Genomic DNA, 576,716 nt, shown 5'->3' with positions numbered 1-576,716 from the left:
GCTTGGCAGATGATTCATCCAACAACCTTCAAAATATTTCTCTATCGTTCCAGTCTCTAACAGCGTGCGGGAGAAATAAGCACTTAAACTTCCCGTGCGAGTTCTGATTTCTCTTATTTTATTATGACGATAATTTCTCCATATGTAGTCACACCAAAAAAATATTATCACACTCTAAGGAGAAAGTTGGCTATTGAAATTTCACAAAATTAGAATTATGTACTAATACCTTCTGCTGCTGACTGGCGTTGATATATATCAACGGCGACAGGTGAAATTGTGTGCCCCAACTGGGACCCGAACACGGGATCTCCTGCTTACATGGCAGACGCTCTATCCATTTGAGCCACCGAGGGCTTATATGGATATGACGTCTGTTCTGTATATAGTTCTGGCAATACCGGCGATGACCTTCTTCTTCTGTGCAGAAGCACACATATTACCCGAACTCGTACGGGACTTGGTGAGAATGTCTTCCACGAGTAATGAGTGTGTTGGGCAGGGACACAACGAATGTAGTGTGTGGACAGATAAGGTGAGATGTGGATCTCGTGGGAGGCGTGCGCGAGATAGTCCCTGCAGTCACACTATCCTCTGTGCCATGTAAGCAGGAGGTCCCGGTCGGGGCACACATTTTCACCTGTCTCCGTTGATATATATATCAACGCCCGTCAGCAGCTGAAGGTAATAATATACACTCCTGGAAATTGAAATAAGAACACCGTGAATTCATTGTCCCAGGAAGGGGAAACTTTATTGACACATTCCTGGGGTCAGATACATCACATGATCACACTGACAGAACCACAGGCACATAGACACAGGCAACAGAGCATGCACAATGTCGGCACTAGTACAGTGTATATCCACCTTTCGCAACAATGCAGGCTGCTATTCTCCCATGGAGACGATCGTAGAGATGCTGGATGTAGTCCTGTGGAACGGCTTGCCATGCTATTTCCACCTGGCGCCTCAGTTGGACCAGCGTTCGTGCTGGACGTGCAGACCGCGTGAGACGACGCTTCATCCAGTCCCAAACATGCTCAATGGGGGACAGATCCGGAGATCTTGCTGGCCAGGGTATTTGACTTACACCTTCTAGAGCACGTTGGGTGGCACGGGATACATGCGGACGTGCATCGTCCTGTTGGAACAGCAAGTTCCCTTGCCGGTCTAGGAATGGTAGAACGATGGGTTCGATGACGGTTTGGATGTACCGTGCACTATTCAGTGTCCCCTCGACGATCACCAGTGGTGTACGGCCAGTGTAGGAGATCGCTCCCCACACCATGATGCCGGGTGTTGGCCCTGTGTGCCTCGGTCGTATGCAGTCCTGATTGTGGCGCTCACCTGCACGGCGCCAAACACGCATACGACCATCATTGGCACCAAGGCAGAAGCGACTCTCATCGCTGAAGACGACACGCCTCCATTCGTCCCTCCATTCACGCCTGTCGCGACACCACTGGAGGCGGGCTGCACGATGTTGGGGCGTGAGCGGAAGACGGCCTAACGGTGTGCGGGACCGTAGCCCAGCTTCATGGAGACGGTTGCGAATGGTCCTCGCCGATACCCCATGAGCAACAGTGTCCCTAATTTGCTGGGAAGTGGCGGTGCGGTCCCCTAGGGCGTAGGATCCTACGGTCTTGGCGTGCATCCGTGCGTCGCTGCGGTCCGGTCCCAGGTCGACGGGCACGTGCACCTTCCGCCGACCACTGGCGACAACATCGATGTACTGTGGAGACCTCACGCCCCACGTGTTGAGCAATTCGGCGGTACGTCCACCCGGCCTCCCGCATGCCCACTATACGCCCTCGCTCAAAGTCCGTCAACTGCACATACGGTTCACGTCCACGCTGTCGCGGCATGCTACCAGTGTTAAAGACTGCGATGGAGCTCCGTATGCCACGGCAAACTGGCTAACACTGACGGCGGCGGTGCACAAATGCTGCGCAGCTAGCGCCATTCGACGGCCAACACCGCGGTTCCTGGTGTGTCCGCTGTGCTGTGCGTGTGATCATTGCTTGTACAGCCCTCTCGCAGTGTCCGGAGCAAGTATGGTGGGTCTGACACACCGGCGTCAATGTGTTCTTTTTTCCATTTCCAGGAGTGTACAATTAAAATTGGTAGGTACTGGTATCAAGCTATAACCACAAGCTTAGAGCGATCATTTTATGTGGTCGCTCTAAGCTTGTGGTTATAGCTTGATACCAGTACCTACCAATTTTAATTGTATATTACAGCACTGAGGATGGTCACTAAGTGACCGAAAATCTTTTTGGTGGCAATAAAACAACAAAATACGGCCAATGCTGATTTTTCCTTCCAATTCTATCCACTATTTGGTCGTGGTGCACAGAACACTCCATGGAGTCGTCAACCACTGTAACTGTTCATACTGTATACTACCTCATATTCTGGGTGCCGTCTTTGGCACTGACCTTGCACATCATACGCAGTTGGCAGAGCTACAACGACGTGTCCCTGTTTCGATCTAATCGTCAAAACATGGTCCTGTCGTACTGACTCAGCTTAGCCTGTTTCTACATGGGCTGCAGAATGTGGTAGATATAGCTCTCTCCGATTCCTGCTCAGTTCCGACTAAAATTGGAACGATCACATGAGCAAAGCTGCAACGATGGAAGTACAGAGTCTTAGGTGCAGTTGTAAGATGCATAGGGACATCTAGAATCACGGTGGAATTTTACTATAGAAGATAGGCTCGAAAAAGGTGCCTCCATTTGAGATATTGGAGTGCCAGAAATATTATTCACTAGTGGCTATAATCATTAAAAGACTTCTCCATAGGATCAAAAAAAAATGGTTCAAATGGCTCTGAGCACTATGGGACTTAACATCTGAGGTCATCAGTCCCCTAGAACTTAGAACTACTTAACCCTAACTAACCTAAGGACATCACACACATCCATGTCCGAGGCAGGATTCGAACCTGCGACCATAGCAGTCGCGCGGTTCCAGACTGAAGCGCCTAGAACCGCATGGCCACCGCGGCCGGCTCCATAGGATCCAACGCAGGTATGTTGTTGAATTTAAGAACAGAATTTCTACCGGAAAGCGTAGCACTAGAGATCTGAAAAGCCTGTTTACATTTCTAACGACATCAATCAGCACACCATCTACTGTTTGTGATCATTCTCAATCAACCATCATCTATAACTGAATCGATATATCGCAGAATGTGTGACGTGGGATCAAAATAGAATGTGTTACAAATACTGAAGAAATATCTAGCGGTGGCATGAGGGAGTTGCAAATACCAGCTTCATGCCATGTTACTTAGCCGAATCACTTTCTAAATTCAGTGATTTTATTACACTGTCGCCAACTTGTAACCGCAGTGTTGGTCTGCTAATATACACTCCGGAATCAATGTCTACATTCAATATCGCGGTATTTGTTTGGAAAAACCACTCTGTTTGGAAGTAATGCCATACCACGATTTATAAGGCATGCATACTTTTTAATATGGATATCGTTAGCGATACTTGTGAACACCTGTATAACCAAGACCAATTTTGATAGTAACATGGTCGTTGTGGTTGTGTTTTTAACATCTGGCGGCTTGTAAGACGATTATGCCTCTCTTTTCAGTGGTACCACTCGCTGGAAAAACTTATAAGACATGTCCACCCATCGCTGATTTTCGCTCAGTATTGTTTCGTATTGCCAGCAATCAGTTATTGCCAAAGTTTTATACTTAGTAGTAGGGGATGAGTGATAGGTTCGCCTTCAGCATCAGGCTTATAAAGTCTGTGTGTATGTTCCGACATGTGTTAAAAAAATTATTCTATCCAGATTTTACATGGAATACTGCGACAGCAAATGGAATGGAAGATTTTTTTTTTACTAGGAAAAGTATGTCAAGTAATAAGAATGGTACAGATATTTCTATTTCCAGAGCTGCAGCCATCAGCAGGGGGTATTTCCAATACTTCGCTCATTGCTGAATGTCTTCCAACTGAGACCGCAGTCGTAATGGTTCAAATGGCTCTGAGCACTATGGGACTTAACATCTATGGTCATCAGTCCCCTAGAACTTAGAACTACTTAAACCTAACTAACCGAAGGACATCACACAACACCCAGTCATCACGAGGCAGAGAATATCCCTGACCCCGCAGGGAATCGAACCCGGGAACCCGGGCGCGGAAAGCGAGAACGCTACCGCACGACCACGAGCTGCGGACCGCAGTCGTAATATTTAATTGTAAGTATAGTGATAAAATGTATCTGGCCGGTTTCCTAGGATGATTCTGTCTGGTGTGCAAGAAATACATGGCGGTTGTGGCCTGTGACGGGAATGATTCATATTTCCAGCTAACGGCAGGAGCCGTCTAAATGGAAAGGCCTGTTAGGGTACAGTAATGTAGCTGACCTAACTGTGTCGCCCTCTAGATGGCTGAATAGTGAACTAATACTCACTATGTGTTGGACAGCCTTCGTGATAGCAGGTGTTCTCTGTGAAAATTTGAGAAGCTTCAGTATGGACGTTTGTTTGCGCTGGACCATTAATCCCTCCCATGTAAATTGTCCAGTTGACTGCTTCTACACATTTGCCGCCTTTATTTGGCTGAGAGAACGTCGAGTGTGGGGTGTGCATGTAGCAGGCGAAAGACGGATGGAAGACACATTTGCTGGTTCTCTAGACATGAGAAACACCTTAGTTGTCTTTGTAATTTATAAGGATGATTTGCAATCATATCATCGAGATCGGTATTCACGAGTGGAAATATCAGTTTCCTCTATTTTTTTCGAGTTTTCACGTAAAGGTCTTCGCAGACGAGATAAGTTTCTAGTTATTCAGTGGTTTACAGCACTCTCCACCTTGCTAAAGTTGGGTTTTCTAAAGAAACAGTTTCCAATCTATATCTTCAGAATTACACTGTGCAAGCGACACTGGTACATTTGTGATATTACTATGTGCTTGATATCGAGAAGTATCGCGGAAATGGTATGATATTCTGGTAAACCACATGAAAATACATATGTTCTCGTAATCCCAGAATTAACAGATTTTGATAAAATGTGTATGAAATCTTCTGGGACTTAACTGCTAAGGTCATCAGTTCCTAAGCTTACACACTACTTATCCTAAATTAACTTAAGGACAAACACACACACCCATGCCCAAGGGAGGACTCGAACCTCCACCGGGATCAGCCGCACAGTCCGTAACTGCAGCGCCCTAGACTGCTCGGCCAATCCCGCGCGGCACAGATTTTGAACAATGAATGGTAGTTAGATGCATGGGACATTCCACCATTTTGGAAATCGTTAGGAAATTCAATATTTCGAGATCCACAGTGTCAAGAGTGTGCAGAGAATACCAAATTTCGGTTATTACCTCTCATCAAAGACAACGCAATGGCCAATGCTCTTCACTTAACGACCGAGAGCAGTGGCGTTTGCGTAGAGTTGTCAGTGCTAACAGAAAAGCAACACTGCATGAAATAACTGCAGAAAACAATGTGGGACGTGCGACAAATGAATCCTTTGGGACAATACGGCGAATTTTGGCGTTAGTAAGGGATGACAGCAGACTACCGATGCGAGTGCCTTTGGTAATAAGACATTTCCTGCATCTACTCTCCTGGGCTTGTCACACTATCAATTGAACTCTAGACGACTGAAAAACTAGTCAGATGACCCCAATTTCAATTGGTAAGAACTGATGGTGGGGTTCGAGTGTGGTGCAGACTCCATGTAGCCATGGGCCCAAGTTGAGAACAAGGCACTGTGAGTAGTAGGGCGGCAAGGACACCATCCCACGTTGCATTTATTCAAGATGGTAGATCCAAGATGGCGGCGATAGATGTGACAACATCACAATGATGTCATTTTTGGGAAGTTCAAATTTTGGCAGAAAATAGGTCAACTGGGGTACCGCCACTAACCCAAGTCATCCTGCCACCATCTCTCCATTGGAATTGGCGGGAAAAGGACTCAGCCTGTGCTGTGCTGCTGGACAAGATGGATGTAAGGCTTTATTTTGCATGCCGCGTTTATGTAAACAATTTGAGTTGTCCATCACGTGTGTTTACCATGAGGTCTGGAGTCTAACTGACCTAGTACACAGTACTGCGACCATGGGGGCACTGTCTTCCCAAGGTGGTCTGGGGAATAGCTGTGTCCAGCTGCTGCAGATAGAAAGGAGTGTACTTTATTTTCAGTGGGAAATTGGAACAGTTTATTGAGTGATGGATTTTATTATGCTGATACAAAACACTCGCCCTGATGTGCTTGAGGTCACAGTAAATAGCTTACAAATCTGCAAACAAAGGCCAAGGTTCCCCTTGGCACAAAGGCGCTACTGTTTCTGGCTCTAGCCTGCCTGCTTTCGCGTCATCTGAGCGCAAATGCACTGGTCTCTTATATCTTGTCTACACGACGCTACTGCAATTTGTATATGGGCGTATCGCAATCCTATGACTTTTGTCACCTCAGCGTATACATTGAGATTCTTGATAAGTGGTATGGCTAACTCATTCATGAATGGAAATAAGTAGACTAAACATTCCTCTTTCTTAAATCTTCTATAGTTGTAATAACGCTTATTGGAAATGCGGCCAGACTAAGACAATAATTAAGTCCAGGCTCTTGTTGAGCTCACTTACTGCTGTACCTGAGAAAACAACTGATGGGCCAGATTCTTTGTGGTCGTGGGCCGTGTCATGGCCTGTGGGCTGTACATTGCACAGCCCACAGGCCATTACACGGCCCACGACCACAAAGAATCTGGCCCATCAGTTGTTTTCTCAGGTACAGCAGTAACTGAGCTCAACAAGAGATGGTGCACCAGCTATGATGAGGAGAACAAACGGAATTATGACAAAACGATTGTAAAATATCACTGCTTTATTCACCATAAACAGCTGTGTGGCAAAGTTCCCTATTTGAGGAATTTGATGGGAAAGATAATGTGGACCGTAAATTTTAAACGGGCAAGATGACTACACCATAGACAATCTCAGGCCTTCCTGTCTCAAGTAGGCCCAGTGCATGATGATATCAGATACCATAGTCGAGTTTGCTGGCGCAACAGATCAGCAATGTTCACACATTTTATTCGGTGCTGGCAGAAATAAATGCCTTTGTGACTGGCAAAGGACAAAATGTTAGATTTATGGAGAATGAAGAATGGTTGGATGATCTGGCTCTTTTAGCTGACATAACAAAATATCTTGCGTACCTAAATCTAAAACACCTAGGGAACAATCAAGTATGTGTAGAAATGTGTGGACATATTCAAGCATTTATTAAATGGTTTATTTTGCTCCAGAAACAGATAGGGGAAAGACAATTGGTTCATTCGGAGATCTTGTCTATGAGAAATCAAGAGACAATGGTTTTTGACAAATATGTATCTGTGCCACAAAAAACATGGAATATCTTAGAGGAAAGATTCACAGATTTTAAATATCAGGAGCTGTATATGAAAGTGTTCCAAAATCCTTTTGCGGTTAAGATTGAAGACGCTATGTTACACCTACAGATGAAGTTGACTGAACTTAAAAGTAATGAAAGCTATAAACACCCTACCATAGTTGCCCACAGAATGGACTGATAGAATTTTAAAAGAAATATATCAAACCAGAACGGTATTCCAAGCCATTCAAGTTAGTACTTCAACAGGTGTTGTTATTCGTAAGCACATACAGCGTGAATCATCTAAAATCTGCACCGCAAATATAGCGGAAATAGAAAGTGCTACTGATGTGCTGTTTCCACAGAATGATTTGGTAATCAGGGGCTCGTGTTGTTAGCCCATCCACAGGCTACTATAATACTTAGAAAGTGTATTTTCGTTCAAACATACACTTTTTTTAAATGGGACAATGCCTACTGACACTAACAAACTAAAAGTAGGATAAATTAGAATGTCAGTGGTGTTTCTTGCGGGATTCTAGCGCGAGATATCGTATTTTGAAAAGTTTCCACATCGACAATTGTTTGTGCCAGTTAGCCTGTATAGTCGCTATTACGACGTTATTATGTTTACTTAGAGTGTGCTTGTATGTTCCTTCAATACGTTGTAACTTACTAGTCAGTTAGTGTGTGACGGTCCAAGCAGTAGATCGTGAATGACGACGGGATTTACCAATGCAGGAAAAGCCTTAGAAAGTGTATTTTCGTTCAAACATACACTTTTTTTAAATGGGACAATGCCTACTGACACTAACAAACTAAAAGTAGGATAAATTAGAATGTCAGTGGTGTTTCTTGCGGGATTCTAGCGCGAGATATCGTATTTGGAAAAGTTTCCACATTGACAATTATTTGTGCCAGTTAGCCTGTATAGTCGCTTTACGACGTTGTTATGTTTACTTAGAGTGTGCTTGTATGTTCCTTCAATACGTTGTAACTTACTAGTCAGTTAGTGTGTGACGGTCCAAGCAGTAGATCGTGAATGGACGACGGGATTTACCAATGCAGGAAAAGCCGACATGCTCATGGCGCATGGAAAGTGTAGGAAGAATTCAGTTCGTTCTTGTACAGTGTATGCGGCAAGATATCGCGAGAAACGTCAACCATCTCGGCAATTTTTTATCAATATCTTCAATCAGCTACTTGAAAGTAGTAGTGTGACAACTAGACAAAGTAACAGAAGGAAACAAGTGACGACAGAAGAAGGCGAAATTAAAGTTCTTGCTGTTGTTGCAGTTGATCTGCTGTTTAGGTCCCGCGAAATCACATGAGGAAAGGGTAAGAGTAAGGCAAGTGTCCTACGCATTCTTCATCTACGAATACATAGGTTCCACCTCCATCACGTTTCTTTCCATCAAGTGCTGCATGGAAACTATTATGAGAATCGTGTTAACTTTCGTGAGTGGGCATGGCCAGGTAAACAGCCGAAACATGCATTATTAGTCTGTTGACGATCACCGTTGGATTCGTCGGGTGGAACGTCAGCGTCCATGGAGTGTAAACGTGTGGTATGCGATAGTGAACCAGCGGCTCACAGGCCAATGTTTCGTAAAGGGAACACTGAACGCGCACAAGTATTGCAGCCTCCTAACACACTATAATATATTCCACGGACGTTACAAGACGTTCCTTGCAGACTAGAAAGAATCTGTGGTACCAAGCGTAGAGTGCATGAAGTACAACAGCATGTCTTCACGAACTGTTTCCAAATCGCTGGATTGAAGGCAGAGGACCTGTACCTTGGCCGGCCCGTTCGCCGGATTTAACACGTGTAGACTATTTTTCTGTGTGGAAAGCTGAAAGACACTGTCTGCAAGGACGTACCAACTATACCCGAATATACACAACCTGCTCGGACATCTCCGCTGAAATGCTAGCACGTGTGCAGGCAGCACTCGTTCCATACCAGACTGGAAGCATGGAAACTTCTTTATTTAAATGAGTGTGTCTGTACTTGAACTGCTGAATGCCTGAGAAGATGAAACTTATACGTTATTTGATTCTGAAACAGCTGAGTAGAACTGAACGTACTGAGCCTACTTCCTCTTTACTTTTTCTTAACATGTCGACACTGACCCACAACGCAATCTGACTGCTCAAAAAAATTCAACCTGACTTCAAATCATTAATTCAAAAGAATGGTCCTGACAAAAAAGAAATCTTAATAACAACCTATGCATTTCATTAAGCACTTACCTCACAAAAATCTTCATTACGCGAACTACTGCAATACAGTGAGCATCAATACTGCCAGCTAAATAAAAGATTCTAACTACTAAAGCCACTAACTACTAATAGGCAAGTGGCTTGCGAAGTAAAGATTTTGTTGCAAACCAAATAATGTATTTTTTACCTTAATAATGTGACATCCAGTTCAAACACGAATATAAATCGTCACTGACATCGGGTACAAAGATACATAATCATAAATAATTTTCAATCTCCAAGTCGGATACTTCCATATCGTTAGCCTACGATAACACTTCAGACCTATACCCTCCATCAATACCAACTTCTCACATTTAACATCCATCACTGCTGGCTGTTCACCTTCATCTGCCCAACAGTACTTCCATCACTGCTGGCGACTAACTTCCAACTGCCCAGGGGGGCGCAGAAAGCGATGCGCAGAAAGCAACGTGTTTTCTCAGTTGTGCGCATGATGTCACAGTGGAAGCAGCTGTGCCAAACAGTACACAGTTCGAATTGTGTGAGATTGTTGTTGTTGTGTTGTGTTTGAAGGAGCATTTTTGATTGAGTTCTTTCTTCAGAGGTACTCAGTCAACAGAGGAAACATTCGGAATTCGGGAGTGTTACGGTTTTTGCTATAATTGATATTTGATTCGGAACTGAAATAGTTAGCGATAGTGGACAGCGAGATCAACATTGTGTTCGCCAACTCTATAGTTTAGGGTTCGTCCTGTGAAATTCTTATTGGAGAAACTACAAGTGAATGGGACAATTAATTTTTACAATGCCAAGCTGTGCTGTTACGGGCTGTTTTTCCTACAACCGGAGCACAAAGGGAACTGACGTAATGTATCACAGTTTCCCGCGTAATGAAACATTACAAAAACTATGGTTTTCGAAATGTTGTAGGAAAGACAGTGTAAATGTTGCGCATGCACAAATATGCTCTCGACATTTCGCGGAAACAGATTACTTAACGGATTTACAGTCTGAATTGCTTAATTTGCCCCAAAAAAGAATGCTCAAGCCAGATGCAGTTCCTTCGTGCAATTTGCCGTGCAGTAGTGCGACTGTCAATGTGTCACCCGCAACAGAAGACAGAACCAAACGGTATAAGAAACGAGAACTACATAAGAGATCTCTGGAAAAGCTATCACCAAGTAAGAAACATCATAATAAGAGCACATGTACAGATGACAGTTTTTTTTTTCAGACACAGATAAAGTTACTTTGATGAATACTATAGCGGCATTAGAAAGAAGGAATGCTGTTCTTACAAACAAGTGTGTGCAACTTCGAGCTCTTAAGTAAATTCATTTCAATGTGATTAAATGAATAGTTTCTGATTTATTTGAGCCGAGGTTTCGTATTTCAAGTATATGTCAATGCCGTTGTGATCTGATATTTTACCGAAGTGTAAGGCATAATCTGCGAAAGAATATAACTCATCAGTTTTAACTGTAATATTTTAGCAGCAGAAAAGCAGTTTAGACATCTCAATTCTGGTATAAACAAAATCTTCCGCCGAAAACTTGACGTAAACGCGCATGCCGTGTCGTCTGCTCGTGAGCGCTTGCTTCCACGCTGACGTCACTAGGCCAGCCAATGGCAGAGCAGAGCGCTTACGTCCAACCTTATTATTTAGTAACCTTGCAACTGCCCAACAGTACTACTGGCGATTAACTTCCAACAACTAGTCCAACCAGCCACAGAGTCTCTTACAAAGAAAGCGCAGTCAGAGATCCAATGCAAAGCGCTACACAGCGCTGCCAACTTACAGCATGTACTGCCGCCACCGGTGGTTATTTTGAACACAACCTGCGACGGTCAGTTGTCTCATTACTGGTCAGAATCCACATAACTAATGTATGCACTTGTGTTGTTCTTTAGTGTGTACTATCGCAGGTATTGTACAAGTGTCAGTGTTGGAACTTTTCAAAATACTATTACTCATAAACGACTCGCACTAGAATCCTGCAACAAACATCACTGACATTCTAATTTTCCCTCCTTCTAGTTTGTTAATGTCAATAGGCATCGTTCCATTTAAAAATGTGTATGCTTGCAGAAAAAATACACTTTCTAAGTATAATAGTAGTCTGTTGATGGGCCAAGAATAGGGCCCCTGTCTATCAACACATTCTGTGAAAACCGCGCATCAATAGCTCTTCCCATTTCTTCAATATTTGCAGTTCAAGCTTTAGGAGATTCACCCTTGTACATCTGCGAGCAGGTTTTTTCCTACGAATGAAAAATGTGAAATCTAAAACGAGACATTAGCTATCAGACGGCCATTTGAACGGAGTTCTCAGAATTTCAACATCGAATATACGAGGGTGAGTCAAATGAAAACCTTAAATATTTTTTTAAATTTTATTTGTTGTGCAGAAGTGGTACAAGGCTGTATCACTTTTCAACATAATCTCCCCCACGATCAATGCAAGTCCTCCAGCGCTTACAAAGTACATAAATTCCTTTAGAAAAAAATTATTTTGGTAGTTCGCACAGCCACTCATGCACCGCGTGGCATACGTCTTCATCAGAACGGAACTTCTTTCCTCCCATTTCGTCTTTGAGTGGTCCAAACATATGGAAATTACTTGGGGCAAGTTCTGGGTTGCTCACTCTCTTCGTTTCCGGTTGGTGGAAGTGAACCCAGGTTTCGTCCCCAGTAACGATTCTTGCAAGGAAACCATCACCTTCTCGTTCAAAGCGCCGAAGAAGTTCTTCACAAGCGTCAACACGTCGTTCTCTCATTACAGGAGTCAGCTGCCGTGGCACCCATCTTGCAGACACTTTGTGAAACTGGAGCACATCATGCACAATGTGGTGTGCTGACCCATGGCTAATCTGTAAACATGCTGCAATGTCATTTAGTGTCACTCGGCGATTTCCCTTCACTATGGCTTCAACTGCTGCAATGTTCTGTAGAGTCACAACTCGTTGTGCCTGACCTGGATGAGGAGCATCTTCCACTGAAGTTACACCATTTGCGAACTTCCTACTCCATTCGTAGACTTGCTGCTGTGACTAACATGGATCACCGTATTAAACCTTCATTCGTCGATAAATTTCAATAGGTTTCACACCGTCACTACGCAAAAACTGAATAACAGAACGCTGTTCTTCCCTTCCCTTCCCTGGTGCAAGTCGCAAGTGGGGCGGCCATCTTTATACGGATACTGCGACGGTATGTGTGCATCTGCACTATGCTGCCACCTACACGCCATTCTGCACGCTGTTTGTAGCATGCTTACCAACGTACAGGATAACGGCGCGAAATGTCGATTTGTTATTACAAATTTAATGTTTTCATTTGACTCGTCCTCGTACATCCAAATGTCGAGGAACTGTGTAAGCAAAAAATGTTATTTGTCTCATTAAGTTTCCGTTCTATCAATTTATTTTTCATTATTTTTAAGTTCCATTTTAAACTTTTAATATTTTAATGTAAATACGTATTGCCTGACTAGCTATAAAAATTGTGTTTTATTTCCATTGATTTAGTTCCTTTACAAATTCTTTTTTGGTATGACCTGGTCCAGTGACAAAAGTTAATACTGTGGTCCACTTCGAAATTTAGTTGGACACCCTCGGTCTAGGGTGTGTGGTTTTCCAAGAGTGGAACACATGGTTTTTTGCTGAAGCAGGGAAACGGTTCATTCGGGCGGAACGGTTCGTACGTAAACTACCACTCAATCCGGGTCCTCTGCACGTCCTGCTATCTTGTAAAGAAACTAAGAAACATCCCGTATATTCACTTACTGGCAGACATTTTATTTGACTTTTTCATTGTGCGCCGCGCAACCTTATCGTCCCACGGAAAAGTCCGCCGAACCGTGAAAATATTTTCCGCGCTGATCCAGTCTTTATGGGGAGCACAGCATCAGATTACCTGTAGCATAGCTCGCGGCCCACAACAAACAACGAGATATACGCTGGCGAGTGTTGTGTTTCAGCGAACATGACAAACAAACAGACGATCCCGTCAGGTAGCTGCCGTAAAGCACACAAAACTCGTTCACAGGCGCGCGAATTCCCTGAACATTGATCATGTGAAATTTAACCCGAGTTGTTTACACATGAAACGCAAAAAGTCACAGATCAACGTAACAAGCTACGTGCGTATCGAAAAATTTTCGTTTCGCAGTATGCTGACGTCTTCTGAACAAAATTGATTCTGGTTGGATAGGTAAACAATCTGTCGCTTCATTTGTGGGTTATTAACAGGCTTATCGCTGTTCAGAATGTTAAGCGGAGAGTTTTACAAAGTCATTGTTACTTAGAAATTACAAGAAGTGCAGTGACCATGAATGCAGCTGGTGTTGCAGAATTCTGACTACATTTGCTGAGCAAGTACTGAATGAGGACCCCACACACCAGCCACTGTCCAATTTCTTCCACTTCTTAAGCAAAGGTCAAAGACTTAATCTTTTGGAAGCCTTGGAAATTAATAAAAATCGAACCTACAATCCTGAATTAATATTAAATGACCAAACACAGCTTAATACAGCCTCTTTCCTAAACGTTTCTTAAACTTCCCATTTCATCAGTTCTTTCCACATTGTACCTTCTAGCCTCTTCCTCCATTTTTTCCTGTTCTTATTTAGCTCATTCTGACTACCTATGTACTCCATATATTCTGTTGTTTTATTATATCTGTATCTTTCCTACAGTGAGAGAAATTCGTAACGCTGACATACAATTTAGCTTATGTATTTCGCCTTACAATTTTCCATTCTAAATTTTACTCTGATGCAGCATCACCTTCCATATGTAGTATCTCTTCCAGATACTCTTCAGTACTCTTACCTTGCATTAATTTTATCTTATAGTAATCGTTAATTTAATTGAAATATTGATAAGGCTACGATGTTGTTTTAGCACCTGTAGATATGCTGTGCTGGTAAGTGTAGTTCTTTGACAATGTTGTCTGCTTGCTCTTCCACCTCATCTTCAAGCGCACGCGTGCGCGCACACACACACACACACACACACGCACACACACACACACACACACACACACACACACACACACATACCGTTTTTCCAATGTTTTTCTGGTTTGTTCCCTTTATATTTATTTACCGTTTAACTTAACAATTTTGAATTACGTTAGCACTGCACTGTCAAAATTGACACACTGTGTTTGCACCTCCCCATGCGTAACGTCGTTTGCATTGTATCCGCTTTGATGGCAGTAGTTAATTAAAGAGTGATGATGACGTTTTAAGCTGAAAACCGGTTAACGAAATAAAATAATACGGTGGAACATACACGATTCTGTGTTTTTCTTTTATAAACAAATAAGTTGTCATTATTCCCACTTCACGCTCGTGAACAGAATGGAATGTTAATAAATATATACAGCGCAATAAAAACATGCTAGTTACAGCGATTTGTAGAATCGTGATTTAGATGAAAATGTTGAACGTGTTATAGCTTCTGTAGCAACGCAATGAACAGCATGGGAAACAAGAATTAAAGTAAACTGAATTAATCAGTCTCATACGTTCGTGCTGCTGTAAGACTATTTCTAAGACTAAATTAGTTGCTGCCTTCTAAGGTACCACGTCACTGTAGAAGTCTGACAGTGGTGATGCTTACTACATAAATCGGTGGTTGAGGTTTTGACCTGCTTTGGTTAATCGGTGCAATTTTTGTAATAACAGTGTTTGAGTCTCATATCATCAAAGCATTGCAAATGGCAGACAATCTGAGCAGCCGTCTTCGGTTGTTTGCAGATGACGCTGTCGTTTATCGACTAATAAAGTCATCAGAAGATCAAAACAAACTGCAGAACTATTTAGAAAAAATATCTGAATGGTGCGAAAAGTGGCAGTTGACCCTGAATAACGAAAAGTGTGAGGTCATCCACATGAGTGCTAAAAGGAGCTCATTAAACTTCGGTTACACGATAAATCAGTCTAATCTAAAAGCCGTAAATTCAACTAAATACCTAGGTATTACAATTACGAACAAATTGGAAGGAACACACAGAAAATGTTGTGGGGAAGGCTAACCAAAGACTGCGTTTTATTGGCAGTACACTTAGAAAATGTAACAGATCCCTAAGGAGACTGCCTACACTACGCTTGTCCGTCCTCTTTTAGAATACTGCTGCGCGGTATGGGATCCTTACCAGATAGGACTGACAGAGTACATCGAAAAAGTTCAAAGAAAGGCAGCATGTTTTGTATTGTCGCGAAATATGGGAGAGAGTGTCACAGAAATGATACAGGATTTTGGCTGGACATCATTAAAAGAAAGGCGTTTTTCGTTGCGACGGAATGTTCTCACGAAATTCCAATCACCAACTTTCTCCTCCGAATGCGAAAATATTTTGTTGACACCGACCTACATAGGGAACAACGAACACCACGATAAAATAAGGGAAACCAGTGCTCTTACGGAAAGATATAGGTGTTCATTCTTTCCGCGCGCTATACGAGATTGGAATAATAGAGAATTGTGAAGGTTGTTCGATTAACCCTCTGCCAGTCACTTAAATGTGATTTGCAGAGTATCCATATAGATGTAGATGTTTATCATCTTAATACACAGCACAAGGATATTTAGTGCCATTATGGATTATGTGATTTTTGCAGTTTGCTTTAAATGTTTTGTTATCCATCAATACATAATTTGCGCTTTAACTGCTCTCTCTACCTTCCTCAATGTTTCCACTTTGCTGCTCAAGGTACTGAGCGTGGTTTTCAAGAATGCAATGGCGCATAGGTGTCGAACTGGCTCCGCATTCGGGGTTCAAATCTTCGGACTGCTATCCACATTTAGGTTCCCCGTGACTTCTCAAAGTATCTTAAGGTGAATGCCGGACTTTTCCTTCTCCATCCATCCCCACTCTGTGCTTGTGATTCGTCTCCAACGATCTCGTTGTCGACGTGGTATTAAAAACCAATCACCGTTTATTTTCCTTTGGTGTCTTTACCTCCTTACCTCCTTCTATAACTTTCCTTGAGCACATTTTTTATCATCTATCAAACGGTTTTTATGTGTTTATTTTTTATATTCTCGACATTACTTTCCTATTCAGATTACAATCTACGTTTACACGAGGTTGTCAGAAAGTATGATAAGATTGTAACACAAAAATTCGATACGTTGCGCAGTTTTCGGGTTAATTAGCATTGTAGTTAGCCAATCAGGCAATTGCGTGCGCAAATTCAAGCGGGCCCCTCGAGGTGGTGTCGCCAAACGTGTTCTTTATACAGTTTCCTAAAACCAAAGCACAGAGCGATACAAACATCTGATATGGGACAGAGGTAAGGATCGAACTCAAGTCAAAGGTTGAGCACTCTCGTGCGCTATGTCTGCGCTATGACAACACCTGACACTAGTTGTATCTAGCGGACCGCTTTAATTTGCGTGCCTCATGGCCTGATTGGCTAACTACAATGCTAATGAACTCGGAAACGACGCGATGTATCGAATTTTTTTTTCTTAACAGTTATTCCTCAGCATAATTTACTCTGCAACACCTTTACAATCTTTCCAGACTGTTTTTGACCCCCTGTTTTACTCCTGGACTATATGTTTTTTTTTATCTGTACAGTTGGTTCTAAGAGTATTCGGAAATGTAGATATAGGCAGTTTGTAGGTACTCCGTGTATGAACCACTGTGCTACGACATTCCATTAAAATCATTTAACACAGTGCACTGAAGGAGCAGATTACTACAGACGTGTACTTGTGCTCCACCCGTGGGGAAAAAGCGGCTAACTTCCAGACGACCTCACGGTGAACGACACGCAGAGATGTTTTGAGCAGTGGAAAGAACAATTATAAACGAATTACCCTTCCGTTCCAAAAGTTTCGAGAATGGACTGACAAAGAATGGATAAAACTGATGGTAGTGGAATTAATGCTTCAGGCATTCTACATGTCTCTCCCTACGTAAGTGCAACGTTCAAAAAGTTCATACCGTCATGTGATACTGCCAGAAAAGTCCTCCTTTGGGATGTTGTTCAACTCGAGCTTCAAAGTGGCTTGAATGTCAGTTATGTCGTCAAAGTAGTGACCCTTCACGTGAATTTCTGCACTTTGTAGTTTTGTGGTAGGTTCGTGCTGATAGCGCCTTCGCCCCACGAAGACTGAATCACGTAGACCCATTGCCTTAGTATTTTTAAAATGCAAGCAGTTGTTCAAATTTGCAACAGAAGTCGCTAGCTGTTCTGTTGATTCACCAGACGGATACTATACAACTGGTAGCGGAAAGATTTATAACTAGCATTCATGCATTCCGACACTAGATCTTCTTTCAGACTGTCTTAATGTTGCACGGCTGTACTGTCTTACCTCTTCTATTTCCTTCTGCACGATTGCTCTCTGGATTAAATGTATTTGGGAAACGCTTCTTGCTGCTTGTGCACGACTCGTTTGGCAAAGGTCCTGTAACATAATGGCGTACGAGTTGCGCAGTACAATATTTTCTATTTCTATCCACATAACCCCATAATTCAGAAAGCCCCACATTACCCAATTACGAATTTGCGAGGAATAAATAAAATCTGTTATTTATTATATTTCATACGTATTAAAAGTAATGTACAGAAGATGCCATGAACATTATGATATATATTACGGTTTACTTTAACTTTTTAGAAAGCGTACACGACTTGCAATTTAGTTACGACAATGATACATTTAATTTGTTGCGCGCAATATTTTATATAAATATCATTCACTTAAGTAATTCTTTTCAATAATGCTCCATTTTTATTGAACCTAATTCTGGGAAGAAAATATTGCGAAAAGGTAGGCTTGCGGGAGGGAAGGGAACAGTGGGCCATGTTTGGCAGTTTTGCCATGGACGCAGCATGGCCTCTGTAGTCACGCCACGCCTTTATCCCTACCTTCATTGTTTGTATTTAATCGCATTGCTCTTTCTCTCCCTGTTCCGTCATTTCTTATGTGCACCGCTGCTTAAATCCAACTGCCGGTAATTTGTCTTTGTTGTTGTATTTCTCAGTATCAATATGGTCTGCTTCTTTCTGCAGTATTGTTGCATTCTATATTAGATATAACTTACAACACACTTGTGCTGAATGTAATGCAAAGTGCATAGGGCGCCTAGTTAAAGTTGATGCAGGGCTTGTTGGATTAAATAAATCAACAAATAAAAGTAAATGATCTCTAGGGATCGCTGCATTCCGAGCGGAATTCGAGAGGCTAATATTGTGATTGCTCTTGCTGCCAACTTTGACGATCAGACTACGCAAACGCGACGGTATACACTACTGGCCATGTAAATTGCTACACCACGAAGATGACGTGCTACAGACCCGAAATTTAACCGACAGGAAGAAGATGCTGTGATATGCAAATGATTAGCTTTTCAGAGCATTCACACAAGGCTGGCGCCGGTGGCGACACCCACAACGTGCTGACATGAGGAAAGTTTCCAACAGATTTCTCATACACAAACAGAAAGTTGACCGGCGTTGCCTGGTGAAACGTTGTTGTGATGCCTCGTGTAAGGAGAAATGCGTACCATTGCGTTTCCGATTTTGATAAAGGTTGGATTGTAGCCTATTGCGACTGCGGTTTATCGTATCGCGACATTGCTGTTCGCGTTGGTCGAGATCCTATGACTGTTAGCAGAATATGGAATCGGTGGGTTTAGGAGGGTAATACGGAACGCCGTGCTGGATCCCAACGGCCTCGTATTACTAGCAGTCGAGATGACAGAAATCTTATCCGCATGGCTGTAACGGATCGTGCAGCCACGCCTCGATCCCTGAGTCAACAGTTGGGGTCGTTTCCAAGACAAAAAACAACCATCTGCACGAACAGTTCGACGACGTTTGCAGCAGCACGGACTATCAGCTCGGAGACCATGGCTGCGGTTACCCTTGACGCTGTATCACAGACAGGAGCCCCTGCGATGGTGTACTCAACGACGAACCTGGGTGCACGAATGGCAAAACGTCATTTTTTCGGATGAATCCAGGTTCTGTTTACAGCATCATGATGGTCGCATTCGTGTTTGGCGACATCGAAGTGAACGCACATCGGAAGCGTGTATTCGTCATCGCCATACTGGCGTATCACCCGGCGTGATGGTATGGGGTGCCACTGGTTACACGTCTCGGTTATTTCTTTTTCGCATTGAGGCACTTTGGACAGTGGACGTTACATTTCAGATATGTTACCACCCGTGGCTCTACCCTTCATTCGATCCCTGCGAAACCCTACATTTCAGCAGGATAATGCACGACCGCATGTTGCAGGTCCTGTACGGGCCTTTCTGGATACAAAAAATGTTCGACTGCTGCCCTGGCCAGCACATTCTAAAGATCTTTCACCAACTGAAAACGTCTGGTCAATGGTGGCCGAGCAACTGGCTCGTCACAATACGCCAGTCACTACTCTTGATGAACTGTGGTATCGTGTTGAAGCTGCATGGGCAGCTACACCTGTACACGCCATCCAATCTCTGTTTAACTTATTGCCCAGACGTATCAAGGCCGTTATTACGGCCAGAGGTGGTTGTTCTGGGTACTGATTCCTCAGGATCTATGCACCCAAATCGGTGAAAATGTAATCACATGTCAGTTCTAGTATAATATATTTGTCCAATGAATACCCGTCTATCATCTGCATTTCTTCTTGGTGTAACAATTTTAATGGCCAGTAGTGTAGTTACCATTACTTAATACTGTGTTTCATTAAGGTTATAAATTATTTATATTTATTTATAATTCGTACATGACCTCTTACAGCGCACAGTGTACTACTTACACCGTTGTGTTCCCCTGGTCTGACACATCAAGTAGTACCGTAGGCCATTGGTTCGCTAAGTCAAGATCCTCCTCCCCTCTCTCCCTCTCTCTCTCTCTCTCTCTCTCTCTCTCTCTCTCTCTCTCTCTCTCTCTACACCGAGCGAGGTGGCGCAGTGGTTAGCACACTGGACTCGCATTCGGGAGGACGACGGTTCAATCCCGTCTCCGGCCATCCTGATTTAGGTTTTCCGTGATTTCCCTAAATCGTTTCAGGCAAATGCCGGGATGGTTCCTTTGAAAGGGCACGGCCGATTTCCTTCCCAATCCTTCCCTAACCCGAGCTTGCGCTCCGTCTCTAATGACCTCGTTGTCGACGGGACGTTAAACACTAACCACCACCACTCTCTCTACACACACACACACACACACACACACACACACACGTACAAACGATAAATCGCTGATAATCTCGACAGCAGCAGCGCCTGCAATCAGTCACTCTTCGACACGAGCCGTTTACCGAACTATTTCAACCATTATATCGAGCGACAGTGTGTTGAAAAGTTCGCCGGCCGGAGTGGCCGAGCGGTTCTAAGCGCTACAGTCTGGAACCGCGCGACCGCTACGGTCGCAGGTTCGAATCCTGCCTCGGACATGGATGTGTGTGATGTCCTTAGGTTAGTTAGGTTTAAGTAGTTCTAAGTTCTAGGGGACTGATGACCTCAGAAGTTAAGTCCCATAGTGCTCAGAGCCATTTGAACCATTTGTTGAAAAGTTCAGTATGTAAAATGAACTGCTATGTTGTTGATCAATACGCAGGATGATTTGAAAGTCATTACACTTGCTTTGGAACGCTTTTATTAGGAACTGTTATTATCTACTAGGGTAGTTTCCAGAACAAAATTATCTGCTATTTAGCTAAGAACAAAATATTGAAAATGTCTGGTCTTGGGTCTTTCTTTGATCACTTGATCATTTGCCTTTAAAAATTTTTCCTCGTGTTCCTGGTTCCCTTTTCCTGTCTCGTTTTTTGGTATTGAGTTACAAATAATTAAATTAACTGATGTCCGAGTCATAATGCAAACCGATTTTTAATCGAGTATGAAGAAAGCAAATAATTCGCCTATCCTTACTTCAGAAGGATTTCCAGAATCATTTTCGAACACTGACACAACAAAACACTTCACTTCACTGATCGAGTTTATTGATTTTTTTAGTTTTTTCCTTCCATTTTCATTTTTCCTCATTGCTTCTTCAATCCTTTGCCCCACCCCCTTTCTCCCGTCCGCGTAGTCAGGAATCACGTGGTATGGTCCCGATTAATCGAGATGATATGAGTGATTTCCAGGTTCATATTGACAACATCTACTTAAAAACTCGGTGTTTGCAAAGCTACAGCCCTCTTCTGCTTAGTTCGCTACTGAAACTTTTCTTACTTCGTCTCGACGATGCTTAAAGATACTTAAAATATCTTTATTACTAGAACAGAATTAATAGAAAAATCTGCCTTACCATCTTTATCAGTAAAAAAAAAAAAAAAAAAACATGCTGTTTTTCTCTCTTTTCCAGCATTTTCCTAATCCTTGACGATACAGCTTAAATCAGGGTTGGCTTTTGAAGTTAGTGCGGGTTAATCGACCAACGCCTGCCGTCGAGAATCTGGATACAAACTTCTGCGCCAACTCCTTATTTTTGTGGTATGAAAATTAACGATGAGCGAAATTCCCTGCCTCCTAGGCTACCGCGAGTTTCAGACGGAAGTTTCCATTGCACGAGGCAATAACCTGTTATTAAACATTCCATTACAGTTTGCGAAAGAGTTTAATATTGGCTAATAAAGCGCCCAATTTTCCCGCGCGTTTGACTATGTCGCTGTTGGAGCAGACGCTCTCGCACCTGCGGTAATTTGATATAAACATTTCCAGTCAGTGAACATGCAGGAAGTACTCGGCCAAATATGACTTCAATACAAGCATATCTTGATCACACGATTAGTTTCATTGACTACCACAGTGCCAGCTTCAGATCAACAAGACCATATCAAAATACAGTTCGTTCCATAGTTTACTATTGTATGACATACGTACAAATACCGAACATGTGACGCAGTACTATATTCTGAAACAGACTGCATTTCACGGTAACCTATTTGATCTTAAGATGGCTCTGTGAGTTTCGGAATCAGTTACCAATGACGATTGTTGTTTATTATCTCCTACTAAACTTCAATTTCATAAAATATCTCCAGTGTCAGCAGCCATATTTAAATGAATGTGACAAACATGCACTGATATTTTGGAAAGAACAATATTCCAATCGTGATTGTTAAAATTCATTTTAAAAGCTATCGCTATCTGTAATTTTATGTGACTGTGCCGAAAAATAGACCATTTGAAAAAGAATCCATGAAAGTCGTATTTTTGGTACATTTTGATTTCGAAATTATAGATATGCGTCAAAATATGCTATGTAAGGGTTGAGTTTCGTGAAGAAGCGTCAGATGGAGGTAGTAAGTCACGGAAATACATCGCTATGAATTGCATTTGTGAAGAAACGTAATTTGATCGCAATGTTCAGCAGTACGAAAATCGGAACAAAGTAGACGAAAACAAATTCCTTAACTATTAGACTGGATGAAGAGTTACCAATTTCAAATTCGAAACTTTACTGTGGAATGCATGAATAAGGCATTAAATTACAAACCTCTCAATAGAATGCACTCAAGCATTGAAAAACTTTTAAAACCCATCAATGATCACACTGACTTACTTGAGTCACTGTTGAAACATATTCAATATTTCGATGCATTTTTGAGCGAGACTACGTCTGTGATTATTACGAAAATACTTTTAAATCGGACAGGAACGTTGTACATCAAGAAAAACAAGAAGTGCGGATTTTCATTTTAAACGGTAATCAATATTCCCGTTCGCTTCCCCGTCCTTTGAAACAGGGTTTCCTAGCTAAGTGCACCTCTAACGTCTGCTGTCTAATATCTTTAAGCACATCCTCTAACTCTGTCAAGATGCTCCACTGCACTTATTTGTCAAAACACTATTTAGTTTTTCCACTGCTGTTGTCAGAAAGGAGTGTTCGTGTACGATATAAAATTTAGCTTGCACTTCTTGTTTACCTGATAATTCTTTAGGCTTTCTTACAGCTGAAGAATCAGTTCACAAAGCATCAAAAAACCTGTACACAGCCCGGAAGGTAATTACAGATAAACACTGCAGCTTTGAACCACGTAACCCATCTAGTGATGAGAAGAGGATGTCAACAAGTCATGACTAATAACTTACAGGAATTCAGCCGTGTGACGTCTCTGACAATCGCTGATATTTCGACAGGAGGACACCATGCCAATTTCCAAGGCAAAACTGCAGCGAGTAAGCGCTGCGCAAGCGAATTTAAAACCTCGGTTTTCAGACACACACACACAAACACAAACACACACACACACACTGCAAACACCAGCGCCGTCAGAAACTGAAAATGGCTCTAAGCACTATGGGACTTAACATCTGAGGTCATCAGCCCCCTAGACTTAGAACTACTTAAACCTAACTAACCTAAGGACATCACACACATCCATGCCCGAGGCAGGATTCGAACCTGCGACCGTAGCAGCATTTCGGTTCCGGACTGAAGCGCCTAGAACCGCTCGGCTACAGCTGCCGGCGCCGTCAGAAACTATCGATAATGAAATTAATATTCAACGGACGATTTAGCATAAACTCTATCCCTCTGTTTTTTGACAAGTGAGGGAGCAGGATCCCATGCAGAATCCAAACAAAAACCACCAACTCTCTTTATAAGGATACTTGCTAATTTAATTTCAACATTTTCCTTAATAACACTATTCAAACTGCTGGAAGTGCTTGAGATAATCTCCGCGTCATTAGACATTCCATAAGATGGTCGGTGTCAAGACAATGTTCTGCCATGGCGGATTTGCTCGGCTGTTGTAAGCGTGTGTGCCGCTTACGCTCAGTAAACCCGTCCTCTGCAGTCCTGATAGTCTGTCCAGTATATGACATGCCACAGCTGCGAAGAACACGGTACCCGCCCTACGCACACCAAGATCATCCTTTACGGAACCTAAAACGTACCTGATCTTAGATGGTGGTCGAAAAACACACTTCACATCATATTTCCGCAAAATGCGACCAGTCCTATTCGAAACGCTGCCTGCATATGGCAAAACGGCCATAGACTTTGGTCCCTTCTCAATACTATCATCACTCGGCTGGTGTACAATTGGTCGATAGCGCAACGCACGTCTAATCTGTCTTTCTGTATCGAAAGATGACTTCGAGATGGGGTAACTCAGCTGACAAACTCCCAGAGTCCGGAGATGACATGGACCCTGTGAAAGGTACATCTGCATCTACATATATACTCCGCTATCCACCAAGAGGTGTGTGGCAGAGGGCACAATTCGCGCCAAAGTCATATTTCCTCCCCTCTATTCCACTCGTGAATCGCGAGAGGGAAGAATGACTGTCTCTTTGAATGGTGATCATTGCGCGATTTGAAAGTTGGTGGTAAAAATATATGCTCTACATCCTCGGCGAAGATCGGATTTCGGAATTCAGTAAGCAGCCCCTTCCGTTTAGCGCGTCGTCTATCTGCAAGTGTGTCCCGCTTCAAACTTTCTAGGAGATTTGTAACGCTCTCGCGATGACTAAATATACCAGTCACGAATCTTGCCGCTCTTCATTGGACCTTCTCAATCTCTTGAATCAGACCCAACTGGTAAGGGTCCCATACAGACGAACAATACTCTGAGACTGCATGAAGTAACGTATTGCACGCAATTTCCTTTGTTGAAGGACTGCATCACTACAGGATTCCACCAATAAATCGAAATCTGGAGTTCGCCTTGCCCGTTACGTGTGTAATCTGATCATTCCATTTGAGATCATTCCGAATAGTCACACCCAGATACTTGACGGATGTTACCGCTTCCAAAGACTGGGCATTTATTTTTTACTCGTACATCAATGGGGGATTTTCGCCTTGTAATACGCAGTAGGTTATACTTACTAATATTGAGAGATAGCTGCCAGTCATTACACCACGCATTTATTTTCTGCAAATCCTCATTGATTTGTTCACAACTTTCCTGTGATACTACTTTCCTGTAGACTACAGCATCGTACCCCTTCACGTCGAGCCGCACGGTGACAACTGTCCGGCTGCAGATACAAACAGCATGTCCCAACGCATCATCCACCATCCTCTTCACCAACACATTACGGAAGGGAAGACAGCCATCCTTTTCCACCTGCATCGTGAAACGAATATTCGTGTAGGTTGAATTCGTTTTTTCTAAAAAGTCGTCCAAATTCTCACTGCCAAGAGACAAAACAACAAAAGTATCGTCTACGTATCTGAAAAACACGCAGGTTTCAAAGCACCGACTCCAAGGAACGTCCCTCGAAATCTTCCATAAACAAATTGGCAATAATAAGTGACAACGGGCTTCACATCGCAACCCCATCTGTCTGCTCGTAGTGCTGGCCATTGAATGAAAAGTACGAGGGCTATTCCGAAAGTAAGGTCCGATCGGTCACGAAATGGAAACGACTATGAAAATCCGGTAAAGCTTTGCACAGATGTGTTGGGTAGTGTCTCTAGTATAACCCCAGTTAGCATCACGTCGCTCTTCTCATTTCTGAGCTCGCAGTGAGTGCGTAAAGATGTCTAGAAAGTAGTGTCTGCCGCCAAGTACGGGGGCCTGGTGAGAAATTTCCCCTGAAGCTATGCAGCTAACATTACATAACTGTCGTGCTGTTTCGTCTTCAAGACAATTCTCAGCCGCATTCTGCAGGGGCAATGAAGATGCTCCTGCATCGTTTTCAAATGGAAATGTGAGATTACCCACACTACAGCCCGTAATTGTCTCCCTCTGAGTTTCAGCTCAGGTCACATGAACCGCTGGTTATGAAGACAACATTTCGGCACAAGACAACGAGCCGTAGGCCAGCGTAGAGAATTGGCGGAGAGCACTGGCGGCTGCCTTCTATAGCGAGGGTATGGGAAAGTTGGTACAACGCTACGATACACGTCTAAGTCGGGTCGGCGACTATGGAGATAAGTAGCTGCAAGGTGTATCTAACTGTTGCAAATAAAACATTTTTGATTTTTACCGTGGTTTCCATTTCGCGACCTATCGGACCTTACTTTCGGAATAGCCCTCGTAAGTAGAAGTCAACACATATAGAAATAGGTTCGTTAAGTCAGCACTAAACCGATCCTCAATCAACTGCAACGAATCAGGCAGAGGAACACGATTGAAGAGAGAGACCACATCAAAACTTACTAGAATATCAGTGTCGTTCATGCGCATTCCGTCTAATCGATGTAAGAAACCGCCGAGAGTGACCTATTATAGGGATCAAACAGGGTAGCAAGGTGTTTTACTACACAATATGTCACAGTACCAATGTTACAATCTAACGAAGAAGAACCCCTTCCTTGTTGACCTTAGGGAGGCAATGTAACCTAGAGGGAACAGCAAAAAAAATGGCTCTGAGCGCTGTGGGACTTAACATCTGAGGTCATCAGTCCCCTAGAACTTAGAACTACTTAAACTAACTGACCTAAGGACATCACAAACATCCATGCCCGAGGCAGGATTCGAACATGCGCGGTTCCAGACTGAAGCGCCTACAAACGCTCGGCCACCCCGGCCGGCAGAGGGAACAGCAGAATAAGAAGTGAGACTCTTGATGGTCTCCTGCATCAAGGAACGTTTCTTCAGGAGGCTGTAAGGTTTCCTCTCAACACTTTGTGTGGGGTCAGCATCGACCCTACGGTGCACTGCATCTTCTGAACGTAATGCCGCTTGCCGGAAGCAACTGTAGCATTGCCCTTGTCTGCAGGCAAATAACAACCCTGGGTGAACGTAAAGCAGCCCTCTCGGCCGCTGTGATATTGCTGTCCCAGTTGCTTGTTTCCCTCCTAGCCTCCTCTGCAACGTAAGGAGGTAGTTTATAAACAGCCTATTCAGTAGTACAAATAAAGAACGAGCAGAGCAAAATTTAAACCTTTCCCTAGCACGGATGAAGCTACGTCGTCAAAACCTTTCTCTGTGAGATTTAACACTTTCAGACTGACACCGGTCATCTTTGATTTGTGATGGCGCTGGTGTTTACAGTGTGTGTGTGTGTGTGTGTTATCTTTACGGCCTTTCTGTGATGACCGCGGTTTTAAATTCGCTTCCACAACGCTTACCTGCTGCAGTTTTGCCATGAAAATGGCAGGGTGCCCTCCTGTCGATGATGTCGCCCGGCTGCATTCTCGTAAGTTATTTGAACACTGTATGCCCTGGGGGAAACTAAGGTCTCACAAGTCACGACTATTTTCTTCTGGGTAGTAAACTCTCAGTTGTAATTATATTGAGGTAGTTGCCTCCAGTTTTTACACACTACAATATGGCTAGGGACTGTGCTTGTTGTGAACGAACACAAGGAGAGTTGGCTGCCGTCCATAAACAGCTGGAAGCTGTGTTGGTTACAGCGACGTCGGGGCACTGATAACAAGACAAGCGGCACCTCTAGTACCGTTGAAATTCCCCGGTGACTCGGGTGTCGCTGCATTTTCTGACCGGTCCGGCCTCTTTCGAGATTGGGTGGCAGACAGTGGTAGGTTCGCGTGTCACTGGGAGGAAAACAGAGGGAGCAGGTTGCGCAGCTGGCTGAAGCCTTACCAATAGGCACGAGGTGATGCCCAGTGTTGATGATAACTCTGAGCCAGCACGGGATGGCTCTCCTGTTAGGCCAGCGGCCGATTTTCCTGCGCAGTCCAGACAAGTTCATAGGGTGGGTATGTATGTCACTGGGAGCTCCAACGTTAGCCGGGTGAAGGAGCCCCTCATGGAGATAGTAGGCAAGGCGGGAAAGAATTCCAGTGAGTATTCGTTATGTTTGCTTGGAGGTCTCATCCGTGATGTGGAGGAGGCTCTGCCGGCGGCTATCGTGCGCACTGGGTTTAACAGGCTGTGTATATTCTACATCTACATCTACATCCACACTCCGCAAGCCACCCGACGGTGTATGGCGGAGAGTACTTTGAGTACCTCTATCTGTTCTCCCTTCTATTCCAGTCTCGTATTGTTCGTGGAAAGAAAGATTGTTGGTATGCCTCTGTGTGGGCTCTAATCTCTTTGATCTTATCCTCATGGTCTCTTCGCGAGATATACGTAGGAGGGAGTAATATACTGCTTGACTCCTCGGTGAAGGTATGTTCTCGAAACCTCAACAAAAGCCCGTACCGAGCTACTGAGCATCTCTCCTGCAGAGTCTTCCACTGGAGTTTATCTATCATCTCCGGAACGCTTTTGCGATTACTAAATGATCCTGTAACGAAGCGCGCTGCTCTCCATGGATCTTCTCTATCTCTTCTATCAACCCTATCTGGTACGGATCCCACACTGGCGAGCAATATTCAAGCAGTGGGCGAACAAGTGTACTGTAACCTACTTCCTTTGTTTTCGCATTGCATTTCCTTAGGATTCTTCCAGTGAATCTCAGTCTGGCATCCGCTTTACCGACGATCAACTTTATATGATCATTCCATTTTAAATCACTCCTAATGCCTACTCCCAGATAATTTATGGAATTAACTGTTTCCAGTTGCTGACCTGCTATATTGTAGCTAAATGATAAAGGATCTTTCTTTCTATGTATTCGCAGCACATTACACTTGACTACATTGACATTCATTGGCACATGTCTGCACGAGTGACGCCTGCCGCTTGGGTTCTGAGGGCATTCTCGGCTCCTTTCGTCCGATGGCTGATACGGTGAAGACAACCACCATCGCACTCGGGGTGCAGGCTAAGCTGTCTATTTGTAGCACCGTATCCAGAGTTGATCGCTGCCTTCTCGTTTGGAGCAGAGTGCAAGGACTAAACCAGACGCTCAGACGACTTCGCGACGGTATCCGATGCGAATTTCTCGACCTCCGCTATCGGATGTAGAATTTTAGTTTTCATTAGCAGCTCAGGCGTGTACTACACGTTGGAAGCGGCTACTAGGGTAGCGGAGTACGTGTAGCGTGTACATGGGGCTTTTTTAGGCTGAGGAACCTTCCCTTGGGACCAATGGCGATATGCCTGATAAGTTACCCACAATGTCCTCAGAGAATGTTCGTCGAAGCAGCTCAGAGATAAAAAAGCTTAACATGACTTTAGTAAATTGCAGGAGCATCAAAGGAAAGGTTCCAGAACTAGTATCGCTTACAGGAAGACTATAAATCACTGACAGTATTAGGAACAGAAAGTTGGCTGAAACCTGACGTTAATGACAACGAAATCCTAAGTTCATATTGGGATATATATCGTAAGAATAGGTTGGTCGCCATAGGATGGCGGCGTGTTTGTTACTGTAAGGAATTCGATAAAATCTAGCGAGGTTATCACGGAGCCAACTGCGAATTAATCTGGGTAAAGTTAGGTATCAAAGATCGGTCAAAGATGGTAATCGGTTGCCCTTGATAGACCGTCTGGGTAAGGAGGACCAGTGGTAGAGCACTTCAGATAGAACTTCCAGAATGTCGTTTTTAATTTTCCTGATCGTGCCGTTGTAATAAGGGGTGACCTCAACTTGCCAGTTATAGACTGCCAGTGTCATGCTATCAAAAGTGTTGCCAGGGACATGAATTCGTGTGACATTGTTCTGGATGTCTTGTCCGAAAATTACTTTGAGCAGATAGAGAACTATCTCGTGAGGGTAACTTCTTAGACTTCCTGAGGCTTTTTTAGGTTGGAGGAACGTGGGATCAAAGACGATTTGTAACAGACCTGAACTTATCGAACCATTTCACGCAGAGGAAGGTACCAGTGATTATAAGGCTGTGTAGCATCTCTGACAATGGTTCTTACAAAGAACGTTAAGTGACAGGATACAAATTTAAGAGTATCTGTGCAGTCAGCGTCAAATAATCCGTGATGAGGACGAAGATGTGTAGCAAAAATGGAAGAAATTCGAAGCGCTCGTGGAATATGCGCTAGACAGATAAATTCCCAGTAAGATCTTAAGGGATGGGAAAGACCCACCATAGTTTAATAGCCGTGTTAGAGAACTTCGTCTCACATTCAAGAGAAGTAAAAACGTATCTGACAAATAGAAGCTGAACGAAGCAAAAATGAGCGTAAGGAGAGCAATGAGAGAAGTTTCCAATGTCTTTGAAAGTAAAAATTTGTCAACCGATCTAAGCCTAAGAGGATTTGGTCGTATGTAAAATCAGTAAGTGAGTCAAAATCATCTATTCATTCACTCAGTGAGCCTGCTGGCACCGAAACGGAAGACAAGAGAGAGAAGGCCGAAATACTTAATTCAGTCTTCCGAAACTGTTTCACCGCTGAAGATCGTAATTCGGCCCCTCCTTTCAACCATCGAAATGGCAGACATTGAGATAACCGGTGGCGGAATAGGAAAGGCGTCAGGACCAGATGAGATATGTATAAGATTCTACAGAGATTATGCGAAAGACTTTGCTCCCCTTGTAGCAGTAATTTATCGTAGATCGCTTGAACAACAAAGGGTACCTAGCGACTGGAAGAAAGCGCTGGTCATTCCCGTAATTAAGAAGGGCCGTAGGATAGATGCACACAATTATAGATCTATATCGTTGACGCCAATCTGTTGTAGAATTATGGAAGATGTTTTATCCCGAAGAATCATGACGTTTTTGTAGAATGAAAATCTCCTCTATAAAAATGAACATGGATTCCGCAAAAAGAGATCCTACGAAACTCAATGCGCTCTGTTCCTCCATGAGATTCACAGTGCCATAGACAACGGCGTTCAGGTTGATGCCGAGTTCCTTGACTTCAGGAAGGCATTTGACACCGTCCCGCGATGTCGTTTAGTGAAAGAAATACGAGTTCATCGAATATCGGAGCAGATTTGCGACTATATTGAAGACTTCCTTGCAGATAGAACTCAACACGTCGTTTTCGGTGGGACAAAATCGACAGATGTAAAGGTAATTCCCGGAGTACGGCAAGAAGTGTGATAGGTTGGGTTGATTTGGGGAGAAGAGACCAAACAGCGGGGTCATCGGTCTCATCGGGTTAGGGAAGGATCGAGAAGAAGTCGGCCGTGCCCTGTCAAAGTAACCATCCCAGTATTTGCCTGAAACGATTTAGGGAAATCACAGAAAACCCAAATCAGGAAGGCCGGACGCGGGATTGAACCGTCGTCCTCCCGGATGTGATAGGACCATTACTGATTACAATATATATATATATATATATATATATATATATATATATATATATATATATGGTGTTACAAAAAGGTACGGCCAAACTTTCAGGAAACATTCCTCACACACAAGGAAAGAAAATATGTGGTGGACATGTGTCCGGAAACGCTTACTTTCCATGTTAGAGCTCATTTTATTACTTCTCTTCAAATCACATTAATCATGGAATGGAAACACACAGCAACAGAATGTACCAGCGTGACTTCAAACACTTTGTTACAGGAAATGTTCAAAATGTCCTCCGTTAGCGAGGATACATGCATCCACCCTCCGTCGCATGGAATCCCTGATGCGCTGATGCAGCCCTGGAGAATGGCGTATTGTATCACAGCCGGCCACAATACGAGCACGAAGAGTCTCTACATTTGGTACCGGGGTTGCGTAGACAAGAGCTTTCAAATGCCCCCATAAATGAAAGCCAAGAGGGTTGAGGTCAGGAGAGTGTGGAGGTCATGGAATTGCTCCGCCTCTACCAATTCATCGGTCACCGAATCTGTTGTTGAGAAGCGTACGAACACTTCGACTGAAATGTGCAGGATCTCCATCGTGCATGAACCGCATGTTGTGTCGTACTTGTAAAGGCACATGTTCTAGCAGCACAGGTAGAGTATCCCGTATGAAATCACGATAACGTGCTCCATTGAGCGTAGGTGGAAGAACATGGGGCCCAATCAAGACATCACCAACAATGCCTGCCCAAACGTTCACAGAAAATCTGTGCTGATGACGTGATTGCACAATTGCGTGCGGATTCTCGTCATCCCACACATGTTGATTGTGAAAATTTACATTTTGATCACGTTGGAATGAAGCCTCATCGGTAAAGAGAACATTTGCACTGAAATGAGGATTGACACATTGTTGGATGAACCATTCGCAGAAATGTACCCGTGTAGGCCAATCAGCTGCTGATAGTGCCTGCCCACGCTGTACATGGTACGGAAACAACTGGTTCTCCCCTAGCACTCTCCATACAGTGACGTGGTCAACGTTACCTTGTACAGCAGCAACTTCTCTGACGCTGACATTAGGTTTATCGTCAACTGCACGAAGAATTGCCTCGTCCATTGCAGGCGTCCTCGTCGTTCTAGGTCTTCCCCAGTCGCGAGTCATAGGCTGGAATGTTCCGTGCTCCCTAAGACGCCGATCAATTGCTTCGAACGTCTTCCTGTCGGGACACTTTCGTTCTGGAAATCTGTCTCGATACAAACGTACCGCGCCACGGCTACTGCCCCGTGCTAATCCATACATGAAATGGGCATCTGCCAACTCCGCATTTGTAAACATTGCACTGACTGCAAAACCACGTTCGTGATGAACACTAACCTGTTGATGCTACGTACTGATGTGCTTGATGCAAGTACTGTAGAGCAATGAGTCGCATGTCAACACAAACACCGAAGTCAACATTACCTTCATTCAATTGGGCCAACTGGCGGTGAATCGAGGAAGTACAGTACCTACTGACGAAACTAAAAGGAGCTCTAACATGGAAATTAAGCGTTTCCAGACGCATGTCCTCATAACATATGTTCTTTATTTGTGTGTGAGGAATGTTTCCTGAAAGTTTGGCCGTACCTTTTTGTAACACTCTGTATAGCGTCGGATGTCCTTTGAGGTTGTTTGAAGATGAAGCGGTTGTGTATAACAGAGTAGCAACTCCAGAAGATAGTAACGGTTTGCAGAACAAGCTCCAGAGGATTGATGAATGGTGCAGGCTCTTTCAATTGACACTGAACGTACACTGTCGTATCCCTGGTGTGCTCTGTGGATGACGGGCCGTGCTTTCCTCACGGCATTTGCTATGTGAAGTGCAGTGAGGAGTATTACATAATTCTGCTGGAATATGTCATTTCATACTTTAGTCGTGAAAGATATGACAACAGGCTTTATTATTATTCCCACATACTGGCCAATATTCACTCTCCCATCTACAATTAACAAATCAGTCTTGTTGTCATATCCAACAACTCCCAACATTCGACGATGAGTCTCGTTTCTGTCTGTGACGAAAAGATGTGGTTTTCGAAAATCGCTGCTTCCTATGTCCTGCCTCCAGGCTGTCTGTGGAGAGTGGGCAGGTCGGTGCTGACCTGACCGTCACAAACAGAAACGGGACTCATCGACGGAATGCCATTTAGTGCCCCAACTCACTCCGGCTCTAGCCGTGCAAGTTTCTATTATCTGTGGTATGATATCTGCGATAAACGACGCATGGCAAATGCGCATACAGCAGTTAGTTCCCGACCGCTGGTGGTGAAACTTAGCCTGTAACCTCCGCCTAGATTCCAGATGCTATCATTCACCCATTCGTCAGGGCCAGTCGAACAGTGCTACGGTGTCGTAGTCCTTCTACATCTATACTTCGCAAGGCCCCCTATGGTGTATGGCGGAGGTGTGCTTCAGGTACCACTGACATTTCCCTTTTCTCGTGTTCCAGTAACAGATGGTTCGCTGGAAGAACGATTCTTGACAACCCTCCGAGCTGGTATGACATGGGCATACAAAAACTGCCACATCGTCTACAAAAATGCATCGACAGAAATGGAGATTATGTCGAAAAATAGCTAAATGTTGAAGCTGTAAACTGATGTAAACCATTGTAGAAATAAACAGATCTATGTACTTATAAATAATAGGAGACCTTACTTTTGGGATTACCCTTGTAGTTCTAAGTCTACGAGACTGATGACCTCAGATGTTGAGTCCCATAGTGGTCAGAGCCATTTGAACAATTTTTTTGAACAGAATTTGGCACGATATCCCTTACGAGGATATCCAACAACTCCATCGACCAATACCAACACGATCAACTATTTGCATAAGGGCAAGAGATGAATCAACGCGTTACTGACGTGCTCCATTTGTGGTGTTCTTTCTCTTGAAAAAATCATCCAATTTTTCAGAAATTGTAATCATTTGTTTGTCTGTACATTCCCATCACAATGACCGATTTCCGTTCCATTTGGATAATTCGTTCATGGTGCGTCGTTTCTTTTTCTTTTCCTTACAGTATATTAACTATTCACAGCCTTAAAGACAATAAGGCTTCCTCTCATATCATAAAGGCAGTAACCTAATCTCCAAATGAGGTACGTTCATTTCTGCTTCATTACAATCAGAATAATATCCCCTGATCAGTAAAAGAACTGTACATTTTTTTCAGATCACTGCGGGGTGCACTGACTCACTCGGGGATGTTTTATAAAATCGATCACTATTTCCCACAATAAGGTATTCATTTCCTCGATCTGACCGGTACTTCGGTGTAGTGGAAGTCAGCAGATTTCCCAGGGTGTATGTGACAGAACAATATAACCCCTAATCAATCATGCAGGAGTAAATAATAATTTCTCTGCAAATGTGGTCACTTCTAATGATGTTCTGAACCTTAAAGACTGGTAGCCAAAATTTTGGAAGTAAACCTGCTGCTCCATAACCATACTTTGGATGAAGAGTAAAGGAAAATAATGTGTTTTCCACAAAAGTTCAGTGTATTTGTTCACTCAAACGATAATGCTGTGTTTCTAAATGTAGGAGTTTACAATGGCAACGGGGTTATTCAGCACATGTGTTCTTTGTGAATACCCAGCACTAGATGCTTAACCTAGTCCACAAAAAGCGCTTACAACAGGAAACCTCTCGTTAATATTAAAAGAGTCCAGGACATTCAAAAAGTGAAGCAGTGATTCGCATAGAGCTCAGTCCCTTCTATGAAGGTATGCTGAACTGGTCATCTTGTGACGAGGAACGTGCTACGCATTTGGTTTGACAGAGGAAGTTGTATGTATCCGATTTTCTACGTTCAGTGTTCTACGTTCATTCTGAAATATTTATTATGACTGAAATAACTCTTCATTAAGCTTTAGTAATAGTTACTCAAACCAAGCCTGTCTTTTTTCTTTAACCTTGCATTATGGTATTTCATCTTAGGTGAAGCTGGGCTCGACTGATCATTGATTTATATAAATACATTGTTTCATGTTCCATTTTGTTTTACTGCTTTTTTTTATTTTACTGAAAATCTGCTAGAGAGATTCTGCTTTGTATAGTGTACCTGACAGATACTTTTTTTTTAGGAGAAATAAGATTTATAAACTAGAAAATAATTTGAAATTTGGGTATATAACTTATATACTTTCTTTGTTGTAATTTAGCCTTCTTCAGTAATAATTGCTGAAAACACGTGTATTTCAATACATTCTTATTGCATATCCCATTTTTCATTGTAGGAAGGGGATAAGTCAAAGTTAGATTAAAGAACATTCTGGAAACATGTTTGATAATCTAGGCTTCAGACTTGCACAGTTATATTCCTTGATTATGTAACTAACTCCGGGAAAATGCTGTAGGTATTACTTAATTACTAGATGAGAAAAGAAGTTTTCTTTCATTATCTCCGACGTTCCATTCCTTGACTTACCTCCTTTCTCCGAAGACCAGTTCATTTGTGGATGCTGTTTCTCAGGGGAATATTCTTGCAGTCAATTATGCCTTGTTTTTTATAGCAGGGAAAACTCTTTCATATATATGTTGAGTATCAAAGGTATATCGTCTTGTGTTTTTATAGATAACCGGTAGTTAATATCTGACATACCTCTGGTCTAGCGGTTCTAGGCGCTTCAGTCTGGAACCGCGCGACCGCTACGGTCGCAGGTTCGAATCCTCCACCGGCCATGGATGTGTGTGATGTCCTTAGGTTAGTTAGGTTTAAGTAGTTCTAAGTTCTAGGGGACTAATGACCACAGATGTTAAGTCCCATAGTGCTCAGAGCCATTTTGACATACCTCTTCTTTCTTCAATGAGTCATAAAAAAAAAAATTGTCCGAAATTCTGTCTGAAAAGTATTTCCAATGCATCGCAACTTACCGAAATTATAGCACAACTACCTGCTTTTTAAGTCGCTTGTCGATTTTATGTTTCATGATATACACTCCTGGAAATTGAAATAAGAACACCGTGAATTCATTGTCCCAGGAAGGGGAAACTTTATTGACACATTCCTGGGGTCAGATACATCACATGATCACACTGACAGAACCACAGGCACATAGACACAGGCAACAGAGCATGCACAATGTCGGCACTAGTACAGTGTATATCCACCTTTCGCAGCAATGCAGGCTGCTATTCTCCCATGGAGACGATCGTAGAGATGCTGGATGTAGTCCTGTGGAACGGCTTGCCATGCCAATTCCACCTGGCGCCTCAGTTGGACCAGCGTTCGTGCTGGACGTGCAGACCGCGTGAGACGACGCTTCATCCAGTCCCAAACATGCTCAATGGGGGACAGATCCGGAGATCTTGCTGGCCAGGGTAGTTGACTTACACCTTCTAGAGCACGTTGGGTGGCACGGGATACATGCGGACGTGCATTGTCCTGTTGGAACAGCAAGTTCCCTTGCCGGTCTAGGAATGGTAGAACGATGGGTTCGATGACGGTTTGGATGTACCGTGCACTATTCAGTGTCCCCTCGACGATCACCAGTGGTGTACGGCCAGTGTAGGAGATCGCTCCCCACACCATGATGCCGGGTGTTGGCCCTGTGTGCCTCGGTCGTATGCAGTCCTGATTGTGGCGCTCACCTGCACGGCGCCAAACACGCATACGACCATCATTGGCACCAAGGCAGAAGCGACTCTCATCGCTGAAGACGACACGTCTCCATTCGTCCCTCCATTCACGCCTGTCGCGACACCACTGGAGGCGGGCTGCACGATGTTGGGGCGTGAGCGGAAGACGGCCTAACGGTGTGCGGGACCGTAGCCCAGCTTCATGGAGACGGTTGCGAATGGTCCTCGCCGATACCCCAGGAGCAACAGTGTCCCTAATTTGCTGGGAAGTGGCGGTGCGGTCCCCTACGGCACTGCGTAGGATCCTACGGTCTTGGCGTGCATCCGTGCGTCGCTGCGGTCCGGTCCCAGGTCGACGGGCACGTGCACCTTCCGCCGACCACTGGCGACAACATCGATGTACTGTGGAGACCTCACGCCCCACGTGTTGAGCAATTCGGCGGTACGTCCACCCGGCCTCCCGCATGCCCACTATACGCCCTCGCTCAAAGTCCGTCAACTGCACATACGGTTCACGTCCACGCTGTCGCGGCATGCTACCAGTGTTAAAGACTGCGATGGAGCTCCGTATGCCACGGCAAACTGGCTGACACTGACGGCGGCGGTGCACAAATGCTGCGCAGCTAGCGCCATTCGACGGCCAACACCGCGGTTCCTGGTGTGTCCACTGTGCCGTGCGTGTGATCATTGCTTGTACAGCCCTCTCGCAGTGTCCGGAGCAAGTATGGTGGGTCTGACACACCGGTGTCAATGTGTTCTTTTTTCCATTTCCAGGAGTGTAATTTTCAAATTCTGGTGATTTTTTGACAGTTTCTGTTCAGTTTTGTGATGCCCCTACATTTACCTACTCTTCCAAATTCGTCATTCGTAAAATCTATTTTCATTCTACAAAGAATTGTAGATTCTCTACAAAGAGCCGGAAATACACTTTTCCTTTAATATTCAGTAGCTTTTGGTATAAAAATAAAAAATGTTTGCATATCCTTTAAGATGGCAACGGCCTTGCCGGAGTGGATACACCGGTTCCCGTGAGATCACCGAAGTTAAGCGCTGTCGGGCGTGGTCGGCACTTGGATGGGTTACCATCCAGGCCGTCATGCGCTGTTGCAATTTTTCGGGGTGCACTCAGCCTCGTGATGCCAATTGAGGAGCTACTCCACCGAATACTAGCGGCTTCGGTCAAGAATACCATCATAACGGCCGGGAGAGCGGTGTGCTGACCCCACGTCCCTCCTATCCGCATCCTCCACTGAGGATGACATGGCGGTCGGATGGTCCTGGTATGCCTCTCGTGGCCTGACGACGGAGTGCAACAAGAAGGGGAGAAAGAAACGAAATGAAATTTCATGGGTTGAAAATGTATGTAATGTTATTTCAGTGATTACAAAATAGTCATATCAACAAAGGACTTGGTAGTATGAGCCCATATATAGTGTTGTACCTCGTCTGGCATAGATGCAAGCGCTGTCGCATTGTTTCCTCTTCTGAGGCAAGCCTACGCACAACTGTTGTAACTGGTCCTTGATAACTTCGATAATGGCACTGACAAGGGGAGGTCGCCAATTGTGAAATTCAGATTCGATTCATACTGCGCATAATAAAAGCTCATGGCCAGAGGTGTAATGTGGCAAAGCACCAAGATGCACTTCTCAGCCGTTGTCGAGAAAATCGGCAGTTAAAAGAAACCGTTGCGGTGAAATAATCTCTATGATTAACAATGTTCTACAGTGTCGTGGCGCAGCGGTAAGCGCTCGGGTTCGTAATCCGAAGGTCGCCGGATCGAATCTCGCGCCATGCAACCTTTTTTTTAGTATTTGTTTTTTATTATATATATATATATATATATATATATATATATATATATATATATATATAATTCCCGGCAGTCAGTTGCAACAATTATGCATATAATAAGTTGTTGAAAGTCGTTTGTCGTGGAAAAACTGGCGACTTCGAACATCATTATGTTTTCCGCAAACAAAGTTGTATTTCACAAATATTATTAATTGTCTTCATAATGTTAACCACGTATAGTTAACGGAAGACGTAGAAACGATATTCCGAAACGAATACGTATAGCGTAAGTCAAACGTTCGAATTAGAATAGAGACCCCACGAACACAAATTTGCTGTGGCAGGTATGAAATATAAACTCCGTTACTCGCTCGTTACACTTGAAGGACAGATGTTGAATGGGCCGAAACGAGCCGCCGCATAACAGCGTAGTTGCCTGCTAACTTCGAAAGAAGGTAGATGCGGTCACTAGCGCAACTTATAACATCGTCGAAAATCAGTGCGGACGGGAGAGTTTTGGTACACCCTGTTAAAAAAACCGAAAAATGGAGGCGGTACAATTGGAGAGCGATCCGCCTTCACCAACATGCATAAGCAATTCATTAATACTTTATATATATATTAAAAAAATTGCATGGCGCGACATTCGATCCGGCGACCTTCGGATTACGAACCCGAGCGCTTACCGCTGCGCCACGACACTGTAGAAAATTATTAATCGTAGAGAGTATTTCACCGCAACGGTTTCTTTTAACTGTCGATTTTCTCGACAACGGCTGAGAAGTGCATCTTGGTGCTTTGCCACATTACACCTCTGGCCATGAGCTTTTATTATGCGCAGTATGAATCGAATCTGAATTTCACAATTGGCGGCCTCCCCTTGTGAGAAAGAGTTGATGCCAGTGGTGGTCCCACACATGTTCTGTTGTTCTGTAGTGACAGATCTGTGGAAGTTACTGGCCAGGTGTTTATCTCAACATCATGCAGACACTTCATAGAGTCACGTGTAATGTGTGAACTAGCATTGTCCTGTTGAAAAATGGCCAATAATGCTGTCACGCGAGTTGTAACACTTGAGAGCGCAGGGCTTCCGTGATCGAACAGAGTTCCCCCAGTCGCTACCAGCGTGACCTGAAGCCGTATCCAATGGCTTCCCATACCGTGACGACAGGATTAGCACCGATGTACCCCTCTAAAACCTAGGAAGAATGGTTGCCACATTGCCAATGATGGTCATCCGGGAAAGTGTTGAACCAGACTGCATCACTGGACACAATACCATGACATTCATCAGCAGTTCATGCTTCTCTATCGATCAACCACTCACAGTCGTTTGTCTTGCGGTATTAACAGCGTCCTATGCATAGCACGGTGATTTCCCAGCCGGATTGCTGCTAGTCTCCAGCCAATGGCGCAGAATAACCCATACTGTTGCAGGTAGTCCTCAGAACGCAGACGCAGATTTGAGGGGCTTACGATGTGCTTGGTGCAGAATACGGCTATCCTCTCTTGTCTTCAGTTCAGGAACAGTTTCCTCACTTCTCCGCTACGACATGGTAGGGTCCTGGCGTCATTCTTGTCGAATATGCACTTGGTGCTCTGATCATGAAAGATATTGTGCTGGCATACGCCTTCGCCAGCACACCGGTTGGATCTAGGAAACATTGTATAACAGGCGCTGAACTAGGCGTACCTATGACAAGAGAAGAACAAGACACGTCCCAAAGCTACCCGCCGATAACGCCCCTGGGCAACGTGCATATAGGCCACCGTCGCCGACCGAGTTGTCTCAATCTCTCGGTACTCAGTTTGTATTGCACCTCAGCACGTCGCACTGTGCTGCAGTCTTCTACAGTGATAGTCGGCGCCTCGCACCGTAGCTAGCTGTGAGGGAACATTAGTCATTGTATATAATTGTGTCAAAGACATGGAGAAGAGTCAAGAGTACATGTCTGATTGCTGTTAACCACAGAACTTCAGACTGGACATCATTGAAGTTAAGGGGACATTAAACATGAAATTCGACATTTTCTATTTTCTACTCCATAATGTACTTTGGACTTTCCTGAACATTTTGGTATATAATACATTAAAATCAGACAAGTGTGAGACCTTCAAATAATATTTTGAATGTTGAAGTGTGACTGTCAAATTTCACAGCTACGCATATACTGCCACAGTTGAGCAGTTATATCTTGGGAACTACACAGTCTAGAAGGCTGTGAATTGCTTTGTTTTGTGCCTACTGCTATGTCTCAGAAGTTGGCATTACGAGTAAACAAATCAGTCCTTTGCTTCTGATACTAGTTTTCGTTGAAAGTAGTGTGATTATCAGCTATTTTTGTAGTAAGCTAACTTCTAAGGCTTTTTATATTAAATAAAATGACTAAGCGCAAAAGTAGCTTCAAGAAACGCAAATTTGCGGGTAACAGGCATGTGAGACCTTCATTTTCTTCTGAAGTACTTGAAAACACGTGTGCTAACAGTGAAGCAAGCCACGATATTGCTTCTGAAGTGGCCATGGCCCTTAGTGCATCGAAAAAGAAAGTAACTTTAGAAATGGGTGACAGTGGTAAACATAATGATATTATGGACGTCATTATTGATCTGCAAATCCTTGCACAAGTTCTTTCTGAAACTGTCTCTTGCTGTCTTTGTGGTGACGAAGTTAAATTTTGCATGTTGTGTGGTGCTGTGTGCCTAAAATGTATTTGTTGGCCTTATGAATCTAAAGTTAGCAGTGTCTGATGCTGTAATAACTTTTAATGGTGGGAACTATGACAGACTTAAGGTTCTGGAGAAGTTAGGGGTAAGATTTGGACAGAACACAGCTAAAGGACTGCGGAAACTGGATGAGCTTCGTGTACATGAAGCAGAGTTAGCTCTCAAAAGAAGCAAAAAAAAAAAAAAAGGAGGAGGCAAACATTGGGCTGTTGTGACACTGAAGAAGACACAGACTATGGGCCAGGACAATTCTGGTGCATAAAAGATGCAGAAATGTATGTCTCTAAAAAAATTGTAATAAAAAAGTTTTAAACCTCAATATCTCTGAACTACATTTTTTTCGATAAATGACTCATTTTCTAAAAAAGAACTGATGGCAGAGACATAAAATTTTCACAGCTCGCCAAGTGTGAGATTCAACACATATGGAACTAGAATAATCAAAATATCCTGAGTTGTCTTGTTTTTATGTTATTTTATTTACAAAATTCTGTCAAAAATTGAGAGTTTCAAGTAAAAGATAACATTCCCCACAATACAATTTTAGTAACAATTCTAGTTCAGTGTAGCTAGAAAGGTGTATCAATAATTATAGGCGCTGCAGTCTGGAACCGCAAGACCGCTACGGTCGCAGGTTCGAATCCTGCCTCGGGCATGGATGTTTGTGATGTCCTTAGGTTAGTTAGGTTTAACTAGTTCTAAGTTCTAGGGGACTAATGACCTCAGCAGTTGAGTCCCATAGTGCTCAGAGCCATTTGAACCAATAATTATAGAAAATTGTAATTCGGTGTCTTAGCCAGATAATGGGTCACAAAATTCGATAATTTAACATTGGTGGCATAGGACATACAATGTCCCATTAAGTACTCAATTGGTTCCTGCAATAAAGTATATTTTAACCACGTGTGCATTTTCCGGATCAAGTCGCTGTCTCAGTTTCGTCACACAGTTAATACTTGACTTATTGTGTTAAACCATGAATTTAGGATTGTATCTCTTAATGAGCTGGTTAGGACAGAATTTTTAAGTTTTAAAATATGGGCAATAATTATGTGAAACATTGAATATCAATTATTTGTTGCCCCTGGATGGCGGTAGATTAACAACCTGCAACTACGACCAGTTAACATTTTTTGCTTTTAGTAACACAGACTGCTCCCTCCTTTCGAGTCATTATCAGATAGGCGTCATAGAGGATGTGGAATGAATTCAGAGTCGCCCTGCTAGGCTCGTAACAGATAGGTATAGAACTGTGGTATAGATGATAGTGAAACTCAAGCGTGAATCTTTGGAAGAGAGGCGACTGTTATTCTCATGAGACCCTGCTGAGTGATTTTGGAGAACCAGTATGCGAGGATGATTGTGCGACAACTATACTGCCACCATCGTTTATACAGGGTGCTCTAAAATTCCCCATATAAACTTATAGGACTTGTAGAGGTCGAGTAGACGATATTTTGAACTGGCACCTATATCTGGGAATGTACCATTTCCGTGCTGAAGACATTTGAAAATATGTTTGCCAAGTAGGTATCCTACAAGGTAGTCATGATGGGGGGTCCTAACGTAAAGTCAAGCACCGGCAGTAGGGAACGACAGATCAGAGAGAGCTGTGAATAAGACGTCAGCCAATTGCATGCTGACCTGCCACTCTCCAGGACGACAATGCGATGGTAGTGGTCTCTATGCGAAACGAACATAAACGCCACACCCGACTGGCCGCGGCCAGTTCTGCAGAAGCTTCAACACCAGCGACCTGAATAGAAGTGTCAAGGCTGCTTACTTAGCTCGTACATTCTGTGTAGCTGAAACTTAGGAACTGTATATACTGAAGAGATTTCTTATTTTGTCTGTCGCCCTTTGCTTGCGACACATCACTGAAATTCTCAAAGTTAAGGATTGTCATTTATTTTATTGTAATAAAAACTCATTAATACGATTTGTTTGAATGTTGTCTAGCGATCCGAGAAAGCAGGTTTCCCAGACACCCCATTCAACACGATGGGACAGCTGAAGTCCTTTGACGTCTATTCTACCTCTCTGACCTGGTTCTAGCCTCTTTCGCGTGTCTGTGAGTGTTAGTGCAGCATGGTTCAGTACATTTTTGCAGAATATATCCACATGGCGCTTCCGTGTGGCGAAGCTCACGGTAATGCAAGAGCTGCTCATTCTCTTTATCGAGACCGACTCCATCGCATACCCTTTTCGCCACAATTATGCAACGGCTTGGAGAAAGGTGTTCCTTCACTTTCACGTTCGGAAACATTTGGACCAACGATTCAGACACAGATGGATAGGTTGAGGTGGTCCAATCGCATGGCCTCCATGGTCACCGGACTTGACTTCTTACTCTGGGGTCAAATGAAGATTTTAGTTTATGAGACTCCTGTATAGACAGAAGATCTGGTGGCAGGAGTTGTGGTCGCTGCAGGACAGATTGCAGAGACATAAGGTGCGATAGAGCATGTGTATCACGACATCATTCGTAGGTACAATGTGTGCAACGAACTCGGTGATCGCCATATCAAACCTTACTTGTACTAGATCAGAATGCTAATTCTCCCTTTAAAACAAACAAAAAAAAACAGTTTAACTGTAAACAACAGAATTAGTGAAAACTGATTAAGATTTTTTTGTTTCTTTGGTTACTATGAGCGGAATGTGAAACAAGAGACGCACTGGGTGACAACTAATACGAACTGGGATCAGAAAGTAATGCACAATACTTTTTTTCTCTCCAGTATTGCAACTGGAATGTTGAAATTTCACGATGATATAGTTTAAATTTTGCGCTACAGAGAGTATTTTGTTTCATGTGCAACTCTAGTGAGAGATGCCTGAACCACAAAACAAAAATGGCGCACCTGTTACTGTCATCAACTTGTGAAGAGCAGCGAAGTGTAGTTCGATATTTGTGGGCCAAAGGGCTAAGCCGAGTGAAATTCACAGGAACATGTGTGGCGTGTATGGGGACGACTGTATGGAGCACAGCAATGTCTCCCAGTGTTGTGCATTCTTCCAAGAGGTCCGTGTGAACTTTAGTGATTCGCCAGGCTCCGGGCGACCAGTAACAGATGCAACCTCGCAGAATGTCAGAGCCATTGAGGCAGCAATTTTGAACGACTAGCGTGAGCAGCTGCGAACATTATCGCAGCAGTTCAGCATTTCCTACGATGCGATGTACGATATTGTTCATAAAATTAATTGACTAAGAACCTGACAGACGACCACAAGAGCCAGCGAATGATAAGCTTGGATCACTTGACGTTTAAGCCGTAGAAGGACAGGACTTCCTGAAAAGAATACTCACTGATGATGAGTCGCAGGCATATCACTACACGCCTGAAGCAAAGCAGGCCTCTATCGAGTGGAAATTGGCTGGTTCCCCATATACGAAAAAAATTCAAAGTGACTCAGTCTGCTAGGAAAGCGCTTGTGATAGTGTTCTGGGATATGAACGGCGTGCTAATGGTGGACTTTGCCGAACACGGGACGACTGTGAATGCTGCAGCGTACATTAACATTCTGGTTAAATTGCGTCGTGCCCTTCGTGACAAACGCCACAACATTAATGCTGACGGTGTCAACCTTCTTCATGACATTGCTCACCCCCATGTTGTTGCTCCTGTTCGCCTGATGCCGGCGGAGGTTCGAGTCCTCCCTCGGGCATGGGTGTGTGTGTTTGTCCTTAGGATAATTTAGGTTAAGTAGTGTGTAAGCTTAGGGACTAATGACCTTTAGCAGTTAAGTCCCATAAGATTTCACACAAATTTGAACATTTGTTGCAGCTGTTCGTGAGAAAATCGCCAAATTTGGTTAGGAGGTACTCCACTATATACCATACAGTCCGAACTTTGCACCATCGGACTTTTATCTGTTTGCTCCCATGAAGAAATTATTGGACGGCCAGTGCTTTGTTACAGATGCGAAAGTGAAACCAACAGGCCACAGTTTGCTGTACTCCAATTTAAGGGACTTCTACGAACACGGTATATTGAAATGTACCAGGACTGGAGAACGTTAGCTACCGCATAGAAAAGTAGGTAAAATATGTAGGTTTATTTGTGATTTCTTTTGTTTTGTTACCTATCAAAATCTTTTTGTAATAAAACTATTTTACGCTACTTTCCGGTCTTCCCTCGTAAATTATTTGTAAGTAGTCGTGTTACCAACTTGTTTTCAAATGGGTGTAGCACGGAAACGGTACGTTCCCGGACATGGGTTGCATTTCAAAATATTATCTACTCAGTCCCCTCTACAACTCTTGGAAGTTTTAAGGGGAATCTTGAGCAATCTCTATACCTCTGACATCACGAGAATAAGATGGGACATAGTCATGGACTGTGCGGCTGGTCCCGGCGGAGGTTCGAGTCCTCCCTCGGGCATGGGTGTGTGTGTTTGTCATTAGGATAATTTAGGTTAAGTAGTGTGTAAGCTTAAGGACTGACGACCTTAGCAGTTAAGTCCCATAAGATTAAAAAAGAAATGATTGTGTGCCTTTTTTTGGCGTATAAATAGCCATTTTTCTCTCGCTCTAAATGAGAATGGAATAGGACAGAAAATCACTAATATTGGGCGAGTGTACCCTCCGCCACGCACCGTACAGTGGCTTGTGGTGTGTACTTGTAGATGCAGACGTGTTCCTAATACGTGCTTCTCCTCGGCTCACGTTATTTGCTCCTCCTGACAATCTAGCAATTTATAATTAAAAGGAAATATTTACTGATAATTCTCCCCCGCTGCCGGTCACGTGGCAGCGGTGTTCGTGACGGGCACACGCGTATTTACTCTGGCGAAACGCGACCCAGCTGCCCCGGCACTTCAGCCGAAATCGCACGGCACTGCTGTTTACATTGCCTGCCGTGTCCACAGCCTGCTATTTGCATTCTGCGGCCAGAAGTTTCCCCACAACGAGCCATGCGCCGAGCAGAATAATTTTCAATTTTTGCTTTCGACATCGAGAGCCGTCGGGAAACTCATATGCAAAGTGCACATTAACCTCGGAAATGGCAAAAGAGAATTTCGAAACAAATTTATTCTTTGATGAGGTCCAATTTCGAGTAGCAGTTAACGGTACGAAAGCATTTACCTACGAAACAGCGAAGGATTTCTCGTCAGCATCACCTTCACACGTAATCCCACACGTCTCAATCCACCTCTTGGTTTATGCCACTTTTGGTGATGCTAAGGGAATTAGATTAGGAAATGAGACACTTAAAGTAGTAAAGGAGTTTTGCTATTTGGGGAGCAAAATAACTGATGATGGTCGAAGTAGAGAGGATATAAAATGTAGACTGGCAATGGCAAGGAAAGCGTTTCTGAAGAAGAGAAATTTGTTAACATCGAGTATTGATTTAAGTGTCAGGAAGTCGTTTCTGAAAGTATTTGTATGGAGTGTAGCCATGTATGGAAGTGAAACATGGACGATAGACAAGAAGAGAATAGAAGCTTTCGAAATGTGGTGCTACAGAAGAATGCTGAAGATTAGATGGGTAGATCACATAACTAATGAGGAGGTATTGAATAGAATTGGGGAGAAGCGGAGTTTGTGGCACAACTTGACTAGAAGAAGGGAACGATTGGTAGGACATGTTCTGAGTCATCGATGGATCACCAATTTGGTACTGGAGGGCAGCGTGGAGGGTAAAATTCGTAGAGGGAGACCAAGAGATGAATACACTAAGCAGATTCAGAAGGATGTAGGCTGCAGTAGGTACTGGGAGATGAAGAAGCTTGCACAGGATAGAGTAGCATGGAGAGCTGCATCAAACGAGTCTCAGGACTGAAGACCACAACAACAACAACACTTATCACCACTCCATTTGAGTGTGATTTTCAAAATGGTTCAAATGGCTCTGAGCACTATGGGACTCAACTGCTGTGGTCATTAGTCCCCTAGAACTTAGAACTACTTAAACCTAACTAACCTAAGGACATCACACACATCCATGCCCGAGGCAGGATTCGAACCTGCGACCGTAGCAGTCGCGAGTGTGATTTTCGATTGCTTATACATCCACAGCCCACGTACCACGACTGTTTACCAGAGAATTTTCCAGAGCTATTGGTAAGTAAACTGCACAACAGAATTAAAGGATCCTTTTCTGCAACCCACAGTTAATGGCATAAACATCGTGTCAGTGTGTGCGTGAGAAAAACGAAAGCGTCAATGTATGCGATTCAGGTCAAGAATTTAATTTTTGGAAGTACTGTCGCATATCTTTCAACATGGTACCATTTTATGCAATTTAGGTAAAGCTTTTATATTTTTCGACACGAAAATATTGCAGTATTGACAATAATTTTTTGAACTGTGTGCACACATGTAAGATGATGCGTACAGTATTCCACGTAAACATTTTGGAAATGGCATCATCTTGGACTGGAACATCAGAGGAAGGTGGGGTGGTTACAAAACATAACTGGGCTCGTTCCATAGTCTTGGATTTTTTTAATGTTAAAACCATTAACTCTTGAATATTTTAGAGTTTACCACCACCGCCATCTTGTACTTTTTTAAGTTCCCACCACCACTTTCTTGCAGTTTTAAATTTCTCAGCGCCCTAATGTCGCGTTATTTTTTTTTTTTTTTTAATTTTCAGCCACTGCCATCTTGAATTTTTCAGCAACTGCAGCGCCGACTAGCGGCGGACATTTGAACTGTGCGCTTGTACTAACATACCTTATCATATTAAATATTGTTTTTCCAAGTCTACATCCCATTTTCTAAACACATTCTAATCGCAGATGGATGGATGAGGTATCGTTACAAAGGTTTTTTAACTGGCTTCTGACATTGCATACTGATCTTGTTCTAAAAGTTACTATTTGTGGAAATTTTAAGGTAAAAGAGAATTATCGTAGGCAAAAGGGTATCACGGATGCCCAGTTTCAGACCAGACGAAACTAACTTATTAATCACGAATAAGAGACTCCCTTTTCATATTATCTTATTACAAGTACTATTTTATTGGTTTTGAAGTATTTAATAACAGCATAATTTCTATACAGCATTGTCATAAACAATAACTGTGCCCATTGTGGTTGTCCATTATATGCGCCCACAAGGTGACTTTTCTAAACGAATATACTTTCTAAAACGACAAACGTATTTGTCATTGCCGCCTAGAATTGTGATTTACCTATTGCTACTACGGTGTAACGTCCTAACTTTAACAAAACCGAATGAATTTACAATAAATGCTCGGTTGACTGATACTGGGAAAATAGCTGTAATACCACAGATAAACCAATAAACCATGTGATCCAAGCATGCCTCTGAAATTAGCAAAAGGGCGGTTGTCTATTAAAAATGCATTTGCAGTCATTATAAATAAGTTACAGGGAAAAACGCTTCAAAGAATGTTTTTGCATTGAGCAAATGCCGCCTTTACTCACGAAGAATTCTATGTAGCTTTTTCAAGGGCACTTGCATCGATCTTTGTATCCATCAAAGGAAATGGTAAACAAAAAATACGCGAAGATTACATTCTTACGTCAAATAAACTGTATATAATTTTGTTGAAATTATGTGCATGGAAATGTTTATATAAGGCTATATCGTAAATCTGTGATTATTATTTCACGTCATTCGATTAATTTAAAAATGTTTTCTCTTCATTCCCATAAGTACCCTAATCCCAACGACTACACTTATTCGAAATACTCTCATTACGTAAAATTATAAAAATGTGAAAATTTCACATGGGTTTCTGGTATTACTTATATCTTTCACATGAACGAAAATATAAATTGTAGTGCAATTTAACTCATGCCTCAAAACTAAAAGTTTCCTTTGGCGCCAGTTATATGTTGCCAGTTAATGTTGTCAGCAGTAAGGACTTTCCTCGGTTCCTGTTGCCCATATCACTTATACCGCCCAGTTGCTAGGCGTTAGCATGGCAGCGACCATGTAAAACTAGTTGCTGCCTTTGGAAGCGCCACTCCAAATACGACGCAGGAACTTGTGCAACACTACCAGAGACAACTGCGCTGGAGACGTTCTGATAAGAACTTGTGCACTCACAGAGGATCCACAGACGCTCAGTGCCCAGAGTGCTCCTGAGAACTACAACATCAATAACAATCGCTTCTCGGCTTTTGACAAGATCAGTGTGTAGTCTCTGGCGTCTTCGTTTAATTTTGGTAATACAATACAATATCTCTAGTCACTCTTCACTCTTCACAGACACCATGATACTTTATCCAAAAATGAATAGCGTCACTACTTGCTACCTCGATCGTTCATTACCCACCTTACGTCAAGTCAAGATGGTCGTAACACAACTACAAAAGCCGTTATGCGTTCAAGAGTGTAGCACTGGACGTTCTACAGCTCAAAGCATTCGGCGATGGTGCTCAACGAAGACAATGTGGCAGGCCTGTAACTTTTTGAACCGTAGAATATGAATATCTATGGAGGGAGCATAGTATACTGCGCATGTCGTCAACAGAAGACTGGAACCGTCATGTGACTTTCATATAACGCTGTTTGTTTACATTTTGGGCTAGGACCGAAACTTTAATATTACACACACTTGCCCCAGTCCTACATATTTTTTTATTAGTAACAGCAAAGCGGAATGACTGTAGCTGCTGTGCTTTCAAATTGATCTACATCATGGTGTTTTCTCTAAAACTGACATACTGAGACCGTGGCTGTGTACAATTAATGTAGGTTGACTCTTACAAAGAAGAAGACAGCAACCATCCACTATTAACACTGCTATTTATTTAAGTAAATAGCACCTTAACCGGTTTCGAACTGACAAGTTCATCATCAGACGGCTGATCACATGATTTGCAAGATACACTTTATATAATCGTCAGTTTTCGATTTTTATTCCTCCACTGTGTGTGCTGGTACGTAGGAAAAGCCAAGGATAACCACTGTAAGCGGTCCCAAAAGATGTATTTTGCTACGCCGGAAGGCGAGAACAAATGATAAAGACCTCATTCAATTTTTTGTCACCTCATATCTTGAGTTCTCGTGGAGAGAGGACGTTTCTGGATATGAGATGCGTGTAGTAGCTTTCACGGTATCTGAATAATAATTTTTCTCAGTGCAAAAATATGAAGCCTTTTTATTTTCTTCCTCCCACCACGAAAATGTCATCTCACACCTGCTGCCTGCATATGAGGAAGAATTCCGATAAATGAAAATTATATTACCTACACCGTCAAGAATGAAAAGTTTTGCGGCGTCGGAAGAAGAAGAATCTAACAGAAGTGTGTAGGTATCGACAACGTGGAAGTAAGTTTAACTTAATACGGACTCAGAGGAGAGAAAATATAAAGTTAACGAATTTGGTCATTAATTGTAAAACAAAATAATTGACTTATGGTTACAAAAAAAATTAACTTCCTTATTTAGGCATTTTTATTATTACTAAAAAAAATTGCACATGTGGCGAAATATTCTTGGTATGTTCGTGCCCTACGGTAGAAAACAGTGTTAGAAGCACCCTATGTGAACATTACTAACCTCCAAACGATGAAATACAGAGTAAATAAATAAGTGAGGTTAAGTGGTTATGGTACTTACATCGAAAATTCCGCGCGATTTTGTTGCGAAGTTGTAGGATTGTGTTTTTCAAATATTACAAAATGTATGCAGCACTAATATATTTCGCCACACCAAGAATATTTCGCGACAGTGGAAGAATAAAAATCGAAAATTGACGATTATATAAAGTGTATCTTGCAAATCATGTGAACAGCCATCTGATGATGAACTTGTCAGTTCGAAAGCGGTTACGGCGCTATTTACTAAAATATGGCTCTGAGCACTATGCGACTTAACTTCTGACGTCATCAGTCGCCTAGAACGTAGAAATAATTAAACCTAACTAACCTAAGGACATTACACACATCCATGCCCGAGGCAGGATTCGAACCTGCGACCGTAGCAGTCGCTCGGCTCCAGACTGTAGCGCCTAGAACCGCACGGCCACTCCGGCCGGCCTATTTACTTAAATAAATAGCAGTATTAATAGTGGCTGGTTGCTGTCTTCTTCTTTGTAAGAATCAACCTACATTGATCTACATCAACTTAGGAAAAATTACTTTTCATAGGTACTAGCGCAAAGGTCGAATTGGGCCGTGTTATTAATATAGATCCAATTCTAAATTTATAGTTTTGAGCTACATCATGTTTTGCAAAACATTAAAAATAAAATTCTGCAAGTACCATATACACAAGTTGCGAATGTTATTGTAGTGCACATTTTAGATACCAACGTTAAAAATAAAGAAAGGTATAAAATATAGATTTCCCTAGGTGGAAAGGGCCTAAATGGGAGTTGGTCTCTTGCTGCTTACCTCTGTAAGTTAAAATGGCACTTGGACCGTTTATGTTCTATTTTGAGGGATTGGGTAGTGTGCATCAGGAGCTTGAAAAACCTGGCAATAGTGATGTTTGCATGTATTAATATATTAAACTTCAACTATTTACCTAACAACATGAACATAATACAATGCAATGGCAAGAAAAACAATACATTTTGCACAATGAATCCGATGATATTCCAAGGTGAAGTTAGGCTCCCCATCAACCCCATCAGTATCATCCACAATAACACAATCTACTGAAAGACAACTGTAAAACGTGGTAGGGTCACTCGGAATGAGATGCATTATGGATGCAATGTCGTCCAATTTAGGCTGTGATATAGGCTTTCCAGTATGCCACAAAGGTAACAGAAGCGATAAGGAGTTTACCGCAGACTTTGGGCGACCAACTCTTCTTTTCTTGACATCAACTTCAACAAAATTCTCATCTAATTCTTATTCACAAATACAGAGAAGGGTTTGCTCTTTAAGATACTAATCTGATGAAGCTGCAGCCAGCTTACTTTGTTCTGATGTATATCTTATTTCCTATTAGCGAAACTCTTTTCAAGTTGTGCATTTCCTTTAAAACCATGGGTTTGCATACTATGGACCTGTAGGCGATTCTTATTACTTGTCCTCTGCATTCCACAGATATCGTCTTCTGGCGTGTAGAGTCCATCCAGCATCTTCAGAGCGCGTTCTATATCGCCCAAGACACTATCACTAGGCAAAAAAGAATGGCATGAGATAAGATATTTCAATGTAATTGTCTCCAAAGAACTACGCTCTTCTAGAGTTGCTTTTAACGTTAAAACCATTTCTATATTGCGGTTTTGTCCCCCACATGAATCCAACCACAAAACCAATTTCTTCACTTCATGATTTACATTGTTCAGTACGTGGCATCAAAAACGTGTCTCAATTTCTTGGGCCCCATGGCTAGCAATGCCTTCAATCCAGGTATAGCTGTGCTCTTCATTACATTTACCAGTATGGATTCCTCTGTTGTACATCCAGAGTTGTGTTTCGTAAAAGATGATATTTATTGGTATCCATAGTAATGGTAATGTATTTTCTACATCATAAGTGAATGTTTCAGTCTGATCTTCCTCCTCAGCTCTAAACATACCTTCCTTCACCATTTTCTGAGCTTTCTCTGCTCTATACATGTGTTTGTCATGCTGTAATTTAAGCATTGCCTTATCCACTGCACCATTTGCTGATGCAACTTGTGCCTTATATTTGTCACAAACATTACATGTGTCTTTTTGAACTGTCTTCCTTCTTAAATTAAACTCTTTCAGAAATACTTCCTTATACTTGGAAAATGAAATATTGTCACTATGGTTCTCCTTATATAACTCAAACATTTTGCTTATCGTTAAATCAGATACAATATATTCTGCATCTGACTTGTTTCTACTGTAGTGACTTACATATTTTGGGAACTTACTAATATGGTGCATAATACCCCGTTTTCGCTGATCTGTAGTCCTATTATGACCTCCACTACATCTCCTTTTATCTAATAATATATTATTATCTTTGGATCCGCTCATCTCCATTGCTGTATTCACCCTCTTAGTTGAAATACGCAATATCTGACAGAAGAAATCCCTGTAAACTGTAATATCATTAATTGTACGAATCCTACTGTAAGTAGGTTTATTATTGTCTCTATTTCCTCTGTGATGGCATATTCCGTGTTGCCTAATCATTCTACCTAATACTTCAGCTTGTACATTATAATATCCACTTTTCCAAAAATTATCAAAGCACGGTTTCCTCTCCTGTATGCTTATTTTGTGACTACATTTTCTTGATCAGTTACAGATGTGATCTCTTAACAGTTTTGGCTTCACTAATTTCTTTGCAGTGTTAAATTATTTTTGTTACTATTTCTTAGGATCTTCCGCTGCTTTCTTAACAAACCTCCAGATTTTCTCTTCCTTCCTTTTGTGGGACTCCCTTTATGTTTACCTGCAGTATTGCTACTGTAATCACCTCTTGATAAGTATGGAAGTGTGATTACGCATGTCAATCACATCGCGATTACGGGCAGCATGGGGTTCACGCCTTAGCCTCAGGACGTGCGCTAGCACGGCAAGTCGGGTGTTTCAAGCGTCAACTTCGCGTCTTGATATCTCGGGATGTAATGGGGATATTGCGATGCAATCAACGCCACTGTGTATGTGCTTTGTCATGCTATGGATTGCTGAAGAAAAAATATAGGAGGTCCATTTAAAAACACATAAGTTTGTGTTAAAAAACACGTATGCTTTCGTTTTAGAATGTTTCCAGATGTGTACATTCATGAGCCCCAGCCCTACATTGATACCGGTGAAAGTCGTTTTCCAATAGCTGTTATTGTTCCAGAGATATTTTGGGTGGACAAGATAGCTGGGACACCCTGAATGCTCATTGTGTATTGCGTAAAAATTTAAAGTAAATCAGTCAAGAACTTTTCGAGATTTTTGGTAATGACATTTTTCCTCTATAACTTACACATTTGTCATATATTATATACATTAAAAACAGTTGTATAAAAACACATGTATTATCGAATGCAGCTTTATGTCAAAATTTCAAAGCAATGTGTGAAGAACTTTTGCACATTTACTATTTTAAACAAATGAAGATTTACACTTTTATTAATTTTCCCTATAATTATTCCTTACATATTTATGTATTATATGTGAAACTCTAGAAGGTGTTTGAAACACACACATATTCAAATGCAACATTGTCTCAAAATGTCAAAGTAATGGGATGAAGTACTTTTGGAAATGCAATGTTCTGAACAGAAGAACATTTACATTTTTATTTATACAAATCCAAATGTTTGTACAAAAATAATGTATATTTCCTAAAATTCTTCACCTGTTGATTTGAAACTGTGACACAACATTGTATTTCAATATACATGTGTTTTTAAATATCTATTGCAGTGCCAGATGGTATATATAAATGTACATAATGTAAAGGGGTACATTGTTATAAAATATTTCCTGTACTTTGTTCGAAATGTTAAATCTCTGAAATTTCTTTACTGTTTCCTTTGAAATGTTGAAACAATGTTGCATTCGAATACGTGCTTTGTTTTTATATACTTACTGGAGTTCCAAATGGTATATACATATGTATAAATTAGGTATTTATTTATTGTATATTCGAGTGGAATGTTGCATTAAAATTAGAAAGCAATTGTTGGAGAACTTCAGGAGCCTTACAATTTTGTGTAAATGAACACTTCAGTTTTGTAGATATGAACATATACATTTTTATTGATTTCTCTTACAATTATTACACATATATTTATATATGTGGCACTCCAGTAACTATATAAAAACATACAAGTATCTGAATGCAGCATTGTCAGAATTTCAAAGCAGTTGGTGAAGAACTGATAAAATGGATGATCAATAAATCGAATAAAAATCAGAATTTCAGGAATTAATGTTTGTACAAATGAAGATTTACATTTTTATTTATATAGATATGTACAATGTTTTTCATGCTAGCAAAGTTACATGATACATTGAAATTTTTGCTAACAATTGTTTTTTGGTACATAGAGATACTTAAATATTTCATAAACATATAAACATATGTAGTGGAAATACTTTTCGTGCTAATAGTAGAAATTTTTGTACGGAGATACATTGTCAAGAGAACTTATATACATATGTACAGAGCTACTATCTTTTACACTAACAGTAGCAATATAGAATCTATATACCATACTAAATTTACCATGCTGTTCTTTAAAAAAATATTTTCATCGATCATTCTTCTGTGATACATTTTGTTCTTTATATAGTACATCTGTTTTCTTACAAATCAATTTTTTACAACAATCAGTTTCCTCTTATACAAGTGTTCATACAGTTGTCATTCTCTTATGCCATTGTTTCAGTATATAGAGAGTTTTATTATGTACATGGGAAAGAATCATTAATTAAAAAATAATACTGAGTGGTAAGATTAGCAACAGTTGAAAAAAACTATGTGCACATAATAAACTTAGAATTGTATATAGCACACATATGTAATATTTACACTTACACACATAGTGATCAATCAGTCAGCTCAGATATGCCTATGCACACCTATCTATTAAACTGTGACAAGTGGCCCATACTTCTATTCCACATACACTCATGTACACACATACTATTTAAAAATAAATACCCATCCACTCTCATTCTGGCAGTCACTCAGGTGAATAGTTTGAGAACAAGAGGGTTCCTGTCCCATCCTAACAAATGAAATGTCTGACATCATGGTGAAAAAGACAGACTTTCTGATGCATTATAATGTTCACCACATGGTCTCATGATTGAATACTTACTTGTGGGGGTTGACATGGAGCATTGCCAACACCATCAAGCAAGCACTCCTTGTAATTATCAGTCATGAGAGCCACTGGTGCTGCACTATGCACACCATTAGCTCACATCCTGGTGACACTTGTGTCTGTATGATATGTGTACATTTTAAATCTGAGACCGACAAACTCCACAGCCTACAACCCATTCGCCTCATCTTTCATCAGGGTGACAACCACTTTGTTTTGAGAAAATATGCCATAAGTATTATCGGGTTCACATCCAGATGCATTGAATTTGTTGGGTGGAGCTTCATTACTTCATATTGATCATAGGCCTTCACCCAATAAATGAAACTGTTTGTATCCATATAAAGTAACTTTGGGCCAGCAAAATTAAGTTTCACAAACTCTTAGTGAAACTAGTACATTTGGATTTTAGAAAGGTCCAATACATGTACACTAACATAAACAGATTTCATGAACCCTATTGAAACCTTGGCCATCTCCAGTGTTACTAATCCCTGACTGACGAAATGTGAAGTGATGATCCAATCCCTTGGGCTATAATGCCCTTCCCAGTGATAAACTAAGTGTAAATGAACTTTGAGGTGGTTCCTCAAATTCTCCATTGTTTTGCCAAAAATTAAATTAATTTAAAGAAAATCGATTCAAAATCACGTGTCCGAAGAACCCTTTTTTCTGTATTAACATCTGTATAGTCTTTCAACCAGGGTGAGTGATTGAAGAAGATCGTGTGGGTAACTTTAAACACTTTCATCCCCAAAACGAGAAACAGCTAGAGGTTTCTGTATTACATTACATATCTCTTTTCATCTTCCAGCATCGTCATCAGCTTGGGGATGGAACCACTGTGCTGAACTAGTCACTCCAGACATATCAGCAAGTTGCTATTTGTGTCATGTAAACAATTAGCATAACAGTATGATCTTTGTGCCCCCCAAGACATATCATACACCACAATGGGGTAAACGAATACTACTCTAGACAATATAAGTATATTTTCTAGTGCAGTATATTTTTACAACTGTCCTTCATGCCTCTGATCATTAACCTATCTTTGCATTGCATATTGCCTTGATTTGGCTTTCCTACATCCATGTTTGATTATTGCGTTCTTCGCTTTAACGCCATCATAACAATTGTTTTTAAATATTACTAATGCTGTTCAAGACAATCTGCAGATGCACTACCATACAAAACGCGTCATTATTAACAAAACACTTGCAAGAGATACTTTTTTTCTACTTTAGCATCATTTCTTCTTCAGCAACTTGGTCGCCATCCTGTAGAAGGTCATAAGACCTTTTTTTAACATGTTAGCATCACATCAGGGCAAAATATCATAATAGATGCCTTTGCCAGTAACTCAGTATCGCTCACAATAAGCAATACACTACACGCATGGGATATTTATTTTCCTTTGGCTCCATTACAGCACGTGGCATTAGAATAATTCAGTGGCAAAAGTCGAAAATTTGTGCCAGATCGGGACTCAAACCTGGATTTCCTGCTTGGCGCGAATGCTTGCTTTAACTGCTTCGGAGATTCGAGCACGCTTTCTGTCTGACCCAAATTCTCAACTTATCACACACTACAAAGTCGCGTACGCGGTCGTTTACCTCATTTGTTCAAAGCGTTTCCTGTATTCCCACAAGAGCGTCAGACTCTATTGTGCATCCACACTGAGGATATCATAGCAGTCTACTTTACAGATATGTGGTATCTGATCTGTCTGACACATTCGACAAAGCCGACACCAGTTTGTGATACAACAGAGTTATATATACAAGATTTTAAGAGGAACAAAAATGTCAGCTGCAATTGGGCATTGGTGTATATAAAGTAGCGGACGTTAACAGAAATTGTAGTAATGAGTAGAAAGCGATTTGGCTATGAATAGCATGCATACCAGAAATTGGAAGAAGCACCTCTTTTATAGTTAAAAGAAGGATTGCTAAAAACCCAAATGTTAAGTAGAGTTCGATTAAGTAGAAGAATTTAAAGATATTACTATATCTATTGCAAAATCTGATGCAGTTGTAGACATATCGGAAAAAGAACTCGGTAATTTATTACACATTTCCCAATCCTATGCACCAATGCCCACTCTATTACAATGACGGACCATTTCACTCACGTGACCAGAACCATGCATGCCTTCCTCCCCCTCATTTCATTCCCAGGTAAGCAAACTACTTTGTAACTGGACTTCTACTGCTTTATTACGTAAATCCTGAATAAGCGCTTTCTGTTTGGAGACAGCAACTAAATTTTCAAGATCATCAACATGATTGGGCAAAATGTGCGTCTGCGCTTGTATTCGGAAAACTTGCGCGCGGCTAGGAACACTACCCTCCAATAACTCTATACTAGCCTGCACAGTTTCTAGGAGTCTATTACAACACGCACAGGCGTCGCTCACCGGGACCACAGTTTCCGTGTTGACAGCAAGGCAGCGTCCCAGCATTCTGCGCAGCCGCTGCACTAATTCAGCTATGCTTACAACTTTTTCTAGTCGAATCACGAGCTCATATTCAAGTTGAATCTTTGTCAAAAATTATATCCCCAGCACGTCCCTGGCTTCCATTGTACATCCTGCAACGTAACAATGACTATATATTAAGGCATTCAGAATAGGTGCCAAGCAAGTGAAATGGAAACGAGTCCTACCATACAATAGGCTCAGAACCCCACCACCTTTTTATTGTGCTCTGCTACGATTGGTGTGGTAGGAGCTATGAAGGAGTGTTAAAGTGCCGGGCTAACATTAATTCAGACGTTCTTTAAAACACATTTATTAAAAATCAGTTTTTACTCAACAGTTATTAATTGTTTTACTATTTATTGTTTTATTTTTTCTTCTCTGAAAGGATAGCCATTACAATGCTTACTCTTAAATGATAATAGTTACACTGATCCAATATCAAGGGTAAAATGCCGGTGTCAAATTTGAACCCAAAGCAATTGTTTTAAGCCGACAACGTGAAATTGTAGATTATACATAAAAAATATGGTAACTGGTATTTTAGCATTATTGTTAGTTTTGCTAAGAAAAGGACCCATTATATGCTTTACAGTACGTTGTGCTCTCAAACGATGGAATATTGGTGTAGTGAGAGAATAGTCTAACGTTTGATTCAGGTACCTTTAAGACAAAAATATTATGGATTTTCATCTTTCAACTTGAAATATTTTCGATACAAGAAGGGAAGAAAAACTTTTGAAATTAGAAGCAAATTTTTCAAATCAAATGCAATGATCTGAAAATACTGAACTGACCAACTGTGATGACTATAAATAATTTTTAAAACGTATTGAAAGATGTAAAACTATATTGACGATATGCTCAGGAGCTGTTCAGAGCAAAATAAATGATTGTGGCATTTGCAGATACTCATTTCTATGATATTTTTCGACTGAAATATTATTTTGAACTTTTACAACCTACATCATCTACATAGAACTGCTGCAGATCTGCCACACACAAAGAGGTAAACTGTGACTTTATTGTAGTCCTGGCCTAATATTCTCGGCACAAAACAGTGTGAGAATTTTGGTTAGTGAGGCACAAACAGTATTTACAATGATTGACCATATCTGTTTTTTGGAGCTAATTAGAACAATTCTGAAAAGTGCTTACAGTATTCATAATAACTCTGACCGAATATGTGAATACAGCATTTAAGTTAACTTTCCAGAGAATGGCAACAGAGATATACAGTACGTTTATTTCTTTTATTACATGGTAGATGCTTTTCATAAAGGATTTGCTCCAATCAGTCCGTGACTGGACGATGCACGCTGATCAGCAAGAATATTATGACCACCTATCTAACAGTCGGTATGTCCACCTATGGCACACGTAATAACGGTGACAGGTAGTGGCATGGAACCAATGGGGCCTTGGTAGGTCGACGGAGGGAATTGGCACCACGTCTGCACACACAAGTCACCTAATTCCCACAATCCTGGGAAGGAGGGAGATGAGCTCTGATGTCACATTCAATCACATCCCAGATGTGTTCCATCTGGTTCACATCTGGCGAGTTGTGGGGAGGGGGGGGGGAGGCGCGGGCAGCACATCAGTTGGAACTCGCCACTGTGTTCCTCGAACCACTCCTTTACACTTTCACACATCTGGCCTTGTAACATGGCGCGTTATCTTGTTGAAAAATGTCACTGCCGCTGGGAAACATGATCGTCATGAAGGGGTGTGCATGGTCTGCAACCAGTATATGATACTGCTTGCCGTCATGATGCCTTGCAAGAGCACCTTTGAACACATGGATGCCCTCGTGAATGTTCCCCAGGGCATAATGGAGCCACCGCCAGATTGTCTCCCTCTCGCGGTCAAGGAGTTGTTTCCCTGGATGACAACGAATGCGCGCTCTCCCATCGGCATGATGAAGAAGGTTTCGGAATTCATCAGACTATACAACGCTCTACCACTTTGCCAACGTCCAGTGTCGATGGTCACGTGACCATTTCAGTCGTAATTACCCATGTCATGGAGTTAACATTGGAACATGCACGGATCGTCGTCTGCGGAGTCCCATCGTTAAGAGTGTTCAGTGCACTGTGTGTTCAGTCTGATGCTAATTTTGCTACATTAAGCCGCCTATTCTGTTTTACAAGGGAGCCCAGCGTATGAAGTCCGTCACCTGTAATGAGGAGTGGCCGCCCAACCCCACGACATCTGGACGTGGTTTCACCTTGGTCGCGCCAAGTGTTGAAGACACTCACCACAGCACTCCTCGAACACCCGACAAGTTGTGCAGCTTCCGAAATGATCGTGTCGAGCCTCCGGGCCATCACAAGCTGCTGTCTGCCAAACTCAGATAGCTCGCGCACCTTCCCCCATTCTACACACGGACAGCACCCTCACTGATACTACATGCACCGTGCGTGTGCCCGACTAGCGGTCATTCCTCGACGGGTGACGCTGCTATCGCATGGACAGGTTTATGGGGTGTCCGAAAACTTTCCCTGATTACATAAATTGATAACTCAGGCTAGAAGTAAGATACAAATATGAAACTTGTGTAGAATTGTTTACAACTATCAAAGTTATTTTTTTCTCTCTTTTAGGTTCGCAGTACGTAAGCAGTGGATGAGGTGCAGTGAAGAAGCCATGTTAACCAATCAGGAGAAGCCACAGTATGTCCTGTGGTACCGTGAAACACGATCACCAGCCACAGTCCAGAGACACTTCCAGACAACATTTGGAAGGAATCCACCTGATGTCAAGAGCATTAAAGCCTGATATGGGAAGTTCAAGAACACAGGATCGGTTGCTGACCTTCCGAGGTCTGGTCGACCAAGAACCTTAGCAGACAGGGTGGAAGCTGTAAGGCAGTCTTTTCTGCGAAGTCCGAAGAAATCGGTGCGCAGGGCCTCACGTGAATTACAGATGCCAAAAAGCTCTCTCCATGACATTTTACACAAACTTTTATTGTTTCGTCCCTACAAAGTGCAAATCGTTCAGACATTGTTGCCCAATGACAGTACACGTCGATATGACTTTGCGGTCGAAATGCTATCACGTATTGAGGACGATGATGGTTATCTCAGACGAATTGCCTTTTCCGACGAAGCGACCCTTTTTGTCAGTGGAGTAGTGAATCGCCATAATGTGCGCATTTGGGGTTCACAACCCCCTGGCGAGGTCATGGAGTGCACCAGAGGCAGTCCAAAGGTGAATGTTTGGTGCGCGCTATTGCACGATCGAATTATCGGGCCATTCTTCTTCGCTGAGGCTACCATCACATCTGCAGTGTATCTGGACATGTTGCAACTGTATGCTGTTCCTCAGCTGCTTCAGTATCACCCCGATGTCTTGTTTCGCCAAGACGGTGCACCGCCTTATGGGCGTTTGGACGTCCGTGCCTATCTCGATATGACCTTTCCTGGGCGATGGATTGGTCGTGATGGGCCAACGGTTTGGCCTCCACGCTCTCCTGACATAACCCCATTAGACTTCTTTTTATGGGATTATGTCAAGGACGAGGTCTACCGAACACGTGTACCAGATCTTGAAACCCTGTGGCAACGGATAAGCAGTCGTTGAATCGATCCCTCCAGTGATGTTGGCTAATGTGTGGACGGAAATTGAATATCTCCGAGATGTGCTACGTGCTACCAAGGGTGCTCATGTGGAAGTTTACTGATGGGTGCAAAAACTTTGATAGTTTGTAAACAATTAGACACCAATTTCATATTTGTATCTTACTTCTAGCCTGAGTTATCAATTTATGTAATCAGGGAAAGACTTTTTGGACACATTGTATAGCGATAGCAGGTAGGTGGTGATAATGTTTTGGCTCCTCAGTGTATCGGTATCTTTTGCTTAATCGCATTTAAGCCTTTGGTACCTCGCATTAGTTATAAATAATCTTACAAATCCTCTAAGCAAGAAATCCACAACAAACTACGAAGTATGGCAGAAAATATTAATGCCATAATTTCAAACCTTCGTCATTATTAATAACCTTTGATCCCATTACGAAGTAATCACTGTGCAGTGTAAGATATTTAACAACGGAAGAAATCGATTTATTTCCAAAGTATTTACAGGTTCTGTTCTTGTTATCATTTTACGAATTACCCTCTGGTGAGATGATGCGTGACGGAGGAATGAGGTGTTTGTTTAAGTAAGCAACATGCTTCAGGGACAACGACTGTGACGAAATGCAGTATACGAGGTTCGTGTCAAATTCAGGCGAGTGCCGTATGGTAGAAGTAATCGCGAGAAGTGCGCTCGGCAAATTGCAGGCGACGCGAACTGCAGTTTGGCCGGCCGCGTCTCCAGGGAAATAAGCGTAAGGGAGCGATGCGTTCGCCACACACCAACACCAGACGCCCCTGTCCGCTCCACGCTTCTCCCACAACCCTCGCTTCTGTTAGCCGGTGCGTGAAATGTGTCAAGTCGCACGCTCTTCACAGACAGAACCTGTACCCGTGTAAACCGAAAAACCGTCACTTCTGAAGACATGGCTTAAAACACCGTATTACCGTGGGACGTTGATACAGGCAATGATGACAGTCATCCAGAACGCCACGCTATGGTCTAGGTACGACCCATGCACTGACGAGGGAATGACCAAAAGTGTCATGTCGAAACCTGTTTTCTTTTCCACTGTCGTCAGCTTAGAAAAAAGCTCATACGCAACATTTTAGCTGACATCATTGTAGCGGTAGGAGCAGGGAGGAAGTGGTACACATTAATTTACAGTATTATATGTAGGTTGGGTTTAAATGTTCTGCCGTGTGTCGAAACTTTCCTCAAAGGTTGTGCCTCTCTGGTGGAATCGCTAGTTGTGTAGAATCTCTTTACCAGAGAGGCTTGTGGTGAGAATGTGGTCCACGATGCGGCGTGGCTGGGGCAGCGAAGGAGTCTTGAGCTAGCAGAGGCACGAGGAAGGTGACTAGCGGCGCCCTGTGCTGGGAGCAGGCCGTGTATGTGCCGGAAAACGATTTGGCCGCACTTGGAGTGATGTTGTGGCCTATCTGTAGTTGAGAGCTGTTTTGAAAGTTGTAATTTGGAAAGGAGATCCCCTTTGCACGCAAGAGCACTTCGGTTGCACAATGCCTGGTGTTGCCCAGAGGAGATCGGCGGTTAAAGCAACGGTTGGAGGTCTGTGCAGCCGTCGATGTATTGTCGCTGCGCCCTGGTTGCGTTGACACACGAGTACTGAAAAACTGCACGTGAAGCTGTGTAAATTTATTATAGAGTAGTTGCCCATCTGTGTGTTTTAGTCGTTCGTCTCGCAAAATTGTAATTGAGCCTGCCCTTGTGGGGCGCCATTAGTTCCACTCTACCGTGGCTGGTTTGTTTGTTTAACTGCACATGTATTAGTTCGTCATTGAGTTTGCCCTAGTGACGGCCATTATTTGTATGCATGTGTAGGACCAGTGGTAAGTGATTTGAGTTTTTTGTCTTATGACGCCAATTTAATTATGTGTGTAATGTGTTGTCAGGAAGTGTGCGCAAGACTGACGTGTTAAATAAAATAAGGTTGCAAGATTACGGAACTGTAAACCCAATGAGGTAGGCACGGATGAATTCTAATGCTGCAGGTTTGTTCTTAAGTAACTATCTTTTGTAATTGAACAGTTCACGTCTTTTAATTTGGCGTTCATCTGAAGGTGTTTTGCACCTAAATTTGTTTTGGAATTGTTCGGTACTCCTATCAGTAAACGAGCAAATTTTAAACTGTGGCACGAGAAAAAGTGGGGTGTGAAAAACTTGTGATAAGGCGGTCCCACTGTAATTTGTTGTTGTGTATTTCAAGTGCTTTTTCTAAACTGAATTCTTTTGAATATTGTTTTTAGCTTTGAATTGCTGACAGCTTGTTATATAAATACGTTTAAGATTTACTACATGCATTTTTAAGATAACATTGGGGATTTTAAATTTTTTATCACAAGTAGTTATGGAGCTAGAGTTGAAACTTTGAACTGATGTTGCAAAATCTGACCATTAATTTAGGCAAAAGGAAATAAGATGGACAGACTATATAAATAATAATCTGTGACAGTTAATAAGTAATGGAAAACAAATTTACTGTTTCAAGCAAGAAATATTTCCTTAAACTAACGAATTTATTTCCAGACGCATCGTTCACACAGTCTGAGCCTAAGATTACTTAAAAGACAAAATAGGTAATAATTCAGCATGTGCTACATATATCTTCCATGTACATGAGTATTTCACCCACCAAATGCAGAACAATGAATGACCTCAGTTCATGGCTCACTCTTAAAAAACAAAAACAAGTACAATTTATGCCATAGGCTGACACAAACTTACTTTAGTGTGGTTCCCAAAATAAGAATGTCTTAAAAATGTCGGTTTGTTAACATTACTTTCTATACAAATTATTTAACATGTTTTTGCAATGAGATGATGTTGATAACTTTTACCAACAAGTATAGTGAATTACAGTATTTGTATTGTTTCTATTTTGTTGCTTGCATCATTTAAAAACTCCGCGGCACACTATGCATCGCTCATCATTTCTGTGACTGTTTTGTTACAGTACCCGATGCCTGACGCCACTAGAGACCAAATACATCTTCTCAGCGTCACTAGCTGTCGTTGGCTTCGCGTATTTCCTCGGAATATATTATATGAACAAGAATAGAAAATGCAACTGTGTTCTTATCTATTGCAGCCAAAGACATAACGGTCGTTCTTATCTATTGCAACTACAGACATAACGGTGACTTCGCTCTGTGCCCTGTTTTCATTTCACGGAGTACATACTAAGTGTGGTTATAAAATAACGGGATTCTTGCTGTAAAATATTTTATTTCAAAAACATAAATATTTCGTTACTGTCGTCTTCAATATAATCCCCTCCTCTATCCCTACAACGCTCCATGCAAATTTTCCATTGATGGAGACAGTGCTGGAAGTCTTCCTCCGTGAGCTCCTTGATGACGCGTTCCGCTTTCGCTACCACTGCTTCAGTGGACTGAACTCTTATTCCTTTTAACGCAGATTTGAAATCAGAGAATAGATAAACCAATTCCCCCTGCAGGTGGATAAACTGGGCGGTCTGAAACTTGGGTGCTGTACTTCGCTTTTCACAGATAATGCGGTATGAACCGGTGAATTGTCTTGATGCAGAACCCACGACTTGTTCTTCCACAGCTCGGGCAGTTCTTTTTCTTATTTTCTCATAGAGCTGAGCAAGAACTTCAAGGCAGTAATGTCGATTAATCAATTAACCCTCAGAAACCCAGTAAAGACACACCGTTCCGTGAATATGGAAAAACACATCATTATCGCCGTGAATCTTTATTTGCTCATTCGCGCTTTTCTCACTCTTGATGAAGTTGAGTCATTCCAGTGAATGGATCGTGTGAAAACCATGATCTTTATCTTTCAAGGAAATTAGGATCATTTCCAGTGGTTTTCAAACTGTCAGTACAATAACACATTTCTTGTAGTGGCCATTTTCGCAGCAGCTGTATATAAATTGCAGTTTTTTTAAAGAAAATGCCTTTTGCATGCTGCACATAAAATTTGTATTTTAATTTATTCACCCAGACGCGTTTCGCATTTTTTTTCAAGGCATCTTCAGTGGGTGTCCTTTTTACACATAGGTTATGGTTTCACATCTAGGTTATAGATTTAAAAACAGTTCCTTAACGGTTTTTTACGAAATGGAAAGGTACTTACAGGTAACTTTTAATTCACAGCATCTAAGCAAACTGCTTGTTTTTTGTCATCTGGCAACCAGGTGGACATCTTACAGTTCGCTGTTTTCATTACACATCACTGTAACTGCCATCTTTTTAATACAGAGATTCACTTGTTTTTCTAAGTGTTACCAACTGTTTTGTGACTGTGTGTGTGTGTGTGTGTGTGTGTGTGTGTGTGTATTAGAGAGGGAGAGAGATTTTTAAAATAATAATAATAATAATTATTATTATTATTTAATAATAATTATTATTATTATTCTTATTATTATTATATTTTCCTGTATATACTTATGAGAGGAATCAGATGTGTCATCATTTGTTGGGATCTCTGTATGTTATATTATAAACAGCGAGTTGTTGGTCATATTTACTTGGTCATTTAGTAGTTGTTTCTTTTCAGCATTTGTTTTGTATATATGATAATTTTCCTGTAATGTTAGGAGATGTCTTTCATTATTTATTCTAATTATTTTCATATCATTTTCTCTTGTAGTAGGTTTGTGGTTGTTTTCTCTCAAATGTTCTGCAAACGTTGAGTGGCTCGTTCCATATTTCCATGCTCTGATATGTTATTTGTATCAGGTGTCACATGTTCTGCTGGATTGTCCTATATACCTTCCATCACATGTGTTGCACTGTAGTTGGTATATTCCTGCTTTTTGGTAGATATCTGTGTTTTTTGTTGTTTTTGGAATGTGCCTTTAGATTGAATTGTCTGTTTTGAATGCTATGCTTATCCCTTGTTTTTTGAAAATGTTTGTTATTTTAAGTGTGAGTTTGTGCTTGTATGTCATTGTGTACCATCTTGAATCTTGTTTTTTGTTTTCCTGTATTCTTTTTGTCGTTATTGTTCTGTCACTGTTTGTGCCTGTTTGTGTAGTGTTTTGTTGTACTGTTGTTTGTGGGTGTTTATGTACTGTGTTCACTGACTGTATTTATTTTTTAATTTTTTTGTTTAGTTTGTTGACTAGTTCCCTATTGTACCCATTGTTTGTTGCTATTTGTGTGATGATGTCTAGTTCTTTCTGGTAATTTTCTGTGCTGAGTGGTACTGTGTTGAGTCTACAAAGCATGTATCTGAGTGCTGATTGTTTCTGTGAGTGTGGGTGATTAGAAGTCTGATGTAGGACTGTGTCAGTTGTTGTAGGTTTACAGTAGATTTCAAAGCTATTCTGTTTTGTTTTTTAATGATTATATCTAAAAAGTTTATTTTGTTGTTCTGTTCTTTTTCCATTGTGAATCTTATCTTTCTGTGTATTGTGTTTATATCTGTCAGCAACTGGTCAATTTTTGCCTGAGGTTTTTGCTATAATGTTACAGTTCGCCTGCCCTAAATTACAGTCCATTTGCACATCCCAAACCTTGTATGTGCTGTGCTACTGCTACCATTCCTGTCCAGGCTAGCATCAGAAATTCATGCCATAGTGACATTAGAATGAGTTGGGCTATCAGCCACTAACACCCAGGGATGCTAGGTGTTGTACTGGGTAACTGCTCCACAGCTAGCACCGAGTGTGGGGCCAAGGCATCAGCCAACGAGCCACTAGTAAGTTTCTGCACTGTGCTGTCAGAGATTCGGAGGCTGCCTAATGCGATGTGCAGACTAGTATTTCAGATTACCACAATTAATATGTTATTTGTGATGGCACTGAAGTCAAAATCCATGTGACCTTAATTAAAACAGCAGGGAGGAAATACGGAATGCAAGAAGCACACACATGTTTGCCCCATATTGAAAATGGTTGGAAAATTCAGATTTCATCTAAATATAAATCTATATTATTCTACAGAAAACTTAGAAAAAGTTGGGAGATGCACATTCATGCTCCTGGGGGAAGATATGTGCAGTGTCTCGGGAGATAAAACAAATACATTCAAATACTATGCTTGCAAAATTCACCACAAAAACCTATGTATAGAATGGAATAATGGATGGCAGCTACATCAGGCAAATTTGAGAATCAGACACATTTGTACTTACTTACACGCTCTAAAACATCACTGTTATATGTGATGAAAAAAGAATGTCATTTTACAACAAACTCTCAATGGGATGCTCAACAAACTGGCCCATCATAGCACCCACACATAAACAGATTCTCCTGCCAGCTGTCAGACTGGCTTCACATGTGCCAAAAGCTGTCACTGCCTGCTGTCACTCTCGATGGCAACTTCCCGTGGCTCACCACACCAGAGACTGGATGTTCTGCAGGCCAGCTGACAGAATCATAACTAATGGCCCATTCCCCGCAGCTGAGAGTGTAGGGCTGGCATCAGCATGTGAAATAATGACAAGAGTCCAGTGCTAGAGATTTCAGAGAGATTTTCATGCTCATAACAAACTGGCATGGAGCAATACCTTTGTTTGCTAGTAATGTGGGACATGCATGCAGTATGGTACATACAGTCAACAAATCATTTAAATTTTATGTCAATTTTATGATGGAATAAACCAATATGTTATTGAAATCAATTACATTATGATTATGTATTTAGCTGGTACTACAAGTTTTAAATCCCTAGACAGAATGATACTTTATACAGTATGTGTTTCAAACATTCTTTTGGTTTTAACCAATACCTATGGTAATCTGTCATACTGCGATCTGTAACAGATCATTGTCGGTTCTACTTACAAAAAACGACTATTATCAATAACCATCTGAATGATGAATGCAGTGAAAGTGAATTCCTTGACAGAAATAGACGTGTTTGAGGTTTGAACTTAATGCGGCTGATATTGTACTAATGTCAAAAATAGAACAGAATACTAGCCAACCTGAATATCGCTCTCACTGTCAAGCAAATGGTTAGAGTAATTTGTGCATAGTGCTCATAGAGTCTTACCAGTTCCTGTCCACTGATTCAGAATACCTACAGCTGAACGACGTGGTATATGCCCAGACTGCCTACAGCTCTACCAGTTGTTATGGAAAAGATTCTTTTAGAAATTTGATACAGAATTTTACAGTAGGGCATTCCACGCAATTCATCTGTACATAACAGTAACACCCTATGCCCAATAACACACAGTTAATGTAGCAACGGGTAGCAGAAGTGTCATAACTAATGTATTAGACTACCTCTACAGTGAACTATATACACCATCAAAAAATGAAGCACAGTTCAGTACTTGTACTCTGGAGAGCATTCAAAAGAATGGGGTCCACGTGTTAAAGGCCAATGTATAGCTCCCGAAGGGACCTGCTTTGAAGGGGACAATACTGTTGCTTGAAAAAAATTAAAACTTTGGTAGGTACAAAATCAATCTCGTTACTTTTCTCACACACTTCGTACATCATGTGATGTTAACGTTATACATTTTGTTCTACCATGAAGATGATCAGTCGCTGAAACAGTCGTAAATAAATAATTTCATAACCCAACACTGTGTCATGCATTTTTCCAAGTATATATATATATATATATATATATATATATATATATATATATATATATATATATATATATATATATATATATACACCTGGAAAACTGTTCGAATTTTAACGGTGTTTGTGTAGGAAAATGCGCCATCGTAATTCTTAAAGATATGTGGCCGATTTGGCTCAACTGTTAGAGTACTTGTCCTTGTTCTTGTAGTAGTTTATTGATTCTATATATTCAAACAGTAGGTTCCATGGTTAATTCAGTAAGGTAATGGTACTAGATTCGTACAGTAGATTGAAATATTTTTCCAACTAGCTGTGGTAGTAGATTCATACTATAGATTCTCAATTAACTCCACCACAATGACCACACACTTTTTGATAGATGAGAATATTTTTCTTTAACTTTGAGTTTCGCTGTATGTTTGCCTTGGTGTGATAGAAATTCGATATTGATGAAGATGAAATGTTGAATTCCAATCATCCTGCCTAAAACCAGAAAATGATCTAACTTCCAGGCTAGAATTAATTTTTAAGTGATTTTTAGTTGGTTCCTCACACAAACTGTAAGTATTTTGCATTATACATAAGACATCCACCATTTCCAGTGGCTTTCTAGATGGTAGCAGCTGAGGAATCTGAAGACCTGAGCGATATGTGTTACACGTTTCTAAGAAACTGGCAGGGTAGTAGGATGTCTATTTGCAAGCTCACATGCTTCCATGGAATTTCTAAGTCATTGTCCAATGAATTCCTGTATGATTCCTCCAAATAGGGTGCAAGAGGCCTTTCTGCTGGTCATTGAAGCGGGTGTCAGAAGGTGTGATGTTAAACTACCATTTATGCAGTCTTGGGAAATTCTACAAGCCTGCTAGGTTGTACAACATTGAAATATGTTCAGACCTGACAATGGTCGAAGTTACAGTTATTCAAGCACATGAGGAGTTTTATATTGCGAAGACCACATTAATTTACTTTGGACGAAGTTTGGACTTTGAGTATTCAGTATGAAGCGGGAATATGGTGGGAAATGTAAACAAATTGAGCGCTGCATAGTGGAGACGGTATAACACTTCACATCTACAAGTATGCTCCAATGTCTAAGTTGCACTATGCAAGGATGGTGGCGCAACGATCAGTGTATATGTTGGAGACACTGGAAACTCGAACGCTGGAAACAATTCTGTGCTCTGCTCTGACATATCAGGTGCTGCATCATGGAGTCTGTCTACATTCTGACTTGATTTCTGCTGCTGATCAGATGTATCAGGCACTGTATCTGTCATGTGAGGGAGATGGTCTGCTGAGGGAGAAATAAATGAAATCCATGAAAACAAACACACACACACACACACACACTCACACACACACACACACACACACACACACACGCGCGCGCGCACATCAATGATGATAATAATAATAATAATAATAAACATTTAGAGAAAGATTTCATACAATCAATTGTAAAAGTTAGGTTTTTCTTTCTGGAGGTGACGGATCTCTGATGACGCTTCACGATGATCAACCTTTCATTAGGATGTACTTCAACGACTGTCAGCATTTTTTCACTACAGTCGATCATATTTAAATGTCGTACAACTTAGCAGGCTAGTAGAATCTCCCCAAGGCCGCATGTGCAGCCATGTTACATCACATCTCCTGACACCCACCAGCAAGACCAGCAGAAAGAGCTGTTGCACAAGCACCCTCGTTGGAGCAATCAGACAGGCATTCGTCAGAACATGGTTTATAAATCCAATGGAAGCATGTAAGCTTGCACACAGAAGCCCCGCTACCATGCTAATCGTTTATGAATATGTTTGACCTATCGCTCACATCTTCAGATTCCTTAACTCTCAATGTTTAGAAATCAGCTGGAAATATTAGACGCCTTATGTATAATGTACAACACAAATTATATGAGGAACCGCTCAAAAATCACTAAAAAATGCTGTACTAGCCGGGACGTTAGATCAAATTCTGTTTCTAGAAAGGATGGTTTGAATTTGCTGTTTCATTTTCACTGATATCGAATTTCCACCACAACAAGACGTACCTACAGCGATAACCAATATTGCTTGATTTCATCATAAAATTGACTTAAAATTTCAGTGATTTGTTGTATGTATGTACCATACTGCGTGTATGTCCCAGATTACTAGTAAACAGAAGTATCACTCGATGCCATTCGTTTACATGAATAAAAATCTCTCTCATGTCAGTAGCATTGGACTCCATGTCATATGCTGCTGCTAGCCCTACGCTCTTAGCTGGCCATGTACGCCGTTAAGTCGTCCATTCACAGGCAGACCAGTCGGCTAACCCCCCTGCTGAGAGGGCCTGCCCCAGAATGCTCGCCTCTGTGTGGCAGATTTTATAGCTATTGTGTTCGACGTCTGGGTGTATCGTTACACCAGTGCTCTGCTACCTGCCACCACCGACTGCTATCTGCTAACCCATGTTCTGCAGTTTTCACTTCGGTTATGGCATGTTGAAAGCTGCAATGTGGGCACAGGTAGGGTCCACCACGTAATTGCAATGTGCCCACACATTCAGATGGGCTAGCGACCTGCTCAGTGGAGGAAGGGGATGGAGGTTGGTGTACTGGTTGGCCTATGAATGGGCAGCTCTAGCCATGATGTTGGCTGCCAGCCTGGAGAATGTCCAGTCTCTAGTGCTTCAGGACATAGCGAGTCCTTCTCAATGTGAGCAGACACAGTTGTTGTTGTTGTGGTCTTCAGTCCTGAGACTGGTTTGATGCAGCTCTCCATGCTACTCTATCCTGTGCAAGCTTCTTCATCTCCCAGTACCTACTGCAACCTACATCCTTCTGAATCTGCTTGGTGTATTCATCTCTTGGTCTCCCTCTACGATTTTTACCCTCCACGCTGCCCTCCAATACTAAATTGGTGATCCCTTGATGCCTCAGAACATGTCCTACCAACCGATCAATTCTTCTAGTCAAGTTGTGCCACACACTTCTCTTCTCCCCAATCCCATTCAACACCTCCTCATTAGTTATGTGATCTACCCCTCTCATCTTCAGCATTCTTCTGCAGCATCACATTTCGAAAGCTTCTATTCTCTTCTTGTCTAAACCATTTATCGTCCACGTTTCACTTCCATACATGGCTACACTCCATACAAATACTTTGAGAAACGACTTCCTGACACTTAAATGTATACTCGATGTTAACAAATTTCTCCTCTTCAGAAACGCTTTCCTTGCCATTGCCAGTCTACATTTTATATCCTCTCTACTTAGACCATCATCAGTTATTTTGCTCCCCAAATAGCAAAACTCCTTTACTACTTTAAGTGTCTCATTTCCTAATCTAATACCCTCAGCATCACCCGACTTGATTCGACTACATTCCATTATCCTCGTTTTGCTTTTGTTGATGTTCATCTTATATCCTCCTTTCAAGACACTATCCATTCCATTCAACTGCTCTTCCAAGTCCTTTGCTGTCTCTGACAGAATTACAATGTCATCGGCGAACCTCAAAGTTTTTATTTCTTCTCCATGGATTTTAATACCTACTCCGAATTTTTCTTTTGTTTCCTTCACTGCTTGCTCAAGATACAGGTTGAATAACATTTGGGAGAGGCTACAACCCTGTCTTACTCCCTTCCCAACCACTGCTTCCCTTTCATACCCCTCAACTCTTATAACTGCCATTTGGTTTCTATACAAATTGTAAATAGCCTTTTGTTCCCTATATTTTATCCCTGCCACCTTCAGAATTTGAAAGAGAGTATTCCAGTCAACATTGTCAAAAGCTTTCTAAGTCTACAAATACTAGAAACGTAGGTTTGCCTTTCCTTAATCTAGCTTCTAAGCTTCTTGACCAGTATTGCCTCCTGTGTTCCAATATTTCTACGGAATCCAAACTGATCTTCCCCTAGGTCGGCTTCTACTAGTTTTTCCATTCGTCTGCAAAGAATTCGCGTTAGTATTTTGCAGCCGTGACTTATTAAACTGATAGTTCGGTAATTTTCACATCTGTCAACACCTGCTTTCTTTGGGATTGGAATTATTATATTCTTCTTGAAGTCTGAGGGTATTTCGCCTGTCTCATACATCTTGCTCACCAGATGGTAGAGTTTTGTCAGGACTGCCTCTCCCAAGGCCGTCAATAGTTCTAATGGAATGTTATCTACTCCCGGGACCTCGTTTCGGCTCAGGTCTTTCAGTGTTCTGTTAAACTCTACACGCAGTATCATATCTCCCATTCCATCTTCATGTACATCCTCTTCCATTTCCATAATATTGTCCAGACACAGTTTGTGGCTGCTTTTTCTCTACCTAAACCCAGCTGAACGGATAGCAAGAGGATCTGTTTATGTATGAATTCTACTGTGGTCCAATTTGTTCAGCATCCAGTCGAGAGGCACGTTGGAATCTTGACCATAGCGCTGTTGATCGTTTTTGTGTTGAAATGTTATGCACATGAAGATTTTCGACCCCTAATGTCGTAAAATGACCTTCTTTTTTAGCATTCCATATCTCAATCAGTAAACACGGAACCTTTATAGGATCTCTTTGTTGTCTGTCTCTCTCTATCTGCCTGTCTAAAACACTTTTCTCAGGAATTGGTAGCCATATCAGGTTGACATTTATGTCACATACTACTATCTATGGTTCCCTGGCGGTGTAAAAAGCTAATGCTTATAAATCAATATAATGAAAAGATACGTACATTTATGTCTCATAATTTGACACTCACAAACTTGCCCATCAAAATCTACAGGGTACTTCCAGTTAACCTAGGGTCCTGAAATTTGGCAAGAAGCAAGGCTTCACAGTAAAACTAAAGGTAATAGTCTGACAAATAGTTAATTTGTAATTGCAGACGAAAACAATTTTTTGTTATTTGTTATCTGACTGTCTGACTGTCCTTCCGTCTATTAAGGCCTCCTTTTCTCAGGAACCGGTGGAAGTATGAAGTTGAAATTTGCCACATATACTAAGATGTATGGTCGCTTGGCTGCGTAAAACACTTACGCTTATAAGTCAATGCAGTCAAACGATACGGCCATTTATGTCACATACTTTGACAATCGCAAACTGCCTCACGAAAACCTGCAGTGCATTTCTCATTGACGTAGAATAATGAAATTTGACAGTACAGTTAGTTTAACAATACGAGTAAAGGAAAAATTTCGAACTTATAAATTCGCGATTGTGTCACACGAAAAAAAAGGTTTTTTGTCATTTGTTATATGACTGTCTCTCCGTTAACAGGCCTTCTTGTCTGGAATGTTTTGATGTATCAAGTTGAGATTTGTGTCACAAATTAAGGTCTATGGTCTCTTTGTGGTGGACAGTTTATGCATCATGTATGTGTGACATAAGTCCCTCTCCATAGCGGATTCAGGTTGTGCAGGAAGTTGTGGAGAATATGGTAAGAAACGGACTGTAGCAATCGTTGATATGTTTTCCCTGCAGTATGCTGGATGGAGCTGGTAAAGTCGATACCTAGGTAATGGACCACTGTCGCTAAGGGCAATAGTAGTGGTCTCTCGTCTTGAAGTTCGCATCCAATGGTCATGATTATCGATTTGGTAACGTTGAGGTGACTACTCCATGATTGTCCTTAATACTGGCTCCATGCTGTGGCATCATGTATTTCTGTGGACCACGAGAAGTAGGAGGTCATCTGCATAGGCCCAGCAGCGGAACATGCGGCTGCACAATGTAAGTCCTGTAAGATGGGGTATGAGGCCTTTGATAAGACGCTCAAGGGTGATCACATACAAAGTGTGGACAGAGGTAATGCCTGCCTAACTGAACACGGAACAGGGACTGGCCCAGCCAATCATCTGCTCACCTGGATCATGGCATCGAAAAATGGTGGTGGTGGTGGTGTGGGAAGGGGGGGGGGGGGGGGCGTGTTCTGTCTCCAAGAGGAGAAAATGGTAGCAGACCTGGTCAAAGGTACTCCTGAAATTCACCAGTGGCTATCAGGAGGGTGTCCCCACAACCTCACAATGTTTGTTCTGCAGAAAGTACAGCAGGTAACACCACATTAATGCGCTGTCAAGAGATGTGTATAAATTCTATAATCAGTCTTCAGTAATGTGAGGGGATGGAGGTTGGCGATGTGCATTACCCTTGTTGATTTGGGCACCAGTGTGAGAATGCCATTGACAAAGTGTGGTAATATGGAGGAGGAAGGACTGAACAACTCCTGGAACATCTTTGTCCGATGTGAAAGCATCACTACATTGAAGATCTGATTAAATTCAGAAGGCTATTGGGGCATGGGGATTTGTCTGTCGCACCTTTGGTGATGCATCCACCACCTCGCCTGCTGTGATCACTATCACCAAGGATGCCACCTCCGTTTTGTTAAGGATGTGAGCGAGGAATTCGAGAACATCATCGGAAACCACCACCGGTTCTTCATCGTAAAAACGTTGGTAATGCTCATCAAAGGCTGAGATGACCACTGCTAGAGTGTTAATATGGTTTTCAGTCTGAATGATAAGGGCAGATATGGGAACATGGTCGATGATTAAGGCCAGACGTCACATGATGCATGGATGGAGGCTCCTCATCAGTGGTCCCTTGATGGCGAGGCCGCAACACCACACCTCGTAGTTTGATTCATTAAAGGGACAGAAGTTTGGCTTCATTAAGCTGGCGTTTGCAATGGACATCAGTCGATAGTGCGAGGACATCAGATTCGCATAAGACGGCATAATGATAGTGAGCAGTATCCTGTTGCCATGCTGCCGTATCTCAGCGCATTTAACAAACTCCCTCTTGATCACCAGCTTCACACAAGTCATCCACCACAGCAGTGTCGATGGGTACTGAGGAAGACATTGCTCACAGGATGTCCATGTAGCAATGATGCGTTGTCGACAAATTGGATCATGAAAAAGACAGGTATAGAGTTTCCAGGGACTTGATCGCGCCAGATTGGTTGTGGCAGCAGCAGTAAAGCGCAAATGAAGGCTCAGTGGTCAGAAAAGGCCAAGGACCACATTTCTGTGGTGGACACACTCGCCCTAAAGGTTACAGAAACATAAATGCGATGGAGTTATCTTGCCGAATGGCTTGTGTGATGGGTGTAACTAGGGGTGTCACTATGAATGATCTTCCATGCATCAATAAGAAGAAAATCATCCACCAACGTACATAGGGGCAGACATGTTGCATAGCAAGAAGTTTGGTTCCTTCGGATGGAAGACACAGTTGAAATCGCCTTCTACGATGTAATGGTCATATCACCCTGCAAGTAATGTCGCTGTTTCTTTTGCTCAGAACGTAGTTCGTTGATGTCAGCGTGTCGAGCCTGATGCAGTGTATAAATTGATGACCAAGGTATCAAATAGTCTGAGGGACATACATGTCTGGATGGGATAACGACCACACCTGTGACTGGGGCACCTTCCCAGACATAGAGGGTAGCACCGCATCCTGTGTGACTGGCAACGGAGGAAAACAACTCGAATCCATAAAGAGTTCGAATGGTAACAAGACACAGCTCTTCTAGAAGAGCGACGACAACTACTGACGTCCTGAGCATGTTGCGAAGGAGTTGCAACTTCGCTTTGATGCTGACCATATTCACGTTGCGCGTTGCGAACTTGTATGCGTGGCATGTTGGTGCTGATAGTGTGTGGTGTCATCTGACATCACCACCCTATGCTCCACAGTGTGGACGGAAGCTCTATTTGGTATCAGTGCAGGATGATAGTGGCATCTCTGGCTGAGGTGCCGGCTCATCCTCGACGTAGTCGCCTCGTGCTCCAATGTGGTGGAACTGTGCTGTATCCATATGGTCTTTCGTGAAGGGAGGGGGTCTTGTAACGACTGTGGCGAGACCACGGTCTCACCTGTGCACTCGATGGGGAAGCATCCTTAGTATTCAGTGGTGCCAAGACAACCGACATGCAAAGCTTTCCATCGCTGTTTCCACCAACTAACATCGTGGTGTGGGTGTCTTCTGGCTGGGCATGATCAGTGTCATCTTGGAGGGGAGGTTTACGAACGTGTTCTTCTCCGTAAGATGATGACAATGATGTGTGACATTCTGACTTGATGGCCGCTGTAGTCACGATAAACGCGTCAAGTGGCCCTGGGGTGGAGTCACACCTTCCATTGTGGATCGGGGTAGTCTGTAAGGTGGCCCCCTCGTTTTTGGTGACCACAACAACGTCCAAGCAATGGTGGGACATGACCGAGATGGCCACTTGACAGACTTGGAGTTGTCGTCACCCTGGTAAGTGCTGCTGCATGTGTCACAGGCAGGATTGCTGAGGTCGTGGGGGGGCATGGGGGGCATATCCATAAGAGGACGTTGTGCAACACATCGTTGAACACATTCTCGGCCACTCATGCCGGAGGTTCGAGTCCTCCCTCGGGCATGGGTGTGTGTGTTTTCTTAGCATAAGGTAGTTTAAGTAGTGAGTAAGTCTAGGGACTGATGACCTCAACAGTTTGGTCCCTTAGGAATTCACACACATTTGAACGTTTGAATACATTCTGACCATAGATGGCCCTCATTCTCATTCTTTCTTTCTTTCGCTTATGCCATAGTCCTGCAGCGATCGCAGGGTCGGCTTGGTTAGAACGGATTTGGCAAGGTTAGTTTAGGGGATGCCCTTCCTGCCGCCACCCTGTACCCCCCAGGGATGGAATCAGTGTACCCCAGCTGTCTGCATCTAGGGTAAATCGTGAAATAGTGCGAATGTGTTTCAAATGTCTGTGACGTGTGTAACTGAGGCGCAACGTGGCGACCAGCCCGGTATTCACCAAGCGGGATGTGGAAAACCGCCTAAAAACCACATCAATTCTGGCCGGCACACTGGCCTTCGTCGTTAATCCGTCAGGCGGATTCAATCCAGGGCCAGTGCACCTACCCGAGTTGAGGAAGCAGCGCATTAGCGCTCCCGGCTACCCTGGTGGGTTGATAACCCTCTTTCTCATAATCAGAGCAAATGTCTGGCTGACTATCATACAAAATTATGGCCATGCAACCCCCGATGTAAGAGGGTACATGGCTCTGAATTTCTATTGAGAACAGGATATGTCCTTAATTGTGCCCACTTTTGAGCAAGGCGTCAGAGGGCCTCGATCGCAACATTAACAGCAAGTTTGAATGGTAGTTCACATGCTCTGATCGTTCTTACCCAGAAACAAGTATGGTCAACAGTGACAGGTCCTCGTTGCCATCAGACTGACAGAAGCATAGTCCTTGGTGGGCCTCTCATATAATTTTGTCACATGCTGTGACCTCAATCAATTTCACATAGATAGTACTGCTGACTATGGAATGATGGATCCCCATGATGATGTTTGGTGTCACCTTTCATGCTAAGCAGGAAATCCGGGTTCGTCTCCTGGTCTGGTACAAATGTTCATTGTTGTCATTCCATTATACAGCTGATGGTTGTTCATACTTGCAACTGCAAATACATTTCATGTATTTCATTACAGCTATAGTTGCAGCAGTGCATGCATGCTTTCATGTCCAAAGGAACTATGCATCATAATTCAGAACAACACAGGCACTGCAATATCGAATTTATCCGCGAAACTGGGCATGCGGCTTTCACTTAAAACGTTTCCCCTGTACGGGGATATGCATAATGGATGTATGACTGCAGCCTGTAGAAACATGGTATATGGAAGTTTGGGTCTGGCCATGAGTCGTGCTCGCATAGCCTTATGTAGCTGCAGCAGCTATGTCAACACAGCCATGCATATACACCCACCCACCTCCCCAGGGGTCAGAACCCCTGCAACCCATATATTGTTTATGATCAATAATTATTTTAATAATAGATCTAAAAGATAAGAATTTTAAGTGAAGGTAGAAGTATTCTTTTAAAAAAAAAAATCTCACGAGATACATAAGGATGCTTCGCAACTACATACTGATCAATAAATAAAGATTAAACAATAAAGAATAAATTAGTAACAATTAAAAACCGTGAGTCCTATAGAAAGATTCCAACACTGACACTTTTCGGTATCACACCAATTGCAAATGTGCGATAACTAATAATGTCTCTTTCATTGTAGGCCTCTAATCCTTCAAGAGGTTTATCAGTACCTCTTAAAATAGCAATTGCTAACCATAAATTGCCACTAACTACTTCTGTTGTAGTACAAGAAAATTGAATCTTGCAAGCAACAAAAGTGATGGGTCCTTGTAGTAACTCCTGCTGTCCAGTTTCATTTGGAGTAATTGAAAACGTATCAACACTCTTGTATACTGGCATTCTGCTCCTTCTTCTATACATTCTCCTCCTGTACGGCATGGCTGTGTGTATCGTGCGACTGCCTCGAGTCGAATGAGCCTGCAGCTGGCTCTGTAGCGGATGCTGGTACTGATAAGAACTGGGCGCGGCAGGAAGTAGCGCCCCGATAAACCGCAATGGCGGCGCCGGAAGCAGGTCTTTCCAGCGGATCGCACTTAGTTAAAACTATAGCGCGATCCCCCCACCAACTTCCCCTCCAGCGCCTCGTGTACCTGCCCGACGTCGTTACGTAACTGCAGCTGCTAAGTCAACACAGCCATTTATTTGTACACATTGATCTTGCCAAAAGCCGAGAAGCGATTCTTCTTAGTGTTGTAGCCCACTGGGGCACTCTGGGATGCTCTCTGGGTTACTCTGGGATGAACTCTGGGTCACTCTGTGATGATCTCTGTGTCAGTGTTGGAATCTTTCTATAGGACTCACGGTTTTTAATTGTTACTAATTTATTCTTTATTGTTTAATCTTTATTTATTGATCAGTATGTAGTCGCGAAGCATGGCTGTGTTGACTTAGCAGCTGCAGTTACGTAAAGACGTTGGGGAGGTACACGAGGCGCTGGAGGGGAAGTTGGTGGGGGGATCGCGCTATAGTTTTAACTAAGTGCGATCCGCTGGAAAGACCTGCATCCGGCGCCGCCATTGCGGTTTATCGGGGCGTTACTTCCTGCCGCGCCCGGTTCTTATCAGTACCAGCATCCGCTACAGAGCCAGCTGCAGGCTCATTCGACTCGAGGCAGCCGCACGATACACACAGCCATGCCGTACAGGAGGAGAATGTATAGAAGAAGGAGCAGAATGCCAGTATACAAGAGTGTTGATACGTTTTCAATTACTCCAAATGAAACTGGACAGCAGGAATTACTACAAGGACCCATCACTTTTTTTGCTTGCAAGATTCAATTTTCTTGTACTACAACAGAAGTAGTTAGTGGCAATTCATGGTTAAAAATTGCTATATTTAAGAGGTACTGATAAACCTCTTGAAGGATTAGAGGCCTACAATGAAGGAGACATTATTAGTTATCGCACATTTGCAATTGGTGTGATACCGAACAGGAATTATGGAACACTGTTCTACAGTGCAGATGGCGCTTAGCCATCCCTGCTGCTGGGCGCGCATAGTGTTTGTTTACTTCTGCGTCATCATTCTTCCATGTAGAACAAACTATCATGGCCAACTCTTACAGAACGAACACTCTTTTCAAATTAATATACCTGACCCAAGGCAGTGGCTGTCGAGCACTTCTTACGTGAGGATGTCTAAATTCCCTTTGACTATCTCATCACCATTCACCTATCGATCGTTAACAGCGTCATTCGACGCTGCCTGGACGAGATTATCAAATCGACGTGGCACGGGATCAAATTTCGACTGTCCAACAGCAACATTGGCCTTTGAACAATCTGTGTTTCCGAACTGCCATTTGAAGTATAGGACGAAGTCATTGCAGTGCCAAGCTTGTAAGCAAAAATCCAGTCATGTATCGGAAACATGGACACTATTTACAATGTATCCAGTACTTGATGATGTGAGACAGGACCAAAGAGACCTCAGCTCACATCTCATCTAACATTTTTGTAGGCATCTGCCAGGTATGGTGATTTACGACAGACAATCTGGAACATGTTCCATCTGTGACAAAGATGGTCGTGTCTCTAATGAATGCCTGCAGCGCCACATCACACAGCTAAGGCACAACGATACGAAAACTGACCAACTGCCTTTGCAATCACCTATGCGGTGGCACTGAACGCCAAGTCCTCACAAGACACTATTCGTAACCTCCTCCCAGAACTGACACAACCGAAAGCGTCACAGCACCTTGTCACCAGCAGTGCCGCCCACGAATCTGATTTCCAACCAGACTCACACACGCTCGTAGTTCAGGAGGATAACAGCGATACCTTATGGAGATTTAAGACCGCCTTACACCAGCCGCGATTTTGTACCAAAACGACACAAGTCTCTTCCTTCCTCAGACATCAACACACACTGCACATTTCCAGAAGCAATAGTCGTCCAATCGCTACAAGAAACGCTGAAAGGCATTAGAATCGGCCACTGAGCCACCTTCACGCGACAAGGAGGTGATGAACAAATCTGACAGCATGCACGATAAATCTTTTTCGGCTGTCATGGAGACACGTTCTCCCAAGACTGTGATTCGTCCACTCGGTATTGTGAACGAGGACCACGCCCGGAAGCCATGGAAAACAGCACGCCTGTCGTCGCTGAAGCGATTGGGGCGACTCGCCCAACACTGCGACTTCCCGCCAGTGTTGAAACTGGGGGACCCTTTCGTCGGTGGATGACAGGGATTTATCACTTCAACTTTGCATGGAAATGTGATCCGTTAGTCCACTAGACCAACATCAAGATGGGGGATCTTACCGCGTTGGCCTTTGCGACCGCTATGAATTTCCACAATCCTTCACAACAGCATCTGCTTTAGCAACTATGAAAATGTCAGCAGCATGGATCCCACACCAGCATATCGAATGGCTACTATCAACACCTACAATATCTGCTCCCAAATTAAACTTCAATTGCCGCTAAAAGCAGTGGACACTAACATCACCCTGCTACAAAAACTCAGGACAGCAACTTGGTCCAGGTGTTATCGATATGAGACTGACGGCGCCCTGACAGCCATACACCCCCGAAAAGGGATTGCAGTTTCTGGTATCGCATATCTACCAGGTTGGCCGTGACAGGGGGATTGCTCCCAGTTCTACACAGAAGATATCTTGTCTTTATTTCCCGGCGGATATGATCGCCTCATCATGGGGCGAGATTACAACTGTGTTCTCGGTATACAGACTGACACGTACATTTCACCACGTGTCCTAAACTTCGCTTCCTCATTTGCCATCTTCGTCTCTTTGATACTTGGAGAGTAGTAAATGGTGACTGCCCAGGCATACACACGTCACGAGCCACTCTGCCAGTCCAGTCAATGGAATACATGTTGATGTCACTCTAACACCCAATCTTCTCGACACAGAATATTGGCCATTTACGTTTTCAGATCATGGCATCTAGCATGACAATCTCCGTAGACAATCTACATGGCGCAGCGTGGGATCCTGTTATGAGACCCTGAATTTCTTCAACAGGTCACAAATACATGGCACACTTGTGTTTAATGCGTTATACATTATGAGACCACACTGAAGTGATAGATACTGTGCGCCAAACTGGTCATCCGCCAAACCCTGACATAATATGGTAGAGCCAAAGCCAGGTGGAATCACCACACAATAGATTTTTACAACAGTGCTCTTCGCGATCTCACCGACCGTCTCCCATCCCCAGACCGCCAAATAGGAGCTCAGCGCATCAAAGCAAATTTTAACTCTGACCAGATGCCATTTGGAGGGAGCCATTGTATGAGCACGCAGTTAAGACAGGATTAGGGCTGAAGATCAAATTTTCGACGTCGTCTACAGGCCTTAATGTCAACTTTAGACCTACCTGATGGACGACGGATGACATCGAAAGCTCCCACTGGCGATGCCTTCACAATGCACTACAGACATCTCTATGAAGAAGTATCGGTTTGAGAAGAAGCTGTTGCCAAGATTCTCCAGCAGACCCATCATACACTAAACGCCACAGCAGCGGTTCTCTCCACTGCGAAAGCGACCACCGACGATGTCCTTGCAGCTGTGGCCAAAGGACCACTGACTCAGTCTCCTGTCCCATGTGGCTTACCACTCGAGTTTTACAGAACCTTCCAAGATATTATGTTGCTGCGATGGAGAAATATGTACTAGGAACATTTGTCCGGCGTGGTACTCTTACCACCAATTTTCATGGAAGACTTACTCATACTAGTCCAGAAACATGCAGGCAGAACACAGCTCGATAGTTACTGGCCGATTACGTTTCTAAATTCTGATTTCAAGATTTTTCACGTATCTTCTAGCTATGCGATTCAAACATGTGTTACGACAAGTTGTGTCCCATGATACAGCCTCCTTACGTGGCGATAATAACATCGAGGCTGCCCTCAGTGAATATCGAGATTTGATTGCCTTGGCAACACACTTACGACTTCCATGCTTTTTAATCTCTATCAACCAAGCTTTTGACAATGTCAATCATACATTCCTCAATGCAGTAATGGGCTGGTTGATGATTTCCCCAACGTTCGAGCAGGCGATCATGCACCTCCTTCGAGTGGTGATGTCCAGTCTTCTCGTTAATGGAAGCCTTACAGAACCCATATGGATCGAATGCTCAGAACAGCAGACGACGGTCTTCTGGGACTCTGAACGGGCTGTTCTGTTTGACGTCCTTTCTCGCGGAGCAACACTCGACTCTGAAGCGAATTGTGCTATCCTCAGAAAAATTGAAGAAATTGCTTCAGTATGTTCCTCGCCACAAAAATGCAAACGAACTTCTTCTTCTCCATGACAATGCAAAGCCTCATACAAGTTTGCACACCCGAGGGGAGCTCACAAAACGTGCTGGACTTTTGTTCCTCATCCTCCCTACAGCCCAGATCTCACACCTTTCTACTGCCATCTGTTTAGCCCAACGAAGGATGCACTCCGCAGGAAACAGTATGTTAGTGACGGGGAGATTATTGACGCAGCAAGGCGTTGGCTCCAACATCGACCAAAGGAGTGGTACTACGCATACATACAAGCCCTCGCAGTAACGTGCCATAAAGCGCTTACATCAAACGGATATTATGTTGAATATGTGTGTGTGTGTGTTATCATATTGTATAGATTAATATAGATTAATATCTTAACATTGCATTACTAAAGATGAAAAAAAAAAAAAACGGTTATATACAGAATTTTCGATGTACTGAATGTACCGTGCGGCTTTAGAAGCAGAGAGGGACAGACTTTATGACTGCAATAAACAAATAAATAAATGTGTCGTTTTAAGTTTTCCTGGTGTAGGAAAATCTTGAATATTTCTCTTGAGTTCAGCTGGTTGGCGTCGTCCAGAATGCGCGATGTTTTGGTAAGCCTACTTCTTGCCATCTTCAGGTGTTCGTGTTGACTGGCTGATATCTACCAGTTGCCGACTGCATATGCTCTCCCTCCCACCTTCCCGTAGCCGCTAGCCTGCCACCTCCGGACGTCGATCCAGGGACCTCAGTAGTGCCGCAGCCGTCGTGTTGACTATGTGTCCTAGACTCCTTCAGCTGCCATTGATGGGCACTGATTGCATCCAGATTGGTGATGTGCGTTGGTCATGCTCGAGGTCGGGTCCCAGGCTTTGCTTGATTGAAAGCTGCAGTATTTCTTAAGTAGTCCATTGGGATCTCTACAGCGTCTTTGAGAATACAATCCCAGAATGTGTTCGATTGTTCCAACAATTTACTGTCGTCGTAATTCATAGTATGCTCATTGAACCATGAATTTACATTCAAAACTTTTTCTTAAGAATTTACTTTATTCACTAGCGTTTCATCAAGAACATTAACAAATTTAATCGCACTATGTGAGCGTGGAAGTAGTTGCCAAGGGGTAACTGATGAAATCAAAATGAAATTGCTTTTAACAAATGGGAATTTTATTCCTAAAAACTTTTTTTTTTAGAAACAGACTTAAAATTATAAGCAGAAAGCACCCTTCAAATATCAAGTTACAATTTATTCAGAGGCAGAAAGAAACAAATTTTTGACTGTATGAGCTTTCGGGCTGAGAACCTTGCCGCTCCCTTTTGAGACGGCCGTTGTTACGACCACTCACAACAACCTCTGAAAGACTACACTGGTGCAAATCTGCAACGTACCAGATTACCTTGAAGTAAAAGTTTTAACAATTCGCACAAGAACACAAACTATGCACCCCGTAGGAGGGATGGAAATGGTACAAAACACTAAAATTAAATGATTAACTTGCCACCGAAGGTGCAACTTGATTTTAACTTCTAAGAAAAATCTTACAGTGGAAGGGTGGCAACTTTATATACTAAAATGATCATTTAAATAAAAGCCATGAAATGCAATCTTACATAAAATTATACAAGGTTGGCCAAATATGCTCTACAGTACAAATATACCGCCTCTCAAGATGATAGGCAAGATAGAAACATATTTCAGGAATTAGGCCGTTACACTTCAAGCAATAAATTCGTGAACACACCGAATCCGACAAACATGACAGAGGCAGCTATTAACGTACGGCAGATTGATAGGGAGATTACCGAACAAACCGAACTGCAGATTGCTCTAACCCACCCCTACTCCACAAGGGAAAAACGGACCACCCAACTCATAAATACGAGGTGCATTCAAGTTCTAAGGCCTCCGATTTTTTTTCTCCGGACTGGAAAGAGATAGAAACATGCGCATTGTTTTAAAATGAGGCCGCGTTCATTGTCAATACGTCCCAGAGATGGCAGCACCGTACGGCAGATGGAATTTTACCGCCAGCGGCGAGAATGAGAACTGTTTTAAATACTGAAAATGGCGACGTTTTCCTTACTTGAACAGCGTGTAATCATTCGTTTTCTGAATTTCCGTGGTGTGAAACCAATTGAAATTCATCGACAGTTGAAGGAGACATGTGGTGATGGAGTTATGGATGTGTCGAAAGTGCGTTCGTGGGTGCGACAGTTTAATGAAGGCAGAACATCGTGTGACAACAAACCGAAACAACCTTGGGCTCGCACAAGCCAGTCTGACGACATGATCGAGAAAGTGGAGAGAATTGTTTTGGGGGATCGCCGAATGTTGAACAGATCGCCTGTAGAGTTGGCATTTCTGTGGGTCCTGTGCACACAATCCTGCATGACGACCTGAAAATGCGAAAAGTGTCATCAAGGTGGGTGCCACGAATGCTGACAGACGACCACATGGCTGTCCGTGTGGCATGTTGCCAAGCAATGTTGACGCGCAACGACAGCATGAATGGGACTTTCGTTTCGTCGGTTGTGACAATGGATGCCATTTTTCAATCCAGAAACGAAGCGCCAGTCAGCTCAATGGAAGCACACAGATTCACCGCCACCAAATTTCGGGTAACCGCCAGTGCTGAAAAAATGATGATGTCCATGTTGTGGGACAGCGAGGGCGTAATCCTTACCCATTGCATTCCAAAGGGCACTACGGTAACAGGTGCATCCTACGAAAATGTTTTGAAGAACAAATTCCTTCCTGCACTGCAACAAAGACGTCCGGGAAGGGCTGCGTGTGTGCTGTTTCACCAAGACAACGCACCCGCACATCGAGCTAACGTTACGCAACAGTTTCTTCGTGATAACAACTTTGAAGTGATTCCTCATGCTCCCTACTCACCTGACCTGGCTCCTAGTGACTTTTGGCTTTTTCCAACAATGAAAGACACTCTCCGTGGCCGCACATTCACCAGCCGTGCTGCTATTGCCTCAGCGATTTTTCAGTGGTCAAAACAGACTCCAAAGAAGCCTTCGCGGCTGCCATGGAATCATGGCGTCAGCGTTGTGAAAAATGTGTACGTCTGCAGGGCGATTACGTCGAGAATTAACGCCAGTTTCATCGATTTCGGGAGAGTAGTTAATTAGAAAAAAAAGTCGGAGGCCTTAGAACTTGAATGCACCTCGTAACCACCTTCCCGCACGTGGGCAAACGGAGAAGAATGGTGGGACGACCCCAAAACAAAGCGGCTGGTGACCTCACAAAGAAAACAAGTAGAGTTTAGCAAGTAAATGAAACAACATATCATCAATCACTTAACTTCTAATAAACTGCGATTTCTGGCGATGACCTGGCGCAGCACCCCCAAAACGCTCTCCCGAACCTTCCGCTGCCAGGCGTTTCAACGGACGCAGGAAGGCGCGCCGATCTCCCGTCTCACGGCGTCGCACCTCCACCGGCCAGACCGATGTCGTGGGTTGACGCCTGTTGCTCTCGTGTCGGCCGCGAAGCCACTACGCCTCGCTATACGGCGCGGCCCACTGGACTCACGTGGCGACCTAACATGCGCCGACGCTCAAGGCGGATAAGTCATCTTGTGCCACAGTGCGCGACCGACCAACCGATCGATCCAACCGCCAATGACCGTTGCCTGAGCAACTCGAGCAGACTGGCGGCCTAACGTGCAGACTCAGATGCAGGAACTAAGCCCCGACCGGGCGACCACTCGTTGAGTTCTCTACTGCGCCATAAATTCGGACGAGAGACAGACCAGCAAGCTGGGGACGAGAGACTGACCCCAGACTGACTCCAGACTCACCCAGACTGACCAACTCGCGAGCTCATAGCGCCCCTTAAATGCACGTGAACAGGCAACCTTTCCTCTTTCCCACCAGAGGTAGACTCCAAGGCTGTGATTGCAACAGCGGCGCCACCGCCAGAAACCGAGGGCGACAGCTTCACACAACGCGCTGCGGCCCGCTCTTCAAAACAGTTTCGATTTCTGCGCGAGTGTTACGTCTAGCCTTGGTTCTACTTGAACTTTCTTATACGGCGCTCGTGTTCGTGTACTGAATTAATGCTTGACGCGTCAGTTGTTTCGCTACAGGTGTAATCGGTCTCGATCTTTTCTTCGATAGTTTGTATCAACTCTGTTCGAAGCTTTTCAAACTGATCTGTGTTTTTAAGTTCTATTTTGTTGATCCGCTGATCATATTTTTTCAGTGCAACCTTTGCGACCTTGCTTTGAATTGCTTGTTCTTCCGAAATTTGTATTGCTGTTCGAGTGACTTTTTTCGTAAAACGTTCCACCTTTTTGTCAACGTTTACGATGTCCAAGTGGATCTGGTCCACGTCAGTGCGTAATTGCTGCTGATCTTGTATTAGTACCTGAATTCTTTCTCTAGATTCTTTCGCGTCTTTGTTTATCTTAGTGATCTGACTATCAATTCTGGCGATCCATTCTTCCATCTGGATTTTCACCTGTTGGATCTGTGTCATCTGTGTATTATGTTTCGTTGTCTGTGTATTAATATTATTAATATCCTGATTCTGCTTCGTCATACTAGCGTTCATTTTTTGTAACATCTCCATGATCGCATCCTGTCCTGTAACACTACCTTCTGCTGAACTATGCATTCTCGATCTATTGTTTTCCACTCGGCCAATTACGTCGTTTACTGAGCTATGCTGTGGCGTTTCTAAGTTTGATAACTGCAATAACCCGTGCTGTCTGTGTTGAGGATTAGTTGCGTTTGTCATTGAACCATTACGTGGCCCAACAACTCCGCATTCCCCTCTCTGTTGTGTATGTCTTGTGTTTGCAGGTACAGTTGCGTCTGTTACGGAACCTTTTCGTGGCGCTCGTGACTCCGCAAAATTCTGTGTCTGCTGTTGGGGCCTATTTAGAATGTGTACGATAGGTTCGACGTATTCTAAATGTTTCCCCTCTTCCTCACTGTCTACTTCTCTTTGAACGTTAGCTAACTGCCGGTTCATTGACTGTATTGACGCGTATTCTGTCCCTGAATATGCGACAAACAAACGCGTTTCCTGTGCTCGTCTCGCTTCTAATCTTTGCCATTTCCTACGTGGGCTGTCTATTTCTGGCTCAGAATGTGCCCTACCTGGAATTTCATATTCTGGAAATTCGATGTTCTCATCCCTTCGATTCCCATCTGTCTGATCTGTCTCCATTTTATCCCAGTCTAACTGAGCCTGCTGATTCTGCAGCTCCCCGACTGTCCTATTCTCTGATTCACCGTGTGTCCTATTCTCAATAAGCTGTGCTCTCGTTAACATGGAAATTCTTTCAACACACCACAACCCTATCTACAAAACTGTACGACCACTTACCAGTTGGTTGATCCAACAACAACAACAACGTCGTGACTTCTCGGCTAATGTTCTGTCTGCTCTGCTACAGTCTCCAATCTCTACCTGTGTGCTTGCAAAGGGAGAAAAATGTCATTTCTTAATTCTAATTTATATGATGCTGCGTCACACTGCGTCTCTGCGTCACTCTGCGGCTGTGCCTATCACCTGAAAATCCTATGCCCTAACAGCTACATAAAAACAGTAAAAAAAAGTAAAATTTTCCAACACAATAACACACTTCCTTTTCCCTACAATTCTGCTTTCTTCACTATCTGTATCTATTCTGATCCCAATCTTTGCAAATAGCTATTTAATACATGAAAGAAAGTTCTTCAAAGTGCTACTGCTGCGACCTGCCGTACCTAACTATCCTGACACTTTCCTATCCTGGTAGCTTACCTATTTTACCTATCCCGGCAGGGTCGCCATTTTCTGTGAGCATAGGTTGATCTGAGATTCTGTTATTCTGCGCAATGGATTAATCTGAGATGAACCCTTTACCCTGTGGCTCCTGAAAGATGCAATTTCCACCCCCACACTACTACAGAAGTCAGACAGACGCTCCTAACTTTCTAAAGAGAAATGCCTGATACACTTTCAGCGATAAATATCTATGGAGTCGTCCGCTGTAAGGAAATGACACAAAAATTCACAAAATTTCTTACGTAACTAATGGGATACTTGGGTACTGGAGTAGTGCTAGTTAGTGTAAGAAGAACATGAAATTAACGAAAGTTATTATTTATTTTGCAAAAATTCTGAGAAATCACAATGGCACTTTTAGTTATGAATTGAACAAGTTATATCCTGGTTCTTTTCAGAATGTGAAGTTACCTCTCAAGGATAGGATTTGCTAATGAAATTTCTATACAAAGTTTAAGATGGTTGTTGACTTGGCAGAATGGCTGAGAGGCGCGCCTACACAACTTGAATAATTATCCTTTAGAATGTTGCTAGGTACTGTCGAGGCTGTCGCGTGTGAAATGCAGTGAAGTGTACTGTTGTGGAGGAAATATGGGGCTCGCAATAGCTGTAGTGCACGATACCGTAAGCTGCAATGACTGCTGTCTGCGCCGCTCGCTGCTGACAAATAAGATAATTCTCGTTCTATCTGGATTGACCTTCGCCAATCAAACTCTCCCTATGCCTTGATGAAGTCAAGGATTCCTATTCGCCCCTAGTCTAACTATTGGCGTGGTACACCGGTCAGATAACCAGTCCTCCACGAAGCCACTCAAAAATTCACTCGCAGGTGTTAAAGGGGCTCCGGAACGCCCTATACTTGCAATGTTAAAATAACGCTTATAAATTACATCTTTCCTCACAAAGTATTTGAGGTAGGAAGTTGAACTTTTTACAGATTATTTATTGGAATATGGGCTACAACTTAACACAGGGATTTTACAAAATTTTAGTTCGGTTATTAAAGATGATTTTTTTCAATTGTAATGAAAATTCACAACATTTTTTTGCAATTTTTTATTTATATATTCAAAAATATACAGTTTTTTTGGAAAAAGGTTGTGTTAAATTATGCAGAAGGTACTGTGTAACATTTACTGAAAGTTTGAAACAAATATGTTTGGAAGATCCTTAGAAAACATGTAATTAGTATGAGAAAATAAAAGTTTTGGGAATCGAGCGACAAAGATTGGATTAACTTTTTAGTGCATTCCAGGTCCATAGGATGGATTATCTTCATCCTCTGCAAACTCATCCTCCAGCTTCCTCTTGTTCCTCCTCCTGTTTACTCTTGCTTGTATTTCTAGACTCTTTACAGCCCTGTCTGCAGCCCGAAGGCGTTCCTTGTCTAAAGCAAGCATCGCTCGTAGCATGTTAGAACTTATCTTCATTCCCATATTTCTAAATACCTTTGGCTTTCCAACATTTCTCCTTTTCTTAAAAGCCTTCAGAGGATTTCTAATAACTTTACTTTTACTCATTATTATACTTCAACAAAACAGAGACTCAAGACACAGAATTAATTACGAATATTTTCGAGATAACGACAGAGTAAATAAACATGAAACAATCGACAATCACACCAGCGATATATATTGAACCATCACAGGTTAGCCACAACACATACTTTATCTCACATCACTAAAATGTACCTGATGAACACGGACTTTAATAATAACACCATTTGACAGCAGTTTAACAGCGCCACAGTGGGTCACGCCCATGTAGAAGACATTTAAAAAAAATTTAAAAATAGTTGTAGTCTTCGGAATTGAATAAATTATATATCTATTAAAAGGTAATAGTCTGCAGATTCATAAAACGCAAAAAAGTAAAAATTGAACTTTTCATGATTTTGAGCCTTTCCAGAGCCCCTTAACTATAACTCTGTCCATTCACACCATACAATAAGTGTGTCGGACAACACAGTGAACAACACTTAATCGCAAGGGCCCAATATGGAGTCGCCCTTTGATTCGCTCTCGACAGAGGTGCTCTCCCAGTGAAGTACTGAGGAGAGACTTGTTCCTCGCTCCAAGAGTGACAACGGAACAGTGCCTCTCCATGCCAGACGTGAAGGGGTATATCTTTTGGTCTCTTCCATTATTCCTTCAGCTGAAGGCGTCAGAAATATCGTCTGCCAATCAGCATTGCTCTTCTAAAATGGGAGAATGACGTTTCGTTTAATGTGACCAATCTGGAAACCTGTAGCATTGGTGTTTGGCGTTTGCTGTCTCCCTGTGAAAATCTCTGAAACTGCATGCTATGTGTAAAGAATGCGTGGGCTGGCCACTCCCACACAACGTAGCGGAATTTGCTTTTAAGCCAATCATGGGGTTGTTCCCCCCTTTCACTCGGGCCCACGCTGTCCACTACATGGGCGGTCACCGGCCGACATAGGCTGGGTCGTCCTCTGAAGGGACCGGTCTCCCGGTGTGTGGTCTACCTCTCTCGAACTAAAAGCTCCTGTGACCGTCGTGTCTGGAATGTATGTGTGTACGCCAGCCTCGAGTATTTCAACCACGTTGCGCTTACTTGTTATTTGCATATCGTTTACATGAATTCATACAACATTGACTTTATCTTATCGAGTTTGGGTTCAAATGAAGCATCTTGATGCGCGGAATATGATTGTGAGGGCGGAATATGTAAGCAATGAAGGTCAGGAGACCACGAAGTCTTACAGCAGTTATTCGATTTGGCATTGATTGATAAAGTTGCGCCGGCCGAAGTGGCCATGCGGTTAAAGGCGCTGCAGTCTGGAACCGCAGGACCGCTACGGTCGCAGGTTCGAATCCTGCCTCGGGCATGGATGTTTGTGATGTCCTTAGGTTAGTTAGGTTTAACTAGTTCTAAGTTCTAGGGGACTAATGACCTCAGAAGTTGAGTCCCATAGTACTCAGAGCCATTTTTGATAAAGTTGCTGAATGTCCTGAGGGATATCGTGACAAATTCTGTCCAGTGGGCGCGTTATATCGTCAAAATCCCGAGATATTTGTAGGTCCCAGCTCATAATGCACCCAACGATCTAGATTGGGGAGAGATCCTGCGACCTTTCTGACCATGGTAGAATCTGGCAAGCAGGAAGACAAGCAGTAGAAACTCTCACCGCATGCGAGCGAGCATTTTCTTGCTTAAATGTAGGTTTGGGATGTCTTGCCGTGAAGAGCGACGAAGAAGGGCGTAGAACATAGTCGGCGTACCGCTGTGCTGTCAGTGTGTCACGGATGACAACTGTGAAAAGAAATGACACCTCAGACCATCACTAGGTCGTATGGCGGGATGGTCCGTATCCCACTGTTTCTGTGCTTCTCCAGACACATCCTCAGCCTGGACTCTCATTCACTGGAGAAGAATTGTCTTCAGTCATCAGACCAGCTTCGTACTGAGGTTCAGTGATAAGCGAAGGTGTGTCTGGGGATGACCCAGAGAGCACTGTGTTACTAACGTGACTGTCAACCACCATATGGCCTGATAATCAGGAGTGATGGTTTGAGGTGCCATTTCTTACCGTTGCAGGCATTACTGCAGCACAGCAGTACGTCGACGATATTCTACGCTCCATTTCGTTGCCCTTTGTAACACCTACAGCGCCTCTCGGTGTTGAAAAAACAAAAATAGCTCCCAAATTAGCTCCCATGTCCTTAAAATATCAATTCACAAAATGACCCAAGTCCCTTCACAAGTAGTCATTACGAAAAATAAATAAAAAATAAATAGAGGGAAATATCTAGTATAGAAAATAAAATAAAAGAAAAGGAAAATTTAAATATAAATTTTAGAAACATGGGAAGGGGGAAAAACAGTAAAAAATATTAAAATATCAGTTATTCCAAAACGTAAAAAAATCAATATTATAGTCATAGAACGTAGGTCTGGCACACCAAAGATAGTGTTTATTAAAGTTGAAATAGCCATACGTTTTAATTACGACACTCCAGTCTCTAATCTGTTCTCGTTCGGAAGTTATTTAGGACGTACTGCTTTAGAGAACAACAAATGGGACTTTATTAAACGGGCATCAAGAATAGATCGTGACGAGATTGTTTTTGAGGATTGTCAATTCAAGACTTTAATTTGGAAATTTATCAGATTAGATAAACGGGAAGGTGAATAGTAATCTCTTTGGCTTTAATGTCAATTCGTGTGAATATTTAAACGCTTTACTGAATTGAGAATTTTAACCGGATTCGGACTTTGAATTGTGATAGTGGGAAACTTTAACTTCACGCGACTAGTGGTCATAGTTAACGACAGTTTGCGGATATTAAATAGAAATAACTTATTTACCGAAAGTGACAGAATATTATCTAACATCCCTGATGCTAGCAGGAATCCTACTTGGACATCTAATTAAAGAACTTCATTGAATGAGATCGTATGAGTGAACCTATTTATTAATAATTCTTGTCAATAAACTGACGTTCTTAATTTGAAACATAATACAAGTCTTGAACATTAATTTAACTTAGATTAATAAACGTTAAGGTTACGTGATCTATGCCAAGAACAAACTAGCGATTCGTAACTAAAACAATTGAATGAAAGGTTAAAGTATCGTCATCTGTAAACATTGGTAGTAAAGAATTTTTCTCTCAGAGTTGGGAAGACTATACGTGTGGTGACCCACGTTTAACATTGGGTTTTAAAAGTAATCAAACTGATACTTAGCCGGGACAATATTAAATAAAAGTAAAACCCTTCAGTGACAGTCAATGTGTAAAAAATAAAATCAAACTTTCACCTATTAGACGAAAAAGCGAAAACAGAAAAAGGGCTGCTACACCTTTGTGGCAAGCTGTACTGGGCTTACACTTCAAGAAGATAATGCCTGCCCACACACGATGAGAGTTTCTACGTTTCTACGTCTTGCATTCGGACTTGCTGAACCCTATCTTGGCAGAAAGGTCGTCCAAACTCTCGTCAATTGAGAATTTTGGAACATTATGGGCAGGGCCCTCCTACCATCTACATCTACACCTACATGATTACTCTGCAATTCACATTTAAGTGCTTGGCAGAGGGTTCATCGAACCACAATCATACTATCTCTCTACCATTCCACTCCCGAACAGCGCGCGGGAAAAACGATCACCTAAACCTTTCTGTTCGAGGTCTGATTTCTCTTATTTTATTTTGATGATCATTCTTACCTATGTAGGTTGGGCTCAACAAAATATTTCCCATTCGGAAGAGAAAGTTGGTGACTGAAATTTCGTAAATAGATCTCGCCGCGACGAAAAACGTCTTTGCTTTAATGACTTCCATCCCAACACGCGTATCATATCTGCCACACTCTCTCCCCTATTACGTGATAATACAAAACGAGCTGCCCTTTTTTGCACCCTTTCGATGTCCTCCGTCAATCCCACCTGGTAAGGATCCCACACCGCGCAGCAATATTCTAACAGAGGACGAACGAGTGTAGTGTAAGCTGTCTCTTTAGTGGACTTGTTGCATCTTCTAAGCGTCCTGCCAATGAAACGCAACCTTTGGCTCGCCTTCCCCACAGTATTATCTATGTGGTCTTTCCAACTGAAGTTGTTCGTAATTTTAACACCTAGGTACTTAGTTGAATTGACAGCCTTGAGAATTGTACTATTTATCGAGTAATCGAATGCCAACGGATTCAGCCGGCCGAGGTGGCCGAGCGGTTCTAGGCGCTACAGTCTGGAACTGCGCGACCGCTACGGTCGCAGGTTCGAATCCTGCCTCGCGCATGGATGTGTGTGATGTCCTTAGGTTAGTTAGGTTTAAGTAGTTGTAAGTTCCAGGGGACTGATGACCTCAGAAGTTAAGTCCCATAGTGCTCAGAGCCAAGCCAACGGATTTCTTTTGGAACTCATGTGGATCACCTCACACTTTTCGTTATTTAGCGTCAACCGCCACCTGCCACACCGTACAGCGATCTTTTCTAAATCGCTTTGCAATTGATACTGGTCTTCGGATGACCTTACTAGACCATCTCGGGATTTTGATAATCTAACGCGGAAACTGGATAGAATTTGGCACGATATCCCTCAGGACGACATCCAACATCTCTGTCAATCGGTGCCAAGGTGACCCAATGCGATATTCACTTGCTCAGTTTGTGAAGATTTTTCTCTTGAATAAATCATCCAATTTCCCTGAAATTCTAAAAAAAAAATGGTTCAAATGGCTCTGAGCGCTATGGGACTTAACATCTGAGGTCATCAGTCCCCTAGAACGTAGAACTACTTAAACCTAACCAACCTAAGGACATCACACACATCCATGGCCGGTGGAGGATTCGAACCTGCGACCGTAGCGGTCGCGCGGTTCCAGATTGAAGCACCTAGAACCGCTCGGCCACAACGGTCGGCTCAGTCTTCTGCCCCATATGGCTTACCACTCGAATTTTACAGAACCTTCCAAGATCTGATGTTTCTGTGGTGGAGAAATATGTACTAGGAACATTTGTCCGGCGTGGTACTCTTACCACCAATTTTCATGGAAGACTTACTCATACTAGTCCAGAAACATGCAGGCAGAACACAGCTCGATAGTTACTGGCCGATCACGTTACTAAATTCTGATTTCAAGATTTTTCACGTGTCTTCTAGCTATGCGATTCAAACATGTGTTACGACAAGTGGTGTCCCATGATAAAGCCTCCTTACGTGGCGATAATAACATCGAGGCTGCCCTAAGTGAATATCGAGATGTGATCGCCTTGGCAACACACTTCCGTCTGCCAGGCGTTTTAATCTCCATCAACCAAGCTTTTGACTATGTCAATCATGCATTTCTCAATGCAGTGATGGGTTGTTTGATGATTCCCCCAACGTTCACGCAGGCGATCATGCACCTCCTTCGAGTGGTGATGCCCAGTCTTTTCGTCAATGGAAGACTTACTGAACCCATATGGATGGAAAGCTCAGTACAGCAGAGTTGCCCACTGTTGACCATGCTTTACGCCACTCCGATGGAACCACAAATCTGCAGATTACGTCAACGTTTGATGGGTATTCGACTCTGGGAGCACGTATCCCGCTGCGCTGCATACATGGATGAATTGGCCTTCATTGTATATTCAGTAGCCGAAGTACAAGCCATGATGCAATGGATTTTCCGTTTCAGCACAGGGACAGGGAATGCTATGGAAATCACTAAATCATACTCCATGAAGATCGGCCATGGCCTTCCCACATATAGTGTAGCCCTCTTTCAGCCAGTGAACACCCTCTGCTGCTACAGAGTGGTGTACACAGGATACATCCACCGTACCTCAGCGGTCAATTTCCTGTCGTTACTCCAACACATCTGGGCAAACATACAGAACCACCTATTACACCTAATGAAATGTGCAAGAGAGTCACCTTTGTCAATAGACACGTGGCAATCCAGGTATCGAACATCCCGCAGATTCTGCCCATCACTGCAACAATGGTGGCCAAATTGCAGGCGGCCTTTGGGCATTTTATATGTTCCGACACGTCTTCAGAGTCCTAACTAACCTAAGGACATCACATCCATGCCCGAGGCAGGATTCGAACTTGCGACCGTAGCGGTCGCGCGGTTCCAGACTGAAGCGCCTAGAACCGCTCTGCCACAGCGGCCGGCCCTGAAATTCTAAAAATTTGTTGGTTTCCGTCCCTTTCGGATAATTCCTTCATGATGGATCTTTTTTTTTTGCCTTGCAGTGTGTAAATAACAATTTCACCAGCATCAATTTTCGCTGTTACTTAAGTCACACCAGGTATCGAGTTGTAGAAGTTTTTCACATTGAGAAACTTGGCCACTTCGGCATCATTCCGTCGTTGTGCGCTACGGTGAAGATCCCTGCAGTCATGAAGTGTTCGTGTGATGTCACAAGGCGTTTGCGTCACCCGCAGCAACGGAACGCAATTACGTTATCTCCCTACGGACGGTTTCCCCGTTCTTTGTGATTGCTCAGGCGGCGCTCTCTGTATATACCACAGGTTCAGTGTTTACCGCGGATCGATTTTCGCCCGGAGATATACAAAGCACAGCCGTGCCAAGTGCGGCCGTAGCGCCGCTCGCGGGGGAGGAAGGTTTGCATTTCAAAAGAGGACCGCGCGGAGCGGGCGACACGTGCGCGTGTCAACGAACGGCCGGCAGCCCGCTCGGCTGCGCTCATTTCACTCCCCACAGCCTACAGGTTTGCAATTTACACATTGTCTCTCCGGCCGGTGATTACAAGGTGCAAAGAAACGCGTGTGGGAGGACGGCTCTCTGTAAAAATAATCACAACGATTAGCACAGGTGTTTCATGCAGTAAACAGCCCATTACTACCTAAATTACCGTATCTATATCCAGAGAAAGTAAAAGCGAAATCTTGTGGCGCTGTTAACCAGGATGCCACGAGATAGATAACCTCACTGGACAAGCACTCATTGGTTGCTTTGAGCGACGGTGCGGAACCGGTACCAAACGATCGTGTGATCCTTCACTGATGACTAGGGCCCGAATTTCTATAATAACTCTTACTTGTTTCTGAACTTTAGGTTGAATTTTTGTGGTGTGCGTACTGTAAGACCTTCGGTACACACACCATCAGATTATTTGACTTGTCGCTCTAACGAAGTAGGCGAGTGACAGCAACATGTCTCGTGGTCTTATCGTGGCGTGTTTATCTTCTGCCGTTAGGTCAGACGATAGAAATGCCACTTGCACGCTTAGAGTAGCAGATTGACAGTGACCAACTTTAAACAGAACTTGATTAATTTTCACACACATTTATTAAAATAATAAAAAATCATAGATATTACGTAACTTGATTCTGGATGCTGTTTACAATTGACAATCTGAAGTTCCTTTGGTCTTGGTACGTTAATCTTATTCTCACATATCTCTGATACTTGACAAAGTGTCTATTCATTTATCTTCATGGCTACGTATAGGAATATGGTAATATTATTAGGCGCAGACTGAAACTTGACTATAGACTGGTACAGACTGGTGCAGACTGACTAATCGGAGGTCTGTACACTCGTTATAATACCTCGCGCGTTCAGGTGTCACTGCGCGAGGGTGATCCGCGAGGAGAAAAGGTTCTACATTAGCAGCAATCTCATTGGCTGCGTTACATACTAATACGCGGATCGGCGGAAGCAGAATTTGGTCCATCTCTAAGGCAGCGCCATCTTGTAGTGTGGAGACGGACGAGCGCTGCACCTGCGCTGTTGTGCTTAGCGGGGCGCGCTCTTGTGGGAAAGTTGTGTACGCGCTGACTACGCGGAACTATGTACACAACAATTTATGCACGAAGCTAGGTATTGTACTGTAGAAAAATGTATCTTTAATGTGATGGGTGGATGGTGTGACATGGGCTAAAGCAAACTGGAGCCATGATAAAGCTGTGGCGAGGCAAAATGCCAAGATTGACAGACTTTCTAAACAGATGCAGCAGGAAGTTCCAACTCGACGATCTGTTGTTAATTTGACAGAGAAAACTTTAGATGACGCGACTGTGTCTGTGCTAGCAAAAGGACTGAATTTTGCTCCCACACCTGTTTCACCGCCACTAGTGGATTTCATCAGTGCCATCGAAGAAGCTGTACGCCGTCTTGATACAGATGAAGCGGAGGAAGTTCGTCGACAGTCTTGCCGTGTATTGACCAGGGGTGCACCAAATAAGAATAACACCTCTACCATGGAGAGGATAGCCCTCCGTAACTTACGAGCAGATGTGGATACAGTAGTCTTAAAATCTGACAAAGGAAACGCTACTGTCCTCATACCAAGGGATGACTATATTAATAAGATCAATGTTTTATTATGTGATTCAACGTATCGCAAAATCGATAAGGATCCCACGAGCCGAGTAGTGCGAAAAACAGCAGAACTTTTATTAAATAGTTCTCTACCGAAGGAGGTCTTCAGGAGACTGAAACCAAACAGTTCAGTTCCACCTAGGCTATATGGACTGCCTAAGATCCACAAGGAAAATGTCCCATTACGTCCAATTGTGAGTAACATTGGAGCAGCCACCTACGACCTAGCAAAATTCTTGGCATCTTTGCTCAAACCAATGATAGGCAAGTGTGCACATCACACAAAGAATTCTGGTGATTTTATCAGTCGACTTCAGTCACTAAAACTGCAAAGTAGTGATTTATTGGTCAGTTTTGATGTGGTTTCACTGTTCACAAAGGTGCCTCTGGTGGACTCACTACACCTCATTGGCAATATGTTTGGTACAGACATTACAGCGTTGTTTGAGCACACTCTCTCCTCTACATATTTTATATTTAACAACGAATTTTACGAACAATCTGATGGTGTCGCCATGGGGAGTCCTTTGTCTCCCCTGGTGGCCAATCTTTTTATGGAGGATTTTGAGGAGAGAGCACTCGACTCTGCCACTTTTAAACCGACAGTATTTTGGCGGTACGTTGACGACACTTTTATAGTGTGGCCTCATGGTCTGGACCGTCTCCAAGAATTTTTACGTCACATGAACTCCATACATGAAAACATAAAGTTTACCATGGAGATAGAGAGAGATGGTTGTCTGCCATTTTTAGACGTCTTGGTGCGACGGAAGAGTGACGGCACACTTGGTCACTCGGTGTACAGAAAGCCCACTCATACAGAGCTGTATCTACAAGCTACTAGTTGCCACCATCCAGCACAAACAATGGGCGTTCTCAAAACCATGGTCCACCGTGCCCATACTATCTCTGACGCCGACAGTCTTCAAGCGGAACTGGAACACCTGCAAAAAGTATTTTTGAAGAATGGCTTTTCACCTAGGCAAGTGAACAGAGTGATGAAGACCTACAAACGACGGAACAAGGAAGAGGAAGAGGCCTTCAGGTCGACTGTTTATCTACCATTTATTGGGAATATTTCTTCACAGATAGGCAGAATATTGATAAAGTATCAAGTGAGAGTCATCTTTCGCCCTCCTTCCAAGATTTCATCACTGGTGGGATCCGTTAAAGACGATCTGGGCCTGCGTAAACCAGGTGTTTACAAAATTCCGTGTAAATGCGGCAAATCATATATAGGGCAAACAACACGAACTGTGCAGGAACGCATTGTGGAACACCAACGGCATACTCGCCTTCTCCAACCCACCAAGTCCGCAATCGCCGAACATTGTATTTCCACAGACCATTCCATGAATTACAACGACACAAAAATTCTGGCCCATACATCAAACTTTTGGAGCTCGATTATCAATGAATCTGTGGAAATAAGATTGTCTGACAACGAGACTCTCATCAATCGAGATAGCGGTTATCAGCTGAACTCTGCTTGGAATCCTGTTATAGAGAAACTTCGTAGTCGACGTAGTTATCTGCATAAAGATGGAAATCGACCTGACACCGATATGCCAGGCTTTCACAGTGGACGGCGCGAGGCGCAGCGCACGGAGCCGTTATGTACGCGCGCGCTGAGCAGCGCATGCGCAATGTCACCTCAGAATAAATAGCGGAGCTCAGCGCGTACTCGCCAGTACTACTACAGTGGCATTCACCTGAAGATGGCCAGAAGACTCTGCGCCGAAACATCGTGGCAGGAAGTTATTGATATCCGGCAGTTCTCCCGTGTTTTTATGGAACTATCTTTAATGTGTATATAACGTCATATTTCCACCTTTTTTAGTAACAGGTCATATTTCGGCCAAGTTTGGTCATAATAGGTCATGTTTCAGCCAATCGTTGAGTGACTGTAGGAGGATACAAGGTGACTTGGACAGGATTTGTGATTGGTGTAAAGAATGGCAGCTAACTCTAAATATAGATAAATGTAAATTAATGCAGATGGATAGGAAAAAGAATCCCTTAATGTTTGAATACTCCATTAGTAGTGTAGCGCTTGACACAGTCACGTCGATTAAATATTTGGGCGTAACATTGCAGAGCGATATGAAGTGGGACAAGCATGTAATGGCAGTTGTGGGGAAGGCGGAAAGTCGTCTTCGGTTCATTGGTAGAATTTTGGGAAGATGTGGTTCACCTGTAAAGGAGACCGCTCATAAAACACTAATACGACCTATTCTTGAGTACTGCTCGAGCGTTTGGGATCCCTATCAGGTCGGATTGAGGAAGGACATAGAAGCACTTCAGAGGCGGGATGCTAGATTTGTTACTGGTAGGTTTGATCATCACTCGAGTGTTACGGAAATGCTTCAGGAACTCGGGTGGGAGTCTGGAGGAAAGGAGGCGTTCTTTTCGTGAATCGCTACTGAGGAAATTTAGAGAACTAGCATTTGAGGCTGACTGCAGTACAATTTTACTGCCACCAACTTACATTTCGCGGAAAGACCACAAAGATAAGATAAGAGAGATTAGGGCTCGTACAGAGGCATATAGGCAGTCATTTTTCCCTCGTTCTGTTTGGGAGTGGAACAGGGAGAGAAGATGCTGGTTGTGGTACGAGGTACCCTCCGCCACGCACCGTATGGTGGATTGCGGAGTATGCATGTAGATGTAGATGTAGAGATTCTAGGCAGGATTTCAGCAAGATAAATCACGTGCGCACCGGGCGAGAGTTTCTAGTGGTTGCCTTCCTGCTTGCCATACCCTACCTTGGCCAGCAAGGTCGCTGGATCTCTCCCCAGTTGAGAACGTTTGGAGCATTATGGGCAGCGTCCTCCAAGAAACTCGGGATACTGACTGTTTAACGGACCATAACTGAATGCATAACGGCCAGAGGTGGACTAACGCCTGTTTTGGCTTGCTCTGTTTGTGAAGCTCTTTCTCTTGTCATCATTTGTTTGTCTGTACATGAACATCAGATCTACCTCTTTCCGTCCCATTCGGATAATTCCTTCGTGGTGCGTCTCTTTTCTTTTTCTTTCTTTTTTTTCTTTCTTCGAGTGTGAGCCAGATCGCTGGTCGATCATCAGCGATCGGCTTGTTATCTTTGGCGCGTCCCCGGGCATGAGCATCTTTGCGTTTTCGGCTGGGGCGCGCGGGACGGCGAGAGGCAGTCGGTTTGGCGCGGCCGGTGAGACGGGCGGAGTTGTGGCTCGGGCGTAAGCACATGTGTGATGTCTGTTACCCTGAGGCTGTTTGCGAATCGTGAAACTCCTGCGGCGGTTACTGGTTGCCTGGAAAGCATTTCATATAAACTGTGCCAAGCCTCGCAGTGAGAGGGGAGTTCGGAGTTGCTGTTGGCCTAGATGTTTGTACAAATTGAGGTGCCCGTGTGAGAAGCACGGCGTGGGCCTGTTGATCGCTTCGTCCTTCTGGCAGCCACCGCAAGCGGATGTTCGGCCGGAATGTCTACAGTTTGTGGTGAGCATAGTGTGAACAAGTTCTGGTAGGATGTGCTCCCAGCCTGACTCTTAGCCTGTGTTATTTGTGGGTGCCGACCCCTTGTCTGTAACTGCTTCCGGGTGTCCTGTAAGATTTCACAGCAAAACTGTGTTTTTGTGGCATTCTGTGTTTCTGGCTCAGCCTCCGCCTAGAAAGGGTAAAGATTTGTGCCTCAACTGAAAAGGGGGGGGGGGGTTCGATTGTACATCTTTTGGAATTCCTTAATGCTGTAATTTAAACATATTAAAAAAATTTGTTCATTCAGAATAAGCGCCTGTTTCTTTGGGACACTGCAGTTCAAATAGGAGTGGCGTAATGTTAATGAGTATTTGTTATTCGTCAAATGAAGTGTATTTAATGTCTTGCAGTTTTCTGGGGCACGCAGCTGTGTTATTGAACTCATTTTGAAGTGTTCTGTCGGGTGAATGACTGCTCCCCACTTCAGTGTATTCTTTTGAGTAGTATTGTAAGGTATTTTAGATATTTGTCAGTGGGGTGTATTGATTCAATTTTGTTTTTCTCTTTTTATTCCTGTTTAATGTCAGACAGATTCAAATCTAACTTCATTTATGTTATTTGAAATAAATGTGTTGGATTGACCTTAATGAATTATGTGCAATCGAAGTAAGGGACCTAGTCCTTCATTAGTGCTTAACAGTGGCGTGTGGTTCGGGTTGTGAGCCCCGTGCTCGGACCAGAGTGTATTTGCCGTATTTTTAAGGCTACCAGAATAAAACATGAATATGTTGTAAAAAAAAATGTGGTAAGGTTCTATGGGACCAAACTGCTGAGGTCATCGGTCCCTAGTCTTACACACTACTTAATGTAATTTTAGCTTACGCTAAGGACAACACACACCCATGCCCGAGGGAGGACTCGAACCTCCGACGGGCGAAGTTGCACGGACCGTGACAAGTCGCCTGGGACCGCGTGGCTACTGCGCACGCCTGAATATGTTGCGCGCATGATTGTGTTTCAGGTGGTATTGCCACAACGAAAAACAATAATTACTACAAAGCTTTATGTATGACTATAGCAGCAAGCAGTGTAACCTACTAATCGCTTCGCTGATGTAAGACACTGTTGCGTCGCAAAACGCTCTCGTAGCCAACAAAGCTAGCTCCCGACGTAGTGAACATCGCACACGTGGTCACACTATTCAATCTGAATACAAAGTTTGATTCAACATGCTAAAAGTAAAGTGCTCCAACAACATGAAGTTGTGAGTTAGATGAAATGTATTCGCAGTTGCGAATATGAACGACAATCAACTGTATAATATGTAATGGTTCTCTATTTACGTGACTATTACGGCACTCCAACCCCAGTTCTCGATACCAGTAATAACGTACTACTTTTCTGCGAAGTAACAGACATATTTTTGTGACAATATTCACATTTTGTTTTATTAATGTATAGGTACTCCGACGTATCGATATATTACAGCGATATAGTTCTTGTGCGTATTGATTTCTGTGAGACTGTCATACTCTTTGACTTACTTGTAACCGTTTTGGCACGAATGTGCACAGAGCAGTCTTTGTTTCACTTTGCAGAAGTTAAGTTGTTATTTCGCTTTGTAAAAGAACAGTCAAGTGTTTGGTTTGAAGTGGAAATTGAATATACGAAGATTGGTACAAAACTGTTTTCTTGATGATGTGATAATTAAGAAGAAGTATATATGAATTTACAAGAAGTTTAATAAAAATGTGGATCGTGAACACCAAGTCAAAAATTACTTCTACCATACCATTGGCGCAGTGGTTAGCACACTGGACTCGCATTCGGGAGGACAACGGTTCAATCCCGTCTCCGGCCATTCTGATTTAGGTTTTCCGTGATTTCCCTAAATCGTTTCAGGCAAATGCCGGGATGGTTCCTTTGAAAGGGCACGGCCGATTTCCTTCCCACTCCTTCCCTAACCCGAGCTTGCGCTCCGTCTCTAATGACCTCGTTGTCGACGGGACGTTAAACACTAACCACCACCACCACCACCACCATACCATTGTTCTGATCTGGGATTGTTTGGTCATTAAGAATTTCCTGAAAAACGCATTTGTTAGGTCTTCAAATATTGCTAAAATACAGATCTGGACCTTCTAGCAGTCAAAGTGGAATCACCCTAGAATCAACAAGATGAGCCATAACAACTTCGATGAAATCTATGTGGGAATCCACTCAAGATAAGTGCCAAATTAATTACTGACGATACCATCCACAGTCAATAATTTTGTTATTGCCCGATAAAGCGAACATATGCTGAGTGAGCAACATTATTAATCTGATTTCTAACCTACTTTGCAAGTGGTGGTATTGTTAGAAATGGGATGACGACAATGCAAATTTATGCCGGACCGAGGCTCGAACCCAGATTTCCCGCTTATCGCGAGCGGTCGCCTTACCTCTTTTTACCGCCTTCGTGTTTTATTTTTTTATTGTTTTGTTATTTTTTCAGCTACCGCAGTCTTCACTACGCTCATATTTTAGAAAAAAGAGAAACTAAACATGAGGAGACGTTGTACAGAGTACATGATCTTCATTGCTGATTCTTTTTTTTTTTCTCTTTTCCTTTTTTTGTTTTACATGTTTAGCAAAGGGCTACAATAACAGTGTACAATAAAAGGAAAACAAATAACACTTCAGATGCATGTGTAAGGAAAAATGTTTAGAAGATCGAGACAAAAAAAGGAAGTTAAGGCCGCGCAGGGTCGTCCCATCTTGGTCGTCGCATTTTGTCGAGATTCCAGCTCCTAGGGGGTTGGCAGAAATACTCTGTAAACAGTTCGTGAAAGTATCCGATGTCGGCGCTGGGTGTGGTGCTGTACGTGGAGACGTATCTAGAAGTCCTCCGGATCGAAGATGTCATCACGGAAGAGGTAGTTGATAGCCGCGCCACTGATCCATATAATGGCATGCCACTTAACAAGGGGAGGCCACGACGTTTGGAACGCGGATTTACTGCAAACTTCGCACACTAGTAGTATTCCATGAGGACAACAAAATGTGTAAGCGGTAGCGAGTACTTCTCAAGTGTTATTGAGAAAATCGCAAGATAATTTCGGTCGTCAAATATATACCTGTGCGTGGCCATTTTTATCATGAAGCGGCGGCAGCCGAGTGGTTTGCGTTCAAGCGCCGTAATCACTTGATCGATGGATCGGGTCCTGCTCGTCAGTTTTTTTTTTTTTTAATTTCTGACACAGTAACTTTCTTTACTATTTATATTACAATTGATATAATGGGAAAATACGTGTAGTCGGATGAACTTTTATTAAATTTACAATTTTATTTGGCAGTCTACAAATTTTTATTATCACAAATAATATAATATTCCTAACTATCGACTAGTGAACGACCAAACGCATAAAGTGATACTGAAAATGTATGCTTGTCTGTAATTTGAGAAATCCCTTATACATGGAAGGAGTCCTAAACGACTTGTTACCTCTAAGTTTTGACCGGCACAGACTGCTTTAGAAAGTTGTACAATTAATAGTTGCTTTCGACATTACAAGTTGCAGGATGGTATTTTTCGTAAAAACATGGAAAACATAAAATTAAACGGCACCAGCTGAATAAACGCTATGTTTCGGCATACGAAGGTCTTTTGAGGTTTTCCGTGGAAAAACAAACGTCGTTAACATTTTCAAAAACCTCTCTTTCAGACGATAATTTGGAAGCAAACCATGCACAACGCAGCATTTCCTTAAATATCGGCGCTGATAATTGGTCTTGCAGTATCGACCGTATTTTAATAGCGTCTTCACGAGAAGCAATTTCTCGTTCTCTTTTCATTAAATACCAACAATGTTGAAGACACGGACAAGCATAAATTTTCAGTATCACTTTGTGCGTTTGGTCGTTTACTAGTCGATAGTTATGAATATTATATTATTTGTGATAATAAAAATTTGTAGACTGCCAAATAACACTGTAAATTTAATAAAAGTTCATCCGATTGCACGTATTTTTCCCATAATATCAGTTGTAATATAAATAGTAAAGAAAATTAATGTATTAGAAATTTAAAAAAATACTGACGAGCGGGACTCGATCCATCGATCCTTTGATTACGGGGCTAGAACGCTAACCACTTTTTTTTTTTTTAATTCTACAAGAACAGTAACAACGGCTGCCGCCGCTACATGGTAAAAATGGCCACGTACAGGTATATATTTGACGACCGAAATTATCTTGCGATTTTCTCAATAACATTTTGTTGTCCTCATGGAGTACTGCGAGTGTACGAAGTTTGCAGTAAAACCGCGTTCCAAACGTCATGGCCTCCCCTTGTTAGATAGTGAAAAGTAGGTCGCGTCAGGAGGTATCAGCATGGTAGAAGAGACGTAATGTGGTGGTACTCGGAGGTAGAAAGCCACCATTTTCTGTGGAAGGGTCCAGACAGCTGCTGCTGCCCCACACACGAAACGCTGTAAATTCTTATCTTCGACATTACACTTGAGGCACAAGGGGTGAGTCCACTAGCACGATGCGGTGCAGTTTTTGTCTTGTAGTATATTTGCCATTGACGAGAAGGTAGCACGTCGCAGTGGTGTCAACGGTGTGGTATGGTTGATGGATAGTTTTTCAAACTGTAGGCCTATAAACCTTGGGGGTGACGAGCTTCGACGGGATTTCGGGGTGGGGACGGTCGGAGAAGGCAGTAGATGTCGCGGGCGGTCGTCTACCTTGGTCCTGGGGAGCTTGGCACGTATTTACATGTATTCCAAAAAGAACTGGCCGATGTGTGACACTGGAGGTGGGATATGTGCTTGTGATATTGGTGGGTTTCTCGATATAGGTGCGACGTCGGTGGTCAACACTACAGTGAAACTAATATCTTGGCTTTTCCACAAATGGAGCATGGTGTTGGTGTAAAGTATCGCGGTCCTAATTCTCACGATGAGCAGAGAGAGACCACCATCCTGCTTTGACAAGGTAAAAGCACCATACTGGACTCTGAAGACGTGTCCGGAACATATAAAATGCCCAAAGTCCGCCTGCAATCTGGCCACCAATGTTGCAGTGATGGGCAGAATCTGCGAGATGTTGGGTACCTGGATTTCCAGGTGTCTATTGACAAAGGTGACTCTCTGGCGCATTTCATTAGGTGTAATAAGTGGTTCTGTACGTTTGCCCAGATGTGTTGCATTCACGACAGAAAGTTGATCGCCGAGGCACGGTGAATGTCTCCTGGCAGCAGAGGGTGTTCAGTGGCTGAAAGAGGGCTACACTATATGTGGGAAGGCCAGGGCCGATCTTCATGGAGTATGATTTAGTGATTTCCATAGCATTCTCTGTCCCTGTGCTGAAACGGAAAATCCATTGCATCATGGCTTGTACTTCGGCTACTGAATATACAATGAAGGCCAAGTCATCCATGTAGGCAGCGCAGCGGGATACGTGCTCCCAGAGTCGAATACCCATCAAACGTTGACGTAACCTGCAGATTTGTGGTTCCATCGCAGTGGCGTAAAGCTCGGTCAACAGTGGGCAACTCTGCTGTACTGAGCTTTCCATCCATATGAGTTTTGTAAGTCTTCCATTGACGAGAAGACTGGGCATCACCACTCGAAGGAGGTGCATGATCGCCTGCGTAAACGTTGGGGGAATCATCAACCAACCCATCACTGCCATTAGGAATGCATGATTGACATAGTCAAAAGCTTGGTTGATGGAGATTAAAACGCCTGGCAGACGGAAGTGTGTTGCCAAGGCGATCACATCTCGATATTCACTGAGGGCAGCCTCGATGTTATTATCGCCACGTAAGGAGGCTTTATCATGGGACACCACTTGTCGTAACACATGTTTGAATCGCATAGCTAGAAGATACGTTAAAAATCTTGAAATCAGAATTTAGCAACGTGATCGACCAGTAACTATCGAGCTGTGTTCTGCCTGCATGTTTCTGGACTAGTATGAGTAAGTCTTCCATGAAAATTGGTCGTGAGATTACTACGCCGGACAAATGTTCTTAGTACATATTTCTCCATCACAGATCTTGGAAGGTTCTGTAAAATTCGAGTGGTAAGCCATATGGGGCAGAAGACTGATTCAGTGGTCCTTTGGCCACAGCTGCAAGGACATCGTCGGTGGTCGCATTCAAAGTGAGGAGAACCGTTGCTGTGGCGTTTAGTGTATGATGGGTCTGCTGGAGAATCTTGGCAACAGATTCTGCACAAACCGGTACTTCTTGATAGAGATGTCCGCAGTGCGTTGTGAAGGCATCGCCAGTGGGATCTTTCGATGTCAGCTGTCGTCCATCAGGTAGGTCTAAAGTTGACATTAAGGACTGTAGACGACGTCGAAAACTTGATCTTCAGCCCTAATCCTTTCACTGCATGTTCATGTAATGGCTCCCTCCAAATAGCATCTGGCCAGAGTTAAAATTTGCTTTGATGCGCTGAGCTTCTTTTTGACGGTCTAGGGATGGGGGGCGCTGTTGTAAAAATCTGTTGTGTGGTGATTCCACCTGGCCTTGGCTCTATCATATTATGTCAAGGTATGGCGGATGGCCAGTTAAACACAAGCGTACCATGTGTCTGTGACCTGTTGCAGAAATTCGGGGTCTGATAACAGCATGGTGTTGAGTTTCCAGGATCCCACGCTGCGCCATGTGGATTGTATACGAAGGATGATGCTAGATGCCATGATCTGAAAACGTAAATGGCCAACCTTCTCTGTCGAGAAGTTTGGGTGTTAGAGTGTCAGCAACACATATTCCATTGACTGGACTGGCACAGTGGCTCGTGATGTGTGTATGCCTGGGCAGTCACCATGTACTACTCTCCAAGTGTCTAAGAGACGAAGACGGCAAATGAGGAAGCGAAGTTTAGAACATGCGGTGAAATGTAGCACACCCGATAACAATCTCTACCCATGATGAGGCGATCATATCTGCCGAGAGATAAAGACAAGATATCTTCTGTGTAGAACTGGGAGCAATCCCTCTGTCAAGGCCAACCTTCTCGCCGCTGGTAGATACACGACATCAGACACTGCAGTCCCTTCTCGGGGGAGTATGGCTGCGCTTGTGTGTTCCAAACCGGTCAGGGCGACGTCAGTCTCATATCGATAACACCTGGACCAAGTTGCTGTCCTGAGTTCTTGTAGCAGGGTGATGTCAGTGTCCACTGCTTTCACCGGCAATTGGAGTTTAATTTGGGAGCAGATATTATAGGTGTTGATAGCAGCCATTTGATATGCTGGTGGGGGATCCTTGCTGCTGACATTTTCATAGTGGCTAAAGCAGCTGCTGTTGTGGAGGATTGGGGAAATTCATAGCGCTCGCAGAGGCGTAAGATCCCCCATCTTAATGTTGGTCTCGTGGATTAACGGATCGCCGCGCGGGATTAGCTGAGCGGTCTAGGGCGCTGCAGCCATGGACTGTGCGGCTGGTGCCGGCGGAGGTTCGAGTCCTCCCTCGGGCATGGGTGTGTGTGTTTGTCCTTAGGATAATTTAGGTTAAGTAGTGTGTAAGCTTAGGGACTGATGACCTTAGCAGTTAAGTCCCATAACATTTCACACACATTTGAACATTTTTTGATTAACGGATCACATTTCCATGCAAGCTTGAAGTGATAAATCCCTGTCATCCACCGACGAAAAGGGTCCCCCAGTTTCAACATTGGCGAGAAGTCGCGGAGCTGGGCGAGTCGCCTCAATCGCTTCAGCGTGCTGTTTTCCATGGCTTCCGGGCGTGGTCCTCGTTCACAATACCGAGTGGACGAATCACTGTCTTGGGAGAACGAGTCTCCGTAACAGCCGAAAAAGATTTATCGTGTATGCTGTCAGATCTGTGCATCACCTCTTTGTCACGTGAAGGTGGCTCAGTGGCCGATTCTGATGTCTTGTAGCGTTTCTTGCACGTTTGGGCGACTTTTGCTTCTGGCAATGTGTGTTGATGTGTGAGACTTTGGTACAAAATCGCGCCTTTTATAAAGCGGTCTTAAATCTCCATAAGGCTCTCGCTGGTATCCTCCTGAACTATGAGCATGTATGAGTCTGGTTGGAAACCAGATACGTGGGCGCACTGCTGGTGGCAGGGTGCTGTGACGCCTCTGGTTGTGTCAGTCCTGGGACAAGGTTAGAATAACATTATTAAGACATTCCACATACTCTTAGTGTATGTTCCCAACACTGGTAGGGGACTGAGCCAATCCTGGCACAGGCTGCATTTAGCCAGATTTACAATATACCATCGATAGAATTACCATCTAAATGTTCCCTATTTCTTCCGCACTCCTTCCCCCACATCTATAATGTCACAGTCCTTTTATCCTATGTTTAAAATGACAGTAAACTCAAAAAATGAGTTAAATTTTAAATATCTCAATTGCGCTTGGTGTAAAATGACGGGGAATTCAAAATTGTCCAAGATAGCGATCCAGGGTGGTGGACATGGAGATATTGGCGCACCCTGCTTAGTTGTCGGATTTTCTCCAGCCCTATGATGTCAGAATTCCACTCGGCGAAGTTGGTGGATATTGGCACAGCCTGCATGAGTCAGTCACTTGAGTTATGGGCCAAATTGTCGTAAGTGTAAAATGGTGGGAAATTCAGAGATCCACTCGTTCAATGTCTGACCCAGCTTGTGCTGTCTAAAGATGTGCTGTACTTAAGATTAGAATCCCAAGAGCTGACCTGCCCTAGGTTTGAAACTATTTGCCCCTTACAGATGCATGTGTAGTAGTATAGGGTGGAAGCGTTTATTTATTGAAACAAATTTGGGAAAATCTCTTCCATGACCCCTGACGAGGTCTCCATGCGCCACGGTCACGCCATGCTGAGGCTATCGCTATGGTCAGCTCGCCTGCGCCACTTCCACACCTCAGCCACCCCTGTGTAGTTGTAGATGTGGGCATCAAGTCCCAAGTATAGAATACAAGAGACCACACGTCCAATTAATAGTCGAAGATAGTGGTAACTGGCATAGCTGTCCTCCTCCTCTATGTCGCCGCCTGTATCGCCAACACCTCTTCTCCCCCCCCCCCCTCTCCCCCCCCCCCCCCACACACTCACAATGAAAAATAACAATACATTCAAAACTGTCCTAAGTTTAAATTGACACTTCATGTGTACACACATGAGGATGTGCTGAAAACTAATGCCTCCGAATTTTTTATTCTGTTCTCAATGTCAGTTGAGTAGTTACACATATGCATATCACTCGGTCGGCTTCCCGCTTTGCTGACGCAAGATGCAACCTTCTGCCATTAGAGCACTCCAAATTGTAGCTATTACCAAGGTGGTGTGTAATGTGCGTGAGAAACAGAATGCTGAAATCGAGTTTCTAACTGCAGAAAATGTGCCTTCAATTGAAATCCATAGAAGAATGAAAGCTGTGTATGCCTGATGATTGTATCGACACCAGTAATATGCGACATTGGGTTTCTCGGACTCGTAATTAAGGAAACGATGATGTTAACGCAAATGTGTGTGGACGACAACTTATCGCGGCCGACAAGACTCATCGGAATCGGACTGATGAACTCTTTCAGACAAAATCGTAGATAACACAGACATAGCTCCCAGACAAGTGTGGCATATCACAAGAGCGTGCTCAAGTGTAACAGATCTCATTGGCTTAAAGCGATTTCTCTCAGAGTATGCAGACACAATAGCGCCTTTCTTAGCAATCATATGCAACCGCTCACTTGACGAAAGGTCTGTTCCTAAAGACTGGGCAGTAGCACAGGTCACATCAATATTCAAGAAGAGATATAGGAGTAACCCATTGAATTACAGACCTATATCACTGACCTCAATTTGCAGTAGGATTTTGGAGCATATACTGTACTCGAACATTATGAATCACCTTGAAGAAAATGACTTATTGATACATAACCAACACGGATTCAGAAAATATCGTTCTTGTGCAACACAGCTAGCTCTTTATTCCCATGAAGTAATGAGTGCTGTTGACAAAGGATCTCACATCGATTCCATATTCCTAGATTTCCAGAAGGCTTTTGATACCGTTCCTCATAAGCGACTATTAATGGAATTCCGTGCATATGGAGTATCGTCTCATTTGTGTGATTGGATTCGTGATTTCCTCTCAGAGAGGTCACAGTTCGTAGTGATTGACGGTAAATCATCGAGTAGAACAGAAGTGATATCTGGCGTTCCGTAAGGTAGTGTCATAGGCCCTCCGCTTTTCCTGATTTATATAAATGATCTAGGTGATAATCTGAGCAGCCCCCTTAGATTGTTTGCAGATGACGCTGTAATTTACCGTCTAGTAAAATCATCAGACAATTAATTCCAATTACAAAATTATCTAGAGAGAATTTCTGTATGGTGCGAAAAGTGGCATTGGCACTAATCAAAGAAAAGTGCGAGGTCATCCACATGGGTACTAAAAGAAAAAAGAAATCCCGTAAGCTTTGGGTATACGATAAATCGCACAAATCTAAGGGCTGTCAATTCGACTAAATACCTAGGAATTACAATTACGAGCAACTTAAATTGGAAAGACCACATAGATAATATTGTGGGGAAGGCGAAACAAGGACTACGTTTTGTTGGCAGAACACTTAGAAGATGCGACAAACCCACTAAAGAGACAGCCTACATCACACTTGTCAGTCCTCTGCTGGAATATTGCTGCGCGGAATGGGATCCTTACCAGGTAAGATTGACGGAGGACATCGAAAAAGTGCAAAGAAGGGTAGCTCGTTTCGTGTTATCGCGCAATAGGGGCAAGAGTGTCACTGATATGATACGCGAGTTGGGGTGGCAGTCACTGAAACAAAGGCGGTTTTCTTTGCGGCGAGATCTATTTACGAAATTTCAATCACCAACTTTCTCTTTCGAATGCGTAGGTATTTTGTTGACACTCACCTACGTAGGGAGGAATGATCATCAAAATAAAATAAGAGAAATCAGAGCTCGAACGGAAAGATTTAGGTGTTCCTTTTTCCCACGCGCCATTCGAGAGTGGAATGGTAGAGTAGTAGTATGAAAATGGTTCGACGAACCCTCTGCCAGGCACTTAAGTGTGAATTGCAGAGTAACCATGTAGATGTAGATGTAGATGTATACCTCACCCTTTCAATCCGATGAAAAAGGATCTTTCTTTTTTAGTTTATTAGATGTTTGAGACCTGCCTTCCGTCAGGAGAACTTTTGCTTTGTTTTTACACGTACCGCATGCTGGGATGCACACAGCGAATCCGCGAAGCTGGGCGGCGGGCGGCGATATTACGGCGTACTGCGGCTCTTGCTGTCGTGAGCGATTTATTCCATGCCGCTTATATCCTGCCTATGACAGATGCCCCGATCCATGAAACCCCTAGAGATTTGGAGACTTGGTTCTCGACATCTCTAGAAAGGTAAGTCGGTCACTGGGTGCCAGCCAGAGTATACAAGAGTCGTTCTACAAGGTAAATCTTGTTTCAGTTGTAATGTAAACAGCTATAAAATTGCAACTTACTCATTGTTCAGAAAGTGAATACATGTACAGCAATCCGAAATCGTTCAGCAATACCTGGTATCTTAAGTAACTTTCCAGGCTGGCACAATCATCGCAAAGGAGGAAAAGCAGTCTGAAGCCAAGATACCTAGGCCATTGTACTTGTGCAACTACTTCCAAGTGCCATAAGATAAGGTTACACTGAAGGGACAGAGTCATGGGATAGCTTCCAAAATCGTCTCATACCTCCTTTTCAATTAGCAAAAACAGTCTTAATCGCATTTATTATTATTATACTGACAACCGGTTTCAACCCAACGTAGGGGTCATCTTCTGGGCGTTTACACTGTGAAATTATAGATATCCGTCAGAAAGACTCCATTATACAACAGCTAAAATTACGTAAATTTAAAAATATGTTACCCATTAGTCGACTGCTGGTGGTGTCACTCCTGTCTACATAACGGCAGGAAACTATGCGAGACTAACCCTTCGTATGGGCTTAAATAGCGTGCTGAGATCACGTGAACAGACGGCAATACCCCCAGCGGCGATCAACGGCATTTAATACAATTTATTATATGTAATTACTAGTCACCTTGGTTTAACATAAATTTATGTGACAGTAAATAACAGAGAACGGAACCATTCCATTTAAAAAGAGTTACAGTTATAGTGTTAATTATAAAATAATAACAAAAATTCTGTAGTCAACTCGTAAGATTCGTAAAAGTATACTACCTTATGTGCCATAATATAAAGTAAAACAAATGTACGAATAGATACAGGGTGTTTCAAAAATGACCGGTATATTTGAAACGGCAATAAAAACTAAACGAGCAGCGATAAAAATACACCTTTTGTTGCAATATGCTTGGGACAACAGTACATTTTCAGGCGGACAAACTTTCGAAATTACAGTAGTTACAATTTTCAACAACAGATGGCGCTGCAAGTGATGTGAAAGATATAGAAGACAACGCAGTCTGTGGGTGCGCCATTCTGTACGTCGTCTTTCTGCTGTAAGCGTGTGCTGTTCACAACGTGCAAGTGTGCTGTAGACAACATGGTTTATTCCTTAGAACAGAGGATTTTTCTGGTGTTGGAATTCCACCGCCTAGAACACAGTGTTGTTGCAACAAGACGAAGTTTTCAACGGAGGTTTAATGTAACCAAAGGACCGAAAAGCGATACAATAAAGGATCTGTTTGAAAAATTTCAACGGACTGGGAACGTGACGGATGAACGTGCTGGAAAGGTAGGGCGACCGCGTACGGCAACCACAGAGGGCAACACGCAGCTAGTGCAGCAGGTGATCCAACAGCGGTCTCGGGTTTCCGTCCGCCGTGTTGCAGCTGCGGTCCAAATGACGCCAACGTCCACGTATCGTCTCATGCGCCAGAGTTTACACCTCTATCCATACAAAATTCAAACGCGGCAACCCCTCAGCGCTGCTACCATTGCTGCACGAGAGACATTCGCTAACGATATAGTGCACAGGATTGATGACGGCGATATGCATGTGGGCAGCATTTGGTTTACTGACGAAGCTTATTTTTACCTGGACGGCTTCGTCAATAAACAGAACTGGCGCATATGGGGAACCGAAAGGCCCCATGTTGCAGTCCCATCGTCCCTGCATCCTCAAAAAGTACTGATCTGGGCCGCCATTTCTTCCAAAGGAATCATTGGCCCATTTTTCAGATCCGAAACGATTACTGCATCACGCTATCTGGACATTCTTCGTGAATTTGTGGCGGTACAAACTGCCTTAGACGACACTGCGAACACCTCGTGGTTTATGCAAGATGGTGCCCGGCCACATCGCACGGCCGACGTCTTTAATTTCCTGAATGAATATTTCGATGATCGTGTGATTGCTTTGGGCTATCCGAAACATACAGGAGGCGGCGTGGATTGGCCTCCCTATTCGCCAGACATGAACCCCTGTGACTTCTTTCTGTGGGGACACTTGATAGACCAGGTGTACCGCCAGAATCCAGAAACAATTGAACAGCTGAAGCAGTACATCTCATCTGCATGTGAAGCCATTCCGCCAGACACGTTGTCAAAGGTTTCGGGTAATTTCATTCAGAGACTACGCCATATTATTGCTACGCATGGTGGATATGTGGAAAATATCGTACTATAGAGTTTCCCAGACCGCAGCGCCATCTGTTGTCGAAAATTGTAACTACTGTAATTTCGAAAGTTTGTCTGCCTGAAAATGTACTGTTGTCCCAAGCATATTGCAACAAACGGTGTATTTCTGTCGCTGCTCGTTTAGTTTTTATTGCCGTTTCAAATATACCGGTCATTTTTGAAACACCCTGTATATTATAATACAAGACGACACCAGTTTTTGTGTGTCACAAATTGTTTTACTTTATATTATGGCACACATGGTAATATACTTTTACGAATTTTACGAGTTCACTACGGAACTTTTGTTATTATTTTATAATTAACACTATAATTGTAACTCTTTTTAAATGGAATGGTTCCGTTTTCTGTTATTTACTGTCACTTAAGTTTATGTTAAACCAAGGTGGCTAGTAATTACATATAATAAACTGTATTAAACGCCGTTGATCGCCCCTGGGGGTGTTGCCGTCTGTTCACGTGATCTGAGCACGCTATTTAAGCCCATACGAAGTGTTAGTCTCTCATAGTTCCCTGCCGTTATGTAGACAGGAGTGACACCACCAGCAGTCGACCAATGGGTAACATATTTTTAAATTTACTTAATTTTAGCTGTTGTATAATGGAGTCTTTCTGACGGATAGCTATAATTTCACAGTGTAAACGCCCCAAAGATGACCCCTACGTCGGGCTGAAACCGGTTGGCGGTATAATAAATGCGATTAAGACTGTTTTTGAATAATTGATTAATCATACTAATCGCTGCTTCAGCTCCATAACCATTTTGTCCAAAATACCTCCTTTTGCCCGGTGTAGTGCAACAGCTCGCCATGACATGGACTCAGCAAGTCGTTGGAAGTCCTCTGCAGAAATACTGAGCCGTCCATAATTGCAAAAGAGTTGTCGGTACAGGATTTTGTGTACGAACTAATCTATCGATTATGTCACATGAAAGGAAGTCATGTCGGGCGATCTGGGTGGCCAAAGCATTCACTCGAACTGTCCAGAGTGTTCTTCAAACCAGTCGCCAACAGGTGTGACGCAGTGGCATGGCGCACTGCCATCCATAAAAATATCATAGTTGTTTGGAAACAAAAAGTCCACGATTGGCTGCAAATGGTCTCCAAATAGCCATACGTAGCCATTTCCAGTCAATGATCGGTTCAGTTGGACCAGAGGAACCAGTTCATCCCATGTAAGCACGGACCACACCATTATGGTTTTCCAGTTGCCTACGCTCCAACAATAGGTCAGGAGACCAGGAGAGGCTCTGCAAGCGATGTTACGCTGTCAGTGAAGGCACTTGCGTCGGCCGTCTGCTGCCATAGCTCGCCAACACCAAATTTCGCCGTACTGTCCTAACAAATACGTTCTTTGTACGCCCAACATTGATTTCTGCAGTTATTTCGCGCAGTGTTGCTTGCCTGTCAAGACTGACCACTCTACGCAAACGCTCTGATCTCGTTCGGTGAGTCAGGGGCCCTAGCTACTGCATTTTTCGTGGTGAGAGGCTATACCTGAAGTTTAGTATTCTCGGCACACTCTTGACGCTGTGGATCGCGAAATATTAAATTCCCTAACGATTTACGAAATGGAATGTCCCATGCGTCCAGCTCCAGTTACTACACTAGTGGCCATTAAAATAGCTACACCACGAAGATGACGTGTTACAGACGCGAAAGTTAACCGGCAGGAAGAAGATGCTGTGATATGCAAATGATTAGCTTTTCAGAGCATTCACACAAGGTTGGCGTCGGTCGCGACACCTACAACGTGCTGACACGAGGAAAGTTTCCAACCGATTTCTCATACACAAACAGCAGCTGACCGGCGTTGCCTGGTGAAACGTTGTTGTGATGCCTCGTGTAAGGAGGAGAAATGCGTACCATCACGTTTCCGACTTTGATAAAGGTCGGATTGTAGCCTATCGCGATTGCGGTTTATCGTATCGCGACATTGCTGCTCGCGTTGGTCGAGATCCAATGACTGTTAGCAGAATATGGAATCGATGGGTTCAGGAGGGTAATACGGAACGCCATGCTGGATCCCAACGGCCTCGTATCACTAGCAGTCGAGATGACAGGCATCTTATCCGCATGGCTGTAGCGGATCGTGCAGCCACGTCTCGATTCCTGAGCCAACAGATGTGGACGTTTGCAAGACAACAACCATCTGCACGAACAGTTCGACGACGTTTGCAGCAGCATGGACTATCAGCTCGGAGACCATGGCTGCGGTTACCTTTGACGCTGCATCACAGACAGGAGCGCCTGCGCTGGTGTACTCAACGACGAAGCTGGGTGCACGAATGGCAAACGTCATTTTTCCGAATGAATACAGGTTCTGTTTACAGCATCATGATGGTCGCATCCGCATCCGTGTTTGGTGACATCGCGGTGAAGGCGAGTTGGAAGCGTGTATTCGTCATCACCCGGCGTGATGGTACGGAGTGCCATTGGTTACACGTCTCGGTCACCTCTTGTTCGCATTGACGGCACTTTGAACAGTGGACGGTACATTTAAGATGTTTTTACGACCCGTGGCTCTACCCTTCATTCGATCCCTGCGAAACCCTACATTTCTGCAGGATAATGCACGACCGCATGTTGCAGGTCCTGTACGGGCCTTTCTGGATACAGAAAATGTTCGACTGCTGCCCTGGCCAGCACATTCTCCAGATCTCTCACCAATTGAAAACGTCTGGTCAATGGTGGCCGAGCAACTGGCTCGTCACAATACGCCAGTCACTACTCTTTACGAACTGTGGTATCGTGTTGAAGATGCATGGGCAGCTGTCCCTGTACACGCCATCCAAGCTCTGTTTGACTCAATGCCCAGGCGTATCAAGGCCGTTATTACGGCCAGAGGTGGTCAAATGGCTCTGAGCACTATGGGACTCAACTGCTGAGGTCATTAGTCCCCTAGAACTTAGAACTAGTTAAACCTAACTAACCTAAGGACATCACAAACAACCATGCCCGAGGCAGGATTCGAACCTGCGACCGTAGCGGTCTTGCGGTTCCAGACTGCAGCGCCTTTAACCGCACGGCCACTTCGGCCGGCCCAGAGGTGGTTGTTGTGGGTACTGATTTCTCAGGATTTATGCACCCAAATTTCGTGAAAATGTAATCACGTGTCAGTTCTCGTATAATATATTTGTTCAATGAATACCCGTTTATCATCTGCATTTCTTCTTGGTGTAGCAATTTCAATGTCCAGTAGTGTATTCCGTGTTCAAAGCCTGTTAGTTCCCATCGTGCGGCCATAATCACTTCGGAGACCTTTTCACGTGAATCAACTGAGCTTAAAAATGACAGCTCCTCCAACGTACGCGTATCGCTATCCCATGCCTTTTGTGCCGCGCGGGGTAGCCGTGCCGTCTCAGGCGCCTTATCACGGTCCGTTTGGTTCCCCCCGTCGGAGGTTCGAGTCCTCCCTCGGGCATGGGTCTGTATGTTGTCCATAGTTTAAGTTAGACCAAGTAGTGTGTAGGCTCAGGGACCGATGACCTCTGCAGTTTTGGTCCCATAAGGCCTTACCACACATTTCCACACGTGCGTTTTGTCACCAGCGTTCTTTCTGAGAACAGTTTAAACACACTGTGATAAAAGTGTATGTGTTCCGTATCGGTATTGTTGCTTTATGCTGTATTGTGTGTTGTGCATATTTGTGGTTACATATTGTTTGCTTTTTCATCGTTGTTAAGACGTTTGCACAGAATCAAAGGCAACTGGGAAAAATCCGAATAAAACACTAGAAATTTTCGTTTACTAAGGTCCAATCGGTCAAGACATGGCAACCACAGAGACAATCAAAAGTGTTTTACTTGCAATAGTTAGCTACACCTTCCAGCTACTTTTCTACATAGCCATCATTCCGAATTCAAATGGCTACAAGCACTATGGGACTTAACAGCTGAGGTCATCAGTCCCCTGGAGTCAGAACTACTTAAACCTAACTTAACCTAAGGGCATCACACACACCCATGCCTGAGGCAGGATTCGAAACTGCGGCCGTAGCAACAGCGCGGTTCCGGACTGAACATCATTTCGACGTAGATATTCGTTGTAGTGTTGTACCAACTTTCCAATACCCTCATCATAGAATTCATCCGCCTGTACTTTCCGCCAGTTCCCTATGTTGGCCTGCAGCTCATTGTTTGCACCGAAATGTTGGGTTCATAGCAAGCGGTTCATGCGAGCCGAGATGAAACATAGATGGAGCCAAGTCTGGGCTGTATGGTGGGCGATCGAACACTGAGAGGCTGCACACCTCTCTCTCACTTCAACAACATTGTCAGTCAGAATAACATTCATATTTTAGGCCACGATCTCGGTGTTCCTCAGTACATCATTTTCTACGTGTGGTTAATGAATTTTATACATGGGGAAACTGTGGGCAGGATATTCTTATAACTGCATGTATAACCTGTACAGAACTTGCACCCAAGGGGCCATAGTGGGAGCTGTAAATGCTGAATGCAGTGACCTGGCCATGTAAGTGATTCCTGGAAGCAGCGCTCAGTGGATTTTACCAGCAGAGGGACTTCTGGCCGAAGTTCTATCCTCCTTCCACTTAGGGACAGATAAAATGGCGCTGGCATGCAAAACATTTTACTTGGGCCAGGTGGTAGTCCACCGTGAAGGTGGCTGGATGGCCGAAAGTGGGTGGAGGGAGCCACTTAAAAGAGACTGCTGTAAACTGATCTTTAGTGCAAATGGTGGGGAGGTCATAAAACTCTGTGCATTCCCAGAAACTGGGACGATATAGACAGAGCGGCTGATGTACGTGTTTTATGGAGAAAGGACTGAAACCCTCTTGATACCAAGAAGTCTCCAGGTTCTTTTAGCGAGCGGCAAATACATATATTTCATGGGCACTATTGTCTGGGAGGCTTAACTGCCTTCTTTCAGAAACTGGAAATGGTCGCGGCGGAAAGATCAGATCACACCGTAAATGAGACGCCGTTGTCCCATCTAGGTAGATGTTTTTTTTTTTTTTTTTTTTTTTTTTTTTTTTTTTTTTTTTTGCAAAAGCATGGCCATGCTTACCGTGAGAACAAATCTTCTTTTTTTCAGACAAGAGAGATTTGGAGTCGCTGATTGGCTCATCTCAGGATACGCACAATAGATGCTTGTTTCGCACCAGCTTGGGAGCCCCAATGCTGTCTCTGGATTTGATACCAGGCCAACAGAACAGTCAAGAGGGGAGAATTCAGTGAGTAGAGATAAGTTCCATTGGTTTGTACAATGTGGGAGCAGTTTCGTTTCTGCTAATTCGGATCCCGTACCGAGGCTTGGTGGAAAGTGGTGGTAATTCTTTGCCTTCTTCGTCTTCTGGTCCTACCCTAGTGAGAGAGCTTCAGGTCTCTGCCTAGTAGCTGACACTTGTACTGTTGCGGTGGACTAAGAGCCAGTGGCAGTTTTCAGTTGTACCGACAGTTAAATTGCGTATCATCTTGGCCATATAATGTGTCACGAGGATGAACTTACTGGTCCTGAGTCGGCCGTCTGACGTTTGACATTTGCGCCTTGTCACGGTCCATGCGGAGGTTCGAGTCCTCCCTTGGGCTTGGGCGTGTGTTTTGTCCATAGCTTAAGTCAGTTTAAGTTAGATCAAGTAGTTTGTAGGCTTAGGGATCGATGACCTCAGCAGTTTGGTCCCATAAGACCTTAACACAAATTTCCAAAAGAAATTACAGCACGCACCATCATGCCTGTGAGTGAAACTGGTTTGGCCAGCCAGCGAACAAGAGCACCTCCCGGGGTTTCAGGGCTCTAATAGAGTAGTTTCCCGCGTTCTGAAAATCAGAACGCCAGGCCGCGTAGTTTGCATATTTACGTGGACGCGTCAGAATATACAGCTGCCGTAGCGCACCGCTCCTCTTCCACAGCGCATCGTTTTCTGCTGCCGCCTGAATCAAAGTGGAAGAGTAAAGTATTGCTGCACCAGTTCAATGATATTCACTGCTCCTTGTTCTCAGGTGAACCATAATTTTTGATATACAGGGTGATTCAAAAAGAATACCACAACTTTAAAAATGTGTATTTAATGAAAGAAACATAATATAACCTTCTGTTAGCCATCATTACAAAGAGTATTTAAAAAGGTTTTTTTTTCACTCAAAAACAAGTTCAGAGATGTTCAATATGGCCCCCTCCAGACACACGAGCAATATCAACCCGATACTCCAACTCGTTCCACACTCTCTGTAGCATATCAGGCGTAACAGTTTGGATAGCTGCTGTTATTTCTCGTTTCAAATCATCAATGGTGGCTGGGCGAGGTGGCCGAAACACCATACCCTTAACATACCCCCATAAGAAAAAATCGCAGGGGGTAAGATCAGGGCTTCTTGGAGGCCAGTGATGAAGTGCTCTGTCACGGGCTGCCTGGCGGCCGATCCATCGCCTCGGGTAGTTGACGTTCAGGTTTCATAACTAACCTTTTTCGTAGGACTCTCCATACAGTTGATTGTGGAATTTGCAGCTCTCTGCTAGCTCTGCGAGTCGATTTTCCTGGGCTGCGAACAAATGCTTGCTGGATGCGTGCTACATTTTCATCACTCGTTCTCGGCCGTCCAGAACTTTTCCCTTTGCACAAACACCCATTCTCTGTAAACTGTTTATACCAACGTTTAATACACCACCTATCAGGAGGTTTAACACCATACTTCGTTCGAAATGCACGCTGAACAACTGTCGTCGATTCACTTCTGCCGTACTAAATAACACAAAAAGCTTTCTGTTGAGCGGTCGCCATCTTAGCATCAACTGACGCTGACGCCTAGTCAACAGCGCCTCAAGCGAACAAATGTACAACTAAATTAAACTTTATAGCTCCCTTAATTCGCCGACAGATAGTGCTTAGCTCTGCCTTTTGTCGTTGCAGAGTTTTAAATTCCTAAAGTTGTGGTATTCTTTTTGAATCACCCTGTACTTGATCATAGCTGATTCCATTTGAATAGAGTTCGCTTCATGTAAACAAAGTAAGATTGCGCAGTTCAAATGTGCGCGAATTCCTATGGGACCAAACTGCTGAGGTCATCGGTCCCTAAACATACACACTGCTAACTTACGCTAAGTACAACACACACACCTATGCCCGAGGGAGGACTCGAACCTCCGACGGGGAGAGTCGCGCGAGCTGTGACAAGACGACTAGACCGCGCGATTGCCCCGCGCGGCAGATCGCGTAGTAAAAGGAATTAATTCAAGTGAGAATTAATATAGCTTCCACCAAAATGTATGCTTTGGCTAACAAGCACCATTCCTTAAGTGATTAGTGTTTGTCGTTTTTGTGTAAGATTTGTCATTGGTTCTCCGTAAATCTGTAGTAATTAAGAGTTTAGTAAAATTTGTCATTATTTTGTAAACTTAAATACTTCACTGTTCTCATTCATACTCCATCTACTATTCACTGTTTTATTTTATTGTGGTGGTACATGGGTACACCAGCGATGTAAAAGGTTCAATCTTAATAAATTACTTAATTTGGTTATAAATTTCAGTTCTGAAAGTGATTACAGGCATGGGACAACAAAAGTGCCAGAGTAATTCCATTAATTCATATGTAAAAAGTAAGGGTGTAGCACGCCGGCCGGGGTGGCCGAGCGGTTCTAGGCGCTACAGTCTGGAACCGCGCGACCGCTACGGTCGCAGGTTCTAATCCTGCCTCGGGCATGGATGTGTGTGATGTGCTTAGGTTAGTTAGGTTTAAGTAGTTCTAAGTTCTAGGGGACTGATGACCTCAGAAGTTAAGTCCCATAGTGCTCAGAGCCATTTGAACCATTTGAAGGGTGTAGCACACGATTTAAAGGTTATTACCAAGATAATATTTTTCTTTACGTAAGAATAATAACATTTAGCTTCACTCAGACATTTATGATTAAAGCAAGGGACGGCTTGCAACACTTCCCATGGAAAAAGCTGCAGCAGCGTTTTAATTACTCCTGCAGAGTGCGGCTGAGAATTGGCATGAAGAAGGAAATGTACAGGCAGTCATACTTGGCAGGAGACACTACTTTCTAGGTATCTTTACGTGCGCATTGTGCACTCAGGACTGAAGCGAGAGGCGTTACACGGTCGACAGGCGTAGTAGAGACAATACCCAACACATCTGCGAAAAATTACAACGGATTTTCACTGTGGCTTCCACTTTGCGACAGATGGGACCTTAACAAACGAATATTCCTTGTATGATCATATTATTACTCTGTAAGGAGCCACATCAAAACGCCCGCGGTCTTAGGCGCCTTGCCATCGTTCGCGCATTGGAGGGTCGAGTCCGCCCTCGGGCATGGGTGTGTACGTGTTGTCCTTAGCGTAAGTTAGTTTAAGTCAGATTAAGTAGTGTGTAAACTTAGGGACCGATGACTTCAGAAGTTTGGTCCCAAAGGAACTTACTACCGCCACCTGAAAGCCCAGGACCGTTATGTCAAAATAGTCAAAAACTATCCCCGAACAGTCTTCGAAATTTTGTCTGTGGAGTCTGGGTTCGTCCTATAACGCTCCTTTCAAACGACCTCGAATCGAAAAGATACCAAACCTCCAATTTTCCTCCAAAAAAGTTCTCCTTGCGTCAGTTTTTACTCGCACAACTCGTTAAGTAACTGAAACGCAGTTCATATACATACTTCAAAAGAAAAGTTCAGTACTACAGTGAATGAGAGAACAGCAATTATTATGAGCGACAGACAATTACAAACATTCGTGTATTTACAAAGCATTTATTGGTAATCGCTTCTGCCATAATTAAAAACGCTCCCAAACAATACTAGTTTATTTAATTTGCCGCTACTCACTTCAGTACAAATAATTCTGCCTTAAATATTTGTTTTTAATCAGTTTACGAAATAAATATAATCAGCATTTTACGTACCATGGATATGGGCTTGTGATCAGCCGATATTTTCATTCCCCGGCAACTGACGATTTAACTAAAACTTGAGTGGGATTGTGTCAACGTTTCGTTAGTCAGCAGAAGTCGATGTCCTCTGTTTGAAGGCTACGGCGCAGGAAATTGTACAAACTGAGAGTAAAACAGAATATGCAAGTCTGTTTAAGGGGCTCCGGAAAGGCTCAAAATCATGAAAAGTTCAATTTTTACTTTTTTGCGTTTTCTGAATCTGCAGACTATTACCTTTTAATAGATATATAATTTATTCAATTCCGAAGACTACAACTATTTTTAAATTTTTTTTGAAATGTGTTCTACATGGGCGTGACCCACTGTGGCGCTGTTAAACTGCTGTCAAATGGTGTTATTATTAACGTCCGTGTTCATCAGGTACATTTTAGTGATGTGAGATAAAGTGATGTGAATGGAAGTCATGTCGGGCGATCTGGGTGGCCAAAGCATTCACTCGAACTGTCCAGAGTGTTCTTCAAACCAGTCGCCAACAGGTGTGACGCAGTGGCATGGCGCACTGTCATCCATAAAAATTTCATAGTTGTTTGGAAACAAAAAGTCCACCTTTGGCTGCAAATGGTCTCCAAATAGCCATACGTAGCCATTTCCAGTCAATGATCGGTTCAGTTGGACCAGAGGAACCAGTTCATCCCATGTAAGCACGGACCACACCATTATGGTTTTCCAGTTGCCTACGCTCCAACAATAGGTCAGGAGACCAGGAGAGGCTCTGCAAGCGATGTTACGCTGTCAGTGAAGGCACTTGCGTCGGCCGTCTGCTGCCGTAGCCCGCCAACACCAAATTTCGCCGTACTGTCCTAACAAATACGTTCTTTGTACGCCCAACATTGATTTCTGCAGTTATTTCTCGCAGTGTTGCTTGCCTGTTAAGACTGACCACTCTACGCAAACGCTCTGATCTCGTTCGGTGAGTCAGGGGTCTGGCTACTGCATTTTTCGTGGTGAGAGGCTATACCTGAAGTTTAGTATTCTCGGCACACTCTTGACACTGTGGATCGCGAAATATTAAATTCCCTAACGATTTACGAAACGGAATGTCCCATGCGTCCAGCTCCAGTTACTACACTAGTGGCCATTAAAATAGCTACACCACGAAGATGACGTGTTACAGACGCGAAAGTTAACCGACAGGAAGAAGATGCTGTGACATGCAAATGATTAGCTTTTCAGAGCATTAACACAAGGTTGGCCTCGGTCGCGACACCTACAACGTGCTGACATGAGGAAAGTTTTCAACAGATTTCTCATACACAAACAGCAGCTGACCGGCGTTGCCTGGTGAAACGTTGTTGTGATGCCTCGTGTAAGGAGGAGAAATGCGTACCATCACGTTTCCCACTTTGATAAAGGTCGGATTGTAGCCTATCGCGATTGCGGTTTATCGTATAGCGACATTGCTGCTCGCGTTGGTCGAGATGCAATGACTGTTAGCAGAATATGGAATCGGTGGGTTCAGGAGGGTAATACGGAACGCCATGCAGGATCCCAACGGCCTCGTATCATTAGCAGTCGAGATGACAGGCATCTTATCCGCATGGCTGTAGCGGATCGTGCAGCCACGTCTCGATTCCTGAGCCAACAGATGGGGACGTTTGCAAGACAACAACCATCTGCACGAACAGTTCGACGACGTTTGCAGCAGCATGGACTATCAGCTCGGAGACCATGGCTGCGGTTACCTTTGACGCTGCATCACAGACAGGAGCGCCTGCGCTGGTGTACTCAACGACGAAGCTGGGTGCACGAATGAATCCAGGTTCTGTTTACAGCATCATGATGGTCGCATCCGCATCCGTGTTTGGTGACATCGCGGTGAACGCGAGTTGGAAGCGTGTTATCGTCATCGCCATACTGGCGTATCACCCGGCGTGATGGTATGGAGTGCCATTGGTTACACGTCTCGGTCACCTCTTGTTCGCATTGACGGCACTTTGAACAGTGGACGTTACATTTCAGATGTTTTACGACCCGTGGCTCTACCCTTCATTCGATCCCTGTGAAGCCCGCATCTCGTGGTCGTGCGGTAGCGTTCTCGCTTCCCACGCCCGGGTTCCCGGGTTCGATTCCCGGCGGGGTCAGGGATTTTCTCTGCCTCGTGATGGCTGGGTGTTGTGTGCTGTCCTTAGGTTAGTTAGGTTTAAGTAGTTCTAAGTTCTAGGGGACTTATGACCACAGCAGTTGAGTCCCATAGTGCTCAGAGCCATTTTGATCCCTGTGAAACCCTACATTTCAGCAGGATAATGCACGACCGTATGTTGCAGGTCCTGTACGAGCCTTTCTGGATACAGAAAATGTTCGACTGCTGCCCTGGCCAGCACATTCTCCAGATCTCTCACCAATTGAAAGCGTCTGGTCAATGGTGGCCGAGCAACTGGCTCGTCACAATACGCCAGTCACTACTCTTTATGAACTGTGGTATCGTGTTGAAGATGCATGGGCAGCTGTACCTGTACACGCCATCCAAGCTCTGTTTGACTCAATGCCCAGGCGTATCAAGGCCGTTATTACGGCTAGAGGTGGTTGTTGTGGGTACTGATTTCTCAGGATTTATGCACCCAAATTGCGTGAAAATGTAATCACGTGTCAGTTCTCGTATAATATACGAGGGCAGTTCAGAAAGTAACCTCCGATTGGTCACAGTGCGGGTTGTGGGGGGAGTAGCGACGCCATCTGTGCGTTCACGCACTCAACAGGTCAGTCGGCATCAAGCCGTGGTCGAGTGAACGACGTACCTGCGCTAGTTTAGTTTTTGTGGCAGTTTGAAATGTGTGCTGCAATAGAAAACCCCGCCAAATGTGAAGTGCGTGCTGTCATAAGGTTTTTTACAGCCAAAGGATATTCTGCAGCAGCTATTCATCGTGAGCTTTGTGCCGTGTACGGACCAAGAGTTATGAGTGAAGGAGTTGTCCGTGAATGGGTACGTTTATTTAAAAGTGGACGAGAAAACGTTCATGATGAAGAGAGGAGTGGTAGACCATCATTGGTGACTGACGAACTCGTTCAGACAGTTGATGCAAAAGTTCGTGAAAATCGACGTTTCTCAATGTCGGAGTTGTCTACTGGTTTTCCACAGATTTCTAGGACTCTCTTGTACGAGATAGTGATAGCAAGATTGGGTTACCGTAAGTTCTGTGCACGATGGGTGCCCAAAATTCTTACCGACCACCACAAAACTCAAAGAATGGCCTCTGCATTATACTTTCTGTCACGTTATGAGGACGAAGGAGAACCATTGTTAAACAGAATCGTGACCGGTGACGAAACCTGGATTAAGTACGTGAACCCTGAGACAAAAGAACAATCAAAGATGTGGGCACATTCAAATTCGCCTACCAAACCAAGAAAAGCCTCGCAAGATTTTTCTGCCAGAAAACTGATGGCAACGGTGTTTTGGGATGCCAAAGGGGTGTTGTTGGTTGAATTCATGGAACGTGGTACGACCATTAATCAAGACGTGTACTGTGAAACAATAAAAAAGTTACGACGGGCTATACAGAACAAACGCCGTGGTATGCTGACTTCCGGTATCGTTTTTTTGCACGATAACGCCCGTCCTCACTCTGCTCGCAGAACAACGGCCCTTCTTGAGTCCTTCAAGTGGGACGTTATCAACCATCCACCTTACAGCCCAGACCTGGCGCCAAATGATTATCACCTCTTCATGCATTTGAAGAAATGGCTCGGGTCACAGCGGTTTGATGACGACGAAGAGATCAAAGATGCGGTCACAGGCTGGCTCCAGGCACAAGCGGGTGATTTTTATGCAGAAGGAATTTCAAAGCTTGTGAAGAGATACGATAAGTGCCTCAATCGCTATGGAGACTATGTAGAAAAATAGTGCAAAGATGTAGTTGTAAGATGTATATATTAAAATAGTTTTATTTAACTTGGTGTATTTTTTTAAATCAACCGGAGGTTACTTTCTGAACGGCCCTCGTATTTGTTCAATGAATACCCGTTTATCATCTGCATTTCTTCTTGGTGTAGCAATTTCAATGTCCAGTAGTGTATTCCGTGTTCAAAGCCTGTTAGTTCCCGTCGTGCGGCCATAATCACTTCGGAAACCTTTTCACGTGAATCAACTGAGCTTAAAAATGACAGCTCCTCCAATGTACGCGTATCGCTATCCCATGCCTTTTGTGCCGCGCGGGGTAGCCGTGCCGTCTCAGGCGCCTTATCACAGTCCGTTTGGTTCCCCCCGTCGGAGGTTCGAGTCCTCCCTCGGGCATGGGTCTGTATGTTGTCCATAGTTTAAGTTAGACCTAGTAGTGTGTAGGCTCAGGGACCGATGACCTCTGCAGTTTGGTCCCATAAGGCCTTACCACACATTTCCACACACATGCGTTTTGTCACCAGCGTTCTTTGTGAGAACAGTTTAAACACACTGTGATAAAAGTGTATGTGTTCCGCATCGGTATTGTTGCTTTATGCTGTATTGTGTGTTGTCCATATTTGTGGTTACATATTGTTTGCTTTTTCATCGTTGTTAAGACGTTTGCACAGAATCAAAGGCAACTGGGAAAAAATCGAATAAAACACTAGAAATTTTCGTTTACTAAGGTCCAATCGGTCAAGACATGGAAACCACAGAGACAATCAAAAGTGTTTTACTTGCAATAGTTAGCTACACCTTCCAGCTACTATTCTACATAGCCATCATTCCGAATTCAAATGGCTACAAGCACTATGGGACTTAACAGCTGAGGTCATCAGTCCCCTGGACTCAGAATTACTTAAACCTAACTTAACCTAAGGGCATCACACACACCCATGCCTGAGGCAGGATTCGAAACTGCGGCCGTAGCAGCAGCGCGGTTCCGGACTGAACATCATTTCGACGTAGATATTCGTTGTAGTGTTGTACCAACTTTCCAATACCCTCATCATAGAATGCATCCGCCTGTACTTTCCGCCAGTTCCCTATGTTGGCCTGCAGCTCATTGTTTGCACCGAAATGTTGGGTTCATAGCAAGCGGTTCATGCGAGCCGAGATGAAACATACTGTAGATGGAGCCAAGTCCGGGCTGTATGGTGGGCGATCGAACACTGAGAGGCTGCACACCTCTCTCTCACTTTCACAACATTGTCAGTCAGAATAACATTCATATTTTAGGCCACGATCTCGGTGTTCCTCATCATTTTCTACGTGTGGTTAATGAATTTTATACATGGGGAAACTGTGGCCAAGATATTCTTATAACTGCTTGTATAACCTGTACAGAACTTGCACCCAAGGGGCCATAGTGGGAGCTGTAAATGCTGAATGCAGTGACCTGGCCATGTAACTGATTCTTGGAAGCAGCGCTCAGTGGATTTTACCAGCAGAGGGACTTCTGGCCGAAGTTCTATCCTCCTTCCACTTAGGGTCAGATAAAATGGCGCTGGCATGCAAAACATTTTACTTGGGCCAGGTGGTAGTCCACCGTGAAGGTGGATGGCCGAAAGTGGGTGGAGGGAGCCACTTAAAAGAGACTGCTGTAAACTGATCTTTTGTGCAATTGGTGGGGAGGTCATAAAACTCTGTGCATTCCCAGGAACTGGGAGCATATAGACAGAGCGGCTGATGTACGTGTTTTATGGAGAAAGGACAGAAACCCTCTTGATGCCGAGAAGTCTCCAGGTTCTTTTATCGAGCGGAAAATACATATATTTCATGGGCACTATTGTCTGGGGGTCTTAACAGCCTTCTTTCAGAAACTGGAAATGGTCGCCGCGGAAAGATCAGATCACACCGTAAATGAGACGCCGTTGTCCCATCTAGGTAGATTTTTTTTTTTTTTTTTTTTTTTTTTTTTTTTTTTTTTTTTTTGCAAAAGCATGGCCATGCTTACCGTGAGAACGTGAGAACAACGCCTCTCTAGTCTAAAATCTTCTTCTCAGGATACGCACAATAGAGGCTTGCTTCGCACCAGCTTGGGAGCCCCAATGCTGTCTCTGGATTTGCTACCAGGCCAACAGAACAGTCAAGAGGGGAGAATTCAGTGAGTAGAGATAAGTTCCATTGGTTTGTACAATGTGGGAGCAGTTTAGTTTCTGCTAATTCGGATCCCGTACCGAGGCTTGGTGGAAAGTGGTGGTAATTCTTTGCCTTCTTCGTCTTCTGGTCCTACCCTAGTGGAGAGCTTCAGGTCTCTCCCTAGTAGCTGACACTTGTACTGTTGCGGTGGACTAAGAGCCAGTGGCAGTTTTCAATTGAACCGACAGTTAAATTGCGTATCATCTTGGCCATATAATGTGTCACGAGGATGAACTTACTGGTCCTGAGTCGGCCGTCTGACGTTTGACATTTGCGCCTTGTCACGGTCCATGCGGAGGTTCGAGTCCTCCCTTGGGCTTGGGTGTGTGTTTTGTCCATAGCTCAAGTCAGTTTAAGTTAGATCAAGTATTGTGTAGGCTTAGGGACCGATGACCTCAGCAGTTTGGTCCCATAAGACCTTAACACAAATTTCCAAAAGAAATTACAGCACGCACCATCATGCCTGTGAGTGAAACTGGTTTGGCCAGCCAGCGAACAAGAGCACCTCCCGGGGTTTCAGGGCTCTAATAGAGAAGTTTCCCGCGTTCTGATAATCAGAACGCCAGGCCGCGTAGTTTGCATATTTACGTGGACGCGTCAGAATATACAGCTGCCGTAGCGCACCGCTCCTCTTCCACAGCGCACCGTTTTCTGCTGCCGTCTGGATCAAAGTGGAAGATTAAAGTATTGCTGCACCAGTTCAATGATATTCACTGCTCCTTGTTCTCAGGTGAACCATAATTTTTGATATACTTGATCATAGCTGATTCCATTTGAATAGAGTTCGCTTCATGTAAACAAAGTAAGATTGCGCAGTTCAAATGTGCGCGAATTCCTATGGGACCAAACTGCTGAGGTCATCGGTCCCTAAACATACACACTGCTAACTTACGCTAAGTACAGGGTGATTCAAAAAGAATACCACAACTTTAGGAATTTAAAACTCTGCAACGACAAAAGGCAGAGCTAAGCACTATCTGTCGGCGAATTAAGGGAGCTATAAAGTTTCATTTAGTTGTACATTTGTTCGCTTGAGGCGCTGTTGACTAGGCGTCAGCGTCAGTTGATGCTAAGATGGCGACCGCTCAACAGAAAGCTTTTTGTGCTATTGAGTACGGCAGAAGTGAATCGACGACAGTTGTTCAGTGTGCATTTCGAACGAAGTATGGTGTTAAACCTCCTGATAGGTGGTGTATTAAACGTTGGTATAAACAGTTTTCTGTGCCATTTCAGCCAATAAAGTTTTTGGTCCCTTTTTCTTCGAAGGTGCTACTGTAACTGGACTACAGTATCTGGAGATGTTAGAGAATTGGCTGTTCCCTCAGCTCGAACAAGAAGCACAACAATTCATAATTCAGCAGGATGGAGCGCCACCACATTGGCACTTATCTGTCTGTAACTACCTGAACGTCAACTACCCGAGGCGACGGATCGGCCGCCAGGCAGCCCGTGACAGAGCACTTCATCACTGGCCTCCAAGAAGCCCTGATCTTACCCCCTGCGATTTTTTCTTATGGGGGTATGTTAAGGATATGGTGTTTCGGCCACCTCTCCCAGCCACCATTGATGATTTGAAACGAGAAATAACAGCAGCTATCCCAACTGTTACGCCTGATATGCTACAGAGAGTGTGGAAAGAGTTGGAGTATCGGGTTGATATTGCTCGTGTGTCTGGAGGGGGCCATATTGAACATCTCTGAACTTGTTTTTGAGTGAAAAAAAAACCTTTTTAAATACTCTTTGTAATGATGTATAACAGAAGGTTATATTATGTTTCTTTCATTAAATACACATTTTTAAAGTTGTGGTATTCTTTTTGAATCACCCTGTACAACACACACACACCTATGCCCGAGGGAGGACTCGAACCTCCGACGGGGAGAGTCGCGCGAGCTGTGACAAGACGACTAGACCGCGCGGCTGCCACGCGCGGCAGATCGCGTAGTAAAAGGAATTAATTCAAGTGAGAATCAATATAGCTTCCACCAAAATGTATGCTTTGGCTAACAAGCACCATTCCTTAAGTGATTACTGTTTGTCGTTTTTGTGTAAGATTTGTTAGCTGGTTCTCCGTAAATCTGTAGTAACTAAGAGTTTAGTAAAATTTGTCATTATTTTGTAAACTTAAATACTTCACTGTTCTCATTCATACTCCCTCTACTATTCACTGTTTTATTTTATTGTGGTGGTACATGGGTACACCAGCGATGTAAAAGGTTCAATCTTAATAAATTACTTAATTTGGTTATAAATTTCAGTTCTGAAAGTGATTACAGGCATGGGACAACAAAAGTGCCAGAGTAATTCCATTAATTCATATGTAAAAAGTAAGGGTGTAGCACGCCGGCCGGGGTGGCCGAGCGGTTCTAGGCGCTACAGTCTGGAACCGCGCGACCGCTACGGTCGCAGGTTCTAATCCTGCCTCGGGCATGGATGTGTGTGATGTGCTTAGGTTAGTTAGGTTTAAGTAGTTCTAAGTTCTAGGGGACTGATGACCTCAGAAGTTAAGTCCCATAGTGCTCAGAGCCATTTGAACCATTTGAAGGGTGTAGCACACGATTTAAAGGTTATTACCAAGATAATATTTTTCTTTACGTAAGAATAATAACATTTAGCTTCACTCAGACATTTATGATTAAAGCAAGGGACGGCTTGCAACACTTCCCATGGAAAAAGCTGCAGCAGCGTTTTAATTACTCCTGCAGAGTGCGGCTGAGAATTGGCATGAAGAAGGAAATGTACAGGCAGTCATACTTGGCAGGAGACACTACTTTCTAGGTATCTTTACGTGCGCATTGTGCACTCAGGACTGAAGCGAGAGGCGTTACACGGTCGACAGGCGTAGTAGAGACAATACCCAACACATCTGCGAAAAATTACAACGGATTTTCACTGTGGCTTCCACTTTGCGACAGATGGGACCTTAACAAACGAATATTCCTTGTATGATCATATTATTACTCTGTAAGGAGCCACATCAAAACGCCCGCGGTCTTAGGCGCCTTGCCATCGTTCGCGCATTGGAGGGTCGAGTCCGCCCTCGGGCATGGGTGTGTACGTGTTGTCCTTAGCGTAAGTTAGTTTAAGTCAGATTAAGTAGTGTGTAAACTTAGGGACCGATGACTTCAGAAGTTTGGTCCCAAAGGAACTTACTACCGCCACCTGAAAGCCCAGGACCGTTATGTCAAAATAGTCAAAAACTATCCCCGAACAGTCTTCGAAATTTTGTCTGTGGAGTCTGGGTTCGTCCTATAACGCTCCTTTCAAACGACCTCGAATCGAAAAGATACCAAACCTCCAATTTTCCTCCAAAAAAGTTCTCCTTGCGTCAGTTTTTACTCGCACAACTCGTTAAGTAACTGAAACGCAGTTCATATACATACTTCAAAAGAAAAGTTCAGTACTACAGTGAATGAGAGAACAGCAATTATTATGAGCGACAGACAATTACAAACATTCGTGTATTTACAAAGCATTTATTGGTAATCGCTTCTGCCATAATTAAAAACGCTCCCAAACAATACTAGTTTATTTAATTTGCCGCTACTCACTTCAGTACAAATAATTCTGCCTTAAATATTTGTTTTTAATCAGTTTACGAAATAAATATAATCAGCATTTTACGTACCATGGATATGGGCTTGTGATCAGCCGATATTTTCATTCCCCGGCAACTGACGATTTAACTAAAACTTGAGTGGGATTGTGTCAACGTTTCGTTAGTCAGCAGAAGTCGATGTCCTCTGTTTGAAGGCTACGGCGCAGGAAATTGTACAAACTGAGAGTAAAACAGAATATGCAAGTCTGTTTAAGGGGCTCCGGAAAGGCTCAAAATCATGAAAAGTTCAATTTTTACTTTTTTGCGTTTTCTGAATCTGCAGACTATTACCTTTTAATAGATATATAATTTATTCAATTCCGAAGACTACAACTATTTTTAAATTTTTTTTGAAATGTGTTCTACATGGGCGTGACCCACTGTGGCGCTGTTAAACTGCTGTCAAATGGTGTTATTATTAACGTCCGTGTTCATCAGGTACATTTTAGTGATGTGAGATAAAGTATGTGTTGTGGCTAACCTGTGATGGTTCAATATATATCGCTGGTGTGATTGTCGATTGTTTCATGTTTATTTACTCTGTCGTTATCTCGAAAATATTCGTAATTAATTCTGTTTCTTGAGTCTCTGTTTTGTTGAAGTATAATAATGAGTAAAAGTAAAGTTATTAGAAATCCTCTGAAGGCTTTTAAGAAAAGGAGAAATGTTGAAAAGCCAAAGGTATGTGTTATTACTGTAAACAATAAAGACGATGAAAATCCCCAACATAGCTTGTGTCCCAAAGAAGAAGACAGTTGGTGTAAATATAACAAAGGATTGCTAACTGGTGAAGTGTACACTCATAAGCATAGACTGCCTCATGCAATAATGGAGGTGATAAAACCTATTTTCAGAGACTTAGCAGCACCTGAACTGTTGAAAAAGTGTATTCACGGAAAAACTCAAAACCCCAATGAAAGTGTAAATAGTGTTATATGGTCGAGAATCCCCAAGACTGTATTTGTTGGAATAGAAACACTTCACTTTGGTGTGTATGATGCTGTTGCGACTTTCAATGATGGCAACATTGTAAGGTGCAAGGTATTTAGAAATATGGGAATGAAGATAGGTTCTAACATGGTACGAGCGATGCTTGCTTTAGACAAGGAACGCCTTCGGGCTGCAGACAGGGCTGTAAAGTGTCTAGAAATACGAGCAAGAGTAAACAGGAGGAGGAACAAGAGGAAGCTGGAGGAGGAGTTTGCAGAGGATGAAGATAATCCATCCTATGGACCTGGAATGCACTAAAAAGTTAATCCAATCTTTGTCGCTCGATTCCCAAAACTTTTATTTTCTCATACTAATTACATGTTTTCTAAGGATCTTCCAAACATATTTGTTTCAAACTTTCAGTAAATGTTACACAGTACCTTCTGCATAATTTAACACAGCCTTTTTCCAAAAAAACTGTATATTTTTGAATATATAAATAAAAAATTGCAAAAAAATGTTGTGAATTTTCATTACAATTGAAAAAAAATCATCTTTAATAACTGAACTAAAATTTTGTAAAATCCCTGTGTTAAGTTGTAGCCCATATTCCAATAAATAATCTGTAAAAAGTTCAACTTCCTACCTCAAATACTTTGTGAGGAAAGATGTAATTTATAAGCGTTATTTTGACATTGCAAGTATAGGGCGTTCCGGAGCCTCTTAAGGCCTCTTTGAGGTTTCAGCATCACATGACGAGCTGAGGCAAGATCTCATAGAGTGTTTGCAGAGTCCACCCGCTGTCTAACGTTATGTCAGGTTTTATTGACATCGGCTGCTGAGTGGACGAGTTCGCTGGCAAATATCTGACGTCAAAGCTGCGCATGTACGACGAATGTGTGGGCAGGTTTTGACGCCCATGCGTTGAAGCTGACAGGCCGTAACTCACCCTGTTCTATGAATAATTCTACAAATACTAAATCTGCAGCGTTTTCAGCAAGACAGGTTTCTTAATAACGATTTTGATTACAATAAGTGTATATAATCTGCTGTGTCGCTGTTACCACTATAAATATTTTCTATGTGAAGTCTCACATTCTGTATTACCTAAAAAAAATTTCTGGCAAAGGCACTGAAGAGCCAAAGAAAGTGGTACATCTGCCTAATATCGTGTAGGGCCCCCGCGAGCACGCGGAAGTGCAGCAACACGACGTGACATGGACTCGACTAATGTGATGGAGGGAATTGGCGCCATGAAACCTGCAGGGCAGTCCACAAATCCGCAAGAGTGCGAGGTAGTGGATATCCCCTCTGAACATCACGTTGCGAGGCATTCCACACATGCTCAATAACGTGAATGTCTGGGGAGTTCGGTGACCACTGGAAGTGTTTTAACTCAGAAGAGTGTTCCTGGAGACACTCTGTAGCAATTCTGGACGTTTATCCTGCCGGAATTGCCTGCTCCGTCAGAGTGCACAGTGGACATGAATGGATGCACGTGATCAGACAGGATGCTTACGTACTTTTCACCTGTCAGAGTCGTCTCTAGGCGTATCAGCGGTTCCATATCACTTCAACAGCACACGCCCCACGCTATTGCGTAGCCCCCAGTAGCTTGAACAGTCCCCTGCCGGCATGAAGGGTCCACGGATTCATGAGCTTCACTCCACACCCATACACATAACAGGTGATCAAAAAGTCAGTATAAATTTGAAAACTGAATAAATCACGGAATAATGTAGATAGAGAGTTACAAATTGACACACATGCTTCGAATGACATGGGGTTTTATTAGAACCAAAAAAATACAAAAGTTCAAAGAAAGTCCGACAGATGGCGTTTCATCTGATCAGAATAGCAATAATTAGCATAACAAAGTAAGACAAAGCAAAGATGATGTTCTTTACAGGAAATGCTCAATATGTCCACCATCATTCCTCAAAAATAGCTGTAGTCGACGAATAATGTTGTGAACATCACTGTAGAGCATGTCCGGAGTTATGGTGAGGCACTGGCGTCGGATGTTGTCTTTCAGCATCCCTAGAGATGTCGGTCGATCACGATACGCTTGCGACTTCATGTAACCCCAAAGCCAATAATCGCACGGACTGAGGTCTGGGGACCTGGGACGCCAAGCATGACGAAAGTGGCGGCAGAGCACACGATCATCATCAAACGACGCGCGCAAGAGATCTTTCACGCATCTAGCAATATGGTTTTTTTTGTTCTAATAAAACCCCATGTTATTCCAAGCATGTGTGTCAATTTTTACCTCTCTATCTACATTATTCCGTGGTTTATTAAGTTTTCAAATTTATACTGATTTTTTAATCACCCGGTACGTCCGATCGATACAATTTGAAACGAAATTCGTCCGACCAGGCAACATGTTCCCAGTCATCAACAGTCCGATATCTGTGTTGACGAGCCCAGGCGAGGTGTAAAGGTTTGTGTTGTGCAATCATCAAGAGTACACGAGTTGACCTTCGGCTCCGAAAGCCCTTATCGATGATGTTTCGTTGATTGGTTCGCACACTGACAGTTGTTGATGGCCCAGCATTAAAATCTGAAGCAGTTTTCGGAAGGGTTGCACTTCTGTCACATTGAATGATTCTCTTCAGTCGTCATTGGTCCCGTTCTAGCAGGAACTTTTTCCAGCCGCAGTAATGTCGGACATCTGATGTTTTTCCAGGTTCCTGATATCCACAATAGACTCGTGAAATGGGCGTGCGGTATAATCCCCACTTCATCGCTACCTCGTGCGCCTACTATAACGCCACGTTCAAGCTCACTTAACCATGATAACCTGCCACTGTAGCAGCAGTAACCGATCTACCAACTGCGCCAGACACTTGTCTTATATAGGCGTTGCCGACGGTAGCGCAATATTCTGCATGTCTACATATCCCTGGGTTTGGATACGCTTGCCTATACCAGTTTCTTTGGCGCTTCAGTGTATTTATTAACAAAATGTTCCAATTAAATGTTTGTAGTGTTGAAACTTCCTGGCAGATTAAAACTATGTGCCGGACCGAGACGCGAACTCGGGACCTTTGTCTTTCGCGGTCAAGTGCTCTACCAACTGAGCTACCCAAGCACGACTCACGCCCCGTCCTCACAGCTTTACTTCCGCCAGTACCTCGTCTCCTACCTTCCAAACTTTACAGAAGCTCTCCTGCGAACCTTGCGGAACTAGTACTCCTGAAAGAAAGGATATTGCGGAGACATGGCTTAGCCACAGCCTGGGGGATGTTTCCAGAACGAGATTTTCACTCTGCAGCGGAGTGTGCGCTGATATGAAACTTCCTGGCAGGTCCCGAGTTCGAGTCTCGGTCCGGCACACAGTTTTAATCTGCGAGGAAGTTTCATATCAGCGCACACTCCGCTGCAGAGTGAAAATCTCATTCTGGAAACATCCCCCAGGCTGTGGCTAAGCCATGTCTCCGCAATATCCTTTCTTTCAGGAGTGCTAGTCCTGCAAGGTTCGCAGGAGAGCTTCTGTAAAGTTTGGAAGGTAGGAGACGAGGTACTGGCGGAAGTAAAGCTGTGAGGACGGGGCGTGAGTCGTGCTTGGGTAGCTCAGTTGGTAGAGCACTTGACCGCGAAAGACAAAGGTCCCGAGTTCGAGTCTCGGTCGGGCACACAGTTTTAATCTGCGAGGAAGTTTCATATCAGCGCACACTCCGCTGCAGAGTGAAAATCTCATTCTGGGAACATCCCCCAGGCTGTGGCTAAGCTATGTCTCCGCAATATCCTTTCTTTCAGGAGTGCTAGTCCTGCAAGGTTCGCAGGAGAGCTTCTGTAAAGTTTGCAAGGTAGGAGACGAGGTACTGGCGGAAGTAAAGCTGTGAGGACGGGGCCGGAGTCGTGCTTGGGTAGGTCAGTCTGTAGAGCACTTGCCCGCGAAAGGAAAAGGTCCCGAGTTCGAGTCTCGGTCCGGCACACAGTTTTAATCTGCCAGGAAGTTTCATATCAGCGCACACTCCGCTGCAGAGTGAAAATCTCATTCTGGTTTGTAGTGTTGATGTAAAACACTGAAGAACAGACGAAACGCAGATTGTGGTATGACGTATCGATACCACCCTAGCAGCGTCATAAAGTTGGCAATGGAAATGCAAGTTCCCGTCAGACACCGGGAGTGGTCGCGTGGTATCCGGCGGCCCGAATGATGCGTGCCCGCTCAGCCACGCCCCTAGTGGCTGTGGACCACGAGCGCCCTCTGTGGCCACAATAGAGGATGACCGGCGGCAGCCACACAGCCACTCGCACATGATGCTACGCAGACTCCACCGAGTCTTCATACCCATGGAGAAATTCATGTTGAGGCGGTAGGACGTCAAACGGGCCGTCTTGGAGCAGGAGAGGCACCACAGGACATTTTAATTTCCACTGTCTATACTTTTACAAATAAATTCATAAAACTTTGTCAGCATGACCAGGAAGGATTCAGGATTCACAATCATAGCAGTGGAAGTTCAAAAAAATAACAATTTTTTTCTTTTTTTTACATGTGAAAGTTCATCATTTTTTCACTTCTATTGGCTGCGTTTGTTGCTATAGGTACACGTTTCTTCATAAGTAAGAGAGATTCTTCGATGAATTTTGCACAGGATACAAACCATACTTACAGGTGTATGAAACTCTAGAAATTATTTAATTTATGAAAAAATGAATGTGCTGTTCCAAATGGAGAGGACTCGTCAGCACCCAGACCCGGCAGTAGCTGGAGCGGGATTCGGATATAGATAGATCGGATGTAGATAGAATGCGCTGTTACATTTTAAACTTCATGTTTAGAAGAAACTCAAATTTTATAGTTAATTATCTCAATGTTTACCACAGTTTTTAATAGTTATGGAAAATTCTAGAGTTTCATACACCTGTAAGTATGGTTTGTATGCTGTGCAAAATTCATCGAAGAATCTGCCTTACTTATGAAGAAAAGTGTACCTATAGCAACAAATGCAGCCAATGGTAAGTGAAAAAAAGATGAAATACAAATGTAAAAAAATAAATTATTTTCTCATATTTTTGAACTTCCACCACTATAAGTGTAAATCCTGAATCCTTTCTGGTCATTCTGACAAAGCTTTATGAATTTATTTTGAAAATTATAGACAGTGGAAATTAAAAATTCCTGTGGTGTCTCTCCTGCTCCATGTCGTCTCATTTGACGTCCTACCCCACTTAAGTAAATCTTCTAGTTATTGTGTTAACTAATTCACTTACCATTTTTGCTCCTGTCCAGCTTTCCTATGACGGAAGTGCCACACAACTCTATAGACCACTTCCCCTTACTGTTGTGTATAGAGTCATACACAACAGAGATATCCTTGCTTCAGTTAGTTTGTGCCTTTCTCAAATCTTCAACAATGCCTCCTTCAATTTCGATGTTTATCAGATTGCTGTTCACTCGAAAACTCTTTTATCACCCTCCGCTTCGTTAATTCTTAACTCAAAGTCCGCGCTGACTAGGTTGTCTATTCCATTCAACAGCTCTTTCAAGTCTTCATTGCATTCAACGGAAAGGGTTGTGTCACCAGAATATTACCATTGTAACTCACATTCTGAAATTTGTCTTCTGTCCTCGATTAACTCTTCATCACACCATCAACCATCACGGACGATAATCAGCAAACTGAACATGAATCAGCGCTTGATTTTCCGCTCTCAGAAGGCTACCATTCATTCTGGTAGACCAGTAAACCCCCAAAGTCGAATCTTTAAAGAATCAGAATCCTATGTATAAAACGGACTCAAACGTCTGATTACCGTACAAATAACGAGCGAGGTGGCGCAATGAGTGGCACACTCCACTCTCATTCTGGAGGACTGCGTCTCAAATCTCCGTCAATATTTAGGTTTTACGTGATTTCCCTAAAACGCTCCAGGCAAATGCCGGGATGGTTCCCATCCTTCCCTAATCTGCGCTTGTACTCTATCTCTAATGACCTAATTGTAGACCTACTGTTTAATACTTGTCCTCCACCTTTCCTCCTACTTCACATATCAGCTACTGTATTAAATATTTGACGTTAAGCATATAAGCGACAAAAAGCTGAGATAATTTTCTGAAATCATTATTTCTAAAAAATTTTTGGAAGTCGCTAAGTGTTCCCATTATCAAACACTGGATGAGAGTAGTCCGGGTAATTTGTGCTCCGTTTTAAGCAAAAGGTAGTTTTTCAAGCATTTCGATGTTTATGACGACATAGCTCCTGAACTGTGTGTCGTACAATTACATACTTTTGCATGTTCATCCACACACTATGTGGATACTGTTTGCAGAAAGTGTTGTGAAAAGAGTTAGTAGTAGAGAAGTAATAAATTAAAATGTCGTGCCTAATAATGCACTTGTAATAGCGAAAATGTAACCTATTTTTTTCCTTTGTCATACTGCGGGGAATGTCAACGACAAAACGTTTCGAAAAACTTTCAAATTATGTTCAAAGCTCGTTGGGTGTCGCTAAATTCTATCATACTCCAATACTGGATGAATATACACTCCTGGAAATGGAAAAAAGAACACATTGACACCGGTGTGTCAGACCCACCATACTTGCTCCGGACACTGCGAGAGGGCTGTACAAGCAATGATCACACGCACGGCACAGCGGACACACCAGGACCCGCGGTGTTGGCCGTCGAATGGCGCTAGCTGCGCAGCATTTGTGCACCGCCGCCGTCAGTGTCAGCCAGTTTGCCGTGGCATACGGAGCTCCATCGCAGTCTTTAACACTGGTAGCATGCCGCGACAGCGTGGACGTGAACCGTATGTGCAGTTGACGGACTTTGAGCGAGGGCGTATAGTGGGCATGCGGGAGGCCTGGTGGACGTACCGCCGAATTGCTCAACACGTGGGGCGTGAGGTCTCCACAGTACATCGATGTTGTCGCCAGTGGTCGGCGGAAGGTGCACGTGCCCGTCGACCTGGGACCGGACCGCAGCGACGCTCGGATGCACGCCAAGACCGTAGGATCCTACGCAGTGCCGTAGGGGACCGCACCGCCACTTCCCAGCAAATTAGGGACACTGTTGCTCCTGGGGTATCGGCGAGGACCATTCGCAACCGTCTCCATGAAGCTGGGCTACGGTCCCGCACACCGTTAGGCCGTCTTCCGCTCACGCCCCAACATCGTGCAGCCCGCCTCCAGTGGTGTCGCGACAGGCGTGAATGGAGGGACGAATGGAGACGTGTCGTCTTCAGCGATGAGAGTCGCTTCTGCCTTGGTGCCAATGATGGTCGTATGCGTGTTTGGCGCCGTGCAGGTGAGCGCCACAATCAGGACTGCATACGACCGAGGCACACAGGGCCAACACCCGGCATCATGGTGTGGGGAGCGATCTCCTACACTGGCCGTACACCACTGGTGATCGTCGAGGGGACACTGAATAGTGCACGGTACATCCAAACCGTCATCGAACCCATCGTTCTACCATTCCTAGACCGGCAAGGGAACTTGCTGTTCCAACAGGACAATGCACGTCCGCATGTATCCCGTGCCACCCAACGTGCTCTAGAAGGTGTAAGTCAACTACCCTGGCCAGCAAGATCTCCGGATCTGTCCCCCATTGAGCATGTTTGGGACTGGATGAAGCGTCGTCTCACGCGGTCTGCACGTCCAGCACGAACGCTGGTCCAACTGAGGCGCCAGGTGGAAATGGCATGGCAAGCCGTTCCACAGGACTACATCCAGCATCTCTACGATCGTCTCCATGGGAGAATAGCAGCCTGCATTGCTGCGAAAGGTGGATATACACTGTACTAGTGCCGACATTGTGCATGCTCTGTTGCCTGTGTCTATGTGCCTGTGGTTCTGTCAGTGTGATCATGTGATGTATCTGACCCCAGGAATGTGTCAATAAAGTTTCCCCTTCCTGGGACAATGAATTCACGGTGTTCTTATTTCAATTTCCAGGAGTGTAGTCTGTGTAATTGGCGCGCGTGAATTACACTGCCTTAAAAAGACACATTGCTGCCTACACAGTTTCCAACTCTCATACTTGGTTTACTGTGTTGCATTTTACATGCAACACGCATAATGAAACAGTTTAGCCATTTAGTTATATCGATAGTGTGCACACAGCGATTCAGTATTAGACAGACGGTAGAGGAAAATTAGCTCATTACTTTCAGATCACGAATCAATGGTGGTACATGAATTTTCTTTTACGGAGCACAAGGTCTTCAATGAGCAATGCGCGTCACACACATATCTGTAGAATGCTTGTTGTTTCATAACGAACAACTGCCTGTCGCATTAAGGTTCGCGGCACCATCTTGTAGAACAAGACGCGCTCGCCTGTTGCACACAGAAGTGAGAGACGTCATGGGATACCTCCTAAAATCGTGTCGAACCTCCTTTTTCCCGTCATAGTGCAGCAACTCAACATGGCATGGACTCAAAAAATCGTTGGAAGTCCTCTGCAGAAATATTGAGCCATGCTATATCTATAACCGTCCATAATTGCAAAAGTGTCGTCGATGCAGAATTTTGTACACGAACTAACCTTTAGATCATGTTACATGATTGATCGATGATATTCACCACGCGCGAATTGGGTGGCCAAATCATTCGCTCGAACTGTTCAGAACGTTCTTCAAAAACACGAACAATTGTGGCCCAGTGAAATGGCGCAATGTCATCCATAGAAATTCCGTCGTTGTTTGGGAATATGAAGTCGTTGAATGGCTGCAAATGGTCTCCATATAGCCATGCATAACCATTTCCAGTGAATGATCGGTTCAGTTGGACCAGAGGACCCCGTCCATTCCATATAAACAGCTCACACCATTATGGACTCACCACTAGCTTGCACAGCGCCCTGTTGACAATTTGGATCGTCTGCAGCAACGGCTCATTAACGCCAGATTTCGGAGCATTACCCTAACAGATACGTTGGTCGTACGTTCCACGTTGGTTTCTGCGGTTATTTCACAGAGTGTTATCTGTCTGTTAGCGCTGAAAACTATGCAAACGCCGCTGCTCTCAGTCAAGCGAAGGCCGTCGACCACTGCATTGCCTGAAATTTGGTATTCTCGGCACACTCCTCATACTGTGGATGTCGGAATACTGAATCCTCTAAGGATATCCGAAATGGAGTGTCCATTGCGTCCAGCTCCAACTACCAATCCGCATTCGAAGTCTGTTAATTCCTGTCGTGCGGCTATAATCACGTCGTAAACCTCGCGTGAATCGCCACAGTACAAATGGCAGTTCGTATCTTGTGTACGCAATACAACCGCCATCTGTATACGTGCATATCGGTATCCCACGAGTTTTGTCACCTCGTTGTATGTCCACAGAACTAATCATCCATCCACGTACTCTGCTGTATCACTACATCCATGCAACTTCTTGTCTTACCCATCCTCTCTGGACAAAACTTCATCCAATTCCCGCTACCAAACAATGAAATCCTTTCTCAGGCGCTGACTCATCCTTCGTTCCACTCCCAGTCAATAACGCTCCATATCACCCAAAGCTTCCGTTTCCATCCCCCCTCCCCCCCACCCCTTCATCCTCTCTCCCAAATAACTGTTATAGTTTGTTCATGTGATCGTGACCCAGATTTTAGGGGGGTTGGGGTGTGGAGGAAGCAAGCTGTATCTACCAAAGCCCAACACATTAGGGTGACTCATATTCTTTAGGTTTGATTTTTTCTTTGTGCTACCTCCTACTTTGGTTTGATTGCACAGAAAAGAGCTGCATGTAATTTGGGAACCATAGGAAAACGGAGAGTCATAAAACTCTCATTTATTTTTTTATCCCAAATACCATAATTACTTCACTGATTTCAGCTTTGTTATTGTTTCTGCTACGTATGAACTTTAATAACACATTTTGTAATGCTACTGCATACAACGCTATATGAAGAAATTCAGCAGCTATCCACTATTTTCATTATTTATACCAATACACGTGTCGGGCTTTCACCCATGTTCAATTAGCGCGATACATATTTCAAGCATCAGTTAGTACATTGTTAAAAATATTGACTCCAGTTTGAATGCTGTTGCTGGCCTGTGACGCCCTCGACTGGGGCGACCAAGAAGTCGACACTGTAGGGGCTCGCACACAGAGTGGCGGGGATGCGGTGGTGGCGCCCATCCACTCAGATGAGTGATATAGGACGACTATAGGAAGGTAGTTCCACTGTCGAAAATGCAGGGATCCGTGCTGCGGATGCACCTCTTACCCCAGTTCGAATTCGCATGACACTGGACTCGCATTCGGGAGGACGACGGTTCAATCCCTCGTCCGGCCATCCTGATTTAAGTTTTCCGTGATTTCCCTAAATCGGTCGAGGCATATGCCGGGATCGTTGCTTTGAAAGGGTACGGCCGACTTCCTTCCGTAATCCGGTGAGACCGATGACCTCGCTGTTTGGTCTCCTCCCCCAAGCAACCAAAAACGCATGACAGACACCAAACCGCACATCTATAAAACTACGACTGTCAGTACCAACAACCCGCCGGCCGATGTGGCCGAGCGGTTCTAGGCGCTTCAGTCTGGAACCGCGCGACCTCTACGGTCGCAGGTTCGAATCCTGCCTCGGGCATGGATGTGTGTGATGCCCTTAGGTTAGTTAGGTTTAACTAGTTCTAAGTTCCAGGGGACTGATGACCTCAGATGTTGTCCCGTAGTGCTCAGAGCCATTTGAACCAATACCGACAACGTTGGTGAGATTGCAGCTCTTTCCTAATGTGTTATATCCATTTCACGTTCATATCCTGCTGATGCGAGAAATGCAGCTCTATGCGTTTCGTAAGGTATCTGGTTATTTCATGCTCAAATCACATTACTCGACCAATAACAGTAGCACAGAGATCTTAATACGGGAACGGGTACCAGCAACGGATCGCTCTTTTTTACCATCTGCGTGGGATTTGGCGGTTACAATTCACAGAACTTACGCCATCAACACCTATGCTCCCTCCACCACAGACCGGCGAAAGGAAAGGGTACAGTTTTACTCTGCAGATATTGCTCCTATTTGCTGGCAGGTACAACCACCTTTTCCTTGGCAGTGACTTCAACTGCGTCCTGGCTCCGAAGGATCAGTTTTCAATTTCAATTACTGCAAGGAACTACAAGTGATGTGCCAGGGGATGAAACTGTGCGACACGTGGGAACGAATCCATTTCAAATTTCTCGCCGAACACTCGGCGAGCTGTTTTGGCCCTATTTATGTCTCCGGTGGAAAACAGGAAGCGACGATTTCTGCCGAAATACCGCCGTCTGTTTTTACTGATCATCTAACATACTTGTGCACTATCAACCTTCCACGATAGTGGGTGTGGAGCACTCAAGGAATTTGCAAATTAAACGTTTCACCATTTTCGGATCGAGAGTGTCATGACTGAATTGAGAATGCATGGGCCACATGTGAGTGGCAGTTCCTAGCATATACAATGGCGACACAATGATGGCTGTGATGTGAGAAGCCAGCTTTACATCGCGCCTCTGTTACATATGGCCAACACAAGACGCAGTGGCACTCGGACACTATGGAGTATTAATACGTGGTGCTTCGCGATCTGTCGTTGCAACCATCCTCTCCTCGCCGCTAGGCCGGAGTCAACCCTGTTAAGGCGCACATCGTCACTCTCACTCGATGCAGAATGGAGGGCCTGCCTATATGGGCCAGAGGCTTGAACAGTTGGGGTTGAAGAGACCAAACAGCGAGGTCATCGGTCTCATCGGATAAGGAAAGGACGGGGAAGGAAGTCAGCTGTGCCCTTTCAAAGGAACCATCCTGGCTTTTTCCTGGAGCGATTTAGGGAAATCACGGAAAACCTAAATCAGGAATTGAACCGTCGTCCTCTCGAATGCGAGTCCAGTGTGCTAACCACTTCACCACCTCGCTCGGTGCTTGAACAGTATTGCCAGGGAACCTCTATCAATGTAATACAAGATAAACCACTATTTCGCATAACATTGATCGACCTCACTCCATACCATGGATGGTTGGCATCTGTTGTCACAAGCTTCAGCAGTTTTTGACATATTTCGTTTGCTGTTCACTGGTGCCCAGACAAGTACTCAGGTGTGGGAGGAGGTCTTGTGACCAGTACAGGCGACACTGAACCAAATGGATGAGGAAGTCATGTCACGGATTGATCGGCCAGTCCTGCCGGAGGTTCGAGTCCTCCCTCAGGCATGGGTGTGTGTGTTGTTCTTAGCATAATTTGGTTTAAGTAGTGTGTAAGTCTAGGGACTGATGACCTCAGCAGTTTGGTCCCTTAGGAATTCACACACATTTGACGAGGAAGTGCTCCTGGAAGCAATCATTGGAGGTGAAATATTGGGGGCACTCAAAAAAGGGACAACAAACAAATTGCCTGGACCTTACTTCTTACCCCTAGAATTTTATCCGACTTTTACAGAAAAGGGACAACGAACAAATTGCCTGGACCTGACTTCTTACCCCTAGAATTTTATCCGACTTTAACAGAAAAGGGACAACGAACAAATTGCCTGGACCTGACTTCTTACCCCTAGAATTTTATCCGACATTTACAGAAAAGGGACAACGAACAAATTGCCTGGAACTGACTTCTTACCCCTAGAAACTTATCAGACTTTCATGAACCTCATGATGCATCAATGGCTAACGGTATACACTGAGCTCATTGCAGCTTCACACGTGTATCCCACCTGTCTTCATTGAAAGCTACCTTCTCCCAATACCGTAAATGTCTGAAGGTCACAGTATGGATCAATACCGATCGCTTTCATAGTGATTATACGATCTTTGCCCAACTAACGACGGTATGGCCCAATGTGATGGTGTCACAGAATACTTCCCCATATCAAATGTGCCTGTCGACATAGAGCAGCGCTGGTCTCTGTCGAATCTGATCAAGCTTTTGACAGGATTGATCAATCCATCCATTTTTAATCAGATCATCATGCGGCTGCTACGAGGTGTGTCCTCCAGAGTAACAGTGAATGGCTGAGATGCAGGTCATATACCAATTACGAGCTCAGTAAGAAAAGGTTGCCCACAGTCAATGGTCCTCTTCGCGGTATCACTTGAACCACATATGAAACGGCTGTGGCAGAAGCTCACTGGCAAGGAGTTGAGGAGTCACACCTTCATCTGTCGAGCATATGTGGACGGCCAGCTGTTCCTCGTGCAGTTGACTGAGGAGGTGTGAAGGTCCCTAGATTGAATCATACAGTATGGAATTGCAGCGGGCAGTATTCTGAATATGGTGAAATCAGGTGTAATGCCCTCTGGATAAGGACTGGATAGGGACTTCAGCACATTACGAGTGGTAGAAACACTGAGATGGCCAGGGATTCCATTCATCCATGATCTATGAAGGACAGAGACGTCAAGACGATACGCATTCGGGTGTGAGTCCTGAACGTGATACAACCTACGCAATATGTCAGCACACATTTTGCGTCGCAGTTGTCGTATAATGCACTATATTTCCATTGCCAATGGGAATTGCTGGCGGCCTTCGGATATTTTGTCAACCACGGGATGATACTCAATATTCGTTATGCCACTCCAACCCTCGGCATATCTGTTCGTGGCCTTGGCCTTACCGACGTCCGTCTTGAAGCTTCGGCCCGGTTCTTGCAGGCGATGTTCAGAATATGGCACCAATCGATGCATACAATGGCTTCGGCACTCATCGACGAACTAATGCCATGCTCTTAGGCCGTGTCCTACTTAAGCATCAGAAGCGGCCGACAGAGAGCGACATCTGTATACGCGACACTCCAGCAACGAGCAGGAGCATCGGGCGAAAAGCTCGGGTGTCCTGCGTGCGAGCGTCCATCTCGCGTTACAAGATGGCTGCTTAGAGCCGACCAGCTGCTTGTGTAAAACGGCGCACCTGAACTGTGCAATACTGTAGCTGAAGAGTGAGGCTACAAAGTTAACTTTACTTAGGAAAATAAAGCGAAAAGGAATGCTCTGCATGAAATTTACAGAGGGAGGAATCTTCATGGAGAATTTCATAATTTATATCATCAGTTTCGGAGATCACCAGACAGATTTTCGAATACACCTGAATGAGCAGAGGAGCATTCGATTATCTAATCAATAAATTAAAAACGAATGTTTTTTACATGATTAAGAACTTTTAACAGCCGATAAATATGGGAAGAATAACTATCTAAATATAAAGAATGAGAGCAGCAAATAAGATCAAGCCGTGATGTAACGATAGAGTTCCAGGTTTGTTATTAAGGCTGTCCAAAGGTCCTGGGTTCGATTCCATCTACTTCGTGTATCTTAACTGACTCGGCTACAATTCTGTATACTAAATTTTTCGTATACTGTTTATACTGCATCGCTAAGTATACTTTTAAGGTCTTGCCAAAGTACTATATCTTTAAGCGCATACACACCTATCCCAGTATATCAGGCACATTAAATTCCTAATAAATTACAATGAACAACCATGAACTTTTACTGATATTTGAAGTTGCGAACGTAATTCATCAGCAGTCAGTGTTAACACCAAGCGTTTCAGGTAATCTAAATAGCCTGTAAAAGCAAAGCGTACAAAATTTTTTAAAAGAAAGTCAAACGTTTTGTGAAATGATTTGTCTAAAAGTATGAAATAAAAAACGTTTGGTGCACTTCATTTTCTATTCATGATTTCGAGCATCATTCAATCACACGTAGAACGTTTCTCTGATCTGTTTATTTCTTTTACGCGAATCATATCACAAAATACTTGACCGATTTCTTTCTTTTTTTATTTTCAAGTTTTACTCGAAAAGCATGATCGTACTGACTCCTCGTTCGCCTTCCTAACGTCTTCTGTTCTCGAAAATCCTAACTTTGGTACTTGATTCGAAGGAAGTCTTTTTGACATTTAAATACCGCACCGGAGTATCGTATGTGCAAAATAGTTAGGCCTTGAACAGATGAACTTTTTGACACTTCATTTACATAACTTGGCAGCAGCCTTTCGTGAAATATTTCAATTTTTCAACTCATTAATTAAGTTTTCCTTAATTACCTTGATTACTTTCAAGCAGTTAAATATTTTCATGCGGAACTAGACCTCACGCTGGTCCATTTGATACCCCATATGCCTGCTTCTCTATCTTTGTTTGGCTATGAAAATTCGGACAAAGCCTCATGGTGTAATTTATGGGGAGTCTTGTATCCGCTCAGCTCACGCGTTTACAAAAACGTATAGAGTGTTAAAATAGTCCTTTCTGCATGCTGTCATTTCCAAAAAACGTCATTTCGATATCTTGAACCGTTTATGAGACACTACGCTTTTTACCATTTGATTCCCGAAGCGCAGGAAAGGATTCGGACGCGCCGCGAGCGACCCGTCCGCGGATATAGCAACCAATATCTCAAGAATGGTCCACAGCTCGTGGTCTCGCGGCAGCGTTCTCGCTTCCCGAGCAAGGGGTCCTGAGTTCGATTCCCGGCGGGGTCAGGGATTTTCACCTGCCTCGAGATGATGGGTGTTGTGTCGTCTCCATCATCGTCATTCATCCCCATTACGCTCGGAGGAAGGCAATGGCCAACCACCTCCACAAGGACTACTACGGCGGTGCGGGTTTCCACCATCGTTCCCCTACGCTCTGTCAAGGAGTATGAGACTTCATATACAGGGTGGTCCGTTGATCGTGACCGGGCCAAATATCTCACGAAATAAGCGTCAAACGAAAAAACTACAAAGAACGAAACTCGTCTAGCTTGAAGGGGGAAACCAGATGGCGCTATGGTTGGCCCGCTAGACGGCGCTGCCATAGGTCAAATGGATATCAACTGCGTTTTTTTTTAAAATACGAACCCCCATTTTTATTACATATTCGTGTAATACGTAAAGAAATATGAATGTTTTAGTTGGACCACTTTTTTCGCTTTGTGATAGATGGCGCTGTAATAGTCACAAACATATGGCTCACAATTTTAGACGAACAGTTGGTAACAGGTAGGTTTTTAAAATTAAAATACAAAACGTAGGTACGTTTGAACATTTTATTTCGGTTGTTCCAGTGTGATACATGTACCTTTGTGAACTTATCATTTCTGAGAACGCATGCTGTTCAAATGGCTCTAAGCACTATAGGACTTAACATCTGAGGTCATCAGTCCCCTAGACTTAGAACTACTTAAACCTAACTAACCTAAGGACATCACACACACCCATGCCCAAGGCAGGATTCGAACCTGCGACCGTATCAGTCGCGCGGTTCCGGACTGAAGCGCCTAGAACGCATGCTGTTACAGCGTGATTACCTGTAAATACCACATTAATGCAATAAATGCTCAAAATGATGTCCGTCAACCTCAATGCATTTGGCAATACGTGTAACGACATTGCTCTCAACAGCGAGTAGTTCGCCTTCCGTAATGTTCGCACATGAATTGACAATGCGCTGACGCATGTTGTCAGGCGGGGCCATGGTATGGTGCTTCGACGACCAATCCACCTGTCACGAAATATGCTATTCAATACCGCTTCAACCGCACACGAGCTATGTGCCGGACATCCATCATGTTGGAAGTACATCGCCATTCTGTCATGCAGTGAAACATCTTGTAGTAACATCGGTAGAACATTACGTAGGAAATCAGCATACATTGCACCATTTAGATTGCTATCGATAAAATGGGGGCCAATTACCCTTCCTCCAATAATGCCGCACCATACATTAACACGCCAAGGTCGCTGATGTTCCACTTGTCGCAGCCATCGTGGATTTTACGTTGCCCAATCGTGCATATTATGCCGGCTTACGTTACCGCTGTTGGTGAATGACACTTCGTCGCTAAACGGAACGCGTGAAAAAAATCTGTCATCGTCCCGTAATTTCTCTTGTGCCCAGTGGCAGAACTGTACACGACGTCCAAAGTCGTCGCCGTGCAATTTCTGGTGCACAGAAATATGGTACGGGTGCAGTCGATGTTGTTGTAGCATTCTCAACACCGACGTTTTTGAGATTCCCGATTCTCGCGCAATTTGTCTGCTACTGATGTGTGTATTAGCCGCGACAGCAGCTAAAACACCTACTTGGGCATCATCGTTTGTTGAAGGTCGTGGTTGACGTTTCACATGTGGCTGAACACTTCCTGTTTTCTTAAATAACGTAACTATCCGGCGAACGGTCCGAACACTTGGATGATGTCGTCCAGGATACCGAGCAGCATACGTAGCACACGCCCGTTGGGCATTTTGATCACAATAGCCATACATCAACACGATATCGTTCTTTTCCGCAATTGGTAAACGGTCCATTTTCACACGGGTAATGTATGACGAAGCAAATACCGTCCGCACTGGCGGAATGTTACGTGATACCAAGTAGTTATACGCTTGTGACTATTACAGCGCCATCTATCACAAAGCGAAAAAAGTGGCCCAACTAGAACATTCATATTTCTTTACGTACTACACGAATATGTAATAAAAAATGGGGGTTCCTATTTAAAAAAACGCAGTTGATATCCGTTTGACCTATGGCAGCGCCATCTAGCGGGCCAACCATAGCGCCATCTGTCGTTTTTTCGTTTGATGCTTATTTCGTGAGATATTTGGCCCGGTCAATATCAATAGACCACCCTGTATATATCTCAAGAATGAAAAGAGATATTGTTCCGGTCTCAACTTTAAATTCAATTTAGATGTATTGGTTACATTTCTACGCAATAATATATGGCCTTAAATGAAGTATACAGAATGTCTATGCAGTGTGATTTTACCTCTGCAAATTCTTGAAAATTTCGTGCACCCATGTAATCAGTTTCGTGCAGCACAGTAACTATGACGAATAACGAAAAAAAAATTCAGACCTTTATCGAGCAAAGATATCAAGCTGTAAGATGCGGAAGAATCAAATTTTTTCACCGAATAGTTTTCTTAAAATCGGATGATAAGTATTTCATAGCTACCGTCGCGCTAGCTCCACTGCTTAGCCGAGAAGACACATGGCTGTCGCTCTCACTGGCGCGCGTGCTGCAGCTACAATATTCAAACACGTTTGAATTCAAACGTCGGTAGTTGTAGCAGAGAACGGGCAGCGCCACGGACGTTACCCACGTAGGACACTCACTTCTGTAACCATACCTGCGGTAGTGTTCCGTCGTCTGAAGCTGTCGCCCGCTGTCTTTCGCTTCTATCGCTTGCGTAGGACGCGGCTTAACGTACCATCTGTTCCAGTCGGCAACATTTTGCTTACACGTACATTGCAACGTTTCTAGTAGACTATAACTACGTCTGCCATGAGCTGCCGTCGTCCAGAGACCGGGGCTGTGAGATATTTATCGTCTCTTAATGCACTATCATAACAGAGACGTGAAGGAGCGGCGATAAGGCCGGTATTACACTATCAAATTTCTTTGTCAAAGATTTGATCAAATATGTGATCAAATATTCCGTCAAATATATTTGACAAAGATCTTCGACGTAGCGCTAGAGGGGGTATTACACTGTCATCAAATTTTTCGTCAAAGTTCAAGATGGCTGACAACAACTTGTTATTAACCGCAGCAGTTGCACGTACCACATTTGCATTGTGTGCACATGCGGAAAAGAAGTGGGGGAAAAAAAGGAACCATACATACCAGGTTGACAGTCTTAAATTCCGGGGATTACAACTTGATAATAAATTCAGTTCGGAGGAGCTGACCACAGAACTGCAGAAACGCCTTAACAAATCTGTAATTGCAGTTCGAGTATTAGCAGACATAGGAAACAGAAAAATGAAAAAGCTTGCATACTTTGCCTACTTTCATTCCATAATGTCATATGGGATAATATTTTGGGGTAAATCTTCAAGTCAAACAAAACTTTTCAGATTCCAAAAGCGTGTAATACGTATTATTTGTGGAGTAAATTCACGGACCGTCCTGCAGAAACCTCTTCAAAGAACTGGGTGTACTAACTACTGCCTCTCAGTATATTTACTCCTTAATGAAATTTGTCCTAAATAATATATATCTTTGTCCAACAAACAACTCAGTTCATACATACAATGCCAGGAACAAAAATGATCTGCACAAGGACTTAAAAGCACTTACTTTAATTCAAAAAGGGGTCAACTACTCAGGAACACTCATCTTCAATAATTTGCCAGCAAACATAAAAAAATTAGTTACAAATAAAGATCAGCTTAAAAGGAGCCTGAAAGACTTACTAGTGGCCAACTCCTACTCCACTGACGAAATTTTTAATAGAAACAAACGATGTATTGTATTTATTCATACTATTAGTATTGTTATTTCAGCTTAAAAAAATTGACATGTTCCACATCCACGAGGATCTCCTCAGCACGGATCTATGGAACGAAAAACTAATCTAATCTGGATGAAGCCGTGGGTTTTACGACGACACGATAAAAGCATTCAACAAAACTTGTTACATGAGCTTACAGTGGAAGACGTCAAGTGGTACATCAATTACTTAAGAATGGATGATCATACATTCCTGTGTGTGCTCAGTGAAGTGTATCCTCATATCACAAAGCACAATATACACTTAAGAACTGCTACATCTTCAGAAGACAGGCTCACTGTAACACTCCGATTCCTTGCTACAGGAGAGGGTTATGTTATGTTATGTTAGGTCAGGTCAGGTCAGGTCTCCAATCTTCTTTTTTTTTTGTATTCAGGGTGCCTAAGGCCGGTATTACACTATCAAATTTCTTTGTCAAATATCTTTGTCCAAAATCTTTGTCAAAGATATTTGATGGTGTAATAGGAACTTTGTCAAATGTCGTCCAATATTTGATCAAATCTAGGGCCTCGCTGTAGATTTGATCAAAGAAATCGCTTGTCTTCTGTTCACCGCAATGTGACATGTTACCACATGGAGCGCTAGCATCGCTGCAGCGTTCTGTCGTCTGTAGTGTTTTTATAGACATTGCCAGTAAATACAATTGGTGTGTGCCGATGACTACAAAATTAATAGAGATGTATGAAGCTGATGAGCCGCTTTACAAAGTGAGGCACCCTGAATACAAAAACAGATTAAGAAGATTGGAGATGAGACCTGACCTGACCTGACCTGACCTGACCTGACCTGACCTGACCTAACATAACATAACATAACCCTCTCCTGTAGCAAGGAATCGGAGTGTTACAGTGAGCCTGTCTTCTGAAGATGTAGCAGTTCTTAAGTGTATATTGTGCTTTGTGATATGAGGATACACTTCACTGAGCACACACAGGAATGTATGATCATCCATTCTTAAGTAATTGATGTACCACTTGACGTCTTCCACTGTAAGCTCACGTAACAAGTTTTGTTGAATTCTTTTATCGTGTCGTCGTAAAACCCACGGCTTCACCCAGATTAGATTAGTTTTTCGTTCCATAGATCCGTGCTGAGGAGATCCTCGTGGATGTGGAACATGTCAATTTTTTCAAGCTGAAATAACAATACTAATAGTATGAATAAATACAATACATCGTTTGCTTCTATTAAAAATTTCGTCAGTGGAGTAGGAGTTGGCCACTAGTAAGTCTTTCAGGCTCCTTTTAAGCTGATCTTTATTTGTAACTAAATTTTTTATGTTTGCTGGCAAATTATTGAAGATGAGTGTTCCTGAGTAGTGGACCCCTTTTTGAACTAAAGTAAGTGCTTTTAAGTCCTTGTGTAGATCATTTTTGTTCCTGGTATTGTATGTATGAACTGAATTGTTTGTTGGACAAAGATATATATTATTTAGGACAAATTTCATTAAGGAGTAAATATACTGAGAGGCAGTAGTTAGTATACCCAGTTCTTTGAAGAGGTTTCTACAGGACGTCCGTGAATGTACTGCACAAGTAATACGTATTACACGCTTTTGGACTCTGAAAACTTTTGTTTGACTTGAAGATTTACCCCAAAATATTATACCATATGTCATTATGGAATGAAAGTATGCAAGCTTTTTCATTTTTATGTTGCCTATGTCTGCTAACACTCGAATTGCAAACAGATTTGTTAAGGCGTTTCTGCAGTTCTGGGATGTGCTCCTCCCAACTGAATTTATTATCAAGTTTTAATCCCAGGACTTTTAAGACTGTCAACCTCGTATGTATGGTTCCATTTTTTCCCCCACTTCTTTTCCGCATGTGCACACAATGCAAATGTGGTATGTACAACTGCTGCGGTTAATAACAAGTTGTTGGCAGCCATCTTGAACTTTGACGAAAAATTTGATGACAGTGTAATATCCCTTCTAGCGCTACGTCAAAGATCTTTGTCAAATATATTTGACGGAATATTTGATCACATATTTGATCAAATCTTTGACAAAGAAATTTGATAGTGTAATACCGGCCTAACCGATGAGAGTTTGGCCCATCCTCTGGTGTTCTGTGCTGCACTTGAATTCGGCTGCTCGGTCCTCATGGCATGTTCAGGTTAATCACAAGTATACGACACGGACCAAATTGCACATAATAAACATGGTAGAGACTTTGTGGGCTGATAGACACGGATGAACACAGTTTAGTGTGTGGAAAGGCGATGGAACTGTGGACTGGTGCGTCGTATCACAGACTTTCTTAGTTGTACCACTTACACAGAGATCACACTGAGAGTACTGCTTCACGCACATGTGACATATTCCCCTGACAAAAACCCAACACGATCAATTGGATCACAGGGAGAGTGTGAGTTGCATATATGACGATAATGGAATGGATGTGATGCAGTTTTGTATCTACTTAGACGAACAACACGAGAAGATATAGCGCGTAACGAAATATGGAACACTTTATGCCGATTTCTTAAGAAGATTATTCATGGATCGCCCCAATACTTCAAGTGTCCCAACTGTGAGAAGTTTTAATGCCTAGTTAGTAGCGACTGAATACACATACGAACCCTTAAGAATTGTGGCTCCCGAGAAGCCGACTGCTCCTTTTCTGTTCGAGAGTTGGAGATTCGGATGTTCTTTTTATCTGACAAAATGTTGCAAGTCAATTAGTTTCATGTATTGCAGGGGCGCCTACCTGATTATTTTCTTACAATTTTCTGTATTTTACTGCATTTTGTAACGCTTTTTAATGTGGTTCCTTGTGAAAAGTGTGGAATAAACCTCAAACATGTATTGTAAAAAGAAAGCGGTCGAAGCGTTGGGCTACCAAACTACTGATCCGTGTTTGATTTTTGAGCTCAACGTTATTTTCATTCGATATCTGATAACACTCTGATAATCGGAATACTTATCTTTGCCTTATTTTGAAGTAAAGCATCGGAGATGAGAAAGAAAAACAGCACTTGCCCATGAAAGGCTAAGGTTCCGAGTTCGAGTTAAAAAGAAATACTAAGGCGACCACTCGCGTGAGCGGGAAAACCGGGTTCGAGACCAGGTCTGTCGCAAGTTTGCGTTGTCGTGTTTCCCTTATACAGCTGATAGTTGTTCTTATTCGCAACTGCGACAACATTTCATCTGTGTCGTCCGGAAGCGTTTTAGAATAACTCTGAGTAACCTTTCAGTTATAATGTGGGATAGTTTTTCGATTCGACATGCGTCTATGCAGCTACACTGTGCGATCAAAAGTATCCGGACACCCCAAAAAACATACGTTTTTCATATTAGGTGCATTGTGCTGCCACCTACTGCCAGGTATTCCATATCAGCGACCTCAGTAGTCATTAGACATCGTGAGAGAGCAGAACAGGGTGCTCTGCGGAACTCACGGACTTCTGTACGCGAGATTTCCACACTCCTAAACATCCGTAGGTCCACTGTTCCCGATCTGATAGTGAATTGGAAACGTGAAGGGACACGCACAGCACAAAAGCGTACCGACAGAAAAAAATGGTTCAAATGGCTCTGAGCACTATGGGACTATCTATGGTCATGAGTCCCCTAGAACTTAGAACTACTTAAACCTAACTAACCTAAGGACATCACACAACACCCAGTCATCACGAGGCAGAGAAAATCCCTGACCCCGCCGGGAATCGAACCCGGGAACCCGGGCGTGGGAAGCGAGAACGCTACCGCACGACCACGAGCTGCGGACGGTACAGACAGACCTCGTCTGTTGACTGACAGGGACTGCCGACAATTGAAGAGGGTCATAATGTGTAATAGGCAGATGTCTATACAGACCATCACACAGGAACTCCAGACTGCATCTGGATCCATTGCAAGTACTATGACAGTTAGGTGTGAGGTGAGAAAACTTGTATTTCATGGTCGAGCGGCTGCTCATAATACACACATCACGCTGGTATATGCCAAACGACGCCTCGCTTGATGTAAGGAGCGTAAACATTGGACGACTGAACATTGGAAAAACGTTGTGTGGAGTGACGAATCACGGTACTCAATGTGGCGATCCGATGGCAGATTGTGGGTATGGCAAATTCCCGGTGAAAGTCATCTGTCAGCGTGTGTAGTGCCCACAGTAAAATTTGGAGGCGGTGGTGTTATGGTGTGGTCGTGTTTTTCGTGGAGGGGGCATGCACCCCTTGTTGTTTTTCGTGGAGAGGGCTTGCACCCCTTGTTGTTTTTCGTGGCACTATTACAGCATAGGCCTACACTGATGTTTAAACCACCTTCTTGCTTCCCACTGTTGAAGAGCAATTCGTGAATGGCGATTGCATCTTTCAAAACGATCGAGTACCTGTTCATAATGCACGGCTTGTGGCGGAGTTACACGACAATAACTTCCCTGTAAAGGACTGGCGTGCACAGAGTCCTGATCTGAATCCTACAGAACATCTTTGGCATGTTTTGGAACGCCGATTTCGTCCCAGGCCACACCGACCGACATCGATACCTCTCCTCAGAGCAGCACTCCGTGAAGCATTGGTCACCATTACCTAAGAAACCTTCCAGCACCTGACTGAACGTTTGCCTGCGAGAATGGTAGCCTGTCATCAAGGTGGGTCAACACCATACTGAATTCCAGCATTACCGATGGGGGGCACCACGGACGTGTAAATCATTTTCAGCCAGTTGTCCGGATACTTTTGATCATCCAGTGTACATAGAGCTTCGAGAGTCAAAAATTTCGGAAGAACACTGGGTTTGAATATATAAAAGGAGTTCCTAACATTGCACTACACTGGTAGCCTTTTTATCGAGAAAGTGTCATGATGCGATTGGATAACATTCTTCACCTTTCTGCGCCAAATGCAATTATTGCAGCAACGTCTTATCCACGATTTAAAAACAAATATTTCCACTGTATCACTGTCCATAACGAAGGGAGGTATGCAACAAACAACAGACATGATAAAATTTTCTCGGGCTTCCAGCCGCGTCCAGTGGTTTAAAATGCACGAGCTTTCGGCCGAGTTCTCCTCGTCCATTGTCAAGTGGTGACTGTCGAATGATTGCTGCTGCCGTCACTGGTGCTCGCTCCAGCCCCGTCTACGGTAATGTTTTCATTGCGCGCTTGCCGCGCCCGCTTCATCTTTCCGATGTCAGGGTTCCAAGCTGCGCTCAGTTCAGACCGTCGTCTATATTGAGGATGTTGTCAGAAATTTTTAACTCGATCGCTTCTTTTATAGCATTGTCCCAACAACTAGTAGTCCGCATAATAACATACGTGTCGGCAAATGCAATACGGTGTCCATTTTCTAAAGCATGTTCCGCAACTGCTGACTTCTCAGGATACCGTAGGCGAAAACATCTCTCGTGTTCAATAATATGAACACTCTCTCCGATATAGAACTGTCTACACCCACACTGTTTTTTATATACTCCGGGTGTTCCGAATCCAACATCGTCTTTTACAGGCCTCATTAGTTGTCGAATTTTAGCCGGTGCCCTGAAAACCGTATCGATTTTATGCTTCTTTACAAGCCGGCTAATCTTTCCTGTTATTGAGCAACAGAGCGGCAAGAACGTCAGCCTCTTCGTGCCATCGGAGGTCTGCTTACGTTTCTTCGGCAAGATGGCTTGCGAAATCTGGCGGTTGTTGTAGCCATTTTCTTTGAAGACTTTCCGTAAGTGCCTCAGTTCCTTCGAAAGGTTTTCAGCATCTGTAACAGCTTCCGCTCGATGCACCAAAGTCCTCAAACAGAACTTTTCTGTGATGCGTGGTGACAGCTGCTAGCATGCAGATATCAGTCTGTGTGTGATAAACACTGTGGCTGAGACACCCATTTTCTTTCCGGCGGACGAGGACGTCTAGAAAAGTAAGGCACCACTTCAATTGTGAATCTGGTGTTACCATGGATGCTGTTGACGTGGTTGAAAATCAATCATTCGACAGTCACCACTTGACAATGGCCGAGGAGAATTGGGCCGAAAGCTCGTGGATTTTAAACCACTGGACGCAGCTGGAAGTCCGAGAAAATTTTATCAGTGTATATCGCCCCGAAACTATACATTCGTATAAAACAACAGACATATGATAGCCAAAGAACTGTCGAAGAAATCGGGTCACGAGTTAAGAATGATATTATGACTTAAAAAGAATATTTTATTTTGAATGTAATTTGGAAAGTGAAGCTAACGTGGAATCACAACGAATTATTTGCCAAAAGCTATGATGGAATTGATTATTTCTCAGTTTTTACTGGAAAATATGGTAAGTTGAAAGTTCTACATAGTTATGATGAAATAACGACGAATTCAGGACATATACACACCTAAATCCTCTTTTTCACGTGTAGAACGTATTTTCTTGTGTTTCGCAACGCGAAATCTTCGAAAATCAACTAAAGTTCTGACACTCCTTTTCACATTCGTCAGACATCAGCAAAAACACCCTGTGAGTGCGTTAGCGCTACTAGAATAACTTTTTTGGGTTAGCTGTAAAATTGGTTTATTCCGATATTGTTGTTAAAGAAGCACACGAGTTTACATAGATTGCGACATGACAATTTCAGGACAGTTGTCAAGATAACGCATTACGTCCTGTTTAGCAGAAATAACACTGAACACACCAATATCAAATTTAAATAGAAGGCTCTCTACAAGATTTTCTTACTTCTAGACAATGAAGTTGACCAATGTTACGACAAATCATCCTATTCTGGTTCTAAGTTCGGTACTGTTTAGGATGACAATCAAGTCTGCAGAGGATGGTTAATTTTTGTTTAGAAATGATACAAGTTATAGCAATGTCCCTGAGCAAATCGTATTCAGTGTCCATTATGCTGAGATCATTTAGACGTCCCTGTCGCATCATATTTCTTAATTCACTTTTAATGCGCTTTGACGTTGAAAAAGAACGTTCTCCACTGCAGTTGGTGATCATTAAAGCTAAGTAAATGCGTAAGCTATTTCTACATTTGGAAAACCCGATACTAACGAATCATCCATTAAAAATTTGTAGTTCGAAAGCTTCGTTCTTTTTTCTGTCAATGGCAGCAGCGATATCCGTTTGCAGCAGCTCAGTGAACTGTACCAGTTCGTCGCCTAGCGACTCTTCTAAATCGTCTGGGTAAGCATTCACGATATTAGGAGTTCTTTTCAAGATCTCTCCTGCTGTAAGAGATTTAATGTCCCGTAATATTAAAGAAAATTATTCCGGTGATAGTATTTTTCCGTGTGGTTAGCTAATGCAGCCAGTACATTGTTAATTATCACAATAAACAACTGAAATTCAAAATGTTCTCCAAGTGTTTGATTTTCTACAACTTCATCGACTGTAGTCGACCAACTAAAACGGTCATACTTTATATTTCGATTGTGTCATCTTGAAGTGTGTTGCTGACATCCTTCACAGCTAATCAGGTATTTGGCTTTTGCCTCAATTTCTGAAAATGTGAACCTCATTGCTTGGATATGTATTCATGTAAGGATTTATAAATTGCATATTCGGTGCTCAGATCTTGATCAGAGGACTGCGGCGAGAGACTAGTCGCTTGCAAGCGTTCTAGGATTCTGTTCCATGCGACACACATTATTCCCGTTAACAACTTACTCATTTTCCAAACCAGTCCGCAAGCCTGATTGCGGCACTCTACCTTTTGATGCATATTATTAGATATGTTATTCAAAGTTTGTTTGATCGTATGAAAACCAAATAAAAGCGCCTTTGTAGCATCAGCTCTGGCTGACCACCAAGTTCCCGATAATCTTTTCAAAGTCGGAATTTTAGTATTATGATTTTTCAGTGCTTTCAAAAGATGGCCTCATCGATTGGTAGAAGCGGAAAAAAACATATAGAGGCTTTCAAGGAAATCAAAGAAAATGGATGCTTCTGTACAACATTCTGCAGTACACTTGGCGACCAAATTTAGCGAATGTGAAAGACAGGGAATATATTCAGCGTACTTATTTATATCTGTAATTCGTGCTTCTAGGCTGGTGTACCTGCCACTCATGTTACTGGCATTGTCATAGCTTTGCCTACGACAATCTTTGATATTAATTCCATTCTCTGTTAAAAAAAAATAGTAAGCTTTGGGAGAGTTGTTCAGCAGTATGACCTTCCCTATCCAAAAACTTCACAAATCTTTCCACTGGTCCAGATGGTACGACAGCGCACTATTATAGTCAGCTGATCTACGTGAGATATATCACAAGTAGACTCCAGTGGACCTGAATAGTATTTGAATCTCTTAATTTTGCAAATAATATGATCCAGTAAGGCTGATGCAATTAGATGGATACATTGTTCGCACGTTGTTTTGATAAATATGACATATGTCCATTTCTTTATTTGCATGAAAACGTATATATTTAGCTGAAAACACATCTAATTTGGCCAGTAATTCTAATAACCCTAAATGATTTCCACTACGAGGTAAACCAACAATTTCATCACTTCCTCGAAACTCTAGCACTCGCTCAGCTAAAAAACTTATAACTGCAAGATTCATTCAAGAGTGTTCGCCAATACTTTTGTTCGCTCTCAATTTGGCTTACAAGTTGAGAATCGACACGTTGCGTCCTTGTTTTTTAGAACAGGTAAATTATCGCTTTTCTATGTCACTTCAGCAAAATATTTGCATTCTTTCAGTCATCTAATCTGTCTTTCGTAAACCGTGGCGAGTCGTCAGAATCTGCCACTTTGCAAATAAAACAGAACAGTCGCCCTTTGCTTTCTGAATAGCACAACAAATCTATCATGTAAGTTTTATTCGTTAGTTTATGTTTATATGTGAAAAATGACTTTCTACAGCATCTTGGCTTATTTTCTTTCCTTCCCATATATTTTCATTGAAGCAAAAAACTATTGTCCATACGCTGAACTTCCCTACTTCCTTTCATAATACAACAATCTCTGTGAAAGTTGTTTGGCCACTCACCAATATCGTTAGAATATATTTTACTTTCACTTTGTGTTCCACTTGTACGAGATGCAGTAACTTAACAAGCCTGTAACATTCTTTCGACTTCTCTTTGTCTTGGAGACGAGGTCTCTCAGCCGATGGGACTTCATATGCTTTTCAATTTAGTTTGGCTTGGAGACGATATGGCTGAACAGGGAAGACCGTTCAATTGCTGTATCACTTGAGGAAAACGTAACTACATCGGAAATGGTTGCATATTCTGATGAATCTTCTGTAGTATAACTATCATCCTTACAATCAATTACAGATGTTGTATTTTGTACTTCATTTTCTGTATATTTGGCAAAGTCATTCTGAACATTAATAAACTCAGTTTACGTGTTTTAGATATAACAGCATGTGTCTTTCTCGCCTTTTCATCTCTTGCTTTACGCTTTGCACTTCCAGAAGCGCAGTAGCGTCCAGTATATCTCTCTCTGCTGCACGTGGTGGTGTTAGCTCAAACTGTGTACAAGGGAAAATAAATTACAAAACAAAATGGAACACTACTATTTAATCGGATTGCGTAGCGCGTAGGTATTATAAATAATATACGTCCATTTTCTATTGAAGCTAGTGCCAGTCGACTGCACAGATGCTAAGCTATACAGGGTGTTACAAAAAAGTACGGCCAAACTTTCACGAAACATTCCTCACACACAAATAAAGAAAAGATGTTATGTGGACATGTGACCGGAAACGCTTAATTTCCATGTTAGAGCTCATTTTAGTTTCGTCAGTATGTACCGTACTTCCTCGATTCACCGCCAGTTGGCCCAATTGAACGAAGGTAATGTTGACTTCGTTGCTTGTGTTGACATGCGACTCATTGCTCTACAGTACTAGCATCAAGCACATCAGTACGTAGCACCAACAGGTTAGTGTTCATCACGAACGTGGTTTAGCAGTTAGTGCAATGTTTACAAATGCGGAGTTGGCAGACGCCCATTTGATGTATGGATTAGCACGGGGCAATAGCCGTGGCGCGGTACGTTTGTATCGAGACAGATTTCCATAACGAAGGTGTCCCGACAGGAAGACGCTCGAAGCAATTGATCGGCGTCTTAGGGAGCACGGAACATTCCAGCCTATGACTCGCGACTGGGGAAGACTAGAACGACAAGGACACCTGCAATGGACGAGGCAATTCTTCGTGCAGTTGAGGATAACCATAATGTCAGCGTCAGAGACGTTCCTGCTGTACAAGGTAACGTTGACCACGCCACTGTATGGAGAGTGCTACGGGAGAGCCAGTTGTTTCCGTACCATGTACAGCGTGTGCAGGCACTATCAGCAGCTGATTGGCCTCCACGGGTACACTTCTGCGAATGGTTCATCCAACAATGTTTCAATCCACATTTCAGTGCAAATGTTCTCTTTACGGATGAGGCTTCATTCCAACGTGATCAAATTGTAAATTTTCACAATCAACATGTGTGGGCTGACGAGAATCCGCACGCAGCTGTGCAATCACGTCATAAGCACAGATTTTCTGTGAACGTTTGGGCAGGCATCGTTGGTGATGTCTTGATTGGGCCCCATGTTCTTCCACCTTCCATGGAGTACGTTATCATGATTTCATACGGGATACTCTACCTGTGCTGCAAGAACATGTGCCTTTACAAGTACGACACAACATGTGATTCATGCACGATGGAGCTCCTGCACATTTCAGTCGAAGTGCTCGTACGCTTCTCGACAACACATTCGGTGACCGATGGATTGGTAGAGGCGGTCCAATTCCATGGCCTCCACGCTCTCCTGACCTCAACCCTCTTGACTTTCATTTATGGGGGCATTTGAAAGCTCTTGTCTACGCAACCCCGGTAACAAATGTAGAGACTCTTCGTGCTCGTATTGTGGACGGCTGTGATACAATACGCCATTCTCCAGGGCTGCATCAGCGCATCAGGGATTCCATGCGATGGAGGGTGGATGCATGTGTATCCTCGCTAACAGAGGGCATTTTGAACATTTCCTGTAACAAAGTGTTTGAAGTTACGCTGGTACATTCTGTTGCTGTGTGTTTCCATTCCATGATTAATGTGATTTGAAGAGAAGTAATAAAATGAGCTCTAACATGGAAAGTAAGCGTTTCCGGACACATGTCCACATAACATATTTTCTTTCTTTGTGTGCGAGTAATGTTTCCTGAAAGTTTGGCCGTACCTTTTTTGTAACACCCTGCATACAGGGTGAGTCTAGAGGAAAGATACATGCTTTGACGGGTGATACTATTGGTGATTCTGAAAAAAAAAAAAACTTATCTTAATCGTTTCTGGGTAAACCAATGAAAACAGCTAGAAACGGGAAAGGTGCAGGAGACGGTAAATTAACATACTGTCATCTTATGGTTTGTTTAATTGTATGTTTCCAAGCAGAAGATGTTCAAAGAGTCCACTGTCAAGTTCAATGCATGTTGCTGCCCTCTTGCATGTTGCTGCCCTTGTAGATAGGTGTTGTGTCGCCGATCGGAGCTCAGTTTTGCATTCCTTTACCGGGGCACCGGCTTGTAAAATACGAGCGAGATGTTCCCCTCTTGTGTCCACTCTGCGCTTGTAGACGTTGCTCTTCAGCCAACCCCACAAACAGTAATCCAGTGGGGTAAGATCGGTTGACGTCAATAAAATGGCCAAGCAATGACTTCACGGCGACCGATCCAACGGCCAGGATACGTTGTGTTGAAATACTGTGTCACTGGCCGTACGAAATGTGTAGGACCCCCGTCATGCTGAAAGTACATACGAGCTCGTGTTGCCACAGGGATATCCTCCACATACTCTGCTAACACATTTTGTAGAAACTGAAGATACCATGTCCCAGTAAGACGGTTATCTAAAACAACTGGACCGATGAGTTGGTCATCAATAATACCGCACCACACGTTGACTGAGAAGCGTCACTGAAAATTCGTTTCCACAGCAGCGTGCGCCGGCCGCGGTGGCCGTGCGGTTCTGGCGCTGCAGTCCGGAACCGCGGGACTGCTACGGTCGCAGGTTCGAATCCTGCCTCGGGCATGGGTGTGTGTGATGTCCTTAGGTTAGTTAGGTTTTAGTAGTTCTAAGTTCTAGGGGACTTATGACCTAAGATGTTGAGTCCCATAGTGCTCAGAGCCATTTTTGAGCAGCGTGCACGTTTTCATTTACCCATACATGAGAATTGCGCGTGTTGTTGATTCCGTTGCGTGTGAACGTTGACTGCTCAGTGAACAGAATACGTGGAATTAATCACTCATTGGCCATGATCCATTGACAGAATTCTTGCCCGGCGACTGCATCTTTGTGGATTACCAAGTTGGGCAGCAGCTCTTCTAGAGCTAGTAGTAGGGTTGCGTTCCACTACTTGAAGAATGTTCTCAACTTCATTAAGAGTTTGTTATACGCGACGTCCAGAGACATAATTTACGTTCAAATGGTTCAAATGGCTCTGAGCACTATGGGACTTAACATCTGAGGTCATCACTCTCCTAGAACTACACTACTGGCCATTAAAATTGCTACACCAAGAAGAAATGCAGATGATAAACGGGTATTCATTGGACAAATATATTATACAGTGTGTAAACTTTTAGATGGCAGACCTCTCTCTAGTCCTCAATCGGTAGAAGTCGGTAAACGTCGGGAGGCTTCGGTAGGAACGCAGTTTCGACTGCTGCCAACATTACGTAGCTGACTGTGTTGTACAAGGTAGCCATTGTTGTCTGCTTCGTTAATGTTTTGCGCTGTACTGTTCTGCGTGTTTTTATTGTGCAGTTGTGCTAAACATTATCAAAATGAGTGAAGAGGCAGTTGCTGGCCCACCTCGGGAGTCGCCAACAACCCTTACCGGTAGGCCTACAGTTAGAAGGAAATCAGTATTACGTAGCGATGCTCGCAAAATTATACTGCGTGTGATTGAATGCTGCGAAAGGGAAAGGGAGCGGAAAAAATTGCTTCACCCCATTTACCAATCTTCAGCGAGAGCTGCTACACACACAGGACAAACCAGGCGTAGCATTGGAAGATTCAAACAGTTTTCCAAGAATCATCCTGGCGTATCACCACAAACGCCTGGCAAGAAAAGGTGAGTTTCCATTTCAGATATTTTTTTCGCGATCACTTTGAAGGAGCTCCCTATTTCGTCCGAATTACCTTATATTTCATTTTTCCTTGCTACCGTATTGCTTTGTATGGAAACACCACTGGTTACTCTATTATTTCGAAATACATTCATATTACAGTACATTTCCAAATTCAAAAAAAATACATGCAGTGCAGAAGGCATTTTCTTATAAATCTTTCTCTCTCTTTTAACTTAGGAAAAGAAGTGGAGAAATCGAAGTAATGATCGATGATTTCAACTAGCGTGTCATCGCGACACGATAGCGGAATTTTATTCAGTGCGGAAGATTGTGCAGAGCCTGCGAACACTGCTTCCAGTTTTGCACGACAAAATAGGCTACAGTGACCTAACTGTTGAAACATTGTCCATTACTCTTTTCGGGCGTTCGGCGAACAACTCACCAAAGTTTCATTGGAATCGGATGAATGGTTTGTGAGCGCATAGTAGACAAACATACATACATTCATTTTTACATATATAGATTTTAATGTACATGACGATTCAGTTTACGAACAACATTTAAAGCGAGTTTAACTTCCTAGCCTTTCGTCTGCTTTCGTGTAAGCATGACGAGCAATTTGTAGTGCCAGCACTGCAACTGGTAGGCGTGCCTTGTTCCCCCCCCCCCCCTTCTGCTCCTCTCCCCTCGCCAACCAATGCTTGCTTCCTCCTCTCTCCGCACTCCCCTTCCAACTCTGCCGTCTTAAGGCCCGTCCACACGTTACGATCTGTCTGCGCAAATGTCTGCACACATCACATCTGCGCAGACAGATCGTTGCGTGTGGACAGAAGATTTGCACCAACCTGAGGTGTGTGCAAACCTGGAAGTTGGAGTTGGAGGTTTGAGCGAAACCTCTCAAATCTGTGGGTTCAAACCACATCTGCGCAGACAAGTTGGAGCGTGTGGACAGGAGATCGCCGCAAATCTGTCGCGAAACAGCTGTTTGCTCAGTCTAGTGTTTGTATTTGTGCGCACAGGGCATTAAATTGGCTGATACTCGTCAGTGTTCTCGAGAGTTTGTAAGTGAATTCATTGAATTTGTAGAAACCACCCATGTTTGCGGAAGATTAAAAGTAAAGAATATAGTGACCGAGACAAAAAGATTGCAGCATACAATGCTCTAATTGAGTTATCCAAAGTTCAGAAATCTAGATATGGTGTAGTAGTAGATCAAGTATACCAGCCAACGTTATGGTATTTTGATCTGCTTGGCTTTCTTAGTGATCAAGAAATACCAAGACCAAGCAGGAGTACAATTGAAGATGAAATTGGAGTGTCAATGTTACCGCCAGCCGTTCATGAGGAGAAATTGCCCTTCTCATACAAGTATTTTTCCTCATAATATGAAGGGTTACAAGCTTTAAGAGATAATTATAAGTTTCGACATCCATCCGCAAATAATTTCGCCAGTCGTTAGGTTCGTCCTGCAACTCTCTCAGTAAATTTACGTGAGAAAACTGCTTTCGCTTTAGCAGCCACTGTCTACACCATTTTGCCCGCTTTCTCTGTTTCCTGTGGTTGGTCTGAATGTTTTTTGCAACACAAGTTGCGAACACAGACCACAACAGAACTTCCTCCATTTCTATATTTCAAAATAACTGAATTTAATGTTTGACGTTTACGGGGAGCGTAGTCGCTTGCCACTGATATTTCTTTTCTACACCGACAGATGGCGGGCGAGTAGTAGATTGGGGTTTGTGTCGTGTGAACACACCACATTTGCAGCGATCTTTTGCATGTACAGACATCTGCACCGATGTCTGCGCAGACAGATCGTTGCGTGTGGACCGGGCTTTACAGTTAACACACTACCAGAACTGACATGTGATTACATTTTCACGGAATTTGGCTGCATAGATCCTGAGAAATCAGTACCCAGGACAACCACAACAGGATAATGCACGACCGCATGTTGCAGGTCCGGTACGGGCCTTTCTGGATACATAAAATGTTCGTCTGCTGCCCTGGCTAGCACATTCTCCAGATCTCTCGCCAACTGAAAACGTCTTGTCAATGGTGGCCGAGCAACTGGCACGTCACAATACGCCAGTCACTACTCTTGATGAACTATGGTATCGTGTTGAAGCTGCATGGGCTATATAACCTAAACCTCGTTCGACATGCAGACGTAATACCCGAATGACGCAGGCCGCTCGGCGCTGTACAGTCAAGTCATACTGATACTGTAGTATATTACAACTGGTGCGTATTCTTGGTGACAGATGAAGTGTATAGTTATCGCGGAAATATACGTTACGCTCAAATGAAAAAGTGTTAATAAATAACGTAGTTCAGTTCTGTCGATTAATACGTAAAAACTTTGCTAATACCGTTAGAAAGAGCGGTGGTGAGAGCAGTAGCTGCAGTACAAAACCGTTCAGCCCTTACATGGATTAAAGATATTGTGTACACTTATTATGCAGCATCCAGCTACACAGACCCTAATGCTTTACACGTTAACTATTAGATTATAAAACAAATTTGAATTTTCCACACTAGTCTGTAAAATTACATAATAGCAAATCCAGTTCTGTGTTTGTTCGTCTGTATTTAGTTATCAGTTCGTGCCCCGAAATCTCTATTTCATTTTCATTTCTCACGCTTTCCTGCAGAGTCACGTATTAATACCGAAGGTGTTTTTCTTTTATCTGGTACACATTCAAGTTATTAAATCGTAAAATAACAATTTAATTTTAATTCTGAACGCATTTCTGTAAAAGTACGTATTAATTTCTAATGTATGACACCTTCGCTTCAATTTTTTGATCGTAACACCACTTTTTTATTTTCATTTTTAACGGCTTCATGTAAAAGAAGGTATTAAAAGTGAATGTATAACAGAAATCCTTTGTCTCCTACACGCTCTGCTGAATTTTTAGGCCATAAAAGGAAAGTTATTTTCCTTGTGTTCGTTTCTGTTGTCTTTGGACAGAAGAGTGTGTTAACACAATGCAGTTTTAAGTTTGTTTTATCCGCTGCCGTACACCAAGTACAGTTCAGGAACCATATTACATTTTCATTGAGCGCGACTAGACCGCTGACGCGTCCTTCAGAAAAACAAACAGCTGAGTACGGAAACAGCTCACAGCGTTCCCATCCAAAACGGCAATTGCGAAGTGATCGGGTAATAGATATTATTTAAAACATGTTTTTTCTGGGGGAGGCGCATATAATATGGTGTGCCTGGGGGCAAGTTTACAACAACTTTCGATATACGGTCACTCAATAACAAGTAGTTTACCAGGCTTCCTTATATACTGCTGCAGATCCTTCATCAAGTGGTAGGAAACTGAGATGGAAATCCCAAGCCTCGTTATCATGTCACATAACTTTGACAGACTCATCGTCAAATTCACACTGAAGACAACATTAGTTAACCATTAACAAATATATATCAGCACACAGTGGCACCTGTTTAAATCTCACACAGACACCACATGCCCAGGCAAACAAAAAAATGGCTCTGAGCACAATAGGACTCAACTTCTGAGGTCATCAGTCCCCTAGAACTTAGAACTAGTTAAACCTAACTAACCTAAGGACATCACACACATCCATGCCCGAGGCAGGATTCGAACCTGCGACCATAGCGGTCTCGCGGTTCCAGACTGCAGCGCCTAGAACCGCACGGCCACTTCGGCCGGCCCAGGCAAACAGTTAATGCCAGGTGATGCTCCAGCAAAGTCTACTTCTCAACATGCACTGTGTGGGGAGAAAGCCAAACACCACTCCTCATGCTGGAACCCAAATCTTTCCGCTGCCACAGCACTCCAGTAATACCATGCACAATGAGCATGCACACCATGTAAGGGCCAACCTCCTGACCCCATTATAACCGCAACCAACAGACTACACTGAGACCTACTGTCTCGACACTGCAGACTTAGATAGTCAAACCCGTGATGAACAACTTACTCACAGCCGGCCAAAGTGAAATCGATGGCAAAGATGACACTATAAGAAAGAAGTACTGGCGCCAGCCACATGACTTAACAGTAACTTTTGCATGATGTTTCACTGCCAAGTAACATGGCTCGATGAAACTTGGCCACACATAGAAAGAACAGCTACAGTACAGTACAGTACAGAAGTTAACTGAAAGAAATACACAGTGAGATGAATAGAAATGACACTTTTATTCAAAGACAATCATTACACCCAAGTCACCACCATTTATGGTGGCCCCAGGGCATTACAAAAGGCAGCACTTGCAACTTAATAGGGTTCATAAAGGATAGAAATGCATGCTCTGCAATGTTTTCCCAAGCTGGCCACAAGGTTGGCAAGAAGTTCTTGCAGTTAGGCATACCATTCCTCCACCTTAGGGTTGGAAACTGCTGGAAAGTTGTCGGTACATGTGGATGGATTGCAATACTCCCCCCTCCCCCTTCCAATCCATACCACAAGTCCTCAATGGGATTTAAGTTTAGTGAATGGGAAGGCCAGTCCATTTGTCAAATATCCTCCTGTTAAAAGAGCTCCTCCACCTATGCAGTTCAATGAGGCTGCACATTTTGTCATCCAAAAACGTAAAGTCAGGCCAAATTCACCCTTGAAAAGTTCGACAACATTCCTGGGTGCACTACGTACAATCACACGGCAAGAGGTGGGATCTCGTAAACACCCAGAAACCCTATCAAACATGATTGTTTTGGTGCTCCAGATATTACGGTGTGCAGAAGCATAATATTGCATGGGCATACTGACCTCCAAATCTTTGAATACATTACACTCACTGGTCAACATAGCTGTGACACTGTAACCCTTTCCCTTTTGCATCTTTTCAGGAGTGCGTTTGGTCTTGACTTCATTTTTGTGGATGACAATATGTGGCCATGTCAAACTGCGCAAGTGGAGAACTCTTTTTAACAAGAGGATATTTGATGAATGCACTGGCCTGCCTGTTCCCTAGATTAAAATCCCAGTGAGCACATATGGGATGCATTGGGGAGATGTATTGCAGCGAGCATATATGGGATGTATTGGGGAGATATTTTGCAGCACGTCCACATGCACCAATGATCTGCCAGAAGTTGTGAACCACCTAGGTGAAGAAATGGTATGCCCTACCACAAGAACTTCTTACCAACCTTGTAACCAGGGTGGGAAAACGTTGCAGAGCATGTGTTTCTATACATGATGATCGCACACCCTATATAAGAACCATGTCCTGACCTTTGTAATGTCCAGGGGACCATCATAATTTATAGTGACTTCACTTTAATTATTGTTTTTGAACAAAAGAGTCATTTCTGTCCGTGTCGTCGTTTACTTATTTCAGTTACCTTCTGCGTTATACTGTAGCTGTTCTTTCTACGTATGGTTGCATTGAGCTATCGTACTTGGCAGTGACACAGCATGCAAAAGTTACTTAAGTTTTGTACACCAGTGTAATTGTTTCTGTGTAACTGGAGAGGTAGAATGAAAGGTGTAGTCAACTTGTCACTGAGAATACCTGCCTAAACATTAACTGAAAACCTTTTGTGGTGACCAAGTTCTTCATTATAATGAGGATTTTCATATGTTCACTTCGTGGGTGTTAAATACTGCTACTCTACTAAATCTAAAGTCATCTGTAAACTGGAAGAAATAGGAAAAATACACACTGTTGGGATGTTGATTCTGCATGACACATCATTTATTGGCTGTTGATGTATGGCAGTACCATAGTGTATTTTTGACCTAAGGTTTTATTTTTCTTTTAAAATCTGAGACATTTTGTTCAATCTTACAAACCCTAGTCTGATCTGACCTTATCATCAGCTTGTTTCTCTCCATCCTGTATCATCACTGTATACTGTTAAATAGAATTAAGAAAATTGGTTTGGGCCATATTAGGTCAACTGATTTGATGACTCTGAAAACATTTGATTTATGAACAATTTCATATGAAGAAAATGAAAAAAAGTGGCAAAATACATGAAAAAGAGGACATGTTTAATGGAAAGGGGAATATGGATGTCCACAAATCATGCCATCTATGAAATAAAAAACTGCAGCATAAAAAGCAAGAGAAATTAAATTTTTGCCAGTAAGTTATATTTTGCAAATTCTGCCCTGTATTTTCATAAAAATCTGGTGGAACCAATTAAATATTTGGAAGGAAGAAGCAGTCATAAACAATAATAACAATATTCTATTGTAGCATAATTTATTCATTTTGTCAGATATGTTAAAACAGTAAAAGAGTCACACAAGTACTGCATGTCTTACAAAGAGGAACTCCATGCTGCATACATACACAATAGAAATCCATTCATGCCTTACTTTAAAAAAGGAAAAACAAACAGATAATATACCTGTCTTATAATTTGTTAAAAAAGAATTTAATTTACATAAACACATTTATCTTATAAACAAATTATTACATCCAATTTGGAGCTCATATAATATAACAATTTTAAAAGTTTGATGATTATGTAAATGTTATAACTCTAAAATGTATTATATTTAATTTGCTGCATTGTACACTTGTCCATTAATATTACTTGTCCATTAATATTATTATGAGAATGCTGTGTGTGTGTGTGTGTGTGTGTGTGTGTGTGTGTGTGTGTGTCTATGCGCACGCACACGCGCACACACACACACACACACACACACACACACACACACACGGAATCATTTCATAGATGAAAAACAAAAGCTACTGTCTACTCTAATGTTATGACTTCAACATTAGATCCTTCTTTCTCTTTCTCTTTCTCTTTTGCAGATGAAGATGCTGAAGGGGACCAGCTTTTTGGTATTACATTCGGCCCAGAACTTTTACTTCTTTGTGCTGCATTTCCTATCTCTACAATTGAAACAGTGTCTTTCATCTTCTTCGGACTTTTGCTTTCTGAACTGCTAGGCTGACTACATTTCTTTGGTGTAATGGTAATGGAAGGTGGTATAGATACAGAGGAAGGGAGATCAAGAGCAGAATTCTTTGGTTTGTGAATGACCTCCAACTGGCTACTGTGTTGTTGTAATCTGTTCAACATGGAAATACCAGCTGAATGGGAGGCTGATATGTCATTTAGAACATTTCTTGAGCTACCTGATACAAGGGGAGTTCTGGTGGATGCTCTCATTACAGTGCTCCTTGATGATTCACTGTTCTGATTCCTTGGAAAATATGTAGCGTCCTTACTATCTGCTGACTGCACCTTATATGTACTCTTTCCAGCAGTATTTGGTGATCCAGACTTAGTTGCTTTATTGCTGTTTAAAGGAACTTTATCAGGGGGATTTATTGTACCACTCTTACTTGTAACATTTACATCATGTTTGTACGTAATCATAGATGTCACAGTTTTATTTAATTGCTTCCTTCCTGGACCGCTGATATGGGGTTGAGATAAACTTTGAAGTGATGTTTCTGGCAGTTTTCTTGGAGGAGCCGCATCAAGAGAACTCTGTCCTGTATATTTAGTATCTCTAACTGTCGGATACGATATCAAATTTGTAGTAGGCGTTTTGGACACCTGTGAAATATTCGAATAAGGTGCTGCTGGCATTCCCCGAGGAGCATTCTTTCCATAACTAGAGCCAGTAGTAGATGTTTTAGGCTGTACTGAAGAAGATTTTGCATTCAATTTTGACTGTGCTGATGCTGATGAGGAGACCGGTAAAATAGATACACTGGGTCTCTCCCTGGTAGTTGCAGATGTGCTAGAGCCAGCAGCACCACTCAGTCCAGCGAGAGGATTTAAGACGGGTGCAACAGAATTTGCTGCCAGATGTCGTAAGAGTTCTGCTTGGAAACCAGTCATTTGAGCTTGCATCACTGCATTTAAAGGGTCAAGCATTGATGAAATATTAAGAAATGCTTGAGGATCATTTAGCATAGAATGCAACGATGAATACGTCGCAGTAACTGGGGGAGCAGCAGCAGCGGCAGCAGCAGCTGCTGCGGCAGCTTGTGCAGCTGCACGAGTACTCCCTGGTGGTCGCCCACGAGGTCTCGGAGCTGTAGGAGCAGCAGAAGCTGCTTTGGGTGTTGTGGAGTTGACAGGGGTTGCAGGTGGAAGAGTCTTCTTCGCAGGTGCCACTGACACTGGCACAGCTGCTGCTGCTGTTGCTGCTGGCACTGCAGCTGCTGGGTTTGGTTTTGTAGATGCCTGTGGATACTGTCCCTGAAACACATTTAACAGAAAGCTTAAGTTTGCTATCTTCAAGATACATGTGTTCTAATTATGAAAAAGAGGTGAGTATCTGCTTTTGTCAATCTGCCTAGCAATACCAACAATAGGATTTGGAATTTGTGTCATAAATTTTTAAAACGATTCCAATTCAGTTTCAACAAGTCTGCAGCCCTTGGGAAATATGGCACTGATTCAACATATGTTAGCTTGGATAAGATTATATGGATGAATGTGAACAACTTCAGTTAGGTTTCATCAGGGCAAAGGTACACTCAGACTTGAAAGAGGAGTCAGGCAAAGAGAGTCCATATCATAGAAACAATTTTCAGCCATTCTAAAAGAAGCTTTCAGATTCCTAAACAGGGAAAAAGAGATGAGAATATGTGTTTATGGAACATAGCTGAACAAGCTGTTTTGTTGATGATACTGTATAACTTAATAAACCAAATCTAAAAGTACGTCCAAAAATTAATAATGGAATGCAACTGAACAAGGTGTGTTTTGTTGATGATACTGTACAACTTAATAAACCATATGTGAAAGTACACCCAAAACTTAATAACAAGATTACAATAATGTATGGAAACTCCAGGTTGTAATATCAACTATATTAGGAAAAGGCCACTCACTCTAAAGATGACCTCTTGAGTTGTGGATGGGCACAGCGAGAGGACTGTTACACATTATAGTGTTCAGTCAAAGCCACTTTCAGCAAAGACAAATACACATTCACACAAGCAAGCAATCTCTCACACACGAGTGCTACCACCGGCAGCTCCAACCGGAGCTTATTTGTGTAAATGTGTGTGTTTTCCTTGCTGAAGAAGGCTTTGGCTGAAACTTATAATCTGTAACAGTATTTTCATTCTGCCTGTCTGCAACTCAACAGGTCATCTTTAAGGTGGGTCGCAATCTATCCTTTTCCTAATATTGTTAAAATAATGTATGCTGAACAAATTGAAAACAAAAACAGTATAAATTAACTATGAAGTAACAGAACTAGTTACAAAATTACTGTATTTAGGAAGCACAGGAAGAGAAATAAACCAGAAGCAAAAGTGGCCTAAAGGTCCTTTACTAAAATGAACAGAGTTTTATGAAAGTAAGCTTCTAATATTTCTGAAATGGAAAGTTTACAATCGATGCGTACTATCTGCTTTGGCTTACAACAATGAGAAAGAAGTTTTAAACCATTTAAAAACTGGGAGCTGTTCAGCAAGCTTTGGAAGTAGGCTTAATAGAAGTTAATTAATGGGGGGCATGGTTGTGGGGATGGGCAAACAACACTCTCTCTCTCTCTCACACACACACACACACACACACACACACACAAAAAGCTCAGGGAACTCACTGGAGTGGAAGTTGTAATAATGATTTTAATGAAAAGAAATGAGGTAAGCAGTGCAGGTGAATAGAAAGTTATCTAGGAAATCCATTGCTGGATTTCAAGAGATAGGACGCAATCTAACAAATACTTAATAGAAGGTGACTGGATAACATTAAAAAACATGCACGAGCAGAATGGGTGCTTACAGCTGCATCACTTCCCCCCCCCCCCCCCCTTTCAATCCCAGCTCCACCACCATCCCCACAGGAATTAAGATTGACAACATAACAGTGTTCAGCCACATTCACTTCCAAACTTATATTTTGCTATGCTACTGCTGTGTAAGCTTCAAAATTAACCACAAAAAATGCCATTCTGTTATGACTATTAAGCTCAACGAAGTCCAGCTGAAGAGCAATTTGGATGGTGATTAAAAGTCAACAAGAGAATTGAAATGAAGTATAAACTGATGATTTTCTGTTACTTCAACGAGTAACAAGAAAGGCAGGACCTGGTCTGGAATATTTGAGATGAAAAATAGACAATATCTGTTTTGTTGGATGATTGAAAAGAAAATACGATCACTGATGTGCTTTTAACTGTACAGCCGAGTTACTGATTCCACTTTTTGTACAGTATTTCAACAACTGGCAGGGTCATCATCTTCAGGGCCTGCAAGCTGTGCTGTTATGGGTACTCACTGCCCCAACTTAAAGCAGACTGTAGATTGTCTGATTTGAGTCCAGGCAGCAAGTCTGCATAACAGCACGGCTGGCTGCCCTAGAAGAAGAAGACACAAAATGGAATCAAAACTCAGCAGCACACTCAGAAGTACATTACTAACCAATGAAACTGTGAAAACCTGAGAAACCGCAAATACAATTTTATATGTCATTATTATCATCAACAACTGAATCAGTAGAAGACCAAGCAAGTTAGCACAATGGTAGGTGCACTGATCTAGCAACTGGATCATGCAGGATTAAAATCCCTGTCCAGGGTTCTGTAGTTTCCTAACATCACGAAAGGAAAATTCCAGAATGTTTCCTCTTGAGAGTTTAAATTCAATTTTCTGCTCTAGCCTGGTCCAATCTGGGTCTTATCGCAAATAGATATTAAACACTTATCTACCTTTGACTCAAAAGAAGCCTTTTACATGACTGCAAATAATGAAATTACACCACAGAAAACAGGTGACTGGATACTGCCCGCAGAACATCATGAACTGCAGATAAAAAGAGAATATAATCTACGTTTGTATTTATGTAGCAGCTTAATGCACACTGCAGTAATTATCAATGTTCTGCTTGTAATTTGTTCTTGTATCTTCACCTCAATCTTTCTTAGAATTAAACAATCCTTGGTGGTGCAACTGAGGGAAATTAATTTTATCACTGAGTTTCAAAGACACACTAATCTATACATCCATTTAAGAGTATCTTCGTAGAATACAAAAGTTCTTCCTCTTCACTTTGTTCCTAGATGCAAATAGCAAAGAAAATGAAACTTCATACAGTAGAGCAAAGGAAAAAAAAAATTAAGTAAAAAAATTCTATATGACAGTTAAATGATTATACTTCACAGGTTTAGAAATGTATAGCACCAAGGAGAAAAATACAACTACATAATAACATGGGAGTAAAAGGCATATGAAACTACTGGTTTGAACAAAGGTGGATAAGTGGTTAACTAGAACTACCCAACTGGAGCTCCCTCCCCCCCCCCCCCCTTACCGCCAAAAAAAAAAAAAAAAAAAAAAAAAGGCTGTAGACACAACATAGTTCTCCAAAACTGGAATATGCCTACATCTGTTTTTATATTATGATGCACTTAGTTAAAGATTACAAATTCTGAAAGTTACTGAGATTCACTTGTTCATTTTAAATGTCTGTGTATTGTTTCTTTAAACAGTTTTTGGTGTTGCTGAGCAACAGTCATACAATAATTTTTAAATGAACACACTGCCATTTGTATGTATTGTTGTTTCTTTAATTACGACCCGGGTTTTGGCCTTTCATGCCATTTTCAGGTGATTGAGTGTATGTCATTAACATATATCGCAGGACATCAAGCAAAAATTCTTCTCAAAATTTTGATTGTGATGTCCTGCAATATATGTTAATGACATAAACACAATCACTTGGAAACAGCATAAAAGGCCAAAACCTGGGTCATAATTAAATAAACAACAATAAAGTCAAATGGTGGTGTGTGCATTTAAAAATTATTATTTATTTGTTTGTTTATTGTTTATAAATAACTCATCTGCTACCAGTCACAATTTTCTTTATTTTATTTTTTGCATGACGCGTTTTAGGGAATGATTCCCGTGACTGGTAGCACGAGTTATTTATAAACAAACCTATTGTTTTCACAGTCGCAGGCTTTCAGAACCATTTTTAATGGATCAAACCAGCTTTATTTGTTTGTTGGGTTTTTAACAGTCTCTCTCACAGACTGCAGTCAGTAAGAACAGTGATCAAGGATTGGAATAATAAGCAACAAAATGAACAATAAAGAATGATGCTCATCATAATACAGACCACTAAACATATGAAGCTACAACAGCCTCTCACTCAGTCAGTATATACCTGAGTCGCTTGTGCCGGACCACCTCCAGGACTGGGGGGTACACGTACAATCTCTTGTTGACAGATGCGCACTGCCTGCTCCAGTGTACAGCTCTCAGCCTAAAACATACATGCAAACTGACTATAAAATTCAATGTTCTGCCTGCAATAAATTAGAAAATGTGATGCAGACACACTAATATAGTTGACTTATCAAAAAGCTGAAATAAAATCAAAACAGGGTGTATTTTCTCTTAAACAGAAACAGTAGGTATTAACTTGTTTACACTTTTAATACAGAATAGATCTTCAATGTACCAGAACACAAAAAACTATTCGTTCTCAAATTTTATTCCATATTCACTTTACTATTTTTATGGTAATGTATGTAGCTTATGTATATACTGTGACTATTCAATTTTATTTTCTGTTCTCTTGTCCTTGAAATTCTGAATTTTCCAGAGTGCCAAGAGTATTTATTTCAGTTTGAATGCCATCAGATACATGTACAAATAACATTAAGAATTATTATTATAAATAGTGCCATAGTTACTCAGAACTACTTGAAGCCATGTCATGAAGGATATGTATAACAGTGTGTTATTTTGGATGATATATGTTCATTTAACACCTATTAGGTTTTTTTGAAATTTGCAATACATTTTGTTCCTCATAATTGCAATATCTTTTGCTGTGTTCCTAAATATCTTTATTAAATGGTTGACCCTTTCATTTACATCTGCATAATCTGCATCTTCTAATCTACCTATACCTTCCTATTTCTTAACAAATTTTCTTAATCTACATCTTTGATTTCCTGCCCGCCAAGTATCCATATTTAAAACCACTGATAAGACACAACCTACAACGGACAACATTATTTATTACATGAGATTATCACTGTTGACAAATTAGTGAACGATTTTTATTTTACACTTCTACTCACAGAAGTGGAAAATAAAAATCATTCACTGACAGAGAATCTGTGATTATTGTGTATCATCCTACACTATTTCCCATTATCAAGTGACTAAGATTGCTTCACTTTCATAATATAAATGGAAAACACTGTTTTAGGACCATAATGAGCTTATTTTAATAAGATAAAAAGATACATCATTTGTTATTAATCTGATTGGCCAGAGAAACACCTCAGGTGTCACTTGTTTCATCCATGCTCTCTCCTTCTGAGGCACCTCCCAGTGCACCCAACATGGTGGATTTGCCTTCACAGGAGGATGAGTGAAGGGTGGAAATGTGTTTGCATTGCTCGAGGCAGAGGGCCAATGTGCAGGCTGGTCCTCTAGCTTGGCCCATTCACCCTGTGAGTGGACAAGTGCCCACTCCTTCAGCAGGATCTGTGCAGACACACAGGGGGAGGGGTTTACTAGTTATCAGGAGTTCCACCATTAGGCACATTATGGAGCCCCTTAGGCAGAAAGCCAATGAGCACTCGGTATGTGTGCAGGGGGGCCTCATCAGAGATGTGGAACAGGCCCTGCCTGCGGCCATCGAGTGTGCAGGATGCAGTTGTCTGCAAGTTGTGGTTCGCGTCGGCACTAATGATGCGTGTCACTTGGATTCTGAGGCCATCCTCAGTTCATATGGATGGCTGGCGGAGGTTGATTCTGTAAAAGTCTTGGCTGCAGATTTATGGACCTGCGGTGTCAGGTGAGGAATTGAAGGACTCCCCTCAATAGGTCAGGGGTGCACTACACAAAGGAAGCAGCTAATATTTAGCAGAGTACTTATGGAGTGCACGTGGTTTTTTTTAGGCTAGGCAACAGACTGAGGTTCTCTGATGAGTATTTGCCAGATGATACGCAGATAGTGAAATCACTCTGTTCTCAGATAAACACACTTCAATGCTCAAAATTTTATCAGTAAATTGTCAAAGCATTTGTAGCAAAGTTCCTGAATTTACTGCCCATCAGAAACTTCTCATGTTCGAATTATTCTCGGAACTGAGAGCTGACTGAAACCCAAAGTAGGAAGCTCTGAGATATTTAGTGATTCATGGAACATAATGAAAAGCCAGATGAGATGCCATAGGAGGAGGTGTATTCACTGCAACTGGAAAAAAATATTGTCTCTACTGAGGTCAAATTTGAGTGAGGCAATGAAGTTATCTAGTCAATTAATAATAATAATAATAATAATAATAATAATTTTATTGTCGTTCAGCTGATTACAGCAATAGACAAAGTCAAGAGCATATATTTCTACATAAACTACTATATCGAAGTGAATTGGTTTACATAAAATAGGTACACGTTAGAATACAGTATTTTCATCTTCAAAGAATTCATCAATGGAGTAAAACGGATTGTTCACTAGTAGCTTGTATAATTTAGCTTTAAAGATATTTACAGGCAGTTCTTTAAAGTCAGCACTTAGTCTATTAAACATCCTTAGTCCAAGAAGTAGGTAAGAGTTATGCGATTTTGATAATCTATGATATGGTACGTCTACAGATGTTCTGTTTCTAGTATTATGGCTATGAATATCACTTCTCAACACAAAATTAGACACACTGTTTCTAATGTACATTAAAACATTGTAGATGAATATGTTTACTACTGTAAGACACTGCAATTTAATAAACAGAGGTTTACAATGTTCTGTTTTATCAGAATCCGTTATTATTCTTATTACTTTCTTCAGTAAAAGTAAAATGTCATTTACATGACAGCTACTACCCCACAGTAAAATTCCATAAGAGATGATGCTTTGGAAGAAGGCAAAATATGCTGATCTCACATAGTCATTGGGAACATGTCTTTTTAAATTTCTAATTAGAAAAATCACTCTTGAACGCCTACCCAATATATTTTTAATGTGTGGTTCTCACGTCAATTTATTGTCAATAGTAACACCTAAAAATTTAACAGTTTCTAATTCCTGGTAGTTAGGAATCTCTCTGAGGCTAAAGTAAAGTGTCTGGGTTTTGTTTTCATTTAGCAAGAAGCCATTAGCTTTGAACCATAATGAGGACTGAGCAAGGGTATTTTCGGTCAGTGTTTTCAGTGTACCTAGATCAGAGCTTTTATGTAGAAAAGTTGTGTCATCAGCATACAATATTGTATGAGATTTTATGAATAAGGGCAGGTCATTAATCATTAGTATAAACAGTAAAGGTCCAAGCACCGACCCTTGAGGCACTCCGTACCTAACATTAACCAAATTTGATTTCTCCCTACCAATGCACACAACTTGTTGACAGTTCTCTAGAAAAGACCTGAACATATTTATACTGTTGTCATCAAAACCATAGTAAACTAGCTTATTCAGCACAGTGTCATGCTCTACACAGTCAAAGGCTCTGCTCAGATCACAAAATGTAGCCTGGGCATAGTCCCTAGCCTCGAACACATCTAGGACTAATTTTACTAGGGAGTCCATTGCATCTGTTGTGGACTTACCTTTCCTAAATCCAAACTGTTTATCACTAATTATATTTAGTTTACCCAAGTAGGCACTAACTTGCTCATACATAATCGTTTCTAAAATTTTTGAAAAAACTGGGGTCATGGATATAGGTCGGTAGCTAGCGGGACAGTTCTTTTCCCCTTTTTTGTATATGGGCACAACTCTAGAAATTTTTAGTATGTCGGGGAACTTACTTTCAACTAGGCATTTGTTAACACAAAAGGTTAAAGGATAAATCACACAATCAATAACATCTTTCAACAAATTACATGACATATCATAGTAATCAACACTAACTGAAGGTTTGAAATTTTTCACTATTTTTAGGATATTATTTGGGCTCACTTCTGTGAAAGTGAAGGTGCTTGGGGGAAGCTTTTCAAAGCATCTGTCCATAATACTAAGTGCATTTTCAGGTGGTTTGATTATTGAACTACTAATTTCTTCAATGGACTGAATGCAATATTTATTAAAATCTCCTGGGTTAATGACAATTTCCTCTTTGTGTTTAGTGTGTGCAATGGAGTTTATTACACTCCAGGCCTTCTTGCATTTATTGTTAGATTTTTCAATGTTTACTATGTTATGCAGTTTCTTTGCTTCATTTATTGCCTTCCTGTACTTGCATTTAGCTTTAGCATACAGGTCTTTATACAGTTCTGATTTACTGGTTTTGTACAGACTAGAATACAGCATAACAGTATTTTTCAGTTGCCCTAACTGTGGAGTATACCATTCCTTCGTTTTCCTTTTCTTGTAATTACTACCAATATTCACTGTACATTTTTTCAGAGGGATGCTATTTTCAAATACATTTAAAAAGATGGAGAAAAACTTTGTGAATACAATATCGGCTGAACAGTGTTGAAGCCTAATGAAACATATGTCCCAACTGAAATAAGTGAGGGCATGTCTAAACCTGTCCATCCTCTCTCTGCTCACTGGTCTAGTAATCACAGTTTTAGATTCTGGTTTGGTGCAGTCTGAAGTTACATTATTAAGACTCAGATATACTGCATCATGGTCTGAGAAAGGGAAACTAATTACATCAGTGGACATACAAGTTCTCTTAATATTTGTAAATATATTGTCTAGACAGGATGAGCCTCTGGTAGGTTTGCAGTTAACATAGTACATGTTAAATTGTCGAAGCACATTTTTGAGCTCTGTCACAGTTTTTCTGTCCTGCAGGACATCAAAACTTGAATTGATATCCCCTCCAATGACAACATTGTATTTTTTCCATTTCGGTATACATAAGTACATTAAGAGTTCCTCAAGTTTCTCCAGAAAGATATGGGGGTCACCACTAGGTGGCCTGTACACTACTACTACCATTAGCTTAAGGCTCTCAATTACTATACCCGACATTTCAAAATGCATTTCATCACAAAGGGTATTGAGATCTATCCTGCCACAGTTTGGTGCAAGAGGTGTTTTTGCATACATTGCTACCCCACCACGTAAGTGTTGTTTTCTGCAATAGCAACTAAGTAGTGTGTAATCATCCAATACTTTGTACCCAAGCTCATCCTCTTTACACCAATGTTTACTTAAACATAGAATATCTATCACGTTTTCATTTGAAAATTCGTTGACAATTAAGTTTTTATCTGCCATGCCCTGAATATTGAGGTAGCATATTTTAAACTCTACTTTAGGCATTTCTTTTTTTGCGTATTCTCTTAGTTGACATGACCTACTGTTACTGCATGAAAGTTGACCAGGTTGTGTCCTTATGTTACTAGAACACCCAACCTGGTCTATGCATTAGAACAGGTCTAGGTGAAATCAACTGTTGAATGATTTTACCGGCCACTCTATTCAGCTGTGAGTGGTTTTAGAGCCATTGACAGTAACATGGACACACCCAGATCATGCAATATTGGTTGGAGAGAATTTTAAACTACTGAGTATAGATGGGGACATCTATGGATTCACTGTGGGGCTACAGACAGACAGTCTTCCAAATTTCTTTTGAACATGTTTTCTGAAAACTGTCTTGAGCCGCTAGTTTGACAGCCCATACACAACAGAAATATTTTAGTCCTCACAGGTGGAAACAGGCCTGACCTGATCGACAGCGCCAGTGTAAAGAATGGGATTAGCGTGACCATCATGTCTTCAGAGTGACTTTGGTTAACAAGTCAATCAAGAAGACTAGGGAAGTATTTCTGCTAGAAAGAGCAGACAGACAGTTGTTAGCATCCCACTTAGACAATGAACTGACATCATTTAGTTCCAGTATGACGGACATAGAGGAATTATGGGCAAAGTTTAAATGGACTGTAAATCAAACTCTGGAGTAGTACGTGCCAAATAAGTCGGTTACAGATGGAAAAAACCCACCATGGTTTAACAACAAAAGTCAAAAATGCTGAGAAAGAATAGGCTGTTGCACTCTTGGTTCAAAAGAGAATGCGCAAATGATGACAGGTAAAAGTTAATACAAATTCATGCATCTGTAAATAGATCAATGGGTGAAGCTTACGACAACTACCATCATATACCTTAGCCAAAGATCTTGTAGAGTACCCATGAAAATTATGGTCCCAGATCAATTCACGAACTGGGTCTCAGGCTTCTATCCAGTCACTCATTGACCAGTCTGGTGTGGCAGTAGAAGACAGCAAAAGTAAAGCCGAAGTTTTAAACTTTGCATTTAAGAAGTTGTTCTTGCACAACAATTATACAAACATACTGTCATTTGACCATTGCACAGATTCCCATATGCAAGACATAGTAATAAGCAACCATGGTGTACAGAAGCAACTAAAAGAGCTGAAAGCAAATAAGTTGCCAGATCCTGATGGAATCCCAATTAGGTTTTACAAAGAGTACTTTACATCATTGGAGCCTTATTTAACTTGCATTTATTGTGAATCTCTATCCCAGTGGAAAGTCCCAAGCAACTGAAAAAAATGCAGGTGACTCCTGTGTATAAAAGTGACAAAAGAACAAACCTGCAAAATTACAGACCAATATACCTAACATGAGTTTGCTGCAGAATCCTTGAACATATTCTCAGTTCAAATGTAATAGATTTTCCTGAGACCGAGACACTTATGTCCACAAATCAGAATGTTTTAGAAAGTCTCACTCGTGGAAATCCAGCTTGCCCTTTTCTCACATGAGGTCCTGCGAACAATAGATAAAGGGTACCAGGCACATTCCATATTCCTAGATTTCTGTAAGCATTTGACACTGTGCCACACTGCTGACAGTTAACAAGGGTACAAGCACACAGAATAGGTTCCCAAGTATGCGAGTGGCTCGACGATTCTTAAGTAACAGAAACCAGTAAGTTGTCCTTCACAGTGAGTGTACATCAGAGACACAGGTATAATCAGGAGTGCCCCAGGGAGGTGTGATAAGATGGCTGTTGGCTGTTATCTTCTATAAACATAAATGATCTGGTGATCATGGTAAGCAGCAATCGGCGGCTGTTTGCTGATGATGCTGGTATATGGAAAAGTATCATCATTGAGTGACTGTACCAGGATACAAAAAGACTTATACAATATTTCTAGTTGGTGTGATGAATGGTAGCTAGATCTAAATGTAGAAAAGTTAATGCAGGTGAGTAGGAAAAACAAACCCATTATGTTTGAATATAGTATAAGTAGTGTGCTTTTTGACACAGTCAAGTCTATCAAATGGCTAGGCACAACATTGCAAAGCAATATCAAATGGAATGAGGATGTGACTGTAGTAGGAATGTGAATGGTTGGCTTCGGTTATTAGGAGAATTTTAGGAAGGCATGGTTCATCCGTAAAGTAGACTGCATATATGGCACTAGTGTAACCCACCCTTGAATACTGTCCTGAGTGTTTGAGATCCGCAACAGGTTGGATTAAAGAAAGATATTGAACAATTCAGAGGCAGGCTGCTACATTTGTTACCAGTAGATTCAAACAACTTGCCAGTATTATGAAGATGCTTCAGGAAATCAAATGGGAATTTCTGAAGTACAGGCGATATTTTTTTCGAGGACTACTACGGAGAAAATTTAGAGAACCGGCACTTGAGGCTGACTACACAAAGATTCTACTGCCACCAATGTACATTTCACATATGGGATGTGAAGATGAGGTTTGAGAGATTGTACAGAGGCATACAGACAGTCATTTTTTCCCTGCTCTATTTCTGAGTGGAAATGACTAGTAGTGGTACAAGGCATGTACGTGTGCGGGGAGGGGAGAATAAGAAGCTGCAAGCATTTCAATATTTCTGTTACATGAACTGCTCAGTATGTTGATATGTGGTGAGAAAAAGGTTTCACTATTTTTTACTATGTAGCTGCAAATGGGGAAATCTGAGAAGAAAAACATTAATGAGGAACAAGAACAGACTGGTGCAAATAATACATAATTCAAAACTGGGCTACTAGTTATATCAACGAACATTCCCCAACAAACAACTACCAATATTCTATACAGCCAAATTACCTCACTGTATATTAATCAGGTTAGTGGGAACTATTATTTTCTGTTATTCATTATTAACCAGACTATTTGCAGAGTAACCTGAAGTGGGATGTGAATCTTAAGGAAATGTAACTCATCCACAAAGGAAGTGGCTTATAAGATGCTTGTTTGACCGATTCTTGAGAACTGTTCATCAGTCTGGGGCCCTTATCAGGTAAGACTGACAGATGAGATAGAGAAGATACAACAAAGAACAAAGAGCAGCAGGTTTTCATCACGGAGTTGTTTAGTTGGTGCAAGAGCGTTACAGAGATTCTTAACAAACTCCAATGGCAATTCCCACATACATCTCGAGAAATTACCATGACAAGAAAATTTGAGAAATGAGAGGTAATACAGATGCTTACCAACAATCATTCCTGCCATGCACCATTTGTGAGTGGAACAGGGTAGGTTGCTAAATCATATTACACAAGTGTTCACACATCAATGGTGTCTTCTTCATTTACATTTTTACTAAAATGAAGGTAGAGGTTATAAAAACAGAATATCAATAAAAATTATTTCTGACTTGGATCACACAAATGGCATCATGTTGTTTGTTGTGGTCTTCAGTCCAGAGACTGGTTTGATGCAGCTCTCCATGCTACTCTATCCTGTGCAAGTTTCATCATCTCCCAGTACCTACTGCAACCTACATCCTTCTGAATCTGTTTAGTGTATTCATCTCTTGGTCTCCACACAGCCCTCCAATACTAAATTGGTGATCCCTTGATGCCTCAGAATATGCTCTACCAACCGATCCCTTCTTCTAGTCAAGCTGTGCCACAAATTTCTCTTCTCTCCAATTCTATTCAATACTTCCTCATTAGTTATGTGATCTACCCATCTAATCTTCAGCATTCTTCTGTAGCACCACATTTCGAAAGCTTCTATTCTCTTCTTGTCTAAACTATTTATCGTCCACGTTTCACTTCCATACATGGCTACACTCCATACAAATACTTTCAGAAACGACTTCCTGACACTTAAATCTATACTCGATGTTAACAAACTTCTCTTCTTCAGAAATGCTTTCCTTCCCATTGCCAGTCTACATTTTATATCCTCTCTACTTCGACCATCATCAGTTATTTTGCTCCCCAAATAGCTAAACTCCTTTACTACTTTAAGCATCTCATTTCCTAATCTAATTCCTGCAGCATCACCCAATTTAATTCGACTACATTCCGTTATCCTCATTTTGCTTTTGTTGATGTTCATCTTATGTCCTCCTTTCAAGACACTGTCCATTCTGTTCAGCTGCTCTCCCAGGTCATTTGCTGTCTCTGACAGAATTACAATGTCATCGGCGAACCTCAAAGTTTTAATTTCTTCACCATGGATTTTAATTCGTACTGTGAATTTTTCTTTTGTTTCCTTTACTGCTTGCTCAATATACAGATTGAATAACATCGGGGATAGGCTACAACCCTGTCTCACTCCCTTCCCAACCACTGCTTCCCTTTCATGTCCCTTGACTCTTATAACTGCCATCTGGTTTCTGTACAAATTGTAAATAGCCTTCCACCCCCTGCATTTTACCCCTGCCACCTTCAGAATTTGAAAGAGAGTATTCCAGTCCCCACTGTCAAAAGCTTTCCCTAAGTGTACAAATGCTAGAAACGTAGGTTTGCTTTCCTTTATCTTTCTTCTAAGGTAAGTCGTAGGGTCAGTATTGCCTCACGTGTTCCAACATTTCTACGGAATCCAAACTGATCTACCCTGAGGTCGGCTTCTACCAGTTTTTCCATTCATCTGTAATGAATTCGCGTTAGTATTTTGCAGCTGTGACTTATTAAACTGATAGTTCGGTAATTTTCGCATCTGTCAACACCTGCTTTCTTTGGGATTGGAATTATTATATTCTTCTTGAAGTCTGAGGGAATTTCGCCTGTGTCATACATCTTGCTCACCAGATGGTAGAGTTTTGTCAGGACTGGCTCTCCCAAGGCTGTCAGTAGTTCTAATGGAATGTTGTCTACTCCCAGGGCCTTGTTTCGACTTAGGTCTTTCAGTGCTCTGTCAAGGTCTTCACGCAGTATCATATCTCCCATTTCATCTTCATCTACCTCCTCTTCCATTTCCATAATATTGTCCTCAAGAACATCGCCCCTGTATAGACCCTCTATATACTCCTTCCACCTTTCTGCTTTCCCTTCCTTGCTTTGAACTGGGTTTCCATCAGAGCTCTTGATATTCATGCAAGTGGTTCTCTTTTCTCCAAAGGTCTCTTTAATATCTATCTTACCCTAATGATATGCGCCTCTAAATCTTTACATTTGTCCTCTAGCCATCCCTGCTTAGCCAATTTGCACTTCCTGTCGATCTCATTTTTGAGACGTTTGTATTCCTTTTTGCCTGCTTCATTTACTGCATTTTTATATTGTCTCCTTTCAACAATTAAATTCAATATCTAATATCTCTTCCGTTACCCACGGATTTCTATTAGCCCTCATCTTTTTGTACCTACTTGAGCCTCTGCTACCTTCACTATTTTATCTCTCAAAGCTACTGTATTTCTTTCCCCCATTCTTGTCAATCATTCCCTAATGCTCTCCCTGAAGCTCTCTACAACCTCTGGTTCTTTCAGTTTTAATCTACAGTTCATAACCAATAGATTCTGGTCAGAGTCCACATCTGACCCTGGAAATGTCTTACAATTTAAAACCTGGTTCCTGAATCTATGTCTTACCATTATATAATCTATATGAGACCTTCCAGTATATCTCCAGGCTTCTCCCATGTATACAAACTTCTTTTATGATTCTTGAACCAAGTGTCAGCTATGATTAAGTTATGCTCTGTGCAAAATTCTACCAGGCGGCTTCCTCTTTCATTCCTCACCCCCATTCTACTATGTTTCCTTCTCTTCCTTTTCCTACTATCGAGTTCCAGTCACCCTTGACTATTAAATATTTGTCTCCCTTCACTATCTGAATAATTTCTTTTACCTCATCATACATTTCATCAAGCTCTTTGTCATCTGCGGAGCTAGTTGGCATATAAACTTGTACTACTGTGGTAGGCATGGGCTTCGTATCTATCTTGGCATCATAAAAAGTACCAATTTCATAGCAAGTAGCTGTAAGTGAACTCTTTAAAAATAAAGAAAAAGGTGGTTAGTAAAACACTAGGAAACTAAATTATATGGTCAAACTAATATACATACATAACTAAATGCACCTGAATACATTATGCAGTACATCTCATCAAAGTACAACTGAACAGGCCAGATGTTCACAATATAAACACACTTGTGCTCTGAATGTTGAATCTGTGTGCGCATATGTTTACATTATGTGCACCTCTTCGAGCTGTTCAGTCGTACTCTGACCATTTAGTACATATTGCAGTAAAATGTAAGTACTTGTGAATATACACTGCCAGAAAGATGTTTGGAAAGACTATGTCAATTTTGATCCAATGACAGCATATCCCACCTAGGGGATAGTAGGTGTACTGATAACTGTTTCAACGTCGTCCACCAACAGACAGTATAGTGATATAACTACTAGAATGCCATCTGTGTCTAATGCTTAATATAGAATGCTCACAGACAGAAGGCTCAATGTGGTGCAAATGTGTGAATCAAGCAAGCAACCATGTCACGGAGATGCACTCATGCTTCCTACAGCCAAATGAGTGAGTTTGATAAGGGTCAAATTGTGGCCTTCCAAATGGTGAGACAGTCCTTTTGGAGAATTGCCACACAAGTTGGATCTGCTGCATCAGTTGTGCAATGATGCTGGTATCAGTTGTCATGTGAACATTCTCACACTCGTAGATGAGGTTCTGGATGTCCACGCAGAATAGACACCTGCCAGGATTGTCATAACTGTAAGGGCAGCAGAGGCAGATTATACAGCTGCCAAAGCACAGATAAGAAGGTTTGTGAGCCCAGATATGTGGACATGAACTGTTGCAAACCGTTTATTAGCAATGGAACTACAGGCACGCACCCTCTAGCCCATCTTCCACTGATGCTCCAGCATTGATGTGCATGGCTTGACTGGTGCCATCAGAGGATCACTTGGAAGATGGAATGGCACGCCATGGTCTTCAACGATGAAAGCAGATTCTGCTTGCATGCAAGTGATGACTGTTTGTGTGTAGGATGTAGGCCTGGTGAGTGCTGTCTCGCAGAGGGCATTCATCCTAGACACGCTGGTCCCACCCCAGGACTTTTGGTATGGGGTGTGATAAGCTACAGACACCTACGGCATTTCTGGAGGGAATGCTAACCAGTGCTAACCTCCAGAATGTTGTTGGACCTGTTCTTCTGCCGTTCTTGCAACAGGAAGGTGATGGGTTGTTTCAACAGGATAGTGATTGCCCACACACTGACCGTTAAACTCAATGTGCTCTGCAAGATGTGCAGCAGCATCCCTGGCCAATCTCTGGACTTGTCTCCAACTGAGCACATTTGTGATATGATGGAATGAGAAGTGACTCATGGGACTCATCACCCAACAACTCTTACAGAACTATGTGAACAGGTCGAGCAGGCATAGCTTAATGTATCCCATGACAATGTTCACCATCTGTACAATTGACTGGATGGCAAAGTCAGCACATGTACTGTCGCTTGTGGGTGTTTCAGCATAGTTCGGTACCTGGTACCACTGGTACTGCTTGTACTATTGATCTGTAAACATAATCATCTCGTGTACTCCATTTGCACTGTTGCAAAAATAATTCTTGAGTGAATTGGGAACCTCTAAAAAAGCACTCCATCTTCAGGCCACAAGTGGCCCATCAGGACCATCCGACCGCCGTGTCATCCTCGGTTGAGGATGCGGATGCGGATAGGAGGGGCGTGTGGTCAGCACACCGCTCTCCCGGTCGTTATGATGGTTTTCTTTGACCGGAGCCGCTACTATTCGGTCGAAAAGCTCCTCAATTGGCATCACGAGGCTGAGTGCACCCCGAAAAATGGCAACAGCGCATGGTGGCTGGATGGTCACCCATCCAAGTGCCGGCCACGCCCGACAGCGCTTAACTTCAGTGATCTCACGGGAACCGGTGTATCCACTGCGGCAAGGCCGTTGCCGGAAACCTCTAAAAGGGTGTACTAATTTTTTTTTTTTTTGGCAGAGTAAATTAGTTTGCTTACTTAATTTATGAAGGGTATCCAAGTTATAACACCTCCAATTCTTTTTCCTCACAAACTAATCACACAAAAACTGAAATTTGTGTCACTTCTCAATGTCATCTTTCTGCAGCCATACACTTTTTCACAACTTTAATGCTGTGATACCAGGCCACTGCAAATGCTGCTTTAGGGGTCTAGTTTGCCCACTGAAAAATTGCTAATGCAACAGCATCACAGCTAATTAGTGTGTAACCAAAGAAACCAGCCAAAAGTCAGTAGGAGCCTGGTCACATGAGTAAGGAGCATGAGAAATAACTTCAGAGTTGTTGTCACGAAGAAACTACAGCACAGCATTCACCTGATGTGCTGGTGCACTGTCCTGGCGAAAGGGCACACATGCAGCCCTTTCTGGTCGTTTTTCGCACAATGCTGGAAGGAACTTGTTCTTCAAAACATCTTGGTAGGATTCACCTATCACTGTAGTGTTCTTTAGAACGCAATGAGCAAGGATTACACCATCACTGTCCCTAAACATGGCCACCATCATTCTTTCAGCACAGGAGCATACGTAAGATTTTTTGGTGGTGGTAAATGTGTGTGTTTCCATTGAGCTGACCGGCGCCTCATTTCAGGACTGAAAAATAGTATCCATGGCTCATCCACCGTTACAGTCACTGAAAAGGAAGTCCCATTCAAGCCATCATCATACATTACCACTGCATGGCAATATGCCATGCGCACAGTCTTGGGGTCATCTGCCAGCATATGTGGCACCCACCTAGAAGACACTATTCACATTTTCAGATCTTCATGCATGGCTGTGTGCACAGATCCACAGGAACACCAACTTTTGGGGTGATGTGTCCCACAGTCATTCAGTGAGATTCCAAAACAACTTTCTCCAATCTCTCGATCATGCCATCAAACTGGCTGGTGCAAGGGCAAGATGTCTTGGTTTGTTGTAACACAACAATCTGCCTTCTTTGAACTGTCACACCCACGAACACACATTAGACACATCCATGACACCATCACCAAAGGTGTGCCTCACATTAAGCAAATTGATGAAATGAATGATTACATGCTGCTCTAGCAATGAAAAGTTGCCATTTTAAATACAAAAAACAGTCCTCACTCTTGCCACTGCCACTAGAGTTCTTTATGCTACACAGTGCTGCCATCTCTGCCACGCATTCACAATGAGTGTGTGTTTATTTTAAATCAAACCACGAGTTTCTATCTGTTTTCAGTCATTACGAAGAAATCTGAGATGTTATACCTTGAATGCAGTTTGTAGTTTCCTGGTATTATTCTTTCTTTTTAAACACGTCAACAGGTGACAATTTGCTAAGAAGTTGAAACTGGTTATGATACAGTTTGTTTGTCCTGTGACAAAACTACAATAAAAGAATTCTGTTTAAAAGCTGCCAAATATGTTTCCTTAAGAGAGTAACCTCAAATCTGTGGAAAAATATCAACAGCCATCTTTCAGCAGGCATCTTTCAAAAGCACTAGCTTAATTTGCAGGTCAGAATGTGCATGAAATGTCTTGTTGCAGCTGCAAATACTGCTCAAAGCCTAGAAGCAATAACGAAAAATTTAAAAGTCTGCTTCACCCACGTATATCACAATGTCACAGATATTTGTCCTGTGTGAGCAGCCTCCTTTTTGCTAAAGTTCGGGAGGCATTTTCTGGTTTTCAGTAGTGGCAGACAACCTATTTCATTGTACACTTGCCGCGTGGGGTAGCCATACGGTGTGAGGTGCCTTGCCACAGTTTGCGTGGCTCTCCCTGTTGGAGGTTTGAGTCCTCCCTCGGGCATGGGCACGTGTGTGTGTGTGTGTGTGTGTGTGTGTGTGTGTTGTCCTTAGCGTAAGTTAGTTTCAGTTAGATTGAGTCTTGTGTAAGCCTAGGAACCAATGACTTCCACACTTTGGTCCCATAGGAACCAAAATTTATTATACATTTGCAAATTAATTAATGAAAATAATCCATTGCTCTCTAGTTGGAATTTCCCAGATGTGCCCAAAATATTGACTGAAAGAAGCAATGCATACAGCAATTTTGTTTCTGGACTGATTATGGGACTTATTGGTTTTTTTTTTTTTTTTTTTTTTTTTTTTTTTTTTTTTTTTTTTTTTTACAGTTGGTATCTGGCACAGCTCAGCTGGCGGCATGTGCTGGTATTCAGTATCTCAAGTCACAATATTATGAGGAGGAAAGATGCTACTCACCATACAGCGGAAATGCTGAATTGCAGATAGGCACAACAAAACCACTTTCACAATTATAGTTTTCAGCCATTAAGACCTATGTCAACAGTAGACACACACACACACACACACACACACACACACACACACACACACACATATATGCAAACGCAACTCATACATGCGATTGCAGTCCCAGGCAACTGAAACCACTGGCAGTGTGGTTGCCTGATACTGCAGTCGTGTGTGAGAGTTGTGTTTGCATGAGTGTGTAAATGTGTGTGTGTGTGTGTGTGTGTGTGTGTGTGTCTATTGTTGACAAAGGCCTTAACGGCCGAAAGCTATAATTGTGAAAGTCTTTTTGTTGTGCCTATTTGTGATTCAGCATCTCCATTGTATGGTGAGTAGTATCTTTCCTTCTCATAATACTGTTACATTCCATCCTGGATTTTCCACTGTTTGACTATCTGAAGTCAAGCAGACAAAGGCAATGAAATAATGAATCTACAGGCAAACATTTGTTATTTATAATTTCTCAATGAAACTTAGATGTCTACTGCCTAGGAGCTGTAAAACTAGCTGTCTCCCTTTCTATGGTGAATGAATTCCAAGTGAACGGCTACATCATCTGTGTTTTAGGCAAATGTTCAAGTAAGTTAATGCAGATCCTTAAATAATCTAACTCACTGAGATCAGTTAGCTCACTCAATTTATAAAAGAGTTTGAAATTATGCAGATGAAGAACTTTATGAAATGTGTTATACTTTGAGAGTCAGAAACATCACCTGTGAAACCATTTGCAATTGATGCAGCTAAATGTCCAACTTCTTTAAACTGTATATATAGATTACACAAGTACTTACACCTAAACGATGAACTGTAAGTGGCAGCTGAGGTGGAGACTGGCTTAGTGCTTCATACAAAGTTCTAGTTCTACTGCTGATTTTGTTGCATCTGTTGTTGATGCTGACACTTGCATCTCTTATAACCCGTTCAAAGCCTGTATTACATAGAAGGCAGGGTAACGGATCTCCCTGACTTAACCGACTTTTTGTGTTCACAGTACTTGAGAACATATACAGCACTTTAATTTGACTTCATGTGCTTTCCATAGTATCTTTCACTACTGACCAATTTACATTTACATCTGCATCTACATACATACTCCACAAACCACAGTACAGTGCATTGCTGAGGGTGCCCTGTACCACTACTGTGACCATCTGTACGTCTCCTTTCATGTCCTAATTTCTCTTATCTTACCTTCATGGTTCTTATGCAAAATATATGTTAGTGGCAGTAGAATCATTTTGCAGACAGCTTCAAATGCCGGTTCTCTGAATTTTCTCAATAGTGTTCCTTGAAAGAACACCGCCTTCCCTCCAGGGACTCCCATTCGAGTTCCCAACACTTTCATGTTGCCTCTGAATTAAATCTGACCTAGTATGGATCCCAAACACTCGAGCAGTATTCAAGAATAGGTTGCACTAGTGTCCTAAATGCGATTTCCTTTACCGATGGACCACACTTTCCTAGAATTTTCCCAACAAACCGAAGTTGAGCATTCACCTTTCCAACCACAAACCTCACATGTTTGCTCCATTTCATATCGCTTAGCAATGTTATACACAGACATTTAAACAATGTGACTGTGTCAAGCAAGACACTACTAATGCTGTATCCAAACATTGTGGGTTTGGTTTTCCTGCTCGTCCGCATTAACTCACATTTTTCTACATTCAGAGCTAGCTGTCATTCATCACACCAACCATAAATTTTGTCTAAGTCATCTTGCATACTCCTATTGACGCTCAACAACACATTACCATATACCACAGCATCATCAGCAAACAGCCCCATATTGTTGCTTACCTTGCCCATCGGATCATAATGTATACAGAGAATTAGAGCAGTCCTATTACACTCCCTTGGGGCACTCCTGATGATGCCCTTGTCTCTGATGAACATTTGCTGTTGAGAGCAACATACTAGGTTTTATTACATTGGAAGTCTCTGAGCCACTCACATATCTGGGAAGTTTATTAGTATGCTCAGACCTTGGTTATCAGTCTGCAGTGGGGTACTGTGTCAAACACATGTGTTCAAAATTAATTCTCGTGACTGTCTGTCCATACCAGCTGCAATGAATCCATAAACGTCTCAGTCTATACTTGGTAAGTTAAAGTTGCCTCCACCTAATATTGCATGCTCTGGGTATCTCCATGCTATTACATGTAGACTTTCATTGAGTGAGTCTAAAACTGTCATGGCAGACTTGGATAGCCAGTAAAAACATCCAATAATTAACTTGAGCTCATGTAGGCCTGTTACTTGTGTCCAATTTCACAGTTAGACTCAATTTTTGCCTTGATAAACACAATACTTTCACTGACGACAATGAACAGTTCCCTTCCTACGGCATCTAATTTGTCATTTTGATATACAGTACATGCCTTGCTAAATATTTATTAGGAATCTCTAATTCTTCCATTGCTATATACAGCTCCTTTCTGTCAATACTGTCCGACCCCGGTAGCTGAGTGGTCAGCGTGACAGACTGTCAATCCAAAGGGCCCGGGTTCGATTCCCGGCTGGGTCGGAGATTTTCTCCGCTCAGGGACTGGGTGTTGTGTCGTCCTAATCAATCATCATTTCATCCCCATCGACGTGCAAGTCGCCAAAGTGGCGTCAAATCGAAAGACTTGCACCAGGCGAACGGTCTACCCGAAGGGAGGCCCTCGTCACACGACATTTCATTTCGTTTCTGTCAATACTGTGATAGCCCGATCTGAAGTCTGTAAAGAGGTGATATGTATCAAACCCTAATCCTTCACATTCTTCCACTATTTGCTGAATCATAAAAATCTGATCTTCCTTGATGAATCCATACTGATAGTCACCAACCGCATTTTCAACATAAGGTACAAGCTTGCTAAAACAGTCAAATTACCCTATAGTTACAGCACACCATGGTATCACCATATACACACACAAATTCCATTCTTCAGGAATACTTATCTACCCACATCTTAATTACAAGCTAGTGGACATGTTTGACAAATTCTTTCCGGCATTTTTCTACTGGTTCTGCTTATATTAAGTCCATCAATACAAGGGATACAACCCTCTACAAATCATTTCAAGTGCATGCACATGCAGATGATATTGGCATAACTATAAGAATGCAAACTGCAATGAAAGAAGCCTTTACCGGCCTTGAAAGATGAACTTCCAAATACAGGAAGGGAACACTAAGTATATGCCTGTAACCAAGAAGGCTATCCTAATGACCTTCCAATCATAAAAAGTTGTTCGTGTTAAGTTTGATGTTATGCATAGTTTCACTTACCTTGGGTCATAACTATGCTGTAAGAACAATGCCAGCTCTGAAATCCAAAAATGAATATTATCCGCCAAGATGTGATACCACAGCCTCAGAAACCACCTGAAATCTAAGCTGCTGCTCATGGAAACTAAAGTTATGATGTATAACGTTTTGGTGAAGCTGGTGTTAACATACGGCACTGAAACCTGGATACTTGCAAAATTTAATAAAAGTATGTTGGCATATTTGTAAAAAAGCTATTTACACAAATTGTTGGGCCACTGGAAGGAAGAACGTCTACAGTCAGTAGCACGTAAATACCCGGATCATACATTACTAGTTGGAAGTGACATTAACCAACCGAGTATAGACTGGGGGTTACAGACATACAGTCATGCAAAGTACTTTTGAGCATGTTTTCTGGAAACTGTCTTGAGCAGCTAGTTCAGCAGCCCACACACTATGTAAATTTCATAGACCTTGTAGCTAAAAATAGGCTGGACCATGGTTGACAACATCAGTATAGAAACAGGGATTAGCAATCATGAAGTCATTATAGCAACTATGGTTATGAGAGCTAATAAATCAGTTGCTAGGAGAGTGTTTCTGCTAAAAAGAGCAAACAAGCAGTTGTCAGACCCTCACTTAGACAGTGAACTGACACCATTTAGTTCCAGTAAGATGGATGTAGAGGAGCTAAGGGCAAAGTTTAAGCAGACTGTAAATCATGGTCTGGAGAATAATATGCCTAATAAGTGGGTTAAGGACAGAAAAGACCCACCATGGTTTAATAATGAGATTAAGAAAATGCTGAGGAAGCGGAGGCTGTTGCACTCTCAGTTCAAAAGAGAAAGCACAAATGATGACAAGCAGTGGTTAGTAGAGATTCATGCCTCTATGACAAGGAGTTGAAAATAAACAAGCCACAAGGTCTGGATGGAATCCAAATTTGGTTTTTCAAGGAGTACTCTATGGCACTGGACTCTTACTTAACTTGCAGAGGTTTCTGATAATGTCGGCATGCCCTTCGGCTCATGCTAAGCAATTTTTTCATATGTTTTTGGCATGAAACATGAAACAGCAAAGTTTGTTCCAAAATTGTTGGATTTCAATAAAAAATGACACCACACAGACACCACTTAAGAGCTGCTGAACGAAGTTGACAGCAATCCAGATCTTCAAAAGAGGGTGACAAAACATGGGTACATCATCAAAGTCAATGGACGATGGTCGCAATGGAAACTGCCTGAAGAGCCAAAGCTGAAGAAAATTTGATAACTTTGAAACTTTGATCACATGTGAAGGTTCTTCTCACTTTTTTCTTTGATAACATTGGGATAGTGCATCACAAGTCCCTGCCTTATGGTTACATGGCCAATAAGGAATAGTACCTGAAAGTTATGTGCTGTTTGCATGAAGCAGGTCGAAGAAAACAACTAGAATTGTGGCAAAATTGGTCAAGGTCATTGCATTATGACAATGCTCGCACTCATGCCTCAATGCTTGTTCATGATTTTTTTGGTAAAAAAACAAAACCATTATGTTGCCTCCGCCACCATATTCACTGAACATGAAGCCATGCAACTTCTTTCTATTCCCGAGGCTGAAGGTAACTGTGAAAGGACGTCATTTTGCCACCACTAATGAGATAAAAATCAAATCACTGAAGGAGCTGAATATCAAAGCAAAAAGTGAGTTCCAGAAGTGCTTTCAAGTTGGAAAAAATCCTGGAACATGTGTATTATATCCAAGGGGGTTGGCTGAAGGGGACAAATTTGGCGTTGATGAATAAATAAAGATTCTTTAAGTGGAACTTTTCGATCACACCTCACTTGTGCCAAACGATCACTTTAATCTCCAATTCTGAAATTACATTTTTTCATAGACACCTAAAAATGAGACTTCTGTCATTAATTAATTTCATTTATTCTGTATTCCTGCATTATCAGTGACAGATGTGCAAGGAATTTATCATAATTGTGGTATTTCATTTTCAATAAAATGCTGAAACGCTTATTAACTTTTTCTACAGAAAACCCAAAATGTGCAAGTGGATAATGTGGTTTGGTATTTCACTAGGCAATAGGAATACCAATGCATGTAATTCTTTGCTGTTCTTTCCTTTCCCATCTTTTGCTCTTATAGGCTAAAGACAGCAGTTTTCAATAAGCAAAGACTATGGAACTTGAAAACCATTCACTACTAGTGATGAGGAATTTCACATCATAAATACCCAATAATAGCCTGTCAGAAATTCAACCTTTTTTTATTATTTATGCAACAACTGAATTTTTTTTACTAAATGAATGAACCTCTTATGTTGTTAATAATTCCACATGCACATCACTTTCAAAGCTACCTGGCCAAGAACACTACTTTTAAGATGTCCAATATACCAACAGTAATTAATTAGGAAGCTTACTTTCTCACTTCATATTATTCTTTTAATATAATAATGTACAGTCAGTGAGATGCTCTGCTGTCTTATTTGCATGTACCATGTGGCATGTTCATTTGCAAGCCTGCAATAAAGAGTCTTTGGCCTCTCTAAAGCTGTGGACCTTAATTCATTATTAAGGAGGAATCTACACCAGTACATATCGTTACCCCGTATATGCAGAAGCATCTGTGTCTGGAGTCAGATTCTATAAAAATTTTCTGGGTTGGTGGTATACCCTGATGAAGGGCATTTGCAACACAACACAGTCACAATGCCAGAAAAATTTCATGGAATATCATCACTAGTTTTGTGAAGCAAAAGACATCCAAAAATTTCACTGTATGAAGCTGCAGTAGCTCCCTTACCTTCACATATCGTTTGCAGACATCCTTCAGAAGTGCAGAAAATGTAGATTCTTTATGTGGCAACTGTTTTTGAACATACTGGTAAGTACGATACACTTCCAGTGCAAGAGCGCTAGTTATTTCATTTCTCAGTTTTGCGCGAAGAGTCTGAAGTGACAGGGAGAGAGCTTGTCGTGATAACTGCTCTCGCTCAGATTCTCTCAGATATTTCCTAAAAATAAAAAAAATAAAAATAAAAAATTAATAAATCCACAGCAGTCACTTACAATCAGTTTCAAGTTTTTTTTCATGGTCAAAAACTAACTTATCTGGTTCTGGAGTACGGCGTAAGGCGACACAAAGTTCTAGTAGAAGAGAATGTTCATGTAATTCTCGTAGTACATCCATGAGGAGAAGAATACAGCGACTCATATGTGAAGCAAAACACCCAGGTCTATCAATCTCTGGGACAGGGATACGCCAGACACCCTGGAATCAAGTCAAACAGAACTTCTTACATATACTTTAGTTATGGAGAGGTTTGTCACACAATAACTTGATTAGATTTTAAAAGCTTTCAGACCAAAATAAGTTTTGTTGGGCAACTGAGAGGGCGTGTTGTATTCAGATAAATGTGGGGACAGGAAAGTATTGTAAGACAGAAGTTGTGCAGACAAATGGCTCTTATCTGAGGGATGGAGCACAGCAGAGACAGAGGAAAAGGTGAAAATGTCAGGAGAGGAGTTGGAACAAGGGAGTAGGATGGAAGCAGGACAGGTTAGGAAATGGTGGAAGATTATTAGAAAAAAGACATTTTGGAGAGACAATTCTCAACGATGGAGCTCAGAGGATTTGTTGCTGGGAGGGATGTTTCAAAAGACATCTGTTAGTTAGTTATTTGACTGTTCCATGGATTATATCTGTAGTGATATAGAACAAGTCAGTTTGCAATTATACTCCCATTTCTCAGTGGGGGAAAATATACCTAATTTAAAGAATAATGATAACATCTCATTGAACAGCACGCAAAAATGTAACCATACAGGTGTGTGTGTGTGTGTGTGTGTGTGTGTGTGTGTGTGTTTTTGTGTGTGTACACTACACACACTTTTAATTGTGTTTTCTCTCTCTCTCTCATAAAGATTATTTGAGGCTGCTGTCAGTATGCCTAAGTGTTGGCAAAGATGTCTACAAGGGGCTCCTCAGCAGACATCACTCATTATACTTATACTACATTCCCTGCGCAACAAACACTTTTCTTCTTAACAATGAGTTCCCAGAATGTGATCCATAAGATGGTAGCAAATGAAAATAGGCACAGTACCGTATTTACCCCAATATAAGAGGTTTCTTTCTCACACTTGTCATTTGAAAAATACAGGGTCTTTTTACGGTTGCAGATGAAGCTTTGGAACTCGATGTCGTGAGCAGTCTGAATTTTGTAATTTCAGAAGCGTGGGATGAGGTGCCCTGGCACCAGCTTGGCTGTATATGAGTAGGGGAGAGGAGAGTGGGCAGCAAGTTTTATATTGCTGCAAACCATGGGAATGCACCAGTCTACCACATTTGGTCTGCAGTTCACCTGAATCTAAATGAACTCAGAACTGAACTGACACTACAAGTGGACAAATACTCAGTAATAGTACACATTTTAACAGAAGATAAGTTAATTCTAACATAAATATGTTCACAAAAGCACTCAAAATGAGGCATAAGAAATGAATCATTAAGTTCGGCGGCCACACCAAAACAGCACTACTGATTTTTAAGATTGCAACAAATGATGAAGTGCACTGTTGGACCCGAGTGGTCTGATTCAGCATAAGGGAGCCGCGAGCATAACATTTTGTTGTTGCTCAGTTTGCTTAATGCTCTAAAATCAGTAAATTATAGTGACTGATAATCAATGCAAATCATAGACCTGACTCATGATCTACGAGTTTACACTTCACAACCTATTCACGCAGACAATACAACACTAATTATAAGTTAAAGGTTAGTCATGAAGCAGAGGCCACAAACAACTGTGCAGCAGGAAGAAAATTTGATATCACAGAAGCAAATGCTCGTAAATGGCATCAGATGAAGAATAAAAAATTAAGAGATCGTTGGTTCTACATGCCAAACTTTCAAGAGGCCTAAATCAGGGATGGTTTCATGGACTGGACCAGCAGGTTATTCAGTACTGTTAGAGAAATAAAATGAAGGCTGTCTGATTACTCTAGAAATTATTCAAATGAAAGTTCTGGAATAAAGAGGAATTTGACAATTGCATGTGTGTCTGAATTCAGCGCAAGTTCAAGTTTGCATATGACAAGTTCAACATGGTGGGACTTATGTTACAACATAGAACATCATTAACCCAGCAACTTTCCATAGCGTTTGATGAGAAACTACTTGCACATTAACATCATGTAAGAAAACACCATGACTGGTTAACTTTTTTAGGCAGACCTTAAGATACTTCACATCAATAAAACAATTTGTAAATTTGATTACCCATAATACATCAAAATTAAAAATTTCTGAAGGAGCCTCTTTAAAAACAGGGAATCATCCTATATTCAGGGTTGTCTTATAGTAATTACAGGAAGCCAACTATTTTACATGTAAATGTCCAAAACCTAATATTATCTGTAACACAAAAGTTGCACAGCTTAGATGCTTAAAAAGACTTGTAACAAGTGTCTGTCAATTCTGGTCCTTACCAATATAAGCACCTTAGAATTGAGAATATTCTGTCTTATTTACTGATTTACCCTCATGCATTGTTTCTAATGGTGTGGTCAGGCCTTGTACAAAGCAGAATTGAACCTATAGTGTTTTGTCCAAGGTCAGTGACAATATCCATTTTCTGATAACCAATTACCAATCTTCAAGAAAATTTTATTTACACCTGTACGAGTTGAAGTTTCATGGAAGAAATTTTTTGTAATATGCACCATTTACACAACTGGCTGGTTGAGTTTGTGGCTAGGTGCAGTTTGGCAGTAATAACTTATTTATTTTAGCATTGTTAAGAGCACTTAAAATCATTAATATTCCTACACGTAAAATACAACTGATTATTTGTTGTGCCCAAGTAGCATCTCTATTCCCTCTAGAATTTGCCCCATCATACAAGGTCCATGAGTTTCACGATTTGGCAGACTTATTTTATTTTAACTTTGTGGTTGGATGACCTTGTCACCACAACAGCCAATTAATCCAAGGGTGGAAATTCGTGTGTGTCAACTGTCTGTGAATCGTGTAAACACTGTTCTGTGCATTATTGTATTTTAACTTTTTGTCTACAAGATTTTCTGAGGCAGAGATTGGATTAGGGACCAGCCCAGAATTTGCCTAAATGAATGTGGAAAACGACTTTAAACCCACACTCAGACTGGCCAGTGTTCTAGACCACAGATCATTAATCCACTGCATGGTTTCAACTTGATTCTGGCTTACCTCCTGGCCTTGCGAACTAGCTTGCTGCATGTTAACAGATAAGAGAAAGTCATCATACCCACACAGAATGCTGTGCAAAAACTGCAGAACAACTTATCTATGACGTGACATTATAGCTGGCTAAACAGAAAGTGCTTATAAGTGAGTCACAGTTCCCCCTCCCCCTCACAAAGAAGTATTAGGGTTTAACATCTTGTTGGTGACATCAGTAGAGATTATTGCTTAGAGAGGACAAGGATATGGAGATTATTGATCAGAGAGGACAAGGATATGGAAGAAAATTTGCCCTGTTCCTTTCAAACAAAGCAGCTTCATATGTGGCTTAGAAGTTTCAAGGAGGTCATATATATATATATATATATATATATATATATATATATATATATATATATATATATATATAAAGATGATGCGACCCACCAAACGAAAGCGCTGGCAGGTCGACAGACACACAAACGAACACAAACATACACACAAAATTCAAGCTTTCGCAACAAACAGTTGCCTCATCAGGAAAGAGGGAAGGAGAGGGAAAGACGAAAGGATGTGGGTTTTAAGGGAGAGGGTAAGGAGTCATTCCAATCCCGGGAGCGGAAAGACTTACCTTAGGGGAAAAAAAGGACAGGTATACACTCGCACACACACACATATCCATCCACACATATACAGACTTACCAAATGAAAGTGCTGGCAGGTCGACAGACACACAAACGAACACAAACATACACACAAAATTCAAGCTTTCGCAGCAAACAGTTGCCTCATCAGGAAAGAGGGAAGGAGAGGGAAAGACGAAAGGATGTGGGTTTTAAGGGAGAAGGTAAGGAGTCATTCCAATCCCGGGAGCGGAAAGACTTACCTTAGGGGGAAAAAAGGACGGGTATACACTCGCACACACACACATATCCATCCACACATATACAGACACAAGCAGACATCTCACAAGCAGACATATTTAAAGACCAAGGTTCGTTTGTGTGTCTGTCGACCTGCCAGCACTTTCATTTGGTAAGTCACATCATCTTTGTTTTTAGATATATTTTTCCTACGTGGAATGTTTCTCTCTATTATATATATATATATATATATATATATATATATATATATATATATATACAAAGATGATGTGACTTACCGAACGAAAGCGCTAGCAGGTCGATAGACACACAAACAAAGACCAACACACACACAAAATTCAAGCTTTCGCAACAAACTGTTGCCTCATCAGGAAAGAGGGGAAGGAGAGGGAAAGACGAAAGGATGTGGGTTTTAAGGGAGAGGGTAAGGAGTCATTCCAATCCCGGGAGCGGAAAGACTTACCTTAGGGGGAAAAAAGGACAGGTATACACTCGCACACACGCACATATCCATCCACACATATACAGACACAAGCAGACAAGCAGATATGTTTTTTAGATATATATATATATAAACAAAGATGATGTGACTTACCAAATGAAAGTGCTGGCAGTTCGACAGACACACAAACAAACACAAACATACACACAAAATTCAAGCTTTCGCAACAAACTGTTGCCTCATCAGGAAAGAGGGAATGAGAGGGAAAGACGAAAGGATGTGGGTTTTAAGGGAGAGGGTAAGGAGTCATTCCAATCCCGGGAGCGGAAAGACTTACCTTAGGGGGAAAAAAGGATGGGTATACACTCGATAGACACACAAACAAACACAAACATAACACACGAAATTCAAGCTTTCACAACAAACTGTTGCCTCACCAGGAATATATATATATATATATATATATATATATATATATATATATATATATATATCTTTCGCAACCAACGGTAGCTTCATCAGGAAAGAGGGAAGGAGAGGGAAAGACGAAAGGTAAGTCTTTCCGCTCCCGAGATGGGAATGACTTCTTACCCTCTCCCTTAAAACGCACATCTTTTCGTCTTTCCCTCTCCTTCCCTCTTTCCTGATGAAGCTACCACTGGTTGCGAAAGCTAGAATTTTGTGTGTATGATTGTGTTTGTTTGTGTGTCTATCGACCTGCCAGCGCTTTCGTATGGTAAGATGATGTGACTTACCGAATGAAAGTGCTGGCTAGAATTTTGTGTGTTTGTTTGTGTGTCTATCGACCTGCCAGCAGAGAGAGAGAGAGAGAGAGAGAGGGAGAGGGAGGGAGAGAGAGAGAGAGAGAGAGAGAGAGAGAGAGAGAGAGAAATTCATCAAAATTTCAAAGACCTGGTGGTCCTAAACAGAAAAGGTGTATTGATAATTTTAAATTTAAAAATAGCTATTGAGTAACAAAGGCATAATAGGAGAAAATAGTAGCAGAATTTCACTTGACACTAAAATATCTTTTCACTGAAATGAAATTATCTGGTTCAATTTTACACCGAGAAATTATATAGTTTTTACAAAAACTGGAAAACTTTTCATACTTACATTAAAGAAATTTGTGCTCTTTCTGTCAGCAAATAATCCTTGAAAATTGCTTCCAGCAGGGCGATTTTGGGCAGGAAGACAAGTGTAAATCCCCAGAAGTAACTCCCTGCATTTGCTGACATTACGATGGAATTTTGAATGAAAATAATAATGCGTCAGCCGGTACAGTGATTTATAGTGATGTGGAAAGCGTAGTACACATTCTTCCAATGCAATTAGGCAGCTTTTGATGAGACTATAGTGATCTGTACAAGAAGTGAGAGTCATATAATAGCTGAACCATTATTTTTAAAAACAAATTAATTATAAATTAATGCTTTAAATTAAAGTACCACTTAATGTGCACTCTATATGAAGTAACAAAAGTCTTACATTATAATAATCAGCATTTTTCAAAAACAAAAGAAAATAACTTACAGGTTTATAACATGAAATTTCATATACTCACATATAACTTTTCATGATCCACTTTGGAAAAATGTTATCTTATGGACTGTTGCTATTCTATTCCCATCTGATCAACCAAGAATTAATTTGCTTATCAGTTCCTTTACAGATCTATATCTGTTGTAATGTGACTTTTCAGGTATGTGATATATATGTGTGTTTGTAAGAAAGTAAATTTGGTGTGAAAAGTTCAAATGGAGAGAGAAATAAACTATGGTATATTCAGCCAGCTGCATGATCTGTGTTGCCAGCATATGCAGTAGCTAGATGCTGGCTTTTTATGATGAGAGGAAGGAAGGGGCTCACATTTGGAGAGACTGTCTCCCTGTTCATACCACTTGTCTGAATCAGTTTGGAAAATGTCAACTGAATGGTACACAGCACAATTCAGTAATGAAGAAGCACAGTATATAGTTTTAAAATTCTGTACATTCTGAGTCACGAACTGTGTATAATGTATACCAGTTCATGAAGAATGAGACTGATCTAAACCTGCCTCATAATTTAAAAAATGACTACTACAGAGTTGCCAATGATGTTGGATCATTTACTATTCTAAATAAGAAACATACCGGAAATAAGCTCAAAAGTGAAATTGATAATTTTGATAAATGTGTTACTCAACAAAAAAATTTGAATGGTGGATGCTGAACAGTAAGAAATTTAATTCCAGTTCCATAGAGAAAAAAAAAACTTTTGAGGTGGTAGTTGGGCTCTAAGAAATATTAGCAATGATCTAGCATTTGCATGGAAGAAAATGAAAAATAAACAGAAATTATTAATGGAAAAAGAAGTCTGTCATGCAAGACAATTACAACATTTACAAGCCATACAGAAATAGTGGAAGGTTCTGTGTGTATGTGGATGAAACTTACTCACACTTTAGTCTTTGAATGATGGTCAGAAAAAGGCTTGCTATTACTTGTTTTTAAAAGAAAGAAAGCTGTTACTGTACATCCTCAATGTTATAGTGAGTTAATGCCAAAGACATTATAGATATTTAAGCTTGAGATGAACATTTCTAGTCATCATGTATACAGCTGAACTGTATTACTTTATTAAAAGCAACAAGGGAAATTTTCAAGCATCTGAAATTGCAATCTTCATTGAAATGAAATATAAATGATCGTATGGCAGTGTTGGCCGGGAGGCCCCATGTGGGGAAGTTCGGCCGCCGTATTGCAAGTCCTTTTTAGTTGACGCCACTTCGGCGACTTGGGAGTCAATGATGATGAAATGATGATGAAGAACACACAACACCCAGTCATCACGAGGCAGAGAAAATCCCTGACCCCGCCGGGAATCGAACCCGGGACCCCATGCGCAGGAAGCGAGAACACTACCACAAGACCACGGGCTGCGGACAGTCTTCATTGAATATGGACTTTCAATTCTTGGATTACTCTTTAGTGCAGTTTCACATTTTACTCACATTTCTGAAGTGATAACAAGTACATGTCTGCAGTATATTAAAAAATGAGCTCTTTGAAGAAAGAACTAGGAGAGTTATAATTAGTAATGACAGAGTGCAAGACACTTCAAAGAGGTAGGATGGGAAGAGAAGCAGTAAAGAGAGAAAGAAACGACAAAAAGATATATGAACTTCAGGATGACAAGGAAGTGGAGAAGAAAATTATGTGTTAGACAATGAGATTCCATCCTCAGACTCTGAGTCCACATTCATTAGACCTTCTGAAAATATCAGTAATATTCAAAAAAATATTAGCAGACAGATTCTCAAGTGATTATTTTTGGTTCAGAGAGGAGAGCAGCACTCCACTATAATAAAATAAAATAAAATATTAAAAATCAAAACAAAAACTCTTCGATGATTTATTCATGCAAATAAAATGTCATATGGAGAGGATAAATATCTTTAAAAACAAATTAAAGTTGAGTCTCCTTTACAGCTCTTCCTATGTTTGAAGTCTCTCAAACAAAAATTACAGAGTTATACACACATGAGGCATTTCACATAAAGTTCATCATTAATCTGTCTAAATAAGATATTGTGAAGTACCTCTCATCCCTGCCCCAAAAATTATCATTCTGGTTTACTGCATAGCCTTTATCTACAATTCTGAACACCTACACGAAATACAAATATAACATTCATTTGTTTTATTTGCTGTATTACTTAAATTATCACAATTTCCTAAGAAAGATTTTACAAATACTATCAACCCCCCTCCCCTCTCCCAAGCTCTTCAAACTGATCTCTTGCAATTCCAGTTTACAAACCATAGAATATAGATGTACATAGTTTTGTTTCAACTTACCACACTTTGTGTCATCTTTCTTCTTCTGATTTGTCAAATTTGTATTTCTGGGGCTCATCTTTTCTTCCTTTTTATCCGACTCAGCAGCTACAACAGTACCTGTAGACCGATTAGGATCTTCTGAATCTGAATCACTGCTGTCACTGGAATCACTAGAGGCCGAACTACTTGAGTCATCATCTCTGTCACTTGAAGAGGAGTCATCACTACTGTTTGATGAATCTGCAGCACTTGTTGATGTTTCAGTTCTAGTTGTAGTTGTAGTAGTAGTTGTTGTACTTTCCTGAGAACTGCGTCTAGCTAATACAACTTCTTCAGGGACTTCTTGTTCATTATTTTTCTTTCCAGTGGCTTCTCTGTCAATTGGCAATTCCTCTTGATCACATTTGTTTGAAACCATTTCTGATTTAACATCAGCTGCTGTCTCTAAACCATAGGGATCCTCATCTTCATCACATTCAACTTCCATGTCTAAAGGTATGTCATAATACATACTATTCTGTCTATCATCTTCATTATCACTTGGAGTATTAGGCTCAGTCTTCAAATTTGGTCCAACTTTTGAAGAATAGTTTACAGGTTTAATTTTCCCTGGACCATTCTTCATATAATCATACCTTGACTCTACTGAGTCATCAGATATAACAACGACATCCATTTTACGTGACTTCACATTTCCGGACCTTGAACCTCCATTTCCTGCAGCTGGAACATCAGGTTCAAATGGTTCTTCAGGAATATATGTCTCATTATCTGCTACTTTTGAAATCATGTCTTCCATCAGATTTATGACATCTTCCATAATAGACAGGTCCTGTAATAATGAGGAACAGAAACTGTTGGTTAAAAATATAACTTGACTTAATGACAAAATAAATGTGGTTTCTTAATTCGGAAAAAAAAATCACATCTCAAAATTTTGAAATTAACAGTTCCTTTATTAGAAGAAAAAAGTAAGAAATGGAAATTTGTTTCATTCATTTTTCCTCCATTCATTCACACATCATCATGTTTCACAAATCCCAACACAAAAGAGATGTTTCAAGGATATAGAACAAGCCAAGTTACAGATTAAAAGGCAAAAGTGGCCAATGCTGGCTGCTTCTGAAAAGTATACTAGTAACAAAGAATAAACACAATAAGAAATTTGATGCAGCAGTTGACTATAATCGCAGAAACTTCAGTTCCACAATATTAATAATCAGCTGCAGACAATTGATATACCAACAAGAGTTGAAAACTGGATAGACCTGAAAGAAGCGAGGTGGGAAATACGTGAAAAGAAAAAGCTTAGAAGAGGTCGAGAATGAACAGAAGAAACAATAAGAACAAGACTATACATGATTAAAAGACAAAGAGGATGGCTAATGAAGAAAAAGAAAACGCACATCTTGTACTTCTGCAGACAATAACACATATGCACTCACATGTGATTCCTCTATTAGTTTTGTATGTTTTACTAGCTGTGGGTCCAAAATAAGTAGCAGGTAGTGGCATTCTAGAACATGATATAATGATTATTGAATGCCTAGTTAGTTTGTGTTTTTTTACCATGTTATATTGTTTGAAGTTTGACGAATGGCATGGAGATATATTTATTGCATAAACTCAATGATGGTAGCTTAGCTGAAGTGATACTGATAAATGAAATCAACATCTGCCTTGGAATTCAAATTCCAGGTGAAGTCTGTGCTTATTTTTTTCTTTTCTTTTTATTATTATTTTTTTTAATGCAAGGGGGACACTGCACCATGAGTTTGTACCCCCTGTTCAGACTGTCAACACTCAATTTTACAAGGGATTGCTCCAGAGACCGAATCACAGGGGCGCTGCGTCTGAAGAGAGTTCCAGGCATTGTGGAAACTGCACCATGACAATGCGCTGGTTCACATCGCCTTTGTTTTCACAGCCTGCCTGACCTGTACCAGTGTGGCAACAGTGATGCACCCACCCTACAGTCCAGACATGGCCCTAGCAGACGTTTTTTTGTTTCCTTGACTGAATAGAGTCGTCAAAGGAAAGTGTCTCAAGTCAGTGGACAATACGCAAGCTACTTTGACAGCATCACTGAAGAACATTGACTGAGGAGATCCAGAAAGCTTGTGATGCATGGAAATCACACTGGTAAAAATGTATTGATGCAGAAGGGTCATTCTTTAAAGAATTTTACATTGCTGAAACTACCTGAGAAATAAATAAAAAAAAGTGTGACACATCACTTTCTAGACAAACCCTGTATGTAATTATCTTGAACTTAAAGAATATTTCCAGAAATAGTGGTACACTATGTGTATTCATACAATATCAATTATTATTTCAAGCCTAGGAGTTGTTTTTGTACCTCATACATGGCTTGGAGGTCTACAGTAATTGGATACACCAACACAACTCTTGATGTTGGTACAGTAGCCAACTCTTGCAATTACAAGAGAAGCCAGAAAATTCGTGGGAAGTAAATACTAAAAGTGAAAATATTGTGCCTTAATCCATACACTATTTTCATTTGTAAATCATTCCATTGTATGTGAAAGTACAGGGTGATTATAATTAAAGTTCAATTTTCAAACCATTGTAGAAATAACACCACTGGTCAAAATGATGTCAAACTGCAGTGGAATATTATCGGAGAAGGGGGAAGATGTATAGCAGAAGAAAAATAAATAGTTACAAAACGTAGCAATAGATGGTGCTGTAAGCATCATAATTTAATAGTGGTTTTCTACAAATGACGAATATATCATAGACCAATGTCTGAGGCGTTTGCCTGATGTTAAACAAACTGTATTATTCAGTATGCATGGGTGTACAGGCGTGATACTGTTAGTTGCGAAAGCTGATCCACCACAGCAAGGTCTTATCACATTGGATGTGAAAAATTGGTTTTTAATTGTCCTGAGGCCAAAAAGTGAATAAAAGGCATCACTAACATCGGTTTTTAATTGCCCTGAGGCCAAAAACCGCATAAAAAGCATCAATCACATCAGTTTTTAATTGTCCTGATGCCAGAATCTGCATAAAAATCATCAATCAAAATCAAATCAGAGTATTCATTCCCATGTGACTAGTGCAAAACATGTTCAATATGCTGTCCACCATTTTTTGCAACAAGTTTAAATTGAGAAGCAGCATGTTTTGCAACTGATCGATGTGTTTCTGGGGTCACATTCAAAATGTGTTGCGCATTGCATGCCTTCAATGCACCTAAGTTTGCAATTGGAACACTGAACACAACATCTTTCAGATAGCCCCACAGCCAGAAGTCACAAAGATTGAGATTAGGTGATCCAGAAGGCCAGGCTTAGGGAAATGATGGCTGATAATTCTAGCATTTTCGAAATAGTACTTCAGCAGCTGCTTAACTGGTTTTGCAATGTGTGGAGGTATGCCATCTTGCATAAAAATGATCCCATCCACGAATCCATGCTGTAGGAGAGCTGGAATGACATGGTTACACTCATAGCACTAACCAGTGTCTCTTCAAAAAAATATGGCCCTATGATAAATGATGCCGTAAAGCTGCACCACACAGTGACCTTTTCAGGGTGGAGTGGTACTGGTTGATTTGTGTGTGGATTTTCCGTTGCCCATATCTGACAATTCTGTGTACTGACATATCCTGTCAGATGGAAGAGGGCTTTGTGTACCCACAAAATCTTCCACGCCAATCACTATCCACTTCCATGCGAGCACGAAATTCTAAAGCAAAGATCTCTCTTGCTGGCAGGTCAACAGGAAGTAGCTCATGCACATGAGTAATTTTGAATGGAAAGCAAAAAAGTATGCTTCATAAGATTTTACACACCATGCTCACACGGGTATGTCCAATGTTCGGGCAATTCTCTGTGCACTACATGTTAGCGCACCACCACTCATCTCCTCCTGTATTGCTGTGGCCACTGCTTTCACTGACGTTGAATCAATTTGTTTCCTCCCTCTACCAGGTTGCACATCAAAATAGCCCATCTTTTAGAATTTGTGAATAATTTTCTCCAGACCCATGGCAGTCATCAGACCAATGCCTTTTTACAAACCATTCAGTGTCCAGAACTTCTGCAGAATGATATGTGTACGGTCATCATTCTTGTAATACAGTTTTACAAGCAGTGCATGAGCCTGCATTGAGACAGTCATGGTGAATGTCGCAGATGCAAAAGGAGGGATAGCCGTATATCTGGTGTATTTATAACAACTTCAATGGGTAGTGTTTTCATTTAGATACTCTGACACATACACACAATCTGTTGATCAATTTCCACACTATTTTTTTTCTTCTGCCATACATTTCCCCCCTTCTCCGATAATATTCTGTTGCAATTTGATGTCATTCTGACCAGTGGTGTTGTTTCTGTGTTTTGAAAGTTAGATTATAATCACCCTGTATGATAAGCAATATGATGATGACGATAAATAAAAATTAATACACAAAAATGATCTGTATTAATGTACCTGTAGAAGCATGATATACATCACCTCAGAGATATGTGGCTTTCAAATTCACCACAAAATCTTAAAATACATACTGCAAACTTCTCATCAAGAACCAAAATATGTAGCACATTACTGGTTAAATTGTGGAATGTCTTCTTGTCACACAATGCACATTAACTGATGTGACACTGCCATTTGTCAAAGCAATGGCCTAATGTGGATAAGTGATGGGAACTAGTAAAGTAATTTTACAAGTCAGTGGGGGTGGTTTGACTGAGGAGTAATTATTAAATGTGAATTTCAATGGAGAGAATGATTTTCTGTACTTTACATCTGATGCCACACTGCCCTAGTCTCTGAAGCAATGGGAGTTTTGAAAGGTGTTTCAAACCACGAGGCATCTAAAAGTATCCCCTTGTTGGCAGCCTTTTGTGAATAAGATGGATTTTTCCTAAATTTGCGAGAGAGTATAACTGACTTGGGGAAGCATTAAGCACACAGTGAATAATATAAGTCATTCAGGGTAAAAAGGAGTCTGTCCTAGATGCTCAAAGAGGAAAGAAGGGAAATGGCTGTAGACCTTTATAACTCCCCTGGCTGTGACGTAAACTGATTCATTTCAGGATTTACAGTAAAATTCATATTTTTTCATCTTGATGTGTTTTACTGCTGATTAGTAGTTCAGATGGACATTCATATCTTTGCTGTTGACCCATTTCCTTTGTCGTCATAAGAGAAAGAAGAAAACACGGAAAAGTGATAACAAAAGAAGGCTGAACAATACTCTGCATACTGGCAAGAAGTCCGATGTCAATGTTGTTTTCAAAACTCTCAAAAAGTTCTTGACCAATTTACTTCAAAATTTCATGTGATACTCAAATTGACATATGTTTCATATATATAAGTTCCAGAATGACTTATTTCAGATTTTTACATGCTAATCTAATACAAAGTTAAGAATTTGTACAACCTTTCTGAAATAACAGTGAAGAAACAAATAAAAGGGAAAGTTAATAAAAATTTTCCAGTTTTTTTACTTTGTGATAATATTTAATATTCCCACTGTAATTTTACTAGAACCAGATTTGCAGTGCAGCCACATAGGTTTAAAATGTCTGTCTATCAAAAATGAAGACATAAGAAAAGGTAAAAAGTATTATTGTTGTTAAGATGAAGGATGGAAATAACATCATCAGTTGGTTGTTAACCAGGAGAAAACAATGCTCTTGAAGGGCATGGAAGTCCCAAGAAAACTGTTACAATTCTGTGTGTGTTAATTGTCTGTCTTTTTATATTCAGCTATGCTATCACCCTCAGCAACTCAGAACAGTGCTGTTATTCTACCTGAGTGATAACATGGTTCTTGAAGGATGAATTATTTTGTTTCTTAAATTCAGTTTAAATATATGTATTAATTTGTCATAGTATTGCAGAACCACGTTAAAATGGCACCCTCAGATGGTCAAATTGCACATTCAAAATGATGCACCATAAAACAGTATGAATAATTCTGCCATTTCTAGATTATAGAGTTTACATTTAAACAGAATCCCAACATCCTCTAATCCATATATGTGTTACCTATTTCCCATCTCATTTAGATTATTATTGAATGTATAATTAAGCTGTAATTTGAATTTTTTCTAAAGCTCCCTTACATATGTCTATACATACCAGCCATGGGCAGCTGAGGTTTGGCAATCACTGAGTAGATTTATTCTGTGGGCCCAAGCTTTGTAACCAATGACGATAGTCACTATTATGACTGTGAACTTATAGATTTACATTATGCTAAATGGATCCTATATAAGGCGCTGTTTTCTTTCATAATATGTGATAACCATCCGAAGCACTTTTTTGGAAATTGATGAGGTAAGAAGATGATCTGGAAGTTTTCTGATGCATTGAAACAAACCTTTGCCTTTCATGGGGCAAAGATCACAGATTTGAGTGCTAGTCCAGAGCAAAATTTTTAATCTGCCACTGAGTTTCAAATCAGTACACACTCTATTGCAGAGTCACAATTCATTCTGGAAGCTATCCCTAGGCTGTGGCCAAGTCACTTCTCCATAATATAATTTCTTTCAGGAGCGCAAGTCCTATAAAGTATGCACAGGAATTTAGGCAACGTTTGGAAGATAGGAGAAGAGGTACTGCAGGAAGTGAGGCGGGTCATCAGTCGTAATAGAACAGCTCTCAGTAGAGCACTTGCTTGCAAAAGGGTGCATGTTCTGGTCTGACATATAGTTTTAATTTGCCCCAAAGTTTCAAATCAGTACACATTTCAGTGCAGAGTGAAAATTCATTCCAGAAAAGTAAAAAGGAACAAAAGTGGAGGCCTCCAAGACTAATAGTTCTTCCTGGTGATGAAGCATGCTTCATTATCAACCTCTGTGTTGCGGATTTCTATTAAATCTGTTTCATCATCCTCTGTATTGTGGATTTCTACGAAATCTGTTGCTGAAGTGAAAGTGGAGTGAGTTGACAGAAAGTCATCACTTCGAATGTAATCATCTGCACTACATGAAATGTTTTGCATTTTCATTAATTCAGCAATTGCTGCTGCATATTCTTGAACTTCAATGGCCATAGAAGAGTCTTGTTCTTGACCCCTAAATGCTGTTTGTTGAAGCACTTGGTAACAGTTTCATGTTTTATTTCCTTTACTACCAAGCCAATCCAATTTACTGCATCCAGGACAGAAACTGACTGTAAGAGCAAATGCACTTCCAGCTTCTTCAACACTAAGAATAAGAGATTGCATCAGTAATTGCCGATAATGACACTTGAATGTGTAAATAAGCCCCTGGTCCATGGGTTGTGTGAGGCTGGTTGACCCTGGAGGGAACCAAGCCAATTTCACATTTTATAACATTACTTTTGGGTGGTAGGCTGCTATGTCTAGGAAAAGGAGAACTTGGCAATTTCCTTTTTTCATTTTGGCATTGAAAGAGCCCAGCGATTCTTCTATAGCACCACTCACCATCAACACCTTTTTATTGCTTCACCACGAGACTAGAAGCTTACTGACATCTACGTTTTTGAAAGAACGCAGTTTTTCCACCTTTCCAATCACCAGTGCCCTCTCTATTTCACCTAACATGTTTCCACACTGCAGTGCAGTGAGTCTTTTCTTGGACATTTTTCTGCCGATGTACTATTCACCTCAAATTGCTAGTGATTTTGAAGGCAGTGCTCGATAAAATGCTCGATAAAACAGTCTCTTTTCATCGGCACTGAACGTGTCTTTTGGGTCATAATTTACAATTAAGTTGGACAGTATTGTCTTCCATTCTGTTGCTACACTTTCCAGCATATCCTTAGCTTCCTGACACACTTCATTCCACACAATGTTGAGCCTACCTTTGAAACTGTCCATCCATCCCATGGATGCCTTAACTCCTAATTCCAAGCTCTTTAGTGACTTTCAGAGCAACATGGGTCCAGATAAAGGTAAGTTTTTTGCCCACGGGCTTATGAATCATTCACACAATATTTCGTTAATTCTTCATTTCTGGTCTTCTTCACCTTTCTTTTCATCTGCCCATTCCCTTTCATCCATTCGTCCGGAAGTTTCATAAACTTGTGTTTTACACAACATAATTTCGCGCACAGAGAGTTTGTCTTTCTCACTTGCCTCAATTACATTAAGCTTTTCGTTAAGTGTTAAAGACACATACTGTTTGTTTGACATCATGTTACTGTATCTTTTAAAGTGCTACTAGTCAACTGAAACTGGCAGAAAATAATGACCTTGCCGTGGAAAATCATTGTTTAACAGAACAATACCCACCTCTTCCACTGCACACATTGCAGCAGTGTGTTGGTAGATGCGCAAAAATGTTCCTTATGTGCTGGCGTGCATCAATAATGAGGAAAATGAGAAAGCCGAAAAACAGAGCCCTGACGAACGAACCATTTCCCTTGATGTACTGTACTGACACTGAGTGTAACTTATTCATTGTTGCACAGAGTGGCTCGGTTTTAGGTCCACATCAGCAGCGTTATGCTGCACTGGACCTCTTTTCTTGGTTTTACACTGCTTAACAGAGGTGTTAAAAGTAATATCGTAACACCCTTGTCGAGTCATGAATAACTAATGAACAGTTACAGTAGCATTGTATAGGCTCTTTTCAGCATTATACAATGAATTATTAAGTACGTTCTAAGATTTGCTTTCCATTTCCACATTAGACACGTTCCGCTTTATACAAAAAATCAGCATATAAAAATGCACTGAATGTGTCAGGACTGAAATACTTGTACTGTTTGGTCAGTTTCTGAATTATATGTGTGCCGATTTGAGCAAGTTTTACTGTAGAAAGTTTTGCCAGAATGAATGTTACTGTGTGACATAGCAATCGAGATGTAAATATTTATCAATACAAGTATTTTATAAGCTGAATTATGTGAAATAAAGAAATCGAAAGACATAGGAAACATTATGCCGCAATATACGAAGCATAATAGATAGTGGTTAGGTGGATGATAAGTATGGATAGGAAAGAATTATTTTATTTCATGACCATATTTGGCATCATTTTTTGCCAAATTTGTCATTGTCTATTTGCTAAATTTAATGTTGTTTTTCGGCTAAATTTGGCATTATTTTTTACCAAATTCCATGCTTCTTACCAAAAGCAGTGTTGTTTTTTCCAAATTCTGTCCCCCCATCTCCACAATTCGATGTTGTGCCAAGCCAATTTTGTGTATTCCCCCCCAAATTTAGTATTGTTTTTTTCTCCAAATTCCATGTTTTTGTGGTTTCTGTTCTTGCCAAATTCAGTGTTTATTTATTTATTTATTTATTTATTTGCCAGATTTGGTGGTTGTTGGTTTTTCCCCAAAATTCAGTGTTGTTGTTTTTTCCAAATTTAGAGTTGTTTTTTTGTCACATTTGGTGGTGGTGTTTGTCGGATTCGGTGGTGCTTTATTGCCAATATTTTTTGCCTATTTTGGTGGTGTTTTTGGCCGCTGTAATGCTTTTCCTAATTACGAACTATTTACATCATCCAGTCAAAGTTCATTGAGCAAGCAAATGAACTGTTACTTTAAGAACATACTCAACCCGTCCCCACCTTGAGGAGATTAGAAGCCAAAATACAATTTTGACACTCAGTGACTATCAGTTATGAATAACAATTAATTGCCATTCTTATTTTTCTAACATATTTACACATTACAAAATTACACATGTTATAAAAATCGCTGATTTTGCTTCATTTCACTAAATATTGCTAATTTTCCATTATTGTTTTGTGGAACTTTTCCATTTCTACTGACGATGTACGGAATGAGGAAGTTCAACGCAGGACTGGCGACAAATATAATATATGAAAAACATTGAGAAGAAGACGGACCAGGATGATAGATCATACGTTAAGATATCAGGGAAAAACTTCCATAGAACTAGAGGAAGCTTTAGAGAGTAAAAACTGTGGATGAAGACAGAGTTTCAGCAAATAATTGAAGACATAGGTTGCGACTGCTGCTCTGAGATGAAGAGGTTAGTGTGGGAGATGAATTTGTGGTAGGCTGCATCAAACCAGTCATAAGACTAAAAAAAAGGGTAGAACAAGATAAATGGAGATGTAGTCAAACAAGATTATTACATCATCGCACTATATAGTACTCAGATAAATTTTTCTAGTCAGAAAAAAAATCTGTAAAATTTGTGGCATTAAGTTCAGAAAATATTAGAACATTATTTAGAAATTGTCAACAATGATAAATTCCCTTCTTATATCAGTGCATTTTCATGATACACAATGCAATTCATTATTTCACCATGCTCTGCTTTTAAGCACTCAACTATTGATACTTGCAGCTTTATAACATCGCATCACACAGGACACGACATAGTAGGGGTCAGAGGATGCATCGTGATGTGTACAATGTGTCACAGATTGCACTCAGCCTCTGGCAAAGGGGTGGTTGTGATACATCATTCAGGTGGCATGCAGCTTGACAGGCACACATTGATATCAGCTGTTCTCTAGGTGTCCTTGACCTGGAAGCACAAGCACTCGCACAGGTCAGCAGCAGCTGGTAGGGCTACTCTCACCAAGCGGAACATCTATCACAGCACATGAGCACTGGCGGTGGACAATTGGGATACAGAAGTCATCCAACCTCAGCATGGTAGTATACCAACACAACCACACACATTTTGACAACATTAGCTACATTTCAACAAAACCACTTATAAGCTTTTCAACAAAACCACTTATAAGCTGTGCACAGGCAAAGGTTCTTAATTCACATCACGCCAATCACATGATCGAAAATAGTCCCAGACGATCCATCCACCAACCAGCCTTATATGCCTGTGCACCACCAGCCAGAATACAGTTCGACATGCCACCCAGACTAGTAGGGATCTAGCATTCCAGTCACAACATCCATGCGCCTCATCTGCTGGTAGTCCCGAATTGTCAGGAGTGGTAGCTTCCGACTGTGACTCGAGGGTGTCGTGCAACAGTGGTCTGGTCTCCCTGGATAGCTTTGTGATAATGCTGTGCCAAGCAGTCTCTGGTAGTCTTGTTTCCGTCTTTTCTTTGGTGGACTTTCTCGAGAGTAAGCCTTGTGAGGAAAACATTTTATTTTGTTATTCTTCTGTTATACGACCGGAAGTGAGATCCATACTTGGTTTCTTGCTTAAATTGTGTTTTGTTACGACCACTCTGTTGACATCAGCAATGTTCTTGTTTATTGGTTTTATCCCAATAAAAACATATTGAGGAATATCGTTCATGTTTTGTCTCTACTACCGAAGATACAACAATTCCCGTATCTAACATCCTCTGAATCTCTTTGTCTGTGGTAGGCTTCTTTAATAGAACAGAGTAATATGTCATATGATACGACTCTTGAAGTTTTACTTTAGATTAGCAAATACACCCTCTCATTACCCTGGGCTGAGACCAAAATACACTTTGTTGGCATCACAGTACCACTCTCAACTCTTCCCTTTAATGGTCAACAAGTTCTGTTAAATTACTTGATTTTGCTTCAATCTTTGCAGCAGCATTGTTTACATGACACTGTGACTTCACGTTGTTATCTTCCCTTTGAAATTGCAGAGTTGCAACTTCCACTTCTGCTTTCACCTAATGAAACAAAGGTTCACATCCTAAAGCCCTCCACAATCTTCATCTACAATTCCTTTAAAGGAAATTTTAATTTCTTCTTCCTGATTCCTTATGTAAGGACATCATTCTACAAAATCTAATTGACCACATCTTTCTGTCATCAAACTGGTACTGAACATGATATCAATGCTCAACAACAAAAACTGGCTGCTCAAAATTTCCCCCGAAATTCAATATTTTAACAGAACTTGTTCTCTGATTGGTTTTCTTCAATTCCCAACTGTGATTAAAATGTACCAGAAAAACAAGCAATTTTAGACAATCACTGAGTTCTTGAAATAATTTCTCTGTCATTGTATTTGCCTACGAGTCAGAATCCAATAAGATGTCAACATCAACTCCACATACTCTGGCTGTAAGTATCAGTTTGACGGCATCCTTAGTAGAACACTCATCTTCCCTCAATAAGTCTTCCACAATGCCATGCCAGCAGTCTATGTGCATTGTTTGTATAAAACTACAGGTGACTCCATGTCTGTATGCTCAGTTTGGAAGTGGGCCGCAAACTAAAATGAGTTTTCCTACAAATCACAAAGTGTATCCGTTTCTTTGTTTCATTTCTGTTGTAGCAATCACTCATAATTCTTGCAGTTATCATTCTCCGAAGTTCAAACTGATATTCTTGCTGTCTATCACACAGTTGACTGTGGTCATCATATCTTCGTGATTCATCATGTTCGTTCCATTGATTCTTTGCTCCTCAGTTCCATTCATTACATTACTTACTTCACATTGCATCATTGCCCTTGTTTCTCTCATTGGAATCATTGATCTCTCACTGCTTTTTTTCAGTGTCAAGGGCTTGAATTCGATCTCCCACCAAACATATATATTCAATGTCTTTGTATCCTGTGAGAACTCACCTCTCACGGGTGTGCAATGGTAATCACTGCATAAGAATCTCTACGAATTGTGTGTCTTCAATAAGCTCATCTAAATTAATATTATGATCCCAAAACTTCTGCAAAACTGACAGATGGTACCATCACCGTGGCCATATGGTAGGGGTGGTGTTTACAATTTTGACTTGACTGCCCACAGTGAAAAAAGACTGTCTGTAGTTCACTGAAATTATTGTAACTACCAGTGACTCTCATGCCCCACTGTGTGAGCACTGTCATTCAAAATGCTCACACAGATAACTATTTTTTTGTTTCTTGGAATCCAACAATGAGAAAGAATGTTTAAACTGGCAGATGAAACCAATGGTATGTAATCCTCAAATTAGTCTGAACTAATGAAATATGCATTTACCTGTATTGGTATCAACAATCATGCTTGGTATTGTGTTCAGCTTAAAACAATATTTCTCTTTCCCCGTATTATTGATTTTTGCTTCTAGAATACGCTTGACTAATGTAGATTGCTGCATCTGTTCAACTTGAGTGGCTGGGTTAATGCGTTGTTCATGTATGCCAATTACCATTTTAAAGACTGAATGTTTGTGTTGTGAACAATCATTCTTTACTATTGCGATCTCCGCACTGATTTTACTTTGCACCTTCTCGAATGTGACTTTATTAAGATATTCAATTTCATCATTCTTAAGTTTTAATCCTTCAGCTTGTAATACGAGCTTGGATTGTTCAGCCATAACTTTGTTATGTAAGTAATTGTGTTTTCCCATAAAACCATTGATGGGTTTCTTTCATGAATTTTCTAGTGCTTCTCAAAATTCTTGTGTATTCTTTCTGACCTAATTCTCCATGTGATAAGTTTTATCATCATTTAGCTGCCTAAGATCATTATTCACTGCCTTTACATATTTGAGCAACGGATTTTGACTCACCATTACTGGTCTATGGCTAAGTGTTGGTTTGGTAACCTCCACTGTTGAGCTGCTGCCAGTATTTCAAACTCATTATTCTCAATATTTAACTTACTGTTTTTGTTAACAAAATTTTCAACTCACCATCTGCTGTAGTTATGCTGCATTGGTTGTCTCCAAAGATTGTGATGAAATCATAGTCTGACACAATTGTCATCAGTTGTGTGATTCCCTTGCCTCACCTTGCTGAGAATTACAATTCTCCTTTGTGACAATGATTCATTGATTAATTAATAACATTTAGTTACCAGTGGATGAAGTTCAGAAAGCACAACAGCTTAGATGCAACTATCGATTTATTAATTCATTTGTCAGCAGCAATTATGGAACCAAATTATGAAATCCTGCCAAACATTCACTATAGTCGTGATAATGTTAAATATTTTTTGTATGCATAGCCGAACACACACTTCAGCAGTGTCCCATATCAACTCTGACCAACTCTGAATGATATCTCTTACTCTAAACAAAACCAAACTCCATCCGAACAGGCGATGAAGACCCAATGGTACCGACCAGCTGCCGTGTCATCCTCTGCCCACAGGTGTCACTGGATGCAGATATGGAGGGGCATGTGGTCAGCAGACCACTCTTCTGGTCTTATGTCAGTTTACGAGGCCGGAGCCACTACTTCTCAGTCAAGTAGCTCCTCAGCTTGCCTCGCAAGGGCTGAGTGCACCCTGCTGGCCAACAGCCCTCGGCAGACAAGATGGTCATCCATCAAGTGCTAGCCCAGCCCGACAGCGATTAACTTCGGTGATCTGATGAGAACTGCACTGCGATTGTTGAGATGAGTGAGGTTTAACCAAACATTTTTGCAGCTCACAGAAGTTATATTTATTCTCCAAATGACCGAGGTCAGCAATAATGACCTCACAAGGTGCAACAACCAAGAGTGCTGGGCTATATGGAGGGGACTTCCTGACATGGAATGGATGGCAGCTGTTGAACTGGATGTGTTGTTGATGGTTGGTGGGTGTGATGTGGATGTAGGTATTGTAGCCATCCTTGAGGTGAAGGCTGATATCAAGGAAGGTGACTTGCTGGACTGAGGAGGACTATGTGAAGCAAATGGGGGAGAAGAGGTTGAGCTTGTGGAAAAATATGGATGGGGTGACTTCACTCTCGATCCAAATCATGTAGATGTCATCAATGAATCTGAACCAGATGAGGAGATTGGAATTCACGGTGGTTAGATGGATTCCAGTAGATGGTGCCAAGCAGGCACCCATTGCTGTACCATGGATTTGTTTGTAGGTGTTGTCTTCAGAAGAGAAGTAACTGCGGGTGAGGACATAGTTTGTCTGATGATCAGGATGTCATATTTTGGGTGTTGGGAAAGGTAGAGTTCAATATCAGCAAGGTAATGGGCACTGGTGATATTATTGCAATAGTAGTGTAGTAGTAGGAGGAGGAGGAGGAGGAGGAAGCATCAATAGTGACAAGCTTGGCTTCAGCTGGTAAAGGAACAGGAATGACAGAGAGTCAGTGGAGAAAATGGTTAGTGTCTTTTATATAGGGGTAAGTTACAGGTAATAGGCTGAAGATGCTGTTTCGTGAGAAGAGAGATTCTCTCAGAAGGGGGCACAGTAACCGGCCGCAATGTGGCATCCTGGGTGCTTGGGTTTATGTGCTTTAGAAAGCATATGGAAGGTAGGATTGTGAGGATCTGATGAGGTTCAGAAGACAACCATGGAGGTGTTTCTGGGGTAGACCTAAGGATTTGAGAAGTAGCTGGAAATCCTGCTGGATTTCTGGAATGGGGTCACTGTGGCAGGGCTTGCAAGTGGATGTATCTGACGGCTGGAGGGGTCCCACCAGGTAATCACTGTGGTTCATAACCACAGTGGTAGAGTCTTCTCAGCAGGTAGTATTATAAGGTTGGGATCAGTTTTTAGGTGGTGGACATGGGGTTTGGTTCCATGTTATCTGAGGAACGATGATGAGGCACGGTTTGAGGATAGGAAATTCTGGAAATTTGACAGAGATGTTTAGGAGACAGTGGGGTGGATCGCAGTTAGATAGGGCCATAAACTGAGTCAGCAGGAACTAATATTAGTTTTGGATTGAGTCTGATTGTTAGGGTAAGTCGCAAAAAAGTGTTTCCACTGTGGGGACTGGGAGAAGGAGTGAAGGTCTTTAACAAGCCCAGCATGTCTATATTTGGGAGTGGTGCAAAAGATAAGGACTTTGGAAAGACTTGATACTTCTCTGGGGCTGAAGGTTTTGAAGAATAGGTTCATGCCTGTGTTGCGGGTCTGTTTATGCTCTATGTTCTGAAGGGCGGTGGGGTGATGTTTATGATGGTGTGATAAATGCATTATGTCTGCCATGCAGGGTTTTGTGGCTATGAGCTGATGATGTTTAAAAGTAGCAATCCACCCCACAGCAGGAAGTCACTTCTGTACAGCCACCACCACCAAACTGTGATCAAGAGACGCATGACCACCCAGTTCTGAGCATGGTGCCCAACACAATGTTGTTGTTGTGGTCTTCAGTCCAGAGACTGGTTTGATGCAGCTCTCCATGCTACTCTATCCTGTGCAAGCTTCTTCATCTCCCAGTACCTATTGCAACCGACATCCTTCTGAATCTGTTTAGTGTATTCATCTCTTGGTCTCCCTCTACGATTTTTACCCTCCACACTGCCCTCCAATACTAAATTGGTGATCCCTTGATGCCTCAAAATATGCCCTACTAACTGATCCCTTCTTCCAGTCAAGTTGTACCACAAATTTCTATTCTCTCCAGTTCTATTCAATACCTCCTCATTAGTTATGTGATCTACACATCTAATTTTCAGCATTCTTTTGTAGCACCACATTTCCATAGCTTCTATTCTCTTCTTGTCTAAACTACTTATCGTTCACATTTCACTTTCATACATGGCTACATTCCATACAAATACTTTCAGAAACGACTTCCTGGCACTTAAATCTATACTCGATGTTACCAAATTTATCTTGTTCAGAAATGCTTTCCTTGCCACTGCCAGTCTGCATTTTATATCCTCTCTACTTCGACCATCATCAGTTATTTTGCCCCCCAAATAGCAAAACTCCTTTACTACTTTAAGTGTCATTTCCTAATCTAATTCCCTCAGCATCGCCCAACTTAATTCGACTACATTCCATTATCCTCGTTTTGTTTTTTTGATGATCATCTTATATCCTCCATTCAAGACACTGTCCATGCTGTTCATCTGCTCTTCCAAGTCCTTTGCCGTCTCTGACAGAATTACAAGGTCATCGGCGAAACCTCAAAGTTTTTATTTCTTCTCCATGAATTTTAATTCCTACTCTGAATTTTCCTTTTGTTTCCTTTACTGCTTGCTCAATATACAGATTGAATAACATCGGGGATAGGCTACATCCTTGTCTCACTCCCTTCCCAACCACTGCTTCCCTTTCATGCCCCTCGACTCTTTATAACTGCCATCTGGTTTCTGTACAAATTGTAAATAGCCTTTTGCTCCCTGTATTTTACCCCTGCCAGCTTCAGAATGTACTGCACTTGAATGACTGCTCAACAACATGTACCATTTGTATTCCCCCCCATCACTACCTCTGCCGCCACCACCACCACCACCACCACCACCACAACCACCACCACCACCACACCTCCCCCCCCCCCCCCCCCACCTCTTCTCAATTGCACAGGTGGGATCTCTCCCTACAACATATCCTTGATTTTCATAACCCCTGGCCCCGTCCATCACTAGTCAGTGTCCTCCGGCAAGCTATCCCCTTCTCTAATACTACACATGCTTTCTAGCTCAGCAATGCAGCTACATGGTCCTTACCCCTTCTCTAATTCTCTCATCTCTTCCCCCCCAGTATCCACTCCAGCTGGATTGTTGCTCAGGTCCTATGCAGTCATAGCACTAGTGTTGTGAGTTTTCTACTTGTGAAGAAGGACTTTATCTAATAGCTGAGTACTTCTAGCATTCTTTCTCAGTGTGTGTCTCTGTGACTCAATACCTCCTCTATTTGGTGAGTAGCACTAAATCCTTCCGACAGTGTCATTATTCCATCCTGGACTTTCCGTTGTTTTACAGATATATGTCTGCTTCTCTGCTGTTTTACACAATATGACTCCATAGATGTCCAATTTATCTGTTATATACAGCCATGTGGCATCTTTGGCCTCGGAACACATTGACAGAATTACTGGCTCACTGCATTGCTCATTCTCTCAATCTTGTTGACACAATGAACGGTGCAAATAAGAGATAAATTGCACTTCATATTTTTAAAGTATTCCAAGTCAACTGAACAGGGAAAGAAATACCAATGGGCTGTTATAGAATATTTTCATTTCCATGCCCATCTCTAGGAGTAGTAGAGATATTCCCGCAGTACTTTTACACAAGTATGAGTCACGTATACACCAAATTTGGTCAAAACTGATCCAGGTGTCCCTGAGTTATGCTTTTATGTCACCCCTCTTCAGCCCCAACCCTCAGCTGTAGTGTGCCGTCCTTTCATTATATAGTCCATTCATTATAATTTTTTTCCCATATTTCAAGTGATATGTGTGCCAAGCTTTGTAGAAACTGCTTTTGCTTCATGCATTGCAGAGATGGGCTTGTTTGGCACTGTCTTTGTAGTCCCCTCCCCTTCCAGCTCCCCCCTAGAGTTGAAATATGACCAGGACTGTTACCAATGGGCCTAGCAACCACAAAAATTACAGATTTGATACAAATATAAGCTATCAAATGTTTTTACATGTCACAGTTTCTCATCCCTACCCCAACCCCTACCCCTATCCCCACTCCACTCCTACTCCTACCCTTACCCTTACCCTTACCCTCACCCCTACCCCTAACCCCACCCCCACCCCCAGGGTGGTAGGTACAACTGTATTACCCACATAGTATTTTGATGCAAATAATGGGCCATGTATATATAAAATCTGGTCGAAGTTCTTCCAGAGTTATGCCCGTACATCATCCAATTTTCAATCCCAACCCTGTGGAAGGTAGGTGGTTCTCACTGGCACAGTGCTTCCTTTCAGAAAGTAAGCAATATGTGTACCGGGTCTGGTTGAAACTGAACCAGAGGTTTCGGATGAGATGTAGAACATGCAAACATTTTTATAATATACATGGATACAGACTAAGATTAAAGTGAAAATCCAATTATGAAAATGTCCAGGATGTAGCCACGTAACATTTGTAAATCTACTGAAAAGCTGTCACAAATATGATCCCTCGAACATGCAGTTAACTAACTATGACAAATGTCAACAAAGTGATCATTATCTGCCCATCTCTTAGGATTATAAGAATAAGCTACCAAACTCTAAACTTATAGTAGTAATAATTAATAAATTGCAATCATACCACAGATTCATCCACACAGCGTCGTTTTGAATGGTGCAGTACGTTATCTATTTGATCTTCTGCTGGCCTTTTCTTACGTTCTTCATCACAGTCACTTTTTCTGTATTACAAATAATATCCTTAATAGTACCCATATAAATATGTTGATAATAACTATACTAAAATATTAACATATGTATAGAATATGATGAGAGACAGAATGGAAGGAAAATTACTGGAGAAAAATGGACTGAGGAAGAAATAAAATCATAATCCAGTGACAAATACAAATTTCTTGATTAAATTTAAATTGGATTTAAGCTTAGTAAATTACCCACATATGAGAATAAAAAAAATAAACAAGTTATGAATGTGCATAAGATATAGGTAATATACAAGTAATGATGATAGTACACTTACAGCTCTATTTGTCCAACCATGAATGAGCTACTAGCAGCTTCCTGGAGTTTTTGCTCAAACAGTGCTTTCACTGCATCATCAATTTGCCTCCCTTCATTTTGTTCTAGGTATTTAAGAATCGAAGCATGAATACGATAAAATACCTCCAGTGCTTCAACAGCCAAATTTTGTGGATTATTGTAAATTATTTTACGTGCATAATTTGCACCCATTTTCTCCAAATATTTGCTAGACTGAAATAAGGAATTATATATTACAAGAGCTGTAGACATACAGTTATTAATTGATAGATAAGTATTAAAGCATAAAGGAGCTAACAAATGTGTTGTAATGGAAGAAAAAAGTAAGATAAAAATCTTAAAGGTAAAATTCGAACAATAAGTTTCTGCATGTAAGCAAACCGACAGCATGCTTATGCACTGAGAGAGTGGTTCCTAGCCTGACAAAGTTACAGCGTACTCCAGTACTAATATTTGAGTTATTCACTAACTCTACAGAATGCTTTGAATTTCAAGATGTATCCGCTTCCAGAAGTCTGTTTCTTTTTAGTTCAAGAAGAGTTAGGATACACAACATTTATGGTTTTTTTTATTTTTTTAAATTTAAGTGGGCGGTGTTCAATAAAACTTGTGTTATTGAAATGGCAGACTTACAACAGAGGTGAGAAAAGTTGTAAGAAACTGTAACACACCCTTAAAAGAACAGAACTTATTGGGCCACTTTGCTGAGCATTACAATAAAGATGGATATGTAGTATTTCAAGCTCTGGAAATAACAGCTCAATCAGCACCACAAACTTGTACAGAAGCTGATGGGTCCAGCACTTCTACAGTAGCTTCCTTCAATCCTGGCTTTCCAGTCATTTAATGAGGCTCAAAAGGCCTGGAAAGTATACCAAAAACATTTAGCATCTCATTTCCAGGCAAATGACACTTACTACCCTAACACATAGGGGACTTTTTTATTATTTACAAACCAGTTCTACTGTCATGAGTAAAACTTGGCCCCTTTCTTGAATCACCAAAAATGGCTCTGAGCACTATGGGACTTAACTTCTGAGGTCATCAGTCCCCTAGAACTTAGAACTACTTAAACCTAACTAACGTAAGGACATTACGCACATCCATGGCCGAGGCAGGATTCGAACCTGTGACCATAGCGGTCACGCAGCTCCAGACTGTAGTGCCTAGAACCACTCGGCCACTCCGGCCAGCTTAAATCATCAGTGCTACCCATATCCACCATTAATTCACTTTTAAGAGAACATTGTTCAACAAAAATGCATGTTTCGTCCACTCACTTAAGAGTTCCTCCAACACCGTAAGGCAACATCAGACAGTTACGCATCAAGGATCACGGACATGCATAGCTGAGTAGGAAATGGAGGTTTATACATCATTGTGGAATATTATCTGCACAATTATTAATATATGGCATGGTGATCAGATTAGCACCAGACAGTGAAGTGTATGCTCAAGAATTAAGACAGTCAGACCCTTCTTCAGCTGAAGTTTTGCATATTGCCAGGGCTTTCAAGATACCACATGCAGTTCAGGCTATCTTTTCCACAGAATACGTTGTATCAGAACTATCATCTTGATAAGCAAATGTGGCATGACCTAGTCTGATGTAATTGCAAAAATGTCACACAGTTCAAGTACGAAGGGGAGCAGCCCCCACTTAACCAGATGGGCATTAAACTTCAAGCCATTGCAGTTTTCCAACTTGATCTGGGCTACATTTTCGTAGACTCCCCAACTGCTCTGATTGTTTTTCTTTACATGCTTGACATAGCTGCCCAAATTATAATGATTCCTGCCTACAGTGTTTTCATCAGGGTCATATCGTAGAAGTCTGTCAGAGCTGATTGAATCTCAGCAGTCCGCTGCGCCACTGCAAATAAATGGCATCAGACATTCGAGGGTAGCACCATGCCACTTTATGCTGTCAGCAGCGGTTCATGGTATTCCAATATTAATTCTTTTTGATGTAGGGGCCTGTCTTGATTGTTTATCAGCCTACGTATCTAATGAGAACCTTTCTTTTCTTTGTAGTGGCATATTTTTTACCTCGATGCATATGCAGCATATGGGATTTTTTATCCAACACCAGTCCAATCAATTCAAAATGTCATCCCATGTGCAGAGGAGGATTCTGTGTGTCTTCAATATTCTGCTCGTTTTCTCCATACTTGGCAAAGGCTTCTAATTTTTTTGCCCACACTGTGTTACGAGAGTTGGCAATGCTGAAATTTTCCACAGCCTACCCAATATCTTCAGTCTTGTGGGATGAAGTTACAATAGCTCTGCATTACTTTGAGGAGTGCTGTCCTAGATTCCTTATCATAGACAGGCATCACCCATAGTCACTGTTTGCAAACCACGTTGTGCATTACACCTTTGTGTGGACTTAAAAAATATGGTTAATGCTCAGATGATTGTCGATTCATGACCCCCTGCCTCCTGATGGTTCTTTTCATAACTGGTAGGAGTCAGTACTTCTCTACAATTGATCATTTGAAGTTTATTTTAACTTCCTTTGGACAAGGGCTCTAAGCTCATTTTGATATTAAATACTCCTTGTGGCCTCTATCAATATAATAGGTTACCTTTCGATGTTGCTGGCCCACCAGCAACATTTCTGAAATTTATAGAACAAACTGCTGCCAGTATTCCACATTGTGTCATTTATCTTAATGATATAGTACTGACAGGAAGAATGCAGGAGAAGCATACATGAAATCTCCGGTGAGTATTTTCCATCCTTTTGAAAGTTGTTTTATAATGTAACTTGAAAATTGTTCCTTCTTCCAGTCTTCTACAAAGGATACAAAGCATATCCTTAGCCAAGAATGCCTGAAATTGACATCAGAGAATGTGGTATCCATTTCCCATATTCCAATACCAAAGAACACGAATGATTTGCAGGTTTTTAAGGGTAAGGTTATGTATTCTGCCCGATTTATCCTCCTAAGTACAACAATAGCCCATCCATTGAATCCACTGTGAAGAAAAGGAATCCCCTCTCCAGTGGTCCACATATTGTCAACAAGCACTTCTTAAGCTGATGCAGTGCCTCTAAACTGCTCTATGTCTGATACTGTATCAGCCTTATTTAACACTTGTACTAGGCAAGGATGCATCACCATAAGGTATTGGTGCTGTTGTATCACACAAGTATCTGGATGATTTGCAACGGCCTAACATGTTCACCTCTAAGACGTTGACCATGGCTCAATAAAATTATTCACTGGTAGAAAAAGAGACATCTGGTCACAGATCATAAGTTGTTATTGTCCACATCTGGCCCTAAGTCAGACTTCCCTGAATGGACACCAAAGAGGTTACAACACTGGGTGCTTTTCTTATCAGATTACCAATATTAAACTCATTTTTGTATGTTAGCTCAGCATACGAATTCTGGCGCACTGTCAAGATTCCCTTTGGATATGTATTAGAAAGCTCAGAAATAGGAGATTGTTTGTTTCCACACTGATTCAAAATTAGAACTGTTGGTGGAAGAGTTCCCCATTCCTTCTAGAGATGTCACAGAGCCCTATATTAGGACCCACTCTTGAGATAGGTGCCTGGCTGGCCACAAACCTATCCTTTGGCAGCCTTCACAGAACTTCTTTGTTATTTTTTGCCTCACCATGCCTTTCAACTTTACAAATGTGTCCTATTATTGAATCAGAAATACCACCAGTGTCAAGCAGAGATTCCAGAGGTTCTGCGCTCATATGTATTTCCTCTGCTGCATCAGCCCCACTGGAACAGCATGCTGAACCCACCAGCTGTGGGATAAGATGCATGAAGGCTTTGCAGACCCGCTCCAGGGGGCCATGTGGTTGATTGTGCTACATGCTTACTCTCACTTCTCATAGATAACAAAAATGCAACAGACCACAATGGAAAATACCACTAAGACCCTCATAACATGTTATTATTATTATTATTATTATTATTATTATTATTATTATTGACAGATAATGGACTGCAGTGTACTTCTGGGTGTTTTCAGCACTTTTGTACCTGGAATAGAATTAAGTGTATTACTACCCCTCCATCTCGACCTTCATCTAATGGCGTGGCAGAATGATTTGTGGGAATTTTTAAGATGCAGATGGGAAAAAAATCTTGAAATCCACTCCTATTGATTTTGGACTGATGTCCTTTCTATAAGCGTACTGGCCAACATTGTTTCAACAGCAAAGCTTGGTGGAGCTTTTGCGTGGACATCCACATTTGTTCCTTGCTAGATTTGCTGCAGCCTCCATGAACACAAGAAGGAGAAGAAGAAGAAGAAGAAGAAGAATAAGAAGAAGAAGAAGAAGTTACATCTTTTAAGGTGGGTGTCCCCATCTGGGCGCACACATTTATACGCCTGGCTGCAAATGTGGCTTCATCTCCATCCAGAAAGGCTGCCAGCCAGTCCTGGTGGTCACATTTAGAGGCATTCTTAACCCCCGGCCCCAGAACCAGCCCCATTTGCACCATCCAAGGGCAAGCTTTGCCTCCAGGCTCTGTTATATTGTTAAAGAAGCAGACCGGAAAACAGCCTGTACTTCACAGGAAAAGTTCTCCTACTGTGTATCATACCAGAGACAGTTATGGGGCAGTTGGTGGCATGATTAAGTCTTCTGACACTTCATACTGTCATTCAGCCACAGCGATTTACATTATCAGTAGTATGCTGAAATTATTTTCAGGTTGCATCAGGCTGCTGCACCAGGTGAATGGATTTTGGTCAAAGACCATTATCCAGCACATATTTTTATTAAAGCAAACATTACATGGGTACATCAAAAACACAGTGTTGAAAGCATAATATTTATACACAATGCTAATAAAAATCTGTGCTGGAGAATTGTCTTCAACCGAAACTGGTTGCACAATAAAAAATAAGTTGAACAGCAGCTTAAGATGTGTCATTTCTACAATTTGTAAAAACTGAGGAACACAATAAAAAATATGATGGCACTTCTGTATTAAGAAGCCCTTGGCTAAAGAAATAATAAACAAATGCTGAACAACTCATCAGTTTCTTCAACTGAACACTTACCTGGAATGCAAATAGTTTTGTAGGATGTTTATGACACACAACATTAATTATCAGAATCTGAATGCAGAGTGTTACTTGGACATGTGTGACACGTTACAAACTTGTTAAGACCTACACTACTGTGATCGCAAAGAGCGTAGCCAGAAGATCTCCTGGACAGTTTGCAGCAGCCAGTCACAGCTACATAATAAACATAATTATTAAAATCTCAGCTGGTTTCTTTGTGATAACAGACCTGTGGCATTGCATAAAATAGGGTCTATATTCATCCAGATTTTCCATTTTCCTCAACCAGATAGAAAACAAAACTTTGATGGTACAGATATGTATATGACATAATTTGGTTAATAGATGAACCACAGCCTCGCATAAAAGAACTTAACAATGACATAAACTCCATCCACCCACAAAAAAGTTCACCCTTGAAACACAAACAGTTGGAAAACTTTCTTAGATGTCACCATACACAAGAGAAACAACAAACATGAATTCACAATCTACAGAAAACCCACAATCATCATGACCATTATTGATAATTAATCCAATCACCCCATAACTCACAAAGAAGCCAGCTTCAGATATTTACTGCACAGACTGAACAAAATCCCCATGAACAAACATCATTACACACAAGAACTGAATTCAATAAAACAGATTTCACAGGAGAATGGATATGATGTGATGAGAATAGACAAAATAAACCACAAAATACAAAAACAAACAACACAAAACCATGAAACACACACACAAACAAACACAACACAACCTACAAAAAATCAGCAGACAGTAGGCAACAAAGAGCATATAATGACTTACAACAACAAAGTCACATACAGGGTAGGTAGTATACTAAGGAAACAAGGACCCAACATAGCGTACAGAACCAACAACACAATACAAACCAGACGTGGAAGAAATACCACCAACACTGGCAGATACAGCCAGTCCGGTATATACCAACATACTTGCAACTGTTGTCAATCTGTATATGTGGGTCAAACACGCAGGAATAACAGAACCAGATATACAGAAAATCTCAGAGAACTGAAAAGCAATAGCTCACACTCAACTTTTGCAGATCACCTGATTCCACACAATCACCGCCCAACAAACATTGAAACTAGTAGCAGCTTATACCAAAAATTAACTACCGAAGAAAACTATCACATCCAAAAATCAGTAGCCCAAGGAAAGAAAGAACTAAATGAATACACATCACTGTGCAATAAAACCTCTTTGCCACAACTGAAGAACTATACAAATAACACCCACACCGAAACTACTCATGGGGAAAAAAAGACACCCATTCATTCTCTCTCTCTCTCTCTATGTGTGTGTGTGTGTGTGTGTGTGTGTGTGTGTCCCAGTCCTGAAAACACATACACAAAACCAAACGCCACCAAATACACTTCAAACTTGTGCTCCTCACCCAGCCAAACACGCTATGAATAAATGAATACTACACAGCCAGAACAACACGTAATGGGAGCGAAAACTTTGCCCATATTTTGAAAAATCAGAGAAAGAGCGTTATCAAGTGACCACAGGTCACAAAATCAGCCTATTCACCTCACCAGCAACATATGAAAAAAGATTACAACATCAAAGCTGTAAGTTACACACAAAAAACGTAATATATACTCATTTCCGTTTTTAAATGCATAGTAAACAGAAAAACAAAAATTATGTTTTGGTGTTTGCAGGTGAGAAGTTGTAGATTGTATAGCAGACTAGCTACAAACATAAATATCCAATAGCATCATGTAAGGTATGTAAACTAATGCATACATCCACTCTTTTGCCAATTAAGCTATAACTATAACTTTAGACATAATGTTATGAACACACACACAGTGCATGAGGTCGTTAACACATATCTCAACTGTGAGCTATGAATAAATGATGTATAATATTTTACAACAATTATTCATTCACAATTGTAAATATTATGTACCAAAAGTTTTGCTAAATGTTAAAATGTAACAACAATTTCACAGTAAAGAATAACCCACTGAAGATAGCACAAAAAGTGCTGAAACATGTCTGGTTTAAACAAAACTGAAAAGATGTTTTGCGTAAGGTGGAATTCCTCATCCTATTTAGTGTCTACATTAAGTGACATTTGTTAATGCGGTTGGTGCAAAAATTGGATACAGCAGCAGAAGGCCAAGATGAGTGCGCTTGCTAATAATCAAATGGAGGTAGTGCTTCCTGAGCTCTTACAAACACAATGACTGGATTTCTAAACCAATTTATCTAATGAGAATTTCACAGGAAAGAGCTGATATGGAGTTCAGGTATACAGCAGCCCCAACAAAGCTGTAATGGTAAAATAGTATTTTTACAGTATTGCCAGGGTTTCTGATGAAAATAATACAAAAACTGAGTAGAAACACATAATTTCACGTGCTTGGTTACCAAGTAAATCCCTTGGGGACTGTATGTGCTCCACCAACAACAGTGTTTTCGAGGAAACAATGTGCAACGTAACTGGATCATGAGTCTGTTTGCTAACTTATCTGAACACTATTATGATGTAATTCAATTAATACTTTGGTCTCCTAAATCACCAGAAATGAATCCAATCAAGCTTCTTAGGGACACAACATGACTAAAACATCCACATCCAACAACGAAGTCATGTCCACATTCACAGCTGCCTAATGCAATGCAGTTACCAAAGAAATCTTCACTACCAAAACCTGTTGTCATGGCAAGGAGAGATTGTGCAGTATGGTAGCTCATCATCACATTATTCACCTAAGTCATCACCAATCCCTCCACTGTGTTACATGGAATCTGAACAAATGGCATCTTCTTCTTCTTCTTCCTTTTTTTTGTGATTAGTCCATTGAGTGAGAACATCAAACATCAAGCATCAAGCTCAGCAGCCCACTCAGTGCTTTTCAGAAAAAGGGACACTGTGGCAGCACTAGGTTGCAACCACTCCCATTCAATTCATTTCCATCACCTTTCACAACAACATTGAAATGACATTACTCTGCACAATCCTTCACACAATGCAGCTACCTATCTGTTTCATTCACATTTGGTGAAAACCAGTAGTAAGCCATCTGTAGGACCTTACTAGGAGAAGAAGATAGAGTATTTAGTGACAAGTACAAGGGTTTGTGTCCTCTCACTGAAATGGCATCACTGCTTACACTGATCGGCCAGAACATAATGATGACATACCCAACAGCTGGTATGTCCACCTTTGGCATGGATAACCACAGTGACATGTCATGGCATGGAAGCACTGAGGCCTTGGTAAGAACCCAGGAGGTAGTTGGCACCACGTCAGCACACACGAGTCACCTAATTCTCATAAATTCTGAGGAGGAGGGGTGATGAGCTGTGATGCCCCATCCAATCACATCCCAGATGTGTTCGACTGGGTTCAGGTCTGGCAAGCTGGGGGGGGGGGGGGGGGGGCAGCACATCTATTGAATCTAACCAATGTGTTCCTCAAACCATTTAATCATACTCCTGGCCAAGTGATATGGTGCATTATCTTGTCGAAAAAAGCCACTGCTATCGGGAAACGTGATCATCATGAAGGGGTGTATGTTGTCTGCAACCAGTGTACAATACTCCTTGGCCGTCATGTTGCTTTGTATGAGCTCCACTCGAGCCATGGATACCCATGTGAATGTTCCCCAGGGCATAATGGAGCCACCACCAGCCTGTATCCCTCCCACAACGCAGGTGTCAAGGAGCTATTCCCCTGAAAGATGACAGATTCGTGGCCTCCAATTGGCATGATGAAGAAGGTATTGGGATTCATCAGACTATGCGATCCTCTGCCACTGCACCAACATATAGTGCCAATGGTCACATGCCCATTTCAGTCTTAGTTTCTGATGATGTGGTGTTAACACTGGCACATGCGTGGGTCATCAGTTGTGGAGGCCCATCGTTAGGAGTGTTTGGTGCACTGTGTGTTCATACACACTTGTATTCCTTCCAGCATTAAAATCTGATGTTCATTCCATCACAGTTTGACACCTGTTCTGTTTTAGCAGTCTACCTAGCCTACGACGTCCGACATCTGTAATGAGGGACGGCATCCAACCACATGCCATCTGTACGTGTTTTCACCACATGTTGGGGACACTCACCACAGCTCTCCTAGAACACCCAACAAGTCACACTGTTTCCGAAATGCTCATTCCGAGTCTCTGAGCCATCTCAATCTGCCCTCAGGAAAACTCAGATAGAACGCACACCGTCCCCATTCCACATATGGACAGCACACTCACTGATACTACATGCACCATGCGTATGTCTAACTAGTGGTTATTCCTCATGATGCTGCCATCACCTGGCTGGATTTATATTGATAATAGGTCGATGGTCATAATGTTCTGGCTGATCAGAGTGTCCACTAAGAAGAAATAGTCATACAAGTAAACAGAAAGGGAAATAAGAGTTTAATATTCCACTGACACTGAGGTCATTGGAGACTGAGTACAACGTCAAATAAGAGAAGAATGGAGAAAAAAAGAATTGGTCACATATTTTTCAAAGGAACCATTCATGTGTTCATATTAACCAATTTAGGGAAACCTTAGAAAACATAAATCTGGATAGTTAGTACTTGGTGCAGTGCATTATCCAATGTGCCATCTTGCTCAGTGTGAAGCTCATGTCAATTACAACACTTCAACAGTGAAATGAATTTCTTATATGTCGGGCATAAAACATATGACTTTCAATATTACAGTGTAAGTTTTTAAGAACTGACAATAAATTACTTTATGAAACTTAAAATTTGTGCAAAAAATGGTCATAGCATAAATAAGCCATAAAAAAACTCTCTTTTTTCCTGAAATCTGTTCCATATAGCTCACTGACAGGCTTAGTGGAAACACAGTATAATACCTTTACATAATGCTCTAAAATGATTTGCTGGTCCAAATCTTTCTTCTCAGCAACTTTACCAAGCATATAATGCAACAGCCACCTTTCATCTTGGATCAAGCCTCCAGGTCCCAGGGTACACCAGACCTTTAATGAAAAAGAGAGACAGAAGGAAAAAAAAAGCTTTTGAAATAAGCACCACAGAGATTTACAACGAAACAGAAGAAAAGTACCTTAGAAACGCAAGAACACTATGACCATGTACAAGCACTCAGTCATCCACACAATACATCTATAATTTTGACTTCGACCATGTGATGAAAAAAGGAACAAAATTCTTAAAATCTGGAAACAAAATAAATTATGACACCTTTGAATAATAGCTGCAACATATACAGAAGTTTATACATCACCATTAAAGTACCCATGCTCTAATAAATAAAAATTGGATCATTTAAAGACAAGCCAGTACCAACTCATTAAGACAAAAACTACATTCTTCACAAAACTTGACTGTTTTGAAGGTCAAAGTCAGTACCAGGCTCAAAATTCTCTCACCGAATGGAACTGTATGTACAGATTAAAAGGAATTGACTAGAGCAATTATCAATCTAGAAATAAACACAAATGTTGCCTTCTGAACCAGGTGGCTAGAAAAGGAGACAATACGATTTGTATTAAGTGAAAAAAAAGAAGATTCTAATACATGGACATGTACAGTAGAAAGTAATGTGTAATATGCTACAATATCAACTACTTTACACTACTGTAAACTTATAACACTATATGGTGACTGTAAAAGTACCAGTACTCACAAATTACATTATTTTCTCGGAAAAAAATTAAATTACTTTGTTTTCTCAGAAAAAAATCAAGTAGGGTTTGCTGACTGTCATGGGAATGAACATATCTTATAATTCACAACCAATTGTAACTATAGCATCCATAAACCCAGCAGTGACATCGGATGTTGAAGCAAATTGTTCTAAACTGACCAAGGTTGTAAGTATCTCCTGAAGGTAGGTGGAATGGTATCTGTATTCTTCTCCTCCTCCTCACTTTCTTCTGATGACCCTTCTTGCACCTCGATCACAGATTTTAGCAAACCAGATTTCACAGAAGCACATATGGCAACACCATCATCTGCACTAATCAACATCTCAAAACTAATCCCAGGGTTTGCAGCATCTTGCAAAACTGGCCACTCATCATGTGAAGTGGCATCGCCTAGCTCGTAGACATCTTCAGCACTGCTATGCCTCCAGGCTCTGTTAAAGTAATTTTGTATGTGATGTGGCAACAAGAGTTCTATGCTGCTGCGATGGCTTTTATTGTGTCAAGAAAAATCCAACTGGGATTGCCGTATAGTTTTCAACAGCATGAACAGTAGCTCTTACAAGTCAATTGCGATTAGTTCTTTTCCTGAGAAAAATAAATCCTTGATTCAAGGGCTGAAGGTGGCTTGTCACGTTTGGTGGGAAAAAAAATGAATCTTTATGTTGGTTAGGTTCACATCCTGTACATTATGGGCAATATATCTGTACAATGTAAGAGGAACAAATCTGTTTTGAGCAGCCATTCGACTGTTGAAATGAAGAAGCACTTGCGAAATGATGTGCCGCCAATCAAAGTTTTCTTATGGTGAGAGTAGATGCAAGATAAAGTGTCCTCATTTATATTTTTAAAATAGTGCAGTTTCTTGGACTTAACATATAACCCAGGAATGAAACTTCTCACTGCTTTCCACATTTCATGCTAGGGCAAGAGTTACACATTGTTCGCTGTGTTCTTCACCATGACACTTACCACCTTTTATCCCCAGGGTGCAATTTGCAAAAAGTTTGTAGAAAAGTCCATTTTCATCCATACTGAACACATCACATGGCACATACTTTTGCCTCATTCGGTTGAGTTCATGCAACCAGTTGTTCACACATCAATTTGTTTGCTTAACCACAGATTTGTACAGATGAAATTGAATGTCTCTTTTGGAACAGATACAGCCAACCAACAGAACAACTGAAGTCTTCAATGCCTACATTTCTGGCAATCTCATTTGCTTTTGACTGAATCATAGGGCCACTTAAAGGTATGTTAGATGCACACACATGACTGAACCATTCTGGCAGTAACGTTTCAATGTCTCAAAGTCTTCATACTTAGCACTATGAAGGCATTTAGAGTTGTTTTCAGAACCCGATGCAGCAGCAGTAATGATTTTTTCCTCAGTTCTTAATTACCATAGAAATAGTAGATTTGGGAATTCCAAACAACTCTGCAATTGCTGTTTTCTTTGTAACACAGTCCACTTCATCTAGAATCTTTAGCTTTACCTGTACATTTAGAGCTGTCTGTTTCCTCTTTCACATGTTTTGCACGCTACCATTTGTAGATTTTTATTAAGTGTACTAGCTCAATTTGGCTACAACTAAAAGAACACCTGACATTGAATACATTATTAAATGTTAATGCAAACATTACTGAATTTATTTAAATGTACCATACACACTGATAGATGAGATGATAATCATGGCTGCTGACCTACAATACGTTAGAAGCAAGTCAACAAGGGGTAGCTAGCTTTGTAGTTACATTTATTGCAATCATTTCAGTAAAAATTAACTTAAAAGTACCGTATCATTGGAAGTTTGTGTTATAATGAAATTTAATTACACTAGGGACTGAAAAAAGAATTCATAAATCACCTTAACTGAAATTCGTGTTAACTGATAAAGCTTCCCTTAGCAACCAATGTATTCCTGCTGGCATCAATATTTTTTTCCCCCATTAACCGCGGGTATATCTTTAGCGAGTTCGCGCTAATGAGGTTACACTGTAAGTATTAGTGAACCAAGCAATGCTTTGCAATTGCAAAATACGTATTGGATAAATCCCAATCTCCTTCTCCCCTCTCTGTCCTCCTCCGCCTCTTTCTTCCTCTCCTTGTCCATCTCATCCTCCTCCCTCTGTGTGTACATCTCCTGCTTCCCTCTCTCTATGTCCATTCCCCCCACCCCTCTGTCCACCTCCTCTTTCCCCTCTTTCTAATCTTGAGCTTTGTTTACCGTTACTGTTGCTTAAAATGAATGAGTAAATCGGTTGGAATTATTGGTATATATGATATGAGAGACCTCTCCTATTGTCGGATCCGTGAGGAGAATAGCTTCTATGAGAGTATTTTGCATAGTCTTAATCTGAAAATGAGTAAGATTGCAAAGTTTCTGATGATTCAGATTCCATAGTAGTATTCTAATCATAAGCCAATAAGCAATAAATACAACTTTCCCGTTTTCTGTTAAAACTAATTGTGAGGAAGAAAATAAGACAGCACACAGATGTGTATACATTTTTATTTAAAATTATATATAAGGAGTAAGAATATACATGGGAGAAACAATCTGTCTAATGGTTTAAATGCCCAGATGTCTTAGTGAGAACTGACTGTGAGAAGGAAAACAAAACTGCACACTTTCACAGCATATTTTCTTTCCCACAGTTGTTTTCAACAGAAAACTTGTACACTGTTGTTTAAAACACGTGCAGCCTATGTCTGTCTGAATGTTTATTAATGTAACGTGTAAAAATTGGAAGTAAGTCAGTCAAGAACTTTTCAAGATTTTTTCTAAGAATGTTTCTCCTATATACCGTATACATACTACACTGGTGGGCCAAATCATTATGACCACTGCCCACTGCTAAGCTGAATGCCTCCTGGCAGTGTTGCAGGCACGTAGCACAGTAAGGAAAGAATGTAAGTGGAAGAGAGACGAATGGCCAGTTCATGGGATCTGTGGTGGTAATTAAAGGCATCATGACAGCAATGAACTTCGTGAACATTATTGCGAAGCACCCGCTTTGTTTCATGATTGAAGTCTCTCTCTATCGCAATGACGTCTTCTAGCAGGATAACTGTCGTGTTGCAAGGTCAGAATCATGCTACAGTGGTTTGAGGGGCATAACAGTGAACTTACATTGACATCTTGGGCAGTAAATGTGCCTCATCTGTACCCACTGGAACACATATCAGGTACTAACTATGTGCCTGTAAACCACCACCCCGTAATTTGCAGGAATTGCTTGGCCTGTGTGTAGACATCTGGTGTCACATACTTCTGGAATCCTGTCAAGAACTTGTAGAAACCATGCCAAGCAGAATCTCTGTTGTACTGTGTTTGAAAAGTGGAACAACACAGTATTAAAAAGGAAGTCATAATGTTTTTGCTTCATCAGTGTATATTTATACACCTTATACATTAAAAAAATATGTAGCCTATGTCCATCCAAATGTTTATTAGTGTGCTGCATAAATATCGCTCAAGCACTTTTCGAGATTTTTGGCAACAATGTTAAATGCTGACTCATCTTTATATAGCAGTATAGATATAGTCCCGTGAATATGTCAAGCAGCCTCAAACAGGTATTTTGCCATTTTTTCCAGAAGCACACTTTAGCTATGGAATCTACTCATTGGAAGAAATGTTGGACAAAGTGGTTGAAAAGGGGACCATAAAAAACAACAACTGTATTTTAAAACCACAGTCTTTAAATGACACATCCAAATTTTTTCACTTTGTGCTCTCATACAGTATGTCCACTACAGTTTTATACTTTCAGTGAAATCTTCTAAGAGCAAAAGGAATTGCTATAAGTCTGCTACCTTCACCCCACTTATTCCAGTGTTCCTGTTACCGCCCAGCTTTAGATAGCTAACATGGTATATGGCAGTATTGTAGAAGACACAGTTGAAATCCATGTTTCTTTTTGCTTATACACAATATAGGATGTACAAATAGTCTGGTAACATTTTCAATTATTTATTGTACAAGAACCAAACATTGTACAGATATCATACACATGTCATTTTGAAGAGAAACCATGAAAGCTTTCCCCCCCCCCCCCCCCTCAATGTATACCGCCACAGCATAGTTTGGTCATTTGCTGATAGTTAGTGCTAGTTACAAACATGGCGAGTTCATGTGTGGAATGAGCTCTCTGTGTGTTGGAGTTCGACAAAAACAGGTGAGCTACAGCTGTTCAACAGATGTTTACAATCAATTACGGTAAGAAGCCACCAACAAGGAAGGTGTAGTAACACTGTTCACGTTTACGTCGCACTTCACTTAGCGTAGACCGGGACTGTGTCCTAGGCATGCCCGATGTTGACTGACTGGGCACGGCCCGTGCTGCTGGAGTTGTTGTTGTTGTTCTTGTTACGCCGGCAGAGGTCGCGTCCGAATTCTCGTGTGCCCTCTGGTGGACGGGACTCTACTTGCGGCAACTACCGCCCGTGACGCGCCGTGCCAATGTGCGCCTCCCGCGATCTTTCTGGTGGCTACTACACTCCTCCTCCTTCGGGGGGTGAAGCCACTGTGATCCACTGCGTCGGAAGGTGGAGCGTCGAGCAGGAGCGATGACCTCCACATCCATTGGATGGCCGGAGTCGAGGGGATCTGCCAACCTTCGAGCTGGAACCTTCGAATACGGCTGGAAGTGACCCACACGAATAGGCCCCCGTCGTCCCACAACCGGAGCTCGGGACAGAACGGGTGACAAGCTGTCGAACTCCGGATCCCGTTCCACCGCGGGAGGGGCAAGACCCAGTGGTGGGGACGAAGGGGAAGGGACAACCACAGGTGAACTAGCCCCCTGAGAAACCGAACCTGCTAGGGGGGCCGGCTCTCGGTGGGGCATCTCGAATGATGGCGATGCCGGTGCTGGAGCTACTGGAGGCTGCCAAGGCTGAGAACCATCGCAGTGCGGCAGAGTCACAGCGGGGAGAGGAGGTAACGTCCCCTGTGAAACCAATACAGGTGCCGGCAATGGGGAAGCCGGTGTCCGAGAGGTCGGAGGGTGGGTGCCCGAACGTGGACGTAGCTGATTTTGGTGACGACGTACCACCCGATCCCCCGCCTGCAAGGTATAGAGCCGGCGGCCATTTCGGCGCAGGACCACCGCCGGTATCCAACGTGGATTGCGACCAAACCCACGGGCCCAGACCGACATACCCAGTGGAAAGCCAGGTACTTCGTTTTGTGAAGACTGGCGAGGACCAGGCCGGAGGAGGTGCAGCAGAGTCCTAGGTTGACGCCCATGGAGGAGCTCTGCGGGCCTACGGTCGCCCATTGGTGTGGTCCGGTATGCCGTCAAGAAAAACGTCAAGGCTTCCTCTGCAGGAAATTCGTGCACATACTTTTTCATCTGCGTCTTAAATGTGCGCACCATGCGCTCGGCTTCCCCATTCGATTGTGGATGGAAGGGGGGAGAGCAAACGTGCCGAATACCGAAGCGCCTACAAAAATCCTGGAAGGTCTGCGAAATAAACTGCGGTCCATTGTCTGAGACCAGGGTGATTGGCAGACCTTCCACAGAAAAGATTTTTGCTAGTGCCTGGATTGCAACTTCTGAAGTGGTTGAGGAGCAGCGAACCACATATGGGAATCGGGAATAAGCATCAATGACAATGAGCCAAAAGCCATTGAGAAACGGGCCCGCAAAATCGATGTGAACACGTTCCCATGCTTGTGTTGCCGGCGGCCATGAAGAGAACGCTGCCCTGGGAGATGCTTGTTGGCTCGCACACTGGGAACAGGCGGCCACCAAGTGCTCAATTTCTCTGTCAATACCGGGCCAGTACACATGTCTGCGAGCCAAGGTTTTAGTACGGGAAACACCCCAGTGCCCCGCATGTAATAACGTGAGGACCTCCCTTCGTAAACCTGCAGGAACAACCACGCGAGGAGCTGTATCATCGGTAGCCAGAAGGAGAACTCCTTCCAAGACCGAGAGGCGGTCTCGTAGAAGAAAATAATTACGAAGAGGGTCCGAGGCCCGGCCTGGAGGGCGGGAGGACCACCCCTGCTGAATGAGGCGAACTACTTGCCGGAGAACCGGGTCAGCCGCCGTTTCCCTGGCGACTCGAGAACTAGTGATCGGAAAGCCATCAACTGCTTGGCGGGATGCCGCATCCAAATGAAAACACATAATCTCCTCTCGATCGAACGTAGGATCCGGGCCCACCGGAAGACGGGAAAGAGCGTCGGCGTTGGCATGCTGTCCTGTAGGGCGAAAATGAATGTCATAATGGTACTTAGAGAGGAACAAGGCCCAGCGCTGTAGTCTGTGGGCCGCCCTATCCGGAATCTGAGAGGTGGGGCCAAATAACGATATTAACGGCTTATGGTCAGTGATTAACTGAAACTTCGTGCCGTACAAGAAAGGGTGAAACTTGGTAACAGCGTAGACAATGGCCAAAGCCTCTTTTTCCACCTGGGAGTAATGGGCCTGCGCGGGACTAAGCGTTTTAGACGCAAACGCCAGTGGTTGCTCGGAACCGTCTGCGTTGCGATGGGCCAGGACCGCCCCCACCCCATACTGCGAAGCATCTGTAGCCAGGACCAACGGCTTACGGGGATCAAAAGTAGCCAAACAAGGGGCTGAAGTGAGGAGGCCCTTCAACGAGGTGAACGCTCGCTCGCATGCAGGCGACCAATCAAAAGGAACACCCTTGTGCAGAAGGCAGTACAGGGGGTGGGCTATAGTGGAAGCCCTGGGAATGAACCGGTGGTAATAGGCTATCTTGCCTAAAAAAGCTTGTAACTCTTTCAGCGAAGTGGGCCGAGGAAGGTTGACGATACCTTGGACCAAACTTCCTAGTGGCTGTATGCCATGCCGAGATATGGTGTAGCCCACATACTCAATGGACGGTTGGAAGAAGGTTGACTTATGCAGGTTGCAACGCAAGCCCACAGACCTGAATTTGAGAAAGAGGGTGCGAAGGTTGTGCAAGTGTTCCTTCGTGCTGCGGTCTGTGACAATTATGTCATCCAGGTAATTAATACAATGAGGGATTGTCGACGTGACATGCTCAAGATAACGCTGGAATATCGCCGGGGCACTGGATATTCCAAAAGCCAACCGCTGGTATTGGTAAAGGCCAAACGGGGTGTTGACAACCACCAGCCGTTTGGAGTCCTCATCAAGAGGTATCTGATGATAAGCCTCCGACAGATCGATTTTCGAAAAATATTGGCCACCCGCCACGGCGGAGAACAATTCATCAGCACGAGGCAAAGGATAGGTGTCCACCACCAATTGGGAATTAATGGTGGCCTTGAAATCGCCACAAAGACGTAAGTTTCCTGAGGGCTTCTTGACAATAACGAGGGGCGAAGCCCACTCACTGGAAGAAACGGGAAGAACGACCCCTAGGGCTGTCAGCTGGTCTAGCTCTTCCTTTACCTGAGGGCGGAGAGCCAAGGGGATCTGTCTCGCGCGTAGAAAACGCGGGCGAGCCGACGCCTTCAACGTTAAGTGAGCTTCAAAATCGGAAACACGCCCCAGGCCCTCCTCAAAAATATCTGGAAAGTCTGAGATCAAAGATTCCAATGAGTGATAGGGAACGTCTTCGGAGACCAACTGTATGGTGTCAGCAATAGAAAAACCGAAAGCCTGAAAGGCATCCAGGCCAAAAAGGTTAGCGGAGCTCGCATCACTGACAACAATAAAAGTAATAGGCCGAGTGACTGATTTGTAAGTCACGTCGGTAGTGAATTGACCCAGTAGGGGAATGAACTGTTTACCATAACCGCGTAGACGCCGGTAAACTGGCACCAACGGGGGCGATCCAAGGTCGGAATAAGTTTGTGCATTCAACAACGAAACTGCCGCCCCCGTATCTACTTGCAGTTGTAACCGGCGCGACCGAACCGACACCTCGATAAAGAGTTTGTGGGCCGATGCGTCGGGAGCCTGGTCCGATGAAACTTCCTGAATGTCAATGTCCATGTCCTCTGTACTTGCTTCCTTCGATGCCTTTGAGGCTGAGCGGCAAGCTTTAGCAATGTGACCTTTTTTATTACATTTGCGACAAACGGCCCAACGCTGGGGGCACTCTGACCGATCGTGATGTATATAGCACGACGCACAGGACGGCAACAGGGGCCGGCGGCCGGAATTCTGTTTACGCGCCGTGCGGGAGCGGCCGTAACGGCCGGATTGTACCGCTCGCACGTCGTCCACCCCGGACACAGTGGACGCGGCCGCGCCACCCTGAACCTCCGCGACGTCACACCACGCTTCCAGCTGGTGACCTGCCGTGTGAGAGACTTCATACGATTGAGCAATGGACAGAACTTCCTCGAGGGAAGGGTCTTCTAACTGCAGGGCCCGTTGCCGGACCTCCCTATCAGGGGCCGAACGAACAATGACGTCGCGTACCATAACGTGGGCATACGACTCTCGCGACTGCTCCGTGACAAAATGACACTTGCGACTAAGACCGTGCAGGGTAGCGGCCCACGCCCGGTAAGACTGATGGGGCTGTTTCTTGCATTGATAGAACTCGACCCTAGCCGCCACAACATGCGTGCGGCGGCGATAATATGAAGACAGCAATGAACACAATGCGTCAAAAGACAAGGACGAGGGTTCCTGCAACGGCGCTAGCTGCCGCAAAACTTGATACAGCGAGGGAGATATCCAAGACAAGAAGAGAGCACGACATACCTCCGCCTCGGCAACATGAAACGCCTGGAAATGCTGCCGAAGGCGATGTTCATATGCGTCCCAATCCTCCGCCGTCTCGTCATACGGGGGAAAGGGAGGAGGGAACTGCGCCGGAGCAGACGGCGTGGAGAGCAACGCCGGAAGCACTTGTTTCATGGTGGCCATGAGTTCCGTCTGCTGCGCAACCAAAACTCGCACCAAATCCTCCATGCCGTGGAGAAACTGCGAAACCGGAACAACGACGCAACACGCGAAAGAACGACCCTACTCGTCGCCAATTGTGTAGTAACACTGTTCACGTTTACGTCGCACTTCACTTAGCGTAGACCGGGACTGTGTCCTAGGCATGTCCGATGTTGACTGACTGGGCACGGCCCGTGCTGCTGGAGTTGTTGTTGTTGTTCTTGTTGTTACGCCAGCAGAGGTCGCGTCCGAATTCTCGCGTGCCCTCTGGTGGACGGGACTCTACTTGCGGCAACTACCGCCCGTGATGCGCCGTGCCAATGTGTGCCTCCCGCGATCTTTCTGGTGGCTACTACAGAAGGCCATTTACCACTGGCACAACAAACAGTGAGTTCAGGTGCGGAGTGAGCTTTCTGTGTGTTGGAGTTTGACAAAAACAAGTGTGTTACAGCTGTTCAGTGGATGTTTAGAACCAAGTATGGTAAGAAGCCACCAACAAGGAAGGCCATTTACCTCTGGCACAACAAATTCATTACAACAGGTTGCTTGTGTCCGGCAAAGAGAAGCGGACATCCAAGTGTGAGTGAAGTGAATGTGGAGCACGTACAAGAGACATTCATAAGGAGTGCAAAGAAATCGGTGCATCGTGCATCCCATGAACTCAAAATGGCTCCAATGACAGCATGGAAAGTTGTGCAACAGAAGCTGTCTATGAAACCATTCAAATTGGACCTAGTGCAGAAGCTCATTGATGACAACAAAGACAAGCCTTCTGAGTTTTGTTCGCAGTTGCAAAAATTGAATGAGGATGGGGATGGCATTGTTGATCACTTAATTTTTGGCGACGAAGCCACTTTTCACACCAATGGGAAAGTGAGCAGGCATAATTGTCGAATCTGGGGTTCAAAGCATCCCTACAAATGCATTGAATCTGAGCGTGATTCCTCAAAGGTAAATATTTTTTGTGCCTTGTCATGTCGAAAACTGTATGGACCATTCTTCTTCACCAAGAACACTGTCACTGGATATTCCTACTTCGATGTTTTGCAGCAATGGGCAGCAATGGCTGATGCCTCAAATGCAATCAGACTCTCCATTCATCTATCAGCAGGATGGGGCTCCACCCCATTTTCATCGTGAAGTTCGTGGGTAGCTGAACGTGGAGCTGCTGCATCGATGGATCGGCTGTACTACAGAAGGGGACAGCTGCTTAATGAAATGGCCTCCCCTATCACCAGATCTCACTCCATGTGACTTATTTCTGTGGGGAAACATTAAAGATCTGGTGTATGTACCGCCTCTACCATGTGATGTAGCAGAGCTCAGGGAGAGAATACGGGAAGCAACTGCCACAGTCGACGATGCCATGCTGGGATGGGTATGGCAAGAATTCGATTACTGAATTGACGTCTCCGAGTCACACATGGTTTGCATATTGACAGTTTGTAAAAAAAAAAACTTTCAGAGTTTCTCTTCAAAATGCCATATGTATGACATCTGTACAATGTTTAGTTCTTATGCAATAAATAATTGAAAATGTTCCCAGACTTTATGTACACCCTGTATGAAGCAACTACTGAAATACCATTTCATAATATACAGTGATTTCAATGTCAGTTGCATAAAAACAATCTGTGTGGGAATCTCTTCTATTTTTATAAATGCACAAAACACATGCCTCTACTGCCTGCACCGCAAATGGGAAGCAAGGCTTGTCCCTTCCATATCTTTCCTCTCCCTGCAAGACATCTTTATGTGGAGGTGAAATTCACTTCCTTAGCCTCCCAGCTGTCCCCAATACAGGTGATAGAGGACTCACAGTAGCAATTAAAATGTATTAATCTTATCATATTCAGTAACCAGGTTACTGCAAATAAAAAGTCTGTAAGAGAAGATGATGTACAGTGAAGCCACAGTCAAAGGAAAAATCCATAAAAGGTAAAATTCATAAAAAGCTAAATGCCAGACAATACAAGAAATTTTGATGTAAGCAAAACACTATGGTAGTTGAAAACGTAGGATTCCTATGCATTTGTTGGCTCCTTGTTTGTTTACAAATCAATGAAAGCACAAAACAGTATTGTAGGGCCTTATAAATCTCATAGTTTTGATCGAATCACATTTCTCTCATTTTTCTCTTTTCACACATAGTACTAGTTTGACTTCCTATACTCAAAAGGTGAGAGACACGGAAATCATGTTGATCACTTACTTTGTAATGCATTCACACATTGAACTCTTTGGGATCAAAGTCATTGGGTACAGAAAAAAGGCAGTGCATAAACCACATGTATCACCATAGCAGCTTACCGTTAATATGTCTACATTGTATACCTGGGGTTAGCAGCTCTTAAGACTGACACGCATCAAATCATGATTCAATGCTGAGGAATCACAAGGTACTTCATAACTGTATATAAGTCTCTGACAGAAAGACACACTGTCTCCCTCTTACAACAAAATTACTACAGGACAAATTTTTCATTGAACTCAACAGTGTTTGCCCTTATGACACACATCTCTTGTGCAGCATCACTGCAAGAGGCATCAATAACAGCTTCATGATAATATGAGGCTTTGCAAAAGACACCAACTTGTCAGAAGATGACTAGGTGTGACACTGTATCCATTCACACTAGAGCACTCTTGAAAATGCCTTTGATCACATACTGTAAGTATGGAACAATGTGTCACTGGATGCAGTGATTTCCCAATGTTTCTCTACACTGCATTTCCCTAAAAGCATTCTACATTTCTTTTCATGTATCCTGCCTCTACATCTTACTACTGATTTTATCGAAGTAGCCTGTATTTGCTACAGTATGGTGAACAGGCCAACTTATGATAAAGGTGCTTCCAATGATAGTTCTCAGAAACTTATCTATTTCAAGAAAAAACACATTACAGCATTGGAAAGTCCTTAGCATTTCTTGATGTTCTGTAATAACACCACAACACAGTAATATACTTTCCACAAAGGTCTCAACTAATGACCTTACAACAGACAACTCGTGATTATATTCATCCACTTACTGACTGGCAAACTTGAAAATGATCTCAGTATTTACTTTGCTCTCCATTAATTGAGTTCTGTTCATTTTTGCATTTTTGACTACAGTGTGCCACTTTGTATATCCGGAAATTTACCTTGCAGATTGATTTTTTTAAAAGTAATTTTTTTAGGGAACATATTTACATGAACTACAATCCAAACAATTGCAGTACGGATGTTATTATTGAAGACACTAGTGTGTTAACACAAGTGAGGTAAAATGTTCAATGGAAGATAAAGTTTGCATCCAAATATTTTCCCTTGCTAATAATTCATTTACAGGTGAAGTTTAAAGACAGGAAGCTCAAAACCAAAGAAGAAAGTGCAAGAACAAAATGGACACCAAAGGATTGGTCGTCTATTTTGGATAATGAATCAATGCAGGAACAAATTAAGTAAGCCATTGTATGTAAAAATGAATTGAAGCATAGAATTAGAATATTTTAGAAAAGAATGCAATCGTATTCTGCAAAGCTTACAAAACAAAATTTAACTGTGTTGAAGCAGAATACGAAAACAGAACAAAAAAATAAACATGGTTCTCATATATAATGATAAGAGGTAATACATTAAAAACAAAAAGAAAAAGAAAGCATGAGAATGTCTAAAAATGCTTCAGGAATTGGGAAACATCAAAGAAAATAAATCAAATATTGAAGAGAAAGGGAAGTCGGAGGAGAAACCAATTACATGGAGCAATCAGGGAAAAAAACAGTAGTGATTAAGAAACAGAGCAACGTAGTATGCATTATATTCAATCAACAGCATTTGAGATCAAATAACTGAAATTATCCCTTTCAGATGCATGGACACAACAAAAGTAAAATGAGTAAATAGTTACATCAGCTAAGAAGGAAAGATATACTTCTAAAGAATAGAAGCTTTCGAAATGTGGTGCTACAGAAGAAAGCTGAAGATAAGATGGGTGATCACATAACTAATGAGGAGATATTGAATAGAATTGGAGAGAAGAGAAATTTGTGGCACAACTTAACTAGAAGAAGGGATCAGTTGGTGGGGCATATTCTGAGGCATCAAGGGATCACCAATTTAGTATTGGAGGGCAGCGTGGAGGGTAAAAATCTTAGAGGGAGACCAAGAGTTGAATACACTAAACAGAGTCAGGATGATGTAGGTTGCAGTAGGTACTGCGAGACAAAGAATTGTGGTGTCACCGCTAGACACCACACTTGCTAGGTGGTAACTTAAATCGGCCGCGGTCCTGTAGTACATGTCGGACCCGCGTGTCGCCACTGTGTAATCGCAATCCTAGTGCCACCACATGGCAGGTCACAATACACGGACTAGACCTCGCCCCAGTTGTACGGACGACATAGCTTGCGACCAGACGTACGAAGCTTTCCTCTCATTTGCCGAGAGACAGATAGAATAGCCTTCAGCTTAGTCCATAGCTACTACCTAGCAAGGCGCCATTTGTATCAGTGCTAATAGCGTACTAATATTCAAGAGAGATGTATTCCAACAAGAGAATAAAGATAAGTATATTATTCCAGCAACGTACTTTTCTTCTTATTCATTAATTAAGTCTCATGTTCCAGTACTTCACGCCCGTCTGCGTTAGTTTAGCGTGCACCTAGCTACCTCATTGTGTCCATGCTGTAAACAAGACACAACATTATTTGGCGACGAGGATGGGATTCTTCGTCCACAGGTATTTGCAAGTACGCATCTGCTAGGTCCAATTTGGAAAAATATTTTCCCGGGCACAGTTTGTCAAAAAGATCTTCCGGGCGGGGCAAAGGAAAAGTAGCAGTCACAAGTTGGGGATTCACAGTGGCCTTGAAGTCCACACAAAGTCTCAATTTTCCGGAAGGTTTTGGCAAAATTACTAAGGGTGAGGCCCAGAGAGAAGCCTGCACACGTTCAAGTACACCTTGGGATTCTAAATCGTGCAATGTTCTTGCGACCTCAGCACGCAATGCGTGGGGAACATTGCGCGCTCTGAAAAATTTCGGTTGCGCGTTGTCTTTCAGTTCCAACAGTGCTGCATAGTTCTTAGCGCAACCAAGGCCCGGTGCAAAAATGTCTGCAAATTCTTCACAAAGACTAGAAACACTGGCGGAAGGCTTATCTCACGACCGTTCGCCGATTTGCGGGGGAGGAATGTGGTGTCACCGCTAGACACCACACTTGCTAGGTGGTAACTTAAATCGGCCGCGGTCCTGTAGTACATGTCGGACCCGCGTGTCGCCACTGTGTAATCGCAATCCTAGCGCCACCACATGGCAGGTCACAATACACGGACTAGACCTCGCCCCAGTTGTACGGACGACATAGCTTGCGACCAGACGTACGAAGCTTTCCTCTCATTTGCCGAGAGACAGATAGAATAGCCTTCAGCTTAGTCCATAGCTACTACCTAGCAAGGCGCCATTTGTATCAGTGCTAATAGCATACTAATATTCAAGAGAGATGTATTCCAACAAGAGAATAAAGATAAGTATATTATTCCAGCAACGTACTTTTCTTCTTATTCATTAATAAGTCTCATGTTCCAGTACTTCACGCCCGTCTGCGTTAGTTTAGCGTGCACCTAGCTACCTCATTGTGTCCATGCTGTAAACAAGACACAACAAGAAGCTTGCACAGGATAGAGTAGCATGGAGAGCTGCATCAAACCAGTCTCAGGACTGAACACAACAACAACAACTTCTAAAGCAAGAAAATAATGAAAATGTAGTTCCACAATTGAATGAATCTGAAATTTCGCTGTGAAATGGCATATGAATTTAGAGAACTGATTTAATTAGAAACATCTCACAACTGATAAGGGGCTGAGAAAATAGGTTACTCTTACTAGGCGACAGCACCCACAGTACTGAAACCAGTTTAAATGATAATCTATAGCTACACTGACTAGTGATTGTGTGAGACAACATATAACACATTCAAAACAGAAAGAAGACGAGCTAAAAATAAAGTAAAGAAGCAATGCTTGTCCATGAACGCTCAATAGCTACTACAACATGCAAACTGCCACACATTTACAATTTTACAGAAAGTGAAGACAAGGAAAGAAAGGTGGAAGTGGGAGGGGAGGAAGGGGCCGTAATTCTTTTAAACTTACACTGCTAAGAACTGACTTAGGATGAATGACTTCTCCCTCTTTTCTGTTACTGTTATATCTTGAAATACCACACCAACACAGTACCACAAAGAAATCTGGATTAAATTTTGCAAAGATAATCTGCATTTACATACCTTTATAGCAGAGTTAAAGCAAGTGTCAGCAACATCAAGCATTCTCTCCTTCTGTTCTTCAAGCATTGTAAATTTTTCCATACTAAGACTATCAGTCTCCTGAAAAAGTGAAAATGAACATAATAATGGTTTTTCCGGATGAAGACATAGCTTTCTCTTACACTTAGGTAATTGCATGATTTTGCATAGATAGAAAAACTTTCTTTCTTTATAAAATATGACAAATTGTTTATAAATAGCACCTCTTCTGTGTACATGTTTTTCACACCATCTTGCAACCATTAAAAAGCAAAGTAACTATTAATTTTTATTTAACATACTTGTCACCAGATCATCCATTCAAATCAATAACTTTAACAGAGCCTTTTCATCAGAGATATCTGTTACCTTGGTCAATTTTTAAACTGTAAGGATAGGTATTTCTGCTTGTTGTATGGCGTGGAAATACAGTAAATGAAACAAGTCAAGCATTCAGAAATCAATATTCATATGTATAATGAGCATGGGGAGTATCACTGAGATATTAAGTGAGTAAGACAATACCATAATAAGTATTGGTCTAGCAACTGAAGGGGGTTAACTGAATCGATACAAATTGAAAATAGCACTGATAGCTTTTCGGTTGCTGCCAACCTAGACTGTCTTCATTAGTAGACAGCACTGATTTTAGCATAATGTCTGCTTTTATATACGAAAGCAGACATAACGTGTAGTTAATGATACACAAAAGAAAATTCAGCAGGGCAAAGACACTAATAGAATGATGACAACAATATAAATGTACACTGGATTGTATGCTATTCTAATATTAGTAGCAACCAAAAGTAAGTTTCAGTCTAATGTCATACACAGTCTTGAGACTCCTATCAGCCATTGGGCTGGGCATCTTCTGGAAGTGCGCTATTAGTGCAGCTATGTTCTATTCTCAAACTGATTTGGCGTTTTAATGTTTCGATTAACTTCCTGATCTTGCACTTCACCCCACGCTGCTTGGAAAGTATGCTAGTGTCGCTGAATTTTATTTTCTTATCACAGTCTTTCTGGTGTTTTGGCGACTCATGATTTGTTGTGCTTCTTAACTCAGGATTGCCACAAGTTTCCCCAAGTGAAATTCCCTGATATTTCCCTGATTTCCAGACAAGTTATAGCATTTTCCCCTGACAGATTTTGAGATCACAAGGGTAAGTTAAGACCTAAGTCGACAATCCATCTTTGCAGCTACAGTACAAGAAACAATAGTGCAAACAAGGAAATATCTAAAAAAAAAAAAAAAAAAAACTTGCAAGCTGATGGCGTTTCCTGATGTGAGAAAAAATCTTAAGTACTAAGAGCAACATCTTTTGTAATGAACCATTTTTATGTGGAAAAAATTAGGCAAATGGTATATGTCAAACATCAAACAATGGAAAATACAGAATGGAATGTAACAATGTTATGAGAAGGAAAGTTGCTACTGACCACATAGCGGACATGCTGAGTCGCAGATAGGCACAACAAAAAGGCAGCACAAATAAGACTCTCGGCCTGTAAGGCCTTCATCAACACACACACACACACACACACACACACACACACACACACACACACAACTGCAGTCTCTGGCAACTGAAACCACATTGCAAGCAGCAGCACCAGTGCATCATGGGAGAGGCAACTGGGTCGCGGGTCAGGAAGGGATCACCCCGGCCCAGCCTCCTCCTTACCTCCACCCAGTGCCACTCCAATCATGCACTGGTGCTGCTGCTCACAGTGTGGTTTCATTTAACTAAGACTGCATTTGTGTGTGTGAGCTGCATTTGCATGAGAGTGTGTGTACATGTGTCTGTCGTCTATTTTTGATGAAGGCCTTATGTGCCAAAAGCTTTGTTTGTGACAGGCTTTTTGTTGTACTTATCTGCAACTCAGCATCTCCGCCAAATGATATACGTGTTTTATTAAGACCACTTATGTTATTTTATTCCAATAAAACAAAACAGGTTTGGTGATAAAAACAGACATTTCCTTGGAGTCGCACAACGGATTTAAAATACCTTTACTGATTTCAGAAATAACCTCAGAAAAAAGTAGGCCTCTTGAAATAAGTGTATCAGGTGGGGAAGAATTGTGTAAACCAACGCTGTATGTTGGTTCTACTATGTTCGCTATTGTCAGTGATTACCCACTGTGTTATATCTATTATTTTACAGGTGTTGTGTGATTGTTCTTTCAAGAAATATATGAGTACAAAGCATCAAACTACCAGTGACAGATGCAATTTTCTTCTTCTTATTGTCCATACTTTCTAACAGATAAACTACTTTTGAAGATGCCAAAATCTACTAGAACAAATAAAATGTCCGTAAAATGCCACACTGTACAACATACTTGTGATGAGACAGTCACAATTCTTGAAATCCATTGTCTATGGTCTCTGGCCTGCTGAGGAGCACTGCTGTCCTGGGTCCATGTATAAACAATGAAAATCTGTTGCATTCCACCACACACAAACAGACCCAGTCTGTGGGCAAATTGGTGAGACTAGATCTGACAGAATGGTCTGCACTTTAGGGAGAACCGAATAGCTTCAGATTGGCAGGCCTGATCCATTATAGATATCTGCAGAAACAGCCTTCAGTTTTGGCCCGTGATGGAAGTCTACTCATGTGGCAGCTATTCAAGAGCAACAGACAGTATGTTGATGAAATGAGAACACTTTTTTTTTTTATCAATCCATGCAACAGATAACTTGTTCAAATGCTCTGAGAATCGATAATAATGAGGGTAGGTAGCAACTCACAGTAAAGGTGATTGCTGAGCTGCAGACAGGCATGTGGAAAAGACAGAGTGGTAGGGAGGGAAGAGGCAGTAGGAATGAGGGAGTAGGGAAGTTGCACATGTACTCAGCTGCACCCAGCCAGCAACGATGCATGACACCTCAGTAAACAAACCACTTCATCTACTGAGACAAAAATGAGATTTTTCCAGTGTTTTTTCAAATTGTCCTGGTGTTTCCCTGATTTTCCTGATGTGCTTGAAATTCCCTGATATTCGCTATTGCAGTTTCAGCGTTCATGCCAGCTCCACAATTTTTACCATTTTTACTTGAGTATGTTGTTATATTCGTAGTCAGCCATTGTTTTGGTGGGCAGTGCATCCAATAACTTCTTGTAAAATGGATCCACAGTTTGTAGAAATTGTTGATATGATATCATATTCTGCTTATGGTTGTCACGGGGTTTATTCTTGTTACTGCAATTTTGGAATGCCAAAAATACACAAATACACCATCCTTTACAGACAATAGTATATGGGATCAACTTGCCTGCATACACTTAGCAAAAGATTTAACCTGGAAATGATCAACTTTAGTTAACAAAATGGATTCTTACATGAAGAACTCGATAGACTTTATAAGAGGACACACTTTATAAGGGAGAGACCATTTTACCTCGGAGAAGATTACTTCACGACACTCCCAGAAGAGGGGTCATGACAAAATGCCAGTGGATCCCACACAGCACCGTACAGTAGTAGGCCAGATTGTATGTTTTATTCATCCAGTGACCATTATTTTACAACATGATATGGCTCTACAACAGTAAAACATTTCTATTAACTGACTCTGGCCACAGAAGCCTAGGCACACAGTTACGTAAATGATTTCTACAATTTGATGACAAAGTTTAGTTTTGGTTGGCAGGAAAATGAGGATCCAGTGTCCTGTCAACAATAAGGTTATAAAAAAATGGTAGATTTTGAGGCACTCAATATGGAGAAAAATCCAGAGGAGATTATAAAGGCCAACAATAACGTACCATCAACAACTATTACAACATTCCTTCTCATTTGTGACTTGCTTTTCATCAATTATTGTAGTAGTGTTATGCAGTGTCTCAAATTTAACTCATCATTCCTAAGATGCAACAATTCACTATTTCAAAGTTCTGTATACATCACAAACACCTAACTCTGGAAAGTGAAGCACATTCAGCAAGAAGCAATCTCATGTACAACTGCTAACATAACAGCAAAAATCACACTCATCACACAATATTGTCAACAGGTAAATTACTGGAATTAAATTTTCACTCTGCAGTGGAGTATGCTGATGAGAAACTTCCTGGCAGATTAAAACTGTGTGCCAGATCAAGACTTGAACATGGACCTTTGGCTTGTGGGGGCAAGTGCTCTACCAACTTAGCTACCCAAGCATGACTTACAGCCCATCTTCACAGCTTTACTTCCACCAGTACCTGATCTCCTACCTTCCAAACTTAACAGAAGCTCTCCTGCGAACCTTGCAGAACTAGCATTCTTGGAAGAGATGATACTGTGGAGGCATGGCTTAGCCACAGCCTGGAGGATGTTTCCAAAATGAAATTTTCACTCTGCAGTGGAGTGTGCACTGATGTGAAACTTTCTGGCAGATCAAAGCTGTGCACTTGACCGAGACTCGAACTCGAGACCTTTGCCTTTTGTGGGCAAGTAATCTACCAGCCGAGCCACCCAAGCACTACTCACGACCCATCCTCACAGCTTTATTTCCACCAGTACCTTTTTCCTATTCCAAACTTCACAGAAGCAATCCTGCAAACAAGAGAGGTCTTGCCCACAAAAAGTATAGGTCTTAATTTCGAGTCTCGGCCCGGCACACAGTTTTAATCTACCAGGAAGTTTCAGGTAATTTACTTCTGATGATTTAATCACACTGCTTTCATCAGTGCATGAGAGTTTGCAATACATAACAGTACCAGAAATTGTGAAACACTAAGTTTATTTTCATGGAGGGTGACCACTAAAAATGTAAATCATTGCAATTCATTCTATTTCAAATCAGGCAGCAGACATACAATAATCTGCCTCAAATTTACAATCTTTGGGAACAGAAACTTAATGTACTACATTATCCTTATGATCTCCATTCACATAGTTGCAAACTTATACATAATGTGTGAACAGTATCATGGAGAAAGTAATGTAACAATAAAATACCTGTTTTAGAAGGCGTGAACAAAATGAATGCACCATGTACACAAAGTTACCCTTCTCAATCCACAGCAATGAATGGCTGGTATCAATTTCCAAGGAACGCTTGAAGCAACGATACGCAGCTTCTGATTGCCTTAGAAATTCTGATTCACTTTTCAGGTGTTCACACTAGAAAAGAAATCATCATCAGTATTTTCATGTAGTTTTGTATGTACGTGAACAAATATAACAAATTAAAAATTATTGTTCTGAAATAACACAACAGAGAATTTGATTTTGTATCATGATCAATCAATAAATTATTAACTGTTTGACAACACAAAAACTGAATAGTTAATAATGGCACAGTTTGTGGGTATACACAGATATCAAGCAACATTTAATTTGTCAGCACCATATGTCAAATCCACTGACAACTGCAAAGCTTGCTGCAGGACATGTTATTGTGTATTTATGCAAACAAACTTTTTTTATTATGTAGGGGTAAATTTCATCACAGCTAAATGTGTAACTTTTTTCAATAAATGTTTGTAGCCACTTATGTCAGTCCTTTTTTTCTAATCATTTTGCCATTAAAACTGCCCTCCAATCAATAGATTACAGTTTACATCAACTTGACAATTTGTCTACAGACGTCACTTTATGTAGAAAAAATTATGCAATAAGACAAACACGAGTTCTTTCTATTTCATGTATACCACAGGTTATAGATACTGCATTTTACACGCTAGAGATGCCATGTAGAAATTACATTGTTCATGCAGAAATTTCAACTTTATTTTTGTGATGTGAGAGTGGAGTCAGCCCAAAAAACAAACTGCTGATGAAATGATGCACAGCATCAATAAAAAAATATTGCTGCAAGGGGGGACAAAATTATTTTAAATGTAACTTTTGTGCCAAATTTATAGAGTGGCCTTGAATTGATCTGTTATAAAATACATCCAAAGAATGTTGACTAAAAGTGTGCTGCCGTAAGATGTCGCCAGCACACCAGTCAGCAAAGATGAAGCATGAAGATTGATAGTTTGCAGTTTGCGTTGGATCAAGCACTTATTGCCAAGAGAATCCAGAGAAACATGGACAAAGTTGGTTGGTTGGTTTAAGGGGGGGCAGGGGGGGGGGGGGCAAACTGCATGGTCATCAGTCCACATGGACAAGCAACATGCTGCCAATGCCCTCTCGACAGCAAGTATTAAGGCTGCCGCCTGCTGACCGGACTGTTTCACTAACTCATACTCCAGTTTGGCATCTGTCAGTATATTCTCACTGACTCACTGAGGCTACGAAAGTGCACAGTGACCAGATTAGTGACTAAGGTTTCTAATAACAAGATCACCGATACTGCCTGCAAGAGGACTTTTACAGATGACCTTGTATCATAACACATGGACTCTGTTAAAGTTAAGTATACAGTTCAAGTAAATAAAGAACTGTATTAATCCACGTGTGCATTTGTGTTGGATAAAGAGGATACCAGCCACCATTAGCAACATCCTCTCCTTTCTTTATGGTACAAGACTCTACAGTGACAATGAGGACACTACAGTGGTAACAAGGATAATTCAATGGTGATCGAACTTAATCAACTCAGTTGAAGATTTTGCTTGCTTCTCTTGTGTTTTACCTTACAGAGTTGATTGTGTTTCTCTCTGTTAATCTGTTGTTGTGTTCTTGCATGTATTCCAAGAGGAGAGCCGCAGAACTAATCAAATTTCTCTTTTCACTGGCTTTGCTTGCTTTTTGCTTTAAGTATTTCTGTAAACCACAAATTCCCCGCCCCCTTCACCCCCTGCACCCGCACTTCAGCTGCAGGCAGCCAATGTGATGGATCTAGCGCAAGTTTCTCAGTTTCAGAACCAACAGATCGCTGCCTTGTTAATGATGGTATCACAACTACTGGCTGCACAAGCTGTGGCGGCCACACAAGCCCAACAGGCCAACCAGCCAGTCAGCGCAACAAGTGCCACCAACCAGCACACCAACATGCCGGCAATTTAATGCAACAGAAGAGGAATGGCTGGAATACCTGACTCAGTTCTAAACACATTGTCAAGTTCATCATGTTCAAGGTACTGTAAGTTAAAACACTACTTTCAACTGCGGGGTCTCCAGTGTTCAGGTTAATACAAAAACTATTCACAATTGCGTCTCCTGACAAACTCAGCTATGACCAAGTAATTGCTGCACTAACCAAGCACTATGACCAGCAAGTCCAAGTATCTGCAACTAGATATCAGTTCTTTTGCTTGCAGAAAAAGCCAGAACAGACGTATCACCAGTGCTACACAGAATTAACTGGCATGACTAGGAAGTGTAAATTTAAGTGTAGTTGTGGCAATGTTTACAGTGATCTCGTGATACGCGATGCAATAACATTCAATGCTCCGGATAGTACAATACAGGAACAGATCTTAAAGTACTCTGAACCGTCTCTTCCACAAGTATTGCAAATCTTCGAGCAATATGATTCGAGTGCCATTGCAGATGATAAGTTTTACCAGGCCTCGATTTGTTGGATCGAGTCACCCCTTGCTCGCGACTGCCCCACGGAGCCACAACAACAAGTCTGTACACAGCCACGACCACATGTTAATAGGCCTGTGAATTTAGTGAAGTTTTGCCCTACATGTTTTGCTCACCATAAAAGACAGGACTGCCCATCACATAATGCAACGTGTTACATGTGTGGAAATCAAAAGGCCATGTCCAAGCAGTTTGTTTGCAACAGCACAAAAACATCAATTTGGCCCACTCCTTGACACAACAGGCTCATGTACATGCAGTGAACTTTGTGTTTTCCAAACCTATAACAGTTTCTGTCAACAGTACGATTAAGGTTGTACCTCCTTTTTGTCCTAGTGCTATGCAATGATATTCTAACAAACTGTTTGTCTCGTTACGAATTGCTGGCCATCTTGTGAACTTTCAGTTGGACACAGGCGCATCAGTCACTTTGCTTAATTGTGCCATGTAAAATCTAGCAAGCACCTTACAGCTTAGAATGGACAGGCAATTCCAGTGCTTGGACAGTGAAGTTTGCCTGCCACTTACATATCTCACACTAGTGCAGTGAATTTTACTGTGTTCAAATCAAGAGATAGTGAGAGCATACTCGGTTTAGATGACTATGATATGTTTGGACTTAGCATCCAAGACAATGTACTTTCAGTGACTGCTTTTAATCCATAAGACAGTGTGTTTAAAGAATTTCCTGAACTATTTTCAGAAGCAATGCGAAAAGCAAATAACTTTGTAGCACATGCAACACTGGAAGTCAATGCAAAAACTTTTATAATGGGCAAGTCCTCTCATTTTGTTGCCTAAGCCTTCTGGTCGCATATGCATTTGTGTTGACTTCAAGCCTAGAGTCAACACTCACACAGTAGTTGATACTTATCCATTATCTCTATCCATTACCTGAGGAACTCATGGGCAGGCTTGGTGCAGGGCATTACTTTTCTAAGATAGATTTCTGAGATGCCTACTTGCGAATTCCATTGGATGAAGCTGTTCAAACATTTGCTTTTGCCCTTGGGCAATGCTTCTGCACCCGCCATTTTCCAACGTTTACTTGGAACAGCTGACTGCAAAAGCGCCATTTCGCTCAAACTTCTTAGACAATATTGTCACCTCAAGTTGTACACCAGAGGAAGACATTGTCAATTTGCATACTCTTTTTCAAGTGTTGTCAGAAGCATGACTCAAGTGTCATCTTGAAAAGTGTGAAATTTTTCAAACTGAACTACAATACTTGGGTCACATTCGATTTGCTTATCGATGTCTGTACGCCTTCGCCACAGGCGGCGCACGTGTAAGCGTATGTCTCTGCCGCCGACCAGCATCTATGACCCGCATGCACAGTACCACCACGGTGGAGCATATAAGGCCACGTTTGGCACTTTCTCATCAGTCTTGTGACTCGCTCTGAAGATGGCCGGACGATACGCGGTCGAAATATGAGTAGAGGAAATTTTATTTGCGCGGCTGCATGCCCGAAATTTAGTGGATTATTCATTACGCCGCGAGAAGTTGAAAATGCACAGATCTATTATAATTAACAATTATAATTAACAATCACCTACATCAAATCATAAGGTGAAAAGTATCTCTGTCAGAAATGCTTAAGTTCTTATTTTCGTATAAATAACAAAGCTAAAAATCAAATACATGTGTTAGCCAAGTGCAATATTAGATTTAAAAGAACCACAAGATCTATCACTAGTGTGCTTCCAGGTGTTCTGCTGAGTTGCTGTTTCCATTTTATGCACTGTATTTTGATGACGAGCCCAGTCATCTTCCATAGGTGCTGTGAGTTTTGCTGCTATGTGTACTCATTGCCTGGAGTCCAAGCACACTGGCTGGTGTCCTGGCAGTTGGTAGACATAACAGTACAACTCACTGCACCTGATCAAGATGACTGAGTTAGTTGTCTAAATATAGCGCATAAAATGGAAACAACAATTTGACAAAACACACTATTAATCAATTGCGCTGAGGAAACTTGAGGGATCAAACCAATAGATTTATAAAAAAGAAATGGAAAGTAGAAGGAGTGAAAGGCTAAGCAATAAAGATGTCTTTTGAAAAAAGAATCAATAAAATAGCTAATGGTACTGTTGTGCCAAGACAGTGGAACAATATCAAGATGAGAATAACTGAAGCAAAAAATGAGGCTTTAGGAGAAAGGAAACTGGAATCCAGAAAACCTTGGATGACAGAAGAAATATTAAACCTAATTCAGGAGAGGAATACGCTCAGGAAGAAAAACAGTGCACATGACTATATAAAAATTAAAAGTCACACCACACCCAAACGTAGAGAAGAAAAAAGAAAAATAGACCAAAAGCATTGCTGAAGTTACCGAAGAAAATCGGAAAAAGATAAAACAGGACTACAAATTTATAAGAACATAACATACCTCTAGTACAAACCTAGAATGAAATCTGTAGTAGTTAAAAATAAAGAGTGTATGTCACTCACAGACAGTGGTGAGAGATGTGTTTGTTGGGACAGAAAACATGAAAGAAGTGTGCTATGATATGGAATTCCAGAATGAAAATAATCTAATTGAAGACATCAATGAGTGTGAAAGAGAAACATAAGATCCTCCTATCATGAGACACGAATCTGAACATGCCCTTCGGAGACTCAAAGAATGCAAGCAATCGGTGTTGTTCACATTCCTATAGAATCGCCGAAGAACATGAGAGACCAGTTACTCAAGAGTAATAAATGATGGCTATGTAAGAGGAATCATGCCAGAAGACTCGACACAATGCAGAACAATTACCATAACTAAAACACGAAAGGCAGCTGACTGCACCAATTACAGAATAATATCAATGTTATCTAAGGACTGGAAAATATTCATTACTATAGTTAAGAGCAATAAAAGGAAAAGCAGATAAGTATACTGGAAAAGGCAAATTTGGATTTAGAGAAGGCATATGAATCAGAGATGCAATTTTGACATTGTGCATGCTTCTGGTGTGAAGGTGGGTATGAAAAGAAGAACTTATCTCACTTTGTTGACTCAGAAAAAGATTTTGACAATGTTAACTGGGAATTACTCTTTAGAACTATGAAAAGAAAAATAGGACTAGAAAAGGGTTAGACAAGGAAGCTCCATATCTCCATATTTGTTAAATGTGTTCATTGAGGAAACTATTCAGGTAATGAAGGTGAAGACAAAGGGAATAAAAGCCAATACAAAAAGGATACACTGTATCAGATCTGCTGACGTCACAAGTTCTTAAATATAAGCAAATGAGTTTTATCTTATAAGCTTTGGTGTATCCATACCTCAAATATGGATTTGAAGTATGGGGGTGTGCTGCTCCCAAGCATGTAAAGAAAGGCAGTAAGGATCATCTGCAAGCTCAGTTATAAAGAGTCTTACAAAGGGGTTTCCAATTTTAAGAATCTACTAACACTGCCATCAGCATATGTTTATAAAACTGTACAACTAATTTTAAAGTAAAAGCAGTACAATAGTCTAAATAGGGACGTCCACATTTACAATACTAGGAGACTATGATTGTCATCTGGAAAGACATAACACAAAAAGTGCAGACAACAGCCCCTATTACATGAAGATCAAATTTTACAACATGTGAAAAATTTAAAAAGCTCAATTCGAAACCACTTTGAGAAGGCCTTGAAGGAGTTTCTTACCAATAAATGCATTTCATAGTATTAAGGAATTTCTTTCCACGGATTAGAATACCTTCATTTGTACAAATGCTTTTATATGTACCAATAATCTAGCTTTAATTTTTTATCTTTATTGTTTGTAATTTTTCCCACAAATTTATGAGAGAAAGTGTAAAATATGTCCACAATCCAAAACAAATCCTTGCATTTGTCTATGGAGAATAAATAAATACGTAAATAGTTGCTGACTCAGAAAAAGAATGCTGCAAGTCCTATCAGACATTTATAAACTCTGAAAATTGAAGGCTAACAAATGAAAAATAAAAATACTGGTAGCATGGAAAGTCAAGGGAGAAATTGAAACTAAAATACAAATTGACGATTTCAGAATTTATCAGGTGAAACAAGTCTGTTATCCTGGTTGTACAGTCACAAAGCACAAGAGAAGCTGATGGAAGTGAAGAGAAGGATTGCATCAGTAAAACAGGCATTTATGACTAAGAAAAACATTTAAGTCAGTAAACATATGAATACAAATTGTAGAAAATTCCTTTGCAAAATCATTTGTAAGGAGTACACTGCTCAATGGAAGTGAAAGTTGGACTCCATGTAAATTGGAAAGAAACTGACTTGAAGCCACTGAAATGTGGATATTGCGGGAAATGACAAGAGAAAATTATTAAAGAAAATTGAACAGAGAAAAATAAAATTTACTAGACATGTCATCAGATGGAACACATTCATCATTAACATTCCTGAAGGGAAAGTGCTAGGAAAGAAAAGAACAGGACAGTATAGGGTGAAGTATTTGGAAAATATTGAGAAGGTATGAGATATGACAATTACATGGAACTGAAATGAAAAGCCAGTGACAGAAGAGAGAGATGGCACTAACAAGTCATTAGTTTTCAGAATGCAGAAAAGAGAGGTTGCATTGAGAAGTTGTTAGTCTTTAGAATGAGTATGTATGTAGTACAAACATGAATAATATGAGTAATCTAACATGGTTTGTCAAACAACAGGTTACCAAAATAAAAAGTACATACAGAATTCAGTCTTGTTTCCAGCTGACTGCCACGAGCCAGTGCCATTCCTGCCCAAGAATCCAGACGAATTGGGTTAACACAGACATCTAGCAGGTAGTGACGAATTGCTTTAGGCTAAAATTAAAAACAAAGTTAGAGCACACAGTGATCATGAATATATTTATAAGAGGAAGTTATAGCAAATAGTAAATTACAAACCCAATCATTGTTTTTGAAATAATAATCCCCAAGAAGATAATATATGCTTGCTATCTTCGGAGAAAGTCGTACGTAAGTACTTGGTGGGCATGGTATTTCCTTCAGATGCCCCTCAATATACTGGCTCATTCGATCCACCAAGAGAACTGAAGAGAACATTCAAGCCACAACAATAATTTCATTATAAGAGCATATTACACAAAATATTTTACACCTATAATATAATCTGAAAACAGCAAGATACAGAGTTCAATTTATAAGATAACAATCAAGTGACTGCCAGACTGCACAAATCAGCACTATTACAAACTATAAGCACTCCACAGATATTTCTTTCAACTACGGTATTAAAAAGTTTATTGTATAAGCCACTGCAGCAAAGTAATTTTAGGCAGCATAACTGATAATTATATATACAACAATTTTAAGTCATTAACCAAAAGCAAGTTTCATAAGTTTGTACGAAGTTACTACACAGATCAATGTAAAGGCTTGTTTATAAGATCCACGATTTGAATAAGGATATTTTATATGCTAATTAAATTGCATATAAAAAATAGCAAAATGGAGTACCACATTACTTTCTCAGAATGCTACTTGTTAACACATTCAGGTATACGGCAAGTAACAAGAAAAAAATTAACTGAAATAATATATTTAACTTTACAAATGTAGCATGTAATGCGATACACCATTCAGCCTGATTCACTTCTAATCTTCACACCTCAGTGATCACTGCTGAATATCAAAAGCATGTAAAAACACGATTCTTCCTGCCCAAATATACATTTAAATTATTAATCGAGTTATGGTAGTATTTAATGTGTGAATAATTGTCTTCTTACATGTCTGTGATACCTATGAGTCCACATTTTGAGTACTGTGGCAGAGCAATGGCTGCTCTAAGGTTGCTGGCCTCATCCTTATATTGCTACGATACAGCTTTGGCTCGCTGGAGCTCAACACATTACCATATAAGGTATTGTTTTTGTTTCAGATCTGTAGCATGTGCTTCCTTAACCTTGTTATGGTCAAGTTCCACACTATAGTGAGCTTCCAACCCTCTGCATTGTAATGTTGTTACATTTTTGATCTCTCTCTCTCTCTCTCTCTCTCTCTCTCTCTCTCTCTCTCTCTCTCTCTCTCGCTTTCCCAGAAACGATTAACTCTCAGAGCAGATATGAGGTGGAAACATTGCTTTGTACAGCAATGAACTGAATGCCTTTTACATGACAGCCACTTTCACATCTGTATAAGGAGGAGGCCAGCAACCACATTGTATATGGGGTGTTACTGTAGTCATTGTGTGAATAGTATAGTATTTTAACTGACTCTCCATTTTGGAACCACATTGATCGTTATTAACTTCAAAACAAAGACATTATAGGAAATGTGTACTCCTTGTCATTCTCTATTGCTGGAGGCTATGAGCAGTGTCATATCCTGGAGCGATGTTGATTACTGTACACACAGCTTTTCTGCATTTTTTCTCCGCTCTCAATCTTCCCTCGATACATTTTGTAATTTCACTATTTTACAAACACATTGTTTTACACTATTAGTGTTCATTGAGAAGTTTTACATAATTATACATTCTAGAATTTTGACATGACCTCTCTTTTTAAACTCATGACACCCCATCACATCCTCCCTGCTTCCTTTTCCCTCCTCCAGTCAGTATCACTCCATTTCCCTCCTCCTTTCCACTCCCCACCTCCAACGTCTATCTATTTAAAAGATTAACTGCAGTTGCAAAAACACAAAAAAATTGCTGATGCAATTAATTAGGTAAATTCTAAATTTGTGTACAATTATTTTCTTTTCTACTATTGTAAAATATTATGTGGTAAATATTCAGTTTTATTTTATTTTAGATCTGAAGATGATCCAGAGTGATCAAAACATGTATCGAATCAAAAAATTGTGCAATTGAGACAGAACAATAAATGAGAATTATCTTAAATATATACAGATTATCTAGTTCTGACTATTCGACAACATCAAGATGGAGTACTCATAAGCAGGACTTTCATAAACTTCTCTTATTTGAGAGATAAGTACTATGGAAGATCATTCATCTGGTGTTGGACGCAAAGGACAGTGAATGGAGGATCAGACAACCATGAGTTAGATGAACTGTACTGAGATGCCAATGTAACAGGAATCATAAGATGCAAGCAACTACAGTGGGCTGGTCATGTAGGTCAGAAGGAAGACAACAAGTGGCCAAGGAAGCTCCTGGATTTCTTACCCACAGGCAGGAGGCCACCAGAAAGACCAAGGAAAAGTTGGAAGGATGGCCTCCATGAAGACCTGCAACAGTCAGTGACAGGGCAGCGATGGACAGAAGACAATGGAGAAGGAAACTTGTAGCAGCATACAGTCCACTGAGCCTGATCACATAAAAGTGAAAGTAACTAAGTATTGCTATCATAGTAAAAAATCTACTTTCACATCTACAAATCTTGAATGTCACATGTTTTTTCCAAGAGTTGTGTTTGGGTGGAGTGCAGGGGAGGGGGGGGGGGGGGGGGAGGATTATTACTAGGAAACTAGTGCAGTTTGATAATCCATGCCTACAAGCCACCCATAATTCATCTACCCATCAGCAGATGGTTGGTTACATTTTTCTTGTTTTTGTTTGCTGTTTCAATCACAAATTTCCATTATTGTAATGTTTCACTTGAATTTTTCCTTCAATTTGCTAAAAGTGTGATTGTGTAGTAACAGGTGTTGTAATGAACATATCTGTGCTATCCCTTTTGCTGTGCACCATTTCTGAAATGTAATAAGTTACAATTCATGCACTCCTACATATTTCGACTTCTCCAATATGCATGAAATTAGTAGGTTATGGCAGCATAACATAGCTTGAATTCTATACGTAACATGTGGTATCTCAGTTTTATTTTGCATCTCTACTTTAGCAAATTCAAATTCATATAGATATGTGATATTTTATAGATGTTGTCATCTATATTAAATAATACAAAGATTTATATCACCCTTTGTGTTATTTTATCTATTTCCTTTCAAACATGGAGACAATACCATATATGTTAGTTCACATTCATCAGCAAAAAGAAACAGAATCTTTTGTCATGAGCTCTGCCATTAACAGTATCTGCCATTAACAGTATCTGCCATTACGTGTGGCACACTAACTATTATTTTATGTAGCTAATTAATTGAAGTAATCTTGTGAAGAAGTGTAACAAACATGTATACTTGAAGCATTAAACATTATGGATGTTCGAAGGAAAATAAATACAAAACGGGAAATGGAACTTTTAACTTTTGTGTCTTCTGTATTTTAATACTCAAAAGAGATTTCTATGTTCCCAGAACCATGACCATAGAGGAGCAAAGTAAGAGAAATATTTTGTAACATTCTCTTGCTCATGAAATAGGTGATGCAGTCATTTAATAAAACCTTTACATGGGACTCACTGCACAAGAATAAATAAAATAACAATTGCTGTATATGTGTTAAACAAGGACATTACAAATACACATAAACTGTAACACCTCCAGATAAAATTATTATAACATGGAAAGAACATCAAAACTATAGAAAGTCATCCAGAATTTCAGATTAACAAAGTTGCTGAATTTTTAGTTGGCAAACCACCCTTCATAAAATTTTCTATGTATCTAAATACTGTTTCTTTATAAATAATGTTCTGTTTACTTTTAAGGGCTTTTTATTTATTGTGTGTTAGTTGATGGTGATGTTATGGGCTGCAAAGTCACGCTCAATGAAACTTTCAGAAAGTCTAAGCCAAATCAGGAGCTTCTCTGCAGATATCCAATGCCGCTCTAGACAGAACTTTAGGAACAAAACAGTTTCAGGAGCATGATCACACAAGATGAAGGACCACCAGCAACTAACATGAAATTTTCTGTATAGAATCATAGGCTTAAAAAATCTTTAAATGTCAGCAAGACTCAACTGAACCAGGAGTGCCTCTGAAGATGTCCAATGTAGCTCTGGATGAAATGTCAGAAACAAAAAAGTTTCATGGAGAATGACCACATAACCCAGAAAATTTAACAATAACTACGACAACTGGTCATGAAAACATTCATTGTAAAATTCCATGTTATTGTCAGGCAATTAATTGCACTTGACTAATTTTGTAACTAAAACGTCCGATCAAGCCTTCTACGTTATAATGATATCAGAAACTGCACCGTTACCTGTTTTCAGACTGGGAAGGTTTAAATACACATGAAAAAATGTCCAACAATAAAATATAGTTAATATTATTAATAGTTCACCTGGGTCACTTTGCTGAGGCACAAGCTGTATGATGCGCTTAAAGAGGACTTCAACATCTGCTGTTATTGATGCCACTCTGTATGAGTCAAACTCTGGCAGCTGTACTGGTTTATAAAACTGGAATATCTGCACTGCCCTTTCCCAGGTCAATGATATTTGGGGTACCCCATGATCCTGAAGGTAGCGTGCCTAGGATGAATGGGAAAGTAGGTAAATTATTCATTTAAAATCTTAGTGGATACTTTTATGGATGCATCTAAATCTGTCATTAACAATAGTACAACCTTGCCAAGGACACAACCAGAATTTAAAAAAAAGTGAATGCTGAGTTTAATTAATGTGTGGAGCAATCACTGCAAATATTGTAATTACTACTGTGCTAACAGCTATGATTATTCCTCAACAGCAGCTTTACACCCTTTCTGACTATCCTAAACCTAAAAGTGCAGATGTCATTGTACCTGTAGCAATAGTATATTTGTAAGAAAAAAATTGTACACATCATACCCACATCTGTTCAATCAAATGTTGCAGGAGTTCATATTTTACAAGCATTTATTGTTTACCACCTATTTAAAAATATCTCATGTTAAACAGCACATTTTAAATTAATACCATCCAAAGATCTTTACTTTCAGAAGCAGTTACAAATATTTTGCTCAATGAAGTGAATCTGTGTGGAGGTAAAAGCTAACATATAACACGTTCAATCTTTATATATTATTCAACTGCAGTGAGGTAGTGCCACATGTGATACACACAAAAAAATTATCATTAATAATAGTATAGCAACAGAAATGCCAGCATACCTTTGCTTTTTTGCTTGGATGTGCATAAAGGCAATAGAAGATTTGCTCCATATATGGGACAAGTTGCTCACGTAACAGACACAATTCAGGAGTGTGGATCTTTGGTATAACAACATCCATTGTATGCAGCAGAAGTGCACCCTCATTAGAGCAACACCACGAATGTCTGTAAACATAGTTAATTTACTCATATTCAGTTTTCAAAGAATTTAAGAAATTTATATAATAAGCAAAGACAAATAAAACTCTGTATAGTGTGGACTGAAGATGATTTAAGATGGAATGTGTCATCACTTATCTGGCTGGAAGTAAAACTTATTCTTAGAAGACACTGGACAAAGACAATACTTTCTTGGTTTCACATTATAAATTATTTTCAAAATCACAGGAAGCCTTGGAAAGACACACGCAATTTCTGTTTTTCAAGATGTACTTGGTGTTATTGTGAATTTAAATGTTGCCCATATTTAATGCAGGAAAAAATCTTGAGGGAAGGGGAGAGTCGGAGTATCTATAGGCCACAAAATTGTAAAAATAAAGGTGAATAAAAGGGGGAGGTGCAATTTACAAAACACCAGTCAACAGTTGAGAGGAGTGGGAGCAATGTGTGAGAGAGATGAAGATGATATAAGAAATTAGCAAAATTACCAAAGTTTAGTGGATTAGCAACAAAATTCAGAATGTTTTATGTCAGAAGAAAGAATTCAATCTATTTGGTTGTGCTGTCTGATCAACCAATGGGTGACCCTATCTGGCAGCAGAGACTGTTTTGTGATGACATTCATGGAGACTGGCAGCGGAGACAGTCTGCACGAGGTTCTTTTTAGATGTCCCATAAACTGTGAGATCATTTGAATGCTACCTTCAAATAACATACGTAAATTATCCCAAAAATTATATTCATCTCAAGGCAATACAGCTATGGAACTCAATTCCATGAGACACAAAATGGAAAGTTGTCCACATTTGTGCGTCCAAACACCTCCCAACCTTTTTCCTCATTGTTAATGAATTTTAACTTTATGGAAGTTCAAGCAGTACTTCAGCATATTCACCTAACAGGTAAGATTCAGAGAACTTCTCAATTCACAGAAAGCAACACATTTGTGGGCCTTGGTCTCTTCAATACACTAGGCTTCACAATCTGTGAAGGGTTAAATCAGATTCATACTGATGTTCCAACTGAATGGTTACATAAACAATTGCAAAAATAAGACAACTTATTTTCAGAAGCAACAAGTAGCATTGTAAATTAGAAGGCACCCATCACACTGAAGCCAAAGCCTGAGCCAAAATTTTGTAAAATATGCACTATTCCCTTTATCTTAGGTGATAAAGTCAAACAGGAACTTGACTGCCTAGATCAGTGGTAGTCAACCTAGCCCCTACTAACCACTAGTGGGCATTCCAACTTTTGATAGTGGGCAGTATGTGGTAAGACCTTTAAAAATATTTAATTAGATTTTCATAAAATTCCCCCAGACAGTTCACATTTCAGAAGACATACTTTTTGTATTGCCCATGCATAAGTTTAGTTCACGTAACATAAGTGAAACTACATGGTACTAAAAGTGTGACCACAAACAAAAAAAGCCTCATCACAGAATAGCTCGGACATCTTCTCCCGCACCACCCAGTTGTAATAAATACGTAGAGCTGGTAGCTGATACCATCACCACCCCAAACCCAATCCATGGCGCATGAGAGGCGTGCCCAGTAACCAACACACAACACAGGCTTTTTTGTTTGCATCTGCACTGGTCAGTATTCAGTTAGATCTGTGAGAGTGAGCACATGCCTATAGCTTCAAACAAAACATTGTGAAATACTGTGAGCCCATGAAAAAAATAAAAAATAAAAAATAAAAAAATTAAAAATAAAATAAAAAATAAATAAATAAATAAATAAATAAAAAATAATAATACATTCATGGCAATTTACCAGAGTATCTGAAGGTGGGTCTCATAGAATCTTTTGTAAATAAACAACACCCACTGTATGAGATTTTCACTCTGCAGCGGAGTGTGTGCTGATATGAAACTTCCTGGAAGATTAAAACTGTGTGCCAGACCGAGACTTGAACTCGGAACCTTTACCTTTCGCGGGCAAGTGCTCTACCAACTGAGCTACCCAGGCATGACTCACGCCACGTCCACATAGCTTTAATTCTGTCAGTACCTCGTCTCCTATCTTCCAAACTTAACAGAAACTCTCCTGCGAACCTTGCAGAACTAGCTCTCCTGAAAGAAAGGATATTGTGGAGACATGGCTTAGCCACAGCCTGGGGGTTATTTTCAAGAATGAGATTTTCACTCTGCAGCAGAGTGTGCGCTGATATGAAAAATCCTGGCAGATTAAAACTGTGTGCCAGATCGAGACTCGAACTCGGGACCTGGTAGAACACTTGCCCACGAAAGGCAAAGGTCCCGAGCTCGAGTCTTAGTCCAGCACACAGTTTTAATCTGCCAGGAAGTTTCATATCAGCACACACTCCACTGCAGAGTGAAAATCTCATTCTGGAAACATCCCCCAGGCTGTGGCTAAGCCTTGTCTCCACAATATCCTTTCTTTCAGGAGTACTAGTTCTGCAAGGTTCGCAGGAGAGCTTCTGTTAAGTTTGGAAGGTAGGAGACGAGGTACTGGAAGAAGTAAAGCTGTGAGGACGGGGCGTGAGTCGTGCCTGGGTAGCCCAGTTGGTAGAGCACTTGCCCACGAAAGGCAAAGGTCCCGAGTTTGAGTCTCGGTCCGGCACACAGTTTTAATCTGCCAGGAAGTTTAACATCCACTGTGTTTATTGTGCCATGAAATATTATCCAATAAGACAATGAAGCCAACTCGTTTGCGAGAACATCTTTCTACAAAGCATCCAAATGTCAAAGACATACTCACTGAATATTGTCCAGAAATACACAAAAAAGTTATAAAGTGTTCAGCAACCAGCGCATCATTTAAGAAGCAACATGCAATGAATGGAGATGGCTTAATTGCCACTTATTGCATTTTACAATTGGTTACAAAAAGTGGTGAAAACTATAATATTGGAGAAACTGTAATAATACCCTCTATAAAAGGATTGACCTCAATAGTAACACGCCAGAGTACACCTGGAATTCTAAAAACGTTGTCCCTAAGTGCTAGCACAGCAAAGTAACAAACTGAAGAAATGGCAATTAATGTTGGAAGAAACCTTGTACATATTCTTTAAAACTCTTCATTTTCCATGCAAGTCAACATGTCTAGTATTGTAGATAATAATGCTTTATTGATGGCACATGCCTTTTTATTTTGACAAAAGCAATATATTTTGAGAAGAAATGCTATTCACAATAAATCTCACTGGATTATCTTAATACTGTGAAATCATACGTTACAAAAAATAATATTCCTCTGAAATACAGTTGCATGCATCAATGGTAGGTCACTGTCATGGATTTGTCACTTATTTGAAGGATGTTTTATGTATTCACTGTGGGATGCACAGATAACATCTTGTAGGAAAATATCTAAGTACAAGTCTCCATTCATCCTTAGCTATAATCACTCAAGCTATAAACCAGATCAAATGCAATACAAAAAGTGATTGGAAGCTTCAACAGCTTTGCCAGGACAGTAATGAAGATGTTATTAGGTTACCTTTAGATACAGAAGTTCAGTGGCTGTGAAAGGGTACATCTTTGGCAAATTTTGTAGCATTAAATAGTAATGTCATGCCATTTTTGAAAGTTATAATTATACCAATCTGTGTCACCAGGTAAAAGCAGTAAAGAAAGATGGCTTTTATTTCGTAGGTATATTCAACACATTTCATTATGTCAATTTGCAGCTTCAAGAAGGTAAGATAGTCTTACAGGTAACCAAAGTATTATGTCATTGTTTATTGAAAACACTGAACTACTCCCTTATAACCTACTGAAGAGAAGATTATATCACTTTCCAAATTATCCTTTATAAAAGATTATGTAATTCCAGAGGATATAGATAGAATCAATAGTCATCTCAGTAAACTTAAACTGGGCATGGGAAAACAAATTGAAGATATTTTGAAACTGAAAGTGTATGACTGGATGGAAATTCATTTTACTGCAAGTAATGAAGAGGGTGATACAACTTGCCAAGAAGAACTGTTAGAAATTAAATATGATGAAGAAAGTAGATATATGTTTGATTAGCGGTGATACGAAAACCTAAGGCAAAAAAGGCCTATCTTATGACCAAGTAAGTGAAAAAAGATATTCAGTTTGTTAATCACTTTCTCTATATCATACCTTGTGGAATCAGGCTTTAGTGCTGGTAATTAGATTATGATCAAAGAAACCACCTGAATATTTCTGAAAAAGGAGAACTTCATTTGTCCCTTATAAAAATTGAGCCGATGTCCAGTATTTAGTTTTGCAGCATCAGCCTCACGGATCTCATTAATAATTTAATTAACTAAACCAGACAATGGAAAATCCAGCATGGAATTTTACAATATTATGAGAAGCAAAGTTGCTACTCACCATGTAGCGGAGATGCTGAATCACAAATAGGCACAACGAAAAGGCTCTCACAATTACACACACACACACACACACACACACACACACACACACACACACACACACACACACACACACACACACACACGTGCAAATGCAACTCACACACGACTGTGGTCTCCGGCAACTGCAACCACACTGCAAGCAGCAGCACCAGTGCATGATGGGAGTGGCGACTGGGGGGGTGGGGGTGGGGGTGGGGGGGTAAGGAGGGAGCTAGGGCAGGGAGGGGGAGATATAGTACGGTGGGGGTGGTGAAATGAAGGATATCATGTTTGGCAGTGTGTTCAGCAACAGGGTGGTCCACTATTTTCTTGGCCACAGTTTGTTGGTGGCCATTCATACAGACAGACAGCTTGTTGATTGTCATGCCTACATAAATGCAACGCAGTGGTTGCAGCTCAGTTTGTAGATCACACGACTGGTTTCACAGGTAGCACTGCCTTTGATGAGATACGTGATGTTAGTGACCGGACTGGAGTAGGTGGTGGTAGGAGGATGTATGGAACAGGTCTTGCATCTAGGTCTATCACAGAGGTAAGGGATTGGGAGCAGGGGCTGGTAAGGATGAATGAGTATATTGTGCAGGTTCGGTGGACGGCGGAATAACACTGGGAGTGGTGGGACGGATAGTGAGCAGGACATTTCTCATTGCAGGGCACGACGAGAGGTAATCGAAACCCTGGCAGAGAATGTAATTCAGTCGCTCCAGTCATGGGTGGTACTGAGTTACGAGGGGAATGCTCCTCTGTGGCCGGACTGTGGGACTTTGGGAGGTTGTTCCCGTAACCCTCCTGGCCTCAACCTTCATTACCCATTGACCTAGAACAAAATGGTACCAAAGAATCCTTTACCAGCAGCCAGTGGGAAACCTTGTGGTAGTACATAAACTGATTGGCACATCATGGATCTGTAGAGACTTCAGGACAATAGTCAATGCACAATCCATTATTGATTCTTACCCAATTCCATAACAGGAAGAAATAATGTCTAAACTAGTTGGTGGTATTGACTTTTCAAAGTTCAATCTGAAGGAGGCTTCTTTACAAATACCTTTGGACAATGAACCACACAGCTTCATTGTTACAAAGACTCTGTTTGGTCTATACCAATACAAGAGCTTACCATTTTGGATTGCCAGTGCACCAAGTCCATTCCAGTAATACTTAGGACAAGTAATTTGGAAAGTCTGAAACACTGTGAACTACCTAGACGACATCAATGTCGCAAGAAAAACTCCAGAACTGACACATAATTTGGAACCTTCCTTTAAAATTTTGCGAGTGGTAAATTTATCGCATCACAGACACAAGTGCATATTCTTACACTATGAAGTGCAATACTTAAGACACATTCTGTCTCCAAAGGGCATTAGGCAAATGCCGCAACATATTGGAGCAATTATAAAAGCTTCAATCCCACCCCCTCCAAAACATCAAGCAATTACATGCATTATTAGGACAGTTAATGTGCTGCAGAAAGTTCATTCCACATGAAACTTCCATATGTGAACCACTTCACAAATTATTATGCACAGGCGCAAAATGGAATTGGAACAGTTTAAGTGTCAACATGCATTTGATTAACTGAAACAAAGTTTGTTAGGGGTCAAATGTCTTACGGCACATGATCTGAGAAAAACTTTAATAACTGCAGCAGATGCTTTGAAATACCATATCGACACCGTTTCATCTCATCCATAACATGTTTTTGAAAGGCCAATAGCATTCACATCAGAAACACTGACAGATACACAGATGAACTACAATCAGACTGATAAGAACGCTCCTAAAATTATCTTTGCAGTTAATAGTTTCATGAATACATTTATGGTTGTAAATTCATTCTGCTTATGGACCATAAGCCTTTGGTGGCTATCTCTGGATCAAACAATACTTTTCCCTCCAGGACAGGTCAATGATTGCAATGCTGTGTGCCACTTTTGTCAAATTATGATTATGACATAATTTTCAGGTCCACTGCTCAACATATGAACACAGATTTGATTTCACAACTGACAACAGGGTAGGATGAAAACTTGGATTCATTAGCAGAGGTTTATTTTTTGTTAGATTTGGTCAGTCAAGATACTGTGAAAAATTTCTGATTGAATTCTAATTTAAGTGTGAAACTAGTGCCAAAGAATCCAGTTTTATGTAAGATTAAACAGTACATTCTACCAGAGTGATCTTTGAATAGAAAGCCTGATAAATCAACCTGAAATTAAATCCTACTTGCATATGAGACATACTCTAACAGTGTCCAAAGATGTGATTTTGTAATGTACAGAATCGGGAAAGACGCAAGTCGCTATTCATGTGGTGCTTAGATCCAAAGTACTTCAAATTCTACATCAATATCGCTTGGCCATAGTACATACCAAACACACTGCCAGAGAACATTTCTAGTAGAAAAATACAGACAAAGACATCAAAATGATGACATTTACGTCAAACATACCAGTCAACTCCTCCTCGACAATATTTCCTGTGGCCGCAAGCATATGAAACAGGGTCATATCTACACATCGGCTTTTCAGGACCATTGTTTTGGAAACTACTGGCTCATTGTCGTCGATGCATTCTCAAATTTCCATTTGTAATTCAAATGTCATTGACTACTTCACTGAAAACAATTAAGGCTCTGTCAAGCATTTTCTCCAATGCAGGATTGCAGGAAGCAACTGTCACAAACAATGGCATTCAATTTTTTTGTCAGGAACTCAAACTTTTACAATGACATTTCACACTTCAAAACCAGACCATTTCACCCTGAAGCCAACAGGCTTTCAATAAGATTTGTGCAAACTTTCAGGTAGCACATGAGTAAGCTCACTCAGCAGTACAACAAAGGCAATGCTTTACTGATTTTTCTCTCTTAGAAGGGAGCACTCCATATGATTCAGACTCTCCAGCTGAAAAACTACTTGGGAGGCCACATCACAATTTAATGTCAATTTTAAAGCCACTCATGCATCCACATCCTGAGCTTCGACAACAGACGATACAAAAGATTTATCACATAAGTGATCCACAAATACTCATAATGATGCATAAATACGGAAAGAAATGTTGGGTACCTCACAGTCATGCAGCAGCTCGGCAAAGTTATGTTTAGACTGAATGCTTAAGAAGGTGGTGCATACCACAAAATCAAATTCAGCAGCAATGTGCCTGTGCACAAATAGGCAGCACTCCTAGGCTGTCCTCTTTTTCAGAATCATAAGAGACTTCTACGCGGCCATCTGTCTGAAAGACCTACCAGCCGGCAGCTGCCCCTGACTTCATCTCCAGCAACAGTGCCCAGCTGCAGTCTACCAGTGGTGATTAGATGGATGTGGAGGATGTGTGACAGCCCACAAATGAGCCCAAGAACACTGATGCAGCCCAACAATTGGCTGGCTATCTCCTCACAGGGGTTTTGGTCATTGTTTTCTCCAGTGCAGTGTGCATATGCCAGGGGGAGCAGCCTATGATCCCACTAAATTCGTCCATTGGCAAGCAAGGAAGCATGAAGCTAATGAAGCCAGTTTCATCAGCCCCCTCCTCCTCCCTGCAGAGAGATATTGTGTCCACAGTCAACTGGTACACACCAATATCACAAGAGGACACTATCATAGAGACAGACTCACAGTAGGTGCCAATCAGTTCCGCTCTGTTGCCACCCAGATTGCACTCATATACTGAAACCTATTTCTGCTTCTGCTATATGATCTTCAGACAGACAGATCCATCCCCTGTTCGTGATGGCAGCTGCCACTGAGCATACTGATAGCTAGAAGTACTTTCCTCTTTCACGAAGTAAAGTGCAGACAGAAATTATGTCACCAGTCATGAATGAATGGAGACTTGCCCACACTCAGTCAGCAGCATTTCCAGTCTACAGTTACCATAGGCTTATGCAGATCAACAGTTGACCCCATAATGGCAAGCCATTATTTACAAGTGATTGTCAGGCAGTTAAATGTCAGGTGTCTAGTGAAATTGAGATTGAAAGACCAAATTTAATAATGGTCATACAGAGAAATTCAGAAAGAACTCTACAGATTAGATTGTTCTTCTCAATATGTTAGATTAGTTTGCATATAGGATTTGGTGTGTGCCATGCACACTGGCAGCACTTAAAGCTGAGTACTCTGCATAAATTCTTTTAATAAATGTTTATTACATGTTTGATGTCATATTCACCAATTAAGTGTTTTAGCAATAATGCTCTGAGTATATACACTGCATGAGTGCGAGCCAGCTACCTTGTATGGCAATGATTATTCTACAGTTTCCTTGGATGTTGGGCACTAGACTTCCTATTAGTGAATACAACAACATCCATTTTTTATGCAGCAAATATTTCTCCAGCGTATTTCATATTTCAGTGTTAGAACTTTGCTAGGCTTTCATTTGCTCTATATCTGTTTTCTTACTTTTTCCACTTTTGTCATTCATAAGTTCAAGTGTTTTCCTTCCTTGATGTTTGGATTTATGTTCCTCTTCCTATTCTAATTTATTCATTCACTAATCATTTAAATAATGGTATTTAACATGTCATTTTGACATGAAGAGATAAAAGTCAAAAAGTAATTCATGTAAACAGTGATGTATTACAGGCACGTTTACTGATAAAATATGCCTACATTATGAACGTGGTTTTGCACATCTAGCCAGTATGTTTTTTATCTAATTTCTCTCTTTGATTCAGTTTATCCAGACTTATTTTTCCTGTACACATGTAGCCCCAATTTTTGTCCTTTCCATTCCTTCCTTCCATCCCCTCACCTTACTTGTACTCTGCCATTACACACAGCAGCACTCATTGTTTGGGGGGAAAAAACCGATATTCATGAATTGTCTGTGACTATGTCATTTATGAATCTTATGATTGATAAGCAGGAAAGGTAATAAATTAAAAACAGACAAGAATGTAAAAGTTATTTTTTACAACATTAATAAATTATCTGAATGAAGTCACTTACTTTGCTAGATGTTCATGGGCTGTAAAGAGAAAAGAGATATGATTTGGTATGATTTTACCAGCTTCTTCGGGCTTTATTTTCTCATTTTCTTTATTCTTCTCCTCTTCCCTGCAAAATAAAAGTGTTTGTTAACTTTTATGTCCCGTTGAATTCATTCTTTTATTCATTCATCAAATTCTGTTGATCCCATCAAGAATGAGAATCTTCAGGGATGTGGTACAAGTCATTATATATTAACAAAAAGACAAGGAATCATAAAATTAATATGTAAACTGTATTAACAATAAACTGCTTAATGCTGTTCATATTTATGTCAGTAAAATTAAAAGTAAATTAGAAAGAAAGTTGTTGCTTTGAAAAAAGTGGATCTCTTGTCACTTACAACAAATACCTAATGTTTACTTATTACTGGTAGCAAAATATTTATTTGATTGCTATGATATTTTTCAAAGAAAATATTCCTCTACTTCTATAAATATGAAGTCTTATTTACCGTATGTTGTTACTTTGTGGCAAACACTGCAACTTGCCAAGAAGCTAGCAGAACCTTTCAATCTTTGAATCTAGATATTCATGTAATTATATAAGGAGTGGGCAAAGAAGAATGTTTTTAATTTTCTTTTGAATTGGTAGGGATTCCCTGCTTCCTGCTATATATTAGACTGGAGATTGCCCAAATCTTGCCACCACCAGAGTACTTAACTTCATTCTGAATCCCAGACACGGAAGTTTGCATGAAAATTATTTTTGTGTCTTGCATTCTGATTGTGACTGTGTACATCACAATTCAGCTGACACAAATTTTTATTGTCAGCAACAAAACCCATTACGGTGTAAATTTAGTGGGAAGTGAGTATAAGAATTCCAAGATCCTTAAAAACATTGTTGCAAGATTCATGGTTACGTACTTGACACAATGTTCTTATTTCTCACTTCTGCTGAATAAATACTTTGTTTACTTCAAGTGCACAGGCTCAGAAAATAATTCAGTACAACAGAGAGTGAAAATAAGAAAATAACAAGTCAACACTTGTCTTTAGGTCAACACAATGACACATGCTTCCAAGGGCAAAAAAATGCTCAACTCAGCATCTTGATTAGTTTATGTGTGTGTCAGCTCCATTTTAACTTATTTAGCATGCGAACACCAAGGAATTTTACACAAGGTGCTTCACTTAGGGTATGATTATTAATGCTAACTTGTGGTATGAATACACCACTCTTCAGTCACTTGTAGGTCTAAACATCAATTACATAGTATGGAATCAGTATTGATCCTTGTAATACCCCCATTCCAAGGTTAGTTTTATGCTTGTGGAGTAATCTGTCAATGAGACCCTCTTGTTTCTGATATAAAGCTTAAACTCTGTCCATGGAAGAGGGATCACATTAATGCTATGATACTTTTGTTTTCCCAGTAGTATTTTGTGAACTATACAATCAAAGGGTGTGGGGAGGTGACAAAATATACAAGCAGTATCATTTTTCTTGTATAGCTCAACCAGGCCCTAATTTGTTAATTCTTCTATAGCTTTGAATGTGGAGAATCTTTCACAAAAGCAAAACTGAGACGAATTTACCAAGTTCTGCTCAGTTTAATGAGACAGTATTCTAATGAGGGCCACTTTCTCAAACATTTTTTAAAAGACTGGAAGAAGTTAAATAGTTGGTTTATTAATTTTATGTTCGATAGATAGGTACTACTACAGCATATTTTAAGTAAATCAAGAAATATGCCCTGTGTGATTGACTGGTTACAAAGGTATCTAATGAGTAATCCAACAAAGTCAGCAAAAGTTTTAATATTCTGCTGATAGTCCAATCATATCCAGCAGAATTGCTGTTTTTTAGTGAGTTTATGAATTTCGTAATCTCTAAGACATTGTGTTTTTGAGACTATCTGTTGGTAGTGCATTGCTGTGCTTCGAAAAGCAGATCTAATGACTACGTATTTGAAACTTTCTGGCAGATTAAAACTGTGTGCTGGACCGAGACTTGAACTCGGGACCTACGCCTTTCGCGGGCAAGTGCTCTACCAACTGAGCTACCCAAGCACGACTCACACCCCATCCAATAGCTTTACTTCTGTCAGTACCTCGTCTCCTACCTTCCAAACTTAACAGAAGCTCTCCTGCGAACCTTGCAGAACTAGCACTCCTGAAAGAAAGGATATTGCGGAGACATGGCTTAACCACAGCCTAGGGGATGTTTCCAGAGTTCGAGTCTCGGTCCGGCACACAGTTTTAATCTGCGAGGAAGTTTCATATCAGTGCAAACTCCACTGTGGAGTGGAAATCTCTTTCTGGACTATGTATTTGATTGTCTATTAGTGTGTGCCATGGTTGCTGCTGCTGTGAGGAAGTAATCACTGAATTTGATGCTCAATTATTTGACAGTATCATCATATCTGCCAGAGCTATTTTCTGGAGCTCAGTTTCATTTGGGTAATTATTTTCTTAGTTTCTCATTTAATAATGCTCTAAATTGCTTTTGCCTTTTTCCTCAAGTCTTATTTTTTGAGAATTGTATGCAACTTTTAATTTTTTAGTTACAAACTGGAGGATTTTACAAAATTGCTGATAATGGTGTTTCAAATATTGCTTACAATTTGTCCACTGATTAGGTAGAGCTCTTTCTTTGTAGCACAACATACTTATATCACAGAGGTTACCCATCCATTATTCTTGCTTCTATTCAATCCATATTTATTATTTTTTATGGGAAAACTAGATTCAAAAGAGCTGCAGGAAAACGTTCAAGGAAATTGGTGCTGGAGTTAACAGTTAACTGTATTTGACATTCTACCACTGCATCTGCTTTTACAAACAATATTTCTTAAAGTTGGACAACACTTCAGGAATAAAATAACAGCATTCTTGTCATGTTTACTACCATGGCACTTACTGAAGATGACAGTTTCCACACAAAATATGTTCAAATCACAATTTTCTCTCTCTCTCTCTCTCTCTCTCTCTCTCTCTCTCTCTCTCTCTCTCACACACACACACACACACACACATATATATATAGATATATATATATATATATATATATATATATATATATATATATATTCTCTCTCTCTCTCTCACACACACACACACACACACACACACACATATATATATATATATATATATATATATATATATATATACTCTGCTGAAAGATTCAAATCCAATATTACTACAGATGATAGTCAATGTGTCTTCTAGGTGGCAAGTTCAATGAACAGAGGAAAGCTGAAAACATTTTTCAAGACAGCACTACTAACACAGATAGTGTGTTTTTTGTTGATTTATTTATTAATGTTCAGAAGTTGAAAGCTCAAAATATTGCAAGGCAAACATTAAGCCACACATGTTAAGTAGGTGAAATTTTCCACTCAAAGTATCAGAACAAATAAAAAAAAAGACAAATATCCTTTAAAGAAACATCCATTGTTTTCACTAGTACTGCAACAGTGCTTCCACTAGCTAATAGCTATTCATATCCTACTTTAATCTCCATGTACTACTATAGTCATAAAATTTATTACATTGGAACTGACGGTAAAGGTAATCTTAGCAAATTACTTTTTAGGTGCTGTAAACATAAAAAAGAAATAATCTGATAAATCCATATACTACACAACATTCCACATGCTGGAAAAATTAACACTACCAGATTAGTTAATATTTGAGACATTATTTGGTAATTAATGCCAAATAAGAAAAATTGTTTGGCTATTGTCTACCTACTTTTCATTGCATTGTAACATGTGCTTAAACTTCACTGCAATGAAATATAATGCAAGGATACTAACTTCTAGTAGTGTCATAAATGATTTTACACCCCTGTAATACATGTTTGTAATATCTTACTCTAGGAAAACATATTCAAATGGAAAAATTCTGCACAAGGTTTTGAACAGCGCTGCCTAGGTTAATGACCAAATTTTATTTGCAGAAAAGAAATAACACAGTTTGTGAAGCACATATCTATAACGGTGCTTCTTTCCTGCAGATTGCCTCTTCATAACTTATCAAGTTGGTAAGTGAACAGCACGGCACAATAATAAGTAATGTTAATACCATACAAAGCCTGACTGTGTGACAGTAATGTGTGGCTGTGCTATCGCAACTCTGAAAAGGTCCATTAACAGTAGATTTTCATTTCCTCATTTCTGTTCATGAGTTTCATGTGTAACATGGAACTTTGCAGCACAAAAAACTGTGATAAGTGCATGTTGATCATAGTGAAATGTGTGTGTAGTTACGAATCAGCCAGAATATAATATGAGGGACAGAATGAATCACACTACAAACATATAATTTACTACTGTTAAAAAGTACCAATGCTCACCATCATCACAACTTTTATTCAGGAAGACATTCTGGAGTGATTGCACATTATATAGGGACAACGGATGGTACACTACCAATTTTACTGCATATGCAGCAGAATATCAATGATCAAAATTTCATTTACAGTCAGTATTCATTCTAGAAATCGCTTTATGAAGCATCTTCAAACCATGACAATTTACTAAACTTTACAGAGAAGCAGATGGTTTAACAAAGATTGAAATAAATAGTTTTTGTACAACGTCAGCCTTAAATCATCAGTCATTACTGAACATTCATACTTCAGCTGTCAGCACTGGAGACAGAGGTGAACTGCAAGTGTGCATTTGGAAATTATTGCACAAGTAACAACAAGGCAGCACCAGTTTGCCATCAGGTACTTTGAAGTTATTGCCAGCCAACTGCAGGGATTTCACATTACTTCTCATACTTTGAGACGCAGGGTGGCTGTACTGTTCATCCTTCTGGTATTTGATATGTTGAGATGAAGCGAGAAGGAAGGAAGGAAGGAAGGAAGGAAGTGAGGGAGGGAGAGGGGGAGGCTAGAGTCTAACATTACACAGACATCAACACTAACAACAAGATTTACTGTTGTATATATATTACAAATACTTTGCACTTTTAAGGGACAACCCTTTGTTTGAATTGCCTTAAGTGGACATTGTATGCTTAGTCTAGATGACTGGAAAGATCTTTTACCACTTTGTAGAAACATATTAGTGACTGTGTCCAAAACAGCCCAAGAGACCACACCCTTTCGATATCTCGGTTGATACTGTCTGATCGTCATATGGTTCACTAATCTATTATTTGTAATATTAGGAACAACACAAAGCGAATGCAAAAGGTTGGCCATTTTATTTTGTTTTCTACATGGTATAGCAGATGTAAGAAGTTGAACACATTCATTTGAGGAAAATAAAAACCCTTCATAATTATTTATGAAAATTGTACATGTATTTTCCAAGTCAGTGGAGAGGCAGTGTAGCTATTGACAGAAGAGCTATCACCAAATGTTGTCTGATATCTACAAATCTCAAATTTATCAGTAAGCAAAACCTCGTTTTGTGGAAAGTCATGTGGCCAACAAGCAGAACATGTTACCTTTTGCATCTTATTTATGAAGGAAGGCCTTACTTTCAAAATAACCTGCCATCCAAAAGCACTGAAACAAATGGTGTCATATATTATTTTTGTGTGACTCAGACAGATGATATATAAACCAATAGATCATGAAGAAGAACTGCTGACCATGAATTACCTTCTGGAAGTGAAATGTTTAGCACTACTGACGGACACAAAAGTAAAAGTGAGATAATTCCTAGCTTTTGGAACCAATTGCTCCGTCCTCTCAGAAACCAGCACAGAATGTCCTTGGTCAAGGAAGCCATTCAAAAGGCTAAATGTTCTGCTAGTTCCCACTTCACTTTCACTACAATCGCAATTCTGTCTTCTGCTCCATTTTATTCCCTGACCCACTTGGTTGTTTTCCTGTCTCTCCAAATAATTCCCAACATGTATCTTTCTGTCAAATGTGGCAAGAAATCAAAATTATTGACTGGTTTTCACATTAAAAGTTCATATCACACGGATAACATACACTAATGGCAAACTTTAATATCCAGACAGATCAGGAGCTCGGTATGGAAAACACAAAGTAGTTTCCCCAAAGGCACTACAGAATGTTTTCTTTTTTATTTCTTGCACTGTTGAACCAATCTTTTTTTTCCCAACTGCTCTTAATACATATACAAATTAAATGGCTTTACAACTTCACAGTCAATTTGTACTATTTTCTTCTGAATGTGTTCACTGTACTTTGCTTCTGTCTTATAATTATGCAATACGTCTATTATAAAATTTCCATCCAGTGCTTAAGTTTACTTGTACTAGACACAGATAGTACAATGCCATCAGTAAAACAAAGGTGATTCCGACAGGTTTTATTAATGCACATTTCTTATCTGTTTTCCCAATTTCCCCACTTAACTTTATCTATGGATGCTGAGGATAAATGTAGTGGTATAGAGTGTCCTTGCCTGGTTCTTCTTTCAATTCTGAAGTTCTCACTTCCATCATTAAGTCTGATGGAAGTTGCACCACTGATGTATATATTCTACAGTGTATTAACATAGGTAGAATCTGTATTCTCTTCCTCAAGGTATGTTAGTACAGATTTTATTGAAACTGTGTCAAAAGCGTTTTAAAAATCTATGGATCCCTGATCAAGTGGTAACCCATTACCAATGCTACACTCTACACTATGTGATCAAAAGTATCCGGCCTCCATCGGTAATGCTGGAATTCAATATGGTGTTGGTCCACCCTTAGCTTGATGACAGCTTCCATTCTTGCAGACATATGTTCAATCAGGTGCCGGAAGGTTCCTTGGGAAATGGCAGCCCATTCGTCACGGAGTGCTGCATGAAGGAGAGGTATGGATGTCAGTTGGTGAGGCCTGGCACAAAGTCGGTGTTCCAAAACATCCCAAAAGTGTTCTAAAGGATTCAGGTCAGGACTTTGTGCAGGCCTGCCCATTACAGGGATGTTATTGTTGTGAAACCACTCTGCCACAGGCCGTACATTATGAAGAAGTGCTCGATTGTGTTGAAGGATGCAATCACCATCCTCGAATTGCTCTTCAACAGTGGGAAGCAAGGAGATGCTTAAAACATCAATGTAGGCCTGTGCCGTGATAGTACCACACAAAACAACAAGGGGTGCAAGCCCCTTCATGAAAAACAAAACCATACCATGACACCACTGCCTCCGGTTTTATTGTTGGCACTACACACGCTGGCAGATGACGTTCACTGGGCATTCACCATACCCACAGCCTGCCATCAGATCAGCACATAGTGTACCGTGATTTGTCACTCCACACAACATTTTTCCACTGTTCAATTGGCCAATGTTTACTCTCCTTACACCAAGCGAGGCATCGTTTGGCATTTACCGGCGTCATGTGTGGCTTATGAGCAGCCGCTCAACCATGAAATCCAAGCTTTCTCACCTCCTACCTGTCATAGTACTTTCAGTGGATCCTGATGCAGTTTGGAGTTCCTGTGTGGTGGTCTGGATAGATGTCTGCCTATTACACATTACGACCCTCTTCAACTGTTGGCGGTCTCTGTCAGTCAACAGACAAGATCAGCCTGTATGCTTTTGTGCTGTGCGTGTCCCTTCACGTTTCCACTTCAGTACCACATCACAAACATTGGACCTAGGAAGGTTTTGGAGAGTGGGAATCTTGCATATATATGTATGACACAAGTGACACACCATCACCTGATCACGTTCAAAATCCCTGAGTTCCGCAGAGCACCTCATACTGCTCTCTTATGATGCCTAATGACTACTGAGGTTGCTGATATGGAGTACCTGGCAGTAGGTGGCAGCACAATGCGCCTCATATGAAAAAAGTATGTTTTTGGGGGTGTCCAGATACTTTTGATCACATACTGTATATTACGGAATGTGAGCAAAGTTATATGGTCTGTATGTATGTGAACATAATTCAATTACTACATGCATTACAAAATACGGGCCAAATGTATTTTAGTAAGCTAAAATTATTTTCAGTATGTCACCTCTGAGAGAATTAGAATAATCTTTGAATAAAAGAGGGTAAATTGGCTTTTGATTAATACCTTGAATTTTGAGTGAGATAACCACCATAGGTTCCTGAAATCATTAAACTGATCTTGTAGAAGCAATTTTACGATCCATGGTGCTTCTCTTGGTTACTCTGTAACTTAAATGTGTAACTTAAATGTCATTCGAGTTTCAGAACAGTAATAACAACTTCGAACGATGCAATCAACATTTCTTACGGAAATAGAATTTTATTTTTCAGCATCATGTATGCACTAAGCAATTTGTATGATAGTGTTACCCCTTAGACACATGCAGTATTCTACCTGCTCAATCCTGAAAACAGTTCGTGTTGTAAACTGCAGTTAGCTTATGTCATCCACAATGGACAGTGGTTTCGAAACAGACTGTTTATGACATAAAAGACAAATTAAAACAATTATTTATGTCAGTCACTTTTATTGTCTCTCATGACATGTTTCGAGGGTTACATCCTTATCTTTTAGTACATTACTGGATTACATTACACGTTTGTTTGCTAGAGATAGCCAATTGTCTGTTTTAAGTTTCATTTTTCTGAAAATAAGGTATAATTGGCGCTTGTTAACATAATGTGGCACTGCAATTACAAAAGGTAAAGAATAATAAAACTGACTATGAGGTTATGACAACAGTCCCGAGATTGTACATATAAAGAGATACAGTGCCTTGTAAGTCAAAGAGCATTCATTACCAGCTCTCATTCAGTATCAGAGATACACATATCTTATATACACTGTAAGTATTTAAATCTTTAAACAACTCTTTTCTCTAAGAATATAAAAACTTATAAACCAATATTTCAGCATATTTATTTGTTAATGCATGTTTGGTGATTTGGTAGTTGTTTTCAATATATAGGTCCCTCGAAAATAGATGGTAGTAAAAGTTACTGTGCATCATCTATTGTCCAATTAAAATTACTTTGTGAATGACAGATTTAAGTGGCAGGAGGCAGTGTTGTCAACGTGCAGTCTTCACAAGGTGCTGCATGAACCTACAACGCAGGTGACAGAACGAGCAAGTGGCGCTCGAGAGAGAATTACGATTGGATGGCAACTGGTCCCTCCAATTCAACTCACTGAAACATTTATCACAGAGTAATTTTAATCAGAGTATAATATGCTTGAGAAGCCTTTAAAAATGACACTCCTGTTAACTTTGTCATTGATTATGTTCTGCCCATGTTTTCTGTTGTGAACAGAGGTTCAATTTGTGTGACCTTTGTTTAGCTTATGAAGTATTATTAGATTATTCTCTACATTATCAAAACCATGTCCTGCATCAGTAATGTGAGAATCTACGGCAGATTATTGGAAGTGTTGTACTCAAATACGTTTATGGATTGCTTAAATCTAGTTCAAAAGCTTTGCCCAGTCTGATCCACATACCGAACTGTAGGCATTTACTGCACTTTATATTGTTGTGTCCGAGTTGGAAAATTTGTCTTTGTTTGATTTTATGTTATGTGACAGTCAAAAGAGAAAATTTTCCATAGAAGTTAGGAAAGCAATAGGTAAATACAAAGACAAAAATAAGAACAACAATCTGACACTAGGGCAGTGTGCATCCCCTAATTTGGTGCCATTTCTCGGGTAATTGATAATGTGTCAAGACCATATAGTGCAAGAGCTGTGTTTTCTACCAGCAATAATTTATGTAATAGACTGCCACATAACACAAAATAATAATAATAATAATAAATTTCCAACTCAGAAGTTTAGAAGATAAAGTGCAATGAATGTCCAGTACAGCATGAGGGTCAGACTGGAAGCTTCTGAACTAGGTTTAAGGATCACATAAATGCCTTTAGGTACAACACCACCAATAAATCTGCCATAGTTACACACATTAACAACACAGAATACGCTTTCGAAAATGCAGAGAATACAGTAATAATACTTCATATCGAAATGAAGGCCACAACTGAACCTCCATCACATATAAAACATGATCACAAGATACTCATTGACATAGCTGAGACAATGTCACTTAACTTTTTACGGAGTATTCGAGATGATGCACAGTAACTTTCACTACCTTCTACACTGAAGCACCAAAGAAACTAGTATAGGCATGCGTTTTCAAATACAGAGATATGTAAACAGGCAGATGGCACTACAGTCGACAATGCCTATATAAGAAAACAAGTGTCTGGAGCAGTTGTCAGATCGGTTACTGTTGCTACAATGGCAGGTTATCAAGATTTAAGCGAGTCCGAACATGGCGTTATAGATGGCGCATGAGCGATGGTACACAGCATCTCCGAGGTAGCGATGAAGTGGGGATTTTCCCGCACAACCCTTTCACACGTGTACCACAAATATCAGGAATCTGGTAAAATGTCAAATCTCCGACATCGTTGTGGCCAGAAAAACAACCTGCAGGAACGGGACCGATGACTGCTGAAGAGAATCATTCAACGTGACAGAAGTGCAACCCTTCCGCAAATTGCTGCAGATTTCAATGCTGGGCCATCAATACGTGTCAGTGTGTGAACCATTCAATGAAACATCATTGATATGGGCTTTCTGAGCTGAAGGCCCACTCATGTATCCTTGATGCCTTGTCGACTGCACAACACAAAGCTTTACGCCTCCGCTTGGACCCATCTACAGCGATATTGGGCTGTTGATGACTGGAAACATGTTGCCTGGTAGGACGAGTCTCGTTTCAAATTGTATTGAGCGGATGTATGAGTACAGGTATGGACACAACCTCATGAAGCCATGGAGCCTGCATGTCAGCAGGGGACTATTCAAACTGGTGGAGGCTCTGTAATGGTGTGGGGCATGTGCAGTTGGAGTGATATGGGACCTCTGATATGTCTACATAGGACTTCGACAGGTGACACATACATAAGCATCCTGTCTGATCACCTGCAGCCATTCATGTCAACTGTGCATTCCAATGGACTTTAGCAACACCAGCATGTCAATGCAACATCTCACACATCCAGAATCGCTACAGAGTGGCTGCTGGAACAGTCCTCCAAGTTCAAACACTTCCGCTGGCCACCAAACTCCCCATACCTGAACATTATTGAACATATCTGGGACGCCTTGCAATGCGCTGTTCACAAGAGATCTCCACCCTCTCATACTTTTACTGATTCAGGGACAGCCCTGCAGGATTCATGGCATCAATTTCCTCCAGCACTACTTCAGAAATTAGTTGATTCCATGCCACATCATGTTGTGGCACTTCTGCGTGCTCACTGGGGTCCTAAACGATATAAGGGAGGTGTGCCAGTTTTTTGGCTCTTCAGTGTATTTTTGAGGGACCATAAGCATGAAAATAATTCCCAAACCATGTTAAAATATATGTTTATAATTTCTTTAGTTTTTATGTACATTCTTAATGTTTAAAGATTTAAATGTCACCCACATGTTATCTGTATTCCTGATTCTGAATGGAGGCTCGTAATGAATGCTCTGACATACAAAGTACTGTATCTCTATATCTGCACACACTTTGAACTGCTTTTTGTTGTTGTTGTTGTTTTGTGTGTGTGTGTGTGTGTGTGTGTGTGTGTGTGTGTGTGTGTGTGTGTGTGTGTGTGTGTGTGTGGGCGCGAGCGTGCGCGCGTAGGGGGAGTACAAGCCACAGACGGACGCACGCCACCATCTAAAGATGAAATTGTACGTTTATGACAACCCTCAGGGCTCTTTCTGCTGGAAAATCCTGTAATTAGCATTGCTATTGTTTAAATTTGGTAATTCCAGTGCCACATCATGTTAACAAGTGCAAATTGTACATTATTCGAAGAAAAATGAAACTTAAAACAGACAACTGGCTACATCCAGCAAACAAAATTGTAATGAACTCCACTGATGTACTTGAAAATAATGAAAGTGTCTGACAAATATAATTGTTTTAATTTATTTAAGATTAAACTATTCCCGATTCTTGGTTATCAAGAACTTGAAATTTATCTGATTATTACTACATGCAGATTTTATACAGTGTCATTTTGCAATTTTTAATAAACTAATCACTTCTTTATTAACATGATGGGATTTCAAAAAGTAAGTTGTATGTTATTATGGTCGGCCAAGTAACTTACACTGAATGCTGCACTACATTTTAAAGTTACGCAGATACATGGCATTATTTTTCAAGGTAGTCACCAACTGTCTGTAAATGATGGTTGGAATGGCCTACCATTTGTTCAATTCCTAAATGATAGAAATCCATTCCTTGGTCATGGAAACAATTCAAGAACAGCTGTCTGAATGTCATCGCCATCAGAAAATCTGTGATTGCCTGCAGTTGATGTCAAACCAGCATCACCTATGTATGTGTGGCCTTGATCAAATTGGCACCATTTCACTACAGCTGGATGTGACAATTCATCTGGTTCATATATCACCAGAATTTCACAATGTGTGGAGTTTAGACGTTTTGCCCACAAGAATAATCCTGCCCCACATACTTCACCTTTGGAGTACATTTACAGTGGCCACACCACTTCAGTTGTGCAATGCGATGCACCCGTTATTGTTAATGCAATATAACTGGAACATGTACTCTCTTCTGACAACGCACCACTCTTATTGCGCAATGGGATGACATGTATATCTTACTATCTTAAGTCCTCTAATAGGTTTCTGTTATTGAAAAATCTGATTGGAATCATACATACAGTCTTTTAATATGAGGGCTGTTTTTTTTTCCAACCTCCGATTGGCTGTAAATAGAAGAAAAATGTACAGAAAATAATAATTTTATTACCAAAAGTACAGTAAAGTCTTAACTTTTTTTCTACATAATCGCCAAAACAATTGAGGCACTTGTCATAGCGTGACACAAGCTTTTTAATGCCTTCCTCGAAGAATGTTGCCGCCAGTGAGGACAGGTAAGTCTTGATGGCGTCCTGAAGTTCTTCGTCAGTAGCGAAGCGCTGCGCACCTAACCATGACTTCAGTTCTCGGAACACGTGATAATCACTTGGTGCTAGGTACGGGCTGTACAGTGGATGTTCAAAAACTTTCCATTTAAACTTTTTGAGAAGGTCTTTTGTCATGTTGGCACTGTGTGGTCAGGCGTTGTCATCGATCAAAACAATGCCAGACGAAAGCATTCCTCTGCATTTGTTTTGAAGGCTCTATGGAGACGATGTAAAGTTTCACAATAAACTTCCTCGGTTATCGTCGTAGCTTGCTCCATTAAGTCCACCAGCAGCACTCCTTTATGGTCCCAAAACACAGTGGCCATTGTTTTTCTTTTCGTCAGTGAATGTTTAAACTTTTTTGGCTTGCTTGGGGAAGCTGTGTGCATCCACTGCTTTGATTGTTCCTTTGTTTCAGGATTGTCATAGAGGACCCACGTTTCATCACCAGTAACAATTGACTTTAAAAAAAAAAAAAAAAAAAAAAAAAAAACGTTTCCCTCATAGGCATAACGCATGAGAAACAATTTCAGATAGCCTAGGTCTTGAGTCACAATTGTGTACAAAGCAGACCTCGAAATGTCTGGAAATTCATCAGACAGTTCGCTAATTGTAAACCTTCGTTTGCATCTCACCGCCTGATCAACACGCTCAACGAGGCCTACAGTGGCGATAGACTTGCGACCTTGTCCACCTTCATCATGGACGTCTGTTCAGCCTTCTTTAAATTTTCAACACCATTCCCGAACACTACCATCACTCATAACGTTGTTACCATACACGTTCCTCATTCTGCGATGGATTTCCACAGCACTACATCCTTCTGCTTGCAGAAAACTGATTACACTTCGTAACTCACATTTGGCAGTAACATCGAACGCAGCGGCCATGTTTACACGGACGTAGCTCGGCTACGACTGACACACTGCAGCTGAAAACGGCAGAGGTTGTGGTGGGGCAGCTGCGCAACCACATGACGCGCAGGTCCGGCCCCTACCTGCCTCTTACTTGCTTAGATGGACGATCAGAGGTTAAAAAAAACACCCCCATACTTTCTTAGCTAATGACGTAAAATAATACATTCAGAACTATATGATACAATATGGGACAAATTATGTAGACATCACTCATAATTATTTATGCATTTTTTTCTGTGCATAGAACGATAACATCTGAACATCAAATCAAACCCGTAGCAATTGTTAGTATAGAAGTGGTTGTCATGAAAACAGGCAGATCAAGATCATATCAACTTACAGCATTGCCAGTTTGCAATAATTTAAAATTTGATCAAAACTTTTGCAAAAGAATTTATACATTTCTACTTTTAGTCTAAAATATGATGCAGTACTTTCCAAAACAACACTATTTCCAGTTGTTATAGAAAAAATTTGAGAGGACTTAAGATAGTAAGATATACATAGTAGTAGTAGTAGTAGTAGTAGAGGGGTTTTGTGGGCGCACGACAGCAAGGTCTTCAGCGCCCGTAAGATATACATGTCATCCCATTGTGCAATAAGGGTGAAGCATTGTCAGAAGAGCGTACATGCTCCAGTTATGCTGCATTAACAATAACGGGTGCATCACATTGCACAACTGAAGTGGTGTGGCCACTGTCAATGTACTCCATAGGTGAAGTATGTGGGGCAGGATTATTCTTGTGGGCAAATTTTCTAGAAAAAGTTTTTTTTCTGTTTGCTTAGTTGTGTAAACATCCTGAAACACTAATACATTTGGACTGAGAAAAGAGTGTATGAACATTCTCAAATAGATGCAAGCAATATACATTATTGTGAAAACATAAATGTTTTCGAGATGAAAAATGAAATGCAGTAAGAAGTGCGAAATGTTTCTTATATAAAAAAAATTTAACTAGTGATGAATTTGCATTCTGCTGCATCTCATAGAGCATTTAAGAGAGAAATTTGTTAAGAAAATTATAAAACTAAATATGGTAACATCTGAGACATCATTACTGTAGCTTATCGTCTATGAATGGGATTTACTTGTGGGATACTTCACGTGCAGCAGCATGCAAGAACTTTAATGCTGCTGCTAGGATTCTTTTTACAACAGCTTTCCATAATTCAGCTGTGAATATTCCCTATCACCTGAAAGCAGCTCTTACAGGCTTTTCATCACTAACCCCAACACCAAAAATACTGATGTTCACTACACAAAAGTTCTTTACATATTTTCAGGCCATCATTTTCCTTGGGGTACTGCCCAATACGTTTATTTGTATGGATTTGAGAAACTCAAGGTTTGCCCATATAAATCACACGCCTGTTGTCTGCCATAAACAATAAAAGCATAATCAGTACAAATGTAGCTGTCAAGGTAGCAATATCCCTTCATTCCATTAGAAATTTGCACCTGTCGTCGCATTTTCTGGACTTTAAACTGATCTCATTTAGGAGGAGGAGGAGAACAAAAGTTTCTGAGCACTCATACATTATTTTGTATTGTAGGCAGTATCACTCATAACTATATGTCAGGTACAACATCATCATCAGGGGACAATGTGAAATCAAACACACAGAATTAGCGAATTATGACAACAGACATACTGGCACCTGACAAGGCTACACTGCAGGATCTGTGGCACAGCAGGTTGAGACATACGTGGTGACCTTGAGTAGTCTACTTTTCTGACATCAACTATAATGTATTAATGTAAAGGTAGACCCGCAAGTAAATACTGATCACACCTGCTTCCTCAAACCTCGCCATCTAGTTATGATTCAGCAATAAAGGGAATCTTCTGAAACCAGCAATCATCCATCATTAGTCAAAAAAGATTATTTAGACATGTTTTAAGCATAATTATAGTTCAATTCTTTTATCTTGGCAGTTTGTGCATGCCCGCCCAGACGCGGGAGATTGCTGCGTTGCCAGTTGTACGCGCCAAGAGAAGCAGCACCACAGAATTAGTTCGCAAACTTAACGTTTAGGGGGGAGTGCGCAGTTTATGAAGTAAAGCCACCACGGCCACATTAACCCTTTCGCTGCTACAGAGACGTGCTCCCCGCATTCCGCGATGTGCGCGATTTTGTCATCATTGCACTGCTCACCTGTGCAGACACATGGTGTTTCGACTGCTTTGACACACTTTATCATTTGATTTCACAAAAACTATTTGGCCCAAAAATTTGATTTTTACACATCTTCTTGACTGATACCTTCCCCCCCCCCCCCCCACCATAAATGACTTAATTTTGTTTCAATGTTCTATGCAGTTATTGTGCAGCATTAGATGTAGTAAAGCATTGCACGAAATTTTGAAGAGTTTGCAGAGGTAAAAGTCCATAGCGTATACTTTCCGTATGGTCGATTTTAGTTGCCACTAGAAATTTCAAAAAATTACATTCAAACGAATAAAAATCATGAAGTAAGACACTTCAATATTGTTTTTAAATAAAGAAAATATTAAGCATATATCAAGGATTGAACTCAGAACCTTTTACTTAGCAGCCATACACTGTAACCATTACGCTAACGCAGCTCGTCATCCCTTTTATCTTCCGTAGGACTTTAAAATGTGACACAAAATACCGACAAACACTGTTGGTATGATTATGAATTACTCATGTTTCGTCGAAGTACAATAGGAAACAAACAATTACCGCTGTTCTTTATTGTGAAAAAGCGGTTAGTGAGAATGATACAAACACCTTTCCTTGCTATTGCCTGAATCAGGAGGATTATTGCTTGTTTGGTTTAATTAATTAATAGAATATGAAGCAATTGGTATAAAGAATGCTTTTTCCAAACTTTCTATAAAAGAAAGTTGCTCTGGCAACGTCGTTCTCTGTTCATTGGCTGACTGTTTTGTGACGTCAGATGCGCAGAACGAACCTAAACTCTGCTGCCATCATAAATGATGTGCACTTTAGTAGTGCTGGTCATGGAGCAGATTTTACAGTGTGCAAGTTTTGTATCATTTCACTCCAAGTCTCCAGCTTACTCCAGTTGGACAGGAAGTATGGGAAGCTAAAAAAGGTGCACCTAGAGGTCCTGTCTTCCATTTCCAGCATAGGTTTTTGCTTCCTTTTGTTGTAAAATCTTCAGAATTTATATTTGTGCGAGCTTCACAACTTTTTAAAATGCTATTTAAGCATAATATGTTTCATGTTTGGAAACTAAACAGCTTTCTCAAGGAAAATACTGCTCTATGTGTCATGTAGAGCACACCACAACACACAGTGTGAAAGCTTGTTCGTTTGGGGTTTTTTTTTTGGGACAAATGAGTGCCTGCTCCATTTTCTCATCGCCATCTACAACAGAAACAGAACTACCCATTTGGAGTACATTAGTTGGTGACTTCACATTTGCAGTAATTCAGTCATATAACTGCCTGCTCTCCCAGCCCCCAAGTTGTTCATCAACCTCTCAGAAATACTGGAGGCAACTGGAGAGAGTACACTAGTTGGAAACTCTGGATTGCTCGCCAGCTAACTGGATTTGTTAGTCAACTCTAACACATACTGCTCTGTGCAAGATGCACAAGCATGATTCCATGGCTAAGAGCTGCCTCACCTCTACACATAATACTAACAAATGTTTTTTTTCAACAGGATACCACTAAATCGAACAAGAAAAAGACTGTTTGTATTTGTAAGTAACCAACATGAAGCACGCCAAATTCAGATGAAAATTTGTCAGTGAGAAGATTGTCCCTGAAAGAGATATTTATTAGACTTCGCAGGCCTACAGCGGAATTGATACATTGTTTTCATGTTTCTCGTGTGTGTTCTGTTGCTATACCTAATATCAGAGCAGCTGTTTACAAAGATGTCCTTATTTTATGTGTGCTACCTTGCTGCTTTCTATCAAATGGCACATCAGGTGTCACCATGATGTGGGAATGGCTTCATGATGAAAACACACCCATAGTAGACATGCTTGCTTGAAAGGTAAAACGTGAATCCAACTGAATAATTTTTATATGTTCTCCACAATAAAGTCCATGTTATGCCACAAAGACTCGTGTAAATTCTCGCCTCACTGCAGTTCTGTGTACCAACGCATTGCCATTTCACTGAAAAAATTTTACACCGACAACAAGTATCAGTGTGGGAGTGAACACTGTCAAAGGCACTTGATGAATCACTTGTTTTAGGCTCAAAGACTGAACTGTACATATGGACTGCTAATTACTTGCACACGTAATCATTTAATGTCTTCTAGCAAACCAACAAATTTTAATGATATATGAGTGTATGCGCCACTTAAAAATGACAAAGGACACATTTCTAATGTTTGTTATACCAGTGAGACCAGTGAGACAACAAAGGGAGGAATTACATTAACAAAACATGCCTTTATACAAAGAGTATATCATATAGAAGGTTTTATTGAGGAATAAAACAAAAGTTAATTTTTTCAGAAATTAATTTTAACATTCATTATACTCAACACAAAATCTCTGTTACCAAATCATAGGGAAAAAAAAGACAGATACCTACAGTTAACACACTTAATGAAAACAAACCAAATAAGACAAAAACGATTTTGTTTCAGTTTTTCAAATATTTCTTACAAAGCAATGATAGAACATGCAATAATGAACAAATTAAGATACACAACATTTATTACTTATTAGTAATAGTGATACATAAATACAGGTGTTCATCATTTAGCCTTTATTTTGTTTGTTTACCCTATTATTACGAACTGCAATTTTTATTTCCTTCCCAAATGAACTGGGCAACAGTCTTTAAATAGAGAATGGATTGGCAGTTAAAGAAATGTAACAGTAGTAAGACAAGTCCCTTTGTTCTCTCCCTTGTTCGCAAAATTAAGGTAAACGTTCTGTTCTTTTCTCGTCAATTATTTAACGCTTAATATATCAACATGCATTATTCAAAGTTTAACACTTGATACCGACATAAAGCTGACACAAAACAAAGAAGCTCCTTGAAAGTTTAATCTGCAATATATGGATCCTATTCCAACTAAAACATAACATTCTGCTAAAGTAATACCGAGTATCAGAACTAACATGCAAAGACATACTGAATCTCCTCTACAATTTGTACTTAATTATGGAGGTACACAAGATTTTTTTTTAAAAAAAATAACAACTCTATTTTGTATTTGTAAATAAAATTTTATAGTTGATTCAAAGCTTCAGAGATTTTCGTTTCTTATGTGTTTGCACAAATGAGTGTTGCAGTGCTTCCGAAAGTCCCTGCCAGGATGAAAAATGTTCAGTCACAAATTTTATCTAAACAGGAGATACAAAGAGACAAACTTCTTCTGCAGGTGTCTATATTTGTATATTACAACTGCTCTTACAAATTCCTTGGAATGATTATCAACAACAGTATACCACACAATAACTCCAGAGACAATATGTAATGCCAAGCAAGGCGAAGTATATGCCTCAAACAAAAATACTGCATTTTGGAATTACTTAAGATGCAGTATATCCAGGATATCTTTTGCTTCTTGTTCTTTTGTACTCCCTCCTAAACAAGGACAACAATACAAGTGGCAATAGGTTCCGCTTAATACTCTATGTTTTATGTACATTGATTACTCAACACACTCTGCCTTTCTCCTTCAGAGATACAATGTGGTGCAGTGATGACCTCATTAAGAGACATACAGGGTGTAAATTTTAAGTTGACAAACAAGAAGAACTTGAAAAATAAGCTTCACATGAAAAAATGTGTAGAATCCAAAGTTGATTCTTTTCGAGGGGGACGTCTGCTAGTGCTAAAATTAGCCCGCCACCCCAGCCTCCTGGGGGTGGGATGGGAGGCAACTTTAAAATTTCAAATAGGAACCCCCATTTTTATTGCAGAATCACATTCTACATAAAAAAACTACGTACATTTTGTCATAAACATTTGTTTTGATCCTTGGTAGTTGGCACTGTAATTCAAGAAAATCCATGTTCTCACTTTTGCATGGAAAATGGTTATACTACTACCACTACGTGATCAGGCCCAGTGGACCGCACGCATTTACAAGTTTCCTCCTCCACTGTATTCTGTCCATTGCTGCTATCCGCCATTCGTCCACATCTATTGACATTTGTTTTAAATCTTCATGAAGTCCATCCCTCCAACGCTTCTTGGGTCTCCCTGGCGGTCTCTTTCCTGTAGGTGTGAAATCCAGGAGCTTCCGAGGCCATCTGTGATCCTCCATCTGGGCCACATGGCCAGCCCACTGCATTCGTTTGGCTTTGACAGCTCCTGCTATGTTGGGCTGCTGGTATAGTTCCTCAAGCTCTTGGTTGTATCTGATCCTCCATTCCCCTGTATCTGCATCCAGAACCGGACCGAAGATCTTCCGAAGCACTTTTCTCTCAAAGACAAGGAGCTTATGGAAGTCCTGTTTCCGGATACTCCATGTCTCACAGCCATATAGAACAACAGGCTGGATCAGGGTTTTGTACAGTCGAATCTTGAACTGTCTGGAGAGAGATTTGGACCGCCGCAGTTGTGCTAGGCTGTGGTAAGATCGGTTTCCCGTTTGTATTCTGGCATTGATCTCTGCTTCACATGACGAGTTCTCTGTGAAAAGTGCCCCTAGGTATTTGAATTCTTGCACTCTCTTGTAGGAATGGTCCCCAACCTGCAGTGATTGTAGATGATCAGCAGTCTGACAATGACCACGCGTCATAACGAGGTACTCTGTCTTAGCTTCGTTTATGTTTAGCCCAAATTTTCTGGCAGCCTCCTTTAGTGCTTTGGTCATTTGCTCCAACTCCTCTTCCGATCTAGAGAGTAAACAGATGTCATCTGCATAGGCTAAGTATGCCAGTCTCTTTCCTTCGATTTCAATCCCTTCGTTCTCTTGGAAGGTCTCGCGTATGATCTTCTCGAGGGCAAAGTTGAACAGGATAGAGGACAACCCATCTCCTTGCCTGAGTCCTGTCACAATTTCAAATTCCTCAGTTACGCGATTTCCCATCTTCACCTTTGCATGTGTCTCGTTCAGACAGATCTTTATCAGATTGACGAGTTTCTCTGCTATGCCAAACTCCCTTAAACAGTTGAGCAGGCTCTTACGATGTATGCAATCATAGGCCTTCTTAAAATCAACGAATAAAATATGCAAATCTTTACCATATTCGGCCGGAAACCTCCCTGGTACTTCCGAATCACCGTTTCTGCCACTGGCTGAATTCTATGTATGAGGCAATTGGACAGGATCTTATAGCAGACGTTAAGCAGGGCGATTCCTTGATAGTTGTCACATTTCAGTTTGTCGCCCTTCTTATGTATTGGACAAATCAGAGCTGTTTTCCGTTCTCCTGGTAGTTCTTCTTTGGTCCATATTGCCTGTATCAGTCGGTGTATTTTTTCTGCAAGTTTCTCTCCTCCAGCCAGGATCATTTCAGCCTGTATTCCATCTTGACCTGGACTCTTATTCTGTTTAAGGTGTCTGATTCTGGTTTTTATCTCATCCAGGATAGATGGGGGATAGTCTGCATCGGCTGTAATTGGGTACTGGAAATCAAACTGCAGTTCGGGTTCATCACAATTTAGCAGCTGTCGAAAGTACTCTTTCCATCTCTCAGCTATGTCCCTATCGTTCGTCAGGATCTTATCACGGGAATCTTTGACAAATTTCTGCTTGGCCTGGTGACCTTTGCAGAGGTACTTCACCCTCAGAAACATTTCCATCGTCTTTTGTCCTCTGAAGTCTGTTTCTGCTTCAGTGATGATATTCCTTACGTATTTCCTCTTTGCTCTTCTCAGAATTGCTTGTGTAGTCTTTTGGACCTCCTCAAATTGTGCTTTGGCCTGTGCCAGATTTGTCCCCTTCAGCCATTAGTTCCTGGCTTCCTATCTCGTTTTCAGGGCATCTGCACATTCCTTTCCAAACCAGATCATCTTGCCCACTGGGTTTCCCATGAGTGTTTCCTTTGCTGTATCCCTAACTGAGCTCTGGATGTTTCCCCACATAAGTTCGAGGTCCTGATTCGCGTCCACTTCACTGAGTGCTTCAAAGCGGTTACTAAGTTGCAACTGGTATCTGGTCTTTGTTGCCTCATCTTTTAGTTATGGTTATGGTTACGGATAAATAAAAAATACTTATTTAGTTTGTAAATTTTGATTCGATAAAACTAAAACTCTCCCTCACTCCCGATAGGGTAGGGTTTGAGAGAGAAGATTTAGAGTTTTACAAATGTTGACCCAAATATTAATTTTTTCCACAGACCCAATAAATTTTGTTTGTTTTGTGGTCATAAGGCTGCACAACTTTTTAATTATCAGACAAATCATCTGACTAGCTAACTAACTAACCAAACATCCAACTAACAAGTGAACTCATTAATTAAAAACCTAACTGACTCACGAACCTAATTTTTTTATTAGATTCGGAGTAATCACCCTTGTTTGTCAAGAAGTCTTATAACCGGGGTGCTCGCTTAGTTTGAGACTTTTAGTTTCAGGTGGAGAAACATAGAAAATGACATCCATAAATTTAATGACTTAAATCACATTGTTCACACCTTTATTTTATTTCAGAATATCGCGGCTGTTACGTCGTTTACATTTTTAGAATTATGTACGATAATCGATATCCCACTCTGCCCTGATCGATAATCGATGCTCTTCTCCAACCCTTGCTGATGAGCAGCATAAAGTTTCAGAGTGACGCAGACAGGTAGTGCAGGGATGAGAAATTCACCCTTTCTTGTAACAAGACTTGGATTTAGAAATTATAAGTATTAATGTAATAAACACTATATCTTTTACCCATCTAAGTATTCAGACAGCAATACATCATTTATAATGCTTGTCTTTTGAGCAAATTATGTTTGATTACCAGGTGTGACTGTGTTCGCGGCTTTTGCTCGGTACCAGTCACGTCTGACGCGGAGTTAGTATTGCTAGGCGAAATTACGCTGAACGAGCCACTTCTCACTCATAGAAATTCTAACCCTGCCTTTCTCGATGCCCCTTATCTTATCTCTCTTGAGATTAATAAGTGGCATATGTCATTATGAATTATCTTTCTGTGGAAGAAAAAACTGACATGGTGTACATTTATGGAGAAAGTGGGAGAAATTTTGACAATGTAGTCACGCTTTATGCGCAGCGTTTTCCTGGACAAGTATGATCACGGTCCTCTTTTGTTTGAGTTATTATAAAATTTTCTGCGGAAGGTAGTGAGAACCCGAAAAAAAGAACCTGTGCAGCTACTGTTTGTGGAGGAAACAATCCAGTGGCAGTCCTAGCTGCTGTGGCTCATAATCCACTTGATAGCACAAGAGAAATATCAAGGCAATCAGGAATTTCACACATGAGTGTTTGGAAAATTCTGAAGCTTCATAAATTTCATCCATACCATGTACCCATGCATCCGGAACTACATGGTGGTGACTTCCAAAACCATCTAATTTTCGTCACTGGGCAGTTCAGTGGATGTAAACAAACCAGAACTTTTCTGTCAGAGTACTTTTCTCCAATAAGGCAACATTCATAAACCACAGCGAAGTTAATCCCCATAACATGCATTACTGGAGCGGACAGAACCCACACTTGGTTCGAGAAGTCAACCATCAGCGATCTTGGTCAGTTAATGTTTGGTGTGGTATAATTGACGATAAACTGATAGGTCCATATTTTAGCAACGGTAATTTGAATGGCAACAAATATCGGAACCTACTTGAAAATGAACTGCCAGATCTACTTGAAGGCCTGAGCATCGAACTTTGACTAAACATGTGGTTTCAACATTATGGTTATCCAGCACATTATTCATTAGCAGCACACTATGTACTACATAGATCGACTTTCTCATGGTCGCTGGATCGGCAGGGCAGGTCCTGTGAATTGGCCAGCCAGGTCACCTGACCTTACCTTGCCAGATTTTTTCTTATGGGGTTATCTAAAAGATATTGTTTATCAAGAAACGCCTACCACTAGTGAAAACATGATGCAAAGAATAAGAGATGCTTGCACTGCAATTACACCAGACGTGTTATCAAGATATGTGAAGTGATTTACAGCATGAGTCAATAAATGCATCGAAGTTGGAGGTCATCATTTTGAACATTTGATTTCATAAAACGGTGAGATGCAAGGGATTTACGGACAACAAGAAGTCCAAGAGGTGGGGGACTCACTGGAAACAAGCACCCTCAAATTCATTTACTTACAAGTATTTGCAAATAATCAACAATAAAACGAAACCAATCGTTCCTTTTCAGGACCATCAAATCTTGAACGGGAATACATTCATCTTTAGTTAGCGAGTGGGTTAGTCTTTTCCTCAGTTAGTCTTTTACTTCGTTTACTCTGCGAGTTAATGAGTTCGCTCATTAGTAAGTAGGATGTTTGTTTGGTTGGTTAGTTAGTTAGTTAGTTAGTTAGCTAGTCAGATGATTTATTTGATAATTAAAAGCTGTGTGACTTCATGACCACGAAACAAACAAAACTTATCGGACTCTACGGAAAAAATTAATATTTGGGTCAACATTTGTAAAACTCTAATTCCTCTCTCTCAAACCCCACTCTATGGGGAGAGAGGGAGAGTTTTAGTTTTAGTGAATCAAAATTTACGAACTAAATAAGTATTTTTTATTTATCCATAACCATTTTCCACGCAAAAATGATAACATGGATTTTCTTGAATTACAGTGCCAACTACCAAGAATCAAAACAAATGTTTAAGACAAAATGTACGTGCCTTTTTATGTAGAATCTGATTCTGCAATAAAAAATGGGGGTTTCCATTTGACATTTTAAATCTGCCTCCCACCCCACCCATATGGGGCTGGGGTGGTGGGCTAATTTTAGCACCAGCAGACGTCCCCCTTGAAAATAATCAACTTTGGATTCTACACATTTTTTTGTGTGAAGCTTATTTTTTAAACTATTCTTGTTTGTCAACTTAAAATTTACACCCTGTATATTCCACGTGTTTGTGCAATGAAAAAGATGTTCGATCATTCCAAGTGAACATTTTCAGTGTGGGAACAACCATTCAGAAGTTCATTTGTTGTAAAGAAATAGCTACTTTTTCTATATCTTACATAATATTTCTTGCTGTACACTTAACAGTAGGACATTGCTAGAGGTAATGTTTGACAGTGGCAAGTCTACACGTGGGGAGGCCATGGGGGTGGAGGATTAGAGTATATGGGGGTGGCATCAACAGTGGCGAGAAAGTATCACAACACAATTTCCATGATTAGAATTTTTATCTTAGGTCACGGTCAAGTGTAAGCCGCACTAAATACCAGTATATACACTAAAGTTAGACATTCTAGCGACTTTCATATTAGGTACATAACAATCTGGATTGAGGAATAACAAAAATTATTCACATGCTGAACAACAGTAGGTATCAACTTAAATAAACTGAGTAAAATTTTGAGCTTATATGGCTCACTTCAGCATTTGTCACATACACCATCTGCATAAAGAATAAAATACATAATCTTAATATGAGATCATCACACAAAACAAGCATATAAAACAGCATCCTTAACTAACTTTATCGGTATCTAATAGAAGGGATTAAGTTTCTTGAAACTAGATTCATGGTTCCCGCAATTGTCCAGGTGGTAATTAGGTTCAATGAATTTACATCATTTCCAAGGACCACAATTATGATTTACACAGGTGTCTAGAACCAAAACCTCTGGCAGCACATACAAATATACCCTTAGGTGCTAAGCTTTAGGGAATGGAGAAACGAAGACTATCACACTTTATTAACAACGATAAGTACACACACACACACACACACACACACACACACACACACACACACACGGATGTAACATGAAACATACATGCTTTTTGTCCGTGGAATGTATGTTTAGTGTATATACTAACTGCAGCTTACCACTTGACAATGATCTACTGTCAAAATTGCAATGTGTGAAAACTGTCAAATAATATAGTCTATGGTGAACATTACGTTATTTTAAAAAAAATCAACAAGGCTGTAATTCCAAAGCAAATACAATTCTGTGAAATGGTTTCACTCAATGATGTGGGATGCTAGGCTGTTGGTAATAGAGTGTAGGGTTTATTCAACGAGAGCAGAGATCTTTTCTGCGAGACCACAGTAATGAGCTGCAATTGGGTGGTGGTGGGGGTTTGGATGGTTAGTTTATGGATTTTAGGAAGCAGGCAGAAGGTGGGTGGGTGCATAGGGTGCAGTTGGATTAGGGAAAGAGGTGGCTACCTGCCTAATTTCTCATCTCATCCACTTCACCCAATATAACATCTACTGCAGTCGTGCTGCAGTTGCCTGAGACAGTGTAACCGTAGCAATGCAACTATCTGTGTGCATATGTGTATTCTATTAACCATGAAGAAGGATTCATCTGACAGCTCAGCGACATTCTCAGTTTTGTTTCTGTGCCTATCAATGACTCAAAGCAACTTTAAGCTGTTATCTATACTTCCTCCATTATTTATATTCCACCAAGGACTTCCCTTACAATAATAATAAAATTATCTTTTTTTACCATCTCCCCTAGTTAAGTTTTCAATTTGTCTTCAATTAATGATTTACTGAATATTTATGTGTTCTTATCTGACTTTTTTCCTTGTCCCCCCCCCCTCCCCCCACCCTCTATTACCTGTTCAATATTTAGTTTTTAAAATACTTGCTACATTATACATACCATTGAATTATCTGCTGCAACAAAATCCATGGTGTCACAGTCTCAATAGGCATTTCTACAGCAGTTTCAGGTGCTTCCAATTGGTGGCACAACATGTGCATCAAATTTTGTACTAATCTTGGTAACCTGGGGCTGTCAACTTTAAAACATCGGATAAAATGTAAAACTGTAGTAAAAAAGGACACACACACACACACACACACACACACACACACACACACACACACACACACAAACCATCCGCATAAAGAATAAAATATACAATCTTGTTACGAGATCATGACATAAAATAAGCAGATAAATACTGCACTCTTAACTAAATTTACTGGTATGTACAAGATTTAATCCGATCTCTTGTAACCAGATCACATAAAAACAAGGACCATCAGGGACAAGGAACAAGTCAAATTAATAGCAGCAGGCAGAAGGTAGTACTGCATGGTACTTCTTTAATAAAGACTAGGAACAATTATGACTGGCACTAATACATTCACGCTGATAATTATGGGAATTATTCTCATATAACAAAAGTTGTGATTCTGAAAAAAGGCATTGCTCTTCCTCCTACAGTACTCTATTGTTTTTACCTCTTGATTCATATTAAGTATTAACTAAGCATTTCTGATTCAGAGAATACTATCAGTAGTATACACACTGCCAAAGTTAATAAGTTGTATGATACAATCAAAATTTTACCCCCCCCCCCCCCAGGTCCATATTTTCTAATAAATTATAGGAAGAACGATAATAAGGAACTCTTTCTTTTACTTTGTCTTAATATCTAGTTCTTTTCCAGTTTACTGACTGGTGTTACTGGCAACCACTTGGAGACTTTTGCAATGAATATAAAACTCCATTCCAAACCCTCAACAAGGGTACATAGCCCACAAGTAACTTATTTTTAATTCTTGTATTGTTATTGTGAATTTTATAGCTTGTCCTAAATTAACTCTATTATTATTAATCATATATACCATTAGAGAGTAACTGTGTAGGTATGTGAGTGTAAGAATCTCAATGTCCCTGATGAAGCTTCTACAAGATATTTGGTTATCATCTTTACACAAATTGTCACAGTAGCATTCAGTACAATAAATACTTCTTTGACCTTGGATGCACTGCCACAGAAGATAACACTATAAGACAATCATCATCATCATCATCAGCAGCAGCAGCAGCAGCAGCAGCAGCAGCAGCAGTAGAAGTAGTATCATCATATCACCACCACATCATCACAATCTTCTTCTTCTTCAGTTTGTGGTTTAGGTCACCTTCAGAGCACGCACTTCAATCACCTTCTCCGTCTTTCTTTTTTTTCTTCTGCATAACGCACAACTGCTTTGGGGTACCTGATATCCTCAATTTTCTTTACATGTGGCCCCTATCTGTTTCCGTGTTCTTTCATTCATGTGTTCACTGATTCTATTTTCAATACGTCTCTTGTAGTTTTATTTGTGAACTTTGGTTCACTTTCACATCCTTTTGTTGTTCTTAGCAGTTCAAAGCTCTGCAATCTAGACTTTGTTTTGTGTTGGCACCCAGCTCTCACATCCATACACAATTCCAGTCTGGCCCCACATATTGCCCTGAATTTTTTTACAGTGGCCATCTTTATTTTTGCTAATATCACATATTAAGTAACTTAAGGTGGAGGTTTATTCTGTATTTTTGTTGTTAATGACTATTTTGGATCTTAGTGGCTCTTTTCCCCAATATGCCATTATTTTTATTTTTCTTGCGTAATATGCCACACTCACAGACCATTATGATGGTATATGGAATGTTGCAGTTCAGCTTTATTTTCTTGTTCTGTTATAACATCATCTACTTATAATCATATGTTTGAAACTTTATTTTTGATTAATTTTACACCTGTGGCAGTTTTTTGTTTACACTGTGTATGATGTCACTTACACAAATGTAAAAAGGTGTTGAGTCTTAGGGCAGCCCCACAGAACGGCATGGTATCTACAGAATGTTAGCCATTCTGTCTGCAGGTCAATGCAAAACACATTTAATTATCACTCTAACAAGACAAAGCTCACTCATAAATTGTTTCACAAACACTTCCTCCTGGCAACAACCTCCATAACATTCTCCCCCATTCGTCCCAATCCTCCCCTTACCCATATTTTTTCTAAAGAAAAATGTTCATTTTCAAAGCATATGCTGAACATTCAGTATTTGTTGCTGTGGATTTGACTATGATTTTCCTTTCCAGTAAGTGACTTAGCAATACACAGTCATTTTGCTGGACATGAAAAGACAAAAATACAATGAATGGCAATTTCCAGCTAACAGTACTAAGAAACAGAACAGAAAGCAAAATTCATAAGCGTAACAATTAACTACCAACCAACAGAGAGTCCAGCCTTGGTCACACAGGATTCCAAACCAGCAAGTAGCTTCTCTATGGTTGTGGCCCACTTTTGTTGCTCCTTGTCTTCTGAGCCAAGGTATTTCTGAAATGCTTCATTGCAGCATGCTTCACCCCAGTAGAAACATTCCTGAAAATTTGAAATAATTGTTACTACAGTATCAGCAAAATAAATAAAAGACTAACCCATTTTCCTGGTTTATGGATCTAATCAATATATAGAAAAAGTGGGCCGGTGCAAGAAAACAAATCATCACCCACATTACCGGCAGATATTGAACAGCACCAGTCATTACCACAACAACAACAACAACAACAATAATAATAATAATAATAATAATAATTGGTTCGCTACGCAGCCGAAGACCAAAGTAATGACACATTTGGAGAGAGAAAAATGGTTAAAAAAATGGAGCAGTGTCAAAATTCAAGGTCAACATTTAACGGGAAAGAGAAAAGCAAGACAGGCAGAGAAATCAAGATGAGGCATGGCAGAAAGAAAGTGAGAGAAAAATTGAAAAGCGGAAGACCTCAAAATTAAAATAAACTGTAATTTTCTCCACTTGCAAGTTATACTCCGCTTATTCTATATCAATCAGTTCCTCTTAGCATGTTCGTTAACAATATTTCTTCTCAGTCTTTATTGTACACAGTTATTTTTAACAACTGATACTTTTTCTTACTTCTCACTAGCCAGACACTGTTTTCTTTCCTCTCAGTAGACTGTGTCCAGCTTTCATTCTCTTGTCAACTCTTTCATGCTCATTTTATATCGGGTTCAACAGAGAAATATCTTACTGTAGGAGTTACAAAGGATTGTGAACACACGTACAGTCTCTATTTTAGTTTCTGAAAATGTGGAGCGAGAGAGCGGGGAGTGTTGCTAGTCGAGCACCTACAGAATCATCAATAAAGATTCACCAATTTATTTTATATTAATTTTTTTTAAAAAAAAAGAAAGAAAGAAAAATCTCGTGCAAAAACTGTAAAAATAGAAGGAGATACAATTGCTGGTCAGTACTGCCCTCAAGGAGGTGGAATTCCAGTACTGCATATAGAGGTGGGCAAGAAATCGTGTATCTGTTACAAATCACAGTGATTGAGAAGTCACAGTATTCACAACAACAACTTTCCTGTATTTGCCTGCAATTTCAGTCATAACTAGAAGTTTCAGGTAGCAGCTAAGAGTAGCATTTAACATTCAATGCCATGTGCCATCTGTTGCTGAAGTTCTTCCTTCTTTCTAAGAAAGGTGTTTCATACTATAGAGTTTGGTTGTGATGTCAATGACATATTGCAACTAGAAGTCACAAGTAGCAACTAAAATTAGCATTTAACATTCAATGTAGTGCCATCTGTTGACCGACATTCGTGCTTTGTATTAAGAACCTCTGTCTCATGCTATGGGAGTGTTACCTTATTATGGTCAAACAACTTATCTATGAAGCTAATCTGCTCTACGAAAAATTTCATGTGGCTAGGGCCTCCCATAGGGTAGACAGATCGCCTCGTGCAAGTCTTTTGAGTTGATACCACTTTGGCGTGTTGTGTGTCGATGGGGACGAGATGGTGATGAAGACAACACAACACCCAGTTCCTGAGCAGAGAAAAATCTCCAACCCAGTCGGGAATCAAACCTGGGCCCCTTGGCATGGCATTCCACCATGCTGATCACTCAGCTATCGAGGCGGACCCAAATCACAATAAACTGATGTTCATACACCCTTTTTATATGTGAACTGAGGCAGTTGGCGAAAATACATTTGTAAGTCATCTTTTCTCTGTTATTTTCAGAAACAGCACATTCCAGCAAGAACAACTGTAGGCATTTGCTGGAAAAAATACATCTTCCTATATAATAATTAGGGACCAGAAAAAAATTGCATTTTGTAATAAATGCGAAATAGATGCGAATTCTGCCTCAAAATGCGGTAATGCGAGCTTAATTAATAGACACTGTTTCATAGCTAATTGCACCCAGATGAGTTATTCATCAGGGATAGTTTGAAATAGCTTTATTTTCTGTATACAACATTGAAAACGTGAGCAGTTACTGGCATTGTACATCATCTGGTGAAACCCAATTTGGAAAGATGATGTGCGCAAGAACCTACTTGCAGAATTAGAGTGTACTAACGTAATGATGTATCAATGTGATCAGTGATCCGCTGCCATGCCAACTGTGGACAGTTGAATGGTCTGTTTAAGATGTACATGGTGTAATGCAACGTAGCACTCAGCCTTGGGACCTAACATTTTGTAAGACAGAAACATGTATGTTTCGTTTGTTAACAAAAGCTCAAAAGATAGGATAATGTGGGCAGTTTTAATGTGGCAAATTAGGTGATGGATGTTTTGAACTGCAGTTGCATCAAACACCGCCAAAGGTGGAGCCTGAACTACATTATTAACAATACTCTGTTTACTTCAACAAGCAATTGCGCATAACTGTTACGAAATGCTTTGTGTTGTGTGTTGCTCACTATTTTCTTTTCTTATTTTGAAATAAGTGAGGCAACTAATTCTGGACCATCACGAATTTTGATTATGACTGTTACAACATCAGAAGAGATAGACGATCCCTGTGACAATGTGTCATTTCTGCTGTAGGCTACTGCCCAACAAAATGGAGGCGGGGTTTATTTCCCCACACTGCTCCTTCCCCTATGGCAATCAAAATTCTAGTCTGTTTACACTCACAGCCATCTGTAACTAAAGCCTACAGCACCCGCTGTCTGCACTATGGCAACTGGAAAACAAAATCTGTAACTTTTTTCGATGGTGCTGAAATTTCCCTAACATTAAAGTCTACTTGTTGTACATTCAGTTCTACTTCTACTCTAAGTGCCCCATCAGTTCTATCTCTAGTGTTGTCAAGCATGGGTGGTAGCACTATGAATGCCCACAAAAAGTTGGAATTAGTACTCTGAAGATTTTTTAAATCTTCATATTGGGTGGGAAAAGACAAATAATGTCCAGAAACATATCACGGACACATTCACTTAATTGGTGGGAAAAGGCTGCTGCTTTTCAACAGAACAATCATTTTTGAATGCTTAAATACAGCCAAACGAAGAAAACAAAAGGCATTTAGGAAGCAAAAGGTGTTGAAAAGTTTTTCCAAAAGCAAACATTCCAGTCAAAAAGTTCCCAATAAGCACTTTTTTTTTAACAGGCAATTTCAAAGAACCAATAATTTGTTTATCTTCACTCATGTAATGTGACAGCCTTTTAAATTTGTTCGCCTAATCATCTACAGACAAAGAAAATAGACGCAAATTTCAACAAAAATAAGCAGGAATTTTGAAAAAAAATAGAAGCGAATTTAGCCACAATTAGATACTACATCTTCCGGTCCCTTGTAATGATACAGTCATACAGTACAAAAGGATTGGACAGGAAGATTTTTTATAACAGAGTGGCTTCGAAATGTGTATATTATCTCTCATAATGGACTTACAGTGGCCTGGGTGCCCATACAAGCATTGCAACACTGATCTTTCACATCAATTTGCATTCGTATACATTGCTCGTGATGAAAGAACACAGAAGGCACAAAATGTTCACGAATTAAAAAAAAAAAAAAAAGGGACATAATGAGAATTGTCTTTTACAGTGTTCTCCCTGGTAAACACAGGATATGTCCTCTCTCTCTCTCTCTCTCTCTCTCTCTCTCTCTCTCTCTTTCCAAAATCTAATATGTGAAATGCAATATAATTAAGCATGCACATATAATCATACAATTTTATAGTGCTTAGAATGTTACTGAGAAAGGTCTAAATAGTAATTATACAATATTATGAGGAACTGCTGAAATATATTACACAAGACAGAATACACTCAAAAAATAAAATAAAAGATAAATTGTGTGGGATGCACATGATTCTCCTTTGTTATCATGTATAAAAAATATCCGACATAATAGAAAACATTGGGGGCACTTATAACCCTTGTTTTATAAGTTTGACAGGCGTTGAAGCGAAATATAAGTGATATGTTGTTTTTGCCATTCTTGGAATATGCTACTATATACATGGCAGGTTCATGCAATTTATATTTATTATATTTCTTAGCTTTTTCAGTACTGCACGATAATGGCCTAAGGCTGAAATTGCAACTGTGAAATAAAATAATCTCTGCAGTCTATGGCAAATATGACATCCTTTCAAATCTTCTACATGACTGTGATCTCCAACACGGAAAAGTTAGTTGGACTAATCAATAGCGTAGCCCGAAGTCTAGGTTAGATAGAAAAGTAATAATTCAGTTGAAAGATTTTCACCATAAAATTAAAACCACATGGTAAATTCAGAAAACGCATATGAAGTAAGGTACAAGGTTTTGACAAGTATTTTGATGTGTATATTTCATACATAAACTATGAAAAATGTAAGGGGGTGTCCACTACATAATTTAGCTATTTTCTGAACACTATAACATGCAGGTAAACTTTTGTGTGTATTCAAGTATTGCACTTAAACTATTTTAGATGTCAGCTTTTAACTCTTACACTTGCATACCATCAAACTTAAAACACATAACCAAGTCTTTATCAATAACAACTTGGCAGAAAATTTAGGGGTGTGGGGTGGCTTTAGCAAGCAGAGAATTGAATTTTATTTACGATAATGATCGAAGCAGACGAAATGAATTAAAATTTCTGCTGCAGCGGGGTATCGAACCTGGGTCTTCTTGCTGGCTAGGCAGAAATGCTAATCATTACACTACCACAACACAATGGTCAACATTGCTGCACGAACTACCTAAGCCGAGTGTCCTCCCCAACACAAACTTCAATTCATTATTCAGTCACAGTCCATTCAGATTTATTTATCATCTGTTTAAAACCATATAACAACTTCTATGACATATTGTCTGCACACTTCACAAGTAATAACATATCATTCTGTTGAATTGACACAGTTCACCTGGTCAGATATACCAGATAGCACACACACTTTCCAGCACCTTTCAGTTGTTGCTTGCAACTGCTGACAGTGTAGCATTTTCGTTGATAAATTGCAGAACTTGCAGAAGTCAATGAAATCATGTTTTATTGTTGGCACAGTGTGGAGGAATACAAGTTGTGATTTTAAACTGTGGCAGAGTACAATTAAACATTGCAGTTACCAGAAAGTAGCATTCACAGAAATCAGTGATATCAAGAAGTCACTGTTTAGCCCGTTCCTACAGTCGACAGACACACGCATGAAGAACGAAACTATCCAGCTTTTTGGAACTGCTAGTTCCTGCCTCTGGGAAAAAAGATGGGAAACTGGGGAAGATTAGAAAGGAGAGGGGAGGTCATTGAGACCAAAGGTTGAGAGGGATCCAACAGTGTGAGGAAGAGGAGACACAAAGATGAAGGTGGAGGTGTCAGAAAGTAAGCAGTCAGTGATAGTAGCTACACTGGTAAGCAATGTGTGAGCTTCAGTCAAGAGATTACAGGATTAAGACATAAATATGGATTAACAAGAAGAGAAATGCAGTGAATAGTGCAATTAAGAACTTGAGCATATTCTACAGCCTGACTCGAACCTAAGTGGCTGCCAAACCAAACCACAAGGGCCATCTGAATTCTACCTCCCAGTATAAGTTTCTCTGAATTCCATAGAAAAGAACTTGTTCTCCAACACAGCCACACATCGCTTAGGTACAACCATAAAGTGTCAACTTGTCACTAGTTGACTTTCAAAATTGCTGCAGACTAATGAATTATGTAAGAGGGCACTTACTTTGACAGAAAGAGACATGATTAAGACAATGAACCAATAGCACATACAGTATGCAGAAATTGTATTAGCAAGGTATAATGTATTTGGTGAGCAGGAAAGATATATGCCTAAACTCTCATGATGATTGTTTTGGAAACAAAATTACACTGTTTGGATACAAAATATTTCTGTTGATTCATTTGACTACCTCTTACAATTTACCTTTTAGCTATGATAAAACTGATGTCTTTGAGAGGAAGAAAAAAAGGAGGCAAAGGAGAAAGAGAGGAGGTGGGGACCAGAAGGCAAGTTTGTATGAGAAAGTGTGGAAATCCTATGACAAGATTTTATTTTCTAAATTATACAAACAAAAAATAATTTCTGTTTCTTATATTCAGTGTTCTGTTATACTGAAAACACTTGTATTCAACATTATTAGTTCTCAACTATTGCCAACTGTGTAATTTGAGCAATAAACAGCTCAACCTATACTTATAGGCCAACCATGGACTCTCCATGAAATTATACGACTGTAACCTAAAACACCTGTAGGTAACTGGTTAAGCATTGTAAGCACTCTTTTTATTCTGGTGACTATAACCAATGCTTGCTCTTGTAAGGTTACAACCTACTCAGTTGGTATCACACTATATTTCATGTTTCTTGTGCATGTTTTCATTTTCTTATCATATATTGACACTTTCATCTTTAAAGAAGCAGAAGAAGGTGCATTCTAGTGGTCTGTCAGGAACCAGCCACTATGTTTTTCTGACGCCAGACGTAAGGTGCGTAACACAGACAGGTGACAGCCACGTAGTTTAAAAGGGATTGAAAATCCCAGAGATGAAAGATCAATACAAGCAACAGGTACTCAATATTTGGATAAAGCAAGATCTGTGAAAATTACTTTATAACAAATGACATCTTGTAACTAGCTCTCCCTTTTTTTTCTAGGCCTGCTACAGGGTAAGATGTGTACGGATGAACAAAGTCATTTGTAACAATATTGTAATGATTTATTACATTGACTGAATCCACAAATATGTGACAGTAAACATTGTAAATAACAAAAACTTAATTATTAGAAGTCTAACAGGTTTTGTAGTGAATAACAGAGTAGCATATGTAAATGAGGAATTTTGTTATGGTTGCTATGTTTTACAATTCAAAGATATTTTTGTTCTTACACGGAGCAGAAATCCATTTACCTTTTTTGAGATCATTGACCCAATTGCAATTAGTCATTGGTGAATTAACTCAACTATAAGTGATGACTATACACATTTCTTCTTCATGCGCCAAAAGATGAAAGATAATTCTTTTTTCAGCATAAACCTACTGAAGCTAACATGATGAAAGCCTGGTCTGCTGGAGCTTTCTATTAGTTTTATGGGTAATTCTACCCCCCCTCCCCCACCCACCCACCCAAAAAAAAGCAGAACTTTGCTAAAAACAAGACGTAAGCTGAGAATTATTACCTTCTTTTCTTTCTCTTCTTCACTTGTGGTCCATCAATGTCATAAGACACAGTGGGAAGTGTTCGAATGTGCTACGACCATTAGATGCTTTGTTTGTGACTGACCACTGCACAGTTATCAGGAGATATTTCAGCTAACTTTGTAACAATATGTTGGTACACTAGTAAGTTGGTTGGCCATAGATATTTCTGTTAATCATTTCATACCATTTGATGTACAGCATTAGAATCTCGATTTATTAGTCAAATTATTTATTATTCAATTTGTTATCTTATGAACTGTATAATGACTCTTTAAATAACCTTACCCTTTGTAATTTTTATTCAAATTATGTTTTTTGGTGATGTCTGTGCAGTTGCTTGAGAATGGCTACACATTCAAAACATCGCAGAACACAAAATAATGTAGAAAATTTATTTCTTTAAATAAATTTCTTTTTTTGATTGAAGGCACAAGTTTACATTTATTTGTAATATTATGCAATTTCACAAGGTAGTTACACTTACCTGATACTTTTTAAGCTGCCACAGTGCATCCATAAGCATTGCTAATTGTGTAGCACGATCTGGGCAATTCTCAGGACTACCAACAGCATTACTGGGTTGCTGATAACGAAATGTTTCCTGTAGGATTTCTGTTAACTGTTCAAAATGTTGTTCATCATACAATCGCTGAACTTCTCCAAGGCTCTGATTCCTAAATGGGAAATAAAGGAGAGAGCACTGGTTTATACCAATATTTTTTATAATGCTGCAGGAAGAAATCTGTTTTGAATAAATCTTAAATAGAGATCTACACTCAGATGAGTTTAAGAAAGAAAGGCAGGATTTTACCAAGATTTTTTCCTTACATTAATAGTTAAGCAAGAAATTTATTGAAAAACATTAAATAATAAAAGAATTTTATTAACTATTGTTGGGAAAAGGAATACATATAAACAATTGGCTAAAAGAGTAAGGTGGTCGGTCACCTGTCTGCTTCTGGGTGTTCTGCCAAGTTAATGTTTCCATTTTATGCACAAGATTTAATGACTGATCTAGTTGTCTTCTACAGGTGGTGTGAGTTCTGCTGTTATGTGTACTCCACCACTTATACCCAAGTTCTATTCCCAATCCCCACTATGCTTTTTGATGTTCTTTTGGTTTTCAAAGCTCTTACTGATATTCTGCAAAATGCAAATTCTCTCGGCAATTTCCAGATCTGGTTGATGTGATGGCTGGTGAGATCCTAATAAATCGAGTGCTGCACCACAAGTCTTGCTTAAATTGAAATCTCCATCCCTCTTTATATTGTTTTCTGCATCTTTAATGTGATAGACTCCTTAATTATGCTGTCCCAGAAATATGGAATTTGAACTACGATACCGGTCTCATTATAATTCATTTGACAATTATATTTGAGGCAATGCTCAATGATGTTTGATTAGCTTGGTTGTTTCAGTGGGGTGTGTCACTGATTTTTCACAGCACACTGAACACAAAACAACTTTATAATTTGAAAGATCTGTTTTATGATAATTAATTTTAATTGATAGTTCTGCAGTCATCAACAAACATAAAATACAACACAAAACTTTGAGGTCAATTGATGGATCACAATGTGTTCTCACATTTTATGCTTCCCTTCATTACACACACTGCCAATGGTAAGGCAAAAGAAAGAGTACAGGAAGAGTGCATAGCACTTACAAATTATGAAATTTAGAAAACTGAAGTGCTTTCTAATATGACAGTGTCAGCCTTAATCCAGTTGTTGCCATTTTGGCCTCTTCTTCCACTTCAAGTATTATTAACATTCATACTGTAAATATGATTTTCTCCTACAACACACACTGTTACTGTACAAATTGTCACTTAACAGAGACACACCCATAAGTGCATCCACCTCATAAACCAGTTCGTATGGTTCAATATTTCACGTTCCATACAGTTACAACATGAGGGAAAGGGTATTTGAATTTACAAAAATCAATGTATTCAATACACTATGTATCCTAGATACTTTTTTTGATAATTAGTGGATAAGTAATGAATAATAATAGATTTCAATTATTAAAAATTCCTCAACCAGAAAAACATTATTGGTACAAAATCTTACACCAAAGTTATTTTGAATTATTCCTGACGAAATGCTTCGAATTCAAAAACGAGTTTGAGAATGTCAACTTTAAACAACTAAATTTTATAAGTGGAGATAATTTCAAATTTATCACAATCCATGTTAAGGACTGTAATTGCTAAACATTCGGAACACCACTTTTACTCTTCATAAACTGTACCTGATAAGAGTTGTGAGCAATTTGCTCACTCCATCTTTTGCAATGACATTGTGATGTTGACAGTTTGGCAACAAAACTTTTTGTTTCTGTTCTTCTTCTGATAGTCCCTCCACATGACATAACAACTGAAATCAGAAATTATTTATTTATATGTCTAACACTGTATAAACAGAAAATTAATTTTACAACAAGTTCACTTGGTGAAGAAACATCAAACTAAGTAAAAATATGAAAGTGAAGAGGGCAGTATCAAAAAACAAGCAAGTTTGAATGGCACAGAATAAGTGATCATTCTGACTTGTACATTGCACCTTGCTATAACAGTGCTGTGAATGTGGAACCAGTACACAGAAGAGGGATGTATCCAATGATGAGCAGGTACTGGATCTCACAGGGTGGCATGTTCTCTACTGCACACTGGGCTGGTGGCCATTGCACTGCCTTCCTTTGCTCAGAAACCACTGACATCAAAGACAGTCGTGAACAGGTGAATAACATCACTGAAGTGCAGAGCAGCAAAATATAGTGTTTTTTGGAGGAGTTCCACTTCAATCTCTCCAACACAATCATGTTTTGGTTGCAACTCAACTTGTAGGAACATCAGCCCATACTGAATTTGCAAAGTCACATTATGTTCTCTTCATAACTCCTATCATTTATTTACACTAATGTTTCTAATCTATGGAACATGAATATATTTTATTGTTGTAGTTTTCAGAAATGCTGGTGTGTGTACAAATACACATTTAACAAACAAAAACTTGTAAAATTTACACGATGATTCATAAAATCAATTTCCTGGCTGTAATACTTACAGTATCAAGTGACTGTATTGCCATATCAACATTTCCCAGATGTAGATACAGATGAGCTTTCATCCATAGTATACGCATAATATATGTCATGTATCCAGAACCAAACAAATCCTCATGAATTGACAGGAATGTCAGTTGTCCAAGCCCTTCTGCTGTGAGTGACTTCTCAGCGCTATACAAAATTGAAAATAAATAAATAAATAAATAATAATAATAATAATAATAATAATAAATTTAAAAATGCAAAAAGGATATACAGAATTAACTTCAAGGCATTTCAGTGAATGCTGACACAAACAGTAAATTAACAACATGGGGATAAGTAGCAGTGAGCAAGGAGAAAGTTGAACCTGTGCTACTAGAAAAATGTGTTTGTAAAAACCAGTTCTACTTTTGCCGCATACCCTCACTGCAGAGTGAGCATAGTTAGTTAGTAAATATTTATAGTGATTTCTCAAAGAACTTAATATTAAAAGTGGATCGCATATATGATGGGTGGGTCAGTGAAGAAAATGTCAGTGGTAATAGCAGAAGGGGCCTTGGAAAACCACCCAAGAAAATAAATAAAAATATTATTTTATGTTTTTATCCATTGTGTTATATACTTTTAGAACAGTCTTGCACACAGTTAATATCTAACCATACAGTATTAACATGTCAATCAAATATATGCAACTTGGAGGCAATCTTCAACAAATGTGATTAACTTGTTCATGAAAAATCTATTTACTTTGATTTCATAACACTAATTTATTTACAAATTGTAGTGGCTCCAAAAATAAAAGGGGGGAAAACTATTTTCTCATTCAGTATATAGGGACAATGAAACAAAGAAAGGAGATATGGGTAGCTATTAAAGAAGACTAGGCTACAGAAAATTCAAATTACGAACCAACTACACTTTGAAACATTTTCTTGTTCATAAATGGTATAATAAACATTCCATTCAAACAAGGTAAAGCAATGACATGCAAAATCGGAAATTTTCTGATACTTGTTTTCTCAACACAGGCATAGCAAAACAAGCATACCACCGCACATGGAGGCAGATCAACTCTAAGATAAAACAAAATCAAAAGCATCATATAAACAATAAAATTTGTCCCATATAATCCTTCTTCACCAATTTAGTTACAATAAAACCAAAGACTTATTGTCAATTGCATGTTTTTATCTAACTGGCAAACAATGGGAAAAATCTTGACTATATAATAGAGGAAACAGGGGAAAATCTAAATCTTTATGGGTGGCTGAAGATTTGACCACAGCTCCTTTTAACGACCATGTTTAAAACATTTGCTCTCAAAGCACTCTACCACATTAACTCAAAGGAATTAGTAATGAGTAATGATAGATTAGATTAGATTAATACTAGTTCCATGGATCATGAATACGATATTTCTTAATGATGTGGAACGAGTCAAAATTTCCAATACATGACATAATTAAGTTAATTTAACAACATAATTAAGTTAATATAACAACTTTTTTTTATTTTAATTTTTTTGTATATAATTTTTTTGTTTGGTTTTCTTTCTTTTTTTTCTTAATTTATATCGAAAAATTCCTCTATGGAGTAGAAGGAGTTGTCATTCAGAGATTCTTTTACTTTCTTCTTAAATACTTGTTGGTTATCTGTCAGACTTTTGATACTATTTGGTAAGTGACCAAAGGCTTTAGTGGCAGTATAATTCACCCCTTTCTGTGCCAAAGTTAGATTTAATCTTGAATAGTGAAGATTATCCTTTCTCCAAGTATTGTAGTTATGCACACTGCTATTACTTTTGAATTGGGTTTGGTTGTTAATAACAAATTTCATAAGAGAGTATATATACTGAGAAGCTACTGTGAATATCCCTAGATCCTTAAATAAATGTCTGCAGGATGATCTTGGGTGGACTCCAGCTATTATTCTGATTACACGCTTTTGTGTAATAAATACTTTATTCCTCAGTGATGAATTACCCCAAAATATGATGCCATATGCAAGCAATGAGTGAAAATAGGCGTAGTAAGCTAATTTACTAAGATGTTTATCACCAAAATTTGCAATGACCCTTATTGCATAAGTAGCTGAACTCAAACGTTTCAGCAGATCATCAATGTGTTTCTTACAATTTAATCTCTCATCAATGGACACACCTAACAATTTTGAATATTCTACCTTAGCTATATGCTTCTGATTAAGGTCTATATTTATTACTGGCATCATACCATTTACTGTACGGAACTGTATGTACTGTGTCTTATCAAAATTCAGTGAGAGTCTGTTTACAAGGAACCACTTAGTAATTTACTGAAAGACATTACTGACAATTTCATCAGTTAATTCTTGTTTGTCAGGTGTGATTACTATACTTGTATCATCAGCAAAGAGAACTAACTTTGCCTCTTCATGAATATAGAATGGCAAGTCATTAATATATATTAAGAACAACAAAGGACCCAAGACCGACCCTTGTGGAACCCCATTCTTGATAGTTCCCCAGTTTGAGGAATGTGCTGATCTTTGCATATTATGAGAACTGCTTATTACAACTTTCTGCACTCTTCCAGTTAGGTACGAATTAAGCCATTTGTGCACTGTCCCACCTGTGTCCAACATGTGGCATCACCAGTATCCATGTAAGTCAGCGGAAAAAAAGAAAGAAAAAAAAACACTCCCAAATGCAACTGCATATCACATAATCATTTACATAATCAAAGCCATCACAAAGCGTTCATGTCATGATTCATTAAGCACTCTTACTGAATAAAATCTTCTCAGTTTTCAAGCTGCATCAATTCTCATAAAACTCAAGCTTTTGATGGCTAGCTCCACAATGGTCGTCAGGAGTAAAACTACTGACTGCCAGAGCTGGCACTATTTCTCACTTATAAACCTATGTCTACAGCCACTGGCACCAATCAGAGTACTGAGAGCAGTTTGTGCAATGAATGGTGTCCATCCCAACATTAAATTTACGATCAAGATGGCAAGCAACCATTCTTAGATGTTTTAGTTGGGTGGAAGGTAGGAGCCTGGCTAGGTCATTCAGTGTGCAAGAAACCGATACACACTGATCGATATTCGAACACTGGTAGTTTTCACCATACTGTACACAAGAAAGCTGTCTTGAACATGTTAATACACAGAGCCAAATTTCTGTCTAACAACGACCACCTACATTCTGAATTACAGCACTTGAGGCACATGTTCAGGAAGAACACCTACAGCAAAAGAGAAATTGCAAACTTTCAGTTGTCACTCAAGAAGGACGCCTCGTGAATCGGGAGAAGAAGCCAACCCGGCGGCTTTCCTGCCATACTGTGAGGCAACAAGAAACAAGTTAGGACATGTATTGCAGAGACATGGATTGAGACCAGTGTTCCGGCCCTCTTCCAAGATACAATATGTTACACCCTGTGCCTGGTGTGTATGGGGTCCCTTGCAAGTGCGGTGGCATTTATACGGGCCTGACAATTTGCACAGTTGCAGAACATTGTACCGAATACAAGAGACATATTAAGCGAAGGGAGCTTGACAAATCGGCCATATGAGCATCGCCTCAAAAACAGTCACAAAATACTGACAGGCTTGAGCTGCTATGAGCTGCCCAACTCACTTTCCGTGCATATGTCATTTTGGCCCTCTTTGACTGGTGCCAGCGGCTGTAATTGTAGGTATACAAGTGGGAAATAGTTCCAGCCCTGGCAGTCAGTAGTTTTACTACTGACAACAATGGCGGAGCTAGCCATCGAAAGCTTGAGGATTTTATTCAAATTGACACCGCTTGATAACTGAAGATTTTATTAAAATATGCCATCACAAAAGGGTCCAAAGACACAAAATTTTCCTGTATGGTGAGGAAGTAATGATCAGTGTGGGACTGCTGGAAAAATTGGGCACAAAGAAATCACATCTGTTGACTTCTTTAGCATGTTTACAATGCTACTGGGGCAAGGAGGTAATTGCTGTAGTTAAGCACCACATGCGTACTGCTGCAGTGGACAGTATTTTGAAGAGGACAAGTCACGCTGTAGTAAGACAGCGGATACAGCAGACAAGATATGAGCTTGATCTTAATGCCAGAAATCTGTTTGATTGGTACCAATTTTTGTCATCAACTTTGTACCATTCAATTGGGAGTGGATAGACGTAGCCATGACAGCACAACTGAGTTCTACGAGACTTGCCCAGAAAGTAATGCACCATGCTTTTCTTCTTCTTCAACAATTCTTTATTGAACATAATGCAAATTACACACATGAAAGAATGGTGTTTTATCTACACACCCTATTTTTCCACATAATCTCCATCCCATTCTATGACCTTCCAGTGTGAAACAAGGGCGTGTATGCCCTGTCGGTACCAATCCTTGTCCTGGCAGCAGAGCCAGTGCTTCACTGTGTGAATCATCCCCTCACCATTCTCAAAATGTCTTCCACAAATGGCATCCTTTAATGGAACAAACAAGTGGAAGTCTGAGGGGGCTAGGTCAGGACTGTAGGGTGGATGGGGTAACACTGTCCAACTCTGTTTCAGGATGTGTTCAGCAGTCCTCAGACTTGTGCGGCGCCGAGCATTATTGTGTTGCAGCAAAACTTCTTCTGGGTTGCTTTGGTGCCAAAGTCACTGGAGTTTTGTTAATGTGTTAGCACCTCTTGGCATCACATCAATGAGAATTACACTTTCACAGTCCCAGAACAACACGGTGATCATGACCTTACCGGTGGACCCAGTTGCTTTGAATTTTTTCTTCTGTGGGGAGTGGGAATGGTGCTATTACAACAACTATCATTTTGTTTCGGGCTCCAAATAGTGAACCCAGGTTTCATCATCTGTCACAATCCGGGACAAGAAGACCTTACTCTCAGCTTCAAAACATTGCAACAAATCACAACAAATGTTTTTTCTGTGTGATTCATGATCCACCATTAGACACCGTGGGACCCATCTTCCACACATTCTTGAAAATCCAAGAGTGCGGACAATTGTATCCACACTTCCTTTGCTGATTGACAGATGCACTGCCAACTGCCGAGTCATAATGCGTCTGTCCTTGCGAATGAGAAAATCAGCTCCCTGCAACATGTCAAGCATGACACCCATGGATGGTCTCCCCGTCTGCTGCAAATCGTGGAGCTCCACCGAATCGTCTTCTGATGACCTCACCCTCCGTGCCCAGCGATTAGCTGTACTTCTGTTGACAGCAGATGCACCATCGAGTTTGCACAAGTGTTTGTGAATATTCCCCACAGTTTCTTTCTCTGCAGTGAGAAACTCAATGACGGCACATTGTTTGTAATGTACATCATCTACAGATGCCATTTTGAAACTGTCCTGCAGCTATGCTATCTGTTGGAAGTGACAGAAACTTGGCACGCTCACTTAGAAGACTTCAAATGATACATACATAACATTACGCATTCATAGCATTGTTTTTGGCTGAGAAAAAAAATGTGGTGCATTACTTTCTCGGCAACCCTCGTAGTTTGTACAAGACAATGTCTAAGCAGGGTAACAAGTTTGACTGATTAACTGACAGGGCAACTGACATGGGGAATGATAAGCCCCACAGAACAGTTGTTAATCTCTCCAAACAAGAACTGGACGACGGTTCTGTGGCAGCACTGAGTAAAGTCCTTCATTTTTCACCAGTCCCATGACGTATGCCAATTTTAGAGATTATGAGTGGAGTAGAGCAGTGCATTCGGCATCTCTCACACAATGCAGCTGAGGACGTCAGACTAACCACCAGCCATATACAGTCAAAAGCTAAGCCACCAAAATAAAATATTAGCCAGGAGGAACGATGTGGCTTACTCTTACTGCGTGAGAATGACGACTTGGTTGTCTTGCCAGCCGACAAAGGAAATTCCACCATGGTTCTGATCACTGAAGACTGCCAATTGAAGGTGCTTCATTTGTTAGATGATGACGCATACTGGAAGCTTGGTTGCGATCCAACACAGACCATAGTCAGGAAGACAGGGAAGTTATTAAAGGAATCTGGTTTACCAGATGAAGTGGTGAAAAAATTAATGCCTTGCGCTGCCAGACCTCCCAGGCTTTATGGACTCCCAAAGATACATAAGGAACATGTTCCTCTCAGGCCTGCTGTTAATGTAATCAGCTCACCCATCTACGGACGGCAAAATATCTTGCAGGATAACTGGCGCCAAAACTGGGTCATTGTGAACACCATGTTGTAAACTCGCAGACGTTTGTTGAAATGCTCAAGAAAATGAAAATAGGTCGAAACAACGTAATGGTTAGTGTGGATGTGGTATCACTTTTTTGCGAGGATGCCAGTACATGACATGCTGGATCTTTTGGCCCAACAGTTTCCACCTGGAAAGTCAAGTTGTTCCATCATGTTCTAATGTTCTTGTTCTTGTATTGTATTGAATTTTATGAAATGACGGATGGCACAGCAGTGGGCTCACCACTGTCTCCTGCACTTGTGAATTTCTTCATGGAGCACTTTGAGGAGCAGGCTCTGAACTCTGTGGTGTAGCATCCATCTCGCTTCCTTAGGTACTTCAATGACACCTTCCTGACATTGCCTCATGGTGAAAATAAACTGCAGCAGTTAGTGAATCACATGAATGGTGTCCATCCCAACATTAAATTTACCATCGAAATGGCAAGCTACCATCTGGCTTCGTCATTCAGTGTACGTGAATCCGATGCACATCGATCAATATTTGAATGCCAGTAGTTTTTACCGCCTGTATACAAGAAAGCCGTCCTGAACACATTAAAAAACAGAGCCAAATTTCTTTCTGATGACGGCCAGCTGTAGTCTGAATTGCAGCACTTGACACCAAGTGTTCAGAGAGACCGGCTACAACAAAAGAGACATTGAGAATGCTTTCAGGTGTCACCAAAGAAGGATGCCTTGTGAATTGGAAAAATAAGCCAAGCTGGCGTCTTTCCTACCATACTGTGGGACAATGAGCAGCAAGTTAGGACATGTACTGTGGAGATACGATATATGTTGCACCCTGTTAAAGATGACATAGCTCTTCATGTGCCCAATGTGTATGGTGTCCCTTGCGAGTGTGGTGGCTTATATACAAGCCAGACAATTCGCACAGTTGCAGAAAGTTGTGCTGAGCACAAGAAACATACTAAGCGAAGGGAGCGTGACAATTTGGCCATAGCTGAGCATTGCCTCAAAAATGGTCACAAAATACAGTTTGAAAACACAAGAATCTTGGCTCATGCATCAATATACTAGGACTCTGTTATAAAAGAGGCATCTGGGGTTAGAATGAACAGCAACAATTTCAACAGAGACTAGAGGTACACGCTGAGTAGGATGTGGAGGCGGGCTTTAGATGTCAAAAGGATGCAATGACGGATGCTCAACACTTCTAGGGAGGCGGGAGTGGCAGTTCCAAACGTGACATCGGCCCCTCGTACCACCTCATGTCACTCGGTCCCGCAGCAGGCCGGAGCTGCTACGAGCTGTCCAACTCACCTTCCGTGCATGTTTCATTTGGGCCCACTTCGATTGGTGCCAGAGGCCTTAATCGTAGGTATATAAACAGGAAATAGCGCAAGCTCCGCCAGTCAGTAGTTTAACCCCTGATGACGATGTTAGAGCTAACCACTGAAAGCTTGAGATCTTTATTTGAATTGATGTGGATTGAACAATGAGAAGATTTTATGAAAGACTCCGCGAACAAGCACTCATATTGTTCATAATGTCAGGTACGTAAAAAGAGCTAATGGCAAGAATCACTGGAGATTTGTATTTGTAACTCCTAGACAACAGATGCAGATTTTAAAAATGAAAAGATGGATCAGATTCATTCTTTTATTAAAAACTGAAGCAAAAAACACAGTATTTAACAAATAATTTTAACAATGTACTAGATGATTCTGCAAATATTTATTCTGAAGAAAGAAAAGAAATTAAATAAATATGCTTGACTGGCTACTGTTGCTTGTGACAAAAATTGCCGCAGCATCTATTAAACAACAGTTTCAGTTCTTATTTATGTGGAGATTCTTTCCTTTATTAAGTATTCTAAGAGAACACAAGACGAAGTTCTACACTACAGTGGATGGCATTCCAAATCTAATTTAGTTAACTGAAACTGCACTACTGCTGCTGCAATAATTTGGTAACTTAATTTATTTTGTTCATCTAACTGGCATTATAATCAAACAATGGAAAATCCATGATGGAATGTAACAATATTATGAAAAGGATAGCTGCTACTCACTATATAGCGGAGACGCCGAGTCACAGATAGCCACGATAAAAAGACTGTCGGGAAGTGAGCTCAACACAAGGCCTCTTTGAAATTAGACAACACAACACAAAACCACACATACACAGTCTCTGGCAGTCTTTTTTTGGGGGGTATTTTGTCTAATTTTGAAGAAAACCTTGTTGGCCAAAAGCTCACTTTCCGACAGTCCTTTCATTGTGCCTATCAGCGACTCAGCATCTCCACTATATGGTTTGCAGTGACTATCCTTTTCATAATATTGTGATATTATAATCAACTTTTGTACAGTAAAATAGTGTATTATCATTTTCAGATATATTTCTGACAGCGTTGTAGATAAAATTAAACTGAGATTGCTTACTACTCTGTCTTTTGTTCTCAAACAGATAGCAAATTTCTCCATTAGGGAGGAGTTATTGCCACATGGGCTTGCACCTTTTATCTCAAATGGATTTTTCAGGTGGGAAGCTTTCTACTTCTTACTTAGAATGCCTTTTGTAGTACTTATCAATAATCTCTCTTCACAATACTTGCAGAAATCAAAACTCCCTTCGACTTTACTCAATTGTTAAGGCAATTTAGATGCAATTTATGAAGACAATTTAGAAGCCATATCCTTTAATTCTCACCAGAGGCATCTTATAATACTGTATGTGTGGCATGCTTAGCAATGTAGCAGGTCTTTTATGGTGAGGATATGACTGCAGCATAGATTGGTGAAGGATCTATAAAGATAATGCTCTTATGACTTTTAGAAAAATGGCTAGCCACATGTTACATCAAGTTAGGGTGTGACTAAATGTCTGCCGAGTCTGGAAATGGCTTATTGTGCTAGGAATAGTAGGCACATGAACACAGATAATTTGTTAAAAATCATTTTCCATTTCAAAAGTTCCACATTTAAGAAATATATATTTTTTATTATAAAAATGCTGAATGATAATAATTTTCACTGACCTGTGCAAGACATCAGCTTTTTCTGTTAACATCTAGTACTAGGTCTTAAAACACAATGGTAACAACAAACATTACAACATATAAATAATGGTTGTTTGTATTTAAAAATAAAACACTTACAGCAGCTCATAATCTCTTGATGTTTTATCATTCAGCGATTTGTCGAGACAGATTTCTAAATACATTATAGTAGCTGATGTATCTGCTTTTATATCAGTGCTTTCTTCTTGTGCAAAAACTGAAGGGTGGTTAACGTGTTCTCTGAAAAACAATTAGTGTTATGTAAGAATATTATTTAGACACATCTAATAATCAAGTACTTTATTTCTCCATACTTTACATCCTACGAAGGAAACACGCGGCACAACGAATCTCGAGAAACATTTACCAATCTGTTATGCAAAACTCTAGTATCATTTCTCCATAATTCGCAATTGCAGATTCTGCCATAAAAATAGAAATTAAAGAGAGGAGGAGGAGGAGGAGGAGGAGGAGGAGGAGGAGGAGAAGAAGAATGCACCAACAGTGATGAATATTCTACATACACAGTGCAAATGTCAACGGTACACCCTGCGTGTCTTGTTTGGAAAGAAACTTGTTCCATATACTTACAATACTTGCTGTTGGCAATAATAATGCTGACTTTTCTCTTCGCCTTTAAGCTTGCATTCAGTAGTGCAGTGTTTGTTTCGGGTTTGTTTTCCTTACAGTGTAGGCTGTATGTTAACAGTGGTGCAATACAGTACTTATGGGCTTATTGCTTCAGAGTTGGCAGATGTGCACTTCACATGTGACTTCACTAAATGCAATGGAAGATTAGCAAAATACAAATACTAAGCTTAGTTGTTCCTCCAGCGATAGCAACCACATCACAGTACTTTTACATCTGTTGCTTTGGGACATTTTTACATTTTAGCAGTTGCATGTTACAAGTTTTTACATTGTGGTGAAGGTAATTTGGATAACAAATCAAATAAATAAAAATTACATTATTTCACTGTAATAAGCCCCTGAAGACTAAGTGTTCCTTATGCATGTTTAAAAACTATTCCTGAATAACACAAAAAAAATTTTGTTGGTGGAGTTTCGGTTCGCTTTGTAGTTCAGGTAAATGTGCCAACATCAAAGCAAAAGAAGGAAAGGGGGGGGGGGGGGAGAGAGAGAGAGAGAGAGAGAGAGAGAGAGAGAGAGAGAGAGAGAGAGAGAGCATTAGGGAATTGAACAACTATTTTGTAAAAGCTAGAAGAAAAGATTACATAATACGGGAAGAATATGGGTCGCCAATAGAAATAAGGAGGAAAACGGGTCCTTGAGTTTTGCTATATATGTTAGATACTAACAGCAAATACAGTGTGCAAACATCACAAGTGGAGGTGGTGTACTTTGAAAAACCCAGAAAAGATAGGAAGATGCCAGCTGGATTATGTAATGGTGTGGCAAAGATTCTAAAATCAGATACTGGATTGTAAGGTAAACCAGGTGCAGATATAGACAGATCACAACTTAGTAATTATGAAGATTAAACTGAAGTTTTAGAGAATTGTCAGAAATAATCAACATACAAGGAATGCAATAATGGTATACTTAGGCATGATGAAACATATTTGTAGTTCTGGTACTTCACATACTGCGATAATGCAGCAGGACTTTGGAACATATATTGCGTTCTAACATTAAAAATTATCTTAACGACAATGGTCTATTGACACACAGTCAACAGGGATTTAGAAAATATTGTTCTTGTGAAACACAACTAGCTCTTTACTCACACAAAGTGCTGAGTGCTGTTGACAAAGGATTTCAAATTGATTTCATATTTCTAGATTTCCAGAATGCTTTTGACTCTGTACTCCATAAGATACTTGAAATCAAATTGTGTGCTTACAGAATATCATCTCAGTTATGTGACTGACCTCTCTGACAGGAAATCACGAATCCACAGTCCACAGTAATTGTTGGAAAGTCATCGTGTAAAACAGATGTGATTTCTGACATTCTCCAAGGTAGTGTTATAGACCCTCTGCTGTTCCTTATCTATAGAAATGATTTAGGAGACAATCTGAGCAGCTGTTTAGGTTGTTATCAGATAATGCTGTTATTTATCGTGCAGTAAAGTCATCAGAAGATCAAAACAATTGGTGAAACCATTTAGGAAAGATATCTGTATGATGCGAATCTTGGCACTTGACCCTCAATAATGAAAAGTGTGAAGTCATCCACATGAGCACTAACAGGAATCTGTTAAACTTCGGTTACATGACAAATCAGTCAAATTTGAAGGCCATAAATTCAACTAAATACCAAGGAATTACAATTACAAACAACATAAATTGGAAAGAACACACAGAAATGTTGTGGGGAAGGGGAACCAAAGACTGATAGGGGAACCAAAGACTGGTTTATTGGCGGGATACTTAGAAGATGCAACAGATCTGCTAAAGAGACTGCCTACACTATGCTTGTCCATCCTCTTTCAAGTACAGCTGCATCGCATGGGATCCTTACCAGATAGGAGTAATGGAGTGCATCGAGAAAGTTCAAAGAAGAGCAGCACGTTTTGTAGTATTGTGAAATAGGGGAGAGAATGTCACTCACATGATACTGGACTTTGGGGTGGATATCATTAAAACAAAGGCATATTTTGTTGCACCAGAATCTTCTCACATAATTTCAATTACCAACAAAATAATTTGTTGACGCTGACCAACATAGGAAGAAACCACCATCATATTAAAATATGGGAAATCAAATCTCACACAGAAAGATATGGGTGTTAGTTTTTTTCTGTATGCTGTTCAAGATTGGAATAATAGAGAATTATTGCGAAGGCAGTTTGATGAACCCTCTGCCAGAGACTTAAGTGTGATTTGCAGAATATCCACGTAGATTTTAAAATGAGCTTGATAGTTTGTGCATTTAAAATGCTGCTAAGAGTTATATACAAAAGAATGTAAAAGAAAACTGAGGATTATAATGGAACTCCAGTTTTACATCCTCCTATTTTACATTTTTTGTGATTCTACACCGCAAATTCATAGCACCTGTGAAAAACCCATAACACCAATGCTAAAAATCCCCGGATTTTATATTTCTTCCTAGTAAGGTTTACATCGATTCTAAGGTCTAACTCGACATCTCGCTTTACTTCTTCCCATTTTCTTCTATTGACATTTGAGACATTTGATGTGACTGAAAGAGTTACAAGTAGCACAAAAGACAAATGGTTTGCAACATGGGTGGTGGCAGGGTTAAGGAGATATTTAAGGCCATTGTGGATAAGGGAGACCTGAGAGAGGAAATGCTGACGTAATCCACAATCAGTGTTGCCAACACAACTTGTAACATTTAGCTTCACTGGGCTATTATTGTGGTGTCACTGCCAGACACCACACTTGCTAGGTGGTAGCTTTTAAATCGGCCGCGGTCCATTAGTATACGTCGGACCCGCGTGTCGCCACTGTCAATAATTGCAGACCGAGCGCCGCCACACGGCAGGTCTAGAGAGACTTACTAGCACTCGCCCCAGTTGTACAGCCGACGTTGCTAGGAAAGGTTCACTGAGAATTACACTCTCATTTGCCGAGACTATAGTTAGCATAGCCTTCAGCTAAGTCAATTGCTACGACCTAGCAAGGCGCCATTTCTCCTTTGCTATGTATCTAATGAAGCATGTACAGTAACAAGACCAATGTTCACCAATTATGGATTAAAGTTAAGTATTCCAGCAGCTACGTACTTTTCTTTATAGCATTCATTAAGTATCCTGTTTCAGACCTCACGCCATCCTGCGTGAGCTTATAGCGTGCATTTCGGCCTCCTCTAGCAATATAACAATTATGGTACTACTACTGCTACATTGCAGCGGTAATGGAAAAACAAGACAGTTGACACAAAGTGTTTCAGACTTAACCGATACCTGACGAAGGGACCCAGCCATCACCTTTCCTTGTGCTACTTATACTCAGTCTCTTCTTTTTGCATGTATTTCCAATATACTGTATTCAGCAACAATCATAAATCTTTTAAATTCAGACACTGAGTTTCAAAGAATATGCTCAGTCACAATCGAGGAAATGTCGCCCATTTCTGGCTAGTGAACTCTTATTGGCTGATGACTTGTTAAGTTACACAATAGCCAGCGTAGCCAATACACCACACTACCACCCACAAAATGAGCTCGCCTATTGGATGCGTGGAGAGGGGGAATGGCCCTCCAACGACCAGAGTGCAGGTAAGGGTGAAAGCATTTTGTGAAGCGCTGAAAATATATTTTTTCATGCAGATGATGTGCTACGACAGATGTCACAAGGAAACAGAACAAGGGTTTTGTGATAGCACATTTTAAAGACTTTCGTGTTCAAATATGACAAGATACAGTTGCAACAACTACTCACATATACACTTTGCACCACATACACCACACACTGTAGATCATAAAGATTGACAGTGATAGACGACATGAAGCACCCGAGTTTTAGGGAAGTAAACTCATTTTTTCACATCTCTATTTCTCTCATCAAGCTTAAAATAACATTTTAACAGTGGTGAGCATATGAAGTACGGCTTGTAAGAAAAGCATTAAACAATAACAGCAATGGTGGAAAAGTATGTAATTATGCAAATGTCTGAATTTATGCTTATGGTTTAACCACTTAGCTGCTGTGATCTTTTTATGGTTTAATTCAACATGTTCAACAACTTTTGCTTTTCTCTGGGTGAGCACAGAGGATGATCTCTCAAAAGCGCATGTTTTGAATGCATTATTTGTGGATGCAGCATGTCAGAAAAGAGCTTGATTACCTTGTACCAAGACATCAGTTTCAATTTTTTGATGAGTTTTTACTTGCTGTTACACATCTGTGATTTTTAAGAACTGATGAAATATATTACCACAAATTATTGTATAAACATTGTATTGTACATTTAATTTCCTTCACTTATAGACAGATTTTATACGAAGTCTTGGAGAGGATTGCAATTTTTAATCATATATGCAAAGTTCGTGTGTTTTTGCTCATATTTTGGGGGGTTTCAACATTTTCCTCAATTCTGCATTTTCCTCAATTTTGCGTTTTTAATTCCAGACTGCACAAAAATGTAAAATAGGCATTCCACTGTAGTTACATAATGATCAATTTGGTTTTGGATAAGGTAAATGCACTAGAGAGGCATTCTGACAGAACATTTGATAATGGAATCAAGACTTAAGAAGTCAAGACACTTGCACAGGATACGCCAATCTGGAAAAAAAACTTTTGGCAAAGTAAAGTGATGCGTGAGGTCTGAAACCCTCACAAAAATAGGTATACATCACAGAGAGAAATGGTAATATACAACATGTACAACAACCAAGAGAAAATGATAAAAATGGAAGGCTGGGTTACGACAGCTTAGACTGTAGCTAAGCCATTTCTCTGCTGTTTCCTTTCTTCCAGGGCAGTTTGTCTCAAAAAAGTATGCAGGAAAATGTCTGAAGTTTTAAAGGTAGTAAACAGGTACTGGTGGAAGTAAAGCTGTGACGGAGGGTCATGAGTCATGCTCGGATAGCTCAGTCAGCAGAGTACTTGCCCACAAAATACAAAGGTCTCAGGTTCGAGTCCTAGTCCCACATACAGTTTTAATCCACAGCCGTTGTCCACTACGAGTAAACTCCTAAGTCTATATACCCAAGAGAAATGGCAGCTGGAATGATTAAGTCCCTAGGAGACACTGTGGTCAGAACAGTCTCAGACTCATTGAATTCAGGGCAAAACCAGCAAGAAGTGATCCAAAGACCACTCTGCACTCTAAATTTGACGCTACATTGTCCAAGTTCTGCCTTCCTTCTGGAGGGAAAAGGATTCTGTTGAGTATTGGTTGACTATGTCTTAAGTATCTCCACATGGTCCTTCCTTTTCTTCCTTCATACCTTGCATTCTCCATTTCTTGAAAAGTGCAACTTTAGTGATTTTAAATATCTCGAGTGCATGATTTTGCTGCCTGATTTTCCCTGTGACTTCTGGCCCCTGTATGCAGTGATTCCTCAGCTGTTCTGAAAGATCTCCAAACACAATGAGAATTTTTATTTCCTTATTTTATGTTTGAGCAGCTGACCTTTAAGCTTTATGACAGAAGAGATAGTCCATGTATTTTCGCTTGCATGAAATGGCGTTAAGAGTCAGTTTTAGTAGACAATTTATTGTTATAATTACTATTACTACAAAAATGGAAAGTCCTGTACGGAAAAATACATAAAATAGTGGAAAGACAACCACATCGTGGAGTGGTGTGTAACACAGAAAAATGTAACAAACACAAAATTTTTGGTTGTATGTTTCTATGCATTACACATCAGTCCGCTAAAGCTGAGTGGTTGCCTGTGACTGTCATTAGTCGTATAGACATCATTATTCCACATCGTCATATTTTTAATGCATATAGGATATCACAATTTTGTGTAAATGGTCCAGGGCAAACTGCTCAACAATGTGTAGTTGTACATAGTACAATATCGATAAACTCATTCACAAGGAAACAATAATAATATAATGATGCTACAGTATTGATAAATCCAATAGATTGGTTGGTCACTTAAGGGACTAAACAACAAGGGATTTCACCTATAGTTAGTGATGTCAGGCAGAAATTTGATCAAATTATGAGAGTATGCAAAAGTAATAAAACAGAGGAACTGAGAATAATATTGATGCCTGAACTGAAAAATAATTTGAAGAGAGGTCAGAGAGGAGACAAGGGCTTTCCCACAACTCACTCGTAAAGAGAGAAATCCAACCCCCGCATCTGACCCACTGCCAACTTGATAAAGGCTGAAACAACTGCAGAGTAAAGAATGCCTTATAGCTGGGAGATTTGTAACAGTAAAAGTAAGAAGGTTAAAATGTAATAGGCATCAGTTAGATTGAGAACAATAAAATATGGCGAGAGAAACAATGAGGTTAGGAGGCTGAAGTGATCCTACCTGAGGGGTCGATACCTCTTGTACGCAAAAAAAAAAAAAAAAAAAAAAAAAAAGCTCCACAAGTTGGGTGGTTAGGAAATTGTCATGTGGTGATCACATATTTGAGCAAAAGCCAGTATTACAGGAACTGAATAGATAAGATCCGCAAGAAGACTATCTATGGAACTAGTCTACAACGATAGATTATGTCAAATAACTTCAAAGCCACAGATGCTACTGAACTGTCAACCTGGCAACTGTAGTCCAACTGGGACAGGATCTGGGTCCATTAAATATGGAGTAGAGTAGTGTGATCCACACTCCCAAAGGTGTGGGCATGGAAGCAGACAGCATCAAACTTCACATACAGCTAGCCTTCAGCTGACAAATATGGGGCAGACAAGACAGAGTTTTGTCAGAGAGCAGCCCCAAAAATCTTGACTGCGCAGCAGTGTCGAAGCACTGGTAGCCCAGGTTGAGCTCTGTATCACGATGGACCAATGTACGATGACAGGAGATATGTGACCTCCACCTTCACAGACGACAGAAATAGACACCAAGTGAAAGGGTCCAAGTGAAAGCCCTTTGGATTGCACCTTGGAGATCGCTTTGAACCAAGGCTACAGATTCAGAGTCATACTAAATGTGGAAGTCATCTACATACAGGTATCCTGTAGGAGTGACCACTGGTCTGACAGAAGCCACTAGCCTGTTGGTGTAAATGAGGAAGAGTGTCACACTCAGCACAGAGTGCTGTGGGATACTGTTCTCCCGGGCCCGCGTCTAACCTCCCAACTGCACATAGCTTCCCCACCCTCTCTCCACCTCGTCCCTGCGTACTCCCCGGCAGCACTTCACTGTCCCCCACCCCCAATCCCACTATACCATCCCTTCCCCTCCCTGCCCAGTCTCCTTACCCTCACCCAGTTGCTACTCTCATCATGCACTGGTGTCGCTGTTCGTGGTTTGGCTTCAGTTGCCAGAGACTGCAGTCTTGTGTGTGTGTGTGTGTGTGTGTGTGTGTGTGTGTGTGTGTGTGTGTGTGTCTTTCTTTTAACGAAGGCCATACTGGTCGACAGCTTTATTTGTGACAGTCTTTTTGTTGTGCCTATCTGCGACTCATCTTCTCCGCTATATGGTCTGTAGCAACTTCCCTTTTCTTTATATTGTTACATTCCACCCCGGATTTTCCATTGTAACATGGTGTTGGAATGTAGAAAAAGCTTATGATATTGCTGTTTACAACACAACCAAATTTTCAAGTGTGAATCATCTGTGGAGTGTTGGTGATGTAGAATGGTCTAATGTACTTGCATGACTAGTAGACATCAACATTGAGGGAGTAAATGCAAACAAATACTACTGACGACTGGGCCACAGCAGGAACAAAGGCTGATATCATTAAAACAGGATATAAAAGATCCTTCTTTTCTGAGCTTCAAAAGATAAGAGGCGACCAGTGACCTTCAGTCCCTGGATTTTGTATTTCTCAATTAGGTCAGCACACTTCAGACATCAGGAACTGTGATCATTTCTGCGACTGACACCGAGATGTGGCAGTGCACACGGTGAGTTTTTGTGAAGCGGGTGACAATGGTGTCCACTAACTGGCTCGGATGTACACCGGGAAGATATACACAAAGTGTTGGCATTTAAGGCACCAAACTGGAGGTGAGAAATGTGGCTTCACAGCAGTAAACTATGATTTTTACATTATCAGAAAGCAAATCCTGCTCAAAAATGAGGATGAATGCCCAAATGTCAACCTAGTTGTCTGACATACATTGATGTACACAACATACAAAACGGATCCCATTCTTCTCCAACTGTGTGCATAGTTCTTCATCTGTCTGATGCATGAAGTACTGAACTATACTGAGATTGCCACCTTGTTTGATGGCCATTACCAGAGCCCCAATGTCTCCAACAGTCACGCCTTTACTCTTTGGCACGTGTGGGGAGGTCAGAGTCGGGCATCAACGGTGCATTGCCTGCATGGCCAGGAAGCTATCACTGTACAGGTATCCAACTGGCTACCATGTTGGGCTCTGGGTCATATCCTGCATAGCCAAACCTTCTGTAAAAAGTTTTGAAAGGGTGGAGGCCAAAACCAGATGAATGGATTGAACAAAAGTTAACTGAAAATGGTGGTGTAAAATATTGAAACAAAGTGGGAAAAGCCATTATTGACATCCTACAAGCAAGCTAGGTTGCCAGAGGGAATCTATGCTAGAGACAAAGTCTGAGAAAAAGAGGCAGGCACAGAGTAAGATTGCAGCACAGGAAAGGAAGAAGTACTGCAATGGCTTGGGGCTCCTTATTTGCTATACATGTACAATTAAACACAATTCTCAGAAAATATTTTCTGTCTCAAATTAAGCTTTAATGCTTACCTCAAACACTTGTACATTTCCAAGTACACAGAGATTAGTTCAAGTGGCCATGTAATATGCCACTTGGTACTGAGTATTGTGACAAATTTCAAAAGGAGGTCAATCACATCAGAAGACCCACATGACTCCACAAGATTTCTGACATCATTTTCTTCTTGATCCGTACCAAAATATCCTTCCTCCTCCACTATCTTTAATAATCCTTCTCTTCCCTTTGAGTAAAATTTTCCCTGTAAATATAACTATCTTTAATTTGTAATCATCTCTAAAATTTCTGAATGAAATAGTTTTATTGCAAATTACACACACCTGTGAATTGTTTCTGTCATCACAGGAGCCTTCAACACTTTCCCTACGCTCAAACAACTTGTACAGATCCATTGTATCCATTGAGTCGTCATTTAATAGAAGATTATCCACATTCTTTTGGTTACTTTCCTTCATGTTGTTTGGTCTGAAAACAAATACACGATTGTAAAATAAACATTACACCACTGTCAATCTTACTGTTGAACAGTGTTTAAGTTTATTCAAAAGCTAAATAATATTAAGTCCTTCCCAACTAAATGGCAGTAGGCTACAGTCAATCAGCACAAATAACACTAATGGAAGGAGGATTTTTGGGAGAAGGATGTAAAGAAAATCAGAGGGAAATTCTCACACAATAAGCCTACAACCACTTGTAGCATTTTGGGATCACAAAAGAAGAAAAGAGACAGCATGCCTGGATAATTATTATATATCAGCACAGAAGTGAGAAACATGTAATAATGTGGCAGAAGAAAATCTATCTCAAATAACAAGTTAACAGTTTTACATTTTTCTCCTCGACATCTATATCCATAGTCTGTAAACAGCTGTGAACTGTTTGGCAAAGGGTACATCTTACGGTACTAGTTATTAGAGCATCTTCCCCATTCCATTCACATATGGGGTGCGAGAAGAATGACGGCTTAAATGCCACCTCTGTTTGTGCTGTAATTAGTCTAATATTGCCTTTATGATCTCTATGGGAGTGATGTAAAGAGGTTTGTAATACAGTCTAAGATTCATCCCTTAAAGTCAGTTCTAGGGACTTTCTAAGTAGGTTTTCATGGATTAGTTTGCATCTATCTTCAAGTTTATGTCAGATCAGTTCTATCAGCACCTTTGTTTCTCTCTCCCATAGATTGAACAAAGCTGTGACCATTCATGTTGCCCTCCTTGGTACCTTTTCAATGTCCTCTTTTAGTCCCACACTCTTGTGCAACCTTCTAGGATGGGTTGCACATTGTGTTTTTAAGACTGACTGCCTGTCTCTAGTATTCTACTGATAAACTGAAGTCTGCTACCTGCTTTACCCGTGACTGAGTCTATGTGATCATTTCATTTGATATCGCTACTAATTGTTACACCCAGACATTTGTACGAGTTTATGAATCTCAACTGTGACTCACTGATATATATTCATAGGATACTACACTGAGGTGTCAAAAGTCTTAGGATAGTGATACGCACATATAATGATGGCAGTAATATCACCTACACAAGACATAAAAGGGCATTGCATTGGTGGGACTGTCATTTGTATGAAGGTAATTCATGTGAAAATGTTTCCGACTAGATTATGGCTGTATGATGGGAATTAACAGCTCTGAATGCAGAATGTTAGGTGGAGCTAGACACACAGGACTTCCATTTCAGAAATTGTTAAGGCATTCAGTATTTCAAGATCCACAGTTTCCAGAGTGTACCATGAACACCAAATTGCAAACATTATCTCTCCCCATGGACAACGCACTGGCCGATGGCCTTCACTTAACAACCGAGAGTAGTGGCGTATGCACGGAATTGTCAGTCCTAACAGACAAGCAACACCGCATGTAATAGCAGCGGACATCAATGTGGGATGAACGTATATGTTAGGAGGGTGCAGGAAAATTTGGCATTAATGGGCTAGGGCAGCAGACGACCAACGCGGGTGCCTTTGCCAACAGCACAACATTGCGCTTCTCCTGGACTCATGACCATATCGGTTACACCCAAGACAACTGGAAAACAGTGGCCTGGTCAGACAAGTCTTGATTTCAGTTCATAAGACCTGCTGGTAGGGTCCGAGTGTGGTGCAGACCCTACGGAGCCATGAAACCAAGGTGTCAACAAGGCACAGTGCAAGCTGATGGTGGCTCAGTAAATGGTGTGGGCTATGTTTACATGAAATGGACTGGGTCCTGGTGTCCAGCTGAACTGATCATTGACCAGAAATGGTTATGTTCGGCTAGTTGGAGACCATTTGCAGCCATTCATGTTCCCAAACAATGATGGAATTTTTATGTATGACAATGCTCCGTGTCATCAGGCCACACCTGTTCACGATTGGTTTGAAGAACAGGATTCGGCCACCCAGATTGCCCGACATGAATCCAATCGAACATTTATGGGACATAATTAAAAGCTCAGTTTGTGCACAAACTCCTGCACCTGCAACAATTTCGTAATTGCGGGTGGCTACAGAGGCAGCATGGCTTTAGAGGCAGCATGGCTTAGTATTTCTGCAGGAGACTTCCAACAACTTTTTGAAACCGTGCCACATCGAGCTGCTGCGCTATGTCGGGAAAAGGAGGTATCCCATGACTTTTCAGCTCAGTATGTTTTTTCATTTTGTGAAATGCACAATTTTACATTTAACATTTAAAAATTTGTCAATTCTTGCACCACTTTGAAATCTCATCTAGTTCCAACTGAAAATTTGTGCAGCTTCTATCAAACATTACTTAGTTACAGATAACTGTAATATCTAAAAACATCTGAGGTTACCACATGGTCCTTATTATATAACATGAACAGCAAGGGTCCCTACACACTTCTCTGGGGCACACTTGAAGTTACTGCTACATCTCTCGATGATTCTCCATCTAAGACAAATTGCTGCATCCTCCCTACCAAAAACCCCTCCACCCAGTTACTAATTTCACTAATACCCAATACAATCGTACTTTTGGTAATAAGGATAGGTTTGGTACCCAGTCAAGCGCCTTTCGGAAATCGAGCATACTGCATATATCTAACTGCTGCTTGACGGCTTTCGGTATGTCGTGTGAGAAAAGGGTAAGTTGGGTTTCACGTGACTGATGTTTTCAGAATCCATGCTGTTTGGCTTCCAAGTACACCATTATGATTGAGTTAAGAATACATTCTAAGATTTTAAAACAAATGGGTATCAAAGGTATTAGATCATTTTGGCTACACTTCTTGTAGATGGATGTGACCTGTACTTTCTTCCAACTACTGGGCACGGTTTTTTGTTTAAGGAGTTTACAGTAGATTATAGTTACAAGAGTGGCTAACTCTCCTGGAAATATGGTCCAGAATCTGATAGGGATTCTGCAGTTCTGGGAGTTTTGTTCAATTTTAGCAATTTCATCTGTTGCTATGACATCTTTCTCACTCTTCTTTTCAGTGGTATGAGAATTAAATTTAGGCAGTGCTCCTGGGTTTTCCTTTGTAAAGATACATTTGAAAACAGAGGTAAGTACTTCTGCCTTTGCTTTGCTATCCTCAATTTCAGTGCCTGTCTCACTCATGAATGCCTGGAAGCTAACTTTGATGCCACTAACAGCTTTAGCATACAACCAGAATTTCCTTAATCAAAATTCTGTTACGGCAGTCAATGAAAGCTTCATACACTGACAGTGAAATGTGTTTCATTCAAAATACCTCCCTGTATAGCCCAATGCTTTGTTTTACACCTTACATGTGGTAGTTTCTGTTTCTTTAGCAGTCCCTTTACAGTGACTGTGCAACATGAAGGGACCCTCCCATCACAAACTGTTCTACTGAATACATATCTACCCAGTGCATTGTCACCTATTCTTTTAAACTTGAGCTATATCTCCTATACGAGATCATGTCCTAAGCTAAACGTTTTGGGCTCCATATTGAGACATGGCATTATTGCTTATTTATCTATTTTACTGAACATATAAATCTTTCTACTTGCATTATTTGTCCTTTGTACGCTGAAAGTGAAATGTGTTTCATTCAAAATATCTCCCTTATAGCAGCCCCCCCCCCCCCCCCCCCACACACACACACATACAAAAACAGTGTTAATTTAATAACTGAAAGGCAATTCAATCATCACAAGACTGCTGCGAGCTGTTGCTATAACACTGTTGTGATTGCTGTACACTGAAAGCAGCACATAGAACTTTAAGTATGTATGAAAAGGATTCAGTAAATCTCATATTATGCTGATTTTTGGTGTTGGAATCAATAACAAAGAAGAAGTGTTTACATAATTTTACTTGATATGCTGGTGATAAATTTTTTGAAAAAAATACTTCTTATTCATGATAATAATAATAATAATAATAACAATAATAATAATAATAATAACTATAGCAGAACAGGTGATAAAATATAAAAGAGGAGAGAAAAGGTAAGGGCAGTATTTTATTACAATACTACATAATCTGTGAATTCCAGACTGTCAATGTGGAAAGACACAGCATTTTGTCGCTATTTGTCTTCTAATTGTGCAAATTAAGAAGTTAAAATTAAGTGATTATTGCTAAAGAGATACACTTTTGAACAAACCAGTTTTCAGTGAAATTATGTTCCGAGACTGTTTTTGTCTACATCTGAGAACGTTACACTTCAGCGATAACTCTGCGAGTACTGGAGGCGACAGTCTATTTAAAATTAGGATGCTGTTGACAAGATTCTTAAGATGTTTCTTAATTCATTTCGTCCACATCATAAGCTTTGTATAGATGAAAGTCTCTTGCTGTTCAGAGGACTATTATCTTTTAAGCAATTTATTCCAACCAAGCGAAGTACATTCGGAATAAAGACATTTGTACTGTGTAACTGTCAGAGTGGGTATATCTTGGATTTTATAGTATATACAGGCGTAACAACAGAAATTGGGTTCCACAATTTAGGGACAAGTGGCAGCATAGTGGCAACTCTTGTGGAGGTCATATTCTATATGTCGATAATTGGTACTCCAGCTCGGATCTGTTCATCTGGCTTCACAACTATGGAACAGCTGCATGTCACACTGTTTGTAATAATACACGCAACATGTCAAAACTGCAGAAGAAATTAAACTTAGGAGAAACTGACAAGATCCTTGCTACATCTACATTTATACTCCGTAGGACACCCAACGGTGCGTGGTGGAGTGCACTTTACGTCTCTCTTATCACACCAAGTGCTGTGATAAGAGAGAGGTGTGCATGTTGACAACATGTCACACAAAACAAATGGTTGAAACCGAGAAGACTGACAGAAATACTGTCAAAAAAATAAAGAAACCGCAATGTACTGTAGATTACAATTCGAGTATGTCTGCAGTTGACCGTTGTGACATGTGACTGAGCTCAGTGGAATCAGTGCGTGAAACTGTGAAATGATACAAGAAATTTTTTTTTCACATTCTGGATTTGTGCATTCTAAATGTTCATACTCTCAAACAGTTCGTAACAGGGTGAAAAATGGCACTCACAGAGTTTTACATTTCTCTCATAAGGGAGATTAAAGAAAAATATGCTATAGAATGATAAAAAGCTGGTAGAGGAAGGCACTACAATGACGAGAATCTTCTGTAACTCACAGGGAGACATTTCCCAGCTGTTATCATGAGTGAACATTCGCAGATGTGTCCTTTGCACAAAACAGAAAGTGCGCCAGGAAACTAGATACCAATGCAAAACTGGCAACGTTCCATTATGCTTTCAAACTTATCATACAAAGAAGCATTACTAATCATTGAGAACTAAATTTGAAAAAATTTATTGACATTTCTGAAAAAAAAAGGCAAAAAATGTAAAAAAATATATATAAATCTATTTTTAACTTCGTCAGTGCCAGTCCAAAGCCCGGACCGAAAAGAAGGATGGGAAATAGATGCAACAGGTATGAAATTGTTCGCCTGACTTATCGTATGTAGAAGTTTACTGGCAAATGAATGGACTTGATGATCGAGATGGCGCAGTATCTGTCCTGAGGCAAATGTGATTACACCGAGTACATTGCGCCAATATAACAAAACCCATATATTAATTTACATACTATACATTTAAATAATTAACATGTAACATAGACAGTTATATTCTTTTATCCTTAGTAGTAACAATACAGATCACATTCAGTCTACTTGTACAAAACCTGTTTTCCGTAACTGATTTCAAACACCTTTGATCAATGAGAAACAACTTGCCATAGTTAAAACTCTGTTCTCAGTGCGATTTTTCTTGCTACTTTGCTTCTCTTGTTAGTCAATATTGGAAATTAAACTCACTGTTCTGGGGAGGGTGCAGGACTTAAAATTGGTTGTTTGAATGAGACTGGCTTTGAAGCATTAATAGAAAACAATATCTGTAAAAGAAGTATCGAACGTACCCCGCTTTCATTTTTTCATAAAAATCAACATCTTTCTGACTAATTTATACAATATTAGAAAACAGTAAGGGAATAAAAATTGTTATTCCATATTGTTGTGCTATCAATCTACTGCACTCTAAATTTCATTTTCATCATGTGTTCACTCTACTAGATATGCAAATCTAAAGTTTACATTGTTTTCGGCATGATTTTCATGCCCAACTTTTGTTCCAATTATACAGCTTGGAATGTTTTATAGAGCATAGTTTTTTAGCAAAATCAGAATGAAAATAAGTCAATTTTTACGTTTTTACAAAATCTTCAATTTTGCACTTAATTCATTCAGTACTGGAAATTGCTATGGAAATGAAATTTTATATTTAAAAGAATTGCGTATTTAGGTTACTACATGCCAAGTTTCACATTCATCATGGCATTAATGCATTTTACCTACAGTTTTATGGCTCAATATAGCTCGTAAAATTCTTTTCATTATTACACCGTATGTGCCATTTGGCTCCTCCCACCCAACACCAGTCCCTCTGAACTGCGGAGATGGGAACTTGCACTCCAACACATCCTTTCATCCCGCCATCCCCCTGGACTGAACCTACGTTAAACAACCTCACTCCCATTCACTCTTCAGTCTTCTCCTCTTCCCCTTTCCTCTTTAGCCATTCACGCATCTTTTCATCCTACATAGTTGTGTTTATCTTTATACTATATACCTCTTTACTTCTGTATGCATCCTCTTTGGTTTGAAGCTGGCACAGTACTTACAGTAGAATATCTTTGGCTTCCCTCTGACAACCATGCCTCCATCCTTGCTACCCTCCCATTTTCCTTTCCCTGTTGCTTCATAACCTGGGTTGTGAGTAACTGAATCTCCTTTCCCTTCTTCCCTTTCTTTCCCCTCTCTCCTCCCTGATGAAGGAACATTTGTTCCGAAAGCTAGGAATGTAAATTTTCAGTTCTGTTTTATGTGTATCTATCGGCTGTACTGAGCTGAGGTAAGTACTGGCCAGCCCCTCTATCTCTTTGTTAGTATTTGTTTCACATCTTTATATGAGATTTTCCATTAATCATTTAGATCACCTATATGGTCCACATCCTTCATTGTTTTGTCCCTTTTGTTAGCTATCACTTACGTCTGTCATCTTAACACTTTCTCTTCTTCAGTGTTTTATACATACATAAATAAATATTTTCGTCACCAACTGTGCTAGTTTCATCTTCCTCCTATTATCTTGTTCCGTTTATAGTCCTCTTCTCTTTTTTATTTATTGATTTATTAATTCAACATTCCATAGTTTTAACGTTCGTTATTCGCTGTTTCCCAGCCAACAATCACTGCCAACAATCTCTTCCACACCTACCAGTATCATCCATTTCCGTCGATTTCTTGTTGCTGGCGATATTTTTGTGCCGTTGGCTATCTTTCTCTGCCACAAGAAAATTTTTTGGGACATTTCTGCGCCACCCGCGATCTTTTTTGCGGCACGCGCGATCTTTTTTCGCCACTCGCTATCTCTGTTTTTGAGCAACGTGTGTTCTTTTCCCCTGATCTGGACATACTTGCTTGGTCTGGTCAACTTTTTCCGTATTTTTCTTATTTAGTGGTCTTCCTTTGGTACTGAACATTACCAACACAATTTCTTTCCTTCTCGTCCTTCCCTCCGTGTTTTATTCCTTCTTATGATTACTATTTCAACTTTAGTTATTTAATTTCCCTACCCACCAGTTACCCACTATGTACCCTAATCCTATACCACATTATTTACTTTCATTCCGGAAGCATGCATTCACCATAGCCAAACTGCAATCCCACATACTTTTCCTCCGGTCCTGCTTAACCTTTGGAATTACTCCTAAAGGGCTTACCTTAAAAGTTCCCATCTCCGGGTGCAATTCCTCCTTCCACCAGTCTCTCCTGGACTTCCAGAACTTTCAATCCTTAGCCCTTACCCAACTTGTCCTGAATCTCTACACTACTTCATGTAACCACCACTCCCAACAGCTCCTATCTCTCTTCAAAGTCCTCCACCTCTCAAACCCTTGCTTGGAGAACACACTCAGGAACATCATCCTAGAAGCCAGTTGCAAACTTGAGTTCCATGCCACACACCACCTGAAAAAACTATCCACAGTGCTAGTGCAACACCTAAGAAGTGGGGTCCCTCTCCCTATCCCTCACAAACACCAACCACAACAGAACCTTCAACAAACCCCCCTCATAGCCAATAAACCTAGCCTAGCCACCCTACTCAATCTCCCCATCCCAGCACATACCCCACACAGACCAAATCTCAACTATAACCACAGTCAAATGCCACATATCACCAGTCCCAATTCAGTCCTAAACCTCTCATCCAGATCCCTGTCTCCTCCAGAGACATCTGTTCTATCAAAAGGCTTAACCTTTAGCCCCACACCTAAATTCAACCACACTGCCCTGGTTAAAGATCTCCTCTCATTCACCCGGAACCTCAACTGGAAATATCACTTCACTACCCAAACACAGCCCCCAAATACTAGACCCAGTGTTGAACCCTGTCTAGAACAGTTCCGACTGCCTTCTCAAAGGGATCCTCCTCCCCTCCCCCAAAACCATCCCTTGCAGACATTTCAGGAATTCCTCACATCCAGTGTTGCCTCCCAGTCCTTCTTGAAGAACATGCCGACAACCCCCAACATCACCCCAGCTGAATCCCGTGCCATTAAGGAGCTGAAAATAGACTGCTCTATTGTCATCCTCCCGGTGGATAAAGGCTCCACTACTGTCGTACTTGACCGTGTGGAGTATGTGGCAGAAGGACTGCGTCAACTCTCTGACACCTCAACCTACAAAGCTGTTACCCAGGACCCCATTCCCTCCATCCAGACTGAGCTGCAAAAAATCCTAAAAATCCAAGGTCCCTCACAAGGCCTCACAACGGCTTCCATAGACTTACTCACTCCACCTGAGCCACGTACCCCTACCTTCTACCTATTACCCAAAATCCACAAAGAGAACCATCCTGGCCGTCCCATTGTAGCGGGCTTCAAAGCCCCAACTGAACGTATCTCAGCTCTGGTAGACCAGCACCTACAACCTATCACCCGCAGACTCCCATCCTACATCAAAGACACAAACCACTTCCTAGAACGCCTCAAATCCATTCCCACTCCTCTCCCACCTGAAACCTTTCTTGTCCATAGATGCTACATCCCTTTACACAAACATCCCACATACCCATGGTCTCTCTGCCCTTGAGCACTACCTCTCCCAACGCCCACCCGAAGATCTTCCAAAAACCTCGTTCCTTATCACACTTACCAACTTCATCCTCACCCATAATTACTTCACCTTTGAAGGCCAGACCTACAAACAAATCAGGGGAACGGCCATGGGAACCAGGATGGCTCCGTCCTATGCCAACCTCTTCATGGGCCGCATGGAGGCGGCTTTCCTGAAGACCCAACAGCTGCTTCCCCTGGCCTGGTACAGGTTTATAGATGACATCTTTGTGGTCTGGACTCATGGTGAAGAAACACTCCTTAATTTCCTGCATAACCTCAACTCCTTTTCGAATCTGAATTTCACCTGGTCCTTCTCCAAAACCCAAGCCACCTTCCTGGATGTTGACCTTCATCTTGTTGAAGCTCACATCCACACCTCTATCCATATCAAACCCACAAACAAACAACAGTACCTTCACTTTGATAGCTGCCATCCTTTCCACATCAAACGCTCCCTTCCCTACAGCCTAGGTATTCGTGGCAAACGTATCTGCTCCAGTGACGAATCCCACAACAATTACACCAATAACCTGACCAGTGCTTTCCTCTCCCGCAACTATCCTGCAGACCTTGTCCACAAACAGATTTCCCGAGCAATACATTCCTCCCCGTTCAACAACAATGTTCCTACCCCCAGACCACACAGAAGCATCCCCCTTGTCACTCAATATTATCCTGGCCTCGAAAACATCAACAAATTACTCCGCCAGGGATATGACTTTCTCAAGTCAACCCCTGAAATGAGATCATCCCTTGACAAAATTCTCCCCACACCACCCAGAGTTGCCTTTCGTCGCCCCCCTAACCTCCGTAACATCCTTGTTAAAACCTACAATATTCCCAGATTACCTTCTCTACCCAGCGGTTCCTACCCCTGTAACCGACCCCGCTGCAAAACCTGCCCCATGCATCCCCCCACAACCACCTACTCCAGCCCCGCTACTGGTAAAACATACACAATTCATGGCAGGGCTACGTGTGAAACTACACATGTCATTTATCAACTGACATGCCTGCACTGCACAGCCTTTTACATCGGCATGACAACAACTAAACTGGCTGAGCGCATGAACGGACACAGACGAACTGTCCGCCTAGGAGATGCCCAATACCCAGTAGCGGAGCATGCCCTCCAGCATAATTCTAGGGACCTAGGAACCTGATACACCGTATGTGCCATTTGGCTCCTCCCACCCAACACCAGTCCCTCTGAACTGCGGAGATGGGAACTTGCACTCCAACACATCCTTTCATCCCGCCATCCCCCTGGACTGAACCTACGTTAAACAACCTCACTCCCATTCACTCTTCAGTCTTCTCCTCTTCCCCTTTCCTCTTTAGCCATTCACGCATCTTTTCATCCTACATAGTTGTGTTTATCTTTATACTATATACCTCTTTACTTCTGTATGCATCCTCTTTGGTTTGAAGCTGGCACAGTACTTACAGTAGAATATCTTTGGCTTCCCTCTGACAACCATGCCTCCATCCTTGCTACCCTCCCATTTTCCTTTCCCTGTTGCTTCATAACCTGGGTTGTGAGTAACTGAATCTCCTTTCCCTTCTTCCCTTTCTTTCCCCTCTCTCCTCCCTGATGAAGGAACATTTGTTCCGAAAGCTAGGAATGTAAATTTTCAGTTCTGTTTTATGTGTATCTATCGGCTGTACTGAGCTGAGGTAAGTACTGGCCAGCCCCTCTATCTCTTTGTTAGTATTTGTTTCACATCTTTATATGAGATTTTCCATTAATCATTTTCATTATTATTCTTACGAGAATGCATAAAGTTGTGGAAAATAGCCACATTTGATTTCTTTACAAAAACTATTGCCCTTGATATTACAGATCAAAGTCGCCAAAAATTCACTCTGGCTCTGCACAAGTCATAATCAGCCTAGAAGTATTCATCACAGGGCGGGTTGGGCAGCGCGGGCCACTCCAGTCTCGGCGGTGGCTCCAAGGGATAGGCCTGCAGCACAGGTAGCCACATCATGCCACAGGCCACGGCGCCTCAGCACGCCAAGCAGATGGTGTCTCTCCAGCAGTCAAAGGGTTAAGCATATAATTTATTGAAATTATGGTTAATATGATTTTTTCAAATTAAATTTTGAATTTATACTGATCCTAGTTTTATGCCTGGCAGGAACTTAATACCAAAATAGAAAACTTACTTGAATCCTAGACAAGTCGGCAAACTATACATGAAAATTATTTTTGCGTCTTTAATTGTGGTTGTGTAAATCATACTAAAACTGATTTTATTATTAGCAACAAATACCACTAAGGAGTAAATATCTTGAGAAGTGAGTATAATTTACCCAATATTTTCGAAGGCAGTTTAGCATGACACACTTTATATAGTAGCTTCACTACTCACATTTGCTGAATCAAAACTTTCCAGCTTCAGCTGTGTTGCTCTAGCAGATAATTTTACAAGACAAAAGACATTGAAAGTATGAAAAATAAGATAAAACTCTAGTCCCCACATCAATACAAAGAGCTTTTACAGTGCATAACCTGCCAAACTGAGCCCTTTGATTATTTTAGCTATGGGTAGATTCCCTCCCCCCATTTCCTAGAGCCACGACTTCCTGATTGCCTTGTTTTCTCCTCCCACAAGGTAGTTTCCTCATACCCTTAGTTTGAACTGAACTCTTATCCTATCGCAAAAACCTCAACTCTTTCCCCTTGATGTCCTGGAGAAAGAATCTGTGGTTCCAATATCTATGAGTAATGTGTTTGTATCAGTTATAAATGGAGTTGGTGCATAAAGAAGGCAAATACTGAACAATCTGTCTGTCTCCTAATGTATTTAATACATTTCCAATATTTTCCTTTTTATTGTAGAATTACCAGCATCAAGTGAATCATTACAATTAAGACAAAACACCAAAACATTTTTACGCAAAGGGGTGGGCATTCAGAAGCAGAATGTAAGCAAATTTCAGTTACTTACAGCAAGGAAGGAGGTACAAGCCTGCGCAAGGCTTCCTCAAAGTTCCCATCTTCTCTCTCAGCTTCCTTTTTTATTGTGGAACGAACTCTAGCAGATCGACGTTTCCCTCCCCACATCCACTGTTCCATGAACGCCATCTGACTTCGACGACGTTTACGATTTTTTGGATCTTCTCCTTCACTCTGTGAACCTATATTTAAAATTGTATATTAATCATGGTGGTACATAGTTCACATGCTCATTTGAAAATCATCAAAACTCTCAAAATGTGTGGGAGAACAAACCAAAGTGTGTACAGAACTACAAAATGTCAACCCAGTGACTAAATTTCAAATTTATACAATATGTATACACAAATGTAAACTAAGATCAGCAATGCAAAAATACTACTTCCAGCTGATGAAAGAAAGTACAGAAATTAGTCGCATCTTGTAAACACTTCTAGATTTTTGTAACTGAGTGATCATCTTCAATACAGCAGACAAAGTTAATACTTTACAGCCATTTTTGGCATAGTTCCTCTTGACATGTTTAGTCCAAGACAGTCCACGCCAAATAATGGCTGAAATGTGTTAACTTTATCTGCTGCATTGAAGATGGTCACTCAGTTACCAAAATCTAGATGTGCCACAATAAACACAAGTTGTGACTGACTGCTGTACCTTCGTTCACCAACTGAAATAACTGTGGCAGCTGAGTACTTCCAGGTTCCAGATGGAGTCCAATTTATAAAATACTACTTCCTCATATGCATTATCTAGAAGTTACTTGAATTACTTCATACCTTTTTTTTCCCTTTATTCCTGTGCTCTACTAATTTCTATCTCCTCTATTATTCTCTCTTATTTCACATGTTTGCTTTCCTCTACTCCAACACAATTAAGCTGCTCATCATACACGGTTCCATCTGTCCCTCCTCCTTAAGAAAAAACGCTGTTTCCTCCCCTCAAGTTGTAACTGATTTTCACTTTCAAGGTTAAGTGCTCTTAACTAATGCATCACCTTATCTTTTACAAAAGCTGATGGATTACTGGAAAATCTTGGGTGGAAAATAAACTTTGGAACACGTAAAGATAATCACTCAATATGTAGGAAAGACTGAATGATACATAGGTACACAAACATGAACTGGAATGAGTAGCTCATCTTACAAAATAGTTTTTCTCAGAACACACAGATACTACACCGAGAATTTGTCAGTTTCTGAAAAAAGTCGGCTCACGGAGTGGACTTACCCGACACACTTACTGTTATGGGACAGCAGTGGTGAGGAAATGAACAAGCTGCTCCTTCCTCACATAATGGTGACACTACACGTATGTTTGCACCAAGTGATACACATATATAGCAAATGTCTGGAGGAATCATGAAAAGAGAACTCTAAAGTAGCACTTGGATCAGGACTGAATTCATCAGTTATTATAAGAAATTTACAGCTAAGTAGTACAGCATGACATTTAGATATGTAATGACTATAACAGTGCCACAGACGGTACTGTTAAGTGCCACATGCTAGTGGTTTACAGTCTTCCATTTTCTGCCAAAGCAGAACTAGGCAGCCTGACAGGAGGGGGAGGGGAGGGGGGTGATGTAAAAGTCCATATCAGGTGAAGCAGCTGATATGAACAAAAGGGGAGGGGTAGAAAGAAGCAAAAAGAAAAGGGAGTGACAAGGGCTTTGAGAGGAGGGAAAGCAAAGAAATGGGAAAGTAATATGGCACCAGTGATAGCTCACACTTCTGCAGGCATGAATGGTAGAAATTTCAAACTATGAAATAGGTTAAGAAGACAGGAGTCAATGCCAGGACAGTGGTCTCCCTTCCCTTCATTCTATCCTTTCCCCTCATAGCCACATTCTATTTCTCTGCATACATCACATTACAACCCCCACATTCACAAAGACACACTCTTTCTAGTGCTGTATTCCTCTCGTGGTTCTTACCCCCTTCCCTTTCCCACTCCCTTCCCACTGATACTCTCTTCCCCTTCCTTATTTCTTCAGCTATGTGTATGCATCTGTGTATGAATCACCTGAAAAAGAGCTTAAGTCTGTAATATGTGCTACTGTGATCCAGTTCTCATTTATATGACTATTTATGGTTCTAAACCTACACTTCACAGTGTTTACTGTAACTAATTCCAGAATTTAATGAAATTTAAAAATTCGAGTAACTGCTCCACACTTGAGCCTCCACTCAGTGAAAAGTAAGGAATTTTAGTTTGTGTATTATAGTTCACAGTATCCATTTTTCCTCTAGAAATACTCTGCAGCCAACAGTTTCTATTGTTAACTGCAAAGTCAGTAAATAATGCAATACGCCTTACATCCCAAAGTGACTCCTCCTACCAACAGAATAGTGAAGGTATATTTCACATGGTCAATGCTAGTATGCCTATTTTACAAGATCTTCAGGATTCCTGCAAACAAGACACTTTTTCATTGGGCTATCCATCTACATACCCCCCCCCCCCCCCCCCCTCTCCACCAAACTTATCTGGTACTTTCAGTTATTGCTCTTGTCATGTGGCTAAAATACAATGATGCAGAAGTTCGCATACTTTGTTTATTTTCATTCAACGAGGATGGTTTGAAAAGTTCTAGGAACAGAATAGAAAAGAAGAACTTCCATCACTGAAACTTTTTTTTTTTTTTCTCTCCAATGCAGTCTCCTTGTAGAGTAATGCACTTGGTCCAACAATGTTCCAGTGCTCTGAACCCAACTCGAAAATGAGTTTCCTCAAGGCCTGCAAAATAGTTGTCAACTCCGGCTATCAATTCTTCGATTGAGATGAACCTTCGTCTACCAAGCAAAATTTTCAGTTTTGGGAAGAGATGGAAGTTTGAAGAAGCCATATCAGGCAAATAAGGTGGTGCGGCAATAATTCATACCTTAGTACCTGTAATTTTGCCATGGCGATAGCACGTGTGTAAGCACACATTGTCTTAATGGAAGACGACTTTCTTCCTTGCTAAACCTGGCCATTTTTTTGTGATCTTTTGTTGCAATTTGTCCAGAAGGTTAATGTAGTATTCGCCCGTAATTGTTTGCCCAGTGGGAAGATAATCTACAAACAGAATCCCCTTTGCATCCCCGAACACTGATGCCATGACCCTTCCCGCCGAAGGAATTTTCTTTGCTTTCTTTGGTGGCGGAAAATCAGCATCTTTCCACTACTTTGACTATTGTTTTGTCTCTGGGGTGTAGTAATGCCCCCAAGTTTCATCTGTGGTCACAAACCGGCGCAAAAAATCTTGATTGTTTCTCCTAAAAAGGGCCAAACATTGTTCCGATACATCCATTCTTGTGCATTTTTGATCCAGCATCAAGAGTCGTGGTGCCCATCTTGCAGATAATTTTTTCATTTCTCATTCTTCAGTTAAAATGTGGTATACCCTTTCAGATGACATCTGGCAAGCGTGAGCAATTTCACACACTTTCAATAGGCAGTCCTCCTTGACCATTTTGTACACTTTTGCAATGATTTCTGGAGTAGTGACACATGTTGGCCGACCTCTGCGCAGAGAATCTAAGCTCTCCCGACCAAATTTAAATTCATTTGTCCACTTGGCAACAGTTGAATACGAAGGAGCAGAGTCCCCCAGTGTATTCTGGAAATTGGCATGAATGTTCTTTGCTTTCATACCTTTTTTTATGAAGTAATTAATCACTGCTCGAATATCAAATTTCTTCCATCTTTGCAAATCACTATGTAGGAACAACAGAGCCACATCGCCACCACAGCTCTCTTCTAAGAGCACTGACGTGGCATGTGTTTACAGGCAATAGTCCAATGAATATCACATGAACAACTTGTTGCACTAGCGCTGACTTCTCGTGGTGATTCCGAGAACTTTTCAAACCACCCTCATATTATCTCCTGTGGTATCACATTTGGGGGAAACTTTGTACATTCACAAAGAACACTTTTAGGCCAGTGAAGGGTATTCCGTACAATGTGTGAATAAAAACTCAGAGCTGTTTGAACAGCAGCCTGTACAAATGTTGCAAATTAACTCTGCCATCCCTATACACTTACTCCCAAACTGGATTTGTTAATAATAATGGAGACGTATGCATTCACTCAGTGCACACTGCATAGTGTAGTGTAACCTACTGCTTTGGTGAATTAATGTAGTGCAAAGCACCTACCGAGCCGACGAATGATTATTGCCACTGTGAAAGTCTTATTTTAGTAAGGAATTTAAGATAACATACTATGTTCAAACTTGTTTGCTTGTCTGTGCATGTACACCAGGGGAATTGATGCAGCAGCTCTACAAGGAGGAATGATAATAGTAGCCTTACTACGCTTTTCAGTACCTGCCGATTAACACACACAGTTGAGCTGTCAATTCATCTTTTGACAGGAACTGTTAAGTATGTTGTACTGAGCAAATATAATGTCAGCTCTACAAGGAGGGATGATAATAGTAGCCTTACTACGCTTTTCAGTACCTGCCGATTAACACACACAGTTGAGCTGTCAATTCATCTTTTGACAGGAACTGTTAAGTATGTTGTACTGAGCAAATATAATGTCACAGCGCACATGTGTGTAAAGTTTTACAGCACTGTAAAAGAGAAGATCAATATAATCTGATATCTGAAGACGTACCCTGCACCACTAAAGTGGATATGACCTTCAGCTTCCAGCACAGAAGAAGCTGCAGAGGTGAAGAAGTCCACATTACACGACAGACTACATGGTTATTCTGACATTTCATTTAAAATATAGAGTGTCAGAATTACTGACTAACGGGACACAGGAAAAACTATTCCTAAACCAACTCACACCAGAAACAAGAACATTTCGTGGTGGCTCAGTTCCACGGCAGGACTGAGTAAACATTTCAAGTTAGATCTTTACAAATGGATAACACTTAAAATAGTACCAAAAGATGTGTGCTATGCTGCACTTCCCAATTTCATTAGCCTTCCAGCTGAGCTGAAAAACTCCGAGATGAAAGACTTTCCCGGGTAAACTCCACTTATTCTGTAGGGGATCTTTCCAGCATTCCAGACCCTTTCGCTCTAATATGATATATTTCTGTACATTTTTCAGTGTACTGAAGCAACCGCATTGAGGTGTGTATCGTGTTAATCAAATTTAGATTTAGAATATGTAATAGGTATTGTTTTACTGCTGTGGCATTTGAATTTGGACTTGGTACCTTCGCATAAAAATATTACAAAAATGTTGAATTTCACTGTGTGTGTGTGTGTGTGTGTGTGTGTGTGTGTGTGTGTGTGTGTGAAGACTACGCACGTGCTTGCACGCAGGGAGTCAAATTATGGCTGCAGTCAAGCGGTCCCTAAAAATGATCACACCATAGTTACTTAATACACAAATTCTTAAAAATGCCTGACATACTAACTCACTCAGAGCTCATAATTAATAGTACAGCACTCAGAATGAACATTTATTTGGATCCATTCGCATATGACCATAAATATAAGTCAGTCCAGAGAATGTTAAATATTACACTTCACTAAATTTAGTAAATTTATGATTTGTTACTAAACATTACAAACTGATAACTATCATTCGTTCTTCTTCGCATTCAACATTATGACTGTGACGATAACAGAGATGTACAGGTTGAGCACAGTCTTCCCTGATTATAAAAATTTATAACCGTTTGACATAATACATTACATTTGATACCATTACAGAGGTTAGTGTTACTAGTATTTTTAAGGCCTCTTACATTAGTAAACCTCAACGTGTGCTCCCTTGGTAGCTTGGAGAATGTCGAAGCGGTGATCCACTTCCCGCCATTTGTTTCTTAACATGTGTTCTGTGACAGTACCCACAGCAGCTTGTATCCTAACCTTCAGTTTGTCAATGTCAGCAACTGGTGTGATGAAAACTCTGTCCTTGATATAGCCCCAGAAAAAAAGTCAAGGGGCATAATGTCTGGAGAGTGGGGTGGCCAGGGTGTTGGACCATTCCTTCCAATCCATCGATCCGGACATTACTCCCCTCTCCAGACATTTTGCTCCTTGACTTTTTTTTCTGGGGCTATATCACAGTCTTCGTCACAGCAGTTGCTGAACCGAGGCTAGGATACAATCTGCTGTGGGTACTGTGACAGAACACATTACGAAACACCTGGCGGGAACTGGAATACCACCTTGGCATTTTTCAACTAACCAAGGTAGCACACGTTGAGGTTTACTAACATAAATAGTCTTAAAAAAAAAACTAGTAACACTAACCTATGTAACGACATCAAATGTAAATTATTATGTCAAACAGTTATTCTGTAATAAATTGTTAGAATCTGAGCAAGACTTTGTGCACACCCTGTATATTTGTAATGCTACAACACTCAAATTTCAAATTTTCACAAAAAAAAAGGAAAAAAAGGAGCACACACATAAGAATGCATGTATCCTTAAAATGATGTATCATTTTGTATGTAACCAGCAAACTGGTACTAATTTCATAGCTCCAGATTTATCCTGCTGTATTAAGCCTAACAAAAGAATATTAGGTATGATAAAAAGACCTTGTTGCTGCTGCTGCTGTTCACTTCCACCATCATCATCTTCACCACAATCATTATCTCCATTATCTTCATCCACCACTCCTCGCTGGTCGGTCTCAAAAGTTACTGTTTCATTTTTTTCTTTCAGTTCAACATTATTAGGATCACCTAATACCAGACGAATTGGAGCACAAAGACGCTGAAATGAGACATACATTGGTTACTAAAAGAAACATGGACACTGTAAGACATTATTTACACTATATGGCTAAGTTCTCCACACACTGATTTGAAGCTATTTATTCCAAAGTAACAGCCTTGTTAGACCTCCTTTAGCCATTACTACAGTGTTTTCTCTATGGAGATGCCTTTCCATCAATTTCCAATACACTAAAGTAGAAGTCTTACTGAACTGCAGAGTTACCAAGTATTTGGGTGAATTGAGATTATACACAACCAGCATTCTAGTTTATTCCAAGTATTTTTATGGGATTCAGTCTTAACTTTGAGCTGGACAGTCCAACAAATTCAGGTCTATCTGCAACACGTTTTGGAAAGTTCCTTGATGTGCAGCAACATATAAGCTGCATATTTTCGTATTACGAAAGTACAAATTCGAATTTCACCAAACACCACATGTTACTTTCCGAAGCATTGAAATGGACATTGTGATGCGCTTTTGTAAGCAGTCATAGCTCATGTCACATGATCTCACAAGCCGATGACAGTGGATATTCAGAACATAGGACACGTGATGTAGTCAGCCAATAACAACATCACTGTTAATTAGGGCAAAAAACACAAACAGGAAAAGTTAATGGTTTAAATTAATATACATAGTGTTGCTACAGGAAAAGCAAAGCTTTCATATACAATATTTGTCGCGAAGATTAATAAGCTACAAGAGAAGCTAAACTTTCACATATAATGTTGATCCTTCTTGCGCGTTTGCACTTTAAGACACATCACACAAATGTGCCAGTAAAATGTTCAACACCAGCATAAATCTCTGATCTCCTGGGCTCGAAATTTTTCTAAATGGCTTGTCATCAAAGAGTTGATTTTTAAATGAGATTCAAACGCTCTGGGATTTAAGAAATTTTTCGTAAATTTTTGCACGTAGTTCATCTTGCGTAAAAGGAAATTTACTTTGAAAATAACGCTTTTCAAACCACAATTTGTAATATTTTCCCTCAATCTGTTAGAAATAGATTTGTTCCAGCAGCAGCTAGAGAGCACCAGGTAAAAAGCGTCCCCGTGCTTGCACAGCTATGACGACGTAGGAAACCCGTATGTTCTTATATGTAAAACATTAAAAGATTTTACATTATGTCATACAAGAAACAAGGGATCAGAGGAAACTCCAAGAGAGTTGGAATTTCTCGAACCATACTGAAATGAATAATTCGCACTAAAGTGCACATGCATATGTCCAGATTGCCAACGAAGTAGGCCTCGATCTGATATTAAGCTTTTCAGTGTAGTTATCGGGATGTAAATTTTCTTGGAGTACCAGCACTTTATTGTCCCATGTTTGGTTCTTTATTATGGCATAATGCCATACGTGCTAAAAGACGAAAACGTGCACTTGAAATTCAGTGAACAGTTGAAACTAGCCAATAGTGTGGAATTAAACACTTCATTTCAAACAAACTAGCTGCCTCAGCAGAAAAGATAAATAAAAGCCGAATTTCTTTAGAAAAGTGACAAAAATAACTTCATTGTTCTGCAAGGCGATTAATGCTTGACTGTCAGAAAGGTGGAGATTATATTACAATCTGTAACTAATAACATATTTTAGCCTTCTGTAATTATCTGAATGTATTTAAATTCACTTGACAGCTCCCAGCTACAGAAATCACTTTTTTTCTTTTCCATTTGATGAGAGAGCAGTAAACGAAGAGGAAACAGCAAAATCACCAAATGTAAACACAGATCACTATAAATCAACCTGCCCTACGCATCAGCCCTGGATCGATGATATTTTGTACTGGGGCAATACTAGATGGTTAGATGGTGGCGGCCACAATACGAGCACGAAGAGTCTCTACATTTGGTACCGAGGTTGCGTAGACAAGAGCTTTCAAATGTCCCCATAAATGAAAGTCAAGAGGGTTGACGTCAGGAGAGCGTGGAGGCCATGGAATTGGTCCGCCTCTACCAATCCATCGGTCACCGAATCTGTTGTTGAGAAGCGTATGAACACTTCGACTGAAATGTGCAGGAGCTCCATCGTGCATGAACCACATGTTGTGTCGTACTTGTAAAGGCACATGTGTTCTAGCAGCACAGGTAGAGTATCCCGTATGAAATCATGATAACGTGCTCCACTGAGCGTAGGTGGACGATGAAACTAAAATGAGCTCTAACCTGGAAATTAAGCGTTTGCAGACACACATCCACATAACATCTTTTCTTTATTTGTGTGTGAGGAATGTTTCCTGAAATTTTGGCCGTACCTTTTTGTAACACCCTATATATATAAGACACATTTCCTTTGCAATTTAAGTTTTATTCTCTCGTTCCTATTTTGTTGCTGCAGTATTATTCTGCAGTAGTGGGATACAGTAATATCCTTTGTTAGATTATCAGTTCTTACCAGTCAAAATGACAAAAAATTAACTGAAAACTAAAACAATGAAAAATTCCCAGAATTCTAAAAAATTCCCATGTTTTTCCCGGTTTTTTCCTGGATGAAAAAATTCCTGGGTCTTTCTCGGATCTCCCAGTTGTCCCAGGTTGTATACACCCTGTAATACAATTAAACCTGGCAGCAAATGAGTCATACGAGGAAAAAGGCGTAAGGACTTTCAACCAATAGATACTTGTATTCTGGTCGAACGACTCTGATTTAGCATTGTTTTCTACAGCAGCACATACAGAAGGCGTTGAATTACAGACAGACTCAATGAAAAGACGTTTAGCGTCCAGACAAAAACGTTTTTCTTCACAAGCAGAAGAAACACACACACACACACACACACACACACACACACACACACACACACACGTACTGTCTATTGCCACTTGGGCCCAACTGCGGGCTGTGCTTGCATCTTACGTGAGCAGCAACCTGAGGAGGGTGGTGAGAATAAGGAGGTATGGGGTGTGGAGGAGGAAGGATGGCAAGAAAGGGTGGGGGAAGATGTTCAGCTGCTGTAGGAGTGAGCAGGGACATGGAGGGGACAGGATACGGTTGCTAGGTGCAGAGTAGGAGGCTGTACTGGAGCAGGAGGAGGAGGAGGAGAATGGGGACAGGAGAGGCTTAGAGAAGTGGAAAAGACAGGAAGGTGTTTGTAGTGCTGGAGTGGGAGCAGGGAGGGTGGTAGATGTCAGGGACTAGCGAAGGTTGAGCCAAGGAAGGTTACAAGAACGAAGGATACGTTGAAGGGTGTAACGGAACATAATAAAGGCTTTACTTTACCGAAGTATGCGATGCCCTCCAAATTCAACCAGTTTAACGAGTATTTATGATTATAGAAAAGTTATTGTGTATGTTAACAATGATTGCACAAAATGTCTCCATAAACAGTCAACCCATTAAATTATACTGAATAACTGACCCACACAAAAGTTAATATCACTTGATCACTGATACAGCAAATGTCATCATGTAAAAACACTAAGTTTATCTTAAATAGTTAATATGAAGTACGAAAAATAGTGGCCAACTTACGTATTTTGGATCTCCTTAAATAAAAATCACCCAGTGAAACCTATTTGTTCACTAGGAGCGTTTTCACTCAGTATTCACGTAATCAATCCTATTTTAGACGAAAACCAATGTAATTCTTAATAATTCATGTTACTTACTTATTTATGCAAATTAGAAAAGTCAATTGACAAACTTCTAAAACACGGCCTTTTTGTAACAAAGAATTATTCTGTCAAGTCAACAAATCTGTCTGTCATTTTAATAACATGTTAAATTATGTCACTCGATGCAAATTAATAACTTTTCTGCACAAATTATGATAACAGATGTACATGTGACTTATAAACTATATCTCTTTTTAGTAGTTCTTTGACAATGTTATAAATACAAGCAGCGAGAAGGCAGTCGGGGGCAGTCAGAATGTCACTTTGGTGAAGTGTGTTTCTGTGTTATTGTTTGGGATGGAAAAACAATGCAAAGAACATGTAAAGGAAGTACTACTTTGTGTTGTGTTATGGTCTTTGGTGGACAGTGGAATTAAGATGGCCACCAAAGTAATAAATATTTGATGTTTACATATGTGTTGGTTTCGCTCGTTCTTTATCATCAAAAGCACATGAAAAACACGGGACCTCATGTTTTTAACCCTAGACAACCAGATTTAGAGCCAGCATCAGCATCGAGACACAGCAGCGATCCGGCAAGCAGCAGTGATTACTACAATGCATTGTAATGGCGCCAACCTAGCATCAAGTGCTAACAAGCTCCGTAAATGGGAGTGAAATAGTGTGATTACAGCAATTAGCAATATCTACGACTAGGCGGACCATTTACAAGGGGGAGACCCCACCTGAGCAATCCAGAAAATCTGGTGTCGGTAGTAAGGATCCAAATGTCACAGGCTGTGAAGCAGTCACTGAAGTGAAGCACATCATGTTGGCAGTATGTTCAGTGACAGGGTGATCCAGCTGTCTCTTGACCACTGTTTGGTGGTGGCCATTCATGCAAAACAGACAGTTTGTTAGTTTCATGCTCATGTAGAAAGCAGCACTGTGGTTGCAGCCTAATTTGTAAATCATGTGGCTGCTTTTACAGGGAGACCCACAGTTGATGGCACAGAAAATGCCTGTGGCAGGACTGTAGTAAGTGGTAGTGACAGTATGTATGGGACAGGTCTTGCATGCAGGGACCATTAGGCAAGGGGTTGGGAGCAGAGGTGGAGTAGGTTCAAATGGCTCTGAGCACTATGGGACTCAACTGCTGAGGTCATTAGTCCCCTAGAACCTAGAACTAGTTAAACCTAACTAACCTAAGGACATCACACACATCCATGCCCGAGGCAGGATTCGAACCTGCGACCGTAGCGGTCTCGCGGTTCCAGACTGCAGCACCTAGAACCGCACGGCCACTTCGGCTGGCGGTGGAGTACGGATGGACAACGATATTGTGTAAATTCGATGGGCGGATGAATACTGTTGTTGAACATATGGGGAGGATATTCTCCATTTCAAGGCATGATGAGAAGTAGTTGAAAACCTGGCAGAGAATGTGATTCAGCTGCTCCAGTCCTGGGGGTTGGCGTGGGGTTACTGAGTCCCGAAAGGAGTGCTCCTTTAGGGCTTGTAGCTGTACAGTGGCCATGTGGGAGGTGACTGGAGAGACAAGCCACAGAAGTAACTTCGGCCTGTGAAGGCCTCCGTGCGATCTTATTTTTTGGAGTGGGGATGGGAGACTACTCACCACTACAGATGCTACAACAACAGGTGGCCGGCTGTATGGAGGGGACTTTTTGGAATGGAATGGGTGGCAGCTGTCAAAGTGGAAGTATTGTTGGTGGCTGGTATGTTTGATGTGAACGGAGGTACTGATGTAGTCATCCTTAATGTGGAGGTCAAGATCCAGGAAGGTGGCTTATTGGATTGAGGAGGATCAAGTGAAGTGATTAGCACAGAACACTATGAGGTTCTGGAGGAATGGGGATAGTGTGTCCTCACCACCGGTCCAGACCACCTCTGGTTACTGCATCTGCAGTGATAAATAGTCCCTCTCAATGAATGCCAAATGTCTCACTCAGGCTTCAACAGACCCAAATTATCCTCCCAACCTTGTCCCCAAAAACAGATCTCCTGTGCCTTGTCTCTCCAGCTATTTACCACCTCCCATGTGCCCACACTCTGACCAAAAGGAAAATCTCCTCTGGTGACAGTACAACCCACGATTAGAGCAACTGAATCAAATCTTCTGCCAGGGTCTTGACCACCTCTCATCATGCCTGAAATGAGGAATATCCTCCCCCTTTCCAACAGTAGCATTCATCCGCCTACCGAACCTACACAATACCCTTGTCCATCCCTACTACATTCCTTCTCCCAATCTCTTGCCTAATGGCTCATACCTCTGCATGCAAGACTTGTCCCAGACATTCACCAACTACCACCTGCTCCAGTCCTGAAACAGGCATCTCATGTCCCATTAAACATGTGACTTACCTTCAAGAGCAACCATGTAATCTACAGACTAAGCTACACCACCATGCTGCTTTCTACGTGAGCATGACAACTAACAAGCTGTGTGTCTGCATGAATTGCCCCTGCCAAACCGTGGCCAAGAGACAGCTGGGCCACTCTGTTGCAGAACATGCTGCCCAACATGACGTGCTTCACTTCAGTGACAGTTTCACTGCCTGTGCCACCACTACCAACACAAGCTTTTCTGAACTGCACACGTGGGATCTCTCCCTACAGCATATCCTTTGTCCATGTAACCTCCCTGACCTCAACCTTCCGTAGTCACTGCCCTCTAACCCTTTCCCTGCTCCCACTCCAGCAATACACAGACCTTCTATTCCACCAATGCACCTACTTGTCTTTACCCCTTCTCTACGTGTCTCCTTTTCCTTTTCCTTTCCCCTTTCCCTTTCCCCTACCCCTTCCCCTTCCCCCTCCTCCAGCACAGCCTCTGACTGACTCTGCACCTAGCAGCACTACGCTGTCCCCACCGCATCCCTGCTCACTCCCACAGCAGCACATGATCTTCCCTAACCTGCTATCCTTTCCCCTCCCCCCTCCGTGTGCGCGCGCAAACGCCGATATGTACAATACAGCAACGTTGTTTTTGGTTAAAATTCAATAATTTTGCTAAAAACTTTGCTGCTACACGTTTCATGCACAAAGTGTCTGAAAAAATTACTTGGTATGAGCCAAAGGTTATGCTGACATCATCACAAACCTCTCTGATGGCGATTTGCTGATTTTCCAGAATCATTTTCTTTACTTATTCTACATTGTCATCAGTAACTGTCATCTTCAGTGTCTTCTCAACCCTCTTTGAAAAGTTTATACCACTCATAAACTCTAGTTTTACTCATAGTAGATTCAACAAATGCCACAGTCAACATTTTGAATGTGGTGCTGCACTTTATTCCATTTTTCAAGCGAAATTTAATGCAGATTCTTTGAGCCATAATTTTCAAAACTTAAAATTCGCAGAGCACTCAAAAACGTGTGTAACCTTTTCGACTGTCACCGATAAACTAAATATTCAAAACAGCTGAAAATGCAAACATACATCAGCAATATGCGTAGCAACACGATAAGAAAAAAAAAATTAAAGTCGGATGTACACAGCCGACAAAATTAAAAAATTCCCGTTACATTTTGATCACATCTCATATGTAAATTTTGTAGTGGAGTCAGTTTACAACAAAGGACACAAATATGAAAGAATGAATTTTCCTTGAGTTGTCTGTGTATATACATTACATTCTACAATGATTTTGATGGCAGTATTGATGCATTTCTGCATAATGTCATTAAGCAGCTTGTTCTTTCCTTGCCTGTGTGTCATTTATACCTTAGCAACCAGTCAATTCTTCACATGTTGAATTTACTTTATCTTCCTCTTTGGCTTATAAGGGCACCATAACAAGCATAATTATAATCAAAATTGGAACTGTCAGAGTTCTCATATTGTTGTTCAGTTCTCACGGCTTAGATGAAACCCACAGCACAACGTAAGTAGCAATGTCAGGGTGCCACTGCCGACAAGTCATACTATACACAGTCAAGTACGGATACAGTGCTCTCCAAACTGAGACAGTCAAAAATTTATGTCAAGGCTACTAAAAAAAAAAAAAGTCTCCCATTATTCTGGAGTAATTGCTCACAACATATATATCTTTGCCCATCTGTCAGCAGTTTCAGCCAAGAATAAAACCAGATTCTTTTTTCAGTCACTGCTGAAGCAAGTTAAAGATGTATTATGCTTTGTGTAAATAGCGTGAAATTTGCATAAGGTCACATGCTATATTACTGTTGAGGCCACAAGTTTTTTACTCTAAACAGCAAAGAATTACAATTACAACTGTAGCTACAATTACATAATGCAGTGAAGCCTGAAGTATGATAACCACATCACTGTCAATTAATTAATTAATATCAACTTATTATTCTACATAAAGTGAAGCCACTAGATATGAACATATTTGAAATGAATACAAACTGCAAGAATGGTGGAAGGTGGAGAATACTGCTCTCGTGTCTGCTAACAGATCACATTATATAAATCCCGCAACCAGCACTTTCCAACAGCAACCAGCAGCCTCCACTTGGCAATTTTAAGCAGTTTTCTTGAGGAAACACATTTACAAAATGTGATCTGGCAGCAGACTCTGTATCATATACTGAACATATCTGCCACGAAAATTTGATGATTAACCCCCCCCCCCCCTCCCCCCAATGGTAAAAAAGAATATTTTGACATGAAAACGTCTATTTCCTTGCTTTTTTAGTGTGACAAAATACAGTCCGATTTGAACTGGTAATAATTATGAGAATAACAGTAATTTTGTAAATAATGGTTAGGCCCACAAAGTATAGATTATGACTATTTGTTTTGCCTGTGGTGGCAAAGTACCAATGTTCGCACATATGCATCACTACTGCAAATTAGCTTTGTGTAAAGTTATAAGGACCTGGAACAGCAGTTGAACAGAATGGACAGTGCGTTGAAAGGAGGATATAAGAGGAACATCAACAAAAACTAAACAAGGCTACTGGAATGTAGTCAAATTAAATCAGGTGATACTGAGGGAATTAGATTAGGAAATGAGACACTTAAAGTAGTAAAGGGGTTTTGCTATTTGTGGAGCAAAATAACTGATGATAGTCGAAGTAGGGAGGATATAAAATGTAACTGGCAATGGCAAGGAAAGCGTTCCTGAAGAAGAGAAATTTGTTAACATTGAGTATAGATTTAAGTGTCAGGAAGTCATTTCTGAAAGTATTTGTATGGAGTGTAGCCATGTATGGAAGTGAAACATGGACGATAAATAGTTTGGACAAGAAGAGAATAGAAGTTTTTGAAATGTGGTGCTACAGAAGAATGCTGAAGATTAGATGGGTAGATCACATAACTAATGAGGATGTATTGAATAGAATTGGGGAGAAGATAAATTTGTGGCACAACTTGACTATAAGACGGGATCGGTTGGTAGGGCATGTTCTGCAGCATCAAGGGATCAACTATTTAGTACTGGAGGGTAAAAATCGTAGTGGGAGACCAAGAGATGAATACACAAAGCAGATTCAGGAGGATGTAGATTGCAATAGGTACTTCATAGGTACTTGGATATGAAGAAGTTTGCACTGGATAGGGTAGCATGGAGAGCTGCATCAAACCAATCTCCTGAACTGAAGACCACAACAACAACAAAGTTATAAGTTGGTGCAGTGTGGAAGTTCATTTATCTAAGACAGTGATTTGTGGTAATTGTGAAGAGCTTGTGGAGCATTATTACAACTAAAAGTTAGACAATAAAGATATTGAGTTGAATATAGATTAATATTGATATTAAATTGAAATTTACAAAATAATGAAATGTGTCATCTCATACGACTTGTAAATAGGCTCAAAATTATAGAAACTTCAAGTCAGAGGAAAGCCTACATAGGAGGAATTAAAAAAGCCTAAAAATTCCAGTGTGAAATGAAAAAACAGCAATTATGTAGCTAGATCATCTGGCTGAATGTCTACAGATCATGTGCAGGCATTGCTGACATGAAATACAGCAAACAGTGATAATGTAGACATAGATGTGATAGTGACACACGAATGTATTTTGTGACCATCAAATATTGTCGTGTTGTCAACCAACTCTGACATGTCGAGCATTACTGCTCGTACATCGATGGACGCTGCTACTGTGATGTGACTGATAATGAAATTATATATTAATACGAAAAACTTAATACGATTTTATTCCAACATTTTCACAGAGAATTTATGGCACACACAGAAGCTTTTTTGAGATTTTTTGTCCAGTTCTGTAAAATAAGGGAGTAACATACGTATGGATGGAAAGCAATAGCTCAAACCTTGTCCAACAATATGCCATCACAATGTAATTGGGAGACACAGATAGGCAATGGCGACTCATTTTAGTTCTACATGCATGTAATGAAAAACTGCACATGAAACAACACAAAAATTTCTCATACCTTAGCTTTTCTGTGGTGTTTTAACACTGCCTCGCCAAACACTTGCCAAGAATAAGTCCGAAGGATGATTGTTTCTGCGGCTATCGGTTTTGGATTTAAAGCTCCTTGGGTAATATGATGTCTTGCTTCCCTGAGCTTCTGAACTTCAATGATAACTTTTGCAGCTATATCACTGTCATATTCCTCCTTCAGGGATCCTAAATTGCTGTTGATAAAATATTGAGAGCTCAAGATGGTGTAGTCTTTTAGTATTTATTCACAACAAAGAAGAAATAGTAACTTTGGCCAACAGAGTTTGAAACACATACTCACCAGCCTTTGCAAAATAATTCAAAATGCTCTGCAATCGAAGGCTGCTCTTTCAATATCTGATCTCTAATGACAAGCCCTTTAAGAAAATCTGGATCTAGTTCAAGAGCACGAGAAATATACATCAAACAACCAATATAGTCATTCAGCACATATAAAATAGTTATTAGCCCCTCCAGGCATGGCCAATGACAAGAACTGCATCGCAGGCCCTGAAAAAAAGAAAAAAAGAAAATCACAACTTTATTATTGAGCTCACTAAAGTCAAAGAGTTGGCTATATAAGAATTTAAATGGACATAAGTATTTAGTGTCTCAGATAAAGATGACGATATGAAAAGGAAAGTTGCCACTCATCATATAGCGGAGATGCTGAGTTGCAGAGAGGCACAACAAAAAGACTGTTACAAATGGCAGACACACACACACACACACACACACACACACACACACACACACACACACACACACCCCTCACGTGCACATGACTGCAGTCTCTGGCAGCTTCATCCCTACACAACCCCAGCTCCCAACTGTTTACCTCAAGGCTCGTTTTCCTATAATACACCTAGATGCAAGACACATCCCATGCATCCTTCCACGACCACCTACTTCAGCCCAGTAACAAACATCACCCATCCCAACACAGGCAGGGCTACCTATGAAACCAATCATGTGATCTACATGGTCCGGCATAAAAAACTCCCCGATTACAAAGTAACGTGCAGCGGACAGTAGAAGGAGCAGAGTGGTGGAGGGCGCGTCGTTAAGTAGCTGCCTACGTGCCGTTTTCAGTGTACGCCATGGCGTGGTCTGGTGAACATCGTGCCTTCGTAGTGGAAGATTTTATTCAAAATGGTGAATCGCCTATTAATACTCAACGTGCTTTTCGCGTTCGCTTTGCGCTCTGACGACGGGACCCTGTTCCCGATAAGAAAACAATTTATTCTTGGGTTGCTAACTTCCGTGAGACAGGTTCCGCATTAAAAAGGAAACCACCTGGACGACCACGGACTGCAACAGGCCCCGGAAATGTTGATGCAGTTAGAGCTTCAGTTCAACAATCTCCTCTACGATCCGCTAAAAAGCATGCGGCAGCATTACGGATATCTGATTGAAGTGTGAGAAGAATCTTGCATCGAGATCTTAAAATGCATCCTTACAAAATTGTAACTACGCAGGAACTGAGTGAACGAGACTGTGGTGTCCGTGTAAGTTTGTGCCAAGACCTTCTTCGGAACATTTGTCCCAACGATATTGTGATTTTTTTCTGATGAAGCACACTTTCACCTTGCCGGAACAGTGAACAGCCAAAATTGCAGGTACTGGTGTGAACACAATCCCCAAGAACTTCATCAACGACCACTTCATAGCCCTAAAGTAACAGTATGGTGTGCTGTTTACAATTCCGGAGTGATCGGTCCTTACTTTTTCGAAGAAAATGACAGGAATTTAACCGTCAACAGTGAACGCTATTGTGCCATGCTCCGCGACTTTCTCCAACCGCAACTAAGGGAGCTTTTTGGTGAAATAGAGAACGTGTGGTTCCAGCAAGATGGTGCTACAGCCCACACAGCGCGGCAGTCACTGGCATTGGTGAAGGAAATGTTTCCTGGACATGTGATCTCGTTGCGTGGAGACATTGGCTGGCCCCCACGATCGCCGGACTTTACGCCCTGTGATTTCTTTCTTTGGGGCTATTTAAAAGCAAAAGTTTATGAACAACGTCCACAATCTTTACGAGCCCTGAAAGAAGCAATTACACAAGAGGTTGAAGCTATTCCACCTGAAATGACTCGAAGAGTAATGAATAACTTCAGGGAAAGACTCAATCAGTGTGTCGACAGTGCAGGAAGCCATTTAAGGGATGTTTTATTTAAAAAGTAAGACCATAAGAGTATTTTCTAAAATGGCATAATATGTACTTTTATTTAGTATAAATAAAATTGTTCTACCTTATTTGGTTTTGTTTTTATTAGCTTTCCTTAAAGGGGAGGTTTTTCTGCCGGACCTTGTACAAGCTAAGCCGCAACCTGTGTGCTGCCTTCAATGTGGGTACGACAATCAACAAGCTGTCTGTCCGCATGAATGGTCACCATCAAACTGTGGCCAAGAAACAAGTGGACCACCCTGTTGCTGAGCACACTGCCCAACACAACACCCTTCACTTCAATGACTGCTTCACAGCCTGTGCCATATGGGTCCTTCCCATCAACACCAGCTTTTCTGAATTGCACAGTTCGGAACTCTCCCTGCAATATATCCTACATTCTCGTAACCCTCCTGGCATCAACCTTCGTTAGTCATTGTCCTCACCCATCCAGTCCCTTCCCTGTTCACATTCCAGCACTACATAGCCCTCATTCCATCAGTGCACCCAGTGTTTCTACTTCTCTCCTTTTCTGCTACCCCCCCCCCCTCCCTGCACTTCGTCTTACCTCATGACTGCACCTAACTGACCTATCCATCTCATCCCTGTGCACTTACCAGGAGCACTTTAGTCCAATCCTTACCTCACTATCCCTCCCCCTCCCCACACCACCTCCTCCTTTCCCCCCACCCAGTTGCCACTCCTAGCATGCACTGCTGCTGCTGACAGTGTGGCTTCATCTGCCACAGACTTCAGTCATGTGTGTGTGTGTCTGGGGGGGGGGGGGGGTGTGTCTATTTTTGACAAAGGTCTCACTGGCCAAAAGCTTATTTGTGATGGTCTTTTTGTTGTGCCTATCTGTGACTCAGCATCTCCGCTAATATGGTGAGTGGCAACTTTCCTTTCCATAGTATTGTTACATCCCATCCTGGATTTTCCATTGTTTGACTGCCACTTTTTCATATACTTCAGTGAAACTTTTGGAAAATTAAGGATGGTATAATGACAATATTATGAAAATGATAGACTGCTACTCACCATATAATGGAGATGGTTAGTTGCACATAGGCACAACAAAAAGACTAACAAACACGTATGCTTCTGGCCAAAGAGGCCTTCATCCGAACTATACGACGTATGCACATCCACCCAGCCACCCATCCATGCACTTGCAAACTCCACTGCTTGTGAGAAGCTATGCATACTAAAGGTAATGTGTCAACATGAACTGGGAGAGGGTGACAGGATGGAGGAAGGAGAAATTGTTGGACGAAAGGCATGGGGATAGTGGGTTGCTGGAGATTGAGGCAGGACAATTACAGGAGCAGATGATGTGTTTTAAGGACAACTGCCATCTGCATAGTTCAGAGAAGCTGGTGATGGAGGGAAGGGTCCAGATGGCCCAGGTTGTGAAGCAGCTACTGAAATTGAGCACGTTTTGCTCAGCTGCATGTTGTGCCACTGGTTGGTCAACTTTGTTCTAACAAAGTAATTAAGTAATGAAACATTGATTATTTGGTTCATAACCACTAAGAAACTTATACACGGTATACAGAGTTTTGAAGTATTTCACATTAATCAAAAACAATTTGTTGCTAGGCTACAAATTATTTTGAACACAATAATTTCTGCTCACCTCCAAATAAGCATCACAAGCTAGTTCATAATCAAGTTCTTTAACTGCAATTGATGCAATTCTGTACCACAATGTCACGTCTGTGTCGTCCAGTTCAGCTGCCTGCAAAATCATATATTATTACTAACAATAATGACTTCTGACAAGGTGCCTATAAAAACTATGTATAAATTAATCCTTCTGCTTCTACATTACACACAATACATATTAACTTTAAGTAAGAAAAGCCACCATGGTCCAAAAGAAGTGCAATTTGGTTTCCGAGGCTCCTGTAGGGGACTGATGAGTGATGTATTTCTGAATGTCCATCTGGGTAGAAAACTCGGTTTCTCTGTGTAATATTTTGGTGGTTCACCAGCAAATCTTTGTTGGGTGCTTCAGGATATGGAATTATTAACCTAACTGGATTCAAAAACCGTTTCCATTAGAAAGTTTAATTGTTACATTGCCATTATGATGCATTTTCATCCATTTTGCATCAGTTTCAATTCCCTTTTCCCTACCAAGTATGATTCTTAAGAAACAAGTACAAAAATACCAGGTGATTTAGTTAAACTTTTCCTACTTAACATGTTATAACATTGAAACTAATAACCGTACGAGTACCAATCCTAGTAGTATTAATGTCAAGGACATGGCGAAGAGATGTAATGCAGAATCAATTCAATTGAAACACTTTTAATGTTCTGATACAGTACATCATACCATTACATACCGGTACCATTACTGCCACCAAAGGGGCTCAATATGGCACCCATCAATGTCCAGAAGAGTCTAAAATTGCAGGATTGCATTCTGCACAGTAGAATGAAGCATGTCCGTAGGTATGCTGGCTACCTCTATTAATATGCTGCACTTCAGATCAGGACATATGTGAATGTTCCACTGGTAAACCCTGTCCTTCAGGTAGCCACAACCAGAAATCACAGGGAGTGAGATCATGTCAGCCAAGCATTTGGAAACAATCGGCTGATAATTCTATCATTTCCAGATGTGTTTCAGAGAAGCAGGTGAACTTCACAAGCAACGTGTGGTGGCACCCCATCTTGCATGAAAGCTGTTAGTTCGATGTGATTCTCTCCTGTAGGGCGGGTATGACATGTGGCAAAGCATATCACAGTAATGCTGGCCCGTCACGCTGCACAGCTTTGGTCCTCAAATGCCAATCTGTTCAAAAAAGAATGGCCCAATGTTGAACATAGCCGTGAAGCTACACCATATGGCGACATGTTCACCATACAGAGGAACTTCATGCACAGTGACTGGAGGTGAAGATCCCCACACTCGGCAATTCTGTGTATTCATCTCACCTGTCAAGAGAAAAATGAGCTTCATCTGTCTACAGTATGGTCCAGGGCTAGCCCTCACCAACTTCAATCCTTATGAGAAAGTAGAGAGTGAAGTCAACACATCGTTATGTGTCCTATGGTGCAAGCTGCTGTACAATATGCATCTTGTCCAGATACCACTTGAGAATGGTTTGAAGAACCTTCCGTACAATGGATCATGGAATGTTCAACTGTCATGACACAGCATGCACACTGATGATTTCATCAACCACCTGTGTTGCAACCAATCATCAGCCTCTTTCCAGAGTGACGGCCAGGCGGAGAAAGTGGGCCCTTCCGTAATCCTTTCAGCCAGCAATATTCTCAACATGCAGCTGCAAAATTACTGTTGTTTTGATAATAGAGCTTCACCAATAATGTCCTGCTCCTTTTGTCCAAGCTCAAGTTTACACGTCAACAAGTGCACTATGACTGGTCAGGTGTGAGAGACTATGAATCATGATGACTGATCACGGCAGCTGCTCCTCAATACTGTTGTCTCTGTTGGTTTACTCTTAACTCATATTCTGTGCTCAGTAAGCAGTTCACTCCATTCAACATGTCCTGCAATTATTCCCCACTTTCAAAGTGGTTACTAGTGTTGCCATGAATCTTATAAATGATATCTTGTCACATGGAATTTTAATCCCACTTCTGGCCATTTCTTTTATTCCCTTCTTTGGTTATTCGACACAGGTTGAACAGTAAATGAGAGAGACTACCTATGCATCTTATACACTATTCAATCTACGCACTTCTCTCTCAGTCTTCCACTCTTATTGTATCATATTATCCAACACCCCCTACACTACATACCTCTATTTTTCCAAGGATTTTAAATATCTTGCAATGCTTTACATTGATGGACACTTATTAGGTGAACAAATCCTATGAAAGTGGCTTGGTTTTCCTTAAGTCTTGCTTTTATTATCAAATGTAACATCAGAACTGACTCTTTGGTACTTGTGGCTTCCCTAAAGGCAAACTGATTATCACATAATAGATGAGTGTGTATCACAATGTCAGCATTAGAAACTCTGAGAACGACCAAGCAAACCAGAGTAGTTTGTGCCATAAACAGAAGTAGCAGATTGCACTGAGAAATTCTATCCACTGCTTTGAATTGTCATATCTGATCTGCTTCTTGTTCTCTTCTACAAACCCTTAACAAGAAGTCTAGTTAAAAAATAAATTATCTGAAACCAAAGAGACAAATTCTTCCCTCTTGCTAAGCAGTTCTCTTCAAAACTGTGAATTTGTTAGTTACTAGTGCAATATGAACATTATTCTGTAAATTAGTACAACTCCTCACTGTTGGATTTTAATTAATCATTGCAACTGGTTCACAGAGATTAACTCTGTCAGTAAGGTGGAAATTTCTTATTCATAAATTTTAGTGGTTACCCTACTGCAAAGTTCATGAGGAAAAACACTTTTTTTTTCATACTCCATGGTCTAAAACTTACAAGGGAAGCATATACCCAATGGGTGATGGATTTCTCTCATCTTTTCACAGGATAGTAGTACATACTCAGATGTAACCAATGCTGCTCTAGCATCATGCACTTCTCACACCTATTCAAGACATCACGGTTCAAAGATTTAAGAGCTTGTTGAATGACATACAAGAATGCTAGCTGCTGAGCAGAGCCACTAGTACAACAGATTAAGACGACAAATTAGCGGCCTGTGTGAACATTGTTCAAGGCACGATCTTAGTTTCTTTCTTTCTTTCCCTATTCTTTTTTCTTTAGTAATCTTTCAGCAGGCATTTATATCACTACTGGAAATTGTGTTTCTTGGGAAAGGAGCAACAACAACAATAATAATAATAATAATAATAATAATAATAATAAATCATGTGGTACATTCATAGTGAGGTACAATTAAGATATAAAAAATAACTGAGATGAAATGAACAGTATTTATCAATGCAGTTGTGTGTATCCTAGCAAACACTGTGTATCTTATTTGAAGTCAGTATAGTCCTAGTATACATGCATGAATGTGCCAATAAACAAAAGATACTTCATCATGATTTCTTATTATAACTCACACTGCATTTACCACAATAACTGTCTATATTATTAGTATGGTTGCTGCTTCTTTCCCAACAAAGTGACACATTGTACTGATAAAACTGTTTCATGGAGAACTATTGTAGGAGGAAAAAATAAGCCCCAACTCCAATGCACTTCAGAATATACGGTAAGTGCTCTTTTGTGGTATTCCAGAAGCTCAATCACTGAACCTCAATTTCTTGAAAATGCTTGAGAAGTTTGTCATACTAGAGCAGCTTTTGTTACTAGTAAGTATACATTACAATCATGCACATGATGAGCAAACCTGAAGGTTTTCAACACAATGCAGGACAGACGCATGCTTGTGGGCTAAGACAACAAATTGGCACATGCTGACTGAGTGTATTAACACAGAAATTAGCCAAAACAAAATATGATAATATTTCAGTTGTTTCATTGTATATATTTTTTGTTCTCCTTTCTTCCACCTCCAGTAGATCCGTGTACAGGTCTCTCTTGCACTCCATTACAACAATGCATATTTCTAGAACAGTTGTTCAACAATTTGAGCTTCAGTGTTCTACAACAGAGTTATTCCAAATGTAGCTATTGATGCTGTATTACTCTACAATTTCAATTTGCTTCTGTTTCGATTCTACTTATATCATTCCACCTTGCACATGGTGGTTAAACATGGGAAAGATTATATGAAGTTATTGTGCATGTAGAGATTGGATTTTAGTGTGTTATGGTATCCTTTACGTTAAATCTAGTGATCATAATACTTAGACACTGGTCTATTGTGACTTTTCAGATCATAATTACAGGCTTATATACACATTGCTGCATGTGTACTCGATCTTTTGTCTGTGTCCAAACAGGCTTCTCAGAGATGAGTGGGCAGCCAGTGTTAAGTGCTACAAGTGTGGGGCTTTGAATTTCTTCTTGATGCTGTCACACTAAACACTTTAGTTTCATCTAAAAAAAATTCCTGGCAAAGAACTGGACAATCCCATTTTAAGCTACAAATTCCAGTGACTTAATGTTCATAATTTCAATTTTAATCAAGTTAAAGCTCAAAATTGGACAAATTCAATTAAGAGATAACACAAACTGAAATACTGTTATGTAATCCTTTCCAGCAACATTATAAGCAGCCAACCAAAGACAAGTTAATGCACACACACATGCTTGAGACACATTTCAATACCTTCAAATAGCATTCCAGTGCAGCTTTAGGCTCTTCCAACTGATTATGTATACTGCCTAAATTTTTCAAACACGAGTACTTAAGAGCTAAGCCCGGCTGAATAAAACCTTCTGGCACGTTTGCTTTGGTCACCTGTAACAGATGATTAATGTTAAACTTACTTCATGGTATATTAACTAAGCTGTAAATAATGATTTAGGAACTAAAATGGCATACTTCTGATAAAGATTTCTTCATATTCAGCTGCTGAGACTTTCAAAGATGCAGTGTTACTGGGTGATGAGATTTTAGGGATCCCTCTAAGCCACACCTCTTCTCCAGATCCCTAACTGCTCCAGAAACATCTGTTCTATCAGACCCATGTCCAACCTCACATTCACCTGTATTACCAACTGGATATGCCCCTTCATCACACAGTTCCAAAATACAAAGAAAAGTGTGAGCATAAAACAATTTGGAACAGTGCAAATAAGCAAATGACCTCCGGAACACAGCTGTGTGACATGTTCAACAACCACCAGCATTTCGGCAGGTGGACACCCAGCTACTTTCAAGGCCCAAATGCAGCACATAAGTTCCTCAAGGGAATTTAAAACCCTGATTTCCAAAGCACACCACGAAAGATAAAACACACACACACACACACACACACACACACACACACACACACACACACACACAGTGAACACCAGCACCATCATATGGTGAAAGATGACCAATGTCAGAAGTTATCAATAGATAATGTTACTAACCAACTGGTAAGGTAGCATTAACTCCATCTCTTTGTTCCTGGTGAAGGAGAGAGCAGGACTTCACACAGTATTTAAGCAAAAACCTACATCTCTGTTGATAAGGTCACTTGCTAATGTAATATCAACAGCTTCCTTAATAACACTCCCCCAGTAGCTCGAAGTTCATGCCAGAATCTCTGTGTTGTTATATTCAGTAGGATGTGTGGCCCTAAGACAATGTTCTGCTACAGCAGAAGTCAAGCTTTGAAATGAGACTGTCTCACTCTGCAATTCTTCCCAAACTATTCACAGTTTCCATTGCCCTCCTAAACACTATAACATTGTCTCAAATCATATGGCATTCTCAGATTTTGATCCCAACCCAAAGGCTGCAATCCCTGTAAACCTTTCCAATGTAAAATTGCTTTCCTGAATCCATATGTTACAACATACCCCAGCCCCACCACTGACAAAATATAGTACAACATTTCCACTTTTAATTCTCTCTTCCTGTTCCAATCTATCCCTACACATCATCTGACCTTTACATCATTTTTGAACTGAAACTGGTACAGTACTTACTAATCTAGTAGTTTTGACCCCCTACTTCCTCCAACACCTTTTCCAATCTGTGACTCCCTTCTCCTTACAAAAAGTGAGTCACTTGTAACCCGGCACCTACATGGCCTTGCCCCATTCCCCATGAGGAGTAAAGTACATAGGTCAAGTTTTTGTGTCTTTGCAGGCCAACACATCATAGTAGACTAGTATTATGTGAGTGTAATTATTTCTGTAACTTTAAAGAGAATCAACGAAGGCTATAAAATAAATCCACAGTCTCTTCTCAGGAACTGAATAGGTAAGTCACACAGGATCCCAGATCAAGAGACATTCTGCAAGACCAAATAATAGGGAAATCAATTTAAAGGAATCATCAGAGTTATTACGACAGAACCCAACATGCTTATTTATGCTGGCAATAAGAGGATGACAAAACACAGGCTTCCCCACATCAAAACTCACAATATAAATACCCTGCTTACAGCAAATTAGATTGATACAAATTATTCTAGCATCAATATCAAAAGATGAGAAAAGTACTGGAAAGAATTTCCAATGCATACAAAGAGTCTTATTCCACTCTTGGTCTGACTTAGATGCAAAAGTTAAAATTATGATCCTCTGAATCACTAAATTAACTTCAAATAACACACTGGCATCAAATAATGATAATGGTTATTAACAAAAATTGAGATTCATAGTGTGAAAATTCAGTATATCACATTGGCCCATAATGATGTACTAAACAAAATTCACCCTGGAACATCCAGTTTTCAACTGGCAACTATAGAAAGGGCACCAATACAGTAACTGATGTATAAAATGTTATATCAAAATGTGAATTCGTTTGTGAAAACTGTAAAATTACAGACAGACAGATGACTGCCCAGTACTTACTTTCAGGAGGTGAAATTCCAGTACTGCCAAACATTTTGCTACTTTTAATATGTCCATTTACAGCTTTTGGAACTACTAGTTCTTTTGTCAATGACAAAAGAGGAACAGTGTTGGGAAGGTTAGAAAGAGAAGTAAGATCCTCAGCCTCAAGTTGAAAGGAACCTACCTAGAACCTGAATGACCTACCCCCCTATCGTCATCTTCCCAGAAGTAGATCTTTTTCCTCACTGACAAAGGAAGTAATAGTTCTGAAAACTGGAAATAGTTTTTTTCTACTTTTAGTTTGTACCACTAGTAACAAAATTTCACCTCCTGTATTAAGTACTGGGATCCATTCAGCCTTCCTGTAATTTTATAGTATTTAAAATCTCACTAGCCTTTGATAAGTTCTGGAAGACAAGGATCTGTTGAATCCTAAAACTCGTAGGTCTTATCAATATGTCAAGTCAAGAACAAGAAAGCTTCTTACAAAATGATGTTCTGACATACAGCTTGATTTCAGGCAAGTCAAGTCTATTGATGAAGCTGCTGACCAGAATTTGTAAATAAGGGATAAATGTGCAACAGATATGCGAGGGTTGCTATTACAGTTATCACAGGCACCTTCAAAAACTTAATGTGACATGAAATGTTTGTATGAATACAAGAATACTTAACATACTATGTCTTTTATATACAGCTTCTATTACTACTGTAGACAGATACAGCTTCTATGACTACTGTAGACAGAGGTGGTTGACTGACATACACCAGTCAGTGACAAGGAAAATCATGAAGCAATACTGGCATGGGTCTATCTGTGGACCCTTCTTCTGTTTAGCCATAAAATCCATTTGATTTAATGGATGCAGATAGCTACACCAATGGGGCTGTCCTGTCTGCAGGCTACCTAACTGTGTTAATCATTGCAATGCTGAAGTCCTGCTAGAATGAAGTACCATACAAGCATTGTCAGTGGCAATGCATGTTCAACAAATTTAGCTGGCATAAGTGTGAATAGCAATAGCAATTTATGCAACATGTCATATTATAGTTAATTGCATTGCGTAGTTACTGTTCTTGATATACATTAATGACTTACCATTCCAGCCGGCCGCTGGTGGCCGAGCGGTTCTGGCGCTACAGTCTGGAACCGCGCGACCGCTACGGTCGCAGGTTCGAATCCTGCCTCGGGCATGGATGTGTGTGTTGTCCTTAGGTTAGTTAGGTTTAAGTAGTTCTAAGTTCTAGGGGACTTATGACCTCAGCAGTTGAGTCCCATAGTGCTCAGAGCCATTTGAACCATTTTTGAACTTACCATTCCACATTGATGAAGATGCAAAGTTAGTTATGTTTGCTGATGATACAAGTATAGCAATAACATCCAAAAACCAAGAACTAAATGATGCAATTGTAAATGATGTTTTCCACAAAATTATTCAGTGGTTCTCAGCAAACGGACTCTCTTTAAAGTTTGATAAAACACAGTATATACAGTTCCGTACAGTAAATGGCACAACTCCAGTAATAAATATAGACTTTGAACAGAAGTCTGTAGCTAAGGTAGAATTTTCAAAATTTTTAGGTGTGTCCATTGATGAGAGGTTAAACTGGAAGCAACACATTGATGGTCTGCTGAAACGACTGAGTTCAGCTACGTATGCTATTAGGGTTATTGCAAATTTTGGTGATAAGAAGCTCAGTAAATTAGCTTACTATCCCTACTTTCATCCACTGCTTTCGTATGGCATCATATTCTGGGGTAATTCATCATTGAGTAGAAAAGTATTCATTGCTCAAAAACGTGTAATCAGAATAATTGCTGGAGCCCACCCACGGTCATCCTGCAGACATCTATTTAAGGATCTAGGGATCCTCACAGTATATATATTCACTTATGAAATTTGTTGTTAATAATCCAGCCCGGTTCAAAAGTAATAGCAGTGTGCATAGCTATAACACCAGGAGAAAGGATGATCTTCACTATGCAGGGTTAAATCTGACTTTGGCACAGAAAGGGGTAAATTATGCTGCCACAAAAGTCTTTGGTCACCTACCAAACAGCATCAAAAGCCTGACAGATAGCCAACTAACATTTAAAAATAAGTTAAAAGAATTTCTAGATGACAACTCCTTCTAGTCATTGGCTGAATTTTTAGATATAAATTAAAGGGGGGGGGGGGGGGGATTCAAACATTAATGTCATGTAATATTTTGTGTAATGTAATATCTTGTACAGACATCTTTTATTAACCGACACGTTCCACATCATTACGAAGTGTCGTATTCATGATCTATGGAACAAGTATTAATCTAATCTAAACTACAAAGAATTTGAATGTGTGTGTGTGTGTGTGTATAAAATATATTCATTCATTTATTCAAAGTATAGAGTCAAAATCAATAAACAAAGAATCTACACAGCACTGCACATAAAGTATAACATGATTTTCTATCCATGTCACTACCCCCCAAATTGTTAACAGTATTTGGAGTTTAATCATGTGTGACATCCAGAACAACTGGTGGCAGAGATTTCCTGCGAGGCACAAGCTCTGGCACTGGAAGGTTGGATGCATCCAATGACCTTGTAAACAGCATCATGGTGTTAGCTGCTGTCCCTGAACTGCTACAAGTATCAGGTGAGGTGAAAGCTGGCTTAAGTCTGCCAATGGCTATCTAAGCAAGAGCCATTGATAACCGGTTTGAATTCAGTTCATGCTGAATGATGTTGAAAGTGCAGGGAACTCTTTGCCTTGATCAGTAATGAAGTATACAGAAATGCCAAAGCACCGAATCCACTCATGAAAGAAGGTCATGGCTGCAGTTGCTGCCATTGCATCTTACAGTGGACAAGCTTCTGGCCAATGACTGAAACTTTTGATCACTGTGAGGTAGTACTGATAACCTGACAGTGGCAGAAGTCCAATGACGTTGATATGGACATGGTCAAATTGTGGACTCAGTACATCTACATTCATATAATCCACAACTCATTGTGCACAGCAGAGGGTATCTTGAACCACTACTACTCATTTCCTTTCCTACTGCACTCTCACATACAGCAAGGGATAAAGCCGTAATTTCTCGTACCTTACTTTCGTAGTCCTTATGCAAAATGTATGTTGGCAGCAGCAGAATCACACTGCAGTCAGCATCAAATCAGGGTTCTCTAAATTTTCTTAACAGTATTCCTCAAAAGAGCATCACCTTCCCTCCAGGGATTCCCATTTGAGTTCCCGAAGCATCTCTGTAATATCTGCATGTTGTTCGAACCTACCAGTAACAAATCTAGCAGCCCTCCTATGAAAAGCTTTGATATCTTCCTTGGTGTGGATCCCAAACTCTTTAGCAGTACTCAACAAAAGGTTGCACTGGCACCCTGTATGCTGTCTCCTTTACAGATGAACCACACTTAACTAAAATTCTCTCAATAAACCAAAATCAAACATTCGTCTTCCCTACCACAGTCCTTACATACTTGTTCCATTTCAAATCACTATGCAATGTTACACTCTGATATTTAAGTGAAATGACTGTGTTAAGCAGCACACTATGAGTGCTGTATTCCAACATTACTGTTTTGTTTTTCCTACTCATCTGCATTAACTTACATTTTTCTACATTTAGAGCATGCTGTAATTCATCATATCAACTAGAAATTTTGTCCAAGTCATCTTGTTTCCTCCTACGGCCACTCAAAGACGACACCTTTCCCTACACCACAGTGCCATCAGCAAACAGCTGCACATTGCTGCTAACCCTGTCCATCACATCATTTATGAATATAGAGAATAAAAGTGGTCCTATCACACCTCCCTGGGGCACTCCTGATGATACCCTTGCCTCTGATAAACACCGGCAGTCATCGAGGATAACCTATTGGGCTCTATTGTTCAAGAAGTCTTTGAGCCATTTATATTTGTGGAAATTCAATCCTCTGTTAACAGTCTGTGATAGGGCTTTCCAAAAATCTAGGAATATGGAATGTCGCTTTTGCCCTTCATCCATGGTTTGCACAATATCATGTGAGAAAAGGGCAAGCCAAGTATTTCATGAGAGATGATTTCTAAATCTGTGCCGATTTGTCAACAGAAGCTTTTCTGTCATAAGGAAATTTATTAAAATGGAACTCAGAATATGTTTGAGCATTAACCAATGTTAAGGATATCGATCGGTAACTTTGTGGGTCCATTTGTTTAATTTTCTTATATACAGGAGTCATCTGCACTTTTTGCCAGTCATTTGGGACTTCACACTGGACAAGAGATTCATGGTAAATGCAAGGCTTATAGGGAAACAATACAGTGGAGTGCTGTCTGTAAAATGAATTGGGATTCCATCAGGACCACACAACTTATTTGTTTTTAACACCTTCAGTTGCAGCCAACAATGAATGCTGAGCACAAATTCTTGTCATGATCAAGAAAAGTATAATTCGTGTATTGTTGTAGAGTGTGAAAAGTGAGAAATAGCTTCCACTCTGTCTTGGGGTTGCAGGATTTCCTGTGCACTGATAAAGTATCCTAAGAATCTTACTTCCATTACTCCAAAGGCAAATTTTGACAGGTTATCTCCAAGCAATGTTCCCGTGGTCTCGTGAACAGTTGCTCTAGGTGGTCTAAGTGTTCTACTTCATTGCACAACATTACAAGCAGTCATCAATATAGTTGTAAGAGAACTAAGTCTCCAGTTATTTCATCCATGACATGTTGGGAAGTCTGGGCAGCACTGTACAGTCCGAATGGGATTTCCAAAAATTTTTAAATTCCCAACGGAATGCAAACACCAGTTTTGGGAATATCTTCTGATGCAATGAGCGTATGACAAAAGAAACAGACAAGGTTGATTGATGAGAAAACTGTCTTGGCATGAATTTGCATAACAAAGTCACCAATACACAGCACAATAGAGTAGCAATCCGGTACCATTCTGGTGTTAAGCTGTTGATTATCACCACAAAGATGACACTTGTTGCTCTTCTTACTAAAAATATGGGGTGGTAAGGCCCAGCTACTATATAAAGGTTAACAGATCCCTTGTATTAACATGAATGAGAAAGCATGCTTCCGGTCTTTATTACGACTAGAGGCAGACGACAAGATCATGTATGGTTTGGTTGTCCTCGTGTGGTGACAATGTCATGTACAATTGAGTGTTTACCGATTCTGAAGTATACACAGGATTAGTGACTTCAGAAAAATTGGGAAGAATAGTCATTTAGTGAATCGCACCAACCACTTTGATGCCAGCATGGTTGGCATTGTGTAGATGTCTATAAATAGTCATGCAGGCATTGATAGCATAGATCTGCAGGCACATTACAAAAATGACAAGAAATATGCTCTAACAATGGAGAATGTTGGCTACAATGAATCTCCATATGAATGGATTTTGAAATCGAAGTTGAGAGGCAAGGTGACATTGTTGTAAGAATGAAAGATCCAGTAGCAGCATACAGGTGACTGCCATCACTATTTCACTCTGGAAGATGAGAGAGAAGAAGAAGAAATTGAGACATATGCACACATATCAATGAGGAATTGTAGCTCGGTAGATTGCTCTGTTATGAACATTCGACAACAGTCTGGTTTGAAATCAGCCATGTTGATTACCAATTTCTATCGGCTTTTTCCTTGTAAGAGGTTGGCTAACATAGCTGGACAGCAATTCCACATTTTCTGTGATACCAGCATATTCTACCCAGTGAATGACTGCTTATTTCTACTGGAAATGTGTCACCATTGTGGTGCATGGGTGGAACGCCATATTTGTAGAGCCGTAAGTTGCTACGATAATTCAATTACTTGTGTTTGCAGAACTTAAAGAGGACTCTTAGTTCTAGTGGAAAAGGTGCAACATTCTTGGAGGAATACATATCATCTGTTCAGTCAGCAGTTTGAGCAAGAGCATGAAGTTCACTAATGTAAACTGTACTGTCTGTGCATCTGCAGCCAAGTAGAAAGGCCATATATTTTGCAGGATACTACTGCTAATTGCCCTGCCTGCCAGCAGGCAAAGACCATAAAGTATTTGGGATGGTGTGCAGTCACCAAATTCTTTGGTGTGGAGCAATTTCTTGATTGCTTGGCTTCTGATGTGACTAGTGCATTACAAGAGCATGCTTGATAAACACGATAAACAGACCTCAGTGGCAAAGCTAGGACGCATTGTACTTTCATAGCCATTTGTTTGTTAAGAAATTGGGCTAAGGGTTACACAACTTACGTTTTATCGTTTCAGTGAGAGATTCAATTTTTCCAATACGCAATGTGATCGCTCTGGTGCTCAATTCAGAAACTTAGGGCCCCAATTTATTCAACATTGCATACAACAATTAATTATAAACTGAAAAGATCCTATATCCAGACACAACATCAATACTCAAACAATCTACACTGCACAGAAAACATACAATATGATTTACTGTTCACTACATACACCTCAATTTTTTCCACAACACTGGAAGTTCTCCTTAATGGGATGAATGCATCACAATGAACGAACAAGCTCATACTGCTCCAAACAAAATGACATCCTTAACGTCAAAATGTAATCAATTCAGAAATTTACCCATAAAAATAGTAAAAAATTCACTAATTTGTCAAATAATCTAGACTGTAATGAGTCATAGATTTAGACGGAAGTAAAAGGAACACAGCACATGTAAATGGCGGGATGATGACATGATAGGACATGACATACATGACTTATTTTAGGCACTCAACATATTTATTCTTAGCGCCTCATTAAAACAGTCTTAATATGTGACAGAAGATACAGTGACAAAAATAATTCACACATGGATTCATGCAGATTTCATCAAAGTCACAAGGCTACCTTTGTCATCAAGAGCACACCACAGTGCACTATCTTAGATCCATAACTAGCTTTATAGCCAACACAGGAACACATTGACTGTCATCTGTGGGATGAGGTAACTGTGAGACAGGGATAGAAAACCTTGTTGCTTCCATAGCAAAGGAAATCCATAGGAACAGAAAAGTGTTTTCCTGAGGCCACCTGCAATATTTCATAAATCAATGTGCATTGTACTTTGAATACACTAAATAGACCCAATACTGTCAGATACAGTGCTGTGGCATATTGACTGAAGAGGGATAATCTAAAACAATGTCCAGAAAATTGCTGAAGCATAAATGGATAAAATAAACACCAGCTTAGACTTGTTGCATGCAAATATAGCAAGGGGAGTGAGAGTAGTGAGATAAGGGCCACAGAGCATTCTCAGTATTTCTCAATACTCAAGTAAGATGTGTCAAACACAGTTTATCCTCGGTAAACTACTTAATGGTACAACAACTGCACCTATACATATTGAATGAACACAAGATTCAGTTACAGAGGAAAAGTATTCCTTTGTCATGCAGAAGGAACCCTCAAAAATTTAGTTCAGAACTATATACTATACAGCAGAGTAGTATGAAACTAGCTATTAACGAAAATATTGTATTGTTACCAATAACAAAAATCACTTTCAATTCAAGTTCACTGGTACCGTAGACTGCAATGGTGCATCATGGGCTAGACTGTGTTTGTGATGGCAGGGTGGGACGGAGACGGTGTTTGCAAGCTTGTGAGTTCTCGCAACTCATGTTCGTCACATCAGTTTACTGCTGCTGCCAATTGAATCCAATGTTTCCAGGTAAAGATAGGTTTCCCGTGGCATCGAATATGAAATGGTCATTTTTAAACTGGTGACACTGGACATTCTTATATTAGTTTTGATTGTATGATGCACCTGAGTTTTGGAGGCAATTTTTTGAAGAAAAAAGTGTATCTTGTAGTCTGTAAAATATGGTAAGTAATGATCTAGTACTTCTGTAAAAAATCCCAGAAGCTGATAACACTGTGAACAGGATATCCAGAAATTACTTGGCAAATACCAAGATGCATTATCACAATAAGCATATGAATTACATGAATCATATTCAGCAGCTAGGGAATAGATCAAACTCAACATTTTTTAGCTTCCATTTGCCCTATCATCTTACTCTCTCAGTATCAATAAAGTCAGTAAGATCATACTTGTGCCACACGATAGTAACTAATGTTTTTATTCTTCAACATCGACTGATGTTCCTTTTTCATTATAAAGTTTCTATAGCTGCTGGTGCATAAAGAACTTACATTTTTTTTTTTATATCTACTTTCTATATTGTGTAGCTGACGGTCCATTTTAGTCAAGAAACAACTGACCCCCTAGTGAAACACAGTAATGCACCATTAAACAGCACTACATCAGAAACAATTTGCCACATTACATGTGATGATAAATTATTTGCTGAAGACCACTATTCTGTAGACACCGAATTGCTAATATAATACAGAGAATTACTTAAAATAAGGAAAAATCTCAGCAATAAAGACAACTCAACAACATTTAATTCAGGACAGCTTAAAAGTGGAGAACATGCCATACTTGAATAAAATATATTTCATTTATAGTTCCATGCCACTCAAAGCATGTTTGAAACACACAAAATAAATGAGCAAATCTGATTATTTTAAAAACAGACTAATGACACAAACAATTCAGTATCTACAGCAATCCATAATGTGGTGCATGAACTACATGGGAAGTGAATGATATTCTTATCCCGAAGTTCCTCTTGGCAGAAAAAAAAAGTGTGCGAGGGAATATTAAGTGCAAATAATGACAAGCCTCCTGAAAGCTTAATGGTATTTCGGTCTTGAGGCTGAGCTGGTCAATTCGTGTAGTGAACTGTTTTCTAAACTAGAGCTAATGTATGAAATGAATGGTCTTTCATTGAATTGCAGTGCAGTGTACATGAAGATGTGTTCAGTACAAAAAATTCCTTCTGTGATAAACAGCGAGCAACACACATGAACCAGTTGAATTGTACAAATTCCACCCTCATAAACTTAGTACACAGTACTTGATAAATTACTCTTTTGTAAAGCGGAACAAAAATAAGATCATAGCTAGCATATTCTTAATCCTTTGAGGCAATCACTTTTATGTTGACACATTACATAAATTGTTGCCACTGTCTATGAACAATAAAAGGAGGACATTATAACACCTGGCTATCTCCAAGTGATCTATCTCCAATCTGCTAATTGTTGTCCTTCATATTAGATGCAGTAAATGATCACAAATCCCACTTAAACCAATTGGCTGTTCTTGTTTCTTTGTTCAATGCCACAGCACAATTTACAATTCAACTTTCAAACATCAGGTGACTATACACGTACAGGCAACAAAAGTGGACTGCAGTAGTACTGTCTTCTATGGCATGGTTTGATGTAGCAATACTGTAGCAACAAAATATTCAACTTACTTCTTTCGAAGGTACTGTCATTGTTTTTGAAAGTCCCTAATGTAAAGAAAACTGTGTGAATCTAAACTGCAAACGAAAAGCACACAAACTCATAGTCTTGAAACTCAAACTTCAGATATACACAGATTACATTGTCTCAACTACCAAGAACAGTTAACATACAAGACCACATTAAAGTGAATAAAAGTATATAATTTATCTTCCTCGCCAACAGAGCTCTCCACATAACAGATATATGAACAGCAACTACACTAAAAAAGTATGGAACCAAGCAAGCTTGGTGTTTCAAATAATATACCAAAGGAAACTACCTCATTATATATTTTTTTTCTTTTTTTCCGCTCTTAGGTTCATCTGGAAGAGAACTTCTGGCTAAAATGAAAGTAAGGAACATCAAGACAGTATTATGGAAAGAGAAGAAGATGAAGATGAGATGGGAGGTGCAATACTGTGAGAAGGATTTGACGGAACATTAAGACTAACTAGAAAGAAGCCCCCTGGAGTAAATGATATTCCATTAGAATTAGGACATATTTGGAACAAAACTTTTCCATCAGATATGCACGATATACAAGATATGTGGAATACTCACCAACTTCAAGAAGAATGTAATAATTTCAATTCAAAGGAAGATGGTGTTGATAGGTATCAACATTAAAGATGCGTTACTTTCACAACAGTACGGTGAATTATTTACAAAAGAATGGAAAAACTGGTAGAAGGTGATCTCAGGGAAGATCGGTTTGAGCTCATGCGAAAGTAGGAAAATGTGAGGCCATACTGACTTATTTTAGATAGGTAGAAGAAAGCCAAAAACATAGTTATAACATTAGAAAAAGCTCCTGCAATGATGAGAAGAATATTCTCTCTGACATTTTGGTAGCAGGAATAAAATAAGAGGAACAAAAGGTTATTTACAGCTTACACGAAACCAGATGTAATTATATTAGTCAAAGGATATACACAGGAAGCAGTAGTTAAGAAGGGACAGAGACTTGCGTTGCAGCTTGCCCCTCATGTAATTCAACCTGTACACTGGGCAAGCTGTGTAGAAAACTAAAGAGAAATCTGGAAAGCGAATTACAGTTCAGGGAGAAGAAACAAAATCTGTGAGGTTTGTTAATGACATTTTAATTCTGCCAGAGAAGGCAAAGGACTTGGAAAAGCAGGTGAACGGAATGGTAGCGTCTTGAAAACAGGTTTTAAGGTGAAATCAACAAAAGTAAAACAACTCACTGAATGTACTCTAGTTAAATCAGGTGATGTTATCAGAATTAGAGTAGGATAAGATACTAAAGACAGTAGGTTTATTTTGTTATTTGGGAGGCAAAATGAGTGGTCGTGTCTGAAGTTGAGAGGATACAAAATGCAGGCTGGTGTAAGCATGAAAAACATTTACAATAAAGAGGAACTTGTTAACACTGAACATAAATTTAAATGTTATTGGCATCCAATAAACAGTTCCAACAGGAAGAGAATGAAAGCTTTTGATATGTAGCTTTTGCTATGTAGCAGGACACTGTGATGACTAAACTGCTAGATCACATGGCTAGTGAGTATGTAACGAACTGAAGTGGAGAATAACTTGCCTACAACATTTCCTTATCTCCACAGGGATCCTGAGTACAATTAATCTCAACTGCTGTATACAATAACTGACCGCCTTTTGTGTTTACATTTAACCACTTTTTTCTTTTTAACTCGTGAGAGGACTTAACTGATATCAAATAGACTAACATGTATAATGCCTATGCCTTCCCCCAATAAAAATAGGACAATTTATGGTCACACACTACATTAAAATACTAGCAGAAATATTTCATATTTGGTCAGTGGTTGAAGTTATTACAAAATCTTCTTCAAATCAGAAAAATATTTATCAATGACAATCACAAACAGATTAATTACTTTGATAACTACGCACCATAGAAGTTTCTGCATAACTTTCAGTTACTTTACAAACATGTAATATCTCACTTAAGAATGTAACTTACTTAGGGAAAATCAGATGTGTAATGTACAAAGAACACAATTGAAACAAACAGCTTGAAATTGCTTCAAAATTAAACAACAAAATGTCATTTGAAGAACAAAAAGAATATTAACTATTAGAGAAAGAACAAATTACATGTGCATGCACGCACACAACCGTGCACGCGCACCCGCGCCCACACACACACACACACACGCACACACAAAGAAAATAAAAATACAAACCTCGGCTAAAATATCACTATTAAGAAGGTCTTCCAGAATTATCTGTGCATCTTTCAATTTCTTTTCTTGAACAAGTTTCAGTGCATTATTGTATTCTGAAAATGCTGCTTGCTCCTGTAAAAGATGAAAGAATAATGCAAGTACTTTGACTGTGAATCCCGTACACACTTAAAATTCCCCCCCCCCCCCCATAAAATTACAGCTAACGAGTGTAATTACACATATCTCCACATCACACAGAACAAAACACATTGTTTCTTCCTAACCCTTTCCCATTCTTTCCTTCTCTCCGCTAAAGAGATTGAATACCAGAGTAACAAACCTAAATATACAATGAGGAAATGTTAAATTTAGTGTTCTGCGACATTTCGAGCTTGACAGATAAACATAAATGATGTAAAAACATAAACATAAATGATGTACCAAAGGCATTGGAGGACTCTTCAAAAACAGTTTGCTGATGAGAACACATCCACTTGAGAGACAGCCAGGAAAATAGAGCAATAGGCTTACAACTGGCTAACAGTAAGGGCTTAACACTGAAATAGAATAATTTATGTAGTGGAACCCCCTTACATGTTTAATAGTTTATGTATGATGTATGTTCATAATCTGCGTCAAAATAACCATTCTACATCTAAATCTATATGCTGCGAACCACCATGAGATGTACAGAAGAGGGTATATCCCACTGTCCCAGTTATAAGGGTTTCTTCCTGTTCCATTCATATATGGAGCATAAGAAGAATGATTATTTGAATGCCTCTGTGTGTGCAGTAATTATTCTAATCTTATTCTCATGATCCATATGTGAGCGATAAATAGGGGTTTTTAGTATATCCCTACAGTAATAATTTAAAGCCGGTTCTTGAAACTTTGTTAATAGACTTTCTTGGGGTAGTTTATGTCTGTCTTCAAAAGTCTGCCAGTTCAGTTCCTTCAGTATCTCTGTGACACTCTCCCACAGATTAAACAAACCTGTGACCATTCATGCCGCCCTTCTCTGGATATGTTCGATATCCCCTGTTAGTTCTATCTGGTACGGGTCTCATACACTTGAGCAATATTCTAGAACCGTCACACAGTGATATGTAAGCAATTTCTTTTGCACTTCTCCAGTATTCTATCAATAAACTGAAGGCTACCACCTGCTTTACCTACGACTGAACCATATCTCTCCTGGTATTTGTATGAGCTGGCCGATTCCAACCGTGACTCACTGATATTACAGTCATGGAATACTACGTTTTTCATTCTATGAAGTGCACAATTTACATTTCTGACCATATAGTGCAAGTTGTCAATCTCTGCATCACAATGAAATCTTATCAAGATCTGACTGAATATTTATGCAGCTTCTCCCAGATAGTACTTCAGTACAGATAACTGCATCAGCTGCAAAAAGCCTGATTTCATTATTAATATAGTCTGCAAGGTCATTATACAACATGAACAGCAAGGGTTCCAACACACTTCCCTGGGGCACACTCGAAGTTACTTCTAAACCTGAAAATGACTCTCCATCCCAGATAACATACTGTGCCCTCCCTACCAAAAGTTCTTTAAGCTTTGTACATTATCTAATACACGCTTTTTGAATTTATCTTGCAGTTTTGGTTTTTATGATGAAAAGTGCTTTAAGCGTGTTTAAATACTGGGTAAATGTAAACATTAGGCTCCACTACAGATCAATTTGTTACCAAAACCTTTATTTGCCATTCACATTCGTTGGCTGCACCAATTCACAACTTCATTGCAACCTTTCACCCTAACCTATACCTTAGGCTACACTACATATCACTCTGTCACCACAATCAAATTTAGTGGGCAGAGGGGGGGCCTCCATTATCACTCTCCAAGTACTTGATCTTACAAAATACCATATTGTGCAATTCCATACAAATTAAAGTGACACACAGTAGATTGCTAGATACACATTAATGATATTGTACCTGAAATTCCTACGTATCCAGATGGACAACAAGTAGATGTGGCACCAGTATAGGAAGAAGTTTACCAAGAGGCTCAGTTCTACTTGCTTTTCACTCAGAAATATCTCTCACTGTGTTGACGTGCAGCAGGGATTGCTAGCATACTTTCACTTAATAACAAACATCTGCACAATCTTGAGGTGAAATGTAGCCAATGTCAAGGAAATATTTGTTCTTTATAAGTTATTACATTATATTTAAATATTCACTAACTGAACATTCATTCCAGGGACTTCAGGAAACTTACACTATACTCTTTACTCCCTAATGGTATTTGTACTTAAAAGTAAGAGTGAATTTAGGATGAATTGTGAAATTCACAACCACAACACTAGAATTGAAGTATTTTCCACATGGATTGTCAGTTACCTTCTAGGGCCCAAAATGGAGTTTTACATTTGGTGTAAATACGTTTAACAGGGTGCCATCAGATATCACGCAGGAAATATAGCTATTCAACCAACATCAATATGATTAAACACTGAGATTAATAGTGGAAATTAAATAAATTACACACTGGCAGCAGTGATTTTTTGTTTGTACATATTAACTACATGTCTGAATTCACTTAGCACCTGGACGAAGTATATGTGCTGAATTTGGTAGTACAATAACATTGTTTTATTTGTTAATTCAACAATTGTCACAGCCTCGTCAAACTAGCCCTTTAAGTATGTAAATGACTATATATGCAAAATTACAACAAATAGCTAAAACATTACGAGCACTGCCCACAAAAAGACTGAGTACTTCATGGTGCTGTTGCAAGTATGTTACACCAGACAGAAAGTGTGTAAGAGAGGCAGAAACGAATTAGAGCTCATTCTAGCAACAATATGTGCATAAATAGGGAAATCAACTAACACACACAATTTTGCTAATTGTTATGGTCTGACCAAGGAGTGGGGGGGGGGGGGGGGTGAGGGCTAGACCTGGGGGTACGACATATGTTTAATATTTTGGAAGACAAATGGCAACTTTTAACAACCATGTTAGAAACCTGCGTAATACTAAATTTAAAATCATTTTCTTGAAAGAAAAACAGTCAAATAAACAACTTTTTTTTCTTTCATTCAGTGCTTGGGAGGGAGGACCAGGTGATTTATTGATTTATTTTTTTTTATTTATTTATTTTTTTTTCTTTTTTTTTTGGGGGGGGGGGCATGTGGAGCTCTCCTTTGCCCATGGACAGGGGCACCTTTGGGTCTGGCACCTGGACACTATCATCTCAGAAACAGGAAGCTGGCTGACTGTAAGGGGCTGTTCAAAACGTGTCGCAACACAGACGTGGGCTGAAAGGGCAGCATTGTCTTATGGTACACCTGCTTTTCCATGGATCCAGTGGTATCTCCTGCATCCTTGCTTGCTAGACAACTCCCTAACAGCCCTAGCATCTTCCTACAGAATAACTGTCCATGCAAAAAGAACAGAATTGTGCAACAATTGTTTGAGGAGTATAATACTGAACTTACATTGGTGTCTTGTCTATTATTATTTCTTTCCTTTCTCAGACATTATGTCTGGTTAAAAATGGAAAGTGACGTGGACCTTGATCAAGCGTGACTTCCTTTTAACTGTATGGTATATGTTACATTGCATTTAGGAACTTTCGGGTAACTGAACATGTATCAATAATTACAGATTTCTGTAGTTGTATATATATGTTTGGATGTTGCTGTATTGCGTTGATGTACTGGTGGATATTGTGTGGTATGACTCCTTTAGTTGATAGTATAATTGGTACAATGTCAACTTTATCCTGATTCCACATGTCCTTGACCTCCTCAGCCAGTTGGATGTATTTTTCAATCTTTTCTCCTGTTTTCTTCTGTATATTTGTTGTATTGGGTATGGATATTTCGATTAGTTGTGTTAATTTCTTCTTTTTATTGGTGAGTATGATGTCAGGTTTGTTATGTGATGTTGTTTTATCTGTTATAATGGTTCTGTTCCAGTATAATTTATATTCATCATTCTCCAGTACATTTTGTGGTGCATACTTGTATGTGGGAACGTGGTTTTTTTATTAGTTTATGTTGTATGGCAAGTTGTTGATGTATTATTTTTGCTACATTGTCATGTCTTCTGGTGTATTCTGTATTTGCTAGTATTGTACATCCGCTTGTGATGTGGCCTACTGTTTCTATTTGTTGTTTGCAAAGACTGCATTTATCTGTTGTGGTATTTGGATCTTTAATAATATGCTTGCTGTAATATCTGGTGTTTATTGTTTGATCCTGTATCGCAATCATGAATCCTTCCGTCTCACTGTATATATTGCCTTTTCTTAGCCATGTGTTGGATGCGTCTTGATCAATGTGTGGCTGTGTTAGATGATACGGGTGCTTGCCATGTAGTGTTTTCTTTTTCCAATTTACTTTCTTCGTATCTGTTGATGTTATGTGATCTAAAGGGTTGTAGAAGTGGTTATGAAATTGCAGTGGTGTAGCCAATGTATTTATATGAGTGATTGCTTTGTGTATTTTGCTAGTTTCTGCTCGTTCTATAAAGAATTTTCTTAAATTGTCTACCTGTCCATAATGTAGGTTTTTTTTATGTCGATAAATCCCCTTCCTCCTTCCTTTCTGCTTAATGTGAATCTTTCTGTTGCTGAATGTATGTGATGTATTCTATATTTGTGGCATTGTGATCGTGTAAGTGTATTGAGTGCTTCTAGTTCTGTGTTACTCCATTTCACTAGTCCAAATGAATAGGTCAATATTGGTATAGCGTAAGTATTTATAGCTTTTGTCTTATTTATAGCTTTTGTCTTCTTTCTTGCTGTCAATTCTGTTTTCAGTATTTTTGTTAGTCTGTGTCTATATTTTTTCTTTTAGTTCTTCTTTAATATTTGTATTATCTACTCCTATTTTTTGTCTGTATCCTAGATATTTATAGGCATCTGTTTTTTCCATCGCTTCTATGCAGTCACTGTGGTTATCCAATATGTAATCTTCTTGTTTAGTGTGTTTTCCCTTGACAATACTATTTTTCTTACATTTGTCTGTTCCAAAAGCCATATTTATATCATTGCTGAATACTTCTGTTATCTTTAGTAATTGGTTGAGTTGTTGATTTGTTGCTGCTAGTACTTTTAAGATCATCCATGTATAGCAAATGTGTGATTTTGTGTTGGTATGTTCCAGCAATATTGCATCCATAATTTGTATTATTTAGCATGTTGGATAGTGGGTTCAGAGCAAGGCAGAACCAGAAAGGACTTAATGAGTCTCCTTGGTATATTCCACACTTAATCTGTACTGGCTGTGATGTGATATTATTTGAATTTGTTTGGATATTAAGTGTGGTTTTCCAATTTTTCATTACTATGTTTAGGAACTGTATCAAATTCGGATCTACTTTGTATATTTCCTATGTTTGTAGTAACCATGAGTGGGGTACACTATCAAAAGCTTTTTGGTAATCAATGTATGCGTAGTGTAGCGACCTTTGTTTAGTTTTAGCTTGATATGTCACCTCTGCATCTATTATCAGTTGCTCTTTACATCCTCGTGCTCCTTTGCAACAGCCTTTTTGTTCTTCGTTTATAATTTTGTTTTGTGTTGTATGTGTCATTAATTTCTGTGTAGTGACTGAAGTTAATATTTTGTATATTGTTGGTGGGCATGTTATGGGGCGGTATTTAGCTGGGTTTGCTGTGTCTGCTTCATTTTAGGTTTCAGATACGTTATTCCATGTGTAAGTGTATCAGGGAATGTGTATGGGAGTGCAATGTAACTGTTAAATAATTTAGTTAGATGTGAATGTGTTGAGATGAACTTCTTTAGCCCGAAATTTGCTATTTTATCTTTTCCAGGGGCTTTCCAATTGTGAGTAGAATTAATTGCTTGGGTGACTTCATGTTGCAAAATTATCACTTCAGGCATTTGTGGTATCATCTTGTATGTGTCTGTTTCTGCTTGTATCCACCGTGCATGCCTGTTATGTTGTACCGGGTTTGACCATATGTTGCTCCAGAAGTGTTCAATGTCTGTTATGTTTGGTGGATTGTCTATTTTGATGTGTGTGTTATCTATTGTCTGGTAAAATTTCTTCTGGTTTGTGTTGAATGTTTGGTTTTGTTTCCTTCTATTTTCACTTTTTTTGTATCTTCTAAGTCGTTTGGCCAATGCCTGTAATTTCTGCTTTTTTTTTTTTTTTGCTCTATCGCTTCTTGTTGTGAGATTTTACCTAACCTTTTTCATTTTTTGTCTGATATTTCATTTCTTATAAATTGTGTTAGCTGTCCGATGTCTTATCTCAGTTTTTCAATTCTGATCTGTAGCCTGTGTTGCCATGCTGGTTTTGTGGGTTTCTTCTGTGTGTTGGTTGGTTCTGATCTCTGCCTAGTGTGTATATTTAGTGTAGTGAGTGCTCCTATATAAATCAGTAGTTGTAACTCTTCCATAGTTGTATTTTCATTTATTTTGTTGTGTATGATTGTGTTGATAGTTGTTATGACTTGTGGGTTATTTGGTGGTCTATGCAAGAATGGTCTAATGTCTGTATTTGTGTCTTTGCATTCTATACATGTCAGCTGAAATTTTTCTTCTATATCTAAAATGTGTGTCACTTCGTGTTCTATTTGTGCTTGTTCTGGTGGTTGTCTTAAGATTTCGTTTTCCTCTGATTGTTTAAATGATGTGTGTTGTTCTTTGTTTGTTTGCTCTGGGATGTTTGAGTCCATTACTGTATATTCTTCTTCTTCTGATTGCACATTATTTTGTACCAGTATTTTTTGTACTTGTTGTTTGATGTTTTCTAATTCTGACTGGGGTATCCTGTTATTTTTTATTATTACACGGATCTGATCGGCTAGTCGTTGTTCTGTTAAAAATTTTAACTCTGGGTATTATTATTATTATTATTATTATTATTATTATTATGCAATATGTGAACCCAATGAATACATCTGGCATGCTGTGGGATGCCGGCTGTACGTCCATAAACCACCAGCCAATAATTTATGGGAAATGTGAAACCTGTTTGTCAACATCTGGTGCACCAAACTCCAACAACCTAAGGAGAACTTGTCAAATCCAAGTCATGCAGGATCACTGCTGTATTATAATCCAAAAGTGGATTAGATCACTATTAAGCAAGTGGTCATAATGTTTTGGCTCACCTACCACTGTTACTACTACCACTACCATTACCATTGCTAATAAATCAGAGAACATTCACTGCCCCGTGCTTTACATATCCTGAGTTTCTATAAATGCAGACAAAGTATCCAGTAAAGTATAAAACAAACCATCATCATTGTCTTCTTCACACACAGACTTTGTCCCACATATGACATTTAGCTTGCTAATGCTAAAACTGATTTCCCTAAATAATTTGACATATAAGAATACCCCATTATCAATATTGTTGAAAAAAATCATGGAATATTCAAAGATCCCCCCCCCCCCCCCCCCCCTTATATGCTTGGTAGCCTCAATCATCATCCTCATACCACTAACAGTTTCTTCCGTGACAAAGTTGGACATTATAACATTTTTGGCTGCAGTCTCCCCTTTTTAACGCCTATCTGTAACTTAACAGCGAGATCTCCCAAAATTGGCCTTTTTTTTTCCTCGCATAGGTTAAAGTAGTTCCTAGCCTCTTTGATACTGCATCTGATGGAGCTTCAGTGTCCAAGAGCCTTTGCAATTTATAACCTCTCTACTTCAGCCTTCATCACTTGTTTGGCTGGTCAAATAACGAACGTCATCTACCGCTCTTAGCGCCTAATTTTTATTTTCGTTGGTGTTCACCTTGTAACCCCATTACAATTGTTCAATTGCATTTACATGCCCTTTAGTCGTTTTTGGCAGAATTCAATGTCAACATCAAACCTCAAAGTTTTTGTTTTTTCTAACTGAAATTAAATTCTCTTTACAAATTTATCCTTGGTTTCTCTCATGGTTTGCTCAATATATTAGGTTGGTTTCTAGGACTCTTTCGATCTTTTGTAAATACAAGGGTGTGCTGAAAGGTAATGCCTCCCAATTCTTTAATGTGAAAACTGTTTAAAGCTTTTTTAATAAAACACACTTTGTTAATATTCTACATCTTTGTTCTTCATGTTTACATATCTATTTCTCAGCATAGTTACTCTGGGGGCAAACACATTTCTCCTAATAAGTGATAAGTTGTTGATTGTTCCAATCTGTTGATGGAGCCACAGCCTCACCTCTGTCTGCACCACTTCATCATTATCAATGTCAAGTCCTTTGTTCTTTAAGTTTTGGAAACAGATGAAAATTAGATGGGCCAAGTCAGGACAGTATGTAGGATGATCGCTGACAGAGAACACAAGCTGTCTGACTGTTGTAGCGCTCATGTTGTGTGGCATTGTCATGATGAAAGAAGGGTGCTCCATGGGTGGATGAATTCTTCAAATTTGTGCTTTCAGTTTTCTGAGCTGTTTCTCACGCAATGACATGGCTACATTACACACTGTCATGTCACACAGTATAATTCGGAGTCCTCTGGCAGCAGAGGATTGCAATTTATGTTAACAAAGCAGGAAAGTAGACCAAGTAATATGCACGACACGTAATACCTCATTCGATACTGAGAACAGAATACAAAACTCAGAGAGAGTACTTTTCAGCACACCTTTGTAATGTGTGTGTGTGTGTGTGTGTGTGTGTGTGTGTGTGTGTGTGTGTGTTTTGCAACCATACTGTATCAAAATAATGGTTGTGTAATATTCATTCCTGTCACCACTCACCTTCTTTGGAAATGGAATTAGTACATCATTCCTGAAGTCTGGAGGGATTTCGTCTGTCTCATGTATCTTACATACTAAATGGAATAGCTTTGTCATGGTATGTTCTTCCAAATACTTTAATAATTCTGAGATAATGTCATCTACTGCAGGAGCCTCATTTCCACTTAGATCTTTCAGTGCACTGTCAAATTCCTCTCACAGTATCACATCTCCCATCTCATTTCACTTACATCCTCTTCCTTTTTATAATATTGTCTTCAACTTCATTTCCATTTTTGTAGCCCTTGTGTACATTCCTTACACCTTTCATCCCTCCTTTTCTTTCCCAGTCATGTACGATTCTAATGCCTTGCGCATTTTCTCTAGCCCCATCTACATACATGCTCTGCACGTGCATGGAAAATGTACCCTTGTATCACTACTAGTCATTCCCTTTCCAATTCCACTCACAAATAGAGCTATTTGCCATTCCTACTCTGTCATTTTGCACTTTGTCAGTCTCATTTTTTAGACGTCTGTATTCCCTTTTGCCTGCTTCATTTGCTGTATTTTTACATTTTCTGTGTTCATCAATGAAATTCAGTACCTTGTGTGCTACAATGTGGTTTCTGCAGGGCCTTGTCTTTTTGCCTACTTCATCCTCTGTTGTCTTTACCATTTCATCTATCGCACTTACTCATTTGTCTTCTATTGTATTCCTTCACCCTCTTTGAGTCAATAGTTGCATAATCCTACTTTGAAGTTCTCAATAAGTAATGCTTCTTTTAATTTATCCTGGCACCATCTCCTTAATTTCCTACCATTCTGATAATTTATTCATTTTTACTGTAAGTTCATAAATTCTTAGCTTAAATTTCACAAACCAGGATAAACTTAAGCGTCATACACCAGTATACAGCATGAGGTTAGTTCCAACTACTGAGCATGAAGTAGTAAAGGTGATTAAAAGCCTCAAATGCAAAAATCCAGCAGGTGTAAAAGATGTACCAGTGTCACATATAATAATCTGTACTGCTTCAGAAATTGCAAAGCCCTGGGTTCAAATTGTTTATTCATCATTCACTGAGAGAGTACTTCCCCCCAACAGATAAAAAATCTCGAAAGTGATACCTTTATTCAAAAGTTGTAAGAGACCAAGTTGAGTAATTGAGAGATTAGGGAAACAATAAATCACCAAGTACTTAAACAACCACAACAATAATTATCAACAAATAGACTGCTACACACGTAAGCTTTTGGCCAAAAGACCTTCCAAAATATGCTGAGAGTAACCTATCATTTTCATAATATTGTCATTATTCCATCCTAGATTTTCCACTGTTTGAATAATAATCAACAAGGCTCTCAAATATACGGAAGTACAAAAAGAGTGATAATGGGTTACACAGTTTAAATAGTTAAAAACTTTGATAATAATAGTGTTATAGGAGTTAACTTACATCTTTCTAAAGCTTTCTGTACCATTGTGCGCGAAATTCTTTCAGATAATGGAAGCTATGGGGATAAAAGGGACAGAAAATGAGTTGTTTCAATCATATACGCAAAACAGATTACAAGTTGTGGAACTGACATCAGCTCATTCTAGTAATTGTATAGGCTCACTCTAATCATAAAATCAGATTAATATTTGATGCAAAGAAAGTCTAAATAGGTGTATCGAGAGGTAGTGTATTAGGCCCCCTTTTGTTCCTCATTTATATAAATGACACACACACACACACACACACACACACACACACACACACACACACACACACACACACACACACACAGAGTCCTTGCATACATGGTTCAATGCCAACAAACTGCTCCCTAATGTGAAGAAAACAAATTATGTTCAATCTGGAAAGATGACTCCACACCAAAATCTCCAACTGGTACTGGGTGGAAATAGGTTAGAAAGGATACAAGCAAAAAACTTCTTGCAATATATGTTGATCAAGACTTAAATCGAAATGACCATGTAACGATATTCTCCACAATGTCTGTTCTGCATATTTTATTCTGAAATTATTTCTATAGTTTACTCCTTAGATGGTGCCAGAATGGCTTATTTGCTAACTTCGAGTCTCTCGTAGCTTATGGGATAATTTTTTTGCAGTGTATTTAATAGCTGACTAAATGAAATTTTTACATTGCAGAAATGAGCTACACAAATCTTGTCACATAGCTCTGCTAGTGCTCACTGCAGGCCCCTCATTTAAAAAGCTGTGTTGGCTTACAGTATCGTCCCTGTACATATATAAAAACATCTTGTTGACAAGAGCTACACTTGGTGACCTGCAGACCAGCTGTGATTCCACAGTTATAACACTCGCAACTGTGGGTCCCTCCATATAGAACAAGCAAAAACAATTCGTACTCAAAGGCATATCACCCTCCTTGGTGTAATTCTTTATAATGCACTGCCAATTTCCATAAAGACGTTGGCACAGGAAACAGCTTTTAGTGCAGGGTTAAAATAATTTTCTGTTAGGAAGTGTTTCTACAATGTAAGGGAGTATGTTAGCTTACAGAAATACTAGGTCCTCATTTACTGTCGATTTCTATAAATTCTGTTAGCCGATGTACCATCTGTGCTTTGTTGTTTTTGCAAAGGAATGCTTCTGCTACTGGTTTTCTGTTCCCTCTGTTTCAGTTGCAGTGCAATACACCGCTACAGAGAAGGGATCTGGTTAGTTGTTAATAGTTATAGTGTCAGGGGGGTTTTCGTGTGTGTGTGTGTGTGTGTGTGTGTGTGTGTGTGTGTGTGTGTATTATACTTTTCAGCAGTGTTATATACTGTGGTTTTGAGAAGTGTTTTGAGAAGTGACACATTCTAGATATCTCACTGATTTACCTATTATGCATGTTGCAATCTCATTGCAGGCTATGTACTGGGCTTTCCCTTTCAATTGTGTACTGTACAAGATGGCTATGCCAATCTTCATGCACTGGAATCTTAGTTGGGAGGAGTGGGGGTTTATTCCCTGTGTCGACATCCTGACTTGGGTCTTCCATGGTTTTCCCAAGTTGCTAAAATGAATGCTGGGATGGTTCCATTGATTAGGCCGTGGCCGACTTCCTGTCCTATCCTCAGTTAATCCTGCCTTACTTTGTTTATGTTTTATATGGGGTGGGGCAAAAAGAGCTGACACATTTCTATGACAAATTCCAAACAAAGTAAATGACAAGTTTTATTTAACTCTCATGTGTAAGTGTATGACATGTCATTTCAGTTTCAGTAATTACTTCTTTTTAAAAATAATGGGCATTAAGTTAGTGCCATTGCTACATATATACTGATGAAGGCATCCATGAAAGTTCTCCATCACCCAGCTGACTGTTTCCTGTGGAATGGTGGCAACCTGCTGTCAAATTTTATGTTTTGATTGGTCAATAATACAAGGGCAATGAGTATGTAGGCCTCCTCTTTATTTGAGCTAGCCCCAAAGGGGGAAAAAACATGACAAGGATTTAAGTTGCATGACTGGGCAGGCCAACCGATGTCACCGCACAACAAAATCAAATGACCAAGGAACATTTCTCTCAGCATCTCCATTGCTCTGTCAGCATTGTGGGCTCATCCTGCTGAAACTGAACATTTTCCATACTGTCAAGTTCATCCATTAAGGGCATTAAGAAGGTCTCTAGCATCTCTCCCTATCACTCCAAGATCACAGTCACTTTAACAACTGTCTTGTTTAAAGATATGTGGGCCCCAAATGCCAAAATCTAAAATCAAACACCATACAGTCACATTAGCGCTATATAAGGATCTTACATAAAACTGTCAAGGATTGTTCACTTCCCAGTACAGTATCTGAAATTTCGCTTATTTGCGCTGCCACACAATTTGTCTCATCAGTGAATACTATTAGAAATACTTCATAGAAAAAATATTGTTGAATGTCTAGTACACTGCCCTGTGGTTTTCCCAGCCCTTCTCCTTTAGTTCCTGGGTGAACATTTTGTAAGGATGCATTTGCAGTGCAGCAGAATGTCTGCATGCCGAGCAGCTCGGTTGGCTGGTTTAAAGGAAAGAAAGGAGACATACAGCACAATAACTGGAGAATGGAAGAACCGAAGAACGACAAAAGGACAACCAACACTACTATGGACAAAACAGGAAAATAAAACCACACAGAAGCAAGTAACAGGTAGAAGGGATAAAAACAAGAGAGCGGATGACCATGGCTGGCCGACCACGAGAATAAAAAGGAAAAGCCAGCCACTCTGCAACACATTAAAACATCCAGCCTAGAAGCATTTGGGTGGAGGACACAACAGGACAAAGGACACGCGCAAAAACTTATACAGAATGATAAGACCAACCATCACGTATAAAACATAAAACTAAATTGGCCGATGAGGAGTTGTCAGCTAAAATTAATGTCAACGAGTCTGGTAACTGAAGAGTTGTCGCAGAGCAGCCAAAGAAGGATAGCTCCCCAAGATATGGGCAACTGTCAGCCGGGTGCCGCACCAACACTGAGGTAGGTCATCACGGCGCAGGAGGTAGCCACGTGTCACCTAAACATGGCCAATTTGGAGCCGACAGAGAACCATAGAGTCCCTGTGGCAGGCCTGTGTGGAGATCTTCCACACATTCATAGTCACTTTAATGGCATGCAGTTTGTTGTGCATACTGAGGTTATGCCATTCCGTCTCCCAAAGCTGCAAAACCTTGCAGCGTAGTACTGAATGCAAGTCAGTTGCAGAGAAGCCGATCTGCATAAGTGGTTTCCTGTCGGCAAGTTCATCGCTGGGATTCAGACGTGACTTGGGGTCCAGACAAACACCATTGAATGATTGGACTGTTCCAGGGCATAGATGGACTCCTGTATGGTCGCTAATAAAGGATGATGAGGGCAGCACTGGTCGATAGCTTGTAGGCTGCTCAAGGAGTCAGTGCACAGAACCCCAGGGCATGAACGGATGTGCTCAACAGCACACGATATAGCCACCAGCTCGGCAGTGAAAACACTTCAGCCATCATGCAAGGTGTGCTGTTCAATATGTCCTCCATGGACATATGCAAAGCCAACGTGACCATCAGTCGTCGAGCCGTTGGTGTAAACCACTTCATGGCCTCGGTACATATCAGGAAGTGGCAGCAGAGAGTCACGGGGTTAACCGAGTCCTTAGGGACATGTGAAAGGACTCCAGTTCGAAAAGAAGGGACCGGACATAAACTGCAATTGGAAGCCCTGACCTGGGTCACCGATGCAGGAGATGAACCACTGTGGGTGGGAATAGGAGACAGTAATTCGGATGCGCAAGAGAACTACGAATGTGTGCCACATAACTGGCCAGCATTTGTGCACGGCTAACCTGCAATGGAGGGACTCCGGCTTCCACCAGAGCACTGGTCACTGGATTCGTCCTAAAAGCCCCTGTCGCTAGGCGAACGCCATTGGTGTACTGGGTCAAGTAAACGCAATGCTGAGGGCACCGCCGATCCAAAAACCAGACTCCAATAGTCAACACGGGGTTGAACAAGGGCTCTGTAGAGCTGCAGCAGCATAGAGTGATCTGCACACCAGTTGGTGCTACTCAGGCAGCAGAGGGCACTGAAGTGCTGCCAGCACTTCCGCTTAAGCTGGCGAAGGTGAGGAAGCCAAGTTAATCGGACGTGGAAAACCAGTTCTAAGAATTAATATGTTTCCACTAAAGTGAGTGGATCATCATTAGGGTAAAGTTCTGGTTCCGGATGAATGGTGCGACACCGACAGAAGTGCATAACACACAACTTTGCGGCAGGAAACTGGAAGCCATAGGCTAGAGCCAATGACTGCAACTTGTGGATGGCTCCCTATTGCGCCACTCAGCAACACCAGTACTGGTGGAACAGTACAAAATGCAGCAGTTGTCTGCATATAGAGAAGGTGAGACAGATGGCCCTACAGCTGCTGCTAGACCATTAATGGCCACTAAAAATAGAGATAACACTAAATACAGACCTCTGCAGGACCCCATTCTCCTAGAGATGGGGGGGGGGGGGGGGGGGGGGGAATTATGGGAGGCAGCAACTTGGACATGGAAAGTATGAAGAGACAGAAAATTTTGGATAAAAATCAGGAGCAGGCATCGAAGACCCCACTTGTATGATTTGGCAAGGATATGATGTCGCCAGGTGGTGTCATACACTTTTCGTAAATCAAAACAGACGACAACAAGGTGTTGGAATCTGGAAAAGGCTGTTTGGATGGCAGACTCGAGGTACACAAAATTATCAGTGGTGGAGCAACCCTGGGGAAGCCGCCCTGACATGGAGCCAGTAGGTCATGTGACTCGATGACCCAGCCCAATTGCCAACACACCATACGTTCTAGCAGCTCACAAAGAATGTTGGTGAGGCTGATCGGCCGATAGCTATCCACATCAAGTGGGTTTTTACCGGGTTTGAGCACCGGAATGATGGTGCTCTCCCGCCACTGCAATGGAAAGACGCCATCACACTGGATCAGGTTGAAGATGATAAGGAGATGTCACTTGTAGTCAGATGAGAGATGTTTAATCATCTGACTGTGGATGTGATTGATAAATCGATGGCCAAGTAACTACCATGAGCCGCAATGAAATGTATGGCAGCCCCAGTATTTAAGAGGCAGAAGTCAAACTGAGACAGTAAAGTTTCGAAATCTCTGCCTCTGCCAATAAGCACGGTGCCACCCCACAAGCGGTTATGGGCGTTAAAATCTCCCAAAAGTAGGAAAGGTTTAGGGAGTTCATCAATCAGTGCAGCTAATACATTCAAGGGTACTGCACCATCTGGAGAAAGATATACATTGCATTTATTTCCTGTGTCGTCCTTATTCTGGCAGCCATAGTTTCAAAAGGGGTTTGACGGGGCATAGTTTCACTACAGACTGAGTTTACGACATAAACGCAAACTCCACCTGACACACTATTATAGTCACTACAGTTCCTGTAATATCCCTTATAGCCACAGAGTGCAGGGGTCCACATTACCGGGAACCAGGTTTCCTGAAGGGGTGTAAAGCTTAACAGTTTCTGTAGCTCAGCCAGGCGGTGGAAAAAACTGCCACAATTCCATTGGAGGATGACGTTATCATGATACTGGGAAGGCATGGAACATTCAATGATGCAGTTTAATCCTCAGGATCACCTGCTGCCACTGACTTATTGCCTGAGCAGCCTATATCCATTATGTCTGAGGGTCCAGCGAGATCCTCAGCGGACACCAGAATCTCCACGTCTTCCGCAAAGCTTGTAGGTAGCGGTGGTGTGGGTGCTGCCGCAATTTCCTTGGTCTTGGGGATCTTTTTTCTGGATTTCTGTCACTGCTCTTGGGTTTCCCTGTCTGGGAGGACTTCACTGGCTCAGTCTCCAGGACTGAGGATGAGCGTGAAGCCTTACGATCAGCTGCTTTTGAGCTCTTCAGCCACTGGCGGGTGTCATCTTTCCCACCAGCAGAAACCTGGGAAGGGAGTGACCCAAGGGACCCCTTCCTAGTGAGAGGAGCTGAAGAAGACTTACGCTTCTCTGATGCAGAAGTGGGGACTAATATTCCTGATGGTTGAGTGGCAGGGGGGGGGGGGAGGAGGGAGGAGGTGCTGCTCCCAAAGTAGGTGGTGCACGAGCAACAGGGAGGGAAGTACGTCCCACCATCGAGGGGCAGGTGTAGTCTTTCAAACTTTCTCTTAGCCCCAGTATCGGTCAGTCGGTCCAGGGTCTTCTACTCCATTATTTTCCTTTTTTTCTGGAGAATCCTGCAGTTAGGTGAGCTAGGCGAATGGTGCTCTCCGCAGTTGACACAGATGGGAGGTGGGGCACATGGAGTATTGTGATGTGGTGGGCGTCCACAATCTCAACATGTGATGCTGGAAGTACAGTGGGAAGACATATGGCCGAACTGCAGCATTTAAAGCACCGCATTGGGGGATGGATATAGGGCTTTATATCACAGTGGTAGACCATCACCTTTACCTACTCAGGTAATGTATCGCCCTCAAAGGCCAAGATGAAGGCACTGGTGGCACCCGATTATCCCTTGGACCCCAGTAGACAAGCCGAACGAAATGTACACCTCGCCGCTCTAAATCGGTGCGCAGCTCATTGTCAGACTGCAAAAGAAGGTCCCCATGAAATATGATACCCTGAACCATATTTAAGCTCTTATGGACCGTGATGGTTACAGAAACATCCCCCAGATTGTCACAAGCAAGTAATGCCCATGATTGGAGAGAGGATGCTGTTTTGATCAAGACTGACCCAGATCTCATTTTGGACAATCCCTCCACCTCCCCAAATGTGTCCTCTAAATGCTCAACAAAAAACTGAGGCTTCATCTTCATGAATGATTCCCCCCTCAGCTCTCGAACATACAATGTACCGGGGCAAATAAAAGATGCTGCCAGCATTAGCCTGATATTCCTCCCATGGTGTGGCCAGAGAGGGGAACGATTTGGGGTTGTACTTCTGTGCGTTGAATTGAGCCCGTGAACGCTAAGAGACTGCTAGCATTTGACTACCAGCAAGAGATGATGTACTATACTTCATCACGTGTCATCTGCCCTGATGCCACCCACTCCGATCACGTGTCATCCTCACGGGGGCCACCCAGCCACACCAAAGGCCACCTGGCAGGATGGCCGTTGCTGGGAGTCCCGATGCCCCAGAAAGACGGGCATCTACTCCTCAGCATACATGTGGAGTTAATGGTGAAGGCATCAGCAGAGCGATCCCCGTGTGGTCAGGAGGTTACAACCAACAGGGTACATGGCAGCCCCACCACAACAGACTGGCTACCGTGCTGAATATAAGGTTCAACCAAGCAAACAAGTCCATTATCATCGTCAGTGTAGAAAACGATGCTGCACAGTTGATGGAAAATTACGCACCCACAAGGATGACCTTGCCAAACAGTTGGAGAATGAGCAGAAGTGGAGATACGCATTGACGAAGGATGCGATAGGTCTCAGCGCATGATGGACACGATGCACCTTGTAAGGCTCCCTTCCCCAATTGGCTCACTCTTCGGGAAAATTTTGAAAAATGGAGGTCAAATCCTACAGGGGACCATCACATAAAGCCGAAACATGAGAGACTCCTTTTAGTCGCCTCTTAAGACAGGCAGGAATACCTCAGGCCGATTCTAACCCCTGGACCTGCAGGGGGTGAGCAGCTTTGAGATTGTTGAGTAGTAAGACCTTACTACTGCCACGTGTTCAGGGGTTCTGGCAGTCGGAGGTCAACCAGATTGTTTTTGTATCACTGTTGATCCAGTACTGCAAAAGTTTTTGACCAAAGGCAACAACTTGTTTCAAACACGTCAAAAGTACACTCAAAAAGCACTCCATGTATGGTCAAGTACTTTCAGATGAGAATTAAATAAAACTTGTCACATGTTTTGTTTGGAATTCACTTAGCCTTGAAATGTGTCAGCTATTTTTTGCCATGTCCAGTATATGTATATGTCATTTCCATAATGTACTTGACATTTCTCACACTTTTGTACCAAATGATCTAGGAATGAGTAAATAGTTAAATAAATAATAAGTTATGGTCAGTGTTCACATCTGCAATGGATTTGTAGCTCCAAATTTATATAACTTAACCAATATTATGAGAAGGATAGATTGTTATGCACTGTAAAGATGACACATTGAATTGTAGACAGGCACAAATGAAAAGACAGTTACACATAGAGCTTTCAGCCAAAACCAGGGAAGGGAGAGGGATAGTAGGGGGGAGGAAAGAAGAGTACTGTCTAATGGAGTGAGCTGGGACTAGAAGGTGGCAGAACAAGGTTGCCAGGAGCAGTGCCACGACACTTGGGTAAGGCAGTGCGGGGGGGGGGGGGGGGGGGGGGGGCAGGGAGCAAAAATGTAGGAGGGGGGGGGGGGCAGGGAGCAAAAATGTAGAGAAGCAGCAAGGGGAAGAAACCGAAGTGTGTGTTGGCAGAGGAAGGATCACAATGAAGGCGAGGGGGCATGAACTGGGAGAAGACGATATGACAGAGGGGGATGGCGAAACTGTTGGGTGGAGTGTGTGGGGGACAGTAAGTTCTTGTAGGTTGAGGCAAGGACAATTTTGGGAGCACAGACTATGTACTAAGGGTAACCCCTATCAGCGGAGTTCAGAAAAGCTGGTGGTGGAGGGGTGGATCCTGGGTTGCGAAGCAGCCATTAAAATCAAGCATGTTATGTTCATGCTGCATGTTGTCCAAAGGGTGGTCTACTTTCCTCTTGGCGGCAGTTACGTAGGGGGCCACTCATGCTGGTGACAGCTGTTTGATTGTCACACCAATTTAAAAAGTTGTGCAATGATTGCAACAAAGCTAGTACATGACATGGCTGCTTTTCATGTAGCTCATCCTCTGACATGGCACCGTCTATCCTATCAGCACCTTCCAATTCATGTACCCACATCCTCACCCTCACCATGCCCTGCTCTTTCTGCCAACATACCTACCAGTCTTTTCTCCTATCCTTTTCTCTTCCCCGTTCTCCCCCCCCCCCCCCCGCCCCCTCCCAGCCTCCCGAAGGTGCACCTGACTGCCTTGTCGTTCCACCTTCTAGTCCCTGCTCGCTCTACCACAAGATGCTCTTCTCTCACCCTAACATAGCCTGCTACCCCTCCCCTTCCCTGACCCACTCCAAATTGCTGCATTCATTCAACGCAACAGTTGCAATCTGGCCAGAGCAGCTGGAGATAGCTCTCATTTGTAGATGAAGTGTGCCTGCTTCTGGGGATGATGTATGTGCATTTTCCTCTCTCTATCATGAAGAAGGCTTTGGCCAAAAGCTCGGTGTGTGACAGTCTTTTCATTGTGCCTGTCTACAACTCAATGTGTCATCTTTACAGTGTGTAGGAATCTATCCTTTTCATGATATTGTTGATATTCCAACTGGACTTTCCATTGTTTGACATGTACAACCTTCTTTCGTGTTTCCTAACCAAGTGCAAGCAATGATTAAATTGTGCCCTGTGCAAAATTCCACTAGGCATCCTCTCTTTCATTTGTTTGCCCAAGGCCATGTTCTCCAAATACTTTTCCTTCTCATTATTTTCCTACTGTTGGATTCCATTCCTTCATCACAATTAACAGGAAACTTAAATATTTGAATAATTTCTTTTACTTGATCGCACATTCTATCAATCTCTTCATTATCTGTGAAGCTAGATGACAAACATGTACTACTGAGGTACAAACTGCCTCTACATCTGTCTTAGCTACTATAATGCTCCCACATCCTGCTGATAGTAGCTCACCAACATTCCTACATTCTCATTCATTATTAGACTTGCTTGAGCATTACCTCTATTTGATTTTGTGTTGATTACTCAGTTCTTTTCTGATCAAAATTCCTATTCTTCTTGCCATAGCACTATACTGAACTTTGATAGATCCATTTCTATTTGAATTCTACCTACCTACAAACCCAGTTAAGGGGCCTGACCTCCCATACTCTGATCAACAATGAACTGTCTGCAAAAAGATCTAGAGGGGCCCTTGTTACATCCATCTATGCAACAAGCATGCACTTCACAGTGGATTGCAGTTGTAGATGTAAATGTAGAAACATTTTCTTTTTCAATGTAGAGTTGTTGCAGAATAGGATGCCGTAAAACAGTGAAACAAAATATGAATAAGATGTTAATTTTTTGACATTTTCTTCTCCAAGGTATGATGTGCAAAGGTTGCAGAGCTTGGATGTTTAAGAAAATTTATAACATTTGATTTTCACTTCGGATTTTTATCAACAGAATGTTCTGTTTCATTTATTGATTTTCCCTCGTGCATTATTTTTAATAGCATGCTAGCATTTCCCCAGTTTGAGACACTGTCCATATTCAACTAGGCTAGGATTCAGATACGAAAAATGACCAGGAAACCTTATTTGGATCCTACAATTAACTTTCCAACACAGGCGGATAAAGATGGTAGATTTCTAATTCATAATGTTTTCTCTAATGAAGCTCAAAGCAAGAAAATAATTGCAGAATGATTTCCACTCTACACTGTGTGCTGATACAAATCTTCGTGGCAGATTAAAACTGCGCGCAGGACCAGGGCTTGAAATCTGGGCCTTTGCCTTTCGTGGGCAAGCGCTCTACAAACTGAGCTACCCAAGCACGACTCATGACCCACAACCCATCCCCCAGGCATGGCTAATCCAGGTCACTGCAATTCATTGCTTTTTGGAAGTTTTGATGACAACTTCTGTAAAGTTTGGAAGGTAGGAGATGAGGTAGTGGTGGTAGTAAAGATGTGGGGATGGGTTGTGAGACATGCTTGCGTAGCTCAGTTGGTAGAGCACTTACTCACGAAAGGCATAGGTCCCCAACTTGAGTCCCAGTACGGCAGACAATTTTAACCTGCCAAGAAGTTTCAAGAAAATAATTGTGTATACAGTATAAAAATGCTCTCTCTGATCGTGATGTACAGTTAGTTAGGATAAATAATTTAGTGTCTTACAGTATTGATACTGCTTAGTGTAAACCAAATGGAATAATTAATGAGTCCCAAAAAATTTTCTTTAAGACTAGTTTGAAAGAGATGACTTGCGTGGAAAAGTGAAGCATCATTAGAGGGAATAAAATAACTTGTGAAAGGAAAAAGTAAATGTACCTCTTGGGAAGAACGAGTAGAGATCCTGCTGCAGTTGTTCCCTACAAAAACTATCAAAAATTCCTATGAAGAGTTATTAATAACTCAAAGAGTGTGCACTTACTTACTTACTCCTTGGCTCTACAGCCCTTGAAGAGCATTGGCCTGCATCACAATATCCTGCCATTCTATCTGATCCATGGCTTTCCGTCTCCATCCTCTGACACCCAGCTTTTTCATGTCTTCTTCAACTCCATCCATTCATCTCTTTCTGGGGCATCCCCTCCGCCGTCTGCCTCCAGCCTTGCCATCAAAAATCCTCTTACATGCTCTGTCTTCTTCCATTCTGACCATGTGTCCTGCCCACCGCAGCTTTCTTATTTTAATGTAGTGACAATGTCAGGTTCTTCAAAAAGGTGTAGTAGTTCTGCATTCGTACGAATGCGCCGAAGTTCTTGATCATATATTGGGCCATATATTTTACGTAGCACTTTTCTCTCCCATACGCTAAGCATCCTTTTCTCATTTACAGTCTTGGTCCACGTTTCAGCACCATACCTAACAACTGGTCTTATAATTGTTTTGTAAATGAGGATTTTGGATTTTTGTGATAGAAGCGAACACCTAAGCATGGGTAATGAGGCAAAGTAGCATCTGTTACCTGCTGCTATTCTGGCTTTCACCTCACTGCCAACATCATTTGCCTCAGTGATAGTCGATCCAAGGTGCTTGAAGTCTCTCACCCTTTCAAACTCCCTGTCGGCTATCCTGAGATTTGGTAGGTTTTGCCATATACTTGGTCTTTTTGACATTGACTGTGTCTGTTAATTTTATGTTCGTAACATTTTTCGAGTAGTATGCACAATGTGAATATCTGGTCAGTTGTTGACCTATTTCTTCTAAAGCCACTCTGATAGTCTCCAACTCTCTCTTCCACATATGGAGTAAGCCTGCTGGTTAGAATCTTGGAGAAAACTTTATATGCAGTATTTAGTAGGGAGATTCCTCAATAGTTCTGGCAGTTTAATTTATCTCCTTTTTTATGCTTGGGGCACATTATAGCTGCTTTCCACTCCTTTGGCATGCTCTCCTCTTGCCAGATATTCAGTATTATTTTATGAATTGTTTTCCACAGCGTTTCCCCAGCATATTTGAGAAGTTCAGTCTGGATCTGATCTTCTCCAGACGACTTATTGTTTTTAAGGTCTTAATGGCTGGCATCATTTCCCCCAGTGTAGGTTCTGGTGTTAAAACCTCTGCCTCATAGTAAGTTAATTCCACCAGTTTTTCTCGTTCTAACCCTTCCACTTCTGGGTTCAGTAACTCTTGGAAGTATTCTGCCCACCTGTTAAGTATTTTCTTACTCTCCCCTATCAAATTCCCTTCTTTGTTCCTATACATATTTGTTCTGGCTTTGAACCCAGTCTTTCCTTCTTTAATCTTTTGGTACATTTCTCAACATTGTTTCCTCTTCTCCTAGCTGTTCAATTTCTTACAGTTTTATTCTTTTCTACTGCTCTTTTCTTCTGTCTGCACTTTTCATTATATTCATTCAGATTTTCTCAAGTCCTTCTCTGCAATAATTTCATTCGTGCTATATTACGTTCCTCAATTCATCTCATACATTTTTCGTCAACCCTTCCTTCCTTTGAGCCCGTTCATGTCCTAAAACCTCTCCTGCTGCCTCGTGGATTGCAGTCTTACATTGTTTCCACATTACTTCTATATGTTCATTTGATGTCTGTCTCATTCTTAATCCCCTCTTCTATTTTCATCTGATATGCTCTCCGTATTTCTTCTAACTTAAGTTTCTTAATGTCAAACCTCTTTTGTTTGTGGCCTTTTTGTTTACTCAATAGTGAGATCCTTTGTCTACATTTAATTCTCACTAGATGGTGGTCTGAATTGCACTCAGCTCCACATTGGCTCCTAACATCCATTATGTCCGATTCGTGTCTCCGATCAATCATTATATGGTCTATCAGATTTCTGGTTTGTCCATCTGGTGAAATCCATGTTTCTTTGTGTAATTTCTTTTGTGTGGGAAACATGTACTGCCAACAGTCATCTTTTTGCTTATAGCAAAATCTACAGCCCTAAGTCCATTGTTGTTTGATATTTCATGGAGGCTATATCCTCCTATGGTTGGCTGAAAGGCCTCTTCTTTTCCCATTTTTGCATTCAGATCTCCTATTAATATCTTGACATCATGTTTGGGAGCCTGATCATACAGTTGTTCTATCTTGCTATAAAACTCGTCCTTTTGTTGTTTGTCTACCCTCTCTGTGGGTGCATGTACATTTATCATTGTAATGCTGAAAAATTTTCCCCTTAATCTTAATATGGACATCCATTCATTGATTGGTTGGAAGCACATCACCGCATGTTTCAATTCTTTAGCAACCACAAAACCTGTTCCAAAGGTATTCATCCTCTTGTCACTATAGAAGAAAAGAATGTGCACATTATGTCCAAATTCAGTGATTCCGACAACAAACTTAACTCTATATGGAATGTACTGAAACAAGAGACGGGACAAACAGCCACAGAATAGGATAACATCACTACTTAATTGAATGGAAGGGCTATAAATGATGAGTCACGGGTAGCAAATATGTTTAATCATTTCTTAAATATAGTACAAAATACAGAGACAAACACTTCAAGAGAAAAACCACTGCAGTAAATTGGAAACATGCATCTCTTATAAAAGTAAATCATACGAATATATCTCCAACTTCTTCTGAAATTAAGAGAATTATATACTCTCTCAAAAATAAAAATTCAACTGAACTGGATGGTGTTTGTAATACAGTACTGAAGATATGTTCTCATATAACAGGCCTTGCCTTAATTTAAATGTGTAAGGCATAACTAAGCCTAGCATTTTTCGAGAGAGACTGAAGTATGATATTGTTTAAACCCTCTATAAGAAAGGTGATGGGAGAGATGTCAATAATTACCAACCTTTTTCACTACTGATGTCATTTTGGAAAATTTTTGGGAAGGTGATGTACTCTTGAATAATATATTAACTGAGATATATCTCAAATGAGCAACAGTAATATATTCAGTAATTCACAGTTTGGGTTTCAGAAGAGTTGCTCTCTAGACAATGCCATTTACATGCTTACTTATAAAATTTTACAGGCATTAAATGACAAAATAGCAGTGGATGGTACTTTCTGTGACCTCTATAAGGCATTTACTGTGTGAATAACAATATTCTCCTAGATAACAGAGTTTTTATGGAACTGGTGGTATAGCCAACAAATGGATGACGTCACATCTAACCCATTAAGTTCAACTGCAATTCAAAAGGAACAATGATGTACATAATTACTACACCAGAAGAAAAAAAAATTCTTTATGCCACATTGAATTTGACACAAAAAGGGGTGCAACCAAAATTTTTGATAGCTTAGCCACTGACAAATGTCTGGCCAGCAACAAAGTAGAATTTGAAAGCAAACTCCTTGACATTTCCTTTTCTGTAAAAGAATTTCCATTACTGTATGGTGTAAAAAGATGGTGGGTAGGGAATTACTAACACACATTTGTATGCCAATAAAAAAGTAAATAAAAAACCCACTTGTAAATCATCAGTATGTAGCCATACATTTACAAAATAAATTATGATGTACGGCCTAAATATAAAATGGCTCGTTCCATATCATTATGATTTATTGTGCAAATAATTCACGGAACCAACTATCTAAATGTCTATCTGCATCTACATCCATACTCTGCAATCCACCGCAAAGTGCAAGGCAGAAGGTACACCCCATTGGTTTCTTCCTGTTCCATTCAATATGCAGCATGGGAAGAATGATTGTTTGAATGCCTCTGTGTGTGCTGTAATTATATTAATCTTGTCCTCATGATCCCTATGTGAGCAATACATAGAGGTTGTAGTATATTCCTAGAGACATCATTTAAAGCTGGTTCTTGAAATTTTGTAAGTAGACTTTGTTGGCATAGTTTATATCTATCTTCAAGAGTCTGCCTGATTGGTTTCTTCAACATCACTGTAACACTCGCCCAAGAGCCAAACAAACCTGTGACCATTTGAGCTGCTCTTCTCTGCACATGTTCAGTATCCCCAGTTAGTTCAATTTGGTACAGGTCTGACACACTTGAGTAATATTCTAGAATGGGTTATACGAATGATTTGTAAGCAATTTCCTTTGTAGACCGACTGCTCTTCCCCAGTATCCCACCAGTAAACTGAAGTCCACCAACTGCTTTCCCCACAACTGAGCCTTTGTGATCATTCTACTTCACATCTCTACATAGTATTACATCAATAAATTTGTGGCCAATTCCAACTATGACATGTTGAGATTATAGTCATTGGATACAACAGGTTTTCATTTTGTGAAGTACATAATTTTACATTTCTGAATATTTATAGCAAGATGCCAATCTCTGCACCACATTGATCTGACTAAATATTTTTGCAGCTTCTTTCAGACAGTACTTCATTATAGATAACTGCATTATCTTCAAAATCATTAATATACCACATGAACAGCAACAGCCCAACACATATCCCTGGGGCACACCCAAAGTTACTTCTACATCTTACGAGGACTAAATTTCAGACACCATGCAGTGTCCGCCCTACCAAAAAGTGCTCAATCCTATGACAAATTTCGCTTGATACCCGATATAATAGAACATTTGACAATAAGCGTAGGATTGGTACTGGAGTCAAATGTCCTTTTTGGAAATCAAGAAATAGTGCAAATATCTGACTGCTTTGATCCAAAGCTTTCAGTATGCCATGTGAGAAAAGCGCGAGCAGGGTTTGGAAGGTAGGAGACAAGGTACTGGCAGAAGTAAAGCTGTGAGGACAGGGTGTGAGTCGTGCTTGGGTAGCTCAGATGGTAGAGCACTTTCTCGTGAAAGGCAAAGGTCCCGAGTTCGAGTCTCGGTCCGGCACACAGTTTTAATCTGCCAGGAAGTTTCATATCAGCACACACTCCACTGCAGAGTGAAAATCTCATTCTGGAAACATCCCCCAGGCTGTGGCTAAGCCATGTCTCTGCATTATCCTTTCTTTCAGGAGTGCTAGTCCTGCAAGGTTCATAGGAGAGCTTCTGTAAAGTTTCGAAGGTAGGAGACAAGGTACTGGCAGAAGTAAAGCTGTGAGGACAGGGCGCGAGTCGTGCTTGGGTAGCTCAGATGGTAGAGCACTTGCCTGTGAAAGGCAAAGGTCCCAAGTTCAAGTCTCGGTCCAGCACACAGTTTTAATCTGTCAGGATTTCACATGATCAATGTTTTTGGAATCCATACTGGCTGGCATGAAGGAAGTCTTTCTGTTCACTTTATCCCATTATTTCTTTATTGTGGGACCTGCAGCACATATTATGTCACACTAGGACATAATGCAGTGAACTGGTATAAAGTATGCTAATCAATATCTTATTTTAGTATATAAGCTTATTTCAACTTTACTGCCTTCAGCAGTACATGTTCTGATGTTGTACATATGGCATAGGCCTATGTCAACTTTGAGTAAATCATTATTGCTATCTACAGATGTTCGATGTAATTTTTTTTTCCAGCAATGTTTTAAAGTTGTTTTCTAATTTTCTGCTGTATGAATATTACATTTTTTTCTTTTTTTTATATTACAGTAGTAGAAATTCAAGTTTGATGGCTAGTTGTTTACGGGTCATTCCATGTCAAGTCACCCAGGCCTTGACACCAACCATGTCAGATTTTGATGAAACTTGGTACAATTACTTCTTTTATCATCCTGAAAGCACTTGTAAAATTTTTTTGCTCTATCTCTTATAGTTTTTTTTTTTATAAATTTTTAAAGTTTTTAGATTTGGCGTTGTTTCAGCAGTCGGAAACTGTAACTTAAACGTGTCCTCACAACTAAAAAAAATTGTATATTAAAGAATACTCAAGATATCAGTATGAAATTTTGGAATAAGTTTGTGTATTATATCTAAATGTTAAAAAAAAATTACCATAAAGATATATTAGATACTTCCAAATGAAAAAAAATTTTCAAGTTTTTTTTTTTTTAGCTATTAGATAAAAGAAAAATTATGTTGGCTTTTTAACCTGTTTAATAGTTATCTAATTTTTAAAATAATATTAATTATATTTTAAAAATAAAAAATACCAAGTGACTTAGACACCGAAAATAAGTTTTTGTCTTCTTGGAGTAACAATGTACACTTGGATTTTGTATTGTTACTCCTGTGTTTTGAAGTAAAAAATTATTAGTGTTAAATAGTGCTTGGATAGTATTTTATTAAGTTCATTCGAGCTCTCATTAAGTACTGTTACTTAGTTTACAGAGATTCTTTTCCAATATCCTATAAAAGTAACCAGAACAGTAATCAGACCAAAAGTGAAATCAGTATGTCAGATATTCAAACCTGTAGTGTAGGGTTATTTAAAAAATCTGTTTCCAAACAACCTACACACCTTCAAAAAAGTTACAACCGGTATCAGAATTGAGTGAGGAAGAAAAAGATTTGATCCACTTGCGATCTGGAATTAATCTGTGTGAATTTAAGAATATATGTTCACACCACAGCTACTACTTTTTAAATGTTTTTGAAAAGTATCAAACAACATGTGTAGACCCACTAAAAAAAAACACAAAAAGCCCATCAAAAAATCGTTGAGAAGTGTAGGCTTGGATCTTTCTAAACAATTACTGACAAAAAATATTAGCATAAAACCTGGACAAAAGCTTTGCTCAACATGCCGTAACTTTTGTGAGGAAAAATTAAGAGTAGAAGTCAATGAAAGTGAAACAGATGATGAAGTCATGGTTGAATTAGAATCATTGGAATCCAGAAATGAATCCCTCGTACAAACAAACATTGCTCTTGATTATTTAGGTTTAACACCGATAAAGCTTCATGGCTTGTCAGAACAAAGTAAAGGGTCTTATTTTAAAAGGAAGGTTAGCAGTATTGAAAAGACTGCAAAAAAGGCGGTTTCAAAAGCATTAAATTATGATGCACCAAGTTCTGATGATGACGAAGATGATAAAAGTGTGGTTGAGAAAGCAAAGGATTTTGATGTAATGATTTCTCTTATGAAAGTTCATCTGTTGGGAGGTCTAGAAAAATTCAGATTCTGACCTTGGCTCCAGATTCTTGGACTCGAAATAAAGTGATGAAAGAATTTAATGTAAGTGAGTACATGGTGCGACAAGCTAGAAAGCTAAAATCTGAAAAGGGTATTTTGGAAACTCCTGGTCCAAAAAAAGGTAAAACTCTTTCTGAAAATACAGTAAGACTTGTAACAGACTTTTATGAAAAGGATGAAAGTTCCAGAGTGCTACCTGGAACAAAAGACAAAGTAAGTGTTCAAAAAAATGTGTACATGCAAAAAAAAGACTCATTTTGTGTAACTTGAGAGAACTCTATTATTCTTTCAAATGGGAGAATCCCGAGGTAGAAGTAGGATTTTCAAAATTTTGTTTCTTGAGACCTAAATGGTGTATCCCTGCTGGTGCTGCAGGCACACACACTGTATGTGTATGCAGTATCCACCGGAATGTTAAACTATTACTGGATGCTGTGAAAATTGAAGAATCTTATAAAGACCTAATTAAGATGCTTGTGTGCAACACGGAAAACCAAAACTGCATGCTACATCATTGCGACAGCTGTCTTGCAAATACTGCACTAACTGAGTACTTAACTGAAAAACTAAGTGAAGATTATGATTTAGAAGAAGAAATTGTAATCAGTCAGTGGGTTAACACAGACAGGGCAGAAATGATCAAACAGTCTATCAGTGTTGAAGACTACATTTCTTTATTGGTTAGGTCATTGGAAAAGCTCACCCCGCACTCGTTTATAGCAAAATCCCATTGTGATGGATTTCAGTGAAAATTATTCCTTTGTTATACAAAATGAGATCCAAAGTTACCACTGGAATAGAGGTGGTTGTACTCTACACCCAGTTGGGAGTTTTTCTAAGAAATGAGGAAAACAATGTTTTTGTTTCCAACCACTGTTTTATTAGTGATGACCAAGAACATGACACTGGTTTTGTTAACTTTGTACAAAAAGAAATTACAAAGTGGCTGTCATTACATCATACTGACATTGACTCAGTTCACTACTTTACAGATGGTTGTGCTGGGCAGTACAAAAATAGAAACAGTTTTAAAAATTTGACTGAACACTTGAGAGACTTTAATTTGAAGGCCCAACACTCTTTTTTTGCAACAAGTCATGGGAAGTCAATTTGTGATGGCCTAGGAGGAACTATTAAAAGAATTTTAAGGAAAGCCAGTCTACAGCTTTCAGACAAAGAACAAATAATGACAGCAATCGATGTGTATAAGTTTTGTGAAAAAAATATTGAGAACATTCATTTTCACTTTATTGACAAAAAAGAAGCTGATTTGCTACGGTTAAAACTAGAAAAACGTTTTTCAGCAACCCGAACCATTCCTGGAAGTAGAAGTTTTCATAACTTCAAACCACTTCCAACAAACAACCTTGAAATTAGAAGGACTACAGATAGTGTAAAACCCTCCTTAGTCCTTTCTTTCCATTCTTCTTCTGATTGAGTTCGTGTTGAACCATCCATAAATTGCTATGTGGCTGCAAATTATGATGGTAACTGGTACTTTGGACTAGTAAAAACAATATTCAATGATGAAGAAGATGCAGAAATTCTATTTCTACATCCTTCAGGACCCGCTGCATCATTTTATTGGCCTGAAAGAGAAGATTCCTGCATAGTGCCTTTGGAGCACATAGTCTGTGTAGTAGATGCACCTCAATCAAGCGGCACTGGCAGAATGTATTACTTCAAAAAAGACTGTATCAAAAGAACTGAAAGCTCTTGGATGAAGTGGAAGAACAGTTTGAATCAGCATTAATGTTTATTAAAAAGACAAAATTACTCAAAAAATGCAATGTTTCAAGCAATCAGTTGGGTTATACATAAGTGTCGTAAGTAAACTATCTTCGTACATAATTCTAATGTAATCTACTATAATTAATAAACATGTTAAAAAGCCATCATTATTTTTGTATTATCAAGTAGCCTATATGTTTAAGCGTAAATTAAAACAAATTTGAGCATTCTATCAGGTCTGAGACTCTAGATATTGCAATTCTTATAAAACAAAACATCCGTTAAAAAAAAAGGAAAAAAAATACATATATATATTTTTTCATAGAAAATATTAATATATTTTAATAGCATCATTTTTATCTTCAAATACGTATAATAAATAAACTTGCTGCAAAAATTCATGATGTTATCTAAAACAGTTTTTAAGATAAGCAAATTTAAAGTTTTGAATACAAATTAAATTGACCATTTCCGAAGGTTCAGAAAACGCAAAACATAAAAACTTTAAAAATTTATAAAAAAAAAACTGTAAGAGATACAGCAAAAAAAAAAAAAATTTGCAGGTGTTGTCAGGATGGTATTAGAACCATTTGAGCCAAATTTCATGAAAATCTAAGGAGGTGGGTGTAAAATTTATTTTTTATTGGGTGATTTGATATGGAATGACCCTTACTAAAAGTATACGACAGTTGTAGAAGTGAATTGGGGCAATTCTCCTCAGTTTTTCTTTACAAAGAAACATTTGAAAATGGAGTTAAGCATTTCAGCTTTTGTTATGCTGCCCTCAATTTCTGTTCCTGTCTGATTCGCAAGAGACGGGGCATTAACTTTGGTGCCACTAACAGCCTTTACATACAACCAGAATATTGTGTTACCCTACTACTCTTTATCAGACATTTCCCACCACTGATAACAATACCATTTGTACTAATCTGAGACTTCAACTAGTACCTTCTGCTCATTTGCCTGTTTATAATATTAACAGTAGACATGTCTACATAACATTTCTCTGATCCACTCCTAGAATTATTTCTGTGCCAGCAGATGAATCTTCATTCCTGATTATGTACAGTACACTGACTGTCACAGATTTTTCATCAGAACTGGCAGATTAAATGTCAGGAAGGAGCACAATGAATTTTTCTGTGGTTGCATCTGCCTACCTACCTGCATGGTAGTATACACAATGCTAGCTTTCCAAAGGAACTTAAAGGCTATCTGGTGAAGCAGAAATTTTACAATGTTAATGAGTGCCTGTTAAATTAAATTTACACATATTTTTCTTTGTAATGGATAGTGTCAACGTGCAATCAAAATGGTTGTTCCTTGGGAACTAAGTGATACTGAACGTTCTCTGTTTTGAGTGTGTCATATTTTACAAACACATTTTCTGTAGGTGAAGTACATCTAATCCTGCAGGGTCAAATATAACTCCATTCAATTGAGGTGTGTTAACAAGAGTTTACTATATGGTATCAATCTACAGAGATGCTTGTGACTCCATAGACAGTTTAACACAGATACTATCAATGGCGAAAACAGGAGTGACACACTTCCTATAATATTGATTCTTCAAATTCCATTGATCATTTACAAAAGGAATATTATGATTCACTTAAGGAGCACTGAAAGAAGGCACAGAAGATGAATCCCTGCATAATCTACCAACAATTAAAGCAGCATGCTCTAGTTCCCCACCTACAAGTGAGATTTTTGTAGTTTCGCTCAGAAAGACGTTTGGAAGAAGCACTACTCAAGTTGTGTGATTCCACTAATGTAGCAGACTGTATCGCTGTAGATCTGACTAAGGAATGGAAGCTGAACGCTTATCAAATTGCAGTACCACAGTTAGTGGTTTGTACCGTTTAACTATAGCGTTACAGAAACAAGGAACTTCAACGCTGAATAACAGGCAAAATTCGTTATTTTTCTTCACAATGTAATACGAAAACTTTAATAACGTGATTTACATACGAAACATTCAAAACATTTTAATGGAATGGCTCGGTGTACTGTCCTCACGTACTTAGACGATAATACATTAATTACAGCAAAACGGAACGTAATAAATATATTCTTCTTAGTCACAAGACACTTTGTAAATACAATTCCATACACACACATACACACGACATGTTAATCGCCATGAACTGAATGTTAAAACCCACCTTTCAATGACAAAACTGTATACAAAGACTCCCTGACTCCAACTATCGAAAAAAAAAAAAAAAAAAAAAAATTAGAATGTCTTGAAATTAGCTTTACCTGGGCTTCTTTAGTAAATGTCGGAATTTCTTCCTCTCCTTCGCTTTCTTCCGACGACTCCTCGTTCAGCGCTCTTAACCTAATCATTGTTAGATTCCGCACAAGGAAATCTCCAAGATCAGGTACCCGGTGTTCTACGCTCTTACGGCGTCTATTTTATAGTTGCTATCTGTCCATTGTTTACGTTTACCTCTCTCATCATTGCACTGCCTTGCCTACTGTCACTCCCCCCCACTCATTATCCTATGTTTATAAATTGCATTGTATACCAGCCAAAGATACATCTGCTGGTCGGAAGCAATAAACTTAAGAAAATCGCAAAACTCTCATATTCGTAACAAACTAGCAGAATTAACTGCAAGTACGTTTTGCCACACCTCAGTTATAGGCATTTTTCTGATGCTTCTACCTCCTAGATAAAAATTGACAATTAATTCGTGCGGGGCATATTTTTTGTCCTTTCGAATTTGAGTTTTTTAATAAAGTGATAGCTTAAAATATGATATTTCGCGCATTTATTCTTTTATAGAGTGTGAAGTTACATTTTCCTTCTTCAATTAAGCAGCATACTCTTAGTTGTAGATTGTAGTGCCCTCCACTACACCATTTCACAGAATTATATCTGCTAGGCCTAATTTTTAATGTTGAATTCCTTCTTAGACTATTCTACGCTTTTTTCTTAGCGTGAAAGACCAAACAGACTGCTGAAATTCTAAAATGTCATATGTTAAACTTAACTTTGAAATTATCTTTGGCTTACCTTCGATAATAGTTATCATGGCAGGCGACAGGTAACGGAGTGGGTGGGATTGTTATGAAACTTTTTTATTCAGTGCCATTGTTTAAAATGTGAATTACGGTCTGATGACAGTGCGATGAGCGTTTTCGGTGACTTCCGAAATGTTTGGGCACAGAGATTCCCAGGAAGCAGTTTGCCAGCAGCTTGGGAAGAAGATGTCAGAACAAACCTTGCCAAACACAAACAGAAAGTTGCAGTCTTGAAGGAAGAATTAGAGAAAGAAGAATTTTACGTGGAATATCTCGAAAGACTTTTGTTAGACGTCGAAAAACACAGATCGAAAGCTTCAGACAACGAAGAATCGAGTTCCGAAAAAGATGATGCTCAAAATGAATCCAAACGCGCAGCTAGTATTAACGAAACGTCCACCGAAGCAGTTGTTGACGGAGTAGGAGAAGTAGAAAAGAGTATACAGCACGAAGATACAGTGGAAAGGAATGACAGTTCTGTCCATCAGTGTGTGAGTGAATTAGCGTCCCCTGAATCTAAGGTTTCCAGATCCAATAGTGAAGTTACAGAGAGGCCATCAGGTTGTGGTAAAGGGCATGACAATAGACGTTTGAGGAGCATAACGCACCCGAATATATCAAATTATATAACAGTTATTGAAGTTAATGGATTGAATGCTGCAAAGCGAGAAGGGCAAAAGGATGCTATCAACAAAGAGCAAAAGGATGCAGCCAACAGGGATGTACCCATTCCGAAAAAGGTACCTCCAAAACCACCACCTAAGAGGATTAGTAATGTTCGAGGAGAACTTTATTCGGTGATTGCAGCTGAAGATTTAGCATGCACCAGGCTGGATGAAAATGCTAGTGATACATTGGGTAGTGCTTCAAACAGTGATAGAGCTGAGAGAAAAGAGAAGAATGTTGACACTGACCAAAGTGACACAGCATTCAGTGATAGGAGTGCTAGCAGTTCTCTTGAGCGAAGTGCTTCTGGGGAAGATGGAGTTAAAAATAAAAATGATGCATATAATCTTACATCAAGTAGAGATTCCATAATGAGTGACAGTGGTGAAGGTTTAAAATGTTTGCAGCAGGATGATGAAGAAGAACCATACTATGATTCTGTCGCTCAAGATGGAGACTATGTTTATTTACAAACAGGTATGAATCGTCAACAGTCTAGTATTATTTCTGTACATTATTAAATTATAACTGCAGTTGTATAGACCTATATCTGTATTTTTATAAAGTATTTCTTGTTCATATATTGATTCAGCTTAGTGTTTTATTTGTGATTATTTCCTGCGATGTTCAATATGTGACTAAACAAGTAGCTAATCCAATATGTAAATATGTGGATGTTATTTAAGAAACTAGAGTTGAGCATTTGATGTAAACAAGAAATTCAGAACAGAGAACTTCATACTTATCACAGGCAAATAATCCATGATAAATTATATAGCCTGCCATAAATACTTAACAAATATGTGTCGCAGAAACTATATAATTTTTTTGCCAATAATCCAGTTTCATGGAGTCTCATCTCAATCATCAGTGAAATCCTCGTTAAATTACATGACACACACTTATTAACAGTCCATACATTTAACTTATTAAAGATCCCTAGTAGTGAGCCAGTCTCTGTGGCCAAGCGGTTCTAGGCGCTTCAATCCGGAACTGCGCTGCTGCTATGGTCGCAGGTTCGAATCCTGCATCGGGCATGGTTGTATGTGAGGTTCTTAGGTTAGTTAGGTTTAAGTAGTTCTAAGTCTAGGGGACTGATGACCTCCGATGTTAAGTCCCATAGTGCTTAGAGCCATTTGAACCTAGTAGTGAAATGTCAAATCACACTGGCAAGCACAGATTCAAGCCACATTGTTTAATTCTTCCCAATTACCTGCAGGGCCGTATAGATTGCTGTGAAGCAACTCTTACAGTGAAAAAAATCATTAAGTTATTATGAATTACCTTCACCATTAGTTAAAAATATGATACCTTTCTGTCATTAACATAGCAGAAATACAGACCTTCAGAAACAAAAGCAGATGATTCACTAGTGACACAAAAATATTAGCAATGTAAATCAAACTATAGAATGCACACTGTATGTTTCAAAAATTTGGCAAGACACGGTAACTGATAACGAAATTATCACCTTCAAACTATGGTACAGCTCAGTCTACCACCACACACAACATGACACAACACAACACAATCCAGAACATCTTTCCCCTCAAAGATCAGCATCTTACTAGCCCTGCATATCACAGCCTCCACTAGGCTTCTGTGGTTCTAATAAGCAGGGCATTATCAAAACCAGATCAAAACAAAATAATATAAATGATACACACCACAACTGATATCTACAACTGAAACTCCAGACGCCAAATATGTAACATATAAAGTTACACTTCAGAGTATGTACTGACAGCTGGACTTCACTAGATCTTCGGAAACAGATTTTCAGTATAGCTGCTATAAGATGATCATTGAAGTGGTTGGACTGATGACCTCAGAAGTTAAGTCGCATAGTGCTCAGAGCCATTGAAGTGGTTGCACTTTATTATTTCAATTGTGTGGTGTCAGTTCAACAACAGATACTGCACGCCAGCTGTGACGTGTAACATAATGATGATGTGGCATGTGCTGTCTTACATTGCAAACAGAGGTAGAAAGTAGGCCTATTTATTTTGATATGATATTATCTTTTGAGCTGTTTGTTGTGACTAATTTACCTGTACATAGCCCTCAGATTAGGTTAGTTAGGAAGGTGACACTGGATTGTGAATTGACAAAACCAACAAATGCAGTATTATGAGAATAACTGTAATTCTTGTTAAGTAAGTAAAGCTGTTATTAACGCAATGGTGAGCACAACAGTGACATTGCCATATCAGGAGTCTGTGATAAGCTCTTACTTTCCCTTCATCTTTGAACTTACTGACCCAACCAATAATATGGGTACCTACAGTGCAACATGGATTCCAAACAGAGGTGCAACCTTGCATTTTTCACATGATCAAACCTTTTATGATCCTTGATTAATGGCATCTGTCAGTTAAATATATTCGACATGTATGGAAGTGAAACATGGACGATAACCAGTTTGGACAAGAAGAGAATAGAAGCTTTCGAAATGTGGTGCTACAGAAGAATGCTGAAGATAAGGTGGGTAGATCACGTAACTAATGAGGAGGTATTGAATAGGATTGGGGAGAAGAGAAGTTTGTGGCACAACTTGACTAGAAGAAGGGATCGGTTGGTAGGACATGTTTTGAGGCATCAAGGGATCACAAATTTAGCATTGGAGGGCAGCGTGGAGGGTAAAAATCGTAGAGGGAGACCAAGAGATCAATACACTAAGCAGATTCAGAAGGATGTAGGTTGCAGTAGGTACTGGGAGATGAAGAAGCTTCACAGGATAGAGTAGCATGGAGAGCTGCAACAAACCAGTCTCAGGACTGAAGACCACAACAACAACAACAATGCTGTATCAATTTACTGCAGTACCCAAAGAGTACTCTTTGCCAAGCTTCAGGAAGAATATAAACGTACTTCTCCTTTTCAGTTTCTGGAAGTCTTCATCAGACATTAGTATAAATTCAGATACAGTAACAAAAGGAACTCCATCAGATCATTATTTACAAGGGTCACGTCTTTAAAACGGATAGTGGGCATATTATGGTATTTGGGTTTAACTGAACGCACTGACATCGGATGTCAACTTTGTCCCATAATATAATGATAATGGGTGTAACATCATATGTGTGAAAAAAAAAAAAAATATTGACAATACAGCTTTTTGTCTGTATTAGTTATTAAAATTTAGTCTCAGTTGTTTCATTGCCTGAGGTCAAGATGAGATTGAAAGGTGACATTTTGATTGTGAGTTAGCAAAGGGGTATCAAACATTTCAGTTAATCTGACATTTGGGAAGTGTAGTGCAACAATACTGATTTCCTAATGTGCTTGTTATTTATTAACTCACAGGATATGCCATACTTTTGCCTGAAATCTTAGAAAATTATAGTACATTATTGTAAACTCGTAAGTTCATTTTAATTAGTTTCAGTTTGCTTCCCAATCACTTTTACAGAATTATATCCAGAATTCTCATAAACTGTATCTATATCTGGCTAAAGCCTGTAGGCATACCAGTTTCTTTTGCGTCTTATGAACTCTTTCATAGCTTGTGCTGTGTTGATTCTCAACCACATGCTTGTACCCTCAGTGTAAGGAAATAAAACGTTCCACAGCCCTATACAATGAAAACAACAAATCATGTTTTGTTTGTCTAAACCAACCACAGTATATCATTAGTCGGGATAAATGGAAGCGTCCGATTCCACCCCTCTGCTTTGACTAATGACATCACCAATATGGCGGAAACGACCATTCACAACAACTCTCATACCACACTTATGACGTCATCAAGTAAACGTCACAACACGAAAATAGATCAAAAAACCACCAAACATATATTCCTCCAAAAATATAATGAAACTAACGGGACAAGCGGGAGAAATTGGGGGTTTTTGGGTGGGGACAAACTAAATATACACACATGCCACTACACCAAACAACAAAAAACACTAAAATCACAAGACCCCACAACCTTCCCAAAACCAACTGGATGCGATAACTTCCCTTGACCTATATAAGTCAACAGAAAAAATCGATACCACACTATAAATCTCAAAAATTTCACCACTACCACACTTAATCCTACACACACACACACACACACACACACACACACACACACACACACACACACACACAAAAAAAAAAAACAAAAAAAAAAAAAACAAAAAAAAAAAAAAAAAAAAAAAAAAAACCACAGAAAATCAAAATTGGAATCAAACACTTCCCTTGACCTATGTAGGCCAACAGCAACTAACGATACCAAACCAGCCATAGCCACAACCACACCTTGCAATCAAACACTTCCCTAAAGTCATATAAGTCAACCACAAAGCAAAATACCAAATCACCAATACAAACGACCAAACAACTCACAAACACCCCACCAACCATAAAAAAAAAGTTCATCAACTCCCCACTAAAAAGCTCTGGCGCAGCCATCTAGGTCAGACACCACAATCTCTCTCTCTCTCTCTCTCTCTCTCTCTCTCTCTCTCTCTCTCACACACACACACACACACACACACACACACACATGTGCAAACAAACAAAAACATGCAAACCAACAAAAAAAACACAACCAAATAAAACTCCCACCCCACCCACAAACCAACCAACCACCACCACCCAAAAAAAAAAAAACCAATAAACCAAGAAAAAACAAAAGCAAAAAAATCACAATCACTCTCTACAACTCAACAACAACTGTAACAAACATAATCCTCTACACAAAATAAAAAAATCACCCCTCCCCCCCACATCCCTCTACAAACTTCACCAACAACTAACCACACCCCCCCCCCCCCCAGCCACAGCTACCAGCCCCCACCCAGCACCTAACTAACCCACAACCTTCTGCCTATACATCCTACTAACCACCCTTAAAAAAAACCCTAAAAATGCAATAGCCCTCAGGGACACTCTACCGCCAACAGTACTCATCTAGATGAGACTGAAGGTTAGAAGAGCGCCTCTTCCCCCTCCCAATCCCTTACTTAACTGCCGCGTAAAACCTCTTTGTAGTATTCGTACAGGCCCCTGTCTCATAATTCTTAAACTCAACACTGTGGTTCACTACTAAATGATTGTACCCCTGATGTCCCAACCCCCTATAAGAAGAAAATGCATCTGAAACTATAGTGGTACTCTCTTCAATAAAATCCTCAATCAGTCCCACTAATTCACTTTTTGCCCGGCCCTCCAAAACCCTAAATACACATTCTGAACACCCCCTCCCCCCAATACCACCCCCCCCCCCCACAAACCGACCAAAGGCTTACCCCTCCCATACTTTCTCTTCCCAAATTGCGACTCGTCAATCTCCACAAAACCAGGCCCACCCTACCTACCCTGTACTAAAGATATTCAGAACACAACTCACGACAATAAGAATACAAATCAAGCACCATTCTCTCACTCACACCCACCTCATGCACACAGAAACTGTGAGAGGATTTAAAACAAAAATGATACGTCATTAACACAATTTCTCACATGCCCAACCTAGACTTCTCGAGCCACGAACCTTGCCTAATGGAGTGCCATAAGTTATCCTTACAACATCTCCATATATAGCCATCCCTGGTCTGAGACGCCGGAACTTTAGTAAGCCTCATTTCTTCATGACACACTGAACACTTCACCAACTTCAGCCAACAGGATGAATAGCTGAAGAAATTTTGTTAGAGACAACACACTGCCCCCCCCCCCCCCCCCCATCATCGCCAACAACCGGAAACTGTTGACCTTGTCAGTCATATCCATACCTACCAAATACATAAACAAAGCAATTTACCAAAATTCACACACAGCGAACAGAAAAAAAAACTACAATAACATTGACATAACCAAACCAAAATCGTTAACTCACTGAAAAATATTACGCTGGAAGCACAGTCACCACCGATACCACACACTTGCAGTGCTACCACGCAAATGAACCCCATACGCCACATAACATGCTACGCATAAACACACCACAAGAGAGAACCACCGACTGCAACAGTACACAAACTAAACCTGAAACATCACCTAACACACAACACATAAACACACCACCAGAGAGCACCACCGATCACATCAAAACGACACCTACAAACACGCCACTCTCACAAACTAAACTCCATGCCATCGTGACATCACATACCACAACAGCCTTATGTCACCGATCAAAGCTGACCAGTGGAATCGGATGCTTCCGTTGACCCAATTAGTCATCCATGTCGCTCTAATATTTAGGACCAATTAAGATGCTGCAGAGATTGAGACATGAGTTGTATTAAGAGTGAGCACAGGTCAAAAACCTGTCCCAGCCATTCTGGTATAGAGTATCCATCATTCCCATACTCCTGCATGGGAAAGTTGCAATTGTCCATTCAAGAGGCATGGCAGCTAATTTACTCTAATCTTGCACTCTGTGCACCAAATACATTGAATGATCTCAGTACCAACAAGGTAGTGATTTCTTAACCTTCTTTCCGTTGTAATATTTGGCGATTACCAACCAAAACTACTTAAGAATGAACAGCTATATACATGTAGTTGTTGAGGAAGCAAGTGGTAGACTGGATCAGTGGAAGGGCTGTCAGAGAACATAACTCTCTATTCCTGGATCAAAATAGTTTAGTAATTAGCAGCTAGTTGTTTCCAGGAGAGCTACGATAGCATCTACATCTACATGACTACTTTGCAATTTACTTAAGTCCCTGGGTATAGGGTTCATTGAACCACATTCGGGCTATTTCTCTACTCGAACAGCGCTAAGCTCCGATTTCTCATGTTGTTTTACAGTGATAAAGTAGGTAATTTAAATTTCATGAAAAGATCTGCTGCAGTGAAAAACACCTTTGTTTTAATGATTGCCACCACCAACTTGCATATTACCTCCTTGGCAATCACTCCCCTATTTCGTGATAATGCAAAATGAGCTGCCCTTCTGTAAACTTTGTTATTTCGGTGGATACTGGTCAGGGATAGTCTGTAGCTCTGTGTACAGATCACACCACTGAGCCAGTTACAACACATTCTCCACCAACAGTGCAAATTACAGACACACATCAGTTGGGTAACACTGAAATGTGTTTATGCGATCGCTGTTCTCAGAATTATCAGATGGAAGTGGAATGTTATCCTTCTCATACAATTTTCTTGTCACAGCCTCAGATGCGCAACACACAGAGACAAAAGTCAATACATTGTTCACTATCATCATGACAAGTTTCAGCCAAGTGATATGTGTTGTATAGTAGTTGTAGTGGATGTTGGCATGGTGACGCTGCAAATGTCGCCTACACTGTGGATGCTGCATTTGAAGACAGTAACTAGTGTGCTAATTCTGTATGGCTTATGCAGTAAGCCACTTTTCCACAATAGTTGGGTAGGAAGGACTTGGCCAGTGTCTCTACACTGGTCACTTCCTTAGTAGCAACACATTCCCTAGCACTAGGAAATATGCTAGCAGTGATAATACATATCAGATGTGGGTCCATATGTTGTACTTGTAGAAGGTGAAAATGGTAATATGGGAAAGAATGTTGTGTAAAGAAAGTAACAATATGAGACATGAAAAAAGAAAGTAACAATGTGAGACTTGAAAGTCTCAATATCTCTGCCATTGGCTGAAACAGGTATAAAATTGAAACCAAATCTGGACAGTCAGCAAATAAGTTAAAGTCCCATGATCTCTTTTTGACAGAAAGGCTTACATGCCTAGTTTTCTCACAAAGAGGCAGGGCATTATTGGAGTTGTTGATATTGGATTATCTAATGAAGACATTCTTGGAAAAATAAAGTCTGAATTTTCAGTCACTGATGTGAGAATTTCTCCAGGGAAGTACTTTGGAATGAAGAGGTGGAGTCTTTTTACACACCAAAATGTCTTTTAACATTTAAATCTGAACATTTCCCCAATATGTATATTCGTGTTGTATGCACAACCCAGTTACGCCATATATCCAGTCAGTTTTGCAATGCCAACGCCGTAATTGCCATTTATATTTACACTTAAATACACAACGCCATAGTAGTGCTCGTTTAGCTAAATGCAGGGGAGCCCATGAGACTTCGCAGTGCTCACATAACAGAGCAATAAGGTGTTTGCAGTGAAATGGAAGTCATACCGCCATCAGCCGCTGTTGCCCAATTTACCAGTAGCACATGGTAGCTAAACACAGTGAAGCCTACAGCACTTCTCGTGTGTTTGATTTTCCACCACAGCGTTCATCATTTGCTGCTGATATTCCTCCATCTTGAATGTTCTCTCGTAGTGCATGGCTTGAAGTGTGAGGGGAAACTGACAGAAAGAAAACTTCATCAGGGGCCTAATTACGCAGTTATATCGGTTCCAGCTACCAGGTCTTAAAAAAATAAAACCTTCTCTCTCACTTTGTACAAACACAGCCATTCTGATGTGTTATACAACTTACAGAGTCCATGGAGCTCAATACGAAACAATCTGTGTCCTCTCACACCTCTGGCCACATTCAGCTTCAGTAAGAAATTGCTATTAACAGTTTTAGTGCTTTAATACTGGAGATCTATCCATCTCTAGAAAATGAAACAGAAATGGCAGCAACACAGGCTCTTATATAGAATGTTGTTGAAGGCATGCAAATGTGACTGTGTCTTTTAAAGTCCTCCATTGGAATGGACAATCAGCTATTTCAAACAGAGAGAGTCTTCATAGAGAACTCAGCAGTAGTCACAGATCGGCAACTTGTATTTGTGAAACTTGGTTTGAGCCATCCTAGTAAGTGCATTTCAAAGGCTATGCAGTGCTTAGGCACAACAGAGAGGGTGGAAAAGGAGGTGTCACCATTTTAATTATCAACGTCTTTCAGTTAAAAAAAAAAATTATATCCATCTTGGAACAACAGACTGTCAATCAGTGGCCGCTGTAATGTACTCTCCTAACTGAGCATTTACAATTGTTGCCATCTGCAAACCACCTCAGTTTACATTGCTAAACGTTGCTCTGGATCATATAATTGGCCAGCTTCAGATGCAATTTCACCTTTGTGCAGAATTCAATGCACACCACTCTCTATAGACTTGTGAAATAGACGATGTAGGCTGGATCTCAAAGATTTGCTTACAATTCTCAAAAGTGTCAATTCAGTACTTCTCAACGATGGCTTCCCTGTCATGCTACATAACCTGTACAGACAACTGTTGGCTGTTGACCTGACATTGTGCTGCACTGACTTTGATGTGTTAAGGAGTGGGCAGTCGGGCAAGGCTCTCTTCTAACCAGCAGCTGGTGTATCATGAAAGCAGACTGGTCACTGTACACTGCTACAATCTGGGAGAAGTTTTACCCCTTTAACAATTTGTTAGGTCCGCAATATGCCCATCAACAACTCATTTCAATTATTGTAAAAGCTGGAGCAGCTTCCACTCCAAAGAGAAAAGAAGTCACCACTTTGAAGCAACGGCACACTGTCTGGTGGACACCAGAGTGCTCTGGAACTGTAGCAGAGTGAATATTTGCATATTGTACCTGTTGGGGACAACAGGTGATAGCAAACTTCATTGCGTATCAGAAAATAGCTGCAAGAGTTCGAAGACAGTTAGAAGACATTAAAAACAACAACTGGAAAACTTATTGTGAATATTCTACTAACAATGTTAACCTTAGTGATGTATGGAAAAAAAATTGAAGTTTTTGAAACAGAAGAACTCACTAATTGTCAACCGTTAACTAATGTCTGGCTTGAAGGCTATATAAAGTTTAATATTGCCAGCTTCCACAGCTGAACAACTGTTTCTTCGCCAGAACACAGGGAACACACTAATCCTAAAGTGGTACCATTTTCGTGTAACGAACTGATGATGAGTATTAAAAAAAGCAGCAAATTCATCACCTGCTAAGGATAGCATCCATTACCAAATGGTAAAAAATCTCCCTGACGTAGCACTTAGAAAACTGTAGAAAACTGTTACAGATATTTAAGAAATGAGTAGTGCACTAATAGAAGATTTGGACAACTCCAGTAGTGCTACCTATACTGAAGCCACATGAAGATGAGGAGCAGGCCACTTCCTCTTTCTTCCTGCATTGTCAAAATGTTACAGTACCTGGTTAAAAATCGCCTGCAGTTGTGGTTGGAATCGAATCAGATCCTGCTGTCATGTCAGTATGGTTTTCAAAAAGGCAAGGGAACGACTGATAATTTAAATATTTTAACCTCTGACATCTATGATGCAATCAGGAAGAAAGAGAACATCACAGTGATGTTGTTGGTTCATATAATAATGTACACATACCCGTGTTACTATGGAAGTTGGAAATAGCTGGAATCCCACCACAGCTGATTTACAGAATTAGCATCTTCCTTGCTGAAAGATATGTCTGGGTTCACTTTATGAATAAATTGATTGGCTCCTATCTTCTTACAACATATCTCCCATAAGGAGCAATCCTATGTCCCCATACTGTTAGCATTCTATACTGCCCATTTGGAGAGAATTTTAAAAATTCTCCAGTATGCAGATGACATTGTATGTATGTTTAGGCTACCAGTCTGAATCAGGCAATGTGCAGCTTCCCAAAGGCAGTGGGCATTCAGGATTAAACATTCCAAAGCTTTGGATTGAGACATGTTCAGAACAATCAGTAATTATACCTTTTATGATATGTGCTATTTGAGGCTATTTACACAGTGTCAGACTTTCTGCTCATTAAATACCAAACATATCATAAGATTCCTTGGTGTTCTCTTTGATTTTAGAATGAGAGTTGGAGACCTTAAAATCAAACTGTTGGTGCATGTGAAATAGCATTGAATCTTATTAGATCTGTTACGAGGGTATGATGGAGTGCTCACCCCAACATTCTGTTGACAGTATATCAGATGTTGATGTGCTTCTGTATAGATTATAGGTGCATGATGTACCACAATGTTGCTAAAAAGTATCTCCCACTGTTTTATAAAATATCATACAAAAGTATATGCACCTGCTTCAGAACTATGCTTTCCTCCCCTACTAATGTCCTTCTTCTGGAAGCAGTGGAAATGCTATTACTTCTACACTGGACGCTGCTATGTGGTCATTATATTTTACAAAGATTGGCATATACACTATGTGATCAAAAGTATCCAGATACCTGGCTAATGACTTACAAGTTCGTGGCACTGTCCATCGGTAATATGGCGTTGGCCCCACTTAGCCTTGATGACAGCTTCCACTCTCGCAGCCATACGTTCAGTCAGGTGCTGGTAGGTTTCTTTGGGAATGGCAATCCATTATTCACAGAGTGTTGCACTGAGGAGAGGTATCTATGGCGGTCCGTGAGGCCTGGCACAAAATCAGCGTTCCAAGACATCCCAAAGGTGTTCTAAAGGATTCAGGTCACTACTCTGTGCAGGCCAGTTCATTACAGGGATGTTATTGTCGTGTAACCACTCCGCCACAGGCCATGCATTATGAAGAGGTGCTCGATCATGTTGAAAGATGCAATCGCCATCCCCAAATTGTTCTTTGACAGTGGGAAGCAAGAAGGTGCTTAAAACATCAATGTAAGCCTGTGCTGTGATAGTGTCACACAAAACAACAAGGAGTGCAAGCCCCCTCCATGAAAAACATGACCACACCACACCACCACCGCCTCCACACAATGTTTTTACTCTGTTCAGTCGTCCAATGTTGACACTCCTAACACCAAGCGAGGCATCATTTGGCATTTACTGGTGTGATGTGTGGCTTATGAGCAGCTGCTTGACTGTGAAATCAAAGTTTTCTCACCTCCCACCTAACTGCCATAGTACTTGCAGTGTATCCTGATGCAGTTTGGAATTCCTGTGTGATGGTCTGGATAGATGTCTGCCTATTACACATTACGAGTCTCTACAACTGTCGTCAAACTCTGTCAGTCAATAGATGACATCGGCGTGTATGCTTTTGTGCTGTACGTGTCCCTTCACGTTTCCACTTCACTATCACATCGGAAACGGTGGACCTGGGGATGTTTAGGAGTGCTGAAATCTTGCATGCAGATGTATGACACAAGCGACACCCAATCACCTGACAATGTTCAAAGTCCATGAGTTCTGCGGAATGCCCCATTCTGCTCTCTCACGACGTCTAATGACTACTGAGGTCGCTGATATGGAGTACTTGGCAGCAGGTGGCAGCACAATGCACTTAATATGTTAAACGTATGTTTTTGGGGGTGTCCAGATACTTTTGATCACCTAGTGTACTTCTCATCCACTGATTACAAAGTGTGAACTACTCTCTTACATGGTGAATAATAATGCAGTAATGGAATATGCATTTTCTTCACTATGAACAGTACAAACACCAGCAAACTAAAATTCACAGAACTATAGTTCTTCCAGTGTGAATATCATGGATTTTTGCAATTCATTCCTGTAACATATGTTGATTGTTCCAACAATGGGAACAGATAAGGGCACTTTTCACCTATGTCATACCTCAGGAAAAAGTGGGCAGACTGTACTTACATTTATACTGGCAGTTCAAAAATGGATATGGGGATGCACCTTTTTCTTACCACGAATTGCTGAAAGAAGGAAATATCAACTTCCATGCAATTCTTCCATATTTCTTGCTGAAATGTTCACTGTTCTGCAAGTGGTAAAATATGTAAGCTCTCTATCAGATGTCAAAGCAGTAATAATTACTGACTCACAGTGTGTAGTTAAATCTATTAGCCACTAGAATTGGAACAAAGGAACTTGCAAATATCTTCTACATCTAGTAAATCACTACAATCAAGCAAAAACGACTGGTCATGTTATAGAATTTGCTTGGATCAATCACATTCTGGTGTCACATATAATGACACAGCGGGCCAACTAGCAAGAGAAGTGATTAGCAGCAGCAGGCCTATGATCATCAAACTCCTATACACAGACTACTTTTTGCAACTCAAACAACAAGCAATTCATTCATGTTAGGAGGAAGGAACTGATAGTCAACAAATATTAGGTGAAAACTACACAGGTATACAGCCAGACGGACATTGTTTGTCAGGTCCAAATCCTCAAGGAAAATTATATTATAAATTGTGCAAATATGTCTCAATCACGGATTCTTCCTCACCCAATTACGTCGGAATGGCATAGAAAGGACACCTTACTGTCAATGCGATGACTCCACGATTTGTGATGCGAGTCACATTTTAGTTCAGTGCAAGCATTATGAGACTGACAGAGTCAATTTTTTACAGGAGCTCTTGAGACTTCATCATTGTCAACCACTCTGTACGATCCGAGTTCTTTGTGATCCATCCAGAAGTCTGTCTTGCCTTAGCCAAGTTTATAGCACAAGCAGATGTAAAAGCTGAAAATGAGTGATGGCGGTTGATCGTACTGCAGGAACTGAATTACCACCTTTCGTACAACCAAGTGGTTTACTGTCACTTGTGTCTAGTACCTTAATTGAATGTATCTCGTCATTATATTCTGAAATCGTGTTATGAAGGGCTCCTCTCTCACAGCGTTTCTGACACAGGTTACGTGTACATTGCTCTTAATTGTCATTTCATTTAAATTAAAAAAAAAAGTCGTCAGTTCAGTCTCCCCACGTCAACATCTATGTGATCATTCCAGTGTAAATTATTCTTAATTGTAATCCCAGAATGATTAATTGAATTCATTGCCTTAAGACTTGCGTGATTTATTGTATAACCAAAATTTAGTGAATTCCTTTTAGTGTTCATGTGGATGACTTCAGAATTTTTCATTATTTAGTACCTGAATAGTGTAAAATCGCGTAGTCTCCTTCCGCTGCCGAGCAGTGTGTCAGCAGTGCGTTAGTAGCAGCATTACTGCATTTACTAGGCAATCTTGTATTTTAATAACCGTTTAAATTTTGTCGATTTGTTTGCGCTCTCTGTAGATTAGTTCAGACGTTCTTTGCAAAACAGTTTTTAGCATGGATAGGGACTGCAACTGCTGTGTTCGGATGCAGGCTGAGTTGGCATCCCTTCGCTCCCAGCTTCAGGCAGTGTTGGCTTCGGTCACACAGCTTGAGGCTGTTGCCAATGGGCATCACTGTGGGGGTCCGGATGGGGGTTTGTCGGGGACGGCCAGCTCGTCCCACGCATCCGCCGATCTGACTAAGACTGTGGTTGCCCGGGATACTGCCCGCATTGAGGCTGATCCCTCACATGTGGTAGAGTGGGAGGTAGTCTCAAGGTGTGGCAGGGGGCGAAAGACATTCCGGAGGGCTGAACGGAAGGCCTCTCCAGTTTGTCTGACGAACCGGTTTCAGGTTCTGTCTCAGGCTGATACTGATCTTCGGCCTGACATGGCTGCTTGTCCTGTTCCAGAGGTTGCCCCTCAGTCTGCAAGATCCGGGCGGTCGCAGAGGGTGGGCTTACTGGTAGTTGGGAGCTCCAACGTCAGGCGCGTAATGGGGCCCCTTAGAGAAATGGCAGCAAGAGAGGGGAAGAAAACCAATGTGCACTCCGTGTGCATACCGGGGGGAGTCATTCCAGATGTGGAAAGGGTCCTTCCGGATGCAATGAAGGGTACAGGGTGCACCCATCTGCAGGTGGTCGCTCATGTCGGCACCAATGATGTGTGTCGCTATGGATCGGAGGAAATCCTCTCTGGCTTCCGACGGCTATCTGATTTGGTGAAGACTGCCAGTCTCGCTAGCGGGATGAAAGCAGAGCTCACCATCTGCAGCATCGTCGACAGGACTGACTGCGGACCTTTGGTACAGAGCCGAGTGGAGGGTCTGAATCAGAGGCTGAGACGGTTCTGCGACCATGTGGGCTGCAGATTCCTCAACTTGCGCCATAGGGTGGTGGGGTTTCGGGTTCCGCTGGATAGGTCAGGAGTCCACTACACGCAGCAAGCGGCTACACGGGTAGCAGGGGTTGTGTGGTGTGGACTGGGCGGTTTTTTAGGTTAGATGGCCTTGGGCAAGTACAGAAATGGCAACAGCCTCAAAGGGTGCGGAGCAAAGTCAGGACATGCGGGGACCAAGCAGCAATCGGTATTGTAATTGTAAACTGTAGAAGCTGCGTTGGTAAAGTACCTGAACTTCAAGCGCTGATAGAAAGCACCGAAGCTGAAATCGTTATAGGGACAGAGAGCTGGCTGAAGCCAGAGATAAATTCTGCCGAAATTTTTACAGAGGTACAGACGGTGTTTAGGAAGGATAGATTGCATGCAACCGGTGGTGGAGTGTTTGTCGCTGTTAGTAGTAGTTTATCCTGTAGTGAAGTAGAAGTGGATAGTTCCTGTGAATTATTATGGGTGGAGGTTACACTCAACAACCGAGCTGGGTTAATAATTGGCTCCTTTTACTGACCTCCCGACTCAGCAGCGTTAGTGGCAGAACAACTGAGAGAAAATTTGGAATACATTTCGCATAAATTTCCTCAGCATGTTATAGTCTTAGGTGGAGATTTCAATTTACCAGATATAGACTGGGACACTCAGATGTTTAGGACAGGTGGTAGGGACAGAGCATCGAGTGACATTATACTGAGTGCACCATCCGAAAATTACCTCGAGCAATTAAACAGAGAACCGACTCGTGGAGATAACATCTTGGACCTACTGATAACAAACAGACCCGAACTTTTCGACTCTGTAAGTGCAGAACAGGGAATCAGTGATCATAAGGCCGTTGTAGCATCCCTGAATATGGAAGTTAATAGGAATATAAAAAAACGGAGGAAGGTTTATCTGTTTAGCAAGAGTAATAGAAGGCAGATTTCAGACCACCTAACAGATCAAAACGAAAATTTCTGTTCCGACACTGACAATGTTGAGTGTTTATGGAAAAAGTTCAAGGCAATCGTAAAATGCGTTTTAGACAGGTATGTGCCGAGTAAAACTGTGAGGGACGGGAAAAACCCACCGTGGTACAACAACAAAGTTAGGAAACTACTGCGAAAGCAAAGAGAGCTTCACTCCAAGTTTAAACGCAGCCAAAACCTCTCAGACAAACAGAAGCTAAGCGATGTCAAAGTTAGCGTAAGGAGGGCTATGCGAGAAGCGTTCAGTGAATTTGAAAGTAAAATTCTATGTACAGACTTGACAGAAAATCCTAGGAAGTTCTGGTCTTACGTTAAATCAGTAAGTGGCTCGAAACAGCATATCCAGACACTCCGGGATGATGATGGCATTGAAACAGAGGATGACACGCGTAAAGCTGAAATACTAAACACCTTTTTCCAAAGCTGTTTCACAGAGGAAGACCGCACTGCAGTTCCTTCTCTAAATCCTCGCACAAACGAAAAAATGGCTGACATCGAAATAAGTGTCCAAGGAATAGAAAAGCAACTGGAATCACTCAACAGAGGAAAGTCCACTGGACCTGACGGGATACCAATTCGATTCTACACAGAGTACGCGAAATAACTTGCCCCCCTTCTAACAGCCGTGTACCGCAAGTCTCTAGAGGAACGGAGGGTTCCAAATGATTGGAAAAGAGCACAGGTAGTCCCAGTCTTCAAGAAGGGTCGTCGAGCAGATGCGCGAAACTATAGACCTATATCTCTGACGTCGATCTGTTGTAGAATTTTAGAACATGTTTTTTGCTCGAGTATCATGTCGTTTTTGGAAACGCAGAATCTACTATGTAGGAATCAACATGGATTCCGGAAACAGCGATCGTGTGAGACCCAACTCGGGTTATTTGTTCATGAGACCCAGAATATATTAGATACAGGCTCCCAGGTAGATGCTATTTTTCTTGACTTCCGGAAGGCGTTCGATACAGTTCCGCACTGTCGCCTGATAAACAAAGTAAGAGCCTACGGAATATCAGACCAGCCGTGTGGCTGGATTGAAGATTTTTTAGCAAACAGAACACAGCATGTTGTTATCAATGGAGAGACGTCTACAGACGTTAAGGTAACCTCTGGCGTGCCACAGGGGAGTGTTATGGGACCATTGCTTTTCACAATATATATAAATGACCTAGTAGATAGTGTCGGAAGTTCCATGCGGCTTTTCGCGGATGATGCTGTAGTATACAGAGAAGTTGCAGCATTAGAAAATTGTAGCGAAATGCAGGAAGATCTGCAGCGGATAGGCACTTGGTGCAGGGAGTGGCAACTGTCCCTTAACATAGACAAATGTAATGTATTGCGAATACATAGAAAGAAGGATCCTTTATTGTATGATTATATGATAGTGGAACAAACACTGGTAGCAGTTACTTCTGTAAAATATCTGGGAGTATGCGTGCGGAACGATTTGAAGTGGAATGATCATATAAAATTAATTGTTGGTAAGGCGGGTACGAGATTGAGATTCATTGGGAGAGTGCTTAGAAAATGTAGTCCAGCAACAAAGGAGGTGGCTTACAAAACACTCGTTCGACCTATACTTGAGTATTGCTCATCAGTGTGGGATCCGTACCAGATCGGGTTGACGGAGGAGGTATAGAAGATCCAAAGAAGAGCGGCGCGTTTTGTCACAGGGTTATTTGGTAACCGTGATAGCGTTACGGAGATGTTTAATAAACTCAAGTGGCAGACTCTGCAAGAGAGGCGCTCTGCATCGCGGTGTAGCTTGCTCGCCAGGTTTCGAGAGGGTGCGTTTCTGGATGAGGTATCGAGTATATTGCTTCCCCCTACTTATACCTCCCGAGGAGATCACGAATGTAAAATTAGAGAGATTCGAGCGCGCACGGAGGCTTTCAGACAGTCGTTCTTCCCGCGAACCATACGCGACTATAACAGGAAAGGGAGGTAATGACAGTGGCACGTAAAGTGCCCTCCGCCACACACCGTTGGGTGGCTTGCGGAGTATGAATGTAGATGTAGATGTAGATATCTTCTCTAGGCCCTAACTCATTTTCCAATTGGTTTTGATCATCTGATGACCGGACAAGATGGTAAATTACAGGATCACCTGCAAACAATCTAAGAATGCTGCTCAGATTGTCTCCTGAATCGTTTACTTAAATTAGGAACAGCAGAGGACCTATAATATTTTCTTGGGGAATGCCATGTATCACTTCTGTTTTACTCAATGACTTTCCATCTGCTATGGCGGACTGTGACATTTCCGACAAGAAATCATGAACCCAGTTGCACAACTGAGGCAATACTCTATAGATACACAGTTTGATTAGAAGCCGCTTGTGAATGTCGTCAAAACCTTCCTGAAATCTAGAAATATGGAATCAGTTGAGAACCCCTGTCAGTAGCACGCTCATTACTTGGTGTGAATAAAAAGCCAGTTATGTTTCACAAGAATGATGTTTTTGAATTCATGTCGGCTATTTGTTAATAAATAGTTTTCTTCAAGGTAATTCATAGTGTTTGAACTCAATCGATCTGTATAATTTTCCAATCTTTAGGTAGGAATTTTTTGTCACATGATCAGTTGTATATGATTATCAAGTATGAATTCATTGTATCAGCGTACTCTGAAAGGAACCTAACTGGTATACAGTCTGGACTAAAGACCTTGCCTTTATTAAGTGTTTTAATGTGATAAATGAAAAGCACCAGTTTGCTTTTGCTCTACAATATTACTTTTATTGTTAACTGGTTTTCGGCTTACTAGGTCATCTTCAGACATTTATATGATTTAATGTGCTACGCTGCACCGAGGACCTGTACTTCCAAGTTATCTATGTTGGCAGCTGGTCTTGATTCAAATTCTGGAATATTAATTTTGTCATCTTTGCTGAATCTGTCAGAGGATGTGTTTCCTAATTTATTATGTTGCTGGCATTTATTGCACATATCATGTATCTAGCATTCTCTGATATATGCGGCACATCTGATGATTAAAAAATCAGTTATGACTCGCGCAGAAATTGATAGCTGATAACCAACAGTGTCTGTAGAGAGACAGGAAGTAGCGATCAAAGTGCAGTAGTCACTTTGGTTGCAATTAATAAATCCATCAAGATGACTAGGAGATATCTTATTCTGGGAAGAGCAGATAAGCTGCAGTTAGCATCATACTTAGACACTGAATGGACATCATTTAATTCCAATGTAACGGAGACAGAGGAACTATGGGCGAAGTTAAAATCAAATGTAAATCAAACTGTGAAGAAGTATGTGCCAAGTAAGTGGATTCAGTATGGAAAAAAAACCCTGATTTAATAACACAATTTTGAAAATGCTGAAATTTGTACTGGCAAGATGGCACTTCTCTGGTGCCCGTCCCACACCCATGATGTGACAGACCATATGTGTGGCATTAAGTGATGGAACAATAGCCTCCGAAACTAGCCTTGTTAATAAAAAAAATCACTTAGAATTGAAGCAGATTTCTCAATTTTATCAGTATGTCCCTCAATTTTGATAGTTACCATATCAGACATTATGGAAAACAACTAAGTTGCCAGGCCCAGGTGGATATCAAGTCGCTTTTGTACAGATTATTCTTCAGCATTGGCCCCGTATTTACCTTGCACTTATTGCAAATCTCTCGCCCAGTGGAAAGTCCCAAGTGACTGAAAAAAAATGGAGGTATATAAGAAGAGTAAATTAATGGACCTGCGAAATTGCTGTCTAATATCCTTAATGTCACTTTGCTGTAGAATTATTGAGCATATTCTAAGTTCAAGTGTAATAAATTTCCCTGAAACAGAATAGCTCCTATCCACAACATGTATAGTATAAAACATCACTAATTTGAAACTCATCTTGGCCTTTTCTTGCATGCTAATCCTACCAACTATGGATTAAGGGCAATAGGCAGATTCAGTATTCCTAGATCTTCAGAAAAAGTTTGATACAGTATCAGACTGTAAAATGTTTGACACAGTGCCACACTGTGGATTGTCAACAAAGTTCAGAGCTTACAGAATAGGTTGTCATACGTATGAGTGGTTCCAAACATTTTAAGTAATGGATCCCAGTGTGTCATCCTGGACTGTGAGTTTTTGTCAGAGACAGAGGTATCACCTGGAGTGCTCTAGGAAAGTGTGATACAACTTCTTTTGTTATCTTTGTACATAAATGTACTGGCAGATAGAGAGAGCAGCAAACTGCAACTATTTGTTGATTACACTGTAGTGTACAGGAGGGTGTTGTCATTGAATGACGTTGGAGAATACAGGATGACTTAGATATAAATCTTTCCAAATATAAGTTAATGCAGATGAGTAGGAAAAACAGTCATGTAATTATTGAATACTGTGTTAGTGGTGCACTGCTAGATAAAGTAATATCGATTAAATATCTAGGTGTAACATTGTAAAGCGACATGAAACATAACAAGAAATTAAGGTCACTTGTGTGGTCAACTTCAGTTTATAGAAATAATTGTAGGAAAGTGTAGATCACCTATAAATGGGGCTGTACACAGGACACATTTGTGACCCATTCTTGAGAACTGCTCTGATGTTTGTATCCTCATTAGGTCAGATTAAAGGAAGATGACAAAGCAATTTTAGAGATATGCTGCTAGATATGTTGCCGATAGGTTCAATCAGCATGTAAGTATTAGAAAAATGCTCTGTGAAAGCAAATTGGAATTGCTGGAGGGAAGAAGACATTCTTTCTGTGAAACACTATTTGAAAGTTTAGAGAATTGGCATTTGCGACTGACTGCAGAACAATCCTCCTGCCACCAACATACGTCTTGTGTAAGGACTGCAAAGACAAGCTAAAAGAAACCAGGGCTCATACACAAATGTAGACAATCATTTTTCCTTCACTCCATTTGCAAGTGGGACAGGAAAGGAAATGAGTTGCAGTGGTACTGGGTATCCTCTGTCATGCACCTTATGGTAGCTTGTGGAGCCTGCTTGTAGTTGCAGATGGAGGCAATAGATCATAACAACACATCATTGTAACTGGCAACAAGTACAAATCTTTCAGATTATTGAGGGGGAAAAATGTAAAAAATAATGCAAATGTATCGATTTGTCCTGAAGTGATATTGGCACTTTAATCTGCTATTCATATTGATTAAAATCAGCAGTTTTGGGTGTTTGCTTAGGGGACAGGAAGCAAGGCCTGTCACTGCTGATTAAGCTCCGAGGCACCTCCCAAAATGGACACGAATAGAAAAATCATTCTACTTCTGTCACTTATCATAAGTTACTAATTACTTCTACTAGGTTGCCTTTTTAATTTGTATGCAATTATTGTAGTTTTAATTTGAAAGTTGAATTGTATAATTCTTATGATTCATTTCTGTTGTCTATGTAAAACAGACTCAATACTGTATGTTAACAGATAGTGTGTTTGTATATTCAGTACAGAATCATACAACTGGAGCTCACACAGCTAGATTAAGCTTTCAGCAGTGATGAACCAACAAAATTGCACCCTTCTATTCTCAACCGTCTGTCACATTATTCTGATCCATGCATTTGTAGTAGTTTGCAGGTAAAATCCTGTCCGTCCCATGTCTGAATACTACTACTCTGTTTGGAATTCTTACTAAGCTATGTCAACAGTAAAGAGAATTAAAAAGTGACTGAGTGATTCTTTATCTCTTTCCTTCAGTAACACAGATATTTTCATTTATGACAAATGGAGAAAACTTAAACAGCCAGAATCAACAAGCATTGTGGAAAATGACTTGGATAATCTGAGCAGAGCATAGTGCTAAAGATTTGTCTTTCTGTATGTTATGAATCAGAAAATTGTCTCCGAGTGCCCAGTTACAAGGAAAGAAAGAAAGAAAAGAATAGTTTGTGTGAACAGTACAATGGTTGGAATTACAGTGAAAATTGAAACATTTTCTGGGAACAGCTACGAAAAATACCTGCTTTGTGCAGATTCCCCTACATTTTGTAAAAGTTTGTGTTGAATTAGTAAAAAGAACTAAACTTATATTATGTTGTTTGTCCCAGAGGTATTATTCTGGTAGAGGTTTATCACAAAATTTTTGTCAGTTTGAAAGATTCATTCTTGCACAATCCACCACTTCTACTTTAGAGTATACAGTGTTAAGGCTGAGTAATATGACAAAACAGTTGAGATACTGGGCTTGCATTTGGGACAAACCTGTTTGAAATCTCAGTCCAGTCATCCAGTTTTTTTAATGGTCCTAAATCACTTACAGCAAATTCGTGAACAGTTCCTGTGAAAAAGACGTGCCTACATTCCTGCCATGTCGTTGTCTAATTCAGTCTTGTGCTTCATTTCCAATAGCCTCATTTTTACAAGATGTTAAACTTTATAAAGTTAACAGCATTCTTGCAGTAGAACAACATACTCTGCATTGTGTTTTTTTTTTGTGCATCTTTTGAGATTGTTATTGTTTTTCATACTTTAATAAGAAGCACTCATTTTTACTATATAGCTGAGTAATAGAAAAGTAAATAATTTTAGTTGCTATCTTTTTGCTGAAAACAATTACTTATTTTTTTATTCAAGAAAAACGAATTAAATTTTCTCTTAACTAGCTATTAGCAACAGTGCAGAATAGTTATTTAGTCTCATTTTTCAGGGCTAAATATGCATTTTCTAACATAATGAGTGTGTATTACATTCTTTGCTTAACTGATAGATGTTTAGAAACATATTAATTTTTTGGATTGTGAAATATTTATTAAGCTTCAAAACTAACAAAAATTGAATAACACTGTGGAAGAAAGTTTTACAGAGAAAGTATGACGTTGCAGATAATGCATGTTGTGCTTATGTGGGTGTGCATATTTAACAGTAGTTTTGAGTTTTGTTTATAAAGTCATTGATATATGCAGAAATCTAGCAGAACCACATTAACAATTATCACTAGCATAAAACTGCAAAGGAGATTGACATGAGATCGTGTTCAGATCATCCATTTTGTTTTCATGGTGGTGCAGGATCTTTTTGTTTTCTGTTAGCCAAAACTTGTTTCATCTGATCAGCTGGAGCTCAGTTACACTGTCTGAAACCAAGAAAATGTCTTTGCTGCAGTAAGAGAGAGAGAGAGCGCGCCTCACAGTGCTGGCAAAGCACATTTCTTTTACTTGATCCAGGAATTCTTTCACAGTAGAGGTAGGCAACCACCATATTTCATTACTTACACATACATCTAGTTTAAGGCTCAACAAACCGAGTACATGGACTATATATAGAAATACAGTTGTCATTTCATAAGACTGCCTATGGTAGTATAGTTGTCAGTTCAGTGAATACAAGTGTCAAACTGGTTATAGTGCATTGTACTGTCAAAGAAGTAAATGACACAGACAGATGGCGTTAACATTAATCAAAGATAATTCACATCAATAAGTAAATATACTAAGATGCTGTCTCTGGCAAATGATGTAAGGACTTCCAAGAAATAAATTTAGATTGTTAGATAAAAGTTAAATGACAATAAAATGTACACTGAGGTATAATGATGACACGGATAAAAAGTTGAAAGACAATAAAATGTACATCAAAATGTGACAGTAAAACAGTTGATAAAAGCTATTTAACTGCATGAGATTAGATTAGACTTACTTTCATTCCAATTGATCCATAGTGAGAAGGTCTTCCAGGTTGTAGAACATGTCAGAAATGCAATAATACATGACAAATATTTACAACTAAAACAAATAAGCTAATGTACCTTCCACAGGTCCCAACTTTAATGATCGTCATTTCACATATAAATGAACACTTTATGAAAGGATCATTTTACAACACTCATTTACTAAAATCGCATTAATGCACTGAATTTAAAATTAAAAAAAAATGGTTTTTAATTTATAAGACCGTAAACATATAATAGAACTGCTACAGTACTTATTTATAATGAACACATTACTTGCACTGAAATGGTGCAGAAGTTAGAATGTACTGTACACACACACACACACACACACACACACACACACACACACACACACACACACAAAAAAAATCAGTTGCTTCTACTGAAAAATTGGTCAATCGAGTTGGAGTTGGCCACCAGTCAATCCTTTAGGCTTCTCTTAAACTGAATTTCATTGGTTGTTAAGCTTTTTATGGCTGCCGGCAAGTTATTGAAAGCATGTGTTCCTGAATAATGCAAATCTTTTTGTACAAGAGTAAGTGACTTTAAATCTTTGTGAAGATTATTCTTATTTCTAGTATTGATTCCGTGAACTGAGCTGTTGGTTTGAAAAAGTGATATCTTTTTAAAGACAAATTTCATTAAGGAATAAATATATTGAGAAGCAGTAGTTAGTATCCCTAGTTCCCTAAACAGGCCTCTGCCGGATGTTCTTTAGTTCACACCCCATATAACTCTTTCTTGCACATTTTTGTGCCCAGAAAACTTTAGCTTCGCTTGCTGAATTACCCAAAAAAAAAAAATAATAATAATAATAATCCCATATGACATTATGGAGTGAAAGTAAGCATAGAATGCCAGCTTTTTCATTTATATATCCCCTATGTCTGACAGAATTCGCATTTCAAATAGAAATTTGTTCAGACACTTCAGCAGTTCTGTGGTGTGCTCCTCCCAGTTGAATTTATAATCGAGCTGTAAGCCCAAGAATTTAACACTGTCCACTTCTTGTATCTGCTTGTCATTGTATGTTAGGCATATACTCGTGGGACACCCCTTACAAGTTCTGAACTACATGTAGTGTGTTTTTTCAAAGTTTAGTGACAAAGAATGAGCTAAAACCCGTGATTAATGTCCACAAATACTTTATTAGCCAATCTCTCTAAGACTACAGTTGATTTGCTATTTATTGCAATGTTTGTATCATTGGCAAACAAAACAAACTTGGCATATGGTAATGTTACTCATGAAAAGTCATTGATATACACGAGAAAAAGTAAGGGACCTAAGGTGGAACCTTGTGGGACCCCATATGTAATTGGTTCCCAGTTGGATGATGCCTGATAGTGTAATACATGTCTCTTTCCTAATAGCACCCTTTGTTTCCTGTCGGAGATATAAGATTTGAACCATTTTGCAGCATTTCCTGGTTACCTGCAATTTTTTGTTTAATAAATTAAGTACATTTTCACTGTAACTGTAGATAGCCTTCTCAATATCAGAACCCTTTAGAAATCCGAACTGCGACTTTGACAGTATGTTATTTGTGATAAGATGGTTATAAAGCCGATTGTACATTACCTTTTCTAAAAATTTTGAGAATGTTGGCAAAAGTGAAATTGGACAGAATTTTGATGCTATTTCTTAATCTCCCTTCTTAAACAGCATATTTCAACCATTCAGGAAATATTCCACTGATAGGAAATACAGAAGCGTCCGATCCCACCCGTCTGCTTTGACCCATGACGTCTCCAAATATGGCGGAAACGACCATAAACCATGATTCCAATATGGCGCATATAAAGTCGTTATGTCCACATTATGACGACAAAAATACATCGAAAAACAAATGCACACACATTCCACCAAAAGCCTAATGACACTAAAGGGACAAGCGCGGGTAATAGGGGGTTTTTGGGTGGGGACAAACTAAATATAAACAAATTTAGACACCCACCCCCATACAAAACCACGCAAAATGACGAAAAAAACATACATCACAAAACTCCGCAAATACCAGTAAACACAAAATCATCTGGAATCGGACACTTCCCTTGACCTATATAGCTCAACAGCAGCTCCTGATCTCATAAATTGGGATCGAACACTTCCCTTGACGTATATAGCTCAACACAGCTCCCGATCCCATAAATTAGGACCTAACACTTCCCTTGACGTATATAGCTCAAAAACATCTCCCGATACCAATACCAACATTCACAGCCACACATTGGGATCAAACACTTCCCTTGACCTGTTATCCTTACGACATCTCCACATACAGCCGTCCCTGGTCCGAGACACCGGAACTTTAAGTAAGCCTCATTTCTTCACGACATACTGAACACTTCACGACTTCTTCCAAAAATCCGAATATTTGAAGAAATTTTATAAGAGACCACACACTGTCCCCCATCATAGCTGACAACCGAAAACTGTTGACCCTGTCAGTCATATCCATACCTACCAAAGACATAAAAAAAAGCAATTTACCAAAATTCACACACGACGCCACACTCGCAAACTAAACCAAAAACATCACCTAACACACCACCAGAGAGCACCACCGATCGCATCAAAACGACACCTACAAACATGCCACTCTCACAAACTAAATTCCGTGCCGTCGTGACCTCACACACCACAACAGCCTTATGTCACGGGTCAAAGCCGACAGGTGGGATCGGATGCTTCGGTCGACCCCACTGATACACAACTGGTTACACAGATAGCTTTATATAGTACTTAACTCAGAATCATGTTCTTTAACTTTGTTGATATTTCATAATACACACTAGATGTTTTTGATTTTAAAGATTTTATCATGGACTTTACTTCTGCTGGAGTAGTGAGGATCAAATTCATATTATGGAAGTTACTTGAAACTGGTCTGACTGATGTAAGGGCAGCATCTACAGAACCTGACAACCTCATCATTTCAGTAACAATTAGAAAATGTTTATTAAAAAATTCTGCAACACCATACACATCTGTCACCAATGTATCATTTACTCTTAATGCTATTCGCCCCTCTTCATGTCTGGTTCTACCGATCTCCTCCTTCACTATATCCCATATTGTCTTTATTTTGTTATCTGATTTGACTATCTTTTCCTTGTAATATATTTGCTTTATGTCTGTATTACAGTCTTTAATATTTTGCAGTATTTCTTGTAATGTGCTGTAGCATCAACATCAGATCTGTTTCGGATTGACAGAGACAGATTTCTTTTTGTTTTACAAGATACCTCTATTCCTTAAGTAATCCAAGGCTTCTTTGTGCACTTTGCTCTAACCTTGGTTAGTTTTGGGGGCAAACAGTATTCAAATAAGGTAAGCACTTTATTAGCAAAAGTGTTATATATTTTTCATTCATGTCATGAGCACTGTAAACATCTCTTCAGTGAATGTCTCTGAGGAGTTCCTAAAATAATCAATTTTCAATTTACATAAGATGTCATAACATGTTGCTGCACCAATCAGTAAAATAATATGTGGAATAAAGTAACATAGTAGTACTAAAATAACGCGTGAAGTTGCTGCACCAATAAGTAGAATAATACATGGCGTTACAAAACATGTGCGATAAAATGTATTAGCGAGAAAACACACATTAGTCTAAATTTGTCAACAATAGAAGGGGCATAGAAAAGGTTATGAATGTGCAATTGATTCTATGTATGCCTGAACAATTGAAAATAATGTAAAACTTTGAACAGTGTGAATAGGTTAGTATAGGGAGAGGTGGAAATCTATTTTGTAAAATTAATGGCTCAAAGACTGGTATAGTCAATAGAAACAACCAAGAAAGATCAAATTAGTACAAACTGTTTGTGTAGTGTAGTAAATTGGTTAAAATGTGAATAGCACAATCAATCTGTATAATTTTGATCCCCGTGTGTGTGTGTGTGGGGGGGGGGGGGGGGGGGGGGAGACACCAGAATGGTTGTTACTACGATTTATACTAACCATCAGGTTATAAATCATTGCAAAATAGGTTGCTACCACTGCCCATACTAACCTGTTCACGTTTACAAAAAAAATTGTAACATTTTACATTTACTTACCATTGCCCAGGCATACATATAATCAAGTCTCCATATCATTCATGGCCTTTTGTATTTGTATTTTACATTTCTTTCCATTGTTGATGCATTATATCACATCACATTTTATCTGATTCATTTTGTAACTTCAAGTATTATTTAACTAATTGGTGCAGTTACTTCATGTGTTAGTTTACTTCTGTTTTAATACTGCTGTATTACTTTATTTCATGTATTATTTTATTTATTGGTGCAGCAGCACATTATAACGTCCTATGTGTATTAATCTCATACACTGAAATAGTTTTTTCCACTGTGTTACTGTCATATTTTGACATACAGTTCGTCTTTTAACCTTTTATATACATCATCATTATATCTTGGTGCATGTTTTATTGTCATTAAACTTTTACCTAACAATAGCATAAGTTTCTTGTTTCTTAAAAGTCCTAATGTCGTTTTCCGGTGAAAGCATCTTAGTATATTTACTCTATGATGTGAATTGTCTTTAGTTAATGTTTACTCCACCTGGCTGTGTAATTTACTTCTTTGGCATTTTAATACACTACATCCAGTTTGACATTTGTATTCATTGAACCAACAACTGCACTACCATTAGCAGTCTTTATAAAATGACAGCTGTATTTCTATATACAGTCCATGTGCTCAGTTTGTTGAGCTTAACACTAGATGTACATGTAAGTAATGAAGTAATTGTGCATACAGAGTTTCTCATGATCATGAACTATACTGGTATGTGTTACTTACTTTTAATAATATCCGTACACTGTCCCATAGCTTATGTCTGACTACTATCTTTTGAAACTTGTAACTTTAAATAAAGAATTGTGCAATCAAGACTTTTCTATAATTGCAGTTTTTGTCAAAACGCAACTTGTTTTGGTGCAACACCAAGGAATGTAGTGCAGCGGTGTAAAAGCTGAACTTATATTATGAAAGAAGGGGTTCAAATCACCATATGGCCATCTTGATTAGCATTTTGTGGTTGCCCTAATCAACTTCTACAGAGTGCTTGGATATTTCTTTAAACAGAGCCAAGGCCGATTTCTTTCCCCACTTATGCCTAATCAAATCTCTCTGATCAGAACTGACATCAGAGAGACATTCAGTTGTGAACTTCCTTCTGTCCATCCGTCCTTCCTTCCTTTCTTTCCTTCGTTATGTGGAAAAACAATCAAACACTAACAACCTGAAAAAGTACTGTAGATACTTTGCTCAATCACATATTTGATCGAACAGTGGAAAGTCACGGTTGAAATATTAACAATATCTTGAAAAGGATAGATTGCTACTCTCCATAGAGACACATTGAATTGCATACAAGTGCAAAAAAGAGAGTGTTGCACATTGAGCTTTCATCCAAGGCCTTGTTTAGTAGACAAACATTCACATGAGCAAGTACATTTGATGCACATGCAACCCCTATCTCTGGCCACTAAGGCGAGAATACAACTGTTGTTTTGAACGAAAGCACCAGTCCAGAGTGGGCCAGGGAAGGGGAATGAATAGTGGGGTATGGGTGGGGGGAGAGAAGAGTGCCATCTAACAGAGTGTGCAAGGACTAGATGCTGCAGGACAAGGCTGCCAGGTGCAGCATCAATACCTGAACCATGTCCTTCTTAGGATGAAGGTAGAGGAAAGAAAATTTCACATTTATAATCTTTATCAGAAAATTAATGTTGTTATCTTCACTTTTTTTTTTTTTTCAAATGTGTTACCAACTACTGTTCAAGAGTCTCAGAATCCTAGCTCTTCTCCTTGCATTATGCCTGAGTTCCATCAAGAGATTTTTGCTGTTTAGTAATAATCAGTTCAGGGAGCAGCAACCGTCTCTCGGTGAACACTGGATGGCACAGCAATTTATATTTAGATAGTCCTGAACCATTGTACAAAAGGTGCACTTTTAGTAAGCTTCCATCAGAACTGAAAAGTGTGTGATAAATTCCAAATTTTTGAATCTAAATTAAAAGGCTTTTGTGATAAGTGCAAGCTTTATATGCTGTACACGTGTTCCTCACAGTAGTTTGCAACCTTTTATTGTACTGTGTTACTTATTTACATACACTACAGCTCTCTCATTTTTGTGGCTGTTGCTGTTTTGGCGCTCTATGAATTTTGTTTGTAGAGGATTGTTTCGTGTCTAAGTGCCTTAGGCTCAGATGGACAATGGAACCTGAGAGAAAAAGTTGACCAAAAGTGAAACCATGGAGATATTTCAGAGCAGTGTTCAAACATATCAAAGTATGTTCTAAGGGATTCTTTAGATGCTACATCACATCAAAGAACTGTAGTCTCATTATTCCTTTGAGAGACCAAGGAACAATAAAAAAAATAGTGGGATGCCCCTGTAAATATGCTCTAAAACAGGAGGTAAGTATAGTGCCATCATTTGGAAAAGTTGTGGCAACACTTCATAGAATAATATCACCTATCTGATAAAGGATTAAGGGATATTTAAACATTGTCCATATAATGCTTCTTTATGCCATCGTACAGCTGTCTATAAGAGGCTTGTCTATTTTTGTAGAACATACTAAGACTTTAATGTCAAGGTAGATTGAAGAGTAGAGATTAAAGAGTGCATATTTCATGTTTTTATTATAATATTTTGTTGAAGGTGATGGTGTCAGTACTATGACAAGTGGTACCAGTTCCGGAATGACAGACACTGATACTGAAGGAGTAATGATGACACTTCCTTCTAACAGTCCTCTCTCACAATCGCAGTTAGAACTGTTGAAAGCCACCACACCAGCACCACACTCTCCTGACAAGCAGTCAAATTATGTGAACATTGACTATTTTATAAAGTAAGTTCTTAATCTCTACTGATTTATTAACTAATGCTTTAACATGTAATTGTGTTTTTGTAATTATTAATCTCTTTTACATATCCTACAAAACGTGCCCACTTTGTTGGAGAAAAACTGTCCTTATCATTATTCTGTCAAGACTTTCAGGTTTACTATTTGTTAGTGATAGGTTTATAGTGTTATAAGCTAAATATATAGTTACTATTATCTGCCACTATTTTCTGTGTATCATGGCTGTTGAGGCAAATTTATTTTAAATGTTTGCTTCCAAGGATGCATAGTGATTTACACTGAAGGCAGTGTACACTGTTAATTTTATCATTTGCCTTTCTTTGGTAAATCACTTAATTTGATCAGTAAAATTCTCTGTTTTAATCTTACTTTCAAATTCTGAATTAAACTTAATAACCTATCCTCATTACTATGGCTCCAGCTGCTCTGAGGTTATCACTCCTTCCATTTGTTGGATGTATGTCAATCCTTGTCGTCCCATACAGTTTGTGCCCTAGGGTAACATGGAAGTTATTCCATGTCTTCACACACATCCTGTCATACCATTCTTTCTCAGTATTTTCTACAACTTCTTCCCTTGCCGTTTCTGCAGAGGATCTTCCCATTTGTTATCTTACTCAATGTTCAGCATCCATCTGTTACACATCTTACCTGCTTTGAATCTTGTCTTTTCTCGTTTTCCTGTAGTCCATAATCCACTACCATACAATGCTGTGCTCCAGATGTACATTCTTAGAAATTTCTTCCTCAGATTAAGGTCTGTGGTTGTGTTCTAGTTGTAACAATACAGTACTTCCACATTGGCACACTGCACTTTTGTGTTTTTTATGCTTTATTTGCCCATCTGCCAGGTCTCAGAGTTGCTCCAGGCTCTTTCCTCATTTCATTGTGATTGTTTCCCCCTCTCAATAGTGACTTTTTCTGGTTGCTAAACATATAGCAGTTTATCTTTTCTTTTTCCTCCCATTTCATGAGCGTATGAACACATCTCCCCTTCCAGCAGTAGATGATAGTGTCTTGCTGTTTACTATGCGGATACATGCTTCTGCGAATGACTATTAGCTCTTGTCACAGGGATATATTTTGCTGCAGGATATAGCTGTTGTTTCGTTTCAGTGCTACAAGCATTGCCAAAAACCTGCGTTAAAAAAGGTTAGTAACAACAAAAAGACAATAATAAATGTGTAGAGGAGAAGGTCTCGTCTTCACAGCATGTCAGTCATATTGCTCAGTAAATTGGTAACATTTTTAGACCGAAGGCTGATAGTGTGTATTAAATATTGTTCATTGTTTTGTGTGTGCAAGGCTCATGTGAAGTAATAACTCAAGTCTCTTCAGAAAACATTAGGTAGCTTCTGTTTTCCAAGTCTTCAGTAACCCAAAAAACAACTCTTAAAAAATTAGAATTCTAAGTTGTGTGAGAATTTTTTTCTAATGAAGTTGCTTAATGGTTCTTATGTACTATAACAGTATTTTCACTCAAAAATATGTCTTCCAAATCTTGTACCACACATCTTATTGTGGAACCTACCTGTTTCTTGCTGCAAAACAAATGTGCTGTTTACTTTTAAGAAATAAATTTCACAAAAAATCACGGGTTGATAATCATAATATTGTATATAACAAAAATTTCAAGTGAAATACTGCATTTATTTTGACTGTATAAACAAAATTAGCTTTCAATCATTTCCAAGTATCTCTTATAATTACTATTTATCATTTTGAGTGACATATTTGTTGACTAATTACATTATATGATTCTTCGTATTCTCCCAATGTATTGGTTGATTCAACAGCCCACATGTGTACTGCTGGTTCACAGTATTGAACAGACCTACATCACCATAGACACCACATTTCAGTGATCAGCCATGTGACCATTGTCAGGTGCCCTTGCAAATTGACCTCATTGTCAGGTGCCCTTGCAAATTGACCTCTTGGGGATGCACAGCCAATGTATAGCCCTTCCCCATGTGGACCACTCCATACTCGGTCCTCAACTTAGGGTCGTATTGGTGGCCGAAGAGGCAGTTATCTCACTGTCTGTGGCAATGACACTGGCGGAGTGCAGTGGCCGCAGTAGTGTGGTTGCCATGATCACCAACTTGTTTGCCAAGTGTTTTCTTAATTAGACCCACTGACGGTTTCCAACCCTTGCTGAGGCTATGCTATAGTCCCAGTCGATGAGATTGTTCTGGGCACATAGTTTGGTGGCTCCTCTAAAGAGTAATGACACTATCCCAGACATTGAAATGCTGGGACCACATTGTCAGAGATGCCATTGAAATGCACTCCAGGCATAGTCTCTTCATCTGAGACTGTGGCTCTGGTCTCAAGGCTTGAGAACCATTGTTTGGTCTAATTAAGGAGACACTGCAGACACAAGAAGCTGGTGGACAGAGTGCCTACATCTATGCTTCCACAGTCAGGGTGCCTTGCCAGATATCGCTGGGACAACATTATCAAACAGGCTATCAAAATACATTCCAGGGACAATCTTATCAGCTGGGACTGTGGCTGTAGTCTCAACAGGGCTTGGGAACCAGTGTTTGGTCTAATTAAGCAAACACAAAGAGTTGGTGGACAGAGTGCCTACATCTATGCTACGACAGCCAAAGTACCCCACCGGGTCTCGCTGGTCACAGATGGTGATGCCCATCACCTCTTTGGCCATCAGTGCACGTCCTTGGACACAGATCACGTAAAGGGCAGCCACAGGGGAAGGTGATAAAAGTTTGCTGTGTGCCCCCAGTAGGTAATTTCATCAACACACCTGATAATGATGAAAAATTTCTGATTGCCAAAATATTGTGCCAACTGACACTATTAACCAGCAGTACACTCATGGACTGTTCCATTTAGTTACGTTGTGTCTATACATTTTGCTATTGTAAGTGGGAGTGTGCTCCCTGAAGTTTGATTCGTGTTAAAGAGAAACCTTATTTGGATGTTGAACATTCCAACATTGCCATCCTTGCACTGTTAGGTACTTGCTTTTCTTTTAACTTTGTCTTAAAGAAATATTTGTGCATTAGTTGGATGTGTTACTTTTTGGTTGTTCAGCTCCTTGCTTCTATCCTCTCTGATGGGCGGTGAGCCGAGTTATTTTTCTATGGTGTCACACTTATGACAGTTATCCAGCTTAGGATTGCCAAATGGGAGCATAAACTTTGTGTTGAAACATTGAAAGTACAAACCGTACAATTCAGGGAACCTGTGGTGTTTTTCTAGGTACCACCTGTATATTAGCTGTGTCATATCTGCAGCTCTTTTAACTTTACCTTTCCTAGTGTAGTGAAATTCTCTTTTAGTCAAGCATACCTCATTTTGTTGATATTTATGTTATCCTTGACCATCTGGCTTTGAAGTCACTGCTTTATGTACATGTGACTCACAATATTGTCACCACATTTGCAAGAAATGCCATAAAATGATGCAAATGCCTCTTGACAAACCACTAACAGAATATACATTGTAATTTTATCTTTTGCGAGTACAGATTTTTAGATATTGTTCAGACATTTCCTTTCCATTTCCTAGATTTAAAAACTGTTCAGTTTTTCCTGAACAGGTTGTTGCACCATCTTCACTACAAGTGATTTGTCCTCCATCAGCTGGCTAATATAAATTGTAAGACCCACAGCTAAATAGTCGTTACATTTGCAAATCACTCATTCTCTGAATCCACTATTATGTTTATTGAAACCGAGAACATGAGACACATCTGAAAATATTCCACTACAGTTAATACCACTTGCATAACATTCTGTAAATGAGCCATATTTCCCCCTGTGAGTCCGGGGCTAAGACTAGGCCCGAGGTATTCTTGTCTGTCATAAGAGGCAACTAAAAGGAGTTTCACACATTTCGGCCTTTATGTAATGGTCCCCTGTAGTGTTTGACCTCCGTTCTTCAAAATTTTCCTGCAGGGCGAGCCAGTTGGGGATGGGCGCCTTACAAGGTGCATCGTGTCCATCGTGCATTGAGATCTTTAGCCCACTTTCTTTTCGTTGCATTTCAGTCCCGCTCACTCTCCATCTCTTGGGCGAGGACACCTTCCTGGGTGCATTTTCCACTATGCTTTCTGCGTCGACAATGACCATGGACTTCTTTGCACCCGATATCCAGCATGGTAGCCAGTCCATTGTGGTGGGGCTGCCATGTACCCTGTTGGTTGTAGCCCCCTGACCACACAGGAATCGCTCTGCTAATGCCTGCACCATTAACTCCCCACTTATGCCAATGGGTATATGCCCATCCCCCTGGGGCAACCGAGCGAGGTGGCGCAGTGGTTAGACACTGGACTCGCATTCGGGAGGACGACGGTTCAATCCCGCGTCCGGCCATCCTGATTTAGGTTTTCCGTGATTTCCCTAAATCGCTCCAGGCAAATGCCGGGATGGTTCCTTTCAAAGGGCACGGCCGACTTCCTTCCCCGTCCTTCCCTAATCCGATGAGACCGATGACCTCGCTGTCTGGTCTCCTTCCCCAAACAACCAACCAACCAACCCTGGGGCAATGGAACTCCCAGCAGTGGCCATCCTGCCAGGTGGCCTTTGCTGCTGTTGGGTGGCACCCATTGGGAGGGTCCCTGTTCGGAGTGGGTGGCATCAGGCTGGATGACACATGATGAAGCGTTGTCCATCATCTCTTGTCGGTGGTGAAACACCAGCAGTCTCTAAGCATTCATGAGCTCACTTCAACGCACAGAAGTACGACCCCTCCCTGCCCACGTCATGGGAGGAATGTCAGGCTAAGGATAGCAGTGGATCTTATTCGCCCCAGTACCTTGTATGTTTGACAGCTGATGGGGAATCTTTCATGACGACGAAGCCTCAGTTCTTTGTTGAGCATTTAGAGGACAAGTTTGGGGAGGTGGAGGGATTGTCCAAAATGAGATCTGGGTCAGTCTTGATCAAAACAGCATCCTTTGCCCAGTCACAGATGTTACTCACTTGTGACAAGCTGGAGGATGTTTCTGTAACCATCACGCCCTATAAGAGCTTAAATATGGTCCAGTGTATCATGTATCACAGGGACCTTCTTTTCAGTCTGACGATGAGCTGCGCGCCAATTTAGAGCGACGAGGTGTACATTTCGTCCGGCGTGTCCACCATGGTCGGAGGGGTAATCAGGTTGCCACTGGTGCCTTCATCTTGGCCTTCAAGGGTGATACATTTGCCCGAGAAGGTCAAGGTGTTGGTTTACCGCTGTGATGTAAATTCCTATATCCCTCCCCTGGTGTGGTGCTTTAAGTGCTGGAAGTTTGGCCGTATGTCTTCCCGCTGTACTTCCAGCATCACATGTCGAGATAGGGGATGCCCATAACATCCCAATACTCCATGTGCCCCGCCTCCCATCTGTGTCAACTGGGGAGATCACCATTTGCCTTGCTCTCCAGACTGCAGGGTTCTTGAGAAAGAAAGGAAAATCAAGTCCAAGACCCTGGACCAACTGACCTACACTGAGGCTAAGAGAAAATTTGAACGCCTGCATCCTGTACGTATGACATCGTCTTATGCCGCTGCTACAACAGTTCTGGTACCTTAAGCTCCGCCAGCCCCAGTGACCTCTGAGCTGGAAGGCTACACCTGCCCACTTGATGGTGAGGGGCATTTCCCTCCCTGTTGCTCCCTCACCACCTACTTCAGGAGCAACATCCCCCCCCCCCCCCCCCAACCATCAGGGACATCCGTCCCCACTTCTAAGCCAGAGAAGCTTAAGTCTTCTTCGGCTTCTCTCACCAGGAATGGGTTCCTTGAATCACTCCCTTCCCAGGTATCTGCTAGTGGAAAAGATGACACCCGCCAGTGGCTGAAAAGCTCAAAAGCAGCTGGTCGTAGGGTTTTACGCTCATCCTCAGTCCTGGAGACCGAGCCAGTGAAGTCCTCCCAGACAGGGAAATCCAAGGAGCAGCGAGAGAAATCCAAAAAGAAGACCCCTAAGACCAAGGAAATTGTGGTTGCACCCACACCACCGCTACCTACACGCTCTGCGTCTGAGGATGGGGTGTAGATTCTAGCATCCGCTGAGGACCTATATCTCGCCAGACCCTCAGGCACAATGGATATAGACTGCTCAGGCAATAAGTTGGTGGCAGCAGGTGACTCTGAGGTGTAAACTGCCTCATTTAATGTTCCATGCCTTCCCAGTCTCATGATGACGTCATCCTCCAATGGAATTGCGGTGGTTTTTTCTTCAGCCTGGCTGAGCTATGGCAGCTGTTAAGCTTTACACCTGCTTTCTGCATTGCCCTCCAGGAAAGCTGGTCCCCGGCAATGTGGACCCCTGTCCTTCGCGGCTATAAGGGATATTACAGGAACTGTAGCAACTATAATCAGGTGTCAGGTGGAGTTTGCATTATGTCCTAAACTCAGTCTGTAGTGAAACTATGCCCCTTCAAACCCCTCTTGAAGCTGTGGCTGCCAGAATGAGGATGACACAGGAAATAACTGCAATGTATATCTTCCTTCAGATGGTGCAGTACCCCTGAATGTATTAGATGCACTGATTGATGAACTCCCTAAACCTTTCCTACTTTTGGGAGATTTTAACGCCCATAACTGCTTGTGGGGTGGCACCATGCTTCCTGGCAGAGGCAGAGATGTCGAAACTTTACTGTCTCAGTTGGACCTCTGCCTCTTAAATACTGGGTCCACCACACATTTCAGTGTGGCTCATGGTAATTACTCGGCCATTGATTTATCAATCGGATCCTTACTCAGATGATTAAACATCTCTCATCTGACTACAAGTGACATATCCTCGTCATCTTCAACCTTATCTGGTGCAATGGTATCTTTCCATTGCAGTCGCGGGAGAGCACCGTCATTCTGGTGCTCAAACCCGGTGAAGACCCACTTGATGTGGATAGCTATCAGCCCAGCAGCCTCACCAACATTCTTTGTAAGCTGCTGGAACGTAGGGTGTGTTGGCTGTTGGGTTCGGTCCTGGAGTCACATGGCCTACTGGCCCCATGTCAGTGGGGCTTCCGCCAGGGTCGCTCTACCACTGATAATCTTGTGTCCCTTGAGTCTGCCATCTGAACAGCCTTTTCCAGGTGCCAACACCTGATTGCCGTCTTTTTTGACTTACGTAAAGCTTACGACACGACCTGCTCCCGGTTTTTACCCAGAACTTCCTGTCGCTCTGTACTTTCCATGTCCAAGTTGGCATCTCCCATAGTTCTGCCCATATCCAGGGGAATGGAGTCCCGCAGGGCCCTGTATTAAGTGTCTCTCTATTTTTAGTGGCCATTAACGGTCTAGCAGCAGCTGTCAGACCCTCCGTCTCACCTTCTCTGTATACAGAGGACTTCTGCATTTCGTACTGCTGCTCCGTACTGGAGCATCGCCTACAGGGAGCCATTCAAAAGGCGTAGTCATGGGCTCTACCCCATGGCTTCCAGTTTTCCGCCATGAAGACATGTCTCGTGCATCTCTGTACGTGTGTCATGCATTTCTGTCTGCGTCGTATCGTTCATCTGGACCCAGAACTTTACCTTAATAACAATCCACTCACTGTAATGGAGACATAAGAATTCTTAGGTCTGGTTTTCGACACTCGTTTGTCTTGGCTTCCTCGTCTTCGTAAGCTTAAATAGAAGTGTTGGCAGCACCTCAATGCCCTCCGCTGCCTGAGCAACACCAACAGGGGTGCAGATCGCTCCATGCTACTGCAGCTCTATAGAGCCCTTGTTCAATCCCGCCTTGACAATGGGAGTGTGATTTATGGCTCGGCGGCACCCTCAGCATTGCATTTGCTTGACCCGTTGCACCATTGCGGAGTTAGACTAGCGACAGGAGCTTTTAGGATGAGTCCGGTGACAAGCGTGCTGGTGGAGGTTGGATTCCTTCCAGTGAAGATCAGATGTGCACAACTGCTCGCCAGTGATGTTGCACACATTCATAGCTCTCCTGAACATCCTAATTACCGTCTTCTTTTCCCAGCCACGGCGGTTCACCTCCCGCATAGGCGGTGCAGGTCAGAGCTAACGATTGTGGTTCGCATGGGATCGCTTCTGTCCGAACTGGAGCCCTTCCTTCCGCCACCTGTCCTTGAGGTCCATTCACATACACCTCCATGGTGTAGCTGTAGGCCGAAGCTTCGCCGAGACCTTTCGTGTGGCCCTAAGGACTCTGTTAACCTTGTGACTCTCTGTTGCCATTTACTCTCGATTCTTGAAGGGTACCGGGGCTCTGAAGTGGTTTACACCGACGGCTCGAGGGCTTATGGTAATGTTGGCTTCGCCTTTGTCCTCAGAGGCCATATTGAACAGCATTACTTGCCAGATGACTGCAGTGTATTCACTGTAGAGCTGGTGGCCATATCTAGTGCCTCGTGCACTTCAGAATAGCCGTGCATGCCCCAAGGAATTGTTTCTTCTGTGTACTGACTCCTTGCGCAGCCTACAAGCTCTCGACCAGTGCTATCCTCGTCATCCTTTGATAGCGACCATCCAGGTGCCATCTATGCCCTGGAACGGTCAGGTACCCCAGGACATGTCGGCATTGCTGGCAACGAACTTGCCGACAGGCTGGCCAAACAGGCTACGCGAAACCACTTCTGTAGACTTACGCTGCAGGGGTTTTTGGCTTTGGGAGACAGAATGGCATAACAGTACGCACAACAAACTGCGTGTCATTAAGGAGACTTCGAACGTGTGGAAGTCTTTCATGCTGGCCTCTCGCAGGGAATCAGTGATCCTCTGCCGGCTCGGCATCGGCCACGCTTGGGTGACCCACGGTTACCTCTTGCATTGTGAAGACCCGCCTCACTGTCGGTGCAGCGCCTGGTTGACAGTGTCCCATATTCTGGTGCAGTGTCCCACTTTGACTGCCCAGCAACGAAATCTTGGGTTACCGGGCTCATTGCCTCTCATTTTATTTTACAATGCTTCATTGGCTGATTTAGTTTTACGTTTTATTCGTGAGGGTGGGTTTTATCATTTTATCTATGTTTTAGAGCATGTCCTTTGTGCTTCTGTGTCCTCCACCCAAGTGCTTTTAGGATGGAGGTTTTAATGTGTTGCAGAGTGGCTGGCTTTTCCTTTTTATTCTCGTGGTCGGGCAGCCACTGTAAACTGGTTTCTTGTTTTACTATCTTCTGTTTCTAGCGTCTGTTGTTTTCTTGTTCTCTTTTGTTCCTTTTAGTGTATGTTGCCTTTCCTTCATTCTTGTAGGTTTTCCTTTCTTTCTGTTTTGTGTTATATGTCTAGTCTGTTTTATTCTCACACTTGTGGCATTGTTTTATTAGGAACAAGGGACAGATGACCTCGTAGTTTGGTCCTTTCCCTCCTCTTTTAAACAAACCAACCATGCCATATTAGTTGTCTGATACAATAAAGAGGTAGCTCTAGAAGCTGTTTCTTTCTGGCAACAAAATAATGGGAAACACAGTCGTAACAGTAGTACTAAAGACTGGAGCTACATCTTTCTTGCGTAGAACAAACAGGGATTTTTTAAAATGTAAGATACTGCGTGTAACTCCAGAATCTCCTGGGAGTAACTACCTCCTTTTTGCAGGAAACACTTCAACTGTTAAAAAAGAGATGTCAGAGAAAGTGAGTTATACTATCAGATTATTGCAGTATGCTAAGTAATACCTTAGCAATAATTTAAACCCTTCTGATTTGAGGTCTCAGACTTTAAATGAGAATCGGTTGTTTCTGTCAACAGTACTGACATGTAACCTAAATATTATTCACTTGTTGTGTCTGCTTCATGATGTTACAATAATTTTGAGCACAAGTGTATAGGCCACATGCCTGTAGTTAATGAAGTTTATTTTTGTGGAAGAAATTCTGTTTTAAAATACAAATAGAAAAATCTGAAAAAGTTAGCAACAATTTGAAGGAAAACATCACTGCCTTTAAATAATAAGGGAGATGATGTATTTACTTACACTAACTAAAACAAAAAGCAGTAATGTGACTGATGGAAAGATGTAAAATACTCCTTTCCAAACTCATTAATTGGAAGTACAGGGTGGCGCACGAAATGTGTTACCATTTTGTTTTTGAATATAAACTTTATTGTCAATACAATCTGAAAGGAACATATACTACAATGAAGAGCTGTCCATGGAGATTTGTTCCAACTCAGCACATGCTCAATATGTCCACCATTTCGTTTCATAACTTCCTTCAAACGAACACTGAAGTTAGTGATTGCCCTATGGCACATGTCTTCCGTAATTTCACTGCAAGCTTGAAGAATAAGTCTTCTGAGCTCCATTAAATCACGTGGACGTTTCGGGAAAATTTTTTCCTTTAGGTACCCCCAAAGAAAAAAGTCACATGGATTGAGATCTGGACTATTGGGGAGCCAATTTTGTCCGTCATTTTAGTGACCTGGAAACCTGAGTGAAATGATCCGCATGTCGAAATGCTTGTGTAAAATCTCCAACACAGTGTTTGCAGTATGTGGTCTTGCTCCATCTTGCATGAACCACTGTTTGTTGAAGGGCAAGGCAGTAGCAAGAAGCTGTGGAATAAAGCTATTGCGAAGCATGCTCAAGTAACGCTTGCTGTTCACAGTTTCTTCAAAGAAAAAGGGTCCAATAAGTCCGTAACTGGCAATTGCTGTCCACACTGTAATCCTCGGAGCATAATGTTGTCGTTCATGAAGCACTTGTGAATTTTCAATGGCCCAAAAACATACATTTTGTTTATTAACCACACCGTCTAAATGAAAATGCGCCTCGTCTGAAAACCAAATGTTGTTGAGAGTTTCTTCCCTATCCTCTGCCCACTGAGTAAACAGTAGTCTCTGCTGCTTGTGTGCTTCAGTGAGCTTCTGTGCACAGGTTATCTTGTATGGCTACATATGGAGGTCACTTTTAAGAATGCGTTGAACGGAGTGTCTGGATATTCCCAGTTGCACTGCTGCCTTTCTACACGATTTCCTGGGACTTCTCTGTACAGCAACTCGTACCACTTCAATATTCTCCGGTGAACAAACAGGCTTAGGTCAAGGTCGCTTCGCTTCCAATACTGTTCCTTCCTGTACAAATTTATCGTACAACCTGTGGGTGGTCTTCTTGCAAGGGACCCATTGTGTGTTAAACTGTTGTCGAAAATGCCTCTGAGTCACAACAAGGCTTTTCGTTTCATGAAAAAGTAACACAATTGCCGATTGTTGCTCTGTCGTCAGTCTTCCATTGTCAGCCATTGCTGCTTACTAGTCTCCTAGCGGCAGTATCGTGAATTACACATCATTTCGTAACTCATTTGTTTTTCCAAGCTCTGCTGGTAGTGCTGTAGAGATCCCAGCGGGATATCTAATGTGCGTCATAAATTGTGAAAGAAACAGTTGGTAACACATTTCATGTGCCATCCTGTATATGGGTTTGGAAAAGGAATAAAGCAGTGACAAATGCAACAGCAACCCTTCAATTGTGTTGCACCATGCAGAACAATTTGACACATTGAAATAGTTCAAATTTTTATCATGCCCAGTGGCAGCTATATAATTTATGCTAATAACTTGTATTGAGCTCTTAAGTATAATTATATGTACTCATTTCATAGTTTTAAGTCAAACATTCTTGCAAAGGAAAGTAGTCACAGTAAGCCTTCAGTACTTCATTTACAAATCACAGTTCTGATCACCATACCCCATTCATTTAGGTTTGTAAGGGAAGTATTCTGAATAGAAACTTAGCCATTGACCATAAAATGTGAAATAGTGTAAATAATATACACTAATGTTGAGAAAAAACAGAACTGTACATTAGTATGTTCTGCAGAAATGATTAGCATTCAGTCACCACAGTTCAGCATTTGCACTGTTACCTAGTAGGCCCAGGGTGCGCCATGTTCCCTGATAACTGTTCTATGTGTGATGATGTCGACACTTACAAGGTACAAATGGTGTCCTGTGGTGTAGCCATCCATGCTGTACGCACCTGGTTTCAAAGTTCAGCCCTGGGTCATAGCACTGCATACATCATTTTACCATATTCCACACATTTTCGATTGGCGGCAAGTCTGGTGATGTGGCGAGCCAGAGTAAAAGACTGACATCCTGTGACACCAAGAAACTATGTGTTTGTGCACCAATGTGGGTGCGCATTGTCTTTCTGAAAAATGGCTTTGGGGTGTGGTGCAGAAAGGGTATGGCTAAGGGTCACAGGATGTTATTCACGTAGGTCACATTGGTCATAGTGCCCTGGACACCCACCAACTGTGATTTCTGGTTGTACACAGTAGCACTCCACACTATAAGGCCCAGAGTCATTGCTGTATGTCTTATGCGAATGCACTCACAGGATGCCATTATCCTTGTCTGCGGTGAACCAAAATGTGGCCATCATTTTCAAACAGAACCTGGATTCATCCAAAAACCCTATATAATGCCATTCCTGTTTCTAGTGACATTGTTCCATACTCCATTGTCATGTGGCATGTTTCTGCAGCTTTGTCAAAGGTAGGTGGAGAAGTGGACGACAAGCACATAATCATGCCATAGGGAACGGTGACTGACCATCACCCTGATAGTGTAAAATCTGTTACACTATTCCGCTGTTGCGTCAGAGCTGAGGAGGACACAGATTGGCCGTTACACCATTCGGGTGATGTGTCGATCTTCATTGGGGTGGTCGGGTGGTGGGACCTGACCAACTCTGTTCATTTTTGTGACCTTCCGTGAACTATTCTGCACACACACGTTCGCTGCCAAAACACTCCATCCCATACAAGCAGCCATTCCCTGCTTAGATGCATCACATTTTCTCATGTATATAAAGCCCCCCTCTTTCAAACTCACTGATTTGACGGTACGGTTTGTGCGCATATGCGTGCAAGATGTCCTGCATATCTTCTCCAGTCACACTGATCCATTACCTTTGGTTTATAGTGACAATGAGAGTCGCAGGCACATTTTACCAGTAGGTGGTGTTGCATCGTGATATTGATGTTGACCTTGAACCCATGGACCACCATTCTTCAAATGTAATCATTTCTGCCTAACATATTAATGTAAATGTCCTGTGAACGTGAACATCCTATCTCCTGTCATTGAGGGTGTACTGCTTTTTCTGAACATGAGTTTAATTTGCTACTCAGAATATTTGGGTTCCCATGAAGGCTAAGGACTGACGGTGAAAAACTGTTTACCTTCATTTACTTTTTAGCCAAAGTAGATAATAGCTGTATAGAAAGTGAAACATGGACAAAGGATTTTGTGAATGGTAGTAAAATAATAGGTCATAATATATAAGTTTCCTGTTTCTTTAAAGACTGGACAATTTATGTGTATTTTTATTTATTTCTCTTTTTTGTAGACATCATAGTGCCACTGAAAATCGGAGCAGTTCAGTTGAATCTGAAGACGAAATAGATGCTCCAATCCTGATGCGAACAATATCAATGGACACTGAAGCAACAGATGATGTTATTAGCAATATTTCTTATGCCAGTAGTTCATCACTCGAATCAAATAAAAAAGCTTCATTTCAGGTATGACAAAAATCTATTGTAAAATGCAAAGCGTTTATTTTTTTTTTTTTAATTTTTATTTTTATTTAGATTGCTGCAGTCAAATGAAGATATTTATAATAGCCTTATTACGGAGTGGTAGTAGCAAAAAAAATAGTCTGCAAAACGGTAACATTTAGAACTAGAAATTTCTTCATCTGACAAAGAGAGTGGAAAATATTGGAAACAAGACTTTACAAGGGTTCGATTAAGATTTTTGGATAGGATGTTAGGTGAAAGTAGACACAAGTGGGCTAAATAAGAAGGAAATAAACAATACATTTTTGTAATTTTTAATTGATTTTTGTATCTTTTATTTTATTTTCCCCAATACTTGCAACTGTGGAATACTGCTCTTCCCTTTCATATTTATTGCTGTCTTTGCTATCTAATATATCAGTGGAAATTTTTAACATTTGCTTCACTCATTCATTATTGAGATTTCCTGTGTTATAACTTATCCACTTTACCTACTTTTAGTTTTCGCTAGTTTTCGCAGCTGCTTTTGTTATACAAAATGAAGAAAAAGAAAGTGTCATCAATGAGGCCCATATTCACTTTGTTGCTCATCAAATTTCAGAGATGAAGCAAATGTGGTGAATATGTGACATTCAGGTCTTCGTTTGTGTTAGTAGATCAGTTTATCTATAGGGAGCCACACAAAATGTTACTGACATGCTGGAAGAACAATGGGGAGAAAATAGTATTATAAGGGGCCTGTAAGCTTCATTTGCATATCTACTTTCATTAACAGTTAGTGTAAATTAAGTTGAACCAATTGGCCAATTGGTGCTGCAGTGTTAATAAGTATGGTAGGAACACAACCAAACCTATACTGAATTTTTTTTCCCTGTACATTTTAATATAGTACTCTAACTGGAAAGCATCTGACAAGGCAGTTCCATTGTCTTTGTTTTCTGAGCCTCGTCACACATTCTGTGACTAGTCCTGTTCCCAGCAGTTCATTGTGAATAAGAGGGAATACTTCAGTCAGCAGTGTTCCAACATGTATTTTTTGAATCTTAATTTTTGAAAAAAGATTGCTTAAATTTCTGTTTACAGTACACTACTATTGAACAAATGTGGCATAACTTACATAATCTTTGTTTTGCAGGAAGCAAATAAAGCTGAAGCTGAGAGGATGACCATGTATCGGTGTATAATATCGAGTATCATTGAAAGCGAAACGATATACCTGGAATGTTTGAATGTTATGCTACAGGTTAGTTCTGAAAGTGTTTCCATAAAATTATTATTATTATTATTATTATTATTATTATTATTTTGCCACCATAACTACTTGATTTAAACGTTTACCTATTTCACTACTGATGTGTTTATTTCTTCATTTTTCAGTACATGAAAGCCATCAAAGCAACACTGACAACATCACAGCCAGTCATATCGGAAGAAGAATTCAACACCATTTTTTACAAGGTTCCAGATTTACACAGCCTTCACAGCAGATTTCTGGAAGGGCTGAAAAGACGTACTCAGAACTGGGATGGAAGGCTTACCATTGGTGATCATTTTCGAATCATGGTAATCTTGAAGTGAAGCAGAACTTGTAATAACATTTGAAATGGACATGCTTCCAGTTCCTGGTTCTTAATTGAGCTGTCACTTCTACATCCCATTTACTTTCCAATTCTGTAGACTTCCTTTATAAACATGTAGCCACTTGTGTGCAAACTGTCTTCTGCTAAAGTTTCTTTTGAAAACTCTAAATATGTATCTTTAAGAACATGTAATTATTCATGACGTAGACTTTAAAAAATACACATTTGGAAACAAAAAGTTGCTAATAATATTTTTATTCACAGGCAAGCAACATCAATATATATGGTGCTTTCCTGCACAATTATGTTCGAGCTACTGAAACAGTGAAGAAATGCAGTAGTAATAACCAACAGTTTGGAGAAATAACGCGTGACATTCGTCTTAAATCTCTTAATGGCCAGAGTTTGTCATTAGAGGATCTCTTACACAAGCCAGTAGCACGTGTTCAGAAGAATGCACTGGTGCTTCATGTGAGTTTTCTCTATACATATTTGTGTAAACAGACACATAATTGACAAGTCAACAAATGCATTTCACATTTCTTACCAGGATTTGCTGAGGTATACTCCAGAATCCCATCCAGATCACAAAACCTTAACTGATGCACTGAAGATGACACAGAATTTCTTAGATGAATTCAACATGATCCAGACAAAAACAATGTTTCCAGTAAGTACCCATGCAAGCATTTTTTTTTTCTTTCCCCTTTCAGATTAAATGTTATTTCTCTCAGGCATGTTTGCTTTAAATAAACTGTATTATTGTGCATTGTCTTTACATAGTCTAAATATCAGGATTGGTAATGTTGCTCCTCCTTTCTGAGTTGAAACTTTTCTCTGACATTGTTCTAGTCAGCTGACAGAGCCCAGAGACGGCTTGTGAAAAATTCCTTTATAGTGGAACTTTCGGATGGCCAGCGCAAATTACGCCATTTGTTCCTCTTCAATGATGTTCTAGCCTGCGCCAAGTACAAGGTATGATTCAGTTACAAATGTATGAAAAGCCAGACAGTGCAATTGTTACCAAGAGCAGTAAGAGACAGCAATAGGATTTTCAATTTTTAATCTTATATAATTTGAAATAGTCGTTGTTTGTGCAACTAGAACAAAGGCTGCTGGTTGAGATATGAAAGTATCTGGATAAAATCTTCTCGGTTTTTAAGCCGTGTCAACTCCAATAAATTCTCGAGCTTTCGATGGCTAGATCCGCCATTGTCATCAGGAGTAAAACTATACTGACTTCCAGGACTGGCACTATTTCCCACTTAGATACCTATAATTACGGCTGCTGGCACCATTCAGAAAGGGCTGAAATGACGTGTGCCCGGAAGGCGAGCTAGGCAGCTCATGAAAACCAAGAAGGTTTTATATAGTTGTGCCGCCACAAAAGACTCTGATGACATGTATGAAAGTATCATCTGTGCTTCACAGTGGTTTATAGCTTTTATCAAATGAGATTTCTTAAGGCTTTCTTGGAGTTTATTTGAGAGTCTTTAATGTTTAATTTAACTCCTTTTGTTTTTTAATCAACTCACACAAAAACGAAATGTCACACCACAGACAAAAATCAAACAATGGAAAATCCAGGATGGAATGTAAAAATATTATGAAAAGGAAAGTTGCTACTCACCATATAGCAGAGATGCTGAGTTGCAGATAGGCACAACAAAAAGACTGTCACAAATAAAGCTTTTGGCCAGCAAGCCCTTCATCAGAAATAGACCTCCTACTCCCCCCCCCCCCCCCCCCCCACACACACACACACACAAATGCAAATGTAACTCTCACGCATGAATGCAGTCTCAGACAACTGAAACCACACTGGTGGTAAGTTGCATTTGTGTGTGTGTGTGTGTGTGTGTGTGTGTGTGTGTGTGTGTGTGTGTGTGTGTGCGCGCGTGCGCGCGCGCGTGTGCATGTGCATGTGTGTCGTCTATTTTAGACGAAGGCATTGCTGACCGAAAGCGTTATTTTTGACAATCTTTTTGTTGTGCCTATCTGCGACTCTGCATCACCACTGGGTAGCAACTTGCCTTTTCATAATATTGTCACACCACAGACAAATTGATGTAGGTCTACTATTAAATGAACAAGTATTCATTGTTTGTTTTCACTTAATATGAATTATAAATATAAGGGTATTAATTAGAGACAGGTGCAGCCACAAGGAAAATAATCCTAATACTGAAATAGTGTTTCAGGATTTATAATTTTCATCACATATGTAGGCAAAGTCTGTGGCACAAGCCCACGGCCAGGCAGTTGGTCTGTAGAGTGCAACCTTTCTTCACTGCGACAGTAGGAGGGGGAGGCTAGTGGTCCCATTGCCCCGATCACTTTTATCATCTGCAAAGATCACCTCTACTCATTTGATAGAGAGCTGAGTTTACATGGAGCCAATCTGGAGGCACTGGAGCAAGGAAATATCCCCACTCGTACCCAGGAATGAACCTGAAATGTCCAGCCAATGTTCTACCAGCTAGACCACCGAGCCACTCGTACCATCACTTACCTTAAAGACCAACATTCAGAAGATAAACTTTTGCAATCTGAGTAGTTTACATAAGAGCATTTTATTCTTAAGTACAGCAAGTGGACCCGATACTCCATGGATAATGCAAAATCTACATGAATCTTGCCAGAAACTGCTGTTTACTGTATTTACAAAACATGCTACATGTCACATTTGGAAGCTCACTGCATTTCGCATTAGACAAATGAAACAATGGGTTGGAAATTGTTTAAGCAGTAATCTCAATCTTGCATGTTACCATGTCTTCCACCTTTAAGCTCTGATGCTTTCAAATCTCGTCCGATGCAGTCCCCAACAATCAGTCTTTCCTTCTCATCCCATCTGGTAAATCTCCCCTGACCCACAGTTCTGGGTGACTTTCCCGAAATAAACTCATTTTCCTTGACGTCTCCAGTCCTTTCCCTTCACCCCTCGTCCTTTCCCTTCAACCCTTCTGCCAGAAGAAGGAGCATCTTAGCTCCGAAATCTTGTCTAATTAAAATCATTTATGTGTGTCTTCTGCCGTGGCTTGGTAAGTAGATTTTTTATCTATCCAGTTAAAATATTTTGTCAAAAATTGATTGAAAAGGATAAACACCATATAGCAGAGATGTTGAATCACATGTCTGGCCTCATCAGTCGGAGACAGTGGTTTTTGTGTGTGTGTGTGTGTGTGTGTGTGTGTGTGTGTGTGTGTGTGTTGTCTAATTGGGAAGAATACTTTTTTGGCCAAAAGCTTACTTGTTTGACAGTCTTTTTGTTATGCCTATCTGCAACTGAACATCTCCACTACACGTTGAGTAGCAATCTATCCTTTTCATAATATTGTCACTGTGTAAAAGTAAGGTTTGTAGTTTTCATATGTAACAGGTATCTTCTTTGAATCATATTCTTTCTGGCAAACATTAACACTGTTGTTGCATATTAAGAAAATGAAATGTCTGAAAGTAAAGAACCAAAGCCAAAACGAATAAGTTTGGTAGAGAGTACAAAGAAAAACACTGCCAGCAGGGTGTGGTTAGGCATGGCAGGATGCCGATACGGAGTTCACATGAAAAAGCCAGTCGGCAGGGCACAGCAAGTCATTGGTTGTGAGAGTATTGGTCACACAAGACCTCACAGGATTGTGGCATTGAAAGAGTGGCATGGTTTGCAGTGTGGTACAAAAGGTGGAGGCAGTGGCACCTGACAAGGAGTTACAGTTCAGACAGTCATCCAAGAGGGACCTCCATGCTACCCAGACCCAGGACGTCGATGTACAGTATTAGCTCTGGTTCTGATTGCTTTCATGCTAGCCACATACCTCCCTCCAAGGAAACTTGATAGCCAGAAATTGTGTCGTTAATTAACTTTCTGCTGTGGCAAGCATTAAATATTGCTGTTGCTAAGTCATGCATTTTGTTTGTATATTTCCTGACCATTTTGCACAATTCTTTCAAAACATTCAGTTAGCCATATAATGTTCGCAAACTTCCTCAGTCATTAAGTGTTAATAAGACTTCCTGGATGCGATATTTTTTCAAACCTGTAAGAAAGTCAATACTCCCTATCCTAAATAGTCTCAACCATCCTGTTTTCACTAGCCCATATAAGTCATATCACATCCTGCTTGGATTTTTTCATACTGTCAGGTTCCATACGTTAATGGCTCAAATGGTTCAAATGGCTCTGAGCACTATGGGACTCAACATCTTAGGTCAAAGTCCCTCCATACGTTAATGAATGAATCATGTTTCCGACCAGAAACCCCATGGCTATTGGTTTACAAACTTTCAACTTTCCATATTATTTGCTGTGAAGATCCGTGGATGACAAACCACACAACATTGGAGCTGAAGGGGGGAGGAGAACAACTCAGTACATGTGAGCAGCCAGTGTAGAGCTGTCCATGCAAAAATGTGGTGTGCCTAGACGAATACCTACTATTTTTAACGTTTGTCCCTGACTTTTATCTATAGTGATCGAGAAGACCACTTTCAGATGAAACTTCAATGATTTGAACTAGAGAGGCAAGTTTCTTGGGATGATATAAATTTGTGGTATCAGTACTATTTCTCCATTGACTCAGCGGTGATGGCGGCCTGCATGATATGCCTTCTCAGTTCCATGATGTGTAACCTGATGCCACTGCACAATCTTCTCGCATCCAGATTACATATCAGTAGGACAGGTACACTCTCCTTCAGCTCCAACTTTTGGGACAGTTTCCCACTGATTCGTTCTTGGACACCAGTATCTCTACACTAAACTTAATGGATTCATTTGATAGTTGACGTTCATGGATGACTGTCAAGTTACATTACCTATCCCACATGAACGGTAGTTGCGGTGACCATCCCATGGATACAGTGATTCTTTATTTATTTATTTTCAGATTGAAAGATAGCTTGTGTGTTAATTCAGGGTATAAATTATCTTGATTCTGTCCAGCTGCTTCATACTCATGCACAAACTTTCACATTTCTAATATATATGGGATATTGATTATTTTTTACAACAGCAGTTGTATGTACATTGTAACATATGATAAAGAGTTGGATTTTTGGAACCATTAGCTGAAAGGATTTTATTAAAATGTTCTTTAAAAATAAGCTAGCTTTTTCTCATTGTAAATTACCTTTTTCCTGTGTGTAAGTGTGTGCAATGCTTCAAGCAAAAACTGTGCTTAGCTAAATTGTGGGTTAGATCAATCTCATAATGCAGATTTATATTCACTGTGGTTCCCTTAGGTCACATTTTATCAAATGTGTGAATGGTTTGTTTTAAAGAATTCATGCGTGACTCAGTGCAGCATCCTTGCCCTCATTAATTACTAATCAGTGTAATCACCTCGACATATCAAACTTAAATATTTCTATCTTTCCATTAACATGCAGAACTGACTGCCCTGTCCTTGCGCCCCTTTTCTCATTCTCCTCCCCACCCATGAGTATTATGGTTGAATATCTGTCTGTAAAAGCTGAGATCTTGTGTCTGTAGCAGTACCTCTGATAAACTTTACAGTTTTTCTCGTCATTATTGAGTAAACATACTGTGAGGAGAATGAGAAGACCGGCGGAGGTTCAAGTCGTCCCTCGACCGTGAGTGTGTGTGTTTGTTCTTAGGATAATTTAGGTTAAGTAGTGTGTAAGCTTAGGGACTGATGACCTTAGCAGTTAAGGCCCATAAGATTTCACACACATTTGAACTTTTTTTAGAATGAGAAGAAATTCATTGTATATTGTTCTCTGGTACCTTCTGTTTCACCAACATCCTTTTGCAAGACTCTGCTATTCACTTCATGTCAATCTATGCACACCAGAGCACAGTGTCAATATGTCCCAAGAAGCCACACGTGAAAAAGTGATTTTTCAGTGGTTCATATTTCAAGCTCTATTCATCAAAGAGGTAAAGGGTCAAGTGATTTGGATAGCCCTTGGCCTAACAACCACATGTATACCTGTAGGAAGAACGCGCATACAGTAGCTATACTACAATACAGGGTCAAATTTTAAACTTTACACACTTCTTCCACACCTGGCAAACTGAGCAAATCAGTTAGTTCTTTTGCATTAGGTATGGTTAGGGTGGACCCTGAGTGGCTTCTAAAAGCACCATTTGGTCATAGTCAGTTCCTGAAAAAGCTCCCAAAAACCCATGATTTTTTGGTATGAAAAATATCAATTGTGGAATGGCCATTTCATTAATTTCTGTTCATGGTAATTCATTTGAAATTTTTACCACATGCTCTTAAGATGATGATCTCAGAACTGTGAAACCTTTTTCAGTATCGTTATCCATTAACAAGATCCAGCAGTTCAGAGTTACTGTACTTTTGCCATCATATCTGGTGTGAGCTGTAAGTGTAGTTTTAACTCAGTAGTAAACTCCTGGCAAGGATTCTAGGATCATCACAAAGGTTGTGAAGTTACCAGACTATGTTTTTAATCAGCATTTTATTATCAATAAAACTTTGACGTGCTGTCTCTGTATAATGGTCACTTCAGGCCTATACGGGTATACTCAGAGTGGTACTGCAGTAACAAAAGAGGTAGAAAGGGTCAGAACATGCCTGAAAGGCACTTAAAGCGACTGTCAAAAATTATGGAAAACTGGGAAGATGCAACTTCAGTAAAATAATTCTAATAACATTTTTACTCTTTCAAGAAACAAATCATAAGCTGGGCATTTTCGTTAAACTATGATCGATGAGGATAGTATCCAGAAAAAATGTAAAGCAAACAATTTTGTGTCACTCTTATATTACATGTACTTATTTGTTGTTTATTTGTGTCAAAGTACATGGTGCCCAAAATCTAAATTCCAGTTTCAGAACACTGTAGAAAGAGAACCACTGCCCAGAGTGACATCAAATTAGAACAGCATATTATTGACGCAAGGGGAAACATCATGGGGGAGGGATTAACAACAGTTTCACCAGTAGATGGCGCTGTAAGCATCTTGGCATAAATGGGGCCAGCTACTAATGACAGATGAATCACAACACAACTGATGTGGTTTGAGTTGAGTCATGTTACGCCATCCGTACTGTTCATGGTGCATTACTGCACAAGTTTGGAAGTCAACAATTGTGGCATTGTTAGTTAGGTAATAAACCTATCCACCACGGCAATGTCATACCACATAGGATCAAAAAAATCTGTTTTAAATTGTCCTAATGCCAAAAATGCACAAAAAGCAAAATGGCATCAGTTTTTATTTTCCTGGCGCCAAAAACAGAATAAAAAAGTGACTTTGGTTTTTAATTGTCATGGGGCCAAAAACTGCATAGGAAACAAAATGAGAACGGTTTCTAATTGTCCTGAGACAGGTGCAAGACTTGTTCAATATACTGTCCATCGTTTTCTGCCACAAGGTGAAATCAAGAAAGAGCATGTTCCACAACAGATCAGAGTGTTTAGGGGTCATGTTCAGAATACATTGCACAATGTGTGTCTCCAGTTCAGCTATGTTTGTAATTGGAGCACTGAACACAACATTTTTCAGATAGCCCAACAGCCAAAAGTCGCACAGCTGAAGACTGAGAAATCTTGTTGGCCAAACTTTAGGGAAATACAGCTGATAATTATAGCATTTTCAAAATGCCTGTGCAGCAGCTGCTTCAATGGCTGTGCAAAGTGCAGAGGTGCACCATCTTGTGTAAAAATGTTCCTAATGGCACATCTACACTGTTGAAGGGTTGTGATATGTTGGTGTGCAAAAGACTGTCATAGCATTTCCCAATGACAGTACAGGTAACAGGAACCACGGGTCTCATCTTCTCGGCAAAATATGGCCCTGTGATAAACGATGCCATCAACTCGCACCTCACCATCATCTTTGCAGAATGAATTGGTACCAGTTGTCATAGGTTGTCTTCCAAAAATGAACAGCATAGGGAGAGCAGTGATGACATTTTCTGCAGGACCTGACCCTCACTTTGCAGGACAATGCTCAAGCATGTACAGTGCAAGCTGTTATAGATTTTTTTGATTCATGGTGCTGCTAAGTGCTATACCACCTACTGCACTCTGTTGACTTAAGCCTTCATGAGTTCAATTTGATTTCTAAACTGAAGGAAACACTTCACGGCATTCACTTCAGAACTGCTACAAATTCGTCAGTCAATAGACTGCACTGCTTGAACTGTCAACACAGCTGGCACTGCTAAGAGTATCCTACGACCTCCACATAAACTTTGAAACGTTTCTATTTTTTACAAGCTGTAAATAAATAGTTGCCACTATAAAGTTCCAACCCTCGTATAAATGTGGCGAAGTATGTAAGTAGATGGTTCAAACTTGTCTGATGTGTAGAAATCGTTTTATATAAGCTGCACACCATCAGCAGCAGGGAAGAGAAGGGAACCAGTGGAAAAATACCCATGTCATAGCACAAAAAAGGCAAAGATGTTCCTCTTTAAAAGACTCTGACACAAAGTGTGGAGCAGGCTGCCTTAATCCTCATTCTGCCTTCCTCACCAAAGTTTTGACTTGCATACATATTCATACTTTCTTTGTGCTGAAAGAGAGTAAGAGTGGAAGAGAGAGGAGACAGTGCCATTGGAAGAGAGAGTGGTGGTGGTAGAGAGAAAGTGGCAGGTAATGAGAAAGAGAGATGATTGGAGATAGAAGCAGTGGAGCCAAAAGAGAGATGAGACTGTGGAAATGAAAAATACAGATGAACAGAGACTGTACATAGGCTTGGGGGATCTGGAATCTGGACCATAACAGACTTGTGAACTATAACACAAGACCTTTTGTTCCAATGATATTTGGACATACACTTTGTATTCTCATCAATTTAGTCTTTCCTACATTGATATGCATTCCATTCTCTTTTTCCCAATTTTATGATCCTCCCCATTATAAACTTTGTCTTTCTCCGACTCAGCCAGCACTGATTAGTCGTCTGTGTACTTAGTTCTCTTTACCCTTTCTCCTACTATTATGCCTCTTGCTTTATGTTATGTGTTATCTTCTTAGTTTCTCAGTGTGAATACTGACAGTGTTGGTGACATCAACACTTTTTCAACACTTCTTCCAGTACCTGTCTCATCCATTTCCTCATTGCCAATCTGCTCTACCACTTTTTGCTTTATAAAGAGTTATATTATTGATGTTGTGTCTTTACAGTCCACAATCTTGTATTTTAATAACCGTTTAAATTTTGTCGATTTGTTTGTGCTCTCTGTAGATTAGTTCAGACGTTCTTTGCACAACAGTTTTTAGCATGGATAGGGACTGCAACTGCTGTGTTCAGATGCAGGCTGAGTTGGCATCCCTTTGCTCCCAGCTTCAGGCAGTGTTGGCTTCGGTCACACAGCTTGAGGCTGTTGCCAATGGGCATCACTGTGGGGGTCCGGATGGGGGTTTGTCGGGGACGGCCAGCTCGTCCCACGCATCCCCCGATCGGACTACGACTGTGGTTGCCCGGGATACTGCCCACATTGAGGCTGATCCCTCACCTGTGGTAGAGTGGGAGGTCGTCTCAAGGTGTGGCAGGGGGCGAAAGACATTCCGGAGGGCTGAACGGAAGGCCTCTCCAGTTTGTCTGACGAACCGGTTTCAGGCTCTGTCTCAGGCTGATACTGATCTTTGGCCTGACATGGCTGCTTGTCCTGTTCCAGAGGTTGCCCCTCAGTCTGCAAGATCCGGGCGGTCGCAGAGGGTGGACTTACTGGTAGTCGGGAGCTCCAACGTCAGGCGCATAATGGGGCCCCTTAGGGAAATGGCAGCAAGGGAGGGGAAGAAAACCAATGTGCACTCCGTGTGCATACCAGGGGGAGTCATTCCAGATGTGGAAAGGGTCCTTCCGGATGCCATGAAGGGTACAGGGTGCACCCATCTGCAGGTGGTCGCTCATGTCGGCACCAATGATGTGTGTCGCTATGGATCGGAGGAAATCCTCTCTGGCTTCCGGCGGCTATCTGATTTGGTGAAGACTGCCAGTCTCGCTAGCAGGATGAAAGCAGAGCTCACCATCTGCAGCATTGTCGACAGGACTGACTGCGGACCTTTGGTACAGAGCCGAGTGGAGGGTCTGAATCAGAGGCTGAGACAGTTCTGCGACCATGTGGGCTGCAGATTCCTCGACTTGCGCCATAGGGTGGTGGGGTTTCGGGTTCCGCTGGATAGGTCAGGAGTCCACTACATGCAACAAGCGGCTACACGGGTAGCAGGGGTTGTGTGGCGTGGGCTGGGCGGTTTTTTAGGTTAGATGGCCTTGGGCAAGTACAGAAAGGGCAACAGCCTCGACGGGTGCGGGGCAAAGTCAGGACATGCGGGGACCAAGCAGCAATCGGTATTGTAATTGTCAACTGTCGAAGCTGCGTTGGTAAAGTACCGGAACTTCAAGCGCTGATAGAAAGCACCGAAGCTGAAATCGTTATAGGTACAGAAAGCTGGCTGAAGCCAGAGATAAATTCTACCGAAATTTTTACAAAGGCACAGACGGTGTTTAGAAAGGATACATTGCATGCAACCGGTGGTGGAGTGTTCGTCGCTGTTAGTAGTAGTTTATCCTGTAGTGAAGTAGAAGTGGATAGTTCCTGTGAATTATTATGGGTGGAGGTTACACTCAACAACCGAGCTAGGTTAATAATTGGCTGCTTTTACCGACCTCCCGACTCAGCAGCATTAGTGGCAGAGCAACTGAGAGAAAATTTGGAATACATTTCACATAAATTTTCTCAGCATGTTATAGTCTTAGGTGGAGATTTCAATTTACCAGATATAGACTGGGACACTCAGATGTTTAGGACAGGTGGTAGGGACAGAGCATCGAGTGACATTATACTGAGTGCACTATCCGAAAATCACCTCGAGCAATTAAACAGAGAACCAACTCATGGAGATAACATCTTGGACCTACTGATAACAAACAGACCCGAACTTTTCGACTCTGTATGTGCAGAACAGGGAATCAGTGATCATAAGGCCGTTGCAGCATCCCTGAATATGGAAGTTAATAGGAATATAAAAAAAGGGAGGAAGGTTTATCTGTTTAGCAATAGTAATAGAAGGCAGATTTCAGACTACCTAACAGATCAAAACGAAAATTTCTGTTCCGACACTGACAATGTTGAGTGTTTATGGAAAAAGTTCAAGGCAATCGTAAAATGCGTTTTAGACAGGTACGTGCCAATTAAAACTGTGAGGAACGGAAAAAACCCACCGTGGTACAACAACAAAGTTAGGAAACTACTGCGAAAGCAAAGAGAGCTTCACTCCAAGTTTAAACGCAGCCAAAACCTCTCAGACAAACAGAAGCTAAACGATGTCAAAGTTAGCGTAAGGAGGGCTATGCGTGAAGTGTTCAGTGAATTCGAAAGTAAAATTCTATGTACCGACTTGACAGAAAATCCTAGGAAGTTCTGGTCTTACGTTAAATCAGTAAGTGGCTCGAAACAGCATATCCAGACACTCCGGGATGATGATGGCATTGAAACAGAGGATGACACGCGTAAAGCTGAAATACTAAACACCTTTTTCCAAAGCTGTTTCACAGAGGAAGACCGCACTGCAGTTCCTCCTCTAAATCCTCGCACAAACGAAAAAATGGCTGACATCGAAATAAGTGTCCAAGGAATAGAAAAGCAACTGGAATCACTCAACAGAGGAAAGTCCACTGGACCTGACGGGATACCAATTCGATTCTACACAGAGTACGCGAAATAACTTGCCCCCCTTCTAACAGCCGTGTACCGCAAGTCTCTAGAGGAACGGAGGGTTCCAAATGATTGGAAAAGAGCACAGGTAGTCCCAGTCTTCAAGAAGGGTCGTCGAGCAGATGCGCAAAACTATAGACCTATATCTCTGACGTCTATCTGTTGTAGAATTTTAGAACATGTTTTTTGCTCGAGTATCATCTCGTTTTTGGAAACCCAGAATCTACTATGTAGGAATCAACATGGATTCTGGAAACAGCGATCGTGTGAGACCCAACTCGCTTTATTTGTTCATGAGACCCAGAAAATATTAGATACAGGCTCCCAGGTAGATGCTATTTTTCTTGACTTCCGGAAGGCCTTCGATACAATTCCGCACTGTCACCTGATAAACAAAGTAAGAGCCTACGGAATATCAGACCAGCTGTGTGGCTGGATTGAAGAGTTTTTAGCAAACAGAACACAGCATGTTGTTATCAATGGAGAGACATCTACAGACGTTAAAGTAACCTCTGGCGTGCCACAGGGGAGTGTTATGGGACCATTACTTTTCACAATATATATAAATGACCTAGTAGATAGTGTCGGAAGTTCCATGCAGCTTTTTGCGGATGATGCTGTAGTATACAGAGAAGTTGCAGCATTAGAAAATTGTAGCGAAATGCAGGAAGATCTGCAACGGATAGGCACTTGGTGCAGGGGGTGGCAACTGTCCCTTAACATAGACAAATGTAATGTATTGCGAATACATAGAAAGAAGGATCCTTTATTGTATGATTATATGATAGCGGAGCAAACACTGGTAGCAGTTACTTCTGTAAAATATCTGGGAGTATGCGTGCGGAACGATTTGAAGTGGAATGATCATATAAAATTAATTGTTGGTAAGGCGGGTACCAGGTTGAGATTCATTGGGAGAGTGCTTTGAAAATGTAGTCCATCGACAAAGGAGGTGGCTTACAAAACACTCGTTCGACCTATACTTGAGTATTGCTCATCAGTGTGGGATCCGTACCAGATCGGGTTGACGGAGGAGATAGAGAAGATCCAAAGAAGAGCGGCGCGTTTCGTCACAGGGTTTTTTGGTAACCGTGATAGCGTTACGGAGATGTTTAATAAACTCAAGTGGCAGACTCTGCAAGAGAGGCGCTCTGCATCGCGGTGTAGCTTGCTCGCCAGGTTTCGAGAGGGTGCGTGTCTGGATGAGGTATCGAATGTATTGCTTCCCCCTACTTATACCTCCCAAGGAGATCACAAATGTAAAATTAGAGAGATTAGAGCGCACACGGAGGCTTTCAGACAGTCGTTCTTCCCGCGAACCATACGCGACTGGAACAGGAAAGGGAGGTAATGACAGTGGCACGTAAAGTGCCCTCCACCACACACCGTTGGGTGGCTTGCAGAATATAAATGTAGATGGAGATGTAGATGTAGATGAATACCTTTTCCCAATTAACAAAACAGATGTCCATGTACCCATTACCTTTCAACATTCTGTGTCCTGTCCTCAAATATCCAATATCATCTTGTTTTCCTTTATCTTTCCTGAATCCAAACTGAACATCTACATTTTTCTGAATAAAAGGCAACACACTGCCTTTGCAATTAATTTTTGGGATATCTTTCGCATTCTTTGACTTGTTTCTTCAGTGCAGTGACTATCATAGTTTTAACTAAATCACATCAAATAAACGTGTAAAATTCCATTTGAAGAACATTTTGTTTATGATGAGAAATAACCTATACTTTTGTTGACACTGCAAATGACATGTGTTTGAATCGATTCTATTTACACATTAGTAAACAGAAACTACAAACAATTAGAACACCAGAGGAAATGTGGCTGATAACTCCTAGAAAATAAGTCCGGTAAATATGTTGTGAGCAGCAATGGTAACAGTAAGAATCACTTGAGAAACACCTGAAGCTAGTTTCATGCCTGATTATTTTTGAGAACAGTGTAGTTCTACTGACTAGGAAGTTTCCAATCAAATCATAAAGCTCATCCAGTATTCCATAATCTTGTATTTTGTTTACTAGGAGATAGTGAAGAATTGTATTGCCTTCTGGAAGTTCATAAACACAACATTAACCAGTGCAGCAATTTTACTTTCTTCTAGATTTCATGGTCAAATTGAGCAAACCTAGTTGAAACTCCTCGCAGAATTCATGTTGATGTCCATAAAGGAATTTTTCGGTCCCAAAAAAGATTGTAATAAGTGAGCATACAATTAGTTAGATAATTTTACAACAGATTAATGTCAATATAATGCATTTTTCCAGCAACCTTTCTCAGAAACTGGAATGACCTGCACTTTTATCCAATTGATTTTAACATTTTGTTACTCTTCTAATCTCAAATAAAGTGCTGCTAGAAGGGAAAGGAGTTACTTTGCATAATGTATATAGAATGTTAGAGATATGTCATCAGGTTCAGGTCTAGGTACCTGTCCACTGAGGAATGATTTTTGTTATTGCAAAATCATGTTCATGGTCCTGAAATCACCAGAGGGTGTTCGTAGTATGTGGAGTTAAATGAGGCAGTGCAGTTGTTAACATACTATTTAATATAATACACCACATATTCAGAAGAATGGAGTTTGCTGTGCCATCCTGATTTAGGTTGGTGTGTCTTTCCTAAATCATTCCAGACAAATGCCAAGATGCCACAGTCGACCATCTGTCTTGTCCTCATAAAAACATAACCTGTACATTTTACATGTCTATATATTTGAGCTACTTATTTTCAGTGTGTTATGACGACAAATCCTATATCATTGTGGGATGATCTTTGGATGAATAAATAAGTAAACAACTAAATGTCCCAACATTTTTCATGTAGGCATTTACATGGCGATTGAGAGGAGAAATTCTAGTATGATTATCCTTACCAAAACAATTTCAGGAGACCAAATTCAGTTGTTCATCCTTCTCTGTACCATTCTCTACTTCATTCTCAGTATGACTGCAAAGCATCTGAATAATTGACTTTCATCCATTGACTACATGTAGCACTAATTTTTCCAGTGAATAATGTTTGTCTCTTGTAGATTCACACACATTTTAACTATTTTCCTCAAATTTTCATTCAAGTGTCAAATTTTCATGCTGGTTTTTTCAATAGTATTTCAACTATTACACTTTGTTTTCAGGCTTCTGGACGAGACAAATTCACATTTGAACTGAAATGGTACATTCCACTTGGTGATATTGTTATCTTTGAGGAACCAGCTGTTGAGCCACGAGAAAATTCACCAGCTAACATTGTTGCACTTAAATCTCAAGCTTGCACTGTGCGAGACCAAATTCTTTGGGATGAAAAGAATGATGACAAGGTTTGTATGATCACTGGCTTAAAACTGTAGTAATCTCATTGAAAAGTTGTAAATGAATTTATTCATGGAAGCACATCACCAAGATTAAAGTTAAAACTGTACTATGTCCTATAAATACACTATATATTGTGTAGTGTTTCCAAAACTTTTGTCACTAACTCTTCCAAAGTCCACAGTTTCCGCATAATCAGAACAACTATTTGTAAAACATGATGCTTCTGAATACAATTCATGTGTATTTTCTTATGATATAACATAGTATTACATTTTTATGAAATACATGGAGCAAATGTGCATACACTAATGCAGTTACACAAGCTTATTATTTAGTCTGTTACCGTTTAATTCAGCATCAGCATCTTATATTTCCAATGTAAAAGCAAAAGGCTAGACTATCAGGAAACACTTCAAATACCAAAGAAAACAACCTGAGTCCACCAAAAATGATAACATTTGCTACAGTGACATCTCTATTTTTTACCAGTCGTAATATTAAGTATATGCATGCCCCTGTACACACACACACACAAACCACATATTCGTATTAGCTGATGGTTTCTAAGTAAGTAATTGTCTGGTCCAAGTCTCCTAACAGGTCCACTCATACACCACACCAACAGTTTGTACCCCCTGTCAGCTTAAGTATCTGTCTGTTTATATTATTATAGACATAAGGCATGTGTTACTAAGTACTGTCCTGTCAACAAATATGCCAGGAGAGACAAAATAACAACCACCTCATTAGTTCTTTCTCTGCCTTTTGTTCTACCTAGTTGAATTATTTTGAGCATTCCCTTACACTTCACTTAATGTTCAAAAGTTTTTGGGTTCCTTTTTATATCTGCTATGTGCAAAGATAAAAGTGCTACATGTTAACTTTCAGAAATCTCTCTTACTATCTTTAATTATTAATGTAGAAATTATCATTTCAGAGGTTGCGTCTGGGAAGCAGATCAGAGAAACAGCGTAAGAAATTGGCTGATTTGGAGGCACAGCTGGTTTTGGCGTCACCAAATCTTGTCTTCAGAGTTGGAAATCGCAGTTCAAGAACTTACACATTTTTCCTTTCATCCGAGTTTGAAAGAACACAGTGGATTGACGCAATTCATGCTCTGCAGGTAAAATACAGTCAGTAAAATGTGCAACTCATTAATTAAGTCCAAATTAATATAAGCATGTTCTCAATAATGGATACTAAGAAATGATACTGCAGACCAAAAAATAATACCTAAACTGTATAGTATTGTCATGATGTGGTTCTCAATCACAGATAGAGAAAGAATTGGTCAGTTTTTCATAACCATGTGTTCCATCATTTGCATCTTCGAGGGAAGCTGGAAAAGAAAGAAAAGAATTTTTTTTTCCTTAGACTCGATACAGCACTCACTCAGGATGCCATACCAAGAGAGATTACAGTTGAGTGGTATGAAAAAAAAAGCATAGGAAAAAGGAAAGTAGAGGAAAGGGCAAGCGGTAAGTACATGAGCAAGCTGTGAAAGTAACAGTGCCAAGATTATTGCATGTGCTTCTGCTGATGATCTATTATCAACTACTCAATATATTAGCAGATGGATAAAGGTTATGAGAATGTGATGTTTCTGTGGAAACTTCAAAAGGTCAAAAACATAAACATTTTACTGGACATCTACCATGGCCACAATGTCTCCACTGTACATGCACAATAGTTGATATCTTCCCAGTTGAGATAAGTGGTGTGAAGATGATACTCTGTGTATTTATATTGTTGGAAGTGTTAGCTGTGAATCAATATATTTTAAAAGTCTCCATCTACTGGTCAGCTGTCTGCAGTAGAGAGGGCACGTTCTATTGTGTGCAAGGTATGGTGTGAGGTAACGGGTGAGTTGTGGCGCCCTGAAAATATTCTAAGTTCGGAGTTGGCGAGGCCGCACTGGGGCCTCTCGACAGACCTTGGCTCATTGACAGCCATGTGGTTCTGAACATTAGCCGGGATCCAGCGACAGCGTGGCTGGGAATTGCGCAGTGATGCTGTGTCAATGAAGGAGACATGCCGGAAATGGCAGCATGAAACCATCATGGCAGACATTTCACAGTTCGTATAGAAATTAAGAACAGCCAGCAGAATCATGATACCTTAAAAAGAATCATGTACGTTACCATTATTTGCACGACAATTCTGATGGTGTAATCAGATTTTCAATATCTTTATTAGTTTATAAAGTTTAGTATCTGACTGTAAATTATACAAGTAACATCCAGCAATGACTTTCCAAAATCTAAATGGTTCATCCGATTTTCTCGATCAACATGTCTTTATAAAGCTATTAGTGTAAACCTAAATTGGTATGAAATAATACAGGCATGTAACTTTAATAATACATGAGTTATTGGAGGTCAAAGTGTCCGATTTCTGTTAATTGCATCAGGCCATAAGTACTCCACCGTGACACAAAAAAACGGTGGTAGCATGCTTATAAATATATTTATTCATCTATGTCTTTGTTTATATCCAATATATGCAATTCATGAAGAAATTGGTCAATTATTTACTGTGTTTTAGAAAGCACAGAGACATTGGGCTACTGTCCTACTTTTGCTTGCTATTCCCTTGATATGTGTCTATTTAATTGTTTATGTATTTAGTAATGTATGTTAGAGCATGTTTATGGTCCAGCCATAGGAATATTTATTTAATTTCAAGTTATTTAAATGTAAATCCAGCATTTCGAACGTGTTTCAAAGTGTTTGTGTTTGTGAGTGTGCATTGGCTTGGAGGCATGACAGAAGTGCTATCGCCAATCACAGCGCTCGTTACTAAGGGAGGTGACTACTGAAGTGAATGGAGGGGCAGTTCGGAATAGGGCGATGCGCGTGACAGTCGACAGGACACAGGAGAGTGCTAGACGTGATGGCGCGACGGACGCACAGTCGCGAGAGCGACTTGGAGTGTTTGGAGCGGTTTGCGCGTGGTCACGACAGATAGAAATACTACGGAGTGCCGACTTGTGCACTTGTGAGATTTCCATGGCTTATACAGTGAAGACGTAGTGTGCGTTTAGAAGTGAACATCTTGCAAGCTATGTTGTCATTCATAACTAATTACGTGCAGTAGGAGTCTATTGTTTCCCTGTTATTCAACTTATATTTTATTTAAATGCAGGACCATCGACACCAATAAGTTTTTGGCAGAAATATACCGCATTCTCAAAAGTACTTCTACTATTGTACTCATCATTTAAAGTCATTAAGATAGAACCTGTAGATTTCATTTAATTGCAATCTGTCATTTATAAATGTCTATATTACGTTCAAAATTCACAGTTGCCGAGTGTTAGGAACCTTCAACCATTCGACTCGTGTCTATTCATATTGTATACTGTAGACTCAGCAGTATTTGGCTTGTAATGTGGCAACTACGCATCCCAGCCCCTAGACAACGAAACCAGCCAAAACTTTTAATATTTCAACTCTGAGTCGGAGGGTATGTAATTGAGGGCCACACCACCACACATTATTTCATTTTGTCTCATTTGAAAGCCTGCAATGTTCTAAAAATATGAGAATTTTTGTTTTTTTTTTGGAAAGAGTTTTATTTGTAGTTGAAGTCACAAACAGTAGTGGTCTAGTTTAGGCTTGTTCTGTGAATATACATTACGCATTGTTCGACAACCAGTGAGTGTTCAGTAGTGTTATCAGTGCTCTGCTGTGAATGTCTTAGCCAATCAGAGCATTAAACGTGATCATACTGAGTTATTTAGTGAATTTTTGTTCCATATATTTTGAACGTGCCACAGCTGATTGTGGGGGTGAGCGACGAATTCTTCATAACCAAGCATGAGACATAATTTGTAGTATACACGCTTTCTTCCAGCACAGAGTATGTGTGTGCACTTACTGCAACTGTCGCTTGGAACTGGCAACAATGCAGTCCCTGTCCCTGTCTAGAGCTGCACAAACCACCATCGTTCATGGATCGGACTATAGTCATCCATATCAATGTTATTCCATTCAGAATAGTCCCCATTAGATAATATACACTTTGTCCATTCCCAGAAACACGGCTCATGAAGGTGATCTATATTTTTGGAAATAGAAGTAGTCTACCAAATATGAAGGCTGGGACATCATTTTTGGTCAGAAACTCACAAGCAATCAGTGAAGTGACCAGTTACATCATTGTGGGGCAAAATCCAAGAATTGTTTTGCCACAAATTACTGTGGGTTTTTTCTCCTCAGATCACTTCATAAAAAGTTGCATTGAACTTATAATTAATACGTCTTATTGATCATTTGACCTTATGGTAAGAACTAGTGGTACTTTGTGCCATTGAAATCAAAGAACATAATAAGCGTAACCTTCACGTTTGACTGCAGTTGTTGAGCTTTTTTCAGTCTTGGTGATCTAGATGCTTCCACAAGGACAATGAACCCTCTGTTTTGACATCATGTCCGTGAACCTAAGTTTTATCGCCTGTTGTGAAGCATTTCAGTAGTTTTGCATCATTGTTGAATTCGTCTAGTGACTCTTTAGCAACTTGCATTTGTCACTATTTTTGTTAGAAATTCAACAATTTTGGAACAGATTTTGCTGTCACATGTTTCATACCCAAAACATACGAAAAAATTTCAAAGCATGAACCAAATGATATAGCAACATCATCACTGACTTTTCTGATTGTGATTTGGCAATTATTCATAATCATTTCTTTCACTTTTTCCAATATTTTGTTGGTTTATGATGTGCTGGGGCACTCATCATTTTTAACATCTTCACTGCCTTCTTCAAAACACCTGTGCCTTATGTGAATCTTTATTTTACCCAGCAGAATCATCAAAAGAAATATTTAACATTTCTAAAAAATTTCCTGCGCTTTATCAACAGTATAAGGAAAAGATAGATTGCTGCTCACCATAAAAATGACACATTGAGTTGTAGACAGGCACAACGAAAAGGCAGCTACACATTTAGCTTTCTGCCAAAGCCTTTTTCAGAAAAGGACTCTCTCTCTCTCTCTCTCTCTCTCTCTCTCTCACACACACACACACACACACACACACACACACACACACAAGCAAGTTCGGACTTGATTGCAACTGTCATTGTTTGATTTTGTCGAATGGCTGCACTTTATTCCATTCTTATTACAAAATTTAATACAGATTCTGTGATCCATTTTTATACAAAATAAATAACCTTTTGATAGCTGGCAAGACAACAAGACAATAAATATCCAGTATGGCTGTACTTGAATTAAAATAACTTCGTGACTGACGTTTCAGTGAGCCGAATGATGTAAGCCAGCCACCAGCAAATCATAGTTCTATCTCAAGTGCCATGTGATTACTGTGACCTATTTCATAGGTTCTTGCAGAACCTTGTGAAATAATGTTGGCTGCAAGTGGGCAACACTGCTCCCTGCCGCTGCAATCGGCCAATTGCAAGTTGTTTTTTGCATACTGTAACAGTTCAGATTACAGACATTTCTACTTCACAATAACAAAAAAAGTTGTGTGGATTGTGAATTAATGACAGTAAATTCGGTGGGTGGATAATTCAACAGGAAAAACTTGCAAGTAATTGTGTGTAATATTTAACAGTAACAGATTTCAAAGTTTAGGACAGTTCAAATAATGTATTGCCAAGAGAGATAGAGTTGTGTGGTACAAATGAAAAGTAATATTCAAGTAAAAGAAGTTACTAAAAAGACAAAAATATAGGAAAGGGTGTGACAGAAAGGACAGGTGATAACTCACTGAGTGAGTATAATGAAGAGAATGTTAAAAAAAAATGAAATTGTAAGAGACAAAAAGTAAAAGAATCAACAGTAAATATAATCCCAAAACAGATTTAATTAGTGACACAACACAAAATGAAATTGAAAAATTTTAATACGGCAGTTTGAAAGAAACTGGAAGCACAGTAACAAGGGAAGTGCAATTGAGGTCCAAACATAGAAACCAGGAAGGACATGAGAGAAGAGAGTCATGGGCTCCATCAGACGACTTTTGCTTTACATTTCCAGGCACATGCTAGATACTAGGCATATACTGGAGAGCAAGTTAATGGCTGTAAAGTTCTGATGGTTTATCCATGTGAACTGTAGTTATGAGGGGGATCATATATAAACGGGATTTTTGTTCCTGGACATCAGCAGTTGGTAGGACTGGCCCCGCACTTCTGTTATGCTTAGGCAGGACCGTTAAAAGTGAGGAGAGCATGCTGTGAGATATTACCCGCCGTTTCGTCAGTAATGCTCGCAATGTCTGAGCAAAAGGTGCACCCTTCCATTGCACAATGCATAATTATCAAATTTCTTGCTCGTAAAGGAGTTACAGCGGTGGAAATTTGCCAAAGATTGATTGCACAGTTCGGTGATAAAACATTATCAATGACTCGTGTGTTTCCCTGGCATAAAAAGTTAGGGGAAGGAAAAGAATGTATGGAAAATCAACAGCATGATCACCGTCCTTGGACCAGCCTTACAGACAAAAACATTTATGTGGTTAAAGACATTATTGACGATGATCGACGGACGATAGTATCAGAAATCGCACAAAAAGTTGGAATCAGTTACGGCAACTGTCAAGCAGTGATCACAAATGGCCTACAGTTCTGGAAAGCGTGTCCCAGATGGGTCACTAAACATTTGACCAAAAATATGAAGTTGAGATGTTTGAATGTCTGTCAGAGGCTTACAGCAAGGTTTGCAGAAGAAGGTGATGCAGTTTTGAGTCAGATCGTCACCTGCAACGAAACATGGGTTCACCACTACACTCCAGAATCCGAGAAAGATTGATTTTTTTTGCATGAGCGACACACAATCAATGGTGCTTACTACTGCAAACCGTTGAACAAGGCTAGAGTTGCATATTGCTGCAAAAGACGAGATCAGTCGGTTTGACAGGTGATCCTCCTCCACGACAATGCGCAACCCCATACTGCAGCTCTTAACTGTCTTCCAAGCTACAGGAAATGCGCTGGACTACACTTGATCATCTTTCTTACAGCCCTTCCAAGCTGCAGGAAATGCACTGGACTACACTTGATCATCCTTCTTACAGCCCGGACTTATTGCCCTGCGGTTTCCATTTATTCAGACCGCTTAAAGAAGCTCTAGGAAGGCCACGATTTGAAGATGCATAACTGGCTGGTGACACGACCCAGTTCTTTTTATGATGAGGGCATCAAAAAGCTGCCCATACACTGGGACAAATGCATTTCCAAAGCAGGAGACTATGGGGAGAAAAATAATTATAATTGCCTTGAGTTTTTCAATAAATGAATTTAAATAAAAAATAAAATCACATTTATACTTGATCCACTCTCGTATCTAAAAATCAGAAAATGTGTTTTGTTGGTGACAATAGAATTGTTGTGTGGGACTGAGAGTGACATAACTGCCATTGACAGCCCAAGATTCAGATGAGAGCTAGGTAGATGTCATCAAAGAAAAAGTAATTAGAGGTATGGAATAATTCTTACACAATATGAATCAAGGTAATGTAGCTATTCCCCATAAACGTAAAATAACAAATGGTGTAATTTAATGTTACCTTGATTTGTTTATAAGTCTGACCCAGAACAAAGAAATTGTTCCACTTTTGTGCACAATATCTCATTCTAAACCAAATTAATTGTTTTTCAGCATGGTTCCATTTTAGGGATATGCTCTATCCTCATTGCCCTAACCATTGTTTTTACACATTTTTTTTAAAAAAAGGCAGTTGGCAACTTATCTAAAATATGTCTGTGACTCAGTGATGATCTCTTAATTTGCACCATTTTTTTTTTTACCTGCGAGCCATTTATTTATGTTCGGGAGCAAAAAGAAATCCCAAGGAGCCACATTAGGCAAATACAAAGGATAAGGCAGCATCTTATAATAATATTAGTTTAGTTTGGAGTTTTTCAGGAACAACTGTAGGTGATAGTTGTGGTGAAACAGAACCTTTTGCTTTAACACATGGGCCGTGTTCAGTTTTCAGTCAAAGTGGTCCAATATCTCATTGTAATATTCTCCAATGATAATCTTTCTTTTTCTAAGATGTCCTTTCCATCATTTCTTCAACTATTACGGCCGAGAAGATCACTTTCACTTTCCCTGGAGCAGAGTTACTGGAGGTAATCCCATTGTCTTGATTGTTCCTGGGTTTTTGGGGTATAATTATGAAATCTCCTCTCATCAACAGCAACATCATGGCCTGTAGTCTTACTTAAACTGCTACAAATATAGCTTCAAAGTTTAAAGCCACACCTGCTGATATCCATCGTCACAGTTGTGGCACCGATTGAGCTGAGAATTTTTGTATCGCCAACTTACCACATAAAGTATTATTGGTATTTCAGTCAACATACCTTTGGCGTCTTCTATTTTGTGTACTTTTTTTAGTGATTATTGGTATTGTAACACTGCGCAAAGACACTGTCGGAATACCAACCAACAACTTTTATTCTATTTCCATATGCAGGAATATACAAAAACAGTGAATGAAGTAGAATTTATTATTAACAAGGGCATTAACACACAGTCTAACATGCAGTATACATCTGTCACAAAGACATTACTCTTTTGAGGGCCCCTGTCTGCCAGTCCAGGTGGAGAAGATGTAAGACATCCCACCGCAGTGTGGATGGGATCATAACCCTGGGCACCAGCATGTTAATAGCCAACAGTAAAACACCATCAAGAACAGAGAGGCGGTTGCAGAGAGCATAATAATTACACAAGGGATCCGAAGCCTGGCCTGGTGGTTTATCCAGCCAGCTGTGATGGACACATTGAACGACCTGAGGTAAGACAGAATCAGCCACCAAAATCTGAGAACTAGTATGGGCTTAGACGTCTTAATGGAAACACAATAGTTTATCCTCAAATGCTGGATTGGAGCAAATTGTCAATCGAGAAAGAGCATCCGCATTAGTATGTTGTGCTGTGAGGTGGAAATGAATCTCTTAGTTTTAATGTGACAAAAACAGAAGCCAGGGTTGCAGGCAATGGATCGTTTTGTCTGGTAGAGATGCCGAGTGATGGGAAAGAGAAACCAGCGGTTTATGATCAGTAATAAAATTAAATTTAAAACTGTTGATGAAAACAAGAAATTTTTTGAGTGCATACACAATAGCAAGGCCTTTTTCTACCTGTGAGTAGTGCTGTTGCACCTTATTCATGTTTTTGTAAGCGTGCACAAGAGGGCATTCAGGACTGTCCAGGTATTTGTGTGAGAGATTGACCCCAAGGCCATACTGGGCGGCATCTGTGGCCAAAAGATGGCCTGGTTGGAAGGTAACCAAGCAAGGTGCTGAGTGTGATTTTGAACTCGGCAGGGTAAAAATATGCTCGCATGCGGGCAACCATTGAAAAGGAACATCTTTACGTAAGAGAGCACAAAAGCATCGAGCCACTGAGGGTGCATCAGCAAAAACCTTATGGTAGTATGCAATCTTTCCAAGATAGGCCTGTAGATCCTTGACATAGGTAGAATGTGGCAAAGCTGTAGTGGCATCAACATGTTGGCACAAAGACCTGACACCAGCATGCAGGACTTCAAAACTTGGTTAAACGATAGATGGCTGAAAAAATTATGATTTGTTCAAGTTACTGTTCAACCTGATGACCTGTAGCACAGCGAACTAGGCCCCCAATGTTCCTCATGTGTTACCTGTTGAAGAACTGGAAACCCCAGTACCTTTCAGGTAATTAATGCACCCAAACGCGGAGGCTGTGAGTTGCTCCAGGCGCGCTAGCTACAGCAAATGGCAGCCGCTGGTATTCATGTTCCCCGAATGGGGTATTCACTATGAGGATACATTTGGAATCATCATCAGAGGCAGTTGCAACTAGGCCTCAGACAGATATTTTGGAAAAATATTGGCTCCCGGAAAGCCATGCTAAGAGTTTGTCCTGTCAGTGTAAGGGATAGGTATCAGTAATACACTGTGAATTTACAGAGTTTCTAAAATCACCACAGTGCCAAAAGTTGCTGTTTGGTTTTGCGACAATCACCTGTGGAGTAGACCACTCACTAGAGGAAACAGGTGTGGTAACAGACGTAAATCTGTCTAGTTCTAATTTTTAATCTGACCTGCTCCCATAAAGCTATTGGGATCGGGTGTGCGCAAAAAGTGGGGGGGGGGGGGGGGGGGGACACACCGTCCATTTCATTATGATGTGAGCCTTGAAATCAGTAGTATGCCCTAGATCTACTTAAAACAAGGAGTAATATTCCGAGCAGAGTGCTTCATCCGATACTGGGTGCACTTTGTCAGAAGTATGGAAGCCAAAAATTCTTAAGGCATCCAACCCACATAAGTTTTCAGTGTTGGCATTATCCACCACTAGAATGTCAAAGGCGCAACAACTGCTTTACACACTACGGGAGTAGAAAACTGTCCCAAAATGGGTATTTGTTATTTGTTGTAACTCGCCATCTGACGAGAGACAGGGGACAACACCAGTGATCCAAAATCCACATAGGTTTGAGAATTTAACAAATTGCTGCACCTGTGTCCAATTGGATTTTTAACATCTTGTCCATAACATTTACTTCAGTATAGAGTTTGTTTGAGGCTTGGGAAAAAGATAGACATACTTACTGCATCTGTTAGCAGCTCTCAACCTTTCGTCATCAGACATGATCATGGGCTCACATCCGTGTTGATGTCTGATGACAAAAGGTTGAGAGCGGCAAACAGATACAGTACGTTTTCTTTTTTACAATGGTTGCATGTCACCTAATGCTTTAGGCACGGGGCCCGCTCATGTTGAACAAAACAATAAGGAAACGAAGGGAGAGCAGCACGCAGCTGCAGCTGTAATGTGGACCGCTGTTGCTGTTTAGCACAATGGTGCCCCATGCATCATGAAGATGGCGGTTGCACAACTGTGACATCATGTTCCTCCCGTGAGCAAATCATAGCAATTGAGGAGGAGAAGCAAATCAGCAACTTCACGCCAATCTTCTACTTAATTTTGTGGTTCCCTTGATACTTGAAAGACTGGGCAATGTTCAAAACCTCTGTGAAAGAGGGATTTTCACAGTGTAAAACATGTTTATGAACTTCTCTATTGAACCAGGCATATTATAGCATCATGAACCATCGAATCTGTATATGAGTCCCAGTGAGCTTCACTAAAAACTGGCAGTGATGGATAAGTGTGTGAAGATCCACTGCTCAAGCATTGTACGACTGACACAGCCACTTTTGACAATGGTAGACCTCATCATGAGCAGCAATAACATGAGTGCATTTACAGTGATAAGTAGAGAGCAACTGACACATTTCCTTGACATAAAGTAAGCCTTACACACTTTGGGCTAGATGACTCCAAACATTTGGAAATGTTGCCAAAGGCATTTTTCATATGCATCCCATATCCCACAGAATTGTCACATGGAGGAAACGGTGGAGGTTGCATCAATGGCGGCAAACTTGGCGCATCAGTGATACTGCCAAATTGTTTAGTACCATGGAGGAACCTGTTGCTGGCTGGTGAGAGCTTGCTGCTATTCAACCAGAGATTTAAGAATTTCTTCCATATATTGGCCAGAATGAACTTATAAATGAAACACACAATAGGATCCCATCCTCATCGCCAAAAATATTGTCGTATTGTACAAACACAGTATCAGAATTCCAGCCAACAGCTATTATTCCATTTCCACATGTAGAGGCATAATAAGGCACTGAATGAAGTAGTACTTAGCGCGCGCGCACGCGCGCGCGCTCGCACACGTTAGTGCAGTCTTACATGGAGCATATGTCTGTCACAATAACGTTAATCTGCCTAAGGCCATGATGTGCTGTCATATGTGCGGCTGTTTGGCACACAGTGCACCGCTTTCTGCACTGTGTGTGCCGATGCAAGGCCGGCCATGGAGACACACACTGCTTCGTTACATGTGCTCACTGTACTAAGTTACAACAAATGAGATACGTGTTGTGGACTTTTTCAATTATTTACTCAGTAACCACAATGGCCTCACATCCTTGGAGATCCTCATCAAAAACAGATATTGGACACTTAAAGTTGTTGAACCGGTATCTCACTGTTGTCATTGAAACTGGAGAATCATCGTAAACAGCATCCAGTTTCACATTCATGTCATCGCATGCCAGTCCAGGAGCAAAGAATGGATCCATTAACAGTACTTCACTTTTCTCCACCACAGCAAAAACCAGTCAGTACTTCCTCCTGAAGTGGCTGCCATGTTCAGACTAATCTTTGAATTGATGACCTTTTGTCTTACCGTCATCTAAAAAATGGCAACTCATAATGGTAACACCAGCCCATGTTAGCACCATCTGCCTTCAAACATGGTTACATATTTAACCACCCTCATATTCACAGGAAGGTGCACCAGAAATAATTTTCTTAGTGGATAATAATCCTCGAAGGTGAATGTCTTAATGTCAGTAGTGCAATATTACTCAGTTAATATTAATTTTTTGTTTAATTTGTTGTTTTCCACAGTCATGCCAACTTCCAAGCCCAAATGTTTCTGTCAGCATGTATGAATTGCAAGCATGGATCACTGCCTGCCGTAATTACTTGAAGACTGACATGGGATCCTACTTACTGCGGACAGGCAGGGATGAGAGTTTATTAGTGGGAGATCTCTACATCACTCTACACGAGCTTCAGGGACTGGATCATCCTGCAGGTAGAGACCAGACTTTCACATTTTAATGAGTTGAGCAGCTGCTTACAGGTTTTTAGCATTTCAAGACATATGCATTGTACTATCTTTTGAAGAGATGTGATTTTTGTAAAAACTTTAAATACATTAATAATGTAGCCTGCAAACCATTTGGTTCAGGACATACGAGAGATATCCAGAAAGTAGATTACGTTTTCACCTGTAGCAACGATGGACAGGACTAGTGCAATCATATTGTTGTCTGAGCATTTGTTCATTCAGTTGGCATTCAGCCATACCATCATGAGATTTGTCTCATTTCCTGTTATTTCATCGTAAAAGTTTTAAATGTGTATCACAATTGAAAATTCCACATGTTGTGAAGTGTGGTCAGTAATTAGATTTTTGGTGGCAAAAACCATAGAACAGTTGATGTTTATTGTCAGCTGTGTGAAGTGTCTGGAAACACTAAAGACGGAGTGCGCCAATGCAGCATTAGGTTTAAAAGTGACCAAACTGATGTTAACGATGAAGAACATTCACGAATATTGCAGCAAATTGTTGCACAGAAGCTAGGCTATCACGAATTTGGTGCTGGATGGGTACTAAAAATCTTGACAGAAAACGACAGAAACCAGCATATGGCTGTATCAGCATTTCTGGATTCTTCCCTCATCCTCCATACAGTCCAGATCTTGCACACAGTGATCACCATCCATTTCCTATGATGAATACCTGGCTTGCAACGCAGCACTTTGATGACCACGTGGAGCTGTGGGAGGACATGACCAACTGGTTTGAAGTTTCAGATGGGAGAATTTTATGACAGTGGGACATCAAAGCTTGTATACCACAATAAGTGCCAAAATTGTATGGAGACGGTGTTGAAAAGTAGTATTTAAGTGTTGCTTTTGGATGAGTAAAATATTATTTTTTTCCTGTTCACAAAAAAAAAACAAAATCTACTTTCTGGATAGGCCTAGTATATTGTATTTTTATGTGTGTGCAAATGAATTTAGTTCCCGAATGATCGTTTTAGGAGCAGGTACGAATAATTCTTCCATAAAGGATGGTTTTCTCTTTTTGTTTATTTTTCCTCCATACAATTCGATTGTGTTTTTGGTTGAGTTATTAAAACTAGAGACCATGAGAATTTCATCTTCTCTCATCTCCAGTTCCCATTTATTTCCATTGGTTCTGATGGCATTCCTTCCATTCTGCTGCTGTTTGCGGTATTTTGGATAATATTTGTTTGGTTAATATCCATCTTCTTGAAATATTCTGCTGTTTGTGCTGTTCTTTTTCTCTTCCTTTTTCCTCCCCTTAAATTGTCTCTAATAAATATTCTTCATTATAAATGATTATACACTAACCTTGTCTTACTTGCAGTTCAGTAAAATTAATTATTCTAGAGTTAGCCAATACAAGTGTTTCTATAGCTAAAGCTTTTATTACTAACAAAGAGAGGTCCACAATGGTGGGATTGTCTTTTTGAAACAATCTATTTGGTGATGTAGGTTAAGCTCCAAGGTATCACACCCTGCAGCCATTCATCCTAGTGGGCTCTCTTTTGCAAGTAATCGATGGAAAATTTTTTTGAAATTTTGCATAAAGCTCTATAGTTTTAAAAATATTAATAATTTAGAGAGTGTATGCATAGTGTAATGGTTAAGGTACTGACTTCACATTCTAAAGGTTGTTTGTTAAAATCTGATCAGGTACATTGAAATATTTTTAGTTTTAAATTTTTATCAAAATTACTTTGATCACTATTTTTATTCAGTTAATTGGTTTACATGCAGTTTCTTTTATAAAAATTTGAAAATGCCAGTCTGCCAATTAAAAAGCGAAAGATGAAATAATCTATGCAGTGGTGCCAAGAATTTATTTTTCATTACAAGTTGTACCTTTTCCTATTGCTGTCATCACAGAAACATTTAAAACATAAATTCTTATTCCACTATGGACAAAATAACCTGGATGATGATGTAAACAAAAACAGGGATTATAAGTAAAATGAAATCCTAGCAAAATGAGAAATAGAAATAATGAATGCAGTAACATGAACAAAAACGTAAGAGGAAGCAATTAAATCTAAGTTAATGTCAGTGGCAGAATCTTATCTTTACGAATACAAACTAGCACTGAATTTATGTGGCTAGGATATCTGGATTTACAGCTCTGTATATTAAAAATTAAGCTACATTGCTTTGCTCCTTTTGAGAGGTTTTATTCATATTCTGTTCTAGGAATAACGAATTTTTGTGATTTGGCTGCCTTATCATTACATTTCGATTTCAGTTTGTTTGCAAATAAAAATGGTTGGAAAATGGCCAAGTCTATACACCAGAATGGCCAAAAGACTGAGGACTATGCAATCTCGAGACTCCAATGAAGATTATGAGGCAAGACTTCCCTGCAGCTCAGGAACACCAAGATATAACTCGTTTTTTGGAAACTTCATCTGAAAGCTGGGGCGTGACATAATTCTGATCGAGATCACCTTGCATTATCCGCTCCTCAGAATCATTTACTCTCAGAGGAAACCAGCAAAGTTCTTAGTGTGTTTGCACAGCTGCTTCACAGTCTCTCCTGTGTTAGCAGAGCAAATGAGCTCTTTGTTCACATCCCCAGTCATACGTTGTATACAAAAAAAGTTTTAGAAGTCAAAAATAAATTCAATGCATAAGAAGTCTCGAGCACTGCTACAAATAAACACCCAGGCAATGCCAGGTTTCTCAGTTAATCTGTGAATATTCCCTCAGTATCAACTAGTCTATTCATGAGGGATGATTCTCATATTGATTAAAATATGCTGAAGTTTGGTCATTTCATAAAAAGGGCAAACAGTATGAAATGGGAAACTACTGGCCTATATCAGGTATTGATTTTCTCAAGAATGTTTGAAAGAGTTTCATTGTGTTCAGAGAGAGAATTTCAGTTCATTCTTTTACCCAGTTACGCATTTTCAGGAAATGCTGCAGCACAACACATGGAGTGAATGAATTAGTGACAAAAATCAGCAGATGCCTTGATGACAGAATGTGTGCACGGTTGTCACAAGTTCTGGAAATCAGGGAATTTCAAATGTGTCAGGGAAATCAGGGAAGTTTGAAAAAAACACTGGAAAAATCTAGTTTGTGTCTCAGTAGATGAAATGGTTTGTTTACTAAGATGTCGTGCATCATCGCTGGGTGTGTGCAGTTGAGTATGTGAGCCACATCCCTACTCCTTCATTCTTACTGCTTCTTCCCTTTCTACCACTCCCCTTAGCTTGCAGTCAATGCTGCCACCACTCTTGCTGCTAGCCTAGCAGTTACCAGGAAAAGGCAGGTAGGCATGAGGAGTGGTTTGTTTGGATCTGATTCTCAGAGACTGTTGATGCTGCAGCCAGAGACAGTGGTCATGTGTGCATGAGTTGTGTCCGAATGGTCATGGGAATGTGTGTGCGCTCTCATTTTCTGATGAAGGCTGTGAACAAAAATTTAGTTGTGAGAGTGTGATTGTCTTTTATATGTGCCTGCCTGCAGGCAGTGATCATCTTTATTGTGAGTTGCTACCTGTCCTCATTAGCATTGATTTTCAGAGTATTCACACAATTTATCTGTTGCCTGGACTGATCACGCGGTCGCATTTCATCAACATGGTGTCTGTGACATGTAAATAATTGGCCACACTAGTGGACTTCCGTGACAGGCCAGAACCGCAGGCCATTTCTGTGGGTATCTCTAACAGATTGGGCCTGCCAAACTGAAGCCCGTCATTTCCCACTAATGTGAAGGCACTGCGTGTCGGATCTATTCTGACCGATCTGCCTGCTGGCCAGGCCTGTTTGTGTGTGGCATCTTTAGTGTTGGTTCCTCTCCTCCTCCTCCTCCCCCCTTTCCCTTTCCCCCCTACCCTTCTCTTCCCACCAAAGCCCTTCCGCCTCCTTGCTATGTCACCAGCTCGATAGCCAGTCTGTGTGGTGGGGCTGCTGTTAGGTACCCGTCTGACTGAGCCCCCTGATACCTCAGGGATCACACTGCTGATACCTGTGCTGTGAACGCCTGGTGCAAGCCTATGAGTGGTTGCCCATCTTTTTGGGACATCGGAACTCCTGGCGATGACCATCCTGCCAGGCGGCTATTGCTGTGGCTGCGTGGTGCCCACAAGAAAGGCCCCCTGTTCGGAGTGGTTGGTACCAAGGCAGACATTTGGCACATGAAATGGGTTGAAATTTCTGGCCATTCTACTGCGGTTGCGTCTCTTTCTTAACGTAGTTCTGTCTCAGTTCCTGCCTTTCCAGCCTTACCCTCTTTGGTTACACCCTGGGAGGAGGGCCAGACGTGCTGGTGTGGGGCAAAACCCTGTCCATGGTTCTTTGTCTATACCAGGACCAATAGGGAAACTTCTGCTATCACCAAACCCCTTTTCTTTGTGGAACATACTGAGGACAAGTTCAGTGAAATTGAGTCTAAGCAAGATGATATCTGGCTCTCTCCTTATAAAGACAGCTTCTGCCAGCCAGGCTCCCTCTGTGCCTGCAACCGTTCACGAGACACCCTCATGGCTATCACTCCTCATAAGTCACTCAGTATGACGCAGGATGTAATTTTCCATAGGGCCCTTCTCTTCGAGTTGATCATGAACTTATGGCTAATCTGGAACAATGTGGCATTCATTTCGTCCAGCGTGTCCAGAAACGACCTGAGTACCATCGTGTAGACACTGGCACTTCTGTCATGGCATTTGAAGGGAAGAAACTGCCCGAGAAGGTGAAGGTAATGGTGTACAGATGTGACATGAAACCGTATATTCCATCTCCCTGCATTACTTCCATTGCCTCAAGTTCGGTCACATGTCCTTGTGTTGCGATGCCACTCCCATCTGTAGTGACTGCGGCCACCATCTTCATGTGGGAAGCCCTTGCATCCTACCACCTAACTGTGTAAACTGCTCTGCTCACCATTCTCTCCAATCACCGAAGTGTCCAGTATACATGAAGGAAAAAAGAATTCAGGAAATAAAGACTGTTGACCGTCTCAGCTACTTTGAGGTCCAGAAGAAATTTGACAGACTTCACCCTGTGTATCTCTCCTCTATCTTTGCCTCAGTTATGCCTTCCCCTTCTCACCCCTCCCCGTCACCCCCATCCTGCCCCCTGTCCCTTTCCTCACCTTTGGCAGCTCCTGTCCCTTCCCCTTCAAGAACCGCTCCTCCTCCTCCTCCTCCTCCTCCTCCTCCTCCTCCTCAATTGAAAATCTCCTCTTCTCTTGCTTAAGCTAGGAATGGGGCTCCGTCTCAGAACACTCCTCCCCTACATTTTCAGGACAGGAAGCTTGCACCCTTAGGCCAGAGGAGGGACCGATGCTCCAAGGGCCCCAAAGCCACTCACTCTCTGTCCAATCCTGACATCACTGCCACCTATTCCCTTACTGATAATGCCTCCTCCCTCCCTCTGAGGGAGAAGAAGTAGCAGCACAAGCGAAAGGACGAGGCTTCCCCAGCTTTCCGGAGAGCTTCGCTCCCTCCATCTCATCCCGAAACAGTCCCAGTTTTTATGGATGTCACCCTATCCTCGTTGGTGAAGACCACTGACCAAGTGACGTGACCTCCCCTTGGCTACTTTATGTCTCACCTGGTCTCTCATCACACGATAATCCAGTGGAATTGCAACGGATATTATCACCATCTCCCTGAAATACAACACTCTGTTTCCTCAAACTCTTCGTTCTGTCTTGCTCTTCAAGAAACTCACATTCGTGATGACAACTCTCTAATGTTTTGTGTTATTGGGCATTCTGTCAGCACTGCGCCGGCCGTGGAATAGCGTCTGGAGGGTTCTGCAGTTTGACTCTCGCCGATGTCATTAGTGACTGAATCCCCCTTCATACCAACCTGGAAGCGATAGCGGTTAGAGTGCATACAACTGCAGCAATCACCGTTTGCAATGTCAGCCTCCCTCCTGGTAGGCCACTTCCTTATGTTGAACTGTGTACTCTAGTACAGCAACTCCCACTCTCATATCCCCTCCTTGGGGACTTCAGCGCACACCACCCCCTGCCGCCGCCAGCGAGACAGGTCCCCATGTTGGGCATTTCGTAGGGCCTATTGGCCTTTATGTATGTCTGCTGTGCACGTCAACACCTCTCTCTCGAATTGCATTGATGTGGTCGTGCAGGGCATCTCTGCCACTATTCTTCATGCTGCTGGCACTGCTGTCCCACTGCGCACAGTTCATCAACCAGTTTGATGACCAGTGGTGGACCAAGAATGTAGCAGTTGCTGTCCAGGACCTCCAACAGCCATTGCAGCGATTTAAATGACACAGACCAACCTCCTCACTTTTAAGTGTCTCCATGCTAAGGCTCATTACCTTACTAAGCAAGGTAAAAGGGAATGCTGGGAGTGCTATGTTTCCTCCCTGGGAATGTATGGCTCTTCATCCCAGGTCTGGTCCAAGCTCTGTAGCCTTCTGGGCTGCCAGTGTCAGTCAACTGTCCAGGGGCTTATCCTCCAAGGTGCTCTGTCTAGTGATCCATTGCTCCTTGCAGAACACCTCGCGACACACTTTGTGACAGCATTGGCGCCCTCTTCCTATTCTGCCACCTTTCTCCAGCAGAAATACAGCGTTGAACAGAACCCTTTCTGTTTCAACCCTCACCAGGCTGACCCTATAATGAACCCTTCATTGAATGGGAATTCTTGCAGACTCTTACCTCTTCACATGACATGGCTCCAGCCCAGATTCCATCCACAACCAGATGCCCCAACACTTGGACATTACACAGAGGCAATATATGCACGGGGCCTTCAACCACATTTGGCTCACGAATGCCTTCACCTCACAATGGTGAGACAGTATAGTAAGTTATCCCTGTCCTAAGCCTGGGAAGAACCCAATGTCTCTTGACAGCTGCCACCCAATTAGCACGACAAACATACTTTGTAAACTGCTTGAGAGGATGATTAGCTTCTGATTATGTTGGGTACTCAAATCTCGGGGCCTGTTGTCCCCGTATCAGTGTGGCTTCTGGGAAGGATGACCTCCAGTTGATCATTTACTCCGATTGGAAACTGAAATCGGACAGGATTTTACTAAATGTCGGTACCTTGTCACAGTCTTCTTTGAGCCTACAAAAGGCGTACGACATAGTTTGACGCCATCGCATTTTAGTTAAACTCCATGACTGGGTCTTTTGCGGCCCCCTTCTGATTTTTATTTGCGAGTTTTTATCCCACCAGCTCTTCTGGGTTCCAGCTGGCACTTCACTCAGGACCCCTCGGATTCAGGAGAATGATATCCCCCAGCGTTCTGTATTAATTGTCACACACATCCACATAGCCATCAGTGGGGTTGTAACCTCTATTGTCCTTCAGGTTACCCCGGCATTGTATGTCGATGATTTTTGTGTCTGGTGCAGGTGCCACTCGGTAGCGTCTGCCGAGTGCTGGCTCCAAGGTGCCATCAGACGGACCTCTGTGTGAGCTGTCTCCCATGGCTTCCAATTTTCACCCTCCAAAACACAGGTTATGCATTTTTACTGTCAATTCATAGTACACCCTGTTCCAGAACTTTATTTAGGTGGTCAGCTCCTAGATATTGCATCACAGTCCTGTTTCTTGGTCCTGATGTGGTTGCCCCATATTTGCCTCCTGAAGACTACATGAATGCGGAATTGTAATTCTCTCCACCTCCTGACCAACACATCTTGGGGTGGAGACCATGCTACCCTTCTCCATCTTTACAGTGCTCTGGTCTTGTCCAGACTAGATTATGTGTAAGTCAGGTATATGGCTCAGCGGTTCGTTACACTCTGAAAAATACTTAATCCTGTTCGCCTTGTAGGGTGCATTTGGCTATTGGTGCCTTTCACACTAGTCCCAGTGACAGTCTCCTCACAGAAGCAGGGATTCCTCCTCTACAAATATAACAAAGCCAGCTCCTGGTTTCTTATGCACTCACCATTCGCAGATTCCCTGACCATCCTGTGTACTCTGTCTTCTTTGCAAGCAAAGGATGTCTCCATCCTGATCGCCGCCCCCAGCTGGGATTGCCAGTTGGAATGTGTATCACTTACACCTGTCAGCATCTCCATCTCCATTCACTGGAATGCGCCCCACGTATTTATTTCCTCTCATATGCCCCCTTTGGTGGTGCCTAGACCACGAATTAGGACCAACCTATTCCAGTGTCCTAAGGTCTCTGTCGCCCCTATGGTCTTCCAGCATCTTGTACATTCCATCCTGGCAGAGTTCCAGGGTGCTGCCTTCCTCTGCACTGATGGTTTTAGGGCGATAGATAAAGTGGGATACGCTTTCGTGTTTCGTACTGACTTAGAACAACATTTATTGCTGGAATCATTTAGTGTGACTGCTAGCCATTACAGGGCCCTCCATTTTGTTACCCATGCCTCCCTCCGCAGTGTTTTAATATGTACCAACTCATTGAGAAGCCTGCTTTTCTCGTCATCCTTTGGTCTCTGCTATCCATGACCTTCTCTCCTCCATTGGCGGTGTCACCTGCTCAGTTGTCTTTCTCTGGCTTCCAAGTCATGTGAGTATCCCAGGGAATGAACTGGCTGACTGTTTAGCTATATAAGCTGATACTCACCTTCCTTTCCTTTTCATGACTCCAGCTGTGGATATGGGGATCTATGTCAAATTTCTCTTTGCCCTAAAGTGGAATGACATCCAATGTGCTACTGCTCTCAGTAATGAACTCAGCACAATCAAGGAGACTACTGTGCTTGGCGCTCTTCCTTCCACTCCTCTCAGATGGAGTCCACTGTTTTATGCTGTCTATGCTGTACAGGATGGGCGCATGGGCAGGCGGTGGCCGGTATGGAATAATAGAAAATGTTTTAGAGAAAGGCCATTTATTGGCTAAAGCATGTTGGAAAGGGGCTACATAGGCCTAGGGAGGTGAGGGTGAGCCAGAGCTTAGAAATTGGCGAACATTGTTCGCGAAGCTATCGAAAGTTGTTGTCTGCCAAAACTAAGTCCACAGTGCCGCAGCACCGGGAGAAGCGAGAGATGTTCAATGCTACAGGGCGCGCATCCGACTCGTGGGTGAGGAGCAAGAATACAAGAGAGCCAGCCCGACGACAGGCGGCCGGGTATGTTTGACGAACCACGCGGCTTCCTCCGCCGTGATTGGTCAGGACCGAGCAAACCGTGCGGGCGGCATGGAACTTTCCAGAGCGTTGCCTGCTAAGCGACGCCTGGGACAGCGTTACCTCGTAAGCACATGAGAGAGGCACGTGAACAAGGTGCCCTTCATCTCGGTGCTGACTTCCTGTTGCTAAACCGTGGGACAAAAGAATTTACAGGCAGCTAACACTGCCGGCCGTGGTTTGGCCGCAATGGAAAAATGAAGTTACTGTTTGGAGGCTCATATAATAAAGTAAAATCCCTTATTGTCTGGCTCATCCTTTACAATGCATTGGTCATACCAGGCTCACCCGTCGTTTCTCCTGTGTAACTAACCGCCCCCACAATATGGTTTTGGAGCCTAACTGACGGTATCCTGCATATTGGTAGAATGTCGCCTTCTTTTGGCCCTTCGTGCTAAGTAAAATCTTCCTTAATTTTAATATTAGCAGACAATTCATGGATGGTTGAACTGGTCCTCAGTTTCCTCTGTAAAAGTGGTTATTTCCAGATATATTATTATGCTTTACTCCTGGAGCAGTGGCAGGGTGGTTGTGGTTGGGGCCTCTCTTCATATTTTCATGGTCTGGCACCCCATGACCACTCCCCGATCGAAAGACCACTCCTTTTTTTCCAGTTTTTAGATTTGATCTAACCTTTTATGCCTTTTACTATGTGTGTTTTAACTTCCTTGTTTTATAGTTCATCTCCCCTGACTGGATCCATCCATTTTTAGCGGACCCTCTTTCTTCTGTGAGTAACTTTGGAATCGTGGGACTGATGATCTCGCTGTTTTATCCCATTAACCATCTCAGTTAATCAATCAATCTCGAAATTTGTCAGGGAAAAATGCTTAAACTTGTATGGAAATCAGGGAATATCACTTAGGGATGTGGCAACCCTAGTGTATATCGAGCATCTTTTGTGGCCTTACCAAAGTGTTTGGTTCTGTGACTCAAGACATGCTTTTCCAAACATTGACATGCTAGAATTTTCAAGGAAAATCTCTTAGTTGATGTTATCATATTTGGCAAACAGAAAAAAAGAGTATTTGTTGACAACAATGGCAAGAAATTCCTGTCTGGCTGGAAACACCCTCAATTAGGCATTCCACAATGTCCAGTATTACGGCCAACTCAATTTTTTTATTATATCAATGATATGCGACGCCAGGTTCAGTCAAACACCATCCTCTATGCAGATAACACCAATAGTCTGCTGTAAAACTGATAAAGACTTAATTTTTTGTATTGAACAGACATGCCGGGAAGTGGAGACATGAGTCAACAATTATAAACTGAAATTAAACTTTCCAAAAACAGAAATTGCCCATTTCATCACAAAACAATCGGCCAGTGTGAAATAAGCTGTACGGACAAAAAATTGGACACTGCAAACTGTGTCTAATTTCTTTCTGTACTAGTGAATAAAAATACGCTGTGGAACTATTACAAAGGATTCTCATTTTCACAAAGAGAAACCCACAACTTTTTGAGGGCAACTGCTTCTTGCATCAGTAAGAGACTAAACCTAGAGCAAGTTACATGTTACCTATCAATGAACTAAAACTGTATGAAAAAACTCCACATCTCCCATCTTTCAGCCATTTTAGCAAAACTCTCCCTCTCACTCCATGCCTACCTTCTCCCATCACGTACTCAACCCAACACAATCCCTCTGCCTAGTCAAGCTGCAATTCCAGCACAATGTAGTCAGCTCTGGTATTATAGCTGACCAGGTTATGTCTGTCTTCTATTAGCTCTGAAGAGGAATTTGTGTAAAATCTGGCAGCACTAGCAGCATTTTTAGTCTTTTTTTATATGTCGTTCAGTGCCTCAACTATGGGATGAGCTAATACTCTTAATCCTTCAATTATTTGAAGAGTGATCTCTAAAGGGATGGGAACACAGTGACAGAAATAAGAGGTAAAGGGTGTAAAATAAATAAAGATACACTACAACGTGAGTAATTACCATAAGTTGTTGCCATGTTTATGACAATACTGGTTGTAGAACCAGTTTTCATGTCTTAAGTTCTTAGTTAGTATCTGAAGTTCTTAGTATAGGAGAGAATATATTGAGAATATATTTACATGTGTGACAAATCTGTTACAGAACACATTGTGTGTGTACTGTGACAGAGTACTGCGCATGACAACTCACCTCATAGTTGAGCTTTTGAGAGGTTAGTATGCACTCAGACATGACTGAAAATGTTGCTTAGTTTTCCAGCTATGTCCTTCCTCAGCACTAACTAGTACAGAATACACAGGTGCACTTTTCCAATCGATCACATTGTACTGGTGTTGCAATTCTCACTGTTCAACAGAGCTGTGTATGTTCTCTGACCTGTCTGGTCTCTGTTACAAACAGCGTAGCTGCAATGAACTAAAGCCCAATAAATAAATAGTGAGGCCTTGTTACCATTGAGCACTATCTCTCCCAGAATAGTGATGACTCCTCGCCCATCATCTCATTCATTTTACTTGTGAGCAAGCTATACCCTTACTCTACTACCTCTCCTTTGAGGGAAAGATATACAAACAAACTTGCGGCTCAGGTATGAGCACCTACATGACCGTCGCATATGCCAATCTGTTTATGGGTCATCTAGAGGAAACTTCCTCAACCAACTTCAATCCTAAGTACCTTGTCTGCTTCAGGTTCATTGATGGTTCTTTTATGATCTGAACCCAGGTCTAAGAAATTGTCACCTATAAAACTTGAAAACCATATCCTCTACCCAGTCTTCAACTTAGTGTGTCACCTTTTTGGACGTTGTATGCCATCTGTCTGATGGCTCCATGAAAACCTACGTACTTTTAAAACCCACCAAACATCGCAGGTGCCTTCACTCCAGTAGCTGCCATCTCTCTAATACTAAAAAGTATCTTCTGTATGGTGCTGTCACCCTTGGAAAACACATGTCTAATGATGAGCAGTCCTTTCCCCAGTGTGCTGGCTTTCTCACTATAGCCTCACACAAGCACACCTTCTGAACCTAGTCCACAAATAGTTTTCCTCTCCCATATCGATACACACCTCTAATTCTCAAATTGCCCCAAAACCAGTTGCAAAGGAGCACCTCCCTTATTACCCAATATTATTCTGGACTGGAACAACTTAACCATTTTTTCTGCTGGCACTTTTAATCATGCTCTGAATGAGGAATATCTTTCCCATCTCTCTCAAACTGGTATTCCCCCCACCACCCAATCTAAATCATATCCTGAGTCATCCTTATACCACACCTGTCGTTCTTGCCACATGGTAATATCTCTGTGTTGGCCCAGGAGCGAGACCTGTCCCATGCATCCATCCAGCACATCCTATTCCAATTCTGTTACAGGTGTCCCCTACACCATCAGGTACTGCTATGCCATATATCAATTATGTTGCAAATTCTGCATGACTTTTGTATGGACCTGACCATGATCCAGCTGTTGATGTGAATGAATAGCCACTGCCAAAGAGTGGCCAAGAGTAAAGCTGACCACCTATATACCACTCAACTTCAATGGCTGCTTCACAACCTGTATCTTCTGCATCTCCACCCCTCCAATAGCAGTTTCTTTGAAATTACACTCTTCCTGTCCATCCCCAACCCCCCACCCCACCACCCCCTGCGCGCGCACACACACACACACACACACACACACACACACACACACACACACACCTCCTTCCTCCATACCCTCCATGCCATTTTATTGTAATTTGGTGCATCTGTTCATTAATTTGCATCCGTATTACCATAACTATATGGTGAGTGTTTATTTTTAATTTTTTCATGGTTATTGTGTCACCCAGCAGAAAACATTAAATAGTATTTTAGATGCTCTGTTATGTAAAGTTCTGGCAGATGCTCTTTTAGGGGTCTCTTTAGATGTCTACATTTTATGCTTATTTGTGTTTATTTATTACAGATTTATTTGTATGTGTTGAAGTGGACTCATACGGACACTACTTTCGTAAAGCCAAAACAAAACTTGTTTGCAATTCAGCTGCACCACGTTGGAATGAGGAATTTATTATTGAACTGGAAGGTTCTCAGAACCTGAGAATTCTTCTGTATGAAGAGAGCCAAGACAGAGCAATACTTAGGGCAAAGTGCACTCAAGTTGTAAGTAGATCTATGAATATTTTGAATAGTGTATTGCAGCGAGGCAGGGGTAATGGGGGGGGGGGGGGATTTTGCATTTATTTCTAATCAATTTTCTTAAGCAAGAAGTACATGATGTCAGTTGTGACTTTTCACGTACTAGCATGAGGCTCATTCAATAAATAATGATCCACAATTTTTTCACAGAAGATATTTGTTCATAAGAATCAGATGTTGGTGACACTATCAGTCAACATTTCTTTTACATATACTATTTTTCTGCAGTCTCCATCACATACTGTGGCGTAATCTTCAGAAGCATGAATTGCCTGTTAGGAAAAGCCCTTGTCCTGTGCTCATAGCCATTAGCCATGTTTTCACTGCATGACTCATGCTCTTGTCATCTTCAAAGTGTGTCCCACGTGCAGAATCCTTAAGTGCCTCAAATGGATGGAAGTCCAATGGTGCCAGTCTGGGGTATAGGATGGTTAAGGCAGTGATATCCAACTGAATTTTGAGACTTCTGTGTGAGCGTATATTGTTGTTTTGGAGCATGATTTCTTTTGGATTCTTGTTAGACTAAACACATTGGAAGCAGTTATTTACTGTGCTCAGGGTCTGCAGATATGCCTTTGAATTATTGGTTAACCCCTTTAGAATGGCAGTATCACTATTGGAAAAGACTGTCATCGTTACTTTGTCTTATATTTCATCTTTTTTGGTGATTGCCGGTGGTGCCAACACAGTGACTGCCTTTTTGTTTCTTATACATTGTGTTGCACCAAGGTTTAGCCGCCTGTGATGATCCATGACAGAAAGGTCTCTCCATTTGCCTAAACTACTCTGGCAGTTCGGATGAAATGGCTTGTCTTTGATTCTCATGGCCTGTTGTGAGAAGCCTTCTTGAGCACTCCTTTGACAGTTCTAATTACACACACACTTCCAGTGCACACCAAAAGTTGTGGAGCCAGTTGTTGAGTTTTGAGGCACCAAACTGCATGATAACGGCATCCGCATGGTACACAATGTCAAGAGCAGTGGCTGTGAGGTCATACTGAACATGGATGATCCTAGAGGTCAGTTTGTGTACTTTCAGATGCTTTAACTCTTCATCCGTCACCAAAAAGTACTCCTGTCAACTATGTCATTACCATATACGGCACACAAATGTTTATTGATGTACACCACAGTTTCATTTCTACAACCAAGAATTCAATCACAGCATGTTGCTAGTAATGAGTGTAGTGTGTAGATGCTACTTTTATGGTTCACTACAACTCTCCTATCTGGCAGAAGTGTTCAAAACTTCGTACATGTGCAAAAGAAACATCGAATTTGGAGCACCTAAATCAATGTTCTCCTGTATTAACAGTAGTAAAAAAACTTGGAGGCATTATTTATCGAATGACCCTCATACTAAGTAAATCTGAGATATTAGATTTGTCATTCAGATTATATGCTGAATAAATTTTGCCATGGTCATTTTATGGGGTATGCTCTGGTACAACTGGGAAAAACCCGGGGATTTTTTTATGCGGGAGAAAACCATGAAAAACCTGGGAATTTTCTAGAATTCCTGGAGTTTTTCATTGCTTTAGTTCTTAGTTAAATTTTTGTAATTTTGACTGGTAAGAACTGATAAACAGCAAAATGTGTCAAAGGTTTTAGGATGAAGACTATGGAGTATTTCATAACAGCAAACTGCTTAACTGCTTCCTATGAGCGTGACATCACAACTGTTAATGTATTAAGTTCATTTTGAGCAGTTGCCAGTGGGCTCATGCACATGTACAGTTGAGTTGCATATGAGCAGTGCCTTCTCCTCGTTCTGGATACTTGAAATGTGGCTGCAGCAGTGCCAAGAAACAGCAATGCTACAGAGAAAAAATTTTCTGGCGTGCGCAAGTTGCCAGATTTGTGCATGCGCAGGGCAATCTGGGTTTTAGTAGGGAGGGGGATAGTGACCAGTGTTTACGTTTAGTGATTTTGCTGTTTCCTCATGCCCTATTTCCTCTTCGTTTACAGTTCACTCGTCAAATGAAAACAAAACGGATTTATGTGGCCGGGAACTATAAAGTGGATTAAAATACATGCACATAGTTACAGAAGGCTGCTATTAGTTTCAGTTTTCTGATTTTATTTTATTTCCGCATTTTTGGCAGTCAAGCATTAATCACTTTGCACAACAATGAAGTTATTTTTGTCAGTTTGCTAAATAAATGTGGCTTTTATTAATCTTGTCCTCAGATGCAGTCAATTTATAAGAAACGAAGTGCTTCATTCCACACTATTGGCTACTTTCAACTGCTCACTGAAATTCAAGTGAACATTTTCATCTTCTGGCAAGTATGGCATTACGCCATAATAAAGAATAACACACGAGACAATATAGTACTGGTACTCCAAGAAAATTTGCATCCCGAAAAGCACATTGAAAAGCTTAATATCAGGTTGGGGCCTAATTCATTGTGAATCTGGACATATGAATGTGTGCTTTAAGCCTAATTATGCATCTTAGTATGGTTTATGAAATTCCTACGCTCTTGGAGTATCCTCTAATGTCCTATTTCTTTTATGGTGTCATTAAGATCTCTTAACACCATATGTGTACGAACATACGGGCTTCCTTCATCATCGTAGCTGCCCAAGCGCAGTAACTCCTTTTTTCTGGCGGTCACTAGCAGCTGCTGAAACAAACCCATGTCTAAGAAGTCGCAGGAAAAAATTACGAATGGTTCTTCGAAAAGTATTATTTGCAAAGGAAATTTTCCTTTATGCAAGATGAACTATGTTATGTATGAAAATGTGCAATGAATTTCTTATATCACAGAGCATTTGACTCGCATTTAAAATTAAAAAACTTTCAGGACCAGCCACTTAGATTAATTTGTAGCTCAGAAGACCAGACATTATCATTGTTTAAAATTATACTGGCACATTTATGTGATGTATCTCAAAGTGTTTCAAACGCTAAAGGGACCAATGTTATATGTGTAAGCTTAACTTTTCTTATAGCTTATTAATCTTCAAGACCAGCATTATATGTCAGAGCTTAGCTTTTCTTGTAGCTACACTACATACATTAATTTAAACCACTAACTTTTCCTATTTGTGCATTCACACTACTTAACAGTGATGTTGCTATTGGCTGACTACATCATGTGTCCTATGCTCTGAATATCTGGTATCATTGGCTGATGAGTTCACGTGACATGAGCTATGATAGGCTTACAATAGTGCATTGCAGTCTGTTTCAGTGCTTTGGAAATAAATTTGCTGTTTGGTGGGATTCGAATTAATACTTTCATAATACAAAAATATGCAGTACATCGTAATATGAAAATTTGCAGCATACATGTTGCTGCACACGAAAGATCTTTCCAAAACTTCTTTTTTTTTGTGGCTGAGTTTCATTTTCTATAGTGCCGGGAAATTCTCGCTGGTGTATGACACCTTTACCATTCGAAGGATTGATGTTTTTATAGCTCTGAGGGAAAGTACACTGTTGCTTATCATGGAAAAGGTATGTTTTTAACCGAGAGATCTGGGAAAAATCCGGGACCTTTTTTTTCCCATGTATACACCCAGTTATAGTTATGCCAGTTCTTTGTTTAAGAAATAATTATAGTGTACAGGACCAAATTAACTCATTCAATTATTAAATTAATTCCGTACCTGCATATCATTTGAAATCCTTCTCCTCAATTTGTTTGGTTAATTATTATTATTAATATTAATCAATAATGTAAAGTGAAATAATGTTTTAAAAGACAGGGCATCATTTTCAACCTTAGTAGGAAGTACTGACTGACATGGATGCACAAGAAAGTTGCCATGTTTGCTGAGGCATCATAATCTAATTTTTCTTCAGAGCAATAATGAGTAGTTATGTTACATAGTATGGTTCATTGTGCTGATTACCTTGTAGTGCCTGCGTGCAAGTGAGCAAGATCTTTTTAGTGTGTCTGATGTTTTTATATCCTTGCCACTTCCGACTGGCACATGATCTGTTATTCCTTTGCATATTTTTTTGTCTTCTTATCATCTATCTTGAGTCTTGTGCTTAAAGTGCCTTCTTTATTCAGGCAATGAAACTCAAACACATTCTCCCCAGACTATAAATAGTCTATTTGATTACAATCTGTCAAGCAAGTTCAGTGGTTCAGGAAGCAGCCACCGTCCCTCCATTTCTTCTTCCTCTTTTTTCTTCTTCATATTCTGCCTCCTCTTCAACATTCAACACTTTAATGATCACTGTGGTTAAGACACTGCACTTTCATTTGGGAGCAGTGCAGTTCAAATCTCCATCTGGCCATTCTGATTCTGCTTTGGTCAACATGAGTTTCCCAAGGTGGATGGCTGGTGGGTAATGCCAGTCCTCTATAGTTGTAAGTTCTGGCCATGCTTCCACAACCATCTTTTGACATGTAGGTGGAATGTTGTTTCCCGTGGGGTTTGGGATATTTGCTTAGCTCTCAAGATGATGAGGATGAGGATGAGGATGAGGATGATGCAGAGCAGGATTCATAAGTCTACATTTTGCTATTTGATATCCCTGTGACACTTCCTGTGTCCATTCCAGTCTGAGGCATTTTAGATTTGTAGACAGCATGCAGTGACTTGCATCCTGTCAGTCCACCCAATAGCAGATAACACTGAACTTTAGATGCTGACAGCTCTTGTTGGAGTGACAAGCCCACATTATGGGTTAAGGTGTATGTTCCATTATGATTAAGTGGGAAGTGGGAGAGATGGGGATCAGCTGATGGACATTAATAAATTAGTTCCCTTTAATTTCGAGACAGCACTTTTCTTTAAAAATATGTCTAATCTATACACAGCCTTGTTAGGGTGTGAATGGGGCATGATCTTAATGGCATCATAAGTAGCAGTAACTTCTAACAACTGATACAGCAATGGGAAATACACTCTGGCATGCACTTCACTGTGGTTTCCAGAGTATGTTTGTAGATGTAGATGTAATTTCATTTATATCATGGGGTGAAAAAGGTACCATTTGAAAAAAAGAGAGCTTCTTGCAGAAGCTGTTCAGAAATGTATATGAGGTTGTGAGTAGCCAAATGTAACTAGTAGAACAAATTATATGAAAATCTAAAGTTTGGAAATTAACATTCCACAAGTTTTTATATTTTTAATGTAAGATCGTACTCTGGTTATTAGATTACTACTACCTGGAAAATTTCTAAATGATTTTTACTAGCATTACCTAAATTGAAATTGTACATCAGTTGAAACATTGAAAGCATCAAGAACCAGTCTTCATACGACACAATCCAAAGATATGTATGCACCCACTACCAGGAAGGAAAAAAAGATAAAGTTTCAGTTTTGCAAACTATCTATGTGAATTGTATCCTGTAGTTAAGAAGCAGGGCAAGTACTGTATTCTGAAGCAGTCAGCCTCAGTTTTAACTCAGCGTGCCTTTTATTTGAACTATTCAACTGTTTTCTCAGTTTTGTCCCTTATTGTATTAGCTGTTCACCCTATAAATTAGTAGGCTGCCACATGACTTGTGCTCTTTTAATGTTGCTATTAACTTTTTATTTGTTGTATGAAGCCTGTGATTCATCATTTCTTATGCAAAATTTGGATTATGTGCTACTGTTAGTTGTACATTGTATTTGACTTATGTAATTAGGTATGTAGAAGTGAAATGTGTCTTTGAAATATCTGTTTAATTCTTTTTCAGTTATTGTTCCTTCTCATTAAGTACATCATTTTTATCATTGTGTATCCATTGTGGAGGCTTATCATGTGCAAATAATGCATTATCTGATATACTAATGATATCAACTTTACTTTACCTTCCAGTTAAGCAGATCGTGGTTAGGGGATCAGCAGGTTGCAAAATCCATGCCGCTTCAGAACTGTACCTTAAAAATATCATTAAAATTTGTGCCAAGTGAGGTAACGCTCAGGAGAGTTCCTGCTGCAAAAACCTCAGGACTGTTTGGGGCTAAAATTCAACAAGTTTGCAAGTAAGTCATTGTTTAATAAGAAGAAATAAATAGTTTTGAAATGTATCACATAGTAAATCAATTGATGAGGTGTATATACAAAAGTGCAGTATTGAAGAATAGCTCTCTAGGGAAATAAAGGTGATGATTCATCACGAAAAGTGTAGCTTTCGATGTTGGGAGCATAAAAGCTTGTAACAGAAAAGTAAGAGGAATGGGGAGAGAAAAATTGAATGCATTAAATAATGTTTTGTATCACGAATAATCTTTGGATTAGCAACGATTCATCTGCTGATGAACTGGTGAATGGTATGCTCACTTTGAAATTAGGTAAGTGCACTGGCTTTCAGGTTTCTGTTGCTCCATGTCGTCCCTCCCTCCCCTCTGCCCCACAAACAGAGACAGACCCAGACCCAAACACTCACCTCCATAGCTACATATGTAAGTTTGTGTGCTTAAATTGAAAGAAAGTAATAAGTTTACTTCTTTTGTATGCCACATAACATTAATGTGCAGATGAGGTGTTAATTGTCCGTTGTTGAATTTCCATTGTATTATTGTATCCTGTAAACATCCATCTTGCTGAAATGCAAATTCTTGTGTGCAATATTCAGCTATAGAATATAAGAGAGACAAGGTCACAGTACAGAGAATGTCATCTCGAGCTACCAAGAAGTTCCATCTGGTTCCTGGATAATGTTGGTCATGGTATTTAACTTTCCTGCAAGTGATGTGAGGTGAGTCCTGAATGTAGTGAACAATCCAGTGTGATCCAAGATACTTAGAGTGAGTGTTGTTCTGAACCATTTTGTTACAAAAAAAGGCTTTTAGCAGCTGGTTTGCTAAGTAGTTGTTGAGATGGGAAGCTGTCACTTCAGTTTTTGTAGGGTTGGGACACTATCTCCAATGTCGGTAATAATCACCAAGTAGTCTCAGGTCTTGTGTGAGCACGTTTTCTCCATCCTCTAAGTGTTTGCTTTGTAATGTAATGGTAGTATCATCCGCATGGCAGAACTTCTTGGATATAGTTTCTGGCATGTAATGTACGTACAGGCTGAACAACAGGGAGGCTAGGACAGATCCTTGTGGTAGACCATTTGTGTTTGTATATGACTTGTTCGTTTTGTTATGAAGATGTGCTCGGAAAAACTGGTTTTTCAACATTGTTGGACAACAGTGTTGTTAGCCTTAAGCAACATACAATTTGCTTTAGCTTTAGCATTAGTCCATCCAGCCACACTGTATCATAACCAGCAGTCAGATCCACAAACACCGCTGAAGTTTATAGTCCTTTATGGATACCAGTATTGATATAAGAAGTGATTGCCAGTACTTGATCACAGCAGCTGCAGTTTTGCCTGAAGCCTGCTTGGTAGGAAGACACTTTACTGTCACTGTGTAGTAAATCCTGTTGTAGCTGAATTTTTCTATCACTGTATAACATACCGTGAGAAAGGCAGTTGGGCATTAGTTTGACGGATTGTCTTTCAGATTCCCTGGTTTGAGAGTTGCAAGGGTTTTTGCTGTCTTAAATGCTGCTGGTATGTGACATTTGCTCAAGTAGACTGAGTAAAATCATGTAGGCCATTTTCTTCCATTTTTTCCAAAGTGGGTGATAAATTCTGGAACACTTCCATCTAGCCCTGCTGTTTCCCTTAGCTTTAGGCATCCACTGTCTTTCTCGACCTCATTGTCAGTAAAATGAAGGCTGAAAGATGACCCTTCATTGAGGGAGCCATATATTATTTTCAGCCCTTTGTGCACCTTTTTTGTGTTGTTGCTGTGTAGAGGAACATTGTCTGCTCGCAACTAGATGTGTTATGCAGTCGTTGATGAGGTGATCTCTTGTTTCCAGCTGATTTTTGGTGTCATTGCTCCTTACACTATGAGAATGGTCCCCTTTGTTTAAAATGTGACCCCCAACCATATCTAGAAATCACTTGAAATCGTTAGTCATCCACAATGAGTGTCTGAAACCCACCCATCGTCTGTTTTTAAGTTCTCAATAAGATCGTGCCCCTGTTTGTTTCCTGTTTTAAGAATCTCACAAATTCACCAACGTTTATGAAAAATGCTGGCACTTCTTGGTTGGTGCTCTTTAAATTACACATTGCTGCATGTGAAATGTAGCTAATGTATTGAAATATTCTGTTATGATTGTAAACAGTTATATCTTTTCCTCACCAGTGGAGATTTGTTACCAGCCTTATGTATAATTTCTAATCACCCAAACAAATAATATCTGAATAAGTTATGGCACGTCAGCAACAAGTGCGCCTTGCTGAACGTGTTCCACCTGATGTTCACTACGTGCAAGGAAGCAGAACTGTACTTCTGAGGAGTATTGCCATTTACCACTAGATGGCAATGACAGGCCTGTGACAGGAACTAGAGTAGGAGTACTGAGTGAGTGAATTAGGCAGGTCTTGTACCTGGGTCTTCCATGGGGTGTGGCCCAGGCAGCAAGGAGTTGGTAGTGGGAATGACATAGGACGGACCAAGATGTTGTGAAGATTGAATTGGCAGCAGAATACCAAGGGGTGGGAAGGATTGTGGATAGAATTTCCCTTATTTCGATGCCCAATAACAGACCTTGTGAGAGATGTGGTTCAGTTGCTCCAATCTGCCAGTCCAGGGTGATATTGCATGATGAGGGGGTTGCTCCTTTGCAGCTGGTTCTTTGAGGTGGTGGGAGCATTACAGAGCTGTGTGAACTTGTGGTACAGCAAATCTGTTTGCAGAGTAGTTTGAGGATACTGCCTGCCTGTGAAGGTCTTGGCGAGACCTTCAACATACTGGGCAATGCAATTCTCATCACTGCATGTATGCCATCCAGGGCAGGGGTGTTGGACTGCATATGAGCAACTTTTTCAGATTTAAGGGATGACAGCTTTATAAATTTATCTACCTTTGGTGGTTAGTGCAGTTTTATGTAGACAAAGGTATGAATGGAGCCATCAGAGATGGAGGTCAACATGCAGGAAAGTTACACATTGGGCTGAAGAGAACCAGATGAAATGAGTGGGAGAGAAACTGGTGGCTATGGAGAAATGGGGATAGGGTGTTTTGGCCCTGGGTCAAGATCATGAAAGTATCATAAGTGAACCTGAACCAGGCAAGGGGCTTGGGGTTTTGGAAACTTGGAAGGTTACCTCGAGATCACCTATAAACATTGGCATAGGAGGGTGCAATGTGGGTGGCTATGGCCTTGTACTGTGGAATTGTTTATACTAGATGTGTCACGAAAGATGCCCAGGGAGGGTGTGCGCAGCACATTTGCTATGCGTAGGTCTTGGACACCAACACTTTGCGCATACCTCCTATACTCTGTGACTGAGTGTACTGGTGTTTTACTTTAAGGTTTTTTTGTCAAGTTTAATTGCTTCAAATATTGTTGCTGGACATCATTATTGCAACTGTGCAGAGTTTAGGGGTTTCCCTGCTCATATGTCACTGGACCCAGTCCTCAGACAGAAACACCGTATGTCTGTCTTCTGCACTGTGCAACTGAGCGCTCGGGTGTTTTTTGAGTTTCCTGTCAAATTTCTGTTTGGCCTGTATACACAAAGGATCAACAAGTGTTTCTTGTGTTGAACTATAGAAAAACAGAATTGTATTTGGAATGTTGACTTGAATTCATACAAAAATTTCCCGGTGTGTACATTCCCAGTGATTTGATGATTCAAATATTAGTGAAGAAATTTCAAGAGACTGGATCTGCGTTACACAAACAAAGGCCTAGAGAACCTAGTGTTTTAACCAAAAATAAATTAGACTAGATTGGGGAGGCCTTGGAAAGAAGGCCAAGAAAATCTCTGCACTTTTTGGCATTTCAGACTGGTGTGTCAAGAGCATCTGTTCACAGAGTTGTGCACAAACTGAATTGAAACCATACAAAGTAACGCTAGTGCATCTACTGAGGAACCTGGATACTGTTGCCTGATGCCGTTATTGCAACTGGCTGTTACAGTCTGTGCAGGATGGGGAAGTTGATCGTGAGATGCTTTCTTTTTCTGATGAAGCATGGCTGGATTTGTCAGGGCACATAAATTCTCAGAACAATTGACATTGTAGCTCCAAAAATCCTCATGAATTACATCAACAATTTCGGCATGATGTGAAAACAGGAGTGTGGTGTGCAATTAGTGCAAGACAAATTATCTTTTTCCATGAAACAATATGATCTGACAGGTATGTGAACAATACATTGCATTCTTTTTTTTTCCCTCAAGAATTAAACCTAACAAAAAGATTTATGGTTATTTCTTGCAGGACAATGCAAGACCACATATCTACATACAAAGTGTTTTTGTTGGTAGGATAGTTGACTGGCCTCTTCGTTCCCCAGATCCAAAATCTGTGTGATTTTTATCCTTGGGGAACGTTAAAAGAAAAGGTGTGTGCAACCAATCCCCGCACGTTTGAAGAGTTGGAAGACAGGGTTTGGCTAGTCATTTCCCAGATTTGAGCAGCCAAAATTTGTCGAGTGTTCGCTAATGTGTTCAGGATATGTCAGACCGATCTTACCACAGAAGGACATTATTTTGAGCACATGCTGTATATATAAAGGTAAGCTTAAGTTAATCAGATGGCAATGTTGTTTGCTCTTAACTTGGGGAAGTGCACATGCAGGTTAGTGCAGATTAGTGTCCAAGAGCTGGGTGCAGCAGTGGCTGGCGGATGCAGTGATGGCGGCTGGTGACTGTGCCACTCAACCCACAAACCCCCCCCACTGGCATGCCTAATCTGCCAGATTCATGTATGGTCGCCAGATTCATATTCTTCATGGAAAAAAACCTTGTTTCACAAAGAATGTAGCATCCAGGACACGTTGGTCAATCGATTACTCATATGATTATAATAGAGGGAAACATTCCACGTAGGAAAAATATATCTAAAAACAAAGATGATGTGACTTACCAAATGAAAGTGCTGGCAGGTCGACAGACACACAAACAAACATACACACAAAATTCAAGCTTTCGCAACAAACTGTTGCCTCATCAGGAAAGAGGGAAGGAGAGGGAAAGACGAAAGGATGTGGGTTTTAAGGGAGAGGGTAAGGAGTCATTCCAATCCCGGGAGCGGAAAGACTTACCTTAGGGGGGAAAAAAGGACGGGTATACACGCGCACACACACACATATCCATCCACACATATACAGACACAAGCAGACATATTTAAAGACAAAGAGTTTGGGCAGAGATGTCAATCGAGGCAGAAGTGCAGAGGCAAAGATGTTGTTGAATGACAGGTGAGGTATGAGTGGCAGCAACTTGAAATTAGCGGAGATTGAGGCCTGGTGGATAACGGGAAGAGAGGATATGTTGAAGAGCAAGTTCCCATCTCCGGAGTTCGGATAGGTTGGTGTTAGTGGGAAGTATCCAGATAACCCGGACGGTGTAACACTGTGCCAAGATGTGATGGCCGTGCACCAAGGCATGTTTAGCCACAGGGTGATCCTCATTACCAACAAACACTGTCTGCCTGTGTCCATTCATGCGAATGGACAGTTTGTTGCTGGTCATTCCCACATAGAATGCATCACAGTGTAGGCAGGTCAGTTGGTAAATCACATGGGTGCTTTCACACGTGGCTCTGCCTTTGATCGTGTACACCTTCAGGGTTACAGGACTGGAGTAGGTGGTGGTGGGAGGGTGCATGGGACAGGTTTTACACCGGGGGCGGTTACAAGGATAGGAGCCAGAGGGTAGGGAAGGTGGTTTGGGGATTTCATAGGGAAGGCCATCATCACCCTTTAGAACCCAGACCATGCATTGCTGACATTTTCCTTCTGCCACGCTCTACCATCATGGCTGGAAAAGAGAGACATTCTACCCACAACCCTACCCACCCATCCAGCATTGGTATTCTGCTGCCCGCCCAATCAACACGGCACGCTGGCCCATTTTTATGTCACTCCCACTCCCGGCCCCTTGCCATAAGGGTCATATTCCAGTGGAAGACTGGAAGACCCAGATGCAGGACCTGCCTGATTCACCAACTCGACATATCCTACCCAAGTCTTGTCACTAGCTCACCCTGCCCCATCAGAGGCAGGGCCAACTGTGAAAGCAGCCAAGTCATACACCAGCTCTGTTGCAGTTTCTGTACAGCATTTTATGTGGGCATGATCAAAAAAATTAACTATTTACCTGAATGAATGGCCTGCCAAACTGCAGCCAGCAGCAGTGTTTACCACCTAGTGGCAGAATACACTGCTGAGCACAACATGCTTGTATTCAGTGGCTGCTTCACAACCTGGGCCATCCGGTTTCTTACCCCCCAGCACCATCTTTTGTGAACTGCGTAGATAGCAGTTTATCTTGCAACACATTGATTGACCTCCGTAATCATCCCGGTGTCAGTCTCCACTAACCAGTTGCACCCACACCCTCTACCCAACAGTCTCCCCTTTCTCTTTGCTGCAGCCTCCCTCCAAGCCATCAACTACCCTTCCTCAGTCCTTCTGCTTTTTCCTCCCTCTATCCACTCTGCTTGACTCAGCCTGTCACCCTAGCCTGCGTGCTGAATTGTGGTATTCAAAAGATTTCTCTAAATCTATGAGTTCTGTAAATTTTGTTTTTCATTTCTTCAGTTTATTTTCTAAAATAAGTCATAGGGTCAGTATTATCTCACGTGTTCATACATTTGTCCAGAATCCAAACCGATCTTCCCTGAGGCCAGTCTCTATTTTTTGTAAGTGTTTCATGTCAGTATTTTGCAGCCATTACCTATTAAACTGATGATTTGATAATATTCACGTCTGTTGGTACTTGCCTTCAAGGATGACAGGTACATCCGGAAATTTTGCATATATTTAACAGCAGTTTCAGGACTAAGGTTTCTACGTAGTTGTGTAATGTAAGCATAATTATTTCTGTGTGATGTATTCCTTTAGCTTAATCATAAGAAAAAAAGCTTCTCTGCAAGGTTGAGTGCAGAAGATTAAACTGTTTCTGGGTATATAAAGGTGTTTTCCTGCAGTCAGTCTTTAAGATGGCTTTTGTTATGTTATCATCATTACTTTTGTTTCGTAGAATGCAGCATTCTCTCTAACATATAACAATTTAGCAGTATTACACAATATGTGATCCTTGCGTGCCTTTCTTGTATTAATAGATAGCAATTTTGTTTCAGGCGTCAGAAGAGAACTGTTCCTTTCATAATGACGTCCTGTGTTAGAGAAGTCGAACGCCGGGGAATGAATGAAGTTGGGATATATAGAGTTTCAGGCTCGGCTTCCGATCTCAACAAGCTGAAAAAATCATTTGAAACCAGTAAGTATAACCTATGATAAAACTAGGAGCAAAACAGAGAGCGAGAATTTTGTTCTTGAAGGATGTTGTTGGTTTCATGTGAACATAAAGATAAGGCAAATATTTTAAAGATGAAAAGAATATAAAAATAGCTGTTTATGTAGGAATGTGATTTTATGCCAATAAAAGTTATTACTAAACTTTTTTAAAATCCACTTTTTCTTATTGATTCATTTCACAAGAAGTCACTCTAGTTTCATGACTTTTCTTCACCGCTTTTTACCTTTTCAGTTTAATACAGAGGCTTCATGATGAATATTCATGATTGTAAAATGCTGTAAATACATTACTTTGTGTATAGAAAAAGCAAAACTATTCCTGAGTAATGAACAGTTTACAAAAATTGAAAGAAAAGTCTTTTCAGAGTGAAATCACTTTATTTGTGATGTTCCTCTTGTCCTCCCTTACCTTCCCCCCTTCAGACAGTATTAATATGATACTTGAATATTTCTGTTTTCCTACAACACATTTCTTATTTTCAAGCAATGGAAAATCTGAGATGGATGTAACAGTATTATGAAAAGGAAAGTTGCTACTCACCATATAGCGGACATGCTAGCCACAGATAGGCACAACAAAAAAGACTGCCACAAGTAAGCTTTTGGCCAACAAGGCCTTAGTCAAAAATAGGTCACACATATGTGCGTGCACACGCATATTCGCAACTCACACACACATGGCTGCAGTCTGTGGCAGCTGAAGCCACACTGCTTGAAGGCTTATTTGTGACAGTCTTTTTGTTGTACCTATCTGTGACTATACAGCAAGTAGCAAATTTCCTTTTCATAATACTGTTACATTTCTTATCTTTTCCATTGCTTAGCAGTTGATATTTTATAATTATATAATTTTGGACAAAAAAAAAAAGCAACTCTCTCTCTCTCTCTCTCTATCTATCTATCTATCTATCTCTGATAGCCAAACAAAATTCAAGTACATTGATACATTAATTTGCTCATTGTTGGTACACGTGTTGATAGCATTGTCATTGTTGTTTGTTTTCAGATTCTTATGAAGCTGAACAGCTGCTAAAGGAAGTGGACATTCATTCAGTCACTGGTATTTTGAAATTGTATCTACGTGAACTTCCAGAGGCTCTTTTTACTGATGAACTGTATCCAAAATTTTTGGAAGCTTTTAACACTGGTACTAATGACGAAGCAAAGCAGCGAGCTTTACGACAATGTTTCACGCTCTTGCCTCAGCAGAACCAGGAGATTATTCATTTTCTACTTGCTCATCTCATGAAGTAAGTTTAGCTTTAGTGGTTGTAAACTTTAAGGTTGGCTGAAGATGACAAATTTAGTTGCAGACAGCCAGAACTGGAAGTCTGTTACACATTGAGCTTTTGGCCAAAGCCTTCTTCAGGTGGGGGGGGGGGGTGGAATCACACAATTAAGCACACATCAAGCACCCGTCACCACTATCTCTGGCCACTACAGCCAGAATGCAACTGTCACATTGAACAAAATCATCGGTCCGGATTGCTGCAGGGAAGGGGGAAGGATGGCAGTGTATGGGTGGGTGGAGAGAAGAGCTCTGTATGGCTGAGTGTGCAAGGCAGCAGGGCAAGGCTACCAGACACAGTGTTGAGAGGTTGTGAGAGGGGTGGCTGGAAATGGGGAACAGAAAGGTGAGAAAGGATTAGATGGACAAAGGGACTGGGAATTGTTGGATGGAGGGTGTCAGGTCAGTAGATTCCATCGGTTGAAGCCAGGATAATTCCAGGAGAGCAGACTGTGTTGTAAGGATAACTCCCATCTGCACAATTGTCCGCCCCGGTAGCTGAGTGGTCAGCACGACAGAATGTCAGTCCTAAGGGCCCGGGTTCGATTCCCGGCTGGGTCGGAGATTTTTCTCTGCTCAGGAACTGGGTGTTGTGTTGTCCTAATCATCACCATTTCATCCCCATCGAAGCGGCGCAAGTTGCTGAAGTGGTGTCAAATCGAAAGACTTGCACCCGGCGAACAGTGTACCCGACGGGAGGCCCTAGTCACACGACATTCAATTCATTCATCTGCACAATTCAAAAAAGCTCATGGTGGAGGGAAGAATCCATATGGCTCAGGTTATGAAGCAGCCATTGAAATCAAGAAGCTGCATGTTATGCCATTGGTGGTCCACTTTGCTGTTGGCTACAGTTTGGTGGTGATCATAAAATCTGGTGGGCAGCTGGTTGATCATCATACCAATGTAAAAAGCTGTGCAATGATTGCAGCAATTCTGGTACATGACGTGGCTCACATCTGATGGGGATGGGAGTGTCATGGGGAAGAACTAGTGCATTGTGGCGGTTGGGTTGGTGACGGAACACCATTTTAAGAGGGGTGGGTAGGATCTTGGGTAGGATTTCCCCATTTCAGGGCATGATGATTGATAATCAAAGCCCTGATGAAGCATGACATTCAGTTGTTCCAGTCTGTGGTAGTATTGGGTGATAAAGAGGGCAAATCTTTAGACTAGGTCTGGGAGATAGTATCTGTTTGTGAAGGCTTTTTGTTAGACCTTCAGAATACTCATAAAGGGAATTCTTGTCACTGCAGATACACCATCCCCATGTAGCCAGGCTGTACAGGAGCAGGGTGGCCACAAAGAAATGATTTGAAAATTGTCTGATATTTCCACGTTTTCCAGTAAATTTTGTAACACTTGCCTCTGATTTTGAAATTTTATTCGTGCTATAAAGACAATTAAAGTTTTAATTGTTTTCTAACTCAATAATTAAATCTGGTACAAAACTCTTAAAAATTGAGAAGACATGCCTAACAGTGTTTATTTAAATAGTTTATTTTTTATTTTATTCATTTTTAGTACAGTGCCGTAGTTGGTACTTTGTAAATAAATTGTATATAATTTAAAGTGAATTACACAGAAATAAGCTAATGACTTGTAGTATGGACTAGTACAATCAAAATTTTAATATTGCTTGTCAGTAGTTTGAATCACAGCTAGAAGCTTAGTTCCCCACCCCCTCCTGCCTCCTCTCCTCCTCTCCCCTCTCCTCCATTTGCTACATGTTTTCTTTTCAAACCTTCTGATCCAGTTACTGTAGCTTCTTTTTTTCCGATATTCTCAGTTTTGAACACTGATTCCAGTAAGAATAAATTAAAAATTTTGCAACATCTCCATTTGTTTCATTTAGGGTAGAGTCATATATTAATTGTTTAGCAATTAAAATTTCATTTTTCATATTATGAACCAAGCATTCACAATTGACTGAAAAACTTTTTTCAGTATTAGCAGTGCCCTGAGATAAAGTCATAACTATCTTGAAACAGTTTCACTCATGATTGTGGATTGGTGTGCATAAGAACTAATGCATTCAAAAATGATTTAGGTGTTCATTAGACTGTGAATAATTTTTGAGAAGCTATGCTAAAGGTTGAGAATATAAATTTTTGAAATCTCAAGTAATTTCTTCAGCTGCAGTACTGCTGATCCATTTATTTTCATTCCAGATAGTGAGTAGACTTTTCATTACTGACTTTAGGAAAATGTACAAGATTTGGATCAAAACATGAGACTGTTTTTCTAACCTTATATAGTAATGGTGATCGCATCAGCAGTTTTTCTATGAAAGCTGTGAAAGCAGTTGCAGCATCTTTTTTAAGTTATAAAATCATAATATCAGTTACTTAACTCTTTGATAGAGTTTTTAGTACCAATCCTAAGTCAGTTTGAATGTTCAGAAGCAAATTGTTTTTATCAGCTAAGTCTGTACTTGATAAGGAGTCAACAGACATAAGTACATCTGCTTTGATAAATCTTCACATTATATTTTGAATAACTGTCACTATAGAGCTATGCATAAATGGTGCCATAGGAGCGTTAGTATGATATTCTTGTGGGATTGTTGTGACTAGGCTGCCAATGACTGAAAGAACTTTAACTTCACTGGCAGAAAAGGATCTGGAAGAGCCCCAGTTACAATTTTGTAGCTGGTGCTAATCGGTTCTTTCCTATCATCTTGTTGACCCTCCACCATTTTTTTTAAATTCCTAATAATTTCTACCCAACTATGGACTGCACAATTTTTTTTGTTTGTTTTTAAGCATAAAGATTTAATCCTGAATACTCTGTTAACTGACCACGACAAGTTGGTACATGTTTAAACAAATAATAACTTGACCTTAAAAATTGAACAATACTCAAATTAGTGGCTTCAATTCCACCTTTAAATGCACCACGCATGATATGAATACTGCAACTGCCCATATCAAGTATCATTGGTTCATTGATTTCTTTAGTAGACTATGGCTGAGATTTCAGAACTCTGAAATATTTATAATTAACATTTCATCCACCCACTGAGATTTGTAAAATTTTATTAAGGCGTGTAAGTGGTAGACCTGTTTCCTTGAACAACAGAAGAAGACCAGAAGTTCTTGTACGATGAAGAAAAGTATATAATGTATGGAAAATTCTGGTTGAAAATTATGAATTATTTAGGAATGTAGGAGACAACTCACTGAAAGGCAGAAACACTGTGTCGTTGATAGGTACACAAACAAAGGTACAGAATTTGGCTAGCTTTCAGAATGCACCTACTTTATCAAGCATGTAGGAAAAACATGCCCCCGCCCCAAACACACACACACACACACACACACACACACACCTGTCTTCCTACATTGTGCTCAATTGACTGCCAGATCTTTCCTGGCCCACAGTGAGTGTATTGGGGTGAGGTGGGAGGCAGGGACAGAGGCGGAGGGGAGTGGGGGTGTCTAGTGGCTCGTAGGAGAGTATGGAACCATCTGTGGGCTAGCTAGGGGTCCAGGTGGAAAGGGCAAGTGGCAGATGGCTGGGCATGTGATTTCATAGACTTGTGCATGGGAAAAAGCTCACAACTTGCTGGTGTGGGGACACAATTGGTCAGGGGTACTGGGGCATGGTATGGTGAACAACACACACACACACACACACACGAATTGGGGGGGGGGGGGTAGTGTGTTACCTGAGGTTAGGCCACAGAGGTTACGGGAGCGAACGATGCGCTTTAAGCATAGCTCCCATCTGCGCAGCTCAGAAATGCTGGTGGTGATGGTAGTGGGGAAAATCCAGATGGCACAGTGAAATGTTGTGCTTGCTGCATGCTGTGCCACTGGTTGTTTGTGGCAACAGTTTGGTGGTGGCCATTCGTTTTAGTTGACAGCTGTTTGGTTGTCATGCCAATGTAAAATGCTGTGCAGTGGTTGCAGCAGAGCTGGTATATAAAAAGGCTGCTTTCACAGGTGGCTCGGTCTCTGGTGGGGTAGGATAAGTCTCTGACAGAACTGGAGTAGGTGGTGCTCAGTGGGTGGATTGGGCAGGTCTTGCATCAGGGTCTTCCACAGGAGTGTGATCCCTGTGGCAGAGAATTGGGGGAGGGAGTGGCATAAGGGTGGACTAGGATGTTGCGGAGGTTGGGTGTGCTGCAGAACACCATTTTGGGAGGGGTTGGAAGTATCTTGGGTAGAATGTCCCTCATTTCAGGGCATGATGATAAATAATCAAAACCCTCACAAAGGATGTGGTTCAGTAGTTTCAGTCCAGGGTGGTATTAGGTGACAACGGGGTGCTTTTTTGTGGTTGGTTCTTGGGATAGATGTGAGGATCAGTGTGTGAAAGGACATAGCACTGACACCTGTTTGTGAATTAGGTCAGGAGGGATTGCCTGTCTGCAAAAGCCTTTGTGAGGCCTACAGCATACTGTATGAGAGAGTTCTCATCACTGCAGTTGCATCTACCATGGGTAAACAGGCTGTATTGGAGGGATTTTGTGGTGTGGAAGGGGTGGCAGCTGTCAAAGTGCAGGTACTATTGGTGATTTGTGGGTTTGATTTTGAGTGAGTTGTGGACGGAGCCATCTGAGAGGAGGAGATCGACATCAAGGAAGGTAGCTCGAAGGGTGGAGGAGGACCAGATGAAGTGGATGAGAGAGAATGTGTTAAGGTTGTGGAGCAATGATGATAACGTGTCCTGGCATTGGGTCCAAATTATAAATATGTCATCAATAAACCTGAACCAGACCAGGGGTTTTGGGAAGCTAGGAATGTTTCCTCTAGGTGTCCTATGAAGAGGTTGGCATAGGAGGGTAACATCCAGGTGCCCATGGCTGTACCACGAAATTATTTGTATACCTTTCCTTCAAAGGTGTGGGTTTGGATGTAGATGGTTAAGTGTACAAGGAATGAAGTGGTGGGTTTGTAATCTGCAGAGCATAGGGAGAGGTAATGTTCAATCACAGCAAGGCCATGGGCATGAGAGGTGATGATGTGTAGGCAGTTTGCATCAACAATGCAAAGTAGGGATCTGGGAGGTAAGGGTATGGGGATGGTGTAGGAAGTGGTTGGTGTGTTTAATGTTGGAGCTACCTTTGGACAATTGGTTGGGGATGTTGATCACCAAGGGCCGAGGTTCTTTCAGTGGGGACACTGTAACCAGCCACAATGTGGCACCTAGGGTTAAGTTTGGTTTGTGGGTTTTGGGGAGCTTGTAGAAGTTGGCTGTGTGGGCTGTTGACGTGAGTAGGAAGATGGATTCATGTGAGAGGTTCTGGGAAGGGTCTGAGGATTTCAGTAGTGATTGGAGGTGTGTTGAACTACTGGGATGGGGTCACTTTGGTATACCTTTTCGGTGGAAGTGTAGGACAACTGGCGGGAGCCCTCTGTCAGGTAGTCACTCCGGTTCATCACAACAGTGGTGGAACCTTTGCTGGGAGGATGATCAGGTCAGGATCCATTTTTAGGTTGTGTAGGGCAATCCTTTCCTCTGTTGAAAGGGTTTGTTCTTAGGGAGGGATCTGGGGAAGTATGGTGAGACCAGGTTGGAAGTTAGAAATTCCTGGAAGGTGACCAGGAGATGGTTAGGTGGGAATGTGGAAGGGTCCTAGTGAGATAGTTGTATGAATTTGGACAGGCAGGATCGATGTTGGAATTGGATTGGCTTTGGTTGGAGGGGGTTGATGACAAAGAAGTGTTTCCACTGTAGGTAGCAGAAGGAGAGTGGGTCTTTCACGTGTACAACATGGTTAAACCTGGGAATAGGGCTGAATGTGAGGTCTTTGGATTGGACTAAAAGCTCTGTGGGACAGAGGATTTTGGTGCAAAAATTAACAAAAGTTTTCTGGGATTGTTTCGGCTCTGGATTTCGTAGAGTGTCAGTAGGGCGTTTTGGAGGATGTGGTAGGTTGAAACGGTCGGCTACTAATGGTCTGGTGCTATGAGGGGTTGACAAGGAGGAACACAGTGGGTAGGATAAGGGTTGGATAGTGGTGCCTCACGGCAGGAGTAGGATGTCAGCAGGCTAGATAGCTTGGGTAATTGGTTGGAATTTTCTTGTAGGTGCTGGATTGTCAGGATTTCAATTTGAGTGATGAGGTGTAAGTAGTGGGGATTGCATAGTAACTGTCTATGGGCTAGGTAGTGGTGCAGGTGGAGGAGATAAATGGCAGACGACTGGGCACAAGATGTTATAGACTAGGGCGTGGTATTGGGTGACAAGGGGAGCACTTCATTATGGTTGGTTCTTGAGATAGATGTGATGATCAGGTGTGTGTGAGGATATGGCACAGAAGGTTTGCTTGTGAATTAGGTCTGGAGGGTATTGCCTGTCTGAAGGCTTTTGAGAGGCTTTCAGCATACTGGGTGAGGGAGTTCTCATCACTATAGATGCATCTACCATGGGTGGCCAGGCTGTTAGGAAGGGATTTTGTGGTGTCAAAGGGGTGGCACCTATCAAAGTGCAGGTACTGTTGGTGATTGGTGGGTTTGATGTGGTCCGAGTTTTGGATGTAGCCATCCGAGAGGAGGATATTGACATAGGAAGGTAGCACAATAGGTAAAGGACCACGCGAAGTGGATGGAAACGAAGGTTTTGAGGTTGTTTAGGAATGAGGATAAGGTATCCTGGCCTTGGGCCCAGATTATGAAGATGTCATCAATAAACCTGAACCAGACCAAGAGTTTGGAGTTTTGGGTAGTTAGGAATGTTTCCTCTGTGTGGCCCATGAAGAGGGTGGCATAGGAGAGTACCATTCGGGTACCCATGGCTATGCCACAAAATTGTTTGTATACCTTCTCTTCAAAGATGAAACAGTTGTGGGTTAGGATGTAATTGGTTATGTGTACAAGGAATGAAGTGGTGGGTTTTCTGTGTATATGGAGGTTGCATCAACAGTGCAGAGCAGGAATCCGGGAGGTGGGTGTGGAGATGGTGGAGAGCCAGTGGTTGGTTGGTTGGTTGGTTGGTGGATTTGGGGGAGGGGGCCAAACATGTAATCAGTCCCATTGGATTGAGGAAAGATGGGCAAGGAAAGACAGGTAATACCCTCCATCCTATTTCACAAACAGATCTCTGGTGCCATATCCTCACACACACATGATCCTCACATACATCCCAAGAACCAACCATAAAGAAGTTCCCTGTCACTTAATACCACCCCAAACTGGAACAAATAAACCATGTCCTTTGTCAGGGCTTTGATTATCTATCATCATGGCCCGATATGAGGGACATACTACCCAAGATCCTTGCCACCCTTCTTAAAGTGGTGTTGTGTCATCCACCCAACCTCCACAACATCCTAGTCCATCCTTTTGCCACTCCCTCTACCAATTCTCTGCCACAGGGATGATACCCCTGTGGAAAACCTAGATGCAAGACCTGACCAACCCACCCACCAAGCAACACCTACTCCAGTGCCACCACAGGCTTATCCTATCTCATCAGAGGCCAGGCCACCTGTGAAAGCAGCCATGTTATATCCCAGCTGTGCTGCAAACACTGCCCAGCATTTTATGTTGGTGTGACAACCAACCAGCTGTCAATTAGAATTAATGGCCACTGCCAAACTGTTGCCAAAAACAAGGTGGACTAATCAGTGGAACAACATGCTGCATGATTTTCAGTGACTGCTTGATAACCCGTGCCATTTGAATCCTCCCCACCACCACGAGCTTTTCTGAGCTGCACAGATGGGAGCTATCCTTACAGCACATCCTTCGCTCCAGTAACCTTTGTGGCCTAAACCTGAGGTAACTCACTGCATCCCACCCTCCACCAAGTAGAGTGTGTGTGTGTGTGTGTGTGTGTGTGTGTGTGTGTGTGTGTGTGTATGTGTGTGTACACCATCCTCTGCTCCTGTACCCCGCCCAGTTTGTGACCCCACATCAGATAGTTGTGTGCTGTTATATCATGCCTTTGTCTATGAAATCTTGTGCCCAGCCCTCTGCTACATGCTCCCTCCAACTGCACCCCTAGCTAGCCCACAGACTGACTCTGCCACAAGCTACTAGATGCTTCCCCACATATCAGGGAGCAAGTCCCATAAAGAATTGAGTACGCAGTTTAAGTGTGCTGCAATTCCATTCTTCCGGCTGTTTCACTATTGTTGAACATTTTATAAAATAACTGTTCATCACTTCCAAATAGGGGCATTTACTCATCAGTTATCAGTGTCCAAATACACTGAAGTACTTCTGAACAGCTTATGTCTTCTTTGAGAAGAGAGGAGCTGATAGTATTTTGTGATTTCCAAATTTGCATTTTATTTTCTTGATCTATCTGGATGAGAAATGGTTAATTTTTCTGATGAATCATGTTTAATTGTCTCAGTACAAGTACGTTAGTGACAAGTTAAAAACTTTGAAGAGGAGTGGTATTTTTGTACAATTTAACTTTGCTAGTACATTTTAATCTTTTAGCTTGACTTATTTAGCCATTATAGCCACATTACTTACAGAAAACATTACAAAGCTTGCATTTTGCTCTCTTAGAATTGTTTTTAATTTCTTCTATCCAAAACTTTAAATCTGGGTCACTCAACCAACAGCTTTGAAAGTGTGCTGTCATGCTGAATGCGATAGCCTATAAAAAAATTGACATTTTTAATGTTACAATATATACCCAACAATAGAAATGACACACTGAAGTAACAAAGATTTTCAAAAGTGCACTATAGAGACAGTCCTTTTTTTCTACCCTATCAGAGACCTGCCAGTCATGTTATGCACAGCTTTTTATAGTGGTATGGCTACTAGCCACCTGTCCGCCAGGCTTCTTGGCCACTGCCAAATTGTGGCCAAAAGCAAAGTGGACCACCCTGTGGCACAACATGCAGCGGAACATAACATCCAGCTGAACATAATGTGCTTTATTGCAGTGGCTACTTCATAACTCGAGCTATCTTAATCCTCTGCACCACCACTAGCTTCTCCGAGCTGTGCAGTTGGGAATGATCCGTACAATGCATGCTCCACTCCCAAAATTATCGTGGCCTCAACCTATGGTAACCTTCTGTCCCCACACCGTTCACCCAACAGTTCTCCACAACCCTCCCACCCCCGTCGTTTCTCCCACACCCAGTTTACATCCCCTGACTCTCATTGTGTGCCCATCTCTGTCAAAGCACTCACCGATCTTTTCTCCAGTTCTCACTTTTCTTCCACTCCCCATTTCCCTCTCCTTTCCCTCCCCCACAGCCTCCCAACACTGCACTTGGCAGCCTTCTCCTGCTGCCATCCTGTCCCTGCACGCTCTGCCAAACAGTGCTCTTCTCTTTCCCCACCCATACGCTGCTATCCCTTCCCCTTTCCTGCCTCACTCCTGATTGCTGCTTTCATTCAAAGTGAGAGTTGCATTTTGTCTGGAGATAGGGATCGTGTGTGCATGAAGTGTACTTGCATGATTAGCAGTCCATCCTTTCATAATATTGTTGATATTCCAACCTGGACTTTGCATTGTTTAAGACTGACTGACCTTAGTAAATTACCAACAAGTACATCTAATTTATAATTTATAGGGCAATTTAAGTATGAATAAGAAGGAAACACATGTATCAAATAATCTTAGAAACTGAACCCTTCACTGTTTTACTGTTGTAAAATCAAGAAATGACAATGATATACCGAACAGAACAGGCAGGCGCGCAATAAGTTATGAGAAACTTTGACGTCTTACTTAACATGTTTCATTATGGAAGAAATTCTGAAATTACAGTATAGTAAATCTTTGGTATTCATTTGATTTGAGTGATTTATTGCCAAAAGAAATTCCTCCTAAATTGATGAAGGTTACTTGTATTGAAGATGATCGATGTGAGGGACACTCGAGAACTGCAACCACACCACACATAGAAACATCAAGAAAGTGCACAATATAGTATTAGAGAATTGTGCAAATGTGGAAACAAATTTCTTCTCAATGCTTTGATTTTGTTCACTAATTTCTTACTTTTGATGAGATATTAAACTACCACTTCATGCCAGAAATAAAACCACAATTACAGCATTGTGTGGGAAACAGTGGCTCTGTTGCAAGAAAGGTGAAATCGAATGGTTGGAAAACATTTTGCCTTCCGTGAAGACTTGCAGCAGCCAAAGATGATTATTTTACTGATCATTCAGGGAAGCAGTTTAACCACAGACAAAATTTTGTACAAAGTTTGAGTTAAGTTATTGGCTGAATAATGCACTGTTTTGCATTTCAAGTTTGAAATTTTCTACTTGGCTGTGTAATAACTTTTTACTTTCTGCTGCAATGATGGTTACACAACTTGCTGCTTCTTACTACTTCACTTGCGTGCAAATTATTTCTGTATTTTTTTAAAGCCTGGCAACCCTCTGAGCGTACTGTTATATCACCTTCAATGACAGTGAAGCTTAGTTTAATTTAGTTATTTGCTTGTTCCATAGCCATGGATAATAATTGTGATCTCTTGCAATGATGTGGAACAAGTCAGTCAGTGTACAATTATAATACATTTTTGTAGTAAAACATATTGCAGCATGCTGACCATTTACATTATTTTCCTTTAAGTTGCCTTTTCTTTTCATATAACTTCCACATTTTTGACATATAAGCCAGTCAACAATATGATCTTTTCGAGTTACCATTATCACAACTCCCTTTTCAATAATCAATTACCGTATTTACTCGAATCTAAGCCGCACCTGAAAAATGAGACTCGAAATCAAGGGGAAAAAAAGTTTTCGACTGCACCTCCAAATCGAAACAAAGTTGGTCCATTGTAACATGAGACACAATTTAGGTCGAATGGATGAAAATACAGCTACAGTAGTTTGGTTCGAGTCGTAAGATTAGCAGTTAAGCTTTACCAGGTAGCCATTGCTATGCGCCAGTCGCTCTGTCCGTATTTATACGGGTACCCTTCCTTTTCCACGTGCTTCGTCTGGTTTGAATTGATTGCTTATTTTTCTTTGACCTGATAAGTGCCGTTCTCTTTGTTATAGGTGTTTACATCACTCTAAGCTGAAAATGCATTACTGTACTGTGTCATGCACTGTTTGTCGCATTCTGATAGTGAGTGTTTATGGCCTGTCGCCGCTCGCGGCATGGCTTGCTTTTGTGCACACTACCGCCGCTTACAATTTAAGAAAAAAAGGAGTGGAATCGTCTCATTAGCGAAACAATGGCAAGAGACTGCTATTTGTGGTTACTTACACTGCTGCTTTCTCTGATAATGATCAACAAGAGCCAAATAATAGACTGAGTATGATAGAAGATGTTCTGAACAAGAGTTTAGCGAAAATTTTTCTCCGTTTGAAAATTTTTGCAGACGCCTCTTTAGTACTTAACATTCTTCACAGAAATTAGAGTCATCTTAGATTTAAAAATCTAGTCAATTGCCATGCTTCATTTCTGACTGTATCACTATTAGGCATAAGAATAATACGAATATAAACATGACATGATATGTATATTCCTCCGCGTTTGCTGTTGTCTCACACTTGTTTTGTAGTTTATTAGGCAGACAGGATTTAAATGAGATAGCAGCAAACACGAAACAATACATGGCAAAATCTTTATATTTGTATTATTCTTATGGTGAAGAGAACACTGTATGTGATTCACAATTCCTTCTCACAGGTAGGAAAAAATTCTGAACATAGAGTTGGCCATATTGACCCACATCCCAAACAGTCTTGCCATTCAGATTTTCGTAGTACATTGAAATGCTGCTACATTTGAAGATGAACAATACAGAATGTATATTTACTTCGTTGGATAATGTATGAAAATGCAGTGGTCGAAACTTGGGGCGGAGAAAGAGCTCGTCTTCCACCCTTTTTTTATTTATTTACTGACACAGGTTTTGCCGCCAGTATTTATCTTTGTGCCTGCAAAGCATGCCTGTGTAGCGCTACATATATTCAACGGCAGAAGTTAGTTGTGGCGGCACCTACCAACCTTTTTCAGAACTTCCGCCCACTTTGCACTCGATTCTAAGCCGCAGGCGGTTTTTTGGATTACAAAAACCGGAAAAAAAGTGCGGCTTAAATTCGAGTAAATACGGTACCATAGGGCATTGTCCATGAAAATTAATAGAGAAGCTATTTAAATTTGGCAAAGTTGTCTCATGAACCAATTTAAAAAACTATGATCATTGATATCTTCACAGTAGTCACTTGTTTTCTTTGACTTATACCAGAGGAAATCCCAGTGTGCTAGGCAATAATTGCTGTGCCCTTTTATGCAACAATGGCAGAGCTTCCACAAATACTATAATCTATCCAGTCTTCTCTGACAGTACGACTGGTATTTATTAATTTTTCATCGAAGCACTTGAAAATCAACAACACCTCTCAGTGATAAAAAATTTCCTGTAATAATTCTGCATCCATTAATTTTACAGAATCTGTTGGCTGTTGTTACTACTAACAGCAAAGGCTTGCTAACACTGAAATCATCCAGCCTTGCATTAACAAACAGTTTGTTTTATGGTTAGATATTCTTTCCTTTGATAACACCCTTGTGTATGACAAATTGTTTCTTGGTGCGTCAGATTTTATTATTTATTGTTTTTCCCACTTTTATAGAGAGTGCAGTATGGGCGAAAAGTCCCTTTACATGTTAATACCATAGTGCAGTTAGATATGAAGGCAGACAGGGAAGATCAATTCGGATTCCATAGAAATGTTGGTACACGTGAGGCAATACTGACCCTACGACTTATCTTAGAAAATAGATTAAGGAAAGGGAAACCTACGTTTCTAGCATTTGTAGACTTAGAGAAAGCTTTTGAAAGTGTTGACTGGAATACTCTCTTTCAAATTCTGAAGGTGGTAGGGGTAAAATATAGGGAGCAAAAGGCTATTTACAATTTGTACAGAAACCAGATGGCAGTTACAAGAGTCGAGGGGCATGAAAGGGAAGCAGTGGTTGGGAAGGGAGTGAGACAGGGTTGTAGCCTATCCCTGATGTTATTCAATCTGTATATTGAGCAAGCAGTAAAGGAAACAAAAGAAAAATTCAGAGTAGGTATTAAAATACATGGAGAAGAAATAAAAACTTTGAGGTTCGCCAATGATATTGTAGTTCTGTCAGACAGCAAAGGACCTGGAAGAGCAGTTGAATGGAATGGACAGTGCTGGAAAGGAGGATATAAGATGAACATCAACAAAAGCAGAACGAGGATAATGGAATGTAGTCGAATTAAATCGGGTGATGCTGAGGCAGTTAGATTAGGAAATGAGACACTTAAAGTAGTAAATGAGTTTTACTATTTGGGGAACAAAATAACTGATGATAGTCGAAGTAGAGAGGATATAAAATGTCGAATGGCAATGGCAAGGAAAGCACTTCTGAAGAAGAGAAGTTTGTTAACATCGAGTATAGATTTTAGTGTCAGGAAGTGATTCCGAAAGTATTAGTATGGAGAATAGCCATGTATGGAAGTGAAACATGGACGATAAATAGTTTGGACAAGAAGAGAATGGAAGCTTTCGAAATGTGGTGCTACACAAGAATGCTGAAGATTAGATGGGTAGATCACATAACTAATGATGAGGTATTGAATAGAATTGTGTAGAAGAGAAATTTGTGGCACAACTTGACTAGAAGAATGGATCGGTTGGTAGGACATATTCTGAGGCATCAAGGGATCACCAATTTAGTACTGGAGGGTAAAAATCGTAGAGGGAGACCAAGAGATCAATACACTAAAGAGGTTGAGAAGGATGTTGGTTGCAGTAGGTACTGGGAGATAAAGAAGCTTGCACAGGATAGAGAAGCATGAAGAGGTGCATCAAACCAGTCTCTGGACTGAAGACCGCAACAACAACAACAGGGGTGTGAGCCATGAGGTAAGGGATTGGGAGCAGGGGTTGTGTAAGGATGGGCGAGTATATTGTATAGGTTTGGTGAACAGCGGAATACCATTGTGGGAGGGGTGGGAAGCATAGTGAGGAGGACATTTCTCATTTCAAGGGGCAATGAGAGGTAATCAAAACCCTGGTGGAGAATGTAATTCAGTTGCTCCAGTCCTGTGTGGTATTGAGTTACAAGGGGAATGCTCCTCTGTGGTCGGACGGTGGGACTGTGGGAGGTGGTGGGAGACTGGAAAGATAAGGCATGGGACATTTGTTTTTGTACAAGGTTGGGAGGATAATTATAGTCAGTGAAGGCTACTGTGATACCCTCGGTATATTTCGAGAGGGACTGCTCGTCACTGCAAATGTGACAACCATGAGTGGCTAGGCTATACGAAAGAATTTCTGGGTATGGAACGGGTGGCAGCTGTGGAAGTTGAGGTATTGCTGGTGGTTAGTAGGTTTGAGATGGACAGAGGGCAGCGTGGAGGGTAAAAATCGTAGAGGGAGACCAAGAGATGAGCAGGAGGTCAACACCTAGGAATGGGCTTGTTAGATTGAGTAGGACCAGGTGAAGTTGTTGAGGTTCTTGAGGAATGTGGATGGGGTGTTGTCATCAATGAATCTGAAACATGTGAGGGGTTTAGGTTTCTGGGTTTTTAGGAAAATTCCTCTAGATGGCACGTGGATAGCTTAGCGTAGGATGGTGCCATGCGGGTGCCCATAGCCGTACCCCGGATTTGTTTAAAGGAGAAGTAATTATGGGTGACTAGGAAGGAGGTTGTTGGTTTGGAATCTGACGGGCGTTGGGACAGGTAGTGTTCAATAGCGGTAAGGCCATGGGTATTAGAAATGTTAGTGTACAGGGAGGTGGCACTAATAGTGACGAGCAGGGCACCTTGTGGTAAAGGGACTGGAACTGTGGAGGGTTAGTAGAGAAAATGGTTGGTATCTTTCATATAGTAGGGTAGGTTCCAGGCAATAGGTTGAAGGTATTGGTCTACAAGAGTAGATATTCTCTCAGTGGGGGGCGTTAGGCTTATGGACTAAGGATGTAGAAGGTAGGAGCGCGGGGAGTGGAAGGGGTGAGTAGAGAGATGGATTCCGGGGAGAGGTTCTGGGATGGGCCTAAGGATTTGAGTAGTGACTGGAGATCCTGCTGGATTACTGGAATTGCGTCACTGTGGCAAGGTTTGTAGGAAGTATCTGACAGCTGGCGGTGTCCTTCCACCAGGTAACCCTTGCGGTTCAAAACAACAGTGATGGTGCCTTTGTCTGCAGGTAGGATTACTCTGCTGCAGAGTGAAAATCTCATTCTGGAAACATCCCCCAGGCTGTGGCTAAGCCATGTCTCCGCAATATCCTTTCTTTCAGGAGTGCTAGTTCTGCAAGGTTCGCAGGAGAGCTTCTGTAAAGTTTGGAAGGTAGGAGACGAGGTACTGGCAGAAGTAAAGCTGTGAGTACCGGTCGTGAGTCGTGCTTCGGTAGCTCAGTGGTAGAGCACTTGCCCGCGAAAGGCAAAGGTCCCGAGTTCGAGTCTCGGTCGGGCACACAGTTTTAATCTGCCAGGAAGTTTCAAGTATTGCATGATTGAACTTCGGAGTGGGGCAAAAGGTGAGGCCTTTGAAAAGGACTAATATTTCTGTGGGGCTAAGGGTCTGTTTAGGTTCTGGATTCTGTGTGGTGGTGGGAGGCAGTTTTGGAGGATGAAATAAGTGAAGTGGGTCTGTGACACAGGGTTTGTCAGCTGTGAGGGGACATAGGGGAGGTTTGGAGGTTGTTGTAGAGGTGGTGGACAGCAGTACTCCAAGGCGCGAGTAGGAAGTGAGCAAGATGGAGAGCTTTTTGAAGTGGCTTTGGGAATGTTGCTCAAGTTCCTGCAGGGCAAGAGTTTCAATATGTATTATGGGCTCCAGGAATTTGAGATTGCATAGCAAGAGATTTTTGCAGATAGAGAGAAGATACTGCAAGGAGGTTTGGGCTTTGTTGACATTGTTTTCCATCAGAGATAGGTAATTTGATGGTAAGGCCATTAGGGGGATCCCATAAGCCAATCAACAACACAGGAACATTATGTGGGACTGGGATCTGGCTAGGGATAAAGAAACTTTTCTGCTGCTCGCAGTGTGGTTTCAGTTTCCTGATATTGCAGTTGCGTGTGTGTGTGTGTGTGTGTGTGACAAAGGCTGAAAGCTTTAATTGTGAGAATCTTTTTGTTGTGCCTTTCTGTGACTCAGAATCTCTGCTATTTGGTGAGTAGCAACTTTCCTACTCATAATATTGTTACATCCTTCTGTGAATTATGTTGTTCCTGATGGCAGTGGTTTTACAAATCACACAGGGAAGTCCCTCAAAATGTCAGTCATCGTCTTCTTGGTGTTCTGACATTCGTGAACCCAGAGAGGAGGCCACTAAATTATCCTTAGCAGTGAAAGCACTTGTATTCACCTTGTTTTACTTTTTCAATGGAACAGAGTGGACTCAGCTTTTGGAGGGAAATTCTTATCTCAACAGTTTGTAACAGAAGAATGATAATGTTAATAATTACTAATAATAAACGGTAGGTCTGCTTAATAACAGCAAAAAATATACTGATTTTTTATTGTTTATCTACATGTCTAACTCGGATATCCTGTTAGCATGTAAAGGTATATTTCACCCATCTGATACGTAGCGTAGATGAGCAATCACTTTCCTGTTGTGCATAGTGTTTTTCTTAACAAACATTCATTTCATTGTTCTCGAGTTGCTTGGAGACAAATGTAGTTCTTTAATCACACTAATAGTTATTTCTGTTGTGAAGTATTCCAGCATCAAGCACCAAAATAAATATGTTTAGTCATGCAAAAGACTGAACTTTCCATTTAACATCCAAACTTTTTTTGTGTAATTTCAAACATTTGTTTGCATTAAATAAATATACCTTACAGAGAAACAAAACACACAACAAAAATAAATCACTACCGTTACACTATATGCTGCAAGCATCATCCCCAGCTGACTGACTGCATCGGTAGGGGGATACAAAAATGATGAAGAGAACAGGAGGCACAAACACGCACATTTGCTGACTGACTGTTGGTTTGGGAGTTACCCCGTAAACAACTAGCTTCCATTTACTTTCTTTTTGTGATCTAAGCGTACCTGTGTTGTTTGCAATATGACTGGCACTTCACAGTAATTTTAAATTGTGCTGGGCCGAAAAATAAAATTGAAATCACACTTTTCTTTTAAGCTATCAGTTTACAGTGTTAAATAGTTTAGTTTTGCTCATGCAATAAATAATTTACTTAATGAATTCTTGAAAACTTATTATTTTCAATTTGCACATGCATGGGTGCACCCACCCTGTACTCCTCCTGCCTCGTCTCGTCTCATACATCTTGAGTCACTCAGTGTGGGTCAACATCACAGCTGGAACCTAATTGTGTTTATCATGAAATAGTTTCTAAAATGTCACTGGTCTTGTAACAAAACATAAAATAAGTCTGCACTCTGTACAGTTATGCGAGACTAATTACATTAGTAGCTGTAATTAATTACCTTTATAGATGCAATAAAAATAATTATAATTTATTTATTTTTCAAGGATCAATCAGCATGAAAGCCAGAACAAAATGTCTCTACATAATCTTGCTACAGTATTTGGACCTACATTGCTTCGACCTGGTTCGGCTAAATCTGAGTCTTCCAAACAGAGGGACCAATTGGCAGCTAGTACAGTAGATGTCATGGCACAAGCTGGAATACTGTATTATTTTCTTAAAGACTTCTCACAAAGTTGAGGTGCTTGTTTAGATGTACAACTACGGGTCAGATGGAAAGATGTAATTCTTGTAATTATTGCAATATAATGTTCCATAAATATTTGTATAAAAATTTCTATATAGTACACATGTATTTTGTATATGGAACTCTTTTTGTGATTGCGGTGCAGATAATCATAACATAATAATAAGTAAATAGATACAGTAGCTGTTTATACACTTGTAATTACTTGAATGATCTAGTCATGTACCAGAGCAAAAATTTATTGGTAGACAGAATGGTAGCTGTTTAAATTGTATGTTCTATAAGCAGTAATTTATTAATGAGGATGACAATCTGTGTTATGTTTCAAAACGTATTTTTACTTATAATTTTGAATTTTTGTTTATTGTATATATGTGTTTTTGTATCTCTTTATATGTAACATTTTATAATTATGGGAAGACACAAACAGAAAATGGGGGAAGTTTGCTTGACAAGCTCAAAATATGAAATGAAATGATTGTTATGTTTTCCCCCTCTCATTCTTCCACATGTCTTCTGAATTTGGTGGATACCATTTTATACTGTGACTTTTCTGTAGAATTTAAAAATCTTCACATCACATTGACAACCAATGTGAGATATTGAGCAATAGTTAGTGTGGCTGCAGCTGAAAATTTAGTACATGCCTTAGCACAAAAAATGTGGATTATACACCAACATTTTTTAAAAAAATATTTGTTGTGACATGTTGATAATATTGAAAAATAGATTGGTTGACTCAATTTTATTTTTGGAGCTATTGAAGAGGATGTGAAATCTTAACTTTCATATGAAGGTCATATGTGAACTCTTGTAACATATTATGTTTAATGGAGGCTTCATTCATGATGAATAACAGCAGTGCTGATCATTTAGTACTAAAGAAATTATTAAAGTAGGAGGAGAATGGGAACTTGTTGCCAGGCAAAAACTATCATATTCATAATAATTGATAACCATAAAACTTTGCTGGTATGTTGCAGTTTGATGTGTAGTACTATGAAATTAGCTGCTGTATCACCTGTGATGGGGAACAAATCAGTACTGAAGGGGGTAAAAAACAAGAGCAACACATAAAAGAATAGTTTTAACACTCAGGCAGCTAACAAGAGTATTTGAGTCACATGAAAACTCATGATTAGATTTAATTTTGTACATTTGATTGGTTTGACTATGAAAGAAAGGTACAGGCTGAAAAGCTTAATGTAAACAAGTAATATATCATCACAGTGCTGCAGTCATTCTGTTGGATTCTCCCAAAATGCAGTCGCAAGCCTGTTGATTTAGTGTTAACATGTCAAGAATAATTAAATAAGGCCTTTTACTAGTTTTAGGTTGGTTTTTGTTGTGGAATTCATTTGATCATCTTTCTCTATTCTACTACTGAATTCAGCAGAATTTACTAGACATATAGAAAAACATAATGATTCTGATGTGACTATATCCTGCCATTTGCAAGACTGTTCTAAATAAAATAAAAAGTTACATTATACGAACTGAACTCACCATAATGTCCATTTTTAGTTTTTGTTGAAATGTAAATAATGTATTATTGTGGGTGTTGTGACATAGCCACAGTAATTAACAGTTCTGTGTTTAATGAATTTGAAAGTTATACCAGTATATAAACATAACAATAATACTAGATCTTTGATTTAATTTTAAAAATCTTGGTTCAACATTGCAGTTTTCTGAAACTGTATTGAGAAACTCTATGGAATATAATACTTAGAAGCAGATATTTTTTGTAACTTACCAGTCTGTTTCGTAGACATTGTGCAACCATATACATTTGAGTTTAATATTAGGCAAAATGTATAGAGAATGTGTGACCATTATAATATATTATGGTTTCAATGAGTGTGTGAGATGACTACATGATTTGAAAACAAATCGCATCCATGAAAACAGACTTCATGGAGCATTTTATTTTCCTCTCCCTACAAGCATATTGGCTAGAAATATAGCCACCAATGCAGAACTTGCAATAGCGTGATTTACATGTTGTGTTTGAAAGCTGCAGCCACATGTATGACTAAGGGAAACAAATTAAATGAACTGTTTGTGGATTTGTATTTTTTCTATCAAAATGAGGGACAATATTTTTCTCATTATTTGTAGGTGATGGAAACTCTTCGTAAATTTCACTTTGTTGTAGCTCTTTGAATACTTATTCATTTCAGCATACATTCGTTTAATGTTTTTTCATTTATTGTTTTACTTTTATCTGTTTTCGCGAAAAATTTCATATCCTACAAATGCCATACTGAGCTATTGCATTCATGCCAGTGAAATTAACATGTACATAATTATTCCGTTAAATTGCCTTTCATCTTAATATTGGACTTTTAATTTCTTGTAATGTCTGTGATGCTTTAGTGCAGCCTTTTATAGTAACAGACATTTTGTCTCAAATAGACTGTAAGGGTATTTAATCTTGTCTGAATATCTATAAGTCTTGCCACAGAGTTGCAGGGTACAGTTTCTGCTATGTGCCAGAGGCTGAATACCTGTGAAGAGAGATGTGTTGAGTAGTGCCTTCTGGAATACAAATAATTGAGTTACCAATCTTCAGACAATCTTGAACGACTTCACTCTCTTCCAGTCGCTCTGCTTTTAATGTGAAACTAGTGGCACATAATTTTTTATTACCATTGTAAAATGTTACCTGTATAGTCAGCCATTTTGTTGGCGGTGTTTGTACATCTAGTTGATTCTTCCAGCTCAGCAGTAAATTAATAGAATACATGAGAAGCATTTAATTATTTGTGTCTGATAGTTGCTTTATTTGTATCTTTCAGTGGAATCATGGCTAATGATTGTCCCTGTAAAAAAAAACTTAGTATTAAGGGACCAATATTGTTACAGTTATCATTACATACTGTTTTCTTGTGCTTTTTATGATGTTTACAAAAATACAATCATGTGATTCCAGTTATGCAACATTCCCAAAAATCATCCATCATTTGGAGGTAGCTTTTGTGATATAAAGATGTATGCCAAAGGCAGTTTAATCCATAAATGCAAAGAACATTTTGTGCACATATATAATATGTTGTGAGTCTTATGCTTTTTTTATATATTGTATTTTTTTTATTGATGTTATGTATCCAAAAGAAAGCAGCTGTGAATAAACATAGATCAATAGTTCATTGAACTGTTTTACCAATCACAGATGAACCTAATTGTTTTCAAACAGCGTAACTTGACAAATTGTTTATTCTGTATGCGATATAAGAGGAGCATCTTACTCACTGACTGGTGAAAGATGTCAGATTTAGGCTGATAACAGGCACCTAAAAAAAGAGTGGGAGCCAAATTGGAGTTTTGAAAACTGTTCTAGTTTTAAAAACTCTTATACAGTATCTCCCCAAGAGAGAAATAAAAATAGAAATGAGTAAAGGAAATGTTGCTGTTGCAGTAGTTTCTAAAATAGGTGTTCCTCTTCTGTTGCTTAGTAATTCTTTGCAGCAAATTTATTTCACATTTCAAGATTTTACTATGTAATAACTGGATAAAGATACGGATTGCTCAGTTCTAGGTGCCTAAACCACAAAACAATAAATTTTTATTGTGTTGTGCCAACTAGCAGGAACTGACGACCTGCTCAATTAATAACAGAAAGGGCTAACAATAAACATGGTTTTTCATCATGTGCTTCTATCAATAAGTCTTCCTATAATGGATTTATATTCCTATTTCATTGAAAGTGGTGCTCAATATCTGTGGGGATTGTGAAGAAGATCATTCCACAGCACACAGGCCAACCATCATATTTAACATTTCTGATAGCCTTTCACAATATTTTAGTGGAAGTACGTGTACAGCGTCATGGTTTCTACATTGTGATTGTACTGCTGCTATCAATATGCAAATATACTTTGTAATCCATGCTATGGTATAGGTTTTAAAAAGAGAGAAATGCTGTGTCATGTCAGTGGAATATGTAACTGATCAAAGAGTGTTCAAAATAAGGCACTGTAGTCAACCTGGTCATCAGTTTTCACCTAAGTGCCACACGGGATTCTACAGTAATAAACAGTCTTTGCTAAGTTAAGGGACTGCCAGTGACAGGACTTGATGCCTGGTCCACCCACTATCACTTTCCCAAGCACTAACTAGGACACTTCTGAGTGAAAATGATTGGTGCAGTGATCTTCCCTCACAAAGGAAAGTGTACAATCCAGAATCCATGAAACATGGAGCAGTTATAGGATGCCAATAATTCCACAAAAAAAAATTGGCAGAAACTAATCAAAATTCTGCACATCAAAACTTGACTGGTAATTGAAGAATTTCATCACTGTGAGAGTGAACTACACTGCTGGCCACCGTAAAAGCAACACCCTGAAGGAAGCATCCGAATCAAGTGAAATTTACACCATGGGTTTGCAGCGATGAGATATGCAACTGATTAGAATTTCAGCGCAGATGCACATCACGCGCGCCTGTGGCGCCACCTCATAGCGCCATTTAAGGCTTGGTGATTTCGACGAGTGTACGTTCGGCACGTGTGTTTACCTTGTGGTTGTTTCACAAGACGATCAGTTATGCCTCGTAGACAACAGCGAACATCTTTTGATCAAGTATCCGAGTTCGACAGAGGAAGGATAGTGGCTTACCGAGATTGTGGATTATCATACAGAGAAATCGCTAGTCGTGTTGGACAAAACCAAACAACTGTAATGCGGATATGTGACCGTTGGATCCAGGAGGGTACGACAGACCGACGTGGTCTATCGCATTCACCTTGGTGCACCACTGCATGTGCTGATAGGCAAATTGTGCGCATGGCAGTGACGGATTGCTCAGTGACATCCCGAAGCATAGCACAGCACATTGCGTCTGTAACGCATCATCCAGTGTCTGCGCGTACCATTCGACGCCGTTTACAGCAGAGTGGTCTGTCCGCTAGACGTCCATTGCTTCGTCTACCATTGACGCAGCACCACAGACGTCTCCGTTGCCAATGGTGTGATGACAGACGGCTGTGGACGGCAGAATGGAATGACGTTGTCTTTACTGACGAGGCACGCTTCTGTCTGCAGCACCACGATGGTCGGATTCGAGTGTGGAGTCACCGTGGAGAGAGGATGCTGGACAGCTGCATTATGCACCACTACACTGGTCTTGCACCGGGTATTATGGTATGGGGCGGTATTGGATATTACTCTCGCACGCCTCTAGTACGCATTGCCGGTACTTTAAATAGCCGGCGCTACATATCCGAGGTGCTGGAGCCAGTTGTCCTTCCTTACCTTCAGGGCTCGGCCACAGCCATATTTCAACAGGATAATGCAAACCACACGTGGCACGCATTGTCCAAAGGTTCTTCGTCAATAACCAGATTGAATTGCTTCCCTGGCCGGCTCGCTCTCCGGATCTTTCGCCAATAGAAAACATGTGGTCCATGGTTGCTCAACGAGTGACCCAGATTACATCCCCAGCTGCCACACCAGATGATCTTTGGCAACGTGTGGAAGCTGCTTGGGCTGCTGTACCCCAGGAACACATCCAACGTCTCTTTGACTCAATGCCGAGACGTGTGGCAGCGGTGATCTCCAACAATGGCGGCTACTCTGGCTACTGATTCTGGCAGGAACCACATGTCACAGACGTCTGTAAACGTAATCATTTGATACTTGGTCAACATGTTATCTACAAAATAAATCTTGTTGTGCTACCTCTTGTCTTTCTTGGTGTTGCATTTACGGTGGCCAGCAGTGTACTTATACGTATTTAGAACATGAGCAGTTCTATCTACCTCCATATTCTGCAAACCACCTTTAGGTACTTGGCATAGGGTACCTATGATTGTACCAGATTCTTCCCATTCCATTCACATATGGAGCACGGGAAGAATGTTTGACTGCCCCTGTGCATGCTATAATTATTCTAATCTTGCCCTCACAATCCCTATGTGAGCAATACGTAGGGATTGTAGTATATTCCTAGGGTCATTATTTAAAGCGAGTTCTTGAAACTTTGTTAATAGAGTTTCTTGGGATAGTTAATGTCTATTTTCAAGTCTTCCATTTCAGTTCCTTTAGTATCTCCATGACCCTTTCCATTTACCAAACAAACCTGTGACCATGCATGCTACCCTTCTTTGTATACTTTTGGTATCCCGTATTAGTCCTTTTTTTGAAGGGCACAATTTTACATTTCTGAACATTAAAGCAAGTTGCCAATCTTTGCACTACTTTGAAATCTTATTAAGATCTGACTGAATATTTTAGTAGCTTCTCTCAGATAGCAATTCATTACAGATTACTGAATCATCTGCAAAAAGTCTGGGGTTACTATTAATACTGTCTGCAAAGTCATTAATATACAACATGAGCAGCAAGGTTCCCAACATACCTCCCAAGAGCACATCTGAAGTTACTTCTATATCTGATGATGACTCTCCATCCAAGATAAGATGCTGCATCCTCCCTACCCAATATGATCATACTTCTGACAATAAGGGTAGGCGTGGTACTGATTGTAATATGTAGGCTTTCACAGCCGGAATTGTCACAATTAATAAAATATTCCAGGCTATTATGTTGTGTTCAAAGGGATTTCACTTTAAACCCCATCATTTTGTCCATATCCCGGAGAACATTTTCAAGGGGGATCATAGCTTTGGCAAATGTCTGATTCTCACCCTGGCTCGCTAGTGACTCAAATGCTTTTCAGAAACCAAGAAATACTGCAGTCTACCTGACTGCCTTGCCCAACAAATTTCAGTATGTCGTGACAAAAAGTTAGAGTTGAGTTTCACATGATTGATGATGTTTTCAGGATCCATGGTGGTTGGCACTGAGGAGGTCGTTCTGTTCAAGATAGCTCATTATATTTGAGCTCAGAATATGTTCGAAGTTACTACAACAAATTGAAGTCAAGGATATTGGATGGTAATTTTGTGAATCACTTCTACTACCCTTCTTGTAGACGGGTGTGACCTGCACTTTTATTGCAAGATCTGGTTGCAGTCTTTTGTTCGAGGGATCTGCATATAGTTAGAAGAGGGGCTAACTCGGATGCAAAGTCAGTATAGAATCCAACAGGGATTCCATCGGCCCTGGAGCTTTGTGCAGGTTTAACAATTTCAGCTGTTTGTCAACACCAGAGACTAATGCTCATTTCATTCATCTGTTCAGTGGTACAAGGCAATTTGGGCAATTCTCCTTCGTTTTCCTCTGTAAAGGAACAGTTGAAAACAGAGTTAAGCATTTCAGTTTTTGCTTTGCTACCCTCAATTTCAGTTCTTGTCTCATTCACTAGGGACTGGACACTACCTTTGTTGCCACTAACAGCCTTTGCACACGACCAGAATTTCTTAGAATTTTGTGAAATGTCATTTGACAATATTTTGGTACGGTAGCCATTGAAGGGGTCATACATTGCTCTGTTGACAGCAAAACAAATTTCATTCAGCTTCTCTCTTTCTATGGTCCTCTGCTTTGTTTTACATGTATTATGCAGTAGTCTCTTTCTTTAGAAGTTTCCTTAACAATGACTGCACACCATGGAGGTTCCCTCCCATTAAGAACTGTTCTACTGGGGACATTTCTGTTCAGTTCATGATCAACTATTCTTTTAAACTTGAGCCATACTTCCTCAACATGCTCCTGCCCTGTGCTGAAAGTTTCAGTTTCCTCATTGAGATATGACACTACTGACTTTTTATCTAGTTTACTTAACATGTATATCTTTCCACTTGTTTTGTGTGTCCTTTGTATTTGGTTACTCATTGTTGATACAAACCGCATCTCGGTCACTGATACCAGTCTCAATGTTGACATCCTCAAGATCTATTTGTTGCCATTGGATCTAATATATGATGAGTGGGTTCCTAACTATCTGTTCTATGTAGTTTTCAGAGAAAGCATTTAGTAATGTTTCACAGGATGTCTCACGCCCACCACTAACAATATTGTGATTTTCCCAACCACTATAGGATTGGGAACTTATGTAAAACTGAAATGAGGTTTTCTCTAAAGTTTTTGGTTACTTCAAGAAGTGAGTCTTGTGGGTGATAGAAGGATCATTTATCATTTTATGCCCATCCCTGATACTGAGCCTTGCCCAAATAATATCGCATGCAGCTTCAATTTCTATCTCGGTGGATTTGAGTTTCTTGTCTACTGCGACAAATACACCATCTCCATTTACCACTTACGTACCCTTATGATATACATTTAAATTTTCCACAAAATCTCTCTGCTATCTATTTCAGGTTTCAACCAGCTTTCTGTACCTAGTATTATGTGAGCTTCACTGCTTTTCATGAGCACTTCAAAATCGGGCACTCTGTTGCAAATGCTATGTCAGTTTACCATTAAGATTTTCAATTACTCTCAGCTGTGAGAGGCATTTCTTTCGATCTCACACTGATACTTCTGGGTGTCCTACAGTTATTGTTATCCTTCAAAGTCTCTGGTGCAGTCCTACCATTCGACTCAGAACCAAAGGGCCACGATCAGTTCTGGAACAATGCTGCAAATTGTGAGCGTTGTTGAAACCCCATGTGCAAGGCTGGTCATCTCAACCTTTTCTGCCAGTCACTGGAACAACCCAAGTATGACCACAGAGCCTAGACGAAAGGCATCATTTTTTCCGACGTGCGTCACAATCTGCAGCTGGTGGCACTCTGTTCCCTCAGTGGCTGCCAGAATAGCCTAGCTCTACCATTGACATGCCACTTGCAGTCTAGTGGACGAGTAATGACAGATCCTGTACTTCTGCAGAGGAGACTTCCTTTCAATATAGCCTATGAACACTTGCATTTTGAGCTTGCTTAGTAGACTCCATCCACTATGAAATATTCAAACAAATTGTACATGTGGGGATATACTACACATATTGGTCATCAGCATTAAAAACCTTGGGAAACTTGGTCTGATAGAAAACACCAGTTCACCTGAACCTACAGCTTATAAGATATGTGTGAATATTCTAAGCTGTACTTCACGGCCGTGATACTTCCCAAATTCTTACTGGTAGGTTTTGAGAAGGATCTTTCCTTTTCCAAATTACATTTGAGCAAATAACATATTCCAGGAATCTGCAACAGATAGTCAGAAAGAGCATTAGTCTATGATTTTGCACATTGAAACATTGCACCTCTCTTTTTATTTTACTTTTACGTTGCCCTTATTACATCACCAGAGGACAAAAAATGATCTAATTATGAAACAGGGGACAACGTCTGACATGGGCAAAGACTGACAGCAGTATTGTTCAGAGACAAATGACCAAATCATCCATACATCTCTTACTTGGTCAGCCTTTAATCTCAGGGTCACTGACTGCTATGAGCAAAGAGAAAGTAATGACTGAACACAATATGTTTTTGGTCATCATATCTCTTCACAATGATCTGCCAACTTTGCTGGATCCCATCTGTAATAAATTATATAATAGCAAAAAATCATGTAATTATCAACACTGAGAGTAGGTATAATTAAAACAATTACAAAAGTTCTAAGCAGATACCACATGCAATTATTTTAAGCTAGCAAACATTATAACTTAAACACAACTTACACAGCATGTCTGTCAGCTACAATAGACTACCAGAGAGAGAGGTGGAAAAAAAAGAGAGAGAGAGAATTTTTCCCTACTGTGCTCTGTTCCAGCAACAAGCCATTTCAATATTGCTGATCATCTTTAAATTTTCACTGAACAACTGGAGATTGTGTGGGATTTTTCTTCTTCGTTATACTGAAACCATTAAAGACAAAACGTGTGCACAGGAGATTGGCTCTTTACAAACATCAACAAAAATCTGTTCGTCCTCAAAACACCAACACTATCACACCCTTGAAAGCTTATAGCTATTCTTTTAGATGCATAGGCTTCAATGCCCTCAGGGGGAGGAGGAATTGCCGGACTTCATCAATTTGAATTTTATCAGAATATAGCTTAGTGGCTATACGTCTCATTCAGAAATGCATAGGTTATGTTCATGATACAAATACATGGTTGCTTCCCTTTTTGAAAAAGACACAACTACAAGAAGAAAAAAAGAAAAGACATATTCACAAGATCATTTGTAGGGTAAGTATAACATCATGTATTTCATTCTTTAAGAGATGTGAAATAGTTAAACTGCAGCAAGTGATGACTGAAGATAAGGAGGTTCCTTTCTTTGCTGATTATCATCACCCATGTTTAAAACAAGTATTAACTGACTTAAGTTACACTTCAAAGTGAGTGATTGTTAATATTCAAGTTTTTTCGTTAACATTAGTGATTTCTCCAAATATGAGGTAATTTGGATCACAGTTCCTTGTACCAGGAGTGAGAGTAGTTTTGAGAAATTTCTTCATTAAGGTAATGACAAATTTAAACCTTAATTTCATCTAATACTAAGCAGTCTTGATACCTTTAAATGGATAGCCTGTGGCAGCTGAGTTGAGAAATATTTGACTGAATAGAATGAACAGTAGACTCAATATCTTCTGATGTCCGAATGACAGAAGATGAATTTACAAAATTGATATTGAGTACAAAGCAAACCCATTGACTTCAGATCGACAGGTGATGGTAGATGAATTTAGAAAATTTTTACTAAATACAAAGCAAAGTAGACACGTCTTCAAGTACTCAGTGGTATCAGGATCGGCATGGTGTTGACGACAGGCAGGTGCATTCCGATGCAGCAGCCTCCATAGACAGCTTGTGACGAAGCAAGCTGGGATCTTTTTACTTCCTCTCTTGTTTTGCCATCTGCCTCCTTAAATTCCATTAACATCCCCCCCATGAACCATGGACCTTGCCGTTGGTGGGGAGGCTTGCGTGCCTCAGCGATACAGATGGCCGTACCGTTGGTGCAACCACAACGGAGGGGTATCTGTTGAGAAGCCAGACAAACATGTGGTTCCTGAAGAGGGGCAGCAGCCTTTTCAGTAGTTGCAGGGGCAACAGTCTGGATGATTGACTGATCTGGCCTTGTAACACTAACCAAAATGGCCTTGCTGTGCTGGTGCTACGAACAGCGGAAAGCAAGGGGAAACTACAGCCGTAATTTTTCCCGAGGACATGCAGCTTTACTGTATGATTAAATGATGATGGCGTCCTCTTGGGTAAAATATTCCGGAGGTAAAATAGTCCCCCATTCGGATCTCCGGGCGGGGACTACTCAAGAGGACGTCGTCATCAGGAGAAAGAAAACTGGCATTCTACGGATCGGAGCGTGGAATGTCAGATCCCTTAATCGGGCAGGTAGGTTAGAAAATTTAAAAAGGGAAATGGATAGGTTAAAGTTAGATATAGTGGGAATTAGTGAAGTTTGGTGGCAGGAGGAACAAGACTTTTGGTCAGGTGATTACAGGGTTATAAATACAAAATCAAATAGGGGTAATGCAGGAGTAGGTTTAATAATGAATAAAAAAATAGGAGTGTGGGTTAGCTACTACAAACAGTATAGTGAACGCATTATTGTGGCCAAGATAGACACAAAGCCCATGCCTACTACAGTAGTACAAGTTTATATGCCAACTAGCTCTGCAGATATGAAGAAATTGATGAAATGTATGACGAGATAAAAGAAATTATTCAGGTAGTGAAGGGAGGCGAAAATTAATAGTCATGGGTGACTGGAATTCGTCAGTAGGAAAAGGGAGAGAAGGAAATACAGTAGGTGAATATGGATTGGGGGGAAGAAATGAAAGAGGAAGCCGCCTTGTAGAATTTTGCACAGAGCGTAACTTAATCATAGCTAACACTTGGTTCAAGAATCATGAATGAAGGTTGTATACCTGGAAGAATCCTGGAGATACTAAAAGGTATCAGATAGATTATATAATGGTAAGACAGAGATTTAGGAACCAGGTTTTAAATTGTAAGATATTTCCAGGGGCAGATGTGGATTCTGACCACAATCTATTGGTTATGAACTGCAGATTGAAACTGAAGAAACTGCAAAAAGGTGGGAATTTAAGAAGATGGGACCTGGATAAACGGAAAGAACCAGAGGTTGTAGAGAGTTTCAGGGAGAGCATAAGGGAACAATTGACAGGAAATACAGTAGAAGAAGAATGGGTAGCTCTGAGGGATGAAGTAGTGAAGGCAGCAGAGGATCAAGTAGGTAAAAAGACGAGGGCTAATAGAAATCCTTGGGTAACAGAAGAAATATTGAATTTAATTGATGAAAGGAGAAAATATAAAAATGCAGTAAATGAAGCAGTCGAAAAGGAATACAAACGTCTCAAAAATGAGATTGACAGGAAGTGCAAAATGGCTAAGCAGGGATGGCTAGAGGACAAATGTAAGGATGTAGAGGCTTGTCTCACTAGGGGTAAAGATAGATACTGCCTACAGGAAAATTAAAGAGACCTTTGGAGAGAAGAGAACCACTTGTATGAATATCAAGAGCTCAGATGGCAACCCAGTTCTAAGCAAAGAAGGGAAAGCAGAAAGGTGGAAGGAGTATATAGAGGGTTTATACAAGGGCGATGTACTTGAGGACAATATTATGAAAATGGAAGAGGATGTAGATGAAGATGAAATGGGAGATATGATACTGCGTGAAGAGTTTGACAGAGCACTGAAAGACCTAAGTCGTAACAAGGCCCCGGGAGTACCAACATTCCATTAGAACTACTGACAGCCTTGAGAGAGCCAGTCCTGACAAAACTCTACCATCTGGTGAGCAGGATGTATGAGACAGGCGAAATACCCACAGACTTCAAGAAGAATATAATAATTCCAATCCCAAAGAAAGCAGGTGTTGACAGATGTGAAAATTACCGAACTATCAGTTTAATAAGTCACAGCTGCAAAATACTAACGTGAATTCTTTACAGACGAATGGAAAAACTGGTAGAAGCGGACCTCGGGGAAGATCAGTTTGGATTCCGTAGAAATGTTAGAACACGTGAGGCAATACTAACCTTACGACTTATCTTAGAAGAAAGATTAAGAAAAGGCAAACCTACGTTTCTAGCATTTGTAGACTTAGAGAAAGCTTTTGACAACGTTAACTGGAATACTCTCTTTCAATTTCTGAAGGTGGCAGGGGTAAAATACAGGGAGCGAAAGGCTATTTACAATTTGTACAGAAACCAGATGGCAGTTATAAGAGTCGAGGGGCATGAAAGGGAAGCAGTGGTTGGGAAAGGAGTGAGACAGGGTTGTAGCCTCTCCCCGATGTTATTCAATCTGTATATTGAGCAAGCAGTAAAGGAAACAAAAGAAAAATTAGGAGTAGGTATTAAAATTCATGGAGAAGAAGTAAAAACTTTGAGGTTCGCCGATGACATTGTAATTCTGTCAGAGACAGCAAAGGACTTGGAAGAGCAGTTGAACGGAATGGACAGTGACTTGAAAGGAGGATATAAGATGAACATCAACAAAAGCAAAACGAGGATAATGGAATGTAGTCAAATTAAATCGGGTGATGCTGAGGGGATTAGATTAGGAAATGAGACACTTAAAGTAGTAAAGGAGTTTTGCTATTTAGGGAGCAAAATAACTGATGATGGTCGAAGTAGAGAGGATATAAAATGTAGACTGGCAATGGCAAGGAAATCGTTTCTGAAGAAGAGAAATTTGTTAACATCGAGTATAGATTTAAGTGTCAGGAAGTCGTTTCTGAAAGTATTTGTATGGAGTGTAGCCATGTATGGAAGTGAAACATGGACGATAACCAGTTTGGACAAGAAGAGAATAGAAGCTTTCGAAATGTGGTGCTACAGAAGAATGCTGAAGATAAGGTGGGTAGATCACATAACTAATGAGGAGGTATTGAATAGGATTGGGGAGAAGAGAAGTTTGTGGCACAACTTGACTAGAAGAAGGGATCGGTTGGTAGGACATGTTTTGAGGCATCAAGGGATCATAAATTTAGCATTGGAGGGCAGCGTGGAGGGTAAAAATCGTAGAGGGAGACCAAGAGATCAACACACTAAGCAGATTCAGAAGGATGTAGGTTGCAGTAGGTACTGGGAGATGAAGAAGCTTGCACAGGATAGAGTAGCATGGAGAGCTGCATCAAACCAGTCTCAGGACTGAAGACCACAACAACAACAACCATTAACATACATGAGTATAATCTACATTTCCACAAAAGAGAAATATTGGCCCTCAGAATTAAAGAATATACCACCAGATCTAATTTTGTGCCTAGTTTTGTGTATGTAATCGTTTTCCTAATTTATTTTGACCATTCCTAGTTAATCTCTTTTGTTATAAGATGAAATCAGTAATTGTTTCATGACTTAGATTCTATTGTTGACTTACACACAAATATAAATTCTGTACTAATTATAAACATTTGGAAGAAGAACTACTAGTATTTTTAAAGTATTTATTTGGCTCTATTTGAAAACATGTCAGCAAAGCCAGCTCTTAATTAATTCCAAAGTAATTACCAATTTTGTCAAAAGTATTGTTTGTATAACTAAATCTGTTAATTTCATTATTTAAAAAATAATTCAGCCTAACCTTTGTGGTAGAAGTAACTGTATAAAAGGGATAATTTTTCTATATATTCAGTTAATTGGATGAGTTATGTTTTAATTATAATTTCTGTAACTCAGACATTGAACAATGTGTAGTTTCAGTGCCTATTATTGTGAGGGTATATAAAAACTAGATTTTTGGTCCCAAGACAGTCAGTCCACAGCCAATTTTCAGATGAGAAACCTGTATTGGTTAGATCAACAACAACGTATCAACCATGAAATAAGTGTAACACAAATAGGCCATGTGTTAAAATAATGACAGTGTCTGTTCAATAGTGTCTCATGTACCGTATTATTCTGCTAGAACTATGTGGTTAGGTTTTTACTGCTCATAGCTGTTCAACAGTAAACTATTGTAGCAGTATGCTGATATTTGCCTGCAAACTATTAATGAGGCTTGTCAAAAGTTAACCAATAGCAAACTGGCCACATAACTGTGTAATATTGTGGGGTTGTGGGCAGTGAAAGTAAAGAACATTGAAAAGCAACTGCCAGCTACATTATTTACAGTAGTCAGTGTTGAACTTCCACTCCCTATTTTTCAGCCAGTATAAAAATGCAGCATGTCAAAAATAGGGACTATCAACAAAGAAATAAAACAGGCAGACATCACATTTGGTGCCCTTCCGGGTGAAGACGATTGTATTTGGGCACAATAAACTAGGACTCACGAACTTTGAGCAGTGAAATCAAGAACAATTTACAATACAGTGATTTTAGCGATGGAAGTGCAACAGCCAATCAGCACATCGAGTTTCATGGCCACAGTATGACAGCAGTCAACGAGCAAGTGGGTTCTATGGAAGCAGCCACTGAGTACAGGAATAGCCAATCAGAACACAGGTGGACACAGCCGACCGGGATAAACAACACGCATCACTGAAAAAATTACAATTTGCAGCAGCCCTGCAGATGACAAATCAAGATGGCAACTGCAGCAGCAGCAGGTGACGAGTGAATAAAAAAAGAACATAATTTATAGCAAAAGCTGTTTTATATTAAGTGATACATAATGAGTGCCCTTAACAAACAGGACAGTGTGATGGAGGAGAATGGACAACAGGGCAGTGAGGTGATTGATAACAAGCTGCAGAGGTTAATGAACAGAAAGACTTAATGAGGACTGATTTCTTAGACGATAATGGTCATAAATCAAACATGTATGTAACTCTGAATGATGGGGACAAAAGTCCTATTGTAGATGAAGTGATAAAAGCGTCATCTGCATTGTGTGATGCTGTGAGTGAAATGGACGAAAACAGTATTGAGTTGGGTGAAATTGTGAAGGTTAAGGAGGAAAATTCTAGCAGTGAAAGTCAGCAAATGCAAAAATTTATGGCAGACAGAAAACTGGAAGCGATGTTAAGACAAATTATGAGTAGTATGAGTACAAAAGAAGACATTAGTAGGTTGGAAAATAGTATAAAGAAAGTAGTACATAATACTAAAGAGAAATTAACATTAATGAGTAGTAAATGTGTAGAAGAGAGAAAGAAGCTTTGTGGTGACTATAGTAGGAGGGTGTAGGCTTCCGAGAAACAGTGTAAAGATAAAGTCAAAGCATCCAGGAAAATTTGTGCTGAAAATAGGGTTAAACTTGAAAACCACATCAATGAGATTTAGAATGATTTAGAAATAGATGTAGAAGCCAAGAGTGCGGTAGTGATAGAGTAAAACCCGATAAAAGTAAATGAAAATGTAGATTCAAAATTGGCTGAATTGGAGAAAAAGGTGGAAGAGGTACAAAATTTAAAGCATAGAGAAAGTGACAGCGGGTCTGATTCAGACAGTAGTTGTAATGATGATAGGAATGACGAATCCAGTAGTGATGAAGACAAGGTATTTGAATTTATCATCGATAATGATGGCAGTGTGTTAAGTAAAGAAAGAATAAAGGAGGATAATATTAGGCCTGATGAAGAGTTAGAGCTGAATGAGAGTGGTAATGAGGAAGAGGACCATGCTGTCTTTCATTTGACTGTGTCTGACAATTGTTTTGGTAAGCAGAATGATAGTTTTCCCAGGGAAAGGATTATCGAGGATTTGTTGTTTGAATAAGATCACATGGTAAGTAAAAAAGGAAGTGTGGCAACCTTTAATAACAGCAAGTGTACAAGGTATACATGTTAAGTGTTTACTGCATAGTGGTAGTGATTTGAATGGCATTTCAAAGGCATTTTTTTGAATCTATTGAGAACACAGAGGGTATAGTAGTGATGCAGATTTCTGGAATAAAAATTATTGGTGCTACCGGTAAGCTATCAAAGAGTGTGAAACGAGAGGTACTATTAACTGTGGAATTGCCAGAACAGCTGATGGAGTGCAAATTTTTGGTAATTCAACATCTCAGCATTGAAGTAATATTTGGGACTAATTTCTTGTGCAATTAGCAAGTAGGGTGTTCAACATTCTATGTTGGATTCATTATGTGGCAATAATGCTTACCCCAGCTGTCTGTCTCATTTTCCATGTTTCCTGAGGCAGTCAAACTCTTCTCCTATCGTGTGTGTAGTTTATAAATGAATCAGAGACATTTTATCTTCGACTTTCAAATGATTTTGTACAGCAGGATACTTTAGTATATGAATATTTTAGAAAAGGTTTCTCCAATGTTATCTATATATACTATGTTGTGTTACTGATAAGTTTTGGAATCATAAGAGGATGGGAGAAAAGGCTTTATAAAAAGATAAGCAGTGGTATTTGGTAAAAATCTATCAGATACTGTATTCATTCTGGTTTTATGAAATATGATGAAAGTAAATTATTATCACAGTTAAAGAATTTCTTTCAAACAAAGAGGTAAGCTAAACAGAAAATGAAAGGTGACAGCACATGTGCAAGAGAAGGTGCAAATTATCTGAAAACGATAATTAACATCTGAAGTAATCAGCTCATGTGTGAAATTAGCAGAATTTGGTGCAGCAGCAGAGGCAATATGCAGTAAAAATCATCTTGAATACTAGGTCGTAATATTAATTGTGGTATAAAAGAAGTGTATCATTGTACAGCTTCATCTAACATTAAGGAATTAAAACTTTAAACATAGTTGCCTGGAATAATGTGTGTGGAAAGAATAAGCAAGATTTGAATGTATATTGCCCTTCAGGCTAGAATCACTTTGATGGAATACAGTGAAATAACAGTTTTTCTAAGTGATAATTTTGTCTGGTCAATAATGAGAGTTAAGTTTGCCTTAGCATGAGAATCTGTTACTGTGGAGTGTTTTTGAGTAGAATCAATTTTGCATTGGATAAGCAGAGCAGGTGTTTATTTATTAGATAATGAAGCCACAATGAAATAATAAAATAATGAAAAATGTTAGGGTCTTAGTGGTCAGGGAGCCTGTCTGCAGTAGGGATATTTTTTGAGAATGCACTCCACTAACTAATGAGATGAGAAATGTAAGTAAAGTAATGGAGATGACAGACATGACTGAATAATGAAAAAGGTAACTGTCTACAAACAAATGTGATGTAACTATATTTTCTGTTTTTGAGATAGGCAACATCAGGTATTGTGTATATTGGTGCAATTCATGACACTGCAGCTGGAATGAGAGCTTAACAATAAGAGCAATATTTTAGTAAGGTATATGTCATATAATGCTGCATTATCAGATCTATAGGTCATCTGAAAACTTCTATTTGTGTTCTGAGGAATTATGAGCTTAAAGTAGTAATAATGGAATTAAGAAAAGTAATTTTGCAGATTAACTGATAACTGTAGTGCTAGAGTGATGTGAATATTCTGACAGGTGAAGTATTTGTTAACATTTTGTGAGGATTTATTTTTCTGGTTGTGAGAGTTGTACTCAGAGTTGAGTGAAGAAGTAGGGCAATGATTTGGTACAAATTCCATCCCCTTAATTTTGATATCAATAGTAATTAAGTTATGCGATGGTGACTATTCCTTTTCCATAATGTAATGATTAGTAAATCTATGCTACTGTACATCTTGAGTTTTTCCTATTTCGTGACTCGAAAAGAAACCCAAATCTTTCAGGTTTAACCAGTGTGAGACAGAATTATGACATAGTGTAATGTGCACCTGATTTTAAAATTTTTCACTAGTCCCCACCTTTTGTATATAATCAATTTTAGAGCGAATTATTGTGATGTTATGAGAAATGTGTCATGTATTTATTATTGAAGTAATGACTATTATTTGCCCTTAGTGTGAAACATTTTTTCTTTATACTTAGAATTAAAAGTGAGTGTACTAAAGAAGAGTATTTTGTCTAACTTTTTCATGTACTGTGGCAGAGGAGAACCACCTCCAAGAAAACTGATAAGCAGTGCATTTCCTTACTAACTGCCACTTCGGCCTGTTGAAGGTGTAAACAATTTAGTGAGAAAACATGTTAAAACTCATTAAAAGAGAGAAAGCGCTTGTGCAAAATACTAAACATTGAACAAGCGAAATTTTCTGTCTGATAATGAACTGCAAGGTGCAATGCAGTTTAAATTTTTTGCAACCCATGATGATTTATTTTTTTAAGCAAGACAGGACTTGTATAAAGTGATATGTATCTTAGAATGTAATCTTTGTTTACCGAAAAATGACATCACTTATGATGAAGATGCCTTACCTTTATTAAAAATGTCACTTGTGGATATTTTGTGCCATTGCACAATGCACTGTATGTAAATATTTTGTATGGGAATTTCCATACGGCCAGTTCATATAAGAAGGAATTTGAAAATCATATGAACTGTAGTTTTTGATAAGATTTCTTATGTAATATTCTTTTGTGTGTAGAATTTTAAACCTACTTGTGGTCATTAAATTGCTCAGTTAGCTATTTGCAATATCTATCAGGTCAATCCAATGAGGGGATAATGTGATGAAGCAAGCTGGGATCTTTTTCCTTCCTCTCTTGTTTTGTCATCTACCTCCTTAAATTCATTTTTGACTAATTACCATTAACATACACTATGTGAACCATGGACCTTGCCGTTGGTGGGAAGGCTTGCGTGCCTCAGCGATACAGATAGCCGTATCGTAGGTGCAACCACAACGGAGGGGTATCTGTTGAGAGGCCAGACAAACGTGTGGTTCCTGAAGAGGGGCAGCAGCCTTTTCAGTAGTTGCAGGGGCAACAGTCTGGATGATTGACTGATCTGGCCTTGTAACACTAACCAAAATGGCCTTGCTGTGCTGGTACTGCGAACGGCTAAAAGCAAGGGGAAACTACAGACGTAATTTTTCCCGAGGGCATACAGCTTTACTGAATGATTAAATGATGATGGCGTCCTCTTGGGTAAAATATTCCGGAGGTAAAATAGTCCCCCATTCGGATCTCCAGGCAGGGACTACTCAAGAGGACGTCGTCATCAGGAGAAAGAAAACTGGCATTCTACGGATCGGAGCGTGGAATGTCAGATCCCTTAATCGGGCAGGTAGGTTAGAAAATTTAAAAAGGGAAATGGATAGGTTAAAGTTAGCTATAGTGGGAATTAGTGAAGTTCGGTGGCAGGAGGAATAAGACTTCTGGTCAGGTGAATACAGGGTTATAAATACAAAATCAAATAGGGTAATGCAGGAGTAGGTTTAATAATGAATAAAAAATAGGAGTGTGGGTAAGCTACTACAAACAGCATAGTGAACGCATTATTGTGGCCAAAATAGACATGAAGCCCACTCCTACTACAGTAGTACAAGTTTATATTCCAACTAGCTCTGCAGATGACGAAGAAATTGATGAAATGTATGATGAGTTAAAATAAATTATTCAGAAAGTGAAGGGAGACGAAAATTTAATAGTCATGGGTGACTGGAATTCCACAGAAGGAAAAGGGAGAGAAGGAAATGTAGTAGGTGAATACGGATTGCGGGTAAGAAATGAAAGAGGAAGCCGTATGGTAGAATTTTGCACAGAGAATAACTTAATTATAGCTAACACTTGCTTCAAGAATCATAAAAGATGGTTGTATACATGGAAGAATCCTGGAGATACCAGAAGGTATCAGATAGATTATATAATGGTAAGACAGAGATTTAGGAAACAGGTTTTAAATTGTAAGACATTTCCAGGAGCAGAAGTGGACTCAGACCACAATCTACTGGTTATGAACTATAGATTAAAACTGAGAAGACAATTAAAACTGAGTAAGACATTTCCAGGGGAAGAAGTGGACTCTGACCACAATCTACTGGTTATGTATGAACTGTAGGTTAAAACTGAAGAAACTGCAAAAAGGTGGGAATTTAGGGAGATGGGACCTCGATAAACTGACTAAACCAGAGGTTGTACAGAGTTTCAGGAAGAGCGTAAGGGGACAATTGACAGGAATGGAGGAAAGAAATACAGTAGAAGAAGAATGGGTAGCTTTGAGGGATGAAGTAGTGAAGGCAGCAGAGGATCAAGCAGGTGGAAAGACGAGGGCTTGTAGAAGTCCTTAGGTAACAGAAGAAATATTGAATTTAATTGATGAAAGGAGAAAATATAAAAATGCAGTAAATGAAGCAGTCGAAAAGGAATACAAACGTCTCAAAAATGAGATTGACAGGAAGTGCAAAATGGCTAAGCAGAGACGGCTAGAGGACAGATGTAAGGATGTAGAGGCTTATCTCACTAGGGGTAAGGTAGATACTGCCTACAGTAAAATTAAAGAGACCTTTGGAGAAACGAGAACCACTTGTATGAATATCAAGAGCTCAGATGGACCCAAGTTCTAAGCAAAGAAGGGAAAGCAGAAAGGTGGAAGAAGTATATAGAGAGTCTATACAAGGGCGATGTACTTGAGGACAATATTATGGAAATGGAAGAGGATGTACATGAAGATGAAATGGGAGATATGATACTGCGTGAAGAGTTTGACAGAACACTGAAAGACCTGAGTCGAAACAAGACCCCGGGAGTAGACTACATTCCATTAGAACTACTGATAGCCTTGGGAGAGCCAGCCCTGACACAACTCTACCATCTGGTGAGCAAGATGTATGAGACAGGCGAAATACCCTCAGACTTCAAGAAGAATATAATAATTCCAATCCCAAAGAAAGCAGGTGTTGACAGATGTGAAAATTACCAAACTATCAGTTTAATATGAAACTTCCTGGCAGATTAAAACTGTGTGCCCGACCGAGACTCGAACTCGGGACCTTTGCCTTTCGCGGGCAAGTGCTCTACCAACTGAGCTACCGAAGCATGACTCACGCCCGGTACTCACAGCTTTACTTCTGCCAGTACCTCGTCTCCTACCTTCCAAACTTTACAGAAGCTCTCCTGCAAGGTTCGCAGGAGAGCTTCTGTAAAGTTTGGAAGGTAGGAGACGAGGTACTGGCAGAAGTAAAGCTGTGAGTACCGGGTGTGAGTCGTGCTTCGGTAGCTCAGTTGGTAGAGCACTTGCCCGCGAAAGGCAAAGGTCCCGAGTTCGAGTCTCGGTCGGGCACACAGTTTTAATCTGCCAGGAAGTTTCATATCAGCGCACACTCCGCTGCAGAGTGAAAATCTCATTCTGGAAACATCCCCCAGGCTGTGGCTAAGCCATGTCTCCGCAATATCCTTTCTTTCAGGAGTGCTAGTTCTGCAAGGTTCGCAGGAGAGCTTCTGTAAAGTTTGAAAGGTAGGAGACGAGGTACTGGCAGAAGTAAAGCTGTGAGTACCGGGCGTGAGTCGTGCTTCGGTAGCTCAGTTGGTAGAGCACTTGCCCGCGAAAGGCAAAGGTCCCGAGTTCGAGTCTCGGTCGGGCACACAGTTTTAATCTGCCAGGAAGTTTCATATCAGCGCACACTCCGCTGCAGAGTGAAAATCTCATTCTGGAAACATCCCCCAGGCTGTGGCTAAGCCATGTCTCCACAATATCCTTTCTTTCAGGAGTGCTAGTTCTGCAAGGTTCGCAGGAGAGCTTCTGTAAAGTTTGGAAGGTAGGAGACGAGGTACTGGCAGAAGTAAAGCTGTGAGTACCGGGCGTGAGTCGTGCTTCGGTAGCTCAGTTGGTAGAGCACTTGCCCGCGAAAGGCAAAGGTCCCGAGTTCGAGTCTCGGTCGGGCACACAGTTTTAATCTGCCAGGAAGTTTCATATCAGCGCACACTCCGCTGCAGAGTGAAAATCTCATTCTGGAAACATCCCCCAGGCTGTGGCTAAGCCATGTCTCCGCAATATCCTTTCTTTCAGGAGTGCTAGTTCTGCAAGGTTCGCAGGAGAGCTTCTGTAAAGTTTGGAAGGTAGGAGACGAGGTACTGGCAGAAGTAAAGCTGTGAGTACCGGGCGTGAATCGTGCTTCGGTAGCTCAGTTGGTAGAGCACTTGCCCGCGAAAGGCAAAGGTCCCGAGTTCGAGTCTCGGTCGGGCACACAGTTTTAATCTGCCAGGAAGTTTCATATCAGCGCACACTCCGCTGCAGAGTGAAAATCTCATTCTGGAAACATCCCCCAGGCTGTGGCTAAGCCATGTCTCCGCAATATCCTTTCTTTCAGGAGTGCTAGTTCTGCAAGGTTCGCAGGAGAGCTTCTGTAAAGTTTGGAAGGTAGGAGACGAGGTACTGGCAGAAGTAAAGCTGTGAGTACCGGGCGTGAGTCGTGCTTCGGTAGCTCAGTTGGTAGAGCACTTGCCCGCGAAAGGCAAAGGTCCCGAGTTCGAGTCTCGGTCGGGCACACAGTTTTAATCTGCCAGGAAGTTTCATATCAGCGCACACTCCGCTGCAGAGTGAAAATCTCATTCTGGAAACATCCCCCAGGCTGTGGCTAAGCCATGTCTCCGCAATATCCTTTCTTTCAGGAGTGCTAGTTCTGCAAGGTTCGCAGGAGAGCTTCTGTAAAGTTTGGAAGGTAGGAGACGAGGTACTGGCAGAAGTAAAGCTGTGAGTACCGGGCGTGAGTCGTGCTTCGGTAGCTCAGTTGGTAGAGCACTTGCCCGCGAAAGGCAAAGGTCCCGAGTTCGAGTCTCGGTCGGGCACACAGTTTTAATCTGCCAGGAAGTTTCATATCAGCGCACACTCCGCTGCAGAGTGAAAATCTCATTCTGGAAACATCCCCCAGGCTGTGGCTAAGCCATGTCTCCGCAATATCCTTTCTTTCAGGAGTGCTAGTTCTGCAAGGTTCGCAGGAGAGCTTCTGTAAAGTTTGAAAGGTAGGAGACGAGGTACTGGCAGAAGTAAAGCTGTGAGTACCGGGCGTGAGTCGTGCTTCGGTAGCTCAGTTGGTAGAGCACTTGCCCGCGAAAGGCAAAGGTCCCGAGTTCGAGTCTCGGTCGGGCACACAGTTTTAATCTGCCAGGAAGTTTCATATCAGCGCACACTCCGCTGCAGAGTGAAAATCTCATTCTGGAAACATCCCCCAGGCTGTGGCTAAGCCATGTCTCCACAATATCCTTTCTTTCAGGAGTGCTAGTTCTGCAAGGTTCGCAGGAGAGCTTCTGTAAAGTTTGGAAGGTAGGAGACGAGGTACTGGCAGAAGTAAAGCTGTGAGTACCGGGCGTGAGTCGTGCTTCGGTAGCTCAGTTGGTAGAGCACTTGCCCGCGAAAGGCAAAGGTCCCGAGTTCGAGTCTCGGTCGGGCACACAGTTTTAATCTGCCAGGAAGTTTCATATCAGCGCACACTCCGCTGCAGAGTGAAAATCTCATTCTGGAAACATCCCCCAGGCTGTGGCTAAGCCATGTCTCCGCAATATCCTTTCTTTCAGGAGTGCTAGTTCTGCAAGGTTCGCAGGAGAGCTTCTGTAAAGTTTGGAAGGTAGGAGACGAGGTACTGGCAGAAGTAAAGCTGTGAGTACCGGGCGTGAGTCGTGCTTCGGTAGCTCAGTTGGTAGAGCACTTGCCCGCGAAAGGCAAAGGTCCCGAGTTCGAGTCTCGGTCGGGCACACAGTTTTAATCTGCCAGGAAGTTTCATATCAGCGCACACTCCGCTGCAGAGTGAAAATCTCATTCTGGAAACATCCCCCAGGCTGTGGCTAAGCCATGTCTCCGCAATATCCTTTCTTTCAGGAGTGCTAGTTCTGCAAGGTTCGCAGGAGAGCTTCTGTAAAGTTTGGAAGGTAGGAGACGAGGTACTGGCAGAAGTAAAGCTGTGAGTACCGGGCGTGAGTCGTGCTTCGGTAGCTCAGTTGGTAGAGCACTTGCCCGCGAAAGGCAAAGGTCCCGAGTTCGAGTCTCGGTCGGGCACACAGTTTTAATCTGCCAGGAAGTTTCATATCAGCGCACACTCCGCTGCAGAGTGAAAATCTCATTCTGGAAACATCCCCCAGGCTGTGGCTAAGCCATGTCTCCGCAATATCCTTTCTTTCAGGAGTGCTAGTTCTGCAAGGTTCGCAGGAGAGCTTCTGTAAAGTTTGGAAGGTAGGAGACGAGGTACTGGCAGAAGTAAAGCTGTGAGTACCGGGCGTGAGTCGTGCTTCGGTAGCTCAGTTGGTAGAGCACTTGCCCGCGAAAGGCAAAGGTCCCGAGTTCGAGTCTCGGTCGGGCACACAGTTTTAATCTGCCAGGAAGTTTCATATCAGCGCACACTCCGCTGCAGAGTGAAAATCTCATTCTGGAAACATCCCCCCGGCTGTGGCTAAGCCATGTCTCCGCAATATCCTTTCTTTCAGGAGTGCTAGTTCTGCAAGGTTCGCAGGAGAGCTTCTGTAAAGTTTGGAAGGTAGGAGACGAGGTACTGGCAGAAGTAAAGCTGTGAGTACCGGGCGTGAGTCGTGCTTCGGTAGCTCAGTTGGTAGAGCACTTGCCCGCGAAAGGCAAAGGTCCCGAGTTCGAGTCTCGGTCGGGCACACAGTTTTAATCTGCCAGGAAGTTTCATATCAGCGCACACTCCGCTGCAGAGTGAAAATCTCATTATCAGTTTAATAAGTCACAGCTGCAAAATACTAACATGAATTCTTTACAGACGAATGGAAAAACTGGTAGAAGCTGACCTCGGGGAAGACCAGTTTGTATTCCGTAGAAATATTGGAACACGTGAGGCAATACTAACCCTACGACTTATCTTAGAAGAAACATTAAGGAAAGGCAAACCTACGTTTCTAGCATTTGTAGACTTAGAGAAAGCTTTTGACAACGTTAACTGGAATACTCTCTTTCAATTTCTGAAGGTGGCAGGGGTAAAATACAGGGAGCGAAAGGCTATTTACAATTTGTACAGAAACCAGATGGCAGTTATAAGAGTCGAGGGGCATGAAAGGGAAGCAGTGGTTGGGAAAGGAGTGAGACAGGGTTGTAGCCTCTCCCCGATGTTATTCAATCTGTATATTGAGCAAGCAGTAAAGGAAACAAAAGAAAAATTAGGAGTAGGTATTAAAATTCATGGAGAAGAAGTAAAAACTTTGAGGTTCGCCGATGGCATTGTAATTCTGTCAGAGACAGCAAAGGACCTGCAAGAGCAGCTGAACGGAATGGACAGTGTCTTGAAAGGAGGGTATAAGATGAACATCAACAAAAGTAGAACAAGGATAATGGAATGTAGTCCAGTTAAATCGGGTGATGCTAAGGGAATTAGATTAGGAAATGAGACACTTAAAGTAGTAAAGGAGTTTTGCTATTTGAGGAACAAAATAACTGATGACGGTCGAAGAAGAGAGGATATAAAATGTAGACTGGCAATGGCAAGGAGAGCATTTCTGAAGAAAGGAAATTTGTTAGCATCGAGTATAGATTTAAGTGCCAGGAAGTTGTTTGTGAAAGTAATTGTATGGAGTGTAGCCATGAATGGAAGTGAAACGTGGACGATAAATAGTTTGGACAGGAAGAGAGTAGAAGCTTTCGAAATGTGGTGTTACAGAAGAATGCTGAAGATTAGATGGGTAGATCACATAACTGTTGAGGAGGTACTGAGTAGAATTGGGGAGAAGAGGAGTTTGTGGCACAACTTGACTAGGAGAAATGATCACATGGTAGGACATATTCTGAGGCATCAAGGGATCACCAATTTAGTATTGGAGGGCAGCGTGAAGGGTAAAAATCGTAGAGGGAGACTAAGAGATGAATACACTAAGCAGATTCAGAAGGATGTAGGTTGCAGTAGGTACTAGGAGATGAAGGAGCTTGCACAGGATAGAGTAGCATGGAGAGCTGCATCAAACCAGCTGCTCAGGACTGAAGACCACAACAACAACAACAACAACATATGATCAAAAGTATCTGGTCACCTCCAAAACATACATTTTTCATTTTAGATGTGTTGTGCTGCCACGTACTGCCAGAGACTCCATATGTCATTAGACATCATGAGAGACCAGAATGGGGTGCTCCACGGAACTCACGGACTTTGAGCGTGGTCAGGTGATTGGGTGTCACTTGTATCTTACATCTGTACGTGAGATTTCCACATTCCTAAACATTCCTAGGTCTACTGTTTTCAATGGGATAGTGAAGTAGAAATGTGAAGGGACACATACAGCACAAAAGTGTGCAGGTCGACCTCAACTGCTGACTGACAGAGACCGCCAACAGTTGAAGACGGTCGTAATGTGTAATAGACTGACATCTATCCAGACTATCACACAGGAATTCCAAATTGCATCAGGATCCACTGCAAGTACTATTACAGTTAGGCAGGAGGTGAGAAAACTTGGATTTTATGATCGAGTGGCTGCTCATAAGCCACCATCATGCTGGTAAATGCTAAACGACACCTTGCTTGGTGTATGGACCATAAACATTGGACGATTGAACAGTGGAAAAACAATGTGTGGAGTGATGGATCACGGTAAACAATGTGGCAATCCGAACACAGGGTGTGGCTATGGCAAATGCCCGGTGAACGTCATCTGCCAACGTGTGTAGTGCCAACAGTAAAATTTGGAGGTGGTGATCTTATGGTGTGGTCGTGTTTTTCATGGAGGGGGCTTGCATCCCTTGTTGTTTTGTGTGGCACTATCACAACACAGGCCTACATTGATGTTTTAAGCACCTTCTTGCTTCCCACTGTCGAAGAGCAATTCAGGTATGGCGATTGCATCTTTCAACATGATCGAGCACCTGTTCATAATCCACAGCCTGTGGCGGAGTGGTTACATGACAATAACATCCCTGTAATGGACTGGCCTGCACAGAGTCCTGACCTGAATCCTACAGGACACCTTTGGGATGTTTTGGAATGCTGACTTCCTGTCAGGCCTCACTGACCAACATTGATATGTCTCCTCAGTACAGCACTCCATGAAGAATGTCCTGCCATTCCCCAAGAAACCTCTCAGCACCTGAGAGTGGAACCTGTCATCAAGGCTAAGGGTGGGCCAACACCATATTGATTTCCAGCATTACTGATGGAGAGCGCCACGAACTTGTAAGTCATTTTCACCCAGGTGTCTGGATAATTTTTATCACATAGTTTACGTGAGTATAAGCTACATTTCCATGAAAGAGAAATAGTGGCCCTCCATCTTAAAGAATATACCACAAGATCTAATTTTGTGCTTAGTTTTGTGTATGTAATCATTTTCCTAATTTGGTTTGACTGTTACTAGTTAATGTCTTTTGTTGTAGGGTGAAATCGGTAATTGTTTCATGTCTTAGATTCTATTGTTGACTTACACACAAATATAAATTCTGTACTAATTATAAACATTTGAAATAAGAACTACAAGCTTTCTTAAAGTATTTATTTGGCTCTATTCAAAAACATGTCAGCAAAGCCAGCCCTTAATTAATTCCAAAGTAATTACCAGTTTGTCAAAATTATTGTTAGTATAACTATATCTGTTAATTTCATTATTTAAGCAAATAATTCGGCCTAACCTTTGTGGTACAAGTAACTGTTTGAAAAGAGGATTTTTTTTTATATATTCAGTTAATTGAATGAGTTATGTTTTAATTGTAATTTCTGTAACTTAAACATCAAACAATGTATAGTTTTAGTGCCTATTATTGTGATGATATATAAAGATCTAATTTTTGGTCTCAAGACAGTCAGTCCACGGCCAATTTTCAGATGAGAAACCTGTATTGGTTAGATCAACAACGTATCAACTTAACCATGAAATAAGTGTAACACAAATAGGCCATGTGTTAAAATAATGACAGGGTCTGTTCAATAGTGTCATATGTACCATATTATTCTGCAAGAACTGTATGGTTAGGTTTTTACTGCTCATAGATGTTCAACAGTAAACTGTTGTAACAGTATGCTGATGTTTGCCTACAAACTATTAATGAGGCTTATCTAGAGTTAACCAATAGCGAACTGGCCATATAACTGTGTAATATTGTGGGGTTGTGGACAGTGAAAGTAAATAACTGTGAAAAGCAACTGTGCAACTATTGGCTACATCACTTACAGTAGTCAGTGTTGAACTTCCACTCCCTATATTTCAGCCAGTATAAAAATGAAGTATCTCGACTATCAATGAAGAAATACAGCAGGCAAATGTCACAGGCTGGCAATCACATACAGCTCACCAGACTGGCAGTGGTGCTGCCAGTCTTACTCACCAGCATGCAATGGTTATGAAACAAGATGAGAAGGCATTATCAATGCACAATAGAGCCTACAAGGCACAAAGCTGCCATTGTTTAGATCCCTGATCAAATAACTTATCGTTATTAAAGAAAACTTTCCATTACTTAATGCGGATACGATACACAACTATAGGGACTCATCTTATTCACTGGTTTTATATTAGTACTGAATTTATGTTTGCTGGCTTTACAAAGTACTAATGCATAAAGTAAACTGATTTATTTTGTTTCTACTGAGTCCATGGTTTAGTGTTCTCTTATTTAGATTAAATACTTTGACACACACACACACACACACACACACACACACACACCACAAGAATGTCCTTTCATGGTCAATGAATAGTGCTAACAATTAGGTATGTAACAGAGTCCAGTTTTGCCAGCTGCCACTTTACACAGGCGACTCTTCCTGGGAATACTACACAGGCCGGTAGCACAAGTGTTTATCAAAAGTGTCTGTGTTACTAGCGTCTTACAGATTCATTGAATTCTGTATATTCATTGAAGTCATCATTATCTCCACACTACCAGGTGTACCGGTATGAAATAAGCGTTTTTTTTTTTTTTTTTTTTTTTTTTGTGAAAATGAAATACTAATTTTGAATTGAAAAGTAAAAACATTTTATTCAAAGTACTGACCATTGCTTTATATACATTTTGACCACGTTTCTGGCAATTTGTGGACACCACGCCAATAGAAATGTTCGTCATTTGAAGCAAACCAATCAGACACCCAATTTTCGACTTCTTCATAGGAATCAAAGTATTCCTCAGCCAATGTGTGTCCCATTGATGAAAATAAATGGTAGTCGGAAGGGGCCAAGTCTGGTGAATACGGCGGGTGGGGTTGGTGCTCCCAGCCAATTGTTTCGATTGTATCCTGAACCAGCTTTGCTTTGTGTGCAGATGCATTGTTGTGTAAAAAAATTACTTTCCCATGTCTTCTGGCCCATTCTGGTCTTTTTTCGATCAATGCATAGTTCAAATTGATCATTTGTTGTCTGTAGCGATTAGTATTCACAGTTTCACCAGGTTTTAGAAGCTCATGATACACCACATCTTTCTGATCCCACCAAACACAGAGCATTGTCTTCTTGCCGAATCGATCTGGTGTTGCAGTCGATGTTGATGGTTGTCCTGGATTAACCCATGATTTTTCCCATTTAGGATTCTTAAAATAAATCCAATTTTCATCACCAGTAACAATTCGATGCAAAATTGATTTTCTTTCATGTCTTTGAAGCAAAATTTGACAAATGGTTTTTTGGTTTTCCATCTGTCTTTCATTCAATTCATGTGGCACCCATTTTGCACACTTTTGGATCTTTCCCATAACTTTCAAACGGTCAGAAATTGTTTGTTGTGCAACATTTAGTATTGTTGCCATTTTCTTCTGACTCAAAGTATCATCTTCATCCAATATTGCTTGCAATTCGGCGTCTTCGAACTTTTTTGGTGGTCTTCCACGTTCTTCATTTCTTATATCAAAATCATTATTTCTGACCCATTGAAACCATCTTTTGCATGTTGCTTCTGATAGAGCATGATCACCATATGCCTCAACAAGCATTCAATGCGACTCTGCAGCACTTTTTTTCAAATGAAAACAAAAAATTAATGCTTTCCGCAAATCATCACTTTCTAGTACAAAATTCGACATTGTTAACACGATGAAAACATATGATGTTGTTTGTTCCATGACTTGATGTATACTAAATATCTTTGACAGATGTCATACCAACCAAACAAAAAAAAATTAAGGCTCGTTCACAACAAATGTTCCCTATTGACACATTTGTATCTTAACACTCATTTCATACCGGTACACCTGGTACTTTCTGCTGAACACAGGTGAGTGATCCTCCACTGTGCACAGTCACATTTTTCATCGGGACTGTTTTCACATCAGTGAGACAGTTTCTTGCACACTGCATTATAGCACACCCAGTTCATTCATCAAAGCATCATTTTGAAGAATAGTGTTTGTACATCTCAGCACTAGGCAGTTTTTCCACCAAAACCAGCATTCTTTCATTATAGTCCCCGGATCATGATAATCACTACTTACAAAGTATTTTCACATTACACATGCTTTTCTTTTACAAACTATAATGATGAGGTACACAAGTGTGGATATATGAGGTCTGTTCAGAAAATTCCAGAATTCTGTCCGCAAAATTTTTCTGTATTTACCTTTTTCATATTATCCATAGTCTCCTTTGAAATGCTTTCTTCCACAATTGATACATTGCTCCCAATACCATTTCCCCTTCCAGAAGAATTCTTGGTACACCTCTTGCTGGATCGCACAAAGCACCATGTGAAAATTATATTTTACCTCATTTATCAGTGCAAATCTTTGTCCTTTTAGCAGAGTTTTCAACTTTTGAAATAAATTAAGTCCAAAAGGGCCAGGTCTGGAGGATGAGGCAGCACAACGATTTTGTTTCTCGTGCATCAATCATGCACCAAAAGGGATGAATGTGCAGGTGCGTTATCATGATGCAAGCACCGTGAACTGTCTTGCCACATTTCAGGCCATTTCTTTCTCACACGATTTCATGATATGGTCCAACGAAAATGTTACATTCTTTGCAATTTCTCAAACAATCAATCTCTGATTGTCACGCACAATTTTGTTGATTTTCTGACATTAGCATCATCAGTAGACGTCGAAAGGCATCCTGAATGAGGGTCAATTGTAACTGTCATCCAGCCATTTTTAAAGCATGTGAAACATTCATAACACTGAAACACCAAGTCCAGCTTAATCACTCACCACCATAGACTTTCTGCATCATTTGGTGTGTCTCTGCAAAGGTTTTCTTGAGTCTCACAAAATTTAATGCAGACATGTTGCTCCTGCAACCCTGCCATCTAAAAATTTGCAAGCTGCGTGACACAACATTCTACTCAATACAGTACAGAACAATAACTAACAGGCATACAAAAACGAAGCTTCTGGCAGCTACACATTAAAAACCACACATTAAAAACAAGTGTGTGCAGGGATGTAAACCACATTTCGCTTCAGTACACCATTGGAATGAAATTATGAATGTTCCGGAATTTCTGGAACAGACTTTGTAATTACTTACAGACTGTGTTTCCAATGGTGGAATATACCAGTCAGACACTTAAGTCTTGGCCCAGCAATCTAAACAACAGACATAACTGCATAGAAATAGTTAGGACACCAGGCTTCCTAGAGCCACACATAATGTGACTTAAGATAACTAATCTTTTGGAATAAGATGCAACATAGCAAATCACAAAGTACACAAGTGACACAAATGATCAAGGCATGAAAAAGTTCCATAATTACTTTATGTGCTCAAACTTTTACAAAAAGAACCCATGACCCACTTTCCCTTTTGATACCATGTCAACACTGTTGTCTAATTCATGAATGATGGTGGTTCGTGCAGGTCAGGACAAGGAAGAGGATTACATTGTTGCAGGTTCCAAGTGACAGTTGCGGTACGCACATATACTTGCTTTGTGCCTGATGAAAGCATGTATCCCACAAATTATGTCTCTTGCTTGATTATGTAGAATTTGGCACTAACCACTACTATCAGCCATGATAACTCAAAACAAATGGTATAAAAATTTACTAAATAACTCACTACGATTGCATATAATGCTAACACTGCATACAATATTTACAGCAGAGTGCTCACATCATTACTTAATGCTTACTGGCTGTCAGAGAGCGT

At 40.8% G+C, this 576,716-nt stretch overlaps 2 protein-coding genes and 1 pseudogene across 2 annotated transcripts; 1 reads left to right on the top strand and 2 right to left on the bottom strand.

Annotated features, from left to right (window-relative positions):
- Positions 1–175,237: 175,237 nt before the first annotated feature.
- On the bottom strand, positions 175,238–424,666 carry LOC126199114 (calcineurin-binding protein cabin-1-like). Its single transcript, XM_049935872.1, has 32 exons — positions 424,402–424,666; positions 392,010–392,123; positions 378,299–378,430; positions 373,740–373,841; positions 370,238–370,446; positions 369,926–370,130; positions 359,795–359,972; positions 353,282–353,471; positions 340,989–341,133; positions 340,680–340,909; positions 331,470–331,610; positions 322,164–322,335; positions 321,349–321,473; positions 319,577–319,766; positions 311,858–312,008; positions 309,502–309,640; positions 283,020–283,127; positions 273,513–273,678; positions 272,703–272,892; positions 268,422–268,567; positions 268,224–268,337; positions 261,025–261,189; positions 256,054–256,152; positions 240,114–240,239; positions 230,169–230,401; positions 229,770–229,869; positions 211,019–211,832; positions 208,293–208,537; positions 202,756–202,919; positions 202,452–202,662; positions 181,138–181,236; positions 175,238–177,210 (listed from the first exon to the last, which is right to left on the bottom strand). Exons 1-32 carry the CDS (start codon positions 424,486–424,488, stop codon positions 175,744–175,746), a joined length of 6,957 nt encoding a protein of 2,318 aa, XP_049791829.1. The 5' UTR covers positions 424,489–424,666; the 3' UTR covers positions 175,238–175,743.
- Positions 193,949–194,065, bottom strand: LOC126209351 (5S ribosomal RNA; annotated as a pseudogene).
- A 526-nt stretch (positions 424,667–425,192) lies between the features above and the next one.
- Positions 425,193–547,272, top strand: LOC126199105 (active breakpoint cluster region-related protein). Its single transcript, XM_049935862.1, has 16 exons — positions 425,193–426,312; positions 455,868–456,060; positions 469,360–469,534; positions 470,667–470,774; positions 470,909–471,094; positions 471,376–471,582; positions 471,662–471,781; positions 471,964–472,086; positions 485,924–486,106; positions 487,039–487,224; positions 498,559–498,748; positions 511,785–511,981; positions 517,794–517,960; positions 525,080–525,219; positions 526,264–526,507; positions 543,940–547,272. The coding sequence occupies exons 1-16, from the start codon at positions 425,277–425,279 to the stop codon at positions 544,133–544,135; spliced, it is 3,651 nt and encodes a 1,216-aa protein (XP_049791819.1). The 5' UTR covers positions 425,193–425,276; the 3' UTR covers positions 544,136–547,272.
- Positions 547,273–576,716: the final 29,444 nt, after the last annotated feature.

Source organism: Schistocerca nitens, chromosome 1, assembly GCF_023898315.1.
Source record: "Schistocerca nitens isolate TAMUIC-IGC-003100 chromosome 1, iqSchNite1.1, whole genome shotgun sequence".
In the NCBI taxonomy this organism is placed as follows: Eukaryota; Metazoa; Arthropoda; class Insecta; order Orthoptera; family Acrididae; genus Schistocerca; species Schistocerca nitens.
This window is presented reverse-complemented; position numbering and strand designations above follow the sequence as displayed.

Excerpts from the sequence above, each read along its gene's own strand:
- LOC126199105 (XM_049935862.1), top strand. The coding sequence starts at position 425,277 with ATGAGCGTTTTCGGTGACTTCCGAAATGTTTGGGCACAGAGATTCCCA. Across the intron at positions 511,982-517,793 it reads GGGCAAAGTGCACTCAAGTT|TTAAGCAGATCGTGGTTAGG; the intron begins GTAAGTAGATCT and ends TTTACCTTCCAG. Across the intron at positions 526,508-543,939 it reads CTACTTGCTCATCTCATGAA|GATCAATCAGCATGAAAGCC; the intron begins GTAAGTTTAGCT and ends TTATTTTTCAAG.
- LOC126199114 (XM_049935872.1), bottom strand. The coding sequence starts at position 424,488 with ATGATTAGGTTAAGAGCGCTGAACGAGGAGTCGTCGGAAGAAAGCGAA. Across the intron at positions 312,009-319,576 it reads GGCAGCTTAAAAAGTATCAG|GAATGTTTCTACTGGGGTGA; the intron begins GTAAGTGTAACT and ends TCAAATTTTCAG. Across the intron at positions 273,679-283,019 it reads GCCCATGAACATCTAGCAAA|ACATTCGTGGTGTTGCTCTA; the intron begins GTAAGTGACTTC and ends CTATGTTTACAG.